The sequence below is a fragment of the Homo sapiens genome, chromosome 16 (genome assembly GCF_000001405.40).
Source record: "Homo sapiens chromosome 16, GRCh38.p14 Primary Assembly".
In the NCBI taxonomy this organism is placed as follows: Eukaryota; Metazoa; Chordata; class Mammalia; order Primates; family Hominidae; genus Homo; species Homo sapiens.
In genome coordinates, this window is record NC_000016.10 from 20,536,004 (window position 1) to 21,110,819 (window position 574,816).

General features: G+C 42.1%; 9 protein-coding genes, 3 long non-coding RNA genes and 5 pseudogenes across 137 annotated transcripts in view, besides 27 other annotated features; 7 read left to right on the top strand and 10 right to left on the bottom strand.

Annotated features, from left to right (window-relative positions):
- Window positions 1-222: 222 nt before the first annotated feature.
- On the bottom strand, window positions 223-40,364 carry ACSM2B (acyl-CoA synthetase medium chain family member 2B). 6 transcript variants are annotated; one of them, NM_182617.4, is made up of 15 exons: window positions 40,204-40,364; window positions 39,419-39,453; window positions 28,666-28,850; window positions 23,234-23,444; window positions 19,266-19,473; window positions 17,774-17,917; window positions 16,141-16,294; window positions 12,391-12,470; window positions 12,059-12,182; window positions 10,391-10,471; window positions 9,154-9,255; window positions 7,132-7,259; window positions 6,911-7,010; window positions 4,651-4,770; window positions 223-1,359 (listed from the first exon to the last, which is right to left on the bottom strand). In NM_182617.4, exons 3-15 carry the CDS (start codon window positions 28,840-28,842, stop codon window positions 1,255-1,257), a joined length of 1,734 nt encoding a protein of 577 aa, NP_872423.3. In that variant the 5' UTR covers window positions 28,843-28,850; window positions 39,419-39,453; window positions 40,204-40,364; the 3' UTR covers window positions 223-1,254. The 6 variants fall into 6 exon arrangements, 5 of the variants coding, with proteins under 5 accessions (NP_872423.3, NP_001098539.1, NP_001397831.1 ...); NM_001105069.2 differs by lacking the exon at window positions 39,419-39,453; NM_001410902.1 differs by lacking the exons at window positions 28,666-28,850; window positions 39,419-39,453.
- Window positions 40,365-42,992: 2,628 nt separating this feature from the next.
- On the top strand, window positions 42,993-50,492 carry LOC105371120 (uncharacterized). 2 transcript variants are annotated; one of them, XR_002957897.2, is made up of 4 exons: window positions 42,993-45,018; window positions 45,774-45,892; window positions 49,497-49,659; window positions 50,299-50,492. It is a non-coding gene; the product is annotated as an uncharacterized LOC105371120 (long non-coding RNA). The 2 variants fall into 2 exon arrangements; XR_950899.3 differs by lacking the exons at window positions 49,497-49,659; window positions 50,299-50,492 and adding an exon at window positions 46,516-47,070 and having other exon boundaries at window positions 43,001-45,018.
- Window positions 50,493-51,468: 976 nt separating this feature from the next.
- Window positions 51,469-61,432, bottom strand: LOC112267906 (acyl-coenzyme A synthetase ACSM5, mitochondrial-like; annotated as a pseudogene).
- Window positions 67,840-69,039: an enhancer, noted in NCBI's record as "MED14-independent group 3 enhancer chr16:20615165-20616364 (GRCh37/hg19 assembly coordinates)". NCBI's record gives its function as "activates an origin of replication core promoter dependent on BRD2, BRD4, P300/CBP and CDK7 cofactors, and independent of MED14, by STARR-seq in HCT116 cells {active_cell/tissue: HCT116}" and the evidence as "EXISTENCE:reporter gene assay evidence [ECO:0000049][PMID:35650434]".
- Window positions 67,909-71,166, bottom strand: ACSM5P1 (acyl-CoA synthetase medium chain family member 5 pseudogene 1; annotated as a pseudogene).
- On the top strand, window positions 74,175-82,614 carry LOC107984831 (uncharacterized). The gene is made up of 3 exons (XR_001752102.1): window positions 74,175-74,307; window positions 79,492-79,550; window positions 81,054-82,614. It is a non-coding gene; the product is annotated as an uncharacterized LOC107984831 (long non-coding RNA).
- Window positions 77,768-78,267: an enhancer, noted in NCBI's record as "H3K4me1 hESC enhancer chr16:20625093-20625592 (GRCh37/hg19 assembly coordinates)". NCBI's record gives its function as "activates a minimal SCP1, AML or CMV promoter by ChIP-STARR-seq in primed H9 embryonic stem cells {active_cell/tissue: H9 hESC(primed)}" and the evidence as "EXISTENCE:reporter gene assay evidence [ECO:0000049][PMID:30033119]".
- A 4,617-nt stretch (window positions 82,615-87,231) lies between the features above and the next one.
- On the bottom strand, window positions 87,232-161,677 carry ACSM1 (acyl-CoA synthetase medium chain family member 1). 17 transcript variants are annotated; one of them, NM_001318890.3, is made up of 14 exons: window positions 161,633-161,677; window positions 154,994-155,236; window positions 149,190-149,400; window positions 146,253-146,460; window positions 135,528-135,668; window positions 133,824-133,983; window positions 125,791-125,870; window positions 104,458-104,581; window positions 101,368-101,448; window positions 100,736-100,837; window positions 91,186-91,313; window positions 89,420-89,519; window positions 88,093-88,212; window positions 87,232-87,569 (listed from the first exon to the last, which is right to left on the bottom strand). In NM_001318890.3, the coding sequence occupies exons 2-14, from the start codon at window positions 155,183-155,185 to the stop codon at window positions 87,483-87,485; spliced, it is 1,734 nt and encodes a 577-aa protein (NP_001305819.1). In that variant the 5' UTR covers window positions 155,186-155,236; window positions 161,633-161,677; the 3' UTR covers window positions 87,232-87,482. The 17 variants fall into 17 exon arrangements, 15 of the variants coding, with proteins under 15 accessions (NP_001305819.1, NP_443188.2, XP_006721079.1 ...); NM_052956.3 differs by lacking the exon at window positions 161,633-161,677 and having other exon boundaries at window positions 154,994-155,253; XM_006721016.4 differs by lacking the exons at window positions 100,736-100,837; window positions 161,633-161,677 and having other exon boundaries at window positions 154,994-155,253.
- Window positions 111,642-112,206: an enhancer, noted in NCBI's record as "OCT4-NANOG hESC enhancer chr16:20658967-20659531 (GRCh37/hg19 assembly coordinates)". NCBI's record gives its function as "activates a minimal SCP1, AML or CMV promoter by ChIP-STARR-seq in primed H9 embryonic stem cells {active_cell/tissue: H9 hESC(primed)}" and the evidence as "EXISTENCE:reporter gene assay evidence [ECO:0000049][PMID:30033119]".
- Window positions 114,845-115,448: an enhancer, noted in NCBI's record as "NANOG hESC enhancer chr16:20662170-20662773 (GRCh37/hg19 assembly coordinates)". NCBI's record gives its function as "activates a minimal SCP1, AML or CMV promoter by ChIP-STARR-seq in naive H9 embryonic stem cells {active_cell/tissue: H9 hESC(naive)}" and the evidence as "EXISTENCE:reporter gene assay evidence [ECO:0000049][PMID:30033119]".
- On the top strand, window positions 138,402-261,578 carry ACSM3 (acyl-CoA synthetase medium chain family member 3). 30 transcript variants are annotated; one of them, XM_047434437.1, is made up of 21 exons: window positions 138,402-138,474; window positions 138,671-138,819; window positions 143,155-143,446; window positions 193,227-193,253; window positions 193,451-193,550; window positions 213,262-213,365; window positions 213,907-214,000; window positions 219,570-219,613; window positions 233,981-234,250; window positions 239,836-240,046; window positions 241,370-241,577; window positions 244,711-244,854; window positions 244,971-245,127; window positions 245,705-245,784; window positions 248,981-249,104; window positions 250,075-250,155; window positions 254,584-254,685; window positions 255,999-256,126; window positions 256,233-256,332; window positions 260,367-260,486; window positions 260,883-261,578. In XM_047434437.1, exons 9-21 carry the CDS (start codon window positions 234,032-234,034, stop codon window positions 260,967-260,969), a joined length of 1,761 nt encoding a protein of 586 aa, XP_047290393.1. In that variant the 5' UTR covers window positions 138,402-138,474; window positions 138,671-138,819; window positions 143,155-143,446; window positions 193,227-193,253; window positions 193,451-193,550; window positions 213,262-213,365; window positions 213,907-214,000; window positions 219,570-219,613; window positions 233,981-234,031; the 3' UTR covers window positions 260,970-261,578. The 30 variants fall into 30 exon arrangements, with proteins under 30 accessions (XP_047290393.1, XP_047290383.1, XP_024306136.1 ...); XM_047434427.1 differs by adding exons at window positions 182,347-182,490; window positions 243,794-243,904 and having other exon boundaries at window positions 193,227-195,736; window positions 260,367-261,154; XM_024450368.2 differs by lacking the exon at window positions 138,402-138,474 and adding exons at window positions 182,347-182,490; window positions 243,794-243,904 and having other exon boundaries at window positions 138,497-138,819; window positions 193,227-195,736.
- Window positions 146,319-146,820: an enhancer, noted in NCBI's record as "NANOG hESC enhancer chr16:20693644-20694145 (GRCh37/hg19 assembly coordinates)". NCBI's record gives its function as "activates a minimal SCP1, AML or CMV promoter by ChIP-STARR-seq in naive H9 embryonic stem cells {active_cell/tissue: H9 hESC(naive)}" and the evidence as "EXISTENCE:reporter gene assay evidence [ECO:0000049][PMID:30033119]".
- On the bottom strand, window positions 165,186-186,848 carry LOC124903661 (NADH-ubiquinone oxidoreductase chain 5-like; annotated as a pseudogene).
- On the top strand, window positions 175,423-196,987 carry LOC100887080 (acyl-CoA synthetase medium chain family member 4 pseudogene; annotated as a pseudogene).
- Window positions 197,661-205,815, bottom strand: THUMPD1 (THUMP domain 1 NAT10 acetyltransferase adaptor). 2 transcript variants are annotated; one of them, NM_001304550.2, is made up of 5 exons: window positions 205,506-205,815; window positions 202,894-203,068; window positions 201,705-201,953; window positions 200,857-201,283; window positions 197,661-200,355 (listed from the first exon to the last, which is right to left on the bottom strand). In NM_001304550.2, exons 1-4 carry the CDS (start codon window positions 205,734-205,736, stop codon window positions 200,877-200,879), a joined length of 1,062 nt encoding a protein of 353 aa, NP_001291479.1. In that variant the 5' UTR covers window positions 205,737-205,815; the 3' UTR covers window positions 197,661-200,355; window positions 200,857-200,876. The 2 variants fall into 2 exon arrangements, with proteins under 2 accessions (NP_001291479.1, NP_060206.2); NM_017736.5 differs by having other exon boundaries at window positions 197,661-201,283.
- Window positions 205,001-205,090: an enhancer, noted in NCBI's record as "active region_10535". NCBI's record gives its function as "activates an Ori minimal core promoter by ATAC-STARR-seq in GM12878 lymphoblastoid cells {active_cell/tissue: GM12878}" and the evidence as "EXISTENCE:reporter gene assay evidence [ECO:0000049][PMID:35858748]".
- Window positions 205,121-205,260: an enhancer, noted in NCBI's record as "active region_10536". NCBI's record gives its function as "activates an Ori minimal core promoter by ATAC-STARR-seq in GM12878 lymphoblastoid cells {active_cell/tissue: GM12878}" and the evidence as "EXISTENCE:reporter gene assay evidence [ECO:0000049][PMID:35858748]".
- Window positions 205,561-205,610: an enhancer, noted in NCBI's record as "active region_10537". NCBI's record gives its function as "activates an Ori minimal core promoter by ATAC-STARR-seq in GM12878 lymphoblastoid cells {active_cell/tissue: GM12878}" and the evidence as "EXISTENCE:reporter gene assay evidence [ECO:0000049][PMID:35858748]".
- Window positions 205,621-205,890: an enhancer, noted in NCBI's record as "active region_10538". NCBI's record gives its function as "activates an Ori minimal core promoter by ATAC-STARR-seq in GM12878 lymphoblastoid cells {active_cell/tissue: GM12878}" and the evidence as "EXISTENCE:reporter gene assay evidence [ECO:0000049][PMID:35858748]".
- Window positions 228,148-228,277: an enhancer, noted in NCBI's record as "active region_10539". NCBI's record gives its function as "activates an Ori minimal core promoter by ATAC-STARR-seq in GM12878 lymphoblastoid cells {active_cell/tissue: GM12878}" and the evidence as "EXISTENCE:reporter gene assay evidence [ECO:0000049][PMID:35858748]".
- Window positions 244,190-270,469, bottom strand: ERI2 (ERI1 exoribonuclease family member 2). Of its 2 annotated transcripts, NM_080663.3 has the most exons (11): window positions 270,405-270,469; window positions 267,600-267,667; window positions 267,430-267,513; window positions 266,793-266,920; window positions 265,200-265,356; window positions 264,299-264,399; window positions 263,954-264,035; window positions 263,260-263,348; window positions 254,847-254,929; window positions 253,476-253,554; window positions 244,190-244,731 (listed from the first exon to the last, which is right to left on the bottom strand). In NM_080663.3, exons 1-11 carry the CDS (start codon window positions 270,425-270,427, stop codon window positions 244,639-244,641), a joined length of 987 nt encoding a protein of 328 aa, NP_542394.2. In that variant the 5' UTR covers window positions 270,428-270,469; the 3' UTR covers window positions 244,190-244,638. The 2 variants fall into 2 exon arrangements, with proteins under 2 accessions (NP_542394.2, NP_001136197.1); NM_001142725.2 differs by lacking the exons at window positions 244,190-244,731; window positions 253,476-253,554; window positions 254,847-254,929 and adding an exon at window positions 260,337-263,064.
- On the top strand, window positions 248,506-248,612 carry RNU6-944P (RNA, U6 small nuclear 944, pseudogene; annotated as a pseudogene).
- Window positions 269,665-270,610: an enhancer, noted in NCBI's record as "H3K27ac hESC enhancer chr16:20816990-20817935 (GRCh37/hg19 assembly coordinates)". NCBI's record gives its function as "activates a minimal SCP1, AML or CMV promoter by ChIP-STARR-seq in naive H9 embryonic stem cells {active_cell/tissue: H9 hESC(naive)}" and the evidence as "EXISTENCE:reporter gene assay evidence [ECO:0000049][PMID:30033119]".
- Window positions 270,359-270,468: an enhancer, noted in NCBI's record as "active region_10540". NCBI's record gives its function as "activates an Ori minimal core promoter by ATAC-STARR-seq in GM12878 lymphoblastoid cells {active_cell/tissue: GM12878}" and the evidence as "EXISTENCE:reporter gene assay evidence [ECO:0000049][PMID:35858748]".
- REXO5 (RNA exonuclease 5) lies at window positions 270,422-313,662 on the top strand. 11 transcript variants are annotated; one of them, XM_011545963.3, is made up of 20 exons: window positions 270,422-270,487; window positions 270,949-271,088; window positions 277,187-277,299; window positions 278,924-279,050; window positions 280,113-280,209; window positions 285,759-285,899; window positions 288,436-288,524; window positions 289,830-289,945; window positions 291,055-291,193; window positions 291,350-291,444; window positions 292,432-292,534; window positions 296,153-296,256; window positions 297,000-297,120; window positions 303,752-303,856; window positions 304,328-304,465; window positions 307,931-308,023; window positions 308,626-308,842; window positions 309,051-309,238; window positions 310,218-310,336; window positions 313,396-313,662. In XM_011545963.3, the coding sequence occupies exons 2-20, from the start codon at window positions 270,951-270,953 to the stop codon at window positions 313,475-313,477; spliced, it is 2,325 nt and encodes a 774-aa protein (XP_011544265.1). In that variant the 5' UTR covers window positions 270,422-270,487; window positions 270,949-270,950; the 3' UTR covers window positions 313,478-313,662. The 11 variants fall into 11 exon arrangements, with proteins under 11 accessions (XP_011544265.1, NP_001185982.1, XP_005255661.1 ...); NM_001199053.2 differs by lacking the exon at window positions 270,422-270,487 and adding an exon at window positions 270,524-270,814; XM_005255604.3 differs by lacking the exon at window positions 270,422-270,487 and adding an exon at window positions 270,524-270,718.
- Window positions 271,189-271,328: an enhancer, noted in NCBI's record as "active region_10541". NCBI's record gives its function as "activates an Ori minimal core promoter by ATAC-STARR-seq in GM12878 lymphoblastoid cells {active_cell/tissue: GM12878}" and the evidence as "EXISTENCE:reporter gene assay evidence [ECO:0000049][PMID:35858748]".
- On the bottom strand, window positions 294,576-303,808 carry LOC105371121 (uncharacterized). The gene is made up of 2 exons (XR_950900.1): window positions 303,724-303,808; window positions 294,576-294,802 (listed from the first exon to the last, which is right to left on the bottom strand). It is a non-coding gene; the product is annotated as an uncharacterized LOC105371121 (long non-coding RNA).
- A 5,259-nt stretch (window positions 313,663-318,921) lies between the features above and the next one.
- Window positions 318,922-364,355, bottom strand: DCUN1D3 (defective in cullin neddylation 1 domain containing 3). Its single transcript, NM_173475.4, has 3 exons — window positions 364,201-364,355; window positions 326,105-326,640; window positions 318,922-324,366 (listed from the first exon to the last, which is right to left on the bottom strand). The coding sequence occupies exons 2-3, from the start codon at window positions 326,533-326,535 to the stop codon at window positions 323,883-323,885; spliced, it is 915 nt and encodes a 304-aa protein (NP_775746.1). The 5' UTR covers window positions 326,536-326,640; window positions 364,201-364,355; the 3' UTR covers window positions 318,922-323,882.
- Window positions 329,590-330,789: an enhancer, noted in NCBI's record as "MED14-independent group 3 enhancer chr16:20876915-20878114 (GRCh37/hg19 assembly coordinates)". NCBI's record gives its function as "activates an origin of replication core promoter dependent on BRD2, BRD4, P300/CBP and CDK7 cofactors, and independent of MED14, by STARR-seq in HCT116 cells {active_cell/tissue: HCT116}" and the evidence as "EXISTENCE:reporter gene assay evidence [ECO:0000049][PMID:35650434]".
- Window positions 329,762-330,131: an enhancer, noted in NCBI's record as "active region_10542". NCBI's record gives its function as "activates an Ori minimal core promoter by ATAC-STARR-seq in GM12878 lymphoblastoid cells {active_cell/tissue: GM12878}" and the evidence as "EXISTENCE:reporter gene assay evidence [ECO:0000049][PMID:35858748]".
- Window positions 330,897-331,397: an enhancer, noted in NCBI's record as "H3K27ac hESC enhancer chr16:20878222-20878722 (GRCh37/hg19 assembly coordinates)". NCBI's record gives its function as "activates a minimal SCP1, AML or CMV promoter by ChIP-STARR-seq in primed H9 embryonic stem cells {active_cell/tissue: H9 hESC(primed)}" and the evidence as "EXISTENCE:reporter gene assay evidence [ECO:0000049][PMID:30033119]".
- Window positions 338,360-338,459: an enhancer, noted in NCBI's record as "active region_10543". NCBI's record gives its function as "activates an Ori minimal core promoter by ATAC-STARR-seq in GM12878 lymphoblastoid cells {active_cell/tissue: GM12878}" and the evidence as "EXISTENCE:reporter gene assay evidence [ECO:0000049][PMID:35858748]".
- Window positions 338,710-338,929: an enhancer, noted in NCBI's record as "active region_10544". NCBI's record gives its function as "activates an Ori minimal core promoter by ATAC-STARR-seq in GM12878 lymphoblastoid cells {active_cell/tissue: GM12878}" and the evidence as "EXISTENCE:reporter gene assay evidence [ECO:0000049][PMID:35858748]".
- Window positions 339,576-339,655: a silencer, noted in NCBI's record as "silent region_7246". NCBI's record gives its function as "represses an Ori minimal core promoter by ATAC-STARR-seq in GM12878 lymphoblastoid cells {active_cell/tissue: GM12878}" and the evidence as "EXISTENCE:reporter gene assay evidence [ECO:0000049][PMID:35858748]".
- Window positions 343,000-343,069: an enhancer, noted in NCBI's record as "active region_10545". NCBI's record gives its function as "activates an Ori minimal core promoter by ATAC-STARR-seq in GM12878 lymphoblastoid cells {active_cell/tissue: GM12878}" and the evidence as "EXISTENCE:reporter gene assay evidence [ECO:0000049][PMID:35858748]".
- LYRM1 (LYR motif containing 1) lies at window positions 363,879-389,003 on the top strand. 46 transcript variants are annotated; one of them, XM_047434379.1, is made up of 8 exons: window positions 364,535-364,738; window positions 366,483-366,714; window positions 372,651-373,513; window positions 375,180-375,261; window positions 379,553-379,711; window positions 379,911-379,925; window positions 384,119-384,211; window positions 387,997-389,003. In XM_047434379.1, exons 5-8 carry the CDS (start codon window positions 379,553-379,555, stop codon window positions 388,111-388,113), a joined length of 384 nt encoding a protein of 127 aa, XP_047290335.1. In that variant the 5' UTR covers window positions 364,535-364,738; window positions 366,483-366,714; window positions 372,651-373,513; window positions 375,180-375,261; the 3' UTR covers window positions 388,114-389,003. The 46 variants fall into 46 exon arrangements, 34 of the variants coding, with proteins under 34 accessions (XP_016878964.2, NP_001356560.1, XP_047290327.1 ...); XM_047434375.1 differs by lacking the exon at window positions 364,535-364,738 and adding an exon at window positions 365,039-365,423; XM_047434376.1 differs by lacking the exon at window positions 364,535-364,738 and adding an exon at window positions 365,039-365,361.
- Window positions 363,915-363,964: an enhancer, noted in NCBI's record as "active region_10546". NCBI's record gives its function as "activates an Ori minimal core promoter by ATAC-STARR-seq in GM12878 lymphoblastoid cells {active_cell/tissue: GM12878}" and the evidence as "EXISTENCE:reporter gene assay evidence [ECO:0000049][PMID:35858748]".
- Window positions 364,174-364,959: an enhancer, noted in NCBI's record as "NANOG-H3K27ac-H3K4me1 hESC enhancer chr16:20911499-20912284 (GRCh37/hg19 assembly coordinates)". NCBI's record gives its function as "activates a minimal SCP1, AML or CMV promoter by ChIP-STARR-seq in primed H9 embryonic stem cells {active_cell/tissue: H9 hESC(primed)}" and the evidence as "EXISTENCE:reporter gene assay evidence [ECO:0000049][PMID:30033119]".
- Window positions 364,960-365,745: an enhancer, noted in NCBI's record as "NANOG-H3K27ac-H3K4me1 hESC enhancer chr16:20912285-20913070 (GRCh37/hg19 assembly coordinates)". NCBI's record gives its function as "activates a minimal SCP1, AML or CMV promoter by ChIP-STARR-seq in naive H9 embryonic stem cells {active_cell/tissue: H9 hESC(naive)}" and the evidence as "EXISTENCE:reporter gene assay evidence [ECO:0000049][PMID:30033119]".
- DNAH3 (dynein axonemal heavy chain 3) overlaps window positions 397,108-574,816 on the bottom strand; it is a 226,349-nt gene continuing 48,640 nt past the window's right edge. For 8 of the 18 annotated variants that reach the window (XM_017023432.2, XM_047434349.1, XM_047434348.1 and 5 more), the window contains 48 exons: window positions 570,487-570,671; window positions 568,468-568,591; window positions 562,613-562,766; window positions 561,352-561,496; window positions 550,846-551,057; window positions 545,633-545,724; window positions 539,444-539,558; window positions 534,707-534,823; window positions 533,412-533,591; window positions 531,280-531,416; window positions 526,479-526,680; window positions 524,261-524,353; window positions 522,083-522,193; window positions 518,417-518,531; window positions 515,667-515,865; window positions 513,907-514,015; window positions 513,566-513,679; window positions 506,024-506,200; window positions 503,849-503,940; window positions 501,758-501,977; window positions 500,711-500,845; window positions 497,971-498,082; window positions 495,042-495,283; window positions 491,024-491,124; window positions 488,593-488,698; window positions 485,968-486,097; window positions 483,621-483,866; window positions 467,101-467,204; window positions 464,221-464,515; window positions 461,280-461,459; window positions 451,939-452,062; window positions 451,690-451,846; window positions 451,302-451,445; window positions 449,046-449,712; window positions 446,718-446,883; window positions 443,327-443,543; window positions 439,230-439,412; window positions 433,789-433,987; window positions 427,281-429,422; window positions 423,176-423,401; window positions 418,810-419,054; window positions 416,430-416,546; window positions 412,480-412,634; window positions 408,493-408,660; window positions 405,398-405,540; window positions 400,646-400,850; window positions 399,345-399,482; window positions 397,108-397,504 (listed from right to left, as the gene is read on the bottom strand). In XM_017023432.2, coding sequence (XP_016878921.1) covers window positions 397,151-397,504; window positions 399,345-399,482; window positions 400,646-400,850; window positions 405,398-405,540; window positions 408,493-408,660; window positions 412,480-412,634; window positions 416,430-416,546; window positions 418,810-419,054; window positions 423,176-423,401; window positions 427,281-429,422; window positions 433,789-433,987; window positions 439,230-439,412; window positions 443,327-443,543; window positions 446,718-446,883; window positions 449,046-449,712; window positions 451,302-451,445; window positions 451,690-451,846; window positions 451,939-452,062; window positions 461,280-461,459; window positions 464,221-464,515; window positions 467,101-467,204; window positions 483,621-483,866; window positions 485,968-486,097; window positions 488,593-488,698; window positions 491,024-491,124; window positions 495,042-495,283; window positions 497,971-498,082; window positions 500,711-500,845; window positions 501,758-501,977; window positions 503,849-503,940; window positions 506,024-506,200; window positions 513,566-513,679; window positions 513,907-514,015; window positions 515,667-515,865; window positions 518,417-518,531; window positions 522,083-522,193; window positions 524,261-524,353; window positions 526,479-526,680; window positions 531,280-531,416; window positions 533,412-533,591; window positions 534,707-534,823; window positions 539,444-539,558; window positions 545,633-545,724; window positions 550,846-551,057; window positions 561,352-561,496; window positions 562,613-562,766; window positions 568,468-568,591; window positions 570,487-570,671 — 10,294 coding nt within the window. In that variant the 3' untranslated portion in view covers window positions 397,108-397,150. Of the gene's footprint in view, window positions 397,505-399,344; window positions 399,483-400,645; window positions 400,851-405,397; window positions 405,541-408,492; window positions 408,661-412,479; window positions 412,635-416,429; window positions 416,547-418,809; window positions 419,055-423,175; window positions 423,402-427,280; window positions 429,423-433,788; window positions 433,988-439,229; window positions 439,413-443,326; window positions 443,544-446,717; window positions 446,912-449,045; window positions 449,713-450,500; window positions 451,235-451,301; window positions 451,446-451,689; window positions 451,847-451,938; window positions 452,063-461,279; window positions 461,460-464,220; window positions 464,516-467,100; window positions 467,205-483,455; window positions 483,867-485,967; window positions 486,098-488,592; window positions 488,699-491,023; window positions 491,125-495,041; window positions 495,284-497,970; window positions 498,083-500,710; window positions 500,846-501,757; window positions 501,978-503,848; window positions 503,941-506,023; window positions 506,201-513,565; window positions 513,680-513,906; window positions 514,016-515,666; window positions 515,866-518,416; window positions 518,532-522,082; window positions 522,194-524,260; window positions 524,354-526,478; window positions 526,681-531,279; window positions 531,417-533,411; window positions 533,592-534,706; window positions 534,824-539,443; window positions 539,559-545,632; window positions 545,725-550,845; window positions 551,058-551,418; window positions 551,445-561,351; window positions 561,497-562,612; window positions 562,767-567,888; window positions 568,592-570,486; window positions 570,672-574,816 lie in introns of those variants that run through there. The other 10 variants (NM_017539.2, XM_017023426.2, XM_017023428.2 and 7 more) reach the window with 10 other exon arrangements.
- Window positions 435,019-436,218: an enhancer, noted in NCBI's record as "CDK7 strongly-dependent group 2 enhancer chr16:20982344-20983543 (GRCh37/hg19 assembly coordinates)". NCBI's record gives its function as "activates an origin of replication core promoter dependent on BRD2, BRD4, P300/CBP, MED14 and CDK7 cofactors, with strong dependence on CDK7, by STARR-seq in HCT116 cells {active_cell/tissue: HCT116}" and the evidence as "EXISTENCE:reporter gene assay evidence [ECO:0000049][PMID:35650434]".
- Window positions 437,719-438,219: an enhancer, noted in NCBI's record as "H3K27ac hESC enhancer chr16:20985044-20985544 (GRCh37/hg19 assembly coordinates)". NCBI's record gives its function as "activates a minimal SCP1, AML or CMV promoter by ChIP-STARR-seq in naive H9 embryonic stem cells {active_cell/tissue: H9 hESC(naive)}" and the evidence as "EXISTENCE:reporter gene assay evidence [ECO:0000049][PMID:30033119]".
- Window positions 465,435-465,494: a silencer, noted in NCBI's record as "silent region_7247". NCBI's record gives its function as "represses an Ori minimal core promoter by ATAC-STARR-seq in GM12878 lymphoblastoid cells {active_cell/tissue: GM12878}" and the evidence as "EXISTENCE:reporter gene assay evidence [ECO:0000049][PMID:35858748]".
- Window positions 511,819-512,391: an enhancer, noted in NCBI's record as "NANOG-H3K27ac-H3K4me1 hESC enhancer chr16:21059143-21059715 (GRCh37/hg19 assembly coordinates)". NCBI's record gives its function as "activates a minimal SCP1, AML or CMV promoter by ChIP-STARR-seq in primed H9 embryonic stem cells {active_cell/tissue: H9 hESC(primed)}" and the evidence as "EXISTENCE:reporter gene assay evidence [ECO:0000049][PMID:30033119]".

Genomic DNA, 574,816 nt, shown 5'->3' on the forward strand with positions numbered 1-574,816 from the left:
TACTTGAAATTGCTAGGAACATTCATCCTCCATCTCTGGGTTGTAGGTGAAGTCCTCATAGTGCTCACCTCTCTCCATCTCCTGGACCATAGATCTGGTGTCCCAGAAGCCCCAGGAATTGAGGTGCTGGTTGTTCTTTCAACAAAACCACCTCCCCAATCTCTCTCCATGGATTCCCCAACTCACAAGCTGTTGCAAACATACACTTACCTCATCCCTGTCTTTTTTTGTTTTTCCTAAAGACTATTGTCAGGATCTTGGTTTTAAAATTATTTTAATATTTGATTCTAGGAAGAGTAGATAACACCAAAAACATGAGGTATGGGTAGCTGATAACTTTGGCAGTGCTTACTTTGTTCTCACAGCTATGATCTAAGGTCTGTAGATGCCACACACAGGTGAAACAATGTGGTATTTATAATGTGTCTGGGTCAGTGCCTGGCACATGGCAAATGCTTAATAAATGGTGGTTCCCCTCTGACCCTGACAGTTTCAAGGTTTGGAGTGACTTGCGGATGATTCTAATGTCCCAGCCCCACACACAAGTCTTCCTGTATGGAGGTCTTCTCCTAGGGTAAAAGAAAGTACCACTTCTTTTCCTTTCATTTCCTTCTCAAGCTCCAGTTTTATGCTTGACTTTGTCTATCTGTGGGAATATTTATAGGTTTTCCTCTTTACTTCCCTCTCTTCCTTTCTTCCTGTCTTCCATGACTTTTCTTTATCAGTTTCTTTTACTATTTTTATTTTTACAATTTTTTTCTCTCCCTTTCTCCCTCTCTTTCTCCCTCTCTTTCTTTCTTGTGTTCTTTTGCTCTTTCTTCTTTCTCTTTCTCTCTTTATTTCTTTCCTTTCTTCTCTTTATTTTTCTGATTCTCCCTTCAATTATTTTTCTTCTATCTTTTCTCCCCCTTTCATCTCCTCTTTCCTTTCTTCCTCCTTCCCTTGCTTCCTCTCGCCTTCCCTCCCTACTTTATTTCTTTTTCAATTGCTTTCTCTTGCAGTTTTTAACATTTCCCTGACTTACTTTTCTTTCCTCTTTTTCTGTTACCCTCTCCTTTTCACTCTCTCTCATTCCTTCCCTTTCTTATTTCAATATCTAACATAGTAATGTTTTGTGCTAATAACCAGGGCAAGACAAAACTTACATTCATGTTCTTTCATAAAGAATCTCATATCATCATAGTAAGGCCAAGGGCCCAAAGGGAAAAGAAAGAGAAAGAAGAGGGGAATCCAAATGAATGTCTCCTAGACGCCTCACTGCGCACGGGCTTTTCCGGACATCTTCCACTCCTTGTCTCGAAGTTTGGTTCGTTGAATTTTCCCTGTGACAGTCTTGGGCAGGTTCAAGACAAACTCTATCTGTTGAAAAACAAATCAGTCCAGGGTGGGTGATCTGTGATGACAGTGGGTTGCATTTTTCAGAACTGCTGTAGGGTGAGGGGAAGTTCTTCAGGCTGGAGCCACTTCAGGGTAGCCGCCCTGTGCAATAAGAAGCTTCAGAAGGTGCTCTGGGATGAGGACAATAAGAGGATGGCTAGAATTGGGCATAAAGGTATTTGACATATTTTCAGACAGAGGAGGAGCAGCATAACAGACACACATGGCACAACAGTCAGCCAGCTGAGCCTTGACATCAGACTCTCTGGACCCCAGCTCCTCCTCTGCCAATCATCTGGCTTTCGCCAGGTCCTTGGCTTTGCTAAGACTCAGTTTTCCCACTGAGTAAGATGGAGGATAATAGCAACTTCATTGGGTGATTACATGGACCAAAGGAGATTATGCAGGCTAAGTTATTGGTATGGAGTAACCACTGAAAAATAATAGCTGTGGTTATTAATCTGGATTAATCTGAGGTCTTTAGACATGTAAGACATTTAAGAATTAGGATACCTCATTTTGAATTCCACATCAATCATTTCCTATCAATGTACCCTAAGCAAAATTATAATATCTCTCCAATTTCACTATTTGCTCTTGTTAAAAGGAATGTTTGAAGTTGAGGATCCTCTATCTCTAATATTCCCAAATCCAAAGATATGGATGATAAAGACGCCTCATTGAGGCTTCCAGTGATGTGGCTCAGTTGCCATGGCATTGATTTAAGCTTCAGATGGTCTCGAATTTAATAAAAATTAACGCTTTATTAACTTTAATTTAATAATAGGGATACTGAGATGGAGAAAGTATCTTCTTAGTGGCTGATATAAGAATTCTTCTATAAGTCAAGACTGACTTTGTGGAGAAGAGTTTATTCAAAACACAATGAAATGGAGCAGAGGTCAGCAAACTATGGCCCGCAGGCAAAATACAGCCCACTTCCTGTTTCTGTCAATAAAGTTTAATTGAAACAGTCATACCCATGCATTTAGAAACTGTCAACCTTTAGCATTGCCTGGGCAAAGTTGAGTAGTTGCAACATAGACCACATAGCCTACAATATTTACTATTTGGGCCCCAAAGGGTAGATAGAGAGTGGATGAAAGCCACAGGAGGTATCCAGATTTAATGCTAAGAAGGAAGCTACTCTGTTTGTCATGAAGAGAGAAGTAGAAAGGACTGGATGTAGTTGGTGAAAGGAGGGGGAGGGTGCAAATAATCTGCTGCCTTGAGAATTCTAGAGGAGAGACTTGCAGAAAGAGACACATCTATTGAGATATTTGAGTAAGACACTGCACACTGTGTGATAGGACTCCTTGACTCAGCATTCTACAATATTCAGTTATACTTAAACGTTCAGCATTATTCTCATTTTGCAAATAAGGAAACTGAGGAACGCAGAGGTTATCGAGTAAGTGGTGGAGGTGAATGTTGAACCCGACAGTCTGATTCCTGAGACTGTGCTATGCTGCCTCACTCTCAGAGGCTGCAAGTCCATGTGGTGGACTCTGATATGCAGCTAAGATCCTCCTCCAGGGACAAAGAAGTCCCACTCCACCACCAGACCCCTGTGGGGATTGCCTCAGCCAAAGACAGCTGTCTTGTCCAAGGTCACACTCCTTCCCAGGGCAGCCTACATCCATACCTGATCCACCTGTGACCGTAAAGACCCCCTTCCCTTCCTCACCTTGCCTTAGGACAACACTGAAAGGTTATACTAGCTCCAGAACTCCCATGGGATTGGCTGGAGTTCCCATTGAGACTAAGTCACAGTGCAACCTCACCGTCTGCTCAGTTCTGCTCCTTTCTTTCCCTTCCTCTCCCTTCCCCCAGGGGTTGATTCCAAAACACTCCCTAATAAGCCTCTTGCGTGGTAACCTCTTTCCCCATGGCCTGCTTCTCAGAAGACCTATGACAATTAGCCTGTGCTGAGGAAAGGCAGGTGGCATCTGGGCTACATAAGAATCTAAGGGACTCTAAGCTCAGCATAGTTGCTCTCACCTTCTACCCTAGACTCAATTTTTTTTCTTTCTCTGGGACAAGCTCCTATCTGGGACCCAAATCCAATAACTGGGTTCTCCTGCCTTGTCAACCTCTGTGCCTCAGTTCTCTGTCCCAGAATGAAAGAAGCTGAAAACTATGCTTTTGTCTTTTCTCGTAAGAACACTTCCCTTTTCCTGTGGGGAGCCACCCCTCCCTCTCAGTCCATGTCATGGGGTAGGGGAGCTCTCTCCCCCATCCCCCCTGCACTTTCTCTGAGGATGACTTGGCTAATCAGTGTGACATTGGCCTGGCTACAGGGATTCATTTAGCAATGGACACATGGCCCAAGTTGGTCCAGTGAGAGTCAACCCAGAGAATTTTGTTGAGGCCTTTGGAGAAAAACATGCTCATTTTCTACTGGAGTTTTCTAAGCTGCTGAGAATATATGTTTGGAGCTGACAGAGCCACAAAGAAAAAGCATTCCAAGAAATCAAGCCACTACAAAGGAAAGAGAGTCAAAGGGTGAAAGAGAGACACCTGACCACATCCTAGGAATGCCTGGGACTAGCCATAATGAAAGCTTTCTTCACCCCAGGACTTTTCAATTGCATGAGCAATAAATGTCAAGCTAGATTTCTGTCACTTGCAACTGAGCGTTGCACAACCCTGAATACTATAGCAAGAACCCAGTGCAGAGAATGGGAATACAGGTAAGATACTGGCTAGAACTTATTCCCTTGACAGCATTTGGCTTTTGATTCAGAGTGAGTCAAAAGCTGAGGTCATTTTTCAGGCATCAAGATAGTTGCTAGATTGTCTTTCTGGGCTTTCTTGAGCATAGGAAGAGTTGTTTTTTTTTTGTTTTTTTTTTTTGTTTGTTTGTTTGGTTTTTTTTTTGAGACAGGGTCTCACTCTGTCACTTAGGCTGGAGTGCAGTGGCATGATCTCGGCTCACTGTAACCTACACCTCCCAGATTCGAGCGATTCTCATGCCTCAGCCTCCTGAGTAGCTGGGATTACAGGCACATGCCACTACACCAGGCTAATTTTTGCATTTTGGGTAGAGACGGGGTTTCACCATTTTGGCCAGGCTGGTCTTGAACTCCTGCCCTCAGGTGATCCACCCGCCTTGGCCTTCCAAAGTGCTGGGATTGCAGGTGTCAGCCACCATGTCCGGCCCAGGAAGACTTTTTAAAATTAGAAGGCTGTCCTCCTCCTGAAGAAGATAAATATAACAGGAAAACAATCTATTTCTCAAGTTTGAGTGACTTGGGAGCTCAAAGGCCTTACCTTTCTTGGGTACTTGTATGGGGCTGTCACTGACTTCACATGCTGCTGCAGCTCCTTGGTGAGCTGTTCTGGGTCATGGGATAGGAACTGCGAGGCCAGGATCACAAATGCCTTCACCACCTGCAAAATAGATGAAGGCCAAGAGATAAGGGATTAGAGTGTGTAGTCATCTCCTGGAATAATGTGAAATTAGCATTAAGACTTGCATCACCCTTGTATCTACTCATTTGCACCCCCGGTGATCCAGGTCAAGGGAAAGGGAGAAACTGGGGACAAGAATGAGGTTCCAGCTCTCTCTGAAGTCGTTTATTGGAGGAGCAGGTGGACAATAGATTGAGACCAGGCTCACCTCATGCTCCAAGGACAACAGAGACAGATGAGGAGAAAGAAGATACAGGGGGAGAAAAGAGAAAAATAGACTGAAAACCATAACCCTAAACAATGTGTTAACTTCTCCAAACTTCAGTGTTCCCGTCTGCAAAATGGGGATAAAATAGCCAAATTCAACTTATGGTAACTAAAATGAAATCATATACAGCAGGGCTAGCTCAGAGCTGGGCACACAGGGTTTTCTCAGCAGGGGATCACCCTTGGCCTCACTGCTCAGTGGTTCCCATAATTTTCTGTGTGATGTGTTCTGTACGTACCAGAGGTATGATAGTGCCAGGCTTACACCCTGCGGGAATGTGCTAGGACACTGATCCACACATCCCACCTTAATATTTTCCTACACACACATCAAAGTCCACTAGACCCCATCTGAGCCTATTTCTATAACCCTGGCTTTATAGGGGTCTTTCTTTTTCCCTTTATTTTCACTGTGAACTCTGTGGCACAGGGGCTCTATCCTTTGGCTCAAATCCCTCCTCTGTGCTTCTGGTCAGGAATAAGACTCTGATTCAAATATCAAACAGCAGGATAGAATCCTTCCAGCCTCATCAAAATAGACATTATATAGTACTTACTATGTGCTAGGCCTTGTTCCAAGCACTTCACTTTCTTTTTTCCTTTCTTTTTCTTTTTCTTTCTTTTTTTTTTTTTTTTTTTGAGACAGAGTCTCACTCTGTCACCCAGGCTAGAGTGCAGAGGCGCGATCTCGGCTCACTGCAAACTCCGCCCCCCGGGTTCATGTGATTCTCCTGCCGCAGCCTCTTGAGTAGCTGGGATTACAGATGCCTGCCACCGTGCCTGGCCAATTTTTGTATTTTTAGTAGAGATGGGGTTTCACCATCTTGGCCAGGCTGGTCTTGGACTCCTGACCTCGTGATCCATCTGCCTCAGCCTCCCAACCAAGCACTTTACTTTCTAAAAGTTTTTATCATTTCATAATATTTGTACATATGTATTGGGTACAAGTGACATTTTGTTACACGCAAATATGGTAATTATCAAGTTAGGATACTTGGGGTGTCCATCACCTTGAGTATTTATAATTTGTGTGTGTTGAGAACATTTCAAGTCCTCTCTTCTAGCTATTTTGAAATATACAATACATGGTTGTTAACTATAGTCACCCTACTCTGCTATTGAACATTCGAACTTATTGCTGCTAACTGTATGCTTCTACCCATTCACCAACCTCCCTTCATCCCCCACTTCCCCACCCACACACCCTTCCCAGCCTCTGGTATCTATCACTCTACTCTTTATCTCCATGAGATCAGCTATTTTAGCTCTTACTTATGAGTGCAAACACGTGATATTTATTTTCTGTGCCTGGCTTACTTCAGTTAACATAATGACCTCCAGTTCTCTCCATGTTGCTGCAGATGACATGATTTCACTCTTTTTTAATGCCAAATAGTATTCCATTGTGTATATATACCACATATTATTTATCCTTTCATCCATTGGATACTTAGGTTGATCCCATATCTTCGTATTGTGAATAGTGCTGCAATTAACATGGGAGTGTAGACATCTTTTTGATATGCTGATTTCTTTTCCTTTGGATAAATACCCAGTAGTGGGATTGCTGGATCATATGGTAGTTCTGTTTAGTTTTTTGAGAAATCACCATACTTAAGTACTTTACAAATATTAGCACATTTAACCCTCATAACAATCCCTCATCTTACAGATGAAGAAACTGAGAAACAGAGAGGCCAAGTAGCTTACCCAAGGTCACATAGCTAGTAAGTGGCAGGGCCAAGATTGGGTCTCAGAGTGTTCAGCCCCACAGTCCCTGTTCTTAAACCATCATACTACACTGCCCTTGTGTTCATATCTGTTCACCCCCAGGCTACTGCTTCCCCATCACCTCTCCTCGGACGGGGTCTGGGCTGCTGATCACAGCCGTCTCAACCACAGCAGGGTGCTTCATCAGTGCATTCTCTACCTCCGAGGGTCCAATCCGGTACCTGCAGAAGAACCTGTCCTTCAGAGAACACTGGACACCGAACCTCTAGGCCATTCCGGAAGTCTGGAACCAGCCAGAGTAAAGACCCAGATTTCCCTTCCCAACCCAGAAACCAAGCTCACCCGCTGGAGTTAATGATATCATCTGCCCGTCCCATAAACTGGAAATACCCATCTTCATCTTTGATTCCCCGGTCTCCAAGGAGCCAAAAGTCTCCTCGAATGTTGGCTGCTGTCTTGTCGGGATTTTCCTGGTGACCACAGAAAGACAGAGTCATTGTGCCTGCAAAGCCTAAATCCCCTGCCCTGGGGCTGCCATGAACAAATGCTATGAGTCTTATTAAAACTGCAGGTGTGCAGTGTATAACCTGAACATGGCAGACATGCCCTGAACCAGCCAACCCTAGGCCACAGGCAGAACTGGATTTTTCCCATTTATTGAAGTTATTCCACCCAGGGTGTCTCAGCTACTCCTCTAGGTCCAGTCTGATGGATATTATTGATGTATTCATTCATCCATGCTTAGGGCATTTTCCCCAATTGATTCCATCTCTCCTTTCATAGATATCCTAATCTCTGTTCACTCCATAGCACCACTCAAAGCTATCATTTTGATTAGGTACTTTTCTTAGCTTCTTTGTAAATTTGAAAGTTCTAGAGACATTAGCCAGGAAGCCCCCTGGGACCCTGGCTAATGTGCATATTTCTACAATAGCTGGGTCCCTCTATTCAGCTGAGGCACTTGCTTATAAGTAATGAAAAGGCTTGAGCTTTATCCCTTGTCAGTGCATCTTCCTATCTGACTCAGGTATAGGGGCATGGGCTCCAGACTGGAAGTTCAGTTACTGGATTATATATGGTGGCATAAAGAATTCTTAGCCTCACTCCATCATTGGGAATATAGGGATACTGATGATCAGAGACATCAAGAGTTTAGTCTGAAGCTAAACAGCCATTACAGAAGGTAGAACTGAGACCAGAAGCCAGGGTTCTTGGCTACTGGATTGACTTTCTCATGGGCATCATGGAGCCTCTGTGGCCTTAGGAATCTGCCCCACAGACGCTTCTGAGTCTGTTTCCTTTTTTATCAAATGGGGAGAAGCCCATGACATAGTACTTCACTGGCATTTGAGAATATAGTGGGACCTCACAAAGGAAATGCTTGGAGAAGGGGACAGTGTGGCTCTGCCCTGATCGCTGAAGCTCAGTTTTCCTCATCTGTATAATAGGAATAATCATTTGGATCTACAACAATTCTTTTATTTAACACACTCACGACACACAACTTACAGATGAGGAAACTGAGACATGACAGATAGGTAACTTCCCTAAGATCACGCTATACATAGTAGAGCAGGGTTTTGAACTCGAGCAATCTGAGTCCAAAAACTTTATAGGGTGGCTGGGAGGATTAAACGAGTTGAAAGTTTAAATGAGTTTAAAGTTTAAAAATTAAATGTGTTTATACAACAATGCTTGCCTCATGGTATGCATTCAATAAATGGTAGAAACTATTATTATTTGATTTATTATTTATTTAGTTTATTAGTCAATTATCTCAGGGATCAGAAGGCATGCCCTTGGGTTCTTCTCTGTCCACTTTCTAATGGTTGTGAGCTTGAGCAAGTCTTGTAATCTCTGGCTCCACCATCCTCACCTGTCAAGTGAGGTGGCCAGATTCAAGGATTATCTGTCTTTACCTTCCCAAGATCTGAAGATAGGGATTCCTCCAACTAGATGGTGAAGTCTCAACGTAAAGTGCCTGGCATGGCTCTAAAGAAGATCAACGGCATAGATCATGGGGATGATACCTAGGGGAGAGGGAAAGGCAGCCCTTGGGGGAATGGTGCTGTGTATAGTTCAGGGTCAATAATATTTTGGGCATGAAACAGAGAGTTCTTGAGGAGTCTAAGGGCTAACTGAAGAAAAATAAGTCTTCCAATGAGATCACAGTGATAGGCTGAGGATGGCAAGGCTGAATAGCCACTTTTCTTCCACTGGCAAAGCATACATTCTTGAAAACTGGACACTCTTTGTCTCCATATCTAATGCCTCTTGGAAGTTTCAGAACATTTGTCCTCCCTCATCCCGTTTAGTGCTCCCATCCTCACTGGGGAACAGAGGAGGAGAAGCACAGTTTCTCACCACATAGCCAGAGAAGATGCCTATAGGCCTGATGGGTTTGACCCTGATGCCAATGTCTCCTTCTGTGCCGGGGGGCAGGACGTTGCCCTTATCATCTATAACCTGGAGAAAGAAGCATATTGGAAGAATGACGCACACAGCAGGAGATGGCTTCAATGGCAGCAGGAGATTGCTGAGTTGGTCAAATGAAAGACTCTCTTGCTCTAGTGGAGACTGAAAACGACAACCAAAAACCAAGGGAACCCAAGAGTCTTAAACTCAGATCTCTGATCCACCTGCCTGGAATAGTTTAGGTGAATCCTTTTATTGAGACTGGCCCAGATGAGCCTGGGGAGATGCTTTTGGCTCTAGGAGCTCAGATAAAATAATAGCCTCCTCTTACCTTTGAGACCTACCTCACCTGTGGACTTAGAAATCGGGCAGATCAAAACTCAAATTTACTCTGCTACCTTACTAGCTGACTTTGAACTACTTAAACTCTTTGCTTCAGTGCTTTCACCCATAAAACAGAGATACTGACAGCTTATTTCACAGGATTTTTATAGGAATGAAATAAGATACTAAGAAAGGGGCTTAGCAAATGGTTATCATAGTGAATGGCATGGCAAGTAACTGGATATGACACTGAATAGCGTCTAAGTTACACTTTAGATATACAGAACTATACACATAACACAGATACACAAACACAAATTCTAGTTCTCAAAAAACAACAAGAGAAAGCAATAAAACTTTAGCTACTACACATTCATTATAGTGTATTTTTACTAGTGAAAACTGGGACATCATCCCTTGGTCCGATAAAAGGCATAAACAGCAGTGGATACATACTATTTAATACTATATCATCATTAAAAATCATGCTGCAGGTTGGCATTAATTGAACTGAAAAGATCGTTACCTATATTGTTAAATGATAAAAGCTAGTTACAAAATATTATGTCAAGATTCACCCCATTTTTGTTTTTAAAGCATATATACTTGTATACTGTCTAGCTAATTTGCTAGATATTCAAAGTGAGTCCTTCTGGATGGTAAGAATATAAATCATTTCTCCTTTTCCTCCTTCCTTCCCTCACTCTCTCCTTCCCCCTAACCTCCCTCCGTCCCTTTTTTCTGATATTATCTTAATATCAGTACTTTCTATTATTTTTGACTCAATAAACAATGGAAAACATAAATTACTGAAAATCAGTGTTTCCCCTAACTTCCTCCCTCCTCAGTGTCCCGAGCAAACCTGTACATCATAACAGGAAGCAGCCGTTCCCATGTATCCTGGTTTGATTTTCATTGTCTTGGAAACCATGCAAGTTAATCCCTGTGGAAAGAAGCAGACAGATCAGCAAACCTCAGGAGGAGGTACAAGGTCACAGAAAAAGAAAAAATTTCTGCAGAGCGGGTCCTGACACTGTCCTGAACTTGGCCTGCACTTGGTGGCTCCCCCTGCTCCTCATTCCCTGGCTCTCTCCCCATTACTGGAATCACAATCCTAGGGGCCTCACTAAATTGTTTGTTCAGGAAGCAACCCATCTACCACTCCCCAGGAAGAGGACCTAACAATCACATTATAATCTCTTTTAGGGGGAGTCACATTTTAATACGACGCTATGGATACCCAAAGCCCTTGCAAACTATATGGAATCACCAATATGCAATCTGTAAGACCTAAAATATACTTACTTTTATTTTTATTTTGAATTTTTGTGGTGTATCTATTTATGGGATATATGAGATGTTTTGATACAGGCATGCAATATGAAATAATCACATCATGAAGACTGAGGTATCCATTTCCTCAAGCAGTAAAATATACTTTTTAAAGTATCTCCCATGGCAGCACCAGTTCTGCTTGAACCCTGAAATGAACCTTCCCAACAGAATAACAGATGAGTGGTGGATGCCTCACTGACAGAGACACAGATTGTCATTTTCTCAGATCTAGCCTGGACACCAGATGTCACAATGACCCATCTTTTCCCGCCACCCACTGTGCTGGAAAGGGCAAGTTGATTGACCCACCTCAGAAGAGAGGCTGCTGAGTGATTAAGATCATGGGAATCTGAGTGTCCTTGTAAGCATATTCTAAACATGTCCTCCTCTGAATGGTGGGAGGCCCCTGCCAGGGTATGCTTGCCACAACTCCATTGTCCTTATTCATATTTGCAGAGCTCTTCCTGGCTCTTTCATACCACAGAGCTGCCATCAACACTCTGCAAAAGTTCTACCAAGGGTACTCATTAGCTAAAGAAGGATGCAGGGTAAGAGAGTGGAGAGGAAGAGGCAAGAAGTGCTGAGAGTCACAAGTAAGAGGCACTGGAAAAAGGAGAAGAAGAGTTGGGGAAAAGTATTCCCCATGTAGTTTTGATAAGTAAAATAGTATAGAATAGCATAAATCCACATTGTGCACATGAGACCTCAAGAGTTCCAAGAAGATATGTCAGGAGGTGCAGTAAAGCCATGGTGGGTTCTTCTTCCCATTCCTCACTTCAGTCTAAGCAGCTTTGTACAGTGCTTGACATGTTTGATAAACTTTGGTCTCTGCTAAAATGTTTCCCCATCACAGAGGAACTTTCTGACTACCATATGTGATTTACCAACTTCTCACCCCATCTCATCTACTTTACTTTTTCCATCGCATTTCTCACCACCTGCCATGCTAGATATTTCTTAGTTTATTGTCTCTCTCCCCAAATCTCACTGGAATGTAATCTCCCAGAAAACAGGAACTTTGCCTTTTTTGTTCTGTGCTGAATTTTCAATACTCAGTACCTGTCCCTTCACAGAGGCTCAATAAATATTTCTCAAATAAATGAATGATACATGGTGGCTAACATGTTTTATTGTCAAAGAGAATTTTGAAGCCCAAAAAGTGCACACAGCCCATGGTTCCCCTGGGAACAGGTACCGTTTCTGTCTGGCCATAGAATTCTCGGATGTCCAGTCCTGTCTGGGCCCTCCAGTTCTCCAGAGTTTCTGGAAGAAGGGACTCCCCTCCAGCGAGGCAGTTCTGTAGATGGGGGAACTTGTAACTGAAGAAGAGAAATAAATGTTTGCCCTCAGCCTCCCTGGAACCAAAGTCCACTCAGGCCTAGACTTGGTTTCTGGGTGCTTTGATGATGCAAATGGCTTCATGGGGCTCTCTGTGTGCGAGAGATTCAGATAGATAGGCATGAATGTATGTGAGGGAGTCAGGGGGATGGGGCCAGACTCTCTTACCAATCCTCAAAGCCCCATCACCTGGAAAGATCCTGCTGTAGCAACATCCGGTAAACAATAGGGGCACCCATCATACTCTTGATTGGATAACTGGAGAGTGTCTGGAAGACAAGAGCCAGGTGAGACATTGGTCACCAGGTCAAATGCCAACTTATGGCTATGCACAGTGGTTACAATTGTGAGCTATGGAGTTGTAGAGGTCTGGATGAAAACCCTAGCTTGTTTACTATGTCTGATTCAAGTTAAATGAGCCCCACAACTCTCATGCACCCTGAAGGCACAAATAACAGGGAAATGAGTACATATTATTGTAGTGAAAAAGTCTAAGGCTAATTTGAAACATTTTTGTCAAATCCTGGATGTCTGTTCCTGCCAGTTTAAGACTTGCCCTCATTAACACACCCCTAGGAGTATATCACCCCCCAGCAACCAAGGGAAGATCAGCTGCCTGAGTACAGCAGCTGTCTTGGTTGAGTCCCTTAACTTTCTGTAGCCAGCTTTATAATAGATTGTTTCCAGCCTTATTTTCCTGAAAATATTTTTGGGATATATTTTAGATATAAAAGTTCTTTGAAAAGCTAAAGACATCTATAGACATTTCAAAACAAGTGCTACAAAAAGACCTAGTACTGAATACTTGCCATGTCCTGTGTTACCTCATTTAATTTTTCCAATAACCTCATGGAGTGTGCGCTATCATCCTCATGATACAGAGGGGAAACCCATGATGTACAAGGTTAAGTAGCTGCTCCAAGGTCACCTAGTCAGCAAGTAGTGGGATCATTATTTGCAGCATGTATTCCTGTCATATAACACCATCTCCATCCCATGCTTTTCTTTATGCAGAATGTAATAGAGTATTGTCTTAATCTGTTTTCTGTTGTTATAACTGAGTACCCGAGACAGAGTAATTTATGAAGAAAATAAATTTATTTCTTGCAGTTCTAGGGGCTGGAAAGTCCAAGGTCAAGAAGCTGCATCTGGTGAGAACCTTCTTGCTGATGGGGACTCTGCAGAGTCCCAAGGAGGTTCGGGGCATCACATGGCAAAGGGGCTCATGAGGTAGAGCAAAACTGGCTTTTGGTATAACAGACTCACTCTCCAAAACTAACCCACTAACATGATAAACTGTTAATCCATTAATCCCTCATGAGGCCCAATCATCTCTTAAATGCCCCACTGCTTACTACTGTTACACTGGGGATTGAGTTTGTTGATGAAAGGAGCCAAACTCTGTAAAATATTTGAAGAGATTTATTCTGAGCCAAACATGAGTAACCATGGCCATGACAGAGCCCTCAGGAGGTCCTGAGAACACGTGCCCAAGGTGGTCAGGGTGCACTTTGGTTTTATACATTTTAGGGAGACATAAGACATCAATCAAACACATTTAAAAAATACATTGGTTTGGTCCAGAAAGGTGGGGCAACTTGAAGCGGGGGCTTCCAGCTTATAGGTAGATTTAAATTTTTTCTGGTTGACAATTGGTTGAGTTGATCTAAAGACCTGGGATCAATAGAAAGGAATGCCTTAGTTAAGATAAATAATTGTGGAGACCCAAGTTCTTATTTGCACAGGAAGCTTTTAGGTACTGACACTAGGCTTTTTAGACAGAATAGGTTTTAATTTTTTTTTATCAGACTTAAAGTCTATATTGATGTTAATACCAGAAAGGTATAATGAGGCATGTCCCACTCCGACTTCCTGTCATGGCCTGAAACAGTCTCTCAGGTTAAATTTTAAAAGAACCCTGGCTGAGGAGGAAGTCCATTCAGATGGTTGGGAGGATGGGGCCTTAGGATTTTATTTTTGGTTTACAAGTTTCATCATGAGTTTTGGGGGGCACAAATATTCAAACCATGGCAATGGTTTAAGCAAAATGTCTAGAAAAAATGACAAATGTGAGTATCATGCAATAATTTCCTTCAAATGTGCTTGATACACAGATATAAGCTATGAAAATGATCCCATATTCCTTATTGCTTTGACTTACTAGAAGCTCAACTTGCAACTACATACTCATTTGCTATATTTCTCCTTAATTTCCTTAGTCTTTTCCACCCTACACCTCCAACCTATATTTTCCTAATGGGCTTTATAAGTTTATGTCTGTTTTCATTTTTTTAATGGTGGAACTTATTAAAAACCAGTTCAAATCCTTTTGAGAAGGACACAGAGTAAGAATTTGCTTAAAACAGAGAATGACAGTATTATTTGAAGATAATTTCCTATGAAAATCCAGACCACACCTGGCTTTTTGACTTTTGAAGACGTCATCTATGCCTTAGCTTGAACCTTTGCTGCAGCCAAATAGATGTCTGGATGGGCCATTAGAGATCTGGGGGCACAGCAGGGAAATAACCCAACCCCTCTATCATAGAGTCCAACATAGGGTGTATCTTCATAAGCAAAATGAGGTCATTTTCATTGCTTTGTTGCTACAGGATAAAGCATAGCTGCAGTTTGTGGGTCTTATTTAATGGCTGTACCATCAAGTTCTATAGGAAAAAATTCCACTTATTCTTCCGAATTGCTTCTAGAAAATCATCTTAAATTGGAAATAACCCAAAGTTCATTAACAATAGGATGGGGGAACATTTTTACAGATTCACGTAATGGAATACTATGCAGCCAGCTAAAAGAACAAACATCTGATACATGCAACACATGGACTAATCTCACAGAGAATATTTTGAGTAAAAGAAGCCAAATGAAAAAGATTATATATAATGTTGTTCCATTTACATGAAATGCAAGAAGAGATAAAATTAATCTATGGTGATAGATATCAAACGAAGGATTAACTTATGGGGGGCAGATACTGTCAGAGAAGGGGTATGAACACCTTCTGCAGTGGTGGGAATGTTTCATGTCTTTATCTGGTGGTGTTTACAGGGGTGTCTGATATGAATTGGATGTTGTGTCCCCACCTAAATCCCTATATTAAAGCTCTAACCCTCAACTTGATGGTATTTGGAGGTGGGGCTTTTAGGGGTAATTATGAAAGATAATGAAGCAGGTGCCCCAGTGATAGCATGAGTGTCTTTATTTTTAAAAAGGAAGATATACCAGCACTGTCTCTCTCAACCATGTGAGAATATAGCAGTAAGGGAGCCATCAACAAGCCAGGAAGAGAGGGCTTCCCCAGGAATCCAATTATGCTGGCACCCTGATCTCAGACTTACAGCCTCCAGAGCTATGAGAAGTAAATGTCTGTTATTTAAGCCACCTAGACTATGGTATTTTATTATAGTAGCCCAAGCTGACTAAGACAGTATCTAACACAGCTAAATTATTTTCAAACTGTACACATAGGATGGTGGCACTCTGTGCACTTTACCTTCAGTTTGTGTGTTATGCTGCAAATAAAAAAGGAAATGAAATGTGCACTCACAAACACACACACACACTCATGAGAGCGAGATGGCATCCCCTCCAATACTCCAGTTTTCCCTTTTACATGTGGTTCACCAGCATCTATCTGATAGGTGACACCAGTGGAAGAGCCCATTACATTTGTTGAGTGAACAAATGACCTACAATATCTTTCTCCTGAACATACTCCTTTTATCTATATATGTGCCTGTCTCCTACCCCAGAACATGAGCTCTGCGAGGTCAGGGACCATTTCCATCTCGTTTACTGAACACTGTTCTCCACATGGCAGAGGTTTAGCAAAAATTAGATGAATTGAAACAAACTACAAAAAATTGAAGTGTGCAAACCTCGGGCTCACTCTGAATAACTGCTGCAAACTGGATCCTCTCTTACCTTTAGAATAACCAGTGGGTCAAACTTTGGCAAGAGATGAACAAATGTGCATGCTCCTAATGTCCAAGATTCCAAAAGTGAGCCCAAGATGTTCAGTATCCAACCTGTGTCTGATATGGTCCACATTATATCAGAGGCTTGCAGGCCTGTCCAACTGAAAACACAGACAAAACACATGTACATATAGGTGGGTGCATGCTTAGGATGCGTGGGACACTAAGGTGTAGGGGAGGAAAGGGAGGTGTGTGTGCAGAGGTGTGCGTGTATCTGCCTGCAGGTTTATAGGCATATGTTTAAGTATAAGTAGGAAGGGGGAAGAAAAGTTGTTCTGTCCACACATCCTGCATTGATAGGAGATGAATGTTCGGAAGGTGGGACCCCAGTTGACATGACTTAATATATAATTGGGTCTCATTCTCCTCTTAACTCCAAAACTCCGTACAGTTTCTGGCATGCATGTGGTAACCACCCAGGAAAATTTTACTAACACAAGACATCTGCATGGCAAATATTCTAACAGATGCCTTGCCAAGTTCAAGTTTGGCTGAATAGAACTTTGCTTCTCTTTTCTTTAAGTACTGCAAATTGCCCATAAAGCTGATGGTCTTGCACTAAGTGAACTCATCCCTTTTCTCTTTTCAGGGCAGAATAAAAGGTTTAGGACTTTCTTAAAGCAAGAATGATTTAAGCTAGACATGAACAACTTCCTTGTGACGGGAACTGCCATAGTGTATCTTCTTTCCTGAAGATGATTAATACTTTCAGCTCTGTAGGGAAATTAGGTCATAGTACAAGACTTCTCTAAGTCTCACTTTATATCTGCAAAAAATGAGACCACTACCAAATTTTTTGGGGGAAGGGGAATTTAATATCTTAGTTATATTTAAGTAATTTATCCCCATCTTTTAGAAACTGCCTTTTACTGCAGCTCTTCTATTGTATAATTTTTACTAACTTATTTATTTTTCTGTCCCTATGGGCTCATAGATGGAACATTTACATTTTCCATTTTTTGCATTAATGTATCTTCCCATTCTAATAATAAAATTAACATGGAAGGTGGGATCTACTAAAACAATTCTGATGATTTATAGATATCATTGCTTGAATACCTTGGCACAGTGTTTCCTGATTCCACAAATGGGATTAATGTATCAGTGGGAAAAAAATGCTCAACTATGGGGTCTGTGATCCAGAAATCCTGAGATCTTTGTTCACAAATTTATCCAATTATATCTTCCACTTCAGTCAATTTGCAAAGTAATTTGCTGCCGACAAAAACTGCCCTCTTGGAGTGTGGGCGGTATCAAAGCAAATTGCCAGCATCCCAAAGAACAACATAGAGATCAGCCTGGGGAAATGCACGTAAGCCTTTTGCTAATCATTCACCCTGCTAGGCACATGGCTTAACACATGGAAGAAGTTTTGAGACCCTGTGTTATCTAAAATATGTGTCCCATTGAAGGTACTTGATACCCAGCATGTGAAGCCATGTCCTCTTTAGCTTTCCTTCTGAATTTTCTTTCTCAGAACCACAAGGTGGTGACACAGCCCAGGAGCATTGGATTTGAACTCAGAAACGTCTTCATGCCTGGTCATGCAATTCTCTGTAGAGAGAAAGAGCTCAGCTTACCCAGCATCCATCTTGGCCTTGAGGCCCAGGCTCGAGTAGGAATGTTCTGCCATCTTGGGAAGACCACTGGTCCCACTAGTGAAGTAGATGGCAGATGCTTCCTGGCTTCCAGTCTCCACACAGTGATGAGTGGTGGATGCCTCACTGACAAAGACACAGATTGTCATTTTCTCAGATCTAGCCTGGACACCAGATATCAAAGTGACCCATCTTTTCCCACCACCCACTGTGCTGAAAAGGGCAAGTTGATGGACCCACCTCACAAGAGAGGCTGCTGAGTGATTAAGATCATGGGAGCCTGAGTCAATCAGAGTTGGGTTTGAAAACTACTCAAGTTTGGCACTTTGTTATCAATGCAACCTTAAACTACTTATTTAACTTCTCTGTGTCTCACTTTATATCTGCAAAAAAGTGAGATCAAGTCTTATAGAGTTATTGAGAAAGTTAACTCTGCCACCAAAGAAATGAGCAACTTGCTTAGCAAGAGCTCAATAAATGCTAATCTAATTGTTGTGAAGAGCCCTGGCATGACACCAAGTGGACAGGAGGGGTGGAATTAATACGAGTTTTCCAAGTACTTTCTTGGCACTCTCTTCTATTCCCTGGAAGCACCTACATATCTCTTGGACATCTCCAGTGTCTTGATTTTGAACCTTTAAAAGCAGGCATGATGCTATTTATTTCCATGACAGCTACCTTAAAGACCATGGCATTAGGAAGGAAAAGCTGAAGTTTTCCCTTCAAGTTTCCTATCATATGTGCCCCCGCTAGAGGGATTTCAGACATGTTGACAGAGAAAATCATTAATCCAGCCAGTCTTGCTATCGGCTTTTGGAAGGACTATCAAGGTCTTTCCATGCTATCAACACATGGAAAGGCCTCTGACCTTGATCAGCCTCTCTTAGAGATACAAGAGGTGGGAAGAAGAGCCTAGAAACTTGGTATATCAGCCATCTCTTGGGTTTTCCCTCATGACCTTGGCCTCACCCCTGATTTGAGTCATAGTTCCAGTAAATTGTTCTGGGTGGGTTTCAACCCACTTGGTGTTAACACCATGTTGTTTCCAGTGTGCATCACGAGTGATTCACTTTGTGCCCCATAGTTTCTCTGTTTTACCATAGCATGGAACTCTGACCCACTCTTCACGCATGAGTGCGCAGCCCAGAAGTGTGGAGGCAATAACACCCCCAGGACAACCCTGAACCTGTGAGGACCAGATGCTAATGATTCAGTGCTTTTCAATCCTTTAGAGGACAATCCTGGGAGGCATTCTATGTGCTGCTCAGAAGGTCCAGGCAGATCAAGCCCCACTTAGTCCTTGCAATGACTTGAAAAAAAAAACCCTTGTATTAGCTTTTATTTCTTCCCAGCTTCACTCTTCCTAGTCCCATGCTGTTCTTCCTGCAACTCCTCAATAAAGCACCTGCACCTAAGTGCTTGGCTCTGTTTCCAGTTTTAGTTAAAACCCAGGATGAGACATGTAGATACTCACTTTAGTAGTTTCTTGAAGTTCAGCCACCCATCGCAGCTTTTCTCAGACACCAGTAGCTTAATTCTCAGAGAAGGACATTCAGATGCCACTGTGTCCACTTCTTGGATGACTTCATCCCCAGCAACAATAGCCTTGGCCTTAGACATCTGCAACCTATACAGTATGTCAGTGGATTTCATCTGGATGGTTCCAGGCATAAAGATGAGACCTAAAGAAGCCAACAATTTAGAGAATTGGAAAGGATGGTTTTCTTTGTCCCTAGAGAAGCCTGAGATAAACATCAAGCAGGGAGCAAGTGGGGAAGGAGAGGATGGGGAAGTAATGACCAATGGAGAACGTCAATAAAAAAGGGGACTAAGGACTAGGGAGTGAATGAAACCTAGGATTCCCTGGGTTGTCAGAGTCTTAAGGGCCCTACTGAGACAAAGAAAAGAAATTGAATTGCTAATGTCACACTGTTGACAGTCTAAGACACATACAATTCTCCTCACCCACTCTCACCCCTCAAAAAAAATTTTCTACAGGAGTTCGCTGTATTCAAAACTCTCATATGATAATTAAAGAATCATGAGGAAAGGCACTTGGAACTGTCCATGGTCTTGAAACACCAATAGCTCTAGGTCCTGGCAATTTATTTCAACCCTGGGACATTAAATGCATTTTTCTTAGATGAGAGTGCCTTCAGTTTTACATATCTATGTACACACAAAGTATAGTTGTATATATTTATTGGGTACAAAGCGGTATTATAATTTTTGAAGACAATGTGAGATGATTAAATTAAGCTAATTCACATATCCATCACCTCAAGTATTTAACATTTTTTTTGTGATGAGAACATTAGAAAGTTTTGCTCTTAATGATACTGAAATTTACAGTACTGAATTATTAGCTGTGTTTAGCATGCTGTACAATTTATCTTAAAAAATTAGACTTATTCCTTGCACAGATATATCCCATGATTATCACTTTCCTAAATTCTTGTTCTTCTTTACTATTTTAATGAGACTCCTTTGATTTTTAAAATCTTCTGTAGAATAACTAGACTTAGGGCCAGGCATGGTGGCTCATGCCTGTAATCCTGGCACTTTTGGAGGCCAAGGAGGGCAGACTATTAGAGGTCAAGAGTTCAAGACCAGCCTGGCCAACATGGCGAAACCCCAGCTTTACTAAAAATACAAAAATTATCTGGGCTTGGTGGCACACGCCTGTAATCCCAGCTACTCAGGAGGCTGACGCAGGAGGATTGCTTGAACCTGGGAGGCAAAGGTTGCAGTGAGCCAAAATCGCACCACTGCACTCCAGCCTGGACTACAGAGGGAGACTCCATCTCAAAAAAATAAAAGAAAAAGAAAAGAACAGAATAACTACACAGGTTTCATTATTTGTGAAGCTTAAACCACATGCCCGTCCTGTTAAATAGCTTTTAACCTTAGCTCACTTTCTTCCCACTCTCAACACTTTGGGATTCTCACTGCACACCTGTAAATATCCTCAAATGTTTCTCTACCATGGTGGTCAATTGAGACAGACACAGAACAGTAGACACATCTCTTCCTCTGGGTTCTCCTTTCCTTCTGGCTATAATTTCAGTATGTCACCTTTCTCTCTGGCTTGTTCTCTCTTTCCACAGGCTTCCAAGTTCCTGCAATTGGTTTGGTTGCCTCTGATAGTTTCTAATTCCTGGCTGCATTCATGTCTTTCTCTTTACCCACTCTCATGCTCAGCCCATTGTCCCCAGAATATGCGGCGGGTGGGAGCTTTTAGTTGGGATTAGGCTGTGTGCAAGCAGAGGTGGAAACGGCAGTTTGTGAAAGAGGTTGCTGGAGTTTCTTGGGGTTCTTTTTGATACCACTGTACTTCTCATCCTTTTAATATAAAAGTTGATGATTCTCAAATTTCTGTCTCCATCTCAAATTTTAGAGCCTTAAATCCAACTTGTTATCACTTCTTGAACATCACATGGACATCCTGGACTCAACATGCCCAAATTGAACTTGTCATATTTTCCTAACATACCCATACCTCTTTCTATATCTGTGCTCTTCACTCCAGTGAAAGACAGCACCCACTTGCTGAAATGTCTGACTTCTCTCTCTCTCCCTCGCATCTTCTTTGAATAACCCTGTTATTAGTTCCCCCCCAATTGCCTGTTAAATCCACTTATCTCCATCTCTACTACCTCAACCAAACTGAAGCCATCACTAACCGTTCACCTCTTATCTGAGATTTCCAACTCCACTATTGCCTTCCTCATCCCATTCCCTATTGAGCATCCAATATGACCATCCAAACAGAGGATGATCATGTAACTCAATGTATCAATGGTTTGAGTGTCACTCAATCCATCAATCATTTCCCATTCACCACTGGATAAATGTCCACAACTCTTACCATGGACCACAAGGCACTGCCAATATAGCACCTGGCCACCTCTACATGTTCATTCTATTGCCACTACTTTCTTTTATGGCCTGGACTTCAGGCACACAGATATCCTTTTAGGTTCTTTTATAATTTTCAAGCTTCCCTCCCCTGTGGCTTTGAAACTGCCTTTGGAAAAATTATGACACTGAGGGAAATCTGACATAGCTGACTTCATCTTGTTTCCAACCTCACAAGCTATCTATCTTTGCTCATCCCTGGACATAGTCCAAGCTAACTATGGCAGAAATCTAACTTATAGTCTAACTTTAAAACAAAAATGATAATAGCTCCCTCCTGAAACTAACTGTGTCCGTGCTTGGAGATTGAAACTGCCTTTGGAAAAATAACAAATTTGTCACAAGGCTAGAATTATAGTTCAGGAGTCATGGAGCCAGAGGTCACAAGATTTGTAACCTCCCCAATTTCTCCGATAGATTACATCATTATGGTAAACCCTAAGACTGGTATTTGAGGTGTTCTTCAGACCTTGCATTCTGATGGACCAGCTTGCACTACCCAGATCAGTAACTGATACCAAGAAACTAACTCAACCAGTTCTGTGATCTCTGAGGAGTTGACTCAACACAAGAAGACAGCTTCAACCCATGTTTTCATCCCCAGCCAAACCAATCAGCATTTCCTATTCCCTAGCCCCCTGCATGCCAAAGCATCCTTGAAAAACTCTAGTCTCTGATTTCCTGGGGAGGTGGATTTAAGAAACATCCTCCATCCTTCAACTTGGCTGTCTATGCAATTATTAAACTCTTCTCTACCACAACTCCTACTGTTTTCAGTGTTTGGCTTTTCTGGGAAGTGGACAAGAAGAAATCATCAGATAATTACATCTTCACATATGCTGTTCCCTTTGCTTGGCACAAGCCTCTCTATCTCTTGGCAAAATCCTACTCATCCTGCAGATCTCAGCTCAAATATCACTTCCATTGAGACTTAGTTGCTCCTCATATTGGTTAATTCAAGTCTCTTTTTAGAAAAGCATTGGCAAACTTTTTCTGCAAAGAGCCAAATAGTAAATATTTTAGGTTTTGTGGATAAGACACTCTCTCGTTCCAACTACTCAAGTTGCCACTGCAGTGCAAATGCAGCCACATATAATATGGAAACAAGTGGGCATAGCTGTGTTATAATAAAACTTTATTTACAAAAACAAGCTGTGGGCAGGATTTGGCCTGCAGGTCACAGTCTACCAAATTTATTTGTATAGATTTTAATAGAATTCTCATACCACTTATCATAATTCTGATTAAATACTTACATGTGCAATTAATAGTTTAAGAGCTTTCTCCAAAGTTCTGTAAGTCCCATGAATATGTAAACTATGTCATTGTTGTTGTTCACCCTGCATAAGTGCTTGGCACATAGTTTGCTTAAATAAGTGGAAGCAGGGAGAAGTCTTTCTTCATATGAGAGAGGACAGCATGCTCCAAGGCAGAGACTTCTTTTGAGAGAGGTGGCTGCATTTCTCTGCTATCAGTTTTCTTCACAAGGAAGACAGTTCTCTGTCCAGGTAGTCAGTTACCAACCTGCTCGAATGCAGCCCAGGATCACCAGCCACCACTCAGGCACTCGGGGCAGCATCACTGCCACACGATCCCCACGCTGCAGGCCACAGGCTCCCGAGAGGATGTTGGCTGCCTGCTGGCTGTTTTCACTCAGTTCTCTGAAATTCCACATTAATTCCTTCCCCTTCCCATTCACCCACCACAGGGCTGGGCTTGGGAGTCGCTTGCCAGCCTGAGGAAAGAGAAACCCTGTTGATTAGGGGGCATTGGTACACAAGCAGGTAGGATAAATTCCAAGTCTTGGGATTGCCAAGCTGGTGCTTAGTAAGGTTTTTTATCTCAGCACCTCCATACAATCATAAAAAGTATTGAAAACCCTAAAGAGTTGTTATTTATATGAGTTATATCTATCAATATCTACCATAGTAGATATTAAAACAGAATTTTTGTAAATGTATGCTTTTAGAAATAACTGTAATAAACCCATTATATATTAGCATGCATAATTTTTTTATAATGATAAAGTGTACTTTTCAAAATGAAAAAATAATGAGGAAAGTGGCATTATTTTATTTATTGCATCTATTTATTCTGCAATTCCCTTTAATGTCTTAGTAGAATAACATTGGATCCTCTCATCTGATTCTGCATTCACTCTGTTGTGAGTACCAACATGTATCTTCTGGAAAATGCTATTGTATACTCTTGAAAGAATTAGAATAAAAAGGCAAATATCACTTTAGATTTATTTATATATTTATCTCTATCTACTTACTTTTTTTAATTTTGTGGTAAAAATACACATAACATTTCCAGTTTTAACTATTTTTGAGTGTACAGTTCAGTGGCATTAAGTACATTCTCATTGTTATGCAACAATCACCACCATCCATCTCCCGAAGTTTTTCATCATCCAAAACGAAAACTCTGTCCCCGTTACACAATCACCTGTCATCCCCTCTCCCATTAGGCCCTGATAAACACCATTCTACTTTCCTACTCTATGAATTTGACTATTCTAGATACATGATATTGTCTGAATATTTGTCCTCTCCAAGTCTCATGTTGAAATGCAATCCCCAATGTCAGAGGTGGGGCTTGGTAGGAGGTGATTGGATCATGGGGGTGGGACCCTCATGAATGGCTTAGCACCATCCCCTTGGTGATAAATGAGATCATAAGATCTGGTTGTTTAAAAGTGAGTGGCACCTTCTCACTCTCTGTTTTGCTCCTCATCTTGCCCTTTGTTGTGCCTGCTCTTTCTTCATCTTCCAACATTATTGTAAATTTCTTGAGGCCCCCATCAGAAGCAGATGCCAGCACACTTCCTGTACACTGTGCAGAACTTTGGGCCAATTAAATCTCTTTTCTTTGTAAGTTACCTAATCTCAGGTATTCCTTTACAGCAACACAAGAACAGTCCGATACAGAAAATTGGTACCAGAAGTGGGATATTGCTATAAAGATACCTGAAAATGTAGAACTAACTCTGGAACTTGGTCATGGGAAGAAATTGAAGAGTTTGGAAGGCTTAGAAGAGATAGAAAGATGAGGAAAAGTTTGGAACGTCTTAGGCACTGGTTAAATAGTTGTGAACAAAATGCTGATAGAATTATGGACAATGAAATGCAGGCTGACCAGATTTCAAATGGAAATAAGGAACTTTTCGGGAACTGAAGCAAAGGTCCTCCTTCCTATATTTTAGCAAAGAACTTGGCTGCATTGTGTTCATAGCCTAGTGATCTGTGGAAGTTTTAACGTAAGAGTAATGACTTAGGGAATCTGACAGAAGAAATTTTTAAGCAACAGAGCATTCAAGATTTGACCTGAATGTTTGACGAATAGATAATGTTGCATATACATAACAATGGAATATTATTTCAGCCTTAAAAAGGAAGGAAATTCTGACATATGTTACATGCATAAACCTTGAAGACATGCTAAGTGAAATTAGCCAGACACAAAAAACCAAATACTGTGTGATTTCATTTATATAAGGTACTATATTAGGCTGCTCTTGCATTGTTATAAAGGAATATCTGACACTGGGTAATTTATAAAGAAAAAAGTTTAATTGGCTCACAGTTATGCAGGGTGTACAGGAAGCATGGTGCTGGCATCTGCTTCTGGTGAGGGCCTCAGGAAGATTACAGCCATGGAAGAAGGTGAGGGGGGAGCAGGTGCATCACATGGCAAAAGCAGGAACAAGAGAGAGAGCGTGGGGAAGTGCCATGTATGTTAAAACAACAAGATCTCTCATGAACTCACTCATAACGAAGGGGATGGTGCTAAGTCATTCGTGTGGGACCTGCCCGTATGATCCAAATGTCTTCCACCAGGCCCTACCTCCAACTCTGTGGATTACATTTCAACATGAGATTTGGAGAAAACAAATATCCAAACTATGTCACTTTGCTCCTGCCCTTCCAATTCTCATGTCCTTCTCACATTGAAAAATACAATAATCTCTTTTTTTTTTGGTTGGATTTGCCTGATATTTCTTTTTTTATTACTATACTTTAAGTTTCAGGGTACATGTGCACAACGTGCACGTTTGTCACATATGTATACATGTGCCATGTTGGTGTGCTGCACCGCTTAACTCATCATTTAACATTAGGTATATCGCCTAATGTTATCCCTCCCCCCTCCCCCCACCCCATAACAGGCCCAGTGTGTGATGTTCCCCTTCCTGTGTCCATGTGTTCTCATTGTTCAATTCCCACCTATGAGTGAGAACATGCAGTGTTTGGTTTTTTTGTCCTTGCCATGGTTTGCTGAGAATGATGGTTTATTTTTTGTCTATTTGTTGACAGATATTTGGGCTGTTTGACCTTCCAACTACTGTGAATAAAGTTACTGTGAACATGAGTGTACACATATTTCTCAGAGACCCTGATTTTAAGTTTTTTTTGGTGTATACCCAGAGTTGGAATTGCTGAATGGCAATTCTATTTTTTAATTTTTTGAGAAAATGTTATATTGCTTTCCATAATAGCTGTAACATTTTACATACCCATCATGATGCACAAGGGTTCTAATTTCTCTGTTTTATTGTAAAATAGACCCTTCGCATATCCCCTGAAAGAGTCTCATGTATCCTCAGGGGTTCTCAGATCATAGTTTGAGAGTAATGATGCAAAATCAAAGACAAAACATGTTAGCAATTTTATTAGCTATTTCAAAATTTGCCTCCATCAGAGTTATACTACTTTTTGGTAACACATGAGAGTGTCTGTTTCCTCACAGCCTTGCTAATAGAGTTGTTAAAACTTTGTATTTTGTTCTTGCTCATTCGTGGACATAGACCAAGCTAACTATAGGAGGAATTTAGTTTATAATTTAACTTTAAAGCAAGGATGACAACAGTCTCTTCCTGAAACCAACTCCCTTCTTTTTCAGGGACCTAAACCCTTTTGTGAAATTAATGCAATTCCACAGCATTAGAATTATGGTAGATGGTAGGGGCCTCAATTCTGCTAAGCTATAAGCATAGTTAAGCAATAACCAGCCATTGTTCCCTAGCTTGCTTACTGCTTAGGAGTCATGTAACCAGAAGTCACACTTTGTAACTTCACCAGTTGCTTCTGTAGTTAACATCACTATTGTAAAATCTAAGACTGACCTTTGAGATATTTTCCAGACATTTGCATTCTGGAAAACTTACTGACACTACCTAGACCTATGATTCTACAGCAAGGAACTGACTTTACCTGTCCTGTGTCTGCCTCACCCAGAAACAAACTCAGCACTTGAAGACATTTCTCACATCTCTATAATTCCATTCCCAACCAATCAGTAGCACCCATTCCTTAGCCCCCTGCCCTCCAAATTATCTTTGAAAACCCTAGTCTCTGAGCTTTCAAGGGGGCAGATTTGAGAAATATCTCCCATCCTTCCACTAAGATGTCTTGTGATAATTAAACTAATTTTTCTGAAAGAAAAAAACAACCTTTTGTATTTGACTAACAAGATAGGTGCAAAAAAGTTATTTCAGTAAAATTCTCACTTGCATTACTCTTATTATGAGGGAGGGTGAGAATTTTTTATATTTAATGGCCATTTGAGTTCACTTTTTTGTGAACTATCTGTTCATATACTTTGCCTGGTTTTATAATGAATTGCACCTTTTTATTCTTGGTTTCTACAAGCTCACTTTATATTATTAACGTTTTTGCTGTTATATGAGTTGAATATTTTCTCCATGGTTTTCATTAGTCATTTATTTTGCTAATGGTGTTATTTGTGAATTGAGAGATTTTTTGATGTTTATATAGCAAATTTACTTTTATGGATTCAGAATGGTGAGTCATGGTAGTAAGGGCCTTCCTGAATATTTAAAGGGCCTTCCTCAATATTTAAAGGAAGTATAACTTTAAAAAAATCCAGAAATCTAAATTTCTGTTTGAAAATTTTCAATTTTAAAATGTTGAACCTTATTTTTTTTAAGAGTACCCACACCTAGGGCCGTCTTCAGCCTAGAGGCAAGGCATTTGCAATCTCCACACTAAGACTGTTTCATAGTGTAGGGAACTTAGGACATCATGTCATAATCGTGACTCTTTTTGAGCACCAATGTATTAAGTTCATGCTGGTAGCTCCACCCCTTCCCCTACCCCTAGCCAGAATGAATCCTTCCATCCTACAGAAAGAGTCATAGGACTTCAGGTGAAGGCAATTGATGGATCAGCAGTGAATGGATTAAAATTCTAGACGCTCAGGGCTGGGAAGGAAACTCAGAAATTTCTTCATCTTTTTCTTTCTTGGATGTCTCATATTGAAGCCCTTTTGATAACTGTCACCTCGTAGCTATCTTACTTGCACACCTCTATTGACAGGGACACGTGACCTAACTTTCTGGGAAGACTCAGTCTTTGTTCAGTGCTGATTTGCCCCCCACTTTTTTGAGAGAGAATCTCACTCTGTGGAGTGCGGTGGTGTGATCACAGTTCACTGCAGCCTCCAACTCCTGGGCTCAAGCAATCTTGCCACCTCAATCTCCTGAGTAGCTAGGACTGCAGGTATGTGCCACCATGCCTGGCTAATTTTGTTTTAAACATTTTTGGTAGAGACAGAGTCTCGCTGTGTTGCCCAGGCTTGATTTGCTATTATTAGATTCAAACCCGCCTCTTCTACGACCCCAGACCAAAAGTCCTCATTTCACCCTGGGAGGTCACAACAGAGCATGTGCAGTCTACATACAGTGTAAACAAACTGTGTGTTGGCTGCCTGGGAGTTACCAGGTTGCCACACTCCTGTGCCTTTCTTCCTTCCAAGCTCATGCTGTCTCTTTCCCATACCATACTGCCTTCATGGAAGATGAGTGTCTTGTCCATAGCTTATTACAGTGCCTTACATGTAATAAGTACTTAACAAATATTTACTGAATTAATGGATGAATTTTAAAAGTCAACAAAATTGTCTCACTCTGTGCCTCTTTTCCATCCCATTACCTTCTCCATGTCAGCCCAGTGATCCAACACATCACTAGCAAAGTTAAACTTGGCCGGCACTTCCTGGTGGCCCCACTGCAGGGACACCAGTTGCCTACTATTAATGTAGAGAGTGCGGCTGGACATCTGAGTACCCCACAGGGTGCAAAGTCCCTGAACTTTTCGCAGCCAATGCATGTTCAGGCCTGTAAAAGAAAGAAGAGACACAGGTAAGAGCTTCTTTAACAGATTGCTCTACTGATCATCAGCGGCTTCAGGAGATTCATCCCAACCTTATAGGATTCTTCCCAGGAATTAATTTGCTGTAGTTATGAGTAAATTGGCACTCTGCATCTGTTTCAGTCTCCTTGTGGGGTGCTGTTTTCTAAAGGCATAAGAGGATACAGACCCAGTCCTAGATCCTACATATTCAACACTTCTGACAGTTTTGTTAACACCCATTTCCATATAATAAATCCCCTTGTGCTTAAAATACAGTGGGTCATAGATGGGATAGTTGTTCCCAGCAATTCACTCCCTTTCCGTTCTAGGATTATAAATCCCCATTCATTTTTAAGTGACTACCCAGTGCATTTAGGAGGAAGAATATGTATCCACCTCTCATTGACTTTGGCTTGCTCAAGAGATATGCTTTGGTCAATGAGATGTGAGTGTCTGGGATTCTACGGTTCATCAGAAACTCTCACATTTCTCCCCTCTGCATGAGACTTGCATAACCCAGATCATGCTGTACCTTCAGACTGGGACCCAGAACATCAAGAAATGTGGAGTTGAGCTGAGCCTAGCATGGCCACTAGCAACACACAGACCCATAGGGGGAAAATATGCATGACTAAAAGCTACTAAGATGTATAGGGTGTTTGTTACTGTAGCAAATGTTAACTAATACAAGTAGCATCCTTTTCTTTAAATTGAATCTGGACTGATACATCCTAAATCGCAGGTCCTATCCATCTAGTGCACAGGACCTAACACAATCACTTTAGAAATTACAGCTGTCATAATTGTTGTTTCTATATAAGTTCTTTATTGGTGATTTGTGACATTGTTGTGCACCCATCACTCGAGGAGTATACACTTAACACTTACAGTATACACTTAACAGTACACACTTAACCCACTTTGTACCCTTTTATTCCTCACCTCCTTCCCGTCATTTCCCCCAACTCCTCAAAGTTCATTGTGTCATACTCATGACTTTGCAACAATGTATAACTTAGCTCCCACTTATGGCTGAGAACATATGATGTTTGGTTTTCCATTCCTGAATTACTTCACTTTGAGCGATGGTCTCCAATCCCATCCAGGTTGCTGCGAATGCCATTAAGTCATTGCTTTTTATGGCTGAGTAGTATTTCATTATATATACATATATGCATACTATATATGATACTATAAATAATATATATACTATGTATGTATTATATAGTATATATCGAAAAAATATAAAAATTCTATTTTTATATATATTTTTGTTTATATAATATATATATATGTAATAAACGTCACACTCCTGTGCCTTTCTTCCTTCCAAGCTCATGCTCTCTCTCTCCCATACCATACTGCCTTCATGGAAGATTATATATATATATATATATATATATATATATATATATAGACAGATATATAGATATATAAATATATATCCATCAGCTTGGAATGAAGAAAGGCACAGGAGCATGGCTAAAAATATATATCTATATAAAATATATATACTACATTATATGTGGATATATTATATATCATATATGGGTATTATACATTTATATTGTATATAACATATTATATAATATATAATGTAATATTATATATTATATAATAATACATATACTATATCTATATATTATATTACAAATATGTTATATATACTATATAACTATATACTATATATAGTATATAAGGAGATATGTTATCTATAAATATATAATATGTATATATCTACATATAGTATATATACTATATATAGTATATATATACTATACTATATATATGTATATATAGTATATACATATAGTATATACTATATATAGTATATATATAGTATATATAGTATATACTATATATAGTATATACTATATATACTATATATAGTATATATAGATATATAGATACAATATTTTGAAATATATAATATATAATTTTTATACATTTTTATATCTTTTATATATATACTATATATAGACACACTATATACTATAGTATATCTCTATATATAATATATGATACACATTATATATAATAGTATAGTTATATATATCTGTACATACCATACTATTATATATCATATATATTATATATTATATATTATATACTGTTATATATTATATATATCTGTGTATACACCATATTGTTATATCTATAAATTCACTCAGAGTCAGAACAAGACATGAATGCTCACTCTTACCACTTAGATCTAGATATATATAATATCATAATATATATAATAGTATAGTATATATAGATATAGATATAATATATAGTATAATAAGATTATATATTATATATAATACTATTATAACATATTATACTATTATATTATATATTATACTATATACTATATATAATATATAGTGTAATATATAATATATAATATATAGTATAATATATAATATGTAGCATAATATATAATGTATAGTACAATATATAATATGTAATATACAGTATAATATTATATATAAATATATTATATATTATATATTATATAATATATAGTATAATATTACATATACAATATATTATATAATATATAATATAGTATATTAATATATAATATATAGTATATTATTATATAACATATAATAATAGTATAACAGTATATATAAATAATATATAAAATATATAAATAATATATAAATTATATAAATAGTATATAATATATAAATATAAATTATATAAATTATATATAAAAATATATAAATAATAATATAAGATATATAATATATAATATATAGTATATTATATCTATATCTATATATACTATGCTATTATATATATACTATACTATTATATATATCTAGACCTAAGTGGTGAGAGTAAGCATTCATGTCTTGTTCTGGTTCTCAGAGTGAATTTATATATATAATAGTATAGTGTATATACAGATATATATAATATATAATATATATGATATATAATAGTATGGTATGTATAGATATATAAAACTATACTATTATATAATATATTTTATATATTATATATAGATATATACTATACTATTATATAGTGTGGCTATATATAGTATATATTAAATATATAAAAATATATAGAAATTTATATATTTGTACATATTTAAAAATATTTTATATATAAAATATTCACGTATTTTTACATATATTTATATTTTACATAATATGTATTGCTACACTCCTGTGCCTTTCTTCCTTCCAAGCTCATGGTGTCTCTCTCCCATACTATACTGCCTTCACAGAAGATGATATATATATACATATTATATATATGTTATACGTTCATGAGCTTGGAAGGAGGAAAGGCACAGGAGTGTGGCAAAATATATTATATATATTATATAAAATATAAATATATGTAAAAAATGTATTTTATATGTTTTATATATACTATATATAGCCACACTATAGAACATATAGTATATATAGATATATATAAAATATATACATACTATTATATATTATATACAATTATATAATGTATATAATATATCATATATCATATATATCACATATTATATATTTATATAAACTATACTACTATATATAAATATTTATATATTTATAAAAATATATAAATATTTTATAAATGAATACAAGTTTCTTTACTTGATGATTGACAGGCATTTGGGCTGGTTCCATATTCCTGTAATTGCAAATTGTGCTGCTATAAACATGCATGTGCAGTGACTTCTTTCGTATAATGACTTATTTTTCTCTTGGTAGATACCCAGTAGTGGGATTGCTGGATCAAATGGTAGTTCTACTTTTCGTTCTTTGATGAATTTCCAGTTTTCCACAGTGGCTGTACTAGCTTACATTCCCACCGGCAGTGTAGAAGTGTTCCCTTTTCACCACATCCACACCAACATCTATAATTTTTTTTGTTTTTTTATAATGACCATTCTTGCAAGAGTAAGGTGGTATAGCATTGTGGTTTTGATTTGCATTTCCCTGATCATTAGTGATGTTGAGCATTTTTTCATATGTATGCTGGATCTTCTTTTGAGAATTGTCTATTCGTATCCTTAGCCCACGTTTTTTATGGGATTTTTTGGGCTTTTTTTACTTGCTAATTTGTTTGAGTTCCTTCTAGATTCTGAATATTAGTCCTTTGTCAGATGTATAGATTGTGAAGATTTTCTCTCACTCCATGGGTTGTCTGTTTACTTTGCTGACTGTTCCTTTCGCCATACAAAAGCTCTTTAGTTTACTTAAGTCCCATCTATTTATCTTCATTTTTGTTGCATTTGCTTTTGGGTTCTTGGTCATAAAATCTTTGCCTAAACCAATGTCTACAAGGGTTTTTCTGATGTTATCTTCTAGAATTTTTATAGTTTCAGGTCTTAGATTTAAGTCCTTGATCCATCTTGAGGTGGTTTTTGTATAAGGTGATATATGAAGATCCAGTTTCATTCTCCTACATGTGGCTTGCCAATTATCCCAGAACCATTTGTTGAATAGAGTGTCCTTTCCCCACTTTGTGTTTTTGTTTGCTTTGTCGAAGATAAGTTGACTGTAAATATTTGGGTTTATTTCTGGGTTCTCTATTCTGTTCCTTCTGTTCCATGGTTCTACGTGCCTATTTTTATACCAGACCATGCTGTTTTGCTGACTATGGCCTTATAGTACATTTTGAAATCAGGTAATGTGATGCCTCCAGATTTGTTCTTTTTGGATAGTCTTGCTTTGGCTATGATGACTCTTTTTTTGGTTCCATATGAATTTTAGGATTTTTTTCTCTAGTTCTGTGAAGAATGATGGTGGTATTTTGATGGGAATTGCACTGAATTTGTATATTGCTTTTGGCAATATAGTCATTTTTACAATATTTATTCTACCCATCCATGAGCATAGGATGTGTTCCCATTTGTTTGTGTCATCTATGATTTCTTTCAGCAGGGTTTTGTAGTTTTCCTTGAATAGGTCTTTGGTTAGGTATATTCCTAAGTATTTTTTTTGCAGCTATTATAAAAGGGGTTGAGTTCTTGATTTAATTCTCAGCTTGGTTGCTATTAAAGTATAGCAGAGCTACTGGTTTTTGTACATTAATTTTGTGTCCTGAAACTTTGCTGAATTCATTTATTAGTTGTAGGAGTTCTTTGGAGGAGTCTTTAAGGTCTTCTAGGTATACAATCATATTAACAGCAAACAGCAACTGTATGACTTCCTCTTTACCAATTTGGAGGACATTTATTTCTTTCTCTTGTCTGATTGATCTGGCTAGGACTTCCAGTACTATACTGGATACAAGTGGTGAGAGTAAGCATTCATGTCTTGTTCTAGTTCTCAGAGGGAATGCTTTCAACTTTTCCCCATTCACTATTATGTTGCCTGTGGGTTTGTCATAGATGGCTTTTATTACATTAAGGTATATCCATGGTATGCTGATTTTGCTGAGGGTTTTAATCATAAGAGGATGCTGGATTTTTGTCAAATGCTTTTTCTACATCTATTGAGATAATAATGTGATTTTTGTTTTTAATTCTGTTTATGTGGTGTATCACATTTATTGACTTGTGTATGTTAAACCATTCCTGCATCCCTGGTATGAAACCCACTTCATCATGGTGGATTATCTTTTTGATATGCTGTTGGATTCAGTTAGCTAGCAGCTAATTAAGAATTTTTGCATCTATGTTCATCAAGGATATTGGTCTGCAGTTTTCTTTTTTTGTTACATCCTTTTCTGGTTTGGGTATGAGGGTAATACTGGCTTCATAGAATGATTTAGGGAGGATTCCCTCTTTATCTTGTGGAATAGCGTCGATAGGATTGGTACCAATTCTTCTTTGAATGTCTGGTAGAATTCAGCTGTGAATTCATCTGGTCATGGCTTTTTTGTTGTCGTTGTTGTTGTTGTTGATAATTTTTGTATTACCATTTTAATCTCGCTGCTTGTTATTGGTCTGTTCAGGCTTTCTAATTCTTCCTGATTTAAGCTAGGAGGGTTGTATCTTCCCAAGAATTTATCCATCTCCTCTAAGTTTTTTAGTTTATGTGCATAAAGCTGTTTGTAGTGCCTTGGATGATCTTTTGTATTTCTGTGGTATCAGTTGTAATATCTCCCATTTCCTTTCTAATTGAGCTTATTTGGATTTTCTCTCTTCTTTTTTTTGGTTAATCTTCCTAATGGTCTATCAATCTTATTTGTCTTTTCAAAGAACCAGATTTTGTTTCATTTATCTTTTGTATTTTTTTATCTCAATTTCATTTAGTTCTGCTCTGATCTTGGTTATTTCCTTTCTTATGCTGGGTTTGGGTTTGATTTGTTCTTGTTTGTCTAGTTCCTTGAGGTGTGGCCTTAGATTGTCTATTTGTGCTCTTTCAGACTTTTTGATGAAGGCATTTAAGGCTATGAACTTTCCTCTTAGTACCATCTTTGCTGTATCCTAGAAGTTTTGATAGCTTGTGTCACTATTGTCCTTCAGTGTGAGAAATTTTTAAATTTCCATCTTGATTTCATTGTTGATCCAATGATCATTCAGGAACAGGTTATTTAATTTCCATGTATTCATGTGATTTTGAAGATTCCTTTTGGAGTTGATTTCCAATTTTATTCCAAGGTGGTCTGAGAGAGTACTTGATATAATTTCACTTTTCTCAGATTTATTGAGACTTGTTTTGTGGCCTATCATATGGTCTATCTTGGAGAAAGTTCCATGCACTGATGAATAAAATGTGTATTCCATGGTTGTTGGGTAGAATGTTCTGTAAATATCTGTTAAATTCATCTGTTTTACGGTACAGTTTAAATCAATTGTTTCTTTGTTGACTTTATGTCTTGATGACCTGTTTAGTTCTGTCAGTGGAGTATTGAAGTCCCCCACTATTATTGTGTTGCTGTTTATATTATTTCTTAGGTCTAGTAGTAACTGTTTCATAAATTTGGGAGCTCCAGTATTAGGTGCATATATATTTAGAATTGTGATGTCTTCCTGTTGGACAAGACCTTTTATCATTACATAATGTCCCTCTTTGTCTTTTCTAACTGCTGTGGCTTTAAAGTTTGTTTTGTCTGTTATAAATATAGCTACTCCTGCTTGTTTTTGGTGTCCATTTGCATGGAATGTCTTTTTCCACCCCCTTACCTTAAGTTTATGTGAGTTCTTGTGTTAGATGAGTCTCTTGAAAGCAGTAGATACTTGGTTGGCATATTCTTATCAATAATGCAATTCTGTATCTTTTAAATGGAGTACTTAGGCCATTTACATTCAACATTAGTATTGAGATGTCAGGTACTATTCCATTCATTGTGCTATTTGTTGCCTGTGTAGCTTGGGTTTTTTTCTTTATTGTATTTTTGTTTTATAGGTCATGTGAGGTTTATGCTTTAAAAAGGTTCTATTTTGATGTGTTTCCAGGATTTGTTTCAAGATTTAAAGCTCCTTTTAGCAGTTCTTGTAGTGCTGGCTTTCTAGTAGTGAATTCTCTCAGTATTTCTCTGTCTGAAAAAGACTGCATCTTTCCTTCATTTATGAAGCTTAGTTTCACTGGATACAAAATTCTTGGCTGATAATTTGTTTTTAAGGAGTGTGAAGATAGGGCCCCAATCCCTTCTAGCTTGTAGGATTTCTGCTGAGAAATCTGCTGTTAATCTGACAGGTTTTCCTTTATAGATTACCTGGTGCTTTTGTCTCACAGCTCTTAAGATTCTTTCCTTCATCTTGGCTTTAGATAACCTGATGACAATGTGCCTAGGCAATGATCTTTTTGCAATGAATTTCCCAGGTGTTCTTTGAGCTTCTTATATTTGGATGTCTAGGTCTTTAGCAAGGCTGGGAAAGTTTTCCTTGATTATTTCCTTGAATACATTTCCCAAACTTTTAGATGTCTCTTCTATCTCAAGGATGCCAATTATTCTTAGGTTTGATCATTTAACACAATCCCAAACTTCTTGGAGGCTTTGTTCATTGAAAAATTTTTTTTTCTTTGTCTTTGTTGGATTTGGCTAAGTCAAAAATCTTGTCTTCAAGCTCTGAAGTTATTTCTTCTGCTTGTTCAATTCTATTGTTGAGGCTTTTCAGTGCGTTTTTCTCTGTGTTCTTTATTTCCTAAAGTTATGATTGTTTTTATGTATGCTATCTATTTCACTGAAGATTTCTCCCCTCATAACTTGTATTTTTTTTTTTTTCCTTAAATTGGACTTCACCTTTTCTGGTGCCTCTTTGATTAGCTTAATAATTGCCCTTCTGAATACTTTCTCAGGTAAATTAGGAGTTTCTTCTTGGTTTGGATCCATTGCTGGTGAGCTAGTGTGATTTTTGGGGGGAGGTGTTAAACAGCCTTGTTTTATCATATTCCCAGAATCGTTTTCCTGGTTCCTTCTCATTTGGGTAGGCTATGTTAGAGGGAAGATCTGGGGCTCAAGGCTACTGTTCAGATTCTTTTTTCCCATGGGATGTTCCCCTGATGTAGTACTCTTTCCCTTTTCCTAGGGATGTGGCTTTCTGAGAGCCAAACTGTACTGATTGTTATTTCTCATTATCTTGCTTGGCAACTGCCTCAGGGGAGGCCATCACTATTGCCTCAGGCAGCACAGAGTTTACCTCCTCAGACAAAGGTGGAAAGGCTGATGGCAGCATGGGTTAGGGAGAGAATGCTGTCACTACTGGGTGGGGAGGAAGTTGTTTCTTCTGGCAAAAAAAGTTCATTGGAGTTTACAAAGTCAGTGTCCCCAGCTTCACCAGTGTCCTCCCATACCTCCCCATTCCAAGTTGCAGGGTCTCATTCTTTTCCAATCTATCAGGGGAACCAGCCCACAATATTTGAACATAGGTTCTTTCTATTTTTCCTAAGTGTCGGCCGGTCTGAGAAATAAAGAGAACGAGTACAAAGACAGAAATTTTACAGCTGGGCCTCTGGGGCTGTCATCACATAGTGGTAGGACTATGATGGTGACCCCGAGCAGCAAAACCAGCAAGTTTTTATTAGGGATTTTAAAAGAGGAGAGGGTGTACGAACAGGGAGTAGGTCACAAGGATCACATGCTTCAAAGGGCAGTAAAGATCACAAGGCAAAGGCAAAATTAGAATTACTGATGAGGGTCTATGTCCTGCTGTGCACACATTGTCTTGATAAACATCTTCACAGGAAACAGGGTTTGAGAACAGAGAACCACTCTGACTAGAATTTACCCGGCTGGAATTTCCCAATCCTAGTAAGCCTGAGGGTACTGCAGGACACCAGGGCGTATTTCAATCCTTATCTCAACCGCATAAGACAAACACTCCCAGAGCGGCCATCTATAGACCTACCCCCAGGAATGCATTCCTTCCCCAGGGTTCTTCCATGCTGGGAAAAGAATTCAGCAATATTTCTCCTACTTGCACATCCTTCTATAGGCTTTCTGCAAGAAGAAAAATATGGCTCTATTCTGCCCGACCCCGCAGGCAGTCAGACCTTATAGTTATCTTCCATTGTTCCCTGAAAATCACTGATATTCTGTTCTTTTTCCGGGTATACTGATTTCATATTGTTCAAACACACATGTTTTACAATCCATTTGTGCAATAGTAGTCCTGAGGTGAATTACATTCTGAGCTTATGAAGATAACAGGATTAAGAGATTAAAGTAAAGATAGGCATAAGAAACTATAAGAGTGTTAATTGGGAACGTGATAAATGTCCATGAAATCTTCACAATTTATGTTCAGAGATTGCAGTAAAGACAGGCATAAGAAATTATAAAAGTATTAATTTTGGGAAGTGATAAATATCCATGAAATCTTCACAATTTATGTTCTTCTGCCTCAGCTCTGGCCGATCCCTCCATTCAGGGTCCCTGACTTCCTGCAAAACAATCAATGCCCTCACTTTAACAGTAGATACTTGGCGAGGCTGTGCATGGTGAGGCTGTGCATGCACCTTTCATTGCAGGTCAGCCACTAACATGATAAGAGCTTATGTCTATTTTTCCACAATTTCAGTTCTTTCTCTACAGGAGATTAGACTCTCACTCAGGGCAATCTTGGCAGATTTGAGGCTCAGTATCTGCTTCTGAAGCTGGGAGATAGAATCCCCGAGTTCATCATTTTCTTTCATCACTTTATCCACTGAACTTAGGAGCAACCAACCAGCTTCATTATGTTCCTTAGTTCTCCACATATGGTCAAAGGTATGATGTATAGGGTCACTAAACTCCTTGCCTCTCATGAGCAATGAATCAGGAGTGTCAAATGCATTTATTTTGTATAACTCTTTAAACAGTTCACACCAAGGGCTATCAGTCTTCTCCATACTATTAGAATTAGAGTCCTTAGTATTTTGGGGTCTAATCATATTAAGGCACCAACTCCAGAAACCCCAAAACCAACAAAAGAACTCCATCCTTAATATTCTTTTCCTCTAGAACCACTTCTGGTACCAAAATCTGTATTAGTCAGGGTTCTCTAGAGAAACAGAACTAATGGAATATATATATTTTATAAACTCATATGTATAAGTAATACATATAAACTCATATATATAAGTATATATATGAGTTTACTAAGTATTAACATATGTATGTGTGTATATATATATACACAACTGTATATATATATACAGTTTATTCAGTATTAACTCACATGATCACAAGGTCCCACAATAGGCCATCTGCAGGCTGAGGTGCAAGGAGAGCCAGTTTGAGTTCCAAAACTGAAGAACCTGGAGTCTGATGTTCAAGGGCAGGAAGCATCCAGTACGGAAGAAAGATCTAGGCTGGGAAGCTAGGCCAGTCTCTCTTTTCATATTTTTCTGCCTCCTTATATTCTAGTCATGCTGGATTAGGTGGTGCCTACCCAGATTAAGGGTGGGTCTGCCTCTCCCAGCCCACCGACTCAAATGTTAATCTCTTTTGACAACACCCTCACAGACACACCCAGGATCAACACTTTGTATCCTTCAATTCAATCAATTGACACTCAGTATTAACCATCACAGTGTCTGACATTTCTGTCTCCTTTTTTTCTATGGAATAAGAATTGAAGATTACTGTACCAGCTCCTGAGCAGAACTACACATTGCCTTTGTACCTGCTGGTCCCTCTCTTTTTCCATAATAAGCTCTTCTTCATTCTTCTGGTCTCACCTCCTCTGGGATTCATCCTTCTCTGACCACCACCCAACTACCAGCCCCCTGTTACCACCTTTTTCCAGCTGCCCTCGTCTCTCCCTGTTGCTGCCATAAACGTGCCTTTTCCTCTGCCCAGTGTTTCCTCCTAAGACTTGGCAGGTACTGTCTTTCATGGTCCCTAGGAATTTCTGCTTTTCTGTGAGGATTTTTGCTCTTCTCACCAGCTGTGACTCTAAAAGATTGGTGAGGTTATCATGGATTATGACCCCATCAGCCCATTCCTTGAAACAGTGCTCACCTGCCAAGTCCTCTCAGGATGTCTTTCTGGAGAGAGCTTCGTCCACCCTCCTCTCCAGCCAGCAGCTCCAGAACTCCTACAGCCTTGGAAGAGAGCACAGTAACTCAAGCAGACAGCTTCAGAATCCCTGCACTGTCGGAAAGAGAGCTCAGCTAATCATTGACAGTGGATAACTTTGGAGTCTTACAAAGGGTAACAGCAGTCCTCCTAGCCAAGTTTATGGACATTACAACATTAGAGCATTTGAGGTCAACTGGACTTGCACTTTCAATCCAAGGGGCATGAAGCAGGTTTATGCCCAGGACTGACAGAAAATTATTGCTTCAACCCAAGAGAGAGAAATGGAGCTCACATAGGCTTGATGAACACTCCTTTAATTCTTTGTTTTGCTTGGTTCCAGCATACCACTTTTGCCTGGTTTTCCTCTTGCTTTCCTTCTCTTTTGCTGATTCCTCCTCATCTTTATCCACGTTCACTCTGTACATTATCTCATCAAATGTCATAGCTTGGATACCATGTGGCTTGCCAATGGCCCCCACACGTGTGTATCCAACCTGGTTTTCTCTCCTGCATCCTCATCTTCCTGACTTCTCCACCTGGATATCTAACAGGCATCTCAAACATACTTTGTCCAAAGCTAAGAGGTTGATCACATCCTTCCCTGGCCACTCTCATTCCAGGTATGGTTTTATCCATCTCAGCAAATGTCACCCCTATTCCTCTAGTTCTTCCAACATCAAATCTTAGAGACTGCCCTGACTCTTTTCTTTCTCACATGGATGTGAAAAAGCCATCAGATCCACCTGCAGGCTACACTCAGAGTCTGACCCATTCTCTTCCCTGTTCCAACCCAACCCAACACTGTCCAAGTAAGCCCAAAACTCAACAGGGAAAAAAACTCTTTATATCTCTTCATATTTATTTTATTTTGAAATAGTGTCTCACTTTGTTGCCCAGGCTGGAGTGCAGTAGTCTGATCACAGCTTATTGCAACCTCAATCTATCGTGCTCAAGCAACCATCCCACCTCAGCCTCCTGAGCAGCTGGGATTACAGGCACATGCCATTATGCCCAGCTAATTTTTTAACGTTTTATAGAGACGTGGTCTCACTATGTTCTCCAGGCTGGTCTTGAACTCCTGAACTTAAGTGATCCTCCCATCATGGCCTCCCAAAGATTACAGGCATGAGCCACCATGCATGGCCAACATTGTCTTATAGCTGGTATCAGCCCATGCTTCAGCTCTCTCAGGCTAGAGTTGCAAATTGGTGATCCTACAGTTCTGTGTCTTGGGGGTGGCCCCACTCCCATGGCTTCATGAGGCATTTCCCTAGAGGGAATTCTTTGTAGAGGATCTTACCACCAAGCATCTATGGCCCCTACATTCTGGGTGCCTGCAGAATTAATACCATTCTGTCTTTGTTAGTCTTCTGGGCCTGTGATGGGAGGAGCAGCCCCAAAGATTTCTGAAATGCCTTTGGAACCTTCTTCCTATTATCCTATTAGCACCAGGCCCCCTTTTGGTCATGCTTTAGCAGAGTTGTTCTGACACTTTCTTGGACTCCTCTCCTGAAAATTCTCTTTTCTTCTCTACCACTATGTGCAGGCTGATAATTATCCAAATTTTAATGCTCTTCTTCCCCTTTAATTATAAACACAGGCTTTAGGTCATTCCTTTGCTGTCACAATTTAACATAAGCTGTTAAAAGTAACCACATCACTTCTTGAGCACTTTGCTGCTTAGATATCTCTTGCATCTGACACCGTAGGTCATCACTCTTAGTTCAGCCTTCCACAAAGCCTTAGGGCATGGACACAGTGCACCCAAGTTCTTTGCTACAGAGTAACATGGGTGAATTTTGCTCCAGCTTCCAATGAGTTTCTCATTTCTATCTGAGATTTTTTGGCATGGCCTGTACTGTCTATATTTCTATCAGCATTGTAAAAAATTTAAATTTAGGACCTTCCAAATTTATCATGCAAAAGGGAAAACTTAAGGCCTGAAAGCTGACTGAGGTAACACAACTTCCCCTGATTCTGGTGCATGACCGTTGCTTTCTGACCTTTGTGTTGAGATGTTATACATTAACCAGACTCTTCTTTATTCAAAACTGCGCTAAACAAAGTGAAGATAGAGACCCTTGTGACTGTCTCCTTTTAATAGAATGTAAAACTATCCCTTTAGCGTGTAATCAAAAGTAGCCAATGAAATCTTATATCTGTATGTTAACCTTTTTTATGGAAAATGTTGTAATTTTGTTCAGCAACTTCATTTTGCTGGTATAAGCAATCCTCATTTTCCCCTACACCAGGAGCACAACACTGCTCACCATTCTTTGGAATAGCTGTGCTCCCTGGATGGCCGCACTCATACTTTGTGCTTGAATGAGCTCTTTTAACTAGATGCTGACTCTTTTGACTATTTTACGTTGACAGCATTTTGGTCACAACCATTTAACCAATCTCTAAGAAGTTTCAAACTTTCCCTCAACTCTTTGTCTTCTTCTGAGCCATCCAAACTCTTCCAACCTTTTCCATTGCCCAGTTCCAAAGCTGCTGTCATATTTTCAGGTATCTTTATAGCAATACCCTACTCCCTGGCAACAATTTCCTGTTGTAGTCCATTTTTCATTGCTATAAAGAAATATCTGAGGCTGGGTAATTTATTTCAGAAATGTTTATTAGGCCCATGATTCTGATAGCTGGAAATTTCAAGATTGGGCATCTGCAGCTGGCAAGGGCCTCGGGATGCTTCTATTCATGGTAGAAGGTGAAAGGGAGCTGGCGTGTGCATGGATGACATGGTGAGAGAGGAAGCAAGAGAGATAGTGGGGAGATGCCAGGCTCTTTGCAACAACCAGCTCTTGTGGGGAATAATAGGATTAGGACTCACTCACTCCCTAGGGAGGGCATTAATTTATTCATGAGGGATTCTCCCTCATGACTCAAATACCTCCTGTAAGGTTCCATCTCAAATTTCAATATGAGTTTTATTGAGAGCAAACATCCAAACTGGAGCACCTCAGAACACTTTTCTCCTTGGAAATGTCTGTCCTTATCAAGTAGTCAACAAATATTGACTGAGTGTTACTCTCAGGTAGACACAGAGGTGACCATGACAGATTCATTCCTGTTCAGAAGTGACACAGATAATAACATGTAAAGTAATGAAGTTCATTTTATATACTGTAAAGGATAAGTCAGAGGTCAGATCATGTCACACCTCTGCTCACAACCTACCGGTGAATCTCAGTTTCATGCAAAATTAACTTCAGAGTTTTTACCTCATTATTCAAGGTCTGGTAAGATTTTCACACACTCTCTTCATCTCTGGTTTGATGTCCTGTTCCTTTACCCCCTTATTCACTGCATGTCAACTACAAGGGCTTTCTTCCTGTTCCTTGAAGTCACACTCTGCCTTTAGGGTATCTGCACTTGCTGTTTCCTCTTCTCAGACTGATTTTTCATAGATATCTACATGGATAACTCCCTCTCCTACTTTATTTCCTTGCTAAATATTTTTGTCAACTTCTCAATGAAGCTTACCTTGACCACCTTCTCAAAACGGCAACCCACCTCCAAGTTGGTTCTTCCTCCTCCTCATTACTAGGCACTATTGTCTCTAATACTCACTACCTGCTAACATACTTACTTACTATTTTTGCCTCTCTCTCCTTCCATTAGAATCTAAGCTTCATGAGGGCAGATATTTTTGCTCATTTTGTTCAATGATTTAGCTCAAGGACTTTTAACGGTAGCTAGCACACAGTAAACATTCAGTAAATAGCTGAGAGAATGAATAAGGGCTGTAAAGAAAAGAAAACATGTTGTTATAATGTGTGTGCCTGTGTGAAGTACATAGCTGTGTATGTGAGATAGCCTAAGTGCATGCATGTATGTTTTTGTGTGTGCACATGTGACTGTGGGATGTATGTATAGCTGTTATGTGTGTGCGGTTCTGTGTGTAAAGACATGTGTGTAAGGTTGTGCATGTTTGTGCCCATGTGTGCCTATGTGTCAGTACATGGATGTATGTGAGACTGTGTATGTGTACATGTGTGCAAGTGTGTGTAGAGCTGTATGCGCAGGTGTACAGGTGTTTATGTATACTTACATGCATGCATGTGTGTTGGTAGATGTGGATGTGTGTGAATGTATGTGTGAGACTGTGTATGTAACTATGTGTGTGACTGTCATGTATATGTAGCTCTGTAGTTAAGTGTATGTCTATGTATCTGTTTATGAGTTTGGCATGTGCATAAGATTGTAAGTGTAACTGTGTGTATTCATGTGTGTGAGTGTCTAGAAGTGTGACTAGATATTTGTGTGTGCTTGCATGTGTGAGTGTCTATGTGTGGCAGTGAAACTGCAGATGTGTGTGGCTGTATCTATATTTGTGTGTGTGTGCATGTGTCTGAGTGTGTGTAAGTCCTAAATAGCACTCACACTATTTACAGTGGTCTGAAAACACCTCTCTGGGTGCTCCTTTGCACCTGGCCACTGGGGACACTGCCAAGTCATGATGCTGGACTTTGCTGACTTTCTTTTCCATTCTTTCTGTTTTTCAAATGTTGACCTTTAGACACATTTCAGGACAGCACATTCCTGTGGGAAATCTGTGAGGTGGAAAATCAAAATTCTCCTGATGACTGTTTATAAAGAATAACGGCTAGCTCATGTCTTCAGTGTTTTATAGAAGTGCTCACATGTAATCTAAACAAGAACTCTACAAGAGAGGTATCCAGAGCCACATTTTATAGATAAGGAAATTGAGGCTCAGAGAGGACTAGAAATTTGGCTAAGCTCCTGCAGCTGGTAAGTGCTACAACAGGACTCAAATCTAACTTCAAAGTCCAGTGTCCTTCTCATAGGGAACACCGTGTTTCGGCAAAGAGCCATTTTAAAAGAAAATGGTTTGAAATGGTCACTGTTGGAGGCTGTGCACAATCAGCTGGCCACCTTTGTGTCCCTAGAATCTGACCCACAGTGGGGATTCAATGTTGGGGGAAAATAGAAAAAGTGCTGGAGTTGCTGGGGAAATGCTGGGAGCAGAACTCCGTGGTGGGGGCTCAGAATTTCCCAGGGCAGGGGGTTTTCAGTCAGGAATCATCGCGGGAAAAACAGATTTTCTTTATCACATTCCACCTCTGATTGTCTCAGGAAGTCTTTGGTGGTCTGGCTGGATGGAGCCAAGGTTTTGGAGGCAGCCTGGAGCAAGAGACAATGCCTGAGAATTGCCATCAGAGGACCCATTTTAAATCTCGGCTGTACCACTTACCAAAAGAACACACACACTGACCCACTGTGCCTCAGTTTCCTCCTGTACAAAATGGAGATAAAAATAGCATCTATCTGGTAGGGTCATGGTAAAGCCTGAGTAAGACAATTCTGGAGGCTTCTCAGTTGTCCGGCTGCCAGAGGGGTGGGATGCTGCTCCCCTAAGACTCTTAGATGTGGAGAACAATGCAAAGTGCTAGACTTCTGCAAAGCCTTATGTTTGATCTGAAAAACCTGCTCAAAAGTATCCATGTGCTTCAGGAGATAACTTTGTCTCTGCTTCTCACTTTCAGAGTTGGGGGCTGCATCTGACAAGTGGCCGTGGTTTCAAGTCTCTGGAGTCCCATTTTTTTCTCTTCCATGGAGTTTGTTTGCTGCAGTTTGAGGAGCCGAGGCATATGATAAATACCAGGTACATAATTAGTGCTTTGGAAAGAAACTGCTATTTCAATGGTTATTAGGAGCTTTCACGAGGCAACTCACCCAGAGACCCCTTGCATGAAGGTGGGAAACTCACCAGTCTTCTGGGGTGCAGAATCTTAATGTCCCCTCCAGAAAATGGGGCTGTAGACTGAGTAATAGTAACTAGGAATAACATTTATTGGTTGGGCGCAGTGACTCACACCTGTAATCCCAGCACTTTGGGAGGCCAAGGTGAGTGAATCATCTGAGGTCAGGAGTTCGAGACCAGCCTGGCCAACATAGTGAAACCCCTTCTCTACTAAAAAAAATTTAAAAATTAACTGGGTGTGGTGGTGGGCACCTGTAATCCCAGCTACTCAGGAACCTGAGGCAGGAGAATCGCTTGAACCTGGGAGGTGGAGGTTGCAGTGAGCTGAGACAGCGCCATTGCACTCCAGCCTGGGGGACAAGAGGGAAACTCAATCTCAAAAAAAAAAAACAAACAACAAAAAAAACAAACAACAACAAAAACACATTTATTGAGAGAGCATTTAGTGTGCCACAAACTGTGCAGGTGTTTCGTTCAACCACCTCTATAACCCTAGCAGTTATCTATTATTATCCCCAATTCAGCATGTGGAAACTGAGGCTCAGACAGTTCAAGTCAGCCACCCAAGGAGGTAAGTGGCACCACAAAACCTGAACCCAGGTCTGGTTCACATCACGTCTAGCTCTTAAGCACTCTGCCGATGCCCCAACACCTACATCCTCAGTGTCTGAATTGAAAAATATGAGAAAATGAGAAACAAATGCAGGTTTTGGTGGTATCGGGCCTGGCATTCGAATCCCAGCTCTGCCACTTACAGCTGTGCAAGTTTGGATGAGTGACTCCATCTTTCTGAGCCTCAGATCTCTCTTCTGTAAAATGGGGATCACCAGGCGATTGTTTCTGTCTCAGGGCCTTTGAACCTGCTCTTCTGTCTCTGGGACAGTGTCCTCCCCGACCCCCACATCTGCACAGCTCGCTCCCTCACCTTTCGGTTTGCTCAAACGTGGTCCTCGCAAACCCCTTCCTGGCTACCCTATTTAAAATCCTGCACCACCATTCCGTAGTCCCTATTCACTACTTGTACTTTATTTTCCTCCTTAGCACTGACACTGTCCGACATACTCTAATTTTTAAAATTAGATTTGTGCAAAAGTAATTGCGGTTTTTACCATCAAAAGGAATGGCAAAAACCGCAATTGCTTTTGTACCAACCTAATAGTTCTTTGTTTGTTATCCCTCTTTTCACAAGGTTGCCATTTCCAGAAGTCAGGGGTTTCTGTCTCTTTCATTCACTGCTGTATCCTCAGTGCCTAGAACTGTGCTGGGTACAGAGTAGGAATAGAATCATTTTTTGCTAAATGAAGGGATGAATGAAAGATACCTACTTTATTGCTTTTTGCGGGGCTTAAATGAGATAATGTCTAGTAAGCCCACACTGAAGTTCAACAGTTAAGAAAGAGCTCAACCAGTGGTAGTGGTTTACTATCATCATCATCACCACCACCACCCTCATAATCCTCTTCATTACTGGAAGTGTATAAGGTGAGCTGTGGATTCTCAGGCAGAAACCCTGAAATGAAAGGATCAGTGTTCCCATCTTGGCATATCTTGGACTTCCTTGATTCTCTCCTTACCTTAAAGATGTTGCTTGTGAGGCTGGACACGGTGGCTCACGCCTGTAATCCCAGCACTTTGGGAAGCCTAGGTGGGTGGATCACTTGAGATCAGGAGTTTGAGACCAGTCTGGCCAACATGGTGAAACCCCATCTCTACTAAAAATAAAAAAATTAGCTGGGCATGGTGGCGCATGCCTGTAGTCCCAGCTACTCGGGAGGCTGAGGCAGGAGAATCACTTGAACCCGGGAGGAGGAGGTTGCAGTGAGCCGAGACCATGTCACTTCACTCCAACCTGAGTGACAGAGTGAGACTCCCTCTAAAAAGAAAAAAACCAAAAGTTGTTGCTGTGATTTACCACATTGCACAATAGGAGGTTGGGCCCTTTCTAGCTAAGGATTATTTATCAAAACCAAGATAAAAACTGAAACAAGAAAAATAAAATAAAATTAATAGCTAACATACAAGCGTCATTACCCAATAAAAGCTGACACCACCTCAAATTCTGATGGACATAGTGGATTGGAAGAAGTATGAACTTTGAGAGAAAATCTTTCCAAACATGATGGCAGAATGATAGAAAGGAGTCCACAGCAATGGAAAGGCTGGGGAAAGTAGGTCTAGTATTACACTCCAGCCCCCAATATAGAGATGTGGAAAAAGAGGCCTAGAGAGGGAAAGTCACCTGCCTGTGTACAAGATAGAACTGTTAGGTTTCTATTAAGAATTTTTCAGCACTCAAGAAAATAAACAGATATATTCATTTGGAAAGAAAAAAGAGGTGAACGGTCTTCAGGTGTAATTCTTGCTTGACGCCTCTTCAGCTGCTTATTCCCCTCAATTAGTATCTTATTTTTCATTCATTCATTCATTCATTCATTCATTCAATGACTATTTACTGATACCTACTAGGCAGCAGGTCCTGATATTGGCACTGGGAAGACGGACAAGACTATCATCTAGCCTATGATCTAGAAGAGTCCACAATCTACTAGGAAAGACAGGCAAAACAAACCTAAAATAATAAGCAATAGCAATGAGCTATGACACCCATGAAAGAGAATGTTAAATGGGACTTCCTCTGTTGTCTCAGAATCTTGGCTGAAGCTCCAAGTGGAGACCAGGGTAACAGATAACCACCGTTTAATGAGAGGGTGTTACATGACATGCTCAGAAGTAATCCCAACTTGACTTTGGAGCTTCACTCACCTCCAGCCTGTGTATGACAAAAGGCTGCTGATAAAGCCAGCAGGTGGGCTTGATGGAAGGGAATTGTAACTGCTCAGTGGGTTCGCCTTGCCCACTGCCTAGACAGAGCCGATTTATGAAGTCTCATTCTGTCACCTAGGCTGGAGTGCAGTGGCGTGATCTCAGCTCACTGCAATCTCTGCCTCCCGGGTTCAAGCAATTCTCTTGCCTCAGCCTCCCGAGCAGCTGGAATTACAGGTGCACACCACCACACCCGGCTAATTTTTGTATTTTTAGTAGAGACGAGGTTTCACCATGTTGGCCAGGCAGGTCTCGAACTCCTGACCTCTGGTGATCCACCCGCCTCAGCCTCCCAAAGTGCTGGGATTACAGACATCAGCCACTGCACCTAGTCCAGGGACTTTCTTATAGAAGCCTCCCTGATACCCTCAGTCCCCTGAGTCTTGATTAGTCCCCCCAGTCTATGTCTTAAATGTATCCTTTTCTTCATGGCATTACAATTGTACATTTATTTGCATTATTCTGTGATAAATAATAATGACCTTCCTACTAGACTAAACTCCACAAGGATTTGGGCTGAAATGTGTTTCCCCAAATTCTTATGTTGAAGTCCTAACCCCAGATACCCCAGTTCCTCCCAGTACCTCAGATTGTGACTGTCTTTGGAGACAAGGTTTTTAAAGAGGTGATTAAGTTAAAGTGAGGTCATGAGGGTGGGCCCTAATCCAATCTGACATGATAGGTGTCCTTAGAAGAAGAGGAGATTGGGCCCCAGACACACATGCACAGAAGAAAGACCATGTGAAGACAGAGGGAGAAGTCAGAGATCTACAAACCAAGGAAACATCCTCAGAATGAAACCAACCTTGCCAATCCCTGATCCTAGACCTCCAGCCTCCACAACGGTGAGGACATTAATTTCTGTTGTTTAAATGGCCCAGTCTGTTGTACTGTGTTATGGCAGCCCCAGAAAACTCACATAGGTAGGGACTAGGCTGGCTTTGGTGTATCACTGCAGTCTCAGAGCTCAGTACTGAGTAGGTGCTCACTGAATTTTCCCTGGAGGGTGTGGAGGTGCTGGGGGTGGGGTCAGCAGCACTGGGATTGCTTCAGTTTCCATCTGCTGCTTTTCCTCCAGGGTTGCTCCCAGAACCACCCTTTCCTGTTTGCAGGCCTGAGCTGTGGCTGCACGTCTTTATGCCCCTCCTGGATAAGACATTGTGACGGTTAATGTTAGGTGTCAACTTGACTGGGTTAAGAGTCCCCAGATAGCTGTGAACATTACTTCTGGGTGTCTCTGGGAGGTGTTTCCAGGTGATATTAGAGATAGAGCCATAGACTAAGAAAATCTGCCCTCACCCACGTGGGCAGGCATCATCCAATCCATTAGGGCATGAAGAGGAGAAAAAGGAGAAAAGAGGAATTTGCTCCTTCCTTTTGGGCTAGAACATCTGTGTTTTCTTGTCCTCAGGCGGTGAAGCTCCTGGTTCTCGATACTTTGCACTCGGACAGGGAGTTATAACATTGGCTCTTCTGGTTTTCAGGCCTTTGGACTCAGATGGAATTATACCACGGGGTTTCCTGGATCTCCAGCATGCAGATGGTAGATTGTGGAACTTCTCAGCCTCCAAAATCGAGTGAGCCAATTCCCATCATAAATCCCCTCTCCTATGTCTATATATGTCCTATTGCTTCTCCTTCTCTGGAGAATGCTGACTAATACAGACATAATACAGCAGTCTTTGGGGTTGATGTATGAGTATGTGGAGGAAGAACTAGACATGAAGCAGAGTATGCTTTCTTTAACATAACTTTTTCATTAAAATAGTTATATGTGCTTAGTACAAAAACTTGGAAAATACAGAAATGTAGTGAAAAAGGAAGAAGAAAAACTACCATGCATTATTTTCTCTCCCTCCCTCCTCAATCTCCAGGAAAATTACAATTAACTACAGTTTTCCCTTTATTTTTCAGAGTTGGGATTCTCCAGTATGCAAATATTTTTATTCTGATTTTTAAAATTAATATAGCTTACACTTTTCCCAAGACATACTAAACTGCTCTCAAATATTTTAGTGGCCACATCATATGTTATTGAGTTAATCTACTACAATTTTGTTAATCATTTCCTTGTTGTTTGGATGTTAATTGTTAATTTTTTTTTTTTTTTTAGTTTTAATGCTGTGTGATCATCTTAGTGCACCACACATTTTCTGCATTTTGATTTTTTCTTTTGTGGTGACTCCCAAAGGTAGAATTTCTGAGCTAAAGGATATTTTATTTTACGTTCCTGCATATTTTTACCAAATGGTTGCATACAAAGGATGAAAGCTTTACATTCCCACTGGCAGAGAATGAGTACCCACAAGTGCCCCAAGTCTATGGTAACCTGTCCTGTGGAGGGAAATCTGAAAGCTCTTAGTGAGACCAGTGGGCAGATGCTGAGCCTGCCCCCAGACAGAGGGAGAAGTCGAACCACCAAGCATTTGCTAGGCGGCGCAGCATCTATGTGGTCAGGGCCAGTGATATTCTTTTGCTCTTTCCGGCATTGCCCAGTGATCCTGGGGATGCCATTTGGAAGCTGCACACCTTTGACATCTTTAGGGTTGAAGAGATGATGCTCCCCATGGGGGCTGACCAGTGATCCATTAGTTTCTCGTGGACTCTTAGGAGGTCTACGGGGCCTTCCTGGGGTTGCACCTCATTTCCCCCACTCCTGACTTCGCAATTTACTCCTTTGGATCTTTCCAGAAACCGTCTTTGGCAGTTCTGAAACAAAGGCCACCTAGTGACCAAACACAAAACAAAAAACACTTGGAAATCATCATTTCTCAAAAAGACTTTTGTTTTGAAAGAGACAATACTGTCTGCCTGTCCTTGGAAAGCGTCCCTGATTCAGGGTTTCCCCCTAAATGGCCAGAAGCAAAACAGCTGGAGCCTGGAGCACAGGATCATTTTGACAGCATTTGAGCACTACCTCTTGTATCTGATTTGTGGTAGGGATCAGGCTGTTCTTAGAGCAGGAACAAAATGTGCTTTGAGGAGAACCCAAGTGAAGAAATACAGAAAAAAGCTGAAGCAGCAGCCAGGGTTACAAGTTTCTCCATATCCCCAGTGCCTGGCACAGGGCCTGGCTCTGAGTGGGAGCCCAGGCAGAGCGTGCCCATCTGATTGCCAGATCACTGTGCCCTGGAAACCCTGATGTTTACCTTCCTGGGGTATTTGTATGGAGCAGTCACCCTTTTCACATGCTCCTGGAGTTCCCGCATTAGTGCCTCTGGGTCATGAGAGGAGTAGGCTGGAGTAAGGACTATAAATGCCTTTACCACCTGCAGGAAAACAAAATACCCAGAAAAGATCAGGCCTCGTATAACAACTCTTTTCTCCTTAAGTGAGCCTTGAATAAGTGCCTACATTTACCTTTGCACCATGAAAGTTCTACTAGTTTTTTTTGGGCACAGCCAGTGACACAAACAACATCAATTTTTCTTTTGCTGGCCCTTCCAGGTGTGACTATTAGGAGGATTGACCTTTCTGGGATGATTTCAAACTCCTACCTATTTCTCAAATTACTCCCCATACTTGGAATGACACCATTTGAAGCCAACATCGCTTCTCTTAAGAAGCAAATATTTTGGAGAAAAGAGGTTCATAAATTCCTAGGGCCATTTTCTTCCAGATTTTCCTAATGAGAAAGGTAGGTAGGCATGAGTTTGAACAGGTGGGATTGAGGAAAATGCAGGCACTTGCAAGGGGAACTAGGTCTTTGGGGGTCTGCGTGGATGAACATTTGCAATCAGCAGACCCTGAACTGCACCACTTCTGTTCCAGACATCCCGAGGGACACTCTGCACCTTGGGTCTCTCTGCCCACAACTTTCCTGCAGGCTGTCTTATGCCAGGCAGGAGGAAGTGTCCCAGACTCAAGCACAACAAACATAGTTTCTGTTAGGAATGGAAGGTCACTTGGATGCTTATTAATTCCAGCATTCCTATCTGTTAACAGTATTCTATTAAAGGGGTAGCTCACTGTCCTTGCATACTTCCCACAGGGAGGAAGGCCACTATCATTTCATGTTCAGACAGATATGCTTTTAGAAAGAGCTTCCTCTTACTCTTACTACTGTAACTACGAAACATTTGTTGGACACTTTTTTTTTTTTTTTGAGACAGAGTCTCACCCTGTCGCCCAGGCTGGAGCTCAGTGAGGTGATCTCGGCTTACTGCAAGCTCTGCCTCCTGGGTTCACGCCATTCTCCTGCCTCAGCCTCCTGAGTAGCTGGGACTATAGGCGCCCACCGCCACGCCAGGCTAATTTTTAGTATTTTTAGTAGAGATGGGGTTTCACCGTGTTAGCCAGGATGGCCTCGATCTCCTGACCTCGTGATCCACCCGCCTCGGCCTCCCAAAGTGCTGGGATTACAGACGTGAGCCACCGTGTCCGGCTTATGTGTTGGGCACTTTCTACACACCAGACTCAGTTCTAAGCACTATACATGGATTAAGTTTGAGCACACAGCCATTTGTCACAGTCCCAGTTAACTCACGGCATGCAGAACTAGGCATACGTTTGAGGTAGATTTCTTCAGCACATCAATGGGACTCCACACCTCCCTTATTATACATTAATGGCTTTGGATTTTAGAGGGGAATCACTTGGCCAAGAATGGCTGGCTAAAATGCAGATTCTCTGGGCTGCATTCCCAGTCATCATGATTTGGTAAGTCTGACTTTAGGTCTACAAATCTATATTTTAAACAAGAATCTCTCAGATGATACAGTTGCAAGCAGCCCACGAACCAGACTTTGAGAATCTCTCCTGCGGTCCTGGTGCTTCTGAGAATGCAGGCTGATGTTGCACTAACTTTCAAAAGGTAACCGTTGTGCTTTAGGATTATGTTGGATGTAAGCCAGTGAAAAGTACCTAAGTCTGCCTGGAACCTGATCTTTCCCATAATATGCATTCTTCTGGGACCCACAGAAAGACCTCCTGGCCGGGCACGGTGACTCACACCTGTAATCCCAGCACTTTGGGAGGCCGGGGTGGGTGGATCACCTGAGGTCAGGAGTTTAAGACCTCCAGCCTGGCCAACAAGGCAAAACCCTGTCTCTACTAAAAATACAAAAATTAGCCAGGTGTGGTGACATGTGCCTGTAATCCCAGCTACTGGTGGGGGGGGCGCTGAGGCAGGAAGATCAGAAGATCACTTGAACCTGGGAGGCGGAGGTTGCAGTGAGCCAAGATCATGCCACTGCACTTCAGCCTGGACAACACAGCAAGACTCCATCTCAAAAAAAAAAAAGGATTTCTCCTATGAAAGCCCAGCTTATTAAATTTGGCCCATCTTTCTGGTATATGTAGGTCATTTTGGATACATATTCTATCCCTCTTAGGTTACAGCCATCAGCAACTATTACTGGTGTGCTTGCTATGTCCTCATCTGCAAATAGAAAAGACTTTTTATTAGACAGGATGGATAACAGAGCCTGCACCTCCCCCTAAGATCTCCTGCCCCATAGCCAGCCTCTCTGGGATGTAGTTGTGTCCATTTAAAAGCAAAGTGTTGGTGTTTTCCCATTATGTCCCTTTAGAGAGTAATCGTATCTCTAAAGACATGAAGGCAACGTGTGTCTGATGGTGGCATTTCAACTTTGTGGCACATGGATGGAGGTGAAATACAGGACAATCTGAGCCTTCCTGCTTGTTCTGCTGGGTGCTAATAGGTACAGAAGCAGGAGGCCATGTTCTTGGGTGCACTGGTTACCTCTCCCCTGATGGGGTCTGGGCTGCTGACCACAGCCGACTCCAGGACAGCAGGATGCTCTGCCAGGGCACTTTCTACTTCAACAGGCCCGATCTGGTAGCTGGAAGGGAAAAACAAACTCTTCCAAGTGGGCTTCCGTCAACCCCCATGAAACTTCAAAGGGAGGAGGAAAGTGCAGACAGCTTGACCTTGAAGAATTGATCACATCGTCGTTTCTTCCCATGAACCAAAAGTAGCCTTCCTTGTCCATGCGAGCTCGCTCCCCTGTGATATAAAAGCCCCCTTGTTCTGATGCAGCTGTCTTCTCAGGATTGTCCTGAAAGACAAAGACAACCCGTGAAGGACCCTCTGGGAACAACCGCTAAGGCCAGTTACTGCCCCAGTAGCCCCCTGTAGGAAGCTGGAGACCACTCAACAGAAAGTTCAGCAGTTCCTAAAGTCCCAGCTGCCCAGAGTTCCCCAATGGACAGGGAGCTATGGCCCTGTTTAGTTGTGGGATTTCCCTCTTTTGATTGGAATCAAGCTGCCAGCCAATGGTTAAGGGCAGCCACCCACCACCATCCTTAGAAGGGGGTCTAGAAAGCATAGTTGAAAGCAGGAGGGTGGGCACAGGGCCACTGGCTGTGGTTTTTAGGACAAGAGAACACATGAATACTCTTTGTGCTCAGGAATCACTGAGGGTAGAAAGTGAAGGGCTAGGCCGGGTGTGGTGGCTCATGCCTGTAATCCCAGCACTGTGGGAGGCTGAGGTGGGTGGATCACTTGAGGTTTGGAATTTGAGACCAGCTGGCCAATATAGTGAAACCCTGTCTCTATTAAAGATAAACAAATTAGCTGGGTGTGGTGGTGCATGCCTGTAATCCCAGCTACTTGGGAGGCTGAGGCAAGAGAATTGCTTAAACCTGAGAGAAAGCTGTGAAGAAAAGAAAGCCCGACATAAACACCAGCCAAGATGAATACAAAAGGAAGCAGTTACTGAATTATCCCAGAAACTTGGACTGAAATCCCAGGTTTGTGCCCTGCTAGCAAACCACAAAAAGAATCCTGAAGACAGCTCTGACACAATAGTGCAGTTTGACTTTTATGTATTTATTTATTTTATTATTATTATTATTATTATTATTATTATTATTATTATTATTATTATTTGAGACAGAGTCTCCTTCTCTTGCCCAGGCTGGAGTGCGGTGGCATGATCTTGGCTCACTGCAACCTCCTCCTCCCCGGTTCAAGCGATTCTCCTGCCTCAGCTTCCCAAGTAGCTGGGAATAGAGGCGTGTGCCACCATGCCTGGCTGATTTTTGTATTTTTGGTAGAAACGGGGTTTCACTATGCTGACCAGGCTGGTGTTGAACTCCTGACCTCAGGTGATCCACCTTCCTCGGCCTCCCAAAGTGCTGGGATTACAGGTGTGAGCCACCGCAACCGGCTGCAGTTTGACCTTCAGAAGCTCCTTTCCTTTACTGCGCCTCGATTTTCTCCTCATTAAAACAACGGTGCTGCCCTCATGTCATATGTTTACGCTTTCAGACACACCCACGTTTAAATCCCATGTCCTGCCTGTACTAGTTGCATGATGCTGGATAAGTCACTTCCCCTTTGTAGTAGCTTCCTTATTAATAATAGTCTTCCTTATCAATAACAGAACTTTATTAATAATAGTAGCAACCTACCTCATGCAGTCATTGTAAGGATTAAACAAATAGATACTTACAAAGTGTGGTGCACAATGCTTAGCACACAGTCACCGTCATGAGAACAGCTGTTCCCCGTCTCTTACCAAATAGCAATTGAAGAAACAGAAGGGCCGGGTGGTTCTGATACGACGGCAACATTCCCCTCTTCTCCAGGAGGCAGGACATTGCCCTCATCATCCACAATCTGGTAAGGAGATCATCACAGAGGTGCATACATGAGTGTCTACACCCTGGGCCCCTCCAGCAGCCCAGCAGCCCAGCAGCCCGTGCCAGCCAGGCCTGTGTGTCTTTCTCCTCTCCACGCCAGGCCTTGCCAGAAGTTGGGGGAGTCTGCTACCTGCACATTGTAGGGTGGGGACACCTTCCCCATGGATCCAGACTTGATTTTCATGCCTTTTGGATTGGCACAGATGACAACCTGGGGAGAACTCAGTACAGATAAAGAAGAGCCTTTCCACTTAGCTTCTTTCCTGGGCCATGCCTTTCTCTCACCCTGCCTGATAACTCTTTCTCTCATCCTCTTTTTTCTCCTCCCTCACTTTCTTCTTTCTTTCCCTTCTCCTCTCTCCATTTCTCTCCATTCTTCCTCCCTTCTTTCTTTTCTTTTTTCTTCCTTGCTCACTCCTTCCTTTCCTCTTTCTTTCCTTTCTTTCCCCTTTCCTGTTTTCTTCCTTCCCTCCTTCATTTTCTTTCCTCCTTCTTTTTTCATTCCTTAACCCGTTATTTCATTCTCCATTTTCCTCTCTCCTCCCTTCTTCTTTGTTCCCTATTTCCTTCCTTCCTTTCATCTTTTTCCTCTTCCTTCCTTCTTTTCCTTTCTCTTTCCTTTATTTCCTCTTTCCCTTCCTTCTTCATTTTCTTCCCTCTTTCTTGCCTGTCTTTCTTCTTTTCTTTCCATAGTTAGCAAACAACTATGGGGCACTCCAGTGGGCACTCAAACATAAAGAACTTAACCCATCTCTAAGCCAAAAGACTCAGTTGATCCCCAGATCTCTTCCTAGATGACTATAGAGGACGCTGCTTAGAATCTTGGACTCTGAACAGTGGCAGATGTAGACTGTCTTGGTGGAGACAAACAATGCCTTCAGCAGTGAGGGCTGGTTTGCTGGTCATGGTATAATTGTAAAAGTACTTTAAATTACCTTTTTTTAATTTATAAGTAGTGTGTGTGTGTGTGTGTGTGTGTGTGTGTGTGTGTATTTCAATAGCTTTTTGGGTACGAGCGTTTTATGTAACATGGATGAATTCTATACTGGTGAATCCTGAGATATTAGTGCATCTGTCACCTGAGTAGTGTACATTATACCCAATATGTAGTTTTTTTACCCTCACGCCCCTCCTCCCACCTTCCTCCTTCTGAGTCTCCAAAGTCTTTTATACCACTCTGTATGTCTTTGCATCCTCATAGCTTAGCTCCCACTTATAAGTGAGAACATATGGAAATCAAAAGGGAAGGAAAGCTGATGGAATTTTGTTATCGGCTTCTCCCCTGGGGGAAGGGTGGTCCCTGAGAAGCTTCAGAGAGGTGACAGCTGGAGAGGCAGGAAGCTCTCAAGCGGACCTGGGGGGTGGGGACCTGGGGGGTAGGGACCTGGCCCCTCCAGCACTCACCGTTTCAGACTGGCCATAGCCTTCGTACAGCTCCACACCGGTCTGGCGTTTCCACTTCTCCCTCACGTCAGGGTTGAGGGCCTCTCCTCCGGTCAGACAGTGCCTCAGGCTCTGAAACTGGTACCTTCCTCAGGCAGGAAAACAAGGCCACCTATGTCAGGATCTTCATACCACCCCGCCCTCTGGTGCCACTGCCCAGATGCAAACACCACAGGCACTAGAGGTAGATGCCCCTGCTTTTTAATCTTCTCTAAGTGAGTCCACCCACTGGCTTTGCAACCATGCTCCTCATGGACAGATAATTTTTAAAAGATCCATCCCATCTGAGTTTGAGATAAAATCAGAAGCTCATATAATAGGTTTTGGCATAATATGGTGAGTTCCAGGTAACTTGGCCAAAATAATTTAGTTGGAAAAAAACTGATAATAAATTGGTTAGGACAGTAATCTGATTGAAAAGGATAGATCAATTAGAAATTGAAAAGATAGGCCAGGCACCATGGCTCACACCTGTAGTCCCAGCACTTTGGGAGGCCTAGGTGGGCAGATTGCATGATCTCAGGAGTTGAAGACCAGCCTGGTCAACGTGGTAAAACCCCGTCTCTACCAAAAAGTACTAAAACTTAGCCAGGTATGGTGGCACATGCCTGTAGTCCCAGCTACTTGGAAGGTTGAGGTGGGAGGAAAGCTGGAACCTGGGAGGCGGATGTTGCAGTAAGCCGAGATCATGCCACTGCACTCCAGCCTGGGCAACAGAGCAAGACTCTGTCTCTAAAATAAATAAATAAATAAAAATAAAAGAAAAAGGAAAAGAAAGGAAAGAAAAGAAAATTGAAAAGATAAAAATTAGACCCCTAAGAATCCCAAAAATTCCTACAGATATTAATTATGTTGCAAAATGCCCTCTCTGTTCAACAAATCATCCAAACTATTAAAAAAAAATCAGTGATTGTAAGTACATTTTTAATCTTGGAGGAGAGGGGAGATCAAATTGGCTTGATTAAGTTACTTATTATTACCAAAGAGCATTCAACGACATTGTTCTTAACGAGGTACTTGGAGCTTGCTTTCAGCCAAAATCATCATGTGGAGATGCACACATCAGATCAATGAATGGGATGATTTTCTTACATTGGAGAAGAATTCACTTTTAGAAACATGTAAGAACTCCCTCTTTTGGACACTTGGTGGGTAGATTCATGTGATTAGGAAAGAAGAAAGGACGACTCCTCATGACTTGGGGGAGGACAAAAGAGGGAGAACAGATCAGGGTTGGTGGATACTGAAGGATGGTGGGCCTCTCTCCATATACCCCAGCAACTAGCCCTGTTCTGCTAGAAGATGTTGCTTTGGCTTCACCCAGGATGGAGCCATCATCAGTGCCTTGTCCCTTTCTCTTGGGTGTCCAATGACATGTGCTCAGAGAACAGTTGGCTGGGGTTACTCTGAGGCTGAGAGTTGGGGCATCTACTGTGGTGCGGGCTTGTTAGTTTCACCACACCTGAGGGCCCTGGCCACAAACCGCACTCCATAGGTGGCTAACAATTGTCCAATCATTTCTCTTCCCTCACAGAAGTAGCAGACACACTGCTGACAGAATAGCCCATGGGTGTATGGTGTGAGGAGAAGCCTATCTCAGGTGCTAAAATTTCAGTCTGCCTTAAATCTATTTAGTTCCATCTGGATGCAAATTTTGGGGGGCCAGAAGCTTGTTCTTGAGGGGCATCTGTGAGATTTACAGGTATGTTGACTTGTCAATGTGTATGTGTATAAATGTGTGTGGGAGAGAGAGACAAAGAGAGAGGCAGAAAAATATATAGAGGGGGAGACAGAGAAAGAAAGAGAGTTGGAATGAGAGGGTAGTTGTGTGTGTGGATACCCATGCTATATATTCACATACTTAGGCCCTCAAAGCACGAAATAGATGGGCTGTACCTGGTCAGATCCTCCTGCACAAGCAGCCGAAAGATGGTTGGAACACAGCAGAGGGTGGTTATTGGGAATGTGGAGAGAGTCTAAACAAAAACAAAGGGTGAAAGATGTCCTTAGAATCACTGGGGTGGGGCCATGAAGATGGAGCCAAATGCATCTTTATAGTCTCAGTACCAAAGCAGAGAAGCTGAAAACTATGTGTGGAATCCAGCAGCCAACATGGTGTCCAGTGACCCCTACTTCCTGGCATGTTCAACTTTGGAGGATCCCCTCTCACCTCATACCAAAGTGGGTCTGTGACAGCAGTGGTATACTGCCAAGGTGATGAATACCACTTTCAAGATTTGGTTATACAAAGACTATGGCTTCTGTTTTGGATGTTCTTTCTCTCTCCCTTTCTTGGATCCCCTGTTCTGGCGGAAGCAAGCCACCATGTTTTGAGTATGCTCAAGCCATCCTACGGACAGGTGCACACAGTGAGAAACTGGAGACTAGCAAACACCCAGTGAGAAATTGAAGTCTACTAAAAACCACCAGTGAGGTTTTTGTTTTGTTTTTTGTTTGGTTTTTTGAGATGGAGTCTCACTCTGTCACCCAGGCTGGAGTGCAGTGGCAAGATCTCAGCTCACTGCAAACTCTGCCTCCCGGGTTCAAGCAATTCTCTGCCTCAGACCCCTGAGTAGCTGGGATTACAGGTGCCCACCACCAGGCCCAGCTAATTTTTGTATTTTTAGTAGAAACGGGGTTTCACCATCCTGGCCAGGCTGGTCTTTAACTCCTGACCTCATGATTCACCCGCCTTGGCCTCCCAAAGTGCTGGGATTACAGGTATGAACCACTGTGCCTGGCCACCAGTGAACTTTTAAGCAATTTTCCAGCTTCAGTCAATCCTTAAGATGATTGCAGTCCTAGCAAATATCTTCTTTAAAATTATTGTGGCAAAATACACACAACATAGGATTTGCCCATTGGAACGGTTTTTAAGTGTATAGTCCAGTGGGATTAAACATTTCCAGAGTGTTGTGCAACCATCGCTACCATCCACCTCCAGAACTATTTTTATCTTCTCAAACTTAAACTCTGTACCCATTACACAATAATTTCCCATTAATCTCTCCCCTAACTCCTGGTAAACACCACTGTACTTTCTGTCTCTATAAATTTGACTACTCTTGGTATCTCATGTAAGCGGAATCATACAGTATTTGTTCTTGTATGACTGGCATGTTTCACTTAGCATAATGTCCTCAAGGGTTATCCACGTTATATCATACAACAAGATGTCCTTCCTTTTTAAGGCTAGGTAATATTCCATTGTACATATACACCACATTTTGTTTATTCATTCATCTGTGGATGGACACTTGTGTTGCTTTCACCTTTTAGTTATTGTTAATGCTGCTATGAACATGAGCATACCTTGCTGACCTCTTGATTGCAACCTCATGAGAGACCCTGCTCCCAAAACCCCTCATTAAGCTACCTCCAGCTTCCTGACCATCAGAAAGTGTGAGATAAATGCTTGTGTTTTATAGTGCTAAGTTTCAGTATAATTTATTACATAGCAATAGATAATGAAAACACTATATCAGAGCTGGGGACAGTGCAAGGAGAAGGTCCATACATTGGCTGATCAAGCACTACATGGATAAAGATGGTGATGAGTTTGATCATGATGATAATAATCAATATGGGTTAAGAATCTACTATATTTGGTCCACCATGCGATACCAGCTTACTCCTGCAAGAATGGCCATAATCAAAATATCAAAAAATAATAGATGTTGGCATGGATGCAGTGAACAAGCAACACTTCTACATTGCTGGTAGGAATGTAAACTAGTACAACCACTGTGGAAAACAGTGTGGAGATTCCTTAAAGAACTAAAAGTAGAACTACCATTTGATCCAGCAATCCCACTACTGAGTATCTACCCAGAAGAAAAGAAGTCATATGAAAAAGACACTTGCACATACATGTTTATAGCAGCACAGTTTGCAATTGCAAAAATGTGGAACCAACCCAAATGCCCATAAATCAACAAGTGGACAAAGAAAGTGTGGTATATAAATATATATAATGCAATGCAACTCGGCCATAAAAAGGAATGAATTAATGGCATTCGCAGGGACCTGGATGAGATTGTAGACTATTATTCTAAGTAAAGCAACTCAGAAATGGAAAACCAAACATTTTATGTTCTCCCTCATAAGTGGGAGCTAAGCTATGAGGATGCAAAGGTGTAAGAATGACACAATGGACTTTGGGGACTTGGGGGAAATTGTGGGAAGGGGTGAGGGATAAAAGACCTCAAGTTGGGTGCAGTGTATACTGCTCAGGTGATGAGTGCACCAAAATCTTACAAATCACCACTAAAGAACTTACTCATGTAATCAAACACCACCTGTTCCCCAATAACCTATGAAAATAATTTTTTTAAAAAAAGAATCTACTATGTTTTGAAGCAACCTAAGTGTCCATCAACAGATGAATGGATAAAGAAAATGTACATATACACAATGGATCCATAAAAAAAAATGAGGTCTTGTTTTTTGCAATAACATGGGTGGAACTGGATATCATCATGTTAAGTGAAATAAGCCAGGCACAGAAAGACTAACTTCACATATTCTCACTTATTTGTGAGATTTAAAAGTCAAAACAATTGTACTCATGGAAATAGAGATTAGAAGGATGATTACCAGAGGCTGGGAAGGGTAGTCGGGGGCTGGGAGAAAGGTGGGGATGGTTAGTTGGTACCAAAATAATAGAATGAATGAATAAGACCTGTTATTTTAAAGCACATCAGGGTGACTATAGTCAATAAAAACTTAATTGTACATTTTAAAATAACTGAAAGAGTGTAGATTGTAACACAAAAGATAAATGCTTTGAGGGGATGGATACCCTATTCTCTATGATGTGATTTTCACGCATTGCATGCCTACATCAAAACACCACATGTACCCCATAAATATATACACCTACTATGTATCCACAAAAGTTAAAAATTATTTCAAAAAATAACCTATGATGTGCTGGCCCCTTTGCCTTGTATCATTTCATTCACTCAGCAACTCTATAGAGATATGTTATCCCTTTCTTACAGATGAGGCTGAAACTGCAGCTCAGGAGATTAGGCAACTTCCCCAAGGCCACACAGCTAGCGAATCAAAGGTGTAGGTTCAGAGTCCAGGTCTGACTCTTTGACTGATGGCACAGCCTGTGCAGTTAGCTACCATGTGATACAGCTTATCTCAGTACAAATAATAAGAGCAGAAGGAACCTCTGATGTTTTAAGGAATGACAGTTAGGATGTGGGGGGCAGAAGAAAGGTGACCTGTGTCTTGACTGGGGCCACCAATCTCCTCCCTCCCCATGAGAAGACCCTGGGAGGCTGAGCAGGAGTCACCAGGACTCTCTAGTTGGGCCAGCTACTCAGGTTAAGCACCATGGACAGTAGCACTTGGAGTTGAGGCGTAGACTGATTTTGCCTAAGGGTTTGACAAATACCTAGGGTTTTGGCAGGAGCATTGGGAAGAAAGTGGTGGAGACAAGGGCACCCCATGCAGGAGAAATAGCAACGAAATAGTCTTACATCTAAGAATCTAGCTAGAGCATAGGCAATGATTGAAGGGAACCAAGTGGTCACGAACCAGATTACGGAAGGCCAGGGAGCCACACCAAAGAAGCCTTAAATTCACTGATTTATATGTTTTCTCCTGCAGCCTGAAATTCTATATCCCACTCATCTCATTTGTACCCAACACATATGGGGTATTACTGGTTTTTCCTCTTACATTCAGGATAAATTTGGCATCAACTCGGGACAGCTCATGCACAAAAATGCAAGATCCATTAGGCCAGGCAGAGAAGACAGTCCAGGCTGCCTTCACCCAGCCAGTGTCTGTCGTGTTCCAGAAGACGTCCGATTCGGTCAAGGCCAACCACCATCTGCCAAAAATTAGAGAATGTCAGTACCCTTGGCAATGACTCTACCTTTAAAAAGGATTGTATTATCTATATCACCACATTTGGAGCCCTGCTCAGTGGGTACTCACTTATACTTGTGAAACCTGAACAAGAACCTTCAAGTCAACTATTGTCTCAACCAGCATTTATTGAGCATCTTCCATGTACCTATGCCCTAGGCTAAGAATACAGAAGCAAAAAGAGTTTCCAGAAAGTTCACAGTCCAGTGGATGTGATATATAAGGGAAAAAAATTAACCTCAATACTCTGTGCTAAGGTCACTTTATTTAGCCAACATTTATTTAGCATTTAGTCTGGACTTAGCACTAGGGATCTAGAAATGAACGATTAGTCTTACTTTGAGGGCCTTATAGTTTAGGAAGTATAAATATCTAGGAAGCCCCTGGAGAGCATGTTTTAATAGAGCTAAACACAAAGCCTTGTGCAATTGTAGAGAATAGGCACCTAACCCAGAGCAATGATGGACATGGGTTTCTGAGAAATGCTGTGGTGGAGGAGGTGACACTTGAGTTAGACATAAACAATATATAGGGATTATATAGGTGAGGTAGAGAAGCAGGAGCATCCCAGGAATGGGAAACTGTGTCTGCAAACATGGAAGACAGAAAAGCGGTCATGCACTTGAATCCTGGGACACACGCACTACTCATTCTCCCCCTTTCATTGGCTGTTCCCTTCTCAGTCTCCTCTGCTGAGTCCTCCTGGTCTTCCCCTTCAGTGCAGAAATGCCTCAGGCACTTGGTCCTGAGACCCATTGTCTTTTCAGTTTATATTGCACTTTGCTGATCTCATCCCATCTCATGGTATTAAATACCATCTTTACACTGATAAGTTCAGCATGAATCTTTCTCATTAACTTCAGACATGTGTATCCAAATGCCCACTCAACATCTCCACTTTTAACAAGGGGATGGAGATGTCTAAGAAGACTCTTGAATTAACAACTCCATAAACAAACTCTGTTTTCCTCCCACCAGACAGCTCATCCCACAGTTCTTCCCCAATCATTTAGTGCTTCCAGTTGTTCAGGCCATTCCTCTTAGAGCTCTCCTTGACTCCTCCTTCTCATTCCACACTGATTCTGTCAGCAAGTCTTATTGGGTCTAGGTTGAAAATACATTCAGAATCTCATCTCTTCCCTCACTACAGCTCCCGGGGCAAGCTACCATGCTTGCCTCTTAATGCACTGGTCATCTTTTTTACCTGTTTCCCCTACAGTTTCATTGTCAACCCAACATCCTGAGTGAGCCTTTAAAAAACATATTAGATTATGTCACTCCTCTGCTCAAAATATCCAACACTTCTCAAAAATAATTAAACATAGAATTACCATATGATCCAGCAATTTCATTTCTGCGTGTATACCCAAAAGAAGTGAAAGCAGAGACTCTAACAGATACTCACATGCCATTGTTTATAGCAACATTATTGACAATAGCCAAAATGTGGAAGCTACCCAAGTGTCTATCAACAGGTGAATGGATTATTTAAAATGTGGTCACGGCCAGGTGCAGTGGCTCATGCCTGTAATTCCAGCACTTTGAGAGGCTGAGGCGGGAGGATCACGAGGTCAGGAGTTCAAGACCAGCCTGGCCAACATGGTGAAACCCGATCTCTACTGAAAATACAAAAATTAGCCAGGTGTGGTGGCGGGCACCTGTAATCCCAGCTATCTGGGAGGCTAAGGCAAGAGAATCGCTTGAAACCAGAAGGCAGAGGTTGCAGTGAGCGGAGATCGCACCACTGCACACCAGCCTGGGTAAAAGAGCAAAACTCTGTCTCAAAAAAATAAAAATAAAAATAAAAATAAAATAAATAAAATGTGGTCTATCCATACAATGGAATATTTTTCAGTCTTAAAAGGGAAGGAAATTTTGACACATGCTATGACATGGATGAACCTTGAGGACATTATGCTAAGTGAAAGAAGCCAAATTGCAAAACAGAAGGACAGACTGCATGATGCCAATCACACGAAATACCTATAGTATCAAATTCACAGTGATTGAAAGTAAAATAGAGGTTACCAGGGGTGAGGGGAGAGGGTAATGGGGTGTTATTGGGTAATGGGGGCATAGTTCTCATTTGGAAAGATAAAGTAAATTCTGGAAATGGATGGTGATCATGGTTGCACAACAATGTGAATGTATTTAATGACATTAAACTGTACACTTAAAATGGTTAAAAGGGTACATTTATGATATATGTATATATATGTTTATGTGTATGTATATATATGTATACATACACATATTTATATGTGTATGTGTATATATGTGTGTGTGTGTGTGTGTGTGTGTATATATATATATATATATATATATATATAGCACGATTTAACAAGAAACCTCCCGTGGCTTTTCACCTCGCTCAGAGTAAAATCCAGAACCATCAAGATCCTTCCTAAGCTGCTCCTATTGGCTTCTCAGTAATTCTGCTGGCTCTCTGACCTCAGTTCCTGACACCTTTCCCCTCACACCACCCCCTCCAGACCACTCCCCACTTTCTGTTCTTGGATGCTCTAGACAAGCTGCTCTGGTACCTTCCGCTGGCCACAAAACCCAGTCCGTAGCTGCTCTGGGAGTGCTCGACCATCTCGGGGTCCCCGGTGGTTCCGCTGGTGAAGTAGATAGCCAGTGGGTCTTGACACTTTGTCCTCACGCAGTTGTGCTCTGTAGATGCCTCCCTGTAAAACGTAAAAACACTAGGTGGCACTACCACGGTAAAAACAGTTAGTAGCACCAATAATATGTATAACAACAATATGACTACCGTTTCATAAATACCACATGCGAGGTGCTGTGCTGAAAGCTCTGGCTTGGGTAATCTGCAACCACCTCAAGGGGCAGGTACTATCATTATAACCCTTTTGCAGACCAGGAGACTGAGGCTCAAAATGGTTACATAACTCACTCAAAAGAGCCCATGCTTTCTTACCAAGGTATGAGGACTTTCTGGTAGAACACACACACGTCCATGTCTATAATTCTGCACATTTAGGCACAGCTTCCACCCCCATCCCAATTTCTAATAATTTAGAACTCTTTTCTAAAGGTTTCCCCCAATATGGGGTTTTGAGATCTAGGTAATTCCCAAAGTTCTGTGATCTGGATGATCAGCTAATCCACGGGCTCTCATCCCTGGCTGCACTGTGAAGTCCCCTGGTAAATTTTTGGAAGAAACTTGTCTGTATCCACCCTGAACAAAATAAAATCAGAATCTTTGATGTTTTCTTAAATGCTTCTCAGTAATTCTAGTAACAGCCAAAATTGAGAACCACTGATCTAGGCCCACCTGACAGCTCTCAAAATCATATGAGCTGATTTTTTTTTTTCTTTTGAGATGGTGTTTCGCTCTTGTTGCCCAGGCTGGAGTGCAATGGCGTGATCTTGGTTCACTGCAACCTCTGCCTCCCGGGTTCAAGTGATTCTCCTGCCTCGGCCTCCCAAATAGCTGGGATTATAGGCATGTGCCACTACATCCAGCTAATTTTGTATTTTTAGTAGAGACGGGGTTTCTCCATGTTGGTCAGGCTGGTCTCAAACTCCTGACCTCGGGTGATCTGCCTGCCTCAGCCTCCAAAAGTGCTGGGATTACAGGCGTGAGCCATGGCGCCTGGCCCTATGGGCTGATTTTTTAAAAAAGATCCCCAGGGCTCTTGCTCAGCTATGTCTGGTTAAGTAGGTCAGATATGAGGCCTTGTCATCTGTATTCAAAACAGCACCCAGGTGAATCTGATGCAGCTGGTCTGTGGGGTGAGCATGCATGACTCAATGGTTCAGGCCCCTGAGAGGCTCCTTTTGGGTTCTGGCTTCCAATCAGGACAAAGTCTCAAATTCTGAGATGGGTTTCCACCAGGCCCTTGCTCCAAGGCAAATATGCTTTCGGCTCTGCCCACTCCTGACTTGACTACTTTTTAGCACCTTGGGCAAGTCACTTTAGTTTTCCAAGTCTCAGTTTCCTCATCTGTAAAACTGAGTTAAAGGGCCCATCACAATGTCCTTTTCAGGGATTAAATAAGATGATGTTTGATCCATTATGGTGTTCTGAACACCAAACACAATGCTTGTCGTGAAATAGATGTTCATTAAATCTTCGCTGCATGAATGAATGAAGGTGAAGGCTTACATAGCACAGTATCTAGCGATACACTAAGTACCCAATACATGGCCACTAGTTTATTATTAACTGACCACCTGCTATGTGCTAAATGCACCATATTGGTTATTTCATGTACTCTGAATGGTAGCTCTAATAACTACCACCGCATTATAGAAGCAAATGAAGCACAGAAAAGCTGCTGACAAATCCAGCACTGACTGAATGAGGGACCTTGAACATTAAGGTAGGGACCAGGATTATGCTCAAGTCAGCCTGGCTGCCAATGGGAGTGTTCCTCTCTGATTCGCTCTCTATGTGTGGAATCAGCAATGCATTTCATCTCTTGTTGCTTAAAGGGGAAATGACTTCATTTTTCTGCTGTTCTCCTGGAGAGCCCCAATTCACCGGAGGAGTTCCCTGAAGTTCAACCAGCCTGGCCGACTGCTGTCTGACACCAGCAGCTTGGTCTTGAGGGAGGGGCATTCGGCGCTGATGGTGTCCACCCTTGGAGCTAGGGAGTCACTGGTGATAATGGACTTGGCCCTGGACGCGTGCAGCCGGTACTTGAGGTCCTTCTGCGTCAGCTGAGTGACACCTGGAATCATCACAGTCCCTGGCATAAAACAGAAGGGGATGTTGAGTGGATAGTAGGGAAGACTTTGGGTATAGAGGTAAGAGATGAAGGCAGGAAGGGGCTGGGGAGGGTTGGAATGCATGAGCTGGAAGAGGTAACAATAATAATAATAACAGCCTAAAAACCCTAGCCTTCTGAATAAGTGCGTGATCACTTACTCACTCAGCATCACTTAGTAGTCATCTTATGATTAGACAGAAATTTCTTTAAATGCCTGAAACCAATAAATCTCCCAGTCTTTGGGTGGGTGTTGGGGCACACCTTTAGCACTCAGCCAGGCAATTAACAATCCTGCCTTAGTCTTAATTTCCTGCATGCTCCAACTCTCAGTCTGCCAGAAGTGGGAGCCTAGAGTTTCCTCAGATCTTTCCTAAGCATGTGCAATGCCCTGGGAAAGCACACAGCCTTACTTACGTGTGTTGATTTCTAGATTTCCAGGAATACAATAGAATTTTTTAAAGCTCCCATAGACATTGGATTCTCCAGCTTTTCTTTTTTCACTCTTTGGTGAATCTATTGTTTGTCCCACTGTTATCCATCACCTTAGGCAACAATGAAGCTAAAACATTTGTCTGTAATTGTTTTGGACAAAAACCCCCAGGGAAAAGGCTTTTCTCATTGGTTGAGCTTCAAGTTGATTCAAATACAGTTTTACAAGTAGGGTCTTCCAAAGGACCAATGGGCAGCTCAAATAATAACAGTTCTTCATAAGTGAAGCTTTGAAAAAACTCCAACTCCATTCTGGCCCATCTAATGGTTGCTGTGATGCACCAGAAATGGGGGCTGTTATTTTTCAAGGCTACCACATAGCTGGACAGTCCTTATTCTACCATTTTTTTTCCTGACCTAATCCTGCTTGCTTGTTTTTATCATTAGGAGAAGTCTTCTAAGGATGCCCCTAGTATTGCAAAAAGAACTTCGATTTTTGTAGGCCATCAGTAATGGAGCATCCTGGCTTCATCTCTTACATGCAATTCTCATTTAATTCTCACTATTACTCTAAGTAGCATATGGTCTGACTACCATTTTACAGATGAGAAAGTTGAGATCTAAAGAACTTAGGGCACTTGTCCAAGGTCACACTTCATGTACATGGATGAACAATGTCTATCTGACTGCAAATCCTGCTTTTAAGTCTCAGTCATCCTCATACCACCTTCATAAGTTTCACCACATCTGCTGACAGTTAATTTTATTGTATCTACTAACAACGCCATTTACTTCATACTTTTTCTTTAAACAATCTCTTCTTATAATTAACATGAATACAATTCTTTGAATTAAATTTTATGTTTCCAGTTTTGTATTCTCCAGCTTTTCTTTTTTCACTTTTTGGTGAGTCTATTGTTTGTCCCTACTGTTATCCATCACCTTAGGCAACAATGAAGTTAAACATTTGTCTGTAATTGTTTTGGACAAAAAGCCCCTAGGGAAAAGGCTTTTCTCATTGGTTAAGCTTCACATTGGTTGAAATACAGTTTTACAAGTATGTCTTCCTCTTATAAATGAAAAGTTAGTATCATGTAACACAAATAAAAGGTAACCATGAAATAGAGAGACCCAACAGACACAGATATAAGAGAAAATAAAGAAGAAAGCAGATGCACAGAGACACACAAAGAAATCAGGGTTATCTTATTCAATTCTATGTATCTGTTATGATCTGCAAAAAGCTTTGAGCCTGAGCCCTATTCTTTCCTTATTTTATATTGTTTTGTTGTATTTTATTTTATTTTTTGAGGTGGAGTCTCACTCTGTTGTCTAGGCTGGAGTGCAGTGGCATGATCTTGGCTCACTGCAACCTCTGCCTCCTGAGTTCAAGCAATTCTCATGCTTCAGCCTCCAAAGTAGCTGGGACTACAGGTGTGCACCACCATGCCTGGGTAATTTTTTTTTTTTTTTTTTTTTGTATTTTTAGTAGAGATGGAGTTTCACCATGTTGGCGAGGCTGGTCTCGAACTCCTGACCTCAGGTGATCTGCCCTTCTCGGTGTCCCAAAGTGCTGGGATTATGGGCATGAGCCACCGCGCCCGGCCTTCTTTCCTTATTTAGAAGAGAAGGGCATGACAGTGAGAGAGAGACATCAAAGATAGAGTAGCAGCAAAACAAAACTTCCTCCTTCAGTTGATGAACAACTGGAAGGGAATCGGAAGGGACATAACTGTCTCACTGTGTGATTTGGGCTCAAGAACGCAGGACACTTCAGAGAAGGAACAAGCATGTCTAAGGCTCACAACACTGACTCAGAATTTTTTTCCTAAGTGTCAAATGCCAACAGTTTACATTTTAGAACTAGCAAAATTCCCAGGTCCAAATTTCCTCATCAACATGTCTTGGAGCCTTGAGTCTCATTGTGGTACATGAGGGCAGCCTCAGATGCCCCAGATGGACTCTAGGACAGAACAGGCTTCATCTCTTCCAGCCGACTCCACACATCCAGCACATCATGGGCAAAGTTGAAGTATTCAGGCACCGGCTGCCTTCCCAGGCTGATGGCTTCCCAGGTGGCCACGATCTTCTGAGGAACAGGTAGAGGTGCTGGCTGCCCACAAGACCCACAGAATGCCCTGGAGTTCCTCAGTGCCTGGAGGACTAGGTGTCTCAGCCATGGTCTCATGCGGTCGCCTCCTGTCTGTCACCAAAGAGAGGAAAGAGAGCATTGTCATAAATTCTGGGCTTTGGGGACAACACAGAGGTTAGGAGAAACCTGTGGTCAGTGCTGATGGTGACTGTGGTCCCTACTGACTTGTAGAACAAACTCTCCACATTTCTGAGCAGAAAGTCTCAGTTCTGCTGTGTGATGGTCATTTCTCTCCTCTGACCCCGAGGTCCGTCCTTTTGACCTCTCACTGACTTGTGGGTCTCTGGGTCTGAGGTCAGAACTCAGAGCCCACTTCTCCAGGCTCAATACTTCAAAGGCAATCCCTCAAAAAGCCTTTGGCCAATCCTGAACTGACCTTGCAAAGCTGAAGACAGCTCTGGGGCAGCACCGTCCAAAAGAAATAGAATGTGAGCCACCTGTGCAATTTACAATGTTCTAGTACCATTGCCAATAGTTTGCCAATCCTCTCCCTTGGAAAGAGATATGCGACTTGTTCTTCCCATTTGGTCTTTGTCCTGAAAACAACAAAACCCAGAAAGCAGCACCTCTGCAAGATTTCCCTGTGTATCCTTGCATTTTTGCAACTACATGGCCAATTGACAGGGAAAAGATCCAATTGATAGAGTGTCTCAAATTGTTCCAACATATAGAACATGAATAATAATTATTTTCGAACTCCTGTTCAAAGGAAAACTCACTGACATGAGACAAGTGACTTTTGGCAATTACCATCAACATTTTGTTATAAAAATGCTCATACATACAACATTGATTTGTTAACATTTTAATGAACATGACAACACATATCTACCCATCTTTCCATTCCTCTACCCATCCCTCAGCCCATCTTATTTTACATGTATTTCCAACTGAATTGGAGGCATCAACATACTTCCTGCTGAATAGTTTGGCAAGACTAACATTAACTAGAATTCAATATTTCTTTATAAAATTTTCTTCTAAAGAAGAGTGACATAGAAGAAAATATGCAAATCTTAAGTGTGAGTTTACTAACTTTGAAAAGTACCTACACCAGCATAACCCACCTCCTTTTCAAGATCTACACTATTATGTCACCACAGAAAGTGAACTCTCCCTCTTCCTAGCCAATCCCTTTCTCATAGTAGGTTAATTTTGCTTAGTCTGGAATTTCACATATATAGATGCATGCCATGCCATAGGTACTCTTTTGTGTCTGCCTTATTCTGCTCAACACAATGTTTCTGAAATCATTCCCATTGTTGCACAGATCTCTAATTCAATCCTTTCCATTTTGGACTCAGCATATTCTGAGTTTAACCTGTTGAATGGCTATCTCTGTTTAATTCGCCATCTTGAAACATTTAAAATTAAGATGTTTTCAAGAATATACAGTTAAATCCAAGGAATCAATGTAGGAATGTTATCAGAAGGTGTTGGAAGTTACTCAGGTGAAATCTTTGTCTTAATTCACGTAAGAGTCTAATGGAATTAATATCAAGAATCTTAGAGAAACCCCATACTATTCATGCCATTTTTATGACCTCTACATTGGTTATGTTTAAGCACTAAAATTTGATACTTATTTCTGAATGAAATCATCTCTTTATTGTATTTTTTTTACTTATGCTGATCTTTAAATAGCAAAAATTCATGTACTCTAAGAAAGAAGTATGATTCAGAGGGATTCTTTCATCATATGGTACATGACAAATAGATACAATGTCATATTCAATTTAAAACATAAGTAAATATAAGTAAATAAGTAAATAAAAGTAAATAACTTTAAAGAAAAGGTAATTACCTTATACCTAGCTTGTCTAACCCACAGCTGACAGGCCACATGCAGCCCAGGACAGCTTTGAATGCAACCCAAAATGAATGTGTAAACTTTCTTAAAACATTATGAGTTTTTTGTGTGTTTCTTATAGCTCATCAGCTATTGATAGTGTTAGTGTATTTTATGTGTGGCCCAAGTTGAAGAAAATTCTCCATCTTCTAATATAGCCCAAGGAAGCCAAAAGATTGGACATCCCTGCTTTAGACCAAGAAAAAAGACACACCACATTCACAAAGCCTAAGAAGACTACCAGCCATGCGAGAAACATGGGACTGGTAATTTCCAATCTTTCTTGAAACGGTGGAATCCCCTGGTGATATCTGAGGGTGCACTTACTTCTTGGAGGAGGTTGAGGGTTTCTAAGGATAATTCTTTGTGACTGAAATATTGTAAATGTCATTGACCCTTCTCATTATTTCAACTGCTATTATTCCAGGTCATCAATTTTCTGCCTGGCCATCTTCATCCTGGGCCTGACTTTTTTTGAATTCCTTGGATGCTTAACATTGTTGTTGTGTTCCTGGGAATTATTAAATTTGCCATTTTCTTCTGGAATACTAGCTTTGGTATGAGTATACTGACTTCCTGTAGAGGTATACTTGTAATCATAAATAAGAAGAAATCATTTTAAACAATTCATGGTTCTGGACTTCATTATGAATATTGGGTTTTACCAAAAAAATCAGAAAAAAATAATTTATTAGCAGAAGAATTATAAAAATAGCTGCCATTTACATTATGAAAATTAAATAGGTTTGCATTTGTTTAGTAGGATGCCAACAGAGCTTTTGGTCAAAAGTATTTTTTTTTTTTTACCTTTGTTCTCTTTATCCATGAGGGCAAAGATCATGTAAAACAATTTTGAGCATATAGTAGTTGCTTAACTAATAGGCATTGGATGAGTTATTAATTTGTGATAATAGTTCTTTCCCCTTAAATCTGATTGTTTGTTATTATGTTAATTCTGAGTCCAGAAACACAAATTTTTTAAGTGTTGATTTCTTGGATTTTTTAATGTGCTATTGCGCTTATTTTAAAGGCTAGTAAAACTGATCTTCTAAACAATTGCTATTCTCCTAGTAAATGTTCCTTCAATGGTAATGGAAGCCATGTGCAGACAAGACACCCTGCAGCCCTTCAATAAGAGCTGGCAGGCTGGCTGGATGAGAGGCTGGCCAAGGGGGCAGCTAGGAGGCTGGTCCAGAGGAAGTCTGAGAGGCCGGCACTCAGACCTCTCAGAGAGACTGGCTGAGAGGCTGTCTGGATTAAGAGCCAGACAAGAGGCTGCCTGAGAGGCTGTATGAGAGGCTGGCTGCCTCAGAGGTTGACTGGTTGAAAGGCTGGCTTAGAGGCAGGCTGAGAGGATGGCTGGATTAGAGGCTTGCTGAGATGCTGACTGGTAAGTTGGCTGGCTGAGAGGCTGGACAAGGGGGTGGCTGAAAGGCTTGCCAAGAGGCCGGCTGGCAATCTGGTACAGAGGCTGGCTGAGAGGCTGGTCCAGAGGATGGCGGCATGGGAGGCTGACCAAAAGGCAGGCCAGGAAGCTGGTTGGGAGGCTGTTTGAGAGACTGGCTGGGGAGGCTTGGAGAAAAGCTGGCTGAGAAGATGGCAGGCTGATAATCTCACTGACCGAGAGGCTAGCTTAGAGGCTTGCTGAGAGGGTGACTGGCTGAGAGGCTTATTGATAGGTTGGCGGGAAGGCTGGCTGGCTGAGAGGCCAGTCAAGGGGGTCTTGGAAGCTGGCCAAGAAGCCAGCTGCCTGGATGGCCAAGAGGACACCTGAGAGGCTGGCCGAGAGGCTGACTGGGAGGCTGTTTGAGAAGCTTGCTGCCTGAGAGGCTGGCTCAGAAGCTGCCTGGTTGAGAGGCTGGCTGAGAGGCTTGCTCAGACGCTGGCTGGCAGGTTGGCTGGCTGAGGGGCCACCCAAGGGTGTGGCTGGGAGGCTTGCTGAGAGACCAGGTGTCTCTCTGGTTGAGAGGCCAACTGGGAGGCTAGTCAAGAAGCCAGCTGGAAGGCTGGCTGAGAGGCTAGCCGGGAGGCTCCTTGAGAGGCTAGCAGTCTTGCTGACTGAGAAGCTGGCTGATAGGCTGGTCCAGAGGATGGCTGCATCAGAGGCTTCCAAAGAGGCAGACTGGGACGATGGCCTAGAGGGCTGTATGGGAGGCTGTGTGACAGGCTGGCTGGCTGAATGGGCTAGCGACTGGCTGAGAGAATGGCTGGCTGAGAATCTGCCTGGCTGAGAGAGGCTGGCTGCCTGAGAGGCTTGTTCAGAGGATGCCTGGTGGAGAGGCTGGCTTAGAGATTGACTGAGAGGCTGGCCGAGAGGCTGGCTGGGAGGCTGTTTGAGAGGCTGGGTGAGAAGATGACTGTTTCAAAGGCTGTCTGACTGACTGGCTGAGCTAATTAGAGGCTTACTGAGAGGCTGGATGGCTGAGAGGCTGGCTAGGAGGTTGTTTGAGACGCTGGGTGAGAAAATGACTGTTTCAAAGGCCATCTGACTGACTGGCTGAGTTAGAGTCTTACTGAGAGGCTGGCTGGCTGAGAGGCTTGCTGAGAGGCAGGATGGCAGACAGCCTGGCTGAGAGCTGGCTGCCTAAAAGGTCGGCTGAGAGGCTGCCTGAGAAGCTTGCTTGCTGAGAGGCCAGCTGGCAGGTTGGCTGGCTGAGAGGCTGGCAAAAAGGGCAGCTGTGAGTCTGGCCAAGAGGCTGGCAGTCTGGCTGGCAGTCTGGCTGGCTGAGAGGTTGACTGGAGGGCTAAATGAAAGACTGGCTGCATGGCCAAATGGCTGGCTGGGAGGCAGGCAGAGTGGCAAGTTGAGTGAATGGCTTGCTGAGAGCCTGGCTGTGAGGTTGCCAGGCTGAGAGGCTTGCTGAGAGTATGGCTGGCTTAGTACCTGGGAGAAAGTCTGGATGGGAGGGTGGCTGGCTGGGGAACTGGCCAAGGGGCCACCTGGGAGGCTGGCCAATGAGAGGCCAGCTGGGAGGGTAGCAGAGAGGCTGGATGAAGGGTGGCTGCCTGAGAGGCTTGCTCGCTGAGAGTCTGGCTGACTAGCTGTATTAAAGGTTGGCTGTGTGGTTTGCTGGGGGCCTGGTAGAGGGGCTGGTTGTGAGGCTGCATGACAGGCCTTCTGGCTGATAGGCTGGCAGGCTGGCAGTCTGGCCAAGAGACTTGCTGGGTGGCTTGCCGAGTGGATGGCTAAGAGGCTGGTTGAGAGGCTGGCTGGGGAGGCCAGCAGAGAGGTGGCTGGTTGGCTGGCTGAGAATCTGCCTGGCTGACAGGCTGGGTTAGAATCTTGTTGAGAGGCTGGCTGGCTGAGAGGCTTGCTGAGAGGTTGGCTGGTTGGTTGGCTGGCTGAGAGATCGGCCAATGCCGGGCTGGGATGCTGGCCAAAGGACGCCTGGGAGGTTGGCCGACAGTCCAGCTGGGAGGCTTGCTGAGAGGCTGGTTGGAAAGTTGGCTAAGAGGCTGCCTGGAAGCCTGGGTGAGAGGACAGATGGGGGGCTGGCTCTGAATCTGCATGGCTGAGAGACTGGCTTAGAAGATTTATGAAAAGCTGGCTTAGAGGCTGTTTGAGAGGCTGGCTGTCTGAGAGGCTGACTCTGAGACCTCCTTGCTGAGAGACTGGCTTAGTGGCTTGCTGAGGGGCTTGCTAGCTGAGAGGCTTTTTGAGGGCCTGATTAGCAGGCTAGCTGGCTGAGGCAAGTCAAGGGGGTGACTTGGAGGATGGTCGAAGGGCCATCTAGCTCACTGGTCAAGAGGCTCGCTGGGAGGCTGGTTGAGAGGCTGGCTCCCTTGATGGTTGGGAGGCTGGCTGATAGGCTGGTCCAGAGGATGGCTGCATGGGAGACTGGAGAAAAGGCAGGCTGGGGGGCTGGATATCAGGCTGTTTAGAGGCTGTTTTAGAGGCTGTCTGGGGAGTCTGGCCAAGTGCAGGCTGTGTAGCTAGCTGAGAGGGTGGAGGTGAGAATGGCTGACTGAGAATCTGCATGGTTGAGAGGCTGGGTTAGAGGCTTGCTGAGATGCTGGCTGGCTGAGAGGCTTGTTGGGAGGTTGAGAGGTTGGCTGCCTGAGAGGCTAGCTCAGAGACCACGTTGTTGAGAGGCTGGCTTAGTGGCTTGCTGAGAGGCTGGCTTGCTGAGAGACTTGCCAAGAGGCTGGGAAGCAGGCTAGCTGGCTGAGACGCTGGTCAATGGGGCGTCTTGGAGGCTGGCCGAGAGGATGTCTGAGAGGATGGCTGGCTGTGTTTCTGCCTGGCTGAGAGGCTGGCTTAGAGGTTTGCTGAGAGGTTGGCTGGCTGAGAGGCTTTCCGAGAGCCTGGTGGTATGTTACAGAGGATGGCTGCTTGACAGGCTGGCTCATAGGCTGCCTGGTGGAGAGGCTCACTTAAAGGCCAGCTGAGAGGCAGGTTGAGAGGTTTACTTGCTTAGAAGCTGGCTGGCAGGCTGGCTGGCTGGCTGAGAGTTTGCTTGGTTGGCTATCTTAAAGGCTGGCCAAGTAGCTTGTTGTGAGGCTGGATGGCAGGCTTTCCGGCTGAGAGGCGGTCTGTCTGACTGAGTGTCTGACTTAGTGTCTGGCTGAGAGGCTGCCTGGTTGAGAGGCTGGCTTAGAGGCTTGCTGTGAGGCTGGCTGGCTGAGGCTTGCTGTGCGGATGGCTGGCTGAGGCTTGCTGAGATGCCGACTGGCCGGTTGGCTGGCAGAGATGCCAGCCAATGGTGCAGCTGGGAGGCTTGCTGAGAGGCTGGCTGGCTCGCTGGTATAGAGGCCACTTAGGAAGCCAGTCAAGAGGCCAGCTGGGAGACGGACTCAGAGGCTGGCTGTCCTGCTGGCTGAGAGAGTGGCTCATAGCCTGGTCCAGAGGATAGCTGCAAGGGAGGCTGGGGAAAAGGCAGGCTGGGAGTCTGGCCTAGAGGCTGTCTGGGAGGCTGTTTAACAGGCTGGCTGGGGAAACCAGCTGAGAGGCTGGTTGACTGGTTGGCTGAGAAGCAGGCTGAGAAAATGCCAGGCTGAGAATCTGCCTGACTGAGAGGCTGGCTGAGATGTTTGCTGAGACAATGGCTGGCTAACTGTCTTGCTGAGAGGCTGGCCATGAAGCTGTTTGAGAGGCTGGCTGAGGAGGCTGAGCAAGAAGCCGGCAGGCAGGCTGACTGAGAGGCTGGCTGTCTGGCTGTTTGAGAGACTGGCTGTCTGGCTGTTTGAGAGACTGGCTGTCTGGCTGTTTGAGAGACTGGTTGAGCGGAAGTCTGGCTGAGAATCTACCTGGCTGAGAAGCCAGTTTAGAGGCCTGTTGAGAGGACGGCTGACTGAGAGACTTCTAAGAGTCTGTTTGAGAGGGTGGCTGCTTGAGAGGATGGCTGAGAGGCTGCCTGGCTGAGAGGCTGTCTTAGAGGCTTGCTGAGAGGTTGGCTATCAGGCTGACTGACTGAGAGGCTGGCAAAGGTGGTGCATATAGGCTGGCCAAGAGGACACCTGGGAGGCTGGGCAAGAGGTTAAATGCATGAGAGCCTGGATGAGAGACTGACTGGGAGGCTGTTTGACAAGCTGGCTGCCTAAAAGCCTGGCTCAAAAGCTGCCTGGTTGAGAGGCTGGCTTAGAGGCTTGCTGAGAAGCTGGCTGTATTAAAGGCTTGCCTAGAGCATGGTTGTCAGGCTGGCTGGCTGTCAGGCTGAGCAAGGGTTTATCTGGAAGGCTGGTCAAGATGCAGTCTGGGTGGCTGCCTGGCTGAGAGGCTGGTTGCCTGGGAAGCTGGCTGAGAGGCTGCCTGCCTGCAAGTCTGGCTTAGAGGGTTACTGAGAGGCTGGCTGGATTAGAGGCTTGCCTGGAGGCCAGCTAGTAGGTGGGCTGGCTGAGAGGCTAGCTGCTTGAAAGGGCAGTTGAGAGGCTGGCTGAGAGGCTGGCTGGGAGGCTGTTTGAGAGGCTGGCTGCCTGAGAGACTGGCTCAGAGGCTGCCTGGTTGAGAGGCTGGCTTAGAGACTTCCTGAGAGCCTGGCTGGTTGAGAAGCTTGCTAAGAGACTGGCTGGCAGGTTGGCTGGCTGAGAGATCTGCCAAGGGGGTGGCTTGGAATCTTGCCCAGAGGTGGGCTGGCTCCCTGGTTTAGAGGTTACCTCGAAGGCTCACCAACAGACTGCCTGGGAGGCTGGCAGAGAGACCCACAGGCTAGCTGTCTTAAAGGCCAGCTGGGAGGCTGGCCGAATGGCTGGGTGAGAGTCTGACCTAGAAGAGGGCTGGGAGGCTGGGCTGGCTGAGCTGCTGGCTGGCCAAGAGGCTGGATTAGAGGCTGAGTGGCTGGCTGGCTCAGACACCTCAGAGCCCTGGTCCATGGGTTTTCTTAACTATCAACCGCCTCTGGACAGGTAGGGCTCTAAGAAGCTACAAATGAGCTCTAAATCAGGGGTTCCCAGTACACATCAGAAAAAAGATCACTCATCCTGTAAACAGAGACTAAAATTTAAAATAGAAACAGCCATGGATTGGAAGAATATCAATAAACCCTGAAAAGAAACAGCACTGCTCCTTTTCTTCAAATCGTGTGGACATTTAAAGTTCTGTACATTTATAGCTACTTTAACTTTCATATCTGTCCAGGTACTATCAAAATGTAAGAACAGAAATGGACATAAACTGACTAGAAGTACTGAGAAAAGGTAAGAGTGTCAGAAATTAACTGAAAAGTTTTAGGGTTACACCTAGAATGTTAGAAGAGTAAGATTACATGGAAATTTAATTTCCTAATGGAGTTATATTATATAGTCCACAATAAACAATTAAACAAAAAAATGAAGCTCCAAAAAATGTAAATAAATGCTTCTTTTCTTAAACCAGACCTCATGGTGCAATATTGATCTATGAAGACATAGCCAGAAAACGTCTGCTCTCATCAGCACATATAGCTCCCATTCTAAAATGTTATTGGTATTACTTTTCTCAAATGAAGGAAAAATAAAGCCTAGATGCTGACCGAAGGTGGAAGGGGAGCTGGTCCCTTTGCTTTCTAGGCTCCTCTTCTCAGTTAAAAGTAACCAAGATGTCAGAGTGGGGCAACGTCCACAGTCAGTGGATGATCCTGAGCTCTGCCATTCTCAGGGGACCATCGAAAAGACATTCAGCTAGGGCATCTGAGAAAAATAGGGTCCTGCCACCAAGAGAGACACATGTTCTCTGTAGTAAGTGCTTAGAATTGCTTCCAGGAAATATAATTGTTACCCCACCTGAGCTCTCAACCCCAAAAGGAGAAGCAGGGTGTGTGGATTGTGCAGCAGAAGTGACTACCTTCACAGTGAGCTCCTACCTCTCCAGAAAGTGCTCTCTAGGCCCAGTTGTCCCTGGGCTGGCTCCTGACTCTTGTGTATCTCCATGACTCTCTGCTTTTCCATCATTTCCCATCTGGAAGACAGAGAAAGAATTCACTTGAAGAAGAATTAAAACACCAAGTTCTTTACTAGACACTCAAAGCTTCATCTGAAAACAAAAACATCCTTAAAAATGTCTATCACAATTACCTACCTGTGCTGCTTGTAGGCAGCCTTCCTCTCTGCCATCTCCCTCTACAAGGCTTTTGCACAGAGCTGTGGGGAGAAAAATACATCCACGTGCTGACCTGGCAGACTATGCCCAAAAGCAAGGGGGAAAAACTGTCCAGTTGTCAAGGGCCTTTCTTATAGAAGGGACAATCTGAAAAAAACCAACACATGAGAAATTCTATGTTGAGAGAGTCTAACGGCCATGGCATCATCCACATCAGCACCGAAGGAGCCTACAACTGTGGGGAGGAAGCTCCTTACCTTGCGTCTGTAGTAGCTTTCTACTCACCCCCAAAGCTCTTGGGTGTCTTGAATTATTTTCCAATGGTTTAGAATCACTTTCATCAAATAAGCACCATTTCAGTATGATTTTAAATAATCTGCCATGTTTCTGTTATCCTCACAACTGCACCCTTACACTATCTATACACAGAAGATGTATTTCACATGGTTTTCAAAGTACAGTATGATCAAAACTGTTGCTATAATGATTCTTCCTCTTTTACTTAATGCCTGCTGGGTTCTGAGTTCACATTGTCCTTACCCATTCTCATTCATCCTTCATTGGGCATCTTTGATTATAAAGCTCTAGTCTCCTTGTATTAATATCCTTGCCATATTTCACAGAGTAGAAACGGCTGGGCACAGTCCATTTGAAAAAATGTGGTTGATCCTACAACACGCTTTTCTAAGAATGACGGCAACGGATACCACCCCTACAATGGCAGAAATGAACTGAGTTTCTACACAGTCTGACCCCATTGGGGTCAGATGTTTTGCTACTTCACATGTCTTGGTCACTGATAAATCTTAAGGTATTTTGTTTTCTCTTGTGTGAATTCTCTCTTTCTCTAAATATGTCTTCTGACCATTTGTTTGTATTTCTGTGTTAACTGGGTCTAAACATTGTACAAAAGTTAAAAACAAAATACTCCAGTGGAAGTTTCCCATGTGGCTGGTGTTCAGTTTCTGAACTCACTTGTAGGTGTGAATTTTTTCCATAACCCATTTCCCTTTTTCCTCCACCTCTGACAGCTGCCTCTCTTTTTCTGCTCACTCACATTCTTTCATTCTCAGCTTCCTGAGATGAAAACGGAGAGAAATGCACACACATGATCCACTTGCCCATGTGGGATTCTTTCTGCCATTCTGGCATCTGAAGGCCATGATTCAAAGGTCCCCCACTGCCTTCCCATACATGAAACAACTGATATTCAACACTGGGGAGGAAGAATTGACACCTCCCATTGACAGACAGAAAGAATTTAAAAAAAAAAACAACACTCTGGCCTGTTAGCAAGTCACCTGTAATTTCCAGCTCGTCTTTGTGTCTCCATAGTCCTATTCTTAAGTAAATAAGGACCATTAGAAGCTTCTATGAGATGTGCTATGTGTACTTCTGGGGTCAGTCTTGTGCTTGACACACTGAAAGCTCATTTTAGTTCACTGTGGAAAATCAGATCTCACCAACTCATCACAACTAACTCCATCAAGATGGAGCAGGGGATCACTCTTCATCTGACTCCTCCCATAGGAAGACCTGATTCTCATTTACAGGCTGATGCCAGAACCCAGACAATTAGCCTTTGAGAGATCCTTCCAGGACATGATGTCCTTAACCCTGCAGTTCACTACAGCATGTTTCCATGACTCAGGACTGGAACTCTTGTCATTGACCTGAAGGCAAGAAACTGTTCTCCTTTCCAGGGCAAACTCATTTCCATACTATGGGGACTCCAACAGACAGCATAACTTCCTGGCTCTGCTTGTTGGACCTCCAAGCTCTCTGCTGCAGATCTGTGGATCCATCATTTACATTTCATGACTTTGAGACAGACTTGGGAAAAGACATCTAGGAAATAACTGAAAAATGACATGAGAATACCTCACACCTGAACTGTACACTTCAACATTGTTAAGACGGCAATGGTCATGTTATAAATGTTTTATTATGAATATTTTACCACAGGTTAAAATGTTTAACAATTTGAAAAGGAAGTAATTATCTTCAGTTCTCTAAGTTCTAGAATTTGTAACATTTCACCCCCTGCTCCTTCCCGATCCGGAGCAGAGCATCTTATTCTTTCCCTGCTCTACTCAGGATTCACTTTCCCTTATGTAACAAAAACATTGCAAATATTTTTTAAAATAATTACAAAACTTTACCTAGAAATCTGTAATTCAAATTAAAATGGAGATTAAAAATACAAACTCACAATGGTCAGGAAGCCAAGATCTTTTTTTAAATATTTATAAATTTGCATTACACTATTTGTAATATGTCCAAAAATATGTCCACACTGTATGGAAGAATGGGAAAAATATAAGAAAAAAAGGCTTACGGTTATAGATGAAAATATTACATAAAGACATGTTTATATATACACAAAACTGAGAGAGGACAGCTGCTGTAATAATAATACCTGGGTTATATTTCAACAAAATAAACACAGACTGTTGTTTAGCCCAAGTTTATAAAAACATTAACTTTTGAAAATTAATGTTCACTTTGCTGCTGAAACAGCTGCACTTCATGTCAGATTTTCAAAGTCCATAAAGATTTGCATAACATAGTCTTCCTGGAATTATAATTCAAACCGAGAGAATTGAAGTTAGTTAAAAACACAATACCAAGACACCAATAACAGGAGTTCCCCTTCATATTTTAGAGCATTGCACATAAAGAAAGCAATCAGTAGCAACCTTGGAAATCCATATGGAAAGCAATAAAAACTTTCTGGGATGTATAGCCACTGCCACAAAAGGCACACATATTATTTTACAAACACTAGATTTATGAGTACTGGGGGAGAAAATGAATACGAAATGTAATTCAGACCAACTGACATACCAAGACTCACTTTTGTGCAAACAAAACATCTCTAAAAAGCAGCCTCTGAGCTCTGCAGCACTTTCATCTTCAGCCTCACAGTGGAGGTGAGTGCGGCCTGGGCTCCTGGGAAGGACACACTGTTTCTGAGTAGCCTCTGTCTGAAAGGGACCAGGAGCTCTGGGCACAATGGTTAAAGATGTGGATCAAATGCACGAGAAGGACAAAGGCCATCTTTTCATTGACCAGGAAAACAACCCCCATCTTGGGCACTCTTGTCACATCTGACAACTATCTGGATGCAGCTTATCAGTAGTGGGCTCCTACCTAGATTAGGTCCAAAGGGGCAAGGAAAGCTTAGGTTCTGACAGTCGACGGCCATGAGCAAGGGTGAAGGTGGAAAATGCAATGAGGAAAACTTATCCAAGTCTTCAAAGGTGAGGTAGGGAAAGAGAGTTTAACTGATCTATGAAAATGCAGCCAGGTAAGGAGAAAAAAATTCCAACAAAGATTATCAAGACATTTCCTTCTTCATAACCTCAAAAGAAACAACAAATTCTTCTTTGGTTGGAGGTACTCATGCGAGGTGATTCTGCCTTGATGCAGTGGTTGCTCCCCATCACTAGACTTTTCCAGATCCCTCTCTAAGAATCTGGTGCATGCCGGTCAGAACAAATACTCTCATCTCTATAAGGTGCCCTCTCCTGAGGGTAGTGGTGAGGCTTATAATGTGAGGGTGGAAACTTTCAAAGTAAAAACCTGTCATTTCTTTATGTTTGGACACTCATAGGACTTTAAGACTCTTTCTGCTTTGGGTAAATCAATGATCTACACAAGACACATTTTACAAAACAAAGGTCAGTAGAGTTCTCATTCACATCCTGGTCATGTCACTCCTAGTGACTCCCGCATTGCAAACATCCCAGCAGGATGCAACCCTTTCCTCTCCCATCTGATTGGCTTCTCAGGCTACCTTCACACCGATTGGACATAGACTCCCTGGAGGCAGCTCCCAAGAGGAGAACACATGGATGACTCCAAAGTTTCTAAACAAATCATCAAACCAGATGACACAAAACTCAAATGACATTTCACTTTTTTGTTTTGTTTTGTTTGAGACAAGGTCTCACTCTGTCACCCAGGCTGGAGTGCAGTGGCACAATCTTGGCTCACTGCAGCCTCCACCTCCTGGGTCCAAGCGATCTGCCCACCTCAGCCTGGGACTACAGGCATGCCCCACCAGGCTAGACCAACTTTTTTTTTTTTTAATCTTTCATAGAGACGGGGTTTTGCTATGATGCTTAGGCTGGTCTTGAACTCCTGGACACAAGCGATCTGCCCACCTCGGCCCCCACAGTGTGTGAGGAGTACAGGCTGTGTAGTTTTATGCCGCCTGACACTACCCAACAAAAAGGAAGAAACCCCATGGGTCCAGCATCTACTTACATGGGTGGGTTGATGGCTAGAAAACCCCTGCAGGAGGAGCCAAAACAGCAGCCACCACGCAGGTATGTCCTGGTCCTCTCAGGGCACCCTGAGGTGGCCAGGACAGAGGTGGGAGTGGCTTAGGACTGGGGGAAGGAAGGGGATAGGGATGGGGGTGGGATTGCAGTTGAGGAGGGAGGGGGAGGGCAGGGAAAAGGAGGGAAGGGAAGGGAGGGCTGTTGGGCACCCAGAGCAGGAGGAAGACAAGGGGCTCTGGGAAAGGATCTGGTTCAAACTAAGTCCTCAAGCACCGGTGGGAGATTCAGCTACAGGTTAGAGAGAAAGGCGATCAGCTATCAGTGAAGCAGCAGGACACTTGGGGCAGGGGAGTGGGAGGCTCAGGAGCAGGACTCTGGTTTCCGCCAAACCTTCTCCTGTCTGGAAGCTGCCTTAGCAAATCCTGAGGCTTTATACTCCCTCTTCACAAATCCCCAGCCCGGTACTTGGTGCCTCACAGTGGACAATCCACAAGAAGCTCGTGTTCTTCCAAGGTCCCCTCCCCCCACCTGAACCCCCACCCCCAACCCAAGGACAAGTCCTCTCTGGAACCTTCGCAGACCTTCTGATTTCTGGGTGCCAGCCCACTCTGGCCCAGGGTAGGGTCCTGGGGGGCACACCTCTCTTTCTCTCTTGACTTCTAGATCTGCTAAGCGCCATGCAACACCGCCCTGTCTAAACATACCCACACAGGGTCCCAGGCTCAACCCTGTGCCCCTGTCCCCACAGTCACCAACCCTGGCCTCTCTGGCATCTCAGGGCCCAGGAACAGCCCTTCTGAAGGCCCTGGAAGGGGCACACACCCAGCCCTGGGTTTGGAACCTGGAACATATCCCCTTCCAAGAGAGCTCAGGAGGGCCAGGTCATGCCTGGGTCTGTTCTCTCCACTGCCTTAGGAGTGCCCTGTGGAGTGCCATCGCCGTGTGGTTGTCCTGTGGGCTGGGGTCTGGGACTGTGTGCATGTCTGGATGTGTTAATCTGCACGTATGCACCTGTGCGTCTGAGTATCTGTGAGTATGTCACCGTGTAGCTGTCTCTGGATAGCTCTGTTTTTCTCTATCTTTGTATGCATTTGTGTGTCTTTCTTCCTGAATGAGTGTGTGTTTGTTGTACAAATATGTGTGTTTGTGACTGTGTAATGTGTCTCTGGGCATGTATGCCCCTGTGAGAGTGTCTGTGTATGCCTGTGTTCTGTATCTGTGTGTGTTGTTTGGTGTGTGTGTGTATGTGTGTGTTGTGTGTGTGTGAATTCGCCTCTCCTTTGGGCATCCCTGATTGTGTCTCTATTTGTTTATGTTTCTCTTAATGTCTGTGTTCTCTGTCTGTTTCCCTGCCTGTAGGTCTGTGACTGTGTGTGTGTGTGTGTGTGTGTGCATGCACGAGTGTCCATTGTGTGTGGGGTCTGCCCTGTGGGGCTGTGTCTCATGGCCTTGTGTATCTGTGGTCTCCTGGTGGGTGTGTGTGTGTGTGTGTGTGTGTGTGTGTGTGTGTGTGTAAGCCTGTCTGTGGGCCAAACTGCTGAGTGCCCAGGTGAAGCTGGGGCGGTTCTGTGCCTTTGTGTCTCTGTGCTTGTGGTGTCTATTTATTTACCTGTGAGTTCCTGGGTTTGTACACCTAAGAAATTGGCAGTCACAGAGGGCCCTCTGTGGGTGAGAAGGGGACAATATGTGCTCCTCTCATTCCCAGGCTAGGCCCTTTCTGCCCCTGCTCTTCTGAGCCTCTGTTGGCCCCCTGGTAGTTCCCTCTTAGGCCCCAAGGAGGGATGGAGAAAAGGGTCAGGTTACAGAATTCCAGGCCAAGGATGTGAGGAGGGCTCCAGATGCCTGGACAGGGTTACATTCAAAGAAGGAAAATTGTCTGTGGTCAAGGAATTCTGGACTACAGGGACCCTAGGCCCTGGGAGGGTGAATGAGTGGGGTCCTCTGGCAAGGGCTGGGGGACAGAGTTCCTGGGTCACTTGGAAGATCTGATATGTAGGGTCCTACAGGGGAAAGCTGGAGGCAGGGCTCCTAGGCCCATGGCAGGGCTGCAGGAGTCCTGGGTCCCTAGAGGTTGGGGCTCTCACTCACACACACCATAGGTTGGGATGCATGTGCACATGGGCATTATTGGGGGACACAAAGGCAGAAGCCCATTGGGCGGAAGATCATTGAGTGGAAGACCACTGGGTGGAAGCCCATTGGGTGGGGTGGCAGAGGTGGTCTGGCAGGCAAATGTAGTCCCCAAACCAAGGCTGACCACCCTGGACATCCGTCCTGCCCTGGCCTTGCTGGGGCCTCATCCAGACCATGGGCAGGTGCCTGGAGCCACATGGGGCATCCCTCCTGTACCCCTGTGTCCTGGCTATTGAAGGGTGCTTAGGTAACCCTGAGATGCTGGTGCCAGGAGGGAGAATCTGGTCCCAAGTTATCTCAGGTTAGAGATTAGGGAGAATTACAGAGGGAGGGCATTTAACATAGGTTAATTCCCTGAATAAATGCTCAACACAGGGTATTGTTGATATCAGTATTTTATTACTTGCGTTATGAGTGCTCACCTGGGAAATTCTAAAGATACAGAGGACTTGGAGGAAGCAGAGCAACTGAATTTAATTTAAAAGAAGGAAAACATTGGAATCATGGCACTCCTGATACTTTCCCAAATCAACACTCTCAATGCCCCACCCTCGTCCTCACCATAGTGGGGAGACTAAAGTGGCCAGGGATTTGCCTTAGGTGTGCAGTGCGTTCTGAGTTCACTGCCGATTACATCTGACCAGTCTCCTTTTTCCGAAGTTCCTTCCGTTCAATCTTGCCAGTGATGGTTTTTGGCAGCTCTGAGACAAACTCCACCTGGTTGAGGATAAAGCAAATCCACAGTGATTGAGTCCTGCTGCCATTTCCTAACAATTCTCCACTCTCCTCCTCTGCCCCTCCACAGTCTCCCATGCAGGCTGACACCATATGGTGGCCTTAATGGAGTCCCCAAGTATTTCAGGTTCTCCCCCTGGCCCCTAGAAGGTGGATGTACCCATGGGATTTGCTTTGACCCAGGAGATGTGAGTGGAAGTGAAGCATGTAACCTTGAGGCAAAAGAGTTGGGAGCCATTGAGACTGACCACCCTCTCCTTCATCTCTTAGAGCAGCTGACAGGTCCCATATGGAGGCTGCTCCTTTATTCTGGTGGCAGAATGAGGAGATGTGGAGGGCAGGGCCAAGGAGAGCCATGGAGGACATGAGGCATGAGCAGAAAAAGAGCCTTCAGTGTTGTAAACCTCCATTGTTTGGGGCTGTTTGTTACCTCCAGTGATACCTAGCCCGTCCTAGCAGGGAACGCTTCAGGGCCACCAGATCCCTTCCATCTGCCCTCACTCACCTTCCTTGGGTACTTGTATGGGGCTGTCACTGACTTGACATGCTGCTGCAGTTCCTTGGTCAGCTGATCCTTGTCATGGGACAGGAACTGTGGGGTCAGGACAATAAAGGCCTTCACCACCTGCAGAATGAAGTCATGGGCTCACAGTGAGTGCCAACCTACTCCATAGCTTAAAAAGTCAATGTTTATTGAATGAGTGGTAAAACAAGGTGACACTGAACCCTACAGTGTTTTGGAAAAGGAGAGGACCAGGTGTAAATCCCTGTGTTTCCAATTCCCACTCCATGCCTTGAAAAGTTATTTGACCTCTCCTTAACCTCAGTTTTCTTTTCTGTGAAATGGGGACAATAAAGCTTCCATTCTTCATTTGGTTTCTTTAAAGCTTCCATGAGATAATACATATAAAACATCCAGCTAGTTTACTTTTATTATTACTCCCGTCATCAATATTTTCATCATCATTTTTACTGTTATTATATATGTAATTCAGTGCCAGAAACCCAATGGGCATTCCATAATTACTGGCAATTTATTATTTTTAGATTAGCAATGTTATCCAAGTTTTATTGCACAAGGTCTCACATATAGAAGGTGATTAATAAAGACTTTTTTTTTTCAGATGGAGTTTCATTCTTGTCGCCCAGACTGGCGTGCAGTGGTGTGATCTTGGCTCACTGCAACCTCAGCCTCCCAGGTTCAAGCGATTCTCCTGCCTCAGCCTCTCAAGTAGCTGGGACTACAGGCGCCCACCCCCCATTCCACCCACCTGCCCCCACCACACCTGGCTAATTTTTTTTGTATTTTTAGTAGAGGTGGGGTTTCACCATGTTGGCCAGCCTGGTCTTGAACTCCTGACCTCAGGTGATCGGTCCACCTCAGCCTCCCAAAACATTGGAATTACAGGCATGAGCCACCGTGCCCGGCCTAATAACACTTTTCAATATACAAATGCATGTATGTTCGGGAGCCACATTGCTGAGATGCCATTCTGCCTCCACCCCTTACTCTAGCTGGGTGATGTGGAGAGGTTACTTAACCTCCTCCTGCTTCTCTTTCCTCATCTATAAAAAGCATAAGTGTTCTTAGATTACTACATTGTGTGAGAGTTAAGTGATTTGGCATATATAAGTGCTCATTACATAGTATCTAGCATCCTTTTATTCAGAGCCACAGAGAGTCCACACTGTCCCCTGGTGCCATACCGTGTAAACGCACATGCACACTATGCCCTTCCACCAAGGCTGCACAGGTAAAGCCTGGATGTTTCCCCTGCACCTGCTTTCCTAGTGCCCACGCACAGACATGATGATCTCTGTGTTCTCCTCACCTCCCCTCGAATCGGGTCTGGGCTGCCCACCACGGCTGACTCCGCCACCGCTGGGTGCTCCACCAAAGCGCTTTCAACCTCTGCAGGCCCGATGCGATACCTGGAGGATGAAGGGTTCTGAGGCAGATGCCAGGGCTGGGGTGAACCAAGTCCCCAGATCTCCTGCTTTGGAGTCACAGCTTCCTTTGGCACAGAGGGTGGAGGTCATAGGAAGCCAGGGACCCCTGACTTGTCTGTGTCATGGGCCCAAAGTGTAAAGACCTGGACATTATAGGCTGAGAAATACAAGACTGCGGTGCTCCCGGCTTCTTGCCTCACTGCCTGTACTGATGGAGGACGGCTAATGTTTTGTCTCCTCAGAGCTTGGCCCAAGCAGCTTCCCCCAACACGAAATCTCTTGGAAGCCTCAAACTTGGTCTTAAACATTCATGCAAATTCTGCATACTATTTCCCATTGTATCAGCAGGATTTTCGGCTTTTATTATATATACTTAAGGCTTACAACATGATGTTTTGATGTACATATACATAGTAACGCGATTAAAACACTCAAGCACACTAGCATATCCATCGTCTCACATAATTGCCTTTTTTTTCTTTTGTGGTAAGAACATAAAATCTACTCTTTGTGCAAATTTCCAGTACATCATGTTTTAGAAATTTAAAATAAAATCCCATCCAGGCTGGGCATGGTGGCTCACACCTGTAATTTTAGCACTGTGGGAGGCTGAAACAGGGGGATCAATGGAGGTCAGGAGTTCAAGACCAGGCTGGCCAAGATGGTGAAACCCCATCTCTACTAAAAGTATAAAAATTAGCTGGACATGCTCACTTGAAGCCAGGAAGCAGAGCTTGCAGTGAACCAAGATCAGGCCACTGCACTCCAGCCTGGGTGACAGTGGGAGACTCTGTCTCAGAAAAATAAAATAAAATAAAATAAAATAAAAAATAAAATAAAAAAATAAAAATGCCATCAATTTCTCTAAAATATCCAAGGGAAATTGTTACTGTAGTGTAATGCGCCTTTTTAAAAATCATGTAGGGGTAGGGACAGGGACTCAGAGCCAGACTACCTCAGTTCAAATCTGGATTGCATCCTGTGCTATCTTTGAATCTTTAGGCAAATTTCCTTGCCGGTCAGTGACCCACTTTCCTCGTTAGTAAAATAGGGATAATAATCACATCTCCCATCCAGCTTTGAGAGGTGGGTTATATAAAGCATTAAGGACAGTGTTTTCACATAGTAAGTACTCCAGGTTAGCTAAATAGTTACAGTAAATAATATATTTATACTAATAAATAATTTTATAATAATAGATTTATTATGCTCATAGATGTATAACAAATATATTCATAATAATAAAAATAAACAATAGCTAAAGGTTAGCTATTATTATTACTATGTTTGTCCTGTGACATTTGGTGCTGCATTAGAGGGGCACAAACATGAAATAGGCTCCCTGAACCTATGGAGACCAAGACAGAGTCTCCCTTCTCAATTCCACTCCCCCCACCCCACTGTAAATTGCACAGTGTCTTATTATGGCTCCTCTTCCAGACCCTCTTGAATTTCATTTTGCTTGATTCTTCTGCGTGCAGAGAAGGTTCGGGAGGTATACTGAAGCCTGGAATCAGGGCACCATAGACACGGCTCTATTCAGATTTAGGCTGAAATTTCACCAATGCGTGAAAAAATGTCTAGGTAAGCAAAATTCCGTGAGGCATGTGACGGCAACAACAGCCAGCCCAGCATCAGCCACACCTACCCAGAGGCATTAATGATGTCATCACTCCTCCCCAGGAAACAAATGTAGCCCTCTTCATCCATCTTACCTCTGTCCCCAGTGTTGTAGAAGTCCCCACATTCCACTTTAGCTGTCTTCTCTGGGTCACCCTGCAAAAAGAAGAGAGCTCCTTTGTTGAAGGCAGTGAATTTAGAGGTGATGAGCCACAACCTTGGGTTCCAATCTGGGTTTGAATTCTGCCTCTGTTTCTACTCGGTACCTGGGCAAGTTTTGCCATTTCTGAGTCTATTTTCATTACATGTAGCGCATGATGCATGCGACTGCTCTATGAGTGGTTGTGATTAAACCAATTTCAATGACAATGTTTAAAAATATCAATTCTGCCACGTGCGGTGGCTCACGCCTGTAATCCCAACACTTTGGGAGGCTGAGGTGGGTGGATCATGAGGTCAGGAGTTCAAGGCCAGCCTGCCCAACATAGTGAAACCCCATCTCTACTAAAAATACAAAAATTAGCTGGGCATGGTGGTGCATGCCTGTAATCCCAGCTACTGGGGAGGCTGAGGCAGGAGAATCGCTTGAACCTGGGAGGTGGAGGTTGCAGTGAGCCAAGATCGCGCCACTGCAATCCAGCTTGGGCAACAGAGTGAGACTTCATCTCTCTCTCTCTCTCTCTCTCTCTCTCTCTCTCTGTATGTATACATATATATATATATATATATATATATATATATATATATATATATATATATATATTCATTTTGTGTGACACTACACTAGAATGAAATTTCCATTATGGTGTGAACCTTGCTTACTGCTATAAGCTCAGCATTCACATAGAGCCTGGACAGATGAGAGGGGTCAATAAACATTTGCTGAGGGAATTTTCTTCCCTAAATACTATCTCATTTCATCCTCACAGAAAGCCTATGAGTCTAGTATGTTTTTAAGTTAACTTTTCATTTTAAGACAAATGTGGATGGCATGTAGTTATAAAAAATAATGTGGATCGATGCCCTGTACTCTTCACTAGTTTTCCACAGTGGTACCATCTTGCAAAACCATATGATCAGTATCTTAGGCAGAATACTGACCTTGATACAATCCACCAGTCTTCAGATGTCCCATTTCACTTGTGTGTCTGTGTATTTAGTTGTATGCAGTTTTATCACATATGTAGGTTTGTGCATTCCCCACCTCATCAGGAAGATCTCTGATGGTGCTCTTTTATAACCACACCCACCTCCCTCTCATTTCCTCTTCCTCTCCTCTCACCTTCCCTGACCCCTTGCTAACAACTAATTTGTTCTCTATTTTTATAATTTTGCTGTTTCAAGAATGTTATATAAATAGAATCATACAGCATATAACTGTTTGGGACTGTTTTTTTTTTTCTCAGCATAATCCCCCAGAGATTCATCCAAGTTGCATGCACAAACGGTTTGATCCTTTTTGTTGCTGAACAGTATTCCATGTTATGGATGTAGCTGAGTTTTTGTTTAACCATTTACCTGTTGAAAGCCATCTGGATTGTTGTCTTCAGGTTTTGACTATTTAGAGTAAAGCTGCTATGTACATTTGCATACATGTTTTTGTGTGAAGTTGGCACTTTTTTTGTCGCCCATTTTAAATAAGAAAAAAACCTAAGCTTGAGGGAGGCACATTTGCTTGCTCAGAGTCACTCAGCTGCTCACTGAGAGGGTTGATATTTGAATTTAATTCTTGCTTCATGACCGATTCACTTGACCCCTAAGCAATAGCTCTTGTGGAACATGAAATGGTTTTAAGAGCTACCCGAAAAAAACATTTTAAAAACATCAAATTACATCCCTTTTTGGATTCACTTCTGATTGTTCTGAGTATATCAAGTTGATTCTTAGTTTAGTGCTGATATGCTTTGAACTCTCTGGAAGTCTCAAGAGGAAGACATGCTTCAGGATCAGAGCTTCCAATGAGAATAGGATTTAGGGAGACTATGAGAAAATTGTTTTTTTTAAGCCTATAGTTATGGTTATAAATGCCTTCTGTTTATGGCAAGTAATACTGTTTTCCACTCATGATATTAGATCAATGTGAGTGCCTTTATGGACTGAGTTGAGAGGTACAAGATGACATCAACAACATAAATGGAAGATGGAACCATACAGGAGTACAGTTTTTTTTTATACAATTGAAGTTAAGTAGGTATTAATTCAAATTAGATTGTTACAACCTTAGGATGTTGTATGTAATATAGTAATCATAAAGAAAATATCTGTAGAATATAAACAAAAGAAAATCAGAAGGGAAAAAATGTGTCACTACAAAAAGGAAACTAAACGTAAAAGAAGGCAGTTATAAAGGAAATGAGGGCCAGAAAATATTAAGCCACACAGAAGACAAATAGCAAAATGGTAGAAGTCCTTCCTTATCAGTAATTACTTTAAATGTAGGTGGAGTAAGCTTTCCAATCCAAAGGAAGGAATTGGCTAAGTGGATAATAAAACACGATCCAAATATACACTATCTACAAGAGATTCATTTTAGATTTAAAGACACGAATTCCACTGGGCGTGGTGGCTCACAACTGTAATCCCAGCATTTTTGGAGGCTGAGGCGGGTGGATCATGAGGTCAGGAGATGGAGACCATCCTGGCCAACATGGTGAAACCCCGTCTCTGCTAAAAATACAAAAATTAGCTGGGTGTGGTGGTGTGTGCCTGTAATCCCAGCTACTGGGGAGGCTGAGGCAAGAGAATCACTTGAACCAGGAAGTCAGATATTGCAGTGAGCTGAAATCGCACCACTGCACTGCAGCCTGGAAACAGAGGGAGACTCCAACTCAAAAAAAAAAAAAAAAAGACACAAATATGTTGAAAGTTAAAGGATGGATAAAAATATATTCCCTGTGAATTGTAACCAAAAGAGAGCTTGGGTTGTGGGTTGTTATACTAATATCCGACAGAAAAAACTTGTTTTTTTTTTTTTTTGAGTCAGAGTTTCGCTCTTGTTGCCCAGGCTGGAGTGCAATGGCACGATCTCAGCTCACCACAACCTCCGCCTCCAGTAGCTGGGATTACAGGCGCATACCACCGTGCCCGGCTAATCTTTTTTATTTTTAGTAGAGATGGGGTTTCTCCATGTTTATCAGGCTGGTCTCAAACTCCTGACCTCAAGTGATCCACCTGCCTCGGCCTCCCAAACTGCTGGGATTACAGGCGTGAGCCACGATGCCCGGTCAAAATAAAGTTTAAGTTAAAAATAATTGCAAAAGATAAAAAATGATATTGTCTATTAATAGAAGGGTCAATTCACCAAGAAGATATAATAATCATAAACATATAAGCAATAAACCTCAGAGCCCCAAAATACATGAAGCAAACATTGTCAGAATTTAAGGAAGAACTGTACAGTTCTACAGCAATAGTTGGAGAATTTAATATACCACTTTCAATAACGAGTAGAAAAACCAGAGAGAAGATCAATAAGAAAATGGAGGACTCGAACACCACCACAAATTAACTGGATCTAGCAGACATATACAGGAAACTCCATCCAACGGCAGAAGAACACACATTTTTCTCAAGTGCACATGGAACATTCTCAAGGATGGACCATATATTAGGCCAGAAGAGAAGTATTAATTAACTTTAAAAGACAGAAATTATACAAAGCATCTTATCAAGTCACATGAAAGGAATTAACAGAAGGAAAACTTTTAAAAAATCACAAATTTTCCCAATCTTTGCAAAATTAAACAACATACTCTTAACTAACCAATGAATCAAAGAAGAAGTCACGAGGAAATTTAGAAATTATCTTGAGACAAATGAAATAAAAAACACAGCATATTAAAACTTATAGATTGCAGCAAACACAGTGCTAAAAAGGTAATTTACACACATACTGTCTTAGCCCATTCAGGCTGCTGTAACAAAATGCCATAAACTGGGTGGGTTATAAACAATAGATATTATCTCTTAGAGCTCTGGAGACTGGGAATGCAAGATCAAGTCACCAACAAATTTGGTGTCTGGTGAGGCTTCATAGATGGCTGTCTTCTTGATGGGGCCTCACATGGAGAATGGGACTCTTCTGGAGAACCCTACTGGAGTTGCTTTTTAAAGGGCACTAATATCACTAATCATCAAGGAAATGCAAATTAAAACCACAATGAGATATTACCTTACTCCTGCAAAAATTGTCATTGTTAAAAAAATCAGAAAACAATAGATTTTGGCATGGTTGTGGGAACACTTTTACACTGCTGGTGGGAATGTAAATTAGTACAGCTGCTATGGAAAACAGTATAGAGATTCCTTCAAGAACTAAAAGTAGAACTACCATTCGATCCAGCAATCCCACTACTGCGTATCTACCCAAATAAAAAGAAGTCATTATATGAAAAAGACATATGCACATGCGTGTTTATAGCACAATTTGCAATTGCAAAGATATGGAACCAACCAAAGTGCCCATCAACCAATGAGTGGATACAGAAAATGTGGTATATATACACCATGGGATGCTATTAAGCCATAAAAAGCTGTGAAATCATGTCTTTCGTGGCAACTTGGAAGGAGCTGGAGGCCATTATTCTAAGTGAAGTAACTCAGAAATGGAAAACCAAATAGCGTATGTTCTCACTTCTAAGTGGGAGCTAAGCTATGAAGGCACAAAGGCAAAGAATGATATAATGGACTTTGGGGACTAGAGGGCAAAGTTGGCAGGGGGTAAGGGTTAAAAGACCACACTGTTCAGGTGATGGATGCACTAAAATTTCAGAAATCACCACTAAAGAACTTATCCATGTAGCCAACAACCACCTGTACCCCCAAAACTACTAAAATAAAAAAATTAAAAGGGCACTAACACCATTCATGAGGACCCCATGCTCACGATATAATCATCTCCAAATATTGCATTGGGGGTTAGGATTTCAACATATGAATCTGGGGGACACACAAACATTCAGTCTTTAGCACATACGTTAAAAAAGATCTCAAGCCGAAAACCTTACACTTTAGGGAACCAGAATAAGAAGAGCAAACTAAACCCAAGCATAGCAGAAGCAGGAAATAAAGATTAGAGTTCATATAAATAAAATGGCAAATAGAAAAACAACAAAGAAAACTTAATCAAAAGTTATTTCTTTTGAAGAGATGACAAGTCTTCAGCTAGATTGATTAATAAAAAAGTGAAAATTTAAATTACTAACATTTTACAGAAATGAAAAGAATTATAAGAGAATACTATGAACAATTGTATGCTAAAAGGTTTGATTACCTAGATAAAATGGAAAAACTACTGGAAACACACAATCTACCAAAAACAGGAGTCACAAAGAAATAGAACTCTGAATAGATCTGTAACTCATAAGGAGGTAAAATTAGTTATCAACACCTTCCAAAAGAGAAAAGGCCTAGGCCAGATGGCTTCACTGATGAGTTCTGACAAATATTTAAAGAAGAATTAAGACCAATCCTTTTCCAACTCTTTTTACAAAATTAAAGAAAAGGAAAAATTTTATAAGTCAATCTATGAGGCCAGCATTACCCTGACACCAAAGCCAGACAAACACTGCAAGAGAAGAAAACTACAGACCAATAACTCTTATGAATATTGATGCAAAAATCTCAGCAAAACACTAGCAAACCAAATCCAGAAACACTTTAAAAGAATTATACATCATGACCAAGTGGGATTTATTCCTGTTTCAACATACAAAAGTCAACAAATATAATAAACCACATTAATAGGATGAAAAGAAAATAACCACAAGGTTTTCTCTCAGTTGAGGCAGAGAAAGCACTTGACAAAACTCAATACCCTTTCATGGTAAAAACACTAAATAAACTAGGAAACTTCCTCAACATGATGAGGCCACATATAAAAAACCAACAGCTAATATTATTCTCAATGGTGAAAGTTGGAAAGATTTTCTCCTAAGACCAAAAACACAAGGATGCCTGCTTTCACCACTTCTATTCTACATAGTCCCGGAAGCTCTAGCCAAATCAATCAGGCAAGAAAGAAAAATAAGAGGCATCTGAATTGGAAAGATGAAGTAAAATTATCTCTGCATGCAGATGGCATGACCATATATAGAAAACCCGAAGAATTTTACACACTCAAAAAAAATGTTAAAGCTAATACATAAATTCAGTAAACTTGTAAAAAACAGAATCCATACACACACAAAAACTCAATTGCACTTCTGTGCACTAAAAATTAAAAATCCAAAGAGGAAATTAAGAAAGCAATTCTATTTACAATAGCATCAAAAAGAATACAAGACAGTAGTACTCATAATAAATTTAATCAGGGAGGCAAAAGACTTGTACACTGAAAACTACAAAACGTTACTACAGAAATTAAAGAAGAGATAAGTAAATGAAAAGACATATGATACTCATTTATTGGAGACTTAATATTAAGATGACAATACTGCCCAAAGCTATCTACAGAGGCAACACAATTCCTGTCAAAATCCCAATGGTTTTTTGTTGTTGTTGCAGAACTAGAAATACCTATCCTAAAATGCATATAGAATCTCAAAGGACCCCAAACTGCCAAAACAATCTTTAAAAAGGTGAATAAAGGCCAGGCGCGGTAGCTCACATCCATAATCCCAGCACTTTGGGAAGCCTAAGGCAGGTGGATCGCTGGAGGCCAGGAGTTCAAAACAAACCTGGGCAATATGGAGAAACCCTGTCTCTACTAAAAATACAAAAATTAGCCAGTCTTGCAATCTGGCCTCAAAAATAAAAGGAAATAAAAATTTTTGAAAAAGGAGAATAAAGTTGGAAAACTCACACTTCCTGACCTCAAAACTTACTACAAAACTACAGTAATAGAAACAGTGTGGTATTGGCATAAAGACAGACAGATCATTGCAATAGAATAGAGAGTCCTGGAAGAAACTCTCCCATATATTGTCAATTGATTTAAGTATAGGTGCCAAAACCATTCCATGGAGAAAGGTCAGTCGTCAACAAATAGTGCTGGGAAACTTCAATGCCCAATTGCAAAATAATGAAGTTACCTTACAACACATACAAAAGTTAACTCAAAATGGATCAAAAATATTCTGGTGGGTATATAAAATGGTGCAGCCATTGTGAAAGTGGTTTGGTAATTTATTTCAAAAAGTTCAACATAGAATTACCATGGAACCCAGCAATTCCACATCTAGGTCTATACTCCCAAGAAATGGAAGCAGGAACTTGAACAGATACTTAAACAACAGTGGTCATAGAAGCAACATTCTCAATAAGCAAAATGTGGAAATAACCAAAATGTCCATTAAGAGACAACTGAGTACACAAAATGTGTTGTATACATACAGTGGAATTTTATTCAGACTTACAGAGGAATGACATTTTGTTACATGCTAAGACATAGATGAACCTTGAAAACGTTATGCTAAGTGAAATAAGCCAAACGCAAAAGGGCAAATGTTGTATATTTTCACTTATATGAGGAACCTAAAATAGGCAAATTCATAGATTTTAAAAAGCAGATTAGAGATTATCATGTGCTGGAGACTGGGGCAGTGAGATGTTGCTTATTAGTAGAATTTCTGTTTGGGATGGTAAACATTTTCTGAAGATGGGTAATCGTGATGGCTGTACAACATTGTTACTTTATTTGATACTACTGAATTGTACACTCAAAAATGGTGAAAAGAGTAATTTTATGTTACATTTTATATAAATAAAATATAAAGTAAAAAATAAAGTATCTGTTCAAGTTCCTGCTGCCACTTCTTGGTAGTAAGTAGCCTTAGAAGTAGAATTGCTGGGTCTCATGGTAATTCTGTAATTCTTTTACATAAATAAGGAGGGAAAAAAACCCAAAGAAGTCCCAATGGAGGAATACTGACATTTCATGGATACGTAGGTGTGGGTATATGTTAGGAGTTCTTTGGAAAATAAAATATGTCATGCTCAATCAAAAAAAAATTAGCTGGGTGCAATAGCTCACATCTGTAATCACAGCACTTTGGGAGGCTGAGGCAGGGGGGTTACTTGTGCCCAGGAGTTTGAAAGTAGTCTGGGCAACATAGTGAGACCTTATCTCTACAAAAAATCAAAAAATTAGCTGGGCATGGTGGTACCTGCCCGTGGTCCCAGCTCCTTGGGAGGCTGAGTTGGGAATATCACTTGAGCTCAGGAGGTCCAGGATACAGTGAACTTTAATCACGCTCCTGCACTCCAGCTCGGTGACAGAGCAAGACCTTGTTTTTTTCTTTAAATATATTTCTTTGGATTATCCCCATTTCAGCTCAATCAGAATCTCTGGTTGCATCCAAGTACTACTATTTTAAAAAATCTCCTGAAATGATTGTAATATGCAGATATATATCTGTGGTCCTCAAAGATGCCTGGACATTATATAAAATATATGTGTTACCCCATGTTTAATTTTTCTTTTTCTTTCTTTCTTTCTTTCTTTCTTTCTTTCTTTCTTTCTTTCTTTCTTTCTTTCTTTCTTTCTTTCTTTCATTTTGAGATGGTGTCTAGCTCTGTCACACAGGCTGGAGTGCAGTGGTGCGATCTTGGTTCACTGCAACCTCCGCCTCCCGGGTTTAAGTGATTCTCCTGCCTCAGCTTCCCAAGTAGCTGAAATTACAGGTGCATGCCACCATGCCCAGCTAATCTTTTGTATTTTTAGTGGAGATGGGGTTTCACTGTGTCAACCAGGCTGGTTTCGAACTCCTGACCTCGTGATCCACCCACCTAGGCTTCCCAAAGTGCTGGGATTACAAGTGTGAGCCACCCCACCCTGCCTAATTTTCTTTTATCCAATCTTTAAGTTGTGTTGCTGAGAATTAATGCTAAGTAAGGCCTGTATGTTCCCCTTTGGTCAAAAGTATCACAAAGGAACCATCGCTCCCTTGAAACCACAGTGTGAGGATGGCAGTGACACCAGGACAGCCGCCAATGAAAGTGTCTTTAGAGAAAGGAGATGAAGTCTGAAATCAATTTCAGGGTCTGGTCATCCTTCCATGGCCAATATTGGGAGCTAAGATTTTCCTCTTTGTGGCCATTCCTATCCTGGGAGGGCCATTGCTTATTTGATCAGGAGTTTCAGCAGGTTTCCTTGTAATCCATCTCAGTTTTCTATAATCTCTGGTTTTTACTTTTTTTTAATCCTAAACCTACCATTTATTTGATGTGCAGAAGATGTGCAGGGCTTTTAATCTGCAGCTTTTCTCTCTGTAAAATGGGATAATAGAGTTCCCTGGAGGCTCAGCGAGGATAAGTGATTTGTTTACACTCTGTTGTTGGTAAGTGAGATGGTATTATTTGAATCCAGTCAAAGCCTATATTCTTGACTACAGTAGATCATTGAAACCCAAGTCTGATGGTTCTGAAGCCAGTCTTCATTCTACCCCAACATCCCAAAAGTTCCAGGTGGGTTCAGACAGGAAAGGATGGGAGAATGCACGGTGAGCTTCGAGTTGAATGAAAACTCATTCATTTCATTGAGTTAGAGCAAATAAAAGAGGACTTGAAGAAGCCTCAGGATGCAGAGCTCCCTGTTGGGATCCTTGGGGCCAGGATGGGGGCAGATGGGGGGTCATTACCTCATAGCACATGAAGAGGCTCACAGGCCTGACAGGTTTGATTCTGATGCCAATGTTTCCTTCTGTGTTAGGTGGCAGGATGCTGCCCTTGTCATCAATGACCTGTAGCAAGAGGCCTGTGAATCATACACTGCAGGAGGCCGCAGCCCTTCTGCCCCACCCAAGCACTGTCTGGTTTATGCATGGGACACCAGTGTGGATGAAATAACAGAGGAAACATCAGAAAATGGAATAAAACTGTCAAAAGCCTTTAAAATACGCAAATGTGAAACTCAAGCCAAGGGTCTATGTTTCATGAGTTAGTAGATGTCACCAATGTGTCTTCAAGTTGGAAAACAGTGATCAAAAAAAATGAAAAGCACCACTTGCTAGAGAGGGCTCCCAGTGCAGCCTCTAGGTATTCTTTCCTACCTACTGTGTGTGATGCCCTGGCTGCCAGGGTCAGCGGTGTTCATGCTCACAATAATGCAGTTTTCAACTGAGGCCTCCATATGAAACTGAAGGGATAAATGAGAAGAGAGGAGGAAGGATGACTGGAGCAGGGAAGTGCGGCTGGTGTTGTCACCTGGTGTCAAATTGTCCAACCCCCGCTGAGCCCTAACTGCTCCCTGCCAATGCCCTTAGGACCAGACCTGGACGTCGTAGGGTGGAGTGGCCTTCCCCATGAAACCCGGCTTGATCTTCATTCCCCAGTAGGTGGCACAAATTAGTCCCTGTTCACAAAAGAAAGAAGATTTGGGTTGATCAGAGAGGCCAGGCTGATCACAAAGCAGTCAGAATCATACACAGCATCCTCTGCTCAGAGATGTAGTATTCCTCTCAATGGATGCTGCCCAAAGAGCCCTCGTAGGGAAGCTGGAAGGCCTTAGTCTAGGCTCAAGGTGTTGACCCAACTCTATTCCACAGTCATTTTCTGCAGCCAGTGTGGTCTGGCTCTGTACTAAGTGGAGTCTACAGAATCCAATGGGGAAACAAAGAAAGAAGAAACAGGGTATTCCCCTGGCTGTGGGCATATAATGTGGGGTGTGGCATGCCCACCATTGAACAGGCATGTGTCAGTTTGCTAGGGGAAGACCACTAGTCTATCTAACAAACATTTACTTGGGGCTGTTGAGCAGTGATAGGGATTCTGCCACAACTTCTTGACTGATCCTGATGCCAACTTTTCCCCCTGTGTTGGGTGGCAGAATGTTGCCTTTGTCATCAGTGATCCGTAGGAAGAGGCCTGTGAATCTCACCCTGCAGGATGCCCCAGTGTGTGTGGAGGTTGTCTGGATTGCTTGTGCTGTTCTCTCTGTTAGCACTGCCCTATCTTCATCTTTCTTCCTGATGAACTTGATTCCTCCTTTATTGTTCTCACAAATATATTTATTTCTGTAGCTGCGTGCTTTACATTCAGACCAATGAGGGTTTGACCCTTGACTCCACCACACACTAAATGCATGCCAATGAATCCCTCTTGATCTCCTCCATCAAAGGGTAATAATGATAACACTTACCTCCCAGAGTGCTTGTAAGCATATGGAAAATTCTGCATAATACAAGGCACACACCACGTGTTCAATGAATGATGACTACTGGCTATTACTCAAGCTACAAGAGAAGTCAAGGGAAAGATTCTCTTTCTGCAGCATTTCTCCTATACTTCCATTGCAGCCCACAGGGCATTATAATTATTTTTGTTTGTCTGTTTCCTTCAGTAGATAATGAGCATCCCAAGAATAGAGACTGCCCTATTTATCCCTGAGCTTCCAAAATCTGGAACAATAGCCACCAAAAATAGCAAGGACCACAGCAGCTGCAAGGTGAGCATATACAACAGGCGGGACACCAGCCAGAGCATTATATACTTCTTTTTATTTACCTTATCACAATCTGTTAAGATTGGCATTATAATTTCCATTTAAAGGTGGGGGAGCTGAGGTGAGAAAGCATACATAATATCCTTATGGTCTTCAAGCTGTAATTGGCAGAGCTGAGACTTGGACCCAGGTCTGTGCTCCTGGGATAGGAAGATCTTTGCCCACTGCCACATCACTGCTCACACTGTAGGCATGTGAAAAACGTTGCACACATGAGTGAACAGATGTGAAAGTGTTTTCAGAAATTAAGCACCACCTAGTGCTGCAAATATTGGAGTCGTGGGTGGAGTGTGTCTTCCTGGCCCACCCTCCTCCTTGTCCAAATATGACCTGTGAGCCATTCAAACATAGGCCCGAAGTGTCAGCATTTTTCAGGTCTGGAAGCAGACAAATTAACTGAATTGCTATATATTTTTTACAAAATAATGTCAGCTGAGTATGTGAGTTGGCACTAAAGTAATAATTTTGCACAGGGCCTGGGATAGCAGTCATCCTTTATGTGCTAGAGGGATAATGGAGACAGAGGGAGAAAGTGGCTCTGTCCAGCATTGGAAATGGATTGCAAATATGTTGGAAGAGATGCTCACCCACACTGTAATTGATGAGGTCCTTGAACTTCCAGACATGCATAGTACTCCAAATGCCCCACTCACCTGGCAGCTCAGTGATACTCTGGAATGACACTGTTTGTGTGTACATGTGTTTGGCATATACAGAAAGTCCCTGCTCCTCACCCACCCTGCTAGTATCCCACAGTCAAACCTGCGAGTTGTCCTCCTAAACCCCAAGCAATGCACTTTTTGAGCCAGCTTCCTCCTGCCTCTGCAGCCCTAGGGAGGGTTAGTGGAGTTGACAGGACTTCCTGGAGGAGGTGGTCTCCATGTTGCTGGAGAGAGTCTCCTATCCCACCCACCCTCTGGGGATCCTCTGAGCTGATGATAACAGGGACAGTGTGAAAACGCCCTTAGACCCCTTTTTAAGGTTTTGTCCAAGAGTTTTAAGCACATTAGTCCCTTGGTAAGATGACGAGTTGTACATTTTCTTTCTGCAGATAGATTTGGGACAAATTAGCCTAGAACTCTAGAGCCTCTGGTTGGCATCAAACAATGCTGTGCATGCGATGGGGCTGTGTCCCGCACATGTGGCATAATTCAGCACATCTGCTGGGCTCAATCGCTGAGCACATCATGACTATCCAGAAGGGACCTTTCCACTATGAAAGGAAAACAAACCCCAAAATCACTAAGCCAAAGGGAAAACTCAAGTTGGGAACTGCATCAGTCAAACCTGCCTCTCATTTTATTCCTAAACAAGAGCTAAAAAGATAAAAAACAAAACAAAACTACATGCCTCCGCCACAATTTTCCCACTAAGAAATTCCTTGTGGGCCCCAAGATCGTTACTGTCAAACAGTTCTGCTAAATTTCACCCTGACATTTATAGCTCATCTTCACACGTATAGGACAAAGAACAGAACTCAAAAATCATCTCTCTGCTCACCTGAGACAAATATGTACCTAGTTGCTTTCTCTGACTTACGTTTATCTTATGTAAAAATGCAGATTCACTGATCTAGATGAATGCACAAGTGACTCTTCCTCTACCCTTCTCTCACATGTAAACAGCTGATCAAAGACTCACAAGAAGGCAACAATTTGCCTCGTAACTACCCCACCTTTAGAAAATTTCTTCCTTTTTCCCCAATATCTGCCTTTTCTCCTTTAAATATTGAAGCCCTCAAAATCATCTTTGGGGAAAGGCACAAACCTGTTTCCCAGATGCGTGTCATTAACCTTAGCAAAATAATCTTTTAAATTAATTGAGACCTGTCTCAGACACTTTCTGGTTTGCACCACCTACCGTTTCCGACTGCCCATAGTTCTCGTAGAGCAGAAGGCCCGTCCGTCTTTTCCACTCCTCCTGATCCTTGGGCAACACGACCTCCCCGCCAGTATAGCAGTGCTCCAGGGCAGGGAACCTGATGCTTAGAGGAAGACAAGGTGCCAGGCATTGGTGAGCCACCCTGGCTCTGTGCATTCAGAGCTCTTAAGTCTGTCACCCAGATCATTCATCCTTCTAGTTCCTCACTTTCTTATTTACTTTTTGGTCATTTTACAGTTGGCCATGGCCAAGTGGATGTCACTCACTTCCTGCCAGTCCCTGCGAACTATTCTGGCAGACGGTGGATGGGTGGTGGTGAGGCTATTGTGTTCAATTGGGAATGTTTGGATTAAATTTGGATATCAGTGTAACAAGAGGGAGAACTGTGTGTTTATCAGAACTCCTCTTGGGGAAGCATTCTGTATAGCTAAGAAGGACATTTTTATAATCATAATGGGGTAAAGGATGAGATCTTAAGGACATGCTAGGGTGATAATAGAACTATACATTCTTTTATGGAGCTTACACTACGCTAACTAAAGGGCTTTTGTATTTCTGAATGGGGAATGCATGTTAGGGATTGGAAGTGAATTGCTCAGGACATCAGAGCAGATTAAGCTGAGTAGGGAAAGAGAGAGGGAGAAGCATTACAGGGTACAGCCCTGACAGAAGGAATTTCAGAGAAAACAGAAAAGGCTGATGTGAACAGGAAAAAATAAAATATTTTACCCCAAAATATATTTCTTTGACATATTTTGAAATGGCTGCCATTTGGCTAGCTAATAGAGGTGGCCTTGCAAAGCCATCTTTTATGGGGGGAAGTGTACATCTATAGAGAATATCTATTAATGCAGCCATGCCCTGCCCTCTTTTTGTAGGGAAAAAGCTGAGTGTTGGGAAGAAAGCTGAGGCAGGGCTTGCACGTCTGGTGTAATGTCCTCTGGAATGTGTCTAGACTTGCTGGCTCCTTGCTTCTAGCCTTCCTAGGCTCCTAGATTGATTGTATTCCCATTATCTAAAGTAGCAGAACATGCTCCTTATAAATGCTATACCATCACAGGTGTTCATCATGCACCTGATCTTTTGACCTCCTCATTCTCACCACCTGTTTCTTTGTTGGATTACCAATAAATAGCATGGGCTCCCAGGGCTCGGGGCCTTCACAGCCTCCACAGTCTTGATGGCCCCCTGGTCCCACTTTACTTCTCAAACTGTCTTTTTCTCAATCCTTTGGCTCTGCCAGACTTCATTGCCCCCACAACCTGGTGTTGGGCCTGATCAGCCCAACATTCCTGGGTGCCCAATGTGGGGTGATGAAGACCCTGGTGAAGGAACTCTAGATCATGTGAAAGCAGAGGACACATCATCAAGGGACACCCAAGAACGTGTAAAAGAAGCTCGGTGGGAAAGTGGAGTGCTCGGAAGAATCAGGGTAACAATGGGACAAAGTGAAAGCAGACATTCTGCTTATTTAAATATCCTAAGACATGTATTACGAAGAGTGGGAGTGAAAGTTAGTACTCAGAATTTGTTATCACTCTTTAGTGCAGTGAAGCACTTTTGCCCATGGTTTCTGGAACAAGGGACTATGGAGTTGGATGAATGGGAGAGAAATTGACAGAGATTTTTAAAAAGTATATAAAGATGGAGCAAAAATTAAAGTCTTGGTTTGGTCAACGTGGGCACTAATAAAAGCAACTCTTGAGCCATTTTAAACAGATGATGAGGCAGATTTAGATGAGGAAGAGGAGGACAAGTGTAAAAAACTAACCTCAGATTTTGAATGTGAGGAACAGGAAAGGGAGGAAATTAAAGAAAAGAAAGGGAAACTGAAAAAAGCATGTTTTACTAACCCATCAGCCCCACGTGCTGAATTAAGTGAAGAGCCACATCCTCTCTCTCCTCTTAATGGGTGAGAAGATGAATTAGCTACAAAACTTACTGCTCCTGTAGTTGCAACTTTAAAACCTGGAGCAATTGGTGGTGGTATACAAAATTCTATTCAGAAGGCTAGAGCCAAGGGAGACCTTGAAGCATGGCAATTTCCCATAACTATAATCCAGCAGGGAGGACAGAATATAGCTAATTGGACCACATTTCCTTTTAAGATGCTCTCCTCCCCAATTTCTACCCAGCTTATCCCCCGTGCAATACAATCTCCAAGCCTTGACTCCTTGGCCAGGGCCTTAGAACTGATAACCCAGTACTTTAACAACTGGAACTGGGTCTATGACAACGTAATAGATCAAGATGAAAATGAATTGAGTAAGTTAAAGGGAGGCACATATTCCTATAGTGGCAAATGGGGGCAACAAGTAAAAATCCTTCCACTGTGTTTCCAAAATCCACCTACAAAGGAGAAAGAAAGAGATATACAAGTAGTTAAAGAAAAAGCAGTGTGCCCTATTCCTTTAAAACCAGGGTAAATTTAAAACCTATAATTGATAATTGAAGGTATTCTCCATGACCCTATAACACTCAATACTGCCTTGTTGTCAGTGTAAACAAGGGCGTAATCTGAAAGCACTTCACTTTGAGAGTTCTGCTCATGGCCCCAGGGTCAACCAACTTGTTGTCAAACCCTGGAGCTAATGGCTTTCCTCTCTGTTGACCCTTGGCTCAGCCCAGAAGTACAGGAAAAGTGGAAGCTGGTTCCAGGCAAACCAATGTTCCCAACTCTGAAGAGTTGGGGGTTGTTAGAGAGCCCTTTTCCAGAAAGCCTGACACCCATGTCTTTAGTCTGGCAGCCGCCCTAGTTGCTTTTAACTCGCTGGCAGGTGCCTGGTATTTAGCCCCGAATTCTAAGGAAAAATAGGAAGGAATAGCAAGTGAAATGGGTCCGATGGTGCTCACCACTTGGCGATAGGTGATAGTCCCTTTGTGGTTGCCAAACTGTGTCTGGAATTTATTCCTTCCAGTGGGTTCTTGGTCTCGCTGACTTCAAGAATGAAGCCGTGGACCCTTGCAGTGGGTGTTACAGCTCTTAAAAGTGGTGTGTCCAGAGTTTGTTCCTCCCAGTGGGTTCATGGTCTCACTGACTTCAGGAATGAAGCTGCAGACCCTCGTGGTGAGTGTTACAGCTCATAAAGGTAGTGCAGACCCAAAGAGTGAGCAGCTGTAAGATTTATTGTGAAGAGTGAAAGCCCAAAGCTTCCACAGCAGGGAAGGGGACCCAAGCAGGTTGCCACTGCTGGCTCTGGTGGCCAGCTTTTATTCCCTTATTTGGCCCTGCCCACATGCTGCTGATTGCTCCATTTTACAGAGTGCTGATTGGTGCATTTACAATCCTTTAGCTAGACAGAAAGTGCTGATTGGTGCATTTTTACAGAGTGCTGACTGGTGCATTTACAATCCTTTATCTAGACACAGAGCGCTGATTGGTGTGTTTTTACAAAGTGCTGATTGGTGAATTTACAGTCCTTTATCTAGACACAGAGCACTGATTGGTGCATTTTTACAGAGTGCTGATTGGTGCTTTGACAATCTTTTAGCTAGACACAGAGTGCTGATTGGTGTTTTTTTACAGAGTGCTGATTGGTGCATTTACAGTCCTTTAGCTAGACCCAGAGCACTAATTGGTGCATTTACAATCCTTTAGCTAGACACAAAAGTTCTCCAAGTCCCCACCTGACCCAGAAGCCCAGTTGGCTTCAACTCTCAAGACCACTGACAGCCAGCAGCCTTTCTATCAAAAATCCTAACCAAGTAACCCACAGATGGCCCAAATGCATTCAATCTGTAGCAGCAACTGCTTCGCTAGCAGAAGAAAGTAGAAAAATAACTTAGAAGAAACCTAATTGTGAGCACACCTCACCAGTTCAGAGCTACCCTAAGGAAGAGAAAAGCAAAAGCGTAGCTTACTAACTTAAAAATCTTAAAGTATGGGGCCATTCTGTGAGGAAAAGGTGATTTAACATTAACCACTGAAAATTCCCTTAACCCAGCAGATTTCTTAACAAGGGATTTAAATCTTAATTACATACAGAGGACCGACAAGACCTAGGAGGAACTCCATTCAAGACAGGACAATAGATGGCTCCTCCCATGTGATTGAGGAACACACACACACACACACACACACACACACACACACACACATAATGGGTATTCAGTAATTGATAGGGAAACTCTTGTAGAAGCAGAGTTAGAAAAATTGCCTAATAATTGGTCTGCTCAAACATGTGAGCTGTTTGTACTCAGCCAAGCCTTAAAGTACAAAGCCAGGAAGGAACCATCTATACCAATTCTAAGTTAGTTTAGACTAAACAAGGTCTTATAGACAGCAAAAGATAATGGAAATCCCAAACTTACAAGGGTTTAAACAAAAGTAAAATTTGCTAAAAGTTAACGGTGTAACATGTATTATCCTAACTTCTAGTCTTGTGGCCTTCCTTATGTCTAGTCCATAGACATAAAGGAAGTTCCCTTTGGAAAAGTGGTTATCTTCAAAATATAAATAAATAAATTACTCTATCTCAATCCTGACTCAAAACATTGCCTACATCCTCTCTGAAATGAATTTGCATAAGAACAGTTGTTTATGGGAGTGCATCTTGATGGGGAAGCTGGGTTGTTATGAAATACTCAGGAACCTAGCCCAGCTCTAGAACTCACCTCTGAGTGCAAAGGCAATGTTGGGTAAGCTGGTAAAGGACCACTAGAATCCAGCAGCCCATACCCCTTTCTTTGTGGTCAAGAAAGGTGGGAAAACAGGTGCAGGACTGCTACATTGGTGAGCATAACTAATCTGATAAGCAGAGGTCCATGGGTGGTTATGCACCCTGGAAAGGAAGAAGTATTAGGACTATAGAGGATGCTCTAGGACTAATACTCATCAGAAAATGACTAGGGGTGCTGTCATCCCTATGTTCTTTTTTCAGATGGGAAACGTTCCCCCCAAGGCAAAAACACCCCTAAGATGTATTCTGGAGAATTCAGGCCAGTCAGAGTGTATGTACCTTTTTCCCTCTCAGACTTGAAACAAATTAAAATAGACCTAGCTAAATTCTCAGATAACCCTGATGGCTACATTGATGTTTTACGAGGGTTGGGACAATTATTTGATCTCACATGGATAGATATAATATTACTGCTAAATCAGACACTAACTCCAAATGAGAGAAGTGCCGCCATTACTGCAGCCTGAGAGTTTGGTGATCTCTGGTATCTCAGTCAGGTCAATGATAGGATGACAACAGAGGAAAGAGAACAATTCCCCACAGGCCAGCAGGCAGTTCCCAGTGTAGACCCTCATTGGGACGCAGAATCAGAACATGGAGATTGGTGCTGCAGACATTTGCTAACTTGCATGCTGGAAGGACTAAGGAAAACTAGGAAGAAGGCTATGAATTATTCAATGATGTCCACTATAATACAAGGAAAGGAAGAAAATCCTACTGCTCTTCTGGAGAGACAAAGGGAGGCATTGAGGAAGCATACCTCTCTGTCACCTGACTCTACTGAAGGCTAACTAATCTTAAAGGATAAGTTTATCACTCAGTCAGCTGCAGACATTAGAAAAACTTCAAAAGTCTGCCTTAGGCCTGGAGCAAAACTTAGAAACCCTATTGAACTTGGCAACCTCAGTTTTTTATAATAGAGATCAGGAGTAGCAGGTGGAATGGAACAAACAGGATTAAAAATGAAAAAAAAACACCACTTTAGTCACAGCCTTCAGGCAAGTGAACTTTGGAGGCTCTGAAAAAGGAAAAGGCTGGGCAAATCAAATGCCTAATAGGGCCTGCTTCCAGTGCAGTCTACAAGGACACTTTTAAAAAGATTGTCTGAATAGAAATAAGCCACCCCCTTGTCCATGCCCCTTATGTCAAGGGAATGACTGGAAGGCCCACTGCCCGAGGGGACGAAGGTCATCTGAGTCAGAAGCCACTAACCAGATGATCCAGCAGCAGGACTGAGGGTGCCCAGGGCAAATGCCAGCCCATGCCATCACCCTCCCTAGGTATGCTTGACCATTGAGGGCCAGGGGGTTAACTGTCTCCTGGACACTGGCACGGCCTTCTCAGTCTTACCCTCCTGTCCCAGACAACTGTCCTCCAGATCTGTCACTATCCAAGGGGTCCAAGAACAGACAGTCACTAGATACTTCTCCCAGCCACTAAGTTGTGACTGGGGAACTTTACTCTTTTCACATGTCTTTCTAATTATGCCTGAAAGCCCCACTCCTTTGTTAGGGAGAGACATCCTAGCAAAAGCAGGGGCCATTATACACTAGAATTAGGAGAAGGAAAAAGGGTAAATATATATACAGACTCTAACTATGCTTACCTAGTCCTCCATGCCCACACAGCAATATGGAGAGAAAGGGAATTCCTAACTTCTGAGGGAACACCTATCAAACATCAGGAAGCCATTAGGCCCCAAAATTCTCCTTACCTCTGAATATACTTCCTCCAATTCCTGCCTAAAGATAATTTTATGGGGAAGAGCATTTGCTTGTGTCTCTCCAGGTGACAATCAGGTGCCTATGTGGGTGCCCACCAAACATCTGAAGATCTATCATGAGCCACAGCATATAGTGGACCCAAACTGAAGGTTTGAAAAGCCTCAATTTCCTTTCCCTCTGCCTTCTGTTAGAAGGTGCCTGTTTCTCATTATCAGTGGCCTCCTGGCTACAGACACAAAAGTTTTTGCTTCTGTTTCAGTAGATTTACTAACATGGAGGTGAGGGTATGCTTGTGTTTTTGCAGGAGATAAATGAACCATGTGGATGCCCTCAAGATGTGCATGACCATGGAATGGGAGACTGGAGGGACACTTGGATTAAAACCTTGGACCGGGTTCGCCCAGTATGAGCCATGAGCCAGCTGAACCTGAATGCAAAGAAGGAATGAAGACCGACTAGAGTCATGCATGCTTAATGGACCAATGCGTCCTGACTCAGCTCTTTTCTACCTGAATACAAGAGACCCTAATAGTTAGGCAGGAATATCATCACCTCTATTCAGCATGAAGTTACAGAAGATAGACCTTCATCCTTCTGTAACCCCTAGGATTAAGGGTCCTCTTGTAAAAGGGAAAGGGGAGATATGTGGGAAGCATTCAAACCAGAGTGACTCCAGTTTGAATAAGGGCTAAGAAAAATGAAGCTGGATGACCAACTGGCAATTCAAGCCTTCACAGCCTGCAATTGCCTTCTCAATTAAAAGAGGCCAACTTTTATGCTACTAATTACGATATCTAGTAATAATGATAGTAATAATGACATTTCTCTTTTACAAAAAAGAGAAAGGGGGCATGTTGGGAAAAAGCTGAATATTGGGAAGAAAACTGAGGCAGGGCTTGCATGTCTGACATAATGTCCTCTGGAATGTGTCTAGACTTTCTGGCTCCTTGCTTCTAGCCTTCCTAGTCTCCTAGATCCATTGTATTCCCATTATCACAAGTAGCAGAACACGTTCCTTATAAATGCTAAACTATCACAGCTGTTCATCATGCACCTGCCCTTTTGACCTCCTCATTCTCACCACCTGTTCCTTTGTTGGATTACCAATAAATAGCATGGGCTCCCAGAGCTCAGGAACTTTGCAGCCTCCACAGTCGCGATGGCCCCCTGCTCCCACTTTACTTCTCAAATTGTCTTTTTCTCAATCCTTTGACTCTGCCGGACTTCATTACCCCCACCACCTGGTGTTGGGCCTGATAACCCCAACATTTCTATGCCTTTCTCATATCCAGGAGAGACTGAGAATCTGACAACTTTAAAAGTCTGAAAAGAAACATTTACCATCTATTCTCTCTGAAGGAGTCTTCATGTACCTAACAAGGCCAGCTTTGCTAGCTAATATTCTTCTTTTCTCTCTCTCTTAACCTTTCTTGCCACTCAACCTGATTTACCAACATAACCTGTTTCTGGCCATGCTCTCAGTCTGCATTCTTTACTGTAGCCTCAGGATGGTAATGTAAACCAAAAATGAAATTTTAAGCAGCCCCAGCCAACAGAATGGACCCCTCCTCTCAGTCAATTGCATTCCAAAGTTATCCTAAGACAAGAGGTCAGGCCATGATGGAAATGGGTGGTTGGATGTACCTCATTATACCCTCCTTCCTTTGGAATTCAGGCAAAACTAACCAGCATTAACATTAAAACAGAGACCTTAAGATAATTTATTATCTCTGAAGCCTGCACCTGGAAGCTTCATCTGCATAATAAAAACTTTTATTTCTACAATCCTTTATCCTAACCCTCTCTTTTATTGATTCCAGGTCTTTAGATAAACTCAACCAACTGCCAATCAGAAAATCCTTCTATGACCTGGAAGCCTCTGCTTTGAGTTGTTCCACCTTTCTGGACCAAACCAATATACACCTTACGTGTATTAATTGATGTCTTATGTTTCCCTAAAAATATAAAACCAAGCTGTAGACCAATCACCTTGGGCACATGTTCTCAAGATCTGCTGAGGCTGTGTCACAGGCATGTCTTTAACCTTGGCAAAATAACCTCTAAATTGATTGAGACTTATCTCAGTATTGGTTTGTAGTATGAAAATTTCTGTAAATCCTCGAGAAGTTGGGGTTTCATTCTGAAGGCTCCCATGTATACATGTTAAATAAATTTGCAATCTTTCTCTCCTGTTAATCAATCTGGCTCATGTCAGTGATTTTATAGTGAACCTTTAGGGGTCCAAGAGCCTATGGCCCTCACAGAATGTTGGTAGTGAGGACAAAGCTCTGTTTTATTTTATTTTATTTTATTTTAATCTTGCCCAAATTCCTACCTAAAGGGTCTAGGGAGTCATGCCCTACAAACCATAAATTCTCATCAGATGGGTTTTATTTAACCCTTTATATCATGACTTACTTTCCAATCTGACTCTGGCATACCATTATGAGACAAGGAAGAAAATCAAAATATTTTACCCCTGAACATATTTCTCTGCCATATCTTGAAACTGCCCTGCAAAGTCCCTTGTGGGAAAAGTCCACATTCTATAGAGAATCCCCTTTCCCATTTGTTTTCCTTCTTTCCTTTCCAGATCCAGGAGATAATAAACTAAGAGCCAGGCACTCTTTTAAATCCAGTAAGAAGCATTTTACAACCTGTTCTCTCTCTCTCTCTCTGATGTCTGGTATCTGACAGATTCCTCTGCACAATAAAACTTGGTCTCCACAAACCTTTATCTTAACCTGAACTTTTCCTTTGATCCCAGGTCTTCAGATAAACTTAACCAATTGTCAATGAGAAAATGTTTAAATTTACCTATAGCCCGGAAGCCCCCACTTTGAGTTGTCCTGCCTTTCTGAACCAAACCAATGTATTTCTTAAATGTATTTGATTGATGTCTCATGCCTCCCTCAAATATACAAAACCAAGCTGCATCCTGACCACCTTGGGCGTATGTTCTCAGGACCTCCTGAGGGCTGTGTCACAGGCCATGGTCGCTCATATTTAGCTCAGAATAAATCTTTAAACATATTTTACAGAGATTCACTCTTTGTCAACAATAGTTTGGTGCCCAAACACGTGGGGCCTCAGAGAAGACTCAGGACCTTGAAGGAGTTGCCCAAACTTGGAGCTAAGGTACCAGCAGGGCCCACTGAAGCCTATTCTTTTGAGCTTCTCCTCTGGTGGAACTGGTAAGTCCTCCTGAACCCCAGACTTCCCTTTGGTTGACAGTCCTTGATTTATTCTGAGTTGGTTTTCTCCTAGGTAGTTGTTGTTTCAGGATCCTTATTCTAGTTCCGAGATGCATTCTAAATGGAATTCTCTCCTGCATTTTCTGCTAAAATTTATCTTGATTTGGTTCATCTCAGTGCATTTGCATGAGGAACTGAAGTGTCGTTTTCACAGATAAATGAGAGACTGAGTTTTTCTGCTCCAAAGAGAAAGGTCATTTGCTTCTCCTAGTCAAAAAGGTGCCCCTGGGTGATCAGGGGACTCGTGGGAGTGTCTGGGAGCTTGACCCCCCACAACGTGCAGCGGCCCTACAGGGAAATCCCCAACAAAAATTAATTTAAAATTGCTCATCCAGGAAGTGCATATAAAGGCTGATTACCCAGCATTTTGAGCCCTCTCAGAGGTCATAGACCTCTGGAGAGAGAAACCCAGACACCTAGGAGGTGGGAAGGACTCTGTAGTGATACACGGTGGAGTCCTGCCCACAAGCAGCATGCACTGATCCACCACACAAAAGCCCTAGGCTACAGCTCAGTTCCTCCTCTTAAGAAAAAAAAAAAAAGCAGGAAACAAAATCTAAGAATAAGGAGTAAACAAGGAGAATGAGAATGACCCTCTTTTGGGCACTCTGTAGGTTTTATGGCACCTCCACTTGCCAGAGTTTATATAAAATGGAAGTAATATGGTCTTTGTGCACATTTACATTAAGGAAGAAGATTCCTAAGGTCGACCTGCAGACTATAGAGTACATAGCTTCTATTTTCTTGTCTGCCTGCTTTAAAGCTGCTGTTACTTTTCTACTGAGATAAAAACCACCATTTGGATCTAACCGCTTTTTGCAAGCTGGCAAAGTTGTATTTATCCCATGGCTAAAGTACTGAAGTAATAGCTATGGGAACTTTTTGTGTGTGTGTGCATGTGTGTGCCTATTTAAAGCCTTCTATAATTTTATGTTCAATTGGCAGTTGAATTAATTTCCCTCTAGCATACCAGACTTTCTCTTCATACCTTATGATGTAAATTTTGCTATCTGATTTCACCTGAGTTGCCTTTAATATGCAAATTTAAGACGATTTAGCTGACAACTGCCTAGGGTAAGATTTTTTTAAATGGCAAAAACAAAAAGATCTTTATGAGTCTATGTGATGTGCTTCTACCAGCATGCCTAATACATGTATATATTTATGTGTGTGTATACAATATTTTCATGACTAAAAATATATGAAGAGGCTGGGCCCAGTGGCTCATGCCTGCAATCCCAGCACTTCAGGAGGCCGAGGTGGGCACATTACCTGAGGTCAGGACTTCAAGACCAGCTTGGTCAACACAGTGAATCCCCATCTCTACTAAAAGTACAAAAATTAGCTGGGCATGGTGGCACATGCCTGCAATCCCAGCTACTCCAGAGGCTGAGGCAGGAGAACTGCTTAAGCCCGGGAGACGGAGGTTGCAGTGAGCTGAGATTGTGCCACTCTAGCCTGCCTGACTGAGCAAGACTGTCTCAAAAAAACAAATAAATAAAATAAAATAAAATACTATATATATACACACAAACACACATATGAAGAGCTCTAATTAATTGGCTTTAAAAAGTGCTTAAATCAGATACTAAACAAAAAAAACTAGTCAAATGCTTTTTCAAGTTCATGTGACTTAAGTAAAATCTTTACTAAATAAGATTTTATTTTAGTAAGTATCTAGCCAGCTTTAAAATTATTGGTAAAATAATATCAGCAATGTCTTTAGAATTGTTAGAATTTTTTTTGCATCTATTGATCAAATGGTTTCATGTTTATTCCCACAGAATACTATAAAATTTGCCATAAGTGTTATAAACTATAAAATCCAGCCCAAGACAGAGTGATCTTTGATTGTATATGCTTATGAAATATTGTTGGCTTAAATGAAAACAGCTAAATACTGAATTATTGGTATAAATATCCTTAAAACTAACCATAAGTTTTATTACTTAAGTAAACACCTCAAATTCACAGCTATAAAAATCGTTAATAGAAAAATAACTTAAAATATTGGCTATCAATTTTTTGCAAATAACCTAGGTAAACTACTAAATTAATCAGGTACATGTAATGGAATAAATGCTTGTAAACACACTTGTCATAATTTAGGATTTAAGGTTATTATTTGATATTAAGTTTCTGGGTAATTTCCAATTTAAGAAATTTTTTAACATTCTTATTAAGGTAAAATATCTTTGTCTAATTAAAACCTTATTTAAGGGTTATATATGAAACAAGGGAAACCAGGAAATAAGAGCAATATAAAGAAAGTTATAAAAATAAAGAGGTATTTTTGACAAAAAAATTTAAAAAGTCTTAAAGAAAAGATATTTTATATAAGAAAGAATCTTGTATGGTAAATTTTTGTCCTAAAATAAAAATGATGGGATTACACAAGAAAGAGGGATATTTAAAAAAATGATAAAGGGGATATCACCGCTGATACCACAGAAATACAAACTACCGTCAGAGAATACTATAAACACCTCTACACAAATAAACTAGAAAATCTAGAAGAAATGGATAAACTCCTGGACACAAACACCCTCCCAAGACTAAATCAGGAAGAAGTTGAATCCCTGAATAGACCAATAACAGGCTCTGAAATTGAGGCAATAAATAATAGCCTACCAACCAAAAAAGGCCCAGGACCAGATAGATTCACAGCCGAATTCTGCCAGAGGTACAAGGAGGAGCTGGTACCATTCCTTCTGAAACTATTCCAATCAATAGAAAAAGAGGGAATCCTCCCTAACTCTTTTTATGAGGCCAACATCATCCTGATACCAAAGCCTGGCAGAGACACAACCAAAAAAGAGAATTTTAGACCAATATCCCTGATGAACATCGATGTAAAAATGCTGAAGAAAATACTGGCAAACTGAATCCAGCAACACATCAAAAAGCTTATCCACCATGATCAGGTGGGCTTCATCCCTGGGATGCAAGGCTGGTTCAACATATGCAAATCTATAAACAAAATCCAGCATATAAACAGAAACAAATATAAAAACCACATGATTATCTCAATAGATGCAGAAAAGGCCTTTGACAAAATTCAACAGCCCCTCATGTTAAAAACTCTCAATAAATTAGGTATTGATGGGACATATCTCAAAATAATAAGAGCTATTTATGACAAACCCACAGCAAATATCATACTGAATGGGCAAAAACTGGAAGCATTCCCTTTGAAAACTGGCACAAGACAGGGATGCCCTCTCTTACCACTCCTATTCAACATAGTGTTGGAAGTTCTGGCCAGGGCAATCAGGCAGGAGAAAGAAATGAAGGCTATTCAATTAGGAAAAGAGGAAGTCAAATTGACCCTGTTTGCAGATGACATGATTGTATATTTAAAAAACCCCATCGTCTCAGCCCAAAATCTCCTTAAGCTGATAAGCAACTTCAGCAAAATCTCAGGATACAAAATCAATGTGCAAAAATCACAAGCATTCTTATACACCAATAATAGACAAACAGAGAGCCAAATCATGAGTGAACTCCCATTCACAATTGCTTCAAAGAGAATAAAATACCTAGGAATCCAACTTACAAGGGATGTGAAGGACCTCTTCAAGGAGAACTATAAACCACTGCTCAACAAAATAAAAGAGGACACAAACAAATGGAAGAACATTCCATGCTCATGAGTAGGAAGAATCAATATCGTGAAAATGGCCATACTGCCCAAGGTAATTTATAGATTCAATGCCATCCCCATCAAGCTACCAATGACTTTCTTCACAGAATTGGAAAAAACTACTTTAAAGTTCATATGGAACCAAAAAAGAGCCTGCATTGTCAAGGCAATCCTAAGCCAAAACAACAAAGGTGGAGGCATCGCGCTACCTGACTTCAAACGATACCACAAGGCTACAGTAACCAAAACAGCATGGTACTGTTACCAAAACAGACATATAGACCAATGGAACAGAATACAGCCCTCAGAAATAATACCAAACATCTACAACCATCTGATCTTTGACAAATCTGACAAAAACAAGAAATGGGGAAAGGATTCCCTGTTTAATAAATGGCTCTGGGATAACTGGCTAGCCATATGTAGAAAGCTGAAACTGGATCCCTTCCCCTTATACAAAAGTTAATTGAAGATGGATTAAAGACTGAAATGTTAGACCTAAAACCATAAAAACCCTAGAAGAAAACCTAGGCAATACCATTCAGGACACAGGCATGGGCAAGGACTTCATGTCTAAAACACCAAAAGCAATGGCAACAAAAACCAAAATCGACAAATGGGATCTATTTAAACTAAAGAGCTTCTGCACAAAAAAAGAAACTACCATCAGAGTGAACAGTTAACCTACAGAATGGGAGAAAATTTTTGCCATCTACTCATCTGACAAAGGGCTAATATCCAGAATCTACAAACAACTCAAACAAATTTACAAGAAAACAACAAAAAACCCCATCAAAAAGTGGGCGAAGGATATGAACAGACATTTCTCAAAAGAAGACATTTATGCAGCCAACAGACACATGAAAAAATGCTCATCATCACTGGCCATCAGAGAACTGCAAATCAAAACCACAATGAGATACCATCTCACACCAGTTAGAATGGCGATCATTAAAAAGTCAGGAAACAGGTGCTAGAGAGGATGTGGAGAAATAGGAACACTTTTACACTGTTGGTGGGACTGTAAATTAGTTCAATCATTGTGGAAGACAGTGTGGCAATTCCTCAAGGATCTAGAACTAGAAATACCATTTGACCCAGCAATCCCATTACTGGGTATATACCCAAAGGATTATAAATCATGCTGCTATAAAGACACATGCACACGTATGTTTATTGTGGCACTATTCACAATAGCAAAGACTTGGAACCAACCCAAATGTCCAAAAATGATAGACTGGATTAAGAAAATGTGGCACATATACACCATGGAATACTATGCAGCCATAAAAAATGATGAGTTCATGTCCTTTCTAGGGACGTGGATGAAGCTGGAAACCATCATTCTCAGCAAACTATCACAAGGACAAAAAACCAAACACTGCATGTTCTCCCTCATAGGTGGGAATTGAACAATGAGAATACATGGACACAGGAAAGGGAACATCACACACCAGGGCCTGTTGTGGGGTGGGGGGAGGGGGGAGGGAGCACATTAGGAGATATACCTAATGTAGATGACGAGTTAATGGGTGCAGCACAGCAACATGGCACATGTATACATATGTAACAAACCTGTACGTTGTGCACATGTACCCTAGAACTTAAAGTATAATAAAAAATAAAATAAAATAAAATAAAAAAAGAAAGAGGGATATTTAAGATAAAACAGTCTGAACGCTTGTGAATGAACTATGTAAGTCATAATAACATTAATAAAATAAATTTTTAAAGGAGTTGTGTAATTTAGTTGTCTATAACTAAAAATAAATCATGATAATCTTTCTAGAGATGGGTCTTTAATATTTTTAAAAATGCAGTAGTACAAAACTAATTGGTTAAAGCAAGATTTTATTACAAATATTGTCTTATTATTTTATTTTGTTTTGTTTTGTTTTTGAGATGGAGTCTCACTCTGTCACCCAGGCTGGAGTGCAGTGGCATGATCTCAGCTCACTGCAACCTCCAGCTCCTGGGTTCAAGCAATTCTCCTGCCTCAGCCTCCTGAGTAACTGGGACTATAGGTAGGCACCACCACCCCTGGCTAATTTTTCTATTTTTAGTAGACATGGAGTTTCATCATATTGGCCAGGCTGGTCTCGAACTCCTGACCTTGTGATCCGCACACCTCAGCCTCCCAAAATGTCAGTATTACAGGCATGAGTCACTGTGCCTGGCTGACTTATTTTTAATGCAAGAAGTTTTTAAATTTTTAATTGTTTCTTTAACATTCTTCAGGTTGATATCTTAAAAGTGCTACTCTTTCTCTGTTGAAAAGGCTTTGAAGGACGGCTCTTTCCTTCACCTTTTGTTGGCTCCTGTAACTTTTACTAGTTATATAAAGTAAGGGAGAAAAATTGTTTTTGAAAACAGGCAAGTGAAGTAACTTTTGAGCATGTCTTTTATTCTGCATGCCTGTTATATCTCTATATTTATATGTGTCATGTGGAAGTGATATTTCACTTCCAAACTACATGAAAGAGTTCTAATCAACTAACTTTAAAAAATGTTAAGTGCCTGTCAGATTGGCAAAAACTAGCTCAGATGCCCTTTTAATTTACATAACCTTGATAATCTGTGGTAAAAATTTAATTTGGTAAATTTAATCTCAAAATTCTCCAGTAATTTAAAAATCTTAAAGTCATGATTTAACCCTCGGGTTTTGCACCCCACCCCACCGAGTGGAAATTTGGGTGACTAAAAAGTTAAAATAATAGAAGCACAAAATATGCAGCATTTGTTAACATTTTATAAACACAAAGATGTCAATTCTCAAAAAATGTAAATTTCTTTTTGGTTAAGAAACATTTAAGAGTTGCTTTATAATGAAGGATAGTAACTCTCCTAACTGTCAAACTATGAATGTTATTTATCTTTCCTTGTTTACTTCAAGGAAGCCAATATGATGGTACTCTGAAGACCATATGAAACTCATTTGACATCCCGCTGGGCCTGGATCTGTTTCACTGCAAATGCTCTGCTGCCAAAACTATACAAGTTGCTCCCTCTGGGCCCAGGAACTATCACGGAAGAGGTGGGCATGTAAGATTGTAAGGGCCAGCTTTGAGGGATAAAATTAGAACAAGACCAAACCCTCCAAATCAAGAAGAGGTTACAAAAAAAAAAAAAATGCCTAAACAGCTGGTAAAACAAGTTTAGTTGTCTTCTAAACTATTATGTGTCACTTTTGCATACATCCCAACCACAAACATTTTCTGCTTCCTATAAAATTAAAAAATATATATATTTACTAATAGGATAAAGTACCTTGTAACAAACCCTCCTGGGTATAATACTGCCAGTTATAAGTTGTGAAGATAAATATGTCTATACATATATACATATTTTAAATTATTTTTCAGAACAATGCTTATATTTTGAGTAGCTAATTGCTGTAAGTATGTAACAGAAACTAAGCTTACAGTAACTCAACACATAAAAGTTAAAAAGAAGCCAGTCTTGTAACTTTGCCTTTTGGTTCTATTGTTGGGTTTGTTTTTTTGGGTTTGTTTTTTTGGTTTTGTTTTTTGTTTTTTGTTTTTTTCACACAGAGTCTCTCTCTTGTCACCCAGGCTGGAGTGCAGCAGTGCGATCTCAGCTCACTGCAACCTCTGCCTCCTGTGTTCAAGCAATTTTCCTGCCTCAGCCTCCTGAGTAGCTGGGATTACAGGTGCCCACGACCACGCCCAGCTAACTTTTATACTTTTAATAGAGACAGGGTTTCACAATGTTGGCCAGGCTGGTCTCAAACTCCTGACCTCAGGTGATCCACCCACCTCGGCCTCCCAAAGTGCTGGGATTACAGGCATAAGCCACTGTGCCCAATGTTTTTTTTTTTATTATACCTTAAGTTTTAGGGTACATGTGCACAACGTGCAGGTTTGTTACATATGGATACATGTGCCACGATGGTGTGCTGCACCCATTAACTCATCATTTAGCATTAGGTATATCTCCTAATGTTATCCCTCCCCCCTCCCGCCACCCCACAACAGGCTCTGATGTGTGATGTTCCCTTTCCTGTGTCCATGTGTTCTCATTGTTCAACTCCCACCTATGAGGGAGAACATGCAGTGTTTGGTTTTTTGTCCTTGTGATAGTTTGCTGAGAATGATGGTTTCCAGCCTCATCTATGTCCCTGCAAACGTCATGAACTCATCATTTTTTGTGGCTGCATAGTATTCCATGGTGTATATGTGCCACATTTTCATAATCCAGTCTATCATTTTTGGACATTTGGGTTGGTTCCAAGTCTTTGCTATTGTGAATAGTGCCACAATAAAGATACATGTGCATGTGTCTTTATAGCAGCATGATTTACAATCCTTTGGGTATATAACCAGTAATGGGATTGCTGGGTCAAATGGTATTTCTAGTTCTAGATCCTTGAGGAATCATCACACTGTCTTCCAAAATGGTTGAACTAATTTACAGTCCCACCAACAGTGTAAAAGTGTTCCTATTTCTCCACATCCTCTCTAGCACCTGTTGTTTCCTGACTTTTTAATGATCGCCATTCTAACTGGTGTGAGATGGTATTTCATTGTGGTTTTGATTTGCAGTTCTCTGATGGCCAGTGATGATGAGCATTTTTTCATGTGTCTGTTGGCTGCATAAATGTCTTCTCTTGAGAAGTGTCTGTTCATATCCTTCACCCACTTTTTGATGGGGTTGTTCTTTTTTTTTTGACTTAAAATCATTTCTAGAAGTAATCAATGCCTGTCCACATCCATTCCTATCTGGCCTAGAACAATTAATTGGCTATAAGTCTTTTGACTTTTAAGGTCTTCAGCCATGGGCAGTCCTGCCAAGGAAAAAATGACGGTGCAGAATTATGACTTCTCCTGTGACAAAACCTTTTCTCTCCCAAATACCAGTATATGGTGCAATACAAAAGTGGTGGGAAGAATAGATTCGTCTATATTAACAAGGCTATAAGAATTTAGATATTGAGGAACAGGTGTTTCTTGCATTTAATTTACACCCTCCTCAGGATGCTATACCTATGGAGACAAATTGGCCGGAAAAGAGATTAAATTTATTAAATTCCAATTTAATGTTGGTCCCGTAATTTCCAAATAAGATTTATCAGAGGGTTGAAATAACCCTTAATAAGTAAGGTAACCACATTGTGAGTCTGATCAAAGAATATGATGATGTATGCAGTGTTTATTCTGGCTGAAATATTCTTTCTGCTCTCTGATGCCACCTATAACCTTGGATACCCAAATCTTCACTATCTTTATGATAGACATTTTCTTGTAAATGTTATGCCAGATACAGCAAAAGGGAAAGGCACAATTAAAGACTCAGATCATGATAACTCAGAACATAGATCTGATCTGGGATTTTTTTGTAAAAGACTAAACCCTAAGCCTGACTCCATCTCACCCCTTAAACTCCAGGTCTTCCCCCCATTATCCAAAACGCTAGTGTTTAAAACTATTACCATCAAATCAGAGGACTCTAGGAACAAGCTTTCCTAGCACTGTGGGACCCTGCCAGATGGCCAAATCAGACAACTCTAGGAATGAGTCTTCCTAGTGCCATGGGACCTGCTGCTGTTTGTTGGCCTACATGTGCATTCTATGGAATGCTTTTTGGCCAAGAGCGGGGACTGAGGACTGAGCTCTGATTTTTACAATCTTGCCCAAATTCCTATCTAAGGTGCCTGGGGAGTCATACCTTACAAACCATAAATTCTCATCAGATGGGTTTTATTTAACCCTGTATATTGTGACTTAACTTTCCAATCTGACTCTGGCATAACATTACGAGACAAGGAAGAAAATCAAAATATTGTACCCCAAAACATGTTTCTCCGCCATATCTTGAAATTGCCCTGCAAAGTCTCTTGTGGGAAAAGTCCACATTCTATAGAGAATCCACTTTCCCCTTCATTTTCCTTCCTTCCTTTCCATATCCAGGAGATAATCAACTAAGAACCAGGCACCCCTTTTAAGTCCGATAAGACACATTTTACAACCTTTCTCTCTGAAGTCTGCTATCTGAGAGTTTCCTCTGCACAATAAAACTTGGTTTCCACAATCCTTTCTCTTAACCTGAACATTTCCTTTGATCCCAGGTCTTCAGATAAACTAATCATCAATGACAAAATGTTTAAATTTACCTATAACCTGAAAGACCCCGCTTTGCATTGTCCTGCCTTTCTGAACCAAACCAATGTGTTTCTTAAATGTATTTGATTGATGTCTCACGCCTCCCTAAAATATATAAAACCAAGATGCATCCTGACCACCTTGGGCACATGTTCTCAGGACCTCCTGAGGGCTGTGTCATGGGTCATGGTCACTCATATTTAGCTCAGAATAAATCTCTAAAAATATTTTCCAGAGTTTCACTTTTTTCATCAACAGTAGTAGTTTCCTATGTACAGCATGTGATATAAAGTCTCTTGTCCCTTTTTCCCATGAAATTTTCCCAAAGAATACAAAAACAATCACAAAATAATAATTAGATTCCCTGAAGAAAATGGAGAAAAGTGATGGAAGTTTGAAAGCCAGCTGGATGCATCTAGCATGAGGCTCAGCCCAGCCAGCTCTTGGTGATGAGGAAAGTGGCACCATCTAGACCACTTTTCCACCTCACTACCCTCTCCTGATACAGACAGGGTCAAGAGTGAGGATAGGAGGGTTGTGTTCACTGAGGATCTCTTCCTCATTCTTTTGAAGCTAAACCAAAGTACATAAAGTGGGCAGAGTCTCAGATGGAATCATTAGTTATGCCATGATAAGATGTGTGCCAAGTTTGGACCAAGGCCATCATGTGAGGAATGTTCCAAAACTTGGCTGTCATATGAGCTTTGAAATACAGATGGAAACAGAATACAGCCAGACTGAAGCTTCATGAGTAAAATCAAATTATAATTCAGAGTTAGCTCTGTAAGGGCAATCATTAAACTCTGATATTTTAACTTTTATGTCTAAAACATATTAGCTCTGATTTTTGAACTAGCCATTTCAATTTCAGAGTCCCTAAAAGATACATAAATATCCATAAGTTTCAAAGAGTGTGTTTTGGTTTAGCTTAAAATTAATTCTCAAACATAGGAAGATGCAAAAATAAAGTTGTATTAAGATAACACCACACACCCACCAGCCTGGCAAAAATTAATAAGTCTGACAATACCAAATGTTGGCAGGAACATGGAACAATGGAAATTCTCCTGCCCTGCTTATATAAAGAAGCATAAATTGGTTTGGAAGATAGTATGGTATTGTGTTGTATCAGTGTGACCCGCAATTCCTCTCCTTGAAAAACTCTACAGAAATGCATGCTTGTACACACCAGGGTGCATGTCCTAGGATTCTATGTAGCATTAAACATCAATAGCCTCAAAGCGAAAACTACAGAAATGTCCATTAATGGTAGGACTGGTATAAGAAATTGTGGTATTTTCATAAAATAGGATGCTGCACACAATTAAGATAAACTACAGCAATATGCAACAACAGGGACACATCTTAGAAACACAATTATTATATAATAATGTAGCATTACCTGTTTAAAATTCGAACACATGTAAAATAAAATTTTGGTTAGGGATAGTTCCTTAGGAGGTAAATTATAAAGGCAAGTAAGGAATTAACAACATAAAGGTCAAGATAGTTGTTTCCTTTAAGGGAGATGGAAGTCTCTGAGGTACTGGCAATGTTATGTTTTTTTGACTTGGTGAGTGGGTTACACAGATATTTTAATTTCAATAATTTATTAATCTGTAAATTTCTGTCTTATGCATTTTCTGTACAATTGTTATTTTACAACTGAAATGTTTAAAAAGGAATCAACCCACAATCATGCAAGGCTCACTGAGTTTCCTTTGGATCTCTGGATTTGCTTTAACTAATTAACTTTTGATCATCATCGCCACCAACACTTAACACACAAACACACACACACTCCTCAAAGAACCAGAAGAAAAACAGACCATGATGTATCAGATTCCTTAAAATCTTACCCAAAGATGTTGTTACAAGCCACTTCTACCATACCTGGTGAAATCCTGCTGCAGAATCATTCGATATATAGATGATACCCCCCAAAAGTGGTTAATGGGGTATTTCAACAATGTCTGGAAAGGGAAGAGAGAAGAAATTTTATTTTTACAGTTAAGGTTAAACTAACAGCCAATTATTAGCAGTCTAGTTCTGACCTTCCCACTAGAAGAGCCCATTTGTTAATTTCTTAATCCTTTAAATACACACATACTGAGCATGGATTTCATACATGGTATGCATCAGGTACTGTTGGGGAAATACAAAAACGCAGATAACGTTCCAACTCCTATGGTGAGTAGCCACTAATAGGATAAAACAGGACTCGAATGATAAGGCAGAAGTGGGTAGATGTCATAAGAAATACTTGAAGTACAAAAGTTCTGTAGGAACACAGGAGAGGGAAATACTCTTTCTAGTTGTGTGTCCCAGGGGCTTGATGGAAGAGGTGGTATTTAGTCAGGACATTAGCAAATAGATATGGTGTCTACAGGCAGGGAGAGTGGGAGTCTCTTGGAGATAGATGAAATAACAAGAAATAGGGTCTCAGGAGCTAAAGAAACATTTCAGTCAAGTCAAATAATATGATTTATTTAGACCCACTAGAGAGGAGCAAGAATTAAATTTAGGAAGATAAGGTAAGTTGGAGCCAGGTTATTTAGACTCTAAAATGTTTGGTACTCATGATTAATTGGCTGGATGTGTTTTCTTTCCGAGTTTCAGATCAGGGTGGAGATACACTAAGAGAGTGAAGAACAGTAAAGAGAAGAGAAAGTGGGTTTGGGTATCTTAATTTAAATCCTGTTACTTAATTTGTCTGTAATTCAATTTCCTTATCTGTAAAATGGGAACGTCCATATATTCCATTTAGAATCATGATGAAATATAATTGTCATTTGTGGACAAATCTAGCTCTACTTCCAGTCCCTCCCTTCATAAAGACCCAATCAGCTTTCAATCTCTAGCCTCTATCTCTTTAATATCTCACATTTATATATGCTTTTAAAATTTTTGTCCTACTCTCACCCCTGGCCCACTGCCCCTACCCCAACAGGTGTCTTTACATGTCTGTGAAAGTCTCAGGCCCACTCCAGCAATGTCTGTGTCAGTAACCTCACCCCAGGCACAGTGAGTTGGATTGCTGACTTGGTGACAGACAATTGCCTTAGGCTGTGTTGGTAGAAGAGCTGAGGCAGGACTGGCTTCTCTGTCATGATGTAAAAGAGTCTTGGAACATGTCCTGGGTCCAGGGCCTAAACCCCCTTGTGGCCTTTGGGACACCAATCTCTGTGCCAAAGGGTGGAAGGCTGCCCTGCCGCACCATAATCTAAGCCCAGGGCATAAAACCCCTTGTGGCCTCTGGAATGTGCACAGACTTGTTGGCTACTCTCCCAGGCTCATAAATATGTTCTCCATTATCTCAGGTAGCAGAGCATATTACATATGCATCAAAGAAAATGCTAAACCGTCACAGTTATGCTTGATGCACTGCTACTTTTCTACCCCCATGTCCTCCCATCCTCACCTCTTTACCCCCACATCCGCATGTCCTCACCACCTGCTTCTTTGTTTGATCACCAATAAATAGTGTGGGCTCCCAGAGCTTGGGGTCTTCACAGCCTCCATACCAGTGTTGGTCCCCTGGACCCACCTTATGCACTCTTAACTTGTCTTTTCTGATTCCTTTGACTCCGCCGGACTTTGTAGCCTCCACGGCCTTGTGTTGGGTCTGATCACCCCAACATTCTGGACCACTCACTCAGCCTCTAGTTGACCTGGACTGGTTATCTGGGAAGGGGGAATGTCGCCCTGAAATGCTGTGATTGCTATGTTTGACTATGTGCATGTGAAGTAGCAAAAGTGTTTCTACAAACAGAAACAAGGAAGCACATCTATAGAGAAAAGCAGAGGAGACACTGAAGCTGCCTTAATTGCTGGTATCTTTCTACTTTCTGTTTTAGATCTTTATCAAGCTCATATTGCTCTTCTCCTACAGAATAATGAGCTATTCTAGTTCCCCCTTCCGTGTATTTCTTTTTCCACTAAGCTACGTTGAAGTAGGCTTCTGTTACTGGCAGCCAAGGGAGCTCTGCTTAGTAGGTAAGAATTAGACATCATAGGTGTCTAAGGCCTTTCCCAGAAATTGGCACTTAGTAGGTGTTCATCAAATGTGGGCTCTGGCTATTATCATGTAAGTTGTAATCTATGACTACTCCTGGTGCTTTGCAGCTTTCAGTAGGGGTGTGGAACGGAGATCAGCAGACTCTTGCAACAGATTTGGCAAGGACTAAGTTGACAGGGGTGGGTAGAGAGGAAATAGAAGGAATGTTTTGTTTTACTAAATTGAATAGTATTTATTTATTTATTTATTTATTTATTTTTGGTCTAAATGCCCCCTTTAAAAGGCAGAGTGGGAAGATGGATACAAAGAAAATACCCAACTGTCTTCTGTCTTCATGAGACCCATCTCACAAGTAATGATGCCCACAGGCTCTAAGCAAAGAAATGGAGAAATATCTGCCACACAAATGAAAAACAGAAAAGAGCAGGAGTCCTTATTCTTATATCAGATAAAAACAGACTTTAAACCAGCAATGATTAGGAAGGACAAAGGAGGGCATTATATAATGATAAATGGTTCAGTTCGACAAGAAGACTTAACCGTCCTGAATATATGCACACCAAATGTTGGAACACCTAGATTTATAAGGTGAGTTCTTCTTGACCTATAAAAAGATTTTGCCAAACAAAAATAGTGGGGGACTTCAACAACACACTGAAAATGTTAGACACATGATTGAGACAGAAAACTAACAAAGAAATTATGGACTTAAACTCAACATTTGACCAATTGGACCTAATAGACATCCACAGAATAATTTACCTAACAACCACAGAATATACATTCTTCTTGTTCCCACGTGGAACATATTCTAAAATTGACCACAGGTTCAGTCATAAAGCAAGTCTCAATAAATTCAAAAAATCAAAATCTTACCAAAGTACATTGTTAGACCACAGTGCAAGAAAAACAGAAATCAATGTCAACAAGATCACTGAAAACCATATAAAAACATGGAAATTAAACAATTTTCTCCTGAATAACTCTTGGGTGAACAAGAAGTCAAAAAAGTTTCTGAAATTAATGAAAATGAAAATAGAGATACCATCTACCAAAATCGTTGAGATGCACCTGAAGCAATGTTAGAGGAAAGTTTATAGCACTAAATGCCTTCATTAAGAAGTTAGAAAGATCGCTAATTAAGAATCTAATATCACTTCTAGAGGAACTAGGAAAAAAAAGAACAACCAACAAACACCAAAGCTATCAGAAGAAAATAAATAATTAAAATTAAAGAACTGAATGAAATTAAGATGCAAAAGTTTATACAAAATATCAATGAAACTGAGAGCTTGTTTTTCAAAAGAATAAACAATATTGATAGACTGCTAGCTAGATTAACAAAGAAAAAAATGAGAAGATCAAAATAAGCCCAATCGGAAATGACATAGATGACACTATAAATGGTCCCACAGAAATATAAAAGATTCTCAGAGACTATTATGAACACACTGATGCACCTGAATTAGAAAATCTACAGGAAATGGATAAATTCTTGGGAACACACAGCCTCTCAACATTGAACCAGAAAGAAAGTGAAAACCTGAACAGACAAATTACAAGTTCTGAAATTGAATCAGTAATTACTAATCCCAAAAAGCCCTGGACAAGATAGAATCACAGCTGAATTCTAACAGATATACAAAGAACTGGTACCAATCCCTCTGTAACTAATCCAAAAGATTAAGGAGAAGGGACTCCTTTCTAACCATTCTATGAAGCCAGAATGCTTTTGGCACCAAAATATGGCAGAGATACAATGACAAAAGAAAACTCCAGGCCAATATCCCTGATAAACGTAGATGCAAAAATTCTCAACAAAATACTAGTAAACTGAGTCCTGCAGCACATCAAAAAGTTAATTCACCATGATCAAGTAGGCTTTATTCCTGGGATGCAAGGTTGGGTCAACATATGCAGATCAATAAACAGGATTCACCTCTTAAACAGAATAAAAAAGAAAAGCCATATGATCCTCTTAGTAGGTGCAGAAAAAGCTTTCAAAAAATCCAATCTCTCTTCATGATAAAGCCCCTCAAGAAATGAGGCATTGAAAGAACATACCTCTAAATAATAGCCATCTATGACAAGCCCACAGCCAGCATCACACTGACCAGGCAAAAGCTGGAACCATTTCCCATGCGAATTGGAAAAAGTGTAGGATGCCCACTCTCACCACTCCTATTCAACATAGAATTGGAAGTCCTACCCAAAGCAATCAAGCAAGAGAAAGAAATAAAAGATATTCAAATAGAAAAAAAGTCAAACTATCTCTTTTTGCTGACAATATATGATTATATACATTAAAAAACCCTAAAAACTCTACCAAAGGGTTCCTGGAACGGATAAACAACTTCAGTAAAGTTCCAGGATATAAAATCAGTGTACAAAAATTAGCATTTCCATACACCAACAATGTTCTAGCTGACAGTCAAATCAAGAACACAATCTGATTTACAACTACCACTAAAAATGAAATACCTAAGAATACATCTAACCAAGGAGGTGAAAGATGGCTACAAAGAAAACTACAAAACACTGCTGAAAGAAATCAGAGATGACACAAATAAATGGAAAAAGATTCCATGCTCATATATTGGAAGAATCAATATTGTTAACATGACCATATTGCCTAAAGCAATTTATAGATTCAATGCTATGCCTATTAAAATACCAATGTCATTTTTCACAGAATCAGAAAAAACGACTTTAAAACTCATATAGTACCAAAAAGGGCTTGAATACTGAAAAGAACAAAGCTAGAGGCATCACGTTGCCCAACTTCAAACTATGTCATAAGGCTACAGTAACCAAAACAGCATGGTACTGGTACAAAAACAGACAAATACACCAGTGAAACACAATAGAGAAGTCACAGCTATAGCCATATGGTCTTCAACAAAGTGAACAAAAATAAGCAATGGAGAAAGGACTTCCTATTCCATAAATGGTGCTGGGAAAACTGGCTAGCCATATGTAGCAGAATAAACCTGGGCTCCTACCTTTCGCCATATACAAAAATTAACTCAAGATGGAGTAAGGATTTAAATATAAAACATTACACTGTAAATATCCTAGAAGAAAATCTAGGAAATACTCTTCTGGATATTAGCTATGGCAAAGAATTTATGGCTAAGTCCCCAAAACCAATTGCATCAAAACCAAAAATTAACAAGTGGGACCCAATTAAACTAAAGAGCTTCAGCACAGCAAAAGAAATTATCAAGAGAGTAAACAGCTTACAGAGTGGGAGAAAATATTTTCAAACTATGCATCTGACAACATCCAGAATCAAATATCCAGATTCTACAAAGAATTTAAGTTATTTGTAGACTCTTATATGTGATGTCTAATTAGAACTAATATCAGAATCTACAAAGAACACAAATCAACAAGTAAAACCCAAATAATCCAATTAAAAAATGGGCAAAGTACATAAACAGACACTTCTCAAAAGAAGACATGCAAGCATCCAACAAACATATGAAAAAATGCTCAATGTCATTAATCAGAGAAATGCAAATTAAAACCACAGTGAGATACCATCTCACACCTATCAGAATGGTGATTATTAAAAGGTCAAAAACAAATGCTGGTGAGGCTTTGGAAAAAATGGAATGCTTATATACTATTGATAGAAATGCAAATTAGTTTAGCCACTGTGGAAAGCAATTTGAAAATTCCTCAACAAACTTAGAACTACCGTTTGACCCAGCAATCCCATTACTGGGTATATATCCAAAGGAAAATAAATGGTTCTACCAAGAAGACACAGAGGCTCATATGTTATTGGCAGTGCTATTCACAATAGCAAAGACATCAAATTGACCTAGGTGCCCATCAATGGTGGACTGGTATAAAGAAAATGTGCTACATATACACCATGCAATACTACACAGCCATAAAGAAGAATGAAATCATGTCTTTGGCAGCAACATGGATGAAGCTGGAGGCTGTTATCCTAAGTAAATTTATGCAGGAGTAAAAAACCAAACATCATTTTTTTCTCACTTATAAGTGGGAACTAAACATTGAATACACATGGACATAAAGTTGGAAACAATAGATGCTGGGGATAACAATAGACACTATGAGAAGGGAGAGACAGGGAGGGGGTCGTGGGCTGAAAAACTTATTGGGTACTATATGCACTAGCTGGGTCATGAGAATATTCTTACTCCAAACCTCAGAATCATGCAATATACTCATGTAACGAATCTGCACATGCACCCTCTGAATCAAAAATTTAAAAGACTTTTTGTTTTAGTCTTCAATAAGATGGACTAATACAATATCTAAATTAAAAATTATTATGAATAATTCATAAAAATAGTAAGTGGGAAATAGTAATGCAAATGCTTTTTTGGTAAATTTGTAGAATTTTAAACTTTAAGCATTTACTAAGGCTTAAAATACATAAAGACCTTTTGGGACACTCTCTATAGCAGCGGAAGAATTAGGCATGAGGATGGGAAGGGTGGTCAGTCTTGTTTGTGGTGCTTTAAGTCTCAGGTGCAGAATGTGGTACAGAAAATAATGATGGTGACACAGGAGGAGGCATTGATATAGAGGTAGGTAATGAGATATGGGAAGTGCAGTTTGATGTTCTGGAGGAATGATCAGATGGGCTTTACCAACTAGCAGGTTGGAAATGTTTTGCTAGCCTGGGAGAATCAGCTTGGACCGAGAAGACTAGACCCTAGGTACAGTCCTGACAGCCACCTGCATTGATGTGCTTGCTGAGAAAAATGGAGGTGAAGGAAATTGCTTAGAAAGAAGAACAGTAAGGGCAGACCACTGGAGCACTGCAGTATTCAGGAGCAGGCTAGGTGAAGCAGAGGTGGCTGCAGCAAATGGAGGATGTTCTTTGGTGAAGTTTGGTATTAAGGTGGAAAAGATGGGTTGACCCAGTGTGTAGCAGGTTCAAAGGAAGGCATTTTAGGATAAGTACACTGAATATGTTTACGGACTGAGGGTGTAAAACTAGCGAAAAGTGAGAGACTGAAAATACAGGAGAAAATGCATAGTAGATTAAAGATTAATAAAGAAATGCTGTTTATCCAAGGCCAGGAGACAGAACTCTGCAGTGGTTGTGCAGAGCGGGTGGATTTTGAGAGGTGGAGGGCAAGGTCTGCCTCTGAGAGGGAAAGCAAGGGTGTGAGTGGAGACATAAAGAAAATGTTGGGGTGAAGGGACATAGACAGAAAGAATTCATGCAGGTGACTTGAATTGTCATCATGATGTACTCATCATAACAATAGCAGCAGCAGCTCCCACAGATAGAGTGTTTTCTATGTGCTAATGTCAGGGTTAAGTACTTTACACATATCGCCTCTATCATCTCATTAATATTACCTAAGACTTTATGAGGTAGTAATTATTAAAAGACCTATTTTGCAGATAAGGAAACTGATGCTCAGAGTGGTATGTAACCTGCTAGTTAATTTCAAAGGTGGGATAAGAAGCTAGATCTGTCATATTCCAAGGGCTGTTTTTAAACATTTTATCATATTGAGTAAGAAAACACACACACACACACACACACACACACACACACACACACACCCCAGCTGCTTGGCCCTGGCAGCATCAGGGTCCAGGATCTGGGAGACTTGGACTTGTGCTTGCTTTAATTTTTCAAAATGCACATCCTGGGTCCCAAGTCTACAAAGACTGATCTACAGGTCTGAAGGATCGCCCAGTAATACACATTTTCTTCAAGGTCACATTTTGATGTGACTCAGGTATAGTGACTCAGACTCAGTGCATCACACTTTGAGAAGCCCAGGCTCAGGATCATCTTAGGCTCATGGGCTTCTTTGCTTAATAAAATATTTTTTTAGCAAGGTCCAGGAAACATGGATTTTTTTCTGGAATTTTGCTGATAGGGGAAGGTGAGTCTTCTTACCTGTATGATGACCTTGGTGTCAAACTGTGGCAGATGGTGGATAAAGACTGTACAACCCGCTGTCCATGGTTCTACCAGGGTCCAAATGGTAGCCACAATCCATCCTGAGTCCGACAGGCACCAGGAGACATCAGATGTCTTCAGGCTCCGTAATTTCCTACTAACTCCAAAATGCAGTGGCCTCAGCTGTGTGATCATGGCTGATGTGATGAAGGGCTGTGCACTCTGGTTTTTAGCTACGAACCCACCTTTCTCACTCTCAGTTCATGTGATTTGTGTGGGGCTCCATACCACCCTCAGGCCAGGTCTCAAAGGTGTACTGCCAAATATTTCCCAATTACGTACAACTGAAACTGGTTCAATCATGCTACCTCTCTTGAACTGATTCTCCTCCAGTGTTCTCTGTAACCAGACATGTCATCCCTATCCATGAAACTGTCCAAGCCCCAAACTTTGGCATCAACCTTGACCTCCTCCCATCTCCCATGTTTAACCAGCAGATCTGGTCCACTCTATTTCCTGAAATCTCAACTGTGTTAATTTCCATCATATGTCTAGTACCTGATCCATGCCACTACTAGCTTGCACCTGGATTAGACTAGGAGCCTTTAACTGGTCTTCCCTAACTCTATTCTAATTTTCTCCAATCCATCCTGCATCCTGCAGCCATGATGATCTTATCAAAATACAAATTTGATCAGATCTCCTCCTCCCTAAAAAACTTTCAATATCTCCCCGTTGTTTTCCTAATAAAGTCCAAAATCTACTACAAGGTCTGCAAATCCCTGCACGGTCTGAGTCCTGCTCACTTTTCCAATTGTTCCCATTGGTCCTTCACCCTACACCCTGAGCACCAGATATTCCCAAGTCTCTGTAGTTCTATGAATACTACTTTTTATATCTTTGTGTCTTTGCACATATTATTCCACCTGCACAGAAGCTCTCCCTTCTCTCACCTCCATTCCTCCCTGGGTTTTGCTACTCAACTGTCATCATTAGTGTAAATACCCACTGCCCCTCTTCGGGTTAATACAAAAAGACATCTGTGCTCCATATTCTGTTTAATATGTTAATACATTAAAAAATATAAAGAATTTGGTCCATTCTGAATATTACTAGTTGGAGATGAGAAGGCGTAGAGAAGGAGAGGTTTGGTTTGCAGGTGATTAAATAATTAACCCAAGGATAGAGCTTTGCCCTCTTAGAGGTGATGGCTTGGCATAGCTTGGTTCCAGATATTTTCTTCCCTAGAAGTGAATAATTGAGGAACCCTAAGTCTGATTTGCCCATAATAGGGGAGAGGTGAGGCTCTGTCATCTCAGGTCACCCTGCTAGAATATTCTGTCTTTCCCTACAAAATTATGGAACCACTGTCAGGCTTGTCATGTGTGTGGCATCTGGAATGTCTACTGTCTCTACCCACATTTCCTCCACATCTCCTATGAAGATGCTCTGGTAAAACCTAAATGTGCCTCCTTTGTCACTCTCAGGCCTCTGTCAGCAAACATTTAGGATTCCCAGCCTTCACCTCTCAGACCCTGAGAGGTCTGAACAAAAGAGAGTGGAAGGGAAAAGGAGTATGTAGTCACTTCTACTTCCAGTTCCTTTCCCAAGACACACACACACACACACACACACACACACACACACACAAACTTTGCCCACATCTGGGTCCAGCCTCTATGTCGGTGCCCTCTTTCCTACCTTCCTGGGAAGGAGGGTTGTAAGGCCAACCCATGGGAGTGTTTTGCCATCTTGGGGAAGCCTGTGGTCCCACTGGTGAAGAAGATGACCATTGGGTCCAAGGTCTTTGACTTAACACAGGTGTGTTCTGGGGATGCTGATCTGCAAAGGGGTTCAAGACAAAAGGAAAAAAGTCATGATTGCTGTTTCTTCATCTTCTGGGAATGCAAAAGAAACATAAGGCACGGACAGGAAACTGGGAGTTTGCAACACTAGAGGAAAACTGGCTCTCCCGGAGTTAGGCATCACACTGACTTGATGGGTGATTCGGACATGTGGACCAGCATTTTTTTATTTGAAAAATTAGTAAAATACAATGAATCTTAAGTCATTTAATCTTAAGTAATTTAAGTAATGAATCTTAAGTAATTTAATGAATTCATTAAGTAATCTAATGAACATTTGAATAGCACTTGCTATGTTCCAGGCAATGCTCTCAATGAGTTACAAATATGAACCATTCAGTACTCAGAGCAACCCTAGGAGATGAGTACTACTCTAATCATGCCCATTTTGCAGGTAAGGAAACTGAGACTCAGAGAGGTTAGGTAATTTGCTTGGTAATATACAGCTAGCAAATGGCAGAGCCAGGATTCAAACTCAGTCGGCATCCTAGTCTGTGCCCTTAACCAGACTGCTAAGCTTGTTTTTTAAAATTAAACTCTGTGACCTTGGTGATGAGGGGTGGGGAAGAGAAAGAGAGAAAGGGGGAGAGTAAAAAAAATATATTTAGTTGGGCATGCTGGTGGGCGCTTATACTCCCAGCTACTCGGGAGGCTGAGCCAGGAGATTAGTTGTGAACCTGGGAGGCTGAGCTTGCAGTGAGCCGAGATCAAACCACTACACTCCAGCCTGGGTGACAGAGCAAAACTCCATCTCAAAAAAAAAAAAAAAAAAAAAAAATATATATATATATATATATATATAAAAAACATATTTATATATTATATATCATATATTAAATTTATATATAAAATTATATATAAATATATAAAATATATACTTTTATGTCATATATAATATATACTTACATGTCATATATAAATATAATTATAGGATATATAATTTATATATAAGTATATATAATATATATCATATAGTATATATTGTATATAATTTATATATAAGTATATATATACATATACATGTATATGTAAGTATATGTAAGTTATATATAATATTTATGCTTATATATAAATTATGCTTATATATAAATTATGTACAAAATATGTATAATATATAATATATATTATATAATATATAAAAATATAAATATATAATATATGTAATATATAATATATAAATATAAATATATATAATATATAATAAATATAAATATATATAAAACATATTACATATAAATATATAAAAACATTTATATATTATATCTCATATATAAAATTTATATATAAAATTATACATAAATATATAAAATATATACTTATATGTCATATATTATATACACTTACATGTCATATATACATATAATTATATGATATATATACTTATATATAAATTATACTTATATATAAATTTGCATATTATATATATATTATATATAAAATTACTGCGATCAATGTACCTCTGCCCTAGCATGAGCTTGAGATGGCAGATAAGATCTGTGGTTCCCTCAGTCTCTCTTGTTTCTCAGGAGCTTCCCCTGGACTGAGAGGGCCTTGGGCCTACTACAATTGTAAATGCAAGGCTTCTATGGTGTTCAAAGCAACTGCAAATAATCCCAACACGAGAGGAAACACTAGGTCTGCTGGTCTTGCTGTGAAATGGTATCATACTGACTTTGGGAAATTCGAGGGATTTTTCAAGAGTACTCTGTTTTAATTAAATTCTCTGACATTAGACTACAGCATAAGATGTGACTTTGCTGTAATGTTTGCCTTTTGGGGTTGAAATAAAGAGCTTTAAAAACTCAAGTATTACTCCAAGAAAACAAACCCAGCATGGTTTGTGTGTATAATGTGAGACATGACTGAAGGCTTACAGAATCAGAGTTTTGGAGGCAGAAGGGGCCTTTCTTATCTCCAGCCTTCCTTCACTTTGCCCCCAGGTGTCTCTGAAGGCACCCAGTCCCTGGGAGATGGAAAGAGTTTGCTCCCAAAGCTACCTATAAGCCATAGTTGGCAATTCCATTTTTCTTGGGGTCTTAAGTTTTACCTTAAAAATTCATTTTAACCTTTCATTCAACTACTTCATATATTTTTAATAGAAAAATAAGACTTTAGGTTTCCCACCTACAAGGAATATGTAACACAATAACCCCCTGACTTTACAAATCTCCTTTGCACAGTCCCAGGGGTGAGTATATTTTAATGAGAGGAACATGGAAGGTTGACTTGCTGAAAAATGTGAAATTTTACAGATAAAGCAACTGAGATCAAGAGAGGGCAAGGAACTAGGTCAGGGTCACATAGCAAAACAGTGACATAAGTGAGGTTTCTGACAACTGACTTGATGACCTTCCTACCACTGGCTGCTTGTCTCTCACCACTTGGGAGTGAATGGCATTCTTCTACCTGTGGAACAGGAATTAAAAGAAATTAAAGAATGTGTAAGCAAAAACTCAGTTGTATGTAAGAAAACCCAGTTGCCCCAGAGGAAGAGAAAGAGGTGGAGTCCTTTAAAAATTAACTGCCTGTTTCTCTGTCTGTGGCTAGTGAGCCTTATCTCTCCCTTTCCCAGGCATTGTGAAGACCCTGTTTCTCTAGCTGTGCAGCTGCAAGGTCACTAGACAGATAAACCCAAGTTGCAAAACATGTTTTTCCTTGAAAAGTAAGAAATGATGTAATGCATGTCTCAATTGAATAACTGTCTTTGTTTCTCACTTCTGTAATATGCTTCCCCCTGAACAGATCTCTCCCTCCCCCCTCTCCACCCCCAAAATGCTTAAAAGGTAACCTGACTCTTTGTTCTGGGCTCAGTCCTTTGGATATTAATCTGACTGGGTTGGCTGGTGCACCTAAATAATACATATATCCTCCTCAACCCCATCGGTCTCTCTGATTCCTAAATCATCCCCAAACATTTCTGGTGGCCCATATGGGGATTGGAGATAACAGATTTACTGTCTCCTTTGCCCATGGGACTAGGGCCCTGGGGCTGTGGAAGACCTGGCATCCAAGGCATGCCATGGGGGAGTTTCACCCGGATGGAGACTGGCTCTCCCCGCATCCTGCCCAGCAGTGCAACTGAACCTGAGATGGGGCTGCAGGATGACACCAGCACTTCAGGAACCGCGGTAAGGAGAAAGGGCCCAAGGTAGGAAAGCCCATCCCATAGGGATGAAGGTGAGCTTGATCACCTCCCAGGGACCAACCACTCATCCAACCCAGAGTGGCTGGGGGTGGCAGGAGTGGCCCGCCAATTTGGATGAACCTCGTGTCCCCCTAACAAAGTGAAAGTGGTTCACTGGTGGAGAAAATGGGCCGATACAGCGGCAAGTGCAGCAAGGAAGAGTTTGCTGGCAGAATGGTAAGAGTGGCTTGCCACCCCAACTGGGAGTGTGTGGGTGTGTGCGGACCTACCCAGGACACCAGAGAGGTTCGTTTCCTCTGATGAAGAGTCCTGGGGTAGAAGTGGTGTGTGTATGTGTGTGAATGTGGGAATCTAACTAGGCTCACCCGGGACACGAGAGAGGGTTGTTTTGTCCGATGAGGAGTCCTGAGGCAAGGGAGGTGTGTGAAAGTGTGTGAAAGAGACGGTCTCAGGAGAGGCCAATGCGGGGAGTAATGTGGGGAGGCACAGATCCCTTAGCGCAGGCTGTGTGCTCCCAGGCGAGTGTGGGGGAAATCAGTCCTAGGATGTTGCATATGGCTGATAGGTTGAGCTTCACAGCTGCAGCAGTCTGTGGCAGGGAAAGGCACGTTCCTGGCTAAGCAGCGTCTGAAACTCCTGTAATAGGACCCAGTCTGGTGGACCTTAGAGTGAAAGTGCACCTCAAGGGAGGAAATGGGAGGAAAAGCATGGAAACCAACTCCTTTTGGAGTGCATGATAAAGAATTTTTAAAAAGGATTTAGAGCTGATTATGGGATGAAACTGGATGTTCAAAAGTTAAGGACATACTGTGAATTAGAATAGCCCTCTTTTAGTGATGGATGGCTGACCAATGGCACTATAGGTAAATTGGCTGTGTGTTTTAAGGTAGTGACTAGCCCTGGAAGACAGCCAGGGCATTCAGACCTAGTCTTTATATTGATTCATGGCTAAATGAATGCAGCCCTGCCTAGCAGTTTATTGTAGAACGTTCACAGCTCACACCCAGAGAAACCAGCTGCGCTGGCGGCTACGGAGTTAAAGGTAAAGTCACAGAGGCTTGTAGCACCAAAAGTGAAAAGTGAAAGCCAAAAGTAAAAGTAAAAATCAGCTGCCCTGGCAACTACGGAGACAAAAGAAAAGTCTCAGGAAAGAGAAAACCAGTTTTGCAAGAACCACAGGAGGGAATAGAGACCCCTCCTCCCTACATTCCAATCTACCTCCCTTTACCAAGGCTAACTGCCCCTAAGGAATTAAGTTCAAAGAGATACAGGCTCCCAGTCTCACCTGAGAAGGAGAAATTAGAGCTCCAGGAAGTTAAAGTGAAAGGCTGGAAAAGTCAGGGAGGGTGTCTCAGGTCTGGTCACGCCCAAGTTATGCTTATGCCTCTTAAGAGGACAAGAGGACACCCACTAGGACCCAGATGATGCAGTCCAGCTTCAGCACCTACAAAAGTGCCAAGAAGCCCTTCTGCAAAGGCTAAAGGCTGGTAAAAGAAAAAGGCAACCAATATAAAAAATCTCAGAGGTGCTCCAGGGTGCAGATAAAAGCACCAGCCAGTTTTAAGAAAGACTTTTTGAGGCATTTTGGTTGTACACTCTGTTTAACCCTAAGGCTGCTGAAAATCAGTGCATGGTGGACACAGCATTTGTAAGGCAGGCCCAAGGAGATATCAGGCACAAATTGCAGAAGTTAGAAGCTCCGTAGGTGTGAATGCAACTCAGCTTATTAAAGTGGTTACAAGGTGTACATTAACTGAGTTCAGGAGGCAGAGAAGAAAGCTGATCAGAGGCTTAACAAAGGCTAATTTACTAGCAGCAGCCCTTATGGGAAGAGAAGCTGGCTTTGCAAGGAGGCATGGTCGTGGGCGTGAACACAGTCATGGAAAAGGCTGGTTTGGACAGGAGTTTGAAAGCTGGCCAAGGCTAGAGAGAGATTAATGTGCACGGTGCAAAAGGAAATGACACTAGAAGAATAAATGCCCCAAAAAATAAATAAATAAAATAAGGAGAATGGTCAAGGCCATGGTATAAAAAAAAACCCTCCAGCCAAGGGCTACTGCACCCAGGAGAAACCCAAGACTCCCTGCACCTGCTGTGAAAGGCAGGACATAAAGTGTCAGAAAAAAGCTCAAATCTGCTCTAAAAGTCTCCAGTATTTAAGCCTTTATATAAGCCAAGAGGAAAGATGGCTTAGTAGTAAACAAAAGCAATCTGTTTGTGCACTTCCTACTCCAACCACCTGGTGTCAAATAAGAGAGTTCCTAAGGGCAGCAAGGTTCTGCTGCATTTAGATCCCAAATTTCTAGCTTATGGCTAAGCCACAAAGAGAAGGAAAGAAAGAGCCCCTCCTCTAGGAGGCTAACCAGGAGAAGACTTTTAAAGAAATTAAAAAAAAAAAAAAAGCCTTGACTCAGGCCCCAGCTTTAGGACTGCCAGATCTAACTAACTAAGCTTATCTTCTTGTATGCCCATAAGTGAAAGGGAGGCCATGAAGGTTCTAACTCAAGCCATAAGGTCATGGCATCACCCAGTGACATACTTATCCAGGCAATTAGATTCTGTGGCACTTCACTGGCCTCCTTGTTTTAAAGCAATAGCTGCCACTGCCCTACTGGCTCAATAAGCTAACAAACTAACTTTAGAGACTGTGAATACCCTAAACCCGGCTACCTTGCTCCTCATCAAGTCAGTACCAGGAGACCCCCTTCATTGCTGTGTAAATGTGATAGATGAAGTGTTCTCAAGCCAGAGAGATTTGACAGATAGGCCCCTTGGGGAGCCAGACATAGAATATTTTACTGATGGAAGCAGTTTCATACGAAAGGGAATCTGCTGAGCTGGGTATGCAGTGGTGACTTTGGACTCAGTAGTAGAGGTGCAGTCTTTGCCTACAGAAACTTCTGCTTAGAAAGCAGAGCTAATAGCTCTGACAAGAGCTCTCTGGCTAGCAAAAGACCAAAAGACAAATATTTACACAGATTCCAAATATGCTTCTGACACTTTCCATGTTCATGAGGCTATTTACAAAGAAAAAAAAGGCTTTTAACTGCTGAAAGTAAAGAAATAAAGTACAAGGAAGAAATTCTACAGCTCTTAAATGCTGTATAGGCCTTAAAAGATGTGGCAGAGATGCACTGCAAGGGGCACCATAAAGGAAGAATACTAAAGGCTAAAATAAATAAATAAATAAATAAATAAATAAATGAGACAAAGAGGCAAAGCAGGACAACCCCACCTTCTAAAGAAGAAGCCTTAGCTATGCCTCTCCTCCCAGAGATTCCCCTTCTGTAGATCCCAAGCTACACTCCAAATGAAAGGGCTTGTTTTGCCCAGAAAAATATCAACTACATTGAAGAAGGATAGTAAAAATTTTCCAGTGGGAGGCTAGCCATCCCTGAAACGGTGGCCCCCAGATTTGTAAAACAGTTCCACCAAGGAACTGACCTGAAAAAAAAACACACAAAAAAACAGCACTAAAGACATTATTAAGGCATCATTTCTATGTGCCATGGCTCACTGCTATTACTCAAGCCATTTGTAAATGAACAATATTTAACTTGTGTTCAGAACAATCCATGACAAGGGCTTACTCCACCCCCAGGAGTTCAGGAAACAGAAGCCATGCCATGTGAAAAACTGCTTATGAACTTCACCGAATTACCCTGTGATGGGGGCTATCAGTACATGTTGGTGTTCACCTTTTCAGGATAAGTCAAGGCCTTCCTCACCGGGACAGAGAAGGAACTAGAGGTGACCAAAGTGTTGTTAAAAGACATTATTCCCAGATTTGGACTGCCTCTAACTCTAAGATCTCACAATGGACCAACATTTGTGGCTGAAATAGTTCAGGACTTAACTTGACTATTAAAAATAAAATGGAAATAACATATAGCCTACAGACTGCAGAGCTCAGGTAAAGCGAAGAGCATGAACCAGACACTAAAACAACTGCTGAAGAAATTGTGTCAAGAAACTCATCAAAGGTAGGATCAGGTCTTGCCCATGGTCCTCCTCCAAGTCAGGTGCACCTCCACCAAGCAAACTGGGTATTCCCCCTCTGAGATTTTGTTCAGCCGGCCACCCCCCATCATCTGTAGACTAGAAGAAGTAACTTTAAGAAGGCAAATGCAGACTTTAAGTATGGCCATGCAAAAATGCATGGCTAGGTATAGAAAAATGCCTATAAGTCTAACAGACCCAGTACACCCTTTCAAACCTAAGGATTTTCTTTAAGTTAAAAAATGGAATCCAACCACTCTAGGACCCATACAGGATAGGCCTCATATTGTAATCATGTCTACTTCTACTGCTGTTAAAGTTGCAGGTGTCACACCTTGGATTCACCATAGCTGGCTGAAACTAGCAGCAGCAGTGACTCCCGACTATGACCAGTGGATTAACCAACAAGACCCTGATTGCCCCACCCGAATAGACCTACGGCGAATCCCAACCACCAGTAAGAAGGACAACTGCCCTGCTCTGACCACACTGGAGGCTGGTCAGTCTACACATGGCTGAAGCTTGAAGATCTTGCAAGCTCTGCTCTAGTCACATCCTGGAAGCTGACTAGTCTACACACAGCCGAAGCTAAGAGGACCATCTCTAGATAAGTAAATGTAGATAAAATTTATAAGCCTAGTTATAATTGTTCTGTTGTTACATTATTACTGCAAATGCTGCAAATGTCCATGCCCAGAGGAAGGTTTGCCATTCCTATGTGTAGTGTAAGCATGTTTCTATTACATACACTAATGTTGTTACCATTTCTGCCTATACTAGAAGGGGAGAAATCTCTAGAAGGATGCCCACACTGTGTACATACTACCTGGGTAAGGAATACCATAGTTAAAACTCTACTGTACCATACCTACAGTACAGGAACCAAGTTAGGAACCTGCACATACAACCAGACCACCTATTCGGTCTGTGACCCAGGAAATAATCAGCTATATGTATGTTATGACCCTAAGCTCTTACCCTATGAATTCTGGTTTGAAATACATATTAAATCAGAGGGAGAAAAAGAAGGAGAGTTATAGCTCGAACAAAAGAAGCCCCTCCCTCCTGTAAAGGGCCTATTTCCTTGTACTTTGATGCCTGCTATGCTGCATATGTTCACAATCCTAAAAAAAAACAGAAGCAGTCTGCAATGGTGTAACACAAGAGAGGCTTAGCAGGAGCAGCCCTAAGCATCTGTACAAAGAACCACAAATCGGATGCCCAGACTGTAACATTCAGTGGTCCACACTAACACAACTCCAATATTTATATTCAGGAAGGAGTGCTCTGCTAAGTAGTATGTTAACCAAACCAAACTGTAAGACAAGAACATGCAATCCTTTACATTTTACTATCTTAAAGCCAGAGATACCTTTCTGGTCTACAGGACAGACAGCACTATAACGACTTGATAGACTAGGAGCAGGCCTTGGAGTTCCACTACTAATTGTCAAAAAGACTAAAAGGACTCAAATGCATCCAACCCCGCAATTCTGGGTCCATAATCATTCTATAAGCATTTGGATAAGCCAGTGCCTGAGCTTCCCCCACCAACCAAAAACTTATTTGCTCAACTAGCTGAAAACATAGCTGGCAGCTTAGGAATTTCCTCATGCTATGTACGTGGAGGAACTAATATGGGGAACCAGTGGCCATGGGAGGCAAAGGAATTAATGCCACAAGATAACTTCACTTCGCTTAACCCTGCCAGTGAACCAACAGCCTCAGCCAGTGTTTGGTTGTTAAAAACCTCCATAATTGGAAAGTACCGTATCGCCCGTTGGGGAAAGGCTTTCACAGAGGCAGTAGGAGAAATAACCTGCCTAGGGCAACAGTATTATGATGAGACTAAAAACAAAACTCTATGGAGAAGCACCCAGAATTACTCCTACTTACCAGATCCAAATCCTTTATCTCCATTCTCTACCCTAAGCCACACTTGGCATCAACTAGAGGTTCCAAATGCTTCGAAAGCACCCTCTGGCCTATATTGGATCTGTGGAGCATGGGCATATTGGCAACTGCCAGCTAAATGGACAGGAGCATGTGTGTAGTAACAATCAAGCCATTCTTCTTTCTAATTCCTCTAAAGCAAGGGGAACTCTTATGGTATCCAGTTGATGATGAAAATAAAAGAAGAACTAGAAGAGCATAATCACAAAAATAGACACAAATGTCAAAAAGGATGTGGACATAGGAGACTGGAAAGATAATGAATGGCCTCCTGAAAGAATAATTAAATATTATTGGCCAGCTACCTGGGTGCAAGATGGGTCATGGGGTTACCACACCCCAATCTATATGCTCAACTGCATCATAAGGTTGCAGGCAGTCTTTGAAATTATAACCAATGAAACATCAAGGGCACTAGATTTATTGGCAATACAAGCAACACAAATGAGAAATGCTATATATTGAAATAGATTGGCATTAGATTATCACTTAGCCTCTGAAGGAAGAGTATGTGGAAAATTTAATTTAACCAACTGTTGCCTAGAAATTGCTAATAATGGCCGGGTTGTCATGGAAATCAGAGCTAGAATGCACAAGTTGGCCCATGTTCCAATTCAGACTTGGTCCTAATGGTCCCTGGATTCTTTGTTTGGAGGATGGTTCTCAACCTTTGGAGGATTCAAAACCCTCACTGGTGGGTTTTTGTTTATTCTTGGCATCTGCCTCATCCTCCCTTACCTTTTACCCCTGTTTATTAGGAGGATTCAGTCAACTATAGAGGCAGTAATAACTCAACACACTACCGCACAGTTGATGGCATTAACCAAATATCAGCCACTGCCAGTAGAAGAAGCTCAGCTCTGTGAAGAGGTGGCAAATAGTGGTGCTTTCTATTAACACCTTTGTTATAAAAAGCAACAAAGGGGGGAAATGGAACAGGAATTAAAAGAAATTAAAGAATGCATAAGCAAAAACTCAATTGTATGTAGGGAAACCCAATTCCTCCTGAGGAAGAGAAAGAGGTGGAGTCCTTTAAAAATTCACTGCCTGTTTTTCCGTCTGTAGCTAGTGAGCCTTATCTCTCCCTTTCCCAGGCATTGTGAAGACCCTGTTTCTCCAGCTGTGCAGCTGCATGGTCACTAGACAGATAAACTCAAGTTGTAAAACATGTTTTTCCTTGAAAAGTAAGAAATGATGTAATACATGTCTCAACTGAATAACTGTCTTTGTTTCTCACTTCTGTAGTAAGCTTCCCCCTGCACAGATCTCCCCTCTCACCCCATGAAATGCTTAAAAGGTAACCTGACTCTTTGTTCAGGGCTCAGTCCTTTGGATGTTAATCTGACTGGGCTGGTGCACCTAAATAATAAATACATCCTCCTCAACCCCACTGGTCTCTCTGATTCCTAAATTATCCCACAACAACTGTACTCAGAGATTATATTCATCAGACCAGAGACTCACTTAACCAGCGATCGGAAGTCCAGCCACCCTTCACGGCTGTGATCAGACACCAGGAGCTTGGTTTTCAGAGAGGGGCACTGAGAAGCTATGGAGTCCACCTCTGAGGCAAGGGCATCTATGGTCACAATGCCCTTGGCTTTAGACAACTGTAGTCGATAGAGAATGTCTTTGGCCTTCAACAGGATGGTCGCAGGAATGAAGATGATCCCTGGGGATGAGAAAGGAACTGATTGTTTTGGTTTCTTTTTCACAACCATGGGCTTTAGACTTGGCTTGTCTGCATCGAAATACCCTAACTTCTTGTTATGTAAAGTACAGGCCACAGAACAACAGCAGCAGCACTATCCAGGATGCAGAATCTCACACCCTGTTTCAAACCTACAGAATCAGAATCTGCATCTTAACAAGTTTTCCAAGTGATTCTTTTGCACTAAAATTTGTAAGCCCTGCCCTAATCTTTTCTACTGTAAATGGATCTAGCCAAAAAATGGGTGGACACTGCTTTACACACATTTACACAGGATCTGGAAGTATAGATGTAAACAGAACAGTGTCTCTGACATCAAGAATAGCTGCATCTCTCCCCCATCTTTCCCTTCCTTTTCCCCTTTCTGTCATTCCTTGGATGTCATCTTGAATGTCCCCTCTTTCCTTCATTCTGTATTTCACCACATTGTCCTTTGAGTTTTTTGCATTCCCTTCTATCTCCATTGCCAACAGTGAGCTCAAGCCTTTGTGTTTCCTTCTGGATTCTCATCCCTCCACCAGTTTTGAATCTTCCTGCTACCCATCTTCCATATTATTATTTGCTTAGTTCCATAAACATTGACTTTTTTTTCCTCTGAATTTCTTTTTTTCTTTTATTTATTTATTTTTTTTTAAGGTGGAGTCTCCCCCTGTCACCCAGGCTGGAGTGCAGTGGTGTGATCTGAGCTCACTGCAACCTCAGCCTCCTGGGTTCAAGCAATTGTCCTGTCTCAGCCTCTCCAGCAGCTGGGATTAAAGGTGTCCACCACCATGCCCAGCTATTTTTTATTATTATTATTATTTTTAGTAGAGATAGGTTTTCACCAGGTTGGCCAGGATGGTCTTGGACTTCTGACCACAAGTGATCTGTCTGCCTTAGCCTCCCAAAGTGCTGGGATTACAGCTGTGAGCCACCATGCCTGGCCTCCCTACATTTCTTCTCTGCACTAACACCTGTACCCTCTCTCCAGGAAAACACCACACTTCTCGTCCTGACTTTGAAGATGCTGCTTTCTTTCCATCTTTCTCCCCTACACCTTATTTTCTATTTCAAAATGGCCATGCCTCACCCCATGCTTGGAATGTCCTTCCTTTGTTTCTAATCCTCTTTAATTCTTCTTAGCCCAGAGGGCTCAGCTCAAGTCTTTTTTTTTTTTTTTGAGAGTCTTGCCACCACGCCTGGCTAATTCTTTCTTTCTTTCTCTCTCTCTCTCTCTTTCTTTCTTTCTTTCTTTCTTTTTGTATTTTAGTAGAGATGGGGTTTCACCATGTTGGCCAGGATGGTCTCGATCTCCTGACCTCATGATCCACCCACCTCAGCCTCCCAAAGTGCTGGTATTATAGGCCTAAGCCACCACCCAGGCCAAGTCTTAGATTTCCCATGGACCATCTTATAGGTCTACAGATGACATGGCTTTTCATCTCTATACTCCTTCCACCAGTTTTATTACTTCTTGATTTCACATGATCTGGCTGAATGAATCACCTATTTTATTTGTGAGAGAATATGAGACGGAGAGAGAGAAAATATGATCAAGAGTATGGCAGAGTGCTGTACACATGATAAAATGAGAGAAGTGATTCAAAAAAGAATCTGTGAGTCACTGATTCTAATCTATATAGACAAAAAATAAGTCATCAAAAGGGGAAGGGAAATCTCTACATAAGAATTCTAACTAATAAATGAAACTGACAGAAATAGAAAATTTCCATGTAAAACCAACATGGTAATATTCAATTAGGTAAAGAATCATCACTAGGTACTCAAACCATAATGTGAAAGAATGTTAGGGAATAGGAATATTCACACAATCGCTTAAGGATCACACAATGAATTATTTATTAATTACAAGGAAAAATTGTGCCTTTGTAAAGGATAAAGGTTTTCTGTGAAAACCACCTTGCTTAAGTGATAAAACAGTATAACTGAAGAGGGAACAAACTGACTTCAGAATATACCCCCTGATGTGATGCACAGAGGAAGACACAACTTTGTCCTTGCAATTCTCCTGCCTAACGTGTCTAATCTGAATATAATCACAAAGAAAGAGTCAGAAATACAAATTTGGAGATATATTCTACAATACAACTTGCATTCTTCAAAAATGTCACTGTCATGCAGAAAAGGCTGTGGAATATTTTGGATCTTATCAGATGCCTGCTTTTGTGTTTATGAGTGTTTACCTGGTGTTCATAGGTGTCACAATGCCCACTAGTGATTCTTAAATAATTCAGTAAGAAAGGGAGAGAAAGAGAGAGGGAGAGAGTGCTCAAATATGGAAAAACATTATCAATGAATCTTTAAAAAAGTAAGACTCTCTGAGGCTGTGCAAGAGAAAGTGTATGTGTGTTTGTGTGTGTGTGTGTATGAGACAAAGTTTGGCACTGCACTTGAGAGTGTATGAATGTGAGAGTGTGAGGGAGAGAATAAGAGAATTTGTGAGGGAGTATGAGAAAGACAAAGACTGTGAAGAAGAAAGGAGGTACAGAGAAGAGAAATTGTTTTGTCTCTAATTAAACTGATAATTCCCACAGGGCAGGAAGCCTTGCTTTGTGGTCCCAGCACAGAAACTGGGGCGAAGGCTTCAAAGCTGTGTCAGTGCCAGGCTGGGTGCACAGCACCTAATATCTCAGGACCCATTGGTTCTAGAACAGCCCCGAGGTCCACCAGGTCCCTCTTGCATCACTGACCTGTTCGCATGCAGCCCACAGCCACCAGCCACCACTCAGGAACTCGAGGCAGCATCAAGGCCAGATGGTCTCCCTGTTGTAGGCCACAGGTCTGTGTGAAGACGTTGGCTACACGGCGGGTTAGGTCTCCCATCTCTCTGAAGCTCCACTTTACTTCATCCCCTTGGCCATTCACCCACCAAAAAGCTGGATTTGGACCTCTCTTGCCCTCCTGGTCAAGACCATATATTATGTGTTATTTTCTGCTTCAAAGAAAAAGGGCACTTAGTAAACTAATCCACAGCCATAGTCACGTTCCAATGTGAACACAGCTTAAGGACTGAGATCCCATTTTAAAACATTTATACAGCCAGGCGCAGTGGCTCATGCTTGTAATTCCAGTACTTTAGGAGGTGGAGGCAGGTTGATCATGAGGTCAGGAGTTCGAGACCAGCCTGACCAACATGGTGAAACCCTGTCTCTACTAAAAATTTAAAAATTAGCTGGGCATGGTGGTGCATGCCTGTAATCTCAGCTATTCAGGAGGCTGAGGTAGGAGAATTGCTTGAACCCAGGAGGCAGAGGTTGCAGTGAGCCAAGATTGCACCATTGCACTCCAGCCTGGATGACACAGTGAGACTCCGTCTCAAAAAAAAAAAACAAACAAAAAAAAAACAAAAAACTTATAGCATCAGGAGAGGTTTAGGGGTGGAGCGGGACTTCTGGCCTACTGTAGCCACCCTGCCTCAAGCCACATAAGACCATAAACAGCCTTTATGCTTCCTATTGAAGATTTAAAACTCCATTCCACCACATGCCTGCCTTAATTCCATATGGACTGTGCATTCTTCTCTGTGCCTTAGTTTCTCCTCAATAAAATGCTGACAATAATTATTACCTAGAAAGTAGCAAAGTTTAAATAAGTTATTTACATAAAGCATGTAAGAGTGCCTGTCACATAGTAAATGCTCAATAAATATTATTATTATCACAATAAAACAAAACAAAAGAGGCTTACTTAATTGCTAAATTTTTGAAAAAAATTTTTTTAATTAAGTTACTCTTAGAGGTGAGGGCAGTAACAAAGCAGACTAGGAAGCTCCAGGCCCTTTTTTGCCTCATAGAAACAGCAAGATTCTACCTACAGAAACAACAGATGGACTGAAATAGCTTCATGGGAGGTCTAGAAACCAGCCAAGGATCTGCAGAAAACCAAACAAATGCCCCCAGTCATGAAAAAGCCATACTCAATTCCCACTTACACAGGCAGGGGAACAACACACACTGGGGCCAGTCTGACGGGTCAGGGGCCATGGGAGGGAGAGCATTAGGACAAATAGCTAATGCATGCGGGGTTTAAAACCTAGATGACCAGTTGATAGGTGCAGAAAACCACCATGACACGCATATACCTACATAACAAACCTACATGTTCTGCACTTGTATCCCGGAACTTAAAGTAAAATAAAAATAAATAAATAAAAGCTAAATATAGAGCCAGGCGAGGTGGCACACACCTGTGGTCCCAGCTACTTGGGAGGCTGAGGCAGGAGGATAGCCTGAGCCCAGTTTCAGGCTACAGTGATTGTGCCACTGCATTCCAGCCTGGGAGACAGAATGAGACCCTGTCTCAAAAAAGAAAAAAAAAAAGTTTAACTATGGAAAGTGATTAACATGTTAATTGGTATGACTGCAGTAGTATATGTACAAGAAGACATCATGTTGTACACCTTAAATACGTATGATTAAAAATTTAAAAAGGAAAAAAATGAAAAAGCCATACTCAAAATGGTAGAAAATTTTGTGATTTTTTTTTTTTTTTTTTGGTCACCATTGCCCCCATCTCTTTCTGGTGTGGTGCGGTGCAGTCAAGAGGAAGCCCCCCAACTCCCACCTCTTCTCTCAGGACTGAAGGAAAGGAGTGAAACTTGTTTACAATGTTCTGGCTTGTCCAAGGGTTGCGGAGGGACTGGCTTCTGTCTTGCCTGACTTGCAGGTCAGATAGAAACCATGGCATAATTTGAATATGATGTTGGGGGTCTCTGAAAGCAGTGGTGGGTAACAGGCTGTGCAAAAACATCAGACCTGCAGGCACGTAGGGGAAAGAGAAATACAATAAAACATGTAAGACCCTGAAGAGAAGCAAGGAAGAGACTTTTAGGGAAATTAAGAAATTAAAACAGCCATTTATACGGGAAAATTAGCGAGGTGGGGCGGGATGCACACACAGAGGCCAAGGAAAGATAAATGCTAGAAAAGGCCTGAGAAGGCCTAAAGCCTTCACACTATGAAGATTAGTGAAGGTCTACCCCTGCATGCAGCTGCTCTTCAAGACTGAGAGAGGGGGGCTGCTTTTTTCAAATGCCTAACTTTCAACATAAAAACATAAAGCACACAAAGGAGCAGGAAAACATGGCTCATTCAAGGGAGCAAAATAAATCTCCAGAAACAAACCCTAAATAAACACAGGATTCAGCTACTAGGCAAAGATTTTAAATCAATTGTCTTAAATATGCTCAAAGAGCTAAAGGAAACCACAGATCCACACCTAAAGGAAATTAGAAAAACTATATATGAACAAAATAACAATACCAACAAAAAGATAGAAACTATATATTAAAAAAGAACCCGGCCAGGCACGGTGGCTCATGCCTGTAAACCCAGCACTTTGGGAGGCCGAGGCTACCGGATCACTTGAGGTCAGGAGTTTGAGACCAGCCTGGCCAACACGGCAAAACCCCATCTCTATTAAAAGTACAAAAGATAAGCCAGGCATAGTTGCATGCACCTGTAATCCCAGCTACTCAGGAGGCTGAGGCAGGAGAATTGCTTGAACCCAGGAGGTGGAGATTGCAGTGAGCTGAGATCGTGCCACTGCGCTCCAGCCTGGGAGACTAAGCAAAACTCTGTCTCAAAAAAAAAAAAAAGAAAGAACCAAACAATATTTGGAGCTGAAAAATATAGTAACTAAATAAACATAGTAACTAAATTGAAAATTCACTAGGGGTTCAATGGCAGATTCAAATAGGTAGAAGAAAAAATCCATAAACATAGACAGGTCATTTAAAATTACTGAATCTGAGAAGAAAAAGTTAAAAAGAAGGAAGAAAAATAAACAGAGTTTGAGGGAATTATAGGACACTATCAAGCCAACCAATATACCCATTTTGGGCATTCTAGAAAAAGAAAGAGAAAGAAATGGGCATAGAGGTTATTGGAAGAAATATTGGCCCCATGATCCCCAAATTTGAGACAATGCATGGTAATACAAATATGAGAAGCTCAATAAACCTCAAGTAGAATAAATCCAAGGAGGACCAATATCAAGACACATTATAATTAAACTGAAATCAGCAAGAGAAAAGCAACTCATGTACAAGAGATTCTCAATAAGATTATCAGTGGATTTCTCAGTAGAAACCTTGAGGCCAGAAAGAAGTGGATGATATATTTAAAGGGCTTAAAGAAAAAAAAAGCCAACCAAGAATTTTACATCCAGAAAGATTCTTCAAAAGTAAAGGGGAAATTAGGGTATTCCCAGATAAACAAAAGTCAAAGTTCACTATCCCTAGACTTGCCCCTACAAGAAATGCTAAAGGAAGTCCTCAAGGTGAAATAAAAGAATGCTGGAGAGGAACTCAAATATGAAAATGTAAAGTTCTCTTGTAAATATAAATTCATGGACAAATATAAAAATCAATATTATTATAAGTTTGGTTTGTAACTCCACTTGTTATTTGTTACAGTATTTAAAAAACAAATCATAAAAATAATTATAAATATATGTTAACTTATTAACATATATTTAATATGTTAATATATTATATTATATATTAATATATGTTAACATATATTTACAATATCTATGTTAAATAAATGTTAATTAAGCAATATACAAAAATGTTATTGATGACATCAATAACATAAAGTGTGGGGAGGGGCTGGCTGGGATAGAACTGTAAAGGGGAAGGATTTTTACATTTAATTTTCATTATTGGCCTTATAATGTCATGGGAGTAGGGTTTTTGTATGTGATTAAAATTAAGTTGTTATCAGTATTAAATAGATTGCTAGAACTACAAGATATCATATTTAATTCCCATGGTAACCACAAGGCAAATATTTATTGAATATACACAAAAGGAAATGAGAAGAAAATCAAAGTGTGTCACTACAAAAACTCAAGTAAACACAAAAGATGTCAGTAAGAGAGGAAATGAGAGACAGAAAAGCTATAAGACATCAAGAAAACAATTACCAAAATGGCAATAGTAAATCCTTGCCTGTCAGTAGTTACTTTAAATGTAAGTGGACTAAACTCCCCAGTCAAAAGACATAGATTGGCAGAATGGATAAAAAAAAAATCCAACTACATGCTGTCTGCAAAAATTAAGCTACTTCTATGTGATTGAATATGATAAAATCAATGAAAAACTTTTAGAATTGTTTTTATAATAAAATGCTTATAGTTTAATATTAATTTTGAAAAACAAAATTGCATTTATATTACTCAAATTTATATAGTAATGTTCACCCATTCACCTCCTCCTTTTACTTCCTTCCTCTCCAACCCATCTTGTTTCAAAAATTCTCAACCAGATTTCCAGTCTGGGCAATGAAAAAAATGAATTTATACTCTTAAGGCAGAGATATTTTGGCATCATCAGATTGGGAGACTAGGTTAAATAATGGATTGTGAAATCAGACAGCCTGGACCCAAACCCTGCTCTCCCACTTATTAGACATGTGATTTCAGTATATTCATTAAATCCTTGGAACCTCAGTTTCTTCATTAAGGAAATAGAGACAATAACAGTACACATCTAATTAGATGATTAAATGCAAGGTGATTGCCAAGGCACATAACAATGCTCTCTGTAACTGAGGGTTTTATTTTTCTTGAGGTTACTATGCAAATTCAGAGAAAAGAAAAAGAAGGTGGTGGGGAGGAAGATGCCATAAAGGCATGTAGGCTTTGGATAGTAATACATGAATACATATTCATGGAACACTTAAAAATTATATTAACTCTCCAATTCCATCTCAGGGGGATTCTCTCTTCTGTACAAAGACAGTGCTGGGTGACTTTTTACACTACCATATTGGCAGCTGGGAGTTAGTGGCTATAAATACCATCCATTGTCTACCTGACTCCTAATGTCACTACTGCTTCTCTCTTGGTCTGTGTCTTGTGAGAAGACAAACCAAGCACTTGGGGTTTTCTGCAGAAACACATAACCTCTGGAAGACACAGGGCTTGGTTTTTCTTGACATACCTTAAAGCCACAGTCAAGTAGGTAGTTGACAAGGAGGAATCTAATTAGACTTGCCATCCTCATGGGAAGATGGATGGCCTAACATAGGTAAATGTGTCAGACACTCATGTGCACATTCAGGTGGTCTATCCCCTCCTCTGCATGCAGTCTCAAGTCAAGCCCAAGTTTGATGACATGAATACCAGTTAAGACACATTGTCCCATTCACTGAAGATGAGAACTCAGACTAATACGAATTTGCTGACCTTGTGACTAGAACTTTGCACCTGGTCACAATTATAGTACCCTGATTGAATAAAAGATATATTTACCTATTTTCTTGTTTTTAAAGGAGTTAATTCCTCATTTCATAGATGAAACCACTGAGGCTCAATGAAGTAAGGAAATGGCCAGGCTGGGAATAGAACCTTGAAATATAAGCTTCTTCCACAACACTGATAAGTTGAGGCAGAAGTAACTTTGGTTCCATACCTTTCAGCCTAGTAGGAGCAAGATAAGGAAAGTGAGGCCACCCTTGTTCTTATATCGCCATCACGGCAGATCTCTTACCTTCTCCTTTTGAGCCCAGTAGTCCAGTACATAACTTGCAAAGTTAAATTCCTCCGGTACTTCATAGTCATTCCATCTTGGGGCTCCAAATTCTGATAAAGACCGGCAGCGCAGCTGTGAAGGGGCAGGGTGGATGTTGTGGAAGGATTTGTGGATGCCCCAGAGGGTCCGGAACCTCATTAGCCACTGCATGGTGAAACAGTCCTCAGAAACCAGGCACAGAGTTCTCAAGTCACCACCTGCCTTGGGAAGAGATGGCTAATAGATTGGCTGTGTATCCAAAACTTTCTCCCTAAATTGGGTGCATGTTTTTGGTTAATTGCTACAGTTATAGCTTTGTTTCAGGTCACCAGAATTTGGAAGGCACCCCTGATTGATTTTGGTGGGGATTTATCTTCCCAGCTGAGGAACCACATGGCAGAAAACGCTGGGGAGGTTATATAGCTACTATTATGGGTTTGGTGCGCGTTCCTAGGGGTCTTCTCCTTCAACCTGCTAAGATGTCAGCCCAGGATGGAAGCCATATGGTCATCCCTTTTGTGGTAGAGCAACTCGCCTTTTGGAAAGTTCTGTACCTTATAGTGTCTTTACTTTAGAAACTTCCCTTTCTGCCAAGCCAAATCATGTTGTTGCCATGGAAGCTGTGATATCTTTATATGATCCCATCCCATGACTAAAGTTGATTGGTCCAGGGTTGAGCAGTCATTTCTCATGACTTTGTAACCTAAGCTGGGCCAATCATAATACCTCTCCAATGTGTGTGTGTGTGTGTGTGTGTGTGTGTGTGTGTGTGTGTGTGTGTGTGTGTGTTTCTAAACAGATTTAAATATATCAGGCTGTCTCCCTCTGGTGGAATGCACATTTTGTGTGCTGTTTGTGGTTATGATTCCTATCATGTGGAGACAGCCCCCCTACAGGCGAGAATGAAACTGATGTACAGAAACAATGAGATGAGGTGGAGTAAGAATCCTGCAGTCATTCAAGTCCCTGGTTCAAATTGTTCCTCTGCATGTCTGCCCCTGTCTTGTTAATATTCTCTGGATTCTGTAAGCCAAAAGATTCTCCTTTGCCTGAGACTGGGTTTCTGTCACTTGAGACTATAAAGATACTGAAAAATATACACCATCATCCTCAGAGCAGATGCTGCTGTTGACAAAAAGAGTTAAACTCTGTAAAATATTTGAAGAGATTTATTCTGAGCCAAATATGAGTGAACCTGGCCCGTGACACAGCCCTCAGGAAATCCTGAGACTATGTGGCCAAGGTGGTTGGGGTACGGCTTGGTTTTATATACTTTAGGAAGGCATGAGACATTAATTAAATACATTTAAGAACTGTGTTGGCTTGGTTCAGAAAGGTGGGAAAACCTAAAGTGGGGGCTTCCAGGCTATAGGTAAATTTAAACATTTTGTGGCTGACAATTGGGTGAGTTTATTTGAAGACCTGGGATTAATGGCAAGGAATGTTCAGGTTAAGGTAAAGCTTTGTGGAGACCAAGTTTTATTGTGCACCGGTATCTCTCAGACACCAGACGTCAGAGAGAGAGCAGGTTGTAAAATATGTCTTAGACCTAAAAGGGTATGTGGCTCTTAGTTGATTGTCTCCTGGATCTGGGAAGGAAGGAAAGAAAACAAAGAGGAAATGGGGTTCTTTATAGAATGTGGATTTTTCCTACAAGAGACTTTGCAGGGCAATTTCAAGGTATGGCAAGGAAATATATTTTTGGGTAAAACATTTTGATTTTCTTCTTGTTATGCCAGAGTCTGATTGGAAAGTAAGTCTTGATATACAGGGTTAAATAAAACCCATCTGATGAGAATTTATGGTTTGTAGGGCATAACTCCCTAAGCCCCTTAGATAGGAATTTCAGCAAGATAAAAAATTAGAGCTTAGGCCAGGCACAGTGGCTCATGCCTATAATCCCAGCCCTTTGGGAGGCTGAGGCAGGTGGATCATGAGGTCAGGAGTTTGAGACCATCCTGGCTAACATGATGAAACCCTGTCTCTACTAAAAATTTGAAAAATTAGCCAGGCATGGAAGTGCCTGCCTGTAGTCCCAGCTACTGGTGAGGCTGAGGCAGGAGAATCACTTGAACCTGGGAGTCGGAGGTTGCAGTGAGCCGAGATCATGCCACTGCACTGAAGCCTGGGCAACAGAGCAAAATTCCGTCTCAAAAAAAAAAAAAAAAATTCAGATCTTAGTCCTCACTGCTAATGTCACTGCACTTTCCAATGGACTGGGATGTGGCATTGAGTTCTTCCCTAGAGTAGCATTCAGGACAGCTGATACCAATGCATCAGAGTTGACACATAAAATTAAACCTCATTGCCCCTTCAGATCCTGAAATATGCTGCCAACATGACAGCAGGAACCTCCTTTATTAGGATCCTTCTTGAAGTTTGATTGGAAAAAATGGCTTAAGCTGGATCCTTTCTTTCCATGTAAATGTTGACTGAAGAAAGCTATTTCTCAAACAGCTTTGAGATTGAAGCACTTTATCATCATGAACATTTAAGTTCCCTCTTGCTCACTTTCAACAATGATAAAATACCGGCTGACAACAGACCCATATAATAGACAATAGAACTAGTAATGGCCAGTGATGCTGGGTCTTTATTTCAACTTGTTGTCAAGTGGCTGGAGCTGAGAATTGTCTGCTTTATTTAAATGAGATGTTCTCCAGTTTGATGCAGTTCCTACCACTTTATTTTGTCCCTCCTGCCTGCTTCTCCACTTATTGTAGCTGTCCAGCCCCTGTGTATATTTGAGCTTAAAATCTCTAACCTAGGCCAACATCCCAGGAGAGGCAGGAATTTCCCCAAAGTCATGATGCAATTTTAATATTGTAAAAAGTAAAATAGAGGTTCCTCTTCAAAGACTTTCCTCCCCATCTAATTAGGAATAAATAGTAACTTCTCTTAAAAGCAAAATTTATTCAAAGTCCTGTGCTAAGATTCTTAAATATCTGCTAACCGTAATAAAGAAATCAATGTACTTTATGTTCTTAGCTCCCACAATTTAGCCTAAATATTTGCCCTGGCATTCTTATACTGGTCCAAGCAAGCATTAGGCCATAGCCTGTTCCTCTTGCTTATTTAAAAGTGTTTTAATCTTTCTCAGCATTTCACGAGTTACTTCCTCTTTCCTTTGTTCTCCTCTACCTTTGCCTCTTTAAAAAAGTTCTAAGTTGCTAGCCAATCGGGACAAATACAGAATGTGAGGTCCCGTTCCAGCCAGTGGAAACCGGACACAGCAGTAGGGTGGATGCGTCAGGTTATAAATGACCCTGTCTCCTTTGTTCTATGTACTCTCCTGGCAAAACTGCTGGCAAGTGTACCATTTCTGCAGGAAGTAAAAATGGCCTTGCTGAGTAAATTAAATTTACATTCAAGTCCTATTTCTTTACGGCACCAAGGAACAAACATTTCAAACAATATTGTAGCCAAGTTGGTTCTAGAAGCCCATCACCTCTGTTACATTTTCCAACACACACCTCCTTCCACAGGCATGAGCTTAGTTTGGGTGAGAATATCAAACTCAGTTGCAATTTTTCTATGCAGGTGTCTATATGACCTCAGGGTCTTCCTTAAAATACAAACTCACCATTTTTCCTGAAGACAGTCCAAACAACCCCTTACTAAGTGACTAAAGACCAAAACAAAAGGGAGAGATATAGTGAGGGAATCCATTAACCAGTTATCATGGTTTGAACTGTGTCCCCCATGAATGTATGTGGTGAAGTACGAACCCCAATATTTCAGAACACCACTGTATTTGGAGATTGGGTCTTTAAAAATGTAATTAAGTTAAAATGAGTTATTAGGGTGGGCCCTAATCCAATATGACTGGTGTCCTTATAAAAAGAGGAGATTAGGACACAGACACACACAGAGGGAGACCATGTGAATATGAAGATAGCCAAGGAAAAAGACCTCAGAGAAAACCACCCTGATCTTGGACCTCCAGCCTTCAGAACTTTGAGAAAATCAATTTCTGTTGTTTAAACCACTCAGTCATTAGTAATTTTCATGGCAGCCCTAGCAAACCAATGTACTCCTCTTGATCAAATAAAGAAGAAATGACTTTGGCATCATCTCACAAATGTGTTTGTGATTCTAATTTAATCTTCGTCACATGAGAGGGCCAAACACAGTGCCCAGCTGTGGAGAACTGTGGTAGCTGAAACAGCATGGCCCTAGAGATCAAACAACACGGGCTCAAATTCCAGCACTTTCATTTCCCACCCACATAACTTGGGGCAATTTATTTAACCTCCCTATAAAAACATAGGCATATTGGCAGCACCTATTGCCTGAAGCCATGGTGATAAATGCACGATATCCTGCAAAAAGCATTCAGCACGGACAAGTATTTTAGAAATAAGAGCTGTTGCTAGTTAACACACTTTATAGGGAAGCTCTTATAGAGTAGTTAAGCCAGAGGAAAAAAATTTCCTTAACTTTTGGAGTTAAGGTCTAAAGAGAAGGAATGGGGATGAATACCTGAACATAGACACCATAGGACTGGTATATGTCCAGCTTTTTCACTGATTATCTGTCTATCTATCTATCTATCTATTACCTATCTATTATCTATCTATCATCTATTTATCTATCTATTACCTATCTATTATGTATCTATCGTCTATCTATCTACCTATTACCTATTTTCTATCTATCTATCATCTATCTATCTATCTATCTATCTAGATATATAAGAACCTGATCTCCAAGTGTTGAGGACTGAAAATCAGATATCTATATGTCTATGTCTGCGTCTATCTCTATCTCTGTATGTATGTTAAGCTTCATTTCTAAATCTATTTCTGTATCTATATACCAATATTTACATTTATACCTATATCACTATCTGTGTATATCTATACATTAATATTAATGTCTATAACAATAACACATGTACACTGTAGTCATGTGCCACAATATGATGTCATTGTCAGTGATGGATCACATATACAGAGTGGCCCATACAATTATAATGACATATTTCTACTGTACCTTTTCTATGTTTCAATACACAAGTACTTACCATCGTGTCATGACTGCCTACAGTATTTAATACAGCAACAAGCTACATAGGTTTGTAGCCTAGAAGCAATGGGCTATAGCATATCGCCTATATGTGTAGAAGACTATGCTTTGTGGGTTTGTGTAAGTACACTCTATGAGTTCCCATAATAACAAAATCACCTAACAATGCATTTCTCAGACGTATCTTGGTTGTTAAGTGATGCATGTCTCTATCTCTATCACTATCTCTGTCTCTATCTCTATCTCCGTCTCTGTCTCTGTTTCGATATCTATTTCCATCCACATCTGTCTTCAGATTTGACTTCACAAAGCTTAGTTTGTCTATTTCTCACCGTGCTGGACATAGTAAGTGCTCAACAAAAAGTTAGATTCTTCCCTTCTTTGTCATAATTCAGAAAACTGAGTGATGAAAGTCAGAAAGAGAAAAGCCAGTGTGCCCACAAATTATCTGAGTTATAGAAAAATGTATTTTTTCTTTCTCAAGTATTTACTATAGATGTACCATGTACAGTTTTAGATACTATTGGAGATTAATTAAACTGAAAGAGTTCCTACCCTGTTAGAGCATATCATTAAAGCACATCCTATGAAATCATTTTAAAGAACAATTTTCTGAACTGCTTAAAGTGCATTCTGAAAGCAATTTGACATGGTAGCTTTGAGAGGCAGCTGGGCTCCCCACTGTATTCCCAGATACATAGTGCCTTGAACAGCTCCTGCAACTAAGCTTTGACTTCACAGGACTTGGGACTGATAAAGCTATTTAATGAAGCAACATACTTACTGTGTTATAGGGTATCCCAGAGTTACAGAGCCAGGGCTAGATGTTTGTCTCTGTTGTCTAGCAGCTGGGTCTTTGGTGCTGTTCATGTCTCTGAACTTAAGCGCACAGTAGTAATACCTTCTTCCCAGCTCCCCATAAGGATTAGTGTGATAATTTACTTGCTGGCACTGAATGAAGTGCACGGTAAGGACTCAATAAATGTTGAGGTACCTTTTAACTCCCAGCAAATTCTGAAGCCAACCCCCTCCCCATTAGATGTTAACCATTTTTTTTGAAACTGTCACCTGGACTGGAGTGCAGTGGTGTGATCATAGCTCACTGCAGCCTCAATCTCCTGGGCTACAGTCATCCTCCTGCCTCAGCCTTTCAAGTACCTGGGACCACAGGCATGTATTACTATGCTTGGATAATTTTTTTTAGAAGGCATTCACTTTATAGAAAGTGAGCCAACTTCTGCATAGATAGAAAAGATTTCCTTCAAACATTCATCTCTGACTTTGTGCCTGTCTCCCACGGCTCACCACATTCAGAGCTGCCTGACACTAAACCAGTCCCCATTTACATGCCAGCCACTGTGCTAAACATATTACATGTACGTTCCTATTTATTCCTCTCACCCAATATCACCATTGTCATTTTGCCTCTAAAATGAAGTGCCAAGAAGTTAAGTGACTTGCCCAAGGTCACTCAACTTAAAAGTAGCATTGCCAGAACTTAAAATTGGATTACACACACACACACACACACACACACACACACACACACACACACACACAGATAGAAGCTGACCTTCACCTCTGTCTTACCTGGTACTGTTTAGGACGTAGCTGAACTAGGTCCCTGGTAGGTATGGAAAAGGAGGTTGAGCTCTCTTTTGTAGGTTCAGTTCTCTCTGATCAGGTGATCCGCAGGATTGTGCACCCAGCAGAACTTGGCTTCTGGCCACAGCGAAGGGGGACCTTGAACAGAGAACTTGTTAGGAATTGGGTAATTCAGTAGGGGGAGGAGATGCTCAGGTAAAATAGGACAGAAACAATTACAGGCCTCCACGGAGAGATAATCACTTAGAAAACAAACCATGTGGGCCGGGCGCAGTGGCTCGCGCCTGTAATCCCAGCACATTGGGAGGCCGAGGCGGGCGGATCACGAGGTCAGGAGATGGAGACCATCCTGGCTAACACGGTGAAACCCCGTCTCTACTAAAAATACAAAAAATTAGCCGGGTGTGGTGGTGGGCGCCTGTAGTCCCAGCTACTCGGGAGGCTGAGGCAGGAGAATGGCGTGAACACGGGAGGCGGAGCTTGCAGTGAGCCGAGATCATGCCACTGCACTCCAGCCTGGGAGACAGAGACTCTGTCTCAAAAAAAAAAAAAAAAAGAAAAACAAACCACGTATACGAAGTCACCTCCAATTCCGGTGGCATGGCTAGGGGTGTGAATGAACTAGATCCAATGGTGCATTTTCACTAGTTCTCTGTGGCTAACCTGCTCCCCCTTCCCAGCCCTACATCACCATAGTCTCCCTTAAATGACAGCTGAGAGTCAGTGTAGCCTAATGGATAAGAGCCTGGGCTCTGGAGGTCTGGAGGCAGAAAGGTCTGAGTTTGAGCCTTAGGTCTGCCACTTAACCTCCATGTCATCTTTGTGGACCTTCTTGCTCTGGGCCTCACCTCCCTTAATTGGTTTTCGGTTGCTTTTGAGACAGAATCTCATGCTGTCACCCAGGCTGGAATGCAATGGCATGGTCTTGGCTCACTGCAACCTCCGCCTCCCAGGTTTAATTGAGTCTCTTGCCTCAGCCTCCCAAGTAGCTGGGATTATAGGTGCCCGCCACCACACCCAGTTAATTTTTGTATTTTTAATAGAGACAGGGTTTCATCATGTTGGCCAGGGTGGTCTTGAGCTCTTGACCTCAGGTGATCTGCCCGCCTCAGCCTCCTAAAGTGCTGGGATTACAGGCATGAGCCACAGCACCCAACACCTACCTTATTTGTAAAATAGGAATGATAACAACAATACCTACCTCCCAGGGTGTTTTCTTTGCTTCTTCATTTGTTTGTTAGAACTAGATGAAATAATTTATAAAAAGCATGTAGCACACGGTGCTGGGCATAGTCGATGTTGGCTCTTTTTATTCACTTGGGATTCTCAGAGGAACAATTTGGTATCCTGGTAAAATGCAGGGTCTTTGGAATCCCAAAGTCTTGAGCTTAATTAAGTCCAACCTCAGGCACTCACAAGAAAGCTCTTGGGTGAACCATTTTCCTTTCAAAGCTTGGTCTTGACATTTGTAAAATGAAGCAGGATTTGTTAATAAGATTTGTTGCATGGGATCATTGAAAGGATTATGTGACACCAAGCCTGTAAAGCACCTGGACCAGGCATTTAGATGGAGGGTTGATAGTGATATTGCATTGGATAAACCAAGGTAGTCATAGGTAGCGGCTTGTACTATGACTTTTCTACTGGAGCCATTTTTGGGGCATTGTTAGAGAATGAGGGATCTCCAGTATTTTCATTGAAGCTGGGAAGAAATTATTTCTGATCAAAGTCATGGCTAAAGATTTCTGGAGACACCCAGGACATTCCTGACAGGACCGTGTGGCAAGCTAGGATAGTTTGGGTTTTTAATATTTAGCTTTCTGTGGCCAGTCACTGGAGAGGTGAGAAGGCAGGGCTAGTTGACTGGCCATGGTAAGCTAAACCTTAAACACCCAAAGCATCAAAGTACCAAAAAACAAAGAAACGAACAAACAAAACAACTAACCAAAAAACCTCTGTTACTAAAGAGAAGGAGCAGCCACTTTTCGGAAAAGAATGGAGACGGGGGAAAAGCCCTTGACACACTCTCTGCATCTGAGTAGTTCTCCCCTGTGGAACTGCAACATGAAGGCATGGACAAGAAGACAGGCTCTGGCACCAGGCAGCCTGGGCTTGAGTCTAGCTTTTACCAGTTACCAGCTCTGTGACATTGAGCAGATTTCTTATCCCTCTTTTCCTCAATTTTCTCATCTTTAACAAGAGGTATACAGCGGACAAAGGAAAACTCTCCAAACATTCTATGTGTGCTCCTCTTTCATTTCCCAACCTCTCTTAAAGCTAAAGTGAGGCCATTAAACTCTAGTTCTGAACAATAAACTCCATGTGGAAGTGTTACAAGTCACTTCTGGCCTAGGGCATTTATTTAAGAGCAGGTATGAGTTTTCTGTACTCTCTTCCCCTGATTCAATGCTCCTGGAAACCATATATGGAGATAGTGACATCGTAAAATGGCAAAGTCTCTATCAGCCTTGTTCTCTGAGTGACTTCATGTAGCTAAATATCCTACCAACCTCAGCTTTTTGAACTTGCTATCGTCTGCTTATTATAGAAAACCTATGATACATTCATTCATTCAGTGGATATTTAAGGAACATTTAGGCGTGCTTTAAACATGTAAGACAAGGTTGGTGCTCTCAAGAGGTTTACATGCCTATGATAGAAAGGCAAAAGCCAATAAGCAAAAAGTCAATTAAATAAGCAAGAGGATTTCAAATGGTGATACTGCCAAAAAGAAAACAGAACAGGGCAATATGATGGAGAGAGTGTGGGGAGGTGGCTAAGGATGTTCTCCCTTAAGAGGTGACATTTTGAGACCTGAAGGAGGAGAAGCAGCCAGCTAGGGAAAAAGAACTCCAGGCAAAAGCCACAGCAAGTGCAAAGCCTGAGGCTGACATTTTCAAGGCATAGGTGGGGGACTGGGATGGCAGATTACTGAGTGAGAAGTATGATAAAGTGTGAGGTCAGAGACACAAGCAGGAGACATGCCATTAAGGATCTTTATGGACATAATAAGGAGTTTGGATTCTATTCTAAGTGCAATGGGTGGGTGCATGGAAGTCTCGTGAAGATTTTAGGAGGAAAGAGACATGATCCTATTAAGTAACTCATTTTCTTGGTGACTTGATTTTGAAATAAAGTAATACAGGAAAGTAAAACATTCAGAAAAAGAGGTCAGATTTGCATTTAGAAAGCCCACTCTGGCAGTTCTGTGGAGAAGATATTTTAAGGAGGCAAGAATGGATGTGGGGATGCCAGTCGGGAGGCTACTGCAATAGACTAAACAAGTAATGACGGTGGCTCAGACAAGAGTTATGGCACTGGAGATGGAGGTAAGCAGACGGATATGGGATAGATCTTTAAGACAACCTTAGGTGGACTTGTTGATGGTTTTGATAGGGAGTGAATAAAAAGAATCAAGGATGAATCTCAGCCTTTGACTTCTTCAATAATATAAATGGTAGGTCATAATTTATATATAAAAAATGCTGAAAAGATTATATAGCACATACAAAGTCACGGAGGCTACAGAAGGCAGGAATAGGACTTGAATCATGATTTTATTTAAGCTAGTTTTTCCTGCTTATAGGCTGTCTCTATCCTATCTGCCATGCTTCTCAATACTCTGGAATTGATGACAATAGAAAATTCCAGTGTGGTTTTATTTTTGTTCAACCATGCCGTATAAATTGACCAATGACTTCCCCACTCATCTCAGATCCAGTATTGCATGGACTTGTATACTGTGGAAGGAGTGATTTGAAATAATGTTCGGAAGACACTTGACAATGTCTACCATACAGCAAGTGCTTTTCAAAGGGTGGCTGTTACAAATTTTTAAAAAGAAACTTCAGAGCCAGATAGACCAAACTGGAATCTTTTTAAAAAAATTTTTACTTTAAATTCTGGGATGCATGTGCAGAACATGCAGATTTGTTACACAGGTATACATGTGCCATGGTGGTTTGCCGCACCTATCAATCCGTCATCTAGGTTTTAAGCCCCATGTGCATTAAGTGTTTATCCTAATGCTCTCCCTCCCTTTCCTCCTCACCCCTTGACAGGCACTGGTGTGTGATGTTCCCCTCCCTGTGTCCATGTGTTATCATTGTTTAACTCCCACTTATCAGTGAGAACATGCAGTGTTTGGTTTTCTGTTCCTGTGTTAGTTTGCTGACAATGATGGCTTCCAGCTTCATCCATGTCCCTGCAAAGGACATGAACTCATTCTTTTTTATGGCTGCATAGTATTCCATGGTGTATATGTGCCACTTTTTCTTCATCCAGTCTAGCATGGATGGGCATTCTGGTTGGTTCCAAGTCTTTGCTACTGTAAATAGTGCTGCAATAAACATACATGTGCATGTATCTTTATAGTAGAATGATTTCTAATCCTTTAGGTATATACCCAGTAATGGGATTGCTGGGTCAAATAGTATTTCTGGTTCTAGGTCCTTGAGAAATCCCCACACTGTCTTCCACAATAACTGAACTAATTTACACTCCCACCAACAGTGTAGAAGTGCTCCCATTTCTCCACAGCTTTGCCAGCATCTGTTGTTTCCTGACTTTTCTTTTTTTATAAGACAGAGTCTTGCCCTGTTGCCCAGGCTGGAGTGCAATGGTGCAATCGTGACTCACTGCAACCTCCACCTCCCAGGTTCAAGCCATTCTCCGGCCTCAGCCTTCTGAATAGCTGGGATTACAGGCATGTGCCACCATGCCCGGCTAATTTTTTGTATCTTTAGTAGAGATGGGGTTTCACCATGTTAGCCAGGCTGGTCTCAAACTCCTGACCTCGTGATCTGCCCATCTTGGCCTCCCAAATGTTTCCTGACTTTTTAATAATCACCATTCTGACTGACGTGAGATGGTATCTCATTGTGATTTTGATTTGCATTTCTCTAATGACCAGGGATGATGAGCTTTTTTTCAAATGTTTGTTGGCTGAATAAATATCTCCTATTGAGAACTATCTGTTCATATCCTTTGCCTATTTTATGATGGGGTTGTTTGTTTTTGTTCTTATCAATTTGTTTCAGTTCCTTGTAGATTCTGGATATTAGCCATTTGTCGGATGGGTAGATTGCAAACATTTTCTCCCATTCTGTAGGTTGCCTGTTCACTGTGATGCTAGTCTCTTTTGCTGTGCAGAGCTCTTTAGTTTAATTAGATCCCATTTGTCAATTTTGGCTTTTGTTGCAATTGCTTTTGGTGTTTTACTCATGAAGTCTTTGCCCACGCCTGTGTCCTGAATGGCATTGCCCAGGTTTTCTTCCAGGGCTTTTATGGTTTTGGGTTTTACATTTAGGTCTTTAATCCATCTTGAGTTAATGTTTGTATCAGGTGTAATGAAGGAGTCCAGTTTTAGTTTTCTGCATATGGCTAGCCAGTTTTCCCAGCACCATTTATTAAATAGGGAATGCTTTTCCCACTGCTTGCTTTTGTCAGGTTTGTCAAAGATCAGATGGCTGTAGATGTATAGTGTTATTTCTGAGGTCTCTGTTCTGTTCCATTGGTCCATATATCTGTTTTGGCACCAGTACCATGCTGTTTTGGTTACAGTAGCCTTGTAGTATAGTTTGAAGTCAGGTAGCATGATGCCTCCAGCTTTGTTCTTTTTGCTTAGGATTGTCTTGGCTATATGGGCTCTTTTTTGTTCCATATGAAATTTAAAGTAGTTTTTTCTAATTCTGCAAAGAAAGTCACTGGTAGCTTGATGGGAATAGCATTGAATCTACAAATTACTTTGGGCAGTATGACCATTTTCACTACATTGATTCTTCCTATCCATGAGCATGAAATGTTTTCCCATTTGTTTGTGTCCTCTCTTATTTTCTTGAGCAGTGGTTTGTAGCTCTCCTTGAAGATGTCCTTCGCAGATTTTTTTTTTTGAGACAGTCTCATTCTGTCACCCAGGCTGGAGTTCAGTGGCATGATCTCAGCTCACTGTCACCCCTGCCTCCTGGGTCTGAAAAATTCTTCTGCCTCAGCCTTCTGAGTAGCTGGGACTACAGAAACATGCCATCATACCTGGCTAATTTTTGTATTCTTAGTAGAGATGAGGTTTCACCATGTTGGCCAGCCTGGTCTTGAACTTCTGATCTGAAGTGATCCACCTGCCTTGGCCTACCAAAGTGCTGGGATTATAGGCATTAGCCACAATGTCTGGCCAGAACTGGAATTATTGTCCTACCAGTTATTAATATTAGGCCACACAAATATTGATAGTTATTGCAATGCTCTTCTTCTATTTCTTCATCTGAAAATGAGAAAAAAATTGTAAAAGTTAAAAGAGATAATATATACAAACTACTTAGAACAGTGCCTGACACTTAGCGAGAGTATTATTATTAGTATTATGTATTAGGACAGGGAAACGAAAAGATAGAAGAAATGACTACTTCTTAAGTACACATTGCTTAGTAAAATTTATAAGCATAACTCCATTTACACATATATTAATGCTGCAAGCTTGATATTTTTATTTTCATTACAAAGATGAAGAAATTGAGACTCTCTGGGTTTAGGCAGCTATATAATATGGACTCAAATTTATTGAATGTTTGTTTCAGGCACTGTTTCCAGGCTTATATATGTATTAATCATGTAATCTAAAACCTTATGTGAAAGGTAGTATTATTACTACGTTTTTACTAATGAGAATATTGACATTCAAGATTTTTAGCTACTGCCCAGCCTCACGAAAGCCAGAAAATGATAGAATGAGCACTTCAACTTAGATGCACCTGGATCTAAATTCTTAGCTTAGTCACCATGTTTAACTACTAGCACAAGTTCTTCCCAGGGCTAACTTAGAACTGAGAGAACACACAGGCCCTTGTAAATCATACTTTGTTTTGATTTCTAGAGTCAACATGTCAGAATTCCAGGAAGTGTAAATGCTCTGAGGCAGAATACAACTTAGCTTAAATCTCGAATACTGATTCCAATCCAAAATGCTCTCCTACATTGTCCTGAGAACTCTTAATATGTCTTATTAAAGACAAAAAAAGAAGAGGCATATAAAAGACATATTAAGAGTTCCCAAGACAATGTAGGAGAGTATAAAAGTATAGCCAAGTTATAAAACAGGATGACTTCATAAAAGAGGATGATTTTGGAGTATAAAAGTATAGAGTATGAAAGTATAGCCAACTAAAGCCAAGTTACCATAAAAGTATAGACAAGTTATCATAAAAGAGGATGATTTGGGAGTAGATTTTTCTAGGTAAGCTAAAATTCACATGCTCACAATGAGTATTGGTGGCACAGATAAATCAAATAATTCATAACTAGAATTTAATTGTAGGGCTTTCACTTCAAGTATCATGATCTTCAAGTATCTTGAAGTGAAATGTACTATGTAGTATTTTCCATAGGATCAACCTTTTGATAGGTACCAACTATAAGCCCTGGACAAAATATAAATAACAACTTCAGGGCCAGGTGCGGTGGCTCACGCCTGTAATCCCAGCACTTTGGGAGGCCGAGGCGGGCAGATCACGAGGTCAGGAGATTGAGAACATCCTGGCTAACACCCTGAAACCCCGTCTCTACTGAAAATACAAACAAATTAGCCAGGCGTAGTGGTGGGCACCTGTAGTCCCAGCTACTCAGGAGGCTGAGGCAGGAGAATGGTGTAAACCCGGGAGGTGGAGCTTGCACTGAGCAGAGAGAGAGCCACTGCACTCCAGCCTGGGCGACAGAGCGAGACTCCGTCTCAGAAAAAAAAAAAAAAACAACTTCAGAATGCATTAGAGATTAGGCAACATAAAAATAAATTAGGAAAAGTCTACCTTTGAAGAAATAAATGGCATTGAGTGAGTTTTCAATTTTTATGGAAAAATTTCAAGAGAGAGAGAGAAGAGGAGCTTCAAATTTTGTGTATAAATTCTGCCCAAATCCATGGCTGATCCCTGAAATACACAGAATCCATGCAGCCTCAGGCTAAAAGAAATGAATAAACAAAACAAAATCCAGATTCTCTACCAAAATCCAGAGTCTCTACAGTATATTAACGACAATGTTCAATATAAAGTCTAAAATTACTAGATACACAAAGACACAGGAACACATACTCATTTGCAAGAGAAAAAGAACATCAATGAAGAAAACTAAAGACTCAGATGTTGGAATTAGTAGAGAAGGATTTCAATAACAGTGCTACAGCTGTAATCATTATGCTCAAGGACTAAAAAATTATGTTCAATATGAACAATAAAAATGTTAGTGGAAAAATAGAAATGATTTTAAAATTGAGACTATTTAAGAATGTATTACTCTAAATTAAAAATGAACTTAATGGACCTTATAGCATATTGGAGATCTAAGAAATTTAGCATACTTGAAATTAGTTCAAAAGGAATTAGCAGTCTTAAGAATAGAGAGAAAAATATTTTTATAAAAAGTGAAGCCTCAGTGAATCGTGGAACAGTGTGTGTGTGTGTGTGTGTGTATACATAAAAATTGGAGTTCTAGAAAAAGACAGAAAAAATATTTTAAGAAATAATGACCAAAAGTTTTCCAGATTTTGGTGAAAGATATAAATTTACAGATCCAAGAATATTAGAAAAATCTAAAATGGGAGAAATACAAAAAAAAACAATACTTAGGCATGTCATAATCAAACTTCTTAAAATCAAAAAGAAGATAAAATTTTGAAAGAAGACAGAGGAAAATGATACATTACACATGTGGGACAATTGTTCAAATTACCACTGACTTCTCTACAGAAACAAAGGAAGCTAGGAAGTGATGTCAGCAAGATGGCAGAGTAGGTAGTCCCCCACTCACATTCCCCAATGGCAACAATAATTTCTCATCTATTCAAGGGCAAAAGTGCCTTTGTGAGAACCTGGGGATTTAGGCAGGAGTTGTAAAACCCCAGTGGAGCCCAAGACCTAGGAGAGTTGTTTTGAGAGGGTAGACCCACACCCAGGTGGTAAACTCATTGATGGTGGTCCTAACCCCAGATTTGGAAATGGCCCCATCTGCCTCATGTTTGTTGAAAGCCCTATTTGGACTTGATCCTGCTACCAAAACCATCTGCCTAGGGCTCTGACAGGAGGCAGTCATGCACAGTAGTACCTCAGAAGACAGGCCCACTGAACTTGCTCTCAACTGAGGCCCTGAAACAACCATCTAACTCAACTCCAGCCCATCTCAGCTGCAGTAAGCAATCAGTCCTGCTTGCATAAGGACCCAGAGAGAGACATGTCCATATGAGTCCCTAGGGCAGGATTTTGGATTTTAGTCCCCAGGCAGATGAGAAAGGGCCCTTAATCTTGCCTCCAAACCCTCTCAGCAGCAACCCAAGAGCAATTTTGCCTGTACATGGAGCTGCTGAGAGACTTGCCCATCTATGCCACTGGGACAGCCTTGCCAACTTCAGTCACATTGCAAATCCTGAAATGACCCTGAATTTCAGCCCAAGGCTCCCTCAGCTGAGGTCTAAGAGCAGTTCTGCCCAGCCAGGGAATAGCTGGGAGACAAGTCCATGTGAGTCCCCAGGGTCATACTTGCCAACCTCAGTCCCCATAGCAGATCCTGAAAAGGCCCTGAATCTCAACTCCAACTTAGCTACAGATCGAGAGCATGGCTGCCTGCCCAGGGACCCACTGTGAGACATGCCCATCAGTGACACCAGAGATAGGCCTGAATATTTCTGTCTCAGTTGTAGACCTTGAAGCAGCCCTGCAACTTGGTTTCCGCCCCTCTCAGCTGCAGACTGGAGCAGTACTGCCTGCCCAAGGTCTCACCCAGTGGTCCAGCAAGAGCCCTCCTGGGGACCTGGAGGAGTCATACCCATTCACAAACCGGACAACAGGCCTATTCCTGTGCACCTGAAGTAGACCATCAGCCCAGTACCAGCCCTTTGGACCAAGGTCCTGGAGACAGTAGAGACCACCCTGGGCCCAGACAGGATCCACGCCTGCTAGAGCCCCTGATAGTAGGCTCACCAACTGTGGACTCCATTGTGGACCCAGCAGCAGTCATGTTACCTGGCTCCAAAAGCATTTGGCTACAATCCCATAGGCAAACTCATTTGCCTGGGAACTTGTACTGCCTGGGAACTGTTAAGGGAACTTAACAGAACACAAACCTGCCAAAACCAGTTTCTAAGGCCTGGAAGAAGTATTTGCTCTTTCAAATGAAAAGGTTACTTGAATAACAAGAAATCAGACAAACATGAAACCACCAAAGAAAATTAACAAAGCCCTAGCAACCTACCACAAAAAATTGGATATCTATGAATTGTCTGAAAAAAATTCAAAATAATTATCTTAAAGAAGGTCAGTGAGATGCAAGAAAACACACCTAAACAACTAAATGAAATTTAAAAAAATAACAACGCATAAAAGTTTTTCTTGCAGGGCATGGTGGTTCATGCCTGTAATCCCAGCACTTTGGGAGGCCAAGGCGGGTGGATCACTTGAGGTTAGGAGTTCGAGACCAAGCTGGCCAACATGGTGAAACCTACACTCTACTAAACATACAAAAATTAGCCAGGTGTGGTGGTACATGCCTGTAATCCCAGCTACTTGGGAGGCTGAGACAGGAGAATTGCTTGAACCCAGGAGGTGGAGGTTGCAGTGAGCTGAGATCACGCCACTGCACTCCAGCCTGGGTGACAGAGTAAAAGCCTGTCTCAAAAACAACAACAACAACAACAACAGCGACACCTTTTGGCAGTGCACAATTATTTTTTAATGGAATCTTTAGAATTTTTCTACTTATAAGATCCTGTCATCTGCAAACAGAACTAATAAACAAATTCAGTAACCTTGCAGGACACAAAACCAACGTACAAAAATTAATAGTGTTTCTATACACTAACAATGAACTATCTAAGAAAGAAATCAAGAAAACAATTCCATTTATAAAACACTCAGAAATAAATTTAACTAAGGAAAGTAAAATACCTGCAGACTGGAAACTATAAAACACTGATGGAAAAAATTGAAGAAGACACAAATAAATGGAAAGATATCCTGTGTTCATGGATTGAAAGAATTAATATTGTTAAGGTGTCCATATTATTCAGCGTGATCTATGGACTCGATGTAATCCTTGTCAAAATTCCAATGATATTTTTAACAAAAATAGAAAAAAACAATTCTAAAATTCATATGGAACCACGAAAGATCTCAAATACTCCAAATATGCTTGAACAAAAAGAGAAAAGCTGGAGGCATCACACTCCCTGACTTCAATGTACTACAATATACTGCAAAACTATAGTAATTAAAACAGCATGTTATTGTCTTAAAAACAGACATATGCATCAATGCAATAGAATAGAGCCCAGAAATAAACCATTGCATTTACAGTCAATTGATTTTTGGCAAACTTCCTCAGATAACATAATGAAGAAAGGACAGTCTTTTTAATAAATGGTGCTAGGCACCAACATGGCACATGTATACATATGTAACAAACCTGCACGTTGTGCACATGTACCCAAAGTATAATTTAAAAAATGGTGCTAGGAAAGCTGGATATCCACATGCTGAATGGCGTCAACCCAGGAGGCGGAGCTTACAGTGAGCTGAGATGGCACCACTGCACTCCAGCCTGGGCACAGAGCGAGACACTATCTCAGAAAAAAAGAAAGAAAAAAATGATATTGCTTAACATAAGTTATGAAATTTATAAAATGATAATGAAAAATGAACACAAAGCTGAAATGGTTAACATAAAACACTCAATTAAATGTAAAACAAGCAGGTTAGATTATGTTTTCTGACTCAGAATTATTGCTATACCTATACATGGCAAAATATTTTGGTTTCTGCTGTAAAGTGTATGCAGTAAAGCCTAAGATATTTGCTATCTGAAAACCACTAGAAGAAAACTGCCCCTAACCCTGAAGCTAGAGGTCAACCTATTGAGTGCATTCATATCACAAATATACCACGGATACTAATTATTTATAAGTCATTAAGAACAGGTGGTTTGTAAAATAAATAATCTTATATTTTTACATTGAATGAATACTCTAAGGTATTTTCTTAACCCACTTCCTTATCCTTATACAGTTATTCACTTTCTCAAGAAGGGATGATATTTAAAAGCTTTTAAAATATATTCATAAATAAAGTCTCCTTCCTAGGAATTCAACTCCACATTTCCCTTTTTAGCTAACTTCAGGGAACTCACCAGGAAATAAGTAGTTTGGCTTATAGCACAAGTCTTGGGAGTCTGGGGAATATACCTTTGAATCCTTTCAGTTCTTTGCCACTTACTGACTTTGTGACCCTTGAATAAGTTATCATGCACTGGGATTAATTTTAAGTGAGATGTCAGGCACATAATAAATGTTCAAGAAACAGTAGTGGTTATCTGTAATACTATATATACACTCCACTTTATTCCCAATAATTCACTTTAGAAAGTACAAACTACCTTCTCTCTTTCATCTAATTAGGACGTGCATGTTCTTTCTGCAATTAACTGGTACTTTAAATTCAGACTTATCTCCAGCCAGTGTTTAGGATGAGATAAACTAAGCATTGCCAAAGTAGTCTAGGCAAGGTTTGATGATGCTAGACCACTAGAATCCATAGAGTGGAGGGCTGGCTCTGCCACTCCCCAGCTATGGCCAAATCTCATATTCCACCAATGGGCACAACCACATGGACCTTCCAGGGTTGCTTAAAACAGTAGTCTCTAGGCATTTTGGGTTGTATAATCTATCAATAAAAATATTTAGAATACACATCTTCCCATCTGAGTGTAGCACTTACATTGTTCTACTGCACTAATATAGTATGCATACTATAAAACATAGATGAAAATGAGATAAAAGCATTAAAAGAATTGTATCTCAGTAATTTTTAATTTTATTAAATTATTAACATTATTTTAAAAATTAAATACAGATGGGGTCTCACTGTGTTACCCAGGCTGGTCTCGAAATACTGGGCTCAAGCGACCCTCCCATCTTGGCCTCCCTATGCACTGGGATTACAGGTGTGAGCCAACATGCCCAGCCGATAATTTTTTAAGTTTCTGTTCTCATTTCTTAGTCCCAGTGGATTGTCCCAAAACTCACTTTGGAGACCATTGGTTTAGAGGATTGAGTGAAATATTGCTCATGAAATGTGTTATAAGCTGTAAAGTGCTATTTAAGTGGTACATAATAATAATTTAGGTCGAGTGCAGTGGCTCACACCTGTAATCCCAGCACTTTGGGAGGCCTAGGCAGGTGGGTCACCTGAGGTCAGGAGTTCGACACCAGCCTGGCCAACATGGTGAAACCCCATCTCTACTAAGAATACAAAAAATTAGCTAGGCATGGTAGTGGGCACCTATAATCCTAGCTACTTGGGAGGCTAAAGCAGGAGAATCTCTTGAACCTGGGAGGCGGAGGTTGCAGTGAGCCAAGATCATGCCACTGCACTCCAGCCTGGGTGACAGACTAAGACTCCCAGACTCTGTCTCAAAAAAAAAAAAGATTCAAATATTACATTAAAATGTTACATAATAATGGCCCACCATAATAATGTCTACTATATTCCAGACACTTATTATTGTTATTCCCATTTTACAGATAAGGAAAAAAAGACACAGAGAGATCAAGGTCACAAAGCTAGTAAGTTGCAAGGCCAGGATTAGGCCCATCGTCTGTCAGACTCCGAAGCCAGTGCTCTAAAAATCTCTCAGGGATCAGAGTCTTGTACAATATCATTGGAGAATCAAGGCAGAGGTAACTGAAGGATGGATTGTAATGCTCCTCCTCACCCAGGCACAAAGCCCAAATCTTCCACCGTCCACAGAGTCTCACTTAAGGGATGGCGGTTCTGTTTAGTGTCCTTCCCAGGGATTGTCTTCATGCCAGGAACAATCCAGCTGACAGCAAAATATATCCTCTACCGGCTGCAAGCATCCAAGGCCAAGTGCATTGTGGCCAGTGAGGAGGTGGTCCCAGTAGTGGAGTCCATTGCACTGGAGTGTCCTGACTTTAAGACCAAACTCCTGGTGTCTCCACAAAGCCGGAACAGGTGGCTCAGTTTCCAGGAGTTATTTCAGTGAGTATTTTTCCCAGCCAATCTACGCTGCCAGCAACAACACAAATTATTGCTACATCTTGGAATATCTTTGCCTCCAAGGACTCAGGAACACTGTGAGTTGATCTGGGCTCCTACTCGGAAAAGAATTACCTAATAACCAGATTTAAGGGCATAAGGAAGGGATGTAGTTCTGCCTCCATCCTCCTGCTTCCTAGTGGTCTATAATGAGTATCCTGCATTATATGGCTCTTGCTTAAATCTGAACCAACCACGTATCCCACCACTCTTCCTTTTCTTCCTCAAACATGCCCTATCTCAGGGCCTTTGCACCTGCTGTTTCTTCTGCCTGGAGTGCTCTTCCTATTCCTTTTCATGAGTGGTTCCTTCTTGTCAAATTTTGGCTCAAATATTTTATCCTAAGTGAACTTCTCCTTGACCACATTACCCCAGCCTCGCAAGTAGCTGGGATTACAGGCATGAGCCACCACACCTGGCCCTGTTTTTGTAAATAAAGTTTTACTGGAATGCATCCACACTCATTTATTTACATGTTGTCTATGTAACAACAGCAGAGTGGAGTAGTTACAACAGAAACCTAGGCCCACAAAGCCTAAGATATTTGCTATCTGGCCCTTTACAGAAAAAGTTTGCCAACTCCTGCCCTAAACCGTAAGTTCTAAGAAAGCAGAGACTTTGATTGATCTTCCTATCCTCAGTTCCTAACACATAGATAGTGCTTAATATTTACTGAATGAATGAGCAAAAGAAATCACAACTACAGTTTTCTTCATATGTAAAATGAGGATAATTATACTGTACATATCTCTTGTTGTTTTGAGGATAAATTAAATGAATATGTGAGAAAGTGTTTCCTAAGATGTAAAAAAAAGAGTAAAATATTAATGGTATTATTCTTCAAAGAGGTGTTGAGTAGCTTATGTTTAAAAAAAAAATTATTCCAGGCCTGGTGCAGTGGCTCACACCTGTAATCCCAGCACTTTGGGAGGCTGAGGTGGGTTGATCACCTGAGGTCAGGAGTTTGAGACCAGCCTGGCCAACATGGTGAAAACCTGTCTCTAAAAAAAAAAAAAAGTACAAAAATTAGCCAGGCGTGGTGGCAGGTGCCTGTAATCATAGCTACTTGGGAGGCTGAGGCAGGAGAATCTCTTGAACCTGGGCAGTGGAGGTTTCAGTGAGCTGAGATGGCACCATTGCACTCCAGCCCAGGCGACAGAGCAAGACTCTGTCTCAAAAAAAAAAAAACAAAAACCAGAGAAGTTTATAGAAAGAGATGACATGTAAACCCTGCTGAATAACAGTTTTATTTGTTAGAATAAAATTTTCTCCCACTGATTAATATATACAAAATACTATTTGTCCAATCCCAAAATTCTTTCCCAAGGGCCACATCAGTGAATATTGCTTGTGTCTTTTATAAGCTGTGTAACCTTGGATAAGTAACATTTGCTGAAACTCTGTATCTTATCCATACAATGGAGATAATGATAGTATCTACCTCATGGGGTTGTAGGAGAATCAAATGTGATAAAACATGAAATTCTTAGCTGAATGCCTGGCATAGAGTAATCACTCCATAAATATTACAGTAATTATAACTGCAATCATTATTATAATTTTCAAGTTAACAAAGTCATTCAACAGTAGTGATTCCTAAGGTAGTGGTATTTATATTATTTGAATATACATCTCCATTAGTAAAATACTTTTTAACATACCCCCCCATACATGTATTTATTTATTTATAAATTATATACATGTACTTTTGTGCATTATACGAATACCAAAAATAAAAATTTTAGAGGATGAGTAAAAAAATACAATTGTGCCACTGCACTCCAGCCTGGGTGACAGAATGGAACCCTGTCTAGAAAACACAAAACACATAATTTTCAATTCTTGTCTCTTCTCTATCCCAGTTGCCTTGCACACTTCCTGAGCAGCAAGCACTTCCACTTCAGAGACTCCTGTCCTAAACAACTTTGCAATATTCTGTAGAGTCCCCAAGAAACCTTAAAGGAGCCACAAAATTTACAAACGATAAAGGACTTTAATTAAACTCATGTGGATCTCAAATTGAAATGTGCATATTTTGGGGGTAGTTTTCAAGATGGAAAAAATCCTCATTTCAAACTTTGAAGTGCCATAACTCCAAAAAGGGCACAGATTGTTTCTCTAAAAACTAGGGAAGGGAAAGCTGTCTCATTGCCAACAGTTGGCTAGTTTTTCAGAAGACTACACACGGCAATAATGTGGGCTAATTTTACACTGTTAGAGTTGATCTTCTATTCAAGGAGTTCATTTTAAGGCTTCTCACCCTCCTTCTGACTCTCAAGTGTATACGTTCATGAACACTTTCCAGAATATTCATAATGGATGAGGGAAAAGGTCAACATTATAAGCCAGAATTATATTTCTCTTTTTCTGTCCTAGTACAGAAGACCCTGTCCGGGACTCTGGATTCTGATCTTGAGGGGGTCAAGATGGTGCTCCAGTTTCAGGAACAGCAAGAGCAAAGATATGGAGGCAAAAAAAAAAAACACCCTAAGGTGTGGAAGGAATAGACTACACACAGTTTGGGCTAGCTAGAGAACAAAATATGGAGATAGAGTGAAGGCTGTAAGAGCAAACAGAGGCCAGATTATGGAAGATCTCATATGCCATGATAAATCTTAAATTGCCCCTGTAAACAAGGGATGCCATTGATGGGTTTAAGAACAGAAGTTCCAGGGCCAGGTTTGGATTAAATTAAATTAAATAGATTTATCTGGCAGCTATGTAGAGGATTAGTTTGAGGAGGACCAAACTGGAATCAGACCATCTTGGAGCCTAATCTAGGAAAGAAATGACAAAAATCTAAACCTGAGCTCTGATGAATAGGATGGAGGGAAAGCAGCAAACTAAAGAACTAGCAGGACTTAGAGAATATTGGATGTGGAAGATGAAGGAAGAAAGAGTCAAGGTTGATCTGCTTTTTGACTTAGGTGATCAGTGGGTGGGTACCATCGGTTGGAGAGAGAGAGAGAGACAGTCGATGTTAGGATAATAAGTTTACAGTTGGACATACAAGATCGAAGGTTCTGTGAACATTCAAATGTCTAGCAGGTGGTGGATATATGAGTCTCAGGAACAAGAGGCAAAGATACAAATCTGGAAGTCATTAGTATATACTTAGCTCTGAAAACCTGGAAAGACATAACTCAGAACTCAGGTATTCAAGGAAAGGAAGACAAGTTGGATAATGGAATCACTGCTTGTCACTCACAGATTGTGATGTCTTTTCTTTTAGATAGACAGACAGATGGATAGACGAAAGATAGATAGATAGGTAGATAGATGGATGGATAGATGAAAGGTAAGTAGGTAAATAGATAGACAGATAGATGCCTCCTACCAAAAGATTTCCATACTGGATTGAGAAGTATTTAAATATGAGGGGTCTCCCTGCAAGGTATCAGATTCTGTGAAGAAATCCCCCTCTCTCTAGCCCAACACATACCAATTTGACTCTATATTTGAATTGAAAAGAAAATCAATATAGCTGAATGAATGATCTTTTTCTATTTTAAGGGGAGGAAGGAAGTTACCAAGAAAACCATGTTAATATTTTCTGAAACTATTTTCAAATAATCTTCACTGTTCGACAGTCATGGTGGCTCACATCTGTAATCCCAGCACTTTTGGATCCTGGGGTGGGTGGATCACCTGAGGTCAGGAGTTTGAGACCAGCCTGGCCGACATGGTGAAACCCCGTCTCCACTAAAAATACAAAAATTAGCCATGTGTGGTGGCACATGCCTGTAGTTCCAGCTACTCAGACAGCTGAGTGAGGAGGATCAGTTGAACCTGGGATGTGGAGGTTGCAGTGAACCGAGATTACACCACTGCACTCCAGCCTGGGTGACAGAGTGAGACTCCATCTCAAAACAAAACAAAACAAAACAAAAAAAAATCCTCACTGTTTTTACAGTTTCAATGACAATCTCATTCATCATCAAGATGAATTAAAACAGCATCCTTAACCCTGTTCCCTTCAACCAGAGAAATTAAGACTACGATACACCAGTTTCAAAAATCCTTAGATATTGTATCAGTTACCCATCACTGAGTAACAAACCATCCCAGCACTTAGTGGTGTAAACAGTAGTATTTTATTTGCTCATGATTCCATGGGTCAGAAATTCACACAGGGCTCAGCAGGGGCAGCTGGTTTCTGCTCCACATCAGCCTGACTGGGGCTCGAGTATCCAAGGCAGGTTCACCCTCAAGTCAGGCTGGCTGCCAGCTGAAGCACCTTGGTTTTCCTGTACATGGCCTCTCTCTCCAGCAGGACAGTCTAAACATCTTTATATGGTGGCTAAGTTACCCCCCAGGGAAAGTGAAATCTATGAACCTTCTTGAGGCCTAGGCTGAGAAGTTCCAGAACCTGTGCCACAGTGCATTAATCGAAGCAAGTCATGGGACCACCCCAGATTCAAAGAGAGAGGACATATGCTCTGCTCTCCAATGAAGCAATGGCATACAGGGGTGGTTTGTTACTCAGTGATGGGTAACTGATAACAATATCTAAGAATTTTTGTATAGGGATTGTTGGCAGAAAAGCTGGGGCAGGACTGGCTTGTCTGTCATAAAATAAAAGAGTCTTGGAAGATGTCTGGGGTCCAGGGTCTAAAACCCCTCGTGGCCTTTGGAACAGCAAGCTCTGTGCCAAAGGGTGGAAGACTGCCCTGCCACACCACAAATCTAAGCCCATGGCATAAAACTCCTCGTGGCTTGGATGGAACCCAGGGTTCAGGGCATAAAACCCCTTGTGGCCCCTGGAATGTGCACAGACTTGTTGGTTGCTCTCCCAGGCTTATAAACATGCTCTCCATTATCGCAAGCAGCAGAGCATATTCTATATGCATCAAAGAAAATGCTAAACCATTACAGCTACACTTGATGCACTGCTACATTTCTACTCCCACATCCTCACACCCTCACCTGTTTACCCTCACGTCCTCACCACGTGCTTCTTTGTTTGATCACCAATAAATAGTGTGGGCTCCTAGAGCTCAGGGCCTTCGCAGCCTGCATACCAGCGTTGGCCCCCTGGACCCAACTTATGTACTCTTAACCTGTCTTTTCTCATTCCTTTGACTCCGCCGGACTTCGTAGCCCCCACGGCCTGGTATTGGGTCTGATCACCCCAACAGGGATAAAAGGAATCATGGAGCTATCTTTGTAGACAATCTTACACAGAGATTGTTATCAGTTAGAATGTCTTTGGATTTAGTAACCCAAATACAAGCGACTAAAACAATACAAACAAGTTTATTATCTGACAAATGAAAATACACAGGTAAGGTGGACTGAAAGTTGGTGAATTCAGTGGTTCAATGAAATTAACAGGGACCCAAATTTATTCATCTTCCTAACGTGCTACCCTTGGTATGAACCCAACATAGCTATGGTAGCTCCAGACATCCTGTACGTGCACAAAACTCAAAGGCCATAAAACAGGATGGGGCAAGGGAAGAAGGCTGCATCTCTTCCTCATGACTCTTTTCAGAACAAAGAAATATTTCCCATTAAAGCCATATATCTCATTGTCCATACTGCATCATGTGCCTAATCTTAAACCAAAGGAATGACTGTGACTTGCTTAGATTAATCAAGCTCCCCCAGGAGCTATACAGGACAGTCTTACCGGAAGCACTTGATTGCCTGATACCTGAACAAAATCAGTTTTATCAGTGAAAGGAAGAAGAAGAGGACAGCTATTTGATAAGCAACTCATTCTGTCTGCTACAGATGTCGAAGATATTGAACAAGAATTATTTATAAGTTTGATTCAAATATCAAAAGGTGCCAGCTGAAGCACCTTGGTTTTCCTGCACATGGCCTCTTTCTCCATCAGGACAGTCTAAATGTCTTTTAATAATACAAGATGTCCTTTAAATAATAAAAACTCCTGAAACATTAACAGCAATTTACAAAGATTCCATGCTGATTTTTAAAAACTCGTAGATTTTTCTAAAAAGCACTTGGAAAAAAAATCTTACAATAGATAAAATGCATGTCCTTTTGTTATTAATATTGAAAGTTATCTTGGCTATTTATTTAGGCTATAGGGAGATGAAGCTTAAAAAAAGAAGAAGAGGAAGGAAGAAGGAAGAAGAAGGAGGAGGAAGAGGAGGAGAAGGAGAAGAAGGAGAAGGAGAAGGGGAAGAAGGAGAAGGAGGAAAAAAAGAAGAAGAAGGAGGAGAAGGAGAAGGAGAAGAGGAAGAGGAAGAGGAAGAAGAAGAAGAAGAAGAAGAAGAAGAAGAAGAAGAAGAAGAAGAAGAAGAAGAAGAAGAAGAAGAAGAAAAGAAAGAAGAAGAAGAACTGGACTGTTAAATTTTTTAGCAGGGACTGATCTTCCAAGTCCCTCAAGGAGAAGGAAAAGGAGAAGAAGAAGAAGAAAAGAAAAGGAGAAGGAGAAGGAGAACTGTAAAATTTTAGCAGAGACTGATCTTCCAAGTCCCTCTAAGATTTCTTGAGAATCCCTCTCAGGAAAGCTTTGGATTAGGTTCAGTTCTGTTAACTATCTTCTGGTAACAAGAGGGCATAAGTAGCTGAGCAGAAGAAATATCAGAGTTAAACTGGCCATCTTACACCACCATCTTGGGGTCCATCCATATTTTGCAGATCCGCCTCTGAAGAGCACAGCTGTGTGGAAACAGGAAGTCAAGAACCAGTGGCCATTTATTTCACCAGTGGGACGACAGGCTCTCCTAAGATGGCCCAGCACTCTCAGAGCAGCTTCAGCATTGGGTTCACCGTCTGTGGAAGGTAGGGAAGAAAACTCTGGTTTTGGGTTTGAACTCCCCAAAGAGCTGCCAATATGTGTATCCAACTAATCGATACTTCTCCTTGAATTGCTATAAGATATTGCCAATTAATTGCTACCAAACAGAACTTGTGCTGGCCGTGCCCAACCTAGCTTAGTAAATGACACAATCTAACCAGCTGATCAAGCAAGAACTTAAGAATCGACCTTAATTCAGTCCCTTAACAACATGTCTGGCTTCCTTTAATCATTGCTAGGTAAATTTACCTACCCAGAAAGGCCTTCCTAAAAGAGAGACTATCCTAAGTTTTCACGTTACCCTATTTTATTTTCCTAATAGCATTTACACTATTTAAAATAATGATATACTTAATTCACTTCATTGTATATGTATTCGCTGTCACCTAAAATAAGAGCAGAGGTCTGGTCTCTTGCTCACTGCTGTAGAACAGTGCTTAGCACATTTTTACTTAACAAGTATTTGTTGCATCAATGGACAAACTCAAAAAATCATGCCAAACCCAGCCTCCCACTCTACTCTCAGACAACCTAGGATTCTGAAAAGGCCTTTAAGAAGAGTAGAGGTAGAATCTGTCAACTTGCCTGGGGCTTCTTTTGACCCTTCTCTGCAGCCCTTAAGGTTTGGGGGCAAGGTCACTCCTGAAAGATACCAGTTGTTTTTAATTTTTGTTTGTTTATTTTTGGTCTGTTTTGTGGCTTCTTCATATCATTTAGATATTGGCTGGATATCTAAGTCCTCAGATAGCATATGGAATGTGTCTGACACAGGCTGGGTCAAGGCCACCTTTGGCAGTATATTTTCTTCCTGGCTTTATGGAGCCTGTGTTTTTATGCATCAGATGGCACAGTTTGACATTGACACCTTCCTAGATGTAAGTCATGTCCTCCAGCTAGATAGATCTTTAGAGCTCTTCCTTGTCTCCCATAAAATCACAAAGAAATGATACCTCAGAATACCAGGCTTCTTGGGCTTCTGGAAATCATTTCTTTATAAGAAGCAAAGTCTCCAGGGCCTTGGCTTTTGAAATGTGTTTAACAGAGTGGGGCGGGGTGGGGGAAACAACTGCAACACTCTCAGGCAGGAAATCCAGACTTCTGCTTCAAATAGTTCAGGATTTGCTAGTGTCACTGAAACTGTAGCTACTTAAGAATCTGGTTCTAAATAACAGATTAGAAGTCTCAAATCTAAACAAATACTTCATTTCTAATTCAGTGAAACCAAGATAATAGCTGATAAACCATGACTCTTGTGCAGAGCAGAGATTAAAAGTGCGGGCACCTTTGCCCAGAGCAGCTCCTCTTACTCTTCCCCAAGTTGTTAATTCTCAGAACGTAATACTCTTCTGGAAATCAGACATGCATGCCCTGCCTTCTCAACCAGGGACAGCTAGATTGAGATATCAGATAATTCTAATTTCTTTAGCCTTTAGAAAAATGTGATTCAGGCCAATTATTTTCAACCATGACAAATCAATTAAGTTTAAGAAAATACATATTATTACATACAAACTACACCTATGTGTGAATAAAAGCTGTTCACCTGTTATTTTGCTAACTGGCCTGACACGGTGGTTTAAGGCAGAAGTCCCCCAGCCTTTTTGGCGCTAGGGACTGGTTTCATGGAAGACCATTTTTCCATGGTCAAGTGGGAGAGGGAGGGATTCGAGCTCATTACATTTATTGTGTGCTTTATTTCTATTACTATTAAATTGTAATGTATAATGAAATAATTATACAACTTACCATAATGTAGAATCAGTGAAAGCCCTGAGTTTGTTTTCCTGCAACTAGACAGTCCCATCTGGGAGTAATGGGAGATAGTGACAGACTATCAGGCATTAGATTCTCATAAGGAGCCTGCAACCTAGATCTCTCGCATGTACAGTTCACAATAGGGTACGCACTCCTATAAGAATCTAATGCCACCACTGACCTGACAGGAGGCGGAGCTCAGGCCATAATGCAAGTGATGGAGAGTGGCTGTAAATACAAATGAAGCTTTGCACACTAGCCTTGCCACTCACTCCTGCTGTGCAGCCCACCTCCTAACAGGCCATGGACAGGAACCGGTCTGTGGCCTGGGTGTTGGGGATCCCTAGTTTAAGGGCCTTAACATAAATGTAGGCTAACATAAGAACGGAGATCTCCACATCAGGTTTACAAAGTGCCCTAAAGTTGGTAAGTTAACTTTGCAGTTTCAAAACCTACATTTGTAAAATAAGAAGATTTTTATTTTACAAAGATCATGTGTGTATTTCAAGTGCTATAAAAACCTTTATAGATGTATACTATTCTTAGATATATACATTACACTTTATAAAAACAATTAGAATCCATGGAGCAGATACACATGGTAAAAATGCTGACTTACAGATTAAACATTTTTCTTTAACTATGACAATCCAGATAGCCCAGACATCCAATTTGAGCCTCCTCACAAATGCTTAAGTTTAATACAAATTACCAATAAGTTGTCCTATTTAGTGCGAAGAAAATAATATGGGTACTATAGACAGCTGTTAAGAAAGTGGTGAAAGAGTAATAAAAAGGGCTCAGGTGCTGGTGTACAATGTGTTTGCAGCTTTGATGATGAGGTCTTTGGAGTAGAAGCCTGTGAGGAAAGGTATACCTGTAAGTGCGAGATTGCCGATCACAAGGGAGGAGGAAGTGAGGGGCGAGGCTTGAATAATCCTCCTATTTTTCGGATGTCTTGTTCATCATTGAGGCTATGGATGATGGACCTAGAACATATGAATAGTATAGCTTTAAAAAAGGCATGTGTGCAGATGTGAATAAATGCTAGGTGTGGTTGATTAATGCCAATTGTGACTATTATAAATTCTAGTTGACTTGAGGTGGAGAATGCTATGATTTTTTTTTGATATCGTTTTGTGTTAGGGTGCAGATTGCTGTAAATAGGGTAGTAATAGCCCTGAGACATAATGTAAGGGTTTAGATTGATAAATTACTTTTTATTAAAGAGTGGAAGAGGATGAGTAGAAAAACTCCTGCTACAACTGTAGTGCTGGAGCAGAGTAGGGCTGAGACTGGGGTTGCACCTTCTATGACAGAGGGAAGTCAGGGGTGGAGGCTCAATTTGGCTGACTTTCCTACTGCCTCTAAGAGAAGGCTAACCAGTGGGAGGGAGTTGGGGGTAGGATTTAGAATAAATATTTGTTGAAATTCTTGTGTTGGAGGACAGGAGGAATCATGCCATAGCTAGAATAAAGTCAGTATCACTGATACGATTGTACAGGACTGCTTGAGGGTTGCTGCATTAGTATCAGCTCAGCTGTATCGTCAGCTGATTAGTAGGAAAGATATAATTCCTACACCCTCTCATTCAATGAAGAGCTGAAAGAGGTTGTTGGCAGTAACCAGAATGAGTACTGTTATTGATAAGGAAAATAACTAAATATTTGAAAAAGTGATTGATGTTACGGTCTGAGTTTATATGTCATATTGAGAATTCTATAATAGATCAGGTAACAAATAGTGCTACTGGGATAAATATTGTAGAAAAGTAGTCTAGTTTAAAGCTTAGTGAGGGTTTAAGGGTCTGGATCCTCATTCAATGTCAGTTTGAGACAATGACTTCTTGGTCTGTACACATAAATGTTGTGGGGATAAGGCTGATGATAAAGGGACATGTGAGAGATGATTTTACATAATTGGGGTATGAGCCTTTTTTAAATGTGCTGGTTAAGGTAACAATAATTGGTAAGATTAAGGGGACTAGGGCTGTTGTGATAGTGGAAGAATGCATGTTTGTTACTTTTATTTGGAGTTGCAACAATGTTTTTGGTTCCTAAGACCAACTGATGACTCTTATCCTTTAAAAGTTGAGAAAGCCATGTTATTAAACATGGTGGCATGAGTTAGCAGTTCTAGCACACTTTTAAGGGACATAGTGGAACTTCTCCAGAAGGAGGAGCTCTAAAACATTAGTATTTCTCTAGATTTAAGATGTCTAGGCCATTATCTTATGGAAGAATAATGAGCCCAGCAAATGTTTAAAAATTAAGAAAAAACCTAAAAAGTGCTGATTTCTGCATTTACTCAACTTACTCAAAAAACTGATATATTTCATAGAAATAGAAGTGGAAAGGTTCCAGTAGTTTAACTTATACATCCATAATCAATACTATACATGAATACGTGGGCAAGAGGTTACAAGATTCCACCATGAAAGGTAACTTGCAGCCCTGAGGAAGAATAAACCAGTTCATACTTTGGGTTGTTCTCAAATTCACTTGCTGAATTCAATTCTGTAGGTTTGTTACTGTAAGATTAATATATATACATTCCTTCCAGCAATTGGAAATTCCCAACAGACATACAGTCATTAGTGACAAGTAATAAATATTTGTTTTCTTTTTATTAGTATTATTATTATACTTTAAGTTTTAGGGTACATGTGCACAACGTGCAGGTTTGTTACATATGTATACATGTGCCATGTTGCTGTGCTGCACCCATTAACTCGTCATTTAGCATTAGGTATGTCTCCTAATGCTATCCCTCCCCCACCCCACAACAGGCCCCAGTGTGTGATGTTCCCCTTCCTGTGTCCAAGTGTTCTCATTGTTCAATTCCCACCTATGAGTAAGAACATGCGGTGTTTGGTTTTTTGTCCTTGCGATAGTTTGCTCAGAATGATGGTTTCCAGCTTCATCTATGTCCCTACAAAGGACATGAACTCATCATTTTTTATGGCTGCATAGCATTCCACGGTGTATATGTGCCACATTTTCTTAATCCAGTCTATCATTGTTGGACATTTGGGTTGGTTCCAAGTCTTTGCTATTGTGAATAGTGCCACAATAAACATACGTGTGCATGTGTCTTTATAGCAGCATGATTTATAATCCTTTGGGTATATACCCAGTAATGGGATGGCTGGGTCAAACAGTATTTCTAGTTCTAGATCCCTGAGGAATCGCCACACTGACTTCCACAATGGTTGAACTAGTTTACAGTCCCACCAACAGTGTAAAAGTGTTCCTATTTCTCCACATCCTCTCCAGCACCTGTTGTTTCCTGACTTTTTAATGATTGCCATTCTAACTGGTGTGAGATGGTATCTCATTGTGGTTTTGATTTGCAGTTCTCTGATGGCCAGTGATGATGAGCATTTTTTCATGTGTTTTTTGGCTGCATAAATGTCTTCTTTTGAGAAGTGTCTGTTCATATCCTTCACCTGCTTTTTGATGGGGTTGTTTTTTTCTTGTAAATTTGTTGGAGTTCACTGTAGATTCTGGATATTAGCCCTTTGTCAAATGAGTAGGTTGCAAAAATTTTCTCCCATTCTGTAGGTTGCCTGTTCACTCTGATGGTGGTTTCTTTTGCTGTGCAGAAGCTCTTTAGTTTAATTAGATCCCATTTGTCAATGTTGGCTTTTGTTGCCATTGCTTTTGGTGTTTTAGATATGAAGTCCTTGCCCATGCCTATGTCCTGAATGGTAATGCCTAGGTTTTCTTCTAGGGCTTTTATGGTTTTAGGTCTAACATGTAAGTCTTTAATCCATCTCGAATTAATTTTTGTATAAGGTGTAAGGAAGGGATCCAGTTTCAGCTTTCTACATATGGCTAGCCAGTTTTCCCAGCACCATTTATTAAATAGGGAATCCTTTCCCCATTGCTTGTTTTTGTCAGGTTTGTCAAAGATCAGGTAGTTGTAGATATTCATCCCTGGGATGCAAGGCTGGTTCAACATACGAAAATCAATAAACATAATCCAGCATATAAACAGAACCAATGACAAAAATCACATGATTATCTCAATAGATGCAGAAAAGGCCTTTGACAAAATTCAACACCCTTCATGCTAAAAACTCTCAATAAATTAGGTATTGATGGGACATATCTCAAAATAATAAGAGCTATCTATGACAAACCCACAGCCAATATCATACTGAATGGACAAAAACTGGAAGCATTCCCTTTGAAAACTGGCACAAGACAGGGATGCCCTCTCTTACCACTCCTATTCAACATAGCGTTGGAAGTTCTGGCCAGGGCAATCAGGCAGGAGAAGGAAATAAAGGGCATTCAATTAGGAAAAGAAGAAGTCAAATTGTCCCTGTTTGCAGATGACATGATTGTGTATCTAGAAAACCCCATCGTCTCAGCCCAAAATCTCCTTAAGCTGATAAGCAACTTCAGCAAAGTCTCAGGATACAAAATCAATGTGCAAAAATCACAAGCATTCTTATACACCAATAACAGACAAACAGAGAGCCAAATCATGAGTGAACTCCCATTCACAATTGCTTCAAAGAGAATAAACTTACAAGGGAATCCAACTTACAAGGGATGTGAAGGACCTCTTCAAGGAGAACTACAAACCACTGCTCAAGGAAATAAAAGAGGATACAAACAAATGGAAGAACATTCCATGCTCATGGGTAGGAAGAAACAATATCGTGAAAATGGCCATACTGCCCAAGGTAATGTATAGATTCAATGCCATCCCCATCAAGCTACCAATGACTTTCTTCACAGAATTGGAAAAAACAACTTTAAAGTTTATATGGAACCAAAAAAGAGCCCGCATTGCCAAGTCAATCCTAAGCCAAAAGAACAAAGCTGCAGGCATCACGCTACCTGACTTCAAACTATGCTACAAGGCTACAGTAACCAAAACAGCATGGTACTGGTACCAAAACAGAGATATAGACCAATGGAACAGAACAGAGCCCTCAGAAATAAATATTTGTTTTCTTATTCCTAGTAGTGACCACGGGATGGGCACATGTTAATGGAAGGGAATGACAGGGTGTAGATATCAGCTCCAGTCATAGCCTTTCATTGACCGCTTCTGACTTCTGTGTCTTTCTCCATCATCCAGACACTTACCACTTATCCCATCACAACCCTGTGCAGCCCTCCCACCATGTACTGGATGCTTCTACAAAAAGACCTTAAGAGGTACTTGGGCAGAAATTTCCACTTGAACCACAAATGATAGCTACCATCCAGCATCACAGATCTCCCTTTTTCAGCACAGGGCAGCCCAGACTTTCTGAGTCTTACCACTACTGACATTTTGAACCAATAATTCTGTGTCATCGAGGGGGCTGTCATATGCATTACAGGATATTGAGCAGCATCCCAAGACTCTACTCGATGCCAGTAGCACCTCCTCCCCACCATCTGCGACAATCAAAAATGTCCCTAGGCTGGGCACAGTGGCTCACACCTGTAATCCCGACACTTTGGAAGCTGAGGCGGGCAGATCACCTGAGGTCAGGAGTTCAAGACCAGCCTGGCCAACATGGCAAAACCCTGTCTCTACTAAAAATACAAACATTAGCCAGGCGTGGTGGCACACAACGTGTAATCCCAGCCTCTTTGGAGGCTGAGGCAGGAGAATCGCTTGAACCCGGAAGGTGGAGGTTGCAGTGAGCCAAGATCGCGCCACTGCACTTCCAGCCTGGGCAACAGCGCAAGACTCCATTTCCAAAAAAAAAAAGTCCCTAGACACTGCCTAATGTCTCCTGGGGGGCAAAATTGTCCCCTAGTCTACAAACCACCGGAATATCCTCTAGGACAACTGGACATTTTTCCAGGAACAACCAGAGCTCTATAGTCCCCGAACTCCCCCTCAAAAAATTTATCCTCTAGTACTACTTTTTAGAAACACTGTCATTTAGAACCAGCCCTCAAAAAAGAAAGAAAAGCATATTTATACTGCCTTGAAGAGAAGCTAACAAAGTTTGACTTGAAGGTTATATTCAGTTTAGCCAAACTACATGAACATCCAGTAGAGTTACAATGTATATTTGTTTAATTCAAACTCAATACATGAGGAGAGAAAGGAAGAGAGGAGCAATTTAAGAAGTGCAGGCTTGTCCATCCTCTTTTGCCAACAAAGTGTGGATGCCCAAGAGGGAAAGTGCTATGCAAGACAGAATAATGCAAATACAAATCTTCTCTTTCCCTAGTCAGTGTCAACGCCTTTGGTCCTATGTGAGCATCTTGCTCACATTTCAATAGTAATTCAGGGACTATTCAACGATTATTCTGAATGCATATGATTTGTATTCTACCCACATCCTCTGGTTCATTTGGGGCCTCAGTGTTTGAGAAGCAAGCTGTTCTAGGCTTTCTCACCTGTCTTCAGTAACGCCAGTGGTTAAAAGCTAAGCTCAAAATCAAACAGGCAGGGCCCTACTACTTACTAATAGTGTGGCCTTGGACACTCAAGATATCCTTACTAAGCCTCCATCAACTCCATCTATAAGAGAGGATTAAGAGCCACCTCACAAGGCTGTGGTGAGAATTTAATGTAAGTGACTTGCTTGGTGAGATCACCTTGACAAGTGGGAGGTGCCTGGTACAGAGTATCATGAGTATCAACTCAGCCCTTTATTATTTGGAAGGCCTTGGGCAAGTTCTTTAAACTCTCTGAGCCTCAATGTCCTCATGTGTAAAGTAGGGGTTGAGAGGAGTCTAAGAATGCTTCTAAAGCCCTTATAACCTAGCAACTGCTCAATCAGTATTAGCTGTTATATCATGTGGCTTGTAATAAGCACTTAGTATCATTAATAGCATTTTCTCCCACCTTTTAACATCTTTAATAGCTAAGTTCTCCTCCATCTGCTAAAATGTAAGCTGTCAGAAATTTTTGTTATAATCACTAATGTGCCCCATATGCCTAGAACAATGTCTAACAATACAGTAGGTGTTCAACAAGTTTTTGTTGAATGAACTTTCCTAAGACTTGCCTCTCCTAGCTTCTATGCTTGCTGCTTGAATGTCCTAATTATCTTGCAGGGAAAGCACTCAGGTTCCTCTCAAAAAGGCCCCATGCAACTCTGTCTCTCCAGATATAAATTCAAGAGGCTGCGGCACTGCTTGACAGGAGGGGAGGCCCTCACCCCGGAGGTGCTGGAGCAGTGGAGGGCACAAACTGGGCTGGAGCTACATGAGAGCTATGGACAGACGGAAGTGGTATATTTAAAGGGCAACATTTATGTTTAGTATATTTGGGGGCCTTTCTGCCCCAGGATTTTCAACCTGAGCCCCTGAAGTGCCTCCATCCCACTCTAAATTTTTACAGTTTCCCAGTATACCTCATCTTGCCAGTAGTTACCAAAACTTGCAAACTGCTCAGTTAGGTTTTGCTAAAGGGGTGATGATTATTATTCCATCATTCCTGCCTCCCCCTCATGCAGGAGAAATCTCAGGGGCTTTAGCAGGTGGGTGAGGCTCAGAACTGAGCAGCTCATCTCTCCAACTGTGCTGGGAAGAATCATCTGAGAGCCTCTGTGGGGAATTTATTCCAGGGTGCACTTAATGGAGTCTAAGGAGTAGTTTTCAAAGTGACCAGTGGTCCCCAAACCAGCAACATCAGCATCATCTGGGAATTTGGTAGAAATGCAAATTCTTGGACTCCACTCCACACCTAATGCATTAGAAACTCTGGGATGAGGCCCATAAATCTGTGTTTCAACAATGCTCCAGAATCTCCAATTTGATTCTAAAGCACACCCATGTTTGAGAACTACTGGTCTCAAATAGTATATTTCAGAAGGTGTGCTTAAATACTGGGAAAATCAGTCCAAACTGAATCTTAAGTTTCATTGTCATGATATAGTTTCAGAAAATGAATTTTTGTCTACTTATGCAAAGTTTGTCCTCTCAATGGGAATAATTTGTGCCAATCAGAAAGGACAAAAAATTAAACCAGGCTCAATGGGGAAAGAATGCTTCACTATGATGTCCAGGTAGGTTGAGAAAATATCTGACCGGTTCAATAAAGCAGAAAGAACGTTTTACAGTTTTCTGCTATTCACTGTACAACTATTTACAACCTGCTTTCATTTTGTGAAAAGAAAATTTTAAGAAAATCAATTGTTTCTTTCATTCTAGATTATAGATGAAAATGGCAATGTTCTACCACCTGGCAAAGAAGGGGAAATTGCCCTCAGACTAAAGTCTACACAGCCCTTCTGTTTCTTCTCTGAATATGTGATATGAGGATAGAAAGTGCTAGTCATGTCTTAATACAGACTTTGGTCCAAATTTCATTTCCACCATGTCTTGCTATGTAACCTCAGGCAAGCAACAAAATCTATTTCATCAGCAGTAAAATGCAGAGACTATCACCTATCACCTGAGTACTATAAAGATGAAATTCCAAATGTAACAAACTGGTTGCAGTGGTTATCCTCAGAAAGGAAAACTGGACAGGGTAGGATGGGGGTGCAGTTGGGGGGTGCTAGAGGTGGAAGAGGGGCTTTTTATTATACTATTTGGGACCTTTTATATCTTATACTAGGAACTACCTTTTTTAAAAAATTAATTTCCAGCCAGGGACAGTGGCTCATACTGTAATTGCAACATTTTGGGAGGCTGAGGTGGGAGGGTGGCTTGGGCCCAAGAGTTCAAGACCAGCCTGGGAAACATAGTGAGACCCCGTCTCTACAAAAACATAAAACAATTAGCCAGGTGTGGTGGCACATGCCTGTGGTCCCAGCTATCCAGAAGGCTGAGGCGACAGGATTGCTACAGCCTGGGAGGTCAAGGCTGCAGTGAGCTATGATCAAGCCAATGCAGTCCAGCATGGGCAACAGAAAGAGACTCTGTCTCAAAATATAAAATAAATAATTTCCTTTAGAAGTACAATTTGTAATGTACTTGTCACTTAATGAGTGTTATACCCATTTCTGTTCTGACCAAACTAATCCCCAAATGTCATCTTTGATTCCTAGGACAGTCCAGAGAAAACTGCTGCCACGGTAAGGGGAGATTTTTATGTCACTGGAGACAGAGGAATGATGGACAGTGATGGGTATTTCTGGTTTGTCGGCAGAGCTGATGATGTCATTATTTCCTCTGGGTTTGTAGATTTGCCACTCTTAAGAGGCAAGGATTGACAGGGGGGGAGCTCTCCTACTGGAGGATGTGGTGGTCAAAGGCTTCTTTTCCTTTTCAGGTACCGTATTGGGCCATTTGAAGTGGAGAGTGTGCTTGCTGAGCATCCAGCAGTTGTCAAATCAGCTGTTGTCAGTAGTCCATATCCAATTTGTGGAGAGGTAGATGAATATCATTAATTAAAGTAGCAACTTTATATTTTTGAGTTCTGTCCATTTGACCATGGTAAAGGCTGAACCAAAAGTGGTCATTTAATTCTCACTATGAGGCATGCATTTGGCCAAAATATAAACCAGGCAACCAACTTTACAATAAGTCGTGTCCCAAAGGGGAGCTATTAGGATTCTTTTGAAGGCAAGTGACAGAAACTCAACTCAAACTGCCTTAAGTTAAAAAAAAAAAAAAGACATTTGGCTCATATAAATGACAAGTATTCAAGTACAGCCACATCCAAGGGTTCATGTAAGGTTGGCAAGTCTTAGTCTCTCTCCATTTTTGGCTCTGCTGTTCTTTATGCTGGCTCCATTTGAGCAGGTTCTTCCTATTTGATAGCAATCAACTCCAGACTTACACAGGTTAACAATCCTCCACCCCTCCAGGAAAGGACAGAGCTCTCTTTTCAGTCATTTCAAGTAACTCTCAGGACTGCATTTGCCTACCTTAGATCACATCTCTCACCAATGTGGTTCAGGGAATGATATATGCTGATCGGCCAGACTTGGATCATATGTCTATCATTGGAGGTAGGGGTTGGTGTCAATCCCACCAGAGAGGATAGGGTAATACTCTATAGGAAAAACTACAGTAGCTACTAAAAAGGGGGAACAGATACTGCATAAGCATATGCAGATTTCACTGAATAGGCAGCAGATTTCACTGAATGGACAACTGTCATGGAACTCAGAATACATTTTCTCACAGAAACAAGGCAGATAGAAAATTGTGGCCAGTTTCCCAAACAAGTCTCATGAGCCTGTTTAGGACCAATGGGAAGGAAACTCTGGCAATGACAATAATAGTCTTAATTCTAGGAAGAAGCCCAATTTTCCTAATTTCCTTTCCTCATGGAAGTTTCCTACAGACACAGCAAGTGACAAAATTTCAAAAGTTTGTCTCTCAGCATCCTCCCACATCTGTACCTCCCTCTCACACACCAGTGAGCCTCTGCAGTGACACTATGGGTCCCCTACTCTTACCTCTTATACCCCCTCCACTCCCATTTATTCCATTCTCAGAAATAGTTTCCTCCTGCTGCCATGTTCTCATCCTCTCAATATAAATGATTTCAGCTGAAGAGCAGAAGTAACCACCAATTAGAATCAATGAATAATATAAATTATGCTTACTAACCTCAGTAATTATCTAATTGGTAGGTTTTAAACAGTATTACAAAGAGAAGCAAACAATATGAGGCAAAAAACGACCTTATAGAGATAGATCAATCTTTCCTGAGAGTTTTTTGTTTCATTTTGTTTTGTTTTGAGATGGAGACTTGCTGTCACCCAGGCAAAAAGCAGGAGTGCAGTGGTGCAGTTATAGCTCACTGCAACCTCAAACTGCTGGGTTCAAGCATCCTCCCGCCTCAGCCTCCTGAGTCGCTAGGACTACACATGTGCATTATCGTGCCCTGGCTAATTTTTTCTTTTTAGTCTTTATAGAGATGGGGTCTCACTATGTTGACCAGGCTGGTTTCAAACTCCTGAGCTTAAACTATCCTTCTACCTTGGCCTCCCAATGTTGTGGGATTATAGGTGTAAGCCACTACACTCAGCCCCTTCCTGAGATTTGATCTCCCAGGATACACAGTCCTTCCTCCATTGAGACTCTTCAAACTCCCTTGAAACCACATATTCTCTGGGAGCTCCATTTGTCCCCCTGGTACATGCTTCTAGTGGTATAGATTCGAAGGAGTAAGTGGTCATCTATAAAGCAAAGACTGCCTGTGAAATAAATGGGATCACTCTGAAATGTTAAATACATGTGTGACCTGTAAATAGAACTTAGCTTTCTTGAACCGCTGCACTCCTCATACTCACAAACCATTTACCTGGAATTATTCTCAAAACCTCACTTTGTAATTGTATCCAAGCTTTGTTCAGAAGCAATCTCTGGCATTTGCAGTCATCACTCAAACTGCTATTAACAAACAGTAAGTACCTATGTTCAGCATTGGTTGCAGATCCTTGATGTGTCTGAAAAACAGAGCAAGATAAATTATCTGTTGCAGGTGGTGAAAGCTTTTGTTGTCTTAGCTCCATCCTGTAAGTCCTACAGCCTAGAGAAATTAACTCTTGAGCTTCAGGATCATGTGAAAAAAATCAACTGCACCTTACAAATATCCAAGAAAGTAAGTATTTTGTCCAAAAGTTAAGTTTGGATGTTACCAAACTAAGACCTAAGCTAAAATGTAGATTTTACTGGATTTTGACTTTATAGTAGCTCATTATATAGGTAGAGGGCACCTTTGTTTAGCCCTAAGAACTTGAAAATGTTTTGTTAGAACAGTATAAATGCATTATAAACTAGAGCCTTTAATCAACTCTGCAATACTGAATCACTACTAAGATTCTTTCTAGAAATAATTTGTCCCATTCTGTATAAGAAAAGCACAGTGGCCAAGAATGGCCAACTGCCTTGTTTTTAGGGACAGCACTTGACTCATCTATCCTAGGACTCTTGGCCCTAATACCCATATAAATTCAAAGAACATACCTGTATGTATCAAGGGACCCCATTAATATTCAGAAAGAATACCCAAAGAAACCATGAAATCTTTCCTGAAACTTTCATCAAATAAGGATTTAAGAAAAATACTATATAAAGACATGAAGATGGCCCTGTAGTTTCCTTCTAACCATGGAATTGGTTGATACTGACTGATCCTCTGCATGAAATTTCTGTTTTAGTTAGCATCATTTCAGTCAAAAGGTAGTAAATTTCAACCTAAGAACTATTCAACAATTTCTCCATTACATTCACTAAATTAATGAACTTTTGACTTTCAGAAAGGCTATTTGAGGACATTTTAAAATACAGTAGTCGTCTTATTTTGACAGAAGAGAATAAAAAGAGGATTTTTATGGTCAAGTCAGGGCAGAAAACTGTATATATTCCAAATTATGCCTAAAAAATCTTCTCCAATCTCCAGGGTCCAGCTCTGCAAAGACAAGAACTAAGTGTTCTTTTTGCATTTAGGTGAAGTCTCCACTTTCTAGAACAGTAGAGACCTAGGACTAGTTTGAACTAGGGGAAAGCAATGGGGTAAAGGGATTATTACTTTCTTGTGGCAAAGCATTTAAGTGAATTTGCACTAAAAACCCCCAAGATGGAGCTACACTGTCACCCTTCCTGTACAAACAGAACAGTTTCTGGTGTCTATGAGATTCAATAAGCTTAGGCTAAGATAATCTAGACTTTAAAATTCAGTCTCAGAGTTTCATGCAAGCTCTCTCCTATTGCACTGACAATTGGAAAAACGGAATCAAATGTCTCATAACGTTTTTCCGTCAATTAGGTGGAATTTGTTCAAGAACTCCCAAAGACAATCATTGGGAGAATCAAACACGTTTTAAGAGACCAAGAATAGGGACGAACATAGCTTGATAAAAAAGCTGAAGGGTTAAGTAGTAATATGATTGCTTTCTCGATTTGTTCCTGATAATTCAGTGACTACTCTCTTAAAATGTTTAAGATCCTTCCTGGTTTAAGTTTTTGTTTTCTACTTAGCTAAAAAATTAAAAAGTAAATAAAAGTCTAAAAATATATGGATGAAAATTGTTTCAATAACCAAACTGACAAAGGTAATGATGGTTTCTAGTGTTTAAAATTGCAGGAGTCAAATGATTACTTAGAAAAAGAAAGTGCACAATGAATCTGTATTTCATCTATCTTGTGCCTGATTAATTCAAAATAAAGATATATCCTAAATGTTCAAGACAATTTCTTCTACTTAACAACTTTATGAGACCAAACTTCAATATATTAAAATACTGTTAAAATGAGTATAAATAATTCAAAAATCAGTAAGTGAATTTAATGAAAGTAAGTACTGTATTACTATGGCTCATTTTGAAGCAAATTAACTGTAAAATATCTGAAACTTGGATTTAGAAGTATTAATTATTCAAGGGTAATAATTTTTTAATGTTTTTTAGGCTCATGTCCATGGCATTTTATAATTTGACATATAAACATATTTTATGATATATATATACTATAAAGCAAGAGATTTACTAAGAGTCAGAAAGAAAGAAAAAATATTAGAACACCAATTTTTAGGGAACAAATTTATTTTGATTTTTCTGAAAATATCAGGAACTATGAAAAAACAAGCTCGATTTCTGGCCGTACCAAAAGCAAAATACAAGTAAAAATAACATTTGAAAACCAAGTTTAACCTCAGAGAATCATGTTTTAAAATACAAAGTTTAACATTCTTTCCTCTATGGAGCTAAACAAGTTTTCTAAACCATAAGACTGCAGTTTTTTTATTTTTTTAACTGACGTAATTTTTTAAAAGAAAAAACAAAAGGGGAATAAAAAGCACTTCCTACCCTGGAATCCCGTCATTTATAAAATAACATGCTCAAATGTCAGTGAAAATAAACAGTTGATAAACCTGAAAACAAGTCTTTTAATGAGTTCAGGTTACAACCGAACACAGGATTTTGTAACTGGGAAAGAACAGCTTGTGTAACAACCGATTCTTACCAAATACAAATAAATATAAAAGACAATTTAAAAACAAACTGTATAATCAAAATCTTTCCGTAAAATAGCAGCTTTCACAAAGTAAAAACAATTTAGTTCCACAGAGTTGTATGCTCTGTAGGCATATGGCCAATTTTCTTCCGAGTCCTTTTGTCTTGCACTATCAAAATAGAATCTTTGTCTTGGAGCAAGTCTGCTGAAGAAGGCACCAAAATCCTATCCTCCCTATTCCCCTAACTGATATTAATAATCCTCTTATCAATCATTGCAAGGTAACTTCAATGTCATTAAGTATTAACATTCTAAATATGTAAAGCTATAGAAGGAAGGTCCTGCCTATTCTCTTTGCCCCTCTCAAATCATTCTAGTCTGGTTTACCAAACAGAACCACCAGCTAGGAGGATAAAAATACATTCCCATGTTCACTAGCCATTAAATGAACATAGCCACTTGTGCAGGAAGCCTAACATTTTTAGGATTTCCTAACTTTTTAAAACTTAAGGATAAGTCCATTTCTACAAGCTAATTTTACAGCTCCTTAATATTCTTAATCTGGACAGTTAATTTTGCAGACTTTGTTGGTGTCTGCCTTTTCAATTGTTTTACCCAAAAAGAGGCCTTGAAAAAACTTTCAAATTCAGGAAACCCCTAAACCCCTGCAGAGAACCCTCATGGTATGTGAGTGTGAGCACTAAGTTGAAGAATACTCTTATTTCACAGAAATCTAGGACTGTCAGACTAGGGCTGAGTTCATTCTCTTCCTTCAGAGACAAAATTTCAAGCTGAGCAGATTCAGAGACAAGGGTTCCTCATAGGTTATATACTAGTGCTGGGAAAAGGAGAGAAAATGCTATTTCATTGGGTCTTGTGGTTCCTCCAGCCGGGTTAGAACAAGATTTGAGAGTTGCACCCTTTATTTTCAAGGCCAAGTGGCTGCAGAAACATTTCAAGAATTCCTCTGGCAAGGTGGCAAGTCAGTTTCCTTTTAGATCTAAGAGTCTTGTCGCTTTAAGAAAAATTTTTTTCCCCAGAACCTTTCAGAGACTTGTCCATTTGTTCATGTGATGAAAAACGTCTGCAAAATAGGCTACTTTCTGTAGTCATTTTTCATTTCCAAAGCACTCAGCAAAAGCTGGCTGTTTTATTGTAAGTACTCTGGCAATTCACCTTTCAATTCAAATATCCTGTAGAGAACGCTTCCTCTGAGAAGCCACTGGATGTCTGTATGGTGCAGGAGGTTTATGTGCTGTCTGTCCAGGTTTTTGTTTTGGGTGTTTTTTTTTTTTTTTAACATTTTTGCATAAATGGGTCTTTGATACAGGTAACCAGTTTTGTAACATTATTCAGAACTTCACTGTATCTTCAAGTTTTTGATATCAGCATCTCTGTGGAGAAAGCAGTGTGCTATAATGTCAACATCAGGATTTCTTTTTTTTTTTTTAATAACGCAAAATGACTTATGGAGACAACCACTGATGGGGCACCAGGAGTGTAGATACCAGACCTCTGGTTATCAGATATGATGTCACAACATTATATATTGGCCTTTGTTCTGGCAGGCTCCTAGCAATAGAAAAAGTTTTCTTTGAATTTCATCATTTACAAATCTTACAAATGCTACAGCATGACAAATATTAGTGAAACCTGTTGACTCATCATCCTGGATAGAGAAGCTGCTACTTTTCAGTTAATGACACAAAACCTTTTTTGCATCATATGACATATCATCAGTAAATCAACTTATTGAGAATAAAGTCTCTTCAACTTTGTACTGCATCTTGCCCCAGCATTTTAATGTTATTAGATTCTCACCAACCATGCATATTTTCCTTTCCTGAGATAAGTTCTGCTACTAAATAATTTGCTTCTTAAACCTTTTGACTAAAGGTGATTTCTGAACAAAAGCCTTACTGTTTTTGATAGTCCAAAAGCCATTTGAAAATAATGAATATCCTTTCTTGTCAAGTGGCTGTGATTTATTGTTACAATTGCTAGTTTTGTAAGTTGCATGTCACAGACAATGCACAATGGGACAGGAGAGCTTGGACTGAGTCCACATAATACCCTTGAGAAGTAGCTTTCTTTATTAAGACAGAATTTCTTTGTGTCCCTTGTTGCACTAGTATACTGAAGTATACTCAGAAGACTGAAGTTCTTCATCACCAACCTTTTCAGAAATGTCTGTAGTTCTATGCCTAAAATGGTTCTCGTCTCTCTCACATCTTGCCTTCCAAAATTGCGACACTGGACTGTCAGCTATATTACACACAAATGTTAAAAAAAAAAAAAAAAAACAGACATAAACAAGAAAATCACAAAAGTACAAAAACTTCACTAAACAATTCACTTCTAACCTACATGATCCACATTTTTGCAATGTTTACAACAAAGTGGCAGGCAGACAGCTGAGCTGTGGCATGTAAAAACTCCTTCCTTAGAATGAAAACTTCCCTCTGATTTTCTACTTCACAGGTAGTTCACTCCCTTAAGTCAGCTGGCACTGCAGAAGAGGAGCCTGGGAGAGGCCAACATCCCCCTCCTATCCTCCCCTCTTTGCAACAGCAGCACATGGGTCTGCCTCTACGTAATACCATAAAGGCTGAAAGATCCCTAAAAAAACTGTTAACAGGGCTGCGCAATCATTGCTCACTACTGTGAGAACAGCATAATGCAGCACACAAATAAAAAACTGTTTTTAGTCACAATTTAAGGTGGAGCCCCAGCAACATCTCGTAGAGCCCCAGGTGAGAAACCCACCTCCAACACCAAATGACTTCCTATGAGAAGTCATTTTCATTTGACTTGGATCCTTCTGTGGCTTGACTTGCAAGTTCAGGTTTGGCTCCTCCCTCATTTACCACCTGTGGATTAGACGTTGGTTTTGTCTGCCCCAGCTCCTCAGTATTCTCTGGTACCTGCTGGTTATTTTTTCCTTCTGCTGTGTTGTTTTGGTCTGATTTGTCCGCAGATTCCAGTTTAGCTTCTTTCCCATTTCCCTGCTTTGAGTTAAGCTGTGACGGATCCTTAGGGCTCTTCACCACCTCCTGGAGATTGTATTTTCTAAACAACATGTAATCTTTCACAACACTCAGGCAACAGACAGCTTTGATGATTTCTACTACCACTGTGTACTGTGGATTGGTGAGATCCACTTTATTTTCTGAATTGAGGGTGCACACTATTCCTGTAACAAAAACAGAAAAACACATAGCTGAGGAGGATACCATTACATCTGATAGATACAAAAAATCTTTTGTCTCTGTTTCTTGTTAAAACAAGACATACAGTAATCCACTCTTCTATGTGGACTTCAAATAATCTGAACCCTTACAATAAATAAACACAAATGAAACCCTACAACATTTAATAAGAATTTTTTTCCAAACAAAATTCAATTTCGAGTTAAAAAAGACTTTTATCTAACTACCAGAAAATCTCATATCCGACATATTGAAATCAGTTGATTTAATACTATTTTAAGAACATTTTAATATATTTGTTCTACACTCAAAAATGTAAGCCTTAAATCTTTAAAAAGAAAAAAATCCTTAAAAAACAAGTATTTACCATTGAATGCCTATGGAAAATCACTAAGAGAAACATACCTGCCAATTCTCTGATAACTTCTTCTCTATTCACATGACTGTTATTTCGAGATTTGTACACAATCTGAAATGTCCCTTTGTTTGGAGCTTTAAACCAGGGTTCCAAAAATGTTTCTGCATATTTTTTCATATCTTCTAAAAAAGCCTTGCATGTGCCTGAGATGGGTAACATTCGCAAAATAACTCGAGTCTTCTTTTTCTTGGTTTTGTACATATCCTGGAGAATATGATGCACCAATTTCTCAGGCTCTTAAGAAAAAAAAAAAGTTAAGAAGATAATTTCTCAGACATCTTAAAGATCGAACTCTAAAATGAATTTTCACTGGCAATGACATAAGTTGACAGAAGAAATTCTCATAATGAATTTTAAATGAATCTACCTAGTCATTCTTTCCAAACAGTATTTCTTCAGTGCCTAATACGTACTATAATGTATCTAATATATTTTAACTTTTCATCATTATTACTGCTTGCACTAGAAATGACTGTTTAGGTAGACACCGTTGTTAACATTTTTGTGATGTCCTGAGTTATCCAACCGTAACACCATGCTGTTGTTTTCCTGTAACAACAGAGTACATTAAACAGTACACACTTTTTTACAAAAAAAAAAAAAAAAAATTCTGTGAGTCACTTTAAAAGATGTAATTAATCCATTAGCTAAGTTAGCACACAAGTCTAAATCTCAGACCCAAGAGGAATCCCAGAACCATGCTGGGCACAACATCATGAAAGGGAGGTCCTCAGGCTGCAACTTGCCTACATACAAGTATATTTGGGGCTGCTCCGAAAATTTGTAAATTAGTTGACCACACTGAAAAACAAAAAAACTCCAGATTTCAAACTTCTTTTGAGAAATTCAAATACCTGGCCCTGCATTCCCAAAGAGCAACAACTGGCTGGAGCTGAGTAGCAGCTGCCCCTTATTTACACAGAACTGGCACTCTAGTTCTGCCTTAAGTTATATACGAAGGAAGCAGCAAAGCCAGGTTTCCACTCATAAGCCAATGCTACGTCCACCACCCCATTCTACCTCTCCACAGGCCAACTGCTAATACAGTGTACAGAAGCTGCCATCAAATGATTAACTGAGTCATGCCCAAGAAGCCATTTTGTAAGCAGTATTCCCTGAGACAGGAAGATACCCAGATGTTATGAGATCGATAATCTTAGCAAGTATTTGTCACACCTATCCCAAGTGTCCTGATGAAGACAACGTTATTTGCTCCACTTTCCACTGACTGGAATCTTCTTAACCTCATCTCTGTAGATGCCTTAATGTCACCAACTTCTTTCTTCAAGGCAGCCTCCGCATCATCATCCTCTCCCTCACTTCCAGAGGGCTGCTGATCCTTGTCTGTAAACTGTTTGCATAAAACTAATGAGCAGAAATGACACAACAGCTCACATTTAAACACTATAAGTAATTATTTATGTGAAGTCCCTGGCGGCAGGTGGCTCAGTATTGATTTTTTTTTTTTTTCTAAAGATGGAGTCTCGCTTTGCCTCCCAGGCTGGAGTGCAGTGGTGCGATCTTGACTTGCTGCAACCTCCGCCTCCTGGGTTCAACCAATTTTCCTGCCTCAGCCTCCCAAGTAGCTGTGATTACAGGCGCATGCCACTACACACAGCTAATTTTTGTATTTTTAGTAGAGATGGGGTTTCGCCATGTTGGTCAGGCTGGTCTTAAACTCCTCAGGTGATCCACTCGCCTCAGCCTCCCAAAGTGCTGGGATTACAGGTGTGAGCTACCATGCCCAGCTGACTCAGTATTGATAATAAAGCTTTTTTTACGAAGCTGGGACACCACACCCTTCAAAACGTGGAGCAAGGCCGGAAGTGGTGGCTCATGCCCATAATCCCAGCACTCTGGGAGGCAGAGGCAAGCAGATCACCTGAGGTCAGAAGTTCGAGACCAGCCTAGCCAACATGGTGAAACCTTGTCTCTACTAAAAATACAAAAATTAGCCCGATGTGGTGGCAGACGCCTGTAATCCCAGCTACTCAGGAGGCTGAGGCAGGAGAATCGCTTGAACCCAGAAGGCAGATATTGCAGTGAGCTGAGATTGCACCACTGCACTCCAGCCTGGGTGACAGAGCAAGACTCTGTCTCAAAAAAATTAAAAAAAAAAAAAAAATGTGGAGGAAGAGGGAATTCCCGCAGACTATAGAATGTAAAATTTGAAAATGTTTTCAAAAGCATCCTGACAGTTTGAGGCAGAGAGAAACGTGCTGACCAGATCAATCATTTTAGGGTGGACCTTAACACGTTGACCAGGTATCTGTGTGCCTCACACGACACTGTCCTTTTGGTGAGATTAGACCAAATACCTGTGGAATTAAAAACCCTTACTCTTGTTCTATTAAGGAACAAGGCACAGAAATACATTGTTCAATAATTTTGGCCAAGCATGGTGGCTCATGCCTGTAATCCCAGTACTTTAGGGGGCAGAGGTGGGCGGATCCCTTGAGCCTAGGAATTTGACACCAGCCTGGACAACATGGCCTGAGAACCCGTCTCTACAAAAAATACAAAAAATTAGTCGGGCATGGTGGCACATGCCTGCAGTCCCTGCTACTCGGGGACTGAGGCAGGAGGACTGCTTCAGCCCCGGAGGTGGAAGTTGCAGTGAGCAAGAGCATGCCACTGTACTCCAACCTCCACCTTGGGTGACAGAGCAAGACCGCTTCCAAAAAAAGAATTTGCTTAAAGTACAGGAGTAGACAGGATATGTGCTTGTTGCCCAGCTCTCTGCCCCCTAGTGCCCAACGAAATTGCCAGTCAGGCACAATAATAATTGTATACATTTACAGAAACTTTATTACATACCAGTATGTATTTTATGTACATAAGCAACTCACTAGCCAGTCTTAAAGTATTCTCTTTTTTATCTAGCTCAGCAGCATCAAATAATGTGCCCATGTCCGAGTCCCCAAGCTAGTAGAGGATGAGCCGTGAATTTAAATTCCCTCTGTATTACCCTTCTTCATTTAATCCCTCAGTGTGCGTGTGTGTATTGGTCCAGATTCTAAGCCAGTAATATGATTTCCAAACACTAAGACTTTAGGTGATATTGGTAAAAGTTTTTACGTTCTAAAATGTATTTTAAGTGCAGTAACTAGCATTAGTAGTAAACCTATTATTTCAGAAATATTATTGCTTCAGGTAAACACATTATTACTCCAACTTCACGAGGCTGTCATGAAAAATGTGTTTCTGAAAGAGCTTCAGCACACCGCCTGGCCCTCAATGAGCAATCCTTAAGTGGGAGGTAGGCCGGGCTCAGTGGCTCGCGCCTGTAATCTCAGCACCTTGAGAGGCAGAGACGGGAGGATCGCTTGAGTGTAGGGTTTAGGACTACCCTGGGCCAAACAGTGAGACCCCTTATCTACAATTTACAAAACTTAGCCGAGAGTGGTGGCGCGCACTCATAGTCCCAGCTACTCTGGAGGCTGAGACAGGAGAAGTCGAGGCTTCCCTGAGCTATCATCACGCCACTGCACTCCAGCCTCGGCAACAGAGCGAGACCCTGTCTCACAAAAATAAAAATAAAAGTAATGGGAGCTACCGTGGTTACTGATGGCAAGAAAAGGTGCAAGCACTTCAAGCACAAAACCGATAGCACCGAAGTCTGCGAGCGTCTCAGGACTAGGGACGGAAACGCCGGCGAGGCCACGCCCCTACAGCCGTCACGCCGACGACCCGAGGCGCGCATGCCCATACCAGCAGCCATCCCTCCACCCTTCCCTCCTCCCGCAAGGCCTGGCAGCCGGCCCGCCCGCCCACCCCGGGACCGGTACCTTTTCTGGCCCATACATGTCGTCGCCGTATTCGTTGAGGAGGCTGTAGGCCTCCTCCACGCACTTGCGCTCGTTCATATTGCAGGTGATGAGGATGCCCTGTAGCCCGGGCTCTAGCTGACGGGGCCCGCCAGCGTCGCAGCGCCGAGCGCGCTTGGCCAGCACATACTGAGCCTTGCCTTTGCGCTTCCCGCCGCCAGGCTGAGTAGTCTGCTGGGCAGGGGCCGCCATGGTGTGCGCAAACTGAGAGGAAAGAGAAACGTTTCTCCGCTGCTGTTGGCGTCCTCGTCTATCGCCGGCGCGAACTGGTGACGTCGGATATGAGCGACGGCCTCCCCTAGCCGGCCTCGAAGCCTCATTCCGTGCTGCGCCAGGTCCTAAGGCCGGTCTGCAATCGTGAAAGGGGTGGAGTGATACCCGCCCAAGCCCCGCCTCCTGCCCCGCCTCCCGACTGCAACCTGAATCCAGTAGAGGCAGCATAGCAGCCATTCTGGAAGTGGTGTCGGTGGCTCCTCAAGCCCTTGAAGCTGGCTCCAGCCATATAGCTTCTTCCACCCAACCTTGGTACCTGTTCCTCCAGCCTTCCCTATAATTCTGCCAGCTACTGTGGAGGAAAAGTTAAATATTAAATTTGAACTCAATTGAACGTGGACACAATGGTCAAGTCCCGTAACAGGTTGCATGAGCCCCTTGAGGCATTCATTCATCCAGCACTGTTACAGATAACTCTGTACCTGTACTTGAGTTATTGAAAAACAGACAATCACAGAAACAAGTTGACCTTTATGTGTTCCTTGAGCCCAGTCGAGAAGGGCCCTCGTGACTGGGCCTCATGCCAATCAACGCATTACAAAAAGAGCCAGGGTCGGCCGGGCACGGTGGCTCACGCCTGTAATCCCAGCACTTTGGGAGGCCAAGGCAGGCAGATCACGAGGTCAGGAGATGGAGACCATCCTGACCAACATCTCTACTAAAATGCAAAAAATTAGCCAGGCGTGGTGGCGCGCACCTGTAGTCCCAACTACTCGGGAGGCTGAGGCAGGGGAATCACTCGAACTCGGGAAGCGGCGGTTGCAGTAAGCCGAGATCGTGCCATTGCACTCCAGCCTGGCAACAAAGCGAGGCTCTGTCTCAAAAAAAAAAAAAAAATGAGCCAGGGTCCCAGGCCACACGGAAGCTTCTTGAGACCCCTCCTCCTCTGTGCACGGACAAGTGGCTGACTCTGGAGCCCAGGCTGTTGCTTCCCGGTCTGGTGATGAATCCAACATAGTCTGGTGCGTGTAAATATATATATATATATATATATTTTTTTTTTTTCCCTTCTCCCCTTCCCATTGCAATTTGCTTACTATATCATTTGCTTATTATATCTGCATTGCCATTTACGTGGGATAAAGGTTGTTTACCCCCAAAGGTATTGTATGTTTGTCTATTTTTTTTTTTTTTTTTTGAGATGGAGTCTCGCTCTGTCGCCCAGGCTGGAGTGCAGTGGTGCGATCTGGGCTCACTGCAAGCTCCGCCTCCCAGGTTCACCCCATTCTCCTGCCTCCCTCCCGAGTAGCTGGGACTACAGGCGCCCGCCACCACGCCCGGCTAATATTTTTTATTTTTAGTAGAGACGGGGTTTTACCGTGTCAGTCAGGATGGTCTCAATCTCCTGACCTCGTGATCCACCCGCCTCGGCCTCCCAAAGTGCTGAGATTACAGGCGTGAGCCACCGCGCCTGGCCGTATTTTGTCTTGTTTTTTCCCCTCGCGCATTTCCCACATAGAACAGTTACTCAAAAGGCTTCCAGTAAATTCCATTTCAGCCTCAATTTTCCAGGCTATGTTTCTATTTCACTTAAAACCAAGGATGTTGGCTGGTGTTGTTTCATGCTGCTTTCGTTGCGGCCTTTTATCCATAGTCTTGGCAACTTATCATGTTACTGTCTTTTTAAAAATCATTGAAGATGCCACTTTTGAAGAATGTGTTTAAAAAACAAGTGCTTCTCATACTACTCTTCAGGTACAAACCTCTTAGCAGATTTGAGTTCCTACAAAGCCCTAAAAGATGTAATCTGATATTTTGAAAGGGACACCGAATTCACAGTCAATAAACCCTAGGTTCTAACCCCAGATCTACCACTATGTCCAAAAATTTTATCATCTTATTGTTTGCTTTTACCTGTGTATTCAATACAGCATTTAATTTTCAGAATTTCTTTGGTGGACACTGCACAGCAGAGATTTCTAGAAGTCCTCAGTTGTTTGTGAAGAGCAGTGTCATGACACTGGCATTGGCCTTCCCCCAAATCTCTCTCTCTTCTGCTGGCTGGGTTTCAGTTGCCCACACTCTGCCACCTGTCCTTAGGATATCAAATATTAGCATACAGATAACAAGTTAAAATATATATATTTCAAGTCCCAAGCATATTTGAGTACTATATGGAGGCAAACTTGAAAAACAAAAACTCAGTTTTGTTAAAATATGTGAGGAGGCAGCTTTAGGCTAAATTTAAGTTTGGCCTAAATCAAGCTTGTCCAACCTGTTGGCCCACAGTCAACATGTGGCCCAGGACAGCTTTGAAATTCAACCGGCCCAACACAAATTAATAAACTTTCTTAAAACACTCTGAGGTTTTTCTGCAATTAAAAAAAATTCATCTGCTATTGTTAGCATTAGTATATTTTATGGGTGGCCCAAGAGGATTCTTCTTCCAAGGAAGCCAAAAGATTGGACATCCCTGGCCTACAGGTTTCTCCATACATAGTGAACTATAACCTAATTGGATGTGTAAACAGACTGTAATGGCTGTTGTAACAAGTAGCCAAATCTCAGCCAAGCACAGAAGCCATGCTCAACCACTCACAGGTGGCTGATTGTTCAAACCATGTTTTTTATTTTTATGTTTTTTGAGACGGAGTCTTGCTGTCGCACAGGATGGAGTGCACTGGTGCAGTCTCGGCTCACTGCAACGTCCACTTACTGGGTTCAAGCGATTCTCCTGCCTCAGCCTCCCAAGTAGCTGGGATTACCTGTGCATGCCACCACGGCCAACTAATTTTTGTATTTTTAGTAGATATGGGGTTTCACCATGTTGGCCAGGCTGATCTTGAACTCCTGACCTCAAGAGATCTGCCCACTTCGCCTCCCAAAGTGCTGGGATTACAGGCATGAGCCACTGCGCCCAGCCAAACCACGTTTAAATAAGGCAAATACTGAGTTGTAACCTATTGGGCTGTTTCTGTACCTTACTTCCATTTCCTGCACCTCACTTTTCTTTTTATGTCCATAAATCATCTCTGACCATGTGGCAGCACCAGGATGTCTCTAAACCTATTCCGGTTAGTGGGTCAGGGGCCTGCCTGATTTGAGAATCCTTCCTTGTGCAATTTAATTCTGTTAAATTTAATTTGTCTAAAGTTTTTTAACAGTTTATTGTATTTCATGGTTGCTGACTGTGCAGAGAATATCCAATGAAGTGAGAAAAATATGCAACCCTGTAGCTCTCAGTCTAGACGTTAGTTATCTAAATCACACACTCATCCTGTGGCAGCTGCCGGGGCTGCGTCCACTTACTTCCTCTTCTGAAACAGGCCCTCGTCCAGCTCTAAATAACTCAGCCTTCATTTATTCCTTATTATTCTTCTTTGTTCTTTTTTGCTTATTCTTTAGACTACATCTATTATTTCATGGCTGTGTGAACTTTCACCTCCTTAGGTTACCTCCCAGACATGGACAATGGCCCAGTGTCTATCCTTAGACACCAGGGACTCTGTCGCTTGAAAACCTCTCTTAGAAGGGACCACTTGGGGCCAGGCACGGTGGCTCACGCTTGTAATCCCAGCACTTTGGGAGGCCAAGGAGGGTAGATCACTTGAGGCCAGTTCAAGACCAGACTGGGTAACATGGCAAAACCCCATCTCTACTAAAAATAAAAAAATTAGTTGGGCATGGTGGTGCATGCCTGTAATCCCAGCTATTTGGGAGGCTAGACACGAGAGTTGCTTGAACCTGGGAGGCAGAGGTTGCAGTGAGCTGAAATCGTGCCACTGCACTCCAGCCTGGGCAAAATAGACTCTGTCTCAAAATAAATAAATAAATAAATAAATAAATAAATAGAGACCACTTGGCACCTTGTGGCACCATCTAGAGTAGATTAAGGTGATCTGAGGATGTTACCTTTTGTTTTAATTAACCTATTTGCTTCAGATATTCAGAAGGCCTCACAGCCAAGCAAGGGGGGAATGGTGTGACACATTCTAGATTCCCTTTCTGTTTCTCTTCCTAACCTTCAAAGTTACTGTCCCTGAAGTTCTACTTGTATGTTCAGTACAGAACCCAGGTAGGAGATGCTCTTAGACACTCCTCGTGTTCTGACCTTGCTCCCCATCCACACTTCCTGCCTTAGTCTCTTGTTACCCAGCATCTTCAGGGAATGGATATCCTGGCTGTGAATCCCAGTCTCCTTCTGACTTGATTCCCAATATCTGCTGCCTTCAGAGTAGGTATCAAGTACGATTAAAAGCCCAGGTTCTAAAGCCAAACCAAGTTCAAATTCTGCTTTGGCCATGACCTGGCTGTGAAACTCTGAGTAAGTTACCCAAGCCAAGGTTTAGATTCCCTGTTAGATTTAAAAATAATAATAATGGAAATAATAATACTCACATCATGGGTTATTAGGAAAATCCAGTAAGATCAGTCATGACAAGTGCTTAGCTCTCAGCCACTGTTCAGTCAACATGTGCTTAAAAACAGCTGCTTTCAGACTCAGTCGTGAATCATGGAAGCCTGTTTTTTTCTTTTTGATGTAAGTATCCATCCCTCAGTCTGATCACCTAACCTCATTATTTGTCTATTATTCTCTAATTTAATGGTTCTTTTATATTTTTGGTTTACTAAAAGCTGTTGAATCCTTTTACTTAGGAGACTAAAAGGGGTTTTATTTTATTGTTCTATAGACCTCCTCTGTGGAAAAGGGGAATTTAAAAGTATATATAGCGTAAAGTAAAATAACATAAAATGCGTAAGACTGGCATGCCTTACCTCTGCCAGCTGGTTTCTGCCTCACATTTGATTGAATGACATCCCACCTTTCACTAGCTTTGTAGCCTCACTGGCAGCACTTGTCACATTTGTGCTTTCATTACACCCAGACGCTGTGTGAGAAACTCACCCAACAGCCTGATCACCCAGGCTGGAACCCAATTTTAAACCAATGTGAACTTGAGTCTGCCCCTAGAGGAGTCAAATTTGGCCTGGCCTTTGTACCTACTCAGCCCTGCTGAGTGTCCTATACTGATCCCCATCACCTCTAATTCATTTCATTCCACCAGTGCCTGGGTCCCAGTTTTGACAGATATGTTTCTCTATGGCAAACTTGGCACTTTGAGGGCCTATGTTCTTAAGGGCAAAAGTCATTAAATCTCTTTCCCTCCAATTTTATCTTTCAATTTTATACTCTAAACATACAAGTCTTTCTTCTTAAACTTTTCCTGGTGTTTTGTGGGTACTTCCTTCCCACTCCTTTGAGATTTGGTTGAATAATCTATGTTCCAAAGTAATTGTTTTGAAGCAGGAGATATAAAAAAAAAAACAAGTTTTCTTGGAGGCTGACTCACTGCAAGGCCCAGCGATAGACAGGGCTCTGGAAGGGCTTTGATAACACTATCTGCAGAGCCAGGGCCCTCAAGGGATGGGTTCCAGAGCCTCTCCCTGCCATCCCAGAGCAGGGATGAGAAAAACAAGTTTTTCTTCTCTTTCAGCTTCCGCCTTCCCCCTTATCATTCTCATAATTATTTTGCAAAGTTTTATAAGTTCCTGTTTTTCCCTTCTGTACAGCATGGCAAGGTCACAAGATATGCTTCAGTTGCAAAACCTGTCACTGTTTAACAAACTGCCTTTGTTCTGCTTCTGTAAGCTGCTTACCCACCCTACAGGTTTCACACCATCAAACTGGCCAACCCCCTTTCAAATTCATGTATAAAAGTCAAGCCCTGTCTTTGTTCAGGGCTCAGCCTTTGGGTGTTAATCCGCTGGGCTGGTGCTCACCTAATAAAATCCTCCTGTCCCACCCATTGGTCTCTCCTGTCCCTTAATTCCTGCAACAGTTTTATTATTTAGTTTTACTTCTTTGAGCACTTCTAGATCATCCGCCTGCTTCTTACTTTCACTTCAGTCAATGCTCCAAAGAATGAATCACCAATGGTGGCATCTCAGTTTAATAAGTTACAGAAAGATAATTCCATTTACCACTCAAATCATGCTATGGACTGCATATTCCACCAATGCAGAACACTAGTCTTGAGTAAAACACTGATATAAGAAATATAAATTTCAGGGTAGGTATAGTGTACATGTAAGAGTCTAGCTGGGCATGATGGCTCACGCCTGTAATCCTAGCATTTTGGGCAGCCAAGGCAGGTGGATCGCTTGAGCTCAGGAGTTCCAGACCAACCTGGGCAACATGGTGAAGCCCCATCTTTACAAAAACTACAAAACTTAGGTGTGGTGGTGCACACCTGTGGTCCCAGCTACTTGGGGGGCTGAGGTGGGAGGATCGTTTGAGCCCAGGAGGTCAAGGCTGCAGTGAGCCATGATCTGACCACTGTACTCCAGCCTGGGGGGACAAAATGAGACCATGTCTCAAAAAATAAATAAATAAATAAATAGATAGATAAATAAATAAATAAACAAAGAGTCTAGGGTAACTGGAGTTTAGAGGTTCTTTCAGTACAAATAAGGCCTAAATAAGAATTATCTACATGAATACTCAGGTTGAATAATTTATATTTAAATGAAAAATTGAAGGGAAGCCACATCCTCAGTAAGAGTACAGCATTCAATGTATAGATGAACAAAGACAAATTGATTAAGAATATATTTTAGGGGTCACACCATCCTGAGTTTAAATACTGAGTCCACCACATTGCTAGTTCTGTGACCTTGGGGAAGTTAATTGTTCTAATCCTCATGTTCCTCATCAGTAAAATGAGAATAGCCACAGCATCTATCTTAAAAGTCATTGTGAGTATTGAATAAAATATTCATGTCAGTTGCACATACAAATATTCAATAAGTGTTCACTGCTGCTGTTTTGTTGTAGCTGTTGCTAACTGGAACGTTTGGTAGAGATAATTTTTACCAAAAAAGTTGAGGTTGAGACTCAGGCTTTTTGTGTTGGTCAGTTTGCTTTGATGTGTTTCCAGCCACTTCTTGCTGGTTCTCAGTACCCCAGAGATAACCTATTATATCTAAACATGTTAATATGAAAAGCTCTGGCTGGAGGCAGTGGCTCACACTTGTAATCCCAGCACTTTGGGAGGCCGAGGCAGACAGATCACTTGAGGTCAGGAGTTCGAGACTAGCCTGGCCAACATGGTGAAACCCCATCTCTACTAAAAATACAAAAATCAGCCATGTGTGGTTGTGGGCACTTGTAACCCCAGCTACTCGGGAGGCTGAAGTAGAAGAATCATTTGAACCCAGGAAATGGAGGTTCAATGAGCCATAATCGCACTCTATGAGCCATTGCACTCTAGCCTGGGTGACAAGAGCGAAACTCCGTCTCCACAAAAAAAGAAAAAAGAAAAGATTTTCAAAGTGAGATATGTGTAATATGAACTAACTTATGTTTTAAAGGGGAATATCTATATATCTATGTGCACATAGATATACACATATGTATATATATGTGTGTTATATTTTAATCCTATATATATATGAAAATGATGGTTAATAAGACCTACTGTTTTTCCACATTTCCCAACTAAAGCCCAAAGATAAGAATGAAGAGACACTAAACCTCTGATTTTTGCATTCTAAAGAGAATTGTCAACAAGGACTAAGTGAAGCATCTCTCTCCAGGTTTGTGAAAAGGTAACTCTACTGGCTCTGCTACCTCTGACCAATTTCCCAGCCTCACCATCCTGCTTCTCAGCTTATGTTAGAAGCCTGGGAAAGGGGAGAAGAGTATTTTCACCCCCTTTGCTGTCAGGGTTACCAAGGGAATCCCCTGTGAAGGTGAGAGGTGGTTCTAAGAAGAGACTGGCATCACATTCCTTGGTTGATATTCCCCTCTGCCTGGCTGAGTGAGAAACTGAGCCAGAAAGAGAAGTAGAGACAGATGGCAAGGCAGAGACAGTAGAGCAGGGGTGGAGGACAGCAGAGGAGAAGCCTGAAGCATAAGATAGGGTGTTGCAAGTATATGTGCATATCTGGTACATCAAATGGATCTTCAGAAGTTGCCTGGGCTTGACCAGGTAGACCCAACAGACAGAGGATGAAAGTCACACCCAGCATAGTAAGCCCTCTAACTCCAATCTTGTTTCCTCGCCCTCAACAATGGAGGCTCCAGAGTGTAAAAGAAGGAGAAGGGAAAGGTGTCAGTGACAAATAAGGCCATGTGTCTCTATTCCAGGTGTCAGAGCCAGAGGAGAAGAGTGGACAACCCAACTGCCCACCACAGGTCCCTAGAAGTACAGGTCAAGCCTATGCTGGGGAGAGGCAAACAGGTACAACATACACTGGGTTTGAGATTTAAATTTCTGAGTGGACCAACTTTTAAAAACTGAAAGTGATTGTGAAATTGTGGAATCATTCCAAAAGGTCATTACATTAAGGGATAATAAAGGGGGAAAACAAAAATTGGGGGAAAAAGTGTTAAGACTTGATTGGAAAACTAGTTACATATATCTATCCCACTTACTCCCTTGAGACTACTCTTTATTTTATATCAATCTGTATCTTTTATTATAACCATATGCGTGTATTATTTTTATATGTTAAAATAGTGTTATTTCTTGATGTAGATGCTTACCAAAGTATTTCTCTTTTCTTCTGGGTCCTCAGATTGGCTAATTTCTCAGGTCCCTGGAAGTGAGGGTGAGGCTATTGAAATGTGGGCAGAAGTGATACATGCTACTTCTAGGCCTAAATTCATGAGATCCTTCATAAATGCATTTCTCTTCCCCTAAACACCCCCCTCTCTCTCGTTTCTTGTCAGCTATCTGATTTCAGAGGATCCAACCAGGACTCAGGCTTAGGGGAGAGCGGGGCCTCTGAATATAAGGATCCTGAGTCTACTACTTAAAGTGACAGCCACCTAGGAAAATCCATTAAGCAAAAAATTCTGCATCAGACTTAAGCCTCTGAGCTTTAGATTTGTTTATTTCTGCAGCCTAGCCTAGCACACCTTGACTAATACACTGGGAATCCAGAGTTTGTTCAGAATGTCTTCACTATTCTTGTTACAACTTTATTGTCCATAGAGATTATAAACACTGTGCTTCAGACAAATTAAGAGAGCAAGAGGCCTCATAATGTAGTAGAGAGAATATAAGTTTTGGAGTCAGGTTTTTTTTTTTTTTTTTTGAAACGGAGTCTTACTCTGTTGCCCAGACTGGAGTGCAGTGGTGCAATCTTGGCTCACTGCAACCTCTGCCTCACAGGTTCAAGCAATTCTCCTACATTAGCCACCCAAGTAGCTGGGATTACAGGCTCACACCACCATGACTGGCTAATTTTTGTATTTTTAGAATCAGGGTTTCACTATGGTGGCCAGGTTGGTCTCAAAATCCGTCTGCCTCAGTCTCCCAAAGTGCTGGGATTACAGGCGTGAGCCACTGTGCCCAGTTGGTGTCAGATTTTGGTAGAAAGCCTAGATCTGTTATTTTCTTGGTAGAATCAGTGGAAAATCCTGAACCAGTGGCCAGCCTTCTGTATTTCTGCTAGAACACCATGAAAAACCTCTTCCCCCTTCCTTACAAAATGTACATGAAACAGAATTCAAGGTCTTCTATCTGTATGTAACTTACAAAATAGTTGACAGTTCTATAAAGCTTTGTCCTTTTTCCTGTTTCTTGTTTCCCTGTAGAACTATTTATAAAAATGTTTTTCTTTTTAAAGGATTTTTTATTGTTGTTTAAAGTATTTGAAAAAAAATTCATAACTTCAAGCTATTTTACATTTAAGAAAAGATGTAGTCAAACTTGGCTGATGAGAGATAGAAACCCAGGAGAAACTGGGAAAATATTCCAGGTGCCTTTTTTCCCCATTTTGACTGACTTATGCCAATTCTATAAAACACTGCTCATCATCCCCCTGCCAAGTGATAGTAGAGCTCAGTGGGGCTCGGAGAAGCCCTGCCATTCTTCCTCTGCTTAGCTGTACCAGAGCTGGTCTATGTGGGAGCCAGGGTCTCTTGGGAAGAAAAGGAATGGAAAGATGGGGTTTCATTACACATCGGTTATGTCACCTTGGCTTCTCCATTCTTCTTCCCTTGGGGGTTTTATGAGAAGGCAAAAATCACATTTAAGGGATATATTGACATGTTCATTGTCAAAATCTTTGCTCCAGCCAAACTGATTCTAGGTATAGTCAAACAACTTGGCATTAAAACAAAAGGACATTAACCTTCTGTCAGAATCACTTTCAAGCTGTGACTTATTTCAAGGTTGTTTTCTCTCTACTAGACTTCGTTTCCTCACATTAAAAAAAATGGATATATAGTACTACTTAGCTTACAGAGCTGCTATGAGAAATAAATGATATGAGCTATCTAAAACACTTGGCATACAGAAAACATTCAACAAGTGAGGCTGAGGCAGGAGAATGGTGTGAACCCGGGAGGCAGAGCTTGCAGTTAGCCGAGACTGCACCACTACTCTCCAGCCTGGGCGACAGAGCGAGACTCTGTCTCACAAAAAAAAAAAGTGGTCATTCTCTTCTACTCAGCCAGGCATGGTAGCTCACACCTGTAATCTCAGCATTCTGGGAGGCCAAGGCCAGAGGATCACTTGAGCCCAGGGTTTTAAGACCAACCTGGGCAACATAGTGAGACTCTGTCTCTCAAAAAAAAAAATTCACTTCTGCTCCGTATAAGGAATGGTCCCAACCCTAGTTGCTGTTCCTTGCCATTGTTTTTCTTGTGGTTGTCTCATGATAAAAGAAAACAGTTGATGGAAAATGATATGTTAGAAGACTCTCTCAAAAGCCTGGTCTTGGCTGGGAACTACATTTATTTATTAGAGTTTTTCTTAAGACAGTTGAATATAAGAATTATTCCAATCACTTATGTCGGAATCCTTCTTAGATAAAGCCTCAGTGGCACTAGGTTACTCCCTAGGATTAAAACTGGGTAGGGGTCGAGGGAGATTAGATTTCAGTTGAGTGCTAGAGAAGAAAACCTGATCTATTTTTAGAGAAAATGGAGATCCCTATGAAATAATAGATATAGATAACAATTATCAATAGCTGCATTAGGTGAAAAGCTGCTGGAAACATAATGAATGGATCAGGTGATGCCTTAACATCACAAAAGGAGAGCCAACACAACATTATGATTCTCCAGATGTGATGCAATAGAATTCTGCAAAGATATTTATGCAATCTTTTTGCTATAAATGGATCTATCCTCTAGATTTAACTATTAGTTTATAGAAACTACACGGGACAGAAAAATATGTTAAACTCAACCACATTGAATTAGCAAAATCAACACTGAATTTGGGAAACTTTAGAGGACAATGCCGTATGTTCTACAATGAATTACAAAGAAAAAGAAGAGAGAGATGGAATTTATAGATTAAAAACTTAAGATATATATCAATAAAATGCAATGTGTTGCCCTTGTTTGGACACTGAGTTGAAAAAAAAAAACAAATGTAAAACAAAATTGAATCTGGAAAAGGCTGGCTGGGTGGGGTGGCTCATACCTGTAATCCCAGCACTTTGGGAGCCGAGGTGGGCAGATCACCTGAGATCAGGAGTTTGAGACCAGCCCGGCCAACATGGTGAAACCCCGTCTCTACTAAAAATACAAAAATTAGCCAGGCATGGTGGCACATGCCTGTAATCCCAGCTACTTGGGAGGCTAAGGCACAGAAATTGCTTGAACCTGGGAGGCAGAGGTTGCAATGAGCTGAGATTGCACCACTGCACTCCAGCCTGGGTGACAGAACGAGACTGTCTCCAAAAAAAAAAAAAAAAAAGAGTGAATCTGGAAACATGAAATTTGAAAAATTATATTAATAGAGGATTATTATGGCTTTTTCAGGTATTAAATGGTATTGTGATTAGGTTTTAAAAGAGTCCTTATCTTTTAGAGATACATAAGGATTTTCCACAATAAGGAAGAAAAAGAGAGACCAAGAGAAGAGGTACAGATATACAGACAGAGAATAAAGAAGTAAAAGCTGCAGATACAGACAACTATTTTTGAGAAATTTTGCTGTAAAAAGGAGACAAGTAATGAAGAGGTGGAGGGAGACAAATGGCCCAAGAAATTTTATTTTCACATGGGAAATATTACCATGTATTTGTGCCTGACTTTGTTTCCCTATTACAACTCTTAAGAAAGAAATGAAAAGAAGAAAGAGAAAGAAAAGAGAGAGAGAGAAAGAAAGAAAGAAAAGAATGAAAGAAAGAAAAAAAAGACAGAGAAAGAAAGAAATTGATGATGCAAGAGAGAGGAAGAATAACTGAGGGAGTAATATCCTGGAGTAAGGGAGAGGGAATGGTGTCAAGTCCACAGTGGAAAAGGTGACCCACGCTAGGACCTTGGACAATTTTTCCATGGTCATTGGAAGGAATGCAGAAAGTATGGGCAGAGTTGTAAGAGTACTGGTTGGTTAACTGGTTAGGGGGAATAAGGACATTCTCTTCTGGCTTTTCTCACTTATAAATCTCAGTGAAATAAGAGGGGAGAAGGAGAGGTACTAGTTTAGAGAAACAGGGGAAGGAGTGAAACAGTTATCTCCAAGTGTAGAAATGTAGTGGGGTTGTCAGAGAGTGAGAACGGCCCACATGAATATTTTGCAGTCAGGAAGTTAAAGTGTGCTAACATAATTAAATAGGAGGCCATTAGACTGAGGTGGCTCTAACACTCAGGGTTCCCACATAAGCAAACTGAAGCCTAACTCAGAATTTAAAATAAAATGAAATATAAGCTCAGCCAGTCACAGGCAGCCAACTGGGCTTTAGTATATTGTCTTGAACTTCCCACCAGAACAGTGCAAATAAGGCAATTGTTCAAACCTTTACCAATCAAGTAATTTCTTTGCTCAGCTTCCACATTCACCCTATAAACACCCTCCCTTTGTGCCCTGCAATAGAGCCCTGAATTACTTCCCATTTGGAGCTGCCTGATTCATGGATCAGTTTGCTCACATGTATGCTTTAAAATTTTAATGTGCCTTAGTCTATCTTGTAACAAGTGTAACCATTGAGTTTAGGACCACCAACAAATACCATGTGCAATTCTCCAGAGCCATATTAAGCTTCTCAAGTGTCACAAATAAGTAGAATTATCTGGAGTTTTGCATAGAGCTGGGTTTTCCCACATGAGTATGGTGGAGGGAGAGCAGTACAAAGAATCTGAATGGCACAGAGAATCCAAGCTGGGCAGAAGATAAGTGAAGGCATGAAGGAGGTGTGCTTAAGTCAATGGACTTAAGATTTTAGAGGGGCAGAGGAATTATTGTGACGAAGGCTGGGGATGGTGTGAGAGAAGGCCAAGCAGGGAACAGGCCAGTGTCCATAGAGACCATGTCGGGAGCTGGAACTCTAGTCCCCACCCAACAATAAGAAGAAGCTCCTTGCAACTCAGGTGTCATCCAAAGCTGGGTAAAGAACCTAGATGTCTATATTCACCTGGCAATAATGAGGTGGTGCCCCTTCCCTGTCCCCTACCTGGGCAGTGTCAAAGCCAGCTAAAATATAAAGTTTAAATAAGGTGCAGAGTCTTATTACAAGAATGTCTGTGTTTGAATTGAAAATCACTCCTCATACCAAAACCAGGAAGAGTTCAAATGAATGAAGAAAGATGATGGATAGATGCTAACACTGAGATGACAGAAATGTTAGAATCATCTGACAAAGATTTTAAAGTAGCCTTGATAAAAATGCTTCAGTGAACAATTAGGTATGCTTGAAATAAATGAAAAAAATATATATCAGCAAAAAATAGAAGATATCAAGAACAACTAAATGAAAATAAATATTAGAACTAAAAAATTCAATGAGAAATCAAAAGCTTGGTGGATGGTATGATACTATAAAATATATATTTCATCTTCATTCCAGTTTCCTGGTACATAGCCGCTAAAACCCCTGGAATTTCTGAAGTGGTAAGTGCTTTTTATTATTATTATTATTATTATTATACTTTAAGTTTTAGGGTACATGTGCACAATGTGCAGGTTAGTTACATATGTATACATGTGCCATGCTGGTGTGTTGCACCCATTAACTCATCATTTAGCATTAGGTATATCTCCTAATGCTATCCCTCCCCCCCCCCCACCCCACAGCAGTCCCCAGAGTGTGATGTTCCCCTTCCTGTGTCCATGTGTTCTCATTGTTCAATTCCCACCTATGAGTGAGAACATGCGGTGTTTGGTTTTTTGTCCTTGCGATAGTTTACTGAGAATGATGACTTCCAATTTCATCCGTGTCCCTACAAAGGACATGAACTCATCATTTTTTATGGCTGCATAGTATTCCATGGTATATATGTACCACATTTTCTTAATCCAGTCTGTCATTGTTGGACATTTGGATTGGTTCCAAGTCTTTGCTATTGTGAATAGTGCCGCAGTAAACATACGTGTGCATGTGTCTTTATAGCAGCATGATTTATGGTCCTTTGGGTATATACCCAGTAATGGGATGGCTGGGTCAAATGGTATTTCTAGTTCTAGATCCCTGAGGAATCGCCACACTGACTTCCACAATGGTTGAACTAGTTTACAGTCCCACCAACAGTGTAAAAGTGTTCCTATTTCTCCACATCCTCTCCAGCACCTGTTATTTCCTGACTTTTTAATGATTGCCATTCTAACTGGTGTGAGATGGTATCTCATTGTGGTTTTGATTTGCATTTCTCTGATGGCCAGTGATGATGAGCATTTTTTCATGTGTCTTTTGGCTGCATAAATGTCTTCTTTTGAGAAGTGTCTGTTCATATCCTTTGCCCACTTTTTGATGGGGTTGTTTGTTTTTTTCTTGTAAATCTGTTTGAGTTCATTGTAGATTCTGGATATTAGCCCTTTGTCAGATGAGTAGGTTGCGAAAATTTTCTCCCATTTTGTAAGTTGCCTTTTCACTCTGATGGTAGTTTCTTTTGCTGTGCAGAAGCTCTTTAGTTTAATTAGATCCCATTTGTCAATGTTGGCTTTTGTTGCCATTGCTTTTGGTGTTTTAGACATGAAATCCTTGCCCATGCCTATGTCCTGAATGGTAATGCCTAGGTTTTCTTCTAGGGTTTTTATGGGTTTAGGTCTAACGTTTAAGTCTTTAATCCAACTTGAATTAATTTTTGTATAATGTGTAAGGAAGGGATCCAGTTTCAGCTTTCTACATATGGCTAGCCAGTTTTCCCAGCACCATTTATTAAATAGGGAATCCTTTCCCCATTGCTTGTTTTTCTCAGGTTTGTCAAAGATCAGATAGTTGTACATATGCGGCGTTATTTCTGAGGGCTCTGTTCTGTTCCATTGATCTATATCTCTGTTTTGGTACCAGTACCATGCTGTTTTGGTTACTGTAGCCTTGTAGTATAGTTTGAAGTCAGGTAGCGTGATGCCTCCAGCTTTGTTCTTTTGGCTTAGGATTGACTTGGTGATGCGGGCTCTTTTTTGGTTCCATATGAACTTTAAAGTAGTTTTTTCCAATTCTGTGCAGAAAGTCACTGGTAGCTTGATGGGGATGGCATTGAATCTATACATTACCTTGGGCAGTATGGCCATTTTCACAATATTGATTCTTCCTACCCATGAGCATGGAATGTTCTTCCATTTGTTTGTATCCTCTTTTATTTCCTTGAGCAGTGGTTTGTAGTTCTCCTTGAAGAGGTCCTTCACGTCCCTTGTAAGTTGGATTCCTAAGTATTTTATTCTCTTTGAAGCAATTGTGAATGGGAGTTCACTCATGATTTGGCTCTCTGTTTGTCTATTATTGGTGTATAAGAATGCTTGTGATTTTTGCACATTGATTTTGTATCCTGAGACTTTGCTGAAGTTGCTTATCAGCTTAAGGAGATTTTGGGCTGAGACAGTGGGGTTTTCTAGATATACAATCATGTCGTCTGCAAACAGGGACAATTTGACTTCCTCTTTTCCTAATTGAATACCCTTTATTTCCTTCTCCTGCCTAATTGCCCTGGCCAGAACTTCCAACACTATGTTGAATAGGAGTGGTGAGAGAGGGCATCCCTGTCTTGTGCCAGTTTTCAAAGGGAATGCTTCCAGTTTTTGCCCATTCAGTATGATACTGGCTGTGGGTTTGTCATAGATAGCTCTTATTATTTTGAGATACGTCCCATCAATACCTAATTTATTGAGAGTTTTTAGCATGAAGGTTGTTGAATTTTGTCAAAGGCCTTTTCTGCATCTATTGAGATAATCATGTGGTTTTTGTCTTTGGTTCTGTTTATATGCTGGATTATATTTATTGATTTGCATATACTGAACCATCCTTGCATCCCAGGGATGAAGCCCACTTGATCATGGTGGATAAGCTTTTTGATGTGCTGCTGGATTCGGTTTGCCAGTATTTTATTGAGGATTTTTGCATCAATGTTCATCAAGGATATTGGTCTAAAATTCTCTTTTTTGGTTGTGTCTCTGCCCGGCTTTGGTATCAGGATGATGTTGGCCTCATAAAATGAGTTAGGGAGGATTCCCTCTTTTTCTATTGTTGGAATAGTTTCAGAAGGAATGGTACCAGTTCCTCCTTGTACCTCTGGTAGAATTCGGCTGTGAATCCATCTGGTCCTGGATTCTTTTTGGTTGGTAAGCTATTGATTATTGCCACAATTTCAGATCCTGTTATTGGTCTATTCAGAGATTCAACTTCTTCCTGGTTTAGCCTTCGGAGAGTGTATGTGTCGAGGAATTTCTCCATTTCTTCTAGATTTTCTAGTTTATTTGCGTAGAGGTGTTTGTAGTATTCTCTGATGGTAGTTTGTATTTCTGTGGGATCGGTGGTGATATCCCCTTTATCATTTTTTATTGTGTCTATTTGATTCTTCTCTCTTTTTTTATTAGTCTTGCTAGCGGTCTATCAATTTTGTTGATCCTTTCAAAAAACCAGCTCCTGGATTCATTAATTTTTTGAAGGGTCTTTTGTGTCTCTATTTCCTTCAGTTCTGCTCGATTTTAGTTATTTCTTGCCTTCTGCTAGCTTTTGAATGTGTTTGCTCTTGCTTTTCTAGTTCTTTTAATTGTGATGTTAGGGTGTCAATTTTGGATCTTTCCTGCTTTCTCTTGTGGGCATTTAGTGCTATAAATTTCCCTCTACACACTGCTTTGAATGTGTCCCAGAGATTCTGGTATGTTGTGTTTTTGTTCTCGTTGGTTTCAAAGAACATCTTTATTTCTGCCTTCATTTCATTATGTACCCAGTAGTCATTCAGGAGCAGGTTGTTCAGTTTCCATGTAGTTGAGCGGTTTTGAGTGAGTTTCTTAATCCTGAGTTCTAGTTTGATTGCACTGTGGTCTGAGAGACAGTTTGTTATAATTTCTGTTCTTTTACATTTGCTGAAGAGAGCTTTTTTGTATGCTAGTGAGATGACTAGGGGTTAGGGGTTCAGGATGAGGGCTGGTTGCCAGGAGAACCAACCTTGTGATTAGAGGGTTAGAACTTTCTCTCCCACCCCACCACCACGCCACTTCCCATCCCCCTACCTCTTGGGAGGAAAGAAGGGCTGAAGGTTGAGTTAATTACCAATGACCAATGATTTAATCAGTCAGGCCTGTGTAATGAAGCCTCTAAGAAACCCAAAAGGGGCTGGGTGTGGTGGCTCACGCCTGTAATCCCAGCACTTTGGGAGGCTGAGGTGGGCGGATCATGAGGTCAGGAGATCGAGACCATCTTGGCTAACACACGGTGAAACCCCGTCTCTACTAAAAATACAAAAAAATTAGCCAAGTGTGGTGGTGGGCACCTGTAGTCCCAGCTACTCAGGAGGCTGAGGCAGGAGAATGGTGTAAACCTGGGAGGTGGAGCTTGCAGTGAGCCGAGATCACGCCACTGCACTCCAGCCTGGGTGACACAGCAAGACTCCATCTCAAAAAAAAAAAAAAAAAAAGGGCTGGGTTCAGGGAGCTTCTGGGTAGATGAGCATGAGGAAGTTCTAGGAGGGTAGAACATCTGGTGAGGACATGGAAGCTCTGTACCCCTTCTCCCACACCTCGCCCTATGCATCTCTTTAATCTGGCTGTTCATCTGTATCCTTTGTAATATCCTTTATAATAAATGGGTTGATGTAAGTGTTGCCCTTTGTTCTATGAATAGTTCTAGCAAATTAATTGAACTCAAGGAGAGGGGTTAGAAGTACAGATTACAACCTTGAATCTTATGACACTTGAAGTGGGGGGCAGTCTTGTGGGACTTGTAAATCAAAAATAAAATTCTAAGCCCCCAAACTGACTGAATTGACCCTCCTTTTGACCAAGAGGACCCAAGGAAATCTGAAAAATTAGGCCATGATGGAAAGCCAGTAGGGGCAGCTACAGGGGGTGGCGGGGACAGACATGCCTCATTATACTCTTCCCTTTTGGAGTTCAAGCACAACTGACCAACATTAACATTGAAACAGTGATCTTAAAACTGACAAAACAGACTCTTTGTAGCAATAAGATCCAAATTCTAAAATGACTCTAGTACAGCATCATATAACAGATAGCAGGCCCTGAAGAAAATCAAAGTCTTTTACCCCAAAATATATTTCTTTGACACATTTTGAAATGGCCCTGCAAAGCTGTCTCTTGTGGGGAAAAGCTGCATTCTGTAGGAAAATCTCCTTCCTTTGTTGCGGGACAATCAAAGACTGGAGAGACTGAAAAAGGTTCAGGAGAGTTTATTAAGGTGATCACAGGCTCAGCCAGACATACATCCAGAAAGTCTGAGCCCCAAACTAAAGGCTTTCCTACTTTTAAACATCTTAAGGCAGGAACCATGTGAGGCAGGAAGTAAGTTACGGAAGAGAGAAACAAAGGCAGTTAATCAAGCATTACAACATTTCTTACATCTTGAGAAAAACATGTCTTCCAACCTAAACTTATCGGTCTTGTGACCCTGAAGCCATGCTAGGGAGGTAAGCAGGAACTCACTGAGCCTGTAATAAACTTTGATGAATGTGGAGTTGGGGAATATAGATAAGGTCCACTGACCACAGAGAGAAGACAGGCTGTTAATATTCTCTTTTAACTTAAGTATAACTCAAGTTAAAGTTGCAGCAACTTTAAGAGGATTTAAAAATTTCTGTTACCACTACTATTAGGTTATAGTTGATTTCATTAATTCCTTCTTCATCTTTACTATGTATTTCCAGAGAGTGTGATACCTTTTAACGTCTAATAAGAGACATTCACAAGTGTTCTCTTTGAGGCCTGCTACCTGGAGGCTTCATCTACTTGAAAAGAACCTTGGCTTCCGCAACCCCCCACCCTTTACCTTAACTCAAGCTGATTTCAATTCTTCAGCCAGAGTTTAGCCCTTTCAACCAATTGCCAATCAGGAGATCTTTAAATCCACCTATTACCTGAAAGCCCAGCCTCTTCCTCCTTTGAGATGTCCCAACTTTCCAGGCTGAACCAATGTATACACATTTTTTTTTTTTTGAGACGGAGTCTCACTCTGTCGCCCAGGCTGGAGTGCCCAGGCTGGAGTGCAGTGGCATGATCTCAGCTCACTGCAACCTCCACCTCCCAGGTTTGAGCAATTTTTCTGCCTCAGCCTCCTCAGCATGTATTGATTTATGTCTTTGCCTATAACTTCTTTGTCCCTAAAATGTATCAAATCAAACTGTAACCCAATCACCTTGGGCACATGTTCTCAGGACCTCCTAAAGCTGTGTCATGGGTCATGATCCTTAACCATGGCAAAATAAACCTCTAAATTAATTGAGACCTGTCTCAGATACTTTTTAGTTTACAGATTGAGACCTTAACCTGTAGGATCTGACACTATTTCCAGGTAGACAGTGTTGAACTAAGTAGGACATGACACCCAAGCTGGTGTCCACTGGAGAATTGCTTGGTATAGTGAAAACCCCCCACACGTCTAGTGTCAGAAGTGTTATTGTTAGAGTAGGTAGTCAGGCAGATATGGGCAAGGCAGGAAAGGCAGGAATGTCAGGCGACAATCAGGTGATGGTCAGGCGGTTATTAAACTGTCACTCTAAAATAATTGGTTGCAGTAGGTGCCAGGGAAAGGCAGTCTCCTAAGAGATAGAAAACACCTAAAGCTGGTGATCAGCAGCTTTCCAATAAGATCTCAGGAACTGGGCAAGTGTGCTCAAGCATGCGTACTAAGAGGCAAAATGGCAGATTTTAACTGGTATACAACCTTCCTCTAGGAACACTTGACTGGTAAGGGAAAAACGCCTCAAATGAGAATGTGCACAACTTCAGTAAAGACATTGCACATGTGGCCCCTCCCAAGTGCTGACAGGCCACTGCACGTGCAGACAGCCCATGCCAAGGAAAAAATCAAAGGAGATACAAAACCTCGGAAGCATGCCAATGTATAAAACGCAAAGTCAAAAGTCAAACAGGGCACCTGGATCTCTCAAGTTGCCTGCTTGCCCCTCTTCCTTTGGTTCCTGCTCTAAAACTTTCTAATAAACTCTCACTCCTGCTCAAAAACTTGCCTCAGTCTCTCACTCTGCCTTATGCCTCTTGGATGAATTCTTTCCTTTGAAGAGGCAAGAATCAAGTTATTGTAGATCCGTATGGATTCACCACTGCTAACATTATGCTGAATGGTATGTGAGAGTAGAAAAAAAAACACTGTTTTTTCCCTGTCTCTAATAATGAGCTTAACATCAGAATAGAAATAATAGAAGAAAAAAATCAAAGAACTGGAAGCCAGAATTTACTCAACCTGAACAAAAGAAAGAAACTAGAATGGGAAAAAAAAGAAAAAAAAGAACAGAGCCTCAGGGACCTGTGAAACTATCATAAAAGATCTAACATGGGGGCTAAAAATTTACTCCAAGAAATAATAGCTGAAAAGTTCTCAAATTTGTCAAGAGACATAACTATAGAATTCAGCAATACAGAAAAAGAAATATACAACAGGACCAAGCAAGGTTTATTCCAGGGAGGCAAGGCTGGTTCAATATTAGAAGATCAGTGTAATCTATCTTATTAACAGGCTAAAGAAGAAAAACACCACATGCTTATAGTAACTGATGCAGAAAAAACACTTGCCAAAATTCAACACCTATTCATGATAAAAACACTCAGAAAAAAATAGAAATAGAGGAGAATTTCCTCAACTTGATAAAGGGCATCTACACAAAACCTACTACTAATATTGTACCTAACCATGAAAGACTGAATGTTTTCCCTCTAAGATCAAAAGCAAGGCAAGGATGTCTGCTCTCATCACTCTTATTCAACGTAGAGCTAGACACTCTAGCCTGCGCAATAAGGCAAGAAAAGGAAATAAAACGCATATAGATCTGAAAGAAAGAAGTAAGATCTGTTTACTTATTTACAGGTAATGTGATTACACAGAAAATCCCAAGGAATCAACAACAAAAGACTCCTAGAACTCAAAAGTGACCAACAAATTCCTCTTTAAGTAAAGTTGGGTCTCTCACATGTAATTGAAAGAGTCCTTTATTTATTCACATATCCATCAACTATTTATTGAATGCCTAAAATTTGCCAGTAGCTATTCCAGGCAATAGATACACCATCAAACAAAAAGAGTTCTTACCCTCAAGGGTGATAGTAAGAGATGTAAAAAGTTAAAAAATGGTAAAAGAGAAAAAATGAAGAGTGCTACTTTAGAAAATGAGGTAAGGGAAGAGTTATTTAATAAGACACCTCAGAAAATGAGGAATTTGGCCAGGGGGATATCTGAGGAAAGAGTTCCAGTCAGTGGAAACTGTGAATTCAGAAAGCCTGAGGCTGAAACAGGCAAGTGTGTTTGAGAAAAAGCAAGGAGGCCGGTGGCTGTGCAGAGTGAGGCAGAGGAAGGAGAATGGGCTGTGGATCAGAGGACCCTGTGCCAGATCATACAACTCCTTGCAGTTCATGTAAGGACTCGGATTTTACCTGGAGTGGAAAAAGAAGCACTGAAAGATTTGAGCAGGGGAGTAACCTGATAGCGTTTATGTTTAGTCCTGCCACTTCGACAGATAAACGCACCAATGGGCTTGATGAGATTTAGGCCAACCCATAACCGCCCCTCAACTTCTTTCCTTTCAATTTCAAAACTCCTCTATGGCTTCCTCCATCTGTTCTTCCTTCTGAGAAGTGCTCTCTCTGCCCCTTTACAGAACTAACCACTTCGGCAACTCCTTGGACACTTTCCTTCTTGTTAATAATTTGCTTTCTCCGCCCCTCAAAAGCTTGCTGTTTCTGTAAATCATTACCTGTAAGAGGAACCGCTGGGAGTCCTGTAAACTTTAGCCCAGAGCTTGGCTCCTCCTCCAGAATGTCTCCACCAATCAAGGAAAGTGTTTTGGGCCAGTCTTGCTCCTCCGGATTGTCAGACTGCTCCTCCCTCTTCTTTAGACTGCCACGAGGAAAAAGCAGATGTGAGAACTCAAGGTTCAGGGCTGCTCTTCTAAGAAACAAGTCTGCCATAATCTCCATCTGTGTTGGAATCTGTTAACTAGTGAGTACCTCATCTCCCCTCCTGTGTAAGATTTCCTGAACTGGCACATCTGTTTTTTGAGCAAAGATAACAAACAGATGAACAAAACCAACAATCAAAAATGCTGTCATTAAAGTCTTGGGCAGCCAAAGTTTCTCTCAGAATTTCTCAGTTGTGTGATACTATCTATTAAGTGATGAGGAGTATGCACACACAAAAGGCTATAAATGTAGCAGCTGAGTTTTCATGTTGAGCCTTTTGGTGCTATTTGATTTTTTGAAAAACTATGTACATGTATTAAGTTGATAAATTTTTTTTTTAATTTTAATTGAACCAGATGCGGTGGCTCAAGCCTGTAATCCCACCACTTTAGGAGGCTATGGTGGGCAGATGCAGATCACTTGAGGCCAGGAGTTCGAGACCAGCTTGGCCAACATGGTGAAACCCTATCTCTACTGAAAATAAAAAATTAGCCAGGTGTGGTGGCAGGTGCCTGTAACCCCAGCTACTTGGGAGCCTGAGGCAGTAGAGTCACTTGAACCTGGGAGGTGGAGTTTGCAGTAAGCTGAGATTGCATCACTGCACTCCAGCCTGGGTGACAGAACAAGACTCCATCTCAAAAAAAAGACCAGGTAGTGGCTGAGATTTTCATTGTACTGTCTGCTTAGCTCCCCACCTTGCTCAGTGACAGATGGGAATCCATCTTCTGCATCATCCAGAAAGTATGTAAATTACTTCCAGGAAACTTTGGGAAACACAGATGCAAACCTAAGAGCAGCCAGTTTTCTCCTTTAGGTGGTCAAGGGCAGCTGCAAAAGTTCTGTATAGGAGGGGCTTCAGGCAGGGTCTGGTTGGGTTTGGAGACAACAGCAGTGAATTTACCTTGCGTTGAGGCTGTATATGTTAAACTACTGTTATTACTTGGATACTTAGAGGGAGGGATGTTTAGGGAGCTGTGGGGAGGCTAAAGCCCCCTTGGCTGTAGGGACAAAGAGCTTGCATTTCAGATGAGACCTTAAATACTTTCAGAAGCCTATCTGACCAGGGGTGGTACTGTCTTTCTTAGAAGAGTTTTCCTTACCAATGTTTCTGTGGCTCAGTATAAAAATCTGGAGTCACCCTGGGAAAGTTATCTCAGCAATTTTACCTACAAATAATTTTATAAACCTGGGAAATAGAAGTTGTAAAATGCTAAGATCGATGAAAAGGGAGGAAAAGAACTTTGTTGAGGAGAAGGTAATCTTATGGTTTTGATGAAGAGGATGTCGATATTTGCTTTTTGGTAGAACAGAATGGTTAGGTTCATTTTAAGCTCCAAATGACTGATCAATTTTCTTTTCAACATACGTTTGAAGGATTCTGAATGTGGTGTAGAGTATTGTATGGGAGCTAGGGAACAAATCATACTAAACTCTGATTCTATTCAGAATCAGCAAGCTAAGTATGATATATTTATCTCCAATCATATTAATATTTACATAATTATTTAATGTCTTCCTTAATAGTCTATAAGCTTCATGGGAGCAAGACCAGCCGTGTCTTGTTCACAGCTATATTTTCAGCATTTAGTACAGGTCTGGCATATACCAAGTGTTCAATAAATACACGGGTAATGAATAAATGCGTTGTCCAATTTAAATATGTGTGTCTGTTTGTGTATACTTCCTTGTCTGTAAAATGAAAATACTAATAAATAACTGCAAAATGCTTAACAGTACAACCACTTGCCAGATCTCAGCAAAAATGTTACGTCCCTAGAGAGACCTCCTAAAAGGTCCCTTTTCTCCCATTACTCTCTTTGTTTTCTTGCGTAACATCACATTTATTTATTCCCTTGTTTACTATATGTGTCTTTCTATGAGAGCAAGGAGGACCTTGTCTCTTGCATTCCCTCCTGTATCCTCTATGTCTGAAATAATTCATGGCAAGTGATTAATAATTGTTGAATAAATAAATGAATCATGCCAACCTACCAAGAATGAAGCTCAAGACCTTAAGATATTTGTCCAAATTCCTGCCTTTTATTTAATAGAATCAGAAATTGTTTCTAATACTTCACAACCACTTAAAAATACTATTCATTTTTACATCCAAGTAATGAAAGAATCAGGACGTTCCTTTTGGAAGACATAGTTTCAACATTTTATCTAAATTGCAAAATTATACAAAAACTCAAGTGACCATTGATAGGGGACCGGTTTAAGAAATGACAGTGCAGTTCTTCACTAGAATGTCATACAACTGTTAAAAGAAAAAAATCAGAACAGGGCTGAGTGTGGTGGCTCCCACCTGTAATCCTAGTGCTTTGGGAGGCCGTGTGCGTGTTTGTGTATATTTCCTTGTCTGTAAAATGGAAATAATAATAAATAACTGCAAAGTGCTTAGCACAGGAGGATTGCTTGAGGTCAGGAGTTTGAGACCAGCCTGGGCAACATAGTGAGACCCCCATCTCTAAAAAATTTTTTAAAACACTTAGCTGGGTGTGGTGGCACACACCTGTAATTCCAGGTACTCTGGAGGCTGAGGCAGGAGGATCGCTTCATCCCAGAAGTTCAAGCTGCAGTGAGGGGTGGTCGTGCCACTACACTCCAGTCTGGGTGACAGAGTGAGATCCATCCTGTCTTTAGGCAGGGAAAAAAAGGAAAGAATAAATGAATAAATACTTCATTTAAAAAAATAGAATGAAGATCTCTGCGCACTGGTATGGAAAGCCCTTAAAAGGTACATTGTTAAAAATGTTTTTAGTGGGCAGAATAGTGTGTATTCTGTGCTACCTGTTGTGTAAAATTGGTGGAGAAATAAGAATCTATACTCATAATTTGCTTGAATGCACATAAAGAAACCCTGAAAAGATAAGTAGAAATAATAATAGTGGTTTCCTGGGAGTGAGAGCAAAGTGGGCAGCTTTGAGACTAGAGGTGGGAGGCAGATATTTTTTTTTCCCTCTGTACCTTTTACAGTTTTTTTGAGCCATTTGAAGATATTATGCGAAAAAAAATTAAAAACAGAGAGAGACAAGTAGTGTTGATTACTTAACTTCTTTCAGTTGAAGGAAACCTGATGCTAATTCTGTTAAGAGGAGAGCAGCCAAAAGCATAGGTTGTGACTTGCCAGCAAAAAACAGGGACCGGGGCCGGGCGCGGTGGCTCACGCCTGTAATCCCAGCACTTTGGGAGGCCGAGGCGGGCGGATCACGAGGTCAGGAGATCGAGACCATCCTGGCTAACACGGTGAAACCCCGTCTCTACTAAAAATACAAAAAATTAGCCGGGCGTAGTGGCGGGCGCCTGTAGTCCCAGCTACTCGGGAGGCTGAGGCAGGAGAATGGCGTGAACCCGGGAGGCGGAGCTTGCAGTGAGCCGAGATCGCGCCACTGCACTCCAGCCTGGGCGACAGAGCGAGACTCCGTCTCAAAAAAAAAAAAAAAAAAAAAAAAAAAAACAGGGACCGGTAGTTCCCTCTGTACCCAATCCCCAATGCCAAACAGAATGACATTGTTAGACTTAAGGTCTTAACCTGCAGGGCAACTGGGATTCAGAGTGATTTTAGTTCTGTTCTTAAGAGCAGCCTTTTCTCCTAAAGCCTGCCAAGAAATTTTTGTTAATTCTTCCCAGGAACATAACAGACAAGGCCCCTGCTCTGGTAGAACTTACATCACAGTGCAAAGATCAGCAAACTGTAGCCCATGGGTCAAATCCAGCCCTCTGCCTGTTTTTGTATAGCCTTTGAACCAAGAATGGTTTTTAAATTTTTTAATGGTTGAAAAAATAACTAAAAGAGGAACACTAATTCATGACACATGAAAATTAAATGAAATTCTAGTGTCAGTACCATAAATAAGGTTTTATTAGAACACAGCCATGCCAAAATTTATTTATGTATTGTCAATGGCTGCTCTCTCAATGGCAGAGTTAAATACCTGCAGCAGAGACCATATGGCCCACAAAGCCTCAAATATTTAGTGTCTGGCCCTTCACAGAAAAAGTTTGCTGACCCCTATTCTAGTAGAGAGTAATATGCTTGGCACCATGATAAGCATTTTGCATACAGTATCCCATTCAGTCTTCAGGACAAATCTCTGATGGAGGTTCTATTAGTCGCTCCATTGGTAAAATGTGAAACTGAGGTTCAGAGTGATTAATAATTCAAATAAGGTCATGCAGTTCATAAGAGGCAAAACTGGGAGACCATATCACATGACCATATGACTCAGTAGCCAGTGTATTTAACCATCATGCCATAGACTGGTGCTTTTCACACTTGAATGTACATACCAGTCACCTGGGATCTTGTTAAAATGTCAACATCTACCAATTCAGTAGATCTAGAGTGGGGCCTGAGAATGTGCATTTCTAACAAGCTTCTAGGTGATAAAGATGATGATGGTGGTTCACAAATCACAGCCTCTAAATCAGTGATTCTCAACCATGGCTGCTGCACATTAAAATCTGAGGACATTTTAAAAAATATAAATGGGCCCAGAGCCCACTCTGAAATATTCTGATTTAATTGATCCAAGACCTAGGCATCAGAGTATTTTTTTTTAATGCTTTCTTGGTGATTCAAATGTACAGCTGGACTGCAAACCACTGCTCTATTGAAATCCTGTCGAATGACAGTAAAAACATTTAATCCAAAGACCAGAGTTCTAGTTCTAACTCTGGTATGACAGAATGAAGCAGGCTGTTTCCCCTCTCTGGGTCTCCAGTTTTCTTTGCAGGTGAAAAAGGAAAAAGCTGAAACCAGATGGTGTCAGAGGGCTCAAGATCACTGACTTGTCAGGTCTTCACACACATAAATGGGAAGGACAGAAGTACCCAGGTTTCCTGATGCATCGGTTATATCAACATGATGCCCAAACACCAGGTCTGCTTAGGGTAAAACTGCAATAACTGTAGATGTCAGCTAAACTGTCCATTTAGCTGACATCTGCAATTATGTATTGTTTTGGCAATGTATCAATACAGAAATGCTTCCACATAGCCAGACTGCCTTACATGGCACACAGCTAGAATTGTAGTTAGAATGATGATTTAATGATTATGAGAGTAATATATATTGCATTGTAGGAAATTTGGAAAATTACAGGAAGTATAATGAGGAGAATCTCAAACACTCATAATCCCTAGAACTGTATTTTTAACAGCCTCAACCAAGTAAATGACATTGTGATCAAATGATTTCCCACAGAAGCAGGCGATGGCCCAGAGGGGCCTCCCCGACAAAAGTCCTAAATGTTAAAGCCCCATTATTACATCTCTATTAAATGCAGCTCCAAGCCTGGACTTAAAAGTAGTATGGGCCCCTATTGAGAGCATGGGAACTGCAACCTATCAACTAGACAGTTCATAAACTGTGACAGTGCTTTCATGTCTAATTGTTATTGGGCTACTCTCGATTTCTTCATCTACAGATTATCCACTGTGAAAAATGCTCCTTAACATTTCTACCCTACTTTGAAATCTGCAGGTGAAAGATATTAGACAAGAAGCCTTAGCCCTTTGCTTTCAGTGAGATTAAGTGGGTGACCCAGATCTTTACTTCTTTAGAAATGCATATGGGTGTCAATAGTGCACAGTATTCTGGAGAATGGGCTAGGACCTGATAGTTCTGGGTTCAAATCCAGCCAATGCCTCTTACTAGTCATTTTCTCAATCTGTAAACAGAGATGATAATAGTACCCACTTCACAGGGTTTCTCTGAGGATTTAATAAGAAAGTGTCTATAAAACACTGAGCACTGTGTTTGGAACACAGAGTGTACGCAGCAAATGGTACTATCATGATGATTATCAATACTAATAACAAAACTTAGCCACTTTGGGGTATGGCTACCTTCAGGACAGAAACAAATATATGTCCTTTTTGCTTGTCTTTTAGATGAACTGGTCTCTGTGCAAATCCTGAGTGCTAAAGCTTCCAACAAGACTGATGCTAGCTCGTGTCACCAGGAAGATGCTACGTCATGCCAAGTGTTTTCAGCGCCTAGCAATTTTTGGTTCTGTGAGGGCACTGCATAAAGATAATAGAACAGCAACCCCTCAGAATTTCTCCAACTATGAATCCATGAAACAGGACTTCAAACTGGGGATTCCAGAGTATTTCAACTTTGCTAAAGATGTCCTGGACCAATGGACTGATAAGGAAAAGGTATGGGGGGAGGGCCAGTCAGACCACAATTTCTCAACTGGGAGTGATTTTACCCCTAGGTAACATCTCTAATGTCTAGAAATATTTTTGTTGCCATGATAGGGGCAGAGGCAGTTGCTACTGGCATCTAACAGGTAAAAGCCAGGGATTCTGCTAAATATCCCATAATGCACAGGGCAGCCTCCAGAACAAAGAATTATTTGACCCGAAATGTCAATAGTTCCATGGTTAGTTGAGAGACCCTGTATTACATAAATGTAGAATTCTAGGTTGACTTAAAAAAAAAAAAGGAGAAGAGTGAAAAGTAATTCCAAGAGTCAGAAATGGTAGAAAAGGAGGCACAGATAAATCTTTGGGGAAAATGTAAAGGATGCAAGAATTCTCACTTATTGGAAAGAAAAATGATCAGGCTAAATGGGAAATGATTTGGGCCAAAAGAAATGACATGGCTTCCAACGTCTAGAAATAAGGACCCCAAAGTTATTATTTTTCCTGTTATGTTTAGTTATGTAATAACTATACATAGTTATGGGGTACAAAGATATTTTTGATACATGTATAAAATGTGTAGTGATCAAATGAGGGTAATTAGGCTACCCATCATCCCAAACATGCATCATTTCTTTGTGCTGGGAGCATTCAAAATCCTCTCTCCTAGCTTTTTGAACATACTCAATATATTATTCTTAACTGTTTTCACTCTACAGTGCTATAGAACACTAGAACTTATTCCATCCATCTAGCTATAATTTTGCATCCATTAACCAACCTCTTTCTATGCTCCTCTCCCCACTACCGTTCCTAGCCTCTAATAGCCACAATTCCACTCCCTACTTCTATGAGCTCTTTTCAGGCTGGAGTGCGGTGGTGTGATCTCAGCCCACTGCAACCTCCGCCTCATGAGTTCAAGCAATTCTTGTGCCTCAGCCTCCCGAGTAGCCGGGACTACAGGCACCTGCCACCATGCCGGCTAATTTTTGTATTTTTAGTAGAGACAGGGTTTTGCCATGTTGGCCAGGCTGACCTTGAACTCCTGGTCTCAAGTGATCCGCCCACCTTGGCCTCCCAAAGCACTGGGATTACAGGCGTGAGCCACCCACCACGCCAGGCCGAGCTCCTTTTTTTTTTTTTTTTTTTTTTTTTTAAGAGACAGGGTCTTACTTTGTTGCCCAGGCTGAAGTTCAGTGAAGCTCATTTTTTTAAGCTCCCACATATGAGTAAGAACATGTGGCATTTATCTTTCCGTGTCTGACTTATTTCACTTAACATAATGTCCTCCAAGTTCATACATGTTGCCACAAATAACAGAATTTCATTCTTTTTTATGGCTGAATAGTATTGCACTGTGTATATATACCACATTTTCTTTATCCATTCATCTCTTGATAGACATTTAGGTTGATTCCATATCTTGGCTATTATGTACAGTGCTGCAATAAACATGGCAGTGCAGATATCTCTTCAATAGACTGATTTCCTTTCCTTTGAAAAAATACCCAGTGGTGAGACTGCTAAATCATATGGTAGTTTTATTTTTAGTTTTTTGAGAGGCCCTTATATTGTTTTCTGCAATGGCTGTACTAATTTATATTCTCACCAATAGTGTTTCAGAGTTCCCTTTTCTCCACATCCTCTCAAGCATTTGTTATCTTTTGTCTTTTTGACAATAGCCATTCTAACTGGGGTAAGATCATATCTCATCATGGTTTTGATTTGAATTATCCTGATGATTAATGATGTTGAGCATTTTTTCATATACTTGCTGCCAATTAGTATGTCTTTTGAGAAATGTCTATTCAGATTCTATGTCCATTTTTTAATTGAATTATTTGTTTTGTTTTGTTTTGTTTTGCTGTTGGGTTATTTGCATTCCCTGTATATTCTGGATATTAATTCCTTGTCAGGTGAATAGTTCACAAATATTTTCTCCCATTCTACATCTTGTCTCTTCTCTCTGTTGATTGCTTCCTTTACTGTCCAGAAGCTTTTTAGCTTTGTATAGTCCCATTTGTCTGTTTTTGGTTTTGTTGCCTGTGTTTTCATATCCTTATCCCTAAAATATTTGCCTAGGGGAGTCTCAGAGCCTACTCTGGCTCAGGATCTGCCCAATTTTATTAAATTTATTATAAAATTTAAAAAATTTTAAAAATTAAAATTAAAATAAAAAATAAAACATTTGCCTTGATCAATGACTTGAAGCATTTACACTATATTTTCTTCGGTTGTTTTATAGTTTTGAGTCTTACATTTAAGTCTATAATCCAGTTCGAGTTGATTTTTGTATATGGTGAGAGAGAGGGCTCTAGTCTTAGTCTACCACATATGATTACCACTTTTCCTCGGACCATGTACTGAAGAGGATATCCTTTCCTCAGTGTATGTTCTTGGCACCTTTGTTGAAAATCTGTTGAATGTAAATGTGTGGGTTTAGTTCTGGGTTATCTATTCTGTTTCATTGGTCTATGCATCTGTTTTTATGCCAATACCATGCTGTTTTGGTTACTATAGCTCTGTAGTATGATTTGAAGTTAGGAAGTGTGGTGTCTCTACTAAAAATACAAAAATTAGCCGGGCATGGTGGTGCATGCCTGTAATCCCAGCTACTAGGGAGGCTAAGGGAGGAGAATCACTTTAATCTGGGAGGTGGAGGTTGCAGTGAACTGAGATCACACCATTGCACTCCAGCCTAGGTGACAAGAGTGAGACTCCCTCTCAAAAAAAAAAAAAAAAGATTTAGTGTTAGTTCTTATGGTAGAATTCAGCAGTAAAACCATCCAATTCTGGGCTTTTTTTATTACTGATTCAATCTCATTACATATTATTGGTCTATTCAGGTTTTCTATCTTGGTAGGTTATGTGTGTCCAGGAATTTATCCATTTCCTCTATGTTTTCCAATTTGTTGGCATATAGTTGTTCATAAGAGTCTTTAATGATCTTTTGTATTTCTGTGGTACAGTTGTAATGTCTCCTTTTTCATTTCTGATTTTATTTATTTGGGTCTTCTCTTTTTTTCTTAATCTAGCTAAAGATTTGTCTATTTTGTTTTTCCTCAAAAAATTTTGTTTTGTTGATCTTTTATAATTTTGCCTCAATTTCATTTATTTCTGCTCTGATCTTTATTATTTCTTTCTTTCTACTAATTTTGGATTTAGTTTGTTCTTGCTTTTCTGGTTCCTTGAGGTGCATTCTTAGATTGTTTATTTGAAATCTTTCTGCTTGTTTGATATAGGTGTTTATGGCTATAAACTTCCCTTCTTAACACTGTGTTTGCTTTATTTCATTGATTTTGATATATTATGCTTCCATTTTCATTATTTTCAAGACATTTTTTGCTTTCCTTCTCAATTTCATCATTGACTCACTGGTCATTCAGGAGCATGTTGTTTAATTTCCATGTATTTGTACAGTTTTCCAAAGTTCCTCTTGTTACTGATTTCTAGTTTTATTCCATTGTGGTCTAAGAACATACCTGGTATGATTTCAATTTTTAAGAATTTGTTGAAATTTGTTTTGTGCCCTAACATATGGTCTATTCTGGAGAATGTGCCATGTGCTGATGAGAAGAAGAATGTGTATTCTGTAGCTGTTGGATAAAATGTTGTGTAAATATCTGCGAGGTCCATTTGGTCCAAAGTGCAGTATAAATCCAATGTTTCTTTGTTAATTTTCTGTCTAGATGATCCGTCTAATGCTGAGGGTAGAGTGTTAAAGTCCTGAACATTGTTGTATTGGAGTCTATCTGTTTACATCTAATGATATTTGCTTTATATATCCAGGTGCACTGATGTTGGGTGCGTATATATTTACAATTGTTATATCCTCTTGCTGAATTGATCTATTTATCATTATATAATGACCTTCTTTGCCTCTTTTTATGTTTTCTGACTTAAAGTCTATTTCATGTGATATAAGCATAGCTATTCCTGCACACTTTTGGTTTCTATTTGTTTGAAATATTATTTTCCATCTCTTCATTTTCTGTGTCTTTTTTTTTTTTTTTTTTTTTGAGACAGCGTCTCACTCTGTCACCAGGCTGGAGTGCAGTGGCACGATCTCAGCTCACTGCAACCTCCGCCTCCCGGGTTCAAGCGATTCTCCTGCCTCAGCCTCCCAAGTAGCTGGGACTACAAGGTGCACGCTATCATGCCCAGCTAATGTTTGTATTTTTTATAGAGACGGGGTTTCCCCATGTTGGCCAGGATGGTCTCGATTTCTTGACTTCGTGATCCGCCCGCCTTGGCCTCCCAAAGTGCTGGGATTACAGGCATGAGCCACTGCGCCTGGCCCTATCTATGTGTATCTTTACAGGTGAAGTGAGTTTCTTGTAGGCAGCCTATAGTTGGGTCTTGTTTTTTATCCATTTAGTCAGTCCATACAGTCCATATCTTTTAACTGGGGAATTTAAACTGTTTACATTCAAGATTGTTATTGATAGGTGTTATTTTGTTCATCATAAGGGTGCCAGCAGTGGCTCCAGTGGGTCCCAGGCAGGCTGATCCTCAGGCTCCCAGGAAGTGTGCATGGGCACTGGCAGTAGCAGTGGTAAGCCTCAAGTGAGTCAGACCTCAGGTCCTTTGGCAGTGCACATGGGTACTTGTAGTAGTGGCAGCCTGAATGGGCCAGTCCTTGGGTCCGCAGATGGCAATGCAGGCACAAAGCGGCTCTGCCACTAGAGGGGGCAAGATCATGTTCATGGCAGCAGGCTCAGGAAGGCAGCTCTCAGGCTCTGGGGAGTGTGCTTTAGTGCCTTATGTCCTGGGGCAGCCTCTCTTGATGTGCTGGACTCCCTGTTACCTGGGGTGTAGAGTGCTGTGTGTAGGCTCGGGTGCCAGTGGCCTGGCTCTATCACTGGATCCACCTGGTGTTGGAATGCTGCAGCCCTCTACGGGAACGTGTGGGGATGTCAGCAAGGCCCCAGGGATGTGGAGATGCAGGGGCAATTGGCCCCAGGGCAAGATGTAGTATGGTAGTAGCTCTGTTCCTAAAATGATGCCATGCTATAGCAGCTCGGGTCCTGGGGTTTGTTGCAGGAGGACCTAGTATGAACTTCCTCTCTGGAACAATGTTATACTATACTAGTATACTATACTATACAGCGTTTACTAGGCTCAGGGCATGTGAGGGCTGAGGGGCTCTCCTGTAGGTGGGACTTCAGGCATCTGTGATGGGAATGTGTACTGCTGAGGATCTTCCACTTACATTTTCCTCAAAATAGGGAGTCCCTCTGGGCTCTGTGCTGATCCTGGCCAGCTGCTCTTCTTCCCTCTCTATGCTTTCATCTCTAGTTTTCAGGTCTCAGAGAGTTTTGTCACTTCCTTGCTAAATTCCAGTGTTCTCCCTTTGACACTCTATTTGTCATGTTATCTGCTTACTGTCTTGGTACTTCTGGTAGGAGGTGAGTACTGGGCATCTCTAGTCATCCATCTTGATGATGTCTCCCCCAGAGTTATTTCCAAATTCTCCATCCATGTTCTAACTAATGACTTGCGAACTTTCTTCAGCTAATCTATTCCATTGAGTCAGTTGGCCCAGAATTTAGCTGTATAACAACCTTTAAATCAATGACTGGTTTTTCTTTCCTCAGGCTGGAAAGAAACCTTCAAATCCAGCCTTCTGGTGGATCAACAGAAATGGAGAAGAGATGCGATGGAGTTTTGAGGAACTGGGATCTCTGTCCAGAAAATTTGCCAATATACTTTCAGAAGCCTGTTCCCTACAAAGAGGAGATCGGGTAATTCTGATTCTGCCCAGGGTCCCAGAGTGGTGGCTTGCAAATGTGGCCTGTCTGCGAACAGGTTAGTAATGTTTGCTTTCCGATCATATTTATTACTAAGCTGGAGGGGAGATTTTCCAGAACACCTAAGTAATCATGATACATTTATTTTGTTGTGGGCTTATTGTCAAAGAGTGCCTTTAAATTATATAAAAGTTAGGCCGTGGTAGGCTAATTCCTTATCCCTAGGTGGAACATCTTTAAAAGATAATCTTAGAGTTACAGCCTCACAAAAATTGTTGTGTTGCCCTGATTAGAAAGAAAAGATATTCTAAAGAACCTGTGTTCTGGTCCTGGTTGTTGGTTTCTTGAAGAACCCTGATGGAGAGGCCTGGTCCTTCCCAAAGTGAAAGGATGAGCCAGTGTCAAGAGTCCAGGAATGCCAGACATGTGTTCCCCAATCTTCTTGCCTACTGTGTCGCCTGGGAAGAGTAAAACCTATTGTGAAGTGAATGCTTTCCATCCCTGTCTTAAGGGTCTGGGACTTAAGGGTGGTGGGGCCCAGGAGGAAGATCTATATATTTTTGAGAGTCCATTTATCCTTTGAGAAAATAATACCCAAAGCTTACTGAGCACTGTTCTAAGTTCTTTACATATTTTAACTCATTTAATCCCCTAATTATCCTATAAAAGAAGTAGTATTATTACAATATCACTTTACAGATGCAGAACCTGAAGCTCACAGAGGTGAAGTGGCTTGTCCCAAGTCCCAGCTATAAGAGTGTCTGGCTCCAGGACACTCTTAATCATTATACTTCATCTTACAGTGTAATATATAACCAGCAGGAATAGAACCACAGAAAAGATGAATGCCTCCACACTTCCTTTTGGAAATAAATCATAAAGCAATCATGTACATTTTAAGAGGCACTCAGCTGATGTGGTGAAGTGTACAGTTCTGGAGTCAGGCTACAGGGTTCAATCCCTGCACTGTCACTTACTACTTAAGTGATACCTTGGGCAAGTTATTCATAGCTTTTATGTTTTGGGGTTTTTTTGGTGGGGACTGAATAAGTTAAAACATATAATCAAATACTCAATAAATATTGGTTAATATTACTTTTCAATCAAAACCTTCTTCAAGCTCAATGTTAGGGATGGTCTTCAAATAAAGAATAATTATCCAGTATTTAACATGCTTTCATGTTAAGCCAAAAGGGTCATAGACTCTGAAATCCCTTGAAAGGCAAAAGCAGATAAGTGAAAGCAAGATAAATAGATATCTTCCTGGTAAACTGACTAACTCACTCTGAGAAATACAGAATGTATAGATGGTATCTACACTACTCTAACATAATGAAGAATAACATTTCTTCTAAACACTGTTTCTTTTCTGCCCCTTTAGGGACAGTTTTAATTCCAGGAACCACTCAGCTGACCCAGAAAGACATTCTCTACAGACTACAATCTTCAAAAGCAAACTGCATTATCACCAATGATGTTTTAGCCCCAGCAGTAGACGCTGTTGCATCCAAATGTGAAAATCTGCACTCCAAGCTGATTGTATCAGAGAACTCCAGAGAGGGGTGGGGGAACCTCAAGGAGTTGATGAAGTGAGTAGCCACACTTGTTGTAAAACAGCTTCCCAAAAGGAAAGGCAACAATAAAAAGATATTAAACCCAGCAGTGATTAGAAAAATGCAAATTAAAACAACAGGCAAAGGGAACAGTTGGTAGTTATTGCTGCACTAATAGTGCTAAACTCTGAAGTAGGAAGGAGCTTGGAGTGCTTTTTGTAGGTTGGGATCCCCTGAGATTGGAGATTGGTGTATAGGAAGTTTATTAAGGAGTTCTTTTGGGATTAACACCTGTGAGGAATGAGTAAGAATGTCGGACTGGGCAGAGAAAGAAATTTATTTGCGATGTATTCCCTACAAAGCTTTCAGTCAACCCACTGGGACCTCTGAAGGACCTCCTCAAAGCTGTTCCCAGCTAAAGCAAGAGGTCCTGGCCTTTATATACCCACATTGATCAGTAATTGGATGGGGTTGTCCCTAGGAGTCAAGACCTTTAACAAAGCCACTGTCTTCAGTCAAGGCAATCTCTAGAGAGTGCTCCCAGCACCTGTCACTGAAGGATCACAGTCAGTCCTTCAGTGTTGGCTATCCCATTCCCTTGCTGACAGCAACACTGGTATCAGGTTAAAAGAAAAAATGCTTAATGTTAATGGATGCAATTATAAAAGTGAATTTCACTGATGTTGAAGCCTAGCATGGGGTGTTTCCATGGGTTACTTGGAACTCTTGCCAGGTACTGGTTATGCCTTAGAATTGGGCTGGCAGCAAAGTCCTTCTCTAGAATGAGCTTCCTACCTTTACTCAAGGATTTGGGAGCATGCTTGCAACTATGGACTTTTCCTACCACATTTAAAATTCCTAATATTGAGTTCTTGCCAAAGGCCAAGTACGGTTCTAATAAAAATAATGTTATAATTGCAATCATAGCTTATATTGATACGGTTATGTGCCAGAAACTATTCTAAGGACTTCAGATATATTACCTCATTTAAACCTCACAGCAACCTAGGTACTATAATTACACAGCTGAATAAGGTCAAATGCTAGTATCTGGCAGAGCTAAGTTTCAAACCCAGGCAGTATGGGTGCTGAGCCTACACTCCTCACTTCTGTATGTACTGCCTCTAGTAAGAGATCAGTACAACAACCCTTCCTCAGGTTTTGAGGGCAACCGTATTGGTGATGGAAGTGATAGGAACACAGCTATAGATACTTTTTTTTTTTTAGACGGAGTCTCACTCTGTCACCCAGGCTGGAGTGTAGTGGCGCAATCTCGGCTCACTGCAACCTCCACCTCCCGAGTTCAAGCGATTCTCCTGCCTCAGCCTTCCAAGTAGTTGGGATTACAGGCACATGCCACTATGCCCACCTAATCTTTTTGTATTTTTAGCAGATATGGGGTTTCGTCATGTTAGCCAGGATGGTCTCAATCTCCTGACTTCATGATCTGCCCGTCTCAGCCTCCCAAAGTGCTGGGATTACAGGCGTGAGCCACTGCGCCCGGCCTATAGATAGTATTTTTAATTAATTAAGATAATTATGAAATCATAGACTGAACACTTGGTGTAGCTTTGTCAGATTTTGAAAACAGCTTTTTAGCCAGGCGCAGTGGCTGATGCCTATAAATCATCACTTTAGGAGGCTGAGGTGGGATGATGGTTTGAGTCCAGGAGTTCAAGACCAGCTTGGGAAACACAGTGAAACCTCTTCTCTATATAAATAAAAATAATTAGCCAGGCATGGTGATGCATACCTGTAGTCCCAGCCTACTCGGGAGGCTGAGGTAGGAAGATCGCTTGAACCCAGGAGGTCATGGCTGCAATGAGCCATGACTGAGCCACTGCACTCCAGCCTGGGTGAGAGAGAGAGAAACCCTGTCTCAAAAAAAAAAAAAAGAAAAGAAAAGAAAAGAAAGAAAAGAAAATAGCTTTTCTATATTTCTCATGAATGGCCTGGTTGTTTCTACTCATTCTCAACCCCACATGCCTGGATAAGTCTGTGTGCATCTTAGACACTTGATATGTATGTGTGCAGCTGCCCTAATGTGTGACTTGTATAGAAGTCTGATTATCCTTTGGAACTAAAAGGTTTTCTTTCTCTTTAACTGGAACTCTTTCTTCCCTGGATGGATGCTTAGATCCTGTTCAATCTTATTGTCTGCTATATCCAGAACTATGTAGACTCTCTTGTGGGAAACAGAAAAGCCAACCTTTCACGGTCAGCAAACTTTTTTTTTTTTTTTTTTGAGACAGAGTCTTTCTCTGTCACCCAGGCTGGAGTACGGTGGCTCGATCTTGGCTCACTGCAACCTCCACCTCCCTGGTTCAAGCGATTCTCAGCCTCCTGAGTAGCTGGGATTACAGGTATGTGCCACTGTGCCTGGCTAATTTTTGTATTTTCAGTAGAGACAGAGTTTCGCCATGTTGGCCAGGCTGGTCTCGAACTCCTGACCTCAGGTGATTCACCCGCTTCAGCTTCCCAAAGTGCTGGGATTACAGGCGTGAGCCACCATGCCCAGCCTCAGCAAACATTTTCTGTAAAAGGGACAGAGAATAAATACTTAAGGCTTGCAGGCCGTATAGTCAGTCTCATCACAACTACTCAACTCTGCCACTGTAGTGTGAAAGCAACCACAGGTACTACCTCAATGAATGGGCAATAACATTTTATTTACAGAAACAAGAGGCAAGTCAGATTTTGCCAGTAGGCTGTAGTGTGTTGGCCCATCAGTACCCATGGCTTTTACTAACATGTATTGTATTAACATACTCATTTTTAAAAAATCACATTTTAAAGCATCCATAGGGGAGGGAAGGGGAAAATTCTTCCTTATCCATGATTGCAAGATCACACAGACTCCTTACTCTGCTGGAGGTATGATAAAAATCTCAAGTTTTAAAAATGCTTCAATCCTTCTTTATCATAGAATAAAAAGCTAGGAAAGCAGCTATTATAAATGGGCCTTTGATGACAAAGTTTAGTTTTGATTCTAGAAAGCACCTAAAAGGATAGAGAAAGTGATGGCTTTTACCCTGTAATTCAAGCTAAGCCACTGGCACCTGATTCATGACATGAAGAGGTTCAAGTGGAGAGCTTCTCAAAATTTTTCAGTGGTAACAGTCTGTGATGCTGTGTTTAACATGCAGTCATTGTAGTTTTTCCTTTGCAGACATGCCAGTGACAGCCACACCTGTGTGAAGACAAAACACAATGAGATCATGGCCATATTCTTTACCAGTGGAACAAGTGGATATCCGAAAATGACTGCACACACCCACAGCAGTTTTGGTTTAGGATTATCTGTAAATGGAAGGTATACTTTCACAAAAGTGCAGCTTGAAGTGTCAAAACTGCAAAGATGATGACTTATGTACTGGTCTTTTATATTTATTTTCCTATGTACATCAGGGCTACTCTTTGTTTTCCCAGGTTCTGGCTAGATTTGACACCCTCAGATGTGATGTGGAATACCTCAGATACGGGCTGGGCAAAGTCTGCATGGAGTAGTGTTTTTTCTCCGTGGATCCAGGGAGCATGTGTATTCACACACCATTTACCCCGTTTTGAGCCGACTTCTATCTTGCAAGTAAGCCAAAGCACAAAGAGGTCAATATTTAGAAATGCATTAAGCAGTATGGCTGACAGAACTGGTGAATAAAGCAACTTGCAGAGATCAGAGTAGACAATATGATTTAAGATATGTCACATCCAGAAAGTCAATAAGCCTGAAAAGATACACTCGGCCCCCTCTGTATCCACAGGTTCTGCAGCCTCTGATTCTGCCAGGCACATATTGAAAATATTTGGGGAGAAAAACCAAAAACAAAATACAACAATTAAAAAAATGCAAATAAAAAATACCATGTAACAAATATATACATAGCATTTACATTGTTTTAGGCAGTATAAATAATCTAGAGATGATTTAAAGTATACGGGAGGATATGCATAGGTTATATGCAAATACCATACAATTTTATATAAGGGACTTAAGCATTCCTGGAACCAATCCTGCAGACACTGAGGGATGATTCTACAAGAAAAGGTAAGAATGTATTTACATTAACATAAACAATGTTTAAATTGTGCTGCGTCAACCAAAGACATTTAAGCACTTATTTAAGTTGTAGTAAGACCAAGAGTTTGCTTTTTCTAAATTGCAGACACTCTCCAAGTACCCCATCACAGTCTTCTGTTCAGCACCAACTGTATACCGAATGCTTGTACAGAATGATATAACCAGGTAAGAAATGTTAGTAAATAGGCATCTAGTGGGGAGAGGGGAGAAGAGGAAGCTATAAAATAAAAGATCTTTCTGCCTGAAACATAGCTCCAAGCCAGTAGACACAGGATTTAGCAATCTCTCCTCTTCCTCTTTCTCCTTCTTGCCTGCATTCTGTAAATGATAATTACTGTGACCAGGGCAAGATCCCCCAAACAAGAAGAAAGTGAGGGTTCAGCTATGTTTATAGCTCTAAGCCCAGTGGTTATGGGTAAGAAGATGGTAAATCTTTTGGATGATGGCTTTCTCTGAGCTGAGAAAGTAGAGAACTTGTTTCTATTTGGAACCTTATCCCAGCAGATAGAAAAGAGGATGCATATCTTTTATTCTATTGCTGATTCCATTTGAAAGGGTTCATTGGTAATCCAAAAAGAAAAACAACCCCCGTTTCTCTTTGTTTTGTTTTTGTTTTTGTTTTGTTTTGTTTTGTTTCAATAGGGTTTTGGGAAACAGGTGGTGTTTGGTTACATGAATAAGTTCTTTAGTGGTGACTTCTGAGATTTTGGTGCTCCCATCACCCAAGCAGTATACACTGTACTCAATGTATAGTCTTTTATCCCTCACCCACCTCCCACCCTTTCCCCAGAGTCCCCAAAGTCCATTATATCATTCTTACGCTATTGCATCCTCATAACTCAACTCCCAGCAACCACTATTTTACTATATTCACAACACTCAATACTCTGGGTCTCCAGATGTAAGGGATCTTTTCCCCCACATTGACCAATTCTCCAACATCAGTTGAGTATCCTATGATTTAATTCAGTCTGACATTATCTCCGTGGAGGCAGCATCATATCCCACAGGTTAATGACTCAGTCCCACAAGACTCTTTCCCATCTCAAATGCTAATCACAAGTCCAGGCTGTCACCTGCGCATATGACCAAATGGCTACAAATCAGAGGTTCCCATGACCCTTCCTTGGGTTTAGTAATTTGCTATGATGGCTCACAGAGTGCAAGAAAACACTTACTTACATTTCCCAGCTTATTATAAAAGATATGATAAAAGTTACAGATGAATAGCTAGCCAGATGAAGAGGTACATAGGGTGAGGTCCACAAGGTCCCAAGTGCAGCAGCTTCTATCCCTGTGGAGTGGGGGTGCACTACCTTTCCGGCACGTGGTGCTCTCCAAACCTCATACTTCAGGGATTTTTTTGGAGGCTCCATTATGTAGGCATGATTGATTATTAAGTCAATCTCCAGCTCCTCTCCTTTCCCTGAAGGATGGAGGTGAGGCTGAAAGTGCCAAGCTTCTGTTCCTGGCTTAGTCTTTCTTGTGACCAACCCCTATACGGGAGCCCCATTGAGAGTCGCCTCATGAGAACAAAAGACAATTCTATTACCCAGGAAATTCCATGGAATTTAGAAGCTCTGTATCAGAAACTAGAGTCAAAGGCAAAATATTAGAACAAAAGATACTCCTAGCACACCCATCACTTGGGAAATTACAAAGGTTTTAGAAGCTCTGGGCCAGGAACCCAGGATGAAGACTCAGTACAGGTTGAGTATCCCTTATCCAAAATGCTTGAGACCAGAAGTCTTTTGGATTTCAGATTGTTTTGGATTTTGGAATATTTGCATTATACTGGTTGGGCTGCCCTAATCCAAAAACATGAAACCTGAAATCCTCCAATGAGCATTTCCTTTGAGCATCATGTTGGTACTAAAAAAGTTTCAGATTTTGGAGCACTTTGGATTTTGAATTTTCAGATTAAGGATACTCAACATCTATGTATTTCTTGTTATAGCTCATATCACAGGTAAATATATTTAAACTGATGTTATTTAATTATCGAATAGGAAATAATTCACCTGCCATAAAATTCAAAAGGTATATAAAAATACATAGTGAAAAGTCTTGCTTCAAACCTTGTCCCCAGTGACCCAGTCCTCTTCCATGGAGGCAAACTGAGTTTCCAGTTTCTTGTCTATTCTCCCTGAAAATACACAAACTGATACACATGTGTTCTCCCCGTCTCAATTTTTTTTTTTTTGAGACGGAGTCTTGCTCTGTTGCCCAGGCTGGAGTGCAGTGGCACAATCTCGGCTCACTGCAACCTCCGCCTCCTGTTCAAGCAATTCTCCTGCCTCAGCCTCCTGAGCATGTAGGATTACAGGTGTGCACCACCATGCCTGGCTACTTTTTGTATTTTTAGTGGAGATGGGGTTCTGCCACGTTGGCCAGGCAGGTCTCGAACTCCTGATGTCAGGTGATCCGCCCACCTCTAACTCCCAAAGTGCTGGGATTACAGGTGTAAGCCACCACACCTGGCCTTTCCTTCTCTATTATAAACATAAATGGTATCACAAGATTCACACAGTTCTGCACCTTGCTTTTTTCCTCTAACAATACATTCTGGCACTGTGTTGTGCAATATGGTAGCCACTAACCACAGCTAGTTATTTCAATATAAATATTAAGTAAAATTAAAAATTCAATTCCTCAGTTATACTAGTCCTGTTTCTAGTGTTCAATATCCATATAGGGCTAGCATATACTGTAGTGGGTACAGCAGATTACAGAGTACTTCCATATAACAGAAAGTTCTACTGGGCAGCACTGTCCAAGAGCTTCCTCATTTTTCATAGCTGTATAGTATTCCATTGTATAAATATCCCACCATCAGTTTTACCAAACAATTGGTACTTTTCATTGCTGATTTAAAGTGTTATTATGGTGCTCACTTCAGCAGTACATACACTAAAATTGGAATGATACAGAGCAGATTAGCATGGCCCCTGCACAAGGATGACATGCAAATTTTTGAAGCATTCCATGAAAACATAAAAATAAAAACAAAATAAAATAAAATGTTATTATGGGGTACCTTCCCTAAGAACAGAATGACCTTCTTTGTAATAAATTATACCTCCACCACAAAAAGGGGGGTAAAGAAAAACTAGTATTTGGGGTATTCTAGTATCATTCTATGATATTAGAATGATTTATCTTTTTAATATCTTTATTTTTAATTTGTGTAGGTACTTAGTAGTTGTATATGTTTATGGGGTAAAATGGTTTGTTTTGTGCTAGGGAGAGGAATTAAAAAGCGACTAAAACATTTTATATTGAAGTTCATAAGAAATAATCCTTAATCTTCACTTCTCTCCATTTTTCCTCCTAAATCTAACTTATCTGGTTTTCTGAGAAGCTATAAGTTTAAAAGCTTAAAGCACTGTGTGAGTGCTGGGGAACCAATTACCCCTGACGTGACTGAAAAATGGAGAAACAAGACGGGCCTGGATATCTACGAAGGATATGGACAGACTGAAACGGTACCTGACCTCACTGAAAAGACATAGCTGGATTCCATTTAGTCAGATGAATAAAAACCAAAGTGTCCACAGTCTCCTTATGATTATTTGAGGGATAGGAGTTGAGTGGTTAGAAAATGTTTAAAAAAACAATGCTTGCAAGAACCTAATTGCAAAAAAGCTCTGTTAACAGATAGTTGTTTAAATAGCCATTCATTGACAAACACCACTGTTAATGGATCAGAGTAAGGGCATTACAATATTTTTTTAAATGAAATAATACTGGATCTACTGAAAGAAAGAATTCCTCCCAGTGTGATAGGGAAGTATCTTATTTAGGGCTGCCTCAAAATGGAAAATGCTGAGATCCTTGCTGCCTGAAATATTAAGAGTTTGCTGGACAACTCCTTAGCAACCATACTCTAAAAAGGATTTTTTAAAGAGCTCATAGAGATAAGGAATAAGAAATTCTAGAGGAAATGAATGAAATAAGAACAAAAAATGAAATAAGAACAAAAAATGAAATAAGAAAAAAGAACAACAGTGGTTATTTTGTAGAAGAGGGAGGAGTAAGATGAAATAGATAAGGGAAAAGTTGAAAAAACTTTTCACAATGTGTCTTTATAATGCTTCAATTTATGAACCATGAGAATGTATCACCTGGTAAAAAATGAAAATATCAAAAATAAAAATCAAAAATTGAAAAATTCATTAACTAGAAATAGCATAACAAGTATGCTAATATAAATGCAAATGTTAATATACTCATGTTTTGATAAATATGGATATATGAGTAATTATTGTTATAACTATATTTTATACATATGCATGTATTTATATGTTATCACTACATTCCATGAGAGTATAGCATTCATTTTGAGCCTAGTTCATAGTAAGTTTTCAATAAATAATTTGTTGAATGAATGCATGATAGATGAATAAATTTTAAGTGACTTGTAATGTTATCTTACTTTTTCTTCTTCTTAACTAGGTGCTAATCTGTGGAAATTTTAAGGGAATGAAAATTAAACCTGGCTCAATGGGAAAACCTTCTCCTGCTTTCGATGTTAAGGTTTGCACATCCCCTTCCAGGAGAATGTTTAACAACCCAATCTGTACACTACCTACCTACCGCTTACCCCCATATAAACTTTCTTTGTTATGATGGTGATTCCATTTTACTTCCATGATACTTTAATTTTTATAAATATGTGAAAATGATTAGAAATGTTAGCTTCTTGGTCTCCATTATTTTGCAAATACCCATATTGTACCATACAGTTCTAAGCATTTAATAAACGTTAACCCATTAGGCTGGATGCAGTGGCTCACGCCTGTAATCCCAACACTTTGGGAGGCCAAGGCGGGAGCATCACTTGAGCCCAGGAGTTCAAGACCAGCCTGGGCAACAACGTGAGACTTTGTCTCTACAAAAAAATATAAAAAACTAGCCAGGCATGGTGGTACGTGCCTGTGGTCCCAGCTACTCAGAAGGCTGAGATGGGAGGATTGCTTGAGCCTGGGAGCTTGGGGCTGCAGTGAGCCATGATCACACCACTGCACTCTAACCTGGGCCACAGAGCAAGACCCTGTCTCTAAATAAATAAATATTAACCCATTGAATTTCCAGAAGAAACCCTATGAGAAGCATACTAATATTAGAACCATTTTACAAACAAGGCACAAAGAGGTAAAAGAACTCACCAGAAGTCACACAGCTAATAGCTGCTAGAGTTGGGATTCAATCCCAAGCAGTCTGGCTCCAATATCTGCACTCTTAACCACAACACAACACTGGTCCTCTCAGGCAAGGGAGGTCAAGACCTTCTGAGCGGGTCAACTAGGCCCGAAGAGGCTTCAGTTTACAGTGGCTGCAGCACTTTCCCTCTCTGCTCCCAAGCCTGCCTGGCCATTTCCAGCCTCTCTGTATCCACTGCCACTACTACCACCTGATGCCTAGGGGGAATTCCAGTTCCCCATCAGCAAGCTTTATATAGGGTTAAAATTGTTCTCAGATCAACCGAGCTTCAAAGCTGGGTGTAGCCAAAGGAACTTAACACTAATTTGGACACTCCTCAACTTATGATAGGGTTATGTCCCAAAATAATAAGTCATCATAAGTTGAAAACATCCTAAGTCACAAATGCATGGCTGACTGGGAGCTGTGACTTACTGTTGCTGCCCAGCATCTAGAGAGAAAGATGGTTTCAACTGAATGGTTATCTTTTTCACCCATTGTAAAGTTGGGAAATAGTAAGTTCGAACCATTTTAATTCAGAGACCCATCTGTACGTTAAGAGACAGCAAAAGCAGCAAAAATATGGATGAATTAACAGAGTACAGCTCTTAGATAAATGTTTCCCAAGCTTGTTTGATCATAAACATCATATGGATATCTGTTAAAAATACTAATTCTCAGGCCCCTGGAGAGACCAATTCAATAGATTTGGAGTGGAACTCTGAAATTTGAAATCTTGTGATTTTAACAAGCACCCCCCAAGTAGTTTTTAGGATCAAATAAGTTTGAGAGAGTTTAGATGAGCTTGATTGCTGCTGTAACTCTTTATAGAATAAACCAGATCCTGGGTCCTTTCTCTCACTTTAACCTTGCTGTGGAAACCTGGTCTCAAGATAGGATAGCCTAGTGGTTCAACTATATCTCTGCTATTCACTGTCTGAGTGTCTGTGGGTACACTGTTAAAGCTCTGTAAGTTCCAGTTTCCTAATTTGTAAAGTTGGGACTAGAGTGACCAACCTGTCTGTTTGCCTGGGACTTATCTGGTTTTAGCACTTAAGGCAATACATCCTGAAGAACCACCCCCCGACAACCCCTCACCACTTCAGTCTCAGATGGTTGGTAAACCAAATAATAACAGAACTGATTTCATAGGTTTCTTGTGGTGATTAAAGGAGACAATATGTTTAAAGAGCATATCAGAATGCTTAGTACATAATAAAGGTCCAAAAGATGGGTACTGTTATTTACTTCTCCCTCACATTCCTCTTTTTATTTATTTATTTATTTTTTTATTTTTTCACATTCCTCTTTGAAAAGCTTATCTAAGAAAAAATGGTAGGAGAGCCCAAACAGGCTTAACAATAGTTTGTTGGTTAACAGGCTACCTTAGGTTGAAGAAAGAAATATTGATAATTAAGCACACTCATGTCTGCATTACAGGGAAGTTGATATGTAACACAGCTATGTTCTTTTTCTTCCTTCCTTAATAGCAATTCCCAACATGCATGGCTATCAGGGTCTTACAGGCACAGCTGTATTCACAGTGATCCCAACTGCAAGGTACCCCCACCTGCTCCCCATTAATTTGAGCCCAGTGGTTTTCTAGAGCAGCTATCTTTGAATGCAAATATGATGAGGCTGAGAGGAAAACAGTACTTTTTCTGCATCCCCAGTCATTTTTAACTCTTTTCCACGGGCCGTTATTATGGGGCTTCTTGTTCCTTAGCTAAGGGCATCTGCAGTAACATTCTGGCATCTGGGGATGTGTTCCAACCAGGTGAATATCAGATTCCTACAACTTCAAAGCCCAACCTTTATAATCTTCTTTGTTTGCTTTTAAATACTCATAATTTTCATGTTTAAACATTTTAAGACCCTATGAACAATGAGGAACATGATTCTCCCCAGACACAGAAGATTTTATCTATATTCCCATCTATTAAAATCTGTAAGTAACTGGAACTTTTAAAATACTTCCTTTCCATCAATAATTCCTTCATACCTGGAACCACATATTTCTTTAGATAACTGGGTGGGAATTTATATTTTTTTATTTGCAAGAGCTTAAAGAGAAGTTTTTACGCTTAGAATTCCTTTGCCATTTAAGTTTCTCATTCAGCACATAAGCCCCTTTCCTTTTGGAAAGTGCTAGATAAGTATTATACTTATTCTCCATGCAGGCCACACCTCAGGTTTGAAGGTATCTGGAGAATATATATAAAAGCAGAATTTTGATACTTAGAAACAGCTAAAAGTCATTTAGAGCAAAATCTGATGTATAAAATCAGCAATCAACTTGAGAAATGCTAATCTGATTTTTTTAATTGGATTAAACTCTCTAGAGGCATTGCACAGAGGAGTGTAATGATTAAAAGCATATGATCTGGAGTGTAAGTGGTGAGATTTGGATTCCAGCTCAATCATGCACAGTGTTAAACTCTCTACACCTCAGTTTCCTCATGTGTCAAATGGGCATAAAAATTCTAACCACATAGGGCTACAGTGAGGAATAGGTACATGTCAAGTACTTAAAGGTTTAGCATTAATTACTTAGCATGTATTAAGTACTTAATAAATGCTAGCTACTGGTAGACACTTCAGGGAATGATGAGGATTGGAGAGAGGGTAAGAGAGCAAGGCTGTGGCTTACTTACCATTGTCAACCAGAGAATATTCCCCTTTTCCTGTTTACTCATATTGGGCTTCTGAAGTAAGGTTCTGTAGGTTCCACAGCTAAACAAAGTTTGAAAACCAGTAATGAAGATATTTATTTATCAAGAGGAAAAGATAATCAAGACCTATTGCTAAATGATAAAAGCAGGTTGGCAAAACTGTATATTATAAAGCAACTCTATTTTTCTTTTTTTTTTTTTTTTTTTGAGATGGAGTTTCACTCATTGCCCAGGCTGGAGTGATCTCGGCTCACTGCAACCTCCCCATCCCGGGTTCAAGCAATTCTCCTGCTCAACCTCCCAAGTGGCTGGGATTACAGGTGCCCACCACCATGCCTGGCTAATTTTTCTATTTTTAGTAGAGATGGGGTTTCACCATGTTGCTCAGGCTGGTCTTGAACTCCTGACCTCAGGCGATCCACCCGCCTCGGCCTCCCAAAGTGCTAGGATTACAGGCATGAGCCACTGCGCCCAGCCAGCAATCCTATTTTTCGATTTATCTATATTGTCTCAAAGGATATTACCAAAATGTGATTATTGCTGGATGGTAAAATTTTTAAAAAATTTTATCCTGCGTTCACATGTTGGTAACCTGTATTTAATATTTTATGCAATAAGAATTTAAGTAAATATATTTCTCTTAGGAATTTAAAGTATATTTAAAATATTTTTGGGCCAGGTGCAGTGGCTCATGCCTATAATCCCAGCACTTTGGGAGGCCAAGGCTGGAATATCACTGGAAGCCAGGAACCAGCCTGGGCAACATAATGAGTCCCTCATCCCTACAAAAAATAAAAATAAACATTAGCTGAGCATAATGACATGTGCTTGTAGCCCCAGATACTTGGGAAGCTGAGGTGTGAGGACTGTTTGAGACCAGAAGTTTGACGCTGCAGTGAGCTATGAGCTATGATTGCACCACTGCACTCCAGCCTGGGTGACAAAGTGAGACCTTGTCTCACACACACAAAATTTTTTTTAAGTCTTCATTTTTAAATGGCAAAAGCCAAAATAAAACTTGCAAAGTTAATATTTAAGCTGCGACATTAAACAAAAATTTCCTTAAATAAATTGTTCTATTTTATCCTAGATTGTAGATGTAAATGGCAATGTTCTACCTCCTGGACAAGAAGGAGATATTGGCATTCAAGTTCTACCCAACCGACCATTTGGCCTTTTTACTCATTACGTAGTAAGTGACTTACTAAATAATCTCATTTTCTATTTATTTCTCAAGTGCTTGGTAACAATCCCTGTTTGCCACAAAACATACCTAGGATAGGTACTTGACCCTTTCTTGAGAGATTGGTTGTCCTGAATAGTAATCCAAAAGACAAGAAATTGAAGAAATACCCAAATTCTTGCTGAAGAAAAGCATGCTGGTCCCCTGAGGCCAGATCACTGTTCCAGGTCCACGAAGGCAAGAGGAAGGGACCCTAGAAAGAGGACAGCCTCTTAACATCCCCTGATCCTCTCAATTATCAAACAAAACCCACTCATTTTCCTGAAATCCAGTTAGTGCTCTTTCTTTTCGGGAAGAGTGAGAGGGACAGGGGATGCGGGGGTGGTGGGATTAAGCAAATGTCTTTCACAAGAGGCTTTCTAAGCTCCTTACTGTTTACAACAATATTTTCATCTCTAATCACAGTATACAAATTAGAGCAAAGTCTCTATCATATAATAAAAGATCCAGATGCTACTTGCCAGTGTATTTGATATAATGTAACAGTATCTTGTTTTTTCTTATGTCAGACTTGCAGAACCAATTCTATTATTGTGTAAAACAAAACAAAGCACAAAAACAAAACAAACCTGTCTGCTCTTTATTAGGTGTCAGTGCTTTCTTTTGACTCTTGAGTATTTACTTCTCTCTTTTCCTACCAGCATTATCTATTAATCAATTAGCAAAAGACTTAATTTAGTTTACTCCTCTGAGCTACTGCAATATTTATTTTGTAATCTATCTAAGAAAAATCTCAAGATGGAAACATGACTAATCTTTGTAACTGTAGTTTACCTTTCTTCTGTCGGGCTAGCTCCATGCTGGAATTTCATCTTTATTTTCACAATCTATCTCTTCCTAACTCTAATGCTTCTCAAAGGAGCCAAACTTTTCTGCTTCCTTGAACATTTAAAAATCCAATTGAGGGCCAGGAGCGGTGGCTTATGCCTGTAATCTCAGCACTTTGGGAGGCCAAGGTGGGCGGATCACTTGAGGTAAGGAGCTCGACACCAGCCTGGCCAACATGGGGAAACTCCATCTCAACCAAAAAATACAAAAATTAGCCGGGTGTGGTGGTGCACGTCTATAGTCCCAGCTATTTGGAAGGCTGAGGCAGGAGAATCGCTTGAACCTGGGAGGCAGAGGTTGCAGTAAGCCAAGATCGTACTACTGCACTCCAGCCTGGGTAACAGAGTGAGACTGTCTCGGAAAAAAAAAAAAAAATTCCAATTGACCAGAAGAGTTGGATTCACCATAACAACAAAATGCTATTTGTTTTGCAGGATAATCCTTCAAAAACAGCTTCAACTCTACGAGGCAATTTCTATATCACTGGGGACAGAGGATATATGGATAAAGATGGGTATTTCTGGTTTGTTGCAAGAGCAGATGATGTCATATTATCCTCTGGGTAACTTTCTTTTCCATATGTGCATATGTCTGTGTTAACTGATCATCAGTGTTCTAGAGTGAACCTGCCACTCACCTGTATGTATTCCTGCCATATGTGTTTCTAGCTATCGAATTGGACCATTTGAGGTAGAAAATGCCCTGAATGAACACCCTTCAGTTGCAGAGTCAGCTGTTGTCAGCAGCCCAGACCCCATCAGAGGAGAGGTAAAAGAACTGATTCATGTCAACTTTATAATTTGTTGGCAATTTAACACATACTTACAAACAGTAGCTCAGTGAAACAGAATTAACCAAATGATTCATTTACTAAATATGCAAGTCAGATAGAAATATGCTAGTCAGAAAGAACTGCTACAAAATAAGATTGAATTATGAGTTGCAGCTCTGATCCTAACAGACAAACAAAATAAGGCTGAAAATACGTACTAGAAAGAATTTGAATTCCTTCCGTGGTGGACTAGGGCAAAGATGGTGTGAATGCCAGTAACCCAGGCTCACGTCAGGATGGGGTGACAGAAGTCAGCTGGATGGGATCAAATTGTTACCCAGAAGGTCTGGAAACCAACGAGGTCCCTGGTGTAGTGAAGGAGAATGGGCTGGCATCAGATGTCAGAAGTGGGAACCAGAGGCTGGAACTGAGGTAACCATAAGCAGTCTTGGTAGGTAAATAAGTAGAGATTTCAGGAAATAAACTCTGAATAACACAGGTGTCCTGAAAGCCCATTCCTATTGGGGCTGACCACACAGTATTTTGGCTTAAAAGTACCATGCCAGGCAGCCTCCTGCGTTTTGCCTGTGTGTCTACAACATGCCCCTAGGGTTTCTCTAGCTGAGTTACAAGTTCTCACAAGTATTTCTTCAAGCCATATCCCTTCTAACACTGAATCCAAGTTTTGAAGATGACACTGATGTCAATACAAATCCAGAACTTTCTGTACCATGTATTCAAGCTCCTTATCTCAAATCCTAGGTATAGGGCTTCAAGCACAGGGCACAGGGCAGAGTTAGAAGGTATCCAATCTCAGGGGATGAAATAGGTCCTGAAGTTTAAGGCAGGCCAGGCACAGTGGCTCACACCTGTAATCCTAGCACTTTGGGAGGCTGAGGTGGGTGGATCACCTGAGGTCAGGAGTTTGAGACAAGCCTGGTCAACATGGTGAAACCCTGTCTCCACTAAAAATACAAAAATTAGCCAGGCATGGTGGCACACGCCTGTAATCCCTGCTACTTGGGAATCTGAGGCAGAAGAATCACTTGGACCCGGGACGGGGAGGTTACAGTGAGCCAAGATCGTGCCACTGTGCTCCAGCCTGGCTAACAGAACAAGACTCCGCCTCAAAAAAATAAAAATAAAAATAAAAAAGTTTAAGGTAAAAATAGGAGATGTGCATGTTACAGTGGAGGGTGGATCTCCCCCCAGGACTGATTCCCCTAACTGATCTTTGATGCCAGAAGATACCCTGTTAAGTCCTCCTGGATGGCCCAAAGTTGTTCCAGATATAGCCCAGTGGCTGGGAATTGGTAGTTTGTCAAGTTGCTAGGATGACAATCGCTATTTACTGTGAAAGGGTATATTCCAGGCAGCTGAGGGCAGGGAAAACAGTCAGTGATTATTGGCTTGTCTCTTTGCTCTGAACATCATCGGCAAGGTTTCACGAGTCTTAGCTCTTCCTGTACTTCTCCCCTACCATTAGTCATCATCAGTTTTACCCACCTAGACAGGTGCTTACTAGGGACAGGATGGTAGCTGAGCCTTTCGGAACAGGGTTAGCTTGGCAGCCACCTGATATCCTAGCGTACAATATAGGAAAGGTCTATAAGTGGGTTGTGGTCCCCTCACAGCTCCGGGGGCTTGGCATAGGGCTTGGATTAGTCAGAGTGAGGGGGAAAGTGTGGCCAGTTTTCCAACAGTGGTAGGCTGCAGCATTTCCTAGTAGAAGATGTGAGTGGGTATCTCAAACGAGGTATCCATGAACAAAACGGCCATGTGCTCCATGCCTCCCTTTCTGCTGCCAGGCCTATTCTACCTGGGTTAGGTCCTTCTCTAGGCTGGGTCCTGCCAGGCAGGGTAATTGGGTAGCAAGTTCCAGAATTGATTAAAAAGAATATTTGGATTTGAAATACCATTTTAACATTGGAATGTGAAAGACTTGTGGAATATGTGTCTAGATCACTAGGTTCTTAAATTTTTGGGATCACATATCTCTTTGAGAATGTGAAGAAAACCATAGGCCACTGTTAAGACTTATGCAGTGATGGAAATGTTCTATATTTGCACCATCCAATGCGATAGCCATGCATGGCTATCAATCACTTGAAATGTGGCTAGTGTGACTGAGAGTATTTAATCTTATTTAATTTTAATTGATTTAAATTGAAATAGACACACGTGGCTAGCAGCTATCATATTGAATGGCACAGCCATAGACTTTTCTCAGAAAAATACAAGATTTTGCATAGAATTTCATAGAGATTTGAAGCCCACTTATGGATTCTGGGTTAAAAAATAAGACCCAAACTTCTTGTAATTCTAAGACTACAACTAAGAGCTAATGTTTTTGATGACTTACTATGTGCCAGGCATTATACATCTATGCTAATTCATTTAATCATCATAATCTCTTTTACAGAGAAGGAAACTGAGGCACAAAGAGATTACCTAACTTGTCCAACATTACACAACAAACTGTGACTTGAACCCAGCTGTTCTGACTTCAGAGTTCATACTCTTACCCATGTTAGGTTGTTCCTTGTTAATTTAACATTTTCTGCAGTAGTTTAAAAAGATAAAAGAGACTATCCAAGTTGTAGAAATCGTCAATATGTGAACCAGTATTGCAGTTTTTAAAATAATTTACCTTTGAATGACTCACTTACAACAAGCATAATTTTTTAATTTGTAAAAATGTTAATGCAGCAGAGCTAGCATAACTACAAATGCATTTTATAAAATGTCAAAAAGTGAATGGAACAAAATTATATCCATAGACACACACACACACAAGGGTTCACAACTGCCGCATGGCACATGTAAATTAAAAATGTTCAAGTGTTGTTGTTGTTTTTTTTCTTAGAGACAAAGTCTCACTATGTTGCCCAGTCTGCTCTCGAACTCCTGGGCTCAAGCAATCCTCCCACCTCGGCCTCCCAAATGTTGGCAGTACAGGCGTGACCCACTGTGCCTGGCCACAAGGGTTTTGGGTAAAGACAAAAATGGGTAATTGTTCATACAATGTAAAACTGCCCACTGGTGAACAGTTTTCAATATGTGAAAAAATTATAACTTCAAGTCTTTGTTTCTCACCAAATGGCTGTCCTGGTAATTTGTTGTTTCAAATAATTCCTTTTCAATGAAATCTTTACTCCCAGATCAAAGTGGATAGGAAATGTTGCCAGCTTATCTTTAAGCTGGACAAACGAATCCTTGAATTTAATAAGATTTCAGGCACCTAAGTGCAGGATACTTAATCATAAAAAAGCTTCAGGGGACTCTCCTGGAACTGTGCCTACAGGGAAGCATCATTCCATAGCCAGCTCCGGGCTGGTAATCTGGCGTTGGAGGTACATACTAGTTGATGCACCTAGACTCATGCCTCTAGGGAAGGCAGTAAATGGCAGTCCTGGTAGTGCCCTAGGAGAGAAAATGACAGGACTCCAAATTTACTTTTAAAGGGGGCTATGAGGGATGGCCTATCTTTCTGTCTTCTCCATTACAGGTCCAAAAACTAGGCAGAGTTTTCAAAAACATTTCTAGGAAGGATAAAATTTGGAGAAGAGGATTTGTAAGCATAAAGTAATAACATCTTTCTTGGCTTCTGCCAGTTAAAGGCCACCATGATTTCCACTCTTGTTCCTCAGGGCCATGGAAATGGATCAGAGCAACAAAAAAATAGCTGCTGGAATCTTCACAGCCTTGTATAAAGACTGCATGTTCTCTGTGAACTGTTCCCTTCAACAAAGACATGGCAAACTCAGCGTGACTACTGTTTATAAGTAATCCCCCATGCTGAGGGCTAGGCTGGATGAGGCTGGGTTGTTACAGGGGTCCCAGAAGCTCTCCTGTATTAGGTACAGACCAGGAAGTGGCTGGCTTAAGAGCACAGAGCTGGGATCAAACTTTATTAAAACACACTGGCCCACCCCACCAGGCATGTAGATTCTCAGAGCAAGCAAACAAGACATACTAAAACATACAAATGCATAACTCATTTTCCTGGTGTTTCAAATATTTATTTTAGGTAGTAAAGGCTTTTGTCGTTCTAAATCCTGATTACAAGTCACATGATCAAGAACAACTAATAAAGGAGATTCAGGAGCATGTTAAAAAAACTACAGCACCTTACAAATATCCCAGAAAGGTAGGCATCCTAATTATAACGAATATTTGCTCAGTGTTGTGGACAATTTCAAGTGTTTATTTTTACATTTTAATGAATATTTTCTTCACACATGCTGCACCACATGTCCCAAACTGAACTGATGACATATGGGTAAGAATCAGAATCTTTGAGATTAAAATGAAACCCTGAACCTATTTTGTTTGGTCCTTTGGCTTACTGGACTCACAGTAAATACTTAATATCAAGACAACTTTCCTAACAATACCCTTTTCCCTATTTTGGCTGTTACCCAAAACCCATTCCAAAGACTATTCTAATTCTTCCACCTAGAATTCATAATCAAACTGCTATATAATTGGCTTTATGTAAAGATAAAAATTTCCAGGCTAATTTTCTTCCCCTTGATGCCAACAGGTAGAATTTATTCAAGAGCTGCCAAAGACTATCAGTGGGAAGACAAAAAGAAATGAACTGAGGAAGAAAGAATGGAAGACAATTTAAAGTTGTTTCATTAATTACCATATCTATAAAACAAACATAGTATCTGTCAATCTCTAGAAACCACAAGATGATGGAGAGGTCATAAAAACTGTGGTAGTATGCTTAGAAACTGTTGATTTAAAATATCTTGTGGTTATGATATCAGAGGCTAAATTTTGAAATAAAATATTTGGCAAATTCCTCCACATTAGTGTCAATGTTCCTATCATTTCTTAATATAAAAATAATACCATCAATTGCTGATTAATTTTTAAATGTATAGTATAGAAGCAGTTTCTGAACCAGATCTCTGCTACATAGGTTTTCAAACTTTAGTTGACTAATTCTTCTGATATGTTGATATACAAATCAGAACCAATGTTCAAGCCTGAAATAAAACTAAAGAACTTATAAAAGTTTTTAGAAAAATATAAAATATCAGTTAGAAGATTATGATAATCTCAAAGTACAAGAATCTACCTGAAAATAGACTAGGGATTTTTATTAGTCACATTTTTTGCAAATAATTTAAAAATAGTTTAGACTTGTTTCAAGGTCTAACTATAAAAGAAGGATCATATACTATTGTTGCTTATTATATGTAATCTAATAAATACTGTTTACAAAAGATTACACTTGTGGTTCCTGAAGAAAGTATGGTAAATGCAGTAAACATTAATATATAAAATAAAAATAAAATAGTGTAAGATGTTATCAGAATACTCATGTTTGGAAATTCAAGGAACAATTAGGATTCATACATGAAAGGTTATCAATTCCTCATTGAAGGCCTGAGTCTCAAAGAATTTTTGGTGGAAATACTTAAATTTCTGTCACAAATATGGCTTGTTTCTGGAGAACTAAAAGTGAGTCCCCCTGTGGAATGAGATGGAACCATGCTGTTGGCTCTTTCCTTTTGAAGTGTTTGTTCCCATTTGAAATAACCACAACATTTTCTGTTTTCTTGGTATTTCCCGATAGGGCAACAATAGAAGACTTTTCCATGGTTCGGTCCATTATTAGAAACAACAAGTCTCTTAGATCTCCGACCACACTTGCATAATGGAGGTGTCATTTTCCCACTCTTCCATGGCTCTTGTAGGTTAACTGTAGAAGTTAATATAGATGGGAGACGCCTCCAGGAAGAACTTCTTACTGGGGAGCAATCAGATGATGTAGGCTTTTCTTCATGAATAGTGAAGGGTTGTTTTTTTGCTGGTGGGAAAGCTTGGGGACTGCATGGATTCCTTTTGGTACCACCTGAAAGAAGAGGATGTTTCCCCAAAACTAAAGGATGAGACATATTGGCATTAACTCTGTTGAAGGTACTTGATTTGTGTTCAGGTAACTTAAAGGCAGAAATATCTGAACCTGGATCTTTGGCTTCTTTTACATTATAAATAGTAGTGTGAGGACTCTTGTACACAATAGACTTAGAAGTCTCAGATTTTTGAGGAGTTTCCTCTATGTCTCCAAAGTTTTCATGACTTGACATTTCCAATTCTTTCAAAACCATTAATCTTTCTCCAGAATTAAATGAAATCTCTAAGTCTGAGTCACTAATGGGAACTGTACAGTCTACGTTTTCCTCAGGCTGAGATGCTGGCAGTAAAACCACATCCTCCCAATCAGCCAACACAGGTAAACAGTCCAGAGTAGAGCTCATTTCCAAATCAGAAACATGATGAACAGTTGGAACGGTGGTAGAAACAAGTACCAATTCTGAACCAACTGTTGAAGCCTTAGATTTGGTATTAAATGCAAGATGTTCATTTTTTCCTTGCTTTTGCATATAGATAGGTGAATTCAAGGTAGGAGACTGCAACTGCCCCACAGAAGTAGAGGACTTAGTATTAAAAAGAGGTAAGGAACTTTTGACATTGTGAAGACTTGCTTTTATATTGTTTTTTACTTGTAATTGATCCTGTTGTGCCTTTATAGGAGAATTTGCACAAATTGACTTCATTTGAACTTTTTCATGAGGATTTATTATATTTTTAGGCTCCTTATTATATATGCTGGGACCCTGGATGCTAATGTTACAGGCAGACATTTCTTCAACTTGAATTGTATTCAAATTTCTGGCCAGAATGCTGAAATTCTTCTTAGTGGGAACCTATGATTCCACAGACAAATGCAACAGCTTTAGAAACTGTGCATTCGTTAATTTCTTCAGTATACAGTTTTATGACAAAAAAGAGAAATGTCATTGATTTATAAATGACTGCACACATTAAATCTACGTTTCAAAGAACGTATGACTGTTTATGAAGTTTGAGATGACAGAATAAAAAGGCAAGACACTACTAACCTTGTTCAACGACCTTGTAATTTTCATTACACAACCATCTCTGATCATTTTCCAAGCAAGAAGGGCAGTATTCCGAGAATCGTCCAACCCTGAGGATACAGATATCAAACACTGAATTTAGTGGTACTAGTACTATTTCCTTAGTACTAAAGAAATAACTTAAAAAGAAAAACACCACTTGTGTAGAAATTGGAACACAGTTTTAGTTTTATGACCATCTACTAATTTTAATCATGATAAACTGGTCTTGGAAGTGGAAGGCTATGGCAGCATTACCAGTGAAAGACAAGCTCGTCCACATTTATAGAGGAGGATATGAAAATGTATTAGACAGTTCCCCAAAATGTGGCCAGCGTTCTGCAGGAACCAGGATTTGTGAATAATCTAATAGTCTTGTTCAGTTTTTTCACTAGTCCATTCTATTATTTGAGCACTTGTTTAATCTCCATTTGATTTGGCTCATTCTTTTCATTCTTCTTAGCAACTAGAAAGCCACTAGATGGCAGTGTATCTTACAATAGTTTATGAAAGTGGTAATTTGAAAGTCTTAGAAACAATGTGAATTGTTTAGATTAGGAGTTTTTTTTTTTTAGGCTGAAGATATCCCTTACTAATGACATTACCAAAAAATGAAATTCATATGAAGTATTTTTTAAAAGTCAAATGGCTTACATAATTTTTAATGTATACTAACCAGAATGTTCTCGTCCTGAGAATTCTATTCCTACTTCCTGCAAGGCACCACTTAGTCCTTTTGGTTTTCTCCTATAGAAAAGCTAACCAATAAAAAAAGATATATTTAAAAGAAGATTACTATTTTAAAGACTATGTATTAAACACTTTTCATAATTTTTAGTTCTATTAGATTTAGAATGTGCTTATTTTTTGTGTGTTGTTTTTAAATACTTTAAGAAATGCATTTATGTGACCAGTACAAAAGAAAGTATCTTCTTTGCAGAAACCCATGCCCATGTGTAGGATAAAAGTTAATCATTTTTCCATAGAAAAAAGTAAACATGCCCCCATTTTTTACCATTACCTTGTAAGTTGCTCTGAGATCAATCCAAGAATTTAAAAACACAGGTTTTAACAGCTGCTTTCTTTTACACTCATACTCCAGGCAAACCCCCAAGTCCCAGTCTGCATTAGGTACATTAAAATAGAACAAAGTCAATGATGCCAGCATTTTTTACTTATGCTGCCACCATTTACAAATAGAATGCTAGAAGATCATATAAAATAGAACAGTATGATTTCATTGCTCTGCTAATATCTAAAAATTATTCACTTTATATAACTTACTATTAACAAGTTAGGTTGATGACTAAATTTCAAAATGATTTCTTAAACACCCAGTAAAACCTTATTTCAGAAAGAAGAGTAACATGTTAAATTACAAGGACTATATTTTCTATATTCTAGGAAAATATTAATGTTATTGAGAAACCAAACATTTTATAGTAACTGGAAACCAAATATGACTATCAATGCTATCTTATCAATGACACAGTATTGCTATTAATGACTATTAACAGCAATGCTCTAACACAGTCATACAAAAAACCTACTTTAAATGGCTCATTTTTTTTTTCTTTTAAGTGTCAAAGCATAAAAGCAAAGGATGTTGAGCTGATGAAGACTGTAGAAAATAGCATAAGAGTGTTCACTAAATCATCTTTGCTTAATTCTTAACAGTGGAACTCTAGAAACATTTTTTTAAGTTCAGGCTTAATATTTTAAGGTATCCCAAAAGGTTAATTTAAAAAATATGTATTAATTTACTTTTCTTGGCTAACATCTGCTAGGCATTTAAATTTTTTTTCCTAGCCCAGAAGATTAACAAACATAATTCTAGGTTAGCAAGTATAAAACTAGAAATAAAGAATTACATAGTGGTAATGCTACCCATCTGTGATTAATAGGTATAACTTATTCTTTACCTGACCAAGTAACAAATGCACATAATTTTACTTCAGAAGCAGAAGGCTCTGAAATCCCAGTAGCAAAAATAATGTTCTTCTGTTGCTGAATCTTATGAATCCATTTACAGAACTGAGATAAGCAAATCTTCAGAGGGACTCCTTCATCAACTTGAGCCTGAGTAGAGAGTCACAAAAGCTGAATTCAACAATCAAATTCCATTATTATTTAGCATGTTTTATAACTGTGGAGAAAGATTAATGGTTTTAAAAGAATCAGAAATGCCAAGTCATGAAAACACAGTGTACTGTGGGAAGACATAACAAAGTGGTTCTAACTGGCAAAGAGTTTATTTAGTGGAAAGAGGTAAAAACACGTGGGAAAGAAAGAATATTTAGAACCCACCAAGGTAAGAAAGATTAGGTTGATAAAAACTAAAATCACACAGAAATATGATCATTAAGTCCAGACTGACATAAATCATAGACAAATTTGAGTCACTTAATTTCCATAAAATCAATTTGATCCTCATTTTTATAACATTATTCTTCCTTTGCTGTGTATTTATTTAATTTTTAAAATTTATTTTTTTTTGAGACGAGGTCTTGCTTTGTTGCCCAGGGTGGAGTGCAGTGGCATGATCTCAGCTCACTGCAACCTCCACCTCCTGGGTTCAAGTGAGTCTCCTGCCTCAGCCTCCCAAGTAGTGGGAATCACAGGTGTGTAACACCATGCCTGGCTAATTTTTGTATTTTTAGTAGAGACGGGGTTTTGCCAAGTTGGCCAGGCTGGTCTCGAACTCCTGACCTCAGATGATCCACCCACCTTGGCCTCCCAAAGTACTGAGATTACAGGTATGTTCCTTTGCTTTTTAAATCGAGTCCTGAGGTGACTCACGCCTGTAATCCCAGCACCTCGGGAGGCCAAGGTGGGCAGATCACTTGAGGTCAGGAGTTCGAGACCAGCCTGGCCAACATAGTGAAACCCTGTCTCTATTAAAAATATAAAAATTAGCCAGATGTGGTGGTGTGTACCTATAGTCCCAGTTACTCAGGAAGCTGAGGCATGAGAATCGCCTGAACCCAGGAAGCAGAGGTTGCAGTGAGCCCCGCCACCTTACTCCAGCCTGGCCAACAGAGCATGCCTTTGTCTGAAAAATAAATAAATAAATACATAAATCGAGTCCTGAATCTGGAATAACACTAATCTTATTTATTTATTTACTTATTTATTCATTTATTTTCAGAGACAAAGTCTGTCACCCAGGATAGACTGAGATTATACCTCCCTGCAGCCTCAAACTCCTGGGCTCAAGTGGTCCTCCCACCTCAGCCTCAGCCTCCCAAGAAGCTGGGACTACAGACACATGCCACCAAGTCAGGCTAATTTAAATTTTTTTTTTTTTTTTTTTTAGAGATGGGGTTCTCACTATGTTGTCTAGGTTGGTCTCAAACTCCTGGCCTCAAGCAATTCTCGAACATCAGCCTGCAAAGTGCTGGGATTACAGGCATAAGCCATCATGCCTAACACTAAATAAATCTAATTTCAAATGGTATAATAACTTTTATTTTCTTTTTGAAACTGACTTCTGAATTTTAAGATTTGCATCATACCTGCTTTATGCCTGTCAATTCCATGCAAAATTCTGAAAGAATTGGATGTTCCTGAGGTTGAACATAAGCCTGGAACTCAGAGTCAATCTGTCCAGTTGATGTGTTCAGCAACACTGCTGGAAACTCAACTAAATGAAAGAATAATCAATTGACAGTTGAATAAATAATTTTTAAATTAATCCTGTAATCATCCTAAATTAAACATGTTACCATTTTAATTAAACAACCAGTTTTCAGTAAAAGCATACTAAAATGACCAAAGCAGTGTGACATAAAGGTTATAATAAAGTTATGCTAAAGTCAAAATATTGAAGTTATGAGCATGTTGTCTTAAAAGAAAACAATATAATTAAATAAATATAAAAACCATATGGAATATAAAATTTACTTTTTTTGCAAAGGCATTTTTTTCAGTTTCTATGCCATTGAGGTGTTGTATGTAATATAAAACAACTATTTTATATAATAACACATTTAGGTATTTGAGATTTTGCTCTTTTTTATTCAACATAAGTTTTGCATTAAACTACCAATGCATAGACCATCCTGTTTTCTTAAACTTTTGGCTGATTCAGATCTATAAACTTTAAAGTGACTCATCTAGTGCCAGCTTTGGCCATTCGTAGCCCAGACTTACTTATTTCCTGGCTATGGTGGTGCTTCCCATCATTCCAGCATGTCGATTCAAAATCAATGACAATTAAGTAGTCAAACAACTGCTCTGCAAAAGATCAAGTTGTTCTTATGCTTTACCAGTGCTGAAAATGCAAGGCTACAAAATGCAAAGAAACTAAGCATACTACTCACTGGATTTGCTTCTTCCGAGATTTCCATTTGCTGGCGCAATTGACTTTCTCCTAATTAATCCAAGCTGCCTAAAAATGTGAAGCAATCCAAATATGATCAATGAACTCATTCACACTCCTGTTTGAGTAGGCTACCAAACTAATGGTACTGGGCAACAATCTCATTATTTATTGTGACTGAGGGGAAATCGAACTGGACTTTGGCTTTACCTGCACAGGCCTCGAAAGTACATATTTGCAAATTAGGCTAATTTGTTGGTTTTGTTTTTGAGACAGGGTCTTGCTCTGTCACGTAGGTTGCAGTGCAGTGGTATGATCACCACTCACTACAGCCTTAATCTCCTGGGCTCAAGCAATCCTCCCACCACAGTCTCCTGACTAAGACTACAGATGCATGCCACCACGGCCCATTAGTTTTAATTTTTTTTTTTTTTTGAAGGCAGGGCCTCACTATGTTACCCAGGCTCATCTCGAACTCCTGAGCTCCAGCAATCCTCCCACCTCAGCCCCTCAAAGTGCTGGGATTACAGGCCTGAGCCACTGTGTCCAGCCAATTTACACTAATTTTATGTTACCCTTGTTTTACAGTAATACTGAGTAACTCATTTGAGTTCCTACAATCATTTGATTGTAGAGGTAAAAATGCACTGAAAATCTTATTTTTCCCCCTGCATTTTTTAAGCTCTTGCTATGTGTACAGTGCAGTTTTAAGAAGACAAGACAATGTAGGACATGGTTCAGTCTTCCAGTTTAAAAATCTGGGTAAAGAAACAAAAGATAGGGCCAGGTAAAGTGGCTCATGCCTGTAATCCCAGCACTTTGGGAGGCCAAGGCAGGTGGATTGCTTGAGCTCCGGAGTTCGAGACCAGCCTGAGCAACATGGTGAAACCCCGTCTCTACAAAAATTATAAAACCTAGCTGGGGCGTGATGGTGCATACCTGTAGTCCCAACTACTCAGGAGGCTAAGGTGGGAGGATTGCTTGAGCCCGGGAGGTGGAGACTGCAGTGAGCCGAGATCATGCCACTGCACTCCAGCATGGGCAACAGAGCGAGACCCTGTCTCAAAAAAATAAATAAATAAAATAAAATAAGAAAAAAAGAGAAGAGCTTACTGAGGTCTTAAGTGCAAGTAAAACAAACTACTTGGTATTAGCAGGTAGAGTTTTAACTAGGCAGACACCTCCTGTAGTTTTCTGTGTTTGCTAAGAGTGGGAAGTGCCAGGATTTGGGAATAATAAATATCATTTATTGACTGCTTACTACATAGCAGGTACTAAAATTAAACTAAGATGATGGCCTCCTTTAATCCTCAACAAGTGTAGTAGCTAGAAACTTTTCCTACCTATATTTTATGGATGAGAAAACTGATTCTTAATTTGCCAAAGAACATAGCTTTGGTATGTGAACCCAAGACTGTCCAATTCTGAAGCTCATGCTATTTGCTATTATATTACATCTTTCTAGTAATCAGAAATATGCACAGCGCATCCAGGAATCAGGGAGGACACAATAATTCATATTGTGAATTAAAAGGATCACTAGGCCAGGCACCGTGGCTCACACCTGTAACCCCAGCACTTTGGGAGGTTGAGGCGGGTGGATCACCTGAGGTCGGGAGTTCGAGAACAGTCTGACCAACATAGAGAAACCCCATTTCTACTAAAAATACAAAATTAGCTGGGTGTGGTGGTGCATGCCTGTAATCCCAGCTACTTGGGAGGCTGAGGCAGGAGAATGACTTGAACCCGGGAGGCAGAGGTTATGGTAAGCCGAGATCGCACCACTGCACTCTAGCCTAGGCAACAAAACTCCGTCTCAAAAAAAAAAAAAAAGATCACTAGAAAATGGGTTTGTAAAAAGTAGAGGTTCCTCTTCAAAGACTTCCTTCCCCGTCTAATTAGGAATAAATAGTAACTTCTCTTAGAGCAAAATTTATTCAAAGACCTGTGCTAACATTCTTAAATATCTGCTAGATATAATAAAGAAATCAATGTACTTTATGTTCTTAGCTCCCACAATTTAGCCTAAATATTTGCCCTGGCATGCTTATACTGGTCCAATCAAACATTAGGTCATAGCCTGTTCCTCTTCCTTACTTAAAAGTGTTTTTACCTTTCTCAGCATTCCACAAGTTACTTCCTTCTTCCTTTGTTCTCCTCTGCCTTTGCCTCTTTTAAAAAGTTCTATGTTGCTAGTCAGTCGGGACAAATACAGAATGTGAGGTCCCGTTCCAGCCAAAGGAAACCGGACACAGCAGTAGGGTGGACGCGCCACGTTATAAATGACCCTGTCTCCTTTGTTCAGTGTACTCTCCTGGCAAAACTGCTGGCGAGTGTACCCTTTCTGCAGGAAGTAAAAATGGCCTTACTAAATAAATTAAATTTAAGTTTAAGTTCTATTTCTTTACAGCACCGAGGAACGAGCATTTCGAACAGGTTGAACACCTTGACAGATTCAGTGTGTGGCCTGCCTGAGACCTCCAACCAGTCTGCAGGGCACTGTCACGTCCAGTCGTTTCCCAAGGCCTAAAATAGGCAGGCACTGGCTCAAGGCCACACAGTCAAGGCCCCAGGGTTCGTCCGCCTCGGGCTCCTGTCACCCTCGGGTAGAAGGTGGCCCAAGGCTGAAGACCGAGGTCCAGGGAGGCGCCTTTCCAACCGTGCCAGAGAGGGCAGGTCGCAGACGCCGGGGCTGCGGGGAATAGAGGCCCTCACCGCAGATGCCACCTGCCGTGCCCTGCTCTGCGGCCAACGCCAGCGCTGGACCCGGAGCTACCCGCCCCCGACCCGGAACTCCCTCGAGTACCGCGCGAGCCGCTTGGTCGCCATTCCCGACACTCCTTGCTTTTCCAAGTCCAGCTGCCGGAAGTCGCTCGACTTCTACTTCCGGTCCGTTCAAAAAGCCCGCGAGGCTGAGGGGCGGTTGTTGTTGGCAGCTGTGGCTAAGGAGGGGAGAACCTCTGCTCCCCGCCCGTCTTCTCTTCTGCGTTTCCCGGGCTAGGGGGCGTGGGGAGTGGTTTTAGGCGGCGAAGCCGCTCGGCAGCACCTTCCTTCTTTGCCAGGCAGACGCCCGTTGTAGCCGTTGGGGAACCGTTGAGAATCCGGTAACCGATGCGGACGGTAAAGCCGTTTGGGTTAGAGCGGCGCGGGTGTCCAGTCCGCGGAACGGGGAGATCGTTGGCACCTTCGCTTTTTTAGGGGAACGGGGATAGTTCGGTAAACTGAATTGAGAAGCGGATCCGAGGGAGGTTGAAAGCTGTCAAGCCCGTGTAGCTCTCCCGCTAGGAGGCGGCACGCGGGGGAATAGGGGCGCTGGAGTTTCCCCAGCTCTACCTCATCTTTCTCCACAGCCATGGAGCCAGAGAGGGAAGGGACCGAGAGACACCCCAGGAAGGTCAGGGAAAGCAGGCAGGCCCCAAATAAGCTGGTCGGGGCAGCTGAGGCGATGAAAGCCGGTTGGGATCTCGAGGAGAGTCAGCCCGAGGCCAAGGTGAGCAACGGGGATCCCGAGCAGGCGGCCCTAGGCGGTTTGGAGCTCCCGGACCCTCGCCCAACCGCCGTCGGGGGCACTGGATTCGGGCGGGCTCTCCGCCCTGGCCTCTCCGAACCTGATCCCTGATCATTAAAATGGGAATGAGTGTAATACCACCTTCCTGCAACAAGGCTGTCATTGGCTGTCACTGGGATAGTGAGTCGGCCGAGTGCGGTGGCTCATGCCTGTAATTCCAGCACTTTGGGAGGCCGAGGCGGGCGGATCACGAGGTCAGGAGTTCGAGACCAGCCTTGTCAACATGGAGAAATCCCCGTCTCTACCAAAAACACACACACAAAATTAGCCAGGCGTGGTAGTGGGTGACTGTAATCCCACCTACTTGGGAGGCTGAGGCAGGAGAATCGCTAGAACCCAGGAACCAGAGGTTGCAATGAGCCAAGACCACGCCATTACACTCCACCCTGGACAACAAGAAAGAAATCACGTCTCAGAAAAAAAAAAAAAAAAAAAAAAACTGGGATGGTGGGCCGGGTGCAGTGGCTCACGCCTGTAATCCCAGCAGTTTGGGAGGCCAAGGCGGGAGCATCATTTGAGGCCAGGAATTCAAGACCAGCCTGGGCAATATAGCAAGGACCCCATCTCTTAAAAAAAAAAAACAAAAAACAAAACAAAAAAAAAACTGCCTGTACATAATAGGAATGTTCATCGATATCCTGGGGCACAAAAATACAATTCCTTGCCCTCGTGCAGTTTACATTCCAGTAGGGCGGGGGTCCCCAACCCCCTGTGCACAGACTAGTACCTGCCTGTCCATGGGGTCCCCAACCCACTGTCCACAGCTGGCCTGTTAGGAACCGGGCCACAAAGCAGCAGGAGGTGAGCGGTGGCCGATAGAACGTTACCCCCTGAGCTCCACCTAGGCATTAGATTCTCATAGGAATGTGCCAAACCTATTGTGAGCCCTATTGTGAACTTTGCATACGAGGGTCCTAGGTGGCATGCTGCTTATGAGACTCTAATGATAAATGTAATGCACTTGAATCACCCCGAAACCATCCCCCCAGCCCTTCTCCCAGTCAGTGGAAAGATTATCTAACACGAAACCGGTCCCTGGTGCCAACGGTTGGGGACCGCTGCAATAGGGGAATAAAAAGGCTGATTATCCCTATCATCCTTACCATTTACTGAGAACTAAATATACTTCATTCATCCCTTCAGTCGTTCATTGGGCTTTTTTGTTTGTTTTTGTGTTTGAGACAGGGTCTCTGCTCTGCTGGACTCAGGCTGGACTACAGTGGTGTGACAAGGATCCTCCTGTCTCTGCCTCTTACAGGCATGAGCCACTGCACCCAGCTATTCATTGGTTTTTATTGTCTGCCATGTGCTGGGGCACTGACCTAGGTGCTTGGGGTACATCAGTGAATCAAGTTCACTGCCCTAGTAGGTCTTATATTCTAGTGGGCAGAGACAAATGATAAAAATAAGTTATAATATGTGAGAGAGGGATTAGGGATGTGATTTTTTTTTTTTTTTTTTTTTTTGAGGTGGAGTCTCCCTCTGTTGCCCAGGCTGGATTTGGCTCACTGCAACTTTTGCCTCCCAGGTTGAAGTGATCCTCCCACCTCAGTTCCACCAATTAGATGGGACTACAGATGTGTGCCACTGTGCCAGCTAATTTTTCTTTTTTTTGTAGAGACGGGGTTTTGCCATGTTGCCCAGGCTGGTCTTGAACTCCTGGACTTAAGCGATCTGTCCACCTTGGCCTCTGCAAGTTCTGGGATTACAGGCATGAGCCACTGCTTTTTTTTGTTTTTTTTTCGTTTGTTTTTTTTTAAAGAGAGACAGGGTCTCCAACTCCTGGGATCAGGAGATTCACCTGCCTCAGCCTCCCATAGTGCTGGGGATTACATGTGTGAGCCACTGCACCCAGCTGAAAATTTTTTTTATTAAAGTGGGATTCCAGTTTTTTTGCCTATCAAATTTGCAAAAAAATGTTTAATGTTTATGTGGTTAGTGTAAGGAGATTGACAATCACATATTTTGTTATGTTGAAACAATCTCAAACTTTTAGAAAAGTTGTAAGAATAGTATCAAAACCTCCCCTCAACCAACATTTGAAAGTAGTTGCTGACACAATGGTCTTTTTCTACCCACCCTCAAGATATTTTATTATATATTCTCTATAAACCTACATAATCACAATGCAACCATCAAAATTGGAAATTACCATGGATATATCATGACCATCTACTCCTCAGATGCCATCCAAATTTTCTGTAGTTGTTTGAATAACGCTTTTTAGCAATAAGATCCAGTCTAGAATTGTGTTAAATTTAATTGTCATGTCTCCATCAAACAGTTCCTTAGTCTTCCCTTGATATTCATGACTTTACTGCATTTGAATAATCCTGGGCCAATTATTTTGTTGAATGTCCCTTAAATTAGATTTGTCTGTTTCTTCATTGATTAGATTCAGGTTATATACATCTTTAGCAGGAATATCACAGGAGTGATACTCTGCTCCCTTGCAGATTGTACACAATTTGATTTGTCCCATTATTGGTGATATTAACCTTGATAACTAGATTAAGATAGTTTCTACTAAAGTTCTCTAAAGTTATCTTTTTCTCTGTGTAATTTTCATTCTTATTTTTTTGAGACAGGATCTTGCTATATTGCCCAGGCTAGTCTGGAATTCCTGGGCTAAAGCAATCCTCCCACCTCAGCCTCAGTGTAGCTGAGGTTACAGGCCCAAGCCACTGCTCCCAGCTGTCTGTAATGTGCTTCCTCAAACACTTTGGGCTTATGCATTTACTTTTTTATCAGTATGATGAACTCAGTGGTACCTATTTTGTTCAGTGTGTTACTATCTTTTACTGGATTGTGATGCTTTAAATATCCAAGATTTTGTCATTAAGCTAGCTTCTGTGGCCTTTTGACATGACAACATCATTCTTTGAGCATGTCATTACTTTCTGGCACAAGAAGATATTCCAGGCTCATATGTGCTTTCCCTGCCCCAAGCCTGGAATCAGTCATTTCTCTTAGGGTACCTGGTTCTTTTTAGTGTAGAATGATATTTAGATTTGGGTGCTATGGTGATGTTAATACAGATGCTTCTTCACTTAAAATAAGATTACGTCCCAATAAATCCATCGTAAATTGAAAATTTTGTAAGTTGAAAGTGTATACACACACACATACTTACATTTAAATATTTTTCTGTATTTTACTTATGTGAATTCACATCAGTATCTCCACTTTAATCCAAATCCAGTAATACAGGGTTCATTCTATTCATTCTAGTTTTCTCCTTTTTTTTTTTCTTTTGAGACAAAAGTCTTGCCCTGTCACCCAGGCTGGAGTGCAGTGGCATGATCTCTGCTCATTGCAACCTCTCCCTCCCAGCGATTCTCCTACCTCAGCCTCCTGAGTAGCTGGGATTACAGGCACCCACCACCACGCCTGGCTAATTTTTGTACATTTAGTGGAGATGGCGTTTGACCATGTTGGCTGGTCTCAAATTCATGACCTCAAGTGATCTGCCCACCTCGGCTTCGCAAAGTGTTGGGATTACAGGCGTGAACCACCGCGCCCAGTCCATTTTCATATTTGTAACTTCCTTCACTAACAATGAGAAACCCGACACCCAACATCTTCAGTATATTTGATCAATCCTTATTGCTGCCGCTGACCCACCCTCACACCCTCTTGACTCTGCTTAGGCTCTGTCACCCTGCACTGGCTCCATCACCTTGTACCAGGTCATCTTCCTTTGTGAGCACCCTCATCCTATGACAGGTGGCTGCCACCATCCCTCTCAGGTTTATACCCTCATCCTGTTCAGGCTTTAAACCCTGCAACAGGCCACTACTGTCCCTCAGCATTGATGCCCTCCTTACCCTAAATAGTTTCTGACATCTGATGTCAGGACTCACTGCCCTCCCTTCCTTCCTGTATGGGTGACGTCCTTGTGCTGCTGAGGCTTTGACACCCCACACCAGAGCACCCTCCTGCATGAATGTCCTCAGCTTCTGCTCCTAGTCCTGGACTGTCTCCTCTACAGGACACCTTCCTCACCCAACTCAGGCTCTTGACATCCCATGCCTGGCAACCAGGGTTACTCACCGCCATATAGACTCCATCTTGCTCAGTCTCACCTTATTAATCTCATGTTTTTATTTGGTAAAAACAAACTGGCATATTCTTTCAGGAGTTCATTTGAACCAGGAATTGATCCTAAGAAAGTAGATAGATGTACAAAGGTGTCTGTACAAGGATGTTCATCATAATGTTGTTTGTAATTTAAAAAACCAGTGTTATCAATAGGGAATGTTTTTCAGATATATTATAAATTTTCAGGTAAATTTAGAAAATGGACTATTATTCAAGTATTAAAATTGATTTTTTTTAACTGATATGGAAAGATACAGCTTAAGTTCGGGAGTAGGGAGTTGGTTTCAAAAAAGAATGATTGATAAAATCCACTGCGGGCTGTATAGTATAGAGATAAGCCTGCATTCCAGTCTTGGTTCTATCATTTATCTGTCTCTCCAATTTATCTGTAAAATGGGGATGATAGTAGTACACACTTACAAAGTTGTGAGAATTAAATGATTTAATGCATGTAAAATGATCAGAACTGTGTTTCGCTAATGTAAGAGTTTAACATTAGCTTAAGGCCATGGGAATACATTAGCAATAATATCTAATGTTTATTAAGTACTTATGTCAGGTACTAGCCTCAGTACATTGTACTTGAACTATTTCATTGGTCCTCCCAATTATTTAATGAGATAAAATTATAATTACTCTCTAGATGAGGAAACTGAGTCTTAGAAAGGCTATGGCACTGGTCCAAGATGATGATGATGGTCCAAGGCTATGGCACTGGTCCAAGCCTGGTGTTTGAACTCAGGTAGTATGACTAGGGCTTGAGCTTCTAACCGCTATGCTCTGCTGCCTCGCAGACCAAAACGAAAGTGGTGATTACCTCTAAGTTGTACTTTTATTTTAATTATCTCTGAGGTGACTTTTATTTTCGTTTCTCTGTATCATTTATTTTACAATTCTCTGTTAATGAGTCTTTTGTAACAAACACGAATTACTTTATTAAACAAATATAGGCTGGGCGTGGTGACTATAGGCCGGGCGTGGTGGCTCATGCTTGTAATCCCAGCACTTTGGGAGGCTGAGGAGAGCAGATCGCTTGAGCTCAGGAGCTCGAGACCAGCCTGGGCAACATGGTAAAAACTCATCTCTACCAAAAATACAAAAAAAATTAGCCAGGTGTGGTGGCATACATCTGTGGTCCCAGCTACTCAGGACACTGAGGCAGGAGGATCGCTTGAGCCTGGGAGGCAGAGGTTGTAGTGAGCAAAGATAGCGCCACTGTACTCCATCCTGGGTGACAGAGTGAGACTCTGTCTCAGAAAAGAAAAAAACAAGTATAAGTTCAAAGCCTTTTTAAAGGGGTTGGGAGCTTTGCTGAACTCTTGTTGCCCAGGGGATAAATTCTGATTCATTAGCTTAGGCCGCATTGATCTATGATCTGGCTCCTGCTTCCCTCTCCTCATACCTCCACTACTATGCAACATGCAATCCTGGCTCCTTGCCAAACCATACTACATGTTGAATGCGATGTTCCCTCCAACATGGCATTGTTTTCAAGGCTCAGCCTCAGTATTTTCATCTCAGTAGCCTTCCCCAAACTCTCTAACCCCTAAGGCAGTTAGACTCCTTGTTCTCATAGCTTTGTAATAGCACTTACCCACACTGTGTTGGAATTAGCTATTGCTTTCTCTCCCTAGTAGAATGGACTCTTTGAGAGCATGAATTATGCTTTATTTATCCTATTCCTAGCATGTAACCAAGTATCTATAATTCAGTTTTGTGTCAATGATAATTACTTTATTAATAATGTCATACCTACCACATATTGTTATTTTAGGCCATCATTTTCAATTAATTAGCACTTCCTTATGTTAGAATATACCTGTATGTTAAAGTAATCAGAAGCTAGAATAATTTAACTTGCTTTGTTGGTATTCTTGATAACCAATAATGGCTTGCTACGCCCTGATTAATCTTTGCAGAAAGCCCGCTTATCTACCATTTTATTTACTGACAACTGTGAAGTAACCCATGACCAGCTGTGTGAATTGCTGAAGTATGCAGTTCTGGGCAAATCCAATGTTCCAAAACCCAGGTATGAGATGAATTTAAATGGTGGGTATTGACCAGCGGTTTCTTTTTTTTTTTTTTTTTTTTACCTCTCCCAAGCTCCATCATTCAAACCAGAGGTTTCAAACTGGCTTATCGACAGTATTTTTTTGCTATGCAGCATGTCCTGAATTTTTTATGATGGCTGCCAAGTGTTAATTCTGGAAATTCCTATATAAAAATCTACATTTTCTTCTTCCAAAAACTCAAAGATGGCAGCTATCCCTATATTCCCACATGGCAATAATTTGTCAAAGCTGAGTGGTGGTCTCCCCCTTTATATGGGACATGTATACTACAATGTCCTACCTGGCCTGCTTCCCATATTTACAGTATCTGTCTGGCTACTATAGATATTTTAGTTTGTTTCCCGTGTTGCAGACTCAGCTGAAATAACAATGATCTGTGAAGAATTCCAGTTAATCTTTTTTCTTTCTTTTACAAATAAAAGGCAAAGAGAGCCCCGGCATAGTGGCTCACAGTTATAATCCCAGCACTTTGGGAGGCCAAGGTGTGAGGATCACTTGAGTCCCAGAGTCTGAGACCAGCCTGGGCAACATAGCGAGACTCAGGCCCTACAAAAAAAAAAGAGAATCTTACTGTTCTGATATTGTTGGTGCCATTATTAAGTGTCTTATGAAAAATATTTTGTATGTATGCAAATAATACACACGTCTTTCTGGGGGAGGTTGTTATGAATTGGCTAGCTACTTCGAGAACTGTCTTCTCCATCAACAATTACAGCCATCAGTCTGTCAGTTTATCTAAAACTGTTTTTTTTTTTTTTTGGTAGGTTTTATGTCTCTATTGCAACTACCCAACTTGGCCATTGTAGCCCAAAGCAGCCATACATAACACATAGACAAATAAGCATGACTGTAGTTCAATAGTCTTATTTACAAAAATGGGTGGAGCAGGATTTGACATTTTTTTGGTGGGGGATGGAGCCTCGCTCTGTCACCTAGGCTGGAGTGCAGTGGCACGATCTCCGCTCAATGCAACCTCCACCTCCCAGGTTCAAGTGATCCTCTTGCCTCAGCCTCCAGAGTAGCTAGGATTGTAGGCTCATACAACCAGGCCCAGCTAATTTTTTTGTATTTTTTTTAGTAGAGATGGGGTTTCGCCATGTTGCCCAGGTTGGTCTTGAACTCCTGACCTCAAGTCATCCACCTGCCTCGGCCTCCCAAAGTGCTGGGATTACAGGCGTGAGTCACCGTGCCCAGCGAAAACTGAATTTCTTAAAGCCAGCCATTTGATTCCCTGGTTTAGGAAGGACCGCAGAGTAGGTTGGTATCTTAGGGATGACTTTGTAAAGTGAGCTTAGTTCTGATTCCAAACAAACCTTAATAGGACTGTGAATTTAAATGCATTGCATTTTGCTTGGTATTTTACTGGATTTGAATACAACAAGTATTTATCTCTAGGGATCTTTATTTGAATTCTGTGCAATAATGGCTGTCTTCCAGTTCCAGGCAGACGGTGAATGGTGATAAATTCTATTAACTCTCACTCACTGCTTTTCCTGCGCCTTCTCCCCTATTTCCCCTCTATATGACTGTAACTGACTTAAGGCCATCTGTCTTAACTGTGTTGGTTTGATTTCTTGGCAGCTGGTGCCAGCTTTTTCATCAAAACCACCTAAACAACGTAGTGGTTTTTGTTCTGCAGGGAATGAGTCAGCTACACTTTTACAGGTTCTATTTGGAGTTTGGATGTCTTCGAAAAGCATTCAGACATGTAAGTTAAGAATACTTTGTACTAGGGGCTGAGTCTGTTTTCCCATTCTGAGACTAATACATGTGTCAGGGACCATGCTCCTTGGCAACCTAACTGAACAAACAGTAGGGGATATAGAAAGCAAAAAGACCTTAGAGGCCTCATGTAGATTTGTCTCTGATTTTCTTTGGAAATCTAGGCAAACTCTTATTCCCAGGTTATAATCTGTAGCTCCTAGGTTGATATTGTTCTATTTTATTTGGGCTATGGTGTTTTCAGAAATTGTAAAATATAATACAAGCTGAGTTTTCTACCTCTCTTTAAAAAAATCGCAAGATTGGGCACCCTTAAAACAGTATATGGAACTGAATAGCAGTTGTCATCTTTAAAAAGAGGCACCTGCTGTCCATTTTCCCGTAGCCTCTTCCATTTCCTAGTGACCCATTTCATCCATTTATTCCTGAAGGCATTTGAGTTGGTGAGCCCTAATTTAACCTCCCTGGGTCACCATTTTTTTTGCTTTCATTTATTGAGCACTTCCTGTGTATCAGGCTCTCTATTAACCACGGACCACCTGCTACACGTATCATCTTTAATTATCACAATAGTCTTATAAAATAGATACTTTTTAATTTCCATTTTGTACATGAGAAACTGAGTAACTTGCCCGAGTTCCAGCTAGTAAGTGGTAGGGCTGAAATTTAAGCCCAGGTGAACCTGAAGCTGAAGCTCTCAACCTTTTTGCCGTGTGATACCATCTATTCTGATGGCAATGGCATGCTTTCCAATGAAATAATAGATTTGGAAGAACTTTGAAAATACAAAGGGACTTTTCTTGTCTAAGTTGTATATTTCTGTAAAGTTTGTCTATTTTACAATATATAATCATAGGGATCAGTTAGTGTTGTGTGGCTTCATTTACTTAGTCACTTTTCTATATTAAGGAAACAGTTCTTATTTTAAAATGCTAACAATTACTGTCTAGAACTTTCAAAGCACTGAGGTGACAATAAAAGTCCAGGCCTTTCACAGTATTTTAGCTGTTTTCAACCATTTTTGTAAAACCTGTTAATATATTTTCAGAAATTCCGCTTGCCTCCACCATCATCTGATTTTCTAGCTGATGTTGTTGGGCTACAAACTGAACAAAGAGCTGGAGATCTGCCCAAGACAATGGAAGGTATAGCTATGATGCTGGTTTGATGCTTTGCTCACTCTAAAAGATACGGATATGATTGTAAGTAGGTTTAGCACAACAAAACTCAATTCTAACTAGCTTAAGCACAAAAACAATTTTTTTTTTTTTTGAAACGGGGGTCTCACTCTTGTCACCCAGGTGTGAGTGCAGTGGCGTGATCACACGGCTCACTGCAGCCTTGACCTCCCAGACTCAAGCAGTCCTTCCACCTCAGCCTCCTGAGTAGCTGGGGAACTACCAGCACAGGCCACATCCCCAGCTAATTTTGTTTGTTTGTTTGTTTGTTTGTTTTGAGAAACGGGGCTCCACTGTGCTGCCCAGGCTGGTCTCAAACTCCTGAGCTCAAGTGATCTTCCCACCTTGGCTTCCCAAAGTGTGGGGATTATAGGCATGAGCCACCATACCTGGGCCACAAAAACAGTTTTTTTAAGGAAAAATGGGCAGGTACTCAGGGAAGTTAGATAGCAGGAACCACAGCCAGGGTTCATGTCTCAGAAACAATCTGGTTAGATAGCTAAGGATACCTGGGTATCACTGATGTTGGACTCTTATGAATTACTGTGAATAATTTCTAAACTGTCACTGGGTCTTTGTACCCACCAGTGTACAGGTGGGAAGGAAGATCTTGCCTTTGACTAATATAAGGGATACCTGCTGATACTACTCACAGTGAAGAATAGGCAGGAGGTTTAGATACTAGCCAGCTGAAAGATTCATGATAGCAGTGTGTTTTTCAAACTGTGGGTTGTGTCCTATTGGTAAGTTATAAGTAATCTTTTTGGTTTTGCAGGAAGGTGAGTGATAGAGTAGTATAGGACTTATCAGAGTTAGTTGCATATAGTAAGGTTAGGTATTGTTCAATGATACTCTATTTTGTGTTCAGAAATAATTAATTGAATAATTGCACTGAGGGAACATGAAAAAGTAGTGAGGAGTAACTTGATTTCTTATCTCCTCTAGAAATGTGCTTGCATTATCCTCTGTCCTAATCCCCACTTCTAATTTTCTATCTTTCTGTTGTTCTCTTCTTCTCATGGATGCCCATTTTTGATCTGCAATTGTATTTGATTTGATTTGCACTGTATTTTAAACATCTGTGATTAAATCACAGAGTAATCATTATGAGATTCTAGGTTCAAGTAAAAGCATCACGTTGCAAAAGAAAAGATGTAATCAGGAAAAAGAAATCTGACATGTTTGAAGAGTACAGCTTGTTGGACATGCTGAGAAGAATAGGAGGAGGTGGTGATGAGAGACAAAGCTGGAAAGGCAGATTAAAGCCATATCCTGCAGGCTTTGTTTTTATTTTATGTTTTATTTTTATATTCTGTACCAGCCACGGAGAGACAACCTACAGGCTTTGAATGTCATGCCAAAAGAATTTGGATTTTATTCTGTAGGCCTTGAGGAGCCAGAGAGGTTAGGGCAACTTCTCCATCCTCCTAAGTATTTCACTTCATTTTCCAGTGCTAAATATCAGAGTCCCCAAGGCATAGTCCCTCGCACTCTGATCTTCGTTAATCAGTCTTTCCTTCGGAGCATTCATCTGTTCTTGCCAAGTTTACCTATTAGTTTTCTTTGAATGACTCCTGTATCTTTATCTCTAGGTCTGATGCCCCAGATTGCAGGCCTGCATTCTCAACTGCCTGCTGAATATTCCAATTGCTATTTGGATATTCTACTGTCCTCAGTCATAACATAGCTAAATGCGTTTTTCTCATCCTCAAATAATGGTCTCTTCATATTCCCTCTTGTTGGTGTCATTTTTCTCTAAGACACCAGTGTTGAATTTTACAGTTTTCTTTTGGCTCCCTATCCCCAAACTGTCTGCATGCCTAATTCCCTTTGCTCCTATAAATCTCTATTCAGATGTCAATTTAACAGAGACCTTCTCAGCTCATCCTATACAAAATATATGACAGTAACCCTTTCCCTGCCCCAATATTTCCTATACTTTTCTCCTCCTTTTCTTCAAAGCCCTTATCTTACCTGATATATTACGTATTTATTTGTTTATTATCCATATTTCCAACTATAAGTTAAATGTCATGAGGAATTTTGTTGGTTTTGTGCATTGGGGAATTCCTAGTGGCCAAAACAGTGCCGGCTACATAATAAAGTTATAAATATTTAAATATTTTGCTGGCTGAATAATTTTTTCACCATGTTCTACCAGTTTTTCATGTATGTTTTATATATCCCTTTTTCTCCATAGCTTCCACTATCTTAATTCAGATGCTGTAACAACTTCTTTTTGAAACAGAGTCTCGCTCTGTCGCTGAGGCTGGAGTGCAGTGGGATGATCCCAGTTCACTGCAACCTCTGCCACCTGGGTTCAAGCGATTTTTGTGCCTCTCAGCCTCCTGAGTAGCTGGGACTACAGGCGTGCACCACCATACCAGCTAATTTTTGTATTTTTAGTAACGACAGAGTTTCACCATGTTTGGCCAGGCTGGTATTGAACGCTTGGCCTCAAGTGATCCACCTGCCTCAGCCTCTTAAAATGCTGAAAGTACAGGCGTGAGCCACTGCACTTGGCCTTTTTTCATCAACATTTATTTTAAGTTCCTGGGTACATGTGCAGGATGTGTAGGTTTGTTACATAGGTAAATGTGTGCTGTAGTGGTTTACTACACAGATCAGCCAATCACCTAGGTATTAAGCTCAGCCTCCATTAACTATTCTTCCTGATGCTTTACCTCCACCAACCCCTCTGACAACCCCAAATGTGTGTTGTCATGTGTCCATGTGTTTTCATCATTCAGCTCCCTCTTATAAGTGAGAACATGGTGTTGTTTGGTTTTCTGTTTCTGCATTTGCTGAGAATAATGGCTTCCAGTTCCATCCATGTCCCTGCAAAGGACATGGTCTTGTTCCTTTTTGTGGCTGCATAGTATTCCATGGTGTATATGTACCACATTTTTTTTTATCTGATCTATCATTTATGGGCATTTGGGTTGATACCATGTCTTTTCCACCTGCGCATATCTTTATAATAGAATGATTTATATTCCTTTAGAATATACCCAGTAACATGATTGCTGGCTCAAATGGTATTTCTGCCCCTAGCAGATGCTCATAATTTTTTGGCCAGAATTATTGTAAAGCCCTTTCTAGCCTCTTTCTACTTCGCTTTCTTTCTTTCTTCATTTCTTTCCTTTCCTTTCCTTTCTTTTCCTTTCCTTTCCTTCCTTTCTTTTCTTTCTTTCTTTCCTCCTTTTTTTTTTTTTTTTTTTAAATTTAGGCTGGGCGCAGTGGCTCACACCTATAATCCCAGCACTTTGGGAGGCTGAGGCAGGTGGATCACCTGAGGTCGGGAGTTGGAGACCAGCCTGACCAACATGGAGAAATCCCATCTCTACTAAAAATACAAAATTAGCCGGGCGTGGTGGTACATGCCTGTAATCCCAGCTACTCAGGAGGCTGAGGCAGGAGAATCATCTGAACCTGGGAGGCAGAGGTTACAGTGAGCCGAGATCGCGCCATTGCACTCCAGCCTGGGCAACAAGAGCGAAACTCCGTCTCCAAAAAAAAAAAAAAATTTAGAGTCAGGATCTCCCTCTGTTGCCCAGGCTAAAGTGCAGTGGTACAATCTAAGCTCACTGCAGTCTCAAACTCCTACATTCAAGCGATCCTCCTGCCTCAGCCTCCTGAGTAGCTAAGACTTGCAGTTATGCACTACCATGCCTGGCTAATTTTTGTTTTTGTAGAGACTGGGTCTTGCTCCGTTGCCTAGGGTGGTCTCAAACTCCTGGACTCAAGCAATCCTCTTGCCTTGGCCTCCCAAATTGCTGGGATTACAGGCATGCCATGCACCCAGCCTCTACTCCATTTTTTACAAATCTTTGAGGTTGATGTTTCTTAAAACACTGCTTTAATTACATCACTTCCGTTCTCAGGAGCTTTTTGTGGCTCCCCATTACGTATTGAATGGTGGACGAAAGTTAATTATGCTCCTGTCTCAACTTTGTTTCCTATGCTCATCTCTTGCACAGACCTTTCTTTCTTCATTACTGGTCTACTGACAAACCAAGTTTACTCTACATTTCTGTCTTGCCTGGAATGTCCTCTTCTACTTATGATACTTTGGCTATTTTCTTTACAAGGATCAGCTACTCACTTAGGTCATCTTGAGCAAATATTGTTTGAAGAAGGATGTATGTGGGTAGAAAGCCAGCAGGAACCTAAGTGCCCCTAGTAAAAAGATTTTCTCCAACCCTTTCATAGCATCTACTTATCTGTGTATTTTCTTTTCTCTTCTGACTAGTCAGTTCTCTCTCTTTATATATATATATATATATATATATATATATATTTTTTTTTTTTTTTTTTTTTTTTTTTTTTTTTTTTTGAGACAGAGCCTCGCTCTGTTGCCCAGGCAGGAGTGCAGTGGCACAATCTCTGCTCACTGCAACCTCTGCCTCCCGAGTTCAAGCAATTCTTGTGCCTTAGCCTCCTGAATAGGTGGAATTACAGGTGCATGCCACTACACCTGGCTAATTTTTGTGTTTTTAGTAGAGATGGGGTTTCACCATGTTGGCCAGGCTGGTCTTGAACTCCTGACCTCAAGGGTTCCACCTACCTCAGCCTCCCAAAGTGCTGGAATTACAGGTGTGAGCCACTGTACCTAGCCCAGTTCTTTATATTTTTTAGTGAAAATCCTTAAAGCAGGCGGTCTGATGAACTTAACTACTTAAGATTTTCCCTCTGAGAACATGTCTTGATAAGGAATATCAAGTCATTGGTCAATCTATAGATGATCTCTCTTGAGCCAGGTCATACCCTTAATCCAATCAGTAATGGTCCCTGGTTAAAGAACAAGCTTTTGCTGCTTAAATAGGTGGCTGAGGGTGGAGTATATTTAGCTAGAATGAACCATAAGGGAGAGACAGGCACTGTAAAGAACAGGTTGAATATACCAACTATCTGAATTCTGTCTTTTTTTTAAGACTCAATCTTTTCCTTTCTTGATCTCTGACACTCTATTGTGAAGTATATTCCTCCTCCTATCCCTTTACTGTTTTAGCTCATTTGGGACTTCATTTTCTCTGTGTTTTTTTTGTTTGTTTGTTTTGAGACGGAGTCTCGCTCTGCTGCCCAGGCTGGAGTGCAGTGGCGCGATCTCGGCTCACTGCAAGCTCTGCCTCTCGGGTTCACGCCATTCTGCCACCTCAGCCTCCCAAGTAGCTGGGACTACAGGCACCCACCACCACACCCGGCTAATTTTGTTTTTGTATTTTTAGTAGAGACAGGGTTTCACCATGTTAGCCAGGATGGATGGTCTCGATCTCCTGACCTCGTGATCTGCCTGCCTCAGCCTCCCAAAGTGCTGGGATTACAGGCGTGAGCCACTGCACCCTGCCTTTCTGTGTTCTTATAATTGTAATAGATTGCAAGCCCCTAAATGGTTGGGGCTGAGTTTTATACATCTTTTGATCTTCCTTGTGCTTAGCCTATACAACCTTAGGAGACATTTCTTCTAGGGTTCTTAAACACACATTCTAATATACGTTCAATTGTTTTTCTTTCAGGGCCTTTACCTTCTAATGCAAAAGCCGCCATCAACCTTCAGGATGATCCCATCATTCAAAAGTATGGCTCTAAGAAAGTGGGCTTGACCAGATGCCTTCTGACAAAGGAGGAAATGAGAACGTTTCACTTTCCATTACAAGGTTGGCTTAGGCTTACTCTGATATTGCTAACAATGTAAGAATATCTAACAGCTTATTTAAATACTACTGTTTGAGATTCATTTATCTGGCTGTTTTCTGAGTGGCTTATTCTTATTTCATCTTCTATTAATGAGGAAATATCTTCGGCACAGTGTATCTCAAAAGTGTGTGATGTCTACCGTGATTGGCAAAGTGATGATTTTAGGTAGTACATGAATGTGACATTAAATAGCATTGAAATAATATTTAATAAGAAAGTTATTCCCTTTCCTTTTCATTCAGTTTTCTTTCATTTCTTCTTAATATATTAAAAACAGTCAGTATGTCTTTAACATTTTAACACTTTTCCAGTACTTCTAATTCTCCTCCCACACTGCCCCCATATTTCTTTAACAAATAGAGCAGGTCTAGGCTCGGAGCCTTGGTCAATTATATAGCAAGAATTTAATAAAAGTACTTTGATTTCATTTTATTTTCTTTGTTACCTCCTAATTATAGCAATGATAATTAAATTTCCTTTTTTAAAAACAGATATAATTTAACATACCACACAATTCACCCACTTAAAGTTACAATTAAGTATTTTTTACTATGTTCACAGAGTTGTACAGCCATCACCACAATTTTAGAACACTTCTATCATCCCAAAAGAAACCCTGTATTATAATTTCCCTCCAACTCCCTGAGCCTTTGACAACCGTTAATCTAGTTTCTATATATAGATTTACCCATTCTGGGTATTTCCTGTAAGTGGATGTGCAATATGTGGGCTTTGTGACTGGCTTCTTTAACTTAGCATAATGTTCTCAAGCTTCATCCATGTTGTAGCATGTATCAGTACTACATTTATTTTCACTGCTTAATGATACTGCATTGGATAGACTGTTCATCAGGTGATGGACATTTGGGTTGTTTCCACTTTTTAGTTAATAATGCTGCTATGAATATTCAGGTCCAAGTTTTTTGTGTGGGCACATGCTTTCATTTCTGTTGGGTATATACCTAGGAGTATAATTGCTGGGTCATGTGACAACTCTGTGTTTAACCTTTTGAGGAACTGTCAGGCTGTGAAAGCTGCCGTACCATTTTACTTTCCCACCAGCAGCATATGAGGTTTCCAGTTCCTGCACATTCTTGCCAACATTTACTATTATCTTGTCTGAATATATCCATCCTAGTGGGTATGAAGTGGTGTCTCATTGTGATTTTGATTTGCATGTTTCTGTTGGCTGATGATTTTGAGCAACTTTTCACATGCTTATTAGTCATTTGTATAGCTTCAGAGAACTGTCTATTCAGATCCTTTGTCCATTTTTAAATTGGGCTGTATTTTATCATGGAATTATTGGAGTTCTTATTTTCTGGATGCATAAATTTTATTTTTTTAATTTTTTAAGTTGATGTAGGCGTGTTTTATAGGTGCCAGGCACCGTACTAAGTGCCTTTTTGTACATTAACTGGCAGTCCTATGATATATGAACTAAATTTTAACTCCATTTTATACATGGCTTTTTTCTCTATTTATTTTAACATATTTATAACCATCTTTTTCTTGAGGTTGCACTACTGTCACATGAGCACGTAGTAAGGGCAGTACTGCTAACACCTATAAAACACCACTGATAATATAGATAAGGTAGGCAGCAAATATAGTGTCTGTGAGATTTGAGGCTGCCTTTCTTCTCTGGGATAGACCATCTTTTGATTCTTTTCATTGCGATTAGTTGGAAATTTCACAGTACCGGGAATCAGAAATTGGTCAAAGGTTTGCATAGCCCCCTTTGTTCCGTGTCAAACAAGATTTAGATGTTACCTTTACTGCTCCAGCCTCTGCCTGAAGGTAGAAATCTTCAACAATTCAGATGCTTTTGGGTTTTTGAGCTAAATATGCATGGTTATGGACTCAGGGTTCACAAATAGAGGGAGTACCTTAAATCTATAGCTGAGCCTCTGTAGGAAATATGTGATTCCAGAAAATGCAGGCAAGGCTCTGAATAGGTGTTTCAGAGGAATCTCACAGGTTGAGTTGGGTGGAGGGACACATATGGTGAATGTTACTTAAACTTTCTTCCTACTATGAAATCCTTTTAGATCTCCATTATGGTGGAATCTCATTCCTATTTTCTCTTCCTGTATTTAGGAAAGAAAGATGCCACATACAGTTATTTGCATACTTTATTCATTCTTTCTTAGTGCTGACATGGAAAGCGCCTAATGACTTTGGGTTTAGCCATGATTTAGTTATCTCTTTTCTCATGAGGAGGAAAAATTGTTACTTGGTAACTGCCAGGAAGTTCAAGCCCCAGAATCTCCTCCTAACAGCAAGCCTACATTATTCTTTCAATATAAAAATGAGTAGATGGAGAAAAACTTGAGGACAGAGATTGTATCTTATTTAGTCATTGTATTTCAAGTGTCTAACATACCAACATATCTGACTAAAATATCTAGTATTGTAGTTTTACCTGCTTGAATCTAAGAGTGATGTTTACCATCTCTATTCTAAAGGCAAACATTTTCTTCCTTTTTCTCCTAGGTTTTCCTGATTGTGAAAACTTTTTACTTACCAAATGTAATGGTTCTATAGCAGACAATAGTCCTCTCTTTGGACTTGACTGTGAAATGGCACGTACTACTTTTAATTTTTCAATTGGAGTGTTGCAAGCTGAGGTCTAGTAGAAAATGATTTCTTGAGTCTAATGCACTAATGAACGAATACATTCATTTTTAGTATTCTGTTTTAATAGCTGAAAGTAGGTCCTTTTACTCACACTTTAGAAAACTTAGATCTGTATTCCAGGATAAAGAATAAATATCACATAAGTGGCTGGGTGCCGTGGCTCACACCTGTAATCCCAGCACTTTGGGAGGCTGAGGCGGGTGGATCATGAGGTCAGGAGATCAAGACCATCCTGGCCAACATGGTGAAACCCCATCTCTACTAAAAATACAAAAAATTAGCTGGGCATGGCAGCATGCACCTGTAGTCCCAGGTACTCGGGAGGCTGAGGCAGGAGAATCGCTTGAACCCAGTAGGCAGAGGTTGCAGTGAGCTGAGATAGCGCCACTGCACTCCAGCCTGGCGACAGAGTGAGACTCGATCTCAAAAAAAAAAAATCACGTTTTCCAACTAGTTACTATGTTTAATCAGGTCTTTGCATGTTGCTAGAAGTTGATTCCTTGTGTTTGAAGAAGTATTTTGTTGTTGCTGCCATGAGGACTTTGCCTTAATTGTTGGTTTGGCTTAGTTTTACACCTTGAAGATCAGAAATAGGATTTCCCTGCTTAAGTTCCCCTCGTGCTTTGCTTTATCTAATTGTAGTAAGCCTCTTTTCAAAGACAGTGCATCCCCTCTCAGTACTCAGGAAACAGTTTCTCAATTCTTAATAGAGTAACTAAGACCTAAAATTTGAGAATCTGACATATCAGGGTGTATATCCTGTCCTTGCCTGTTAGTGGCTATGTCGCCTTAGACAAATACCCCTAACCTATCAGCCTCGGCTTCTCCCTCTGTGAAGTGGGGGTAATAATAAAGCCTACCTCAAAAGGTAATTATGAGAGTGGCATATATAAAATTCTTAGTACAGCACTAGCTGATAATAGAATGGGCTTCATAAAAATTACCTATTAGTGGTATTTAGCATAATACTGGATATAGTACACACTCCATAAATGGTAGATACAATTATTAATATTATTTGCATTCATCTTCTTTGTGCAGACTACACTGTGTTGATCCTCTTAAGTGTAACATTCAGCAGCCTGCCCAGCTTTAATTTCACTCACACTAGATCCTCTAGAAAGCAAGTTTGTGCCATTGCTGCAGGGACCCTGGTAGATTACAGTAGATGGCAGTTGACATAGTGTAAATAGTAAGAAGAAGCAATAACTTCCACAGTTCAGCAGCCTGACTACATGTTGGTCTTTCAGTGCCTCACATCCAAGGGGAGAGAGCTAACACGCATCTCACTGGTTGCTGAAGGAGGCTGCTGTGTTATGGATGAACTGGTCAAACCTGAAAACAAGATTCTGGACTACCTCACCAGGTATTTTTCACCTTGCCTGCAGCTCTTCTAAGAGCTATCGGGCTAGAATGGAATAATACTTAAGAATGGCCCACAGCTTCAGTTTAGTTAGGTTTTATCTACTTAAATATTATCAAAGGTTAGGGCATCACATAGGTATATTTTAATGCTGAAATTGCACAATGTCAGTGTATAATGCTCTTGCCCTTCTTGATCTTCAATCTTCTTGTGACCTTAAGTCAGCAGAATATTATCTTCCTTGTTCCAGAATCTCCCAATTATAATCATTATCTACAACTGCCAAACAGCTAGAGCTTTGCTTTCTGATAAGACCTCATCTGAAAATCTGCAAGTCATCATTTGGCAGTCAAGTGATGTTAGAGCTTAATCTGCCTTGACCCCCAAAACACAAACAAATATTTTTCATAACAGAAATTTGAAGCTGAAAATGTTAGTCTACTTTTCCAAAGATTAGCATGTAATCTCAGAATGTACACACAGTGACTAGGCAAGAAGCCAGTGAAACATTACTGTTCCCATCCGTTGACGTGGCACCAGTAGATTCGTGATGACTTAGGGACAGAGAGGCAATGATAGTGATAAATACTGTCCTATTAGCAGACTTGACAATTAGATTCTTAGAGAACAGTCACGTGTGGCAAAGTTGTATGCACAAGCATGTTTGTCACAGTATTGCAAAAATGTGAGTATATAAATGTCTGAAAGTAGGGGATTAGTTAAAATATGCTGTATCTGTATAATGGAATACTCTGTAACCATTTAAAAGGATGTGCTAAATAGATTTATTGATGTGCAAATGTGTTTATGACATATTATAAATGATAGATTCATTGTAAAGCAGCTCATGCATTATGATTACATTTTTATAAAAATTAAATATATACCTGAATCTATATCAAAAGTATGGAACGACATTTACTAAAATGTAAAAAAGCAATCATCTCTGGGTGATAGGATTATGACTAATTTTTAATTCTTATTTGTCACTTTGGACACTAAGCATATATATATTAACAGTAATTTTAAAAAATGTTATTTTTAAAATCACTTTCCAGAGAGGAAAACTTGTTAATATCCTAGCCTGTCCATTTCTCTTTTTTTAATGAAAGCTTTTCGGGAATCACGAAGAAGATTCTTAACCCAGTGACGACCAAACTCAAAGATGTACAGAGGCAGTTAAAAGCACTGCTTCCTCCTGATGCTGTGTTAGTGGGCCACTCCTTAGATTTGGATCTCAGAGCACTGAAAGTGAGTATCTGATTTAGGACTTTGCATTTTCAGTATAAATGCCTGTTCCATTTATCTCAAATCTAAAGTCTTGGGCTCTTCTCTCCCACCCTGCTAGCCCACTTGTTTTTTCCTTTAGCATAAGACACTACTCATTTTATTCTCTTTCTTCCTCAGATGATACATCCATATGTTATTGATACATCGTTGCTTTATGTCAGAGAGCAGGGCAGAAGATTTAAGCTCAAGTTCTTAGCCAAAGTTATTTTGGGGTAGGTTTGCTTATATGCTGTAATATTGTTCTGACAAACTGCATACAAGTTAGCATGTAGTATCTAATTTAATGCATATTGCAAAATTCAGGGTTTCTGCTCTCTTTGCTTTAAACATGTTTTTTTGCATTTCTTATGAAATGAAGAAATTGTAGCAATAGAGACAGGGGTTTACATTCACAGTCGAGGCTTAATGGACAGAACTGAACCATGAAGGCAGAAGAGGTAACCAAAATTTCAAAACATAACATACCTATATGCCTATACAAGGTAGTATAACATACTTATACTGTCCTATTGTATTAAGACACATATGTACAAAGGTGTTCATTATAACATGGTTTAAAATAGCAAAATAGAAAACCTCAAATATTCTAGAAGTCTGGTTGAGTAAATTATGGTTATCTGTATTATTGAATATTTTGTTGTTCAGAAGAATATGATAAATCTGTTTGTGATATGAACACCTCTCTAAGACACTCCTGAGAATAAGGGATGCAGAGCAAGATCTATATATGCCTCAATATTTATATGATATAGATTAGATTTAGTTCTATCTATAAATATATACATATATTAAGCTTTTTAAAAACACCTAAGAAAGTATTTAAGTATGTATAGACACTTATATACAAATAAAAAAGTTTCAGGAAGGCAACTTTAAACAATGGTTAGATCTGAGAAATGGGCCTGGTCCATTTCTTAGAGAAGGGCCTGGCCAGGGAGTCAGCCAGAAACTTTTTGTTGGGTAGCCTTTTGTCCGGATGCTATGCTTGCTGTGAACAAAGCTATTCCTGATTGTTTTGCACCCCCAGTTCCTCTCGCAGGGCTGGGCAATTAGCTGGAATAAAGGAACCTTGATTTTTGTGATGCAAATCTAATTATCAGAATTCTAACATTTTATATGTAATCAGAACACTTGAGATGGTTGAAAAAGCCTATCATTAAAAGTGCTTCCAGTATGTCAATTTTATATTGACTTTCCAGGAAGGATATACAGTGTCCAGACAGACTTGGTCATGATGCCACAGAAGATGCTAGAACAATCCTTGAATTGGCTCGGTATTTCCTTAAGCATGGCCCAAAAAAGGTTAGTATCTTTGCCCAGTGTGTTCACCTTTTCTTAAAATCATGGGACTAGATCAGATTATCACAGACTACCAACTCCTATTATCTATTTTTATGAAAATGGCAGTGTGGGCCAGGTGCAGTGGCTCATGCCTGTAATCCCAGCACTTTGGGAGGCCAGGGTGGGCAGATCACCAGGTCAGGAGTTCGAGACCAGCCTGGCCAATATGGTGAAACCCCGTCTCTACTAAAAATACAAAAATTAGCCAGGTGTGGTGGCGCGTGCCTGTAGTCCCAGCTACTCCAGAGGCTGAGACAGGAGAATCGCTTGAACCAGGGAGGCAGAGGTTGCGGGGAGGCAGAGGTTGCAGTGAGCCGAGATTGCACCACTGCACTCCAGCTTAGGTGACAGAGCAAGACTTCATCTCAAAAAAAAAAAAAAGAAAAGAAAATGGCAGTGTGATTGAATCCTAAAAAAAGAAAATGGCAGTGTGATTGAAGCCTAGCATGTATTTCGAATTAAGACCCATATCACTAGCATAATGTGGTTAAGTATATAGTCCCTGCAGTTGGGCTTATCTGTTTTAAAATATATGTTCTACTATGTCTAGCTGTATAATCTAGGGCAATTTCTCTGAACAACATCAGTTTTTGGATCTATAATATGGGAATACACACTTTTCTGGGATATTGTTGAGAGTAAATGAGATATTGTGTATAAAATTCTTAGCACAGTGTCTTGAATATACTAAGCACTATCCTGGTGGTGTGGTGATTATTGTAGTTAATACTAATAATTATAAAAAATCTGCATAGATTTTTGTTTTCTTGGAGTAGGGGGAGCATACAATTGTTTCAACAGCAGTTCAGTGGGTAAATGTTAGAACAACACATAAGGGAGACATGGAAGAGGACATAGTCTCTGACAAACTTTATTATAATGCATTCTAACCTATTAGATTGTCCCATTGCATAGTACATTCCATCATGACTCCATTATGAAATAAATTGTACTCCACATAGAATAATAAGTAACAGCCAGAATAGTCTTTTGTGTCAGGTGGTAGAAAGACATTCTAACAGATCTTCTTTGAGCATATAGATAATAATAGCCACCACTCACTGAGGTCTTAAGTGTACTGTTCTAAAATGCTGTATATACATTATCTTATTTAATCCTCACAACAGCCCTGTGAGTTAGCTATTATCATTCCAATTTTATACATGAGCCTTTCGAGGTTACCAAAGGTTAGATAACTTATCTGAGGTCCCACAGTCAGTCAGAGGTGGAACCAGAATTGAAACCCAGGTCTGTCACATTCTGTCTTTTCTGTATACCAGGGATTAGCAAACTTTTTCTGTAAAGGCCAACTAGTAAATATTGTAGGCTTTGCAGATCATATTGTCTTTATTGCAGCTACTCAACTTGCTGTGGTACTGCAAGAGCAGCCATAGACATTATGTCAACACTGGTGGGCACAGCTGAAATAAAACTTTATTTATTTACAAAAAAATATGTATTGGTGTCTGCTAATCTCTGCTCTAAATCACTACAATAGGTTCTAAAACCCTTTTGGTCTCATGACTCTTTTTATATTGTTACCCACACAATGGTGTGTTCAGTCACTTAGTGGGTGTTAACCCAATGACCACTACCAAGGAATATTTATTTTTATTTTTATTTTTTTTGAGACAGAGTCTCACTCTGTTTCCCAGGCTGGAGTGCAGTGGTGCGATCTCTCTTCACTGCAGCCTCTGCCTCCCCGGTTCAAGTGATTCTCCTGCCTCAGCTTCCCGAGCAGCTGGGATTACAGGTGCCTGCCACCACACCTTGCTAATTTTTTTTTTTTTTGTATTTTTATTAGAGATGGGGTTTCACCATGTTGGCCAGGCTGGTCTCAAACTCCTAACCTCAGGTGATCCACCCATCTCAGCCTCCCAAAGTGCTGGGATTACAGGCATGAGTCACTGTGCCTGGCCCAAGAGGATTTAACAAGGGGATTTTATTACTTTGCAACAAGTAAGAACACCAGGGATAGTTCCCAAAGCACTATCTCCCCAAATGAAGGCAAAAGCAGGGCTTTTATTTTGCTAGTCGGCTGAGTCATTGCATGTAAAGGCAGGGTTTGTTCCTTGACACATACATGTATAGAAAATGGAGAATAAGTTCCTCCCTAGGTGAGATTTTTAGTATGGTAATGCAGAGAGTTTGCCAAGTTCATCTCTAACTTCAGGCATCTCTGGTTCCAGCTGGTTTTTATCTTGCTGTAGCTGGTGGTCTTCCTGTACCCTTTTGAAACAACAAGGTGCAACAGGGGTTACACTTTTATAGTGTGCACCTGAAGACCCAGGGACTCTGGGTTACAATATCTATCAACATTTACCATATTAGAAATTAAATAAATTTTTAATATTAGTTTAAGATAAATAAAAAGCCATTATATGTTAACACAAATCACTTTTTTTCTTTTTCTGTTTTTTTTTTTTTTTTTTTTTTGAGACGGGGTCTCACTGTGTTGCCTAAGCTGGACTGGAACTCCTGGGCTCAAGGGATCCTCCTACTTCAGCCTCCTGAGTAGCTGGAACTTAAGCATATACAGCCACTCTGTCCAGCTACAAATAACTTACTTTTATGGAAAAAAGAATTTTCCATAAAAATTAGTGGAAAGAACATCATTGTTTTAGGTATTTTTGTGAAACCTTTTAATATCTAGCTTAATAGAAAACAAGTGGCTTTTCATATCTGCTTTCACATTCAGTCTGTTATGTCACATAGTTGGAGAAGGAAGGACCTCACCCCTTGTGAGAAGATGTCTGGAAACCCCAGGATTCTCAAACCACACTTGGGGCACTTAATTATGCTTGATTTCCAGTGAAAATTGTGTCTCACTTGGATAAAAACTAACCAAATCTGAATTAAGCATGGGCTTAATTAATAATAATGCATTACTATTGGTTCATTAATTGTGACAAATGCACCATACAAATCTATTACTAATAGGTAAAAATGGAGGTATGCTATATGGGAACTCTGTACTATTTTCATAATTTTTCTGTAAATCTAAACTGATTCTAAAAAAAAAGTTTATTTTTAAAATTTGTAACTTTAAAAATTATTCTCTCTACATCACAACTCCCTGGTGGGCTCCCACTTTACGGAAGGAGAAGAAATAACTAGAATAGACTTCTCATGATTTTGTATTAAACTAATAAATAGTCTTTTTAAAAAATTTTCCTGTAAAAGCCATTCTTTTATCATTTCCAAAATTGCATGTTTGCAGAGAAGTAAATTTTAAGTGACTCAGAGAAGTAAATTTTAAGTGACTGACTGTTGGATGAGTGATGAGCCAAAATTGACATCCTTTTTCAATCAGCCCTACTTGGCCCTTCCCCATATTCATGTAACAATGTTAGTAGCTGATAACAGATTGCCGGTCTTGGCTAAGCAACCATAAACCATCTGGTAACTATTGAAGCCATCCCAGGGCTGTGGCAATGGCAAAGCCACTGCCTAAGAGAACAGAGAACATTATTCAAGTGGATTTTTTGCTTTTTGTTGTTGTTGCTTTTTGTTTTGTATTTATTTGAGCATCAAATGCTCTGCAAGCAATTATATTTTTACCACTTTGTTTTCTTCAAGATTGCAGAACTAAATCTAGAAGCACTAGCTAATCACCAAGAAATACAAGCAGCAGGCCAAGAGCCTAAAAACACAGCAGAAGTACTTCAGCACCCAAACACAAGGTAATATTTTCAGTTTGAAACAAGAGCAAAGACAAATGGAGTATCTAGTTTCTTATTTAACAACACCTGAGAATGTTTTTATCCTCTTTTGAGTCTATTAAAAACTATTTACCAAAAAATGATAACATCTATCACAAAAACCACGGAAAAAATACCACCTTCTAGCCTTAATATATAGTATTTAATTTCTAATTTTCTGAATCTAGTGGCTGGTCTAAAATGATATCCTTGATCAAAAAAAAAAAAAAGAAAAAATAATTGGAATACGTTGAACCTAGGTAGCACTGGGAAAGATGATAGACTAGTTGGTATTTTGGCTAGAAGAGTCAATCTGTAGCCTTGTTGTATTGCCCAGACTATGAAAGACACACACACAGACTCAAAAGGGCTTTGTCTCCAGACTATAGCAAATGTATCAGATCTTTAGAATTTTGCCTAATCTTTTGATAGAGAGCTTTGGGTATATTTCTTGTTTATCCTTCCTCTCTCTATTGAAGCAACACTGTCCAAAACAATTTTCTGTGATGATGGAAGTGCTCTACATCTGTGCTATCTCGTTTGGTAGCTGCTAGTCACATTTGACTAGTGCAGTTGAGGAACTGAATTTTTAATTTTATTTAATTTTAATTTTAATAGCTATATATTGCTAGTGGCTACCATATTGTATAATGCAAGTATAGAGAAATAACTGTCAGGTTCTGGAAAACTGTTGTTCTTACCTTAACTCTTCTACTTCTTTATAGTGTTTTAGAATGCTTGGATTCAGTGGGTCAGAAGCTTCTTTTTTTGACCCGGGAGACAGATGCTGGTGAACTTCCATCTTCCAGAAATTGTCAAACTATTAAGTGTCTTTCAAATAAAGAGGTGAGTGGCCTGCTGAACCTTTGCAGGTTATATTCAAAGCAGAGGGGAATGTAGCCCTTTGCACCCATGCCAGTGTCAAGCTTTTTTTCATCAGCAACCCTGGCTACAGTTAGCAAGCCTGGCTTGTGTCTCACATCTTGTATGGAGTACCTAAGTCCTCATAGGGGCAGAACTGTCAGCTGCCAATGCCTGCTTCCAGAGCCCAGCAGGCCTCTGGCTTTGGTCTTGCATACATCTTTGAGTTTCTGTTGTGTTTCTGGTTCATGGAAACGTTTATCTTGGTTTTGAGCCTGGCTATATCCTTTCGATTTTTTCTTTTTATATTTTATGTATCATTGCTGTATGTTAAGTCAGAGAGGCTACATCAAACATGAGCTTATTATGTTATCATATTCAGAAGATCTGTGTTTGTTTTTTTTTAACATTTTGTTTGTAAATAATTTCAACCTTACAGAAAGCGTGCATGAATGGTAGAACACCTGTATACTTTCTGTCTAGATTCACCTTTTTTAGCACTCTGCCCCAGTTGCTTTATTATTTTATATGTACCCTCATGCTTATGCTCTCTCATGTACACACTCTCTCTTTCTTCCTCTCTGTATGGCATTTCCTGAACCATTTGAGAGTAAGCTGCATATATCATGGCCCTAAACACTTCAGAGTGTATTTCATGAGAATAAAAATATTATTTTATATAACCACATCTTAACATAGTTACCAATTTTAGTAAATCTAATATTGTCCTGGTACCTTTATCTACTTGTCATCTGTATTCTAATTTTCTTGGCTGACCAAATAATGTCTTTATAGCATGTCTTTTCCCTTTAGAACAGTATCATTTCTAGGGTCATGTATTACAATTACTTGTCATATCTTTTTAGTCTCCTTTAAAGCTGTAACAGTTCCTCAACCTTTCTTTGTCTTTCATAACCTTAATACTTTTTGAGTAATGCATGCCCCCCTCCCTTTCTTAGCAGAGTTGCTTATTTTAGGTTTGTGTGGTGTTTGCTCATGATTAAATTCAGATTATGCATTCTTAGCCAAATTTCTTGGGGTGTTGCATCCAGAGGCAGTTATTACTCATCTGCCCCTCTTTTGTGCTGTTTATTTTGATCACCTGGTCAAGGTGTTGTCTGCTTTCTCTATTGCAGAGTTCTTGTTTTTTCTCTTAATTCTAATAAATATGTGGGGAGATATTTTAAGAACATGCCAGTATCGCTTGAGCGCAGGAGGTTGAGGCTGCAGTGAACTATGATCGCACCACTACACTCCAGCCTGGGATTACAGGTGTGAGCCACCAGGCTCGGCCAAGTGTTCTTTTTTATGCGTCTTTTGCTTGAGCTTGTTGAGCTTTTGCAATTTGCGGGTTTATCATTTTTATCAAATTAGAAAAAATGTTGACCATTATTTCTCCCCATTATTTTTTCTTTCACCACCCTCCCCTCCTTTGGGCACTCCCATTGCATATGTATTAGGCCGTTTAAAGTTGTCCCATAGCTCACTGATGTGCTGTTCATGTTTTTTCCAGTTTTTTTTCCTGTCTGTTTTATTTTAGATTGTTTCCGTTGCTATGTCTTAGGTTTCTAATTCTGCTGCAGTATCTAATCTACTGATAATCCAATCCAGTGTACTTTCACCTCACACATTGTATTTTTTACCTCTAGAAGTTAACTTTTGTTCTATTTTGTATCTTCCATGTGTCTAGTTAACATTCAGACTTTCCTCTAGCTTCTTAAATTTCAGAATATAGTTACAATAACTATTTTAACATCCTTCTCTATTAATTTGATAATCTGTGTCATTTTTAGATTAACTGAAATTGATTGGTTTTTCTCCTTATTATGGACTATATTCATTCTTCTTTGCAGCCTGGTAGTTTTTGTATTGGATGCCAGACATAGTGAATTTTAATTTGTTGGGTGCTATATATTTTTGTATTTCTATAAATATTTGTGAGCTTTGGTCTGAGATGTGGTAAAGTTACTTGGAAACACTTTGGTCCTTTTGGATCTTCTTTCTTTCTTTCCTTCCTTCTTTTCTTATCTTTCTTTTCTTTTCTTTCTTATGTTGCCTAGGCTGATCTCAAACTCCTGGCCTCAAGTAATCTGCCCACTTCAGCATTCCAAAGTGCTGGGATTACAGGGGTGAGCCACTATGCCTGGCCAGATCCTTTTGAATTCTTGCTTTTAAGGTTTGTTAGGTGAAACCAGAGTAAATTTTGTCCCACTACTGAAGCAAAACCATACTAAGTACTTAATCTCCATAAATTATGAGATTTTACACTCTAGCTTTTGGGAATCTAAACCATTCCTGGCCTTGTGTTAGCCCTTGCGATTGTTTCCTCTAATCCTTTTGGGCATCCTTTCCTTGACCTCGCATAGTTTACTTACATGGATACACTAATCCCTACTCAACTGAATATTTGAGGGGGATTATTTATAGATCTATCGGTTTCCTATCTTTAAGGATCACTGTCCTTCATTTTCCAATATCCCGAGAACTGCTGTTCTTAGGAATTTTTTTTTTCTTCCTGAGCACTTACATGGGCCTCAAGGGCTCTTTGGGCATTATTATTGTTATTTTAATAGACTTTTATTTTTAGAGCAGTTTTAGGTTCACAACAATATTAAATGGAAAGTCTAAGCTGGGTGCAGTAGTTTACACCTGTAATCTCAGGACTTTGGGAGGCTGAGGTAGGTGGATCTCTTGAGTCCAGGAGTTTGAGACTGACCTGGGCAACATGGCGAAACACTGTCGCTACAAAAAATTAGCCAGGCCTGGTAGCACATGCCTGTGGTCCCAGCTGCTCAGGAGGCTGAGATGGGAGGATTGCTTGAGCCCAGGAGGTGGAGGTTGCAGTGACTGACGTATGATCGCACTACTGCACTCCAGCCTGGCAACAGAGACCCTGTCTCAAAAAAAAGAAAGTACAGAGAGTTCCCATTTACCCCCACACCCACCCACACAAACAACTTCCACCATTATCAACAACCTGTACCTGGGTAGTACATTTGTTAAAATCAATGAACCCACTATGACATATAATTACCAAAGTCCATAGTTTACGTTAGGGTTCTGTCTTGGTGTTGACAAATGTATAGTGACATATATCTACCATTATAGTATCATACAGAATAGTTTCATTGGCCTAAAAATCTGTGATGAATGTGCTCTGCCTGTTGGAAACCACTGATTTTTTTTTTACTGTCTCCATAATTTTGCCTGTTTTAGAAAGTCACATAGTTGGAATCATATAGTATATAGCTTTTTCAGACTGGCTTCTTTAACTTAGTATATGTATTTAAGTTTTCTCCATGTCTTTTCACTGCTTTATAGTTTTTTTTCCTTTTTAACACTGAATAACTATACATTACCTAGATTTACCACAATTTATCCATTCACCTGCTGATAGACATCTTGGCTGCTTCCAAGTTTTGGCAATTATGGACAAAGTTGCTATAAATGTCTGTGTGCAGGTTTTCATGTGTACATAAGTTTCAAACACATTTGGGCAAATACCAAAGAGTACAATTTCTAGATTGTATAGTAAGAATATGTTTAGTCTTGTAAGAAACTGCTGAACTTCTGAAGTGTCTATGATTTTGCATTCCCACCAGCAGTGAATGAGAGTTCCTGTTGCTCCACATTCTTTTCAGCATTTGATGGTGTCAGTGTTTTGTTGGATTTTGGCTATTCTGATGGATATGTATTAGTATCTCATTGTTTTAATTTGCAGTCCCCTAATGACATGTAATGTGAAGCATCTTTTCATATGCTTATTTGCTATATGTATCTCTTCTTTGGTGAAGTGTCTGTTCAACTCTTTTGCCCATTTTTAAAATTGGATTGTTCATTTTCTTATTGGTGAGTTTTAATAGTTCTTTGTATATTTGGGTAAGAGTCCTTTAACAGATAAGTCTTTTGCAAATATTTTCTCCCAGTCTGGCTTGTCTTCTCATTCTCTTTATCGTATATTTTTTATAGTTTCTTAGGTGTTTGAGGAGAGAGGGTAACTCTACTCTTTGTTATTCAGTCTTGACTGGGGATGGAAATCCTTGTAAGTTGCATTTGAGAAACTTAATGGCAATCTAATTTTCTTGGCCTTTTAAGTTACTTTTACTGAGGATTTATTTTTCCCGTTTTGTTTAAAGTCTAATTGTTTTACTAAGCTATGTCTCAGAGTTGATCATTCCAAGTCACTTTTTATTGGTACCCAAGGCCCCTTTCAATATTTAGGTTATAGTTTCTTTTATTTCCAGAAGGTTTTCTTGGATTGTATTTTCAAGTATTTGGTTCCATTGCTTTAATTTTCTTCCTCATGGACTTCACTTATGCATATATGTTGTTCCCCGCTGGCCTATCTTTCATTCACCTACTTTCTCTCTGATCCTTTTGATTTCATTTGTATACTCCTAATTCTTTCCATGCTTTTCATTAATGCCCTTTATTAAAATTTCACTTGAATCTATTCTTTCTTGACAACTTGTAGTTGCTTTTTCATATCCTCAAATGCTTGGCTGCTAATATTCAATTCAGTTTAGACCGTAATGTTAACTGTATCCTTTAGCCCCATGGTTGATTTTTTTTTTTAGGGGGAATAATTTTCATCAGCTGAAATGCTTCGATTCTCACTTTATGTCTTGGCTTTTGTTTTTGTTTTTGAGACAGGGTCTTGCTCTATTGCCCAGGCTGGAGTGCAGTGGCGTGAGCAGAGCTCACTGCAGCCTTGACCTCCGGGCTCAAGCGATCCTCCTGCCTCAGCCACCCAAGTAGCTGGGACTACAGGCATGTGCCACCATGCCTGGCTAATTTTTAAATTTTTTATACAGATGAGGTCTCATTATGTTGCCCAGGCTCGTCTCAAAACTCCTGAGCTCAAAATATCTTCCCACCTTGGCTTCCCAAAGTGCCAGGATCACAAGCATGAGCCACCGCGCCCAGCTGTTGCTGTTTTTTTAATAGTAGTTTAGATTAATATGGTCTACTATTTTCTAATTTTACTGATTTGTTTTTGAACAAGGTTTTCATTCAAGAGCATCTCTTTTATTCTGCCTTCCTCAGTGCAGTTTTTTCTTCTTTTTTTGTGCTTTTCCTCTACTTATCAAGGGATTCTCTCTCCCTTTCCTCTCCTGCCTCTCTTCTTATTGTAGTAAAAAACATAAAATTTACCATCTTAACTGTTTTTATGTACATAGTTCAGTAATGTTAGGTATATTTATATTATTGTGAAAGAGATCTTATAACTTTTTTATTTTGCAGAAGTGAAACTTGGGCTATGTTTCTTTGTATGCCTTGTGACTTATTGTTGTTGGTATTGTTGAGGCTTGGGCATTTGAATAAATACCCAGTTGTTGTCTTTACAGACTGCTTCGTGCAGGGGAAGACCTTCACCAATCAGCCTAGTTAGAGATTTCATGACCTCCCAAACCTGTTCTGGAGATTTGTCTTCTCTGGGGTTATGCATGTGCCTTTAGTTGTTCCCTGAGCCCCTTGTCCCTACTTCTTTTCAGAGCCCATAATCTCTTTCTTCCCCTGGTTTCTTACTGCAGCTCTAACATGCCATGGTGATCACATCTGTTTTCAGTGGCTTCCAAACAAGGCCTTCTTCAGTCCTGTCAGCCTTCCGAGTCACGCAAAACAGAAAATAGTCCCTCAGACAGCCCCCACAGTACCCAGAACATTGGACACATGGTCCCCTCTTTTTTTTCCATCCCAAGAGAAGATCTGTGGTGTGGAAGAAGCCATATTATGTCAGATAGGGAGAGGTGTAGATGGGACCACAAAACATCACAAATTTTCCTTTCCCATTTACTGGAAACCCTTCTTGGTTTCATGCTGGTCTAGGTGCTATATAGTTTCTCATGGAATCTCTACAGTTCTCTCAAAGGTGTTCTGGTCCGTATATTGTTGTTAACTCATTGTTTCTGTGAGAGTGAGAGGCTGAAGTGAAGCTTCCTAGTTCTCCATTTCCAGAATGATGGTGTGGTGTTGAGGGAAGGGAGGAATTTATAATATTGTTCAGAAGAGTTGGCATTCTTCACAGCAGTGTCTCCAAGGAGTACCACCTTTTCTCTATATATCTGATTCTTCTCCAGAAGCATGGCTTCTCTGAGGCTGCCAAGCCTCTTGCTTGTAGTCAAGTGCTGAGAACTGTCAAAATCATGACCCATGTTCCTTATTTGACATTTAATTGGAGTTTTTATTTTGGGGTTTTTTTATGCTTCATCTAATTCTTCCATGCCCCTTGATTTTTTTTTTTTTAACCAAATCTATTAAGCCTCCTCTCCCTTGCTTTCCCTACTCACAGGCTTGCAGCAGTTTACAATAGTGGGAGTTACACTTATTTATTTAATTACAGGTCATTTGAAAATTTTTGTAATAGCCCTTGTCTCTTAGTAATGCCGAAGGTATGGCTCATATGTATTTTATTTTTATTCTTTTTATTGATTCTGTGGTTCTTTGGGGAAGGTGTGTGGTTTCACCATTTTCCTGCAGACCTGGAAGTCAGCCCCATATTACCTTTCAGTATGCGTAAAAAGACAACTACTGTTTATATTATTGTGGCTCATATCCAGGAGCCACAATAGAGTATGAGGTTCCTACCTTATCCAGGCTGTGCTGTTCTCTACAGGTTCTTGAGCAGGCCAGAGTGGAAATCCCCCTGTTTCCCTTCAGCATTGTTCAGTTCTCTTTTAAGGCCTTTTCACCTGTCCTCACTGAGGAGATGAACAAAAGGGTAAGTGAATGGGTTCTGCTGAATGATTTATTTAGTGACTTATTATAACCTCTCATCATTAAGGAAAGTAATACATGCTTTATTTAATTTGTTGTGTTTTTCTCTAGATTTTTACTATCTGCATATTAACATTTAAAAATATTTTTATGAAAATGGGAATCAGACTATGCATACTGTTTTGCAACTTTATTTTTTCATTTAACAGTATATCATACATCTTTCTGTATCACTACATATCTTATTTCCCTTGTTTTTAATGGCTACATAGTATTCTGCTATATGATATACCTATTAACATTTGTGCTTTATACATTTTTGCTATTACAAATAATACTTCAGTGAACATCCTTGGACATTTGGCAAGTATTTATATCAAAAAAATCTTTGGTGAATAATCCCATGCATTGACTCATGATTTCAGTTCTCTTTCCATATTCATTCCCATACTATATTCTGTTGTTTTTCCTACAGATGAGGATCAAGTGGACAGAGATATCAACTGTCTATGCTGGGCCATTTAGCAAAAATTGCAATCTCAGGGCTCTGAAGAGGCTGTTTAAAAGCTTTGGCCCAGTCCAGTCAATGACTTTTGTTCTTGAAACCCGTCAGGTAAGACCGGAAAATTCAGATTTCATTTTCTAGATTAGTGTTAGACATTCAGGTGACTGCTTGGGCCATGCAGATAGCAAATATTCGTAAAGTAAGCTTGATTGCTACCAACTGGAGTGTGAGACATACTCTAATGAGAGCAGTTGTTGACCCACAAGAATGTATACCCAGTATTGTGAGATCTTTTGTTGTGTGTGTTTAAAGAATTGAGAAATCTGGCTGGGCGCAGTGGCCTATACCTGTAATCCCAGCACTTTGGGAGTTTGAGGAGGGAGGATTGCTTGAGCCCAGGAGTTCAAGACCAGCCTGGGCTCAAGCAATGTGAGACCACATTGCTACAAACAATTTAAAAACAAGAATTAAGAAATCTGTCAGTTTTCATATGTTGGCTCCCATTTCTCAAATACCAGGCCATACGAAAAAATATGTCTGCTGGTTGAATATAACCTGTGGTCCTTATGATTGTACCTCAGCTTTAAATGATAAAATACTCTTTCAAAAAGAGAAGTAACTTTCATATCTTAGAAAGTTACTTCTTTTTTTACATTACAGAGTAGGCTCATGGCTTGCTTGGTTAAGATACAGGAGGAAGATTATGGGAGGGCTTTTGTTGTTATTGTTATCTCTTATCTCTTAGGGTAAGTTTTTGGTATTGTAGGTTTGTATTTACATAAAAGCCCTTTAAAGAGATTAGTTTTACTTTAACAAAAATAATACTTGCATATGGTTTTAAAAATTTATGTAGTTCAAAAGGACTTCACAAGTTATGTCTCCATCTTCACAGTCATAACAATACCATATCAATAGATAAAGTTTATATGTGAAGCAATAACATCATAAGCATATAGAGACATGGAAGAAATCATGAAAAGAAAAATGGAAACAGTGTAATGTAGGATGTTTGTAGAATGATATACAATAAAGGTAACAATGGAGGCCTCTAGGGGGAAGAATTAGGCAGCTAGCTAATGGGATTAGGGGAAGACTTCACTGTAAATATATTGTTCCTTTAGAATTCGGAACTAGGTAACTATTAAACTGGTGTATTACAATGTATGAAAGTGAAGTAAAAACACTTCTAAAGTGATCTAAGTGCAGGATCCTAGATATTTTAAAATGGCTGTCTCTAAATTTTTTAATTTAATTTTTATTTTATTTTTATTTTTGAGACAGAGGCCCAGGCTGCAGTGCAGTGGTGCCATCTTGGCTCACCACAGCCTCTGCCTCCCCAGTTCAAATGATTTCTCATGCCTCAGCCTCCCAAGTAGCTGAGACGACAGGTATGTGCCCCCACGCCTGGCTAATTTTTGTATTTTTAGTAGAGACTGGGTTTCACCATATTGGCCAGGCTGGTCGCGAACTCCTGACCTCAAGTGATCCACCTCCCAAAGTGCTGGGATTACAGGCATGAGCCACTGCACCCAGCTTCCAAATCTTTTATTAATGGCTTTTCTATGACTAAAAATAAAAATACAAAGATTGTCCCTGAGAAGATGGATTGGGGGATGAGAAGTGTATAGCAAGGGACTATAACATCTTCCTTTCTCTTGGCCCCTTTTTTTGGTTGCGGGGGTGGCGGGTAAAATACATATAAAATAAAATGTACCTTTTTAACCATTTTTAAGTGGCATTCAGTATGTTGATATTGTGCAGCTATCATCACCATCCATCTCTAGAACTTTTTCATCATCCCGAACTGAAATTTCCTATTAAGCAATAATTTCCTATTACCCCTCCCCCCAGCCCCTGGTAATCATTGTTTTACTTTCTGTCTTTATGAATTTGACTACTCTGTGTACGTACCTCACATAAGTGGAATCATACAATATTTGTCCTTTTGTGTCTGGTTTATTTCATTTAGCATGTCTTCAAGGTTCATTCATGTTGTAGCATGTATTAGAATTTCATTTTCAAGGCAAAATAATATTCCATTTCATGTATATACCACATTTTGTTTATCCATTTGTTGATGGACATTTGGGTTGTTTCTTGTTTCTACCCTTTGTTTTGTTTGTTTTTTTTTTTTTTGAGATAGGGTCTTGCTCACCCAGGCTGGAGTTCAGTGGCGTGATCACAACTAACTACAGCCTCAACCTCCTGGGCTCGAGCAATCCTCCCACCTCAGCCTCCTGCTGGGACCACAGGCATGCACGCCTGGCTAATTTTTTGTAAGACAGGGTCTCTCTATGTTGCCCAGGCTGATCTTGAACTCCTGGACTCAAGAGATCCACCCACCTTGGCCTCCCAAAGTTCTTGGATTACAGGCGTGAGCCACTGTGCCTGACCCTGGGTTGTTTCTACCTTTGACTATCATGAATAATGCTGCTATGAACATGGTTGTACACATATCTGTTCAAGTCCCTGCTTTCAGTTCTTCTGGGTGTATACCCAGAAGTGGAATTGATGGATCAAATAGTAATTCTATGTTTAATTTTTTGAGGAACCATTATACTGTTTTCCACAGTGGCTATACCATTTTACATTCCTACCAGCAAAGAACAAAGGTTCCAACTTATCTACATCTTCACTGACACTTGTTTTCTATTTTATTTAATAGTAGCCATCCTAATGGATGTGAAATGGTATCTCATTTGGGTTTGATTTGCGTTTCCCTAATGATTAGTGATGTTGAGTGTCGCAGGCAATTTGTACATCTTTTACAGCAAAGTCTATTCACTTGTTTGCCCTTTTTTTCTTATTTATTTTTTTCAGTTCCAGCTACTCTGCAGTGTTTGCCCATTTTTAAATCAGGTTGTTTGGCTTTTTTATTGTTGAATTGTAGGATTTCTCTGTACATTCTGGATATTAATCTTTTATTAGCTATGTGATTGCAACTATTTCTCCATTCTGTGGGTTGCTTTTTGACACTGCTGTTAGTGTCCTTTGATATACAAAAGGTTTTAATTTTTATGAAGTCTAATTTGTCTATTTTTAATTTTGTTGCCTGCCTTTGATGTCATATTCAAGAAACCATTGCCAAATCCAGTGTCATGAAACTTTTCTATGGGAAGGCTTTTATCTCCATATTGATGCTATGGCTCAGATAATCACAAAGATTTAGTTACTCCGAGTTAACAAACAGAAAAGCAGACCATTTGAAGATGTAGCCTATCCAGTGGAAGAACTTATCCTTCCCAAGCTTATAAAGTTAAGCCAAAAGACAAATGGGAATCTCTGCCCGTGACTTGCAGTGATGACTTTAGTGATGCATAATAAATATTATGAAAAGCCTGTTGGGTAGTTCCATTTTAAATGACAAAGTTATTTGTTGTCTGAAAGCTAGTTTCTGAACTTTGATGATCCCATTTAAAGTTGACAGTTTACAATCAATACTTGTGTAGCCCAGCACAGTAAAGGCATCCATTCTGGTGGCTTTGGCCACTGTAGTTTGAATCCTTTCCCCAACCCCTTCTTTAGCAGTTTGAGCTGGAAAGCAATGATGAGGAAATCTTGGTCTTTCTGCAGCCTCATCTCTGTATACAGTATGAAGTCCTAGAAGCTGCCCAGCTGGCCATAGAATCCTTGGATGGTATTCTGGTAGATGGTATCTGCATCAAGGTAGGGTGACAAGAGAAAGCCCCCTTTGCTTGGGTCTGGCCTACCACAGCCTGTATTTATAGTGCCCCAGGACATATAGGAAACACTCTCAAGAGGCCCACGCACAAGACTTTGTTATGGAAAGTCTTCAGCCAAGTCTAACATTCTCCTACTGGCAGTGATTGAAGACATAACGGCTTTCATTTGTGTCAGAAATCATCCTGGGCTAGATTTGGGTCTTCCTTGCATTCTTTGTTACTACTTAAGTCCCCTGTGGTTTATTCTGGTTGGTTCTTTGTGGTTACCCTTTTCTTCACCTTTCAGGGAGATCAAATGGTGGTATTTTGAAGTTTCTTGTGCACATAAACAGAATTTCATTAAGGGTGGGAGGCAGGAAACTGAAGAGAATATGTTTACATGAAAATATGTATTTATCAATTAAGTCTCTAACATAATTCTGTGAGGCCATTATCTTTAGTTTCCTTTTACAGAAAAGAAAAGAAACGGAAAATTTTAGGAAACTGAAAAATGAAGTTATTAGTAATGGCAACAACTTGCTAGTATCCAATAGGCCTGAGGATTAAATTGATTTTCTACCACTAACACCAACTTTCCTTGGTTAGGTGCAGAGGCCTGTGACAGAGCTCACGCTTGATTGTGACACCCTCGTGAATGAGCTGGAAGGAGATTCTGAAAACCAAGGCTCTATATATCTGTCTGGAGTGAGTGAAACCTTCAAAGAACAGCTATTGCAGGAGCCCCGCCTCTTTCTTGGCCTGGAAGCTGTGATCTTGCCTAAAGATCTTAAAAGTGGAAAGCAGAAAAAATACTGTTTCCTGAGTAAGTCTATGCTACTGAATGTAGCTTTGGGGAAGGAAACTGGGGATGGTGATAACATGAGGTCAGAGAAAGGAAGATTCACCTCCTGGGCTGGACCAGGGCAGCAGTTCCTGATTCTGTCCTTCTCCTTTGACCCTGGCCAGGCAGCTTGGATGGTGATCAGCTTTCTTGGCCCTTAATAACATAAGGTGGGGGTTCTTGCTTTCAGAATTCAAAAGTTTTGGCAGTGCCCAGCAGGCCCTCAACATTCTCACAGGCAAGGACTGGAAGCTGAAAGGCAGGCATGCCCTAACCCCCAGGCACCTCCATGCCTGGCTCAGAGGCTTACCACCTGAATCAACAAGGCTCCCAGGGCTTCGTGTTGTACCTCCCCCCTTTGAACAGGAGGCCTTGCAGGTGAGTGAGTGAAGGCGTCTTGGAGAAGATGTCAGGAGAGTCCTGCTCAGTGACACTTAATCCTTTAATCTTTTTTTTTTTTCTACCCTGGCCCTCAGTCTTATTTCACTCTCCAGCTTCCTCCAGTCCTGGCCACATCTTTTCTCGCAGATCTCTCATACTTTTGCCCCCACCATACCTGCTAAACTTAGTTTTTTAGTCTTCCAGATCTCCAAGGGACTTTGAAGGACAAAGGCAGGAAGTCAGAGAGCTGGACAATTATTCAGTGATCTAGTCTAGGGTTTCCCAAAGTGTGGTATATACACAAGATAAATTGTGGTTGTCATAGATGGTCTTTTCTTTTTTGTTTTCACTTTTATGATTATGGACTTGTCCGTCTTTTTATTATATCTAAGACATCTGAATGGACTTGTTTTGCTAATACTTGTTAAAGTATACAATAACTACATTGAGCCTATGATTTTGTGGATGGCATTAGTTAGACAAGGCTAAGGAAGAAATTAACTCACTTTATGGAAAAATGTTAGAGGGATATACAAGCAGAAGAGTGGAGGTAGAAGGTAAATGGCTGAAGCTTGGGAAACCCTGTCTTAGTCTAATCTCTCATACTTAACAGATGAAAAGTAGGGGCTAGAGTTGGTAAGTCACTTGCCCAAGGTCACAAAGAGACTTAATGGCAGAAGCCAGACTAGACCCCTCATCAGCAATGTGGCTCCCCTAGCTTGGGGTCTTGGAAGACCCATGTGGAGGAAAGGACAGTAGCTGTCCTCCCCTGAGGAAGTCCTTAGCCAACTTGGAGGCCTGGGGATGCTGGGTCAGCAGAGAACCTGCAGTGTGGGCTCCAGTGTTAGAAAAGGGATTTGTCTGGAACCTTTACTGGAATCCCATAGCCTTAGAGGCAGAGGAAGAGTGTTGCAGCCCTTCCAAAGGTAACGAGAGAGTGTTCTGGCTGAGTATCGACACATGGCTTTGATCCCAGACTCTGAAACTGGACCACCCGAAGATAGCAGCCTGGCGCTGGAGCCGGAAGATTGGAAAGCTCTACAACAGCTTGTGCCCGGGCACTCTCTGCCTCATCCTGCTGCCAGGAACCAAGAGGTAAGGACTAGAAAGGGTATCCCTTCAGGACTCTGTCCCCTGGATTTCAGCTGTTCTTAGAGAAAAAGCCTTTTGCTGATATTTAGGCACATAGTGAGGACTTACATGAATCATCTCTTTAATTTTCACCGTTCTAAAAGATAGGCATTGTATTCCCATTTCACATTTATATGCTCTTGTATAACTACATTTATTGGTCCCTCAAGGAGATAATTTATCCCCAGTTAAAACCAGGAGTCTTATGTCCTTACTGCTCTCTGGAGTAAGAAGTAGCTGCTAACCCCACTTGAGTAAAAAAAGTAAAGTCTCAGAACAAGCCCTAGGCTTAGGTGTAACCACTCTACATGTGAGGAATGTGTTCCTGCCTTCTGTACCCTTTTCCCCATTGACACCTATGTTTTAAGAGATAACAGGGCCTGGTTTGCTGATTCTAAGCCTGAGGAATACTGGAGCAGGACTTTGAGTCTAGTTGCAGCTTTATCACCTATCTCCTCTGACAAGTGGCCAAGCTACTTCCCCACTGTAGGTCTCAATGTCCTTTTAGTAACATGAGGGATTTGGAATAAATCAGTTGATTTTCAAACCCTTTTAACTGTAAACCCTTTCTTTAAAGAAAAACTGATATTAAATCTTAAAGCATAAAGATGGGCAGTTTTGGAATGAGTGAGTGGGCAGCTAAATGAATGAGTGTATATTGGGGAAGGGAGGGAAAGATGGTGGCTTTTTTGAACAGTGTGAAAACCTTGGGTTGTGTTAATTTTTAAAAGTCCCTTGAGATTCTGACATCTGGTTAGGCGCAGTGGCTCATGCCTATAATCCTAGCACTTTAGAAGGCCAAGGTGAGCGGAGCACTTGAGCTCAGGAGTTCAAGACCAGACTAGGCAACATGACAAGACCCTGTCTCTACCAAAAACACACACACAAAAAAAAAAACAAAAAAAAAAAACCCAGCCAGGTTTGGTGTTGTGTGCCTGTGGTCCCAACTACTTGGGAGGCTGAGGCACGAGAATCACTTGAACCCAGGGGGCAGAGGTTGCAGTGAGCTGAGATTGCACCACTGCACTCCAGCCTGGGCTACAGAGTAAGACTCTTATCTCAAAAAAAAAAAAAAAAAAAGATTCTTACATTCTAGGAGTTGACAGAGCATGAATACCTCTGGCCTTGAAGGTGGATCAGAAGAAATTCATTTCCTAGCATAAAGTTCTTATAACATGCATCTGAGGACCATTAGGGAGATGGTCTACCTACTGGGCACCTTTGAAAGAACCGCTTTCTCTGAAAAGCAGAAACAAGTATTAGGTGCTTACATTGAGGGGAAAAAAAATCTTAGACCAACATACTTTAAACAGGCTTGTGGGTAAGCTAACAGGAACAGGTTAAAAAGTGACCACAAGTTGCCAGTAAAAGCTTTTTGGTTAAGATGTGGGCTCTGGGGAACAGACAGACTTGCTCCTCAGGGGCAGTGTATGGTGGTAGGTGGACTGGGTTTTCATGTTCTCACGTAGAATACTTAGATTACAGTCCACCATTGTTTAGGTAAACTAAGTCAAGAGTAGCCCAAATCATTGTTCTTCCTGGATGTTCCACAGAGGGTGAAGCCAGAGGAGGAAGTGCTGGGGTCAGGGAGCAAAAACACTTAAGTTGTGACTGAGACAAAGGTCCTAAGTTTGACAAGTCAGTAGAATTAAGCACCCCCTGGAAGCAGCAAATCCTGTGGTGAAGAAACCTGAACTACTCCTATCCTTTAAAAGTCACATTCTGATTTCTGTAGACATATTGATCAAACTCAGCAGCAGTAGCATGCATTTCCCCAGGCTGTGGAAGCTTGCTGTGTGACTGACTTCTCTGGGCCTTGTTTGTGCAGTTGTGTCCGTGATGGCAGCAGATACTCTTGGGAAACGTTGGGGAAAAAAGGAATAGCAAAAACAATAGAAGGTTTCCTTAGGCTGGGGTCTTGATGCAGCTCTTAATCCTTACATTTTTGGTAGCTTCTTAAATTAATATTGAAAACAACAGTAATGTATTAAACCCAGGTACTGTGCTAAATGCTTCTATATGCATTTTTGGTTGAGGTTGTCAGAATCTTTACTGAACAAGTGGAGAAAAAGTCTCAGATTAACCAATTTTCCTAGGGTCACATAGCTAGTAAGTGCATAGTCAGGACTTGTACCCTGATGGTGTGTCTGACTCCAGAGCAACTCTCCTGCCCTCAAAGCTCTAGTTCTCCATACACAAAAGTCTAGTGTTTGCATGTTTAAGTTCATACATCAGGTGGAGACAGATTCTGTGTTTGTCTTTGCTCATTTCTACCTGCTTTGCCTCAGAGAGCTCCTCAACGCTGACCCAGTTCCATGAATATTCATTACAAGGTGGCAGGGAACTAACAAGTATTGAAGGCTCCTAAATTCCAAGCACCACACCAGGTTTTTTACAACAAACATTGTTAAATAAGTTAATGTTTTGTAACTTTTTTAAACAGCCTCTGGCACCTAGCAGGTGCTACAAAAGTATGGAATGAACAAAGACTAAGACTCTTTAACAGCAACTTATAAGGGATCTAATGACAGATTGCTATTATTGATATCCTGGTTCTGTCACTTAACAGTTGTGTGACTTCAGCAAGTCATATAATGTCTATGAGCTTTTTTATTTTTTAAATGAGGATAACACTTGTACCTACATCAGTGAGCAGTTTTGAGGATTAAATGAGACAAGTGCTTAGAACAACTCTTGGCATGTAGTAAGTGCTCAGTGTATGTTTGCTATTGTCGATAGTCTTCACCAAATCCCTGTGAGATAGTAATTTAAATATTTCATAGTTTTATAGATATGCCTCATATCTCTTAATTGGTAAAGGTAGGATTTGAATCTAGACCTCTGAGACTCATCAGTGCTTTTTCCATTAAACCATCTTCAGCAGGCAGCTTTCCATAAACCTTCCTGCCCTTGCCCCATGGCACACACACATACTTGGAAAAATATCTCCTCTAACTAGGCATTTATAACCATTCATTCAACCTTATGGATAAAAACATACCTTTGTTTCTTATTTATTGCAGCACTCATGGTTCACTCTCTGGTCTAGGACTGATGGGAATAAAAGAGGAAGAAGAAAGCGCTGGCCCAGGCCTGTGTTCGTGAGTCGGCCTGCCATGTTTCCATGTGCCATTTCTTACCCCTTGTAGGCAATGGCAAAGAATGTGGTCAGGCTGTAGCCTCCCCAACCAGCAGACAGCTTTATGGAAACTTGGTATAGCAGCTAAAAGAGTTTAGTTTGTTTATATGGCATGTATAAGTTTTCAATAAATGCCTAAAGTTCAAGCATAGTATGGGGATGTCCACAGATTGTTTCTTTGTGTCATTGAGTTTATGTGCATAGGTGCGGTACAAGGTGCTCATTCCATGTAGCACCCCTATTACGTGGTATATACTGCTAAGGAAACCAAGAGGAGTGATTACTCAGAAAACCAGCCGATTATGCAATTTGTCAAAGTTGTAATGTCTGTGAAGCAAATTTCTTTAAACTGTTTTCTTATTGACAACTCTTAAAAAATTGAAGGACAATGATAGCTGAACTGAGAAATCTGGCAAGTCCACCAGGCAGTGGAGTGGAAGATTCTTTTAGTTTTTTTAACCAGCCCTGGAAACCCCTTCCATTCCACGTTTAGGAATCCTCCTTCCCTTCAGAACATGACTGCAGTGCCACCCTTCACCAGTAGGTGCCTCCATCACACCATCTCTCCCTCTAGGAACTGGAAACTTGAAATTCAGTAAAAGCCGTTTTAATCAACTCTCAAACTGATAACAATCTGTGTTGGAAAGGACATGGGGCATAGGCACCCAATTCCAAAACTACTAGAAATATTAACTGCCCTCCAGAAAAGATGAATCTGGCATACAGTATGTATCATACCCAAAAACCTCGTAAATTGCTCTGTACACTGAGACCCTGCAATTCTACAGCATTATCCTAGGATACTAGGATAGCTACACAAAAACATGTAATGAAGGAGCTATCAGAGGGTTATTACAATGGAGTTCTAGGTAGCCAGTTCTAATGTGTGTGTGAGAGAGAGTAAATAAAATCTTCGGTGAAAGAGATCTTCAAGAAGAGGCAGTAGACCTCTGGATCCAGAATGCTTGACTTTGAATCCCAGCTTTTTAAATTATTGTGTGAACTTGAATAAATTGCTTAACATTTCTGTGCTTGGGATAATAATGGTATGTATCCGAGAGGATTACAGATTAGTGAGATTATACATTCACAGTACTGTATATTATTTGTTGTATGAAGTCTGGAGGGATACAGAATAGCATGTAGTTTGAGTACACTTTTGTAGGAGAAAATATACAAAGCTATACATAGGCTTCTAACAAAACCTGCAAGGCTATATGCCAAAACGTTAATAGTATTTATCTATGGCTAGTGCCATTGACAAATCAGGTTTTAACAAATGCTTTTCTGTTGTAGACTCGATTTTTTTTAACATTCAACATATATTGCTTTTATAATTGGAAAATAATTCTTACCACCTGCTGTCAGGAGAAGAAAAGAAGAGAAAGATAATTCTACTTAAAATTAACTCTTAGGGTTGGGCAGTTGGAGCAGTGTTTAATCTTATAAATGTAGCTTCATAAGATCTGGTCCTATATGAAAGTTTAAATGTAGCTTCTGTAAGATCTGGCCCTATGTGGAACCAGAACTGAAGAGCTTGACTTGGGATCAGACACCGCAACTTGATTCAAGTCCCTTCATCAGGAGGAAAGTTCCCTAGGTGAATTGCCAACTTCCGCTGCAAGGCCCTGAGAACAACTTGAAACTGACAGTGTTGTTGGGTTCCTTCCTGCCCAGCTGAGCTCCAAAGCTGTGAGAGCTTAGCTGCTGTTTACCTCTTGAGGCTCAAGTCCTGAGAGATAAATTAAGTGTCTGCCTCGGATATGAAGAGGCCTGGGTTGGAGCTTCACCTCCCACACACACCTGAGTATTTTGGGGCAAGTCACTTAACCTCATTTGAGGCTATTTCCACAGCTGTATAAAATAAGGAAATAACTATTTTGATTATTGAGACATTTGTGGAAAATAACACAGTAATGCACTATGTGTGAATTAATTTCCCTCTCTGGGCCTGTTTCCTCACCTTTAAAATAGGGGAAATTAGTACTTCATAAGGTTATGAGGATTAAACTAGGAAAAGTCAAGATTGAGTGCTGAATAAATGACATACTATTTTACTAGGGATCATCTCCCTGTACCAAGAGCACTCCACTTGCTCTCAAGAATAGCCAAGGCCATCTTTTTCTTAGGAAAAAGGGTAGGGGTGGAGGTTTCCCCAGGGATCCAACTCCAGAACTCTGCAGAGATGGGCCTGCACTACAAGGCCTCTGAGACTTCAGTCTGCACACTCTGTTCTTTAGCCTGATGCTCCACCTTTTGGAAGCCAAAGCTGCCAACTTGGCCTCTTGCAAAACACACATTCCATTCATAAGTGCGTTTGTGCATTTTTCCTCCCACACCCTTCTAGGCAGCCAGCGCAGAGCTGCCAAGGCAGCTGCTGGAGAAGCAGCTTCTTATGGGGGAAAAGCAACTCCAAGGGCTTTTACAGAACTCATGGTTTAGGCTTTGAACACATTACTCCCATTTTCTGGTCTCCTTGACCATAGGGGGGGTTGTTCATTTCTTTTTGCCCCCCTTTTTGTAAATAACCTCTTCCCTATTAAAAGGAAACCTATTAATGAAAATTTGAAAAATACAGAAAAATTTAAATCACAACTGATCCCACCATCAACAGTCAATGACTGCCAATATTTTATAATCGATCAACTTTTTCCATGATGATAGAAATTCTATTATTCAAAAGCAGAGTTTTAATAGCTGTGTAATATTCTAGCATTGATGTATGCCATAATTTCTAAAACAGTCCCTTTTGTTGACCTTGGAAGTTGTTCCCAAATGATGCTGCCAGTGATATCCTTGCACATACATCCTTGGGAGATATTTCTTTTAGGAAAAGTGCCTAAGTGAAATTATTGGGTTAAAGAGTACGAACACATGCTTTTAACTCCAGAAAGGATTTTACTGTTTACTAGCATAGATTTCTTTCAAATTTTTGCCATTTAAAATTTTTCATTGTATATTTAATGTCTGCTTATTTGAATACCCTTTAGATTGGCATCCTGCTTTTTTTCCCAGAAGCTTTTTGGTAAATTATTTTTCCTAAGTGAGTTGTTCATATCCTTTGCCATTTTTCTATTGGGAAGCCAGATCCTTTTCCATACTGAATTTTTAAGAGCGCCTTATGGATTCACTATATATAGTGTCCATTTACAAACTATTACAAAATTTTAGTTTGCTTTTTAAGGTATATCATTTTATGTTTAGTCTTTTGTGATTTCCTCTATTTGCTTTTATGCTTAGAAAGCCCTGACTGATCTCTGGATCCAATGACAAGTTTATATATTTCTAATGATTTAATGTCTATACTTCATAGCCTTATTTTTCTTGGAATTTATCTTGGCATGTAATAACTTTCTCCCAAATATTTAGATAATTTTACCCAATTATCTAGCTTTACTTACCCAATAAAGGAGGATGCTCCTTTATCATTTAAGTCCATGTGTATACTAGGGCCAGTATTCATGTTTTCTTCTGTCTTGTCATGTAGTAGTACCACACTATTGTGTAGCTCTATGATGTACTAGCAGTTTTAGCAGCATCACCCCAGATAAACACAGGGCCCATGGAGAGTCTCCATCAGCATGGATTACAGAACACTGTAGAGTTAAGATGCTTCGCTGCTGACTGCACTGGTGCTGCTACATTCCACCAGGACTTTTTCAGCACCCCTGAGTCAAGAGACGGGACAAGGGTCAGAACACTGAACAGAAGAATGTTAAACTCAGGTAGGAGCCTTATGTTTTTAAGACAGGGCATCCTCACAAGTCAACGTAAAGGAAAGGAAATGGAGAGGTTAGGCAAGCTCCCTAATCTTATCAGGCAGACTAACCCTTTTTGACCTACGTCAAAACTCAGAGCTAGAAGGATGACTTCCAGAGCCAATCCAGCCATGTGCTTCAGCAACTGATTTGAAAGGAGGGAAGAAGCCAGTGTTGCAACTCTTCCGTACTCCTCAGATCCTCAGCACTACCTTCAGTGCACCTTTCTTGCTAGAAAGCATTCCACGTGCAGTTAAGCTCATCTGGTAACTAAGTGAAGTTGTTTGTCCATCATCTAATTGAAAATTAGATTTTAGCTGTATATAATCTATACAGCCTGTGACAGCACTTTGAATAGCCCAGGCTCTATACAAGCCCCCAAATCAGTATCCTTCCACTTTATTCCCCAAACCTATTTGTAAGGCTCTGGCTGGGCTCCATAACTCAGAAGTGCCAAAGCACAGAAGAAACAAGCCCAAAAGAGCCAACTGGGGAATGTTTTAGAGGCATACTTTTTAAGTGAGGAAAACATCATCCCTTAAGATTTCCTTCCTGCCCCCACCTGGTCCTGTCCTTAGTAATGAGGAAGAGAAAAAGAGTTGCAGTTCATTGAGGAAATCTCAGAAACCTCTCCCTAATCAGAGAATGTAGACATGACTTCCAGAGCCTTTGCAACAGAAAAGAAAAAGTACACCTACTCCCACCACCATACTTACTTATTTTTACAAGATACCAACATGAGGCTGGGAATCTTTGGGGAGGCCATCAGGGTCTCCATGAAAGAAATGTGTAAGATGGCCAGTCAAGAGCTTTCCTGAATGTAAACAATAACTAGACAGAAAATACAATGGAAGGAAGCTAAGGGTCGTAAGTGGTCTAATCATCATACATCTAGAGTGTTAAGAGGCAGATGGGAATCCCAGGGATCACGTTAGTCTGAGCTTCTTCCCCCATCCCCAATTTGGCACAGAGGGAAATTAAGCCCCTAAGAGGGGCTGTGACTTGTGAAAGGTCATGTATGACCATGCCAACCCCCTCTCTTATTCTCTGGTTTCCCTGCATTACTCACCTAGCATTCCTTTGGAGAACCTTAAAAGAGCTTGTAATGTTTGAGCACTTATGTGTCATTGGGACTTTATCAAGACTTTTAAATCCTAGCACTCTGATGGAACCAAGAGTCTTTTAATTTTGCAGATGAGTAAAAGGAAACTTAGAGGTTCACTAACTTGCCGAAGGTCACATAGCAGTGGCATTTGACAGTTAAAGCCAGATACAGCTTGTTTCCTTTGCCTTAATGCACTGCCATACTGTTAAATCTAGGGGTCATGCATTTAACATACTGCTCAACTTCACTTTTTATTCCTCATGAGAATTCACATCAGTTGCAAAGGTAAGACTATTTAGGCAGTGGCCCTGTGAAGACTTATTTGCTCTTTGCCTCTAAGCACTGAGACCCCCAAAAGCCACCCTACTAAGCTTGGTATGTGGGAGGTCAACACCCATGTTTGGAGTCTGAGGATCCTGTACTTATCTGGATTGTTTTTCAAAGAATAAAAATTGTTACTCAATATCATGTTGGTAGAAGCTCCCAGTGGGTAAATTTTGCCCCAGAATAAAGTCACTGTTTTTTTTTTTTTGTAGAAATATCAATATTCAAGTAAACAAATTTATTAAATCCAACAGCAGGTAACCTTCCAAATAAAAAACATTAAAGGAAAAAATGTAGACATCAAAGACAAAAATGTGTGTAACAAGTCAATAAAAATACTCAAGGGGCCATTTGGAGAGTGCAACAGTGCAGAAAATACAAACAAAAGTATTAACTTTTGTCAAGTTTGTACAACCTCAACAAACAGACACACTGGTCACAAACCAAGAGGGATCCACAAAGGTGGAGGGTCACATGAGCAGTGGACTCATCACCTCAGCGGCTTAAGGCAGGGTATATCTGTGGGACCAATTCATCCAAGCCCCATGTGCCTATTGCTTCACATTCCCCCTTTAAAACCTAGTCATATTCATTAGTGCAACAGGTAAGAGCAATTAAGCACAGACGGAGCTGGGGACCAGGGTCAGAGGGAAGACACTTCTCCCAGAGCAAATGTATGCATGTCAGGGGGATGAAAAACCCCAGCAGCTGCTGAATGGCTTCCTTTGGCAATATCCAAGATTTGTGTTGAAAGGAGCAGGGAGGTTGGATGGGTGGCGGAAGTAGGTATTTATGAGATAGGCTGGGTTTCCAAGAAGAGAAGAATAGGGAGGACATGATGCCCAGCACCTGAATCAGAAGCAGAACCCAATGGTTATGCAAAGCTATTTGAACTATTTTGGCTTCTGCAACCAGTGCTCAAGAATCTATTTCATCTTTCGAAAAGGGGGAAAACCCCTGCCGATCCTCACCAACATGCAGTCCCAGTCCAGTTTAAACTGGATATGCAATTACAGCTTACCAGGGGAATAAACTCTGAGGGGGATGGATGGTTCGGAACCTTCTTTATATGATCAGAAAACACACTGTGGAATAAGAGGAGGATCAATGTCGCATTTCCTCAATGAGTCCCAATTAACACAATTCAACAACCTTAATAGTCCTTTCAGTCGTTTAAACAAGATACTGCTGGAGTCCTCCAAGAAGACCTGTCATTTACCAAGATGTTCAAGTCCCCCAAGGAAGACCTTTGTCAGTTACCAAGATGCTCAAGTCATAGCTAACCAAACATGAGAGACAAGAAAAACAGCAGAGCAGTCAAGTAAAATGCAACAAAAACCTAGCAGCAGCTTTCTTCTACGCCTTAACCTTATAATTGCATAACTGAGTCTACACCTTTTGGGCTTTGCTGCACTGAAGACCTCATTTGGAATCTGGCAAACCAAACATTCTTAAATACATAGGTTGGTGTAAAAGTAATTGTGGTTTTTGCCATACTTAATGGCAATACATTAAGTATGGCAAAAACTTACTTTTGCACCAACCTAACAGATCTGTTTTGGTTTGTAAACTTTTAGACAAGTTCTTATCCCAGTAACTCCCCACCACTGTTTAATACAATTTGGCACAGTATATAGTACATGAGGCCATCGAGTGTAACTACTATGGGACTCCATTTTGGCACCAGCCCCTAGAGACCAGTACTGCTTCAAAGACTAATACTGTGTGGCTTAATCCTTTCTCCCTTTCCAAAAAGACTAGTTTGTGCTTTCCTTGGGGAAGTTTAATATTGAAAACACTGCCTTGTACATTTTCAATTGTTATTTTCCTGGGCCCAGGGGTTTGGTTAAAATTTAGATCTTCACCCAGCTCTAGATTCATCTTCCCTTATCAGAAGGGCAGACATGGTTTCCTGGACCCAACTCACACAGGTGGGCAGCACTTCAGCTGCTGAGACAACCAGCTGAAGCATAGCAAAGCCCCTTACAGGAGGTGGGGTTAAGAACGATACATTGAGATTTGGCAAAGATGGGGGAAAGAGCAATTCAATGAAGCAGCACGTCATCTCATACCATCTTTCCAATAAACTGCTAAAGAAACATCACAAAAGCTGACAAAGCCAGTTGTCAAAACTGAGTTATTTCTTATTTCCCAACACACTTGTTTGTTGTTGCCCTCAGATGTTGCCGATTTCCAAAGTGGCGTCCACATCCTGCCCCTCTCCACATCACCCTGATGTTCTGTTGCTAAGCAAGGAGTGTACTGGCTTATCTGAGGGGCATGCATTCAGCCTCTTACACAGACTTACTGCTCACTCATTAAGTGGCAAACCTATTTCTAGGTTGAAAGGAACAAGACTTTTCACTTCCCAGAAGTATAACTTCAAACCCTACACACACCTCACCTTGGATCCCTTTGCAGAAAAACTGCATTTCTTGTGGTCATGAAAGAGTCAAGCATTGGCCCAGAGCTACTGCAGAAGCTTGAAATCTTTGCTGAGCATCAAGTACTCAAACTTGAAAGGAACTTGTAAGTCCCTCCCTGACTGCTCCCTTTTCTGGCTTCTCATTTGCAAATGGATCAATATAACCAAAAAATAACTAAATGGCTTTTTTGGTGGGGGATGAGGAGGCTAAATAGTTAATTTAAAAAACAACAAAATACATCCACTCTAGTACATCTAATGCACGGAATGTCTTCTTAAAGGGTGGGGAAGGAACCTAGTTTCTCCAGAGTACTCAGGGTCCTGGGCTGCCTGCCTCTTTTGTGCAGCTTTCTCTGATACACTCTGATCTGGGATGGAAAGGGCCTTATCTGGCCAAGAGCAGCCTGGCTTTTCCCTCAGTCAACCACTACCCAATCCAGAACCGGGGAAAATGAGTTGCAAACTGGCTTAATGAAAAAGCAGTCTTTTTAAAACCTCAGTCTGGGTACCCAGCTACAACTGATCCCACAGAACCTGCTGGGACCCCTGGAGACTTATTCAAGAGTCTTATTTAGCTAGAACAGAAGCCAGGCATCTGGCCCAAGACCCCCTTCAGCTTTCTAGCAGTACTATACCGTGGGTGATCTTAAAGTTTCCCATTTGCCCCTCTGAAGGAGGAACTGTCAGGTTTAGGATTTAAAAAAAAAAACAAATTCCAAGTATGTTCCCTATGGTCAATATCAGTTTTAGAAAAATACCAACTGCCAAAACTCTTTAATAATCCTTAAGATGGGAGCCCAGAGCTGTAAGGCTGCTCACAATGGAACTCAAAACATGCAATTCCTGCCCAGGCTGAGAAACATACCTGGGACGCAGCGGGGTATTAGGTTAAGGGAGAAACCTCCAAATGTTTAACAGACAAAGTCTCATTACCTCAAGAGTATAAATATTTTTATACGTTTTTATTTAAAAGATTCCCTTTTTAATCTGTTCCAAAGTGTTGGAAGCTGAACTATACAAGTTCCTGCCACCCATCCTTCCAGTACAGTTTTCTGAGGACATACTTTTTAAATGGAAAAATAACAGGAGGACCCTCTAACTGAAACCAGGTAGGCCCAGAGTGAGCTCCTCAGGCCCCTGTGGCAGCCTGGCCAAAGCTGGCCTTTATGGAGCCAGCGCGTGGAGAAGTCTGGGGAACCGGGGCCCTCCCTCTTGTGAGGAAAGGGCTGAGCAAACTCATGTTCTCTTTAGTGAAATGGTCCAAATTCAGATCCAAAAGCCTCCATTATGGCATTCCCTGGCACTCTTCTTATACTTTATACATTGAAGGCAGCTCCCTCTTTTATGGCCAGTATAAGCAGGCAAAGAAACAAAGGAATATAGATACATATATGTGTATATATATATATTTTATATAGGTAAAATATATACATATTTTATATATGTATATATACATATTTGGGGGTAGGGAAAGGAGAGGAGGGTCATGTAAACCTAAACAGTCATCACATTACCCCAAATGAGCCTGACTTTAACAAAAAGATAATAAATAACTCCTGGGGGTTAAGTGACAACATGGGTGCAGCAAGAAGGGAAAGGGCACAAATTTAACTATTAAATACACTTTGATATTTGTTTGGCAGAGTTCAGGCCAACCCCAGGCTTCTGCCCTTGCCAGACAAGTAAGCTGATGATATTCAAAGAAAAAAATAAAAATATTAAAAAAAAAAAAATTCAAGCAGAGCTCCATACCACAGTTTTCCTTCAAGTCAGTTGGCCGGCAGGCAGTTTCCCGACCACCAGGAACAGAAACTTTGGCTCCAAGGCAAATGAAACAAACAAACAAAAAAAAGTATTTCCACTTACAACATGAAAATACAGAAACTTCATCAAAGAAAGAAAACTATCAAAGAAGTCTACTTCCAGCAAAACTGAGGTAGCACTGCTTTCTCCGCATTCAATGCTTAAGTGGTTCTCAGTACAATGTGTTCTTAAAAAATGCTCACTTGACTGACAGGTGCAGCATGTTGATGGAAAAACTCAACATGAAATGCAATAGGTCAAAGAAGGAATGAGCAAGAAGTGAGGGAAATCAGGGTTCTGGATAAATTAGCTTAAAAGGGGGTTGTCACCAGACTACAAATGCTCTTGGCTGGCCTTGGCTCTCCAAGAGCTCTAAATCGCCTGGGAATTAATGCAATGTGGTTAACAGTTAACACTGCTATTCAAATCTGTGTAAATCTTTAAAAATAATTATTACAACCTAAATTCATCTATGTAAACAGCACTACACACAGTACAGACCTGCCCTGAAAAACAATATGCGAAACTGAGATCTGGCACTGTATCATTTTGTAATGTTAATTCAACCTAACAGTCCCATCCCCCCGCCCTGCTCTATGCCCTCCCCTACCAAAAAAAAAAAAAAAAAAACAAAAAAAAACAAAAAAAAAACCTAAATTTGTGCAAGAAATGGCAGGCTTATTCTATCTGAAGGCTTCAAAAAAAGATACACAACATGTAACCAGGTTCAAATATTCTGGGAGATCCCCCCAAAAAGGAAATAACCAAAATAACCAAAAAAATGAAGAAAGTGCCTAAAACATGATACAGCATTTTAGAGCCCTTTCAGATACAAGGCAGAGAAAGGTGTAAAGTAGAAAATATCCGGATCTTCAGTAATTTCCAAAATGGTCCAATTCCTCAGTTGGCTGCAGGGCAGCTGGCAGATCCTTGCTGCTGCTCCTGGGACAGAGCCACTAAGTCTGCTCCTCGGGACACAAGCCCTCAGGCCCTGAGCTGAGTGCACCTCTCCCTTCCCCTTCTCTTTTCCTTCGCTCCATTTCCCACTCCACAAAGGTGTCAAAGAGACTTGGCCAGGCCTCATCTTCACTGTAGTTGCTGAGGTCAGGGCCAATCACCTGAGTGAAGTTAAGGAACATGTTCCAAGTGTCCCGGGAGATGCCCTTGATCCCCGAGGGGTTCTCTGTTAGGAAGTTTAGCCATTGGTCCAATACCGGAGGATTGTTCTGGGTAAAGACTAGTTTCCACAGGGCAATGGCTATTTCCCGATGCAGTGACCGCTGCCCTTCTTCAGAGTCCAGGCCAAACTGAAATGTAAACCGGTAGAGATCCTTGAATTTATCCTCTTGTTTGGCTTCTGTTAAGAGGCTAGGGAACCGTGCACAGATTCCGTCAATGCTGTCTGCACTTATTGCTTTGCAGCCATCAAAAAACTCCTTCCTGCAACAGAAAGGAAAAGGACAATTAATCATTATAAACTATACTATTTACAGGCAATATACATAGTGATTAAGAGCAAGGCTTTCAGGCCAGATGGTCTGAATTTGAATTCTAACTCCTCCAACTAATTAGTCCTATTTCCTTACTTGTCAAATGGTAAAAATACCACCTTACTTCATAGGGTTTTGGTGAGGACTAAACAAATTACTATTCTGCTTCTAACAGTGCCTGGCACACGGTTGGCAGCTGATAATGGTTCATTTATTCATTCATTCATCTTCCCAAAGCTAAACTCAAGTCTCCTGCTCCCTGCCCTGTTTCCCGCTCTGCAATAGCGATTAAGCTGCGGATTCTTTCTCCTTCCAGAGGAGGAGGCTTCCTGTTTCCCTTCTGATTCTCTATGGGTTGTTTGTTTGGGGTATATTTTTAGAGATTGCCAAGGGAGACTTCTGGAGCCAAGGATTCTGAACCTGAGTAATTCTACCACCAGAGATCAAAATTCTATTATTAAAAAACAAAAATTATGTATGTATTTTTAACATCTATACAACCCTTTCAGCTTACAGCATGGTCTCGCATTGATCGTCTTCTCAGGGACTGTAGTATCTGCTGAAGAGGTGAGGCCTCTGAGGTCTGGAGGGTAACCTTCCTGGGGTGGGGGGCATGCAAACTACAAATTGTATGGCTAGGCCTCACAGTCAGTTCTTATTCACAACCCCGTGCTCTACAAACCACATTCTACAGGGACATATGACCAGAACAATATGCACAGCTACTGCTTAGTAACTGAGGCCAACTGACCTTATTATACACAGGCCTGGCTGAGGGCGGGCAACATGCTAAGTACCAGAAAGGGCAAGTGGCTTCATGGAGGGAGAGAGGCGTATCCCCTCCCCAGAGGCACTTACTATATTGGTACTCACAGTGCAAGTGGCTTCATGGAGGGAGAGAGGCGTATCCCCTCCCCAGAGGCACTTACCATATTGGTACTCACAGTGCAAGTGGCTTCATGGAGGGAGAGAGGCGTATCCCCTCCCCAGAGGCACTTACCATATTGGTACTCACAGTGCAAGTGGCTTCATGGAGGGAGAGAGGTGTATCCCCTCCCCAGAGGCACTTACTATATTGGTACTCACAGTGCCTGGCACATGCTGGGCATACAATAAATATCAAGTGAGTGAACTGACATGTAAAGGAGTAAAAGAAAAGAAAGGTCCAAGACAGCAGTGGGGCCGAGCAGCAACTTGGCCACCTGGCTCACCCTGGCTTATTTCTCATTTAAGGCAAAGATGAGCAGTGCCCAGTTACTCAGAAGCTGCCAAATAATGCTATGATAGGCCTGAAATTTGACCTATGAATTAGGCAAAGGCGTTATTCTGCAAAAAAAAAAAGAAAAAGAAAAAGAAAAAAAAAACCATAGCGTACACATTAGAACCAGACATGAATCTCTATCAAAATCCAAGTGCCTGGGCCTTCCCTGCTGAGATTCCTATTCAGTAGGTCTGCTGCAGAGCCAGAGAGATATATTTTAAACCCTTAGAGTCCAGAGGGGCTTCTCAGCATCATAACCACAACTTGGCTCAAAAGATTCAAGCTTTAGAGAACCTGATCAGAAAAATAAAAACTTACCCAAAACCCTATGAAGCCAACCCAGTCCTATCCTAGCTGGGCACCACTGCCCAATGCTGTTCCCTTTCCTCCACTGCTCACCTGGTGACATAAAGTGTTTGTGACTAACCTGGTGAATTTGCACATGGTTGCAGCCTGGAACTTCCAAGCCAAGAGCAGCACTCGAAATTCTGTGGGGTCAACACACAGGTCATTGCAAAAGCGCTCCATGCCTTCCTCCAAAATTGCATCTTCCCGCTCATCCTTGTAGCGCCTGAACAGTTCTTCCAATCTTTGCAAGGAAGACTCCTCGGCATTGGACTTGGACTCCCTCCCAGCATCTCCCGAGGACGTTGGCAGCTGGCAGGCCTCAGTGGCAGCCTCGGCCTTCTTGGTCCCGTTGACGAGGATATCTCCACCTGGCTTGCCACAGGGTGGTACCTGCTCCTCACGGTGGCCTGCACCCCTCCTGCTATGTGACTTGTTGCTGGGCTCACGGTCTCCATTTTTGCTGCCCAGGGTCGATGAGGGATTCTTACACTTGGTGACACACTGGCCCATGGTGCTGGTGGCCTGGCCTCTAGAGTGGACCCCTCTGGATTGGATGCCCTCGCTGCCGCTGGCCCATGTACCTCAACATGCCATCAGCCAGAGGAGCCAGCCAACCTGGAAGGAAATTAGAAAGCCATCACCTCTGGGTGGGGGAAATGGGGTATGGACCCTACCTTCTAGGGTGCACACTGGTTCACCGCTCTATTTCCATGAGCCAACAACGAACCATGGGAGAGACCCTGAGTTCATCATCCCCTTCACAGGCCAGCTCCGTAACTTCACCTTGGCGACGCAGAGGCTGGGGCACATATGGAGAACCAATGAGGGAAATTCCTAAAATTCTTAAGGTAACATAGATTTCAAAGAGGCCGATTCATATGTAGAATGCATCAAAGACTGACAGAAATATTCCAGAGGAAATCTGTCTTGCCAACTTGCCATCACATAAGAAAAGTTATTTGGACCTGGGTTAAGCCAGAAGGCACAAAGGAAGGGTTCATCTTCTAATTCCTAATGCCAACATTCTCAGATTTTCTTTTTAAGTAGGATGAGTAGGGAGAAGGGGTGGCCATATTCAGAACAATAGTCTCATAATGCCCTAATGATGAGGTTGTCAAGACTACAAGCAGGGGCCTAAGCCAAGCAGCAAAATGAAATTTGCCTCTGATCTCTCCAGATTCCTTTCTGGGCCTATCCCACACAGTAGGTGAAATGCCCTTGCTTTGCCCTACTCCATCCACCTATAGAAACCATCCACCAAGCCTATACTCCAAACCAAGTTTCCCAACTGAGGAGCTTCTTCTCCCCCAGGTCCTCAGCAAGGCTGTACTTAGAATGCAAGCCAAGTCCACAATAAATGTGATTGTCCTATAGGGCCTATAGGCTGAGCCTTCCAAAGAAGCATGTCTCCACTTTAAAAGAAGGACTGGGGCCGGTTGCAGTGGCTCACATCTGTAATCCCAACATTTTGGGAGGCAAGGTGGGTGGGCAGATAGCTTGAGTGCAGCAGTTTGTGACTAGCCTGGGAGACATAGCAAGACCCTGTCTCTACGAAAAATAGAAAAAAATTAGTTGGGTGTGGTGATGCACACCTGTACTCCCAGCTACAAGGGAGGCTCAGGTGGGAGGATCAACTGAGCCCAGGTCAAGGCTGCAGTGAGCTGGGATAGCACCACTCCACTGCAACCTGGGTGACAAAGACCCTGTGTAAAAAAATTGAAAAAATCACTGGTACAAAAACAGGCACACAGACCAATGGAACAGAATGGAGAGCCCAAAAATAAGGCCACACATCTACAACCATCTGATCTTCAACAAAGCTGACAAAAACAAGCAATGGGGAAAAGACTCCCTATTCAATAAATGGTGCTGGGATAACCGGCTAGCCATATGCAGAAGACTGAGGCTGGATCCCTTCCTTACACCATATACAAAAATCAACTCAAGATGGATTAAAGACTTAAATGTAAAACCCCAAACTATAAAAACCTTAGAAGGCAACCTAGGCAATACCATCCTGGACATAGAACCAGGCAAAGATTTCATAACAAAGACACCAAAAGCAATCAAAACAAAAGCAAAAATTGACAAGTGGGATCCATAATAATTAAACTTAAGAGCTTCTGCACAGCAAAAGAAACTATCGAGAGATAGCAAATATGAAACTATCAAGAGATTCCTACAGAATGGAAGAGGAAATATGCAAACTATGCATCTGACAAAGGTCTAATATCCAGCATCTATAAGGAACTTAAATTTACAAGAGAAAAACAAATAACCCCATTAAAAAGTGGGCAAAGTACATGAATAGACACTTCTCAAAAGAAGACATACATGTGGCCAACAAGCATATGAAAAAAAGCTCAATATCACTGATCATTAGAGAAATGCAAATCAAAACCACAATGAGATACCATCTCACACCAGTCAGAATGGCTATTACTAAAAAGTCAAAAAAAAAAACAGGAGATGGTTAGGTTGTAGAGAAAAGGGAACACTTATACACGGCTGGTGGGAGTGTAAATTACTTCGACCACCGTGGAAAGCAGTATGGTGATTCCTCAAAGAGCTAAAAGCAGAACTACATTCGAACTAGCAATCCCATTACTGGGCATATACCCAGATGAATAAAAACCATTCTGCCACAAAGACACACGCATGCGAATGTTCACTGCAGCACTATTCACAATAGCAAAGACATGGAATCAACCTAAATGCCCATCAGTGACAGATAAGATAAAGAAAATGTGGTCCATATACACCACGGAACGCTATGCAGCCATAAAAAAGAACGAGATCATGTCTTTTGTGGGAACACACATGGAGCTGGAGGCTATGATCCTCAGCAAACTAACGCAGGGACAGAAAACCAAATACTCACTTATAAAGTGCGAGCTAAATGATGAGAACTTATGAATACAAAGAAGGAAACAACAGAAACTGGGGTCTACTTGAGGGTAGAGGGTGGAGGGTGGTAGGAGGGAGAGGAGCAGAAAAGATAATTACTGGGCTCTGGACTTAACACCTGGGTGATGAAATAATATGTACAACAAACCCCCATGACACATGTTTACCTGTGTAACAAACCTTGACATGTACCCCCAAACCTAAAATAAAAGCTAAAAAAAAAAAGTTACCAAAAATAAATAAATAAAAATGCTCAGGATATTCAGAAAAAAAGAAAAAACTGAAAAAAGTGGGAAAAAAATAGAAAAACAAAAGAAGGACAGATTTACCCAAATACAATCTTTAAATGGTAGGATAATTGCTAGATGAAAAAGAAAAGTTTGCACTGATACATAACAAACTCGTCATGGTGGTTTATTAATTATTTATATAATTTAAAAGTGGTTTTTTAAACAAATTGCTAGACATTTCTGAGCCAGAAGCGAGGTGATTTCTCTAAGATGACTCTGGCTACTTAGGACTCTTATTCCTACCTTCAACTGGTTTGTTGGAAAATCCATGTACAATTTAGTATTTATAAAACTTTGCCAACTGCTATAATAATGGCAGCCACTGAAATTACGTTGTTAATGAAGTGTGGACCAGGAGCCAGAAGTGTAGCAGGAAACAGACACTAAACAGAAGTCAACGTCAGTCACCCGGGCCTCCCCAGGTCTAGGGAGCTTTCATGGACCTCTATGATCCAAACTAAAAGATCTTTGAAAACCGGCAGTGGGACAGAAGGTGTTTTTTATGAAAGGCTGGAGCTTTAAACTTTGCCTAAAATACTTGGCTTCCTCCAAATAGTGCCTGGATAAATTGGGGGTCGTCTTCAAGAGGAATTCTCTCTGAGGATAAGCTCTGAGTATACAGTAAGTTTAAAATGAAGAGCACAATCATTCCTGTAGTTATTAGAGATTAGTCATATCAAGGCCTGTCCCCTTCTCCACCCGCAAAGAGAGCAATGACAAAAATACATGTCCAAACATGCCCTCAAAGACTTGTAGTTTTACTTAGGCTTCAAAAATACACTGAAGCTCTTATAAGGGCTTTTGGTATGGAAAACAACCATCCTAAGTAAGTTTTTTAAAAGACTTTTTATGCTTTAAGACTACAGCTAGTAAGCCATAAGTACAACTCATTACAATTTCAAATGGCAAGGGGTTAATTCTTGGAAGACCATGGTACAAGGGAAGCAACTGTGCGAGCTGAATTATCTCAAAACAAGGACTGTACCATGTGGAGGGCCTGGTTTCCAGATTTGTGTTCCTAAAGACTAGAATGCTGAAAGAAACAAAAGGCCCAAACTTACACAAACCCCACATGCTCACAGACTGGCAACTCTAATTCCCAGGCACGCTGACTCACCAGGGTTTACTGCTCAGCTCCTGCTGCTGAGTGAGGCATGGGCACCCAGCGAGATAAGAGGATTTCCTGGCCTCCATCTGACCCACCTACCCCAGGCCACTCACCCCGCCCCCACTGGACAGATGCTTCATCCTAGCAGCTTCCTCCAAATCCTGGCGCCAAGGCCTTCAGGTAGGGACAGAACAGATGGGGCTCCCAAAGAGGCCCTAATCCCATTGAGCCAACCAGCCCTCCATGTAAGAGTATCTTTTGACTACCTGACACAGCAGAACCAGCTGAAACCTGAAAGCTTTTAACATGACCAGCAGATGAAAAAAAGGAGAAGAAAATTAGTTTCAACAGATGATCAATCAGCAAATGCCAGAAGGTTGGATCGTTCTTCCACTCTGGTCTCTTTCTTTGAAATGCCCCCATTCCATTGAGTGTTGAGGCGAGTGGTGGTCTAAACCCAGAAGAAAATATCTCCAGATCTGGTAAGTATGGTCCCCCGATTACTCTGATTACTGCCCAGTGGTCTACCTTCTTCTGTGTCTACCCCCTTCTCTGGGAAAATACTTTTGCTCTCCCAGAGCTTTCCCCAGGCTCCATCACAGTGCCCAGCCCCATGGCCCAGGCTGGCAGCACTTCAAGTGTTTTAAAGTTGAAGGTCTCCCGTAGACTCACTAGCTGATGGCTAACAGCTAATAATAGCAGTCATCAATTATTGAGCACTTGATACGGTGCCAGGCACTATGCTAAGCACTTTTGGGGACATGAACTCACATATACTCATCACAGCCTCATTTAAAAACAAGGAAACTGAGGCTGAGGAAAGTAAATTACCCATGATCACACATCTGGCTCAAGATACCATGACATTTACCCCTAGGCTAGATTGCTGAGCCCACCCCCAGCAAAGCATCTAGAGAGAACACATGACGGACCGGCCCCAAGTTCAGGAGTGACACCACAGCAACCCCAGAGCAGCAAATCTCACCATCAGCCACTGGAGAGAGAACACATGGTCTGTGCTCGGTGCTCAAGAAGGATCTCCTACTCGCTGCCATGATCCAGGCAAGCACCATGCACCCAGGCTCAGCCCCACCAGACGTGGAAACGAGAATTAGTCCAGATGCCCTAAACGTGTGACGTTTTTGTCCACCAGCACAGTTAAAAGCTCCAGCTCTGAAAAGGACGCCCAACTGCGCCACTGGCTAATTGTTTGACCCTAATGGAAGCCTGAATTTCCTCAATCTGCAAAATGATATCTGCCTGATAGAGCTCTTGAAAGGATTCAGTGAGGAACTGCAGATTAAAGGTACATGGCTTCAGAGAAAACACTTGATATGACAGCTGTTACTGTATCAGTAGTAGTAGTAGCTCAGTAGTATCTGGTTAGCCTGTTGGAAGCCCCAACTTACCCCATCTGAACAATGGGCTCCAGGCCTCAGATTCCACAGGCCCAGCTGGCCAGGACTTCCTATCCCTGCACTGAGTCACTGGCCCAGGGCTTGTTCCAAAACCGATTATCTTGCCACAGCACTGATCCTACTCAAATACACCACTACCCAGTAATGCTTGGAGGATCAGACTCTCCACAACACAGGATTTCCTTGTGATTGATCCTGAATAAAATCAAGCTGAGTATCTGCTGTGCCCAACGGACAATGAATTGCTGGTTATGCCCAGTCCCTAACCTGGAGCAGGCTTTCAGCCAGTTCCAAACTCCTTCCCCTCTCCACTTAGTCCCAACTCTGTAGATCTCTGCAAAAGAAAGGATGTCTAGCTTTCCACTCAGTTACTAATTTAATGGAACTGCCTTCCCAGTTGGTCCTCCTCCCCATCACTGCCACCTCTGAAGTGGACAGCCTCAGCACAATCTGGACATCCCAGCACCAAATTTTCAACAGCAACAGAGCATTATTAGTCCTGAATATCATTTGGTATTTGTTAATACATTAAGAAAGCTATATATAAATGTAGCTCTGTGAAGCAATTACCCCCATTTTACAGGAAACTAAACACAGACAAACTGAGGTCAAGGAGTCTATTTAGGAATGGAGGAAACAGAAGCGCAGTGATGAAGAGGATGAGCTCAGACAAACCAAGACAAACCATTGCCATTGCCATGGCAATCTCACCAAATAATGGGAACTGTCCGCATGGAACTTTAAATCGAGGCAGTTGTACCTCAAAGCACTATTGGGTAGAATAAATAACGCAGGTAAATGCTCTGCTCAATACCTGACTCACAGAAAGCATTTGGTTGGTGTTAGCCTCTATAATAGTTATAATTATTGTCACAACTTTGGTGACAGAATCGTCTCCCTTCTCCTAGAACAGTGCTCTTTTCAGGAGCCAGCCCAGATCTCCCATAGCGATTCAGGTCTGCTCACAATAAGTGACCATTCTCCTGCATTAGCAAGGGACACAAATGGGTTGAATGGAGCCAGAGACAAGGAGGGATGTGGAGAAAGAAAAGGCAGAAGAAAGAAGGAAAAAAAAAACCCATGCACTGGGGAAACCAACTTCTAGGCTTTTTTTCTTTTCTACTTATAGCTTTGAGTGTTTACCTGAAAGACCAAAGACAGCAGCTCTGCTCAGCTTCTGCTGGACCAAGATCAGCCTCCAGCTTCTCTCCCTCAGTCTCAGCCCAGCTGCTCTGCCTCTCCCTCCCTCCTCTGCACATCAGCCTCCAGACTCTTTCCTCCCCTGTGCCAGCGCTGGCCGCTGTTCCTGGGGATGGGCTTGGCTGGCTGCCTGGTCCTAGGCCTGGAGCGGCCACTGCTGAGCCCAAAGGGCAATCCCAGAGGCTGCAGTCCCTGGGTTGCTCTAGCTCCAAAGAGGGATCAGGAAGTTGTTCCCATCTCCTAGGCAGATCATGAAATGACAACCAGGCAAGTCCCTGTCTTCTAGGGGCTTACTCTCAACTGTGTCTTACAGAACAGAACCACCACAGAGGACAAACTCACACTGAGACTCTGTACAAATGCAGACAGGAGAAGGAGAGAGAAGTGTGAACTACTATTACGGAAAGAAAGGTAGGGAGGGACTGGGGACGTGAAATCAGTATCTGTGGAGCCTGGGGCTACATGCTTCATATTCATCATCACCTTCAAGCCTCCCAACAACCTCAAGAAAATAGTTGTTGCAGCTTTCATAGATTAGGAAACAGGTCTCTTAACTACTAAGCAGTAAGGCTGGAAAATAAAACCAGTCTGCCAGACTTTCCATGGGCAAGTTTCAGAGAGAAGGCAGGTTTAATTCTGGTCCTTAAATGTCTATAAGCATGAAATGGAAAGGAGGAGGGAGAGGGTTGATATGGTTGGCTCATGTTATTAATGTATATTAATAACAATATTGTAAAAATAATTACATATATTTATTGGCATGAATTATCACATGTAATCCACGACTCTATAAGGAAGACAATATAATCTTCATTTTACAGAGGGAGGAAGTGAATAGAGCTTGAGGGAGGTAGCCTGAGGTCACACAGCCAATGGAGGAGAAGGATTCAAATCCAGGCAGTCTGACTCTAAACTCGCCACTTTCCATCACTGGTCTCACTACTGTTCTCTGCTATGATGTGTGCCAGGATATTCCCCTACCCCTAAGGAGGTCCTGGTGCCCCAAGAAGAAAATGTCCAACATCCTATCAATGCCTAAGTATATTCCTGAGGAACCAAGTCAATAGGAACAGAATACGCCCCCAGGAAGCCTTTGGTTCTGGTGTGAAATCCTCCTGAGCAATGTGCACTCTCGAGCAAGCCACTTAACCTCTCTGAGTTTCTGTGACACTGACATTAAAGTGAGAGGTCTGGGTTAGTCTTTCCAAGGTCTAATATTCTGGGACTACTTCACCTTTTTTGGCATTCAGTGAGGCCAAAGTTCTAAATGTGCAACCCTCCTAAGGACAGGCACTTTGCCTCCTTGGTGAACAGATCTCACACTACTCCTTGCCCAAGACTATCAGAGTCAAAGAAAAAGCAGAAGTCCAAAAGCAGAGGGAAAGCAGGGCTACTCCAATCTGAACAACGAGGGATAGGAAACACCAGTTTTGCAGCCTTCCCTCTCCTTAATCATCTTAGTTTGATCTCTGGAGGGTCAGTAACAGGTCCAGACATGGAAAACAGACCCAAGTAAACTGCTGCAGCTCGCTGGGTCAGGAAGCCCACTCAGAGGAATGCATGTTGGCTACTACTAATGGACAGCCTGTCACCCAAGGAACAGACTTGTGAAATGAGGAGCTAAAAAACAGGAGGCAAATGCTGGCACCAAAAGTCAGTGTCAGCAAAGCACTTGAGATCTGCTCTGAGGCTTCCTTGACAGAAGGGACCAATCCATTCCACTCCTCCATTCTGTTCCCATCTAGAATCTATTCAGCAGCAAGAAACCACTGCCAGATGCTGGTGCTCCTACATATTAACAATATAAAAAGCCCATCTTTTCAACTTTCATCTAAATAGTTTGTAGAGCTAGCTGGGTGCAGCTTTTTATTTCTTCCTACATATGTCAGATACCCAAAGGCCAGAGAACATAAGTACATGAATTCCTCAGACAGCTTTTCTACAGCTGCCAGGGGCTGAGGCGGTTGTACTGGCACAGCCATCCTCCGGAGAGTCTCAAGGACCACAGGAGCCCCTTGATCCCACCTGGGAGCAAGACTCTGAATGACCTGAGAAAAAGACGGAATATGGCTGGTGTCCATTTGTAAACTACTTCCTAGAAAGTAAATGTGCAAAAATAACAAGGAAGACTGAGGGAACACTTTAAATGCACAGTTGCTGCTGCCACTTCCAACTTAAGACTTCAAAGATCACCTTTGGAGATTAGGTCTTACCCAGAGCTACTTGGGAGGGAAAGTTGATCCCTCTGCCAAAGCAAACGAGACCCGTCTGCTTCTATTTTCCAGCTTTTAAAAGACTTTTTGTCCTAAAATGTACAGCAGCAACAAGCAACAGCAGTTCCAGTTAGGGTTGGGGAGGAACCCATGACTTTTTACATCAACCAATCTCAAAAGTGCAAAAGAAAAGAGGGAGGAAGGAAGGGAGAAAGGGGGTAGGGAGGACAGAGAAAACTTTTAAAAAAGAAAACTGGCTATGTTTCTATAAAAATCATCTTAGGTCACATGACTAAGACCAGCCAGTTTAGCATAAAGTCATTTCTTTTTGAAAGTGTTCTCAATGTCCCTCGCATTGCACCCTTTGAATTCACTACTAAGAATATATGTCCAGTTGAGGCCTCAGGACTGAAGCCAGTGTGGGCTGGCTAGAACAAATGCCTACTTGCCAAATACAGCCAAGCCAACACACGCACATACTATAAAGTTTCCAAATACCAAATAATGAACCATTTTTTTGGTCTCTGGGCTTCCAAACTGAGCTACATGTTTAATCCCACATAACTCAAAATAACCAAAAAAGGGCTATATCATTTCACTGACCCATACTTGAAATATTTTTTGCTGTCACTATTGATCTGGGCATTTCTAACTACCCACTTATGTGCAAGGGGGAGCATCATAAATGGGCACCAAATTTCTAGGTCATTCTTTGTTTTCACACCAGCTTTTCCAGTGACTTTCCCTGTTTAAAACCAGAAAGCCATCCTGGATTTGTACTGAACCTTAACTCTAATAAAAACGGCATGCCTGCTGCACTCTTCATCTCCGTTATAAGCTTGCAGCTTGTTTTATTCCTTAGGATGGAGCCTCAGTAGAGCCCACTGAAAGTAAACCACTGATTAGCACTAATACCCTCCTTCCAGTCAGCATATGGTTATCAGCCACCCTGGAGGTTTACCTGATTGTAGCTGATTAGTCCTCAAAACACCCAATTACCACATCAACTGCTCATTTTTCAATCACCTTCTGAGAACTTGGGAGTCAGCAACTCACTGAAAATTAGTGAACTGGAGATAAGGTTAGATTTTTGCATCTAAGTAAAAGGCAAGAAAGGAAATTATGAAATGAGTCCAAAGACGACGAAGGAACACAACATACAGATGATAAATGACTGCATCCAAATGTCTTAAAGGGCACCTGGATGACCACAAATGTAGATATGTGGTTTCGGGAGCCAAAGGCCTCTAAGTAGGCCTCAGGTTCACCACGTGGTAACCAATCAACCTCTTAATGTTTGCTAATTCTTAAAAAAAAAAAAAAAAATCTAAATCCATTAAGACCACATTTATCAGCTTTTTCCCCACGATGGAGGTTGACTGCTAATGCATAGCAGACAGGAAGAGGAAGAGGGACAGAAAAGATCCACACAATAAAAGAATTCCTGCTTTCAACCACATCAGTAACCTGGTCAGAAAAGTGAGGTCACTAGACTCTCTTTCCTGCTGGCAAATTCAAAAGTATTACATAATTATTTTGTGAAGTTTAGAAAGTACAGAGAGGCATAAAGAAAAAAAAAGCCAATCACTAATTTCACCACCTACGGTTAATATTTTGGAGTATATCCTTTCAGTCTTGCTTCACTGCGAATCACATCAAAAAGGCTAACCAGGCTAGGCGCAGTGGCTCACGCCTGCAATCCCAGCACTTTGGGAGGCCAAGGCAGGTGGATCACGAGGTCAGGAGTTCAAGACCAGCCTGGCCAACATGGTGAAACCCCGTCTCTACTAAAAATACAAAAATTAGCTGGGCATGGTGGCACATGCCTGTAATCCCAGCTACTTGGGAACCTGAGGCAGGAGAACTGCTTGAAGTGGGACCTGGGAGGCAGAGGTAGCAGTGAGGAAGACTGTGCCACTGCACTCCAGCCTGGGCTACAGAGCGAGACTCTGTCTCAAAAAAAAAAAAAAAAACAACTAACCAATCCAATGATCCAGTGATTCTGGCTCCAGGGATTTTAAGGAAGTGTTTTTAAATGATGGGGGAATGGGGAGAAAAGCAGCTTAATCCTAAAGACATCTTTCACTTATATCTAAATTTCCTCAATTTATTCTTTCAAAAGAAGATCAACTTCCTCCTCACACTCCCTCCAAGGAAAAGAAGAGGACAAAGATGATGACCATCTTAAGGTCTAATGAGTAACAGTCCCCTTATCAAAGGTTTAACATCAGGGGTAGAAGGGTCTGGCCCATGGATTGAGTGATTCACATTCCCAGGGAGCAAGAGGCTCATTCAAAAGAGAAATGTGGAATGCCTGGAAATGGTCAATGGGCTGGATTTAGTGTGAAGACTAACATGGGCTGTCAAGCTGCAGACTGGGTCAAAGGACAGATTTGTAGCAGACGTGTCTGCCTTCCCAGCATCCAGGCTCTTCATCAGGTGATTACCCAATTTTCACCAGCAGATCCTTTTCCCTCGCTCTCGGCCATATGGCTGGGTGGGGTTCATAAAGAACTATGGGACTCAGCCCCACCAAGGCCTCACATGCCCCTGGCTTTAATGACTGGACCCAGGATATGCCCATGACAAGCCAGCCAGACAGAATCTCAACCCTGAAAATACAGGAGGCTGGAGATGCTACCAGAAAGAGCTACCAGAGAAAATAAGAATGCCTAGGGGGTCACTGTGAGGATTAAATGGTCCCTGTTTATCACATGGGGCTCAGCTCAAATGCATGTAGAACCCAAAAATGAAATCACCAAGTGGAAAGCAGTATGAAGAGACAAAGGGAAACTGAATTTTGAAGGCATTATTTACACCCTGAATCCAACTGTTCCTAGAGTCAAGATCAAAGCCTGAACTTCACAGGTGTGAGCCAACAAACTCTCCTTTGCATAAGTTAGATATCAGGTTTTCTATCACAACTGAAAGAGTCCCTACCAAGACACAGCTATGTCACTCAGATCTCTTCTATTCAGAGAGCAAAGAGAGAGAAGATCTAATTGCCAGATGTTCTGATTCATGGTTCAGAACCAACTGACTAGGCCACAATTTCTAGTCGAATATATCATAGGACCCTTAGCTGAACAACAGGACCAATGATCCCAAGTTCATGAAAGCTGTCAAATTCCATTATAACTACGTGGACCAGTAGGATGCTATTTAAAAGATGGTATGACTAACTGGCTACAAGAATCTTTCCAATTGCAATTTTTACACCGTTAGACCTCCTTCAAGTAGATATGCCACAGAATACTTCAGGAGCTTTATTCTATTGTGTACATATTTGCTGTCATCATCTTGTTCCCAAAGAGGAACCCCGTCCCAGCATTCAGACACCATGTGAAAGGCTGAAAGCAAAAATCTCTCAGAAGTCTTTCTCTGTACAATAACATGATCAACCTTCCAGCTGAAACAGGTATTTGATCTAAACCATATCCCATGAAACTGAAAGCCCAAATCTAACCTGAACTTGGCTACCCTCTTGGTTTCAATTCCTATCACTGAGACAATTTCTCTTTGATTTTACATGCCGAAGAGCCTATTAAGAAAGTGTTTAAGTTTCAAAGACTGACAGGAAATGCTCATGTTTGCACATCTTTATTTGAATACGTTCTCTGCAGGTTGAAACTTGAGGCCCCAAGGTTTAGGCTTTGATTTTTTTTTTTAAGTTACTTATTTTCACAAATGCTCATGTAGCATGAGGCCCCAGAGTACATTAACATGTGCAAAGATAAGCAGGTAATTAAAAATGGAGCTCTATACCTGTTGGAAGGCACTGTGGTACTGCAAGCTTTGCAAAGTAAGACATCTGATGATTCGTTCCTGCCCACTTCCCACCCACATGACCTGCCAAAATTGCTGCCACCTAATGGCCACCACAATGCTGTCTATTAAAACCCTGCCCTAGCAGCTATGCCCTATTTTAAGAAACAACATAAAAAATTTATAAAATAAAGCAGCAGCACCATAAGTTCTTTCAGTCATCAATAAGTCTGAAGACTCAAAGACAACTATGGCCCCAGAATAAACTGCGTGCGCTCATGCACACACACACACACACACACACACACACACACACACACACACACAAATGTTGCATCCAACAATAGGGGGTCCATGAAATTACATGCAACTTTTCTGAATTGCGTTCAGTGTCTTGACTGTTCTGCAACCAACATTCAATTCTCTCACTCAAAAACCAGTTGCACAGATATTGCAGCTCCTTCAGCTGCTCCAGTATAGTCATGTGCCTTCCAGGAGGGAAAGTACATGCATTGGATGCAAAATGACTAGGTTTGTACAGCCCAGCTCTACCAACTCTCTAGCTCACACTTAACCATATTCCATCTCAGTCTTCTCAGTTGAAAACGGGAACTAAAACAAATCACTGTGAACTAAATGACTATATGCAGAAGAATAAAACTAGATCCCCTCTCTCACACTATATACAAAAATCAAATCAAAGTGGATTGAAGATTTAAATATAAGACATGAAACTATGAAACTACTAGAAGAAAACACTGGGGAAATGATCTAGGACACTGGTCTGGGCAAAGATTTTTTGTGTAAGACCTTAAAAGCACAGGCAACCAAAGCAAAAAGAGACAAATGGGGTTATATCAAGCTAAAAAGCTTCTACACAGCAAAGTAAACAATCAACAATGTGAAGAGACAATCCACAGAATGGGAAAAAAAATCTGCAAACTATCCATCTGACGAGGGATTAACAGCCAGAATATATAAGGAGCTCAAACAACTTAATAGCAAAATAATAATAATAATAATCTGATTTTTATTTTATTTATTTATTTTTTTTGAGACAGAGTCTCACTCTGTCACCCACGCTGGAGTGCAGTGGCATGATCTCGGCTCACTGCAACCAATCACCTCCGAGGTTCAAGTGATTCTCTTGCCTTAGCCTCTCGAGTAGCTGGGATTACAGGCGCATGCCACCAGGCCCAGCTCATTTTTGTATTTTCAGTAGAGACAGTGTTTCACCATGTTGGCCAGGCTGGTCTCAAACTCCTGACCTCAGGTGATCCGCCTGCCTCAGCCTCCCAAAGTGCTGGGATTACAGGCTCGAGCCACTGTGCCCGACTCTAATCTGATTTTTAAATGGGCAAAAGATCTGAATAGATGTTTCTCAAAAGGAGACATGAAAATAGCCAGCAGGTATACGAAAAAATGCTCAACATCACTAATCATCACAGAAATGTAAATAAAAGCCACAACGAAATATTATCTCACCCCAGTTAAAATGGTTATGAAAAAAAAAAAAAACAGAATAATGAATGGCAAGGATGTGGAAAAATGGGAACCCTCGTATACTGTTGGTGGAAATGTTAATGAGTATAGCCACTATGGAAAACAGTATAAAGGGCCCTCAAAAAACTGAAAATAGAACTACTGTATGATCCAGCAATTGCACTACTAGGTATATGTGCAAAGGAAAGAAAATCAATATACTGGAGAGATCTGCACTCCCATGTTTATTGTAGCATTATTCACAATAGCCAAAATATGGAATCCACCTGAGTGCCCATCCATGGATGAATGGATAAAGAAAATGTGGTACATATACACAATGGAATATTATTCAGCCATAAAAAAGTATGAAACCCTGTCATAGGCAACACGGTTGGAACTAGAGGTCATTACGTTAAGTGAAATAAACCAAGCACAGAAAGACAAATAGCACATGTTCTCACTCATGTGTGAGCTAAAAAAGTGGATCTCAGGAAGAGAGAGACAGTTATCTTCTCTAGGTAGTTACCAGAGGCAGGGAAGGGGAGCGGGAGGGGAGATGAAAAGAAGTGGGTTAGTGGGTACAAACAGAAGTAAGACCTAGCGTTGGAAAAATCAGTAGGGTGACTCCAGTCAACAATAATCTAATGTACATTTCAAAATAGGTGGAAGAGAATAATTTAAATGATCCCGGCATAAAGAAAAGATAAATATTTAAGGTGATATAATATCCCAATTACCCTGATTTGATTTTTACACATAATGTGAATGTATCATATTATCACATGTCTCAAAACTACATATATTATTTATCAATTAACAAAAAAATGGGACTGAGTTCTGCGATGAAAAAAAAAAGGTCACGGTGAAGAATAAATGGCTGCTTCATATGAGATGGGTCTCAGTTCACGTGCTGACATGTGTTCCATGTTCAACCAATCCAAATGCCACTTCCCTCTAATTCAGCACAACGCTGTTTTACTTCTTCACGGCACTTACAACTCTGTGAAATTCTAATTTGCTGACTTATTTATTGCCTGCTCCCTCTAATAGCAGGCATTTTACCTGCCTTATTCGCCACTTTACCCTGTGCACCTAGGCTATGTGGCACATGGCACATTGATAAGTATCTGTAGAAGGAATAATAGTCACTGATACTGAGCACATGCTCTGTACAAGGCTTTATTGCTTTAAATATATTAACTCGTGATTGAATAAATGCTGAATCTGAGATGTTTAGCACTTTCTCACACACAATTAATACTCAATAAATGGTAGCTATTTATACCAATTCAAATTATAGGATGATGTCAACAAACACTCAACAGGAAAGAGTAAAGGGAGTTGAGTCCTAAGAATGCAGAACTCAATTCAGTTCTCAAGAGCTGATTTTTTCTTTTTAGAGACAGGATCTGGCTCTGTTGCCAGCCCAGAGTGCAGTGGTGCAATCATAACTCACTGTTAACTTCAAACTTCTGGGCTTAAACGATCCTCCCACCTTAGCCTCCCAAAGCAGCTAAGACTACAGGCACATGGTGCCACACCCAGCTACTTTTTTCATTTTTATTTTTGTACAGACAGGGTCTTGCTATGTTGCCCAGGCTGGTCTCGAACTCCTGGGCTCAAGCAATCCTTCTGCCTCAGTCTCCCAAAGCACTTGGTTTATGGGTGTGAGCACTGGGCCCAGCCCTGATTCTTAAGGTCTATTTTTTCTTGGACTCCCCCCATTCGAAGCACCCACTACCTTCAGAGAGGAAAGAGAGGAGAGGATTATCTTATTACTCCAATTATTCTTTACCTTATGAGTTTCTCAGATAATGTGATACAAACACAGCTTCTCAGCCAGCAGTACACAGGTCCATCTCTCCTCACTTCACAAGCTAATTTTCACCTCAAATACAGCAAAAGCCAGAATATGAAGCTGACATAGGGAGATGTTCAACCTGTCATGTCTCTTTTTGACCTGTACCTCAGGATCTTAGAAAAAATTCACATTAATGGAAATCACTTCTGCCTCTCTTTTCAGTCAGGGTGTTATGTCCAAGGGTTTACTGAAGCCACAGCCATGCACTGCACTCTAGGAAGACCAAGGGGCTCACCAACTGGGAACACTCCAGTGAAAAGCCTCAGGCTGCTGGTCTGAACTGCATCTTCCCCACCTCAACAAATAAAGGCATCATATTTAAGGTGTCTAGAGATGCAGGAGCAACAGCCAGCAGCTTTTTTGAATACTGCATACTACTTGCTTTAAATACGAATTCAACTGCTTAAAACACAAGGACTCATGGCCAGTGTTACACCTCTTGAGATGTTATACCACTGTTCACTTGATGACAGAGTGACTTTTAACTTGGAGGGCTGAAGCACATACCTTATCAAAGAGGGTAAGTGATACAGACAATAAAGGTCCTCCATCTCTTTACAGCCACCAGAGACAATGAACTTTGTTTCACATGACTGCGAGAAAGGCCAACAACTAAAGTCCTCAACGGGGCCCCCAAAGCCAGAGGTACTTGCTGAGAAAGCAAAGGGCAGATTCCACCTCCGCTGGCTGGCAGACCCACACATTCTGCTTAACCATGTGAAACAGCCAGCTCTTACTCTGCCCGCCCCCAGGCCCAGTTATGATATTTGGGGTAGAAAGAGAATAGCAACACCGGTGACTTTTCTAGGAGGCTGTTTTATAAAAACAGAGCTTCCAATTTTAGGCCTAAAATTGAAAAGAAAAATAGCCAGAATTAGAAGTCTGTTTTAACACAATATATTGAAAATTACAAGTTTAAACACTGGTAGCTGGAGACGGGGTATCACACTACCACATGACTTCTCAGTGAGTCATAAAAAATAGTACCGGCTTGTTTAACAGTGATCGTCCACCAGTGACAGAATTAAGAAGTCCGCTTGTGTCAAATGATGGAAAACCAAACTGATACCCCTCTTGTGTTTGTTTCAGCAGTGGCAGAACTGACACAAATGAATTGCAGCAACAATCTACAAGACAAACACTGATAAACCTTTTTTGAGGCTGGTCAAAGAGGAAATGTTTGAAACCCTGAATATGACTCATTTTTCAGAAGTCAGTTTAACAGGAGAAAAAAAAATCTCTAAACTATTAATAAATCACTAACTGAAATATTTCTGGATTGCTAACATCCAATCTTGATTAGCATACCTTTGTGTCAAAGCAAAAGCCAAATGCAGGCATTTAACAAGTCACTACCCTTTCAGTTAGGAGAATCGCTCTGGTGGAACTAGATGAGAACAACAAAAATTAATCTTCAGGCATAGATGGATACTGTCATGATAATAAGATAATAAAGACCTCCCCAAAGGATTTCTGGGTATCATAAATTATATAACAAATCCACTTCTGCCAGGCAGCCAAGATTAACTCCTATTCACCCAGGTTATGACTCGGTATTGCCAATGGGCTTATTGAAGTGGAAGTCTCATTATCCACCACTGCTCAGCAAAAGGCACAGTCATCTTTCTCATTGCAAATCAATTTGCTGACACCAACTACTCACTGTAAGAGAAGTCAACCTAATAATCTTAAAAACAACTTTGACACTTGTTTCTTCCAGGCCAAAAACATATTTTAAGAACCAGAAAAGAAAATGTTCCGTAATTTCTCCCTCCCAGTAAGTCCTTAAACCGAATTTTTTAAGTGCCTAAGATGACATTTTATTATAATATACTTTATTATGTCTATCGTGCGTCCAAGGCTTAAATGCATTACACATTATTTATTCCCTTGGGACAAAAACATTCATGGCTCCCAAGCAAATAGTCAAATATAAAAAGTACATAGAAGAGAAAGGCTGTTGTCATTTTAGTGACAGCATCTTAGACTGCAAGCTCCAAGAAGACAGGGAATGTGTATGATGACACAAAAAGGGTCAACTTGGCATAATGCGAAGGCTCACACCTGCAGACCCAGCACTTTGGGAGACCAAGGCAGGAGGACTGCTTGAGCCCAGTAGTTCGAGACCAGCTTGGGCAACATAGGGAGACCCAATTTCTACAAAATCACAAATAAAAAAATTAGCCAGCCTTGGTGGTACATGTCTGTGGTCCCAGCTACTTGGGAGACTGAGATAGGAGGATCCCTTGGGCCCAGAGGGCTGAGACTGCAGTGAGCAGTGATCATGCCTGGGTACTCCAGCCAGGGTGACAGAGTAAGACCCTGTCTCAAAAAAAAAAAAAAAAAAAAAAAAACAGAAAAAAGAAAAAAGAAAAGAAAATGGCTAACTGGCATCTAAGAGATACTTTCTAAAGAATCAAATGGAAAATAAGCACCTACTATGTCCCTAGTGCACTGCACAAATCTACCTAAATGCAGAGTACTACCACTTTTACATAGTAACATCCACAAATAGTTTCCCAAGGTTTACTACGTACCAGGCATCATTCTCAAAACATTTTTACACATATCAACTAATAAAACAATCCAACTCTCCAATAATAATACCCTAGGAGATAGTAAGCAGCAGAGCCAAAATTCAGACTCTTAAATTAAGGATGCTTTTCAAAGCTATTTTTTTTTAAGCCTGAAGGTTTAAATTGCTTCTTTCAAAACAGCATACTCCGATAGAGTGGTTTTTTGTTTGCTTTGGTGTGCTAAGTCTTTGAGTCACTGAGAAATGAGAGTTTGGACTATACAAGTAGTTTTCAAACTTTAACTGCAACCTTCAGTGAGAAATATATTTTATATCCTTACCCAATGCACACATATAAAGCCATGTACAACTCAAAGAAAAGTTCCATGAATATTTAACCTTTTAAATATTTACCCAAGCCTGGGCAACACAGCGATACTCTGTCTCTACAAAAAAATTTAAAACAATTAAGTGGGTGTGATGATGTACACCTCTAGTCCCAGCTACTCAGGAGGCTGAGGGGAGAGAACTGCTTGAGCCCAGGAATTTGAGGTTACAATGACCGATGAGTGTGCCACTGCACTCCAGCCTGGGTGACAGAGCAAGATCCTGTCTCAAAATAAATAATCTACTCAATATTTACCCTTACTTCTATGATGCACTGATTTGCACTATTTGTTTTCTTTTTTTCCCATTTTGTTTTTAATTGTTGCTTATAACCCACCAATGAGATATGACCCATAGCTTGGAAATCTCAACCAAGCTTGATAAACGTTCCCTCCATCACCTTTATTGTGCCTGAAACAACGTTAGGCATTTTACAGTCATGATAGCATTTACTCTCCACAGCTACTCTCGGAGGTTCCTATGGCTATCCCTATTTTACGGATGAGGAAATAAGCTCAGAACTAAAGCAGCTTATGCAAGCCCTTAGCCTGTGACAGAGACAGAGGAAATTCACCAAACTGCTCCCCTAATTTCAAACATCCTTTCAGTTAGGTGGGGAAATGTGTTTACTTTTTTATTTTTTGAGACAGAATCTCACTCTGTCACGCGTGCTGGAGTGCAGTGGTACAATTTTGGCTCACTGCAACCTCCGCCTCCCAGGTTCAAGCGATTCTCCTACCTCAGCCTCCCAAGTAGCCAGGATTACAGGCGCATGGTACCACGCCCAGCTAATTCTTGTATTTTTAGTTGAGATGGGGTTTTGCCGTGTTGGTCAGGCTGGTCTCAAACTCCTGACCTTGTGATCTGCCCGCCTCAGCCTCCCAAAGTACTGGGATTACAGGCATGAGCCACCGTGCCCGGCCTAGTCTTATACACACTGTTACCACTGCTCAGAATCCCTCCCCATTCCTTTCTCTAGTCTTTCATGCCTTATGCTGGGATTTTACTTCCCACAGGACTCCTTCCTGACTGAGAGCCTCTCTGCCCCTGAGCACCTTCATTTATAACATTGCTATTTTTTTTTTTTTTTTTGAGATAGAGTTTCGCTTTTGTCACCCAGGCTGGAGTGCAATGGTGCAATCTCAGCTCACCAAAACCTCCACCTCCCGGGTTCAAGCAATTCTCCTGCCTCAGCCTCCCGAGTAGCTGGGATTACAGGCATGTGCCACCACACTCTGCTAATTTTGTATATATATATATATTTTTTAGTAGAGACGGGGTATCTCCATGTTGGTCAGACTGGTCTCGAACTCCTGACCTCAGGTGATCTGCCCACCTCAGCCTCCCAAAGTGCTGGGATTATAGGCGTGAGCCACCATGCCCGGCCAGCACTGCTATTTTTACAGCACTGGTTTTACAACATTTTCTAATTGTCACTATCTTATGTTCCAACCAGACAATAAAGTCCTTAAGAGCAAGATCTACAATAGGCACTAAAAATTATTGGAACAAGTAGCTGGCAACATATAAACACATTTCTTCTTCCTGAAACACGATGTGTCCAATCCTAGAGTCAGTCTTTCAGAAAAATTCAGAATACATACGCTTCACTTTGAATACAACCATGAAAGCATTACATTTTGGAGGCCAACATTTTTTAGCTTACAAAACTGGTTTTTAGTTTCAGAAGTACCCTATGAATGGTCCACATTCTGTCTGAGAATGCCAGTCTTTTGCTTATAGATTTCTAACTTAAAAATAACAGTCTGGTTCTTCTTAGGGAGAAAATATCTTGTACAGGTTGAGTATCCCTTATCCCAAATGCTTGAGACCAGAAGTGTTCTGGATTTTGAACTTCAGATTTTAGAATATTAACATTGTACTTACCAGTAGAGCATCCCTAATATGAAAATCTGAAATCTGAAATTCTTCAATGAGCATTTCCTTTGGGCCTCATGTCAGGGATCAAAAGTTCTAAATTTTGGAGCATTTCAGGTTTCAGAGTTTCAGTAACTTCAGTACTTTAAAAGTGTGTTTTTGAAAGTTTTGTTCTGGCCGGATGCGGTGGCTCACGCCTGTAATCCCAGCACTTTGGGAGGCCGAGGCGGACGGATCACGAGGTCAGGAGATCGAGACCATCCTGGCTAACACGGTGAAACCCCGTCTCTACTAAAAATACAAAACATTTAGCCGGGCATGGTGGCGGGCACCTGTAGTCCCAGCTACTAGGGAGGCTGGGGCAGGAGAATGGCATGAACCTGAGAGGCGGAGCTTGCAGTGAGCCGAGGTCGAGCCACTGCACTCCAGCCTGGGTGACAGAGCGCAACTCCATCTCAAAAAAAAAAATTTTTGTTCTGTTAAACTGCTATCATAATTGAAAATTCTTTTGCTTAAGCTGGTTGTATCAGAAGTATTAAATACTGGAGATCTTTAGAACTTTCTGTTGAGTGAATCAATTGAAGTACTGTATGAAAATAGCAAATATGCAAATCAGAAAGGGGAGGAGCTTAGGCCAAACTGTTCAGAAGGAAAGAAAAACAGGTTTCCTTCCAAATGGGGAAAAGGCAACTGGAAAGATTTTTACCTGTTGCACAACTTTTTATTATCTCTTTCTGCTAGGCCAATCAACGATTGAGAGCTGTGAACTTGGAAAAGCAAATGCTCTGATAAATTAAGCAACTCCAGCTCTTTGACTAGGAAAGTTTTAAAGTCAGAGTTAAAGATTAAGTCTTCAATTAAACATTTTTATTTTTTTACTTGAAGTTGCCATGAATATTCAAGTTTCTAACATCCTAAAAGGGCTTTATTTTAGGAGTGAAAAGATTCTGGATAAACTAAAAGGTTATTCTACCATGAGAAGACCGCGATAAGTGGTGCTGGAACATGTAAGAATGGCTTGTAAAGGTACTGACCTCTGCCACTATGTTGTACATCTTTCCTTCTGACTCTGTTATATGTTAAGTTTTTAAATGTGTGGTCTCGAATGCTCATACTTCTTATGGAGATTATACGACCATGGAGATAATCATTTGTATGACTAGGAAAGAACAGTCTTCTTTCATGTGGCTTTCATCTTTAAAAGCCCAACTGCTCAGCTACCCACAAAAGATCTTAACCAAGACAAACTGATCCAATGGCAATTTCCCAAGAAGAGAAGAAAACAAACAGCCCCACTCTAGCTTTGCAAAACTTGGTCTGCAGACCAAGGGTGAATGTCACAACTCGGCCCCTCCCCTTTCAGAATGTATCCAGACTCATCAACCATTGCCTACACATAATGACTAACTTCCATACCACAGGAAATAGGCTGTTCTAGAAACCTGACATCTACAAGTAAGGTGGTCTTATAATTGTATATCCAAGGAGTTGCTTGGTTTGAACTCAAAATCTGCTCAAAGGATGCTTGCTGCGTGTCATCAATTAGATCTTAGTGGGAAGGCAGACTTGTAATCCTGCAAAACACAGCCTTCAGTAAAAGGCTTTTTCCACCTTGCCAATGTGCCCAATGACACAGGTCACGACACCTCTCTGAGACAAGACAGTAAGAATGACAAAATCGAAATTTACAAAGTATGAGGAATTGAAGCACAGATCCCACCTCAGTTGGGGAACATTTGAGAGTTTCTCATTATGAAGTCATGTAGAAACCTTGTATTAAATAAATGAAGTTCGAGGTTGCAGGGAACCATGATTAGGCTACTGCACTCAGCCTGGGCAACAGAGTAAGACCCCATCTCAAAATAAATAAATAAAATAAATTAGGAGAATAATGTTGGGCTATATCACTGCCACCATTTTGCTTTTTTTTTTTTTTTTTGAGACGGAGTCTGGCTCTGTCACCAGGCTGGAGTACAATGGCACAATCTTGGCTCTCTGCAACCTCTGCCTCCTGGGTTCAAGCAATTCTCCTGCCTCAGCCTCCTGAGTAGCTGGGACTACGGGCACCCGCCACCATACTCGGCTAATTTTTGTATTTTTAGTAGAGACATGGTTTCACCATGTTGGCCAGGATGGTCTCCATCTCTTTACCTCGTGATTCCGCCCGCCTCAGTCTCCCAAAAGTGCTGGGATTACAGGTGTGAGCCATTGCACCCGGCATTTTGCTCTATTTTAACCTAATCTTCACTAGTAACACTTGGCACAGGGACCTATCAGACTTGGATCCATCTTTATAGCAATTTTTTAAAACTAAAATCTGAAACACTAAATAACTTATTACAAGGAGCTATACCAGATCCATGGCCCTTTACAGCGTGTTAACTCAGAACAAGATCACTTGCAAACACAGACCAATCCCCAACTGTAGATAATAAAAGATGACAGTGTAAAGATACACAGAAAATGTTTAGGGACTACAGGTAATTAAGGCTTTAAAAAAAAAAAAACATAAACTACATCTGAAAGCAGCTTTTTCGGCTTCTATTGCTTAACAGAGATTTCCATTTTATTCTGGGTTTTACTGAAAAAGCAAGTGCCTCCCACAGTAGTCTGTATCATTTCTACTACTACTCGTTTCCCTTCTCAAGACCCCACTATGTTGAATTATGAGCAATATGACAAAGTGAAATGAGATTTTAAATACTGCCTGCCTCAGTGTTTAACATCATTTTAGGGCACATATCCCACTGTCCCTTTAAAGCAGTCACCAGGAAGAAGTAATCTACAGGTCAGCTCTTGAGATGGGACAGAGCCTTGAATCCATGCACTGGCTTGGGTTCAAGAAGCAATTAGGCTTTTTCTCCCACCCCAACAGAACAAGTCAGACCCTAACTTTACTTCTAACATGGGGAGTCCCAACAGCAAACAATGAGGAACTGAGGAGCAATCCAGGTAGCCGGGAAACTGCTAAAGGTGAAAGAGTAAACAATATTATTCATTTTTTCATTGAAAAAAAAAAAAAAGGCCACCAATACTAATGGCTATGGTATTTTAAATTCTACATAACCTACTTGTGGGTATTTTTGTCACAAATGCAAAAAAAGAAATTTGTCAATTTGCTTGAGTTAGTCAAGTCTTTATTTTTTTGCCTGAGACTTCTGAAGGCAAGTCTTTAAGTCCTGAAATCGGGACCTGCTCAGCAGTGGCCATCACCACAAAGACTTCATTGAATAAGGTGTGGCGCTGCACTAGAGTTACTGAGTCTTGGAACCTACAAACTTCAGCCATTCATATCCCATCTTTACCATCCCATCTACTGTTCACCTAATATTTTTCTTAAAAGCTTCTTTAAAAACTGCATCTACTGTTAAATAAAAATGATAGAAGACCATGGTTCTGGACTAAGCTCCTGCACTAGGCTCCAAGAGACCAGACTAAAAATCAAAATGGAGTCATTCATGCCCAAACTAAGTTTGTTATCTGACCTTCCCAGAAACCAGGAGAAAGAGATAACATCCAACTTCCCAAACTCCATGTTTAAATCTTCAACTGGCACGATAATGAAGTTCCCTAGTTTTAAACCTTACACACAAACACACACAAAAGTCTGAAGTAATCTAATGTTAACTATTCAGTTATTTCTCTATTGTTCTGTTTCCCTGTCCTGCCTTACAAGAAAAGCAGCTTTAAAAGGACTGATACACTCTTTGTTCTTTGCTTCTGCTTTCTTCAGCCCTTCTGTCTATAAAGCCAACTCCTGCTTTAGCTCATCTAAACACTTATTCTATATTATGGAATGAAACATTGCCCAATTCTAGAATTGCAATACAGCCAGTTGAGATCTGGAAACTAAATTGGTTGCAATTTTGTCTTTGACATGACTTTAGTATCATCCTAAGCACTATTGTCCATGAATTCATAGGTGTGATATGATAGTTATGTTTTCATTCATACACATTAAAAAACAGAACTAGTAGGCTGGGCGCTGTGGCTCACACCTGTAATCCCAGCACTTTGGGAGGCCAAGGAGGGTGGATCGCCTGAGGTAAGGAGTTCAAGACCAGCCTGGCCAACATGGTGCAACCCTGTTACAAAAATTAGCAGGGCGTGGTGGCGGGTGCCTGTAATCCCAGCTACTCGGGAGGCTGAGGCAGGAGAATCACTTGAACCCAGGAGGCAGAGGTTGCAGTGAGCCAAGATAGCGCCACTGCACTCCAGCCTGGGAGACAGAGCAAGATTCCATCTCAAAAAGTAAGTAAATACAATAAAAAACAGAACTAGTAAATGAAAAGTATTCATCATGTGCCACCAAAAATCATCTTATGCACCATCAGCAGTAAAAAAACACATGAGTATTCATTTCAGCAACACATAAATTACAAGTGTAACCAAAGCCACACTTTGAGAAACAGTGATTTAGTCCTAAATCCTTTATGTCATAGTTAAAGAAACAGACTGAGAGGGGATGTGATCTGCCCAAGGAAAAGCAGCAATGGTGGCAGAGTCTAGACTAGAACTAAGGACTTAATCCAATGGTAGTCCCACTACAGTAGACTGTCTTGGTTCTTGAGCTACAGGAAGAATTAGAGACCTGGCCTCAGAGGAGTTCACCAACAAGTAAACTCTAAGCAGTCAGGAAGCCCTTTTGCATGTGGATCTGGGCTTTTCTCTTTATCTGAGACTCTGTCAAACATTATCTAGACTGGCTGAAATAAATCTATTTCTTTTCCCAAAGTCTAATGTGGTTTTGCCCAACTCACTGAACCTCAAGGCATACAGTCAAAGATAAAAATGTCTCCTGGATCAGTTTCCCAATTTTTGATCCAACAGTATCCTAGCCCCTGTCCCCACTGCTAGACTTATACAGGCTCCATAGGGTTTCAGGAGGAAGATTTTCCATCTCTGGGTTTTAGGCCAGCTTTGGAAACATGCTGGAAGTTTCCATTACAGAGTCACTAGTGTATTTCCCAGATACCCAGAGGACAGGTTTTATTTTCAAATGATACATAACTTGTGTCTACTGTGTGCCTAGCAATCTTTTTATACACTGTCCCATAAACTGACTATAAGAGGAGGTAAAATGATATACATGATTCTTGACTCCTTGGGAATTAGCTGCCATTCCAGGTGGGCATAGCAATGGATGCCATGTAGCCAATAATAGCTAATGTTATTAAATGTTTGTTTTTATGCCCAGCACTGTGCCATGTCCTTCGAATGTACTATCTTATTGAATCCTCACAACCATTTACTGTGATTACCCTCACTCCATACATGAGGAAGCTGAGGCTTAGAGAGAGAAATGGCTCATCCAAGGTCAAGTGGCAAGTCGGTGATAAAGTTCAGACTCAAACCCAGACTGACTCTAGAGACTATGTTCTCTTAACCAAGGCACTATGTACATCTATTTTTTGTTTGTTTTGAGCAGGGTCTCACTTTGTCACCCCGAATGGAGTGCAGTGACACGATCACAGCTCACTACAGCCTCAACTTTCCGGGCTAGGGTGATTCTCCTCAGTCTCCCAAGTAGCTGGGACCACAGGCGGGCACCACCATGCCTGGCTAACTTTTGTATTTTCTGTAGAGCCAGGGTTTCACCATGTTGCCCAGGCTAGTCTTGAACTGGTGGGCTTAAGTGATCCTCCCTGGCTAGGCCTCTTAAAATGCTAGGACTACAGGCATGAGCCACCATGCCTGGCCCACTATGTATATCTAAATCTTTTAAAAAGTCATATTAAAAAGTAACATGGGCCAGGTGCCGTGGCTCACACCTGTAATCCCTGCACTTTGGGAGGCCGAGGCAGGTGGATCACTTGAGGTCAGGAGTTCGAGACCAGCCTGGCCAACATAATGAAACCCCATTTCTTCTAAAAATACAAAAATTAGCCAGGGCCAGGCACAGTGGCTCACATCTGTAATCCCAGCACTTTGGGAGGCCAAGGTGGGTAGATCACTTGAGGTCAGGAATTCGAGACCAGTCTGGCCAATATAGTGAAACCCCATCTCTACTAAAAACACAAAAATTAGCCGGGCGTGGTGGCACATGCCTGTAGTCCCAGCTACTTGGGAGGCTGAGGCAGAACTGCTTGAGCCCAGGAGGCGGAGGTTGCAGTGAGCTGAGATCGCACCACTGCACTCCAGCCTAGGTGACAAAGTGAGACTCCATCTCAAAAAAAAAAAAAAAAAATTAGCCAGGCGTGGTGGCACATGCCTGTAATCCCAACTACTCGGGAAGCTGAGGTAGGAGAATCGCTTGAACCTGGGAGGGAGAGGTTGCAGTGAGCTAAGATCGTGCCACTGCACTCCAGGCTGGGCAACAGAGTGAAGAAAAAAAAAAAAGGTAACATGAAATCTGTATTATAAAGTAAGCTGGTTTCTTGCATTAGGGAAGTCTAGACCTAATGCACCTTTGAAGTTCAAGAATACTGACTATTCTGGGAATGCCATTTCATACTAATTGAAGGAGGAATTTGCTGCTTATAATCTAAAGCTAATCAACTTGCAGTATCTGGTGTGTCAAGAAATGACAATTGTTAATTATCATTTAAATCAACTTTAGGTACCCTTATTCCGTTACTACTTACAAGATACAAAACTGGAGTACTAATGGAGTATTAGAAAAATGTATTTGGTCTTTGTCCCTGGTTCCTGCCAGAGATCCTAAAACCCTTGGAATTTTCTGTCTTTTATTATTCATGAAGAGCCCTCTGGACCACATGCCAGAGTTTATGCTAACAAGGTGATTTCACCATGGGCCCTTATAGTTTCCAGTGAAGGGCTAGCCAAACCAGAAAGACCAAGCACATGATTAGACCTCAAAGCCCTACTTTCTGAGCTTTGGGGAGGGGAGGGCTGGCTAGAGACAGAGTTCAATCACCAATGGTCAATGATCATGCCTAAGTAATGAAACCTCAATCAGAACTCCGAAACAATGAGGCTGGGAGAGCTTCCAGGTTGGTAAAAGCATTTATGAGCTAGGAGTGGCACACCAGAAGGGGCATGGAAGCTCTGCACCCCCAACTCATACCTTGCCCTATGCGTCTCTTCCATTCAGCTGTTCCTGAGTTATAAATAAATCCTTTGTAACAAAACTGTAATCCTAAATATCATGCTTTCCTGAGTTCTATGACTCATGATAGCAAATTATCAAACCTGGGATGGGGAGTCATGGGAACCTCCAAATTTATAGTCTGCTGGGCAGAAGTTCAGGTAACGTACAAATACCCAATACCTGCAGCTGGCATCTGAAGTGGGGCAATTTTGAGGTAATGCGTAAGTAATATGTGGGATCTGAGGGTGTGGGGGCCCACACCTGTAATCCCAGCACTTTGAGAGGCCAAGGCAAGAGGATCGCTTGAGGCAGTTTGAGACCAGCCTGGGCAACAAGCAAGACTCCATCTCTACAAAAAAAAAATTTTTTTTAACTAGCCAGCCATGGAGGTGTGTGCCTCTGGTCCTAGCTACTTGGGAGGCTGAGGTGGGGAGATCACTTGAGCCCCAGAGTTTGAAATGACAGTGAGCTATGATAGCACCACTGCACTCTAGCCTGGGCGACAGGGCAAGACCCTGTCTCTATAAACAAAAAATGAAATAAACAGGTGGGGTCTGTGCTAACTCCACGCAGTAACAGAACTAAACTGCTGGACACTCAACTGCTGCCCAAGAACTGTTGGAATGATATAATTAATCACCTCATTAAGAGGTCCACACTAAAACTAACCATTCTGATGCTCAGAAGCCACTTCCCTGCTTGATCTAATCATTAAATCTACACCTGTCACCAATTCAGAGCACTGCTTGCAGGTCGGCACTAGCAGGAAATCAGGTCCTATGGACAGATCACAGCACCTGGTCAAAATTTTTTTTTTTTTTTTTAAAGAAGAAAGACTAATTTGGCCTGCCAAAGAGAACATGGATGTTGTAGAAATGTGAAGTAAAAAATGATTTTTTTTTTTTGAGATGGAGTCTCACTCTATCGCCCAGGCTGAAGTGCTGTGGCGCGATCTTGGCTCACTGCAATCTCTGCCACCAGGGTTCAAGCAATTCTCCTGCCTCAGCCTCCCGAATAGCTACGATTACAGGCGCCTGCCACCATGCCCGGCTAATTTTTGTATTTTTAGTAGAGATGGGGTTTCACCATCTTGGCCAGGCTAGTCTTGAACTCCTGACCTCGTGATCCACCCACCTCGGCCTCCCAAAGTGCTGGGATTACCGGCGTGAGCCACCATACCCGGCCGATTTTCTTTAATTAGTTTTTTCACATTACAGTTCCCACAAGAGAATCATTAATTACCTCAGCAATTGACATGTAACTGTTCCGTTTGGATAGCAAACATTGTTAAATGTCAAGAGCCACTATCCAGTGTTCTCTAATGCTCTAACGGATACAAATAATTACAATCCCTTCTTTACCAACTTCCGATTTGTCAAAATAAAGCCCTAAGAGACAGGGATGGAGGCCGGGGGAATTGGCCAGCAGTCTGTAAAGATGACTGGTCTCCAAGATGGGAAGTTGTCAGAGAGGAGGACATGTAGGGTAGCCGGCCTTCGAGGGGGCACAGTGGTGATGGGTGGTGGGTGTGGAGTGGGGAGAAATGCCCATCAGTGGTCTAGCCTGGACCAGGGATAACTCCTGATTATGGCTGATTAGTCCATCTTGGAGAACAATTTGGCCAAACCAGCCACTGTGTCCCTGTGCTCATCCCTCTTAGGCAGAAATATGCTTTCCAGTTGGGAGAGGACTTGTGATCAGAGCCCTGGCCAGGGCCAGTACACTGCCCAACTCCAGAGGACCCTGTCCCCTCCTTGTGAACGGCATTCCCTGGAGTTGGGCAATCTTGTGGGCCTGCTCCTTCCCTACCCTCTGTCCCCAGTAAGTGCACTGTTAGTATTTTGCAGCCTCTCCCAGCTAGACCACTGATGGGCTTTTCTCCCCAGTCCACAATACCACCAACCACCGTGTCCTCTCAAAGGCCAGCTACCCTACACAAGCTCATCTCCGACAACTGAACCTCCCATCTTAGTGCTCTGGGAGTCTTTAGGCTTTTCTCTTTCCTAAAAAGTTAGGAAACTCTCAAGCAGAATGCTCCTCACCGTGGGCATGAGATACACCAACTGTTTTGAGTAAATGACTGAACAACTGACTATTTCAAAGAACAACTAAATTTCTAAGAGAAAAAGAATCTGACAACATTCTCAAAAGTAGACACACAGCATTCACTCTATCACTCCTCACTCTCTAATTCCACTTACTGAGAAGGAAGAAAATGTCACAACTGGGGAAAAACACCTCCTCAGAGGGCCTGAGACTTCCAGTGTGCCCCTAGATGCTGTCTCATAGGACCCACACTGCTAGAGTCCCGGCACCTTCACTGTAATGGTATTATTCACCTCCCCCTCCTGTTTAAAGAGCACTTACTAGGCAAGTCATTAAGTAGACATAAAGCAACTATTTAATTGAAAGCCAATTTGCTTTACAGATATTTTTTAAAAATAAGGAATGCATGTCCATGGTGGTTATTTCCACAGAGCTGTTCAGAAGCTGTTCTGTCCATGGATCCACCTGGATTCTCCTCTTCAAATTCCAGGGCAGGTCACAGGAAATGGAAGTCTGGTTTAGCATTTTGCACTGGTGTTCGAGAACAGGCCCACTTGCTTATCTGAAAAACTTACAGTGCACTGACCATTTTGGGGTTGGTTTGGGGGGGAAAAAAAGAAAACTTACAGGGATAATGCCTCAACTCCTATTTGAATGTAATATGGTCACTTTCAGAACTATTCTGAAGAAAAAAGCCCAGCTTTCTATCAAGTATCCACAACCACTACTAAAACTAAGAAGCCTCTCATCCCACTACCATTAATAACCTCGCTTCACATATGCTTCACTATAGGGAGTCTTCTTTGAAAGATGAAGAGTTTGTGACAAAATGTTTGAGTACAGAACCCAAGAACACAGAGTCCAAACACCAAGGATTCAATTAAACTTTATCGGGTGCCTACACCAACTTGTTTGAGAGATGCAGTGCAACAGACAGAACAAGAATTAGTGCAGAGAAGGCCTGATTCTAGCCTTGCTGCTGCCTAGAGCTTGCTCTGTAACTTTAAGCATTTACTCATCTTTTTTTTTTTTTTTAAATGAGACAGGGTCTCACTCTGTCACCAAGGCTACAGTGCAGTGGTGCGATCTCAGCTCACTGCAGCCTGACCTTCTGGGCTCAAGTGATCCTGCTGCCTCAGCCTCCCAAGCAGGTGACACTACAGGTGCACACCACCACGCCCAGCTCCTTTCCCTTATTTCTTGTAAAATGAGGTCTCACTGTGTTGCCCAGACTGGTCTCAAACTCCTGGGCTCAAGAGATTCTCCCGTCTAAGCCTCCCAAAGTACTGGGATTACACGCATGCAGTGCATTACCATGCCTGGCCTACTTATTTTTCTTGATTTCTGTTTTCCCACTGAAAATAACCACTTTTCAACCTGTTTTCAGCCTCAGAACATTTTATTCAACTAGAATCTAATAGGGTAGCCCAATATAACAGAATATTACAGTAACTTTTCACAGACTGAAGTAGTAACGTGAAACAGAAGGAAAACAGCAAAACCCCCTCATCCCTGCCACAAGCATACTTCAACAATGGCGGAGAGGGCTCCTCAAAGCCCAGCTTGAAATAAACACCAGATATGCTAAGATTCTGCAAGGGTCTGACTTTTTCCTGCTTCTCCTAAACTTCAGGAAGGGGAATTAACAGCATTCAAAGTAGTAATGCTATGACTTGAGACTCGTTCAGAATCAAAATTAAAGGACACATACTAATCCACTTTAAGCAAACACTGCATAGAGTTCAAACCCATCATGAATGATAGAGAGCTAAAAGCTGTAACCCAACTCTGCCGCTTGTGTGGAAACAATCTGCTACTAAAATAAAGGAGCAGGCCAGGTGTGGTGGCTCACGCCTGTAACCCCAGCACTTTGGGAGGCCGAGGCAGGCAGATCACTTGAGGTGAGAAGTCTGAGACCAGCCTGGGCAACACAGCGAAACCCCATCTCTATTAAAAATACAATAAATTAGTGGTGCATGGTGGTGCAGGCCTGTAGTCCCAGCTACTCAGGAGGGCTGAGACAGGAGGATCGCTTGAGCCTGGGAGGTCGAGGCTGCCGTGAGCCTTGATCATGCCACTGCATTCCAGCCTGGGCCACTGAGTCCAGCCTGAGACTCTGTCTCAAAAAATAAATGAATACATAATAAATCAAAAAGGGGCAGGTTTTTTCAACACTTTCTCTTGGCCCAACAGGCAGAAAGAGGGGCAGTGGCTCCGAGATGCTAAGCAGTCTCAAAAATGAAGAGTCCCACACTATACACTGCTGCTATCTGAGATTCTTAGTCAGTCATCAGACCTGGTATGAATCTGCAGGCCCAAGTGACAGAATTATTTCTAGTCACCAGGTCCTGCGGTTGAGCCCTCCAGCAGAGCAGGGCACAAAAGGATCAGGGATGATGCTTCCCAACACTATGCAATCCAAGCTTCTGTGTGGCAATTCAATCCCAAGCCTAACAATATAGTACAGCTCAAAGGACACTCTTGAACAAGGTCAAGCCCTCAGGAAGGTAGACGAAGTCATTGACATGTCTGCCTTTGCATGCAACCAGGCTGGTATCCAGGCTCTGGGCACAGGTGACTTATTTTGCCACAAGAGCTAATCACCACCTCAAGACTGATTTACTAAGCTTCCCTGTTCTGATGTATGGTATTTAAAGAAGGTCTCATTTGCACACATCTTAAAGAAAATGATTTCCCTATCTGCCATTCTCTTCTTTCAACATGTCACAACTTCAAAGAATAAGAGTTTGAGCCACTTCCAATCTTTTCTTTCATTTTCAGTGCAATTGGCCATCTGTATCAATAGGTTCTACATTGGCAGATTCGACCAACCATGGGTCAAAAATATTTGGAAAAAAAAAACCTAATAACAATACAACAATAAAAAATAATATGAATTTTTTAAAATACAGCATAGCAACTATTTACATACCACTTACATTGTATTTGGCTGTTGTTTTTGAGATGGGGTCTTGCTCTGTCACCTAGGCTGGAGTGCAGCAGCTCCATCACGGCTACTACAGCCTCAACTTCCTGGGTTCAAGCAATTCTCCTGCCTTAGCCACCCCAGTAGCTGGGACTACAGGCATGCACCACCATGCCTGGCTAAGTTTTTTAAATTTTTTTAGAGACAGGGCCTGACTATCTTGCGTAGGCTGGACTTGAACTCCTGGCCTCCAAGCAATCCTCCCACATAATAAAACAAAAAGGGGGCAGGTATTTGTAGTAGCCTCCTAACGTGCTGGGATTACAGGAATGAGCCACCACACCCAAACTGTATTAGGCATTATAAGTAATCTGGAAATGCCTCCTGAGTAGCTGGGACTACAGATGTGCATCACCGCCACTCCCTGCACCTTCCCATATACTACCACTTTATGTAAGTCTTGATCATTTGTGAATTTGGTAACTAAGGGGTCCAAAACCAATCCCCCAGGATACCAAGGGGATGTAAATATGTTACGCTCTAGTTTGTAATTATTCACTGATTAAACGGTCAAGTTCTGTGGTAATCCCTTCTCACCACCCAAAAGAATAGGATTCACCATCATCTAGGAACACAGACGTAAGAACTAGTGAAACTAGATTTGAACTGAAAGACACTAACTCAATTAACCCTGGTCCATTGTGCAAAGAGCTCCAGAACAGTCTAAACAGACACAAAGAGATAATTTTAAGTTATCAAGACCCGGGAAAACAGGAGTTACCACGTCATTACCATTGTTTCAATCTAAGTTACCACTTCTTCACCTCAAAACAACTGGCAACTACTGCACAATTAAATGTCCTTACTTCAGCACATAGACAGTCCCAGACTACTTCAAGTACTTACACAACCATTCTGTTTTTCACTTCCAGTATTCACTCAATAAATTACATGAGATATTCAATATTTTATTATAAAATAGGCTCATTAGATGCATTTGCCAAACATGCCAAACATGCAGGTTCTTGGCATGTTTAAGGTAGGCTAGGCTAAGCTATGATGTTCGGTAGGTGAGGTATATTAAATGCATTTTTTTACTAACAATATTTTCAACTTATGATGGGGTTATAAAAGGTAACCCCACTGTAAATCAAAGAGCATCTGTACACCAAAACAGTAGCAAAATCTGATTACCTTTTAGTCGTGTAATGCAATGTAAAACCACTTACCCACAACTCCAATAGCAAGTGGCATCAACTGGCTTTCTAGGTTGCCCACCTTTCAGAAGAGTTTGTCCAAAAGCCTGCAAAGTGTAAGAAATAAATCCACTGGTACCCTAAATTAAAAGGCCAGCTCAGCTCCGAAAATCCAATCCACTTAAATTTGTGGATTCTTTCCCCAAACACAATTAGTAGCCAATGTAGGAGACAATGGCTTCTCCTTGTGTTCAAGTCCCCTCCTACCCACCCGCCCCCTTTCAAAAATTAGAAAAGAGCCACCAGTCTCCAAACTGGCTGATGAAACTTCAGCCTACAGGATATTTTCATATTTGAGTTACAATAAACCATTGAAATGAAAATGAAGTGGAGAGCTTAATAACCCATCAGATAGAGCATTTTATGCCAAGCATCAGCATATAAGTTAAGTCCAAAACCTTTAACCTGGGCCAAAGCCAAATAATTAAATTAACAAATCTCACTACCAATTCTCTATTCCTTTGAGATACTCTAGTATGAAGAGTAGAAGTTGCCTGTTCCTAGATGTTTACTTTAGTCATTTGCTTGCTAACTAAAAGACATTCTGTTTGCAATCAAATCAGAATTAGTAATTCAGTACCAGGATCTACCTCGTCCCCTTCATTGCCCCCAGAACTGCCCAGAAAGCTCTGTTCAAGTTTTCGATAATCCTTCTACAGGTGCCACGAGAATACTAGAACCTAAAACAGGTGACAAGTCCTCAATTTCTGATTCGTTTTCCCCAAACACTAAAAGGTTTTATTTAGCATTTCTAATACTGAGTTTACTACAAATAGCCCAAGCAACATTTAAGTCTCTCAACTGCCTGGCTCAAAGAGCCAATTCACTCAAAGAACACACTAGTCACTGTTGTAGGGTTCAAGAGAAGAAAAAAGCATATTCTGTTTCAGCCCAGTGTGACATGGCTCAAGAGGGCCAAATCAAGGAGTCTTGATTGGGCCTCTCAAGTGGACGGTCTGGTCAAGGTGAGGCTGAAAAGCAGCACACCATTAGAGATGAATGCCCTCAGCAGAAGGCAAAAGTAGGTTACATCCCTTGGTTACGTGCCAGCCCAAAGATGCCGACACAGTGGAATTGAGCCCCACAATGGTCATTTATCTAATGTAATCCACTGAGTGAACTTTTAGTACCAACCTACACCTCAGCTGAGTGTTATTAGTCATCAGAAGGATCAGACAAGAGTGGAACTATTGCAACATAAACTGCCTCCCTACAAAAGACAACTTGAAACTTAGATCCTGATGGTCATCTTGGTAGATGGATAAGGGCATATTATTAACACTTGCCCAGTCCTTAAATTCATACAGAGCTGGAAACAAAGGAGGATTCGTATACTAGAACACATTCAGAGAACTTATTATGCAGTTTTAAACAGCAGTATATAAGACAAAATAAAGAAAGAGGTGTGTCCTCAATTGAACATCCTGCTGAAAATCTGAACACCCAGCTTGAAATTTATCTGCCAGAAAAGACCCAGGTGACCACTGCCTCTTCCTCTCCCACTCAGCAGAGTGACTTTATTATGATAGTCCAACAGTACCTGCAAAAACAGTAAGTGATAAGACCCTAGTTAAGGCGACAGAATTAATCAACAAGCAGCATCATTTTCTACTTCCTACTCCTTCTGGCAATTTGTTTGCCTACCTATTCTGAGCCCCATATCCACCTCTCTGACCTTATCTCCAACTCTCCCCCGTGTTCACTAAGCTCTGGCTATTACTCACCCAACCCATCCTCTTTCCACTACCTCCCACCTACCCTGACCCTTTCTTCCCATTCCCTGGAACTTGACAAGCGCATTCCAGCCAGTTTCTGCACCAGCTGTTCCCTGAACCTGGAAGGATCTTCCCCTTTTCTTTGGATGGCTGGCTCCTTCTTTATACTTAAAGCTCAACTTAAGTGTCACTTCCTCAGAAAGATCCTCTTTGACTGCATCTACAGTTAAGACACTTTCAATCACATCACTCTTATTTTCTTCAGCGCTTGATCAAAATCTGGTTTACTGGGATATATATTATGTCTCTCTCTGTCCCCAGCTCCCACTCCGATGTAAGCTCCATGAAAGGGTGAACCTTTTGCTTGTGTTCACCTGTGTACACCCAGTGCCTGAAACACTGGCTAGCACTTAGGAGTCAATAAATGTTTGTTGAATTAATGAACTGTGAACTTTTTAGTCAATGGCAAACTAGGTTCTAAATCAGTTAAAGTGAGAACAGTAGTCATTCTTCTGTTGTATTTTTGTGAAACATCTAAACACGCTGTTACTGGTATAATCAAGCATTAAATATTCTGTTTTTTAGGGCCCGAAAGCCCTGAATAGGACTTCCTAGCATCAGATCTTCCTAGCACTATGCATATCAAGCTCAGTTACAGAAGGACAGGACTTACGGGCACTTTCTAATCAAAGGACTCCGAAAATGTAGGCACTATCTCTTAAAGTTCTTCAGAAAACAGTTTCAGATTCTACAAAAGATTTCCGAAGAATGTATCAACACCAAAAGGAAAATCATAACACTTCACTCTGATATCTGTCTGAGAGGCTAGAAGAGTGCTCCTTGATTTTTTTTAAACCAACAGCATATCAACAAAGAGGCCTTCTTTCCATTCTTTGCTTCAAATAATTTTTTCACATCCGTTATTGGTTTGTATTCGCCCTTAAACCAAAACTAAACAGATCACACTGTCTCATTTAGGACCCCCATACACAAAGAATCAGCTACGTAAAGATGAAAATCAGCACAAGCTGAACGTGTCACTGATGATTTGTGTGTCACACATAAATGGAGAAAAACATAAAAGAGCTATTGTCCAATTGTAGAAACAAAAAAGTAATATGGGGTTTTCTGTTCTCTGAAGTGCATCATGAAAAGTGGGTGGAGAGAAACACAGAAATCCAGAATTAGCCTAGCAAATCATTTTGGGAAGAGCTGACAACATGTAAATTCCTCACACATAAAGTATTTCGAGCAAGAGACCTTGATTCCTGGGCTATGATGCCATTCAGGATTCCTTGCAAAGGCTCTGGAATTCCAGTATTCATAAAAGAAAATGCTCATTATAATCGGAGCGTAAGAGGTACTCCCAACGTGACAGCCTGTATGAAGTATTACAAAGCTTACAGTTAAGATCTGGGATAGAGGCTGAACACCAAATTCAAAAGAGGTAACCAAGGCACTAAGTGCCATAAAGGAGGAAAGGGGAAGAAAAAAAAATCCACTATTGCCACTCAGCCACAGAGAATTAAAGTGGAAACCAGGGGTGTGCATGGGGGAGGATGAGGGGTGAGAAGTGCGGGGGGTGTGGTGGAGGAACAAACAATACATTTGTCACCCCGTCCCACTTCCTATAGAGGATACAGGCAAAGCCTCCAGCCTCATTACCTCGGACACAGATGGTTATCGTTTATAGCAAAGGTGCACAAAAAGGCCTTCAGGTCTGAGCCCCTTAATTCCAGGGCTGTTAATGATTAAAGAGAACGATGGGGGTGGGGAGGGAAATGAGGGCGGAGGGAGCTGGGAGATTCACCCACCACCTCCCCCTAGGGCTCCTACCTCACAGCGCTCACCCAGGACAGAGGACCAGAGTCTGCACCCCCTCCAGGGCAGCTCCAACCCCATATCCCCAGGCCCTGGGTTGAGGGGTGCTGGCGGTGGGGAGGCAGGGACAGTAGGTAAGTTTTCTGAGCCCTGCGGCTGACACGCCACAGGCTCCCCTCACAGCCTCTTCTTTCAGAGGTACCACTCCAGACAACGCGCTGACTTCCACTCCTCCCTTTCCACCCCCCTTTCTCGAAGGTACCCAACCCCCGCCCCTTCATCTCTCAATGCCCCCCCGCCTTTTCCTCAACTCCCCCCCTCCCCAAAACTCACAGCTGCTCCAGAGGTTCCTCCAGTCAAACCCTTTCTGGAAACGACGGCGGCCCGGCGGGTCCAAACCACCTACCATCCCCGCTCGCGTTTCCAGGCTCCCTACCCCCGCCGCCGCCGCCTCTTCTTCCACCACTGCCACCGCCTCCTCTTCATCTGCGGCCCACCGGCGGCGGCCGCCCCGAAGCCCCGCCCCCTCCATCGCCTCCTGCATCATCACTTCCGGTAACCCCGCCGGCCGCCAGCTCCAGGAGGGAGAATGGGAGAGGGGCAAGGAGGGAACGAGTGGAAGATTGCGTCACGACGCACATAAAGACGTACGAAGCCGTCGCCAAGTAAGGGCAAAGACCTAGCAACCCGGAGGGAGCTGGGCTGGACCATTTTTTTTTCTTGTTTTACGGGAATGGAGCGGGGAGGATAATGAAAGCGTAAAGGAAAAATAGGGGGAGGAGGAGCTCAGCTTATTGTTGGATGCGGCGGGAGATGGGTAGAGTCAGTCAGTCGAGACTCCCCCAGACCTGGAACTGGTGCTCCCACAGAGGTGGGCCCGGTGGTTTGGTCCGGCCTGGCCTACTGGACCAGCCTGTGCTCGGTCGGCCACGGCTCTGCTGGGCTCCTGGCGCCGCCTCCTCCCAGCCCGCCGCGGGCTGCGCGCTTCTGTGGGTGGGGGAAGGCAGGACTGACGCAGAGTGAGTGTAGGGGATGGAGGCGCCGACTCCAGGCGCGGGAGACTGGCGGGGAAGGGGTTGGCTCCCCACGGGCAGGGATGGTTTGGAGGTTGGGCTGCGGCGTTGCCGGGAGACGGGCCTGTGTGACCCCAGCTTCGCGGGGGCGGCTCGGTGTCATCGCCACCGGCCTCGGGGACCTGCCTCACGGAAGTGGCTCGCGCGTCCAAGAGGGGAGGCCTGGTGTGGGGACGCTCAGGTGCCGGCGTGGGGCCCCCTCGGAGGCTGTGAATCTTTTGGACCCCCGAATGTAAATGGGAGATGGTAGGGGCCGGTCCGGGGGCGAGAGGTGTCTGGCTGGGGAACGTTGACCCACACCAGGTCCCGTACAGGAACGGAGACTCCCTAGGACCGTGAGAGCCAGCTTCGTAATTCTCTTGCTCTTCAAACCTGAGAGTAGGGTGTTGCTCCGTTACCTTCCATTCGTGTGCAGGAGAGAGTTAAGTAAATCAATAAAGAAGGTATCAGCAAGTGAGAAATGCCCCCCAAAGACCGGATGAGGTGACAGAAGATGGGGGGAGGGCCCCTCGAAATCGGGTAAGGTCGTTCAAAGGAGGCCACGGTTTTGCGGGGATCCGAGACAATGGGTTTTCTGGGTGGAGAGAAGAGCCAATGAGAAGGACTTTTAGGTTGGAAACAGCCAGAAGGCCATGTGGCTGAAGCAAACAGAGCCAGGGCCGGAGTGCCCTGTGATGTAGTTGGGGAAGTGGCATGACTGTAGCAGCGCCTTTTAGCCCAAGGCAGGGGTTTGGCTAATGTGTACCTTAAGGGTTTTAAGAAGGGAAGTGACCTGACCTGATTTACATTTTTAAAAATCCGCTCTGCCTGCTGGATAGAGAAGGGTGGAAGTAGTTAGACCTGTTAGGAGACTGTTGCACTGTAAGACAAAGGAGAGGTGAAGATAGTGTTGAAAGGGCCGGCCGGGCGCGGTGGCTCACGCCTATAAACCCAGTACTTTGGGAGGCCTAGGCGGGCGGATCACGAGGTCAGGAGATCGAGATCATCCTGGCCAACATGGTGAAACCCCATCTCTACTAAAAATACAAAAATCAGCTGGGCGTAGTGGCACGCGCCTGTAATCTCTGCTACTCAGGAGAATCGCTTGAACCCGGGAGGTGGAGGTTGCAGTGAGCCAAGATCGCGCCACTTCACTCCAGCCTGGGCAACGGAGTGAGACTCCGTCTTAAGAAAAAAGAAAAGGCCCTCAGTCACAGTGGAAATGGAGAGAATTCCATTCAGCATATATTTGGGAGGTAGTGCTTGCAGGACTTGCTGGGGAATTGGATGTGAAGTGTGTAGGAGAGGGAGGAACCAAGGTTAACTCCCTACGGGAAAACAGTTTAGAAAGGAATATCGAAAGTTCTCTTTTGAACATATTAAGTTTGATAAGTCTATTAACAAGTCAAATGAAGTTGTCAAGAAGTTAGATATACAAGTCGGGGAAAAATCATAGTTGGAGATAATAAATAAGGAAGGCAGGGAGGAGCTCCCAGATCACCTAAGAAGAGCGTGTAAATAAAAGAGGAAGACCCCTAAATCCCTTGGGTTCTTACCATTTAGAGAGTACCCAGAGAAGGAGAAGCCAGCAAAGGAGACGACACAGACAAGACCTCAGAGATCAAAGGAAGAGGCCCCTTAATATCCTGGAATAATGGGACCCATCCCCGTAATCAGTGAATCTCATCCACCCGCTTGCCAGCTTCTACCCGCAGCAAGTAGAAGCTAAGTCCTGGCTCAAATCTCTTCCCTCCCTCCCTCTCCCAGCTGTCAGTGCTTTTGGACTTGTGCTCAGGTAATTTGTGTCCGTTATAGAAAACCTGACTTTTTGGATAAATTGTCTGTTTATATGGCTGTCTCCCCCAGGTACTGTTTCTTATTTGTGTCTTCCTGGCTCCTGGTACAGAGCCTTGTCCATATGGTGGTTGTAGCTGGGCAGGAACACTGTGTTCATAAGGTATCAGCCATACAATCCAACAGCTTCTCACAAAAAGGGGCTTTTGTCCCTGCCACTGCTGCCAAGCCCACCACAATTACGATCAGTTCCACAATATAGTGTAAAGGGTATCAGAAGATGAATAAGAAGGCCTGGGTTTCAATCCTGGATCTGCCACTGACCAGCAGAGTGGCCATGGATAAAGCTCTTCTCTCTGAGCTGAAGGGTTGGCCTAGATTTGAAGTTGCATACTGACAAGACAGATATTGCCTGCAAACATATTGTTCAGCCCACACAGTGATTTAAATTCTTTTTTAAATTTACTTGCCAACATTTAAAAATTGGACATCAAAATCCAGACTTTGGGCTTCATTTGAAAAATCCGACAATCTGACAACACCAGCCTGAAGTTCCTAGAGGTTCCTACACAGCAACTGTCAGCCAGAGCTGAAGAGCTGTCTCCCGTCTATGTGGCTCATGCTCAGGGTTTGCCAAAAAGGCCTCTCCTCTCCTGCTACCTGGCTGACCCCTGTGGGCATTTGATTTGCAATTCTTGGTCTAGGGCTGTGCTATCCCTGTGTAGCCACTGACCACATGTGACTATTTAAATAAAAATTCAGTTCCTCCAACACAGTATGTTTCAAGTGCCAGTAGCTACCTGTGACAGGTGTGTGTCCTATTGGACAGAGCAGATAGAACCTTTCCTTCACAGAAAGTTATCTTGGTCAGCATTGGACTGGAGGAACTCGAGGGTACTATGTAGGCTAGTCATTCTCCGCATGTGAAACTCAAGGGACTTAGCCTACTGAGGAGCTCTGGTGCCTCTGCAGATGGGAAAGTTGCGCATTCAGTAGTTATTTGATGGTGGAGGAAGCTGTCCTGAAGGCCTGGACCCCTGCACAGAATGTGGTTATTTATCAGAGAGTTGGATCAAGGGTCAGGTGCTAGAAAGCCCCAACTGTATCTAGTGTGGCATGCAAAGCTCTTTGGTCAGTTTCCTAATCCAGTTCCTCAGAAAACTATAACAAAGCAAGAACTTAAGTCAGTGTCTTGTGTTCTCAGACTTTTCGATTTGATATGAAGGGTGAAAGATCCTGGCTGGGGAGTTATGAATGAATGAATGAATGAATGAATGAATGATCTTTAGCATTGGCCTTCAATTCCAGCCCCCCCACCACATCTCTTCCACTGCCTTCTACTACTAGTAACTGGTGACTGCTTTTTCACCACCTCTGACTGACCCGTACCTTTTCTTTGCCTGTTAAAATATGCTAATAAGGAAACATACTTCCATTTCTTTTGAATTGAGGGGCCCATAACTTTTCATTTAGAACTTCTATCCCTGATGGGAAAAATAGCTGTATATCTATTGGTTGTTATCTTGGTTACAGTAGCCTGATTGGAGTTCCCCTGTACAAATATAATCTTGTGTGCGCTCCGGTGCTGGTATGATATATTTAGAATGGGTGTGCTTGCCTCCTGTGATCTTGTTTGGGATAGACATTTTAGAAGTCTTTCAGACATTTTTTGTTTTGGCCCCGTGTTCTAAAAACTTCCCATATTACAGGGCCTAAACTAAATTATTTTCCCTTAGGTAAAATAAAAATGCCATCCACCCTCTCCTCCCTGCCCCCTATTGCTGACAGACCATATTCTTATCATTTTCTGTGTAAAAAGATGCTGTTTCATAAAATAGCTGCGGTATGATTAAGTATACCACACAAGCATATCCTGAAATTTGCAAAACAGTGTGTGGCATGTGAGGCATTACACTTCCCTTTTTGGATTCTAGTAACCAAAAACTGAATCTGAAACAGGAAATAAGTCTGTGGTTGTGTGTGTGTGTGTGTGTGTGTGTGTGTGTGTGTTTAATTGATAGGAGGATATGGGACCAGAAATGTATGGAGAACAATTTCACTTAAAGGTTATTGGATTGGGGTAAGAATATGGGTGTACACCAAAAAGGAGGGAGTATAACAGATCTAAGAGAAAAGTGCCCTGAGGGATAAACAAGGAGTAAGAGATAAAGGAAGAAAAATAGGAAGGGAAGCCTGGTCATGCCTTTGGTGTTGGCACCTGCATTATATTTCCAGTAAGAAGTATGCGCTGTGGTCTGAAGATAAGCGGTGCTTCCAACAGGGTTATTTACTCATACCAAAGAACAATAGTCCTTTGCTGTACAGGGATTATTAATGATCAGAGGGAAACAGCTTTAGGAAAATCCATTACTACCACAAAGCAATAAATTCACCAACAGGCCACACATTTCTCTCCTATTCAGACAAAGCTTAGCATAGATAAAAGAGACCTCGTTGTTCTTCCTCTGTTTCCTCCTATTCAGGTAACATTTGCCTTTGTTAACTCTCAGTGCTAAGTGATGTTACATGGATTATTTCATGAATAATCCTTACGACTCTGAAAGGGGTTCTGCTATTACCCCATTGTACATTCTAAGAAACCAAGTCTCAGGCAGTTAATAATTTGCCCAATGGGGTAAAGTCAAGATTCAAACCCAGCCTTGTCCGCCCAGAGCCCAAAATAAATGTTCATTTATTTTGTATTATATCTGCTATTCCTTACAAATGGGACAGACATTCCCTACTCTGCTATACAGGGCAAGAACATCTGGTTGCTCTGACATTAGCAAGAGCATTTCAATTCTGTAGAGGTTTTCCAAATGATAGTTTTAAGTCACAGTTTTCTAGATTGATTTTAACCCATGATCATTGAGTATAGTGGACCTTATTCCCCAAAAGGATTTTTTCAGGAAAAAAGTATCAGAACCCCATTCTTCTATGTTTGGTTCTAAACTTCATGGAAATATTATAAGGTATTTCAGTCCAGTGGACAAACCCTAACCAGCCTTAAGAAAACTTAAGAGTGAGGGTTACATCATAGCTGTGTCTCTTACGCTGTTCTGGATGAAACTGATGAGGATTCCTCCCCAAGTAACACTGAGTCTCCAGTTCTTTATCCTGACACACACTGCTCTTGAAAGCATCCTAGTAAGGGTTAATTAGTATTTAACCCTTCAATGCTCTGGGATCATCAGTTGGGAAGCTTGTCCAGATACCATCGTGTGTATCTCAGGATGAGAACATACGTTATCAATGACCATTCTGTGTGTGTAAATTTATTCTTCTAATACATATTTGTCATGTTCCAACTATGTGCCAGCCTAGGCATGTAATGTACAAGACAGTCCCAAATCTCCCCCTGCTCTCCCCACCTCCTACTCCCTGCAACACACACATGGTGGAAAAAGAAAGGTAAGTCATGCAAAATTATGATAGAGTAGGATGAACATTATGACAGGGGTATGCCAGAGGTGCCAGGAGTGCACATAGCCGGGACACTGACCCAGCCCCAGTGTGAAAAGGGCACCCGTCCAGAAGTGATGGAAGTCAAAAGGTGGAAGCAGCAAATAGGCAAAGAAAGGGTATTTCAGTTGTATGAAGTAGAGAGGCTTCCTATGGCAAAAAGAGGGACATTGCACATACAGAAGACCATGATCTCATTTGGGTGGAGTTTATGATTCCCCCTCCTTGCTAAAAAATCATAAAGTACTTGGGAGAGAAATTTGACTATACTACGGTCATGAGTTCTGATGAGGGAAAAAATTCCACCTAGGGGTAGGTCTTTCCTGAAATAAATGGAAAGGGGTGTTTAACTTCCTGGGGCTTGAAAATCAGGGTAAATTCCTCTTGCCTTTGTCCCATTTCTTATTTGTACTGCAACACATTTTCTTTAGAAGGCAAAGCCTCATGAGAGTCCAGCATTTGGAATTTGGACATTCCTGAGACCAGAGTCATACTTCTATAAATCTCAGCTGGGGAAAGGGAATTTTCATCTCTGCTCTTAAATTCCTAAGTGTTCATGCTGCAATGGTCTTTCCAAAGGCAGAGGAACTGTTCCAGAGGTGGGGTAAAAGGGCACAGTGGATGAGGCCCCTCATACCAGCAGATCTTTCCATAGTCCTCCTGTAGAAACACCAAGTGTCTGGGTATGCCTTGTACAGTAAGTTCTTGGAACCTCCCCAGACCCTCTCACTGCACTTTGGACAGTGAGTGGCAGAGTGGGTGGGTGTTTGGTGTTTGGTTTTTGTTTTTGTTTTTTAGACTGATCGCTGCCCATTATGAGTCCCCATTACTGACTCCAAAATAGAAAAGCTTGTGGTCAGTCAGGAAAATGATCATCCAGCTTTTTTGGCTCTTGACCCTGACTCCTGTCAACTAATTAGGGGCATTAGGCAAGATCTTGTTTCACCATCTGTACAAGTGTTGGAATTATAAGTAGTTATGATATACAGTAGTTTGATATACAGTGTATTTAAAAAGATATAAATCAGACCGTGTTACTCCAGCTTGCATAAAATCTACCAGTGTCTTTTGCGCTTAAGACCAGAAACAAAGTGCCTTTCCAAGGCCTACCCCCAACCTGTGCTGGATTCTGTGGACCTGTGGCCCCTTTCCCAAAGGCTCTTGTTGCATTCATGTTCATCTTTTTTATTTTCATTTTTTGAGATAGAGTCTGACTCTGTTGCCCAGGCTTGAGTGCAGTGGCGTGATCATAGCTCACTGCAGCCTTTATCACCTGGGCTCAAGGGATCCTCCCACCTCAGCCTCTGAAAGTGTTGGGCTTATAGGCATGAGCCACCATGCCTGGCTAATGTTTTTATTTTTCAATGGAGATGGGATCTCCCCGTGTTGCCCAGGCTGGTCTCAAACTCTTGGGTTCAAGCAATCCTCCCACCTCAGCCTCCCAAAGTGCTGGGATTACAGGCATGAGCCACCATGCCCTGCCTCATGTTCATCTTTGAAGTCGATTCCCACGTCACATCCTTTGCTCCTGTTGTTCCCTCTACTTGCACCAGCTTCCCCTTACCTGGGTCCGTTATTAGGTTCCATCACACCATTCAGGACTCAGCTCAAATGTCACTGACCACCCAGAAAATAACCCCCACCTCTGGTCATTTGTATCTTATTACTCTTCAGAGCACATATGACTGTCTGAAATTCTTGTTCTTGTACATCATCTGCCTATGCCACTAGAATATAAGCTCAAGGAGGGTAGGGACCATGGCTGCTTATTTATCACTGTATCCCCAGAAACGGCAGGTGTCTGGCACATGGTGGACCTTCAATAAATGTTGAGTGAGTGGATGGATGGATGGATCCTTGGAAGGGAAGAGTAAGGCCTACCAGGTAGTAGCACTGTAGTGAGCCCCTGCACTGGTGGCTTTTATGTTGGCTCCATTGGAGTCAGAGGGGACAGGGTTGCCACGGGGAATGGAAGAGCAAAGCGGTGCAGCCATGTGCCCAGCCTGCTTAGAGCATGCTGGTGTGTAACATAATTAAAAAGGGCGGTTGCAGGTTAGGAGCAGGGGCAGGTGGCAAATGGGGAAGGCTATTGGAATTCACATCAATGTGCAAAAAAATTGCTTCCTTTGCTCTTTGTATAGAAAGGGACTAGAATTATTTAGTTCCCTTTGTCACAACTAGCTAAGCTCTTTAAAGCAATCAACAGACATTCAACATTTATTGAGATTGAACAGTGTATTTCGTGATTAAAAGCATGGGCTCTGACTTCAGACCAGCTGAGTTTGAATCCTAGCCCTGCCTATTGTTAGCTGTGTGACCTTGGACAAGTTACTTAGTCTCTGCATCAGGTTCCTCCTTTGTAAAATGGGGATAATGGTAGTATCTGCATATATAGAGTACCTAGCAAATTATCTGGCACACAGTAAATGCAAAGCAAATGTAACTTTTAATATTTTTCTTACTGTAATGAACAAGATACAATCCCTGCCCTTCAGGAATTCAGACTCAGAGAAGAAAAAACAGAGTGAAAGAAATGCAGAACTATCTGCTGGCCATGATAGAAGCAAGGAAAAGGTTGCTTTGGAAAAGCTTAATAGCAAGTAGGTGTCTGTTTGATGGTGTGGGGTGGCTAGCAGAAAGGAGACATTGTAGGCAGAGGAAGACTCAGCCAAGACAGACAGAAGTATGACATGGCAAGGCACCTTAGAGCAGTAGCTCCCAAACTTCAGAGTCCACATCACAGTTTTTGCTGTTTACCTATATTTTAAACTAGCTTAAAAAGTTTTCTAATTCATTTCTTTAAAGGAAGCTGTATATCACATAAAATCTAAATCACTCAAAATTATGGGTTTGATGGGCTTTTCTAATATACAGTTTGTATTGTATATCTAAGATCACCTCCCCAACCAATCTTTGGGACACTTGGCATTAGGGGACACATCTCTTAACTATGACCAGAGGCCACAACACACTGGCAGCAACATCTGTCAGCCTTTTCTTAGTGGCACAGGCCTGCACATCACAGAGGCTTGGAAATGATCCTCACCTCCACACATGTATATCCCTGTGTTATAACAGGGCGTGATTTTTAAGAAAAGAGACCAGCTTCTAGTCCCATTTCTTTCCAGGCACACCTCATATCTTCTGTCTTTCTTCATTCTGGGATTTGGGGGTTAGGGAGATGAAAAGGAGTAAAGAATTGGAAGAAATGTCGGTCTCAGAATAAAGATTATAGAAGGTTAACTTTTAAAAATCTACATGGATAGACTTCGTGACCAGCTGAGACCGCAGTTGAATTGTGGTCCTCTAAACTACTGAATATTCCTGATGTATTGCTGGTAAGAAAATCCCAGCAGACCCCATTGTATCAGATCAACCCCTGATGTAGTGAAGAAGGAAAAGGGCTTCCTTAGTCTTGCATTAATTGTGAGAGATAATTGATAGTTTTAGAGCAATAAATGTTGGTTTCAAGCCATTAAATCCATATTCGGGAAAAGCTGATTTTTCTAAATAAGTTGCTTTCTAGGAACAAAGACAAAAATATAAAAAGGAAAAGAGCTTTTTAAACTTTTTAAAAAATATATGGCTGATTCTGTTTCTAGAATCACAAACTTTCTATAGCACAGGATACTCTCAATTATTCAGCAAACATTTATTGAATACTGATTATATACCTTTCTAGGTGCTGAGAATTCAGCAGTAAAGAAGATGAATGTGATCATTGTCCCCCATAAAAATGAGAGTTTACTGGGGGAAGACTTTAACAAACCATTACTTAAGTGAGGAGTGCTATACAAACAAGAATATTAGGACCTGTGAGAAGGTTCAACAGAGAGCCCCAACCCAATGGGTGTGAGGGAAGCAGGAAGATTTTCTGAGACATCCATATTTTCACTGGGAACGGCAGGATGGATAGGGTTGGTCAGGTAAAAGGGAGGGGTTCAGGGGAAAGCCTTCTAGAAAGAGAAAACTGCATGGATATGTGCCCCTAAGGCAAGAAAGAACATGGTTCCCTCAAAGACCTGAAACAAACCCAGTAAGAAAAGAACAAAAGAAACATTTTTCTTTTCTTGCCTTTTCTCTCAAGACTTGGAAGGAAATGGTAGGCTAGATTTAATAGGACACAATGGTGAATACAGCTTTAGACCCTTCTCTCAGGAAATCTTTGAAACTTGGGTTTTCTGGGTCACCTGATGTTGCAGAGTGAGACATCACATAAATCCCTTTCAGGATTAGTTTTCAAAACACTTAAACGTTAATTAAAGTGTTTTGAAAATAGTCCTATTAAGTACCAATTGTTAGCACTGCTCATTACCTTGAGGGTATTAACCTAATTGCAGGGCTTGTGTATCAGATTATGGTATATGATCAGTTAGAGTTTGAAACAGTGATTCTTAGAGTCATAGAAGGAAACTAATTAAAGTTAGATTTTTAGAGAAGGTTGCTTTAGCCAGTTGTTGTGGCGCACGCCTGAGGTCCCAGCTACTCTGGAGGCTGAGGCAGGAGGCTCACTCGAGCCTGGGAGGTCAAAGCTGCAGTGAGCCATGATCATGCCACTGTACTCCAGCCTGGGTGACAGAGCGAGACCCTGCCTCTAAAAAAAAAAACAACAACAACAAAAAACCTTGCTGCTGATTGAATATGCCTGACCTTGGTCACTTTTCTCAAGTGTCTTGCAGTCAAGGAAGTTCCGTCTGTTAATGACAGGGAAGTGAAGCAATCATTAAGAGATGTTAGTTACAGACTCCCTGTACCTCACAGGAACTGACTCATGTATTTTCATATGAAACCATGGAGTTTTAGGGAGAGCCAGAAACTCAGAAACCTGTTTCCTTACCAGGAAAAATGTCATCATCTCATCTGGGTTTTTATTACAATAAGCCACAAAGCATGATGTTCTCTCTTGGTTTTTATGAATTCCTTGTAAGCATTTTTTTCTGTGCAGCCTCATAGACTCAGAATTGGTATTGAATATAACTTTGGTCCTTTTAACCTTTGAATTAGGTGAAGTAGTATTTGAAGCTTTTCATCAGTTGGCTCATTCTTTACTCAAGAATAAACCTCAAGAAACGTCATCAGGGTCAGAGTAAGTGCTCATATTGGAAAGAGAAATTCTCTGTAAGTTGAATTCCTTGCAAGTACTTAGAATTTTGAGGTAAACGTGCCCACTTCCAGCTCCAATCTGCATTCTTTAGCTGCTCAAATTCTCATAATTTCAGGACTACCCTAAAGCATATTATCTCCACCTCTTATGCCTTTCCCTCCATAAGTTGAAAATGGATCATGTTCCCAAAAGCAAGCAGTGAGCAGCTTACTTCCCGATCCTGATGAGCCTGTTAGAGGAAAACCCAGAACTCAGAATGAGGTGTCCAGCTGCCTGGCCTTGCTACTTACTCACCAAATCTGCCCTCCTTGTCTTCCCACCCTGTCTTCTGGTTCAAGGCTGTACAATATTCATTGTTCTAATTCTGACTAATCAGAATCTTCCAGTAGTGGGACTTTTTTTTTTCTAGCTTCCCTGAATTTATTTTAGATATAGAAATGTAAATAGTTATGAAAAAAGGAGAGGGGGGGCTGAAATACTTTGTTTTTTCATTTTTATAGAGATAGGGTCTCTTTATATTGCCCAGGCTGGTCCTGAACTCCTGGCCTCAAATGATCCTTCCATCTCAGCCTCCCAAAGTACTGGGATTATAGGAATGAGCCACTGGAGCCAGCCTGAAGTTTTTAAATAAGTTGTTGGGGTTTGCTTGTTTGTTTTTGAGATGGGGTCTCACTCTGTCACCCAGGCTGGAGTGCAGGGGCTCAGTCTTGGCTTGTAGTGCAATCTCAGCTTACTTTAGCCTCCCGGGCTCATACGATCCTCCCACCTCAGCCTCCCAAGTAGCTAGGACTACAGGCACATGCCATCAGCCCTGTCCAATTTTTGTATTTTTTTACAAAATGAATGTTTTGTTAAAAACATGTTACCGAGGTGGGTCTCAAACTCCAGAGCTTAAGTGACCTGCCTGTCCCAGCCTCCCAAAGTGCTGGGATTACAGGCATGAGCCACTGCACGTGGCCTTAAATAAATTTTTGTTGGTATTTTTGGGTTTTTTTTGTTTTTTTTGAGATGGAGTCTCACTCTGTCACCCAGGCTAGAGTGCAGTGGCGCAATCTCGGCTCACTGCCAGCTCCGCCTCCCGGGTTCACGCCATTCTCCTGCCTCAGCCTCCCGATTAGCTGGGACAGGCGCCCACCACCATGCCCGGCTAATTTTTTTTTGTGTATTTTTAGTAGAGACGGGGTTTCACCTTGTTAGCCAGGATGGTCTTGATCTCCTGACTTTGTCATCTGCCTGTCTTGGCTTCCCAAAGTGCTGGGATTACAGGCATGAGCCACCGCGCCCAGCCGGCCTTAAATAATTTTTTTTAAAAAGGAAACACCTAATATCCATCAGCAAAATAGATAGTACATTGGGATATCTTCATACAGCAGGCTGAATTGCAGCACTGAGAATATATGAACCAGAGCCATGTGTAACAACATGGATGAATCTTATGAATGTTATGGGCAAATAAAGCAAATTGCAGAACTTACCTATAAACTTTTTAAACTTGCAAAGCAGGCGGGGTGCGGTGGCTCATGCCTGTAATCCCAGCACTTTGGGAGGCTGAGGCAGGTGGATCATCTGAGGTCAGGAGCTCGAGACCAGCCTGACCAACATGGTGAAACCCCATCTCTACTAAAAATACGAAATTAGCCAGGCGTGATGGTGCGCACCTGTAATCCCAGCTAATTGGGAGGCTGAGTCAGGATAATCACTTGAACCTGGGAGGCGGAGGTTGCAGTGAGCCGAGATTGCGCCATTGCACTCCAGCCTGGGCAACAAAAGCGAAACTCTGTCTCAAAAATAATAATAATAATAATAATAATAATAATTAAATAAATAAATAAAACTTGCAAAGCAATACTATAAATGTTATGTGTAAAGATATGCACAATAAACAATAAATTCAGCATAGTGATTCCTTCTAGGAGAGGAAGGGAAATGTTATTTGGAAGGGGTACAGTGGGGGTTTCTACTGGATACATAATTTATTCTTTAAGGTCTGTTGTAACTGTATGGCTATTATATTGGTCTCAGTATCTTTTCTTTGTTTTTTTTTTTTTTTTGGAGACAGAGTCACTGTTGCCCAGGCTGGAATACAGTGGCGTGATCTTGGCACACTGCAACCTTCACCTCCTGGGTTCAGGTGATTCTCGTGCCTCAGCCTCCAAATAGCTGGGATTACAGGTGGTTGCCACCACACCTGGCTAATTTTTGTATTTTTAGTAGAGACTGGGTTTCACCATGTTGCCCAGGCTGGTCTTGAACTCCTTACCTCAAGTGATCCACCTGCCTCGGCCTCCCAAACTGCTGGGATTACAGGCATGAGCCACTGTACCTGGCCTCTATATCTTTTTGTATCTGAAATATTTTGTAATAAGAATTTAAAGATACTGGGAATTATGCTTTTGAAAAATACAATTAGCTTTACAGAATATACCTACGTCCGTTCTCTCTTGGCCACATCTTCTGAAATTAAAACTGATGTTTGAGACTAAAAACCCAGAGGGGCCTTGAGATCTTCAGTCATCAGAAAGATTTTTTTTTTTTCTTTTTTTTGAGACAGAGTCTCGCTCTGTCACCCAGGCTGGAGTGCAGTGGCCGGATCTCAGCTTACTGCAAGCTCCGCCTCCCGGGTTCATACCATTCTCCTGCCTCAGCCTTCTGAGTAGCTGGGACGATAGGCACTCACCACAACGCCCAGCTAATTTTTTGTATTTTTAGTAGAGACGGGGTTTCACCGTGTTAGCCAGGATGGTCTCAATCTCCTGACCTCGTGATCCACCCACCTCAGCCTCCCAAAGTGCTGGGATAACAGGCATGAGCCACTGCACCCGGCCAGTCATCAGAAAGATTTTTAATTATACTTATTGGACAAGAAAGTAGACCAACGATTTTGAGAAATATTTCCAAAAAGGTTGTGACAGACTAAAAGAGAGGTTGCAACCTGACAACCTCTGGGTGGAACTGAGCCTACAGACTCATTTTGTTTGGCCTGTACAGTCGTCACTTTTTTTTTTTTTTTTTTTTTTCTTTTTGGAGACGGAGTTTCACTCTGTTGCCCAGGCTGGAGTGCAATGGTGCAATCTTGGCTCACTGCAACCTCTGCCTCTGGGGTTCAAGCAATTCTCCTGACTCAGCCTCCCAAGTAGCTGGGACTACAGGCACATGCCGCCACACCTGGCTAATTTTTTTTTTTTTTTTTTTGTATTTTAGTAGAGACAAGGTTTCACCATGTTGCCCAGGCTAGTCTTGAACTCCCGAGGTCAAGCAATCCACTTGCCTCAGCCTCCCAGAGTGCTAGGATTACAGGCGTGAGCCACCACGCCTGGCCTCACATTTTCAAAAATAATGACTTAGTGTGTTTTTTTGAGATGTCATATTTTTAAAATCTGGATTGCCACCTATTTTTAAGCTATCAGGAAATCTGGCATTCCTAGGCACTTCTTTCTACATGGCAGCTGCTGGCTGGAGCTGAATGGCAACTGTTCCCTTTCAAGGGGGCATTTCCTGTCCAGGTGGCCACTGTCCCCATCCAAGCAAGTCCTCTCATTTATATTACCTGCCAGGCCGCAGAGGCACTTGAGTTTGTAACCAGTGGATTAAATTCCATTTCTCCCTTAACTAGAAAATTCAGTTATCAAAAATATGCCTTCACCTAGGCATTCAGGTGAGTAATATAATTTTACTGGACTGGCTTAAAGAATAATAAGTGTGAGCTTTGGTTTTGCCGTGTTCATAAATGTGGCCACCATGGCAAACGATGTGGTTAAGCAACCCTCAACCTCGGGATGAATTACAAAGCCAGTTGAGAGATACGGTGTTTCTATTAGATGGTTTCAGCAATGCTACCCAACAGATTTGTTGAGAAAGAGCAATTATTTCTAGACTAATTAAAGGTCTTAATTAAAAAACTGTACATCAGCTGGGCACGGTGGCTCACGCTTGTAATCCCAGCACTTTGGGAGGCCGAGGCGGGCAGATCACGAGGTCAGGAGATCGAGACCACGGTGAAACCCTGTCTCTACTAAAAATACAAAAAATTAGCCAGGCGTGGTGGCGGGCGCCTGTAGTCCCAGCTACTCGGGCGGCTGAGGCAGGAGAATGGCGTGAACCCGGGAGGCGGAGCTTCCAGTGAGCCGAGATTGCACCACTGCACTACAGCCTGGGCGACAGAGCAAGACTCCGTCTCAAAAAAAAAAAAAAAAAACTGTACATCTGCCTGGTGCCTCCTGTCAAGTTGCATTTTTATGCAAATTTTCCCTCTTCTATTTTGGTGGGTCTGAAGATGACAACGGCAACACGACAAGAAGTCCTTGGCCTCTACCGCAGCATTTTCAGGCTTGCGAGGAAATGGCAGGCGACATCAGGGCAGATGGAAGACACCATCAAAGAAAAACAGTACATACTAAATGAAGCCAGAACGCTGTTCCGGAAAAACAAAAATGTAAGTAGGCCCCACTTGGAGATTGTGCAGAGGAGAGTTGTTCCTTATGATATTTGTTTATTTCTTTTCGGTCTTTAATCAAGAGGGCTGAGCCGCACAGTCATGGTGGCAGAACTTGGGGCAGGAAGGGGCCAGTGCACAGCTTGGCTAGCTTGCCTGACCACTGGGAAGCCTGTGTTTCTCTCTTCACTTGTTCCAGGTCTCAAGCCAGCCAGTAAGTGGCTCAGTGTCCTCAGAAGACCCTATGAGCCAGGTGACATGAGCAGGCCAATGAGTTTTCAGAGGAGGAGCCAGTCCTCATACTGTACCAGTTGCTGGCCACTCCCATAGGAGGTGTGCAGGAAAGTGGTTTTTTGTTGTTGTTGTTGTTTTTTTTTTCAATTCATAAACTATTCAAAGCCTCTAAATATAAACCCATTTAGAAGGAAGAGAATAGGATTAAGACACAGGGTTTCCTTCATAACAGCTTTGAACTCAAGCCTCTTTGGCTAGCAGAGTGAGATTGCCCTTTGGGACCACAGAACTGGGTAAAATAGTGTCTCCATTAGCTGGTTTAAGGGAACTGCACACACAGCAGGGAGCCAGATTGGACCACCCCCCTACAAACCCTAAAGCGTTAGCTGTTAGCTCCGGGGAAGACCTCCCGGCACTAAGCATGGAAAAAGGCTTTCACACCCGACTTCTCTTCCGTCTCCTCACTGATCTAATGGATTCAGCGCGGTCACTGCTCCCCTCATGAAACTTCCTAACAGTCTACTCTCACCACTTTTCCCTCTCTGACCTCTGACTGTCTCTCTTCAGCCGTGTCATCACACACCCTCCCGCCAGCTGCAGGGGTCCTCTGAAGGTCAGCCCTCTGTGCTGAGGCCTGTGCAACATGCAGCCACCTTGTGATTTAAGCTGTCACATCTGAATCCCCAGCTTTGGCCTCTGCCTGGCCACCTGAAGGACCTCACCACGGCTCAATGGTCCAAAGCAGGGTCATCTTTCTACAGGAGTGCCTCCCCTTCCCCACTGGCCCATTGGTGTCACAGCTCCTGTCACCACTCTGCAACTCTTTGTTCTCATTCCTCACTCAACAAATATTTGATTGCCCACTATGTGCCAAACACAAGACTAGATGTCGAAGACAAACATAAGCCAAACCAAGACACATCTGTCAAAGGCATTTGAGTTAGATGGAAAGAAATATAAAATTACAGTTGGGAAAAGTGCTACAAAGGCTGGACATGGTGGCTCACGCCTGTAATCCTACCACTTTGGGAGGCCAAGGCTGGAGGGTCAGTTGAGCCCAGGAGTTCGAGACAAACCTGGGCAACATAGCGAGTCCCTGTCTCTTAAAAAAAAAAAAAAAAAAGCGTTACTACAGAAGCCCTCCTAATCTGCAGCAACTTCCCCTTCTCTGAATCCCTGATGCCTCTAGCTTTTCAAGGCTGACTTATGAAGTTTCTCTCTACCCTGCTGACCTTCCTCCAAACCCAGGTTCCCCAAACTTTTTCTGCTCTTAGCATAGACCATGCTTGCCAAACCAGAGTATATGTACCCCATGAGGTCCTTAAACAATCCTCTAAGGAATGGAAATAAAATACAACTGCTATTTCTATTTATCCTTTCATCTTTCTAAAAAGTCTGTCTGGTACACAGTTACAATGAACTTGTTAGTACATATATATAATTTATAAATTAATACATTTATAAATTAATATAAATACATATATGGGGCTGTGGGCTCAGAAATATTTCAATGAAAAGAGTAGGTGATTGGCCAGGTGTGGTGGCTCACGCCTATAATCCTTACACTTTGGGAGGCTGAGGCTGGTGGATCACTTGAGGTCAGAAGTTTAAGATGAGCCTGGCCAACATGGTGAAACCCTGTCTACTAAAAATACAAAAATTAGCTGGGTGTGGTGGTGCACACCTGTAGTTCCAGCTACTCAGGAGGCTGAGGCACGAGAATTTCTTGAACCCAGGAGGCAGAGGTTACAGTGAGCCAAGATCATGCCACTGCACCCCAGCCTGGGCAACAGAGGAAGACTCTGTCACCAAAAAAACCAAAAAAAGAGTAGATGATCAAAAGGCTTGGAGATCCCTAAATAGTTGTTTATATTCTCCTTTTTTCTTCTTTATTTTATTTATGTTGGCATGGTTTTCCCAACCAGATCATCAGTTCCTTGAACATATAGACACGTTCTTATACTTATCTAGTATATCCCAAGGGACCTCCTTGTGGTTGTCACTAAATGAATGAGCAGCTATAAATACTTTGATTTAACTGACCTCCTCCAGGAAATCTTCCTCAGTTTCTCTGCTTCCCCCTCAACCCCATGCTGGCCGCCTGTTCTGAATTCCTATAGCTGTCTGTAGCAGTCACTGCATCCATTGATTATATACCACTGTGCCTTTTCTGTAGCTTCAGGTATCAGAGTTGTTCTGCCCAAGTAATAACTTTGATAGTTGAAGGCACTGTCCAGCCTGCGGTATTGGGGATATCATAGTACATGCCCAATAAACCTTTGCAAGCTCACTCACCTGAAGACTACTCAAGAGTTTCGGTTTTCAGTTATCGCAATAACCCTTCCTTTGCCTCGGCTTGGATTGGCTCGAGGAGTGAGCCAGAGGGAGGTGTATGTGCCACTGATGGTACATGAGATTATTTGGGAGTGGGCGGAAGAGGTACATGGGTTCTTAATTTTAAGATACGTACTTGCTTTAGCATGTGTTATAAAGGACAGAGAATATTAGACCACAGTTTCACAAATGCTATTGCTTAAGAGAGTCCATTTAATGAAAAATTTTAACATTAGTATAAGTAGTATGTGGATATGGCAGAATCATGCAGCCAGCCCGTGAATGACTGAATTTGGAGTACTGTAGCCCAAGCTTGTTCAGATAGACAGCTGAAGCCCCAGAAGCCCCAACCCCCTTAACCATATCTTTGTCAAGGGCTTTTTCTTTCTTCCTAGTCCCTCATGCAGACATAATGAGTTTCTTGTAACTTTGATTACTCTTAAGAGTTTAATAATCCAAAGGTATCCCATGAACTGCTCTGAATCTCAGTGGGCAAATGGGAACATGGAACTCTTTTCCAACACAGACAGCAAATCAGTGGCTTCTGAGAAGCACAGAGGTCAGAAAGTTGGGCCTCTGCCACAAGGGACTCACAGCTGTGGTTCTCTGCATTGCTGTTCCTGGAACTCTTCTCTGCTCCAAGAGGTACCATAGGACAGGAACGCCCTTGAAATTTCCAAGCCACATGGACCCAGACTTTGCTGCGTGGGTGTCATCTGGTGCTGATGCAATCCTAGCTCAGCTTTGAAGTCCACTTGCAAACTCCTAGCAGAGCCACGTCTTGATTCATTTTCCTACCTCATAATGAAAGAGTTTCTCCCTTTTTCCTACTTGGCTGTTTTTCAGAATGAACTTTTTATTCCTTTAATTGAGAGTGGATTACCATGATTTGACTATTTTGGAATTTCAAAAGCCCTTTGTTCCCCTTACTAATGAGCCAAGGCAGTTGACAGTTTAAGAGGTGTAGATCATTCTCCAGTGTCCTACTCTGGGGGTTTCAGGACAGCACTTGCAGAAACCATGGGGTTACTTTAAAGTTTAATCAACATGAGGGGGGTGTGAAGAAGCACTCTCAGTCAGTGTCGGTGAGAATATAATTTATAGATTGTTGGTAGGAATGTAAATTGGTGTGAACTCTAGAGAGTAATCTGGGAATATCTGTGAGAATTAAAAATGCATGAATCTATGCCTTTGTCCTAGCAGTCCTCTCTCTCTAGGAATTCATCTTTTAGATACATATGCATGTAAGCAAAGTAATTTTAGAGAGATCCATAGCGGAATCATTTATAATAGCAAAAAATTGGAAATAACTTAATTATCCATGGGTAGGAGATTGGTGAAATTATAATAAAGCCTTCTGTTGGAATTTTATATAGCTGTTAAAAAGAAGGGAGCAGCTCTATAGATAGAATATAGAAGGAACCTCAAGTTATGTTCATGAAAAAGCAAGGTTCAGAACAAAGGGAGCTATTGTTTGTGTGAGAAAAATAATCAGCTTCTACATACATGTGCATTTTCACATATACATAGAATACCCCTGCAAGAACACACAAGAAACTGCTAATTGTTGTCTCCGAGATGAGGAACTGGAATAGAGGAGTAAGAGGGAAACGTAGTTCTTATGTTACATCCTTTTGTATTATTTGAATTATTTTTACCTACTTTAACGATTTTAAAAGTTTATGGTAAGCTTTAATATTAAATTGCTTTTGATTTTCCAAATTAGTAACATTTCATTTACTGGCTAGTGAACTAAAAAAGTTTGAGAAAATGTATACCTATACTCTATGTACCATTAGAAAGATACTATCAGCCTCATTTCTTTCTCCCTTTTAATAGCTCACGGACACAGACCTAATTAAACAGTGTATAGATGAATGCACAGCCAGGATTGAAATTGGACTGCATTACAAGATTCCTTACCCAAGGCCAGTAAGTGTGACTCCGGTTAACAAGTGCTGGGTACTTACCCTCATCAACCTGGTTATTTCCAAGAATGTGTAACAAGAGGGCGAGTGCTTGCTGAGAAGCCCAGAGCTGCTGTGGGAGGCATGTTGGAAATAAGCTATCATTGCATGCTGCCAGCCCATCACAACAAAGTAAAATGTCAATGAATGCATGACGTATCCTGCTTACATAGCTTTCCACGTATGGAAGGGAAAACCAGCTCACACTGTAGAGCTTTTTCTCTTTTCACTTTCATCTTTTTTATGGAAATGTGTTTAATTATAAAAGGCAGGTTTGTTGTTACTAAAAGAATAAAGTTCAAACATGAAAGGAATGCATAAAGTAGAAAGTAAAAATGGTCAAAAATTCTCATCCAGGCTAGGCACTGCGGCTCATGCCTATAATCCTAGCACTTTGGGAGGCCAAGGCAGGAGGATCACTTGAGGTTAGGAGTTTGAGACCAGCCTGGGCAACACAGTGAGACCCCATTGCTATACAAAATTTAAAAATTAGCCAGGCATAGTGACACACTCCTGTATTCCCAGCTACTTGGGGAACTGAGGTGGGAGAATTGCTTCAGCCCAGGAGGTTGAGGCAGCAGTGACCCATGATCACACCACTGCGCTCCAGCCTGGGTGACAGAGTGAGACCCTGTCTCAAAAAATAAATAAAACTTAAATTTATATATATAAATTTAAAATAAAAAAATTATATAAACTTAATACATTCAGAAAGTTAAGAAACAAAATAAATTTCAAATTTATATGAATTTAAAATAATAAATGTATATAAATTTATGTTTTCTTAAATTCTTTCATACCATAAATTTAAAACAATAATTTAATTTAAAAGAAGTTTTATTTATTTATTTATTTGTGGAGACTGAGTCTTCGCTTCATCACCCAAGCTAGGTACAGTGGTACAGTCATGGCCCACTGCAGCCTTGACCTCCCAGGCTAAAGTGATTCTCCCACCTCACTTCCCCAAGTAGCTGGGACTACAAGCATGTGCCACCACGCCCAGCTAATGTTTTAATTTTTTGTAGAGATGGAGGTCTCACTGTGTTGCCCAGGCTGGTCTTGAACTCCTGGGCTCAAGCAATCCTCCCACCTCAGCCTCCCAAAGCTCTGGGATAACAGGCATGAGCCACCGTGCCTGGCCAGAAATCTTTTTTGTTTGTTCGTTTTTTTGGAGACAGAGTCTTACTCTGTCGCCCAGGCTGGAGTGCAGCATGATTTCTGCTCACTACAACCTCTGCCTTCCCAGTTCAAGTGATTCTCATTCCTCAACCTCTCGAATAGGTGGAACTACAGTCGTGCACCACCACACCCAGCTAATTTTTTGTATTTTAATAGAAACAGGGTTTCACCATGTTGCCCAGGCTGGTCTTGAACTCCTGAGCTTAGGCAATCTGCCCACCGTGGCCTCCAAAAGTGCTAGGATGACAGGCGTAAGCCACTGCGCCCAGCCCAAATTTCTTAAAAAAAAAAAAAAAAAAAAAAAATTTCTCATTGTGCAGAGGGTGAACACTTTAACTGTTAAATGGAAAATTGCCAATATTCAACTCTTTTAGCTACAAAAACAGCAATTTTATATTGTAGTGGCTCAACCTAATTAGTTTGGTAGTATACCCTTTTAGTCTTTTTTTCTGTATTCATGTACCTACATTTTCTTTACATATGTAGGATTCTGGATATAATGTTATACTGCGTACTTATTTTACTTCATGTCTTCTGCACATCTTTGTATGTAGCTCTCCCTCAATCTTTTTTTTTTTTTGAGACAGAGCCTCACTCTGTCACCCAGTCTGGAGTGCAGTGACGCAATCTTGGCTCACTGCAGCCTCCTGGGTTCAAGGGATTCACCTGCCTCAGCCTCCTGAGTAGCTGGGATTACAGATTACAGGTACACCACCACACCCACCTAATTTTTGTATTTTTAGTAGTAACAGGGTTTCACCATGTTGGCCAGGCTGGTCTCGAACTCCTGGCCTCAAGTGATCCGCCTGCCTTGGCCTCCTAAAGTGCTGGGATTATAGGTATGAGCCACCACGCCCAGCCCAATCTTTTTTAAATGATTGCATTGTATGCTATTGTAAGAATGTGCCATTGTGTTAGGGTTCTTCAAAGAAACAGAACCAGTAGAATGAAGATATGTACATCTAGGGACAGCTAGATGTATATGTGAAGAGATTTATTATGAGGAATTGGCTCTCTATTTATCTAGACAGAGATACATCTAGATACGCCTGAAAGGAGTTTTTTTGGTTCTTTTTTTTTAGACGGAGTCTCGCACTGTCACCCGGGCTGGAGTGCAGTGGCACGATCTCGGCTCACTGCAACCTCCACCTCCTGGGTTCAAGCGATTCTCCTGCCTCACCCTCCCAAGTAGCTGGGATTACAGGCCCCCGCCACCATGCCAGCTAATTTTTTGTACTTTTAGTAGATATAGGGTTTCACTATGTTGGCCAGGCTGGTCTCAAACTCCTGACTTGGTGATCCGCCCACCTCAGCTTCCCAAAGTGCTGGGATTACAGGCGTGAGCCACTGTGCCCGGCTGAAAGGAGATTTATTATAAGGAATTGGTGCATGTGATTATAGAGGCTGAGAAGTCCTAGGATTTGCCGTCTGCAAGCTGGAGACCCAGAAGAAAGCTGGTGGTATTACTCAGTTTGAGTCCACAGGCCTGAGAACCCAAGGGGCCAATGGTAGAAATCCCCAGTCTGAGGCCCAGAGAAGATGAGGTGTCCCAGCTCAAACAGGCAGGAAGCAAAAGGAGCCGCTTCCCCTTCTTCTGCCTGTTTGTTCTATTCAGGCCCTCCATGGATTGGATGATGCCCATTCACACTGGGGAGGGCCATGTGCTTTACTAAGTCCACTGATTCAAATGCTAATCTCATCCAGAAACACCCTCACAGATACACCTAGAAATGATGTTTAATCTGGGCACCCATTGCCAATCAGATTGACACAAAAATTAAGCATCCTAGGCCAGGCACGGTGGCTCATGCCTGTAATCCCAGCACTATGGGAGGCCAAGGCAGGTGGATCACTTGAGGTCAGGAATTCGAGACCAGCCTGGCTAACATGGCAAAACCCCATATCTATTAAAAATACAAAAATTAGCCGGGCGTGGTGGCGAGCACCTATAATCCCAGCTACTCGGGAGGCTGAGACAGAGAATCACTTGAACCTGGGAGGCCGAGGTTGCAGTGAACTGAGATCATGCCACTGCACTCCAGCCTGGGTGACAGAGTGAAACTGTGTCTCAAAAAAAAAAAAAAAGAAAGAAAGAAAAATTAACCATCCCAGCCATAATTTAACCAGCCCCTCTCTTGCTAGGCAGTTAGTTTGATCCCAGTTTTCTACTATGCACAGAACATCTTTATATACACACACTTTTCTCCCCTTCTTTGGATTCTCAACTTGCTATGTGATCCATGCTCGTTTTTTCTCCTCTATGCAGGCGATATAGCAAAGAGCACAGGCTCTGGAATCTGACAGATCTGGGTTCAAATCCTGGCTTCCCTTCTTAATGTATAACCTTAAGCAAGTTTTTTAACTTCTCTGAGGTTTCATTTCCTCATCTGTAAATATTAGAATAATAATCCCTTATGAGGTTGTTGTAGGATTAACTTGTGTAAAGATTAATGAATCAATGTAGATACAGCACTTAGCAGAGAATATGGTACTTTCTGAGTAGATCCTCAGTGAATATGAGCTGCTGCAATGATGATGAATATGATTCTTCATATTATTGTTCTTATTCAGATTCATCTGCCTCCAATGGGCCTTACCCCACTCCGAGGCCGGGGACTTCGAAGCCAAGAGAAACTGAGGAAACTTTCCAAACCAGTATATCTCAGATCTCATGATGAAGTTTCCTAATCTAGAGGAAAGTTTATTTCTGCAAATGATGAGCCAACTAGTTATTGAATGTAAACCAGATGGCAAAACACTTCTTGATTAGGGGCAAAAATTCAAATGTCTTCTTAAAACCTCCACAATTGATTCTCCCCCTGTGATGTAAACTTAGATATCCCTAGAGTTTCTCAGCATCTTTCTTCCTGAGTGGATGGCATTATCCCTAGAGGTCATGGACCTTACATCCTCACTGCAGTCACCTTTGGAAACAAGACCGAGGCCTGTAGAAGGAAAGCGGAAGGATGTAAGAGCTGTTCATGGGAATTCCATTCACCACACATGCCAGCTGATGCAAAGAAATTTGCCAGTCACTGGAAGTTACTGTGGCTACTATAAAACTATGTACCACTCTCAGAATATTCTTAGGCTTTTTTTTTTTCAAGTTATAGATTTGCTTAAAGTGAGGTTTTTTGGTGTGTGCTTTTTTGTTGTCTTTTGACCCTTCCAGTTTCCAGACAAACTTGTCTTAAAAAGTGCATCATTGGATTGACCATGGTTTTTCATGAAATTTTATGAGATTTCTGCCTTAACAAAATGCATATATTCCTTATCTTAAAGCCTGTCATTACTTAGGATGCACTTATAGGATCTGAAAAGCTCACTTTAAACTCATACTACATTCGTTACGAGTATTTTACGTTAACATAATTGAAAAGTACAAGGTCCAAGCTGGCTTTCAAATTATGTCTAAACAGAAATGGGACAAATAGACTTGAAAATAGAAGGGATTTATTCCACCCCTGCAAGGGTAGAGTCAGGTGAGAGTCCCTTGGTGAGTCATTTGTACATCAGTGTCATTTCTTCTTAACCTCTGAAGAAGATGGGCATCAGAAATAAAGACAAAGCACTATCAATTTTTGTCTGTCTATTCTTTTTCAAAATGGACTCCTGACCCTCAGAAGAAATAGCTGGAACCTACTCCTATGAGGAAGAGCACACGTTTTCACACTCACTCAAGGTAACTTATCACAGGGTTTGGCAATAACGTAGGGAACAAATATGATGCTGTATCAGTGGAGTAATAGTATATGTATATATATAAAATTTTTTTTTTTGAAACGGAGTTTTGCTCACATTGCCCAGGCTGGAATGCAATGGTGCAATCTCAGCTCACCGCAACCTCTGCCTCTTGGGTTCAAGCAATTCTCCTGCCTCAGCCGCTCGAGTAGCTGGGATTACAGGCATGTGCCACCATGCCTGGCTAATTTCGTATTTTTAGTAGAGACGGGGTTTCTCCATGTTGGTCAGGCTGGTCTTGAACTCCTGACCTCAGGTGATCCGCCCGCCTCAGCCTCCCAAAGTGCTGGGATTACAGGCGTGAGCCACCACGCCAGGCCTCAGTGTGTGCATATTTAACACAAATGCAACTAGTACACTTTGTGCTGCTATAATGGAATATCTAACACTAGGTACTTTATGAAAAACAGAGATTTATGTCTTAACAGTGCTGGAGGCCAGGAACTACAAGATTGAGGAGTCTGCACCTGGTGAGGGCCTTCTTGCTGTGTCGTTATAAGGCAGAAGGCATCACATGGTGAGAGAGAGTGAGAGAGGGCCAAACTCACTTTTATAACAAACCCAGTCTCGTGATAATGAACTCACACCTGCCATTATGACATTCATTCATGAGGGCAGAGCTCTCATGATCTAATCCCCTCTTAAAAGCCCTACTTCTCAACACTGTTGCAATGGTGATTAAGTTTCCAACACATGAACTTCAGACGACACATTTAAATCATAGCATTCTATCCCTGGCCCCCAAAACTCATGTCATTCTCACATGCAAAATACATTCTATCCCAGTAGCCCAGAAGTTTCAACTTGTTTCAGTGTCAACTCAAAAGTCCAAATTCCAGACTGATCTAAATCAGATATGGGTGAGGCTCAAGGCACAATTCATCCTGAGGTAAATTTCCCTCCAGCTGTGAGCCTGTTTTATCTACTACCAGGATACAATTGCAGGACAGGCATCAAATAGGCATTCCCATTCCAAAAGGAAGAAATAGGCAAGAAGAAAGGGGTAACTTCCCAAGTGAGTGTAAAACCCAAGATAGAAAACAATATCAAATCTTAAGATAGGCCAGACATGGTGGCTCACGCCTGTAATCCCAGCACTTGGGGAGGCCGAGGCAGGTGGATCACGAGGTCAAGAGATCAAGACCATCCTGGCCAACATGATGAAACCCTGTCTTTACTAAAAATACAAAAAATAGCTGGGTGTGGTGGCACACACCTGTAATCCCAGCTACTCGGGAGGCTGAGTCAGGAGAATTGCTTGAACCCAGGAGGTGGAGGTTGCAGTGAGCCAAGATCACGCCACTGCACTCCAGCCTGGCAACACAGCGAGACTCCATCTCAAAAAAAAAACAACAAAAAAAAAAACTGAAGATATCAGAATACTCATCTTTGACTGCATGTCCTAAATCCTGGGCACACTGGGGTAGGAAATTGGCCCCCCAAGGCCTCAGGCAGCTGGACTCGGTCTATGCAGCATCTCTCATGGGTTGGAATCTCATGCCTGCAGCTATCTCAGGCTGGAGTTACACACTGGCGGCCTTACAGTTTGGGGCCTCAAGAACTGCCCCACTCTCATGGCTCCACTAGCCATTGCCCTAGTGGGGACTCTGAAATGGCCCTGCCCCTGTGACAAATGTCTTCCTGAGTCCCCAGACTGTCTGCAACATCCTTTGAGATGGAGGTGGAGCCTGCCAAGGCACCACAGCACTTGTTTTCTGTGCACCTGTAGAATTAGCATCACATGGATGCTGCCAAGGTTCACGGCTTGTACTTTTACAAAAATTATCTTTTTAATTGACACATTGTATCTAAACAGAAATGGGACAAATTGTACATTATAATTGTATATATTTATAGGGTGCAATTTGATGTTTCAATACATATATATATATATATATAATGATACTGATCTACAGCTTGTACTTTCTGGAGTGGCAGGACCCATGTGGGCCCATTTGAGCCATGGCTGGGGCAGCTGAGCTTGGAATTTATCTGCACCTCTCTGGAAACCTTGCCCTCAAGGTCCTAGCTTGCCTCAAAGATCTCTGAAATGCCTTTGGGGTTATTTTCCCATTGTCTTGATGAATAAACCCTGGCTTCCTTCTACTCATATTAATCTCTTTTAAAAGGGCTGCTTGACCAAACCCTTAATTTTCTCTACTGAACATGCTTTTTAAAAATTCTTTAAATCCAGGCACAGTGGCTCATGCCTGTAATCCCAGCACTTTGGGAGGCCGAGGTGGGTGGATCACCTGAGATCAGGAGTTCGAGATCAGGCCAACACGGCAAAACCCCGTTTCTACTAAAAATACAAAAATTAGCTGGGCGTGGTGGCGGGTGCCTGTAATCCCAGATACTTGGGAGGCTGAGGCAGGAGAATCGCTTGAACCCAGGAGGCAGAGGTTGCAGTGAGCAGAGATCATGCCACTGCATTCCAGCCTGGGCAACAGGCTGAGAATTTTCCAAATCTTATTCTGCTTCCTTTTTCATCACACATTCCATCTTTAAGTCATTTCTTTCTTCTCTCATTTTACTATAAGCCACCAAAAGAAGCCATTCAAAGCCTTGAATGCTTTGCTGCTTAGATATTTTTTTTTTTTTTGCCAGATATGTTCATCACTCTTAAGTTCTGCCTTCCACAAAGTCCTAGGACATAGACATGGTTCCACCAAGTTATTAGCAACTGTATAACAAAGATGGACTTTACTCCAGTTTCTAATACCTTGTTCCTCATTTCCATCTGAGACCTCATCAGAATGGTCTTTACTATCCAATTTTCTACCAACATTTTGATCACAACAACTTAAGTAGTCTCTAAAAGATTTAGGCTCCTACTACAGCTCCCGTCTTCTGAGCCCTCACCAGAATTGCCCTTAATGCTCCATTCACAGCAACCTAGGCTTTTTCTAGCCTGCTCCTCCAAATTCTTCCAGCCTCTACCCATTACCCAGTTCCAAAGCTGCCTCCACATTTTCAGGTTCTTGTTATTGCAGCAGCCCTACTTCTTGGTACCAATTTTCTGTCTTAGTTCATTTCGTGCTGCTGTAACAGAATACCTGAGACTGGGTAATTTATAAAGAACAGAGATTTCTCTCTTACAGTTCTAGAGGCCACGAAGTCCAAATTTGAGGAGCCCACATCTGGCGAGGGCTTTCTTTCTGTGTCATCATATGGCAGAAGTCATCACATGGTGAAAGACAGTGAGAGAGAGAGCTGAACTTTTATTTTTTAATTTTTATTTATTTATTTTTTTCCTCTGATAACAGAGTTTTGCCCTTGCTGCCCAGGCTGGAGTGCAATGGCACGATCTCAGCTCACTGCAACCTCTGCCTCCTGGGTTCAAGCAATTCTCCTGCCTCAGCCTCCCAAACAGCTGGGATTACAGGCGCCTGCCACTACACTCGGCTAATTTTGTGTGTGTGTGTGTGTGTTTTGTTGTTTTTTTGTTTGTTTGTTTTCTTGACAAGTCTCGCTCTGTCACCCAGGCTAGAGTGCAGTGGCGCGATCTCGGCTCACTGCAAGCTCCGCCTCCTGGGTTCAGGCCATTCTCCTGCCTCAGCCTCCCAAGTAGCTGGGACTACAGGCGCCCACCACTACGCTTGGCTAATTTTTTTTTTTTTTTTTTTTTTTTTGCATTTTTAATAGAGACGGGTTTCACTATGTTGCCCAGGCTGGTCTCGAACTCCTGACCTCAGATGATCCACCTGCCTCGGCATCCTGCAGTGCTGGGATTACAGGAGTGAGCCACTGCGCCCGGTCTGAACTGACTTTTATAACAAACCCACTCTGGCAATAACATTATCTGTGACCTCCTGACCTAATCACCTCCTAAAGGTTGCACTTCTCAACACTGTTGCTTGGGGATTTTCTAACACATAAACTTTGGGGGATACATTCAAACCACAGCAAAGCCTTTGGTGAAAAGAGACAGAGAAATGTAAATATGCTGGCAGGTGTTCTGGCCTTCCCATGGCCATTCAGTGAGCACATAGCCCAGCCTAGCTTGAATTGAGAGACATGAATCTGCTGTTCCTTCAGCCACTCTCCTTCCAGCTGGTCTCATTGTAGAGGCATTTCCCTGTCCAGAGATGGTTCTAATGTCTAAAATTAATTGTTTCCCATGCAACATAGGGCTTATGAAATCAAGCCAACTACTTCATCTGGTGGTCAGCCAGTGAAACCCATCTGTTTCTGCTTGGAGGAAAAACTGGCTGTGCTGGACCAAGTGAGACATGTCTCTCATCTCCATCATGGGAGATGGGAAAGTTCCTTTCTAAGTAACTCAAGGTGATTTTAATTATTTGCATTTTTGCCTTACTCTACTGAGTGTAGAAATCAGCCTTCTCACCCAGCCTTTTCAGGATGAAAGTCCATCTCATTGCTAGCCAGCCTTTGAGCATCTTCCATTTGCCTTAGTGTGAATTTTACATGCCTAGCCCCTTTGCAAACATGTGTATACTGTTACACAAAAGCATAATTGTCAATTTACTCTCAAACCTTCCATGTAACCTGTGTTCTGTTCTTAATAGTATTTTCCTCACTTTCTCTCCAAAACTATAAAATCCCCATCTTGAGTCTCTCAAAGGCAGAACCCACCTTCCCTACATCCCCACCTTCAATGTAATTATCTTCCAACACTGATAAGGACTGAACCTAACTGCTTACCCAAGAGCTAGATTTTTTTTTTTTTTTTGAGACAGAGTTTCACTGTTGTCACCCAGGCTGGAGTGCAGTGGCACAATCTTGGCTCACTGCAACCTCCACCTCCCAGGTTCAAGCAATTCTCGTGCCTCAGCCTCCTGAGTAGCTGGGATTACAGGCGCCCGCCACCACACCCAGCTAATTTTTGTATTTTTAGTAGAGACGACGTTTCACCATGTTGGCCAGGCTAGTCTTGAACTCCTGACCTCAGGTGATCCGCCTGCCTCAGCTTCTCAAAGTGCTGGGATTACAGGAGTGAGCCACCGCACCCGGCCCCCAAGAGCTAGATTTTTAAAGAACAAGGACTAGCTTGGTGACAAGGTTTGTCTGATGTCATCTGCTGAGCTATTTATAGGCAAGGCCTGCAGCTTCTCACCGAGCTGATCTCTGGCCATCTCTTCCCCAGGACTCCAGCCTCTAACTCACCATGATTTCTGAATAGCATATTGCTCTTTCACAGGAGGAGACATTAACTACCACATTGGCCCGAATAGAAAATGACCTCAAATTTCAAGCAGTCTTTCTCTTCAAAGTAGAGAACATTTTTTAAATTACAAAAATTTAATCCATCATATGAAAACAGTCTGTCCCTTGACCCCTGAGGAATGAGACCAGTCCCTGCCTCCCTCAGCTTTTTGTTGCTGAAGCTGTGGTTGGAGAACTATAATTAAAATTCAGTTGTTCTCTTAGCAACCCCCTCACTGACAGCTCCTTTACAGCTTGCGTTGTGATTTACCTACCAGTCCAAGAATCAGGGATTTGAGATCCTGACCATCCTTCTATCCAAAATGACTAACAATCTTATTTGGAACAATAGGATAGTTCCAGCTATCTGTTCATTCTGATTTTTCCCCCATTGGAGAACATTTATATTTCTTTCTTGAAAAAATAGCTTTTGACCGGGTGCAGTGGCTCATGCCTGTAATCCCAGCACTTTGGGAGGCCAAGATGGGTGGATCACTTGAGGTCAGGAGTTTGAGACCACCCTGGCCAACATGGTGAAACCCTGTCTCTACTAAAAATATAAAAAAATTAGCCAGGCATGGTGGCAGGCACCTGTAATCCCAGCTACATGGGAGGCTGAGGCAGGAGAATTGCCTGAACCTGGGAGGCGAAGGTTGCAGTGAGCCAAAATTGTGCCACTGCACTCCAGCCTAGGTGAGAGAGCAAGACTGTCTCAACAACAACAAAAAAGAAATCAAAGACCCTGATTCAAAACATTTCTTCTAGTGAAGAGGCAGAGAAGCCAAGGCCAGACACATGAAAACCCCCAAACAGTCTCATGTCTTTGCTCAACTACGAAGTGACCAAGACAGGGCCCTGAAATAAGCCACTTAGTGCCACAAGACTACATGAGAGAGTTAGTGAAGAAGTAATGCATCAAGAATGTGATTTTTATCTCCCTCAAGAGTCTCTTCCAGCTGGCCCTGGGGAGAAACAAGTGATTGAAATTTCTTGGACATAGTTGTGTAGTTGGAGCTACACATCTCTTCTAAGATTCTACATCAAAACAGAGCCAAGTCCTTGGCAGGGAGGCAGCGTGTGGCGGTGAAAAATGCATGGGTTCAAGAGCCAGACCAGCACAAACCAGGCTTTGCAGTGTGAAAAAGCTGAGCGATTTTAGGGACGATAATCTCTCTGAACCTCCAAGGGAGAGGACAGGCCTTCCCACCACAGAGGATCAAGTGAGAAATCTAAAGGCCTGGGCACAAAGCATGGCATATAGTAGGCATGCAATAAAGATTGCTTCTCTCACCTCCCCTTTCCTCGGGAAATTTCCACCCATCTGTGCAGGCTAGTAGAGAAACAATTGCGTCCCAGTTCTATCACTGACTAGCTGTGGAACTTTGGGCTAGTTTTCTAAATCTCTGCATTTTCCTCTGTAAAGTGGAGATAATGATAACACCTCCCATCTAAGATTGTTGTGAAAAGTGCATTTTATTTTTTGCCCTTAAATACCAAAAAGAGTCCATTTTAAATGTATCAAGGGGCTTAGCAAATAAAAGTGGCCCAAACCTCTGTCAACCTTTGAGAGGCCTTGGTGGTCTCCCTTATGGATAGACTAGGAAAGAAGTGATTGAAATTCAATGACAGTTACAGCAAAATAAAAAGAAAAAAAATAAGACTGGGTGCGATGGCTCACGACTGTAATCCCAGCACTTTGGGAGGCCAAGGCGGGCGGATCACTTGAGGCCAGGAATTCGAGACCAGCCTGGCCAACATAGCAAAACCCCGTCTCTACTAAAAGTGCAAAAATTAGCCAGGCATGGTGGTGCACACCTGTAATCCCAGCTATTTGGGAGGCTGAGGCACGAGAATCACTTGAACCTGGGAGGCGGAGGTTGCAGTGAGCCGAGATTGTGCCACTGCACTCCAGCCAGGGCAGCAGAGCAAGAAACTGTCTCAGAAGAAGAAAATCACCATAAGGGAGCTTAGCCAACTGACCAAGAGTCTGTGTTGAAGAGTCCCACTGCCTGTATTCAGATACTACTTGAGTAGCTATCTGATTTGGGGGAGATTACTTATCTTCTCTGTATCATGGTTTCTGCAGCCATAAAATGAGGATAATAATAATAATGTACTTTATAGAGTTGCTAGGAAATACCTGGCTCATAGCAATTGCTTTATTAATATAATTGTCATCAACATCATCACCACCACCATCATCAAGAATGAAATGCCTTCGTTCTCACTCATAGGTCGGAATTGAACAATGAGAACACTTGGACACAGGAAAGGGAACATCACACACCTGGGCCTGTCGTGGGGTGGGGAGGGTGGGGGGGGAAGGATAGCATTAGGAGATACACCTAATGTAAATGATGAGTTAATGGGTGCAGCACACCAACATGGCACATGTATACGTATGTAACAAACCTGCACGTTGTGCACATGTACCCTAGAACTTAAAGTATAATAATAAAATAAAATAAAAAGAATGAAATGCCTTTTGGCCAGGCGCGGTGGCGCCTGTAATCCCAGCACTTTGGGAGGCCAAAGGGGGAGTGGATTGCCTGAGCTCAGGAGTTCGAGACCAGCCTGGGCGACATGGCAAAAGCCCTGTCTCTACTGAAAATACAAAAAAATAGCCTGGCATTGTGGTGTGTGCCTGTAATCCCAGCTACTCAGGAGGCTGAGGCACGAGAATCACTTGAACCTGGAAGGCGGAAGGTGCAGTGAGCTGATTTCATGCCACTGCACTCCAGCCTGGGTGACAGAGCAAGACTGTCTCAAAACAAAAAGAATGAAATGCTTTTTATTTTCTGTCTTGAGACAAATGCCATCAGTTATCCAGCTGGCACAGTGAGGCCACCCCTCGGTTTATCCAGTGCTTCTGGGGCATGTCTGTTGGAAGCTCAATGGAGAGGACATAGTTGGTAGAGTGGCCTGTGGTGGAGAGGGTTCCTCTGCGGGCACTTGTTTTGTAGACTGGACACACATAGATGTCCTGATGCAGAAACATTGCGCTCTCCCCAGGTTTCAGCCAAATGATGGGCAGTGGGTCATAGAGGATTTTGGGGAGAGATTCCCCAATCTGCATCGTTTTCCTGTCCCAACGGGCACCTTCTAAGAAGAGCCCTTTGATGTAGGCCCCATCTTCGGGGTTATTCTCCATCACTGTTTCTTGTGGGGTTACCTGGAAGAATAAAAAGCTATGAGCTCCATTGCCTGCCATTTTCCTACATGGGCAGCTTTAAGAGCCTGGAATCTTCTGATACTCAAAGTGCAACCTGGTTGCAATATCTACCTCTCCCAGGATCCAGGGACAATGGGGCTTCTGTGATAATATTCCTGCCCACCATACATGGGCCAGGCCTGACTCCTGGTCAGTATGCTGCCCTTCCCAATGGTGGGCTAGAGAATGCACTCAAGTAGGAGTCACATTATTCTAACACATTACCTCTAACTAGCTTAGTGATTGCACAATCCCTTCCCTTTCTGGATCTGGATTTATAAAGTGAGGGGTTAGATTCAGATACAGAGACAGACTGGATAAACAGTTCTGGAGATGAGTGTGGGGAGAATAAAGCCTTGATTTCTAGTTTTTGTGGTATAAAGACTTCCACCATGGTCAATTTCAGCCTACCAACTATTTAACAACCAGCTCACAAAATTCCTGAAAATGTAACAGTTGGCCCTGGTGAGCTGATATGAGTGAGCTCCAGCACACCACTGCTTAGATTCAGAGGTGGTAAACTCAAATTCCTTTAGGTAATTGCAGAAAATGGACAAAGCATAGGAGAATAGGGAGGGGTGGGGATTATGGTGAACCAGAGAGCACAAACTCCATTTAAAATCATTCAAATTATACTTTAAAAAATTTTTATGGTGAATGGAATTTTTTCCCATTTCTAATTCTAAGTATATATTGGAAGAATAGGAAAAGGCTATTGATTTTTATAAATTTAACCAATATCCAGTGACCTTGTGAATTCTTCTACAGATGCTCCTCAACTTACAATGGGGTTATGTCCTGATAAACCCATCATAAGTTGAACATATTGTAAGCCAAAACTGCATTTAATATACCTAACCTACAACAAATATCATAGCTTAGCCTAGCCTCCCTTAAATGTGCTTAGAACACTTACATTAGCCTATAGTGGGCAGGAATCATCTAACACAAAGTCTGTTTTATAGTAAAGTGTTGAGTATCTTATGTAATTTATCAAATACTATACTAAAAGTGAAAAATGGAATGGGTGTATGGGTACTCAAGGTGTGGTTTCTCCTGAATGTGTACTGATTTCACATCATGAAGTCAAAAAATTGTAAGTTGAACCATTGCAAGTAAAGGACTCTATGTTTTTAATCACTTCGGATTTCTAGGTATACAATCATTTCAACATCAAGAAAGATGGTTTTATCTTTTTTTCAATGTTTATCCTAGTCATTTTTTTTCTTGTTGTATTTATTTTGGCTTAACATTGTCTTCAAAGGCTAATCAAGTTAAGTTCATTCATAAACTGATTTAAGACATAGGGCAACCAGTTTGTGACCTCTGGACTAGATGATTTCAAAGGATCTTTCCGTATAATTTAAAATTCTACAATGCTCTGTAACAGTCAATCGTAGCCATTCTACTCTCTATATATGACAGGCTGATGCTTGACTGTTGGCCATGCTTTTAACTTTACTCCAAGCAAAGGACTACCTAAGGGCATTAACATTCTTGTAAATGAAGAGTCCACCACATTGAACAAACAGAGTGGGAGAGTGCCTTCATTTTTCTTGGTGTTCTGACGGAATCTGGAAAGATTCCCTTTTTGTATACACAGAGACAAAGCATTGGGAATCCTCTAATTATTTTAGGAGTAGCTTTTAGAGCTACTGTAAATTATGCTAAATGCTTCATATGTACCATTTCAGAAGCATTTGGGTCTTAACACATCCACATTTTTTGACTCATAAGGAAATTGGCAACATTGCTTTCTCTGGTCAGCCCCTTGAGTGAGCCTAACCCAAAGCACCCCTACCTCAAACTCAAATCCAATGTGGTCAATGGGGATGGTATATTTCCGGGCATAATTTTGAGAGACGCCAGTCAAAAAAGACTGTGTGAAGTAGAATCCAGAGATCCAAAATACCACAGGGGGCCCCTTGTCAATCCATTCCTGGAGAGCCACAGAAATCAAGATTCAAAATCAACAACACATCAAAGATAGTTCAAATGCAAGTAATGTAACGAGTACCATATAAAATATGTTTTTTCATATTTTTCTTGAAACAGCCCTCTTGGTTTAGCTTCTATCTTCCCACTTTTGAAATAAGGGTACAAAGAAATATATTTACACTTTAAGAAACGCCTAGGTACTACAAAAATTAGCCAGGCGTGGTGGTGGGCACCTGCAGTCCCAGCTGCTTGGGAAGCTGAGGCAGGAGAATCGCTTGAACCCAGGAGGCAGAGGTTGCAGTGAGCCAAGATCATGCCATTGCACTCCAGCCTGAGTGACAAGAGTGAAACTTCATCTCAAAAAAAAAAAAAAAAGCCCAGGTGCAAGCTGATATCAGGGATACAACAGAGAGTGGTGGGGACTGTAGCAGTGGAGAATATGTACCTTGTCTAAACTGAGCAGCTGCCACTCATCTCCAGCAATAGTCGCCATGCCATGCGAGAACGCAGGTGCATTGTTTCAGGTCTTCTATTTTTTGCAGTACAAACATCGGATTTTTATATGTAAAAAATCAATGTTTACATGCTGGCTCAAAAATGTTTAAATTACCAGGTAGCCAAACCAAACATAATTATTGTCCAAATCTATCTCATGAGCCACCAGTTTGTGACATTTTTTTTCTTTTTAGACGGAGTCTTGCTCTGTCGCCCAGGCTGGAGTGAAATGGCGTGATCTCGGCTCACTGCAACCTCTGCCTCCCAGGTTCAAGCCATTTTCCTGCCTCAGCCTCCCAGGTAGCTGAGACTACAGGCATAAGCCACTATGCCCTGCTGATTTTTTTGGTATTTTTAGTAGAGACGGGGTTTCACCATGCTGGCCAGGCTGGTGTCGAACTCCTGACCTCAAGTGATCCGCCTGCCTCGGCCTCCCAGAGTGCTGGCAATACAGATGTGAGCCACTGCGCCCGGCCGGCTATAATCTTTTCCAGGACTTTCAAGTCTCCCTCCTGCTTCTAACTCCAGGAAGACTGTTTCCAGAGGCTCAATCCAGGATGTTCTGTGGCTGCCTGCCCTCCTCCCCCTGCCTCTAGTCTGCCATTTCAGAATGTCCTCTCCACCTAAGCAAGCATGCCAGGTTCCCGGTTACCCCTGACTCCCAGGTACCTGGAAGAAGGTCAGGCGGGCCAGCAGGTCAGCCACGTAGCCCCCCAGAGGCTTCAGTGATGGGTAAGACTTGGCTGCCCACATGGCTGGCACTTTACCCACAAGCATGCTGTTAAAGACTTCCTCTAGCTCCGAGGACATCAGGACCTGTCCTTTGATGGCTCGGCCAAGATTGATGAGGCTCCTCCGAACCACTTTGGTCAGCCTGCAAGAACAGAGGAGCTGGCTGAGCTGGGCTCTCCGGTGGCCACATTCTACCCAAGTCCACTGACTGCTGTCCCCTTTAAAATGTCAGTTAATTAATGCACAGTCATTAAATGAGGAAAAATTAAATCACCCGTTACCTTGCTACCTAAAGATAACGTTGATGTATATCTTTCCAGATTTTTCTCTATGTGAACACAAATTATTTTTAATGAGATCATACTATATTATCTTTCCGTAATCTGTTTTTCTTTCTTAGCATATAGGAAACATCTTTCCAATTCAATAGAGACCTAAATTGTCCTTTTTTTCTTTTTTTTAGAGATGGGGTTTCACTCTGTCATTCAGGCTGGAGTAAGTAGTGAGATCAGAGCTCACTGCAGCCTCAAACTCCTGGGCTCAAGTGATCCTCCTGCCTCAGCCTCTGGAGTAGCTGGGACTACAGGTGTGCATCACCATGCCTGTCCTTTGTAACGACTGCAAAATGTTCCATTTTGTTTAACTATTCCTCTATTGTTGACGTGTTATTTCTAGATTGTTGTCACTATCAACAACATTGCTAGCAAAATTCATCCATCTCAATCTTTTTGCAAATTTTAAATTATTATTAAAAATATTTCTAGGTCAAAGAGCACGCACAGTTTTAAGGCTTTCAATTCATATTGTCAAAGTTGTTCTTTTTTTTTTTTTTTTTTTGAGACAGAGTCTTGCCCTGTCACCCAGGGAAGTGCAGTGGTGGAGTCATGGCTCACTGCAGCCTCGATCTCCCAGGCTCAAGGAATCCTCCCACCTCAGTCTCCTGAGTAGCTGGGACTACAGGCACATGCCACTATGCCCACCTGATTTTTTTTTAAGTAGAGACAAGGTCTCCCTATGTTGCCCAGGCTGGTCTCAAACTCCTAAACTCAAGTAATCCTCCCACCTCAGCCTCCCAAAGTGCTGGGATTACAGATGAGCTACCACGCCTGGCCAAAGGTCCTTTTTTATCGACTATAAGGTGCACGCCTGAGAAAAGGCAACTGAAGGGCAGCCTGGGAGATGTCAAATTCACCTGCCTCTCCCTCTGACCTTTATGTTACGAGGCCCAGCCAAGCCCGGAGGTAATTCACCTGAGGAGACCAAAGAATCTGCCACTACAAAGAGCTTTTCATCTCCAAAGCTTTATGGAATCTCAACTGAATGGACATGAGAATGATCACATGCAGGAAGAGGATTTCTGGATGTGTAACCACTAAACCATTGTATCAAGAGGAATGTAGCTGGGTGTGGGGGCTCACGCCTGTAATCCCAGCACTTTGAAAGGCAGAGGTGGGTGGATCACTTGAGGTCAGGAGTTTGAGACCAGCCTGGCCAACATGGTTAAACCCCGTCTGTACTAAAAATACAAAATTAGCTGAGCATGCGCGCCTGTAATTCCAGCTACTCAGGAGGCTGAGGCAGGAGAATCGCTTGAACCCAGAAGGTGGAGGTTGCAGTGAGCCGAGCTAAGATCACGCCATTGCACTCCAGCCTGGGCGACAAGAGTGAAACTCTGTCTCAATTAAAAAAAAAAAAAGGAATGTAAAATTCAGACATGTGTTTGCTAAGCAGTCAAGGGTAAAAGCTGCCATCTGAGGGATTACACCACAGACCTCTATTATACCTAAAGACCTACTTGCAAAGATTCTCTTTCTATTCTTGCAACTATGAGCTCTGCTAGTTTTAAGGTTTTAGTACCCAAGGAAAGAACACTTGCCCAGAAGACACAGTCACAGTTCCCCTGAAGCTGAACTGTCGCTGAATCATTCTGGGCTTCCTATATCACTGGGTGAAAAGGCAAAAAAAAAAAAAAAAAAGGGAAAGAAAAAAAATAGTGGGGAGGAACGTTAGAGTACTGCTTGAGATGATTAATCCTGACCATCATTGGAAAATAAGATTGCTTTCCCTGTTCTTTTTTTCTTTTGAGACAGGGTCTCATTCTCTTGCCCAGGCTGAAGTGCAGTGGCACAATCTTGGCTCACTGCAACCTCCACTTCCCAGGCCCAAGCAATCCTCCCTCCTCAGTCTCCTGAGTAGCTGGTTCTACAATGCCCAGATAATTTTATGTATTTTTGGTAGAGATGGGGTTTTGCCATGTTGCCCAAGCTGATCTCCAACTCCTGAGCAATCTGCCTGCCTCAGCCTCCTAAAGTGCTGGGATTACAGTGCTGGGTGGAGTGAGCCACGGCACCTGGCTTGCTGTCCTTTATAGAATGCCCAGTGGTGAAGGCCAGTGAAAGCCCCTGCAACCACCAAGAAAGAGCTCCAGTGGCCTTAGAGGAGAATGACAGCAGAGGAGGGAAGCCATTAGTTTTGGTGTCCAGTTGGACAGTCCAGGACTACAGTCCATCATGCCAAGGTGTCTCACAACAGAGGTGGCCTCGTCCTAGGCTCACACCCCATACCTTGCTTGGTCCCTGCTACGGCCAACTGCCTGTTGACTCTAAAGAGTAACCCTAGGCCGGGCACAGTGGCTTACACCTGTAATCCCAGCACTTTGGGAGGCCAAGGTGGGCGGATCACCTGAGGTCAGGAGTTCGAGACCAGCCTGGCCAACATGGCGAAATCCTGTCTCTACTAAAAGTACAGAAATTAGCTGGGCGTGGTGGCAGGCACCTGTAATCCCAGCTACTTGGGAGGCTGAGGCAGGAGAATCTCTTGAACCTGGGAGGTGGAGGTCGCAGTGAGCCGAGATCGCGCCACTGCACTCCAGTCTGGGTGACAAGAGTGAGACTCTGTCTCAAAAAAAAAAAAAAAAAAGTAACTTTAAAATTCAGGAAGCCTAACAACTCTCAAATAACACTCCTCCAGTCCCCTGGTCCTCTGGAATCAGGGCTGTCCTTAAAATGAAGCAGTGACCCAATGACACAGAATAGAGGCAGTAACACATGCAGTGTCTGGAGCAGCAAGACCTTGGTCTTGGAAGCAGAAGTGATAAGTTTTAGCCCACTTGGCTCTGAGTCACTTGAGACCTACATCAAATCACAGTCATCTCTGGACCTCAGTTTCCTCATCTGGCCTAGATGGTCTTTGATAACCCTTTCAGTTTTGACTATTCAAAAATCAAATCCAGGTGATCCCACTGGGCTCCATGCTGTAGTAACTGGAGAAGAGGACTAGAATACAAGGCCAGAGATCCTTGCCCCATGGCCAGCCTATAATACCCCTAACTGTGTGGTAGAGGCACTAGGATGAACGTCTCCCACCCCTTTCTAGATTTACCCAGATTTCACATATTGGATAAGTACACGGGCTCTGGAATCAGACTTAGTTCTGGGTTTAAACTGAGTTTTCCCGTTGAATGATTGAATAACTGAGCAACCTTGGGCAAGTCTTAACCCTTCTGAATCTCAGAGTTTTTTTTTATTTTCTTTAAGAGATGGGGTCTTGCCATATTGCCCAGGCTGGTCTTAAACCCCTGGGTTCAAGCAATCCTCCCGGCTTGCCTCCCAAAGTGCTGGGATTGTAGGCGTGAGTGATCATGCTCAGCCTCAGTTTTCTTACTTGTAAAATGCTGGTAGCAGGATTAGTAACTGGACGTATTTCAAAAGACTATTGTGTAATTTTTTTTTAAGGGATAGGGTCTTTCTCTGTCACCCAGGCTGGAGTGCAGTGGCAAGATCATAGCTCACTGCCGCCTCGAGCTCCTGGCCTCCAAGAGATCCTCCCACTTCACCCTCCCAAGTAGCTGGGACTGTAGACGTGCACCACCATGCCTGCCTTTTTTTTTTTTTTCTTTTTTGGAGAGATGGGGTCTTGCTTTGTTGCCCAGGCTGGTCTTGGACTCCTGGCCTCAGGTGATCCTCCCTACTCTGCTTCTCAAAGTGCTGGAATTACAGGCGTTAGCCACTGTGCCCAGCCCTATTACAGACTTTGAATGAGACCCATGCATAGTGCTTAGAACCGTATCTGTCCCTAAAGGCTCAATACAAATGGCTCTAGGCCAGGTGCAGTGGCTCCCACCTGTAATCCCACCACTTTACGAGGCCAAGGCTGGAGGCCTGCTTGAGGCCAGGAGTTCAAGACCAGCCTGGCCAACATGTCAAAACTCCATCTCTATAAAAAATAAAAAATAAAAAAATTAGCCAGCATGGTGGCCTGTGTCTGTAGACTCAGCTACTCAGGAGGCTGAGGTGGGAGGACTGCTTGAGCCCAGGAGTTCGAGGCTGCAATGAGTCATGATCACACCACTGCACTCCAACTTGAGCGACAGAGAGAGACCTCAACTCAGGAAAGAAAAATGAAAGTGGCTCTAATGACTACTTTTACTATTAGCCTGTGCTTGATACTGGTTTTAGCCTAACTTTATAGATGTCACATGAATGAATGGGAATGAATGAATAGAAGGAATGATTCAACCCAGGGTCAGCATGTGCTGGGGATGGTCCTATTCACAGCCCCTATTCACACCCCTAATACGGGTGGGGCAAACCACTTCCTCTGCATAGCAACCCCTTCTCAGCTACTGCCTGTTAGATCCTACTCCTCACGTTCCAACTCCCAGGATTCAAGCTACATCATCTGGCCCACCTGTTGAATCTGATGAGCTCCTGCCTTAGGACGGTATTCATGGATTCTTCATAGACCACGGGGTACAACTTCATGACCTCTTCCAGGTCAAAGTCTCTGGGAAGCTTGGAGAGAATGTCTTGTGCCAACTCCTCAACCACTTCCTTAAAATGCAGGCAGAAGAGAGGTGAGTGAGAAGCAAGCCCTACAGGCTGTGGCTTTGGATAAACTTTAAGTACTGAGCATCTGACTTTTCAAATGTATTCTGTGGGACTTTCCTGAGAACTCTCCAACAGAAGCCATTTCTGCCTCCAGTGGGGAAAGGAGTCCCTCATCACCCCACCAGCCTTGGGGAGGGCATCGCCTCTTGGTCCAGAAGAGTAGAGTCCTGTCCTTGGCAGAGCACGGTGGCTCACGCCTGTAATCCCAGCACTTTAGGAGGCCGAAGTGGGTGGATCGCTTGAGTCCAGGAGTTTGAGACCAGCCTGGGAAACATAGCGAAACCCAGTTTCTACAAAAAATACAAAAATTAGCCATTAGCCATGCATGATGCTGCATGCCTATGGTCCCAGCTATTTGGGAGGCTGAAGCAGGAGAATCACTTGAACCCAGGAGGCGGATGTTGCAGTGAGCTGAGATCTGGCCGCTGCACTCCAGCCTGGGTGACAGAGGAACACCTGTCTAAAAGTTAAAAAAAAAAAAAAAAAGAGTCGTGTCCTGACACCTCAGGCAAGAGCCGAAGGGCCAGGAAGGGAACTCTTGCTCAGCCAGGTAGCTTCAGGGCAGCACTAAGCCTCTGTCTTCAATGTCACACCCAGGTGAGAATCTCCCACAGCCTCTGACCCCTGAGGATTAGCTCCTGGTGCCATGGGGCCCTTTCTCAGTGCCCGTGACACCTGGGAAAGCAGCAGGCCATTCTTCAGCATTGGAGCAAGAAAAGCACAGAACCCTCAGCTTAGCCAAGTAGGGAGGGGACAGGCCTCGAGGCTCAAGGAGGAACAAGACCTGAGTGTGGGAGAGACAGACACCCTGTGGTCCTGTGGATGTGGGAGGCTGGGATGTATAATTCTTTCCCTCTTCCCACTGTGAGGGGAATTTCCACTCCTACATCGGGATACACCAACCAGGCTGGTTTACCTTCATACCAGTGATACTTAATGGCACTAGGAACCAAATCATGAAAGCAAATTAGCAAATTCTACAGTTGGGAGGGGTTAAACAGGAGGTAGCTTGGAAGGTGGAGAAGGGAAGGGATGGGAGAGGAAGCGGGTGGAGTCAGGAGACGGTGGCTCTGGTTCTGGCTCCGTCCTTGATTTTATGAAAGCCTGGAAGCCGGTCACTTTCTCTCTCAGGATTTGTTTCTCTCTTCATTTGTAGACTTAGGAGGGTGGCCTGGGTCAGGTCATCACAAAGAGTGCACTGGGACTACTAGAGGTACCCAGGATTTTAGGTGTTTCCAGGACACAGAAAAATCATGTTGAGTCACATGGTGAGAAAGTTACTCTTTCAGGTTTTGGGTTTTTTTTCATTGTTGTTGTTACTGTTTTGAGATAGTGTCTCACTCTGTCGTCCAGGTGGGAGTGCAAAGGCATGATCACAGCCTCGTGATCACAGCCTCACTGCAGCCTCGACCTCCTGGGTTCAAGTGATCCTCCTGCCGCAGCCCCCTTAGTAGCTGGGACTACAGGCACGCACCACCACACCCAGTTAACTTTTTTTAAGACAGGGTCTCACTCTGTCGCCTAGGCTGGAGTGCAGTGGCATGATCTCAGCTCACTGCAGCCTCAACAGCCCAGAATCAAGCGATCCTCCCACCTCAGCTTCCTGAGTAGCTGGGATTACAGGTGCACGCCACTGAGCTCAGCTATTTTTTTTTTTTGTATAGACGGCGTTTTGCTATGTTGCTCAGGCTGGTCTCCAACTCCTTGGCTCAAGCAATCCACCCACCTTGGCCTCCCAAAGTGCTAGGGTTATAGGCATGAGCCATGGCACCCAGCCCTCGGTTAACTTAAAAAAAATTTTTTTGTAGTGATGCGGTCTCCTTATGTTGCCCAGGCTGGCCTCGAACTCCTGGCCTCAAGTGCTCCTCCTGCTTCAGCCTCCCAAAGTGCTGGGACTACAGGTGCGATTCACTGCACCTGGCCTCTTTTCCAGTTCTGACCATCTTTCTCTTTTCATTCCTCTCAAAAAGACAGTTTCGGGTCAGTGCCAATTCTTTGACACTCACACATCTTTCTCCTTTTAACAAGAAGCCAGCAAAGCCTCAGCTCAGGGGCTTTGGCCAGCAACATCATCTGGGAAGAACTTAACAACTGTTAACGCTGGGAGCAGTGGCTCACGCCTGTAATCCCAGCACTTTTGGAAGCCAACGCAAGCAGATTGCTTGAGCCCAGGAGTTTGAGACGATCCTGGACAATATGATGAAACACTGTCTCTACAGAAAATACAAAAAAATTTAGCTGGGCATGGTGGCATGTGCTTGTAGTCCCAGCTACTCGGGAGGCTGAGGCAGGAGAATTGCTTGAGCCTGGGAGGCGGAGGTTGCAGTGAGACAAGATCACGCCACTGCGCTCCAGCCTAGGTAACCGAGCCAAACCGTGTCTCAAAAAAAAAAAAGAAAAGAAAAGAAAAACAGCAACAACAACAAACAGAAACCAAAAAACACCAACTGTTCACTGTTCAGCTTTCATTTTCTTTTTGTGCGTATCATGACTTTATGGAAATGATACTGGGTTTCCACTTATGGTTCTGATGTGCAATCTTTTAAATTAAAAAAAAAAGAGAGTTAGTTTTAAAACATTATGTAGAAAAAAAAGCAAAAGAAAAAAAAAAAGAATAAAACCCATTATGTAAATGGAGTATAGGTGATAGGTGGATATAGCAGAAAACATGAAGGTTATACAGGAATAGCTGACATTTTGGAAACACTGGTTCCCTTGCAGCTCTGGATATAAGGACTCCCGGCAGTAAGGCCACAGTGCTCCTTCCCTGCCCTTGGCCAGGAGGCTGCCAGGCCCCCACTCTCTGCCTCTTGGTCACCCTCCAATCCTGTGTGCCCACTGGATGAAGAACTGCCTGGGAAATAGGATTAAGCCCCCTTTCCCGAGCCCAGTTACCTGAGGGGACTTGCCACTTCCTCCTGACTGTCTAGGGAGGGTCAGCAGGACCCCCTCAAACAGCTGGTTGGTTTCCTGGTTGTCTTTGGTGATGTCTGCGTTCTCATGGAGGCCGAACACTTCTGGGTGGGCTGTGATGGGGAGATTCCTGAGATAGTCGATATAGGACTGGAAGGGAAATCTTCAGTTGAAATCAACGAGGGACCCCAGAATCCCACAGATGACTCCAGGCTTAGCAGAACCCAATCAGAACAGGAATCATACTGTATCAGTAGCACAGGACACACACACACACACACACACACACGCTGGGAGAACACAACCCTAGCCCTCCCTCATACAGTTTTCTGGGGAGTGGGCATGAAAGCAGATGAGACTGAATTACCTCTCGCCCACCCTGGCTTCCTCTCTGCTCCCCCAGTGGGCCTGGCTTTGGACCCAAACAGAACTGAGTTTGGATCCTAGCTCCATCCCAAACTGTCAGAGGCATTCGAACCAGAGCAACTCCATCTTGTATAGGGACTGGGTAAAATAAGGCTGACACCTAGTGGGCTGCATTCTTAGGAGGTGAGGGCATTCTAAGTCACAGGATGAGACAGGAGTCAGCACAAGATACAGGTCACAAAGACCTTGCTGATAAAACAGGTTGTGGTAAAGAAGCCAGTCAAATATCCCCAAACCAAGATGGCCACGGAAGTGACCTCTAGTTGACCTCACTGCTCATTACACACTAATTATAATGCATTAGCATGCTATGAGACACTCCCACCAGCGCCATGACTGTTTACAGATGTCATGACAATGTCAGGAAGTTGCCCTATATAGTCTAGAAAGGGGAGGAACCCTCACTTCTTGGAATTGCCCACCCCTTTCCCGGAAAACTCATGAATAATCCACCCCTTGTTTAGCATATAATCAAGAAATAACTGTAAGTATAATCAGTTGAGCAGCAACCCATGTCATTGCTCTGTCTATGAAGTAGCCATTCTTTATTCCTTTACTTTTTTTTTTTTTTGAGACAGATTCTTGCTGTCTGCCAGGCTGGAGTGCAGTGGTACTATCTTGGCTCACTGTAACCTCCGCCTCCTGGATTCAAGCAATTCTACTGCCTCAGCCTCCCTAGTAGCTGGGATTATAGGCATATGCCATCATGCCCGGCTAATTTTTTGTATTTTTAGTAGCGACGGGGTTTCACTGCGTTAGCCAGGATGGTCTCGATCTCTTAACCTTGTGATCCGACCTCTTTGGCCTCCCAAGGTACTGGGATTACAGGCATGAGCCACTGCGCCCGGCCTCCTTTACTTTCTTAATTAACTTGCTTTTGTTGTACTCTATAGACTCGCCCCGAATTCTTTCTTGTGCAAGATCCAAGAACCATCCCTTTGGGTCTGGATCTGGACCCCCTTCCGATAATAAAACTATGTACCCTTGAACTTGTCATCTGAAACCCCAGTTTCCTTATCTGTAAATAGAAAAACAAGTGTAGTTATGAAGTATAAACCAAAAGTAAAATCTTAAGACCCTCCAACCATCTGAATGGACTTCCTCCTTGTCCGGGGCACTCTAAAATTTAACCTGAAAGCCTGGTTCAGGCCATGACGGGAAGTGGGGGTCAGACATGCCTCATTATGCCCCTCCAGCATTACCATCAACACAGACCTTAAGTCTGATAAGAAACATTTACAATCTATTCTCTCTGAAGCCTGCTGCCTGGAGGTTTCATCTGCATGATAAAACTTGGGTCTGCACAACCTCTTATCATAACCCAGGCATTCCTTTCTATTGATAACTCTTTCAACCAATTGCCAATCAGAAAACGTTTAAATCTACCTATAACCTGCTGGCCTCCACTTCGAGTTTTCCCGTCTTTCTGGACTGAACCAATGGATATCCTAAATGTATTTGACTGATGCCTCGCGTCTCCCTAAAATGTATAAAATCAAGCCCTGACCACCTGGGGCACATGCTCTCAGGATCTCCTGAGGGCTGTGTCACGGGCCATGGTCACTCATATTTGGCTCAGTATAAATCTCTTCAAATATTTTACAGGGTAAGAAAGAGACTCTTTTCATCCACAGAAGGAATCAGGCCTTGGCATGTGACAGGTTGTGGTGTAATATACATATATATCTACTGGTTTTCATCCATGGTTCCTGGCTTCTAACTCCCCTAGCCCTTGTTACAGTCACCTGTTATAATGTTGGGTGTGTTAGGCCTTAGGGGCAGGCCGCAGGAAACAGAATCTCTCTGACCTTCTCTTTCCCTCCTTTTACCTGCCCCCAAGCAAGACTCAAATCTTCCCCTGCCTTTCTGATTGTGAGTCCTTTTTTTTTTTTTTTTTTTTTTTTTGAGACAGGGTCACTCTGTGGCCCAGGCTGGAGTGCAGTGGTGGGACCTTGGTTCACTGCAACCTATGCCTCCTGGGCTCAAGCGATCTTCCCACCTCCGCCTCCTGAGTAGTTGGGACTACAAGTGCATGCCATCACACCCGGCTAATTTTTGTATTTTTAGTAGAGACAGAATTTCACCACATTGGCCAGGCTGGTCTCAAACTCCTGACCCCAAGCCATCCACCAGCCTCAGCCTCCCAAAGTGCTGGGATTACAGGCATGAGCCACTGCACCTGACCTGATTGTGAGTCTTAAGACTCCACCTAGAGAGAGAGGGTGCTGCCCTATACTCTGGGGAATGTCATACAGCTTTCATAAAAACCCAAGAAGACTGGGTGCGGGGAGCTTCTGGATAGCTGACCACGTGGAGGTTCCTGGAGGGTATTTCACCCAGGGAGGGCATGGAAGTTCTCACTCCTTCCGCCATACTTCACCCTATGCATCTCTTCATCTATATCTTTTGTAATATTCCTTTAATAAACCAATAAACCTAAGTATTTCTCTGAGTTCTGTGAGCTGCTCCAGCAAATTAATTGAATTAATTTCAATTAAAGGGGGAGTGGTGAGAACCCCAACGTGAAGCTGGTTGGTCAGTTCTTGAGGCTGGGACTTGTGACTGGTGTCTGGGTTGGGGGAAAGAATTGGGGACTGAGCCCTCAACCCGTGGGATCTGACACTATCACCAGGTAGATGGTATTGGAATTGAATTAGAGGACACCCAGTTGGTGTCCACTGCTTAATGTGTGGGGAAGGGGTAACCTCCACACATTTGGTCACAGAAGTCTTCTTCTGTATTGATGGTGGTGGTGGTTGTGGTGAGACAGTAGTAGAAAAATACAATTTCAGAGTTTTTCTGTTCCACAGGTCATCAATAAAAGTAAGTGGTTTTTTTTGTTTGTTTGTTTGTTTTTTTGAGACAGTTTCACTGTCACTCAGGCTGGAGTGCAGTGGCATGGTCTCAGCTCACCACAACCTCCACCTCCCAGTTCAAGCAATTCCCCTGCCTCAGCCTCCCAAGTAGTTGGGATTACAGGCAGGCGCCACCACACCTGGTTAATTTTTATATTTTTAGAAGAGATGGGGTTTCACCATGTTGGTCAGGCTGGTCTCAAACTCCTGAGCTTAAGTGATCCACCCGCCTCAGCCTCCCAAAGTGCTGAGATTACAGGCGTGAGCCACAGCATCCAACCTGTAAGCTCTTTTCTATCCCTCAGATTGTTTTCATCTTCCTTTTGTCATTCCCTGCCCAGTTTTTCTGTTCCTCCCTTTTTGCCACCTTCTGAATCTTCGTCTTCAAGTAGCAATTTCCATCTTGCTCACTTCCAAGGCTCCATCTTAATCATCGTTCTCTCTCCTTCCTCCACCCAGATGGATCCTATATTTTGAAACACCTTGTCTACCAAATACCGACCCCCTCCTTAAACAGTAGCCATGTCTCTCTTGCAGGCTTTTGGGAATATTGGGAATAGCTTATGGATTCAATTCAGGAAGCCCAAGGTCACCCCTGGGATCCCTGGCTACACTGCAGCCCTGTAGCCATATAGAGATGACGGAGCCCTGTGGGGGAAAGAGGTAGGCCTCCCTGCCCACCCCTTACCTGGTAGGAGCCATGAGGAGGGATGTAGTAAGTGTCTCCAGGAGCGAGGGAGTAATAGTCCTCCTCAATTTCCTTACAGTAGAACATGGACAGAAGTGACAGCAGGAGACGCCGGTCTTTGTCATCAGTCACTCTGCCTCCGTAATTACATTCCCCTGGGGACAACCAACAGAAGGAGAGGTTGAGCCCAGGGAAGGTCATCACGAGCTTGGTGGTTGATGTAAAACACGGCATTCTTCCGGCCAAAGATCTCTGCTGGGACATAGTGATAGGGACAGCAAGCAGGAAAATTCCGGGCAGAAGATGGCGGGTCCCCTGCAAGGGCCCCACCCTCAAGCTGAAAAGCCTGAAACCATGGCCCAAAGTGAGAACTTACATCCCTGTTTTCCCACTTGAATGTTGCCTTTTCCAAAACCACCCATGACCTGCCCCACCCCCACAACCCATGCCCATCAAAACCCCAGGCTCAGCCAGCAGAGAGAGAGAAGCAGCTGGACATCAGAGAGAAGAGGCTTGACTTCAGGGGAACAGCCTTTTCAGCTCCCTTTCCCGCTGAGAGCCACTTTCTTCGGCAATAAAATCCCCCACATTTACCATCTTCCATTCGTTTGTGCGACCCCATTCCTCCTGGACACTGGACAAGAGCTTGGGTGCCATGAGTGCAAGTGCCAAAGTCTGTCACGCTGACCCACCACTGGGCGGTTAATACTTGAGCTGTCTGGACCGCAGAGCTACAAGAGTACTGTAAACCTTCCTCTGGGTGACAGAGGGAGACTGTCTCAAAAAAAAAAAAAAAAAAAAAGACCTGCACTCCAGCCTGGGCAACAAGAGCGAAACTTCGTCTCAAAAAATAAATAAATAAATAAATATAAATAAAAACAGAAACAAAAAAAAAGACATTTAAAGAGCGAGGGAGAGACCACATTCATATAACTTTTATTATAGCATATTGTAATTGTTCTATTTTATTACTGTTGTTGTTAATCTCTCGCTGTGCCTAATTTATAAATTAAACTTTATCATAGGTATGTATGTATAGGATAAAAAATAGTATATATGGGGTTCGGTAAAATCCGCAGTTTCAGGCATCCACTGGGGGTCTTGGAACATATCCCTGGTGGATAAAGAGGGACTAGTGTATATGTTGAGATGGTGGCAGTAACAGTGGTTGGAGCCTTTGCTAACTGTGCCCCTGATAGAGAATTACAACGAGCAAAGACTCTTGCTAATTCATGCTGGAAATGTAGAGTGGGCAAGAAATGGATCTATGATGTCTTTTATACCCTTGAGGTTTGAGGATTGTTTGTTATCTCAGCCTAACTAGCCTATCCTGACTGGAACAGTTGGAAGGTAACTACTCTCAAGCTGGCTGGTTTATGACCGGCAGGCAGTTGGTTTATGGCTTGCAGGCAGTTCTCTAAGCAGACCATATCCCAGGGCAATCATGCACTCATGCTATGGTCTGAAGAGGAACCCTAGGATGTGCTTCTGCATGACCTGGAACTGTGGGAATATGGTTCACTTCTATTTATTATTATTACTAGTTTTAGAGACGGGATCTTGCTGTTTTGCCCAGGCTGGTCTTGAATCCCTGGGTCCAAGTAATCCTTCGGCATCAGCCTCCTGAGTAGCTGGGACTATGGGTGCAAGCCACTGTGTCCAGCTCCAGGCGCACTTCTTTGGAGATGTTCTTTCACCAAACTGAGACCCACTGTATGCGTACTGTGTGTGTCATTTGGGGCTTTGTTTTAGGGAACACTCTACTGAGTTAAGGTCAATGTGACCTTCTGGCACTGAACTTAATCACTGTAAAGAACAGTCTTTCAACCTTGGCACTCTTAACATGTTGGACTGGATAGTTCTGTGTTGTGGGGACCACCTTGTACATCGTAGACTGTTCAGTAGCATCCCTAGCCTCCACTACTATAACTGCCAGTAGCACGCACTATGACATCCAAAACCATCTCCAGACATTGCCAAATAGCCACTGGGGGCTGAAATCACCCACAGTTAGAACCACTCCTTTAAGCCTCTGTCTTCCCAGCTGTAAAATGGGGTTATTAACATGGAGCTCATAAAATTAGCATGAAGACTCAATGCATTAATCACAGGTATACAGTGTCTGCCACGTGCCTGGGGAAGGGATTCTAACAAACTCCTTAACATATGGAGCTGAAGAGGAAATTGGGTGTGATCTTGATGCCCCGGTGTTTTAATTAAGCTGCATTTTGACCTTCAGCCATGATATTCCATTCATTTAGCACATGTCTATTCTTATTCCTGTCTCTGGGACTATACGGCACGTTCCTTGAAGTTAGTGGTCACGTTTTTTTGGTTGTATGTGTGTATGTTTTTTAAGAGATGGGGTCTTGCTCTGTCACCCAGGCTGGAGTGCAGTGGTGTGATCATAGCTCACTACAGCCTTGACATCCTGTGCTCATGCGATCCTCCTGCCTCAGCCTCCTGATTACCTGGGGCTACAGGTGCACAACACCATATCCAGCTCATTTTTATTTTATTTCTTTGTAGAGATGTGGCCCAGACTGGTCTCAGACTCCTGGGCTCAAGCAATCTTCCCACCTTGGCCTCCAAAAGTGCTGGGATTACAGACATGACCCACCGCACAGAGCCTATGATCAAGTTTTACACATTTACATTCTTCCATATTATGTACTTGTACATATCGTGGACTAATAAAAGGTTGCTGATTGATTGCTTTAATACAAAACAGCTAGTGCCATTTCTACCTCAGGATCACTTTGCTGGGAATGTTCTCCTTCCTCTATGCCCCACCCAGTCCATTCTTTTCCACTCATAAAACTCCTACTCACCCCCAAAACCCATCTCTTATGCCTTTAAGAAGTTTGCCACGATCATCTCCTCCTCCTACCCCAAGATTTAATCATTATGCTGCCCTTCTACTTATAAATGTTTCTCTTGTTGAACTTATTACTATGTTACCTTTTTTTTTTTTTCTTCTGAGACAGGATCTCGCTCTGTCACCCAGGCTGGAGTGGGGTGGCACGATCAGAGCTCACCGCACCTCCACATCCGGGGCTCAAGCAATCCTCCCACCTTAGTCCCCTGAGTAGCTAGGACTACAGGCATGTGTCACCACGCCTGGCTAATTTTTGTATTTTTTGTAGAGATGGGATTTTGCCCCAGCCGGTCTTAAACTTCTGGCCTCAAGTGATCCATCGCCTCGGTCTCCCAAAGTGCTGGGATTACAGGCATGATCCACTGCGCCTGGCCCGTATTTTTTTTTTTTTTTTTTTTTTTTGAGATAGAGTCTCTGTCACCCAGGCTAGAATGCAGTGGCGCAATTTCAGTTCACTGCAACCTCTGCCTCCCCACTTCATGCAATTCTCCTGTCTCAGCCTCCCAAGGAGTAGCTGGGACTACAGGCACTGGCCACCATGCCCGGCTAATTTTTTATATTTTTAGTAGAGACAGGTTTTCACCGTGTTACCCAGGATGGTCTCGATCTCCTGACCTCGTGATCCGCCTGCCTCAGCCTCCCAAAGTGCTGGGCTTACAGGCGTGAGCCACCACGCCTGGCCAATTTTTTAATTTTTAGTAGAGATGGGGTTTCAATATGTTGGTCGGGCTGGTCTCAAACTCTTGACCTCAGGTGATCCACCTGCCGTGGCCTTCCAAAGTGCTGAGATTACAGGCATGAGCCACTGTGCCCCGCTGGCCTGTATCATTTTTTAAAATATTTTTCTTCTTTTGGAGACTGTGAGTCACTCAAGGGTAAAGATTCTATCTTAATTTTTTTTGTTTGTTTGTTTCCTTACAATATCTAGCATGATGACCAGCATTAGTAAGAGCTCGATGTTTATGGTGAGGGAGGGAGGGAGTACATAAGTGAATGGAAATGGGAGGAGAACAGCAGGAGGGTGGAACATGATACTGGAGGTTTACAGTGGAAAAACTCCTCCCGTAAATACCTGTCAGGTAGGTCAGAGCATCAAAGGGCACCTCCTTGTAGTCATTGAGAAACATCTGGATCTGCCACATACTAATCCTCAGGTCAGATTCGTTGAATTCATAGGGAATATTCCACCCTGCGTGTGGGAGAGCAGAGAGAGGCTTCAGTGCTGAGAGCTCTTAATTTCCACTCAAAGACCAAGCCGAGGGAGTTAAGCATCATTATGGATCAAAAGCCTCTTTCAGGCTCATGAATATCAAGCACCGAGGCCAACTATTAGCCTGGACGTTTACCACCAACATGGGAGCCATTCTGCCTGAGAAAACATCCATTCTAAAATCAATTTCCTTATATACCTCCCCATTTGTTAAGGAAGATGTTAATGTCCTGGGATTTGTGGAATGAGAATTATTCAGCCTGGCAGGAATATGGCGGTAATGCACGGAGCTCCAAAAATAACACCGCGGCATGGCTAGACAGCAGGAGCTACGACTGGGCAACAGAGCCACGTTGGTTCTGAGAATTCCCCTCCTCGAGCTCACGGGAAAAACTGAATGGCCAGCCTTAAAGAAATGACCACTCGTATTTCCAAGGGTGTAATGATAAATGCCCATTGGGGGCTGAACAAGTGACATACATGTGTAAACCAGGCATGGTGCAGGATACAAGAAAGAGTATGGGGAAACCTGTGCTCAATAGGGAAGTTTTTTGTTTGTTTTGCTTTTGTTTGTTTTGTTTTTTTGTTTGTTGTTTTTTTTTTTTGGAGACAGAGTCTCGCTCTGTCCCACAAGCTGGAATGCAGTGTCGTGATCTCGGCTGACTGCAACCTCCACCTCCTGGGTTCAAGAGATTCTCCTGTCTCAGCCTCCTGAGTGGCTGGGATTACAGGCACGTGCCACCACGCCCAGCTAGTTTACGTAGTTTTAGTAGAGACGGGGATTCGCCATGTTGGCCAGGCTGGTCTTGAACTCCTGATCGCAAGTGATCCGCCTGCCTCGGCCTCCCAAAGTGCTGGGATTACAGGTGTGAACCATCGCGCCCAGGTTCAATAGAGAAGTTTAATTTCCTCCCAAACACTCGCTTTCAAATTATAACAAAATAATAAAATTCGTGTGCCAGCAAACGAAGCATGACTGGCAGTTAGTTGCAAGCCAAACATTTGCATGGCTTTTTTTTTTTGAGAGACTGGATCTCGTTCTTTTGCCCAGTCTAGAGTGGTATGATCTCCCTTCACTGCAGCCTCGAACTCCCAGGCTCAAGTGATCCTCCCACCTCAGCCTCCCAAGTAGCTGGGACTACAGGCTTGTGCTACTATGTCAGGCTATTTTATTTATTTTAATTTTTTTTTTGAGACAATGTCTTACTTTGTCATCCAGTTTGGAGTGCAGTGGCACAATCTTGGCTCACTGCAGCCTCCACCTTCTCGCCTCAAGCGATCCTCCCACCTCAGCCTCCCAAAGTACTGGGATTACAGGCTTGCACCATTGTGCCTGGCATGACTGGTTTATTTCACTTAGCGTAATGTCCTCTAATGTCCTCAGGTTCATCCACGTTGTAGTGTATGTCAGAATTTTCTTCCTCTTTAAGGTTGATTAATATTCAGGAGTTCTAGACCAGCCTGGCCAACACGGTGAAACCCCATCTCTACTAAAAATACAAAAATTAACCGGGTGTGGTGGCATGCTTGTAGTTCCAGCTACTGGGGAGGCTGAAGTGGGAGGATCGCTTGAACCTGAGAGGTGGAGGTTGCAATGAGCCAAGATCACAACACCACACTCCAGCGTGGGTGACAGAGTGAGACCCTATCTCAAAAAAAAAAAAAAAAATTCGTTGTATGAATATATAACATTTTGCTTATGTATTAATCTACCTATAGACTTTTTTTTTTTTTTTTTGAGACAGGGTCTCACTCTGTCACCCAGGCTGGAGTGTGGTGGTGTGATATGGGCTCACTACAAACTCCACCTCCCGGTTGAAGCCATTCTCATGCCTCAGCTTCCCAAATAGCTGGGATTATAGGCGGGCACCACCACACCCGGCTAATTTTTGTGTTTTTAGTAGAGATGGGGTTTTACCATGTTACCCAGGCTGGTCTCGAACTCCTGGCCTCAAGGATTCTGCCTCCCTTGGCCTCCCTAAGTGCTGGGATTAAAGGCACAAGTCACCACGCCCAGCCAGGTTGTCAGATTTAGCAAATAAAAATACAGTGAGAGTTTAATATTAGTTAAATAATAAATCATTTAGTATAAGTATGTTCCAAATATTGCCTGGAAAATATTTATACCGTATCTTACTGGCAACCCTATCTGAGCGCAAGCTTAAACACGCACCTGGAAACACACCTATATGTGTCTGATATCCTTTCCCTCAGGCCACTCAGGTGCACTGTCATCGCTTACCTAGGGGGCCGAAGTTTCTTCTCTCTTGAACAACGGCGTGGAAGAAACAAAGGCCAAATAACATCTTTTGCCACATCACCGCCTTTGCACAGCTTTGGAAGAACACAGGATCTGAGATGGGGTCATTGAGGTAGGAGCGCAACAGGTTGGCCCGGAGCCCTTTGGGGGGCTCATTGGTCATTTTGATTCCATTCTGGAGAATGCTGACTGGAAACTTCTCTGATGGATAGCTGGTTAGCCAGAGTCTGGAAGAACAATGGACCCAACGTTTTAGAGCAATACAATAAGTTATAGTGAAAAGCAACAACAAAAACAAAACAATAACAATAACAAAACAGACCAGCCTGGGTAACATGGTAAAACCCCATCTCTATGAAAAACATTATTTTATTGATAAATTAAAAAAAAATAACAAAAAAGAATAGCTATGATTAAATACTACCAGAGCCAAAACTATGCTAAGCATTTAACATATGTCCTTTTATTTCCCTTAAGCCTCACAGCCACCTGATGAGGAGGGACTTACTACCTCTTTTACCAGTGAGGAAGCGGAGGCATGGCAAGGTCAGGTGGGTTTTTCAAGGACACACCACTTGGCAGTAGTTGAACCAAGATGTGAACTCAGGACTCTCTGACTCCAAAGCTCCTACTCTTTTTTTTTTTTTAATGTAGAGATGGAGTCCCTCTATGTTGCCCAGGCTGGTCTCGAACTCCAGGGCTCAAGTGATCCTCCCACCTCACCATCCCACAGTGCTGGGATTACAGGTGTGAGTCCCCGTGCCTGGCCCTAAGGCTGCTTTCTCCCTACAACCAGAGTTGAATAGTTGCAACAGAGACAATATGGCCACAAACCCTGAAATATTTACTATTGGCCCTTTACAGAAAAAGTTTGCTGATGCCTGTCATATAAGAAATGGCATTTGAAATGTGCCTTGAAAAATAGGGAGAAATTCTTTTTTAAATGCAAGTGTATCTATGCCCACAAAAAATGGAAACATATGTAAAAGTGTTTAGAAGAAACTAGAATTGATAATTTTACCACCTATAGGTTAACATCTTGGCACATTGCATCTGAGGCTCTTTTTTTTCATTTTTATTATTTTTATCTTATTTTATTTTTATTTTCATTTTTTTGAGACAAGGTCTCACTCTGTCACCCAGGCTGCAGTACAGGGGTGCATCTCGGCTCACTGCAACCTCCACCTCCCAGGTTCAAGTGATTCTCCTGCCTCAGCCTCCCGAGTAGCTGGGACTACAGGTGCCCGCCACTATGCCCGGCTAATTTTTGTATTTTTAGTAGAGACAGGGTTTCACCATGATAGCCAGGCTGGCTTTGAACTCCTGACCTCAGGTGATCCACCCACCTCGGCCCCCCAAAGTGCTAGGATTTACAGGTGTGAGCCACTGCGCCCGGCCAGAGTTGCTAACGTTTAAAAACCTAAGGCTTTCTTTTACAGTTCTAGATTCCCATCTTCCCTTTAAAATTGTTAGAAAGTCTGATCCTACATGGCAACAGTTAGCTAGTATTAAACAGTGACCGCTCTCCTTGCCAGAGCATGTGCCCAGTTCACTGCAAGCCCCACCATTCCCTATTGTGTCTGACACTGAGGCTGACTACCCATGAGGATTGTTGCTGTACTGTGGAACGTGGACTATTTCTTGTATCCAGCCCTCTTCACTCATTTATGTTACATGCCTGGCCCCTATAGGCACTTGAGAACTTGAGTTCATGATTTTTGGGTCAGGATCATATTACAGTAGAACTTAAAATGTCAACATAAATAACTTTTTCTTCTTTGAGTGTGTCATTAATGGCCAATGAATTCACTCACTATCCCAAACCAAACAACATTCTTTTCTTTTTTTTAAAGATTAAGGCACAACGCTTTTAGGTTTTTTTGTTGTTTGTTTTTTAATTTATTTATGTTTGGGACAGAGTCTCACTCTGTCACCCAGGCTGGAGTGCAGTGGTGCAATCTCAGTTCACTGCAACTTCCACCTCCTGGGTTCAAGGAATTCTTGTGGCTCAGCCTCCCAAGTAGCTGGGATTACAGACATGCACCACCGCACCTGGCTAATTTTTGTATTTTTAGTAGAGACAGGGTTTCACCATGTTGCCAGGCTGGTCTTGAACTCCTGGCCTCATGTGATCCGCCTGCCTTGACCTCCCAAAGTGCTGGGATTACAGGTGTGAGCCACCTCACTCGGCCCCAAACAGCATTCTTGAAACTAATGGACTTCTCTTAAACTCTCTCTCTTTTGGAAGTTTTATATGAAGACAAATCAACTGTGGCCTAATCCGACTTTGTAAATAAGCACCAAACACTTTCCCTCTTTTCTGGCAGACGACTGAGATGAAAATAACCAGCTAGTTTTGTTGGATAGAGCAGGGGTTGACAAATTTTTTTCTGTAAAGGACCAAATAGTACATATTTTAGACTTTGTGAGCCCACATGATCTCTGCTGCAACTACTTGTCATACAAAAGTAGCCATAGACAATATATGAATAAGCATGATGTTTTTCAATAAAACTTTATTTATGGACACTAAAATTTGAATTTCATAGAAGTTTCATGTATTATGAAACATGATTCTTTAGTTTCTTCCCCACACTGTTTAGTTAGCTTGCAAGCTATACAAAAAAAACTGGCAGCAGGGTGCATTTGGCTATCGGGCCATAGGTTGCTGCTCTCTGCCCTGGTATAAGAGAATCCCTTGGCTGGGTGTGGTGGCTCACGCCTGTAATCCCAGCACTTTGGGAGGCTGAGGTGGGCGGATCACCTAAGGTTGGGAGTTCAAGACCAGCCTGACCAACATGGAGAAACCCCATCTCTACTAAAAATTCAAAATTAGCCATGCATGGTGGTGCATGCCTGTAGTAGCCTCAGGAGGCCGAGGCAGGAGAATCGCTTGAACCCGGGAGGCAGAGGTCACAGTGAGTGGAGATCGCGTCATTGCACTCCAGCCTGGGCAATAAGAGCGAAACTCCATCTCCAAAAAAAAAAAAAAAAAAAAAAAAAAAAAAAAAAAAAAAAAGAGAATCCCTGAACATTTGAGTTAAAATGGACTTTAAAGTCTGTTTGGTTCAACTCATTATTTTATGAATGCAAAAACTGAGGTTTAGCTTTGTTGGGCTTTAAAATTCCCAAAAAACAAATAGCTGTTTCCAATGTTGATTAAAATTCCGAAGAACCCCAGAAATGTAGGATAGAGGCAGGAGGCGGGAGGCAGGACAAATGATACCTGGAAAACAGTAGAATTTTTTTTTTTTTTTTTTGAGACAGGGTCTCACTCTGTCGCCCAGGCTGGAGTGCAGTGGTGTGATCACTGCTCACTGCAGGCTCGACTTCTCAGGCTCAGGTGATTCTCCCAGTTCAGCCTCCCAAGTTGCTGGGACTACAAATGTGCGCCACCATGCCCAGCTCATTTTTTGTATTTTTAGTAGAGATGGGGTTTTGCCATGTTGCCCAAACTGGCCTTGAACTCCTGGGTTCAAGCAATCCACCTGTCTCAGCCTTTCAAAATGCTGAGATTACAGGCGTGAGCCACCATGCCTGGACAGAATTTTTTTTAGACAAATAATAATTTTTAAAAATCAGACTTGCTCACATTGAATCTACCTTTCCAGCTACGTCTCCTATTACCTTCTCCAACAACTTTTCATGGCATATACCAGAGCTGTAAGATAACTTCTCAGGATTTCCTTAATACCTCTCTTTGCTTTTCCAATACCTCTCTTTGCTTTTCCAAATGCTGTCTCTTCTGCCTAGAACATCCTTCCTGGCAAACTCCTATTCATTTTTCAAAATCCTGGGCCATTGTCAGGCCTCCAAGACTTCCCCAACCTTCCCATCCCTTCTCTGTATTCCATGGTTCTTGTTCAAATAGTGAGTAAATCAGGTATGACATGGTATCAACATTATTCATCTATGGCCTGCCTTCTGCTATACTGAAGAGCTTCTTTCTTTTTTAGAGAGGAAGTCTCACTCTGTCGCCCAGGCTGGAGTGCAGTGATACGATCCCTGCTCGCTACAACCTCTGCCTCCTGGGTTCAAGCAATTCTCCCACCTCAGCCTCCTGAGTAGCTGGGATTACAGGTGTGCGCCACTATGCCTGGCTAATTTTTGTATTTTTAGTAGAGACAGTGTTTTGCAATGTTGGCCAGGCTAGTTTCGAACTCCTGACCTCAGGTGATCCACCCACCTCAGCTTTCCAAAGTGCTGGGATTACAGACATGAGCCACCCTGCCTGGCCTAGACTGAAAGTTTCTAAGGGGCAGGACTGTGTCTTGGTCATCTTCCCAGCCACCATCCTGATGTCTGGAGGTTGGGTCCCAGAGAAGGCAGTGGTGGGACAGCATCTCACCTGAATCTGGCATTGGTGCTCTCAGGAACAATCACCTCCTCACAAATCTTCTCCAGGGTAGGCATCCAGCTTGCGGCCAGGTGGCAGTTCTGTAAGACCACCCAGGTCCCGTCTTTGATGGCATTGTTGATCATTTTGGCAGCAATAGGGCCTTGGCCTTGGCCAAGGGAGATGGTCTGTGTTCTGGTACCTCCCATACCAAGATCATCAGCAAACTTCAGCAGGCCTGAGACCAGGAAGAAAGGAGGCTTTTGAAAGACGACAGGCCAGCTAACAGTAACAGAACAGCTATATCAACAATAACAACATGGCTGGGTGTGGTGGCTCACACCTGTAATCCCAACACTTTGGGAGGCCGAGGTGGGAGGATCACTTGAGCTCAGGAGTTGGAGACCAGCCTGGGCAACACAGTGAGACCTTGTCTCTATTTAAACACACACACACACACACACACACACACACACACACACACACACACCCCAACACAAAAGGTGGGGTTCACATTAAATTTTGGACTCAGAAAAAAACTCATTGGCTTCTGTTAATTACAAAATAAACATCTCTCTGGGGAAACTTTAGACATCAGATCAGATGGCAGATGAAGCTACCATCAACTTCTCTTTTGCTTTAAACACATAGACATTCTTGATAAAAAAAGAAATTATCTGAACTGAAAAGAAACAAAAAAAATCAAGGTTTGAAAGAAAAGGATATTCCCAGGTGCCCAAAACGGGGAACTCAAAAATAAAGAGGTGAGCACATCAAATAACTAGGAAACTGATTTTTGCCAATTTATTTTAACAAGAAATATAAGCATTTGTAAAGTGAAATAAGTCTCTCACTTCTCTCTTCTCAGTGGTAGCCAATGTGATTAGATTTGTGAATCCTTCAAGAAATATTTTGTGTATTTAAATAAATGCATATATACTATTAAATTTATATGAATTGTAGAATACTGCATTTTTTTCCCACTTAACAATGTACATATCTTATAGGTCTCTTCCACACTAGTACATGTATAAAGGCTTTTTTCTTTCATGGATACATAGTATATCACCATTGGAAAATACTACACTTTATTTCATTACTCTAGATGTTAAAGTTTTAATGTCCATGGGAGATATAGCTTTGCACTCATAAGAGGTGGGGAGCTGGAACCGAGACACTTGCATAAAGTTAGAATTCTCAAAGTGCCGTACCTTCATGTTATGAAGGCCAGACCTTTGGCCAGATGTGGTGGCTCACGCCTGCAATCCCAGCACTTTGGGAGGCCGAGACGAGCGGATCACTTGAGGTCAGGAATTCGAGACCAGCATGGCCAACATGGTGAAACCCCATCTCTACTAAAAATACAAAAATTAGCTGGGCTAATTAACTAATTAGCTGGGTGGCACATGCCTGTAGTCCGAGCTACTCGGGAGGCTGAGGCAGGAAAATTGTTTGAACCTGGGAAGAGGCGGAGGTTGCAGTGAGCCGAGATCACGCCACTGCACTCTGGCCTGGGTTACACAGCAAGACTCCATCTCAAACAAACAAACAAACAAACAAAAGGCGGCCAAGGCCATTTGACTACTGACCCAAGGAAAAGACATGGAAGCTCATAACTGGTCTGGAGCCTGGATGGAAAAAATAACTCTCCAGTTTAAAAATCAAAACACTAAGTTTATGCCACATGAATTTGAGGAGTGTGAGTTCACGGTACTCTCTGGTGTGGGATTCCTAAGCTGAGAAATTTCCCATAAAATTTGATCCAGAATGGCGACCCCCACCTCACCCTCTGGGGTACCACTGTTTGCACATGCAAAGTTGTTCTGTAAGGACACTCCTTAAACCCAAAGTATATGAGACTCCTGCTAAACAACACAAATTTGCTGATGGTGAACTCACACTAAAAAAAAACCTACACGAGGAAGTACATCACTATGAGGGGCAGGCAGCACATAAAAAGATCAGGGTTAATATTCTAAGGATTACATATGGTCTCTGTTACGAACTGCATCGTGTCCCTAGCAAAATTCATATGTTGAAGTCCTAATTCCAGGTACCTCAGAATGTAACTGTTCAGTAGTTGGAGATAGGGTCTTTGCGGAGGCAAAGTTAAAATGAGTTCATTCAATGAGAACACTTGGACACAGGAAGGGGAACATCACACACCAGGGCCTGTCGTGGGGTGCGGGGAGGGAGAAAGGATAGCATTAGGAGATACACCTAATGTAAATGATGAGTTAATGGTTGCAGCACACCAACATGGCACATATATACATATGTAACAAACTTGCACGTTGTGCACATGTACCCTAGAACGTAAAGTATAATAATAAAAAATAAATGAATAAAAAAATAAAATAAAATAAAATAAAATAAAATAAAATGCGTTCATTAGAGTGGGCCTTAATCCAATATGACTGATATCCTTATGAGAAGAGGAGATGAGGACAGACACAGAGAGAAGGCCCTGTGCAGACATAGGGAGAAGATGACCATCAGCAAGCCAATCAGAGAGGCCTCGAAAGAAACCATCCCCGCCAACAGCTTGATTTCAAACTTTCTTTAAGAATTGTGAGAAAATAAATTTCTGGTTTTTTTTTTTTTTTTTTTTTTGAGATGGAGTTTTGCTCTTGTTGCCCAGGCTGGAGTGCAATGGCATGATCTTGGCTCACCACAACCTCCGCCTCCCAAGTTCAAGCAATTCTCCTGCCTCAGCCTCCCGAGTAGCTCACACCAGTAATCCCAGCACTTTGGGAGGCCGAGGTGGGTGGATCACTTGAGGTCAGGAGTTCAAGACCAGCCTGGCCAACATGGTGAAACTCCATCTCTACTAAAAATACAAAAATTAGCCAGACGTGGCAGCACGTGCCTGTAATCCCAGCTACTCAGGAGGCTGAGGCATGAGAATTGCTTGAACCCGAGAGGTGGAGGTTGCAGTGAGCCAATATCACGCCACTGCAGTCCAGCCTGGGCGATAGAGCAAGACTCCATCTCAAAATAAATAAATAAAATAAAATAATAATTAAAAAAAATAATCATTGTGCACCTGCTACTGAAATAGTGGATCTTGGTGATGATTTTCAAAGGCCACTAAAACTATTAAAGTCAGTGGTTCCCATCCCTGGCTGCACACTGGAATTACTGGAAAGGCTTCATAAAACACAATTCGTGGGTCTCACCCCAAAGATTTTAATTTAATTGGCCAAAGCTGTGGCCCGTGCATTGTGAGGCTTCTTTAAACTCCCCAGGTGATTCCAATGTGCAGCCAAGATTGAGAACTGTCACATCAGGTGAAAAGCTGGTGGGAAACTGTATAAGGGAGGGAGTGGGGGAATGGAGAGCCAGCTCATGCTGACAATGCCTGAGTCCCCAGATCTGTCTTTATCAGAAAAGACAGCCAGACAGTATGGATCTCATGACATGCGGCACTAGAAGGGACACAGTGTGAAGTTTCCTGTGGAATCATCCGAGCTGAATCTCACCAAGCTTCTATTTTGTTCTTTTTTGGGGGGAGGGGGCAGGGTCTGTCACCTAGACTGGAGTGCAGTGGTGTGATCATAGCTCACTGCAGCCTTGACCTCTCAAGGCTGAAGGGATCCTCCTGCCTCAGCCTCCCAAGTAGCTGGGACTACAGGCATGTGCCACCATTTCCAGATAATTTTTTAATGTTTTATAGCAATGGAGGTCTCACTATGTTGCCCAGGCTGGTCTCAAACTCCTGGGCTCAAGCAATCCTCCCAACTCATTCTCCCAAAGTGCTGGGATTACAGGCATAAGCCACCTCTCCGGAACCCTCACCAGGTTTTTAAGGAAAGAACTTTGAATGAATTATCAAGATACAAAAGTGGGAAATTTCTCCATTTCTGGTTCTCTTGAAAAATCAGATGATCTAGCAATTCTGGGCTTACATTCCCAAATGGCCCAATTTGTGGATGCGGAGTAGCAGCTGACCTCTATAGGCAGAAAAGGACGAGTTCCGTGGCTCCACCTCAGCCTATGAACCACCTGGCCTTCAAAGCCATCTGAACTTGAGATCCCTGCTGTAAGGGACGGGCTACTGATATCCACCCACACATACTGGGCTTTCCACGTCTCTCCCACAACACTCTGTTCTTACCTGCCATTGGGTCTGCACTTGGAGACAACACAAAAATCAAAGGCGCACAGCAGCTGGAATCATTGTAGGATCCCTGGAGATCGAACGTAGGGGCTTCGATATACAGCTTTCCCATATGTTCAGCAATGAACTCCCGGACCGCTGGCACCATTTTGTCAGGCCGCAAACATCGAAGGATCACCATCTTCTCCAATCCTTGAGAGAACTTCCAAGACCCAGGGAGTTGCTCCTCATGGGGCCAGGCCGAGTCATAGATCAGCTTCCATTCACCCAGGTTCTGTTCCAAATGCTCCATCAGGCCATGCAGTTTGGGTAAGGCAGATGCACGGACAATCTCTGCCCATGCCTTCTCAGACAGCCATTGGGGAGCTGGATTGGGGTAGGGGTTATCCAGTGCGATGCCTCCAGTGAGAAGGAAGTACCACACCTCCTCCGTAATTTCCTTCTTCTGTTTCATGATGCCGATGGTCAGGAGGAGAGAGAAGAGTAGCTTGTCCTTCTCAAACAGAGAACGGCACACGTTGTTGTAGATGCTCAGGGTGAAATGGTCAATGATGTACTTGATGCGCAGATTCAGTTCCTCGCTCTTCGTGCTGTGGGTCAAGGAATGCATGTAGAGATTTATGAACCAAGTCAGGGAGTACTGGTACATCGGCTCGATGTTGGCCAGGTCCGAGATACAAAAGAAGATGGTGGCAGAATGCACAGCCACTGGCTTGTAGCCCATCCGAGTCTCGTCAATCTGCGTTTCTGTCATGGAAGCAACTTTCTGTTTCTCTGAGATCTCTTCAGATAGCACTTTGGAGGAGGACAGAACTTTGATGGCGGTTTCATCCTCCAGGATGTTACCCTTGGACATGGAGAGAACCTCCAAGATCTTATCTTCAATTTCCTTGAGATGCTTCTTGTTCTTGGCACTTTCCACAATCAACTGGTTCTTTTTCTCTTCCAGCTCTGGCTTCTCCTTCGCAGCCACGATGCCAAGGAGTTGATCTTGGAGACCCAAGGGGGTGATCATGAAGTTGAGGAGACAGACCTTCACGGCAACTTCTGGGAGGTAATGTGGATTCCTCAAACGGGTTGTGATGTATAACTTAAAATCCCTGGAATATTCAATGATGTTTTCACCCAGCCTCATGTACTCAACTCCTTGCTGTTTGAATGTTGCCTTGAGCAAGATAGGTTCGATAGAAGCATCCAGCTCTTCTCCAATGTTTTCAATCAAGACAGGGGTGCCTAACTGCAGCGCGTTTTCCAGCATCCTCATGTAGTTGCTATCAGAGAACTTGATGACAGCCAGTTTATTCGCCTTCTCCATGTTCTTAATCCATTTATTGGCCTGCCCGTGAGGGTCAATCATTAAGGCCCAGCGTCTGGAATTGGATACAATGATGCCATTGTCGATGGAGAAGGAGTCAACGGGAAGCCCAGCAATCTGCCAGGCACGGATTTTTATGGGATCCCCTAACGTGTGGCTGAGACTGAAGTCACTGAAGCCAGGGATGACCTTGTCCTTACATTCAGCCAACCACTGATTTTGGCACTGGACCCGATAATCCACTGTAAAAGCGCCCAGGTAAGCCACAGTTCCTGAGGACAGCAACACGTCACCAGTCAGATTAGTATAGCGGATCCCCAGCTGTCGGGCAGCTTCGGTCCATCTGTCCTTCTCTCCCCCAAGACCACTGATCAGTTTCTCTGCCCTGACCAGCTTTTGGGAGCAGATTTCAATGTTTTCCTCCAAGTCCTTTTTCTTGGTGTTCATCTCTTCAAAGTCGTCATTCAGGGCCTGGAGCCGATCTACCACCAGCTTCAGCTCTGCTCTTTTCTGGTTCAGCTTCTGCATCTGTGCAGCCAGCTTCCCCTCTGCCTCCCTCAGTCGCTCCCGTTTGGGAGCCACCACCTTGGCCACGCGATCGTACACCTCCATGGCCCTCACCCACTTGCACAGACCCTCGCAGGCCGACGATACATTTTTAATGACAGCTGGCTGGAATTCCGGGTGATTGATAAACCTTTCCCGGATCCGCTTCATGGTCAGTGGGGGGATGTTGTCTTTGTCATATGTCTTAAGACTCTCCAAGAATTTCAGATCCCCAAGAATCTTTTTGGATACCCCCCAGTAATCTTCTATCATCTTACCTATTTGGAACAAGAAACAGAGATAATGTGTTAAGACATTCTGGCCAAGACTTAAAATTCTGCAGTGGTTACTGCTGGTATTTGAGAAAAAACAAAAACAAAAACATGGTCTGAGAGGCCCAGCCAACCTCATCAACCCCATCTCTGCCTTGCTCCCTAAACTTGAGTTATAAAGGACCTTCCTTCAATTCCTCCATGACCCCAAGTGCTTCTTACCATGAGCCCTTTGCCTATACTGTAAATGGCATCTAGCTGGCTCCTGACCAGACCTCAGGCCTCATTTTATTTATTCATTTATTTATTTTGAGACAGAGTCTTGCACTGTCAGCCAGGCTAGAGTTCAGTGGCACGATCTTGGCTCACTGCAACCTTCGCCTCCTGGGTTCAAGTGATCCTCCTGCCTCAGCCTCCCAAGGAGCTGGGACTACAGGCATGTGCCACCATGCCTGGCTAATTTTTGTATTTTTAGTAGAGACAGGGTTTTACCATGTTGACCAGGCTGGTCTTAAACTCCTGACCTCATGTGATCTGCCTACCTCGGCCTCCCAAATTGCTAAGATTCCAGGCCTGAGCCACCATGCCCAGCCAATTTTTTTTTTTTTTTTTTTTTTTTTTTTTTTTTTTTTTTTGAGATGGAGTCTCACTTTTGCTGCCCAGGCTGGAGTGCAATGGTGCGACCTTGGCTCACTGCAACCTCTGCCTCCTGGGTTCAAGCGATTCTCCTACCTCAGCCTCCCGAGCAGCTGGGATTACAGGCACCCACCACCACACCCGGCTAATTTTTTGTACTTTTAGTAGAGACGGGGTTTCACCATGTTGGACAGGCTGGTCTCGAACTCCTGACCTCAGGTGATCCACCCACCTCAGCCTCCCAAAGTGCTGGGATTACAGGTATGGGCCACCACGCCCAGCTGTGCCCAGCCAATCTTTGTATTTTTTATAGAGATGAGGTTTCGCCATGTTGCCCAGGCTGGAGGCCTCGTTTTAAAAGCCATTGCCATATAGAGGTTTCCCTAGACTTATCTGACAAGAGAGGCCCCCCTCCCCGCTGCACCAGCATTTTCTTTCACCTTGCTTGCTAGAAAGTCCATTCCCTTTATAGCACTTATTGCAACCTGTAAGTTTTCAATTATTATCTACCATCTACCTTTCCCTCAAAGCGGTAAACTTCTTCTGTTTTCTAGAACCTGGCACACTGCCTGGTACTTAGTTATCAATAAATATGGGTTGAATGAATAGTACCCCATTATCTTATTCATGGATGGAAAAGGCAGCGGGAGCCACAGCCCGTGGGGATGAGTTTCGAATATCCTTCCCTAGTCTGGGAGGTGGGTTGGATGGAGCCCAATCAGTCCTCCCTTTGATGAACTGTGTGAGTGAGGCAAAGGTCTTGTGAGAATGAAGGAGGCTGGAAGAAGCAGCTTGCAGGCTTCCACCCATACAGAAGACTACCCGTGGCCTGCCCAGACACAAAGCCAGGCCGTTATTCCCCTTAGCAGCCATCATGCTGACTAACAAGTAATCAAGTGAGTCTCAATCCCATCCCGGAACAATGCTCCTTCTGTTGACACATTGGAAAAAATTTGGGAAGCTTTTTGGCCCATGGTACTTGCCAAGCTCAGGCTCATCAAAAAAGTTATACTCTGAGACATCACATTGAGTACAGCAGGTCAAATGTGTCCCATTCCTAATTACAAGAGGAGAAATCAGCCAAATATTTCCCATGAAGGTTTTTGTTGGCATTCTAGAAAATGATCTGCTTCATTTAGATTCAAGGTACCCCGAACTAACTCAATTGCTCTTTTGCTCCATCTCAATATACTCACTCAATTCCATGGTTTGGGTGAATAACAGGCATAATTTGCTTTAATTTTAATTTAATGATGGGTTCTGTGCTGATCATCAGTGATCCAAGATGAGAAGTGACATTCATGACCTGGCTGTGCTTTGTGTATCTCAGCAGGTCTCAACCCCAGCTGCAGGGGAGCTTAAAAAAAATCCTAATGCTCAGGCTGCATCCCAGACCAATGGAATGAGACTCTCTAGGAGTGGGGCACAGACTTCTGCTTTTTTTTTTTTTTTTTTTTTTTTTTTGAGACGGAGTTTTGTTCTTGTTGCCCAGGCTGGAGTGCAATGGCGTGGTCTCGGCTCACTGCAACTTCTGCCTCCCGGATTCAAGCAATTCTCCTTCCTCAGCCTTCCGTGTAGCTGGGATTAGGCACACACCACTATGCCCAGCTAATTTTTTTTTTTGGTATTTTTAGTAGAGACAGGATTTCACCATGTTGGCCAGGCTGGTCTTGAACTCCTGACCTCAGGTGATCCTCCCATCTTGGCCTCCCAAAGTGCTGGGATTACAGGAGTGACCCACCGCACCTGGCCGACTTCTGCATTCTTTAACCTCTCCAGGTGATTCTAGGGTGCAGCCAGGGTGCAGAAGTACTATCTAGCTCATCTTTGCTCAAGGCCAACTTATTATACATTAGCTATTTCCCTAAAGGATGCTCTTGTAACATCTGCTCTTTGCTTGACTATTCCTGATGAGCTTTGCCTCTGCTTTATGTGAGTTTAGGCCTGACACCCGCCAGAGAAGAGGGAATGCTAAGCAATGGGAAGCAGGAGCCAGAAGGTCTCAAATGAGGGATCAGGGATTTCTTTCTTGAGACAGGGTCTCACTCTGTCATACAAGCTAAAGATCAGTGGCAGGATCACGGCTCACTGCAGCCTCAACCTCCCAGGCTCAAGCGTTCCTCTCTTCTCAGCCTCCTGAGCAGCTGGGACTACAGACATGCGCCAGCATGCCTGGCGAAATTTTGCATTTTTTGTAGAGATGGGGTTTTGTCATGTTGTCCAGGCTGGTCTCAAACTCCTGGGCTCAAGTGATCCACCCACCTCAGCCTCCCAAAGTGCTGGGATTACAGGTGTGAGCCACTGCACCTGGATGGGATTAGAGCAGAGATCTAACATTTCAGAAAGAATGAAGGAATAGCCAGACTGTTCCCAGGACTGGAAGACTCAAAAGGCAGGAAATAGATTTGGAGGTGATTTTTAAAGTCACTGTTCAGCTCTAAGGCACTGGTCTTAATGCAAAGTCCTACACCTAATTTAAATTTGAAGGAGAATGAATATTCACCTGTTAATGTTTCTAGGCTCAACTGTAGAAGGAGCTTTCCTTCCTCCTTCCCCATTCCTTTCTGCCCGTTTCTAATTCTCTGTATCCTCCTCTTTCTCTTTCTTTGTTCATCTGTCCCTCTCTCTCTCTTTCTTCCTCTCCATTGCCGTCTCTGCCTCTCTTTGCCCTTGTCTCCTGCCCATGTCTCTCTCCCTCTAATTTTCCATTCCCCACTCCTGCTCCACCCCACCCCTCCCCCAACTCCTCTTCTCTGTCTTCGTGTGAGTGTTTTTTTCTCCCTGTCTCTGTCTCTCTTCTCTCTGGTCTCTTTTCTTCCCACTCTGTCTCTCTGTTTCTGTGTCTCTCTTTGTGTCTCTGGCACTCCATGTGTCTCTGCATCTCTCTGTCTCCATTTCTCTGTCGCTCTCTGCATATTTGTCTCTCAGTCTCTATTTCTACCTGTTTCTCTCCCTTCATGTCTTACTCTCTCCTGTATGTCTGCATCTCACTTGTGCATGCAAGTCTCTCCCCATCTGCTTTTTCTTTCTCTGTGTGTGTGTGTGTGTGTGTGTGTGTGTGTGTGTTTCCCTGTCTCTTTCTCCCGATTTCCTTCTCTCCTGGTCCCCCTGTCCCTTTGGGTGTATATGCATGTGCATGCCTGTATGTATGCATGTCTGCAAGTGTGTTCGTGCATGGCTCTGTGTGTGCATGTATGTCTATATGTGCATGTCTCTGTGTGCATGCATGTGTGTGCATGTGTGTGTGTGTGTGCATGCATGCATGCGTGTATAGGTGTCTGGGTCTCCATTTATTTTTCAGACTCTTTCTCTCTGTTCCTTTCTTTGTCTCTGTCTCATTCTTTTGCTTTCCCTAACTCTCTTTCTCTGCTTCTCTCTCTCTCTCTCTCTGTAGCTCTCCTGGTCACCCACACGTGACTCTGTGTTTGTTCCACACCAAGCCTTTTGTCTACCTGACCTTCATTTTTGTAATGACTTGCAGGGAGAAGCCTTGACTGAGCTCAGCTCCACCTACAGATACCTGCATTTTTCCCAACTGACTGAGAGGGCGGAGGCCGCTGGAGAAGCCTGAGAGAGGCCTTGGGTGCACACACACAGCCTGGTTCCTTTCTTAATTCCTCCAAACTCAGTGATCTTGCCTGCACGCCTGCAGTCGACTTGGGGATGCAGTGGGTGCTGGCACCCCACTGCCAGGAAAGAGCAGCCTGTGCAGGCATCTGGGTGGGGTGGCACTTACCGGAGCCACTGGGGTCTGGCTTCCTCTCTGGCTTCATCCCTTTCATGATGCAGATGCTCTCCATGACCAGTTTGACAGGGCCTGGTGGGTTCTGCATCGACTTCACCAGCGAGATGTCGGCCGGGTTCAGGGTGTCCAGAGCAGCTAGTGCAGCCTCGAGTGCAGGCATTGCCTCAGCTAGGTCCCCCTCACATTCGTTCTGTGGGCGGCATGAGGACAAAGGAGATGAGTGCCCAGGGCCTGGCACAATGGGGGCGAAGCAGAGCTCCACTCCTACATGAGGAAGAAGGAAGAGGTGCTTCCTCTTCCAGATACCCTTTAACATGGTGCCTGCCGCTGGAGCTGGACAATGGCTCTGACCGTTAACCAGCAGCCGGAACACATGCATGGCCTTTTGGGGCTGTGGTCTGGATGTCCCGAACATCTGAGCATTCAACTTATTTGCTTTTTTGGCCAGGCACAGTAGCTCATGCCTGTAATCCCAGCACTTTGGGAGGCCAACGTGGTGGATCACTTGAGGTCAGGAGTTCCAGACCAGTCTGGCCAACATGGCAAAACCCTGTCTCTACTAAAAATACAAAAATTAGCCAGGCGTGGTGGTGGGCGCTTGTAATCTCAGCTACTCAGGAGGCTGAGGTAGAAGAATTGCCTGAACTGGGGAGGCGGAGGTTGCAGTGAGCTGAGATTTTGCCATTGCACTCCAGCCTGGCCGACAAGAGTGAAATTGAAACTCTGTCTAAAAACAAAAACAAAACAAAAATCTCACATAGGCATTGTTACCACATTTGTTTCTATGCTAAAAACATAATTTAAAATTGCCCCTGAGTCTTAGCATGAAAAGAGCAATCGGATTGTTTGAGAGGTATGGAGTTCAGTGCAGTGTGACGAAATGTAATCAGATCACAGTAATTTTGGTATCATTGATCATCCTCATTAGGGGGGAAAGAAATAATTGGAAAGAATTGACCAATGTAAGCAAACCATTGCGCTTGTGAATCAAGAGTTGGTGACCTGATTCTTGCTCTTCCAGTCTTTGTCTTCCCAGTATGGATTTCTTTTCTTTTCTCTATTCTTTTTTTTTTTTTTTTTTTGAGACAGAGTCTCGCTCTATCATCCAGGCTGGACTGTAGCAGCGGTGCTATCTCGGCTCACTGCAACCTCTGCTTCCCGGGTTCAAGTGATTCTCGCACTTCAGGCTCCCGAGTAGCTGGGACTACAGGTGCCTACCACCAGGTCTGACTAATTTTTGTATTTTTAGTATAGATGGGGTTTCACCATGTTGGCCAGGCTGGTCTCGAACTCCTGACCTCAAGTGATCCGCCCGCCTCGGCCTCCCAAAGTGCTGGGATTACAAGCATGAGCCTCTGTGCTCAGCCGTACTTCTGAGTTTCTAACAAATCACTTTTTTTTTTTCTTTTTTGGTAAAGAGCAGGGAACTAACTTTGTCTCCATATAAAGAAACACTAAAATTTATGTTTCTTAAAGGCAAATTAGGATCAAACAGAAACTCCTAATATGGATTTCATTTGCATTCCTACTGTGCATTCGGTACCCTACTGGGCACTATTCCATCTTGTGTCATTTCTGGGAGTGTGAGGAGATTAGAGAAAATTAGCAACTTCTCCTGGGCAGGAGGGCCACAGCCCTGAAAGGTCCAGGAAGGGATTCCGGTCCACAAAAAAGCCTCAGGAAAGCTGCACAATCAGACACCGGTTTCTCCTCCTCCCTGGGTAGTTTCTTCCACTTCCTGACTCATCCCAGGATGTCACTCCCTGGAAGAGGGATGGGATGGCAGAGACTTGAGCCTCACCCTTTGCACCGAAACCTGATGTGGCAGTTATTGCCTGGGAGTGGGTGTAGTGGGGCGTCCTGGGTCACCGCCTTACAAACCTTGTGCGATCACTCACCTCCCTCCTGCTCCAACAAGTCGCTGTTTGGCCTGACATTACAGAGCAGAATCTTGGCTGTGCTGTTTTCCTTCCCTCTGCGACCCACATGTGGAAAGGGGCTAGCCTTGGTCACATAGGCAAGTCCCCTTGGTATAGAGCAAAGTACAGCAGTTTTGAAGAATCACTAACATAGACCCTTACGCTCTGGCACAGGCTACAAATGTTACATGTTTTCCTCTTAGTACCCCCATTTTGTAGATGAAGAAACTGAAGCTAGGAAAGGACAGAGCAAAAATTGAGCCCTGATGTACCTGATTCTAGCACAGAAACATTAAAGAGTTGCCAATTCATGCGCCTCAGGGGCCAGGCCAGTGAGTGCGAGTGGGTGGGGCTGGGACTTTGGTGAATTGGAACACACAGGGGCAGCATCTATTTAATACCGAAGATGAGTGCAACCCGGGAGGGCAGCTCCGATGTTGCCAGGTTGCCCGATGTTTTCCAAAGAAAAGCTGAAAATTCAGAATTGTTACTTGAAATCTCCTGATTTTTTTTTCTCTCTTTTTTTTTTTTTGAGATAAGATCTTACTCCGTTGTCCAGGCTAGAGTGCAGTGGTGGGATCATAGCTCACTGCAGCTCCTGGAATGAAGTGATCCTCCTGTCTCAGGCTGCTGAGTAGCTAAGACCGCAGGTGTGCTCCACTGCACCTGACCAATTTTTTTCTTTTTAGTTTTTTGCAGAGAAGAGTTTTCACTATTGTTACCTGGGCTGGTCTGAAATTCCTCCTTGCCTCAAGCCATCCTCCTGCCTCAGCCTCCCAAAGCACTGGGATTAAAGGCATGACCCATCATGGCTGGCCCATTATCACTGATGGTTTCCATTCACCTCGTGTCTATTCTACCAGGACTACAAGTGAAAAAGCATCTGTAATTCAGGGTATTCATTATGTGACTCTGACAGGGATCAGACCCACCCAGGGGATCTCCCACAGGCCAGGTCTCAGGACTCAGTGGAGAAAAGCCAATCAAAAAGGCCTGCCCTTCTGAGACAATGCCCCGTGATTTTTTTTTTTTTTTTTTTTTTTTGGTCACTCAGGCTGGAGTGCAGTGGCATGATGTCAGCTCACTGCAACCTCTACCTCCCAGGTTCAAGTGATTCATGTGCTTGGGCCTCCTGAATAGCTGGGATTACAGGTGCCCACCACCACGCCCGGCTAATTTTTATTCTTTTAGTAGAGACAGGGTTTCACCATATTGGCCAGGCTGGTCTCCAACTCCTGACCTAAAGTGATGCACCTGCCTCAGCCTCCTAAAGTGTTGGGATTACAGGCGTGAGCCACCTCGCCCAGCTGCCATGACCTATTTATGATAGAAGACACATAGGCTGCTTTTTAATCAAGCCCTTGTTTGAAGAATGGTTGAGAGAATTTTCTGTTAAGTGGGGGCATAGGTTCAAGTATGTTAAGGTAAGTGCCATGAACCTTGGCTTCTAATCCCACTAACCATGCAGCTCTGGAAAGTCAATTTACCACTGAACCTCAATGCTGTCAACTCTCATATGCCCATGTCTGTCATTCTTTTTTTTTTCTTTTTGAGATAAGGTCTTGCTCTGTCACTGAGGCTGGAGTGCATTGGTGCGATCTCAACGCACTGTAACCTCTACCTCTCGGGTTCAAGAAATTCTCCCACCTCAGCCTCCTGAGTAGCTGGGATTACAAGCATGTGCCACCACACCCAGCTAATTTTTGTATTTTTAGTAGAGATAAGGTTTTGTCATGTTGGCAAGGCTGTTCTCAAACACCTGACCTCAAGTGATCTGCCCACCTTGGCCTCCTGAAGTGCTGGGATTACAGGCATGAGCCACCTTTCCCGGCCCTATCTGTCATTCTGAAGTCTCAAAGTAGTTGTAATGCTCAAATGTAACCATGTACTTCAAAGTGCTTTGTGAAATATACAACATCACATCAGTGCTAATTGAAGAAGTAGATTTTCTTCTACTACGTGAACGTAGGTCAAGCCCTTACCAGGACTATTTCCTCTCTGGCACAAGAATCACCTTCAAGCGGGTTTCCTCTAGGTTCCACATTCTGTCATCCAACAAATATTTATTCCACGCCTACAACACGCCAGGCATAATTTAGCAAAAATACAATGGAGACGAAGGAAACAGCCATGTGGATATCAAAAGGAAGGGCATTCTGTGTAGAGGGAACAGCCAGTTCTTAGGCTCTGGGGTGGGAGTGCGGCTTATGATTATTTAACAAATAGCTAGGAGACCAACATGGCCAGAGTACAGGGAATGAAGGAAAAGTGGTAAAACATGAGGTCAAAACATATTGGGTCTTTTTGTTTGTTTGTTTTTGAGACTGGGTCTTGCTCTGTCACCCAGGCTGGAGTGCAGTGGTGCGACCTGGACCCACTGTAGCCTCGACCTCCTGGGCTCAGGACCCTCCCACCTCAGTCTCCTGAGTAGCCGGGACCATAGGTGCATGCCACCACAGCTGGCTAATTTTTTTTTACATTTTTTGTAGAGATGGGGTTTGCCATGTTGCCCAGGCTGGTCTTGAACTTGGCTGGTCTTGAACTCCAGGACTCAAGCAATCCACCCACTCAGCCTCCCAAAGTACTGGGATTACAGGCATGAGCCACTGCCCCTGGCCACTTTGTTTTGTTTTGTTTTGTTTTTTAGACAACACAAGGTCTTGGTCAGCTACTCGGGAGGCTGAGGTGGGAGGATCACTTGAGTCCAAGTGTTCAAGGCTGCAGTGAGCTATGGATTGCAGTGGCACGATCCTAGTTCACTACAGCCTCAAACTCCTGGGCTCAAGCAATCCTCCCACATCAGCCTCCTGAGTAGCTGGGACTACATGGGTGTGCCACTACACCTGGCTGTTTTATAGTGTTTTTTTTTTTTTTTTTTTTTTGTAGAGACAGAATCTTGCTACGTTTCCCAGGCTGGTCTTAAACTCCGAGGCTCTGGCGATCCTCCTGCCTTTGTCTCCCAAAAATCTGGGATCACAGGTGTGAGCCACCACACCTGCCCATATGTTGGGTCTTAATGCTTCCTGGTTTCAGCGATGTTTCAGAACAACTTCCTTCATCACTTATCAGCTATGTGATGCTGGGAGAGTCGCCTACCCCTTATTATTATTATTATTTTTTTAGAGTTTCACTCTTGCCGCCCAGGCTGGAGTGCAGTGGTGCAATCTCAGCTCACTGCGACCTCTGCCTCCCAGGTTCAAGCAATTCCCCTGCCTCAGCTTCCTGAGTAGCTCGGATTACAGATGCACGCCACCACACCTGGCTAGTTTTTTTTTTTTTTTTTTTTTTTAAAGTAGAGATGAGGTTTCTTTATGTTGGTCAGGCTGGTCTTGAACTCCTAACCTCAGGTGATCCACCTCCCTTGGTCTCCCAAAGTGCTGGGATTACAGCTGTGAGCCACCATGCCCAGCCTTGCCTACCCTTTCTGAGCCTCACTTTTCTCATCCGTAAGATGGGTATAACCACGCTCATTCGGCAGCACCAGTTCCCTCCCTTTCTTCTCAGTCTTTCTACCTTGATTCCTTGGGCAATGGCAGCAGCAACATTGGCTTCTTTTTCATCTGCCTGCACCAGAAGTTTCTTTCCATCAGCTTCTCTCGTCTCCGCTTCAATTTTCACCATCATCTTGGCAGTTTCCTCGGAGGTGAGGATGAGTTGAGGTTGAAGAGCTGTCAGTTCTCTTTGCATAACCGCTACCTAGCAAGGAGAGAGGTGGGAGAAATCCAGGGTCAGCACTGAAAATGGCAAAGTAGACAAGAATTGAAATGATTCTCCAACCTATGACATAAGCAGAAAATATGTACTAATGATTTTGACATGGTCCTGGGTACAGATTCGTTTCCTAGTGATTATCTCATAGGTTTTTCAACACAGTTATTGAGTTTACACTCTGCATTGTGGTTATCAAGCACTGTGCTAGGCACTAGACATATAATTGTAAACTAAAATCTTTTTTAAAAACCGTTTCCTCCCTCACTGAGTCTATATTGTAGTGTTGGGGGTAATGGGAGAGAGACAGAGCAAAAGCAAGTTAAGACTTTTTTTTGACAGAGTCTCACTCTGTCACCCAGGCTGGAGTGCAGTGGCATGATCTTGGCTCACTGCAACCTCCAACTCCTGGGTTCAAGCAATTCTCCTGTCTCAGCCTCCCAAGTAGCTGGGACTACAGTCACACACCACCACGCCTGGCTAATTTTTATATTTTTAGTAGAGACGAAGTTTCACCATGTTGGTCAAGCTGGTCTAGAACTCCTGACCTCAGGTGATCCACCCACCTTAGCCTCCCGAAGTGCTGGGATTACAGGCATGAGCCACCACGCCCGGCCAAGAAATTTTTTTTTAAACTACATTTTTTTCTTGGCTTGTAATCCCAGCAATTTGGGAGGTAGAGGTGGGAGAATTGCTTGAGCCCAGAAGTTCAAGACCAGCCTGGGAAACATAGTGAGAACAGGTCTCTACAAAATTTTTTTTTAAGTTAAAATATTTTTTCTTTTTTTGAGATGGAGTCTCACTCTATCACCCAGGCTGTAGTGGTGAGATCTCAGCTCAATGCAACCTCTGCCTCCTGGGTTCAAGCAATTCTCCTGTCTCAGCCTCCCATGTGGCTGGGATTACAGGCATGTGCCACCACACCCAGCTAATTTTTGTATTTTTAGTAGAGATGGGGTTTCACCATGTTGGCCAGACTGGTCTTGAATTCCTGACCTCAGGTGATCCACCTGCCTTGGCCTCCCAAAGTTCTGGGATTACAGGCATGAGCCACTGTGCCCAGCCAAAATAATTTTTTAAAGCTACATTTTTTTCTTAAAGGCTATGAAGAAAAAAGACAGCTGAGATAGAAGGTACTTTCAAGGCTACTTTTTCCAATAGTATTGTGGACTAAATGTTTGTGTCCTCCTCAGATTTATATGTTGAAGCATAATCCCCAATTTGATGGCAATTATAGGCGAGGTCTTTGAAGATAATTAGAGTTAGAAGAGGTCATAAGGGTGAGGCCCACATGATGGGGTAAATGCCCTTATATAATAAAAAGAGGAAGCCACGTGAGATCTGTCTCTTCCCACTGTGTGAGGACACAGCAAAAAGGCAGCCGTCTGCAAACCAGGGAAAGAGCCCCCACCAGACAGTGGATCTGCTAGTGTCTTGATCTTGAACTTCCCAGCCTCCAGAACTATGAGAAGTAAACGTTTGTTGTTGAAGCCACCCAGTTTGGGATATTTTGCTATGGCAGCCCAAGCTGACTAAGACAAACAGTCTGATGCTCTATAAAACATTCCTGCCAAGTAGTTTTCTGGTCTCTGAACTCCTCTAATAACAGGGAGCGCACCACCTCTCATGAGGGTTGTGCCATTTTTTAGACAATTAAACCCATTAGGCCAGGCTCAGTGGTTCACACCTGTAATCCCAGCACTTTGGGAGGCTGAGGTGGGCAGATCACTTGAGGTCTCAGGAGGTCGTGACCAGCCTGACCAACATGGAGAAACCCTGTCCCTACTAAAAACGCAAAAATTAGCCAGGCGCTGTGGCACGTGCCTGTAATCCCAGCTACTCGGGAGACTGAGGCAGGAGAATTGCTTGAATGCGGGAGGTGGAGGTTGCAGTGAGTCAAGATTGCACCACTGCACTCCAGCCTGGGTGATGGAATGAGACTCTGTCAAAACAAAAACAAAAACAAACAAACAAACAAAAAACCATTAGCTTTTCCTGATGCAGAGCTAGAATTACCCCCCTGAAGTTTGCACTCACTGGTCATGATTCTGCCTTTTAAGGCAGCTCAGACAAACAGGGTTGGGTTTCATGTATTTGGAGACAGTTTTCATGACCTTGCACCCAATGCCCCCAGTGAGCTTGTGTGAGACCACAAGCACAGCAGGCTGGCCTAGTTAGGAACATAGGTTTTGGAGTCATGCAGATCTAAGTTTCAGTTCTAGCTGGACCACTCCCCAGGCTGTGTGATCATGGGCAAGACACTTGGCCTCTCTGTGTCCTGGCTTCTTTGTGTATCACATGGAGATGGTAACGATACTTTCTTCACACACAGCACTAGGGATGCAGTAGGACCCAAGAAATGTTAACTGGTGCAATCATTTTATTTTCTGGTCTAGACTGTCTTAGGTCCTTTTGCTGTTCCTCAGACACGACCGACCTCACCCTTGCTGGACAGACTTCACTTTCAACATCTCTAAAAACCAACCACTCAAATCCCCAGGAACAGAGCAACAGAGGCCATTTCCAATGTTCTCTCCCATCCCTGCATTGCAGTGTTTGTGGGTTTGCTGTACACAGAGCCAAGCTCTGTAAATCAATCAATGTTCTTTGGTCTTTATTGGGGCTGAAAATCCATCTCCTAGTACAGCTTTCATTTTAGATAATTTTTCAGGTGGCTCTAAGAACAAATTAATTAATAACTCATGTGCCAGGCATTTTGCTAAAGGCTGCACTGTGTCAGCTTACTTCATCTTCATAACAGCCCTATGCAGTGAAAACTGCTACCACTTAGTTTTTTCTTCTTTTTTAAAGGGACAAGGTGGCCGGGCGGGTGGCTCATGCCTGTAATCCCAGCACTTTGGGAGGCCGAGGTGAGCAGATCACCTGAGGTCAGGAGTTTGAGATCAGACTGGCCAACATGGCAAAACCCCGTCTCTACTAAAAATACAAAAATTAGCTGGGCGTGGTGGCACGCACCTGTAGTACCAGCTATTTGGGATGCTGAGACAGGAGGATCACTTGAACCCAGGAGGTAGAGGTTGCAGTGAGCTGAGATTGCGCCACTGAGTTCCAGCCTCAGTAAGAGAGAGATTGCGTCTCGAAAGAAATAATTATAATAAAATAAAGAGACAAAGTCTCACTCTGTTACCCCGCTGCAGTGCAGTGGTACGATCATAGCTCACTGCAGCCTCAAACTCCTGGGCTCAAGTGATCCTCCCACCTCAGCCTCCCAAGTAGTTGAGACTACAGGCACATGTCACTGCACTTGGCTAATTTTATTTTATTTATTTTTTTGTAGAGATGGGGTCTTGCTGTGTTTCCCAGGCTGGTCTCAAGCGATCTCTTGGCCTCAACTGATCCTCCCGGCTTTGACCTCCCAAATGCTGGGATTACAGACGTGAGCCACTGCACTGGGCCTTCACCTTTTTATAGAAGAGGAATCTGAGGCTCAAAGAAGTGAAATAACATGCCCCTGGCTCTACAGCTGGTATGCTGTAGAGATAAATTTGGGCCCAGATCTGACTCCACAAAGATATCTTGAATGATTCACTGCCTTATCCTGCCCAGGTCCCCATAAGGTGAGACAAGGGAGGCACTCACCTTGAGGACAAAACTTAAGGGGTCATTAAAAAAAAAGTACTCAAGATAAATAATACATTATTGCAATAGATTAAGAAATCAAAATTAATGCAAAAAACCCATGATGAACAAAATATCAAAATCTTAAAGACAGGATCCCACAGGGCAGGGATTACAGTGATGTAGGTAAGGTAAGCTCTGCAAATGCAGGGTCACATTCTGCTTGATCTGGTGTCCTCTTAATTCCGCACCTGAACACATGCCTCGGCACATCCACCTCGTCCCGGGCCTCTTTGTCTCTGTTCTGTTTTGGCAGTGCTCACCTGAGAAGCTGCAAAGTCGAGTTTCTGCAAGCCTGTCAGGTAGCGGTTCCTCATCATAGCCACCTCTTGCCTCTTGCTATTCAGGAGCGTCTTGAAGGTTAGAATCAATTCAAGGTAGGAGGTGGGGGTAACATAGTTGTGTCTTCGAAGTTTGTTGTAATAATCGAGTGACAGCTTCTTGACGCTCTCTTGGAAATATTTGCACATGGACACGACCCTGCCGAGGACACCAAGGCGGTTAGGCAGGACCCAACATCTTCCAGGGAGATCCAGTACAGCTTTAGTTATAGACATGAGGATATGAGAAGGCACATACACTGACTGTGACACGTTAGAATCCAAACTCTCTGAGGACATGTCAACAGAGCTGAGGCAGAGAAGGATGGGGCAGGTACATAGGTGCATACTCTCACACAAATGATTTTATATTTATTTATTGAGACAGTGTCTCTCTCTGACACCCAGGCTGGAGTGCAGTGGCGCGATCTCAGCTCGCTGCAACCTCTGCCTCCCAGGCTCAAGTGATTTTCCTGCTTCAGCCTCCCGAGTAGCTGGGATTACAGGCATGTGCCACCACGCCCAGCTAATTTTTCTATTTTCAGTAGAGGCAGAGTTTCACCATGTTGGTCAGGCTAGTCTGAAACTCCTGACCTCAGGTGATCTGCCCACCTTGGCCTCCCAAAGTGCTGGGATTACAGGCATGAGCCACCACGCCCAGCCACAAATGGTCTTTGATCAAGTCATTTCTATCACTGATCCCTTTGATGAATCACCAGGGCTTAAGCAGGAATTCCTAAACTTTGGTAGTTTGGAGATATTCCCTGACTTTGTAGAAAAAAAAATATATATATATATATATAATTTTATTATATATTTATTTATATTATTTATATTATTTATTTATATTATATATATAATATACATCATATATTATATTATAATATACATCATATATTATAATATACATCATATATTATATTATATATTATAATATATACTATATTATATTTTATTATATTTATTTATATATAAATATATATATATGTGGGGGGGGAGAGAGAGAGACAGGATTGCACTCTGTCATCCAGGCTGGAGTGCAGTGGCACAATCATGGCTCACTGTAGCCTTAACCTCCCTGGCTCAAGTGATCCTCCCACCTCAGCCTCCTGAGTAGCTGAAGTCTCAGGCACACACCACCACACCCAGCTAATCTTCTGCACTTTTAGTAGAGATGGTGGGGGGTGGGGTAGGGGTTGCTATGTTGCCCAGGCTAGTCTGGAATTCTCGACCTCAAGTGATCCACCAGCCTTGGCCTCCCAAAGTGCTGGGATTATAGGCATGAAACACCATGCCCAGCCAATTTTTAAAAATGCATAAAATAAAACACAGAATTACCATGGAAACCAATTATATTGAAATAGACTTTTTGAAATGTTTTAAAATATTTTAAAATTTGTAATATAGTAATATACATGCTGCTTTACTGAGGCATTAAATCAGGGATTAGTAAACCTTTTCTGGAAAGGGTCAGATAATAAATATTTTAGCCTTTGTGGACCACATGATATCTGTCACAGTTACTCAACTCTGCCATTTTAGTGCAAAAACAGCCACAGATGGTGTGTAAACTAATGGGCATGCGTGCATTCCAATAAAACTTTATTTACAAAAGCAGGGTGAATTCAACTAGGCCCATGAACCATAGTTTGTCAGCTTCTGCATTAAATAACAAGAGTGGGCAGCAGGTCTAAAAAGCACCATCAATTCGAAGAAAATTATACACTGAGTTAACTGTAATGATGCAATGAGTTCTGCAAAGAACTGATTCCTACTGGTAACAAAGTCAGGCCCTGCTCATCCCACTGGGGTTTACTGCCTACATTCATAACTGGAGGAAATGCAAAGTACCAGTTGGATGTCATTGGAAATGAAGATGTAATGTTTCCCATTCATATTCATCCACCCACTGAATTCTACCCACAAGCACGTGGACCCAGGTTAAGGGTCTTCTGGTCTAGATAATAAAGTTCAAAATACCCCAAATGGAATTTAAGGCCATTGACACTCTTACCCCTACCTACTTCCTCATTTTTCATCCATTAATTCAACAAACAGTGATTGAGCCTGGGTGCGGTGGCTCACGCCTGTAATCCCAGCACTTTGGGAGGCCGAGGTGGGCAAATCACTTAAGGTCAGTTGAGCCTGGCCAACATGGTGAAACCCAGTGTCCACTAAAAATCCAAAAATTAGCTGGGCATGGAGGCTCACACCTGTAATCTCAGCTACTCGGGAGGCTGAGGCACAAGAATCGCATTAACCCGGGAGGCGGAGGTTGCTGTGAGCCGAGATCGCACCACTGCACTCCAACCTGGGCGACAGAGTGAGACTCCATCTCAAAATAAATAGATAAATAAATAAATAAATAAAATAAACAATGATTGAACCTACTGTGTGCCAAGCACCTTCTAGAAACTAAGGAAACAGAGGTAGACAAGGTTGACTGATCTCTAGCCTTCATGGAACATCCAGAATGACTGATATTCTCACCTCTTCCCTTACTCTAGCCAAATAAAATGCTTTTTTTATATATGTATGCATATATACATACATAAAGTGTATAAAGCACATATATTATATATAATAAAGCATATATATAAAGCACATATATAATATATAATATATATAATTAAGTATATATATATAATAAAGCACATATATATATGTGCTTTATACATAAAAGAGTAAATTTTCACCCTTATAGGAACTAATTTTTGCCAGGTGCAGTAGCTCACACCTGTATTCCCAGCACTTTGGGAGGCCAAGGCGGGCAGATTACGTGAGGTCAGGAGTTCGAGACCACCCTGGCCAACATGGCGAAACCCCATATCTAGTAAAAATATAAAAATTAGCTGGACGTGATGGCAGGTGCCTGTAATCCCAGCTGCTTGGGGGAGGCTGAGGCATGAGAATCACTTGAATCTGGGAGGCAGAGGTTGCTGTGAGCTGAGATTGCACCAAGGAACTCCAGCCTGGGGGATAGAGCAAGACTCCATCTCAAAAACAAATAAACAAACAAACATTGTTTTGTGGTCTCAGCAGCAATCTTCTTCCTGTTGAGAATGCATATTCTAGGACTACTGAAATAGCTATATCATTATTCCAGGTTCTCATAGCTAGGACAAATCTCCAGGACAATTCTGAACAATGAAATTTTCTTCTTTTACAGACAAGATGCTTTATTAAATATCTAACTAACTGTGATTCAATTTAAAAGCATAAGACATTTGCTATATACAAATTGAGAAATCTTCAAAACAACAACAAAAATAGAGCCAGCGTCTGGACTTCAAATTTGGAATATCTAGAGTCCTAAAATGCAATCAACACTTACTCTACCCGAATGTTGTCATCAAGCTCCACATCCTCTAGAAATTTGTTAGCCACCAACTCTAGGGCATCTGTGGGCCAGGACTGGAACCAATCAATCGTACAGCAATTGATCAGCGAAGGGAACATCCGCAGGCGGTTCCTGAAGGCATCCCCTATTGGACTCATGGCTAATGAAAAGGAGATTTTGTTAATTACCTTCCTCCAAGGCAGGTGGACCCAAGGAGGCAGGCGGGTATTCCCAAGGATTCTGGTGGGGTAAGTGGGGGCAGGCTTCCTCCTGGCGCTCCAGGGATGTGACTGTCAATGGCCATAATGAGTGCCTGGGAAATGCGGGCTAATTAGTGGGATATTTTCACTTAACTTTGTGAGGAGCCCATTACAATAGCCCCTTTTTAAAAAAAATTTTAATTTTTTATTTTTTATTAAGACAGATTCTTGCTCTGTCACCCAGACTGGAGTGCAGTGGCGCAATCTCGGCTCACTGCAACCTCCGCCTCCTGGGTTCAAGCTATTCTCCTGCCTCAGCTTCCTGAGTAGCTGGGACTATAGGCACCCACCACCACTTCCAGCTAATTTTTGTATTTTTAGTAGAGACGGGGTTTCACCATTTTGGCCAGGCTGGTCTCAAACTCCTGACCTCAAGTGATCTGCCCGCCTCAGCCTCCCAAAGTGCTGGGATTACAGGCGTGAGCCACCATGCCTGAGTCTATTACCTTCTAACTGGTCTCCCATACACACTATTGTTCCTTCCGCATCCTTCGGGTCACGTAGCCAGTGTGGCTGGAGCCCTTTGATTGACTTGCTGTATTTGTGCTGATACACGGGAGCCATACACTGTTATTTATAGAAGTTGCTGTGAGGTCATCTGCTTGTTTCTGATCCCATCTCTGGCCAATAACAAATTTTGGGTTCCACACTTAAAATTCCATTCATTGTTATTTAGACTATGTGTGGTGGAAGGGAGCATGATGTCTAGGTGGAAGTGAAAGGTCACTGTGGGTAAAGAACAGAGGCCTGGCACAGTGGCTCACGTCTGTAATCCCAACACTTTGGGAGGCCAAGGCAGGAGGATCATTTGAGCCCAGGAGTTTCAGACCAACCTGGGCAACAAAGTGAACCCCACATCCCCGTCCCCTATCTCTACAAAAATGGAAAAAATTAGCTGGGCATCGTGGTGTGTGCCTGTAGTCCCATGTACTCAGGAGGCTGAGGTGAGAGGATCACTTGAGCCCAGGAAGTTGAGCCTGCAGTGAGCTAGAACCACATCACTGCACTCCAGCCTGGGTGACAGAGCAAGACCCTATATCCAGAAAAAAAAAAAAAAAAGACAGAAAGGGCGATGGTTTGAAAAGATGAAGGTGGAGAGGATACAGAGGACAGTCTGGCAGGTGGCCTTATGGCATTATGAGACCGCAGGTTAGTAATTTTGGTCCTTATCCCAATGTGTGTGTGTGTGTGTGTATATGTGTGCACGTGTGCGCATGCGTGCGTGTGTGTGTGTGTGTATGCATGCATGAACACAATGATAATATTTGCAGCATATGAAAAAAATCAGCCTGGCTTCATGGAACAGACAAGAATGGAGCTAGAATGATTAGAAAGTTGCAGAGGTGAGCCTGGGTAAAAGGATGGCAGCTTAGCCAATGTGAAGGTGATGGAGATGGAGATAAGAGAGTGGATATGAGACAGCTGGAGGTAACAGACAGGACTTGGTAAAGAAAGGGAAGTACTAAACACAATTGCTAGGTTTCTAGATACATTGGAAATGTCGTTCACAGAGAAAACCCGAGATGTCATTCTGTGCAAGGGTAATTCTCAGAGGAGAATTCAGGAAATTGAAGACGGGGGACAGGTTTGAAATTATTCAGGGTCCGGCACGGTGGCTTATGCCTGTAATCCCAGCACTTCGGGAGGCCGAGGCGGGCAGATCACTTGAAGCCAGGAGTATGAGACTAGCCTGGCCAACATGGTGAAACCCCTCTCTACTAAAAATACAAAAATTAGCAGGTGTGGTACGCGCCTGCAATCACAGCTACTCAGGAGGCTGAGGCACCAGAATCGCTTGAAACTGGGAGGCAGAGGTTGCAGTGAGCTGAGATCTCACCACTGCACTCCAGCCTGGGCAACAGAGCAAGACTGTCTTTAAAAAAAAAATTGCTGCTCAGAAGAGTGAAAAAAGTTGCCAGAGGAACTCCGGGCCCTGACCCCGAGCTGGTGCGTTGGCTGAATCAACCCTGGGACCATTGTAAGGGATTGGCCTGCTCAGGGCACTCAGAAGACCCCAAAACACCCAGAAGAACAAGGGCAAATGGAGTTTTCTTCTTCTTACCGAGGACAATGTGAAGGTTCTTTCTCACCCTCTCAATAAAGAAGTTATACATAGAAAGAGGAGTGACTTCAACCTTCTCTCCTTGGGTCCTGGCTGCAGTCTGCATCTTCTCCACGATGTCAGCCTTCTCGTCAGCAGGGAAGATGTTAGGCACGTCACCTGTGTTCAGAAGCATGTTGATGTCCTCCACGAATGATTCATCCTTGATCTGGTTGTCGGCGAAGAGGAACACGGTGCTCTTGGTGGCCACACCGACCTGCAGTATGATCTTCTTAAGATCTTCTCGCCAGTCATTGCCTGCGTAGTTCTTGGTGATCTCAATCTGGTATAGCTCGTATGCGTTCATGAATGTGGACAGTTTGGCGGCACTTTGCCGCCCGCTGCCCCCTATGCCCACCAGGAGCAGGTGGCCTTTGTCCTGCTTCAGGACACGGCAGATCCTAGAGATGTGCTCAATGGCAAACCTGAACATGACCAGGGACATGGGGGCCTTGCTGATGTTGTTGAATTCTTCCAGATAGTGCTCCATGACCACAGTCAGCTGTTTCAGGTCAGTGATCTCATCGTAGATTTTTTGGTCACTTTCTGGCTTGAAATAATCTCCAAAGAAGAGGCTTCGAATGTTATCATCGACTATCTTTCCAGTGGGTGACAAGTGGATAAGCACCTGTAAGAAAAGTAAATCTCGGCGGGGCATTCAGTGAATGGCCCAGCCAGGCTGGTAGGGACATCATGGAGGGAGGGCATGGGAGACGTGGCTTATTTCCTCTGAGCACATCCTTCAAGGTCATGGGTCATCAGTTTTGTTTTGTTTCGTTTTGTTTTGAGACAGAGTCTCACTCTGTCGCCCAGGCTGGGGTGCAATGGTGTGATCTCGGTTCACTGCAACCTCTGCCTCCTGGGTTCAAGCGATTCTCCCGCCTCAGCCTCCCAAATAGCTGGGATTACAAGCACCCACCATCATGCCTGGCTAATTTTTGTATTTTTGTAGAGATGGAGTTTCATCATGTTGGCCAGGCTGGTCCTGAAACTCCTGATATCAGGTTACCTGCCCACCTCGTCCTCCCAAAGTGCTGGGATTACAGGCATGAGCCACTGTGCCCGGCCCAGTCTTTTTGTTTTTTAAACATAATATGTGGATTTCATGCTTGTAAAGACTATAATGAAAGAACATTGCTGGGCACGGTGGCTCATGCCTGTAGTCCCAGCACTTTGGGAGGCCGAGGCAGAAGGATCATTTGAGCTCAGGACTTCAAGACCAGCCTGGGCAACATAGTGAGACTCAGTCTCTACAATAAAATAAGAAAAAATTAACTGGGCATCGTGGTGCACACCTGTAATCCCAGCTACTCAGGAGGCCGAGGTGGAGGACTGCTTGAGCCCAGGAGCTTGAGGCTGCAGTGTGCTATGATCATACCATTGCACTCCAGCCTGGGTGACAGAGTGAGGTCCTACCTCTAAAAATAAATATTTTTTTTGTTAAAAGAAAGGACATTAGAGTATGAACGCTTTAATCAGTCTATTTGCCATGTGATTAAAACATTGGTGATCAGTTTGTACGGTCCCCAGAAAAGACAGTTGAAGGATGTGCTTTTCTTAGGTGCTTGATCCTCCACCAAATAGAAGTATAGACACTATCCTGGTCCCCACTCTGTGCCTGGAGTAGGAACGTTTTAGATGCCTCCTCGTCCTATGTTAGAACCCAGTGACGCTTTTGCACTTGGCCTCTGAACGCAAGATAAAACACTTGAAATTTTTCTATGGAGAAATCACAGCTTCTTAGCAGTGGAAGAATAACCAGATGATAAAAATATAGATGTTTAAAACAACTTTTCTTATATGGAAATGGAAAAGAGAAAATATTCACACCTGGAAAACCATAACAATCTTTCACTTGAGCTTTATAGGACCTCAGTCAAATCATGACAATGTACAGTTCATTTCTCAACTCACCAATTAATTGATCCTAAAAATGCATTTTAAGTTCATAATAAACATTCATTTATAATGAACTTAAAATGCATGTTAAGCCATTTTGAGTGGATTCAAACTTATATGTTACAACAGAAGGGAAGCAAAGTTGGACCAAGTAAAATATCACCAAGTCAAAAAGAGCAGTTGACTCAATACTGTTTCCCGAGATTCAGAGTGCAGAGCTGGCAGTCTCCAACAGGAAGGGAACCTGAAATCTGAAAGTAACGTGGTTAAACACTTGGAACCATTTCTGAGGTCAAATGATCACAGAATCTGGTTTACCTTCTCTATGGTCTGCTTGAAGCAATTGGAGGTGGTTTCCTTCACCATGTTGAAAAAGACCTGTCTGTCCTCCTTGTCAATCAGACGATCATAGAAGACCCGATAAACCTCATGGATCCAAAGCCGGATACATTTTTCTACATCCTAAAAATCCAGAGTTAATTATTCAAACGAGTGGAAGATGGTCCCTGAGGTGGTAGTTCTCAGTAGTAGGTAAGTCCTGGGGTTGATTTGAGGATTGAACTAGATAATGTTTATAAAATGCTTAGCACAATGCCTAGCATAGACTAAGTGCCTAATAAAAGTTAGCTATTACTGCTATTACTACATGTTCTATGTAGCCAAGGATATGCTGAATGATCTTGGTAGTAAAATGATAGTGGCTGACCTGCAGGTGTGTGTGAGGGCACAGCAGGACCCCTTGAATCACTCGTGAGAAGTCCCGCAGGTTAAAGACGTAATGTGACTTCGAGGGAGTTGGCAAGAAGTTCTCCACTGCATCTCTATAAATTGTCTTAGTAGCTTGGACCAGCATCTTTCCGTACCTTGGGAGGAAAGGGATGGCACAGTAGTCAAGGAGGGGCCAGAAACTGAGAACCCCCAGCCCACTATCCAGGAAGACAGAGAAACCTCTTACCTTAAAAACATCACATCAAACCCTTTCCCGAAGTGCCAGTCAACAATCGAACTGAAAATCTTGGTTAAAATGTCATCCTCAAAGGCATTGATGGAAATGATATTCAGATGGCGAGTGAATCGTCCTGGGGAATACAACACACAAGTGAATCATCCTGGAAAACACATATTCTCACACTGTCTGTGACCCTAGGATGCACACGAGGTGGCTTTGCCTTCTGCCTTCATGTTCCAGAGCTGTGCTGTGCAATATGGCAACCTCTAGCCACCTGCAGCAAATTTAAACTTAAATTAATTAATATTAAATAACATTAAAAATGCTCTTCCTTAGTCTCACCACACTTCAAGTGCTCAAGAGCCACATGTGGCTAGTGGCTACCGTATTGCTCAGTACAGATATAGAGCATCTCCATACTGCGGAAGTTCTACTGAGTGCTAGTTTAGTGCTCATTATTATATCATATCATGTTGTATTATATTACATTACTTTTTGAGATGGAGTTCCCCTCTGTTGCCCAGGCTGGAGTGCAGTGGTGCCATCTCAGTTCACTGCAACCTCCGCCTCCCGGGCTCAAGAGATTCTCCAGCCTCAGCCTCCAGAGTAGCTGGGACTACAGGCCTCCCAGAGTGCTGTGATTGCAGGCATGAGACACCGCGCCCAGCCTCAAGAATGTTTTTAAAAGATAAAGGCAATACATGATCATTGTAAAAGAGTCTATCAATTCAGGAATACTTTTGTTGAAAGTGAAAATCTCCTTTTGTGTCCGGAATTGGTGGGTTCTTAGTCTCACTGACTTCAAAAATGAAGCCGCGACCCCTCGCGGTGAGTGTTACAGCTCTTAAGGTGGCGCGTCTGGAGGTTGTTCCTTCTGATGTTCGAATGTGTTCGGAGTTTTTTCCTTCTGGTGGGTTCGTCATCTCGCTGGCTCAGGAGTGAAGCTGCAGACCTTCGCGGTGAGTGTTACAGCTCTTAAGGCGGCATGTCTGGAGTTATTCGTTCCTCCCGGTGGACTCGTGGTCTCGCTGGCTTCAAGAGTGAAGTTGCAGACTTTCGCGGGGAGTGTTACAGCTCATAAAAGCAGTGTGGACCCACAGAGTGAGCACCAGTAAGATTTACTGCAAAGAGCGAAAGAACAAAGCTTCCACAGTGCGGAAAGAGACCCGAGCGGGTTACCACTGCTGGCTCGGGCAGCCTGCTTTTATTCTCTTATCTGGCCCCACCCACATCCTGCTGATTGGTAGAGCCGAGTGGTCTGTTTTGACAGGGTGCTGATTGGTGCATTTACAATCCCTGAGCTAGATACAAAGGTTCTCCTCGTCCCCATCAGATTAGTTAGATACAGAGCATCTACACAAAGGTTCTCCAAGGCCCCACCAGAGCAGCTAGATACAGAGTGTTGATTGGTGCACTCACAAACCTTGAGCTAAACACAGGGTGCTGATTGGTGTGTTTACAATCCTTGAGCTAGACATAAAGTTTTTCCAAGGCCCCACCAGAGCAGCTAGATACAGAGTGTCGATTGGTGCACTCACAAACCTTCAGCTAAACACAGGGTGCTGATTGGTGTGTTTACAATCCCTGAGCTAGACATAAAGGTTCTCCAAGTCCCCACCAGACTCAGGAGCCCAGCTGGCTTCACCTAGTGGATCCCGCACCGGGGCTGCAGGTGGAGCTGCCTGCCAGTCCCGGGCGGTACGCTCGCACTCCTCAGCCTTTGGGTGGTCGATGGGACTGGGCGCCGTGGAGCAGGGGGTGGTGCTCGTCGGGGAGGCTTGGGCCGCACAGAGCCCATGGAGTGGGTGGGAGGCTCAGGCATGGCGGGCTGCAGGTCCCAAGCCCTGCCCCGCGGCAAGGCAGCTAAGGCTCAGTGAGAAATCGAGCGCAGCACCGGTGGGCTGGCACTGCTGGGGGACCCAGTACACCCTCCGCAGCCGCTGGCCGGGTGCTAAGTCCCTCATTGCCCGGGGCCGGCAGGGCCGGCCGGCTGCTCCGAGTGCGGGGCCCGCCAAGCCCACGCCCACCCGGAACTCCAGCTGGCCTGCAAGCGCCGCGCGCAGCCCCGGTTCCCACTCGCGCCTCTCCCTCCACACCTCCCTGCAAGCTGAGGGAGTGGGCTCCGGCCTTGCCCAGCCCAGAAAGGGGCTCCCATAGTGCAGCGGTGGGCTGAAGGGCTCCTCAAGTGCCGCCAAAGTGGGAGCCCAGGCAGAGGAGGCGCCCAGAGCGAGCCAGGGCTGTGAGGACTTGCCAGCACGCTGTCACCTCTCACTTTCACTTACCTTATACGCGCCAAATCCATTCTCCCCTGCTAATTTGGTATCCTTATATCATCTATCTGTCTAATCTATCATCTATCATCTTTCTGTGTATCTATAGATCTATGTATCTGTCTAATCTATAATTGTTAGATATCTGTATTTATTTATATAGATATATACCAGCTTTATTGATATCCCAATAATAACTCACATATTGTACCATTCACCCATTTAAAGTACAATTATTCAATGATTTTTAATATATTCAGGGTTGTGCAACCATTATCACAATTTTAGAACATTTTAATCGTGCTAAAAAGAAACCTTGTACCCATTAGCAGTCATTCCCCATTTTCCCATGGTTCTCAGCAACTAATAATCTACTTTCTGTCTCTATAGGTTTGCCTGTATATCTTTAAAACATTTTTTTGTTACAGGTAAAAGATACAGAAAACCACACAAAACAAATGTATAGTTTAGTAAATCATTATAAGGTTAACACTCTTAGCATCTACTGTCAAGATTAAGAAATAGAATTTTGCCAGCCAGGTGTGGTGGCTCACTCCTGTAATCCCAGCACTTTGGGAGGCCGAGGCGTGCAGATCACGAGGTCAAGAGATCGAGACCAGCCTGGCCAGCATGGTGAAACCCCCATCTCTATTAAAAATACAAAAATTAGCCAGGCGTGGTAGCGGGCACCTGTAGTCCCAACTACTCGGGAGGTTGAGGCAGGAGAATTGCTTGAATCCGGGAGGCAGAGGTTACAGTGAGCCGAGATTGTGCCACTGCACTCCAGCCTGAGCGACAGAGCGAGACTCTGTCTCAAAACAAACAAACAAAAAACAAAACAAAACAAAAACAAAATAGAATTTTGCCAGCCCTCCACAAAAGCCTCTCGACAGAGCCCATCCTAAACTGTCTCCTTTTCTTCCTCCAAAAGTTATCACTCTTCTGACTTTTATAGTAATTGCTGTCTTGCATTTCTTTATGATTTTTACCATCCAAGTGTTTATTTGTAGACACCAGGGTTTAATTGTTTAATTCTGCCAGTTAAAACAACCACATGCCTTTTTTTTTTTCTTTTCTGAGATGGAGCCTCACTCCCATTGCACAGTCTAGAGTGCAGTGGCACGATCTCGGCTCACAGCAACCTCCACCTCCCAGGTTCAAGTGATTCTCCTTCCTCAACCCCAAGTAGCTGGGATTACAGGCATGCACCACCATGACTGGCTAATTTTTGTATTTTTAGTAGAGATGGGGTTTTGCCATATTGGCCAGGCTGGTCTCAAACTCCTGACCTCAGGTGATTCACCCGCCTCGGCCTCCCAAAGTGCTAGGATTACAGACGTGAGCCTCTGCACCTGGCCTCATATGTATTTCTTAAGGTCTCTTTTTAATTTATAGTTTTTTCCCTCCATTCCTTTCTTACGTGTCTTATCCGTTGAAGATCTGGGCTGTTTGACTTGTAGAGTTTTCACAGTCAGGATTTTGTTGATTACATACTTATGATGCAGTTTATCACGTTCCTCTGTCCTCTGTATTTCCTACAAATTTGTAGCTGGATCCAGAGACTTGTTGGGATTCAGATTCCATCCCTTTGGCCAGACCATAGGTGGTGGTGTGTTCTTTCATTGGAAAGTACTCAATAATGTTTCTCCTTTTGTAATGTTGGTAGCTACTGATGCTCAATGGCTACATCCATTAATTCACTGGGGTTTGCAAAGTGGTAATATTCTGAGTCACTTCTTTTTCATCTATTAGTTGCAATATTTTCATGAGATACTTCCCCTCATCAACCACTATTTGGTTATACAGTGGTACATTTCATACAAGAAAGTCAGGGTGTCAGAGAATGCCTGATTCTTTCCCATTTACTTATCAGTTTCCAAGATAACGAGTTGGTTCCTTATCATTTTCTGTAGGTGACCAACTATTATTATTGTTATAGACTCATGGATTAAAATATATTTAGATAAATTTCAATCCATTGAAATCACTACCATTGTTGAAGCTTAAATTTTCTCATCTTTGGTGAGTGAAAGCCTCTTTATGTTGACAACCAAGTCCTTTTGATGTGAGTCCGGTAATCTTTGATAGCTTTCTCATTATCTGGTATATCAAGACTTTACAGGCTTATTTCATATATTTATTTTTATTTTTATTTTTTGAGATGGAGTCTTGCTCTGTCACCCAGGCTGTAGTGCAGTGGTGGGATCTCGGCTCACTGCAAGCTCCGCCTCCCGGGTTCACGCCATTCTCCCGCCTCAGCCTCCCCAGCAGCTGGGACTGCAGGCGCACACCGCCAAGCCCGGCTAATTTTTTTGTATTTTTAGTAGAGACGGGGTTTCACCGTGTTAGCCAGGTCGATCTCCTGACCTCGTGATCTGCCTGCCTCAGCCTCCCAAAGTGCTGGGATTACAGGCGTGAGCCACCGCTCCTGGCCTATTTCATATATTTCTTACCCCAGCAGACATGCAATCAGCCATTTCTTTAAGATGTCTTGGTTTCTTTCAGCAGGAAATTGGATTTCAAGACTACAATCTGAGTAGTAGACATGTTCATTGTTAATAAGGTGGTCATTATTTCTTTAGATCTTTTCAGTGGACATTAAACATCAAGTTCAAATTTAGGACTATAAAACTTTTGCCTAACTTCTTTTTTTAGTTTTTGTTGTTGATTCATTCGTTGAGACAGAGTCTCACTTTGTTGCCCAGGCTGGAGCGTAGTGGTGTGGTCTCAGCTCACTGCAACCTTTACCACCCAGGTTCAAGCAATTCTCATGTTTCAGCCTCCTGAGTAGCTGGGACTACAGGCTTGCACCACCATGCCTGTCTAATTTTTGTATTTTTAGTAGAGGCAGGGTTTCACCATGTTGGCCAGGCTGGTCTCAAACTCCTGGCCTCAAGCGATCCACCCTCCTCGGCCTCCCAAAGTGCTGGGTTTACAGGTATGAGCCACTGCCCCCAGCCCTAACTTCCTATGTATTACATCTTGACCTCCTTTTTTCCACCCCAAGACTCTTGGTTCTCAAAAACTCAAGGGATAAGATAAATAGAAAATTCTACGTTTTCAACTGTTCTATATCTACATCATCAAATAATATACTCTTTACATAATATCACCTCTCCATTTAGTCTTAGTTCAACAAATAACCATATATTTAATGCTTACTACTAGTTATATCAGTCTCTCCACAGTCATTTTGATTACCTGAAATCCATTTTCTAGGAGATTCCTGAGAAATGGCTTAAAAAAATAATAGTCTCTGAGTTTGTGCATGTTGATAACAATTTTCCTTTAATACTTGAAGATTAATTTTTCTGGCTATAAAATCCTCAACTCTCATTTTATTTCCTTAAGTATCTTAAATGTGTTATTCCATTTTCTTCTGGTATTAAGCATTGCTACTGAAAACACTTAAAGTTGATCTAACTTTATTTCCCATATAAGTTGTGTGCTATTTTTGTCTAGCTGCCCAAAAGTTTTTTTCTTTTTTTAAATTTTTGAGACAGGGTCTTGCTCTGTCGCCCTGGTTGCAGTGCAGTGGTGTAATCATAGCTCACCGCAGCCTTGACCTCCCTGCCTCAAGCGATCCTCCCACCTTAGCCTCCTGAGTAGCTGGGACTACAGGCACATGCCACAACACCTGGCTAATTTATTTTTCTTGAAAGCCCACTCTTTTATGCTGTTTATTAGCGTATGCCTTGGTAGTGATCATTTTGAGTCAATATTCTTAGGTATACAATGTGCTCTTCCAGTATGTAATTCTCAAAATGTTTTTTTCTTATTTTATTGGATTATATATTTTGTATTATTTCTTCTATTTCTTTATTTTGATTTTCTTATTCAGATACTTCAGACACTTCATGTTGGATTTTCTTTGTAACTTCAATATTTGTCATTTTCTCTCAAATCCTTTTAATCCTTTTCTTCATTTCTTTTTTAAAAAATGGCCTGGCGCAGTGGCTCACGCCTGTAATCCCAGTACTTTGGGAGGCCGAGGTGGGTGGATCACCTGAGATCCAGAGTTTGAGACCAGCCTGGCTAACAGGATGAAACCCCGTCTCTACTAAAAATACAAAAAAATTAGCCGGGCATTGTGGTGGGTGCCTGTAATCCCGGCTACTTAGGGAACTGAGGCAAGAGAATCACTTGAACCCGGAGGCGGAGGTTGCAGTGAGCTGAGATCATGCCATTGCACTCCAGCCTGGGCGACAAGAGCGAGACTCTGTCTCAAAATATAAATTAATTAATTAAATAAAAAAATAAAAAGTTTTTATTGTGATAAAATATATGTAACATAAAATTGGCCATTTTAACCATTTTTAAGTGTACGGTTCAGAGGCATCAAGCACATTCACGTTGTCGTGCAACCATCTCCACCATTCATCTACAGAACTTTCATCTTCCCAAACTAAAAATCATTCATTCATTCAACATTCACTCCTCAATCTCCCCTCCCTCCAGACTTTGACAACCACTTATTCTACTTTTTGTCTCTGTCAATTTGACTACTTTGAGTACCTCGTATAAGTGGAATCATACAGTATTTGCCTTTTTGTGAATGGTTTATTTCACTTAATGATATGGTTTATTTCACTTAAAGACAATAACATCTTTAAGTTTCATCCATGTTGTAACATGTCTTTTTTTTTAAAAAAATCCTCCTTTTATTATTATTTTTTCCTACAGCATTATTTGCCGTGTTTATTCTTTCTTGTGTTCCTCCTAGTTTTTGGTTTCATTTTTCTTCTCTTTTTTTTAGAGACAGGGTCTCACCCAGGTTGGAGTATTGTGGTGCGATCTTGGCTCACTGAAGCTTTGACCTCCCAAGGTTCAAGCGATCCTCCTGCCTCAGCCCCCTAAGTAGCTGGGACTACAGGTGCATGCCACCATACCCAGATAATTTTTTGTTGTTGTTGTATTTTTTGTAGAGATGGTGTTTCGCCAAGTTGCCCAGGCTGGTCTCAAATTCCTGACCTCAAGTAATCTGCCCGCTTTGGCATCCCAAAATGCTGGGATTACAGCCGTGAGCCAGAGCCCGGCCTTTTCTTTCTTTTTTTGAGACAGAGTCTCACGCAGGCTGGAGTGCAATGGTGCAATCTTGGCTCACTGCAACCTCTGCCTCCCAGGTTCAAGCAATTCTTGTGCTTCTGCCTCCCAGGTTCAAGCAATTCTTGTGCTTCAGCCTCCCGGGTAGCTGGGATAACAGGTGTGCATCATGCCCGGCTAATTTTTGTATTTTTAGTAGAGATGGGGTTTCGCCATCTTGGCCAGGCTGGTCTCGAACTCCTGGCCTCTTGAGATCTGCCCACTTTGGCCTCCCAAAGTGTTGAGATTATAGGCATGAGCCACTGCGCCCAGACTCTCTTGGTTTCTTATATGTTCAAAAATATAGTGAGTTGCTTTCTGAAAATTTCCGCCTTTTTTCCCTCTCTCTCTTTTATTTGGACCTTCTCTTTGCTTTGTTTCTATTCATCTTAACCTTCTCCATTCTGATTCAGCTACCAGCAATTTCTCTTCAATATAGGGTCCTGCCTTGGAAGGGGACACCTGACTGGTCAGTTTTGAGAAATCACGGGGGCTAGCATCCCCTTCAGAGCTCACCATGGGCTGGGTCACTGCAGTCACTAGTTTCAGCAGGTGAAAACCCTGTAAACTTCAGCTTCTCCTCTCACATGGGCCAGCACACTTTGCAGTGCAAACCTGCTGACTAGCTTTTGGTTCTTCCTCTCAGGTCCATTCCTTCCCGCTGCGTTCTCCTGCACAGGTGCAGATAATTGCACGTCTTGCAGCTGTCAGTGGTTTGCTGTCACCCAATTTGTATTTTGGAATCTGTGGGGATACCTTGCAAACTAGCTTTGTTGTAAGTGTTGTTTATAGCTTTCTGGTTTTGCTACCTAGTTGCTCTGTTTTTATGTGACGATTTGGGAAGATCTGAAAACTGTGCAGCCTTTGTGGCTGCCATTTCCCTGAAATTCTTTCCATAGTTTTTTATACATACATGTGTTAAAAATCATGTAGATAATATAATACATATATATGTAGCTAGCATGTGTATATACCATCTACACACACACATACTGATACGTGTAGATTTTTCTCTACATTAAATTATATGTTGTTGATCTGGAACTATTGGTAGCTATGTGAACTTAACCTTTTGATGATAGGGATAACAGTAGTTAAGGTTTATTAATGCCTGCTTTGGGTTACTCAACCCCAGACCTGTGTCAGCTGCCAAACCATGCTCTCAGCTACCATCCTTAACTTTTTTTTTTGAGACAGAGTCTCATTCTGTTGCCCAGGCTGGAGTGCAGTGGTGCCATCTCGGCTCACTGCAACCTCTGCCTCTTGGGTTCAAGCGATTGTCCTGCCTCAGCCTCCCAAGTAGCTGGACTACAGGCACAAGCCACCAAGCCCAGCTAATTTTTTTATTTTTAGTAGAGATAGGGTTTTGCCATGTTGGCCAGGGTAGTCTCGAACTCCTGGCCTCAAGCGATCTACCCGCTTCGGCCTCCCAAAGTGCTGAGATTACAGGTATGAGCCACTGCACCCACTCAGTATGAAGATTCTTAACCAATAATGTATATCAGAATAGAAGTACAGATCTATAGGACTGGGTGGATCAAGTTGCACGTGAAGCAATATATCCACTGATTATTTATTTGCTATTTTTATTGTTATTAATTTTGCTTAGGGCACTTTGGGTTAGGCATTCTGTCTCTGGCAACCTAAAGAATTATAACGAATACAATGGATGACTGTCATGCACCCCTAGTTGAGGCTTCTGGATGGAGCCTCCCTCCCGGAACACATGCTGGCCACACTGAACTCTCCTTTTCCTATGAGACTCTCTGTTTCTCTAGGGCCTAGCCAAACACTCCTCACATCTTCTTGCCATCGTCCCCTTCTATTTCACACAATTTCCAACATGAAGCCTGTAGCCTACACATGCTTCTGCTCCATGCTCCTGCCACGTGGTTTGGCAGGACAGACTGTGGCACACCAACCCACCTTTCATAAAGGTGGCCCAGCTCTGCTGGGGATGGAGGGAAAGAGGAATGAGCTCTTCCCTTCACATACCAGTAATGTCATTCCTTCCTCCCCCGGGGGGCCCCATGGCTGTCACGAGCAGCATGTCCACGATGTCCAGCCTGGTTGTGTCTTTTTTGTCAAACCAGTAACCATGGTCAATCCACTGCCTCAGGAGCTCGATGGGTGGCTGGGCCCCATACACCTCTTTGGCTGGCATGTTGAGGTCATCTGGGGAAAGAAACCACAGATACAGCCATTGCAAGTTCATGGCATCTTCTGCTCTTACAGAGGTAACAGATGGCAATTCCCCTGTAGGGGAATCTGTTCCCAGGTTTCCATTCCCCATTCCAGTTAGGGCTTAGTCAATGGATGCCCTGACCAGATTGGAAGGGGTTTTCCTGAGTTCTGGGCTCTCCTGCCTCATTGAGATCTCTGTCCACGTGACTATAAGGATGCATAGACTGACATTAACAAACTGGCTTGGCCGGGCATGGTGGCTCATGCCTATAATCCCAGCACTGTGGGAGGCCGAGGCAGGCAGATTGCTTGAGCTCAGGAGTTCGAGACCAGCCTGTGCAACATGGCGAAACCCTGTCTCCATAAAAAAAAAAAAAAAAAAAAAAAATTAGTCAGGCATGGTGGCTTATGTCTGTGGTCCCATACTCAGGAGGCTAAGATGAAAGGATTGTTTGAGCCTCGGAGGCAGAGGTTGCAGTGAGCCAAGATTGTGCCACTGCACTCCATCCAGCCTGGGCAACAGAGTGAGACCCTGCCTCAAAAAGAAAATAGAAAAGACGAGAAAAACAAAAAGAAAACAGGCATTTAATTTTTTCCCATTTCTGTCAAGCAAAATAGATTGTCTACTATGTGCTAGACATTTTGTTAATTCCTCCCCATATGATGGCAACAGTCAAGCTCCCAGCAAATAGAGTATTTAATTTGACCAGCAGGTAATAGTTGAACTTCAATGGGAGCAACAGATGATGAGACCCTAGGCCTTGAGCTGGAGTTTTTTGTTTGTTTGTTTTGTTTTTGTTTTTGAGACAGTCTTGCTCTGTCACCCAGGCTGGAGTGCAGAGGTGTGATCTCAGCTCACTGCAACTTTGTCTCCCAGGTTCAAGTGGTCCTCCTGCCTCAGCCTCCAAGTAGCTGCGACTACAGGTGTGCACCACCACGCCCAGCTAATTTTTGTATTTTTAGTAGAGACGGGGTTTCACCATGTTGGCCTGGCTGGTCTCAAACTCCTGACCTCAGGTGATCCACCTGCCTCAGCCTCCCAAAATGCTGGGATTACAGGCGTGAGCCACCACACCCAGCCTGAGCTGGGGTTTTTGATGAGAAAACCAAAATGACAAGAATATATTAAGACTTCCCGAAGGGCAGGGACTCATTTTCCCCAGTAGTATATTACTCAGTCCTGGCACATCAGAGGCACTCAATGAAATGGGGGCTCTTCGAGATCGCACCACTGCACTCCAGCCTGGGGGACAAAGCAAGACTCCGTCTCAAAAAAAAAAAAAAAAAAAAAAGGGGGGGGCTCCTTTAGTTTTTCTTCAACAAACAATTGTTTGAATGCCCAGTTTGTGTGGGGTAACATTTTAGGAGCTTTATATACATTATCTCATATAATCCGATAATAACTTTATAAGGAAGATAGTATTAACTCTATGTTAAAGATGAGGAACTGAGGGTCAGGGACGTTAACTCACAATATACCTAGGGTTAAAAAGTAAGCTTTGAAGTTGGGCATGGTGGTTCACACCTGTAATCCCAACACTTTGGGAGGCCAAGGCGGGAAGATCACTTGAGGCCAGGAGTTCGACCACCTGGGTAACAAAGCAAGACCCCCGTCTCTACAAAGAATGGAAAAATTAGCCAAGAGTGGTGGCATGTGCCTGTAGTCCCAGCTTCTTGGGAGGCTGAGGTAGTAGGATCACTTGGGCCCAGGAGTTGGAGGCTGCAGTGAGCTGTGATTGTGCCACTGCACTCCAGCCTGGGTAACAGAGTGAGACATTCTCTCTCTCAAAAAAGTAAGATTTGAAACCAGATCTGTTTGGCTGCAAAGCTTACCCTGTTTTTGAATATACCATAAAAATAGGGAGGGAGAGCAAGATGGAGAAAAGGAGAAAAAGAGGAAGAGAAAAGGAATGTAAAATAAAATAGGACCCCTGCCTCTGAGGGGCTGTTAGTTGGCAAGGACATGAACTCAGGCAATATTTCCTCTGAATACATGAGTTTTAAAGGCATATCCTGAAATAATCCAGAAGTGTGGGGCATTACTATTGCTAGATGAGAACGCTACGTGTCAACAGCAAGATAGTGGAAAATATAATGTATTTGGCACCAAAAAGCCTGGGTCTGGGTCACAGCTCCAGAATGTTCTAGATATTTGATCTCAAACAGGAAATTTAACCTTCTGGAGCCTCAATGCACTGACTAGTAAAATGACAATGATGGTTAATAAGCTCACAGGGTTGTGGGGCTCAAGTGACCGAAGTGAGGAAACGCTTTGTAAATAGTTACAGTCCTGGGAAAATTCACTGTGCTTATTTCACAAATGTTTGGCAAGTATTAGGTTCCTCCATTTAGTGATAACACATTTATCTGACAGAAAATGGAATAAGGGGTTTATCACAAGGTGTGTGTTGCTTTTGGAAATGCCAGCGGGCAAACAGCACAGCCCCCTTCTGAAATTACTACTTCCACTACAAGGAAGAGAGGAAGGAAAGAAAGAAGGAAGGAAGGAGAAAAGGAGGAAAGAAGGAAGGAAGGAGAAAAGGAGGGAAGAAGGAAAGGAGGGAGGGAGGGAGGGAAGGAGGAAGGAGAAAAAGAAGAGGAGAGAATGAATACTAAGCTATATTAACTGGAAATATTTGATCTCCCAGGGAGAGTAAAGGTATGTACAGTGGCACCACAAGCAGAAGCTATAGTTTGCTGCAGCTTATGGTGGAAGAATCTGGTTGTGTCCAGACCCAGCCCAATGCCTTACCCACAAACACCACTGCTTTCTTCCCTATGGGAGGCCCGAAAAGGCCCTTCCGTCGTCGATCCAGCTTGGACATGATGATATCCTGGGTCTGATTGGCTGAGGTTCTGGCAGAGAAATTGATGCAGTTGGGTAGGTACGTATTTTTGGGAAGGTGGAGAAGGAAGTTGTTGGTGATGGCTGATTTGCCAGTGCCTGTGGGACCCACGAACAGCATTGGAATCTCATGGTCTAAGTAGGTTTTCAAGAAGAAGGACTGCCGGGCTGTCTCCATTGTGGGGATGATGAGTTCTGAGACCTGTACCACACAGACATGGGAGAGTCTCGGTTGTGGGCCCAGGAAGCTGGAGGTCTTGGCATTCAAGAGACCTGGGTTTACATTCTAGCTCCATCCCTTACTATCTTTATGACCTTAGGCGAGTCTTTAACCTCTCCATGGGCCTCAGTTTCTTCATCTGTGAAAAGGGGATAATAATGGCACCTAATTCACAGAGCTGGCTTGAGGATTAAACAAGATCATGCATGTAAAGTTGGGCATTACTGTCTGTGTGTTGTAGATGAGAAGACTGGGTCGAGAGCCTTTCTGCAACCTGCTCAAGTAACACAGCAAGTAAGTGAAAATGCAGGGATTTGAATACCAGCTTGTCTGATTCCAAAGTCTACAGTCTTCACTACTGAATGGTCATATTATAAACAGTTGTGGTAAGGATCAGTCCATAGCTGCTGTGCTCCTAGAGCATTGCTCTGAACCAACTTGTCTCCCTTGTCCCAGGCAAGGTCTACCTCCCCTATGCCATCATCACTGCCTGGCTCAGAGGGCTTAAGTGTGATCCTGAATCCCCATGATCTGTGCTTGTTTCTGATCTATTTTTTACAACACTCACATTCTTGGTTCTAAGACCCACCCTTACTAATCCCATGCCTTTTCCAATATGGGGATTGTATTAATACACACTTTTCCTGGTATTCAGGTCCCAGTTGGACTCTTAAGGCCGGGTCTCGGGCTCCTGGAATCCCTATTTGGACAGGGCACCTGACCTTGGCTTGGATTCTCTGAGTTTGAACCCTGTCATCAGCCATTTGGCTACATTTTGTCCCTCTATGGGGGAAGATGATTATATCATACACTGAAGTCTCCTTCTATGTCTAGGCTGAAAGGGACTAGACCTTGGGGCCACTGTGTTGTACAACTACAGAGAGTACCATTCACACCATGGATCATGTCAATGGTGCCTTCTAAAGCAAAACTGGACCGTGATGCAAATAGCGCCACCTAGGTCTGTGCGACATAATGGCCCTATGTATACTGGTAGAAAAAGGCTCAGCTTCTTTCTACAAGCAATTTGATCAAAGGAAAAGAAACAGATGAGACAAGGGAATTAAAGTTGAGAAGAAGAGAAGTAACAGGTGCTTAAGTATGGGTGTTTTGCCTGTATTACCCCCTACAGTCTTCCCAGTAACCTTCTAAGGCAGGTATGTAATAACACAGATGAAATAAATGAGGCTCGAAGAAACTGGCTAACTTATCCAAAGCCATATAGCCAGCAAGTGAGGCTAAATGCAGAACTAGGTTCAAGATGCGTATTTTGCTACTAAGACTGGGAGTTTAAAGCAAGTTGGGTTTCATAGATGTTTATTTTCAGGAACTAGGACAATTGTTTGACAAGGGAAAAATCTCCAGAACTGAAGATATTTTCTTCATTGGACTCTTTTACTTGTGTTAATTCAGCAAGATTGCAAATCCCTGGAGCTCAAGTGACTAAGCTCTTTTTGGAGAATTAAAGTTTAGGACCTCAGTGCTGGGGGTTGCTTTACAACACTCAGCCCCCAAGGTGTGTCCTGAAGTCAGCACACATTCACCCTGCTTGACACATCCTTACACATACAGCTGTGGTCCTGCGTGGTGTCTGACTTGGTTGTCAATATCTGTACTTTCTCCACCACCTACCACTCCACCCAGGGCCTGAACAATCTCCAGTCACTTCAGAAAGATAAACTATGCCCACTAGATTCTACTAACAGGGACATAAAAGCTCTCTGAAAAAATGTTCCACAAGGATTGAAAAGAGCAGGAGTTGTAGGTGTATCATTTTCTAATCAGAAAACTTATTAATCAAAACCTACTTTTCAGAGAATTCTGATCAAGAAAATCTTTCTCTGAGGATTCAAAGAATCCTTTTTTGCTGAGATAACTGAGAAGCACACTGATGACTATCTGGTGTTGTTATTATTATTATTATTATTATTATTATTATTTTGAGACAGAGTTTTGCTCTTGTCACCCAGGCTGAAGTGCAATGGCGCGATCTCGGCTCACTGAAATCTCTGCCTCTGGAGTTCAAGCGATTCTCCTGCCTCAGCCTCCCAAGTAGCTGGGATTACAGGCATGCGCCACCACGCCCAGCTAATTTTGTATTTTTAGTAGAGATGCGGTTTCACCATGTTGGCCAGGCTGGTCTTGCACTCCTGACCTCAGGTGATCCTCCTGCCCTGGCCTCCCAAAGTGCTGGGATTACAGATGTGAGCCACTGCGCCTGGCCAGTACCTGGTATTACTGATAACGACAATAATCAGAATAGCAACAAACACTGATGTAGCCCCTAGCATGTGCCATGTGTTCATGTATAACACCTCCAACCTCTGCAACCATAAATGTTCCCCCCACCGCCATTTTTTGGTTGAGTAAATTGAAGCTGAGAAAGGATGCTGTGTCTCTCTGATTCTAAAGCCCATGTTTTTGAAGGTCCACTGCAGCTCATGTTTAAATATTTTTCTAAAGAAAGCCCTTAAAACTCCTCGCAAAGACTGTTAATTCTTCCACCTGAGAGAATATTTGGATGATTCTGGAAACCAAAGTTCCATGGCCAATGATTCTCTTTATACCTTTGCACCAGCTGGAACTTTTTCCTCCTCTTTGGTGATATACTGTGTCCACGTTTCCCAATGTCCACTAGCTTGTTTGATAAAATAAAAATCATAGATGCTTCCTGGACCCAAAGAAACAAAACAGATCATTAGCACATGAAGGCTTTACTTGCCTCCCATATTTGAGGATTTTAAGTCCCTCAGTTATCAGCATATGAAAATGTGTAACTACCAGTACTGGCATAGTTGTGGTGAAACTTATACATTGCTGGAAAGTGTATAAACTGAAACAACACTTTTTAAAGAGTAGTGACTTTATTATTTGTGTAAAAATGATAGGTGCTAATTATGCAAATTATTAAATTAGTTTTCATAATGTAAACAGCAAGTATTAAAATAGAACAAGGCCAGGTACAGTGGCTCACGCCTGTAATCACTGGACTTTGGGAGGCTGAGGTGGGTGGATCACCTGAAGTCAGGGGTTCGAGACCAGCCTCGCCAACAGGGTGAAACCCCATCTCTACTAAAAATGAAAAAAAATTTGCTGGGCATGGTGGCACGTGCCTGTAGTCCCAGCTACTTGGGAGGCTGAGGCAGGAGGATCACTCAAACCCAGGAGGCCGAGGTTGCAGTGAGCCGAGATTGTGTCACTGCACTCCAGCCTGGGCAACAGAGTGAGACTCTGTCTCAAAAATAAATCAATAAATATATACAATTAAAAAAAAGAACAAAAAAAGAAGACAATAAGTTAGTCAAAATCCCACATCCAGAGATAACTTTTGATGGCAATCCTTCTAGCCCTCTTTCTAGACACACAAACATACTGAAGATGGAAAGACAGATAGATGAAAGAAAGGATTTTATAAGAAGGGGACTCATTGGACATATACTATTTTAAAATAACTATGTTAAAGTTAATTTTACTTAAATCTAGCAAAAGAAAAGGAGATTGAAGTGAAACTGAAGGACCTGCTGACTTTCAGGTACAGTTTTTGTCACTACAAGAGATACTGGGTCCTAAAAGGTATTTCATAATTTTAAGTCATTAAGGGATTAAAGTCATTATGCTTTATAAGTCATTTAATGTTATTTTGTTGTATTTTAACTTTCTATTGTGAGAAAAATTTAAAAAATGAAAGTAAGGAGAATAGTATAATAAACCGTCCTGTACGCATTATCCAGCCTCAACATGATCATTTTGCCATTTTTGTCTCATCCATTTCACTACCTCCAACCAGCAACATATTCATTTTTCCTTTAGTCTCTCTTCCTTTCTTTCTTTTTCTTTTTTCTTTTTTTTAGAGATGGAGTCTCACTCTGTTGCCAGGCTGGAGTGCAGTGACATGATCTCGGCTCACTGCAACCTCCGCCTCCCGAGTTCAAGCAATTCTCCTGCCTCAACTTCCCAAGTAGCTGGGACTACAGGCACTCGCCACCACGCCCTGCTAATTTTTGTATTATTAGTAGACACAGGGTTTTGCCATGTTGGCCAGGCTGGTCTCAAACTCCCGACCTCAGGTGATCCACCCGACTTGGCCTCCCGAAGTGCTAGGATTACAGGTGTGAGCCACTGTGCCCAGCCCTTCCCCGTCTCTTTCTTTCCTTCCCTTTCTCTCCCTCCATCCTTCCTTTCTCCTCTTCCCTCAACTCTCCCCACTCCCCTTCCCTTCCCCTCTTCCTTCTTTGGAGTATTTTAAGGCAAATCCTGATATCAGACCATTTCAATTGTGAATACAAACGATTCAAGTTTAGACCAATTTCATTGATTCCTTTGTGAACTGTGAGGTGATTAACTCTTCCTTCCAGCTCCCCTTCTCTGGTTCCTTTTGTTGTCATTGACACTATAACTTTCACTTTGTCAGGGTTCATATTCATTTATGTTTTTTTCTGCAACCATAATTTCCCCATTCCTTAGTCTTATGTTTATATTTCAATAGATTCACTGCTCAAACTTTTAAATAGATTCAATGCTCAGGGCTTTTAACACAGACCACTTAAGAGTTCTTTGTTTTAATTCATCTCTTAGTTGACTAATTTTCTTCCTCTTTCTCTTCTTTCTCTCGTCTCTTTCTTTTCTTTCTTTCTTTTTCTTTTTCTTTCTCTTTCTCTCTCCCTCCTTCCCTCTCTCCTTCTGTATTTCCTTCCTTCCTTCCCTCCCTCCCTTCTTCCTTCCTTCCCTCCCTTCTTTCTTTCTTTCCTTCCTTGCTTCCCTCCTTCCCTCCTTCCCTCCCTCCCTCCCTTCCTTCCTTCTTTCCTTCCTTCCTTCCTCTCTTTCATTCTTTCTCTCTTTTTCTCTTTTTTCTTTCTTTTTTGAGACAGGTTCTCACTCATTGCCTAAGTCAAAGTGGTGCAGTGGTGCAATCACAATTCACTACAGCCTCAACCTCCCGGGCTCAAGCAATCTTCTCACAGCCCCCTAAGTAGCTGGGACCACAGGCACACGCCACCGCACCCAGCAAATAATTTTATTTTTTGTAGAGATAAGGTCTTGCTATGTTGCCCAGGCTGGTCTCAAACTCCTGAGCTCAAGCAATCTGCCTGCCTTGGCCTCCTAAAGTGCTGGGATTACAGGCATGAGCCACCATGCCCAGCCTCATTTTTTTTTTTTTCCAAGAAGGGGCTTATAGGTGCTCAACTCTCTCAGCTCTTACGTGTTTGAGAATGACCGCCTGCTGCTTTTGTATTTTAACAGTGAGAGTAATAGTCTATGTCATATTTTCTTGTCTTCTAAGGTATGCAGACATTGCTCTATTCTTTTTTTTTTTTTTTTGCATTTTAAATTGCTGTGCAGAAACTGAGGCCCATCAGATATTTACCTGGAAGTCCAATAATTTAATTATGTTATATTTTCTGGTCAATTATTATGTATCAGTTTTCCTTAGAGCATAGCATACTCTTACAATTGGTAGAAACAACTGTTCATTTTAAGAGAAGTTTCTGCATCTGTATCTTTGTATATATTATTTATACTATTGATTGGAGTTCTTAAGGAACTAGCATTATTTGGTCTCCATATCAATTGTATTGTCTCTGATTACTTCAATGTTTTTCTCTTCTGTTGTATGTGTAATTATCTCAAACCTTATTTCTAAGCAATATAGTAGATGTCTAGCCTTGCATACTTTATTTCTCGCTGGTTCTAATTCACTTATTAGATCATTAATGGCATTATTTTATTCCCAATCTGTTTCTCTGACTCTGCAGTTCCTCTATTTCTCTAATTTAGTAGTTTTATCACTTCATCTACAAACTTTCTACAGCTTTACTGAAATGTAATTTACATATCATATAATCCAACTAGTTCAAGTGTACAATTCAGTTGTACTTTTAGCATACCAAAACCACATGTACATGTAAATATATTAATATTCACAGAGTTGTGAAACCATTACCACAATCAACTTTAGAACTTTTCATTACATTGGATAGAAACCCCACACCTCTTAGCCGTCACCTGCCAAATCCCTCTCCCACCCACTTCATACCCTGGCAACCTCTAATCTACTTTCTGTCTCTATAAATTCGCCTATTCTGCCTATATAAAGGGAATCATATAATATGTGTTCTTTTGCGACTGGCTTCTTTCACTTAAAAAAGTGTTTGTGTGTGTGTGTCTATTTGAGACCAGGCCTAGCTGTCACCCAGGCTGGAGTGCAGTGGCACAATCTTGCTCATTGCAACCTCAACCTCCTGGACTCAAGTGATCCTCTTGCCTCAGCCTCTCAAGTAGCTGGGACAACAGGCATGCACCACCACGTCTGGCTAATTTTTGTAGAGACGGGGTTTTTGCTATGTTGCCCAGGCTGGTCTTGAACTTAGCTCAAGTGATCTGCTCACAATTGGATTGTATAACTTTTGAGTTAAATTAAATTGGATTGTGTTTAACTTTGGAGGAAGTGTCACAGCCTCTTTTTCAAAGCTACTGCACCATTTTACATTTCCATTATGGTAGATGAGAGTTCTGATCTTCCTGCATCCTCACCAATACTTGTTGTTTTTCATCTTTTTAATTACACCCATCCTAGTTATTGTAAAGTAAGTATCTCATTGTGGTTTTAATTTGCATTTCCCTGATGGCTAATAACATTGAGCATCTTGTCATGGGCTTATTGGCCATTTGTATATCCTTTTTTTTTTTTTTTGAGGCAGGGTCTCACTCTGTCACCCCGGCTGGAGTGCAGTGGTATGATCTTGGCCACTGCAACCCCTGCCTTCTGGGCTCAGGTGATCCTCCTGCCTCAGCCTCCCAAGTAGCTGGGACTACAGGCAGGCACGCACCATCATGCTTAGCTAATTTTTGTATTTTTTGTAGAGATGGGGTTTCGCCATGTTGCCCAGGCTGGTCTCAAAATCCTGGGCTCAAGTGATTTGCCCACCTCAACTTCCCAAAGGCATGAGCCCCAGTGTGCCTGGCCTGTATATCTTCTGTAAATAACGGTCTATTCAGATATTTTGCCCATTTTATATAGTGTTATTTGTCTTTTTATTATTAAATTATCATCACTCTATATATTCTAAATTTGAGTCCCTTATAAGGTACATAATTTGTAATAAATTTCACCCATTCTGTGGGATTTTTCATTTGATGTTGTCCTTTGAAGCACGAAAGTTTTTAATTTTAATGATGTTCAGTTTACCTATTTTTTCTTTTGTCACTTGTGCTTTTGTTGTCTTAAGACATCATTGCCTACTCCAAATCATAAAAATGTGCATCTATGTTTTCTTCTAAGAGTTTTATAGTTTTAGCTTTTACATTTAAGTCTTTGACCTATTTTGAGTTAATTTTTCACTATAGTGTGAGGCAGAACTACAAATTCACTCTTTTACATGTATAATTCAGTTGTTCCAGCACGATTTGTTGAAAAGATCATTCTTTTCCTATTTAATCATCTTGGCACCATTGTCAAAAATCAAGTCACCATAAATGCAAGAGTTTTCTTTCTGGACTGTCAATTCTATTCAATTAATCTATATTTCTGTTCTTTTGCCAGTATACCATACTATTCATTTATGAACTTAAAAATTTAAACTTCTATTATTACAAAATTCTTTCAACAGAAATATTTTCTGGCTCTTGGTTCATGTTTTCTGTTAAACATTCTCTCTCTCTCTCCTCTGTCTCTCTCTCTCTCTGATGTGTGCATGATTGCCTTACCATTCTGCTCTGATATAATTGGGTAAATTCTTCTTGACATGTTTCCCAACATTATCTGGGGCCAGTTTATCTTATCTACAGTGTTGGCCACTATTTAAGGAATGGTGTGTGGCTTTCTTTCCTATAGCCTTAATCCATAGGGTTGGGTAAAGGGAAAAGCTCAGTTACCCTTGCTGGAAAATCTGAGCACTGTACCCTCTCTCTGAAATCTGTCTACATTTCCTGAACCATGGGTCCATCTCACTCCCATCCTAGCTAGTGATGTGCCCCACTCCCGAAGGATTCACCTCATGTCCCCACGCAGCATAGGGTTCTGGAAGATGCAAAACCTGGCGTTTTTTCCCATCCCTACTAAGGTCCTCCAGCATCACACAGGGGCTTCCATGATGGAGAGTTTCTCTTAGACCTTTTGTGCAGCTGCCCAGCCATCATCATGGTCCCCTTTCCTCTCCGTTGGTGATTTCCAGCGAGAACTCAGAGTGTTGTCAACTGACCTGCTTTCCTCTCCCCATCACTCTTAGCAAGACAGAGGGGTGGCAGGTTCTGAGTTGGGAGATACGCCAGGCCAGAATCTTGTTTTCTCTCCTTATTCACTACTTCACAATGCTTGTAGAATTAAGTTGTAATTCATTCTTTGGTTATTGCTGGGTACTTTTTAGGATTAAAAAACGTTTGTTGTTGCTGATTTTGTTAGGTATTTTAAAAGTGAGCTTCTGTTATTCTACGTCACTCTGCAGCCTTACCTAGAAGTAAATCTGGTGCAACACTTTTAGAAAGCAATCTGGCACAATGCTTACAGAGCGACGAGAATGTTCTCTAAGTCAGAAATCCCATTTCTGGGAATTTATCATAAGGAAATAATTCACAATGAAAATAATCTGTATACATGAGTATGCAACACCATCTGTGATAGCAAAGAAATAACTTACATATCCTACATTAGGAGACAAGTAAAATTAGCTCTTATAAGATGGATGGAATATTCTTTGGTCATTAAAATGATAGTTGCAAAAGCTAAGTATTAGCATAGAAAATGCTTTTAAGAAACAATGATAGATAAAAATAGACTACAGAGTGAAATATATACCATTATGGTAACCATGTAAAGAGATGAAATCAGGTAGACAAGCAAGGAAACGGATTTTTTGAAAACTGAAATGACTGTGATACGGTGGTATGAACAAAGAGATACTTAAGGATAATTTTTATTTAATAGAATAGAATCGCTTTTACAATAAAAAGGAGATACTAAAAGACTGAATTGGTAAAATATTTTTCCCTCTTCCTTTGCTGATGTTGAGCTAGAGCTAATTTGTGGCTTGATTTGGGAACATTTAGGCTAATGAGAAAAGATTTGGCTGGGTGTGGTGGCTTATGCCTATAATTCCAGCACTTTGGGAGGCCAAGGTGGATGAATCACTTGAGTCTGGAAGTTGGAGAACAGGCTGAGTAAATGGCAAAATCCTGTCTCTATAAAAAATACAAAAATTAGCCAGGCATGGTGGCATGTGCCTGGAGTCCCAGCTACTTGGGAGGCTGAGGTGGGATCACCTGGGCCTGGGGCACTAAGACTGCAGTGAGCCGTGATGAGCCGTGACTACGCCACTGCACTCCAGCCTGGACAAGAGAATGAGGCTCTGTCAAGAAAAGAAAAGAGGAGAGGAGAGGAGAGGAGGGGAGGGGAGGGGAGGGGAGGGGAGGAAAAGAAGGAAGGGAAGGGAAGAGGAGAAGAGAAGAGAAGAGAAAAGATTTAACTAGTAAAAGTAGATTTACCAGCAGTGTGACCTTGGCTAAGGTTACCATTTACACACCTGTAAAATAGGCCTGATTTTATGTCAAACTCGGAAAATCACTACGGAGAGTGAGTGAGATATATGTATCAAACATCTAGCATAGTTCTGGGCACACAGAAGGCACTTGGTAATGTTTAGCTCTAGCTCTTCTTGGTTTTCATCAGAATAATGGCTCCTGTTCTCTTTGTGTTGTGATTATAACTTAAACTCTGGTCTGGGTGTGAGAGTAGAAAGAGGAGAATAGCAGAAATTCAGGAATGGATTGGTAATGAATTGGTAAATGACTTCTATCACCCCTACCCCCCCTACCCCAGCTCTGCTTTCCTCTCCTGCACTTGGGAAAATGAGGTAAACTTTTCAACTGAGCAGTAAGTGACTTTTCAAAGGTCACACAATGAATGAGTGAATGAAGAGAAATTAAGCACTTTCGGGACAAATGGATCCCTGGGTTGACAAACAAAGGTCCATGTCAAACAATGTGAGCCCAACATTGACAGAATCCCACAAGGGTCTGCTTGCTTTCCTTAGTGTATGCTTCCCAGTGTAGTTCCTCCAGCACTTATTTGAGAGATCCATTTATGCCATGTCTTGCATATCATGAAAATCCTAGAAAACAATGTCCCATAAAGTCAGGGAAGGCCTTCCTGGAGCACTCGGCATTAGAATTTTCATCATGGGCCCTCATGGACAGGCTAGAAAGGCATTTTAAGCTTTTGAATATGGTTATAAGAAAGTACAGGGTCTTGCTATGTTGCCCAGGCTAGTCTCAAACTCCCAGGCTCAAGCGATCCTTCCAACTCAGCCTCTGTGTAGCTGGGATTACAGGCATGAACCACCACGCCCGGCCAAAACCTGTTTTTTTTTTTTTGTTTTTTTTTGTTTTGTTTTGTTTTTTAAAAAAAACAAGCTGCTGCAAAAGAGGATATACACAAAAGAAGTCAGTTTGCAGGACACGATGAAAATCATGGTTTGTTTTATGCTGCATCTGCTGGGTAGGGCATGGAGGGAGGAGATGAGGCCATCGTTGTGGACAGGAGATATTATAAGGGAAAATTATCTAGAAACTGAGTGGGAGCTGTGCACATCACATCATTGACTCTCTAGCTGCAGAAGGAAAGGAAAGAGGTCACCACAAAGTGATCTGAAAGTGAGGTCAAGGGCAATTCATGTACCATCTCTGCAGACAGAGCATAAACAGATTGATTTTGAAGGATGAGGAAGGCAGAAAACAACATGTGGAGCCTGTGAAAAAAATATTGCAATGTAAAGGAATGTCATATGGAGATTAACCTGAATAATTTATCTCTGAACTTTCTTTTTCTTTTGAGACAGGATCTCACTGTATCACCCAGGCTGGAGTGCAGTGGTCACGCATGGCTGTAGGTGCATCACAGCTCACTGCAGCCTCAACCTCCTGGGCTCAAGTGATCCTCCTGCCTCAGCCTCCCAAGTAGCTGAGAATAGAGGTGTGTGCCATCATGGCTGGCTAATTTTTCTTTGTATTTTTTGTAGAGACAGGGTTTTACAATGTTGCCCAGGATGGTCTCAAATTCCTGGGCTCAAGAAATCCACCTGCCTCAGCCTCCCAAAGTGCTGGGATTACAGGGGCGAGCCACCGTGCCAGGCTGAAACTTGTTTTTGCAGGACTTGAAGCCAAATTTCAGGAAAACTGTTTGGTATCTTCAATAAGGTGCAGAAAGACCTAACTTTAAATGAAGCAGGAACAGAAAGCAAAAAAGGAAAAACAAACTAAGATGAAAAGACAAGATGAGATAAAAAGTGAGATGGATGCCCTAAGAGATGATGATGATAATAGCAATAAAATTGCTCACATTTATTTAACATTTCCTACATACCATGCTTTATTCAAAGTATTTTTACATGTATTAACTCATTTAATCCTTACTATTATTATTGTCCCCATTTTATAATTGAGGGAACTGAGGAGGATAAAGAAGTTGCTCAAAGTCACCCCAGTATTAAGTGTTGGAGCCAGGATCCGAACTCTGACAATTTCACTCCATGGCCTGTACTTTCCCATCCTTGCACTAACAAAGCCTGCCACAGAAACAAAAGATACAAAGGCAGAATTAAAATCATTCAAGACAGTAAAAAGAATAATTGAAGTTGTGGGTGGCTGATATCAAAATGAAAAGCGCACCTCGAAAGACCAAAGCCCCAAAACAAGAAAAAAGGAGATGATGGTTATGGGAGCCAGAAAATTATTTTTTTCCTTGCTGACGGAAAGGATGCATCACATTCCAGGCAAAATAAACAAAAGAGGACACAGTCTGTTAAAAACAAAACAGAAACAAAACCTACAAAAACATTAAATAAAAAACATATGAAAAACAAACTACCACTTTATATATAATTCAACCTCACTTCTAATTTAAAGAAGAAGAAATTTAAATTAGATACTATTTTCACTTTTCAAATGTAAACAGAATGCCAAAATACATGAGGCAAAACTGATAGAACTTTAAGGAGAAATAGACAAATCCAATATCACAGTCGGATACTTCAACCACCCCTGCCAATCAGTAGTTGGCAGATAACAGTCAGAAAATAAGTAGGAATATAGTGAAACTGAATAGCACCATCATCAATTAACAGGATCAAATTGACATTTATTACTTTATTCAACAATAGAAGACTACATATTTTCTTAAGCTCACGTGAAACATTCACCAAGATAGAATGCATCGTGGGCAATAAAACACTTTTTAATTTTTTTTTAGGCAGGATCTCACTCTCTTACTCTGTCACCCAGGCTGGAGTGCAGTGGGATGATCATGGCACACTGCAGCCTCCAACTCCTAGGCTCAAGCAATCATCCCGCCTCAGCCTCCTGAGTAGGTGGGACTACAGGTGAGCGCTACCACACCCAGCTAATTTTCGTTTTTTGTTTTTGTAAAGACGGGATTTTGACATGTTGCCCAGACTGGTCTCAAACTCCTGTGCTCAAGGGATCCTCCATCTTGGCCTCCTAAAGTGCTGGGATTACAGGTGTGAGCCACCGTGCACAGCCAAAAAGAAAGATCTAAAATCAATAATCTAAGCATTCATCTTAGGAAACTAAAGAGAGCAATTAAATAAAAGGAAGCAGAACAGAAGAAATAAAAATTATTGCAGAAATCATGAAATTGACAACAGGAAATTAATAGATAAAATTAACAAAAGCTGTATCTTTGAAGGATTAATAAAATTGATAGGCCGGGCACAGTGGGTCATGCCTGTAATCCCAGCACTTTAGGAAGGTGAGACAGGTGGATCACTTGAGTCCAGGAGTTTGGGACCAGCACCAGCCCGGGCAGATCCCATCTGTTAAAAAAAAAAAATTGATAAACCTTTAGACAGGTTAACCAAGAAAAAAAGAGAAGACAGCACTAATATCAAGAATGAGGCTGGGCGCAGTGGCTCACACCTGTAATTCCAGCACTTTGGGAGGCCAAAGCAGGCAGATCACCTGAGGTCAGGAGTTTGAGACTAGCCTGACCAACGTGGAGAAACCCCGTCTCTACCAAAATACAAAATTAGCCAGGCGTGGTGACACATGACTTTAATCCCAGCTACTCGGGAGGCTGAGGCAGAAGAATTGCTTGAACCTGGGAGGAGGAGGTTACGATGAGCCAAGATCGTGCCATTGCACTCCAGCCTGGGCAACAAGAGTGAAACTCCATCTCAAAAAAAAAAAAAAAAAAAAACTAAAAAAATGAAAGACAGGCCATCAGTACTGATTCAATGGACATTAAGAGGATAATAAATATTATGAACAACTTTATGCCAACAAATTTGATAAATAAAATAGACCAATTCCTTGAAAGACATGATTTACATGATTCACATAAGGAGAAGTAGATAATTTGAATAGGCTTTTATCCATTAAAGAAATTTAATCAACAATTAATAACCTTCCAAGAGAGAAAGTACCAGGCCAAGATGGGTTCACTGGTGAATTCTATCAAACATTTAAGGAAGAAATGATACAAATTCTCTACAATCTCTTAGAGAAAATAGAAGCAGAGGACACACTTTATAACTCATGCTATGAGGCCAGCATTACGCTAATACCAAAGCCAGATAAAGACATTATAAGAGAGGAAAATTACAGACCAGTATCTCTCATCAACATAGATGCAAAAATATTCATCAAAATATTAGCAAATCAAATCCAACAACATATGAAAAGTATTACACACCACAATCAAGTGATATTTATTCCACTTGATTATTATTATTCCAAGGTATATAAGTCTGGCTCAACATTTGAAAATCAATTAGTGTAATTCATTGCATTAACAAGCTAAAGAAGAAAAATCATATGATCACGTTAATAGATTCAGAAAAAGCATTTGACAAAATCCAACATCCACTCATGACAAAGACTCTCAGTAAACTAGTAATAGAGGGAACTTGTCAACTTGATAAAGAATACCAATGAAAAACCTTCAGCTAAACATCACACTTAATGGTCAAGAACTAGATGCTTTCCTCCTAAGACTGGGAGCAAGATAAGGAAGCCCTTTTTCATTACTTCTGTTCAGCATCATACTGGAAGTCCTAGCTAATGGAATAAGACAAGAAAAGGAAATAAAATATTGGGAAGGAAGAAATAAAACTGTCTGTCAGTGGCATAATTATGTAAAAAATCCCAAAGAATCCACAAAAAGACTCCTGGAACTTATAAGTGATTGTAGTAAGATGGCTGGATACAAGATTAATATACAAAAGTCAATTGCTTTTCTATATACAGGCAATGAACAAGTGGAATTTGAAATGAAAACACAATACCATTTATATTAACTCCAAAAAAGAAGGAACTACTTAGGTATAAATTTAACAAAAAATATACAAGATCTATATGAGGAAAACTATAAAACTCTAGCCAAAGAAATAAAAAACAGTCTAAATAAATAGAGAGATAATCCATGTTTATGAATAGAAAGACCCTAAATTATTAAGAAATCTGTTCTTCTTGACTTGGTCTAGGTAAACACAGCCTTAACATTATCCAGCAATAGCATGTCTATGTGTTTACTAAATGAATTAATGGAAAAGTTATGTTCACAAAAGGCCTTTACATAAATGTTTATAACTGCTTTAAGTACCAAAAATTGTAATAAACCAAAATGTCCTTTAATGGGTGCATGGATAAACATACATACAATGAAATATTATTAAGTGATAAAGAAGCAATCTAACAAGGAACAAAAATCCATGTAGGAACCTCAACAGCATATTGCTAAGTGAAATAAGGCAGTCTAAAAATTTCACATACTGTATGATTCCAAGAATATCATGTCTTGGAAAAGTCAAAACTATAGAGACAGTAAAAAGATCAGTGGTTGCTTGGGGATCAGGGAAGGAAGGGAGGATGAAGAGGTGGAGCACAGGATTTTTTTGGGTTGTGTGAAACTATCCTGCATGATTCTGTAATGGTGAATACATGACATTTACATCTTTGTCAAAACCCATAGGACATACAACACAAGAGTGAACCTTAACATACACTATGAACTTTGTTCATAATAATTTAGCAATATTGGTTCATCAATTGTAACTATAATACCACAGTACTGCAAGATGTTAATGAAAGAACTGTGTTTGTGTGGGTGAGAAGAAGTGGCATATGGAAACTCTCTGTATTTTCTGCAACATTTTTCTATAAATTTAAGACTAAAGTCTATTAAAACTTTTTTTAAAGGAGAAGAAAGTTAAAATGCGATATGATTTTCATATTTCAAATTGCTTGAGATTTTTTATTTTGTTTTCTGAGATGGAGTCTTGCTCTGTCGCCCAGGTTGGATTGCAGTGGTGTGATAGCTCACTGCAACCTCTGCCTCCCAGGTTCAAGCAATTCTCCTGCCTCAGCCTCCTGAGTAGCTGGGACTACAGGTGCCCACGACCATGTCCAGCTAATTTTTGTATTTTTAGTAGAGATGGTGTTTCAACATGTTGGCCAGGCTTGTCTCAAAATCCTGGCCTCAAGTGATCTGCCTGCCTCAACCTCCCAAAGTGCTGGGATTACAGGTGTGAGCCACTGTGCCTGGCCGAGATATGATTTTCATATTTCAAATTGCTTGAGATTTTGAAAAGGCAATACTCAGTGAGGCACAAGGGAAGTTTAGCAACCAAAAGCTTTAAAATGTTACCGATCTCTTGACTCAGCAATTCTATTTTAGGAAATCATCACAAGGAAATAACAATGAATTAAGTAAATATCATTAACAACCAGAATATTGTTAATGATAGTAAAAACTAGGAGATAAAAGTACAGAATGATCTTATATTTTAAAAACAAACCTGGAGACACATACATGCATAAGAAAATGTCCAAAAGAATTGTCATCAAAATATTAATTGTGGCTCTCTTTTTATCACATATTTTTATTGTATATTTTTTTCTTAAAAAATAAGAATGAACTTCATACCCACCACAATGGCTATTATCAGTAAAACATACAGAGAGAATACAAGCACTGGTGAGGATGTGGAGGAATCAGAACTTCTGTGTATCGCTGGTGGGAAGGTACAATGTTGCAGCCTCTATGGAAAACATTACAGCAGTTCCTCAAAAAATTAAACATAGCATTAACATATGATCCAGATTTTCACTTCTGAGTATATACACCAGAAATAGCAGAGACTCAAAAGACAGTATTTGTACACCCATGTTCATAGCAGCTTTATTCGCAATAGCCAAAAGGTGCAAATAACTCAAGGATCCACTGACAGATGAATGGATAAACAAAACGTGGTGTATACATGAAATGGAATATATTCAGCCTTAAGAAAGGAAATTCTGACACGTGCTACAACATGGATGAACGCCGAAGACATTATGCTAAGTAAAATAAGCCAGTCACAAGAAGACAAATACTGTATGATTCCTCTTACATGCAGTACCCAGGGCAGTCTAATTTATGGTGACAGAAAGTAGAATGGTTATTTCCAGGGTAGGGGTGGAGAAGGGGCTTTGGGGGAGGTACTGTTTAATGAGAACAGTTAGTTTGGGAATGTGAAAAACGTCCTGGAGATGGAGGGAGGTGATGGTTGCCCAACAATGTGAATGTACTTAACACCACTGATTTGAACAATTACAAATGGTCAAAATGGTAAATTTTGTGTTATGTGCATTTTACTATGACAATAAAATAAGCAAAAATCATCCAAACCAAAAACTCAATGAATGCATGACAATCTGACTAATGGATTGATACAGAGACAGAGCCTCCCTGTGGTTCATCTTGTGAAAGGAGCATATCTTGGGCCCCCAAAATCATCAAGCTAAAAGGAAAAGTCAAGCAGGGAATCACTTAGGGCAAACCTGCCTCCCATTCTATTAAAGTCACCCCTCTGCTCACTGAGATGAATTCATATCTGATTGCCTCTTTTGGAGAGGCTAATCAGAAAACTCAAAAGAATGCAACCATTTCTCTCTTATCTACCTATGACTTGGAAGTCCCCTCCCCACTTCAAGTTGTCCCACCTTTCCAGATGGCACCAATGTTCACCTCACATACGTTGATTGATGTCTCATATCTCACTAAAATGTATAAAACCGTGCTCTGGCCACCTTGGGCGCATGTTTGTTGTCAGCGCCTCCTGAGGCTGTGTCACAGGCATGCGTCCTCAACCTTGGCAAAATAAACTTTCTAAATTAACTGAGACCTGTCTCAGATTTTTGTGGTTCACAATCTGACAGATGGCCATGTATCAAATGAAGTGTGCAAGCTGTGCAGAGAAAGAGTATGTGGCAGGCGGTAATAGTATCTACTTGCTCATTCATTATTTCATTATTATGAAACATAATAATGTTTCATTATTATCAAACATACAGAAACATGGAAGACATTGTACAGTGAACATTTGTATACTCACCTTCTAGATTTTACCGTTAGCTCTTTATTTGTTTTAGTACATACCTGGTCATCCCTCTATCCTTCCTTTAATCTATCTTTTTTTTAAAAAAAATTCAAAATTAATTTTAAGCATCTACACACTTTCTCATAAATACTTTGGCGTGCTTCTTATTACCTAGTGTTCAGTATTTGTTTATATATTTTTCCTTTGATATAAATCTTACAATGAAATGCACACATCCTAAGCCCACATTTCTAAGTTTTGGCAAATGCACATATTTGTGTAATCCAGGTCACTCTTAAGATATGCAACATTACTATCTCCCCTAGAAGTTCTCTCATGGCCCTTGATACATGTTTTTTTACAATCACAAAAAGTAAAGCTATTTGGGAAGTACTTGTAGTATGATCCTCTTTTTGTTCTAGGAATATAGAAAAAACTGAAAGAAAACATAAGAAGTGATATTTCTGGATAGTGGGATTACCACTGATCTTAATTTTCTTCTATTCCTTTCTCTGTATTTTCTAAATTTTATATAATGTCTTACTTGGGTGGTAGAAAAACAAAACAAAAGCGACTTAGAAGAAGCATCTTCCTTATAAGAAATGATGTCACACACATAAGAATATTTACAGTCACTAAGTGATCATTTTGAAGACAATGTATGTAGTGAAATTGGAAACATTTCAATATGATATTAAAATATAACTGCAGGCCCGGTGCAGTGGCTCACGCCTGTAATCCCAGCACTTTTGGAGGCTGAGGCAGGTGGATCACTTAAGGTCAAGAGTTCAAGACCAGCCTAGCCAATGTGGTGAAACCCCATCTCTACTAAAAATACAAAAATTAGCCAGGCGTGGTGGTGCATGCCTGTAATCCCAACTACTTGGGAGGCTGAGACAGGAGAATCTCTTGAATCTGGGAGGCAGTGGGTGCAGTGAGCCAAGATCATACCACTATACTCCAGCAGGAGCAAGAGAGCAACACTCTATCTCAAAAAAAAAATTATAATGACAAAATTAAAAGAAATATTAATACCATAAGTACCCTATACGAAGGCATGTCAACACACACAGAAATAGAAAGGAATAAGAAAAACACAAGTGTCTATATTTCTCATTTTGTTTTGGTGATGGAATTATAGGTAATTTTTGCAAAAATAAAACAGTCATATCCTCTTTTTCTAAATTAAAAAAGTGGTTAAGTATCCCATAAAACCTTGACTTCAGGACCACCCATGGGCCAACTCTATTTTTTTTTTTTTTTTTTTTTTTTGAGACAGAGTCTAGCTCTGTTGCTCAGGCTGGAGTACAGTGGCATGATCTCAGCTCACTGCAACCTCTACCTCCCGGACTCAAGCAATCCTCCTGCCTCAGCCTCCTGAATAGCTGGGTTTATAGGTGCATGCCACCACACCCAGCTAATTTTGTTTGTATTTTTAATAGAGACGGGGTTTCACCATGTTGGCCAGGCCGGTCTTGAACTGCTGACCTCAAGTGATCTGCCCACCTCAGCCTCCCAAAGTGCTGGGATTACCAGTGTGAGACACCACAACCAGCCAATGATGATATTTTAATTCTGTAATTCCTTACATATTTATTAGCCACCGTGCCTGGCCTTCTGTGGCTTTTGTAAAGGGCTCACCTGTCTGCACATTCTGGTTGTGTTTAGAACACGTAATTCCAACTATTATACTAGAACATAACAAACAGGTTCTAAATTACCTCTTTCTGGAAAGATGTTGTTTTTGGTGAGTTTGACGCTTTTGGGCCTTGGGTGGTTATCATCCATGCCCATGATCAGGTTGCGGAAAAACACATCAAATTTCTTTCTGCTGTCTGCGTTGATGGTGCCAGCCACGGTCCACACCAAGGAAAAGAGAAACAGTCCTTGGAGCCAGAGAAAGATCTGTTGACTTGACAGGCCTTCACCTAATTCCATTTCCTCCTCTTCTACTGCCCTGATTTCATCTAAAAGTGAGAAAAGCGAATCTCAGGACAGAGTGCAGAATGCCACAGATGTAAGGGCTGTGAACTGGTTGGCTTTGCCTTTGAAGGGTCTGGGCCAGAAGGGCGACTGATATTGGCAGAGTGCCTATCACCTACCAGATCATTTCACATGCATTTTTTTTTTTTTTTTGAAACAGGGTCTCACTCTGTCTCCCAGGTTGGAGTGCAGTGGTGCAGTCACAGCTCACTGTAGCCTCAACCTCCCGGGCTCAAGTGATCTTTCCACCCCAGCTTCCTGAGTAGCTGGGACCACAGGCACTAGCCACCACATCTGACTGATTTTTGTATTTTTTTATAGAGATGGGGTTTTGCCAGGTTGCCCAGGCTGGTCTCGAACTCCTGAGCTCAAGCAATCCACCCACCTCGGCCTCTCAAAATGCTAGGATTACAGCCGTGAGCAATATTTTTATTTTTACTGCTGTATAATAATATAGTGTGTGTATATATATATATATATATAAAATCACTATATATATATATATATATATATTTTTTTTTTTTTTTTTTTTTTTGAGATGGAGTCTAGCTCTGTCGCCCATGCTGGAGTGCAGTGGCACAATCTCGGCTCACTGCAACCTCTGCCTCCTGGGTTCAAGTGATTCTCCTGCCTCAGCCTCCCAAGTAGCTGGGATTACAGGCACCCGCCACCTCACCCTGCTAATTTTTGTATTTTTAGTAGAGACGGGGTTTTACTGTGTTGTTGGCCAGACTGGTCTCGAACTCCTGACCTCGTGATCCACCCACCTCAACTTCCCAAAGTGCTGGAATTACAAGCGTGAGAGACCGCACCCGGCCTTTACTGCAATATTTTTATTGTGGTAAAATACATGATATATAATTTACCATCTAACCATTTTTTAGTGTATAGTTCAGTGGTATTAAGTGCATTCATATTGCTGTGCGACCATCACCACCATCTATATCCAGAATTGTTTTCATCTTGAAGAACTGAAGCTCTTTGCCCATTAAACAATAACTTCTCCCTCCATCCTCTCTCATCCCCCTTGCAACCAGAACTCTCCGTTCTGTCTTTATAAATTTGGCTACTCTATGTACATTAATTGTAGAGAAGAATCGCACAGTCATTTTGTGACTGGCTTATTTTCTTAGTATAATGGCTTTAGTGTTCATCCAAGCTGTAGCATGCATCAGAATTTATTTCCTTTTTAAGGCTAAATAGTATTTCATTGCAAAATTACAATACATTTTGCTTATTTGTTCATCCATCGGTAGACACATGGGTTGTTTTCACCATTTGGGTATTGTGAACAAGAGTTCTATGAACATGGTTATACAAATATCTGATCAAGTCTCTGCTTTCAATTCTTTTTGGTTTATATGCTAAGGTGAAAGTGCTGGATCAATAAGTCTACATTTACTTTTTTGTTTTTTTGGAAATTAATCTCTTATCAGAGAGGAGGTAAGACAGGGGTCCTGCTATGTTCATCTCCCTCTAGGATATCCCTGTGAGGTAAAAAGGGCAGGAATTACTACTCTCATTATGTAAATGAGGAGCCTTAGACTGAGGAATGATGGGGTAATTTGCACTAGAATACCACCCAAAAATCAATGTCAGACAAAGACTAAACACATGGACTTTGCCTACCAAACTCTACTATCTGCACTCCAAAGGCTTGCTTGTTCTAGATCAAACAGCCAGTCATGTTGTAATTCAATGGGGGCCAAAGAGAGGTGGGAGCAGAAAAAATAGCCAAGGTAGCCCAGGCGCTGTGGCTTATGCCTGTAATCCCAGCACTTTGGGAGGCAGAGGCAGGTGGAACACTTGAGGTCAGGAGTTCAACACCAGCCTGGTCAACATGGCGAAACCCCATCTCTACTAAAAATACAAAAAAATAGAAGTGGTGCGTAACTTAATCCCAGCTACTCGGGAGGCTGAGGCAGGAGAATCACTTGAACCTGGGAGGCTGAGGCTGCAGTGAGCCAAGATCATGCCACTGCACTCTAGCCTTGGTGACAGAGTGAGACTTCATCTCAAAAAAAAAAGAAATAGCCAAGGTAGACCCACCCCCCATGTGGCTTAAGAATCATGGCTAGCACTTACCAAGCAGAGAAGAGTACAGTCTCATCATTGAGAAGGCAAGGTGGATGGGAGATGTCTGGACAACAAATTTACAATGAAGGCGACCAAATTCCAGGCAGGGCTGGACAAGCCACATGAACATGTCATTGACCTGAGAGTAGAAACCTCCATGAGACTTGGAGACATGATCAACAAGTGAGTTGACGACCAAGAGCTTGGTCTACCTTGTGAGGCTAGAGATGCTGGTTAGACTGCTGATTTAAATGTAGGTGCATTGGGGGAAAACTTATAGGCAACAAGACCCCTATCTCAGCATCCTCCTTCAGGGTCCTAAGACTGTTGCCCACAGGCCATGTTAACTCAGTTTCCCATCCGCATTCCACTGCCCAGAGCTGATACTCAGAGAGGCTTGGAAATACTCTGGGTCAGCTACAGGATGCATAAAATGTGTTTAGAACCCAACTAGTGTATCTGTCTTTGTTTCTATAAAAAGTATTAGGAATTCTAAACAATTAATTTACAAATGACTGTTATGTTAGACACTGGTGAGGTGGGACTCCTGTATAAATTAGTCAAAGAGAGTACAGAGCTAATTTGGGGGGCTCATTTTCAGTAATTTACCACACGTATGGGTAGGTTTATATGTTCTTCTTTGGGGTTATCATGATTCTTGCCTCTAGTGTCTGTTCTCCAGTCCATTTACTCTTTTAAAAAGTTATCCGACTTGCTTTTCTTGTAATGCTTTTTTAAACCTTTGTTATATTTTTTTTAAAAAAGATTTATTTATTTACTTACTAAATTTTTTTTTTTTTTGAGACGGAGTTTTGTTCTGTCACCAAGGCTGGAGTGCAATGGTGTGATCTCAGCTCACTACAACCTCCGCCCCCACTGGGTTCAAGCGATTCTCCTGCCTCAGACTCCCTGAGTAGCTGGGATTACAGGCACATGCCATCATGCTCAGCTAATTTTTGTATTTTTAGTAGAGACAGGGTTCTACCATGTTGGCCATGCTGGTCTCGAACTCCTGACCTCAAGTGATCCGCCCACCTCAGCCTCCCAAAGTGCTGGGATTACAGGCGTGAGCCACCACGCTCAGCCTCTTTGTTATACTTTATTTGTGACTTTCCCTATACACATTTTTTTTAAGAAGTAGGAAGGCCATCACTAAATAAATACAGACTTAGGTGTGGATCTATATAGATAATTTATGTATGTGTAGATGCATTTATATGTATATATAAAAATACAGGTATACATGGAAATGTGGTATATCAATTCAGTCAATAAATATTTATTGAGCATCTACTAATTGCACGGTAGTAGTGCTGGGGATAAACAATGGAAAAGGTAGACAAGGAGCCCTCATGGAGGGTCAGGGAAGACAAACAATAAATAACTAATCCAGCAGGGATATCAGTAAAATACCTATAGATCATGCAAAGTTCTAGCAGGAAACACAAACGTGTTATGGTGAAGAATAACAGGAAGGGTTTAAATAGGGTAAAGAAGCCTTCCTGGAGGAGGAGATTTTTATGTTGAGAACTGCATGATGAGGGTGGAGCCAACTCTGAGATAAACTGAGGCAAGAGTCCCAGGAAGAGGAATAAAAAGAGCAAAAGCCTTGAGGTGATGAAACCTGGGCTTGTCTTGGAAACAAGACAGGACTGCTGGAGACTGCTAAGCTGAGGCTGAGAAAGAGCAGGAAATGAGATTGCAGAGGCAGGCGGGGCCAGATCACATAGTCTCATGGGCCCTGATAAGGAGTTAAACTTTGTGCCAGGGACATTGGGGAGTCCCTAAATGACTTTACATATATGGGGACTTGGCAGCTTTTGGGGTGTGTGTGTGTGTGTGTGTGTGTGTGTGTGTGGACTGGCGCTTGAATGTGCACGTGGATATGTACTTGCACTTTACATATTATCCATGTATGTAGGTGATGACAGACATTCAGCCGTCCTACATAATCTCCCAAAGAGTTTCCATTGTAGGAATAGACCATCCTTGGATTCCTCAGTGGGAGACTTTCCTAAGCATTCTATTAACACAGGGGAGGGCAAGAGGAACCACAGACACCGCTACTCCCTTCCTGCTTCCGGGTCTGAGAGTGTGGTCAGGTACCCGCCTAACCCGAACTTTCCCACCTCTTTAGAGAAGGGAAGAAGGGAGTGGTCGCTCACAGTAGCTGCAGTGAAAGCACTTCTAACTGGTTCCAGCTCCCTCAAGGTGGGAGGTGCAGAGTCCAGGTTACAGGGATGGGAATTGGCAGCACCAAAAGGAACACCTGGCCCATCTCTAGAGAAACTTCTACAGACATTTCTGTTAGTGGGGCAATGAAGAAAGAGGTGACATTTCAGCTTCCACAGAGAACATTCCTCAGCACTGGGATTCTCCACTGGGGAGCCAGGGAGTGATGGGGAAGGAGGAAGAGGAAAGAGAAATTGACTGCACCACCCCAGGCCCACCATATGGAGAAGAAAGTTCGAAAAATGGCAGGCAGCCAGGAAACAAGATAACTGGGGACAACAAGGGAATTCCCTGCCCCTTGTTGCCTCCAGGGACTATGAAGGTGAAGATGTACCTAGAAGACCCTCGAGATGAAAAGCAGGGAGACAGCAGGAGGGGAAGGAAAGGGTCTGAGGGGCTCACCAATTCTTTGTGCTCCTTGGTGAGACTGGAGGGCAGGGTGTCCATGTAGGAATCCTTCAGGGGCTTCCAGCCTAGTTGATGGGGCTCCATGTAGATCATCCCACACCTGGGAAGCACAGAGGACCAGTTTAGGTGCTCGCTTCTTTGTTACTAATACGGGTTAACATTTATTGAGCAATCTACTGCATGTCAGGCACCATGCTAGGCATTAATGGATCTTGACAATAACCTAGTCCCCTGGGTTTACCCACGTTGAATCTTGTGTTCATCTGCCCCTTGATTTCTTTCCTTCATATACAGTTTTATAGCATTTCTATATGTTCCTAAAATGTTTATTTGTTTGTTTGGAGACAGTGTCTTGCTCTGTTGCCCAGGCTGGAGTACAGTGGTGCAATCTTGGCTCACTGCAACCTCCGCCTCCCTGGTTCAAGTGATTCTCATTTCTCAGCCTCCCGAGTAGCTGGAATTACAAGTGCGTCCCACCACACCTGGCTAACTTTTTTGTATTTTTAGTAGAGATGGGGTTTTGTCTTTAGTAGAGACAGGGTTGGCCAGGCTGGTCTAGAACTCCTGGCCTCAAGTGATCCATCCACCTGGGCCTCCCAAAGCGCTGGGATTACAGGTGTGAGCCACCTCGCCCGGCCTGTTCCTAAAGTGTTTATATTTTTATTTTAGTTGTTTTTAACAATTAAAAAGGGGTACCATGTTATAGATAATATTTTGATCTTACTTTTATTATTACTATATAATAATAATATAGTATATAATAGCATATAACCATACAGTATATATATTATTATATATTAGCACATAATAATATAGTATATATTAGTATATAGTATAACATTATATTATATATAATATACTGTAATTATAGATATAATTATGTAATTATAGATGTAATTATAGATATAACATATTTATAGATGTAATTATAGATATAATATATTTATAGATATAATTACATTATTACATTATCTGTGTTCTATATAATATTGCTAAGGTTTTGTCCTTAATAGAGTTACTAAGATTTATTTATATAGTTGCATGTCAGTGCAGTTCTTTTGAGTACTTTATTATACATATTACAATTTCTGACTCTATTATACTTTATTAATTCACTCTTTTGTTGTTGTTGTTGTTGTTGTTTGTTTTTTAGATGGAGTCTTGTTCTGTCGCCCAGGCTGGAGTGCAGTAGTGTGATCTCGGCTCACTGCAACTTTTGCCTCCTGGGTTCAAGCAATTCTCCTGCCTCAGCCTCCCAAGTAGCTGGGATTACGGGCACCCACCACCATGCTTGGCTATTTTTTTGTATTTTTCTGTAGTAGAAATGAGGTTTCACCATGTTGGCCAGGCTGGTCTCAAACTCCTGACCTCAGGTGATCTGCCCGCCTCGGCCTCCCAAAGTGCTGGGATTACAGCATAAGTCATCGTACCTGGCCACCAATAACTCGATTAACAGGCATTTGGGCTGTTTCCAAGTGCTTGTTACTGTGAGTTCTGCCACTATATTTTTTGTACAGATCTCCTGTTGCACATGCCAAAAGTTTTCCTTGGGCCTGTACTTAGGAGAATGGCTGGCTCTTGGGCATACGGAGATTCAACTTTAGGAGATAATATCAAACTGTTTCCAAAGTACTTGCTGGGTTTTAGACTCCCACCAGTAGTGTGGACTGAGGGCTGATTTTATGACAAATCTAAATGAATGACAAATAATATAATGCTAAGCAAATTAACGCAGGAACAGAAAACCAAATCCCGTATGTTCTTACTTATAAATGGGAGCTAAACATTGAGTACACATGGACACAAAGAAGGGAACGATTGGCTGGGCACGGTGGCTCATGCCTGTAATTCCACACTTTGGGAGGCTGAGGCAGGCAGATCACGATGTCAGGAGTTTGAGATCAGCCTGGCCAACATGGTGAAACCCCATCTCTACTAATAATACAAAAATTAGCCGAGGGTGGTGGCGTGTGCTTGTAGTCCCAGTTACTGGGGAGGCTGAGGCAGGAGAATCGCTTGAACCTGGGAGGCAGAGGTTGCAGTGAGTCGAGATCATGCCACGGGACTCCAGCCTGGGTGACAGAGTGATACTCCGTCTCAAAAAAAAAAAAAAAAAAAAAAAGAAGGAAATGATAGATATGGGAGCCTACTTCAGGGTGGAGGAGGGTGAGGATGGAAAAACAACCTGATTAACTGGGTGACTAAACAATCTGTACCCCAAACCCCCATGCCATGCAATTTACTCATGTAACAAAGCTGCACATATACCCCCTGGAACCTAAAATAAAAATTGGAAAGAAAAATAATAATAATGTAGATGATCTGCGAGGGCTTCATCACATTTGTGAAATTTGAGAGCTTTCTCTTTTGCTTAGGGTGAGTGGAGCCACACTGTCCCCCGGGGTGCCAGTGAGGGCTGCCTCACCTGCTCACAGTGGCTGGAGAGGCTTGCTCGAGGTCGGCGGGCTCGAAGATCAGGCTCATCTTGGAGTTCATCTGGATAATTTCCCCACTCATGAGACACAGCTAAAAGTGCAAAGCAGAGGGTAGCAGACAGGGGAAAGGCTTAAATTCCATCTGCAAGTAAGAGGTCTCAGTGCAGACAAAGCTGGTTTGATTCATTCCATAAATATTTCTTGAGCACTTATGATGTCCCAGGCACTGTTATGCACTAACTCCTAGGTGCATAAAATAAAACACAAAATTTCCTATCCTCTTGGGGTTTACATTCTTCTGGGAGATGACAGACAATAAGCAAAATATATAGTGTTCGAAGTGGTGAAAAGTGCTCTGGAGAAAAATTTAGTAGAAGAGGGGGTTGCATCTACACATACATATATCTACACATACATATACTATATAGATCCACACCTAAGTGTGTATTTATTTAGTGATGGCCTTCCTACTTCTTAAAAAAATGTGTATAGGGAAAGTCACAAATAAAGTATAACAAAGAGGCTGAGCATGGTGGCTCACGCCTGTAATCCCAGCACTTTGGGAGGCCGAGGCGGGTGGATCACTTGAGGTCAGGAGTTCAAGACCAGCATGGCCAACATGGTAAAACCCTGTCTCTACTAAAAATACAAAAATTAGCTGAGCATGGTGGCACATGCCTGACCTCAGTCAGGGTTGAGTGAGCTGCAATTTTAATAGGAAAGCCAGGGAATCACTGACCTTAGATGCAATCTCAGATGAAGAATCGAGAAGTTATCAGACCTCACCAAGTTTCCTGGTCCCTTTCTCAATATTTAACATAGAACTTAACTGCAAAGCCACATCCTATTTTTATTTGCTCAATTCTTTCACAAAAGACCCATATTTGAACACCCGCATGGACTAATCCATAGCAGGAGGGACAAAAGCCTTTCCATAAATTCTTTTTATTTTTAATTTTTATTTGCTTTTGAGACAGGTGTTGCTCTGTTACCCAGACTGAAATACAATGACACATTTGCAATCACTCCATCCTCGACCTTTGGGGCTCAAGCGATCCTCCCACCTCAGCCTCCTGAGTAGCTAGGATTACAGGTGTGTACCTTCACACGTGGCTAGTTTTTTATTTTTTGTTTTTTGTTTTTAGATTAAATCAATGTTTCCATAATATATTTTTTAAAATTTTTTTTGTAGAGACAGGATCTCACTGTGTTGCCCAAGCTGATCTCAAACTCCTGGGCTCAAGCAATCCTCCTGTCTCTGCCTCCCAAAGTGCTAGGATCACAAGCATAAGCCACCGTGCCTGGCCCATAAATCTTTTTTAGAATAGAGTGAAAGAAGCTAGGCACAGTGGCTCGTGCCTGTGATCCCAGCACAGCACTTTGGGAGGCCGAGGAAGGCAGATCACTTGAGGTCAGGAGTTGGAGACCAGCCTGGCCAACATGGTGAAACCCAATTTCTACTAAAAGTACAAAAAAAAAAAAAAAATAGCCGGGCATGGTGGCACGCATCTGTAATCCCAGCTACTAAGGCAGGAGAATTGCGGGAGGTGGAGGTTGCAGTGAGCTGAGATCGTGCCACTGCACTTCATCCTGGACAACAGAGGGAGACTTTGTCTCAAAAAAAAAAAAAAGAAAGAAAAATCATCAGAATTTCTAGTGTGTAGCAAGTAAAACCCTGTAGGAAGTAGTGCAATTACACAGGAAAGCCTTGGAATATATACTAAGTCAATGACACTGTTTCCTACTCACGAAAATGGATTCCAGTGAGATGTTTAAGTTATAAGAAAGGCCTGAGGCCCTTGTCTCCCAGGGGAGAAGAGGAAATACGACTGATTCATTCTGCTCATCCTAATTTGTGATTAAAAACTTCCCTGCATCTTACTTGGCCTGCATCAAACACAACTTGAAACAGGTCACTGCCTGCATCCCCAGGAAGATCACAGCTGTTACAAGGCTGACACCACCAACCGCGTCATCTCTGAATATAAAGAAAGCTAAAACAGACCCACACCTGTGACTGTAGTTTCATTTACATCCAGAGCAGAGGAAAACCATTAGGAAATTCACTTATTATGACTCTCTTGATACTTCTAATCTCAAGACCAACCGATACATCTGTACAATTAGTTTATATAATATAGTCCATATCATGTAATAAAACATTTCCATTTTTGAATATTATATAATCAAAATTATGCACATGCTATAATTAGTGGATGTGTATAATTTGGATAATTAGCCCTTTCGTTGTTGAGCATGACTCACTCTTAGTCTTGTGACATTTAAACACAGTTAGAAAATATATTTTGATTTGATAATGATGTATATCCAGTGAAGGAATTCTTCCTTGAGATGATGATAAATTTTATTTTAAACAGTTATATAGCACTTGCTATATGCCAGGCACCATCAGAAGAGGTGTATAAATAGTAACTTATCTAATCTTCGTAACAGTATAAGGTAGACGCTATCGTCCCTACTTTACAGATGATGAAGTTGGGGCATCAAGAGACTAAATAGCTTGTCTGAGGTTACATAGCTGGAAAGTGGCAAGGCCAGGATTTGAACCCAGGCTCTCTGGCTCCAGAGTCCAAGCTCTTTTAGCCACCATACATACTGTGGCGCCATACTTACTGTGTTATCACTCTACTCTACTTATTTTTCCAAAGATTGGTGGTATTTTTGCAAAGATTGCTATATTTTCCAAAGGTCCTGGCATCAGTTTGGACTCCTAACTCTACTATTGAGCTGTGTTGTGTTGGGCAAGTTACATAAATTCCATCCCATATGCCCCCACTTTTTTTTTGAGACAAGGTCTTTCTCTGTTGCTCAGCTTGGAGCACAGTGGCACAATGAAGGCTCACAGTAGCCATGACTTCCAGACTCAAGGGATCCTCACACCTCAGCCTCCTGAGTAGCAGGACTACACGCACTTACCACCATGCCCAGTTAATTAAAACAAATTTTTTTTTTGTAGAGATGGCTCACTGTGTTGCTCAAACTGGTCTTGAACTCCTGGGCTCAAGCAATCCTCCTGTCTCAGCCTCTAGAAGTGTTAGGATTACACGTGTGAGCCTATAGGGCCCAGCCCATATGCACTTTTGCAATGTGACCTGTCTGCCTCCATCAAGAGGTGAAGTCTATTTTTCCACTTCCTGGTCAGGCCTTGTGAGTTCCTTGACCAACAGAATGCAGAGAAAGTAATGCTTATCAGTTTCAAGCATAGCTCTTAATATCTTGGAAACTTCCACTTCCTGACTCTTGGAAATCACCCACCACATAGGAAGCGCCACTACCAAGACACCACCAAGTGAAAAGCCCAAGCCATGTGAAGTGGCCTGGAAGAGGAGGTATTATTTTTAGAGAGAAAGAAAAAGAGAGAGAGAAAGATGGGCCAAATATGATTGTGCCACCAGGCATTGAGTGAAGACGCCATCTTGAATGCGGATTTTCTAGCCTGAGCTGCCCCAGCTGACATCAAAAGAGAGACCAACTGGCCAGCTGAGCCCTTTCAAAATTCCCAGCCCACAAAATCATGAGGAAAAGAAATGGTTGTTTTAAGCCGTTAAGTATTAGGGTAGTTTGTTATATAGCAATAAGTAACCAAAACATATCCCGCAGGTACTATGTGCAATCTCATTTAAGTATCAACAACCTCATTTTATTACTACCTTTCTACAAATGAGAAAACTGAGATTCAGAGAAGTGATGTGACTTGCTCAGTACAACACAGCTCAGTTGCAGGGCTAGGAGTCCAAACTGATGCCAGCACTAAGGCTCACTATTCAACGTGGTCTCTAAACATGCTTAGCTTACCAACTACAAGTACAAACAGAGCATAATTCATGAATTGATTACTATAATCCTCCTGTGGGGCATTTATTCTTAATGTATACAGAATACATACATAATAAATGTATGTCTCTATATAGTTTTGATCAATCACTTACTTCAATAAAAGAGTTTATGTCTCACTCATGGAAAAGTCATATCAGGGTCAATACTTACCTTTTTATTGTCATCCAGAACAGTGTTCATATTTTCAATCCAAATAGCATCCACTGGCCCATCAAATATAATCCACTTGCGATCATCAGAGAGTGAAGACGCTTGCTCCCGGAAAGCATTGGCAAGGACACCATCCATCCACTCGTGGCTCACTTGGTCAAAGCACCCATACAGCTGCCCCATCGTGATAGCCTTGGGGTTGATGATCTTGTACTCCACAGCAAACTCCTCCATCTGATTGGCTGGGCAAGAAGGTTCAACACCAGTTATAAAGGCTCTGGTGAGACCAGAAGGTTAAACAAGAGATGATGTCATCTCAACAACCAATCAACTTTTATAAATATGCCATATGAGGGAAGTCCTTCTTATAAAACATGTGCTCAGTTTTTATAGAGATTGGGATCTGGGGCCAGGAGCTGTAGTAGCTCACACCCATAATCCCAATACTCAGGGAGGCCAGGATGGGAGGATCACTTGAACCTGGGAAATGGAGGCTGCAGTGAGCTATGATTGTGCCACCACACTTCAGCCTGAGCAACAGAATGAAGCCGTCTCTCAAAAAAAAAAAAAAGACTGACTGAGACATCTGGATAGGCAATGCCTTACATTATTGGGTTATTATAGCCTTTGATTTCTCACCATACTTTCTTCCAATCCTCTTTTCAAATAGGGCAAATGTGCCAGTCAGATCCAGGACTACTTGCTGGGCACAGTGGCTCACGCCTGTAATCCCAGCACTTTGGGAGGCCAAGGCAGGTGGATCACTAGAGGCCAGGAGTTTGAGACCAGCCTGGCCAATATGGTGAAACCCTGTCTCCACTAAAAATGCAAAAATTAGCTGGGCGTGGTGGCGCATGCCTGTAAACCCAGCCATTCGCCACTTGGGAAGCTGAGGCAGGAGAAACACTTGGACCTGGGAGGTGGAGGTTGCAGTAAGCTGAGGCCATGCCACTGCACTCCAGCCTGGGCGACAGAGTAAGACTCTGTCTCGAAAAAAAAAAAAATCCAGGACTAAAGAAATCTGACTGCCCTCACAGAACTCAAGCAGGAAGGGAGAGTGACGCCTATTATCAGCCCTCTATGTACCTGCTCTCACAGCCACCCTAAGAACCTTGGCTTTTCAAACTCAAACAGGCTGAAGGAAGAAATTAAAAATGAAAAGAACAGATCAGAACCTTGGCTTTGATTTGAAATGAGGAAACGGGAAACAGCTGACAGGTAAAAAGGTTCTGAAAAATGATGGTTACTTTTCTGTCTCTGAAGGGCTAGTTTGGCCCCGAAATCGTTCTTGACTGCTCAGTGAGTGTCATTTGTTCCCAAGAAATACACGCTGGAGTATTAAAACTCAATTGGAACGTACAGGCTGATGGATGGCACAGCATATGTATTTAATAACAAAAAAAAATCACAATGCTTTTATGGAATCCTTCAAAGTAGGGAAAAGTTGAAGTGCTTGAGTCATGAACTAAATAAAGAACCACCTCTGGGCCAGGTGTTGTGGCTCATGCCTGTAATCTCAGCACTTTGGGAGGCTGAGGCAGGAGGATTGCTTGAGCTCAGGAGTTCGAGACCAGCCTGCGCAATATGGCAAAACCCCATCTCTACAAAAAATACAAAAATTAGGCGGGCATGGTGGTGCATGCCTATGATCCCAGCTACCCGGGAGCCTGAGATAGGAGGATTGCTTGAGCCCAGGAGGCAGAGGTTGCAGTGAGCCGAGACTGTGCCACTGCACTATCTCTAAAAACCATTAAAAATAATTAAATAAATAAAAAAGAACTACTCTGCAGCATCCTGAGGCAAACACAGTGGTAGCCTCCTTTTTCTTCACTCAGTTTCTTAAGGTATATTAAAATGGTATATTAAAGGTATATTTCTTTAAGGTATATTAAAATGCTAAAAATATTTTATATTTTATTATATTCTATTATTTTATTTTGAGACTGGATCTCACTCACCCAGGCTGCAATTGCAGTGCAGTGCGCAATCATAGCTCACTGCAGCCACAAACTCCTGAGCTGAAGTGATCCGCCCGCCTTGGCCCCTCAAAATGCCGGGATTATGGGTGTGAGCCCCTGTTCCCTGCCTCAAAATTTGTATCTAAATTTGAGATGCCCAAATTAGTTATTAAGGCTAGGATAACCCCCAAAACATAACCTCAAAAACCCAATCATCAAATGTTATTAGAAAAAAAATTTTAAATGAAAAACTTGAAGCAATGCATGCACGAAAAGGAAATGCTTTTATGAAACTATAGGTTTGTGTTTTATAAAAACAAAACAAAACAGACACACACACGAAAAAACCCACAACTGTTTCTCTGGCAGGAAACATAGTTTCCATTTGTTGCGTAGGCACTGTGCTCAGTTATTTACCTGCATGCTGTTACTTAATTCTCATAACAATCCCATTTTACAGCTGGGAAAACAGAGGATAACACAGGTTTAGTCATTTGCCCAAGTCTGAGTCTGATTCAAAAGCAGGAGCTCCTATCCTTGACTTTAAAAGGAAGGAAAGAAGAAAAGAAGGGAAGGAGGGAGGGAAAAAACTAAAGGGAAGGGAACAGGAAAAGAAGAGAATAGAAGCAAAGAAGCAAAACCATGCAGTGATTTGCTTTTAGACTAATTTTAAGGCCAATGACAAGAGTTTCTCTTTCACTGGGGGACCTTTGGAGAAACCACTGCTCAGCATTTGAGACAATTCCTCCAGGCCTTAATGATATGCACATGAAATCCCTTGTTATTATAGAAGCACCCCGCCCCCAACCCTTTATTTTCTGCTTGCAGACATCTGTGTGCCATGTTCTATTTCTAGCTCTGACGTCACGATCGAGGCCTGACAAGACTAGCAGCCTGGCATTATCTCCATGGAGCCAGCCAACTGAGCGAGGAGTTCTGTCCTCCCTGGAAGCCAGGGATGTGAGCTTTACCTGCGTGTAAATCGCCGAGAGCTGCAGCCAACACTTTATAAGCAGAGGTCTTGCCGCCCATGGGGTCTCCTACAATCATATAGCCATGTCTCACCAGCATCATTTCGTAGATCTGGGAGGAGACATCATTCATAAAAGAAGCTAATCATTGCAACGCTCCCCCATTGTGAGTTAGTCAGAAGTCAATGAGGAATGAGGGGTCAGAAGAGGATTCTCACAGTTGCTTCTACCTCTGGAGAACTTCGGTTCTTTTCATGGTCTATTGTTTACATATCTTTCAGACGAAAAAATATATGTGTGTGTCTCAGATTATTTAAGGGATGGGAACTACCATTTGCTCTGTACTTGTCTATGTGTTAAGAATCAACTGATAACCCAAATTATTTAATCTACTCCAATATCATTGACCACCTTTTACAAAGGGTAAGACTGAGCCCAAGAGAGGTTAAATACTTGCCCAAGTTCATCAGTGATGGAGCCAGAATTTGCAGACAGGGCTATTTGACTTTAACGCCTCTAATATTTTCATGACACTATTGCCATTTATTTTTAAAGAGAAAAAGAAAATGGCGGTCATTTTAGCAAATTGTGTTTCTCCTGGAAACTTTCTTTCTTGAGATCTAACTGCTTTGGTCATTTGCATTTATGTGAATTTTATGGTTTAAACAAATTTGCTCCTTTAGACTGTGACTCCCTCAGAGAAAGGGAACACAAGCAGCTTTGTATTTTAAAGATTAAGTTCTTATTATTTTTCACCTTGGAGGTGAGTAATAAGAAGCATCTAAATGAAGGTAGTGACAACGGGAGTGGTAGAGAAAGGAACACATGTAATTCAGCAAATATTTTTTGAGCATCTACTATGTGCCAGACACTGTTCTGGGTGCTGTAGACAGAGCAGAGAACAAAACAAACAAATCCCTAACCATTAAGTAGGGTTGACATTCAGGTAGGTTTGAAAGCTACTGTTTGAAAGTTACAGAGCAGAGAACAATACAAAATCCCTAACCATTAAGTAGGGTTGACATTCAGGTGGTTTGAAAGCTTGACTGTGCATCAGAAATAAGAGAGGAAGGCTGGGCTGGGTAGCTCACACCTGTAATCCCAGCACTTTGGGAGGTCAAGGTGGGGGGATCATTTGAGGTCAGGAGTTTGAGACCAGCCTGGCCAACATGGTGAAATCCCATGTCTACTAAAAATACAAAAATTAGCCGGGCATAGTGGCACATGCCTGTAATCCCAGCTACTCGAGAGGCTGAGGCAGCAGAATCGCTTGAGCCTGGGAGGTGGAGGTTGCAGTGAGCTGAGATCACGTCACTGCACTCCAGCCTGGGTAATGGAGGGAGACTGTTTAAAATAAAAAACGAATAAGAGAGGAAAACATTAAAGATTCAATAGCCTCTCACATTCTTCCTCACATTGAGACATCAATAAGTAAAAGGGCAGGTAGCTCCAGAACCCTTGTTTTTGAAAATATTACCTTGTTTTTGTAAATTGGTACTAAGCTACATGAAAGTTCATCTGTAGATCCGCAAATTACTTTGAAATATATCAAAAAGTAAGATGGATGGATGGACGGATGGATAAAAAATAAAACAAATAGTATAAAATATTAATTGTAAAATCTGGGTGGTGAGTACATGAATGTTCTGCGTACGTTTCGTTCAATTTTTCTGCATGTTTAAAATTTTTCATAATAAAATATTGAAAATTAAAGTTCATGCCTAGTTAAAGAATGGTCCTTCTGCAAAATCTCAATCATAAATTGGGGTTCAAAATTGGGTTAAATGAGTTGTGTCAAAAATTAGCTCACTTGCTAATACAGTAGGAAAAAGAATGATTGTTTTTACCACAAGGCAGTGTGATCTCAGAATCTGGAGACCTGGGTCCTAACTTCACTTGTAACTCACATTGTGACTTTGGGAAATGATGATGCCAATGGTGCTGCTGATGATGACGGAGATGGTGGAGTTGATAATGATATAGTATCAGGTACTATGTGTAGCACTTTACACACCTCTTCTCTCAAAATGACTCCATTTTACAGAGGACTGAGGATAAAAGAGGTGAACTAATTTGCCTAAAATCTCACAGCAAAAAATGATGGGATTTGGGAGGCTGAGGTGGGTGGATCACCTGAGGTCAGGAGTTTGAGACCAGTCTGGGTAACATGGTGAAACCCCATCCCTACAAAAAGTACAAAAATTAGCTGGGGGGTGGCGGCACGCACCTGTAATGTCAGCTACCCAGGAGGCTGAGGCAGGAGAATCGCTGGAACCTGGGAGGCAGAGGTTGCAGTGAGCCAAGATTGCACCACTGCACTCCAGCCTGGGCAACAGAGCAAGACTGCATCTCAAAAACAAACAAACAAACAAACAAACACAAAAACTGATGGAGTAAGTAAGTGGGTTTTTTGGTTTTGGTTGTTTGTTTTACCTCCATTTCTTTCTTCTTTTTTTTAAGAGTCAGGGTCTCACTCTGTCACCCAGGCTGGAATGCAGTGGTATGATCATAGCCCACTGCAGCCTCGAACTCCTGGGCTCAAACGATCCTCCCACCTCAGCCTCTCAAGTAGCTGGGACTACAGGCATAGGCCATTACGCCCAGCTAATGTTTTACTTGCATTTCTACACAGGCACCTCTGATTGCTGTCACTTCAGTTCCAATCTCCTATAAGACTTTACTGTTTGCTGACTTCAGCAAACAGTAAAACAGGCACATTTATATGGGCTAAGGAACCAACCTGGATAATTTTCCCTATAAACCAAGGTACTGGCTGGAGTTTCATCTTTTTGATGTTATCATTCAGCACTTTCAGAAAAACTTCATAGTCTGGCTTTGGAAGAACAACTCCAGGAAATAAATCAGATATAATTCCCTGTTAAAAAGAATTTAAAAGAAAGTGGAAAGGATAAAGTATCAGATATATGACCTCAACATTTTCCTAAAATGAGATGTATCAACAACAGAGATCTTTGAAAAATTCCAGACCTTATTTTTCTTGCACCAAAACTTTTCTACAATTACAAATGAAAATGCTATTTATAAAACATAATTTCTGGCTAGGCCAGAATCCCTGTGTAATCCCTGCACTTTGGGTGACCGAGGTGGGTGGATCACCTGAGTTCAGGAGTTCGAGACCAGCCTGGCCAACATGGTGAAAACCCGTCTCTACTAAAAATACAAAATTCAGCTGTGCATGGTGGCTCATGCCTGTAATCCCAGCTATTCGGGAGGCTGAGGCAGGAGAATCACTTGAATCCAGGAGGCAGAGGTTGCAATCAGTCGAGATCATGCCACTGCACTCTAGCCTGGGCGACAGAACAAAACTCCATCTCAAAAAACAAAACAAAAACAAAAAAACCGTGTAATTTCTCCCCCAAATAATTTTAAAAGTCAGCAAATATTTAATAAGTCTGGATTATCTTCCAGTCACTGTACTAGGAATGAACAAGATAGTAATGACTTCTGTCCTTATGAAGCTCAGAGCCTGGCAAGTAAGATTAAATTAAATTACAAAAGGAAACTAATTAAACTGGATAAAAACACATATGTATACCCAAGAGCAAATATTATCCTATCAGTGAAACCATTTTTATTAAAAATCAGGCAGAGATGTTTGCTATCTATCACTCTTATTATTTAACATTTGCAGGGAGGGTATCAGGTGGCAGAGATGCTGGCCAAAGAATGGAAGATGGAAGAGGGTATGGGGAAGGCACCAAACACAACATTTCATCTTCCAACATTGAGCCTTGGTCCTCGGCCAAGGTCCTGAACCGCTACATACCTGAAACAGAGGGACATCTTGCGCTAAGAACTTGGCCAGATTGACATCAAGCAATGCCCGGAGCAGCAGGACACTTTCATTCTCCTCTGGATACTTGAGCTTCAGGTTTCCTGCGGCAGTAAGCACAGACTTGACAGCGCGCATACCGTAGTCATAGTGATGCTGAGAGGACAGTTGTTCCGAGCACAGGCGGTAGGTCGCAACGATCTTCTGGGCGAGACTAGAAGGGCAAAGACATGTATGCGGACACCCAGAGAGGACTACGTCCTGCCCAGCAGACATTCCCAATATCCTTGTCCTTGCCCCGTCAGCAACCAGGCATGCCCATGGACTTGATGGAGAAGCCCTATCCTTTAAGGATATTTTAATAGAGTTACCATAATGTGGTATGGAAGCATGAAAAAAAGCAAGTGAACATATATGTATAACATGTATGGTATATGAAATGATACGTTTTTGGCCAAGTGCAGTGGCTCATGCCTGTGATCTCAGCACTTTGGGAGGCTGAGGCAGGAGGATCGCTTGAGGCCAGGAGTCCGAGGCCAGGAGTCCAAGCCCAGCTTCAGCAACATAGCGAGGCTCTATCTCTACAGAAAAATTAAAAAATGAGCTGGGCATGGTAGCATGGCACCTGTCATCCCAGCTACTCGGAAGGCTAAGGGTGGGAGGAGCTCTTGAGCCCAGGAGTTCAAGGCTGCAGTGAGCTGTGATTGCATCACTACACTCCACTTTGGATTTTCAGATGAGATTGGCTGCGTTCAGTGTGGTATGGCTGTAGACTCATTTTGGATTTTCAGCGAGTAAAAAATAAACTTTGTTATGGTAAGCCATTGAGATTCAGGGGTCAGCGTTACCCTAACTAATACACTTATGCACTTTTCTCTCAAGGAGATCCTCTTTACAGAACTGATTTCCTTTAAAAACAAAGACTTTGTGTTGTTCACCAGCACCCAGCACAGGGCTGGGCATAAGGTTGGTGACTCAATAAAGGTTTGCTAATTAAATAAATAAATGAATTGAGTGAGCAAATCAATGCAATCCTGGTTACTATAGAAAACAAATGAGTTAAATGTCATATGACTGAGGCAGCCTCTTGGCCTAGGAAGGGTGATATTCTATTGAGAATTTCTGTAGCCCCTTGGATTATAAACAAAGACATCCAGGCCATAAAGACATTCATTATAACAGAAAGTCAATTGACATGATAAAATTTGGAATAGATCAATACAAGCCATTTTGCAACGATTATTCATAACTCTTGGTGCATGTGTTATATGTATGTGTGTATACACACGTACACACTTGAAGACACTGATCCGTGTATAACTGTGTGTCTTAGAAAACTGGACAATACTTGAATGAGATATAACCTAGTTAATTGGAGGCAATAAATGTTATATTAATAATTTTTCCTCTTCAATTCTGGAATAATTGCATATGTTTTATAGTGTTGCTTTTTTTTTTTTTTTTTTTTTTGAGACAGGGTCTCACTCCGTCACCCAGGCTGGAGTGCAGTGGTGAAATCTTGGCTCACTGCAGCCTCCGCCTCCACGGTTCAAGTGGTTCTCCTCCCTCAGCCTCCTGAGTAGCTGGGATTACAGGTGCACGCCACCAAGCCCAGCTAATTTTTGAATTTTTTGGTAGAGACAGGGTTTCCCCATGTTGGCCAGGCTGGTCTCAAACTCTTGGCCTTAAGTGATACCCCGCCTTGCCTGCCAAAGTGCTGGGATTACAGACGTGAGCCACCACACCCGGCCTTATACTATTTGTTGCCTTAAGCCATTTAGTAATGTGGGTATGGATGTGTTAGAGTGAGAGGTGAGGAAGATATGAGTAGCTACTTTCTTTAACAGAACTCAGGTGTATGTAAAGAGACAGCAGGGTTCCGCCCTGGGAATCTGGGCCATTTCCCCGTCAGAAATGGGGCAAGACCAAGGCCAGGGCTATGTGCTCTCAGACCACCCAGTAAGCAGAAGCAAGTTTCTCAAGCTTCTCTCTCTTCTTCCAATGGGCAAACCACCTTGAATCTGCCACGCAAAAAGCCGCTATTTAAAGTCCTTTAGAATGCACTGGAAAACCCATGTAACACACCTTCTGGAGTCCAGAAACCCCATGGAGTAGAGGGAGATTTCTCCAATGAGGGCGTAATCTGGGACCATCATGGCCACTGTCCGGAACAAGGCCTGGAAAAGAAACAACAAATCAGAATCGGAACACGTGCAGTGAATACTGAGGGAACGCACATTCACAGAAGCAAAGGGAAGTAGCTTTGCTTCATTCAGGCCACTCCAGTGACAATAAAGGCAAGAAGGACTGGGGGACAAGTGAGTGCAGATGGACCATCCTCGGTGGGCCAATGCATGGCTCAACCAACCTCCCCACTGGCCCTATGCGGGTACATGTTGTTACTTACATTGGGTCCCTCAATGGTTCTGTGGAAGGCCCTAGGTGCTGGTACACCTCATTCTCCTATGCCAAATGAGGACACCTCATAGCATCACTCAACTGTTGGAGCTTCCCAGTGTTCAACATGGACATCAGAAGTCATTTAGGAATGCAGAACCAATATGCATCAGAAGAATCCCAAAGCCAGACAGATTTTTTTTTTTTTTTTTTTTTTTTTTTTAAGACAGAGTCTCTGTCACCCAGGCTGGAGGGCAGTGGCACGATCTTGGCTCATTGCAACCTCCGCCTCCCAGGTTCAAGCGATTCTCGTGCCTCAGCCTCCCAAACACCTGGGGATTACAGGTGCCCAACACCAGGCCCAGCTAATTTTTATATTTCTAGTAGAGATGGGGTTTCATCATGTTGGCCAGGCTTGTCTTGAACTCCTGACCTCAGATGATCCAACAGCCTCAGCCTCCCAAAGTGTTCAGATTAAGGCGTGAGCTACCGCGCCCAGCCAGACAGATCTTGATTTGAGTTCTTGTTTTGCTACCGACTAGCATGGGCAAGTTATACAACCCTTGTAGATCTCTATTCTTTCATCTCAAAACAGACTAACTTTACCCTCTTCATAGAGTTATCATGAGAATAAATGATAGAATGCAACTGAAGTGCTTGCAAGAGTATGTGGCACATAGTAAGTGTTCAGTATGCACCAGCTATTGCATTATTATCTTAGATCTTAGAGGAGAAGTAACTTGCCTGAGTCACCCAGTTAGAGCTAGAGCCAGGGCTAGAATCTAGGCTTCCTGACACCATGCCTGGGTGCTTTCTACTATCCCATGGCATTGTGAAAGCTGCTTGTGACGATCTAATATGGCTGTTGGCTGGGATGGATGCAGGGGGTGCTTACAAATACTGGGCAGTAAAAAATGAGAAATGTGGCTGGGACTGGTGGCTCACACCTGTAATCCCAGTGCTTTGGGAGGCCGAGGCAGGCAAATTGCCTGAGGTCAGGAGTTTGAGACCAGCCTGGCCAACATGGTAAGACTCTATCTCTACTAAAAATACAAAAATTAGCTGGGCATGGTGGCGCATGGCTATAGTCCCAGCTACTCAGGAAGCTGAGGCAGGAGAATCACTTGAACCTGGGAGGCAGATGTGGCAGTGAGCCAAGATCATGCCACTGCATTCCAGCCTGGGGGACAGAATGAGACTCCATCTCAAAAAAAAAGAGAGAGAGAAATGTGGATCCAAATTCTATCTTGGCCTTCACTGGCCTATGTTGACCTAGATGGGAGGAGCCACTTGAAGCATCTCTCTGACTCTTTTCTCTTCTCAGAGAGAAGTGGTCCATCTGAGTAAGTTTCCAGGGCACCAGTCAGAATGCATTAGTAACAGGGGGTAGACCATGTCCTAAAGTCCGTGGATATGGGCGTAGCTGGGTCTCTCTTATCACTTCCACCCAAGGGGATGGAGGAATAAATTTACCCCCAGGTAGGTACCTCCAGAGGTTTCTTTTCTTTCGCTTTGTTTTTTTTGAGATGGAGTTTCACTCTTATCTCCTAGGCTGAGTGCAACGGCGCTATCTCCGGCCACCACAACCTCTGCCTCCCACATTCAACTGATTCTTCTGCCTTAGCCTCCTGAGCAGCTGAGTGGGATTACAGGTACATGCCACCATGCCCGGCTAATTTTTGTATTTTTAGTAGAGATGGGGTTTCACCACATTGGACAGGCTGATCTCGAGCTCCTGACCTCAGGTGATTTGCCCACCTTGGCCTCCCAAAGTGCTGGGATTATAGGTGTGAGCCGCCACACCCGGCCCAGAGGTTTCTATTCTAAAAAGCACACCCCACATGTATATCTGCTGGCATTTACCTTGAGATTGTCGGGCAGTTCAGCCCTGCCAGCATACCCGGGGTTCATGGTGATGAACACAGCGCAGGTTGGGTTCAGAGAGAGCTCAGTCCCTTCAAAGATGAATGTCTTTAGCTTCCGAATGATGGCTTGTTGGATGCTGAGGATCTGCTGAGCGACCACAGACAGCACTTCTACCTGGGGTGAGAATGCCCGGCTGATAAGAGCATCTGCTTCTGTCTGACAACCACCCTACTCTACCGGAGTCCTCCCACATAGCAAAGAAAGAACCCAATCACCCAAAAACCGCACCTGCACATTCAAAATTAGGAGCATGATTTGGGGTTTTGGTAAGAAAAAAGAATATAGGTTTGTGCATGTGTGCATGTGCGTGTGTGTGTGTGTTAATAGTTTCCATAGTACTTTATCTTTGTTTCAACACCTAGCATAGTACTTGACACACAGTAGGTATTCTGTGTTTATTGGTTCAAAGATCAGGGATTTTTATATTTCCTGATCTTTATTCATCATCCAAAGAGAATTATACACTCTTTTGTGATGCATCTTTTGTACTTCTACTATAGACTTTTAGCACGTTGGTATTTGTTTCATTAAATTTTTTATTTCCCTTTACTAGATCGCAACAGTCTAGACAGCAAGATCTTTTTTCTTTTTTTTAATTATTATACTTTAAGTTTTAGGGTACACGTGCACATTGTGCAGGTTACATATATATACATGTGCCATGCTGGTGCGCTGCACCCACTAACTCGTCATCTAGCATTAAGTATATCTCCCGATGCTATCCCTCCCCACTCCCACCACCCCACAACGGTCCCCAGAGTGTGATATTCCCCTTCCTGTGTCCATGTGATCTCACTGTTCAGTTCCCACCTATGAGTGAGAATATGCGGTGTTTGGTTTTTTGTTCTTGCGATAGTTTACTGAGAATGATGATTTCCAGTTTCATCCATGTACCTACAAAGGACATGAACTCATCATTTTTTATGGCTGCATAGTATTCCATGGTGCATATGTGCCACATTTTCTTAATCCAGTCTATCATTGTTGGACATTTGGGTTGGTTCCAAGTCTTTGCTATTGTGAATAATGCTGCAGTAAACATACGTGTGCATGTGTCTTTATAGCAGCATGATTTATAGTCATTTGGGTATATACCCAGTAATGGGATGGCTGGGTCAAATGGTATTTCCAGTTCTAGATCCCTGAGGAGTCGCCACACTGACTTCCACAATGGTTGAACTAGTTTACAGTCCCACCAACAGTGTAAAAGTGTTCCTATTTCTCCACATCCTCTCCAGCACCTGTTGTTTCCTGACTTTTTAATGATTGCCATTCTAACTGGTGTGAGATGGTATCTCATCGTGGTTTTGATTTGCATTTCTCTGATGGCCAGTGATGATGAGCATTTTTTCATGTGTTTTTTGGCTGCATAAATGTCTTCTTTTGAGAAGTGTCTGTTCATGTCCTTTGCCCACTTTTTGATGGGGTTGTTTGTTTTTTTCTTGTAAATTTGTTTGAGTTCATTGTAGATTCTGGATATTAGCCCTTTGTCAGATGAGTAGGTTGCAAAAATTTTCTCCCATTTTGTAGGTTGCCTGTTCACTCTGATGGTAGTTTCTTTTGCTGTGCAGAAGCTCTTTAGTTTAATTAGATCCCATTTGTCAATTTTGTCTTTTGTTGCCATTGCTTTTGGTGTTTTAGACATGAAGTCCTTGCCCATGCCTATGTCCTGAATGGTAATGCCTAGGTTTTCTTCTAGGGTTTTTATGGTTTTAGGTCTAACGTTTAAGTCTTTAATCCATCTTGAATTGATTTTTGTATAAGGTGTAAGGAAGGGATCAAGTTTCAGCTTTCTACATATGGCTAGCCAGTTTTCCCAGCACCATTTATTAAATAGGGAATCCTTTCCCCATTGCTTGTTTTTCTCAGGTTTGTCAAAGATCAGATAGTTGTAGATATGCGGCATTATTTCTGAGGGCTCTGTTCTGTTCCATTGATCTATATCTCTGTTTTGGTACCAGTACCATGCTGTTTTGGTTACTGTAGCCTTGTAGTATAGTTTGAAGTCAGGTAGGGTGATGCCTCCAGCTTTGTTCTTTTGGCTTAGGATTGACTTGGCGATGCGGGCTCTTTTTTGGTTCCATATGAACTTTAAAGTAGTTTTTTCCAATTCTGTGAAGAAAGTCATTGGTAGCTTGATGGGGATGGCATTGAATCTGTAAATTACCTTGGGCAGTATGGCCATTTTCATGATATTGATTCTTCCTACCCATGAGCATGGAATGTTCTTCCATTTGTTTGTGTCCTCTTTTATTTTGTTGAGCAGTGGTTTGTAGTTCTCCTTGAAGAGGTCCTTCACATCCCTTGTAAGTTGGATTCCTAGGTATTTTATTCTCTTTGAAGCAATTGTGAATGGGAGTTCACTCATGATTTGGCTCTCTGTTTGTCTGTTGTTGGTGTATAAGAATGCTTGTGATTTTTGTACATTGATTTTGTATCCTGAGACTTTGCTGAAGTTGCTTATCAGCTTAAGGAGATTTTGGGCTGAGACAATGGGGTTTTCTAGATATACAATCATGTCGTCTGCAAACAGGGACAATTTGACTTCCTCTTTTCCTAATTGAATACCCTTTATTTCCTTCTCCTGCCTAATTGCCCTGGCCAGAACTTCCAACACTATGTTGAATAGGAGTGGTGAGAGAGGGCATCCCTGTCTTGTGCCAGTTTTCAAAGGGAATGCTTCCAGTTTTTGCCCATTCAGTATGATACTGGCTGTGGGTTTGTCATAGATAGCTCTTATTATTTTGAAATACGTCCCATCAATACCTAATTTATTGAGAGTTTTTAGCATGAAGGGTTGTTGAATTTTGTCAAAGGCTTTTTCTGCATCTATTGAGATAATCATGTGGTTTTTGTCTTTGGCTCTGTTTATATGCTGGATTACATTTATTGATTTGCGGATATTGAACCAGCCTTGCATCCCAGGGATGAAGCCTACTTGATCAGGGTGGATAAGCTTTTTGATGTGCTGCTGGATTCGGTTTGCCAGTATTTTATTGAGGATTTTTGCATCGATGTTCATCAAGGATATTGGTCTAAAATTCTCTTTTTTTGTTGTGTCTCTGCCTGGCTTTGGTATCAGAATGATGCTGGCCTCATAAAATGAGTTAGGGAGGATTCCCTCTTTTTCTATTGATTGGAATGGTTTCAGAAGGAATGGTACCAGTTCCTCCTTGTACCTCTGGTAGAATTCGGCTGTGAATCCATCTGGTCCTGGACTCTTTTTGATTGGTAAGCTATTGATTATTGCCACAATTTCAGCTCCTGTTATTGGTCTATTCAGAGATTCAACTTCTTCCTGGTTTAGTCTTGGGAGAGTGTATGTGTCCAGGAATTTATCCATTTCTTCTAGATTTTCTAGTTTATTTGCGTAGAGGTGTTTGTAGTATTCCCTGATGGTAGTTTGTATTTCTGTGGGATCGGTGGTGATATCCCCTTTATCATTTTTTATTGTGTCTATTTGATTCTTCTCTCTTTTTTTCTTTATTAGTCTTGCTAGCAGTCTATCAATTTTGTTGATCCTTTCAAAAAACCAGCTCCTGGATTCATTAATTTTTTGAAGGGTTTTTTGTGTCTCTATTTCCTTCAGTTCTGCTCTGATTTTAGTTATTTCTTGCCTTCTGCTAGCTTTCGAATGTGTTTGCTCTTGCTTTTCTAGTTCTTTTAATTGTGAAGTTAGGGTGTCAATTTTGGATCTTTCCTGCTTTCTCTTGTGGGCATTTAGTGCTATAAATTTCCCTCTACACACTGCTTTGAATGCGTCCCAGAGATTCTGGTATGTTGTGTCTTTGTTCTCGTTGGTTTCAAAGAACATCTTTATTTCTGCCTTCATTTCGTTATGTACCCAGTAGTCATTCAGGAGCAGGTTGTTCAGTTTCCATGTAGTTGAGCGGTTTTGAGTGAGATTCTTAATCCTGAGTTCTAATTTGATTGCCCTGTGGTCTGAGAGATAGTTTGTTATAATTTCTGTTCTTTTACATTTGCTGAGGAGAGCTTTACTTCCCAGTATGTGGTCAATTTTGGAATAGGTGTGGTGTGGTGCTGAAAAAAATGTATATTCTGTTGATTTGGGGTGGAGAGTTCTGTAGATGTCTATTAGGTCCGCTTGGTGCAGAGCTGAGTTCAATTCCTGGGTATCCTTGTTGACTTTCTGTCTCATTGATCTGTCTAATGTTGACAGTGGGGTGTTAAAGTCTCCCATTATTAATGTGTGGGAGTCTAAGTCTCTTTGTAGGTCACTCAGGACTTGCTTTATGAATCTTGGTGCTCCTGTATTGGGTGCAAATATATTTAGGATAGTTAGCTCTTCTTGTTGAATTGATCCCTTTACCATTATGTAATGGCCTTCTTTGTCTCTTTTGATCTTTGTTGGTTTAAAGTCTGTTTTATCAGAGACTAGGATTGCAACCCCTGCCTTTTTTTGTTTTTCATTGGCTTGGTAGATCTTCCTCCATCCTTTTATTTTGAGCCTATGTGTGTCTCTGCATGTGAGATGGGTTTCCTGAATACAGCACACTGATGGGTCTTGACTCTTTATCCAATTTTCCAGTCTGTGTCTTTTAATTGGAGCATTTAGTCCATTTACATTTAAAGTTAATGTTGTTATGTGTGAATTTGATCCTGTCATGATGATGTTAGCTGGTTATTTTGCTCGTTAGTTGATGCAGTTTCTTCCTAGTCTCGATGGTCTTTACATTTTGGCATGATTTCGCAGCGGCTGGTACCGGTTGTTCCTTTCCATGTTTAGTGCTTCCTTCAGGAGCTCTTGTAAGGCAGGCCTGGTGGTGACAAAATTTCTCAGCATTTGCTTGTCTGTAAAGTATTTTATTTCTCCTTCACTTATGAAGCTTAGTTTGGCTGGATATGAAATTCTGGGTTGAAAATTCTTTTCTTTAAGAATGTTGAATATTGGCCCCCACTCTCTTCTGGCTTGTAGGGTTTCTGCAGAGAGATCCGCTGTTACTCTGACGCGCTTCCCTTTGAGGGTAACCCGACCTTTCTCTCTGGCTGCCCTTAACATTTTTTCCTTCATTTCAACTTTGGTGAATCTGACAATTATGTGTCTTGGAGTTGCTCTTCTCGAGGAGTATCTTTGTGGCATTCTCTGTATTTCCTGAATCTGAACGTTGGCCTGCCTTGCTAGATTGGGGAAGTTCTCCTGGATAATATCCTGCAGAGTGTTTTCCAACTTGGTTCCATTCTCCCCATCACTTTCAGGTACACCAATCAGACGTAGATTTGGTCTTTTCACATAGTCCCATATTTCTTGGAGGCTTTGCTCATTTCTTTTTATTCTTTTTTCTCTAGACTTCCCTTCTCGCTTCATTTCATTCATTTCATCTTCCATCGCTGATACCCTTTCTTCCAGTTGATCGCACCGGCTCCTGAGGCTTCTGCATTCTTCACGTAGTTCTCTAGCCTTGGTTTTCAGCTCCATCAGCTCCTTTAAGCACTTCTCTGTATTGGTTATTCTAGTTATACATTCTTCTAAATTTTTTTCAAAGTTTTCAACTTCTTTGCCTTTGGTTTGAATGTCCTCCCATAGCTCAGAGTAATTTGATCGTCTGAAGCCTTCTTCTCTCAGCTCGTCAAAGCCATTCTCCATCCAGCTTTGTTCCGTTGCTGGTGAGGAACTGCGTTCCTTTGGAGGAGGAGAGGTGCTCTGCTTTTTAGAGTTTCCAGTTTTTCTGTTCTGTTTTTTCCCCATCTTTGTGGTTTTATCTACTTTTGGTCTTTGATGATGGTGATGTACAGATGGGTTTTTGGTGTGGATGTCCTTTCTGTTTGTTAGTTTTCCTTCTAACAGAGAGGACCCTCAGCTGCAGGTCTGTTGGAGTACCCTGCCGTGTGAGGTGTCAGTGTGCCCCTGCTGGGGGGTGCCTCCCAGTTAGGCTGCTCGGGGGTCAGGGGTCAGGGACCCACTTGAGGAAGCAGTCTGCCCGTTCTCAGATCTCCAGCTGCTTGCTGTGAGAACCACTCCTCTCTTCAAAGCTGTCAGACAGGGACATTTAAGTCTGCAGAGGTTACTGCTGTCTTTTTGTTTGTCTGTGCCCTGCCCCCAGAGGTGGAGCCTGCAGAGGCAGGCAGGCCTCCTTGAGCTGTGGTGGGCTCCACCCAGTTCGAGCTTCCAGGCTGCTTTGTTTACCTAATCAAGCCTGGGCAATGGCGGGCGCCCCTCCCCCAGCCAGGCTGCCGTCTTGCAGTTTGATCTCAGACTGCTGTGCTAGCAATCAGCGAGACTCCGTGGGCGTAGGACCCTCCGAGCCAGGTGCAGGATATAATCTCGTGGTGCCCCGTTTTTTAAGCCCATCAGAAAAGCGCAGTATTCGGGTGGGAGTGACCCGATTTTCCAGGTGCCGTCTGTCACCCCTTTCTTTGACTCAGAAAGGGAACTCCCTGACCCCTTGCGCTTCCCAGGTGAGGCAATGCCTCGCCCTGCTTCGGCTGGCGCACGGTGCACGCACCCACTGACCTGCGCCCACTGTCTGGCACTCCCGAGTGAGATGAACCCGGTACCTCAGATGGAAATGCAGAAATCACCCGTCTTCTTCGTCGCTCACGCTGGGAGCTGTAGACCGGAGCTGTTCCTATTCGGCCATCTTGGCTCCTCCCTCCTTTTTTTTTTTTTTAAACAGAGTTTCACTCCCAGCCTGGAGTGCAATGGTTAGATCTTGGCTCATTGCAACCTCCGCCTCCCAGGTTCAAGCCATTCTCCTGCTTCAGCCTCCCGAGTAGCTGGGGTTACAGGCACTCACCACCATGCCCAGCTGATTTTTATATTTTTAGTAGAGACAGGGTTTCACCATGTTGGCCAGGCTGGTCTTGAACTCCTGACCTCAGATGATCCACCTGCCTTGGCCTCCCAAAGTGCTGAAATAACAGGTGTGAGCCACCGCGCTCAGCCAAGACTTTTTTTTTTTTTAAGAGACAAAGTCTCACTCTCACCCAGGCTGGAATGCAGTGGCGGCATCAAAGCTCACTTCAGCCTCGAACTCCTGGGCTCAAGCAATCCTCCTGCCTCAGCCTCTTGAATAGCTGAGGCTATTTTATTTTTGTAGAGACAGGGTCTCAACTGTGTTGCCCAGGCTGGTCTCAGACTCCTGGGCTCAAGTGATCCTCCCACCTTGGCCTCCCAAAGTGTCAGGATTACAGGTGTGAGCCTCTGTGCCTGGCTATACAACCATTTCATGCTCATCTCTGTTGCATGAACTTATGCAGAATCTCTGATGTATAGTAGCTGCTCAGTAGCTACTATGGGCAAGTGAATGAATTAATATGATGGGGAGATGGGGCTATGTGTATAAAACATGCATCTGTCTCCTTGAGAGTCCTTTTGTTTAGTTCACTGAGTACCTGCTTTGGAGGTTCTTGTGTCTGCCATACAAGAGATATAAGGCCCTGTTATTAAGGGGTGCAGAGCCAAGAAAAAAGCCCCTCCATGCACAGCTTCTTTGTTCTGCAGCCTAGAGGCAGAGTTACCTCGATCCTGTTGAACTCATCAAAGCACGCCCATGCTCCAGCCTGTGCCAGCCCCTTGAAGAACTTCCCCATAGCTTTGTAATCCAAACCATCGGAGCAGTTGAAGACCACACACTAGAAAGAGGGAGGATGTGGGTATCATTCAGGGTGGATTCCATCCCATCTGAATTACCCCGCACCATTCAACAGCAGTGGGCTCCTCTCTCCTTGCTCTGCTTGAAGGAGCTGGGGCCCATGCTGCCTGTTAATGCTAAACCATCTTAAAGTTGATGCCTACTTCCCACAGGAGGGGTGCAGAGAGGGCCTGGAAGAGAGGGAGGGGATAGATGGCATTTGCTTACCTGCTTAGCCAAGGCTTTGGCCAAATCTTTGGTGGTTTCTGTCTTGCCAGTCCCAGCTGGACCCTCTGGAGCACCCCCAAGGTTCAGCTTCAAAGCTCCCATCAGTGTCCTATGGGGAAGAAAATAGAACTTCAGTGCTTGAGGTCTAAGACACAGGAAAGAAACCGGCTTTTCATTTATTTTGACTCATACAAATATTTAGGTTAGTGCAAAAGTGATTGCAGTTTTTGCCATTGAAAGTAATGCTAAAAGCCGCGATGACTTTTGCACCAACCAAATAGTTAAAATTTTTCCCAATTATATGAGCAATACAATATCACTGTATTTTACTCGGCATTGTAACCTCAGAGCCCAGCACAGTGTCCAGCACATGAGTGGCACCCATGAATATTTGTTTGAATGAATAAATGAATACATGCATACCTATATAAATGAATCAAATAAAAGTGAGAATACTCATAAACTCTACATTCCAAAGATCACCAGTGCTAATGGAATGGTTAAAATATATTTCTCCAACTAGATTATGAATTCTTTTTTTTCTTTTGAGACAGGTTCTCACTCTGTCGCCCAGGCTGGAGTGCAGAGGCATGGTCACAGCTCACTGCAGCCTTGACCTCCTGGGCCCAAGTGATACTCCCATCTCAGCCTCCCAAGTAGCTGGGACTTACAGGCACACACCACCACACCCAGTTAATTTTCATATTTTTTGTAGAGATGGGATTTTGCCATGTTGCCCAAGCGGGTTGGTCTCAAACTTCTGGGATCAAGTGATCCACCCACCTTGGCCTTCCAAAGTGCTGAGACTACAGGCGTGAGCCACCATGCCCAGCTAGATTATGAACTCTAAAGTTCAGGAATCATATTTGATTCCATTTCATAACCTCAGTAAATTAATACAGCTCCTGGCATGTAATAGGTGCAAGATAAATGTTAGAAATGAATGATGTAATAACTGTGGTTCCATGGCCCATGGTATGAGTTTCTATGTTTTCATTTAGCACTCTATCTTGTAATCATTTGAATATGTCTCTCCCGACCCCCCAGTTAGATTTAGGGTTTCTTGAGGTCATGCATGGTGCACAGGAAACCTCAAAAAATGGTTGTTGAATAATAAGTGGAATAAATAAATGAATGAAGAGCAAAAATCATAGACCATAAAAAACAAGTGGTTGAGGATTTTGAAGGGAGAAAATACTCCCAAGTATTAGTTTTACAATCTAAAAAACTCTCACTGTAAGGAAATATATAAAAGCAAAGAACATCTAAACATCACAAAACCGACAAGTTCACAAAATCCCGATCTCAAAGGCTGAGTTCCACAGAAAATGTCAGAGGACTTTGCTGAGCACAGAATGGCCAGCTTTTTTCATGAGACTGGCTGGCAGAGCATAGAGACCCCTTGGCTACGTTCTTGACCTCACTTCTTGTCTATCTTATGGCCATAGGATCTCCAGGCACCATCTTGATTCCTGCCATTGGAGAGCCCTCTACGTTAAGTCCTGTGTCATGTTCACGGATGTGCACCAATATTCCACTTGTTGGTTCAAATACATTGATTTGCACTAGAATTCCTACTGGGTTCTCATGTCTAGCCTGAAGACCTAGTTTGCATGCCCATCTTTGGGACTATGGAGAATCTAATAATCTGAAGTGTGAAGGGTAAAGGTAACCCAAGACATCCCTAACTTTCCTCCCCAGAGTCTTCTTCCCCTGGAGTTCTCCGTTCACCCCTCAGATCTAGGAGCTCCAGAGTGTACCTGTAGCAGCGGTCGGTGAGGGGTGTGATCACCAGCCGGGGGGAGTTTCCCAGGTACTCATAGCCATACAAGGCTTCTGTGGTGATAATCTGCACCTGCACATCCTTGGCCACCCAGTAGTAGCGCAGCTGTGAGATCCATTGGAAATCATTCAGATCGGAGACCCTGTCCTCAGATAACTTGGCCACCACGTCGCGGGCTGTTGGGACACAGATGCAGAAACACGCACACAGAGCCATCAGAACTCTCCATCTTTGTAAGCTCCTCAGTTACAAGTGGATGTTATCAAGGTCCCCCATTCTCCAAACTATTTTATTTTATTTTATTTTATTTATTTTTTGCGATGGAGTCTCGCTCTGTCCCCCATTCTGGAGTGCAATGGCGCGATCTCGGCTCATTGCAACCTCTGCCTCCTGGGTTCAAGCGATTCTCCTGCCTCAGCCTCCCAAATAGCTGGGATTATAGGCGCACGCCACCACACCTGGCTAATTTTTGTATTTTTAGTAGAGATGGGGTTTCAACATGTTGGCCAGGCTGGTCTCCAACTTCTAACCTCAAGTGATCCGCCTGCCTCGGCCTCCCAAAGTGCTGAGATTACAGGCGTGAGCCACCGTGCCCAGCCCAAACAATTTTAGATTTCACAAGCCTCCTTGCCCACCCCCAACCTGCAGGCAGCAATATCTGTTAGAAGCTGGTCTTTGCTTTCTCCCAAAGCCAGGCAGAGAATCTGCTGCACTATCTTCTCTCAGACAGCACGGCAGAGGTATTAAAAGGTGCGTGCTCTGAAATCAGACTGGCTGCGTTCAAATTCTGATTCCACCATGACCTAGCTATGTGACTTTGGGTAAGTTCCTTGACCTCTCTGTTCTTCAGTTGTGTAATCTGTAAAATAGGGATAACATAGTACCTACATTATAGAGTTATCATGAGGATTAAATGAATATATAGGTACATACATACATATCTACAGCTAGACACAATAGAGAGAGAAAGAGAGCTGTCCTTGGCATATGAAAATGTTATACAGGTATTAGCTATTGTTATCATCCCCAAATTCTTGGAAGTCTGAGCCAGAGAGCTTTGCAATGCATAGTGACTCCAAATTCCATCCTATTTCCAGTATAACCCTTTTGGTCCCATTTCAGGCCCCTAGGATATCCTAGGAGAATGCAATCAGCGTGGCCTTATATAGCAGGGGAAGGAAGCCCGAGAATCCATGGTTAGATGTATCCTTTCCATCTGGGGGCCTGAGAAACCAGCTGGGAGATACATTTCTAGCTCTTCTTTTTTCTCTCATGGGAACGTAAGCCCTGATTTAATTTTATCCAAGTGACAGGGGCCTTGAAGTTGAAGAGTGGATCTAGGCTGATGAGAATCATTCATTACGTTTTTGGTAACTCAGGTGGAGAGCTATGGAGATCTCAGAGCTAGTACAGCCGACTCAAAATTAGGACCTCAGAAACGTCACTTTTCAAAGGGTTGCTTCCATTGAGCCTTTCCTTCCTCTCTGTGACAGAGTCTTCTTTATTACAGTAAAATAAAAAACCCTGCAGGGAAGAGTCCTTGAAGAAGATTATATCCACAGCTTTTTCTTCCTTCCCAAGGAATTTAATTCCCCTCCTGGCTCTTGGGTGAATATATAGGGGAACCACCTGATACATTCTCCCAAGGAAGAGGGTATAGGGCAGGAGTATGGTATGCCTGAGGGATCCAAGAGGAAAGCGAATTTCAAGGGTTTGAGTTGGGGATGCCTTCGCTATACAGTGTGTGTATGTGCACTTGCATGTGTGTGTGTATGTGCCATTGTGTACATGTGTGCATACATGCATGCTTGTGTTTGTGAACCCAACCACACTGGGGTACCCTGGGCAGTATAACCACATCTGCACCAATTATTCCTAACAGCTGAGTATGTGGCCGTGTGAAGAGCACATTTTCCCTTCTCCCTCCCTGATGTTATGCTGGTCTACCTAATGAAATCAGATTGAAGTGAGCATTAACCTGAGGGGAGTGAGATGCCATGAAATGCCAGGAGGGAGCTGGGAGTGTGAGCAAGAGACTCTGTTCCCAAGCAACCAGCCTGGTCCAGCCCTAGTTTCCTTGGTGATGGAGTGAGGGTGTGGGGGTGGTTTGTTTTATATAAAGACCCCAGTTTTTCCTCCTCCTCCTCCTCCTCCTCTTCCTCCTCCTCTTCTTTTTAAAGGAGGAGCTGGAAGGCATCCTCTCTCACCACCCACTGCTTGCAACATTGCCCATTTCCAGTCCCTTAGGCTTGGAAGCAGACAGACATAGGCGATTCTGTTGCTTACTATTATAGCTGTATGCCTCTCAGCAAGTTAGTTACCTCTCTAAGCCCCAGGTTCTGAATCTGTGAAATATCTATGAAAATGAGATAATGTATGTCAATCACTTAGCACAAAGCCTGGCACCTAGCAAGCATTCAAAAATATTATCTACGGCTAGCCAAGGAAATGATTCCACGTTGGTGAAGCTCAGAAATGACTTTGGCCATCATTGTCTCAGTACAAGCCCTGCTTGGAGGGTCCCTGGAAATCAGGTTGCGGATGGGAGAGGAAACACAGGTGGAGGGATGCAGAGCCCTTTGGCTCTCATCTTACTCTCAGTTGGAGAAAGCTCTCCCTAATGAGGAAGGAAACCCTGAATTATTCCGTCCAGGAGAACTGAGATGAGCAAGACTAGACTGCTTCTCCTGGATAGTCAGTAATGACAGGGGAAGCCCCCTGGCTTACCGTGGACATCGATGACCGTGAGGGCCCCGAGAGTGAGTCGAGCTCCACTGCTCAGCTTCCCTCGCACCAGCTGGACAATCTGCGCAATCTGATCATTGCTCTTTTTCAGAAAATCCTGGAAGGGGCAGAGGAGGGGACAACTGGTTACATTTGACTCTCCTCTGGTAATCCCCATGTCAAGAAATGGTACCATGGACCACCGGATGGCTCAAGCCAGACTCCTGGGTGTCATCCCTCAAGTCCAACTTTTCCTTACCCCAGTCCTTAATCTCTGAATGAATTCCTAATGCATTATGCTGAAAGAGGCAAGATTTGGAAGGTTTCATACTGCATGATTTTATTTTTATAGTATTGTGGAAAAGGCAAAATTATAGGAGTGAGCAGAAAATACCTTGGTAATTACTGGAGGCTTGGAGTAGAGAATGCAACTGACTACAAAGGGCCTGAGGACATTTTTTTTGGGTGGTGTGGAACTGTCCTATATATTGATTGTGATGGCCTACACAAATGCATGTGTTTATCAAAACTGAGAACCGTATGCTAAAAAAGGTGAATTTCACTGTATATACCATAAATCAGAATTAACCTCCCAAACTGGAAACTTTTTCACATTAAAGAGACAAAGGAGCTATAAAAACAAAATGCAACATGTAATCCTAGATTGCATCCTGGACCAGAAAAAAAAAAAAAGACAGTAGGGCAATTGGCTAATTTTATTTATTTATTTATTTATTTTGAGACAGAGCCTGACTCAGCCTCCCAAATAGCTAGGACTACAGGTGTGCACCACCACACTCAGCTAATCTTTGTATGTTTAGTAGAGATGGGGTTTTGCCATGTTGGCCAGGCTGGTCTCAAACTCCTGACCTCAAGTGATTCACCCACCTTGGCCTCCCAAAGTGCTGGGAATACAGGCATGAGCCACCACGCCCGGCCTGTCATTTCTTTTTCAAGATGACAAAATTTAAATTAGCCAATTTAGAAAGGTCTATAGAGTAGAGAATAAAATCGTATCAGTGTTGATTTCCTGATTTGGATAACTGTACTATGGTTGTCTAAGATGTTAATATATGAGGAATCTGGATGAAAGATATATGGAAATTCTTTGTATTATATCTTTGTATTATATTTTCAGCATTATTTATAAGTTTCATGTTATTTCAAATTAAAGAGGCAAAAAATAAAATAAAAAGAAAACTTAAAAAGGAAAAAAAGTAAGACCACCCTAGGTTAAAATCCTACCTTCCCTACTTTCTAGCTATGTGGCTCTTGGCAAATGATTTTATGCTTCTGAGTCTCAGTCTCCTGGTGTGTGTCAAATGCAGATTTTTTTTTTTTTTTTTTGAGATGGGGTCTTGCTCTGTCACCTAGGCAGGAGTGCACAGGCACAAACATGGCTCACTGAAACCTCGACCTCCTGAGCTCAAGCAATCCTCCCACCTCAGCCGCCTGAGTAGCTGGGACCACAAGCACACACCATCACTCCTGGCTAACTATTTGTAGAGATGGGGTCTCACTGTGTTGCCCAGGCTGGTCTTGAACTCCTGGCCTCAAGCAATCCTCCCGCCTTGGCCTCCCAAACTATTGGGATTACAGGCATGAGCCACCGTATCCTGCCCTGAATCTAGATGATTATAGCTGCCTCTTCAAGCTGTGTTGAGGATTAAATGAGGTAGTGTATGTGGTGTTGGGGCTTCTCCCCACATCTCTCCTACCCACACCCATTGCTCAGCTATTATAGACCGAAGTGTCTTCCTGCTGGAATACACCATGCTGTTCATCTTCAGGCTTTTGCATACTCCAGTTCTTCTCTCTGGAACACTCTCCCTCCTATTTTCTGCTCAGCTAATCCCTACTTATATTTCAGGTCTTTTCTTAGACACCACTTTTCTGGGAAATCTTCCCCAATCCTAACTTCCCTCCCCTCACTCTCTTACTCTTTCCTTCCTTCTTTTTTCCTCCCTCCCTCCCTCCCTCTCTCCCTTCCTTCCTTCCTTCTTTAAACCCTCCCTCCCTCCCTGCCTCCCTCCCTTCCCATACTTACTGGATGTCTGTTCTTTCCTTATCACAGTTCTGTAAAAGAGCCTTTTTCTCTCTCCCACTAGACTATAAATCCATGAGGAGAGGGACTATGTCTGTCTCATTCACATCTAATTACCTTCGTTAGCAGCAGTACCAGCACAGAGCAGATGCCAAATCAATATTTGTTAAATGAACAATAAATGGTTGGAGGAAGGGAAGGATGATTATTCTGTGTCAACACCTGCTTCCTTTAGGATACGGAGACACATCACACAGCATGCATGCACACCAGGGCCTGGATGTATGACGGGAAACATTCTCCCTAACTATGGGTGGGAAAACTGGGGCACATGAATCCACCTCCATCACAAAAAGTCAGAGATACCATCACAAAAGTCAGAGGATTTTAGTTTCTAAAGTTTGAAATGATGTACGTGAAAGCAGTTTGCATGTGTACAGTGCAATATGTCTATTAGGATTTATCAATATGGAATCTGTATAAGTTTAAACACTGGCCAAATATTAATGTTCTAATTTCAATTTATACAGCAAAATATAGGAAATTAAAACATATTCTAATCCACAGCCAATCCTCTAAGAGGAGTAACAGGAGGTCTGGTGAGATATTCATGGAGAATCAAACCATGGAAGAAAGGCTGAGTATGAAGTTTTCATTCATCCATTTAACAAATATTTGGTCAGGCATGGTGGCTCCCAGCACTTTGGGAGGCTGAGGCAAGGAGGATTGCTTGAGGCCAGGAGTTCGAGACCACCCTGGCCAACATAGTGAGACCCCCGTCTCTAGTTTAAAAAATAGAAAAAGTTTAAAAACAAACAAACAAATCCCCAAATATTTATTGATCATCTACTCTGTGCTGGGCACTGTATTAACCCCTGGAAATATAATAGTGAGCAGAGCAGACATAGCTTCTTCCCCGTAGGGTTTACAGCCTCGTGTCTAAGTACCGAATCATTTACTGGCATCTCATTTAACCCTCCCACAATATTATGATGTGTTGTGACAATTCCTTGCATGTTACAGACAAGGAGCTTGAGAGTCGGGTTAAGTTGCTCATGGTCACGCAGCTAACAAGAGACAGTGTCAGGATTTGAACTCAAGTCCATCAGGTCTTAACAGTCAAGCATTGGCATCATTTGGCTGGGAATATGTGTATTTGGATCTGAGGATAAACAGATGCTTGAGTATACTTGGTCACAAGAGAAAGCTGAAGGCAGGACGGGAGGTGGGTTCATTCGGGAGGGAGTAGGGGTGATGAGAAGGAGGCTGTAAAGGAGAAGGAGAGGCAGATGGTGGCCCCTTGGCTTAGGAAGAATATAGGAGGTCTCCCCTGGTGGAAATTCTGCCAGGTTAGCCCCCAGAAGCCAAGGGTATAAGACTTAGAATCCTGCAGTCCAGAATTTCTGTCTGGGAAGGACTATGAGAGGTCTCGTACCATAGAATTGCAGGACAGCTCGAATCCCAAATTCTCCATCCCACTGTCCTCATGGGAACCCTGATGTCTGTGATGCTGAGACCAAATGATTTTTGTTTAGACAACAAAACATGGCTACTCTAATTATACGTCATTCAAATCCTAATTGATGCTTGGATCTCTTCTGTAACTTTGCAGCAAGTTCACTTACCAGTAAGGTATTTTCCGCCAGGGCTTGGGACACCTCCTGGGTCCAAAAGATGGAGGAGACACAGATAACCACCTGTCCAGGCCACTGTAAGACCCAGTGATTTCGAGGGACCTGGAAAAGCACAGTGGGCATGTTATAGGATCAGTTCACGTGTGGTTTAAACTGAGTTTACGAAAACATGCCCCAACCACCTCACCACCGCAACAAAAACAAAATCTTCCCCCATCCTCAGACGCTACAAGGCTTGACATCTCTGGAATTACTGATTTATGTCTTCCTTTCTGAGTTTTATGAAAAAGAAAAAGAAAAAACACCAATCATCTCATCAACTTTGCATTTTTTCCATGCTCCCATTTATCAAATTTTTCCATAGTTATAATCAAGGTGATGTTCAGAGAGTTCTCATAACTACTGTTTTTTAATGGCTACATAATATTGCAGTGCTGAGTCACAATTTTTTTAGCTGTTTCTCCACCCCACAATTCTTTCCCTCAAGCTACAGATCAGGAGCGGGCAAACTATGTATATAAATTTTTTCATAAATAAAGTTGTATTGAAATACAGCCGCAGCATACAAAAGAATGAGTTCATGTCCTTTGCAGGGACGTGGATGAAGCTGGAAGCCATCATTCTCAGCAAACTAACACGGGAACAGAAAACCAAACACTGCATGTTCTCACTCATAAGTGGGAGTTGAACAATGAGAACACATGGACACAAGGAGGAGAACATCACACACTGGGGCCTGTTAGGAGGTGGGGGGCAAGGAGAGGGAGAACATTAGGACAAATACCTAATGCATGCGGGGCTTAAAACCTATACGATGGGTTGATAGGTGCAGCAAACCACCATGGTACATGTATACCTATGTAACAGACCTGCATGTTCTGCACATGTATCCCAGAACTTAAAGTAAAATAAAATAAAATTTAAAAAAATTTAAAAAAAAGAAATACAGCCATGCCCATCATTTAAATATTGTCTGATGCTTTTGTGCCACAAGGGCAAAGCTACAGTACCCATTTACTATACATATGTGTCTTATAACATTATGTTGTATACCTTAAATATATGCAATAAAATTTATTTTAAAAAATAGTTGCATTGGGAATGTGGCCTGCAGAGTTGAAAATATTTACTATCTGGCTCTTTACAGAAAAAGTTTGATCTGAGGATAAAATTTGATAGATTTGATTTGGATGAAATAATTTCATACTGGTAACTGCTTTTCTTTAATTTTTGATTCAGAGCATGTCATAGGAAAAGGGACTGGTCTTTCATTTTACAATGCAAATACTGTGTCAAGGGACAGCAGGGTCAGTCCCCAGGACTTTAGTGTGAGGGTGTTGAGTATTGCTTTGTTCTGTGGGTGCTGGGAATAAGAAAGTAAGAAAGTTAGAGTCAGTCAGCCGGGCACAGTGGCTCATGCCTGTAATCCCAGCACTTTGGGAGACCGAGGCAAGTGGATCATTTGAGGTCAGGAGTTCGAGACCAGCCTGGCCAACATGGTGAAACCACATCTCTACGAAAAATACAAAAATTAGCCAGGTGTGGTGGTGGTTGCCTGTAGTCCTAGCTACTTGGGAGGCTGAGGCAGGAGAATCGCTTGAACCCAGGAGGTGGAGGTTGCAGTGAGCCAAGATCGTACCACTGCATTTCAGCCCTGGGAGACAGAGTGAGACTCCATCTCAAAAAAAAAAAAAAAGAAGAAAGAGAGCTAGAGTCGCTCAACGTGAATGTGACTACAGGCTGGGTACCAAGTTATTCTGATAGATTCTTTTGTCTTAAGCCTTACGTCATACCTATTTCCCTTTAAGCTTTGGGAACACAATGAGTTATGCCACTCAGGGCATCTGTAAGGTAAATGAATTATTAATTGGAAGGGACTCTAAATAGACTTCGTGCCATTAATCCCATTTGACAAAAAGGACTGGTCCGTGGCAACCAGAGGGTTCCAGCTAACCCTCTTCTCTTGCATCACCTGCTTCTAACTGCCAGTATTTCACCAGGAATAGGTTCATTGCCCCAGGGTTCACAAGTGAAGGAAAGAGAGGTGCAGAGGGACAGGTTTTGGTAGAAAGCAGAGGGTCCAGCCAAACTACTGACACATGAACCTTCTCCCCAATGTTCTCTTTAGTGCACTAGTGTCCTGGCATGTGTACCCCGGTTCTTGTTTACCTTGACATATGCTTCAATCCCAAGTCCAATGACTTCTCGCATACTGGCCAGCATCATCTGCTCCACCTGCTGGAGCCACTTTTCCACCATGCCCTATGGAGCAAGACAGAGAGAGGGTGCAGCAGTCAACCAAAGCCCAGAGGGAGGGAGAGTGGGCAGAACACAGCTTTCTCTCTGGACACGGCTGGAGGGATGCCAAAGGCTTGGCACCTTTTCAAGTCAATATTCTCTGTCTCCCCGTTCTTTTTTTCTTTTTTTTTTTCTTTTTTTTTTTTTTTTTGATACAGAGTCTCGCTCTGTCACCAGGCTGGAGTGCACTGTCATGATCTTGGCTCACTGCAACCTCCGACTCCCTGGTTCAAGCGATTCTCCTGCCTCAGCCTCCCGAGTAGCTGGGATTACAGGCGTGCACCACCACCGCGGCTGATGAATTTTGTATTTTTAGTAGAGACGGGGTTTCACCATGTTGGCCAGGATGGTCTTGACCTCCTGACCTCGTGATCTGCCCACCTCGGCCTCCAAAGTGCTGGGATTACAGGTGTGAACCACTGCGCCTGGTCTCTTCTTTTTTTTTTTTTTTTTTTTATAGAGAGAGACAGGGCCTTGCTCTGTCATCCAGACTGGAGTGCGGTGGCACGATCCTGGCTCACTGCAGCCTTGAACTCCTGGGCCCAAGTGACTCTCCTGACTCAGCCTCCTGAGTAACTGGGACTACAGGCACATGCCACCATGCCCGGCTAACTTTTAAATTTTTCTGTAGAGCCGTGGTCTCTCTATGTTGCCCAGGCTGGTCTTGATTTCCTGGCCTCAAGAGATCCTCCTGCCTCAGCCTCCCAAAGTGCTGGGATTACAGGTGTGAGCCATGGCACCTGGCCTTGGCCCCAGCCAATATTCCAATATTCTTTATCTGCTTGACACTTATTTTCTGTATTCTCAGAAGCATATGCCTTCTAAAGGGGCGATAGGCCTTTTTTTTTTTTTTTTTTTTGAGACGGAGTTTCACTCTTGTCACCCAAGGCTGGAGTGCAATGGTGTGATCTCGGCTCATTGCAACTTCCGCCTCCTGGGTTCAAGCGATTCTCCTGCCTCAGCCTCCCAAGTCGCTGGGATTACAGCATGTGCCACTACACCTGGCTTTTTAGTAGAGACAGGGTTTCGCCATGTTGGCCAGGCTGGTCTCAAACTCCTGACCTTAGGTGATCCACCCGCCTCGGCCTCCCAAAGTGCTGGGATTACAGGTGCAAGCCACCACGCCCGGCCCATTTTTAATACGCATTACTTTCATGTCATTTTCTGAAACAGACAACTTCTCAGAAGGCAAATGAAACATTTATGTCAGTTCATAAAATAAATTGCATCTTTTAAATGAACAGCTCTGATTCATGCATTATTCCAGTGGGTCTCAAACTTTGCTGTTCCTTGAAATCACTTGGAGATCTTTTAAAAAATACTGATGACTGACTCCCACCCCTAGACTTCCTGATTTAATTGGTATGGGATGCAACCTGGTCATTTGGATTTTGATCAAAACTCCATAGGGAAATTCAAATATGCCCCAAATTATTCAGTGTTAGAATTTCAGGTAACTGTAGCTATTGACTTCAGGTGCTTGTAAGCTAGCTGGTGTCTGCATTGGTAATGTGACTCCTGGTTGCTGCAGTTTATACGCGTGGGTGGCAAAAACAGTCAACAAAGCAAGGCTCAGCTTGCTTGTCTATTTCCACTTGAGGGTGCTGTCACTGAGCAGAAATGGAAGTAATTTATACTTTACTCATTATATAAGGACATATGTATGAAAACCTGAGTTAAGTTGCATTATAGCTCTCATTGATTCTATGATGTTTTATTGATCTTTAAAATGAATGCCCCAGGAAGCTACCTGTCTAACTGAATCACTTTCAACTGAACTCTGCACATGGAAATCTAAACAGCATCGGCTGTTTGGATCTGATTCCTGCAATTGACTCCACATCGAGTTGGGTTAAAATCCACAAATTTAATATGTCATGTGGATTGCAGTGGAATCCCCATCTTAGAGATGGGTACACTGAGACTCAGAAAGATTGAGTAACTTCCCCAAATCTTCAGTCGTTACATCGTAGAACCCAAGTGTTCCATACCCCAGGCAGTCTGGTGCTTAGTCCCAGTGCTTAGCCAATACGCTCTCTGATTTACTCTGTTATGGAGAAAAGAACCAAAAATGGGTAAGAGGAGTTACCTTGGCATTAGCTGGGTAGATTTTCTGTATGAATGGAACAGTTTCTTTTTCCGAGCTGATCATGCCCACAATTTCCAGATTGTCTGTAAACTCAAGCTTGGCAATTCCTTCAAAGCACTTCTTCAAGTGCGGCTGCACTCGGAGAGGGTCCTTTGTCTCGGACAAGATTTCCAGCAGCTCATCGTTTGATAGGAAGAAGAATCTATTTCAAAGCAAAGAAAGATGGTAACTGGAACCTCTTCCAAGAACTTTTTCTAGCAAGGTGATACTTTCTGACAGGTAGTCCGCACCTACGTGAATACCAGTTATGTCTTGCGGTCTTCACAAAGGCCCACTCTCTTTTATCACTTTTCATCTGGGGCATGGAAGGTGGAGTTTTGCTTTTCTTAAGAGATGAGGTCTTGCCATATTGCCCAGGCTAGACTTGAACTCCTGGGCTCAAGCAATCCTCTCTCCTCAGCCTCCTGAGTAGCTGGGATTACTGGCATGAGACATTGCACCCAGCTTGGAGATGGTTTTGACTCTGAGATACCACACTTGATCTTAGTCAAAAGACCAAGAAGCGATGGTTTTGAGTCTGACAGCAAGAGAACGAATAAAAGCTGGCATGTGTGGGTTTAATAGGACTGGGGGATGGGTGCTATCAGTTGAAAGGAGCCCGGATAGAACAGCAATTCTCAGCTTTGGCTGCACTTTAGAATCACCTGGGGAGCTTATACAAAATTCCAGAGCCACAGTCCCATTGTCCAGAGATTCTAATAGAATTGATCTGGGAGTGCGGCTGATGAAATTTGTATTTTTTTAAATTTCAGGTCATTCTAATGTGCAGTCAGTGTTGAGAACCACTGGGTAGGGGCAGGAGAGAGAGACTTCCTTGTCTTTCCTTCTCTCCATCCGTGCAAGAACATTGTATAGGCATGATACAAGAAAGTAAATGTTAATAATGAGCCTATTTACATGCAGAGGCCTCTACCACCTTTTATTTATTTTATTTATTTTTTTATTTTATTTTATTTTATTATTTTATATTTTATTTTATTTTATTTTATTTTTATTTTTATTTTTATTTTATTTTATTTGAGACAGGGTCTGTCTCTGTCACCCGGCCTGGAGTGCAGTGGTGCAATCCTGGCTCACTACAGCCTTGACCTCCAGGGCTCAAGCAATTCTCCCACCTCAGCCTCCCGAGTAGCTGGGACTACAGGCGCATGCCACCACGCACGGCTAATTTTTGTATACTTTGTAGAGATGGGGTCTTGCCATGTTGGCCAGGCTAGTCTCAAACTCCTGGGCTCAAGTGATCCATCCACCTCACCTCCCAGAGTACTGGGACTGTAAATGTGAGCCACTGCACTCAGCCCTTTACTATCTTTTAAATTAGAGATAATAAGACAATTTCATCTCTTGTTCAGGCCTAAAAGCAGCAACAACAAACCTTCAGAAAATGTCCAATATTCAAACCTGTACTGTGACCATCAGGCTGAAAGTTCTATGATGGAGGGATTGTGTGATTATGGTCTTTACCAAATATGGTGGATTACAAAAATGGCCACGATATTTACAGTTCCTCTCATCAAGGGGTGGAGTCTGTTTTCACATTTCTCAAACTTGAGCTGGCTCTGTGTCTTGCTTTGGCTAATAGAATGTAAGTGAACATGAGTCTGTGCACGTTCTAAGCCTAGGCATCAAGAGGCCATGATGCTTTCACTCTTGCTGCTCTTAGGAACCCTGTGACCACCACCATATAAATAAACCCAGGCTAGTCTTCTACAGGATAAAAGACATGTGGCCCAAATACCTGTTGTCCAGCCAGTAGGAAGCCAATGACCAGACAAGCAATTAAGGATGCTGACTGATGGCTGACTGCAGTCATGAGTGAGCCCCAGTGAGGCCAGAAGAACCACCCAGCCAAGCCCAGCTCAATCTGCCAACCTAGAGAATTCTGAGCTAAACTGATCATGTGAAACATGATTGTTGTTTCACACTTCTAACTTTTGGGGTCATTTGTTACTCAGCAAAGCAAACGAATACACTGTATCTACAGTGTTGAGCAAGTACAAAGAGTAATAATTATTTGTTGCTGATCAACTAACAAATATCCAGTGAGATGTCAATTTCTCCCACTCCCAAGTGAAATTCAAATGGGTGATCTCTATGGATATACACTCCCTCTATCTCCATCATGTGCTATAATGAATAAGGCTCAATGGCCATAAGAGTAATAATACATTCGTATAATTTAAAATTAAAATCTTTTTTTAGCAATCTGTATTTTCAAGATGAAATTAACTTAAATTATGTGACTATCAACAACATTCTCAAAGTGTTTGCTGAGAGTGTTTAATTTTATTTTATAAAAATGCATAAATATTGAGGTAGGTGTGTGTGTGTGTGTGTGTGTGTGTGTGTGTGTGTGTGTGTTTAACTTAGGGTAAAAATGTGGCTCAGAGAGGTTAAATGGCTGAATATCTTATCCAGACTTCCTGGGTATCAATTCTAGCTTGATCATTTTACCAGTCTTGTATCTTTGGGCAAATCATTATTTTCTCATTTATAAAACAGGGACAATAATAATGTTCCCAAACCCATAAGAGTATTACAAAGATTAAATTAGTTAGTTAGTAAGTGTAAAGCACTTAGAGCAGGGTCCTGGTGTAAGGAAATGCTATATTAGTGCTATTATTCATATTTTTTTTTGAGAGAGAGTCTCGCTCTGTCACCCAGGCTGGAGTGCAGTGGCACCATCTCGGCTCACCACAATCTCTGCCTCCCGGGTTCAAGCAATTCTCCTGCCTCAGCCTCCCAGATAGCTGGGATTACAGGCACCCACCACCACGCCCAGCTGATTTTTGTATTTTCAGTAGAGACAGGGTTTCATCATGTTGGCCAGGCTGGTCTCGAACTCCCAGCCTCACGTGATCTGCCCACTTCGGCCTCCCAAAGTGCTAGGATTACAGGCAGGAGCCACCACGCCTGGTCTATTATTCATATTTTAATTAGGAATAACAGGAGTGGGTCTAGAACTAGAAGCCCAAACCTCAGGTGTTTCCTGAGTTTAATCTCTTCCCAAGCCTTATGTGTCAAAACCAGGGTTCCTTCCACTATACTGTGCTGTCCAATACAAAAGCTATTAGCCCCATGTGGCTATTTACATTAAAAAGTAATATTAACTAAGTTAAAAATTGGCTTCCTCAGTCACCTCAACCACATATAAAGTGCTCAGTGGCCACTGGCAGCTAAGGGCTACTATATTGGACAGTACGGACAAAGAACATTCCTATCATTGCAGAAAGTTCATTGGATAATGCTGAATTGAATAAATACCAAAGATACTTCTGAGTTTGTTTATTTATTTATTTATTTGAGACGGAGTCTTGCTCTGTCACCCAGGCTGGAGTGCAGTGGTATGATCTCGGCTCACTGCAACCTCCACCTCCCAGGTTCAAGCAATTCTCCTGCCTTAGCCTCCCAAGTAGCTGGGATTACAGGTGCCCCCCACCACACCTGGCTAATTTTTGTATTTTTAGTAGAGGCGGGGTTTCAACATGTTGGCCAGGCTGGTCTTGAACTCCTGACCTCGGGTGATCCGCCCCCTCGGCCTCCCAAAGTGCTGGGATTACAGGCATAAGCCACCGTGCTCAGTCATACTTCTGAGTTTCTAACAAATCATTTTTTGTTTTTTTTTTTGTTTTTTTTGGTAAACAGCAGGGAACTAACTTTGTCTCCATATAAAGAAACGCTAAAATTTATGTTTCTTAAAGGTAAATTAGGATCAAACATCCTAAGTGGGGTCAAATGACATGGAGTGACCATCAATGGTGAACTAGTCATGGATAGATTATCAGGAATGTCAGGAGTGAGAATTCACCTTTCCGAAACTAACCTTCTCCTTTTTTTTTATTTTGAGACATGGTCTGACTCTGTTGCCCAGGCTGGAGTGCACTGGTGCAATCTTGGCTCACTGCAACCTCTGCCTCCCAGGCTCAAGCGATCCTCCTACCTCAGCCTCCAGAGTAGCTGGGACCATGGGCAAACACCACCACACTGGCTTATTTTTTGTATTTTTTTGTAGAGGTGGAATTTCCCCATCTTGTCCAGGCTGGTCTCAAATTCCTGAGCTCAATGAATCCTCCCACCTTGGCCTCCCAAAATGTTGTGATTATAGGCGTGAGCCACCATGACCAGCCTGGAACTAACCTAAAACTCCCTTGACTTTTATGCAGAAGATTGGTTCTTGTGTGGAAAAAAAGAGTCAAATATGTATAAGCATACCTATCAGAAACTACAAAATTTGATGGTATAAAAAAATTGACTGGTGTTTCTTAAACACATAGGCTAGGTGCTAAATGTTTTTACATGTGTTAGTTCATTAATGTGTACAACAAATACATGAAGTAGGGGCCATTATTATATCCCAAATTTACGGTGGAGAACCTGAGGCTTGGATAGATTTGCTGGAGGCCTCAAGACCACTAGGTAGAAAAGCTGGGATGCCAAAGGAGGTCTAATTAACTCCAAAATCCAGGCTCACAGTCATGAATACTCTACCCCCGTAATTAGGAAAAATAACAGTGTTGGTTTGGACAACGTGTGCATTTGACACCCATTGCTGTCCATTCAACCTCACGCTAAGTAAAGATGGTGAAGCCATGCCCCATTCCTGAAAACTGTCTTGGAGAATGGAAAACCAGGAAAGAGTATGGACTAGATTGGTTGAAGCCAACTCTTGGCATGAAAAATGTAATTCTACCTACATATGGGGCAAGAATGTAATTCCAAATAAAAGAACAATGCTGGATACCTGGGGAAGAATAGTCTCTTCTTCTCCAAGTAATCATTCAGCCCTTTCTGGATGTCCTCCAAGAGAAAGTTGGCTTCTTGAAGCTTCTCTGCCATCCGTGGCTGGTCGGCTGCCACCAGAATCCTGTTATCTTTCACCTGGGTTCCATCAAAAAAAGTGAGACTCATCATAAGGTTCCCAAGTTCTGAGATTGGTCATTGTATTGAATGTGTGACCTATCAACTGACAGCACTCCTTGTCCAGCTAACTGCCTCCTGATCCCCCTCCTAACTGCACAGGGGTGAATGCTTATGGAACATGACCTTGTTCCTCTGATCATGGTTGACTGGGCAGGGATTGGGTACTAAAACCAACCAAACCCAATTATATTTTAACCCAAGGAGTTTAGAATCCAAACCATGACATTCTATACTAGTTTGGGCTGAGTGAGAATTATGTTTCTCTGTGTGACGGAGTGATAGAGAAAGCCAGTCTTGGGGGGGGGGGTGGGGAGGGAGAGAGAGAGAGAGAGAGAGAGAGACTGACTAAGGCAGGGCCAGGAAAGAGGAGCCAAGATCAGAGAGATGGAAGGAGTTCCTAAGAGAAGAGGCTTCTGGGTTCTAGATCCATCTTTTGTGAGGCTTGGCTGTGCTATTTGGCCTTGGGTTCCATGAGACACCCATTTGGTCTTCTCGTTTCAGCTATCCTGAGTCAGTTTCTGTCACTTGCACCCAAACAACCTTAACTAATAAAGAATTGGCTTATGCTGGCTGGACAATCTAAATTCCATTTATCTCACTCCCACAAACAAAGCAGGGAAGACAAATTGCTTTGCAGCAAAATCTTTTTAAGTGCACCCCAGTTTGATCACACTTGACTTAAGAAAGGAAAATGATTTGACCTCATAAAAGATCCCTCTAGGTGCCTTGCACGCCCAGTGAACTTACCATCCTTCAAGGCTTGATCCCAACGTTCCTGCTTTAGAGGCCTTCCTTGACACGCTGAGACAACTAAATCACTCTTCTGCATTCTAATAACTATTTGTATATTACTTTTTTTTGGGTGGGGGGGGGGACAGAGTCTCGCTCTGTTGCCCAGGCTAGAGTGCAGTGGCGCAATCTGGGCTCACTGCAACCTCTGCCTCCCAGGCTCAAGGGATCCTCCTGCCTCAGCCTTGGAATAGCCGGGATTACAGGTGCACACCACCATACCCAGTTAATTTTTTATATTTTTAGTAGAGACGGGGTTTCACCATGTTATCCAGGCTGGTCTCCAACTCCTGAACTCAAGCAATCCGCCTGCCTTGGCCTCCCAGAGGGCTGGAATTACAGGCGTGAGCCACCGCACTCAGCCAAGGCAGCAAATTCTATGAAGACAGAAATCATATTCTTGCCACCTTCAAGTATTTTCTGATTTCTAGTATAACACCTGGGTCATTGTAGGTACTGAATAAACATTTGTTAAATAACTGAGTAACCAAATGTGGGTAATTGTTGGAATTCTAAAAGGATTCACTATAAAACTGTTATTGCATTATCCTGTAACAAATACAACCTTGTAAGAAATGACAGTTAAATAATACAAACTGCCTATAGTTACTGCTTGGGAAGTGGGATTTCAAAAGGCTTCTGCTTTCTATGTTACATATTTGTATTTGCTTTTTTTTTTTTTAATTTTTTTTGAGACGGAGTCTTGCTCTCTCTCCCAGCCTGGAGTGCAGTGGCACGATCCCAGGTCACTGCAACCGCCGCCTCCTGAGTTCAAGCGATCCTCCCACCTCAGCCCTCCGAGTAGCTGGGATTACAGGCATTCACCACAATGCCTGGCTAATATTTGTGTGTGTGTGTGTGTGTGTGTTTTTAGTAGAGATGCGGTGTTTCACCATGTTGGCCAGGCTGGTCTGGAACTCTTGACCTCAAGTGATACCCCCGCCTTGGCCTCCCAAAGTGATGGGATTATAGGCATGAGCCATCGCACTGGTCATATGTTTGCATTTTTAATAATAACAACTTCTGAAATTAGAAGAAGATATAAAAAGATTGATTTTCCAAAACTCTAGTTCATTTACAAGTTTCAAGGAAGGTGACTAGAATGCATAATGAGGAAACATTTGTATTTCTGCTGGTAAGAGTTATTAGGGTATAAAAACTTACCGCTTGGGACATAAGTGATTTCCAGTAACTATCAACAATGCCAAATTTCCTCCCCTCTTCTGGCATCTGGGCTATGATGTCCTCTGAACTGAAGATTGGTTCCAGGTACAGCCAGGTGGCTTGGCATTTCAACCAGGCATCCAAATTGTCTTGTATGCGAATTAGCTTTTCTTCCCATTTCTGTGAATTTAGCATTTCATATCTGGATCATTAACCTGCCACTCTGCATCACAGGCCCATGGAGAGAGCAAATGGATGGAGCCGTACATTTATTCATTCATTCAGTCTGTCACTTGTTTAACAAATACTTATTGAGGGCTCCCTATGCTCTGGTCACTGCTCCAGGTGATGAGAACATAGCAATGAATGAAACACACAAGAGCTTTGCCCTTTACGGAGCTCACGTCCTAGCAGAATAATTACAATAGTTATACACGTAATCTGTGAGAAGTGATGGTCTGAGTGCTTTAAGTATATGGAACCAATTAAATCCCACAGCCTTACAAGGTAGATGTGATTACAAACCGTGTTTTCCAGATGTAGAAACTGAAACACAACAGTTTAGTAATGTGCCCAAGGTCACACCACTAGTAAGGAGCAGAGCCAGAATTTGAACCCAGGTAATCTGGCTTCAGAGTTTGTGTCCTTAGCCTATGTCACTGCTACAAACAATGAGCACAGGAGGCCAAACCCCTATCTTCGGGTAGCTTACATTCTAGATTACTACCATAAGATGCTTCCCAAATGCATGTGTATTTGGTGCATTCAAATGCCATCTTCTCTTTTGGCAGACAGTTGCAAAGGCTCAGCATGCCATATGCTTTCTTGGATGGTTATTGCTTTCAGCCTTGTGTCATTAATTAATTAATTAATTTACTTATTTTTGAGACGGAGTTTCACTCTTGTCGCCCAGGCTGGAGTGCAATGGCGCGATCTCGGCTCACTGCAACCTCTGCCTCCTGGGTTCAAGTGATTCTCCTGTCTCAGCCTCCCAAGAAGCTGGGATTACAGGCACCCTCCACTATGCCTGGCTAATTTTTGTATTTTCAGTAGAGACGGAGTTTCACCATGTTGGCCAGGCTGGTCTTGAACTCCTGACCTCAGGTGATCTGCCCGCCTCGGCCTCCCAAAGTACTGGGGTTACAGGTGTGAGCCACTGTATCATTTATTTATTTATTTTTCCAATTAGGACAAAGTGACTTTCTTTGTTAACTGAACGTGAAAACCTTTCCCCTCCTCTGAGAAACCCAGAGCTAACGAAACACCTCAAAGCATTCAACTTCATTTCCTCTTACCCGGCATTCTGCTTCTATTGGTTTGATGAATGGGGAGCCACACATGGTCTGGGTCTTTATCACGTGATCATCAAGTAGCATTTGAATGTCATCAATTGCACACAAGATGTTTGTATCCTGTAAATAAAGATGCCCCACCCTGTCAAGATTGTGAAACCTCCCCATTTTTCTTTTCCTTTTTTAAAAATTTATTTATTTGAGACAGGGTCTCCTCACCCAGGCCTGAGTGCAATGGCTCAATCCTAGCTCACTGCAGCCTCAAACTCCTGGGCTTAAGGGATCCTCCTGCCTCAGCCTCCCAAGTAGGTAGGACTACAGGCATATGCCACCATGCCTGGATTTTTTTTTTTAAGACAGAGTTTCACTCCTGTTGCCCAGGCTGGAGGGCACCAGCAGAATCTCGGCTCACTGCAACGTCCACCTCCCAGGTTCAAGTGATTCTCCTGCCTCAGCCTCCTGAATAGCTGGGATTACAGGCAAATGACACCACGCCCTGCTAATTCTGTATTTTTAGTAGAGACAGGGTTTCACTACATTGGCCAGGCTGCTCTCAAACTCCTGACCTCAGGTGATCCACCCGCCTCGGCCTCCCAAAGTGCTGGGATTACAGGCATGAGCCACCACACCCAGCCTGGATATTTTTTTTAAGAGATGGGGTCTCACTGTGTTGCCCAGGCTGGTCTCGAACTCCTGGCCTCAAGTGATCCTCTTGCCTCAGCCTCCCAAAGTGTTGGGATTACAGGCTTGAGCCACTGCATCCAGCTACCTCCCCATTTTTCATGCTGATCCCTTAGGACCTCCCAGCTCAGAACTCCACTCTCATGGAGTAGGAATCTATGTCTTGCAGGGAATAGGACTTCTACTTTCTTCCTTGAAAATGTTATTAAAGATATTTAGGCTGGACAAGGTGGCTCATGCCCATAATCCCAGCACTTTGGGAGGCTGAGGTAGGAGGATCGCTTGAGTCCCAGAATTCAAGACCAGCCTAGGCAACATAGCAAGACCCCATCTCTAAAAATTTTTTTTTTAAAAAGACATTTATTGTCCACCTCCTTTGCAGAAGTCAAATACAGTCTAATCCAAGACTCATAGACATAATCTGCTGGGGAGGAAGATTTCTTCCCCTTTCCCTATATTCCTGCTTCTTCACTTGCTTTCCTGGCTCTCCTTTCCCTTGGGTAGGAAGATCGGCTGCTAATCTGACTGGTTAGGCCTAGACCTGCGGTTTCCACACTGTGAACTGATGTGCCCCGGGGCACCGCAGCCAACTCAGAGTGAATGATTCTGGTTATTTAAAAATAAAATACAGCTATTAGTTTTTCTTTCATTGTAGGTGTATTTTTTTCAAACAGTGCCTAAGTTGTTAGAGCATAAATCCTTATTAAGTTGTTTGGACCTAATTACTGCATAAACAAAGCTATTAGGTATTTCTTTTGGCCTAAGGGCACTGTGAAAAAAGTACTTAGACACAAAGCCATTGTGAACCAAGAAAGTTTGGGGACCTTTGTTTAATTAATTAATTAATTAATTAATTTTAATTTTATTATTATTATACTTTAAGTTTTAGGGTGCATGTGCACAACGTGCAGGTTGGTTACATATGTATACATGTGCCATGTATTTATTTATTTATTTTTGAGACAGTCTTGCTCTGTTGCCCAGGCTGGAGTGCAGTGGCATGATCTCAGCTCACTGCAACCTCTGCCTTCCAGATTCAATTCATTCTCCTGCCTCAGCCTCCTGCGTAGCTGGGATTTCAGGCAAGCACCACCACACCGGGCTAATTTTTGTACTTTTAGCAGAGATGGGGTTTCACCATGTTGGCAAGGTTAGTCTCAAACTCCTGACCTCAAGTGATCTGCCTGCCTCAGCCTCCCAAAATGCTGGGATTACAAGCATGACAGGCACGAGCCACCATGCCTGGCTTGTTTTATACATTTATTGGGTCTTTTTTGAGACAGGGTCTCACTCTGTCACCCAGGCTGGAGTGTAATATTGCAATCATAGCTTACTGCAGCCTCAAATTCCTGGGCTCAAGCAATCTCCCTGCCTCAGCTTCCCAAATAGCTTTCCAAGTAGCTGGTGCACATCACCATACTCAGCTAATTATTATTATTATTATTATTATTATTACTATTATTATTATTATTATTTTGTAGAGAGGGGGTGTTGCTGTGTTACCCAGGCTGTTCTCGAACTCCTGAGCTCAAGTGATCCTCTCACCTGGACCTCTCAAAGTGCTGGGATTATAGGTGTGAGGCACCAAGCCTGACCAAGTGGTCCTGTTTTACAAGTAGGTAAGGTCTAAGGTGTGCCTTAAAGGCCAGGCCCTGTGGGTGGCACTTTTTCTCCTGGGCCATTGTGGCAAGCAAGCTGACAAGGGTCTGACCCTGGGGCAGGTTTGGTCTTTCTCGCTCTGTTCTCACTTCTTTCAAGTCTAATCTAGGAGGCTAAATTTGGGCCTAGCATGTATTCTCTTATCTATGTTTTACCAGTAGCTCAGCATTGGGAGGTATGTTGGGCTATTAATAAAGTGGTTTCTTGATCCCCATTTAGCTACTGATCCTTGTCTGTAGTTACTTTAGGCAAAAACTCTGCAGATTGGCCAGGTATAAGTGAGCTGTTCCCCAGGTCTCCTAGCTTATACTCCTCTTGTCACCCCAACAGCCTCTATAGCAGTGTCTAATCCAAGCTGATCATGCAGCCACGCTTCTGAGACCCATGGTGGCTGGGTCACCCTTGCTGGGAGAGGCTCAGTAATGAGGCCCTGTGCCCTCAGCTCTCTTCCCTCTCATCAGATCATGTATAGTTCTGTTGGGTCTCAGAACATGATACCCCGAAGCATTGCACCTTGATTTGCTGAGTATTTTGAACTGAAGGACATTGGAAGGCCTTGGAAGCAAGATCTTTCTGTCCATCTTTTTCTGCCTTTCTCCTGCTCCTTTATCTTTCCCCTAAGACAGTCCATAGAAACTAAACTCCTCTTGCCCGAAGCAAGCATAAAATCCTGAAATATCACTCTGACCAAGACAGCCGGCCATAAGGAAATTCTCTGAGCAACCTTGTCTGATAGTGGGTCACAAGACTGTCGTTCCTGAGGGGGTCTTGCCCTATGCCTGGGAGGAAGGACTGCTACACAGAGAGACCAAGAAGAATCTCAACAGCAGGTCTTGCTAGGCTTCCCATGGAGTCTAGACCATTATACCATACGCTTTTGTTCAATTTCATTTCCATACAGCTGTCCATTCTTCATCAAACCTAAGCCCCAAAACACAGTTTTCCCTGGGTCTTCACTTTCGATGGTTCCAAAGTCATGTAAAACTTTGATTAAATAAAATTTTAATGCTTTTCTCTTGTTAATCTGTCTTTTATTATAGGAGTATTGGCGGTGAATGACCTTCATGCTAGGTGAAGAAAGGGATCACACCTTTTCACCCCTACAGCTCTTCCTTGAGTGAAATCAAGACACTCCAACCATTTAAACTGAATAGGGAAAGAAGTCACAAGTAGATAACATGCAGCCTGGGGAAGGAGGGAGGCTTGGGAGCTTTTGGTTCTCAATCTACATTGCACATGAGAAAAACCAGGGGTGCCTGAAAAATACAGATGCCCAGGCATTCTGGGAGGGGAGGAGCCAGGAAGAATCCATTGGGAGATTTTAAAGCATTCCAGATGATTCTACAATGCAGGTTTGGAAGCACTGCTTTAGGAATCAATGGTTGGGCCTGGCGTGGTGGCTCACACCTGTAATCCCAGCAATTTGGGAGGCGGAGGTGGGCAGATCACTTGAGGTCAGGAGTTCAAGACCAGCCTGGCCAACATGATGAAACCCCATCTCTACTGAAAATATAAAAATTAGCTGGGCATGGTGGCGGGCACCTGTAATCCCAGCTACTCGGGAGGCTGAGGTATGAGAATCGCTTGAGCCTGGGAGGCAGAGGTTGCAGTGATCCGAGATCACGCAGTTGCACTCCAGCCTGGGTGACAGAGCAAGGCTCCATCTCAAAAAAAGAAAGAAAAAAAGAACCAATGGTCTGCAGGATGTGTGTATCAACCTGTTGCCTCCATGATTTACAGCTCCCCAAGAGCTGCAACCCTCATCCCTACCTCACACCCTATCCCAAAAGCAAGCCAGACCCTAACGACAGCTGAGCAAATGCTTTGGGTGTGTAGCACCTTCGCATGCACTGTACAAACTCCTGTGTTTTCTACAAGTGCAAGTGAAAAGAAAGAAACCTACACCCTTACTATTCAAAATTGATCAATATTATCTGGGAGCTTGTTAGATCTGCAGAATCCTAGATTCCATCCCAGACCTGCTGAATCAGAACCCGCATTTCAACAAGATCTCCGATGATTCCTGCATGCATTGACATCTGAGAAACACTAGTCATTGTCTGCCCCTGTGCTTCTGACGGGACTGGGAAGCTTTGGAATGGTGTACAAGCCTGCACCTTCACTGGGAGGTGCTGATTTAGAGGCTTGCTTGGTTCCTTTGCACTGAGAAAGCCTCTTGCTCTGAATCAAAAGACTTGTCTGATTTGAAGAATGAATCTCTTCGGTGGTGCTGACAGGAAAGGTGACTGACACAGAAAGGCAGACAGTAGGAAACAATCAAGACATGAGCGATTATTTCTCTGTGAGTTCTGTTGCCATTCTGAATGAATCGTTTCTGTAATCTATTGCATAATAAATGGGGCTGCTTTCAAAAGGGGCTGCGGTTGCAGTGAGACTCACAGTGTCCCTGTATTTCACGAAGCTGAACGTCACGTTAACCCAATCCAACTTCATTCTATCCAAGTTTTTCTCCAGAGAGTATTCCTTGCTGGCAGCTGCACCAATGGGCTCCAATCTAAAGAGAGAACACAGCAACAGCAACATCAACAGGAGGCAGAGAAGACACATCAAAGGAGGAACTTCAGGCCAGGCATGGTGGCTCATGCCTGTAATCCCAGCACTTTGGGAGGCCGAGGAGGGAAGATTGCTTGAGGTCGGGAGTTCGAGACCAGCCTGGGCAATATAGCAAAACCCCATCTCCACTAAAAACACAAAAATTAGCCAGGTGTGGTGTATGCCTGTAGTTCTAGCTACTCAGGAGACTGAGGTGGGAGGATCGCCTGAGCCTGGGAGGTAGAGGCTGCAGTGAGCTGAGATCGTGATTTCACCACTGCACTCCACTCTGGAAAACAGAGTAAACCCTGTCTCAAAAAAAAAAAAAAAAAAAAAAAAAAGGGAGGAATTTCAGCTCAGTCTTAGGAGAATCTCCAAAAGCCCTTAATTTGACCAAAAGGTTTACTATCCTGCTCTAAGATCTGCCAGCTACCGCCAGTGTTTTGCAGGGTTTCTCACCCTTGGCACCGTTGACTTTTTGGGCTGTGTTATGGGTTAAATATTGTCTCCTCAAAAATTCATATATTGAAATTCTAACCCCTAATATCTTGGAATGTAACTCTATTTGGAGAAAGGATCTTTAAAGAGGTAATTAAATTAAAATAAGTCATGAGGGTGGGCCTTAATCCATTATAATTGGTGACCTTATAAGAAGAGATTAGGACACAGACACACAGAGGGAAGACCATGTCAATTCATAGGGGAAGACAGCCATCTGCAAGCCAAGGAGAGAGGCCTCAGAAGCAACCAACCCTGCCTACAACTTGGCCTTGGACTTTAAGCCTCCAGAATTATGAGACAATAAATTTCTGTTGTGTAAGCCACTCAGTCTGTGGTATGCTGTAAGAGCAGCCTGTTCAACAAAAATTATGAGAGGTCATTATTCCGGACTGAGCTCCTGCACTAGACCCCAGCAGACCAGACCAAACCAAAATGGAGTCACTCACGCTAAATGGCATGTAATCAAACTGAATCTTTAAGGAAGGAGATAGATCCCAGAACAGGACAGTTTTTCCTGAAAACAGGAGATTCCAGTCTACCTGACTCAGAGAATAAGGAAGTTCCCTCTGCTTGAACCCTCATAAAAAAATAACCTGACATTAATTAATCCTTTTTTTTCATATTGTTCTGTTTCCTTATAAAACTTACCATTGTGCTACTGCCCAGTGGGAACTCTCATTCTATTTTGGAAAACAGAGGCTGCCCTGATTCACGAATCTTGATTAAAAGCCAATTAGACTATAACTCAATTTGTTGCTTTGTCTTTTGATGAGACCTAGCAAACTCACATAGGCTGAAATAATTGTCATGGGGAGCTGTACCGTACCTTCTAGGGTGTTGAGCAGCATCCCTGGTCTCTACCCACTAGACACCAGCAGCAGACTCCCCAGCCCTGCCCCATCTTTTGCCAGTCATGACAACCAAAAATGTCTCCAGATATTTCCAAGTGTCCCTTAAGGGTGGGAAATGGCCCCCAGTTGAGAACCACTGTTGTAAGGTCACTAAAATAAGACCTCTTCTTTCCATCTTTGTTTATGCCTTATTTGCCCATATTCTGATTTCTTTTATTTTTTTTTCCCCCAGATGGAGTCTCACTGCGATGCCCAGGGTGGAGTGCAGTGGCATGATCTTGGCTCACTGCAACCTCTGCCTCCCGGATTCAAGCGATTCTCCTGCCTCAGCCTCGCAAGCAGCTGGGATTACAGGTGCCCTCCACCACACCTGGCTAATTTTTGTATTTTTAGTAGAGACGGGGTTTCACCATATTGGCCACGCTGGTCTTGAACTCCTGACCACAAGTGATCCGCCCGCCTCGGCCTCCCAAAGTGCTGGAATTACAGGCGTGAGCCACCATGCCCGGCCAGTATTCTGATTTCTTATTCAGATTTTGAACCTCTGTTAATTTATGTGATGGCTCTTGCTCTACTTCCCATCCCTTCCCTTTTCAAAAACACCTACTATTTTCCTGATACTGGGTCCACCCGTCCATGGCCCCTCTATTCCACAGAAAGGGGCATAGAGGGAGAGAGAGAAGAGGCAAACAAATTCCTTTCTTCTTGTTTCCACATGGAGATCTGGGTCCTAAAACCGAGGTGTGGCAAAGAATTGGAAAGCCAAGTTCTTGGAAGTGGAAAGAGGGACTGTTCTCTCTGCCTCAGCCCTGTCTTTCATTGCATCCTTGAGTGTAGAAGAGACCATCTGATATTTACTCATAGGTCAGGAAACCAACGCTCAGAGGAAGCAAGTGACATGTCCAAAATCACAGAGCCAGGGAGTCCTGGAACTGGGTATTGACACCAATTCCTCCTAATCTGACTCCTACCCTGGTGTTTCTTCTTCCACCCTTATGATATGCCTTCTCCCTTCTCTTACTTAGAAAGAGCAATAGAACTAGGCCAGGCACGGTGGCTCACTCCTGTAATCCCAGCACTTTGGGAGGCCAAGGCAGGTGAATCACCTGAGGTCAGGAGTTCGAGACCAGCCTGACCAACATGGTGAAACCCCGTCTCTACTAAAAATACAAAATTAGCCAGGCATGGTGGCGCACGCCTGTAATCCCAGCTACTCAGGAGGCTGAGGCAGGAAAATCGCTTGAACCCGGGAGGTGAAGGTTGCATTGAGCCAAGATCATGTCATTGCACTCCAGTCTGGGCAACAAGAGTAAAATTCCGTCTCAAAAAAAAAAAAAAAAAAAAGAGTAACAACTAATAGAACTGTTCATATGTGTTCAATCAAATAGGACCAATTAAATAGAGCGGAGAACCCTCATTTAGCCTCTAGAAGGGAGGAAGATTAGGAGCAGAAAATTACAAACAAGGACTGATCAGGACCTCAGCAGCGTGGTCACTGACTTAAATATGGCCTGTGAGAGGTGACCAAAATGAGTGTGCATATAGGGAATAATTAATAAAGGCAGGTGCCAGCCCAGATTAGTATGAGACAAAGAGTCACAAGGCCCAGCCTCCAGTACTCACTGGCTGTGTGGCTGTGGCCAAGTCACTTGACAGGCCTCAGGTCCCCATATGCCCCTATCACAGGCTTTGGGGTTCAATTAAATAAGACCAAATGCTGGCACCAGGCCTCATGAATTACCCTAGGGTATGACTTAGAATGCAAATGATTGAACAGATGAGGGACTAATCAGTCTGGGAATTCATGAAATATATCAGGAGTTGACCTCACCCAAAATGTGCTGGAGAAGCTCATTAACTATGGGCTGTGATGAAGCTGCATTAACTATGGTGTGGGTGGAATACATGCAATATCACACCTCCCTAAATGGTGGTGGCTGAGTCCCCAGACATGGAATCAGTTCAGGTGACATGCCTTTTCTCCTAATCCTAACTCTAATCACCTAGCTACTCTCCCATGTTACAAATGGAACCAAGGCGCACAGAAGGAAACAACTTAGCCAAGATGCTTCCACTTCTGAATTGGTCACAGTTGAACATGTGTGCATGGAAAGTATAAGAATAGCTGTATGTTTATTTGCTCATTCACTGTCTCTGGAGAGGGGTTTACTTTTTCAGCAGTGAAGGGTCATGGTTAAGGCCTGCCTGGTAATGGAAGCCTGCTTATGTTCAAATCTTGATTCTTTCCTAAGTGAAATGTTCATTCTTTCGGTTACTAGTGTGATCAATGGCTAATAATCTGAAGTTTATTTCCTCATCTGTAAAATGAGAATAATATTAGGACGGTAGGACCTAGGACACTAGGTTTTTGTGATGGATAAATGTGTTAAGGTCGGGCATGGTGGCTCACGCCTGTAATCCCAGTACTTTGGGAGGCCAAGGCAGATGGATCACCTGAGGTCAGGAGTTCGAGACCAGCCTGACCAACATGATGAAACCCCATCTCTACAAAAATACAAAAATTAGCCAGGCATGATGGCAGGTGCCTGTAATCCCAGCCACTCGGGAGGCTGAGGCAGAAGAATCACTTGAACCCAGGAGGCGGAGGTTGCAGTGAGCTGAGATTGCACCGCTGAGATTGCACCATTGCACTCCAGCCTGGGACACAGAGTGAGACTCTGTCTCAAAAAATAAAAAATAAATAAATAAATAAAAAGGGTTCAGGTATATAAAATGCTGAGTGCAGCATAAGTGTTCAATAGCTAGTGTCTCTTGGAAACATCTTACTGGGGGAAAGTGAGGCCCTTTGGCCAAAAAACCTAAGGGTTTTTATCCTAAACCTGATAAAAAACATTTGCGTCTCTAGGCCTGCTCGTTAATGAGGAACATAGTGGTGGTATTGGAGAGGCATCACAGTATTCAGGTGGCAGAAAGATTCAGGAGCTGGGAAGTGCCTTAAATTAGACCTGCTCTGGTGCAGTATGAGTGGGGAATTCTCAGCCTTTCATGTATCAGAATCGCCTGGAGCAGTGCTGTCCATTAGAAATATAGAGTGAGCCACATATGTAATTTTAAAGTTTCTCGCCTGTAATCCCAGCACTTTGGGAGGCCGAGGTGGGCAGATCACCTGAGGTCAGGAGTTCAAGGCCAGCCTGGCCAATGTGGTGAAACCCCGTCTCTACCAAAAATACAAAAATTAGCCAGGCATGGTGGCGGGCACCTGTAACCCCAGCTACTCGGGAAGCTGAGGCAGGAGAATCACTTGAACCTGGGAGGAGGAGGTTGCAGTGAGCCGAGATTGTGCCATTGCACTCTGGCCTGGGTGACAAAGTGAGACTCCGTCTCCAAAATAAAATAAGATAAAATAAAATAAAGTTTCTAGTAGCCACATTTTAAAAATATTAAAAGACACAGGTGAAATTAGTTCCAATAATGTATTTGACTCAATATATCCAAAATATTATCATTTCAATACTAATCAGTATTAAAAATTGTTAGGTATTTTGCATTCTTTTTTCTTGTAGTATGTCTTCGAAATCCAGCCTGTATTTTATACTTACAGCACATCTAATTCAGACTAGCTGCACTGTAGGGGCTCAATGGCCACATGTGGCCAGTGGATGCTGCTTTGGACAGTGCTGACCTGAAGGATTTGTTAAAATGCAGACTGCAGGGCCCATCTGCAGAATTTGATTATGTGGGTTGGGTGGGGCCTGAAAACGTGCATTCTAGCTAGTTCCTAGCTGACGCTGATGCAGCAGATCTGGGTGCCACACTCACCTAACAGGGTCTCCAGTCCAGGCAATGCAACATCTCCCCACCCATCGCCCTGAAGGAAGTGTGAAAAAGCAAGTAGGGTCCTGAGAAGCTCTGTTCTAGAGGTAGCATCCAAATGGTAAAATTCTCACACACAAACTCCAGGGGAATTTGGAGAAGGGAAGAAAGCAAGAGAAAAGACTTCTTTTTTTTTCTTTTTTTTAAATTAAGATGGAGTCTCACACTGTCACCCAGGCTGTAGTGCAATGGCGCTATCTTGGCTCACTGCAACCTCCACCTCCTGGGTTCGAGCGATCCTCTGGCCTTAGCTTCCTGAGTAGCTGGGACTACAGGCATGTGCCACCATGCCTGGCTAGCTTTTGTATTTTTAGTAGAAACGGGGGTTTCACTATGTTGGCCAGGCTGGTCTTGAACTCCTGACCTCAAGTGGTCCGCCTGCCTCGGCCCCCCAGAGTGCTGAAATTACAGGCATGAGCCACTGTGCCCAGGCGAGAAGAGACTTCTTATTGGACCAGGTTTCACACAATCTTAAAGCTCAGAGACGGTTGTTGCTTTGTTTGTTTAAAGAAGAGGAAACCGAGGCACAGAAAGGCTGAATGGTTTTGCCCCCAATCACTGAGAGCTGGGCTTGAAGCTCAGGTTCAAAGAACATTAAAAAAAAAAAAAACCCTTTGAAATAAAATCCATGACTCAATTTTCTAGTCACAACCCATCAGCAGCTCTGCAGCTAAAAAACAGAAGCTTCACCAATACGAGTTGGTAGCTGCAGGTAATTAAATAGCCTTAAGCCACCCTACGCCACAAGGAAAAAAAAACAAACAGCCCGATATGGAGCCAATCAGATCACTGTGGGAACTTACAGATCCTTTGACCAAAACCTTATCTGAAGGAGGGGATAAGCCCTTACTTTTCAACGAATTTGCCGAATCCAAATTCGAGCATATTTGAGAGGCAGGTCGTTTCGGTGGGCTTTATCTCATAGCCAACAATCTCACTGATCTGCAAAGAAAAGAGGAAAGCAAATGTTTGTTGTCCGAGGCAGTGCTGTCCAGTAGAACCTTCTGTGATGATGGAGATGTTCTTTTTATCTGCACTGCTCAGCATAACAGCCACGAGTGGCAGGTGGCTGTTGAGCACCAGAGATGTGGCTAGTGTGACTGAGGAATTTATTTTTAAATTAAATTAAAAAAATTTTTTGAGACAGTCTCACTCTGTCTCCCAGGCAACACAGTGCCATCATAGCTCACTGCTGCTTTGACCTCCCAGGCCCAAGCAATCCTCCCACATCAGCCTCCCCAGTAGCTGGGGCCACAGGCACACACCACCTTGCCTGGCTAATTTTTAAATTTATTGTAGAGATAGGGTCTTGCTGTGTTGCTCAAAGTGGTCTCAAACTCCTGGCCTCAAGCGATCCTCCCACCATAGCCTCCCAAAGTAGTCACATTACAGGAGTGAGCCGCCACACCCAGCTAATTTTAATTAGACAGGGTCCTGCTTTGTTGCCCAGGCTGAAGTGCAGTGGTGTGATCATGACTCACTGCAGCCTTGACCTCCCAGGCTCAAGTGGTCCTCCTCCCTCGACCTCCTGAGCAGCTGGGACCACTGGCATACAACACCATGCCTGGCTAACCTTTTTCTTTTTAAAAATTTTTTTGTAGAGATGGGGTCTCGCTATGTTTTCCACGCTGGTCTTGAACTCCTATACTCAAGCAATCCTCGCACCTTGATCTCCCAAAAATGCTGGGATTACAGGTGTGAGCCATCATGCCCAGTCCCTTTTACTTTGTAAAATGTGGCTACTAGAAACTTTAAAATTATTGGCTGGGTGCAGTGGCTTACTCCTGTAATCCCAGCACTTTGGGAGGCTGAGGCGGGCGGATCACTTGAGGTCAGGTGTTCAAGACCAGCCTGTCAAACAGGTGAAACCCTGTCTCTACTAAAAATACAAAAATTAGCTGGGCACGGTGGCAGGTGCCTGCAATCCCAGCTACTTGGGAGGCTGAGGCAAAAGAACAGCTTGAACCGGGAGGTGGAGGCAGGAATCAGCCGAGATCGCACCACTGCACTCCAGCCTGGGCAACAGAGTGAGACTCCATCTCAAAAAAAAAAAAAAATTAACACAAATGGCTCACGTTATATTTGTACTAGTCACAGAGGGCCAGTTTTGGCATCTATCAGTGCAGTTTCTCCCTAAGATCAAATGTTACCTTGTTCCATCTTGCTTTTTTTTTAACAGTTAAATTTTTATTATTTTTTAAATTTTTATTATTTTTTAAATTTTTCTTTTTCCATACTTTTTTTTTTTTGAGAGAGAGTCTCGCTCTGTCACCCAGGCTGGAGTGCCATGGCGCAATCTCGGCTCACTGCAACCTCTGTCTCCTGGGTCCAATGATTTTCCTGCCTCAGCCTCCCAAGTAGTTGGGATTACAGGCGCATGGCACCACGCCCGGCTAATTTTTGTATTTTTAGTAGAAATGGGGTTTCGCCATGTTGGCCAGACTGCTCTCGAACTCCTGACCTCAGGTGATTTGTCTGCCTCGGCCTCCCAAAGTGTTGGGATTACAGGCGTGAGCCACTGCACCTGGCCAGACCAGGAGATTTTTTTATAATGACTCAGAAAGCACAAAAGCAAGGAACCCAGAAGTAGTTACCGTTGAAATAACGGTCTTGGAAGACCAAGAGTGTTATAGGCACATGATGAAAAAATAACCAAAATAACACTAATTGCAAATAGGACATCAGAAATGCACCTTAGTGTAGTGATCCAAAAAGCCTTTTAGATTTGTGGCTTCCATTTCGTTTGAAACCACAGTAGCAACCCCTTTGCTGTTATCTATAAAGTCTGTGCCCCAAACGTAAGGCTCTAACTTTTTCTACCTACGTTCTGTAAATGACCAGAACCCCCAGCACAGCCATGGCCTTGCTTCAGAAGATCCAGCTTCTAGACTTGAGTGCTACAGATGGCTCATCCTTCAGATCCCCCTGCCAGAGCTAGCATCTGTGGCAGTGGATCTCCTAAGTTAGGCATCAGGGCAGAGAATGACATCCCCAGGCCTGGGGCTGTCCCCAGGGCGGCCTGTGGTGTGACCTACATACACTGCAGGGAGGAATGGGCTCTGCCTAGGGGCAGTCCGGAGAGTATCTAGGGGCCTTTGTCCTTTCTGAACTTGCCTCTTAACTGCTCAGCCCACTGGGCTTCCATTTAGGGGCTCACTCCTTGGGAGCCACTGTCCTAGGGCTGTGCTCCCCGGCCCTCTCTCACTGTGGTTTACTGCCCCCTACTGCCCGCTCCCTTCCTCTGACCGGACCTTTTTTGCCTTTTTGACTTTTCCAGGCTGAGTCAAACAGTGTAGAAAAATTCCAATCCCCTTTCCCACCACCAACTAGCCATCTGACAATTCATCTCTCCAAGTCTCAGTTTTCCAATCCGTGAAATGGAGATAATAATAATCTCCACTTCAAAGGCCTGTTTTAAGGGTGAAATGTGAGAATCCAAATAAAGTATACAACACAGTACCCAGCACCATAGCTGGTACTCAGTACATTTTCAATATCATCATTATTATTATGGTTAGAATTTTTTTACTTTATTTATTTATTTATTTATTTATTGAGACAGGGTCTTTCTCTGTTGCCCAGGCTAGACTGCAGTGGCGCAATCACAGCTCACTGCAGCCTCAACCTCCCAGGCTCAAGTGATGCTCCCACCTTAGCTTCCCTAGCAGCTGGGACTACAGGCATGTGCCACCACGCCCGGCTAATTTTTTTGTATTTCTTGATGGGGTTTTGCAGTGTTGGCCCGGGCTGGTTCTCAGACTCCTGGGCTCAAGCGATCCACTTGCCTCGGCCTCTCAAAGTCCTGGGATTATAGGCGTGAGCCACGGCACCTGACTGGGATTTTTTAAATTTAAATTAATTAATTTTTTAAATAGATGGGTCACACTATGTTGCCCAGGTTGGCCTCAAGCTCCTGGCCTCAAGTGATCCTCCTGTCTCGGCCTCCTAAAGTGCTGAGATTAGTGGTGTGAGCTACCTCGCTTGGCCTGGTTGGGATTTTCTGAGTGCCCACATACAAGAATAGCATCATAGAGGAAGCACCAGGTGGAGCAGATGGCTTTCCCGGCCCCGCGGCATGTTCTCCAAATGCCATCGACAAGGACACTCTTGATAGTGCCATCTCATAGAGAAACCTGGCACTACCAGAGGCCACCTGTCCCACCTAAGCTCCCTAACCCCCCCATCCCCCCGATGCAGGTCAAAGTCCTAGTTAGGCTGGGTCCGTAGAGAGAGGCACCCCGTGAGCACCAGCTGACAGCAACTCCTCCTCTGCGGATCCCTCTGCTGGGGCGTTTCAAAACCAGAAGTCATGGCCAGGCACTGTGGCTCACGCCTGTAATCCCAGCACTTTAGGAGGCCAAGGCAGGAGGATCACTTGAGGCCAGGAATTTGAGACCAGCCTGGGCAACATAGTAAGACCCCCCCCATCTCTATTTTAAAAATCAATTAATTAAAATTACAATTAAAAAATATCCCAGCCAGGCACGGTGGCTCATGCCTATAATCCCAGAACTTTGGGAGGTTGAGGCGGGTGGATCACTTGAGGTCAGGAGTTCAAGACCAGCCTGGCCAACATGGTGAAACCCCATCTCTACTAAAAATACAAAAATTAGCAGGGCATGGTGGCACGTGCCTGCAATCCCAGCTACTCAGGAGACTGAGGCAGGAGAACTGCTTGAATGTAGTGAGCCGAGATCATGTCACTGCACTCCAGCCTGGGTGACACAGTGAGATTCCACCTCAAAAAAAAAAAAAAAAAAAAAGAAAAACAGAGGTCTACTCAGACAGCCTATCTCTTGTCTATACATCACCCCATCCTTTGGTTAGGTCTCCAGTTCAAGACTTTTTGGGAAACTGAAAGTAGCTTCTCCCTACAAAAAGACCCTGACTCTCTCATGTATTAAGAGAGTCTTCCTCTCTCTTCCTAGGGAGAACAAAGTGCTCCTTGTCACTGTGTTGTCATTGGGTCCTTTCAGAGAGAATTTCCTCAGTCTTATACGTGGCTTTTTTGTCCCCCCGTTACCCAGGCTGGAGTGCAGTGACACGATCATGGCTCAATGCAGCCTTGACATCCTTGGCCCAAGCAATCCTCCCACCTCAGCCTCCCAAGTTACTGGACCACAAATGTGCACCACTACACCTAGCTAATATTAATTAATTAATTAGGGAGAGATGGGGGTCTCACTATGTTGCCCAGGCTGGGCTCAAACTATCCTCCTGCCTCAGCTTCTCAAAGTGTTAGGATTATGGTCTTGAGCCACCGTGCCTGGTCTTGAATGTGGTTCTGAGAGGGGGAATTACAGGCCAAGTCAGAGAAGAATCTTCCCAAAGAAAGCCATTTTCACTTCTAATTCCATACAGAGCGACTCCTGGTAAAGGATGTTTCAAGGCCATTGCTAGCCCTTGGAAGTGACAATTATTTTAGAAACACAGTGAGTTTTCTTTTTTCTGCTTAGTGTTCACACCACACTTATCACCCTCACACTTGGTTCCTTATAAAAATCCCAGCTATTTTTAAGGAGAATATTTATTTTTCTAATTTGTAGGCCCAAAGGGCTGAAAGAGGAGTGCAAAGTTATTTCTGAACCTGTTTGACAATAAAATGCCACACCAAAGTCATCCTAAGTGGGAATCATCTGGTATTATTAGCAACCCCCAGGGAGAGATGTGACTTTCTTTTTTGTGTATCCTAGGTCAAGGAGCAAATCAAGGTCCTCTCACTGTATTGAACATCCCTGTTGCACCTTGGAGGCTCTTGGCCTCCAAAAGCCCATCTGCTTAGGAAGCAGGAAGGAGACCCTTTGTGGTCATTGGCTCGAACAACACTCAACGAACCACGACCAATGGGGGTTCCAAGGAAAGGGCCAACCTGTCCAGGGGGCAGGGAGTTCATTCTCTTCCTTCAGAAGTCTTGCCACTCTCATTTGCTATCCCTTTGCCCTTAAATAGAGTCTCCTTTCGGAAAGGAGAAGCTTGACCTAGTAATGTTTCCTGCCTTCCCAAGGACAGTCAGGGCCAGGCCTGGGCTGCGCTGCTTGGGGGCGGGCAGTGATTGATAGAAACCTGCTGCCAGTGTCGGTCTTTCATTCCTGGGTTGCAGGAAATACTGAGGATGGGAATGTACTGCTTGAACTTATCGATCTTGATCTTCACATTCTCTGCTAAGCGCCTGGGTGCAGGCACATCAGACAAGGTCTTGATCAGTTTATACGTTGTCCTCCACATATTCCCTATCTCCTCCGCAATTTGCTCAGCATTCAGTAAGAAGAGGGGTCCTGAAATAGAAGAGTGAGGGAAAGGTCAGACCATCATGTGGATGTTAGTCATGCGTACCTTTAATTCCCTGAACTTAGAGCTGTGCCTCCTGTCGTTTGGAGATTGGAACACATACAGGCTTTGAGGATCTGAAACCTGCACTTAGCCAGTGGAACCTTAGATATGATACAGGACTTTTCTAAGCCTCAACAGTAACTCCTGTGACACAGGGGTAATAATGGATACCCTGGAAGGTGATTGTGGAAATTCAGTGAGATAATATACAGTGGCTAACATAATGCCTGGCATATAATGGATGTACAATTAGCATATCAATAGCTTTTTGTTTTGTTTTGTTTTTGACCAGTTGCAATGGCTTACACTTGTAATCCCAGCATTTGGGGAGGCCAAGGTGGGAGGACTGCTTGAGCCTAGCAGTTTGAGACCAGCCTGGGCAACATAGTGAGACCCCATCTCTACAAAAAATGAGAAGAAAAAGAAAAAAGAAAAAAATTGTTATTATTGGTTTTAGAATCTGCTATAGTAGTAATTAAAAGTGCTTCACAAAAGCCATGAAATATTAACCATCGGGGAAAGGTGAATGGAGATATGAGAGGGAGGCTGAGGCAGGCAGATTGTTTGAGGTCAGGAATTCAAGACCAGCTTGTGCAACATGGTTAAACCTCATTTCCACTGAAAATGCAAAAAATTAGCCAGGCATGGTGGCATGCTCTGTAGTCCCAGCTATTTGGGAGGCTGGGGTGGGAGGATCACTTGAGCCTAGGAGGTGGAGGTTGCAGTGAGCCAGGATAGTGCCACTGCCCTCCAGCCTGGACAACAGAGTGAGACTCTGTCAAAAAATATATGTATTTTAAAAGCAAAAAGTAACACCTCATTGTTTAAACTTACTCCAAAACACTAATTTCCTTCCCCTTCCTTTATTTTGCTAAGAACCTTTAGCATTTGGGTTTCACATCCAGCCAAGACCTTTCCATGCTGCTGCCCCTGCTTGGATATTTCAAATTGGTATTAACTCTTGCTATGTGATGTTGCTAACTTACTCAAAAACACTTCTTCAGGAGTGCTGAAACTAAATCTAACTTCATTAATTTCACATGCTTCATCAACCCAACATTTTTGTTGCGTGATTAAAAATTTAAATTAAAAAAAAGTATCCTTCATGCACCAGGAAATATTGTAGGTGCTGGGCTAGAATAGAAAGGCACCTACGCAACAAGTGAGTAGCCTGTACTTGGGAGGGTTTGGCTGAATTATCACGGTGACTTTCCCAGTAGGATGAATAAAGTAGGTAAGGCTAACACTTCATTGTTCCCACTCTATAGTTGTAAGAGTGAAGCACAAACAGAGTGACTTGCCTGGGTTATTTGCAATCACTCAGGCAAAGAGGAGTAGTAGTAGCATTTCTATTAGAAGCAATTTCCCTCTGGTTATGATTATCTAGAGACAGCCTGAACTGACAAATTTATATCTACAACAAGAGAGAAGAACATAAAATAATCCAGGGATTTTAGACACTGCTATTTGAAGAGCAGTTATGGATCCCTTTATCCACATGACGTGGTAGCTTCTCACCTCATAGCTTATGGAAAGGCTATATTCTGAAATTCTAACTCTGATCTTAAAGGATGAGACAGCAGGTGGAAATTTTTGTAGCCCTGTGGATACAGTCAACTCAGTCAAGATTCAAATATGGAGGTTGCAGGAAATATTAATAAATTCTAGGGTCCTGTCCAGTCCAGAAATTCCAGAGTTCTAAGAAACATTGCTGAAGTCATTCTTCAAGGTTAATGATCTTCAGCCCCATGAATGTAAACAAATAACTTCTAGGCAAAGAAGCAATGTGAGGCCATGCAATTAACCACGTCTGCCTATTCTAACTCCCCACTAAATGATCAAAGGCAGATAATAAAGGGAAAAACATGTGTCTCTACTGGAAATTAAAGAAGGTGCCATCAAAATGTGAGCTATAGGGAGAAATTTCTGTAGGATATTCACAGTAGTTTTCCAAGTTTAGCAGGCATCAGAACTGCCAGGAGGGCTTGTTAAAACACAGATTTCTGGGCCCCATTCCCAGAGTTTCTGAGTCAGGTCTGGAGCGAGGGCTCAAGATTTTGCATTTTTAACACATTCTCAGTTAATGAGAATGCTGCTTTGTCCTGGAACCATACCTTGAAAGCCACTGCAGGGGAAAAGTGGAAGCGACACTCACTAGGAATCCCATTGCAGAACTTGCTGCTTATCCATGGAGAGGGATATGTCTAGCACAGTAACAGCCCTGCCAAAGCTGACTTTTAACAAAGGCAGCTTGATCCCTTGATAAAATATTCCACTCAATAACAGCAGAGTACACATTCTTTTTTATTGCAAATAGAACACTTACCAAGGTGAATCTTATTCTGAGTCATAAAACAAACCTCAATAAATTGAAAAGAAGTAAAATCATGCAAAGTGTCTTTTATGGCCATAATGGAATTAAATTAGAAATAACAATAAAAACATAACAAGAAAATCTCCGGTGACTAGAAAATTAAACAACACACTTATAAATAATCCATAGGTCCTAGAGGAGTCTCAAAGGAAATTAGAAAGCACTTTAAATTGAACAAAATTTGTGAGGGACAACTATAAAGGATAAATTTGTAGCATTAAAAAAGGAGAAATTTCTAAAATAAATCATCCAAGTTTCTACCTTAAGTAACTAGAAAAAGAAGAGCAAGATAAATCAAAGCTAGCAGAAGGAAGGAAATGATAAAAATAAGAACAGAAATCCATTGAAAACAAAAATAATAAGAAAGATTATTGAAACAAAAAGCTGTTTCCTTGGAAAACTAAAATTGATAGGCCTAAAAAAAAGATAAACTTCTAGCAAGACAGGCAAAGAAAAAAGAAAGAAGATGCAAATTACCAATATCAAAAATAAAAGATGGGATATCACTACCAACCTCTCAGACATTAACAGGGTAATAAGGGAATGCTATAAACAACTCAATGTACATAAATTAGACCATTTTTTTTTAAAATGAAGCCATTCTTCAAAAACTACAAACTTCCAAAAACTTATTCAAGATAAACTAGAAAACCTGAATAGTTTTATAACTATTGAAGAAATTGAATTTATAGATAAAAAATTTCCAAAATATAAAAACTTCAGAATCAGATGGTTTCACTGGAAAATTCTGCCAAACATTAGAAGAAGAAAAAAATAACAGCAAAACCTGTATAATCTCATCTAAAAAATAGAAGAAAACATTTCCTAACTTATTTTAACAGGTCAGTGATACGCTGATACAAAAACCACACAGATACATTACAAAAAAAAAAAAAACCCTACAGACCAGTATCTCTCACAGACACTAAAATTCTCAACAAAATATTAGGCATGGAAACTGAATCCAGCAACACATGAAAATAATAATACACCATGTCCAAGTAGGGTTTATCATTGGAGTGCAAGGCTGGTTTAATATTTGAAAATCAAACAATATAATATACAGTATTAACAGCCTCAAAATTTTCTGTAATTTGCAACAACATGGATGGAACTGGAGGACATTATGCTAAGTGAAATAAGCCAGGCACAGAAAGACAAATACTGTATGATCTCACTATTTGCAGAATCTAAAAATGTCAATTTCATAGAAACAGAGAGTAGAAAGGCAGTTACCAGAGGCTTGGATGAGGCAAAGGGATGGGGAAGGAAAGGAAAGATGTTGATGAAGGGTACAAAGTTTCAGTTATACTGGAGAAATAAATTTTAGTAATCTATTGTAGTGCATGGTGACTGCAGTTAATAATTATTGTATATTTCAGCTGGGTGAGGTGGCTCATGCCTGTAATCCTAGCACTTTGGGAATCAGAGGCGGGTGGATTGCTTGAGCTCAGGCGTTCAAGACCGGCCTGGGCAACATGGCAAAATCCTGTCTCTACCAAAAATACAAAAAATTAGCTGGGTGTGGTGGTGTGCATCTGTAGTCCCAGCTACTCAGGAGGTTGAGGTGGGAGGATCACTTGAACCTAGGAGGCAGAGATTGCAGTGAGCCGAGGTTACGTCACTGTGGTCCAACCTAGGTGGCAGAGCGAGACCCCATCTCAAATAATAATAATAATAATGTCTTGTATATTTAAAAGTTCTTAAAGAATAGATTATAAATGTTATCATCAGAAAAAAAATGATAAATTGGTGAGGGTGTGGATATGTTAATTAGCTTGATTTAATCTTTCTATGATGTATACATAGATCAGAATATCACATTGAACCCCATAAATATACATAACTACTTGTCAACTAAAAATAAATAAGTAAAAATTGGAAAAAAAAAAGAAATAGAAAGAAAATCCACCAGAATCAACAAAACAAACTCCTGGAACTAATAAGTGATTGCAGCAGGATCACAGGACACAATATTAACATTAAAAAGTCAATCACTTTCCAAGATAGCATCAATGAACAGTGGAATTTGAAATTAAAAGCATAGCCCAGGCACAGTGGCTCATGCCTGTAATCCCAGCACTTTGGGAGGCCAAGGCAGGTGGATCACGAGGTCAGGAGTTCGAGACCAGCCTGACCAACATGGTGAAACCCTGTCTCTACCAAAAATACAAAAATTAGCCGGGTGTGGTGGCATGTGCCTATAATCCCAACTACTCAGGAGGCTAAGGCAGGAGAATCACTTGAACCCAGGAGGTGGAGGTTGTAGTGAGCCAAGATCACACCATTACACTCCAGCCTGGGTGACAGAATAAGACTCTGTCTCAAAAAAGAAAAAAAAAAGAAATTAAAAGCATAATACTATTTACATTGGCACCCTAAAAATTAAATTTGTACTTGGGCAAAAATCTACCAAAATATTTGCAAGATCTGTATGAGGAAAACTACAAAAAACTCTGATGAAAGAAATCAAAGAAGATATAAATAATGGAGAGATATTCCATAATCATGGATAGGAAGACTCAATATTGTTAAGATGCCAGTTCTTCCCAACTTGATCTATAGATTCAACACAATCCCAGTAAAAATCCCAGCAAGTTATTTTGTGGATATTGACAAGCCGATTCTAAAATTTACACAGAGAAGTAAAAGATCCAGAATAGCCAACACAATATTGAAGGGGAAGAATAAAGTCAGAGGACTGATACTAGCCAGCTTCAAGAGTTACTATAAAACTATTGTAATCAAAAAAGCGTGGTATTGGCAAAAGAAAGTCACATAGATCAGTGGAACAGAATACATAACCCATCCAAAAATAGAACCACACAAATATAGTCAACTGGTCTTTGATAAAAGAGCAAAGGCAATATAATAGAGAAAAGATAGCCTTTTCAACAAATAAAGATGAAAAAATTGGACATCTATATACACACACAAAAAAAGAATCTAGACACGGATCTTACACCCTTCACAAAAATTAACTCAAAATGGATCATAGACTTAAATCTAAAATGGAAAACTATAAAATTCCTAGAAGATAACATAGGAGAAAATATGGATGACCTTGGATTTGAGAATGGCTTTTTAGTTACAACACAGAAGGCACAACACATGGGAAAAAAATGATAAACTAGGAATGAAAAGATTCTCCCCTGTAAAAGATGTTGTCAAGAGAATAAAAAAGGCACAGTCTGGAAGAAAATATTTGCAAAAAAAAAAAAAAAAAAAAAAAAAAGATCTGATAAATGACTATTATCTAAATATACAAAGAATTTTTAAAAATTCAACAATAGGAAAACAAAAACCTGAAACTTAAAAATAGGCAAAAGCTCTGAACAAATACCTAATCTAAGAAGATATACAAGAGGTGAATAAGCATATGAAAAGATGTTCAATATCATTGCCATTAAGGAACTACAAATTAAAAAACAATGAGTGGCTGGGTATGGTGGCTCATGCCTGTAATCCCAACACTTTGGGAGGCCAAGGTGGGAGGATTGCTTGAGCCCAGGAATCTGAGGCCACCTGGGGCAAATTAGTGAGACCCTCATCTCAATTTAAAAACAATAACAACAACAATAGCCAACAACAGATACCACTACACACCTATTAAAATGGTCAAAACTCAAAACACTGACAACACTAAATGCTGGCAAGGATGTGGAGCAACAGGAAATGTCATTTATATTGGTGGAAATACAAAACGGTACAGCAACTCTGAAAGACAGTTTGGCCGTTTCTTACAAAACTAAACATATTCTTATCATATAATCCAGCAATTGTGCTTCATAGTACTTACCTCAAAAAGTGAAATTCAAAAACATACATCATTTACAATAGCTCCAAAAAAGGAAATATTTATGTATAAATTTAACAAAACATGCATAGGAGCTGTATGCTGAAACCTGCAAAACACTGATAAAAAGAAGTAAAAGGAGAACTAAATAATTGAAGAGATGTAAAGTGTCCATTGATTGAAAGACTCAATGTAATAAAGATGTGAATTCTTTCCAAATTTATCTATAGATTTAAAACATTTCCAACAAAATCCCAGCAGAGTTTTTTGGTATGTATAGACAAACTGATTCTCAAATTTATGTGGAAAAATAAAGGGACTAAAATACTCAAAATAAAATTTTAAAAAGAAAAATGAAGTTAGAAGAATCACACTATGTGATTTTAAGACTTTCTATAAAAATACAGTTGTCAAGTTGATGTGGTATCAGTGAAAGGCTTGACATATAGATTGGCAGAACAGAATAGAGTCAAGACATCAACCCACGAAGATATGGACAACTGATTTTTGACAAAGATACAATTAAGTGGATAAAAATTTTTTTTTCCCAATTACTGGAACCATTGGACATTTATATGTAAGACAATGAACTTGAACTAAGCCTCGTATTTTAAAAAAATTAACTCAAAATGGACCATAGGTCTAAATGTAAAACATAAAACCACAAAAAATCTAGAAGAAAATATAGGAGAATATCTTCATGACCAGGGTTAGGCTAAGAGTCCTTAGAGATGATACCAAGAGCACAATCCATAAAAGAAAAATTGATACGTTGGACGTCATCAAAGTTAAAACCTTTTTCTCTGTGAAAGACACTATAAAGAGAATAAAAAAACAAGCCATGGACTTGGAGAAAATATTTGTAAATCACATAATCTCACAAAATTTATAAAGACCTCACAAAACTCAACAGTAAGAAATCAAACAACCAATTAAACAAATGGGTAAAAGACTTGAACAGACACTTCACCAAAGAGGATATACAAATGACAGGTATGCACATAAAGAAATGTTCAAGATCATTAGGCATTGGGGAAATGCAAATTAAAATCATAATGAGACATCACAACTACTTATGAGAATGGCTAAAATAAAAAAATACAGGCCAAGCACAGTGGCTCACACCTGTAATCCCAGCACTTTGGGAGGCCGAGGCAGGTGGATCACCTGAGGTCAGGAGTTTGAGATCAGCCTGGCCAACATGGTGAAACCCCGGCTCTACGAAAAATGCAAAAATTAGCCAGGTGTGGTGGCATGCTCCTGTAATCCCAGCTAAATGGGAGGCTGAGGTGGGAGAATTGCTTGAACCCAGGAGGCGGAGGCTGCAGTGAGCCGAGATCACACCACTGTACAAAGTATGACAAAGTGACACTCCATCTCAAATATATATATATATATGGACAATAATACCCAGTGGCTGGTTGATATGGTTTGGCTGTGTCCCCATTCAAATGTCATCTAGAATTATAGTTCCCATAATCCCCACATGTTGTGGGAGGGATCTGGTGGGAGGTAACTGAATCATGGGGTCGAGTTTTCCCATGCTGTTCTCATGATAGTGAATAAGTCTCATGAGAACTGATGGTTTTATAAAGCTCAGTTCCCCTGCACATGCTCTCTTGCCTGCCGCCATGTAAGAAGTGCCTTTGCTCCTCCTTCACCTTCCACCATGGTTGTGAGGCCTCCCCATCCAAGTGGAACTGTGAGTTCATTAAACTTCTTTTTCTTTACAAATTACCCAGTCTCAGGTATTTCTTCATAGCAGTATGAAAATGGACTAATACACTGATGAAGAGGTGGAACAACTGGAATTATCACACATTGGTGAGGGATGCACAACGGCACAGCCACTGTGGAAAACAAAAGTTTGGCATTTTCTTATAAACTTGCAAATATACTTTAAATATAATTCAGCAATCCACTGCTGGGCATTTACCCTAGAGAAATAAAAACTTACATTGACACAAAAACGTTGACATAAATATTTACAGCATCTCTATTTATAATAGTCTGAGAGTGAAAACAGTGGGTAAATGGTTAAGCTGGTGTATCCATAGAATGGGATACTACTCGCAATAAAAGGAAATGACCTATTGCTACATCCAACAACTCGGATGAATCTTAAAGGCAGTGTGCTGAGTGAAGGAAGCAGTCTTGAAAGATTGCATACTGTATCATTCCATTTGTAGGAGGAGCCTCAAAAGGACAAAACTATAGGAACAATGAAGAGATCAATAGTTGCCAGGGGTTACAACTGGGGGGAGGATTTGACCACAAGGAGACAGTCCAAAGAAATTTATTGAGTTGATGAAATTGCTGTTTTCTGATTGTAGTGATGTTTATATGAAAGTCAACAACTGTTAAAATTCATAGAAATGTATGCCAAAAATGTCCATTTTAATGTATATAAATTTAAAAATAAAATGTAAAATGTTTTTAAAATACAATACCTATTTCTAATAAAAACACTTGGTAATTTATAAATACTGTTTTTTTTGAGACAGGGTCTCGCTCTGTCTCCCAGGTTGGAGTGCAGTAGTGCCATCACAGCTGATTGCAGCCTCAACCTCCCAGGTTCAAGCGATGCTCCTGCCTCAGCCTCCTGAGTAGCTGGGACTATAGGTGCACACCACCATGCCCAGCTAACTTTTTCATTTTGTTTTTAGTAGAAATAAGGTCTTGCTAAGTTGCTCAGGCTGGTCTTAAACTCCTGAGCTCAAGTAATCCTTCTACCTTGGCCTCCCAAAGTGCTGGGATTACAGGTATGAGCCACCATGACTGGCTTTCTTGTGTTTATAAATACTGAAGCACTAGAAACTTGCTAAAGGCTCAAACCTAAGGGTCTCTGATTTTTTTTTTTTTTTTTGAGACAAGGTTTTGCTCTGATGCCCAAGTTGGGGTGTAGTAAGCAGATCATAGCTTACTGCAGCCTTGATCTCCTGGGCTCAAGCGTTCCTCCCATCTTAGCTTCTCGAGTAGCTGAGACTACACGTGCACCATCACACTTGGCTGATTTTTTATTTTTTGTAGAGACAGGGTTCTCACTATGTTACTGAGGCTGGTCTCGAACTCCTGGGCTCATGCAATCCCCCTGCATCAGCCTCTCAAAGTGCTGGGACTACAGGTGTGAGCCACTGCACCCAGACAAGGATCTCTGATTTTGTCCTCTGTTCTTCAACACCCTCCACAGGTGTTATCATTCATGGCTTTGATTGTAATCTACACATCAATTATTCCCCAACATAAATCCCACCCGCCAAATCTCTCTCCTAAAATCCACACTGATACACTCAATTGCTATTTAATATTCCCATTTGATTGTTTCCAGGTGCCTCAAACTCAATGTATTCAAGTTGATGGGTTTTTTTTTATTTGTTTGTTTTGTTTTGTTTTTTTCCCAACAAATCTGTCACTTCTCTTTTTCAGTGATGGTAATACCAACCAAATTGCCTGAGCCAGTCATCTGGAAGTTGGTTCTTTGCTGTTATTATCCTCACTCATCCCTGAAGTAAGAGAACTAAGTCTTGGAGAAGCTAAGTAACTTTTCCCAAAGGTCAGCTAGTAAGTTCTTTAAGCATTAAAATTCTTACCTCTGAGGCAATAAAATTCTTACCTTTGAGAGGATAGTAACCTCTTCCTCCCTGCCCCTTAACCCATATCGGATCAATCATTAAGTCCTGTTGATTCCAACTCCTCAATACCTTTCTGGACCCCAGATCCTAGAGTAAAAGGTAGTTTACAAATGTCTATGGCACCCTGGCACCCTGGTCTTTCCTGAAGCAGCACCATCGTGAAACTGCCATCTGTTCTCCTACCATCTGCAAATCTAAGTCGTGACTCTGGGTGGCTGCCTATTGTGTTTTACCCTGGAAATAGATCTGGCTCTTTCTCCACCTTCCATTTTTATTATCACATCAGATAATTTTGACTGTGGCTGCCTTAATCTGGAGTGTCAGAATCTGATTAAAAGTCCAGCCAGATTCTTAAGTGCAAACCATATTTCAGAAGTGACTGGGTGGATCCTCCACCTCATCCCCATCTGTCCCAGCAGAGTGAGATCACCACATACCATTCATCCATTCCTCTGACTTGATGCTGAACTCATAGGCTGTCGACCACAGCTGCTCATAAGGTACTTTGTTCTTCAGCATGGCCTGCAGAAGAGGGTAAGTACTCTTCTCCTTTTCCAATAGCTCTTCCTCCTTATTGATCAACTGCAGGGCAAAAGGAGATGCTGTTTATGGGATGGGTTGTTCTCCTAAGCCCTCGAAGACACCAGGGCAAATTCCTCAGTGCCTTGAAAACCAAGTGGAGGGAAATGCTTATTCATCTGGAGAGTAAGAGAGGAAACTAAAGCATGAACTCAAGCAAGAATGTCCCTCTGCCACCTCCAAGGACCTTGGCAGCTGAGGTCTGTCTGGTTGAAACTGTAGGATAATCAGCTACTTGCCCTATCATCTCTGTTTCCACTCTATGACAGCCATATCTCCGTTTTCATAATTTTCATATGTACTTTAGCTACATATATGATGTTACCTCCTTGTACTGACTTGCCTCAGAAGTAAGAATTTTAATGGTTATTAAAGAACTTACTAGCTGATCTTTGGGGACAGTTACTTAGCTTCTCCAAGACTTAGTTCTCTTACTTCAGGGATAAGTGAGGATAATAACAGTACCTAACCCAAAGATGTGTTACAGGCATTAAGTGAAATATTGCATATGAAGCTCTTGACCATTGCTAAGCACATAATAAATGTTCAATAAATGTGAACAATTACCTTACTATAATTTCTTCTTTGGATGCTCAGTAACTAATAAAGGGAAAAGTCTGGTGTCATGAAGGGATATGGGAAAAGGTAGTTGAAAGTACCAGTGAGCCAGGTGTGGTGGCTCATGCCTGTAATCCCAGCACTTTGGGAGATGAGGCAGGTGGATCACTTGGGGTCAGGAGTTCAAGACCAGCCTGGCCAACATGGCAAAACTCTCTATTAAAAATACAAAAAATGAGCTGGGCATGGTGGCACACGCCTGTAATCCCAGCTACTTGGAAGGCTGAGGCAGGAGAATCACTTGAACCCAGGAGGTGGAGGTTGCAGTGAGATGAGGTCACATTACTGCACTCCAGCCTGCGCAACAGAGTGAGACCTTGTCTCAAAAAAAAAAAAAAAAAAAAGAAAAGAAAAAAGAAAGTACCAATGAAAGAACTGGCCAATGAGTTAACCAATACTATCCACCTAGTAGATGCTATTAGGAAATAGGAAATTCACAACCAAGGATCAGAACCAATAGACCAGTACAGTGTCATAAGTCCCCATCTCAAGATCCCAAACCTCAAACTCTGCAAACGCCCGATTTAGGTTCTTTGAAAGCTCATTAAGCTTTTCAACATTGTGCTTCATTTCTTCTGTAGTCATCACTTCGCGCTTCCTAAAACTTTCCAGTTCTCTGTGGTAGCCCTCAAGTCTCAACTCAAATTCTGAGCATCTGAAAATAAAGACAGCCTGGTTACCTTTGGACTTTGCATTTTGTGCACTTTCAAAACATCAGCACTGCTTGCCCATATTTAAGCCTGCAGACAATTTGATCAGTTACCTGCAGATTTCCTCCCCCAATACTCCCAACTCCATCTTTCTCTCTCTCTCTCAAGATAAATGAAGATGAAAAAATAAGTTAAACTACCTATAAGACCACCTCCCAGAAATCGAGCTGTTGTGAGCCTGTTGGTGGTTAAACATTTCCAGATATTTTCCTGTACAGGTAAATACGTATAAGATATATGTACACGTATACATACTGTTTATTCATTCAGCCATTAGACATTTATTATTGAGTGCCTAATATATTCTATAACTGCCCTAGGCATCAGGAATATATTTGCGAAGTATGCTATTAAGTTCTCTACCTTCATGGAGCTTCTATTTTAACTGAGGGAGACCTAGACAATAGACATGGATGGATGGATGGATGGATGGATGGATGGATGGATGGACAGATGGATGGATGGATGAATGGATGGATGGTTGGATGAATGGATGAATAAATCCATAGACAGGACAAACAATAAAATATTTCTGTTAGTAATAAATGCTCTGAAGAAAATAAAATAGGGCAGAATGACTAGCAGACGGAAGTGGAGGGCTACTGTAGCTACAGTGACCAGGAGAGACCTTTCCAAAGATTTATCAACTTCATCCATATTATCAACAAAGCAGGTCTCAATGAGAACTGCTCCCTTTTTCTAATGAGGTAGAATAATATAGTGTGAAGTGGACAGGGTCTTGAGACAAACAAGCTAGCTTCAAATTCCCACCTTGCCACTTAGTAGCTATGTAGTCTTGGGAAAGTCACTTAAACTCTCTGTGCCTCGGGTAGATAAAACAAGGATAGAAAAAATGCCAGCTTAATAGTTAAAGTCAATAAGAACAACAATAACAAAAAAAAGCTCAGAATTGAGCCTGGTATACAATAGTCAATACATAAGTGTTTGCTCACATTCACTAAAATGTAAACTCTATAAATAGTTGATTTTTACTTATTTATTAATTTTTACCCAGCCCTGTTCAAGGAAATAAATATGTTTCTTGTCTCCTTAATTCCTTTTAGTGTCTTCAGCAGTTAGACCATCTGATACATGGCAAATAATCAATACTCTTCAAACAAATAAGGGAACTTGTCATTGAGATCAGCTATAGTGACATTTCATAAATTTGGTTATCCTAAGAATGCTTAATTCTGTTATGGCAGTTTTAAAGTTGCTTTTTTCTTAAACATGATTTAGAGAATTAATTTTCAAGTGGTTTGAGTCTCTCTCTCTCTCTTTATCTCTTTCTTTCTGGAGTGCAGTGGCACAATCTCGGCTCATTGTAACCTCTGCCTCCCAGTTTTAAGTGATTCTCCAGCCACAGCCTCCCAAGTAGCTGAGATTATAGGTGCCCGCCACCATGCCCAGCTAATTTTTGTATTTTTCATAGAGATGTGGTTTCACCATGTTGGCCAGGCTAGTCTCGAACTCCTGACCTCAGGTGATTCGCCCACCTTGGCCTCCCAAAGTGCTGGGATTACAAGCATGAGCCACATATTCCGGCCTCCATTCCTTTTCTCAGCTTTTTATTTTTGTTTTGTAATAAGCTGTAATTTTAGACTCTGGTCAGTGTTCATTTTCAAGAATATCCTTAGTGTAAAAACATTTCATTCATTCACTCATTAAAATGGTGAACATCCACTATAAGCAAGGAACCGTGTTCTATCTGAATCCTTAGGCTTTGGTGAAACACAATGTCGGGTGCTCTCCCTAAGATGTCTTCCCTTCTTCCTCCAGGGTGCCAAAGTGTTTTCCTTTGCCCTTTTATGGCAGAGAGCAGCAGCTCACATCCCTGAGTCATCCATCGTGTAAATATCACATAACTTCCAGAACCACGGAACCTACCACTGAGTTGGATGAAATGATGGGGGAGAGAGGCAATGCTTATTATTCTTCTGTTGTACATGCAATTAGGTGCTGCTAAGTGCCTTTTCACATCATTAAATTCTTTTTGAAGCTCCAAATACTATACTCACATAGAAATCTCTGATGAAAGCAGTTTTGAATTCCTCCCAGAGGGCAACTGCATGTAAGCTCAGTGATTACCTTAAAATATTACTATTATTATTGTTTCTAATTTCTTATAATTGCTAAGTACATTATAGTTTCCAAAGTACTTTCATGTCCCCACAACACACACACATACAAACAACTGCTCCTTGACTTACAATGGGGTTACATCCCTATAAACCTATTGCAATTTGAAAATACTGGAAATTGAAAATTCATTTAATACACCTAACCTACTGAACATCAGAGCTTAGCCTAGCCTATCTTAAATGCACTCAGAACACTCACATTAGTCCACAGTTATCATCTAAGACAAAGCCTGTTTTATAATAAAGTGTTGACTATCCCATGTAACTTATTGTATACCGTACTGAAAGTGAAAAACATAATGGTTGTATGGGTACTCAACATATCACTTTCACACCATCAGAAAGTCAAAGAATCGTAAGTTGAACCATCGTAAGTCAGTGACTAGCTGTGTGTATGTGTGTGTGTATATATGTAAATTCCATACATATTTCATATAAATAAATTCCTATATATATATCCCAATATATTATATTCCATAGAATAATACAATCATTAGCAAATAGTAGGCACTCATGAAATTAGGTTGAATAAGAGTTGTATTTGTGGGACCATTTAGAGTGTAAGGGGAGGATTCTGGCAGGAAATAGAATTCACTCCCATGTTCAAAGAAAGATACTTTAAGGATTACTTGCAGGGGTGAGATATGGATAGGATTAAAGGAACAAATAGCAGACAGTGAGGCACCCAGAGACTAGCATCAGAGGGAAGCCATTAGGACCCCCAGGCTGGGGACAATGGAAACTGGAACCATGGAGGAGGAGGCATTGACATCAGAGGGATGCAGCTACTGCCTCTGAGCCCCAGGGCCAGGCAGGGAGGGAGAGGAGGAAAAGCTTGCTAGCTACTCTCCCACCTCCTGCAGGGCTCTGTGGACAGGGCCCAGCCCGGATCCAACAGACAAGAGAATCCAACACTGCAGATTGGGCATCACCTTCCAGGTGCAGAGCCGGAGGGTGGGGTAGGAACAGCAAATGGAGAATAATCGGCATGGAACCCCAAAACCATTAATGTGGACTGGGAAAATAAAGCCAGATTTCTTGCAGAGGAAGCAAGATTGTTTTCTCATGAGATGGATGGATGCATGAATATGGCTTAATCCATCTCACAGGCTGTTCTCAGGATTAATGCAACATGATGGACATAAGGATTTAAAGGTTCACCGAAGAGAGGGGTGAGCCCAGGGCTGCCCTGCTGAGCCTCTTCTAGAGCCGCCCTCTGCTGGCCCCTGCTGTTAAGAGCTGGGGAACCAGCGGATGAGATCAAGCTGAGAGTCACCCCTCAGAAGGAGACAAGGACACTCTACTCCTCTCGTCATAAATGACAATTGTTCCCATTCCTCACAGAGCCACCCCTCACTCCTCCTAACTTCAACAGCATTTACTGTCTCTAATTGGTCTTGGAGTAATATTCTAAAATCATGCATGCAAAATTGATGCCTTGGAAGTTGAGAAGCGTTTTTCTCCCCACAGAGGTCCCTGTTCAAAGGGAGAAGGAAGCTGATAGTTTTGGGATTCCTACCACGTGCTGTTTACCACCTAAGCACAATCTCAGATCATCTCATTTCATCCTTCAGCACCATGAGAGAGGGTCTGATTCTATCCCGTTCTCCAGATGAGGGGCACAGAGTCTCAAAAAGATGAGCCTTCTGTTTATTTATCTAACAAAAAAAGTGATTTTGCCACCCAAGTTGTAAGTTTACTTATATAACAAACCTGCACATGTACTCCTGAACCTAAAATAAAAGTTAAAATATATTAAAAAGCAAATAAAGAAATTGCTGGGGGAAAATGATTTTACTTTCCTGGTTAGACATAAAAAAGTGGTAGATATATAGAGTGGATACTACTCAGCCATAAAAAGAATGAATTAATGGCATTTGCAGCATCCTGGATGGATTGAAGACTATTATTCTTTTTTTTTTTTTTTTTGAGACAGAATCTCGCTCTGTCACCAGGCTGGTTTCAGCATGTTGGTCAGGATGGTCTCAATCTCTTGACCTCATGATCTGCCTGCCTCGGCCTCCCAAAGTGCTGAGATTACAGGCATGAGCCACTATGCCCGGCCAGGAGACTATTATTCTAGGTGAAGTAACTCAGGAATGGAAAACCAAACATCGTATATTCTCACTCATAAGTGGGAGCTAAGCTATGAGGATGCAAAGGCATAAGAATGATACAATGGACTTTGGGGACTCCAGGGAAAGGGTAGGAGGGGGGTGAGGGATACAAGACTACAAATTGGGTTCAGTGTGTACTGCTCAGGTGATGGGTGCACCAAAATCTCAGAAATCACCACTACTTACTCATGTAACCAAATACCACCTGTTCCCCCAAAAACCTATGGAAAAAAAATCAGTTCCATAGAAAAGGGTGTAGAGGGTGTGTGTGTGGGGGGGGGCAGGGTGGGGGAGTTGGGAGGTATATGGGAATTCTTTGTACTTTCTGCTCAATTTTGCTGTGAATCTGAAACTGCTCTAAAACATAGTCTATTAATTTAAACACAAATCAATTCCTTCCATCAGGCTAAGTTCTGGGCTCCAGGGCCAGTATCCATCCAGGTGGAGGCAGGAAAATACACACACACTCACAAACACACACACACAAATGTTTTGCACTCCCTGGGGAGCACACTTAGGCCACATTTTCCAGGTAGCAACTACATGGGTTGACCCTTCAGCCAAAACTCTCCCATTTGGTGTAGAAATCCCTGCTTTTATCTATTCTTGTCCTTTCTTGTAAGTATTTGCAGGAACTATGGCAGCTCAAGTTGGGAGTGGGAGTTTCTTATGTGAAGGGGACAGGGTAATTGATATGAATCTGCAGGTCATAATCAAAACGTGAACCTGGAGTGGGTGTGTGTGTGTGTAAAACCATGTCCATGGCACTGGCCCACTTCACTTGACATTATTGGATTTGTCAGTATGTCTATATTTTCTATGTCGCTGGATTAAAATCTTTATTTAGCAGCCAAACACACATAGATGTCTAGAACAGAGCATAGCACATCATGAAAATCCGCAATAAATACCAACTGAATTGACAAATAATGAATGAATAAGTGATTACAGCCACATTAGCTCTGAATAAGACCAGCTGCAAAATAGGCAATTTCTCAGCCCCCCTGCCATGCCTTTATTATCTTGATATCTTGATATCTTACAGATCTGTGGTCTCCAATGTAAGGCTGACAATTTCACTATTATTATTGGGGAGGCCGTTATAACATGCCACTAGTTTTGCGTTTTTCTCTCTGCACCACCAAATTCCAATTATTCAAGGCAGGAAGGGAAGACATTAGCAGAGGTTATTACAGTGAAGCAGTCTTAAAGAAAACATCCCTCAGTGGGAAACCAAAGGAAATGCCTTCTCCACCAATTGTTTTCAGACTTCGCCCACACGTTGCCATGGAGTGAGCTGGGGGATGGCTTAGACAGAACCAGGAACCTGCAGCATGGGTGAAGAAGTCAGGTCTCATTTCCAAGACAATCCCAGACTCTCCCGGTACCTTTTAATCAGATCCATTTCTGCCTGATCCCTCTTGTGAAGGAGCAAGTTCCGGCTGTTGTCAAAGATATCTTCAATCTGGTCTGGCCAGAGGAACAGAGTGCTGTTCAATTTGATGTCCTCATCTGCAAAACACATACTGCCTGCTCCAGGACACTGTTTAGCATAGGTCGGGTCAGCATGTGGCGAATTAATTAGACAGAACAAGAGGTCAACAGGAGTGGTGTGGGGGTGGCAATGAACACATGGATGAGTGACAGTGACATTTGTTGAGCACTTACTAAGGGCCAGGCTAGAAGGTAGATGATATTATCATCCTTGTTTGCACAGATGGCAAACACAGCCATTGAGCCTAGTGGTCAAGGTTACACTGCTAGAAGGCATCAGAGAGGAATTCAAATCCAGGTCTAATTCCAAAGCCTGTGTTCTAACCTCTCTGCTTGATTGCCTTCCTAGGCTAGGTCTGAGTCAAGTCAGAAACCCAGATTGATGCTCTCGTTCCACAGTTCAAACTATTTCACTTCATCTGCATGTCGGTTTCCCTTTAGGTTAAATGGCAGTCATGGTATCAAAGCCAAATGCCCTACCCATTTTATGACTCTGGTGAATTAAAATGTCCACCCTGGGTTTCCTTTGTGAATTTCGGGAGGCAGAGCCCACAGTGAGAGTCCACGGTGTATCCAGGGGTCGAGGGCACAGCTCGTGAACATGCAGGTGGATGGTTAGGGAACCACTTTTCACTCCCAGTCCCCATCTCTCCCTCCCATCAACCTCCCCCTGACATCCATACATTGTGAACACCAAGTAATTCACAGGTATTTTCAGATAGAAAATGGCTTGTTGAGAGGTTATTAACTTTTCCTTCAGAATCTGCTTCTCACTTTAAAACTCTAACTTGACCCAACAAACTTTCAAGGAGCCCTGACTATTTTTTTCCTTTTACAATACACAGGAGCATGAAGAAAAGTGTCTCGGCCTCTTCAAAAGTGGGATTGATGAAGATTACAGATGGGCGGCCAGGGGCTGTGGCTCACGCCTATAATCCCAGTACATTGGGAGGTCGAGGCAGGCAGATCACTTGAGGCCAGGAGTTCAAGACTAGCCTGGCCAACATGGAGAAACTCTGTCTCTACTAAAAATACAAAAATTAGTTGGGCGTGGTGGCACGTGCCTGTAATTCCAGCTACTCAGGAGGCTGAGGCATGAGAATTGATGGACCCTGAGAGGCAGAGGTTGCAGTGAGCCGAGGGTGGCACTGCACTACAGCCTGGATGACAGAGCAAGACTCTGTCTCGACAAAAAAAATAAATAAATAAAAGATTACAGGTAAGTAAAATCTACTCATTTAAAAAAATGATTCTGCATTTGGAAGTGACTTTTCCAGGAACACCAGACACAGATGCCAAGACAGGGATCTAAGAACTGGAGGTCGGCCAGGCCCCATGGCTCACGCCTGTAATCCCAGCACTTGGGAGGCTGAGGCGGGCGGATCATGAGGTCAAGAGATAGAGACCATCCTGGCCAACATGGTAAAACCCCGTCTCTACTAAAAATACAAAAATTAGCTGGGCATGGTGGCACGTGCCTGTAGTCCCAGCTACTTGGGAGGCTGAGGCAGGAGAATTGCTTGAACCCAGGAGGCGGAAGTTACAGTGAGCCTAGATTACACCACAGCACTCCAACCTGATGACAGAGCGAGACTCCATCTAAAAAAAAAAAAAAAAAAAAAAGAACTGGAGGTCAAGTGTCTATCTATGTCTCCTTTGTGTCTAACAAGATTCCTTTTGTGTGATTCAAATTACTGTGGATATGAGTATAAAATTCGTGCCTCTAACATATGGGGGCACTTGAAAGGCAGCTCTTTTATATTTAGTGGTAGAATTCATATAACTATCCTTTTGCTCAACACTTTACCCCTAAATATATAAATACATATAGACTATTTGAAATGTTATATATACAAATATAAAATATACATATAGGTATGCATTTCGATGGTCACACATGGCATTGGACTTACACGGCAAGTCTGCATAGTCCATCAGGAACTCCAGCCGTTCACTTGCATCTCTAAGTTGCCTCCTGAGTTTGAACACAGTGACAGCACTGGATTTCTTTAGGAATTCAATGAGGGATACCAGCTCCTTAGTGTTGGCAGGAACCTCACTGACTTTGTCTGCGATGTGGCTGTACTGATTACAAATGCTACAGAAAAGAAACAGCCATTGTTATCATCATCATCATCACCATCATCACCATCTAAAATGACTTTCTTGTAAGACTCCATGTTCAAAATACATAATTCCTATTTGAAAAAAAAAGAAAATTTTTTTTTAATTTTTTCCCTGCCTGCAAATCCTTGATGGATAATATTCACATGCACACTAAACTCCAGGAATAATAGCAGTTGTAATGATAATAATACCTGTTATGTATTAAGCCATTATGAAGTAGCACACCCCATTCTAATCATTTACATAGATTAACTCATTTAATCCTCACAACAATTCTAAGAGGTAGATACTACTATTATCTATACTTTATAATGGAAGAAAGTGACCCTGAGTAACATTATCGAAAGCAACATGGTATGTGGGTGTCAGAGCCAAGATCTGAACCTGGGTTAATTGACTCCAAAGCTCATACTCTTAACAAATACACCATACTACCTCTCATACACAGAACCTAGATTTAGACCAAAACACCACCACCACCACCAGCAATTCATCACATTTTGTGTTGAAATAGAGCACTAAATTAATTTTTAATCTTTTTTTTTTTTTTTTTTTTTGAGACAGAGTCTTGCTCTGTCACCCAGGCTGGATTACAGTGGTGTGATAGCTCACTGCAACCTCTGCTTCCCGGGCTCAAGCAATTCTCCTGCCTCAGCCTCCCGAGTAGCTGGGATTACAGGTGCCTGCCACCATACCCGGCTAATTTTTGTATTTTAAGTAGAGATGGGGTTTTGCCATGTTGGCCAGGCTGGTCTTGAACTCCTGACCTCAGGTGATCTGCCTGCCTTGGCCTCCTAAAGTGCTGGGATTACAGGCATGAGCCACCGCACCCAGCCTTAATCATTGCTTTTAACAGAACAACAGTAAGTTTATCCTCATGGGCTACAGGTAATCCCTCTTGGCAGAGAAAATGTTCCATTACTGGGACTACCAGGTCTAACTGGCCACTTTTCAAACATAAGACTGAAAAATGATGTTATTATACAGATAATTTGAATATGCTCTAATTTATGCAAAAGCAAATGACTGACGGTCTTGGCATCTTAACTACAATTAGAAGCAAATCATCCGCAATACGTCCACTCCTAGCACAGAGTGGCCCTCAACAAATGTTAGCAATGATACCATAGTTTTGTTATTATTACTTGATCGTGACATGTTTTTTTTTTTCTTTTTTGAGATGGAGTCTTGCTCTGTCACCCAGGCTGGTGCACAGTGGTGTGATCTCAGCTTACGGCAACCTCCGCCTCCTCCCAGGTTCAAGCAATTCTCTGCCTCAGCCTCCCTAGTAGCTGGGATTACAGGCACCGCCCCCACCCACCACCACACCCGGCTAATTTTTGTATTTTTAGTAGAGATGGGGTTTCACCATCTTGACCAGGCTGGTCTTGAACTCCTGACCTCATGATCCACCCGCCTCGGCCTCCCAAAGTGCTGGGATTACAGGCGTAAGCCACTGCGCCCAGCCCTGTTGATGTTATTTTTAAGGCAGACAGAAACTTCAGAAGTCAGCCACCAACCTGGAGTTCAGCTGCCAACCTGGGGTGTCTGCATTCTTAGATATTCCTGGGTTCAGAATGAGGCTCTTATTTTCACTTATATTAAAAAGACCTAAGGACATTATACATTTATTTGGATAAGGATGAATGCACTGATCAACTAAGGCACCATGTTGCTTTGATTTGACAGGAACAAATGGATGATTGCTTAAGGGAAAAAAATGCATGGCTCAAACTTTCCAAAGAAAGTCTCCAAGTAGGCCGGGTGTGGTGGCTCACGCCTGTAATCCCAGCAGTTTGGGAAGCTGAAGTGGGAGTATTGCTTGAGCCAGGGAGTTTGAGACCAGCCTGGGCAAATGGCAAAACTCCATCACTACAAAAAATGCAAAAATTAGCCAGGTGTATTGGTGAGCATCTGTAGACCCAGCTACTTCGGGGGCTGAGGCAGGAGGATGACATGAGCCCAGGAGGTCGAGGCTGCAGTAAGCTTTGATCATGCCACTGCACTCCAGTCTGGGCAACAGAGTAAGACCCTGTCTCAATTTTTTAAAAAGTGTCCGAGTAGTGTGAAGGCTGAAAACCTTTTGCTGTCCTCGTCCCAAACCCATATCCTATAGGCAAAGAAGCTGAAGATACAGGCTGGGTGCGGTGGCTCACCCCTGTAATCTTAGCACTTTGGGAGGCCAAGGCAGGCAGATCACCTGAGATCAGGAGTTTGAGACTAGGCTGACCAGCATGGTGAAACCCTGTCTCTACTAAAAATACAAAACATTAGCCGGGTGTGGTGGCACACACCTGTAATCCCAGCTACTCAGGAGGCTGAGGCTGGTGAATCACTTGAATCTGGGAGGCGGAGGTTGCAGTGAGCCAAGATCATGCCACTGCACTCCAGCCTGAACAACAGAGCGAGACTCTGTCTCAAAAAAAAAAAAAAAAGAAAGAAAGAAAAGAAAAAGAAAAAGAGAAACTGAAGATCCAAGAGACAAGGCCAGCTATTCTGGCTCCAAAACCAAGAATCTGACCTCTTCATCAATGAATGAGAAAGCTGCTTGCACATGGACTTTGAGGTCAAAATGGGTTAATTCCCAGATATGCCACTGCCTAACCTGTCAGAGTCTCAGTGTCTTCATCAACACGATGGGGAAAATAATGAACAACCTCTTAGGGCTGTTGTGAGTTCCTGATTAGATCTATTCTGTGCAGGGTACTTATATGGTGCCTAGATTATACCATGTGCTGGGAAGATGGTCACTAGTATTATTATTAATTTGCTGATGATTTTCTGATATGTATTTTGTAAAACTTATAGTACTATAAAATGCTAAAATTACACATATATGAATAATACAGTATACAATATAATATTAATAGCGGTGATTATTACTAAATCATTTTATTTTACATTTATTTATTCTGAGGTAGGGTCTTGCTCTGTGGCCCAGGCTGGAGTGCAGCGCCTCAATCATAACTCACTGCAGCCTTGACCTCCTGAGCTCAAGTGATACTCCTGCCTCAACTTGCATACCTCTCTCTTTTTTTTTTTTCTTTTTTTTTGAGACAGAGTCTTATTCTGATGCACAGGCTGGAGTGCAGTGGTGTGAACATGGTTCATTGCAGCCTCGACTTCTGGGGCTCAAGTGATCCTCTCGCCTCAGCCTCTTGAGTAGCTGGGACCACAGGCACATGCCACTATGCCTGGCTAATTTCTTAATTTTTATTTTTGTAGAGATGGTATCTTCCCATGTTGCCCAGGCTGGTCTTGAACTCCTGGGCTCAAGCAATCCTCCTGCCTCCACCTCCCAAAGTAAACCCAATCTCATGTTGGGACTATAGACGTCAGCCATGGCACCTGGCCACTAAATCATTTTAGTCTATAGTTTAAAGTGCTTTGAGGAAGAGAGCTAGGATAACATGGAATAACCATTTTCTAACCTTCAAATAGAGACACAGTAGAAGGCAGTTGCCATCTCAGCCAAGCATCCATTACCTCTTTCTGTAACAACACCTATGTATTATCGGGGACCCCCACCCCTTTCAGCTCATGTGGTTTAGGTGGTGTTGACACCCATCCCAGAGATGGGAACACCCAGCCAGATCTAAGCCATCCTCTTGGCCAGTGTTTGATTCAATGTTGTACAAACGACCTAAGTCAGGCCAACCTCACATGGGCCAGGACTTTTCCAAGGATGATAGAAAAAGAAATTTTTTGCCTCCTCTGGATAGGAATCCGGGAGGATGTAAGCCTGGAGCTGCAGAAGCCCATAAACTGGAGAGAACCTGTTAGAGAATGGAGCCAACGTGGAGGAAAGCCAAGCAGAGAGAGAGGAATTGCATCCTAATTGCAGCATTGAGGGCCTGAAGCTAGAAACCCTAAACTTTTCAACATGTGAGCCACAAATTCCCTTTTTAACCCAAGCTAGTCTGTTTGAGCTTCTATCCATTATAACCAAAAACATCTTGTCTAACACGTAGTTGTCAGTAAAATAAAGGCATAATATAGAGTTTAAGATTGAACAATGGAACCAAACATGGTGGCTCACACCTGTAGTCCCAACAGACTTAGGAGGTTGAGGCAGGGGGATCACTTGAGCCTGGGAGGTCGAGGCTGCCATGAGCT

What these genes read in the sequence shown, in the direction of transcription:
- DCUN1D3 (NM_173475.4), bottom strand. Translation starts at nt 326,535, where the DNA reads ATGGGCCAGTGTGTCACCAAGTGTAAGAATCCCTCATCGACCCTGGGC. An exon ending in ACCATGTGCAAATTCACCAG is followed by an intron (nt 324,367 to 326,104) that starts GTTAGTCACAAA and finishes TTTCTGTTGCAG; the next exon opens with GAAGGAGTTTTTTGATGGCT.
- LYRM1 (XM_017023475.2), top strand. Translation starts at nt 364,155, where the DNA reads ATGCCCCCCCGCCTTTTCCTCAACTCCCCCCCTCCCCAAAACTCACAG. An exon ending in ACGTACGAAGCCGTCGCCAA is followed by an intron (nt 364,533 to 379,552) that starts GTAAGGGCAAAG and finishes GTGGGTCTGAAG; the next exon opens with ATGACAACGGCAACACGACA. An exon ending in AGATTCCTTACCCAAGGCCA is followed by an intron (nt 384,212 to 387,996) that starts GTAAGTGTGACT and finishes GTTCTTATTCAG; the next exon opens with ATTCATCTGCCTCCAATGGG.
- ACSM3 (XM_047434427.1), top strand. Translation starts at nt 234,032, where the DNA reads ATGCTAGCTCGTGTCACCAGGAAGATGCTACGTCATGCCAAGTGTTTT. An exon ending in CTGAGTAGCTGGGATTACAG is followed by an intron (nt 243,905 to 244,710) that starts GTATGTGCCACT and finishes TTTCCTTTGCAG; the next exon opens with ACATGCCAGTGACAGCCACA. An exon ending in GATATGGACAGACTGAAACG is followed by an intron (nt 249,105 to 250,074) that starts GTACCTGACCTC and finishes CTTCTTAACTAG; the next exon opens with GTGCTAATCTGTGGAAATTT.
- THUMPD1 (NM_001304550.2), bottom strand. Translation starts at nt 205,736, where the DNA reads ATGGCGGCCCCTGCCCAGCAGACTACTCAGCCTGGCGGCGGGAAGCGC. An exon ending in ACATGTATGGGCCAGAAAAG is followed by an intron (nt 203,069 to 205,505) that starts GTACCGGTCCCG and finishes TTATGCAAACAG; the next exon opens with TTTACAGACAAGGATCAGCA. An exon ending in AGTTATCAGAGAATTGGCAG is followed by an intron (nt 201,284 to 201,704) that starts GTATGTTTCTCT and finishes TTTTTGTTACAG; the next exon opens with GAATAGTGTGCACCCTCAAT.
- ACSM2B (NM_001105069.2), bottom strand. Translation starts at nt 28,842, where the DNA reads ATGCATTGGCTGCGAAAAGTTCAGGGACTTTGCACCCTGTGGGGTACT. An exon ending in TCTATGGCCAGACAGAAACG is followed by an intron (nt 10,472 to 12,058) that starts GTACCTGTTCCC and finishes TTCTTTCCACAG; the next exon opens with GGATTAACTTGCATGGTTTC. An exon ending in CTTCCTGTTATGATGTACAG is followed by an intron (nt 9,256 to 10,390) that starts GTTTGCTCGGGA and finishes TTCTTTCTCCAG; the next exon opens with GTTATAGATGATAAGGGCAA.
- ERI2 (NM_001142725.2), bottom strand. Translation starts at nt 270,427, where the DNA reads ATGGCGACCAAGCGGCTCGCGCG. An exon ending in ATCTCAGAGCAACTTACAAG is followed by an intron (nt 264,036 to 264,298) that starts GTAATGGTAAAA and finishes TTTATTGGTTAG; the next exon opens with CTTTTCTATAGGAGAAAACC. An exon ending in TTACAAGGTCGTTGAACAAG is followed by an intron (nt 263,065 to 263,259) that starts GTTAGTAGTGTC and finishes GTGGAATCATAG; the next exon opens with GTTCCCACTAAGAAGAATTT.
- ACSM1 (NM_001318890.3), bottom strand. Translation starts at nt 155,185, where the DNA reads ATGCAGTGGCTAATGAGGTTCCGGACCCTCTGGGGCATCCACAAATCC. An exon ending in TGTGGGCTGCATGCGAACAG is followed by an intron (nt 146,461 to 149,189) that starts GTCAGTGATGCA and finishes TCTCATCCCCAG; the next exon opens with GGATCATCTTCATTCCTGCG. An exon ending in CAACCCTCCTTCCCAGGAAG is followed by an intron (nt 133,984 to 135,527) that starts GTAGGAAAGAGG and finishes TTTTGGAGTTAG; the next exon opens with TAGGAAATTACGGAGCCTGA.
- REXO5 (XM_011545963.3), top strand. Translation starts at nt 270,951, where the DNA reads ATGGAGCCAGAGAGGGAAGGGACCGAGAGACACCCCAGGAAGGTCAGG. An exon ending in ATTCTGGACTACCTCACCAG is followed by an intron (nt 289,946 to 291,054) that starts GTATTTTTCACC and finishes TTTTAATGAAAG; the next exon opens with CTTTTCGGGAATCACGAAGA. An exon ending in AGTGTCTTTCAAATAAAGAG is followed by an intron (nt 297,121 to 303,751) that starts GTGAGTGGCCTG and finishes TGTTCTCTACAG; the next exon opens with GTTCTTGAGCAGGCCAGAGT.